General features: G+C 41.0%; 1 protein-coding gene across 8 annotated transcripts; it reads right to left on the bottom strand.

Moving 5' to 3' along the window:
* Positions 1-32135: 32135 nt before the first annotated feature.
* ELMO1 (engulfment and cell motility 1) lies at positions 32136-446053 on the bottom strand. Of its 8 annotated transcripts, none has more exons than XM_037890049.2 (22): positions 445857-446053; positions 371270-371420; positions 354313-354353; positions 352700-352772; positions 332276-332326; positions 320335-320504; positions 307165-307200; positions 295598-295697; positions 289416-289567; positions 288673-288751; positions 282882-282932; positions 281000-281122; positions 279289-279417; positions 247403-247507; positions 228305-228413; positions 164039-164175; positions 69943-70106; positions 62630-62742; positions 49174-49281; positions 44141-44223; positions 38940-39017; positions 32136-33445 (listed from the first exon to the last, which is right to left on the bottom strand). In XM_037890049.2, the coding sequence occupies exons 2-22, from the start codon at positions 371345-371347 to the stop codon at positions 33245-33247; spliced, it is 2181 nt and encodes a 726-aa protein (XP_037745977.1). In that variant the 5' UTR covers positions 371348-371420; positions 445857-446053; the 3' UTR covers positions 32136-33244. The 8 variants fall into 8 exon arrangements, with proteins under 8 accessions (XP_037745977.1, XP_043396532.1, XP_043396528.1 ...); XM_043540597.1 differs by lacking the exon at positions 445857-446053 and adding an exon at positions 445593-445611; XM_043540593.1 differs by lacking the exon at positions 445857-446053 and adding an exon at positions 445154-445456.
* Positions 446054-476211: the final 30158 nt, after the last annotated feature.

Here is a 476211-nt window from a genome sequence, read left to right as displayed (position 1 = left end):
ACTACAGAGGCCTTAGGAGTGGGAGGAAGGATGGTCCTCTGGGTAAAACACTGGATTAGGTCTCAGGGTTCATTTCCCAGGTCTGCCACTGGAGTTGCTTGTTCTCTCTGTGCTTCAGTTCCCCATCTATAAAATGGGGCTAATCATATTCCATTTCTCCTACTTTTTGTCTGTTTATTTTTCCTTTGGCTTATAAATTCTTAGGGCTTAGCCAGCCTCTGGCAGGGTGGTACAAGAGGGCTCCAATCTCAGGTGGCACCAGTGCTTAAAGTGGTCTAAAAAAAGTGGGTGGGGATCACATCACCTTCACATCTGCCTGACCCCCACCCAGCAATTAATTCTGCCCCTAATCACCAAATCAGTCCTGTCCCCACAATCCTCACATTAGTTCTACTCCCATATCTATTCTGCCCCCCCCCCGCCCCCCCGCTTCCCCTCTCCTTGTCCTGTAGCTCCTGGAGTTCTTCACCCCCTCTCCCAGGCTGTAGCAGGCTGCAGTGGGGTCCTCCCTCTTCCTTCCCCAGCCAAGTGTTGCTGCGGTGGAGAGGGAAGGGAATGGAGCCACTCTGAGCTGCTGGGCTCTTTCTGCTCCTTCACCCCTCTTCCCTCCTGTGAGAAAGGTGTTGGATTGCTGAGAGGTGGGGGAGAGATCGCTGATGGATTCCTGCAGCAGGCCTGAATGGCTGCTCTACCCCAGGAGACAGGCAAGTGGGGAAAGCAACCAGTGAGAGGGCCGTATGAAAACTATACACTCCTTAGCAACCCAGGTTGCCGCCTAGAAATTGTATTTCCTGGGCCTGCAACCCATTTTGACCGGGCGTACTTTAAGCTCTAGTTGGGGTCTCTAAGTGCTACCTTAGTATAAACAAACAGTCACAAATAGTGTTGTCTTTCTTCCCATAAGGAACCTAGTTAATATAAAAGCTAGACAAATATTTATCAAAGAGGGTTCAAGAACTGAACGTTTGTCTTCATTTTAAGGAACAAAAAGACGTTCAAATTCCGATGCTATGGCTGCAAAAAGGTTTATTCAAAAATGTAAAATGGATGCACCGCATGGTATATGTAATTTCATCCTTTAAACCGGAACTCAGCTCTACTCAGTACATTGCCCTTAATGAACATTAAAAACAAAATAAATGTAATAATTAGTACTTGAATTTCTCAAGCCTGTCTCCACATATTCTTCTTCTTGAAGCTGGCAATCTTCATCGTGAATGGCCTCTATTTTCAACAGCAGACAAGCAAATATGTTAGTGTAAATTACCTTTTCAATATGCCAGTGCCTGTAATCTGCAGGGATTGTTTTCTATCTCAATAAAAACTCACTATAAAAAGACATTATGCTACAGTGTCTGCATCTCCCTTAGTCCCCTATTAAACCTTTTTAACACACATATTAGTTGGTTCCCAATAATACTTTGAAGTCCTTTAAAACCATGGATACTGGCTCATAAGAAGCTGCTTCAAAAGCCAGAGCTCTCATACTCATGCTGGAAAATCTTCCTAGCACCTAGATCTTTTGAACTGGTTCCATTTTATATCTGCAGCAAAATACAAATCTAAATAACATCACTGCCACTTAGAAAATAATTACATACATTGGCCAGATACTCAGCTGCTGCTGGGGATGTAAGCCAGGAAAGAATATAGTTCTCATCTTTTATCAGTTATTTGCAGTGTTGTTGTAGCTTTTTACAGTTATGTTATTTGTTACACATATGTGGTGTTAGAAATACTGGTGCAGTGATGCAGAGGTCTGTGTAACAAAGATCTGAGTGTTTTTTCTCTACATTTTATATATTTTCAAAGCTATTAAACCAATTTAAAAAAAAAAAAACCTCTTAAAATGCAGTCTGACTAGGCAAATACGGGATTTACATGGTCAATTTTAGAGGCCAGGCAAAAATTAACTCAGCTACTCACTCTTTCCTTTTGCCAAAGGTATTTTGAAGGTAAAAATGTTAATAGCAGATACTTAAGGCACTTTGACATTATCAATTTACTGGTCTTTATGATCTATATATTCACTTTAGTACAGCAATGAGGGAACAGGTAAAATTGCAAACGTCTTGATAAGTAGCTCACGAAAGCTTATGCTCAGATAAATTGGTTAGTCTCTAAGGTGCCACAAGTACTCCTTTTCTTTTTGCGAATACAGACTAACACGGCTGCTACTCTGAAACCCTTGATAAGAATGTGAATGAGATTAATGAGGAAAAAAGCCTTGAAATTTCTTCCAAACTAAGGGCCTCAGACCCATTCCTGACTAAAGACCTCTCTACGCTGCCTCAACACAAATAAATAATAAATAAAACAACTACAATAGGCAAAATTCTGCCTCCTACAGGATGCTAGGGAGAAGGCCTACTGCCTAGAGACACTTCTGTTATCTAATCTTCATCTCCTGTTTTTCCCAGCACCCTGTTGCCAAATACTGCTTGATACTTGCATGGGTGCATTGGAGGATAGAGGAAAGTGCTCGCTGCACCTTCATCCCCCTCCCACACACCTGCATTGAGTCAACTGTGTGTGGGTAAGAGATATACACATCAGAAGGAGGCTGGGGAAATTAAGCCTATGTGTGGCATTAGTCTTGCCCTAAGCAGGAGGTGAATTTTGATGTCTTAACAACTAGTTGGGACTTTACTTCTCTATTCTCCAGATGTGAAGGATGCCTGACTCCACACACATTTTCTATGTTGCAGCATCTCCTCTCTGCCCCTGCACACGTTGAGCAGTAACATACTCTGCCTCATTAATTTCACTGGGACTTCGCATGTAAGGATGGTAAAATGAGTGCCTGAGAACTGGCAATTCCCATCTGAATGTTAATTCAGAATCAGCAACAATAGTGATACAGGGTCATTTCGCAACAGCTGCAAGGCCTGGACTTAAGTGGCAAGCACTGCCAGCCAGATAAATCCCAACGGATATCTATCTGTATCCATAGGCCCTAAATAACTTTGAAAAACTGGCTGTTAGTCTTTCTCTGTCCCAGTTGCCCACCTGTGAAATGGAGTTGATAGTACTCTCTACCTCACAGGGATGTTGTGAGGTAAATACAGTAAAAGATTGTGAGGGGCTCAGATACTACCGTAACGGGGGCCATTTAGGATATGCCTACACTGCAGTGTAATCCCTAACTAAATACCTGACCCTGTGCAGTTCTGAGCGTAATAGATGCTAGAGTTACACTGAGCTTCTTCAACTCCTATTTCAATCACTAGGAGGTGAGGAGCCCATGCACCATCTTGAAAGAGACACTAAGGACCTCCTAGGACTAGGGATTTCAGGGATTCTCAAACTTCATTGCACCGTGACACCCTTCTGACAACAAAAATTACTACATGACCCCAGGCAGGGGCAAGGCAGGGCAGGGGTGGAGCCTGAGCCCTGCTTCCATAGGCTGAAGCCCTTCGTCTTCAGCCCCAGACCCCAGCAAATCTAACACTGGCTCTGGTGACCCCCATTAAAATGGGGTTTCAGACCACTTTGGGGCCCTGATCCACAGTTTGAGAAACGCTGTGTTAGACATATGGCACAAAACCAGTTTAAAGTCCCTTGGATAATCTAACCTGCCGTTGACACAGAGAAAGCCGTGGATACTGATACTGAACATGTCCTGTCACTGCAATACCAGCTCTTCTACTTTCTAGGCTGCAACTGCACTGGAAAATTTAGGACTTGTGATCCACCACCACTGCAGCTCCACCAGTGATAACAACAATGGCAACTGCAGCGTAGACAGGACTCAACCCTTTTTATCACCATGTTGTGTCACCCTGCTGTTGTAAGAGTGCTCTAATATTTGTATATATGCCAAAATCGACAAGGTGGCAGTTGCTGGCACTCAAGAACATGCAGCACAGTTCCTGGGTATTAGAGGACTCAAAGCTTGTCGCCGTACACTACAAATGGTTTCCTTTGCAAAGCTCTTTACATCAGCTCCCAACACCTACCATAAGGAAAGTCAGATGACCGGGGGCAAAAGCACTGTGCCCTATCTACACTACAGACTCCACTGCAGCTGACACCGATGAGGATGCAGTAGTGCTGAATATTGGATCCTAATTTTCCTAGGGTGGATAAGGCTTTAAATACGCTATTCAACATTCCCAAAGGAATAACAATTGAAAAAATATATATTCAGTCTACTCTAATCTGTTGTATTCGTCACCCATTATCATTATAACTTTCTTGTTTTGATAATATTTTGATTATATTTAATTTAAAAATATGTAAGTCTCTCTCACACTCAAATATATTGACAATTTTATAGTTACTTTGGAAGGCCTCTCTTATTGGACATGTTATTTGCTCTTTTTAAGTGAGCGGATATGTACCTCATGTTTTAGAAATCTGCCTACGAGATATAAATCCAGCAGAGAGAAACCTTTAGACCAGTGATCACCTTGCTCCCTTTTCATGTTTTTATTTTCATAGTGGCCTTTGACAGCTAAATTCTCACTGGTTCATTGAGTTGGATATTTTTCATTACCACTCTTACAATTTCTGGGACTGTCATAATCATCTCTGTGGTTGGCGCATTATCGCTGGCATGGATGAACATTTCCAAGGCCCCATGTGGATTTTCTACAGTGCCACATCCAAGTGAGTCATTTCCCCACTCTGGTTTCCTTATCAGTTGCTGCTTGTGGTTCAAGTTATACATCGCTCTCCGACTCTCTTTCAATCTCCGTGTCATTCAAAACTCCAGGGAAAGCATTCAAACCAATATTGTTCTACATTCATCTCTGAGAATGTGTTCTGACCTATTACTATGCTGTAGAAGAGGTGATTATCCTTTATTCTGTAACCTTTAATGAAATTATCTGTCTCAGCCTGCAAGAGCTGTTGACATCTGTGCTTTTTGAAATGTAAATTGCTGACATTACTCAGTTCAGTTTCAGGTGTAACAAAATATGTGAATCAAGACATTTAAGACTTTTAGAATGGAAGTGATGATATAAAATGTCTCCAAATTAACAGCATATGTACCGCATTTTTAGCCGATTGTTCTAAGTTTGTAGATACAACCATTATCGTTATTTCAGTAACAAAACACATTTATAGCACCATAGGGTTGCATGTACAGCTTTAAATACATAAGTCCTGATCCTGCATTTGGTTCTGTGCTGTCACAGAGTTTTGGCTGTGTGGCCATAAATAAGACATAATTCCTGCTTTACTAGTCTAAACACATGATGAGTTAATGAGAACAAGGGTGTGGAGGTTATTGATGAGGAGATGATGATGGGAGGAGGGATTAACAAGAACATTTATGTCATATTGTAAGTAAAACTTGAAACACTGGACCAGATTCTCCACAGCCTTGCACTTGATATAGTCAATTAATCCTATGCAAAGTGGGTGTAAAACACTACCAACTCAGAATGGTAGCATTTTACTTTCACGTCATACTGGTGTAAGTGATTCATATGTTCCAAGCCAATAGAGAATGAGATCCATGAAATCCATCCTTGCAGAATTACCACTGTACAGTCAGTTTAATCAGAAATGTAGCAACTATTTCAATTTTTACTGGTTCTGGTCAAAAACATTTACAGGTAGCATCGTGTGAAAAGTATTCGTAGTTGTGAGTGTAACACCTCAAGGGCTGATTACATTTTTTCCATCTGGGCTTCGCTCCATTGGTGAAAATAATATTAACAGTACTCCCTAGTCTTTGTCAGAACATAAGATATCTGTAGATAAAAGACCCATTAAAAATGGTAACAATTACTCCACAGTTTGGTTTGTGGCACAAACATGTCAAAATGGGCATTCTTAGTGTAAACTAAGGATTACAACATTGTTTAAATGTATTGTTTGAGCTTTGTGACTGTGTTTTTTTGTGCTTATAAATGGGACATATGTTGTGCCTATATAAACTGTATTGGTGGTAGTATAAAAATATCAAAATTTGTTTTTTAAAGAGACATTTCCAAGTGACACATGTATAAATACGCAGAGCCATTACAAGATGATTTTTAAACTATTAATTAAACAAGCAATTAGTCATTCAGCCATTTACAGAGTTTCCATACTGTACAGGAAGCCTAGCCATATTAATGTGCTCAAGACTCTTAGGATTTATGACAGTCCCCTGTCGTAGGCAGGCAGAATCGAACCTGGGATCTCTGGAGCTTAGTGCATGAGCCTCAACTGCATGAGCTAAAAGCCAACTGCCTGTTAGCTAAGGCTGTAGAGCCAACTCATTTTATCTCTGTCTTCAAGTGGTCTCAGTGCCACTAGGTGGGACAGAACACCACACCCAGAAGGTGTGTGGGTTACACATACTCATCCAGTTTAAACAGTCTGAATTTTAGGAGACTCAGTACCAGTTATGCACATAGCAAAAAGGTGAATCTATCTTTTAGTTAAACACTAAATGCCACATATTCTTGTTGTGCTAATGTTGTACAGGTTGATAACCTTACACAGATAATCCCAGTGCAAATGATAGTTCAGCACACAAACCTTGGTCTTCCAGGTATTTTTGCAGAAATCTGATTCATGAATAATCTGCATTTATCGGTCTATTACATGATTCCAAGGCCAGAAGGGACAGCTGTGATCATCTTGTCTGACCTCCTGCATAACACAGGCCATAGAACTTCATTGATATAATTCCTTTTGAAATCGAGGCTGAGCATATGTCTTTAAAAAATCCATATTTGATTTTAAAACTGTATAGATGCCTAAGTCTCCTTTCACTTACAGCAGTTTTATGCTGATTTAACAGCTTTGAAATCAGTGGAGTTACTCCTAGTTTAATCCTGCCTGTGTATATAAAAGCAGAATATATGGGGACACAGTCCCAATTACTATAGATCTGAGCACCTCACAATAATTAAGGAATTTATCCTCACAGCACCCATATGCACAAGGGAATTACTTTATTCATATGTAGCTCTTTCCTCACTCCCTTTTGTTATTATGCTGGTTGCAAAACTTTTGGGCGTGCCTGTTTGTTCCAGAATCATGATAGATTTTTCTCTACGTAGGGTTTATTACTGTTAGAAAGAAAGAAAAATTCTTGCATTCCTGAAGAAAATATAACACCACTTGCTCAGGCACTTTACTGATTTACCTGATAGGATAAGTGACTAGAATTCACTAGACTAGAGTTTGGTAGAGTTAATTCCCCTTTTAAGAGGCCTAATCATGGAGATTACCAGTCTGATTCTTCTCTCACAAACCACGAGTAGTACCAATGAAATCAAACCAGTGAAATCAAGGTAGCCGTAAGATGGTGTAAATTAGAAGAATCAGGCACTGTATTGTACTTTCGCACTCCACCAATCCCTTGAATGCAGAATGCTTCCTTCCACCTGGTCTCTGGTATTATTGCCCAGGTTGGAATCATTAAGTCAGCCATCAAGATACTGTACTTTGTGCTCTGTGGGATAGCTGACTGGTTGGCTGACTCCCCCTCTCATTACTGGCCTTCTGCAGTCCTCTTTCAGCTGATTTAACTAGCTGATTCAATGAAATATAAATAGTATTTCAGATAAATCAACACCTCCTTATAATTCTTTTCTAACGCTTTTTCTAATCTCACTTCTGGATACATAAAAAGAACCATAACACTCTCTGATGAGTTATTGAATCCTTTCAGAAACTTGATATATGCTCAGTTCAAGGTTTATTAAAGTACGAGGCGTATAGGCATATGCATTAGCAAAGTCTAGCCAAGTAAATTATTCCTGTCTGTTTCAGCGTTACAAATCAATTGATCTACCACACTAATGTGTTCCAAGATTTTTGAGAGCAGGCACTCCTTTTTTGCACAGAGGTGTCCAAATATATGCTGATTATAAAAAGGATTTTTTTTAAAATCAAGCTTAAGCAGCTGAACATCAAGATATCAGAAAGACTTATTATTCAGTTTTCTTATCCTAATTCTGTATTCTTTGTCTATATACTAGTGGTTGGTACCATATAAATATCACAGACCAACAAATAGAGAGAGCAGATAATTTTATCTGTAGTTATACTGAGGTGGGGAGAAATATTTTCACCCAGATCTTTTCTTAGCAAAGAAGTTAACTGTGTACTATCCCCAGATTCTCTCACTTCATTTTATTTATTTGCTTAACGCCACTCATCATGCAGGCTCTGAGTCCATATTTCATATTTAAAGCAATAGGCACAATTTAATAACAAATGTCAAATTAAATAGACTCCAACTTGATCATGAAATTCTTTGCCTTCATCACAGCCAGCTCCCACAAAGACAAAAATCTGAGTAAACAGATTGGCTTTACACTGTGTCTGGAAAGTCAACAACTTGGGGCTCAGTCCTGCAAACCATATCCACCTGAGTAATTCCGTTGACTAGGAAACTCAGTGAGACTTCTTATTACTTTAGAAAGGACATTTCAATGAGTGAAGTTTGCAGGATTGAGCATTGGGGGGTCTGTCAGGCCAAAAGGGAAAGCAAATAGATGTATAGATTCATAGATCATAAGGGACCATTGTGATAATCTAATCTGATCTCCTGTGTAACACAGGCCATACAACTTCCCTGTATTAATTCCTATTTGATCTAGAGCATATCTTTTAGATAAACATCCAATCTTGACATTAAACTTTCCAGTGATGGAGAATGCACCACATAGACACCCACCACAGTTTTGGGTCACTTTTCACTAAATCCTCATGAAACAAATTTAAAAACAATGAAAGAAAGAAAATGGGTACATTCTCCTTGAGAGAACACAGTGTATGTCTCTTCTATAGCAAACTGCATTTGAACTGAACACAAAATGGCAGTGGCCTTCAACAAGGATCAGATTCCTAGAAATTTAAAGGAACACTATTCAGGAAACAAAATCATAACAATTACCCAGAGGTATACACCACAGCTTATTGCATACTTTATATATATATATATATATATATATATATATATATAAATTTTTCAAATACAACAAATATACCAAAATACCAGATATTGCATGCATTTCTAAAGTACCTGTTATTTTGTCATCTGGTGTATCTGATGAATGATACTTCAGATTCCCACTAGGGGGGCTGATTCTGAACAGAGCAAGTGTAGAGCATTGCCTGAAATACAAGATAGAAGGTGACGTGCAGAATAAGGAGTGTACAGAACTCAATCCTGCTTTGAGAATTCTTCGGTGAGATCATCTGTGTTCCTGATTAGTGACAGACATAAGGCCCAAAAGGAGAACACATAGTTAAATGTTTCATTATCATAAGCATCTACTCCTAGACAGTATGAGGATAGGTGCACGATGCAGAATAAATAAAATAGGTTGCCTAGATGTCCATATCTTCTCAGACACATCCATTTTCTGCCCAAGCCTCTTCCCTTTTTACCCTCTACACTTCTGAGCTGTAGCTTGTGGGACTGGACACTGCTCGCTGTGAAGTACCAAGGCAACAACTTTGCCTTACATGCACCCATGAGTATCTTGCCCCGGTACCCATCAAATACAGTTTTGTAGAATCAAGACCAAAGGCAGCTATACTATGTCCTCGCCTCCCTCAGTCAGAACAACCTGCTCACAGGGAGTGGCTATCTAGGAGCATGTGGCCCATAGGATTCCATAACTCACGCTGCACAAAGAGATGGGGATTGTTTGCTCAGATGGTGGTTGAATTGGGTTTAACCATATCTCCAGTAGAAGAAAATTCCAGTTAAGGGGCCTCTGTTGAGAAAGTCTTTCTTCTTCCACGCAAGTTCTATAGATGCTACTTTCTTAAATAACTTTTACATTAAAATTTTAAAAAGTTGACAAAGTCATGACAAAGGTAGAAAAATTAGTCAAAGGTAAGTAAAACAGAACAAAGAAGATTTAAACATTAACATTCATTTTCAAAAGGGACTGAGTGATTTTGGGTGGTTCCATTTTTGGTTGTCCAACTTGAGATACTTTAAAGAGCTTGGTTTTTAGAAAGTGCTGTGCGCTATCCCTTTAAAGCATTTCAAGTGGGGTACCCAAAATTTGAAGCACTCAAAATCGCTGGTCACTTTTGAATATTTCAGCCCCCACATTCCTCCATATATGTACTGAGAATTCTAAAGATTACACAAGGAAGTTAAGAAACAATTGAAAGTAAAATAAAGGAAGTTTACACAAGACAGTAGGATAAGTAGTGGGAAATATTTCCAAAACATATTACCAGTGTCACTTCCTTCTTTACATGAGTACAAAACACTTGCAGGCTCTAAATCTATTGACACATCATAATAGTCTAGAAAATAATGTCATGCTGTACAGTGATGTAAAATTAATTATTCATGTGTCTACATCTTTCATTTCTTTAATCCTAGATACAGCAGTTTCTTTTGATGGCCAGAGGAAGTGAACATAGTCAATGAAGGTGAAAGAAAGCTGTAACTTCTGTCCAAAATTCAGTGTCTATTTTTATCAAACTTTTGTTTGTTTGTTTTTTTCCCAGAGACACAGCACAATCCCACATAAGAATGGCCATACCACATCAGACCGGTTGTCCATCTAGCCCAGTACCCTGCCTTCAGACAGTCACCAATGCCAGATGCTTCAGAGGGAATGAATAGAATAGGCAATCATCGAGTGATCCATCCCCTGTTGGCCAATCCCAGCTTCTGGCAGTCAGAGGCTAGGGACACCCAGAGCATGGGATTGCATTCCTGATCATCTTGGCTAACAGCCACTGAAGACTATCCTCCATTAATTTATCTAACTCTTTTTTTTAATCCTGTTCTAGTTTTGGCCTTCACAACATCCCCTGGCAACAAGTTCCACAGGTTGACTGTGTGTTGTTGAAGAAGTACTTCCTCTTGTTCGTGTTGACTCTGCTGCCTAGAGATTTCATTGGATGACTCCTGGTTCTTGTGTTATGTGAAGGAGAAAACAACACTTCCTTATTCATTTTTCTCCACAGCATTCAAGATTTTATAGACCTCTTCATATCCCCCCTTAGTCATCTCTTTTCCAAGCTGAAAAGTGCCAGTCTTTTTAATCCCTCCCCATATGGAAGCTGTTCCATACCCTTAATCATTTTTGTTGTCCTTCTCTATACCTTTTCCAATTCTAATATATCTTTTTTGAGATAGGGCAACCAGAACTGCACACAGTATTCAACGTGTGGGCATACCAGGGCTTTATATAGTAGCATTATGATATTTACGGTCTTATTATTTGTCTCTTTCCTAATGGTTCCTAACATTCTGTTAGCTTTTTTAGACTGTGCATTGAGTGGATGTTTTCAGAGAACTATCCACAAAGACTTCATAATCTCTTTCTTGAGTGGTAACGGCTAATTTAGATCCCATCATTTTGTTTGTATAGTTGAGATTATGTTTTTTAATGTGCATTACTTTGCATTTATCAACATTGTATTTCATCTGCCATTTTGTTGCCCAGTCATCCAGTTTTACAGATCCCTTTGTCATACTTCACAGTCTGCTTTAGACTTAACTATTTCAATTAATTTTGTATCGTCTGCAAATTTTGTCACCTCACTGTTTATCCCTTTTTCCAGATCATTTATGAATATGTTGAACAGCACTGGTCCTAGTACAGATCCCTGGGGGACCCCACTATTTACCTCTCTTCATTGTCAAAATTGACCATTTATTCCTACCCTTTGTTTCCTGTCTTTTAACCAGTTACTGATCCATGAGAGGACCTTCCTTCTTATTCCATGACAGCTTACTTTGCTTAAGAGCCTTTGGTAAGGGACCTTGTCAAAGGCTTTCTAAAACTCCAGGTATACTATATCCACTGGATCACCCTTGTCCACATGTTTGTTGACCCCCCTCAAAGAATTGTAATAGCTTGGTGAGACACGATTTCTCTTTACACCAGACATGTTGACTCTTCCCCAGCAAACAGTGTCCATCTGTCCTATCCTTATTAAATACAACACTTGCTCAAGGAATTCCAAGTAACTCAGCTCCCTTGGAACCAGGTTCATCTCATTATGCTTCCCTGCACCATGCTAAGAGGATTCACCCTAATTACTTCAGTATTGCAGACTTCTTCCCTTGGGATTTCCACTGAGGGAGAATCGCTTTAATTTGCACCAAGGAGGAAAGAGAGAAGATACTGTGTCTACCCACATGCTCTGGTCTCTGGCCAGCATTGTTCAGTTTTGGGGGCTACGCTGGTCCACTGCAGCCAGCCTGCTCCCCCCATCCTAGTGAAAATTCAATGAGGATTAATCAGTAAGGGCCAAGTTAGGGCCTACACTGCACAGTGGTGCAGTGGGCTAAGGAAGAAAAAGACTAACCCCAATATGTTCCTCCCAGAACTTTTGGGTTTGGACTGCTAGGGGTAAAAAGGTGCTATGCACCTGCTACTCCACCCTGAGCAGGCAGGAGAGTCGATGGTGCCATGGTTCCATCTGCAATGTGCCATCCAGCTCAGCTGAGCCAATGTGTGTAAAGGTTAGTGATCTACTACGGGTAAAGGATGGTGGCAGCTTAGTGCCCTCTGGAGCAAAGGGGGAACAAGGACAGTATGATTCTTTCCCTGAACTGCTATGGAACAGGCCATGTACATGCCAGTCCTTATGTTGCACAAACTGGGAAACCACAACCTCGTCCTTAATGCTTATGAAAGCATGTTCAGGCGTTTGGGTAGAAGGTATTTGAGATATGCTAAGTGTGATGATTATTCTCTGCTCTTGCCCAAAGAGTGCCATTTTTGGGTTAGTATATTTAGAGCACTCTCCTCCACACTAAGCTCTAGCATTCAGCTATCACCTTGCTTGTGCATACAAGAAGAAATTCACCCTTCTCAACATAGATCTTGAGCAAACAAGCTTGGTACAAGGAACTGAGAGTGATTTGGGAGGAGGATGGAATTCATCCTGCCAATTGGTGGGTACATTAACTAAGACATCCATTTGAAGTGCTTCCCTCTTGACCAGCCTCACTGATGGTTATAGCCCATCTCTGCAGCATGGAATAGGAGTTCCCGTGCCCTTAACGTCCATAAATACCTTTTGGACATTAGGGGCAGGGAATTGCCATCATGCTACCTCTTTGAAAACTTCTGTGGTGCTTCGTGTCAGATATGGAGGCTGTAAGCTTATTGCTCCCAAGTCAATGAATTATTTACCTTCTCTTTGTGAGATATTAAAACACTTTCCAAATACAGAATGTAAGGACTTACTTAGGATTCAGACAAATGAGATAGTGGGTAAAATTTTACACTGTCACCAAATTGCTACCATACCAGGACCCTAGACCTTTTGTCACCAAAATGGTTCATGGCAGTTGCCACAGCTTGTAAACTAAATAAGTTCTACACTCTTTCCATTCTGGTCATTATTCGGAACTTGGCTCATATTAGTTCAGTGTGGTCATTCAGACCAGTCACACTTTCTCTGTATGGCACTGCCTGAGAGTCTTGAACCTCTTCTGTGGAGCGGACTGACTTTTCACGTTGCCGTTTTCAGACACCACACCAAGCTCCACCACCTCTGTCATAAGCTGTTTCTGAGATACCAACCCCCCTCAACAAAACCCACTTCTTGTGGTTGACCTCATGATTAACTTCTTGAGCACGTAAGACACTGAGGCTTCTCATCACTTTAAAGCTGCTTATTCTATTTATGGCACCTGGGACGTGCTGCAGAACCATACTGGCACAACGCGAACCCTACCCTTTGGGGGTTTTAGCGAAGGGCACTAGACAGGCGGAATTACTGTCTGCTGTGGCTGAAACAAGCTGAAGACACCACACACACTCGTGTAGAGAAGACTCACGTGCAGAGTGACTTTTTTGTCACATTAATGGACAAAAATTTGGAGTAGGAGAGTTGATTCCCCCCCCCCCCACTAGTAAACAATAAGTATTTAGTACTGAAGTTTATCTATTAGATATTTTTAGGCCATCTGGCGTCATAGTTACCTAAGCAGCATGAAGTGAAGCTAACAGAAAGAATTCTAGTGTATTTATATAAAGGGGAAATATTTTTTAAATTACTTATTAGAAGGAATAGAGCCAAACCCCTACTGCACTGGGAATTGCAGTTGCTCATGGTTGGACCCATGCAATTTCTTCTGGTGCTAATAATCAAATGTTAATTTCTATTGATTTTGCTTGCTATGTGATATCTAGATACACATGCTTCTTTTCCCACCCTGATTTCTTTCATTTTGTATCTTTATCCACTCCTCCCCCCCCCAAATTTTCTTTTGATAGTGTTGTTGCTCAGAGGTCCGGGCAGAGCTGGCAGTTTCTATGTGAGCTTGAGGCAGCTGACTTCCCAGTCTCACACTGTTCAGGACTTCCCCAGATCAAATGCAGCCCCAAATTAATTGTGAGCCTTTGAGGCATAGAATACAAGATGTGAAGATAGCAGCTGGTCCAGAAGGGAGTACTAGACCATCATAGTTCTTGTATGATACCTGGGAAAGTAGGGGCAGAACCCAGTTTGGATAGGGAAGACCCTAAGAATTCAGGTTAGTTTGAGGTTCAGGTTAGTTATTTTCTCTGAACCAGTTCATCCATCACTAGTTCGGATACAGATGAGCAAGCATATATACTGTTACCTTTCATTATATTTCTCATAGGATTTGAAATTGACTGTCTGTAGCCATTAAAGATTGCATCCTATGGCAGATTTTTCAGGATTATGGTCCTGGCCAAAATTCCAGTTCATACCTTCATTATTTATCTTCCCTACTGTTTAACCTACATGAGTTATTCTTCACTTTCACTTTTACAAACACCCAATCTTGCTGGAGCAGGATGGCTGCTGGGTTCCACGCCAGAGCTGGTTGTAGTTCAGTGGTGTGATCCTCTATCCCTACAATCTGTGAAACATGCTGTGAGCCTTCTGAATGAAAGGCATATGGTCCATGGGGTAGTTTAATAAACTGGGGGTAGACTAAACTTGCAAATGGAGCTATTTGTACTTTCACTGGTTAGCTGTAACTGAAGTACACACAGTTCAGTGTATTCACAATATCCACACTGATGTGGTTTCAGAAGCTTAGATCTGCAGCCACAGCCCTGGCCACACTAATGGTATCCTGAACTGGTTCCGTTGCAATGCACTCTGCAAAGGTCCACTGATCAGGGCAGGGATTGGGCAGAAACAACAGGACTCTCAGGACTGGAGCAGCTTGGCTGGCAAACCTCCTACGAGGTTCTCCTCTCTGCCCCATCCCCAGACATACACCCACATTTTGCACTGAACCTCTTTACCTTCTGTAGAATATTCTTTGTGTCAGGCCGAGGGGAGTATAGATATTATCGTTTTGTCGTCCTCCCGCCCGACAATTTCCGACTGGAATGTTTACATTTTCTCTGCCTTCATAGGCAAAGTAAGCAGCACTCCCTCCATGGACATTCTGGCTCCAGTGGAGCAAACATTTCTCCCAGCATCTGAAATGGAGCCACAAATGTGTCTCTTAGCTGAATAACTGAGAAAGCAAATTTCCATACTGGGTGCAAAGTCGCAAGGCAAATTCCATGCTCACAAACCTTGGAGGGACTACAGATGAGTGGATTCCTGTGTTCGGATCATTCTTTCCAGCCTTCCAGAGGCATGGGCTCCTCTGCTAAAAGTAGGTCATATAGGAGTCCCTTTCAGCTTACCTGCTAGATCTACCTTAGAGTGAGCTCAGCTTGTTTTCTAACGGCCTAATTGGGCAGTGAATTAGAGCATGACTTTGTTGTCCCTGGCAGGGTAAACGCTTCTGAGAAGACCCATCCAAGTGTAAACAAGAGCAGGCAGGGGACTTGTACAGAAATGGCACCCCAGGTCCTGGGATAATCCCTGCAGGGAGAAGAGAGGTCAAGCGGCAGAATGGACCACAGCAGCTTCAATACTGGCAGGACGCATTGAATTTCTGAAATCTTTATTATAACCTCTCATTTTAAAATATTACCTTATTGTTTGGGTTTGTTTGGTTTGTTATATATGACTATGAAGTAGACAAGAAAAGCAAAGTTAATACCAATTGGCTGGGCTATACACAGGATCCCCTATTTTCACAATCCTGTGGTTAGGGAACTAGTGACAGAAGCCTGGCTGCAGGATTTAAACTTTAATTATAAATAATGATGATATTTGTTATCCCTGTTGGTTACAGATGTAAACTTCCTGATGCGTCCTGATGAAGCATCATCTTTTTGAATCTGCAATATAGCCTGAAATGGTGGCTCAGTAGAGCCATAAGAAGTCCCCAATCAATTGGGCGTTTACTCTGAAACCTAATAATAACTTAATATCAACACTGTTAGCTATTTCAGTGCTGATGCTTTCAACAGAATCAGATAATGTTATCCACTGCTGATCAAGGCAGTGGTAAACTTTGAGATTTATGACAACTAGTTGCCATCAAGAGTTGCTGAGACAGGGTAACTAGGAATTCAAGCACTCACTAAAATATTAAATCACTTCTATCTCTGCCCTCAGTGGAGAGAAGATGCTAGTGCTAGAGATCCCAGTGCTAAAAACAAGTTCATTTGTTCCTAAGGGAGAAAAGCCTCTGCTGCTCCATACCTCGTTTTCTCCCAACATCTTCTAGAAGGCAATTATATATTATAAGTACATTGAACATTTGGGACAACATCAAATTAAACACATTCCAAAACTTCTACAGAATTTAATAGCAAACAACAAGGAAATATAACAACTAAGAACCGGAGTCACAGTGTGATCTGGTGGATAGGCACAGCACTCAGGAGACCTGGGTTTGAGTCCCGGTTCTGCGATCGACCAGCTGGTCAGACCTTGCACGAGTCATTTCACCTCTCTGTTTTCCTTCCCACTCTTTCTCTGGCTTTACAATTTGGATTGTGAACTCTTTGGGTCAGGGACTGTTTGGAACTCTTTGTACAATGCCTAGCACACTGGGGTCCAGATCTCAATTGCCACCTCCAGGCACTATTGTAATATAAATAATGATAACAGGAACGCAGTACTTGTGGGGCCTAATTACACTAATGATTAACAAAAAACCATACATTTACTGTCATGATCAAAAACAGCTTAGACTTCCCAACTACTGTCTGGGAGATATTGGAGTGTGAGGTGAAATAACTCCTATACACTGGCTCAACACCTCCCAGGAACTGGTTAGCATCACACAGGCTCATGCTCCAATGTGCATAAATCAGTTATAGATGCTTTAACTAGGAGAATTATTTAATAAGTGTGTCCCCTCCCCCAGAGGTATACAGCAAGAACACTAAGTTATAATTTGCACCAACTTTATAATGCCGTTAATTGCGTCTTTGTCTCAGATGCAACAGATTGGTCACAACACATCCTGATTGCTTATAATGTGGGGAGTTATAACATCAGAACAGGCCTTCACACTCTCAGTATGCAGGTGATGTGCGAGGCAAGGTATCAAATTTCCTAATGTACTCATTCGCCATTCAGGATCACGTCAGAAATCAATCGTTGCCCATCACTTGGGTCTTGCAGAACCGTTGGATAATTCTATCATACACAGCTTTTAGGTATGAATATATAATATCATACCTTTTAGGTATGAATATATATATATATATCCTACAGCTTTTAGGTATGAATATATAATATCTATATTACAATAGTAGAATCAAAATCTGTGGTATTTTACTACTACTCTCCCTTTAATGTAGGCAACTTATCCATTGAAAAAATTGGCTAACTTCTAGTTCTCATCCCAGAAACCATCAGAAATAAATTACAGCAAAGCTTAAAACCTCACCAGATCATTTCTAACTAGGTGGGATATGACTTACCACAAGCAAAAATGTGTTATCTTTATTTTTATTAGTCACAGAGCACCCTGGATTATAAAGCAGGGCAAAAGACAGGGTCGCTTGCCTGGAGGAGTTTTCAGTCTTGTGTTCCAGAGTTTGGTAAATTTGAAAGAGGTCTGAAAGAAATGGTGCATCAGTGACATTTAGTGGCGCCTAGAAAATATCCATTGAATGGGTTAAGGTGTCACCAACAGGGAGAGGGTTAATATTCTATTAATCTAATGATGATTTCACAAGAATTCTGTTCTCCCTGTATTTTATTTATTTAGATTTAAATAAAAAGGTGATTATGTAAGCCTCTAAGCACCCTAAAATGTAATTAGTAATACAGTAAATCCCAGCACCATTCAAAAAGTACTTTCCAACAGGAACTCAGCCAGTCAGCTAACTACAGAAACTCCTTTACACTCCTTGATCATTGTGCGAAGCATACCCCCATCACTCTCCTATGGAACACTCCACTGTTCTTCCACCTCCATTAGGTTAGACAAGGAAGGGTGATTCTACACAGCAGGCATTGAATGTCTCTGATCAGTTCATAGAAATCAGATTAAAAATATGGCGAAAGTGGGCTGTGCCAGGAGCCTTTCGTTCATTCTGGCAAGCTCTTCCTTTAATGTCTCTCAGCAATGCAACCCACGGCGAGAGGCACTGGATCACGCAGCAAGCAGACAGATTGCTGAAGGCTTTTGCATTGCAAAGCCCTGGAGCACTGACGTGTGCAGGAGAATTAGTGCATTGGGCAGATGGTGCAAAGTCACTCAAACAAGCTTCCCCTTCAGGGCAAATATGGTGGCTCTTCAACCAACCCACTGCTCTAAATAATGTCAGGGTCTTTGTTCATGAGAGATCAATTTTAAAAGGTCCAACATTGCTGTTTGTGTTAGTACCTGTTTCCTCAGAGAGTCCTTTCCGCAGTAAGACAGTGTCAAGGTTTCACACACACACACAAAAATGGGAGAGAAAATTATATCCCCCCCTTCTTTAGAAGGTTATTGATCACTGTACAAGCCTCCGTAAAACTAAACTGAATAAAGTAATAAAAAAATACAACACAGGCAACAATTCTCTGCCGACAAGACCTGGATTAAAATGCCAGATGTTTGGCTGTCAGCCTTAAGTACAATCTTGATCAGACAACCATCTTGAACAACTTCAGAGTGTTCCAGTGTCATTCTTCTTATTCATTTTTTAAACTCCAGCAACTTTAGGCACTCAGCTAGATACAAAATGAAGAGACTTTATGCTCCACAGAGCTTAAAGTCTAAGGGTATGTCTACCCTCCAGCTGGAGGTGTAATTTCCATCTTGGATAGATATACATACTCCAGGTCTGATTGAACTAACATGCTAAAAATAGCAATGAAGCCGTGGCTGCATGGACAGTTGGACAGGTATAGTAGGAAGCCCAGGGCAAGGAATAACTTGGGGACTTGATCCAAAGCCCATTGAAGTCAATGGACAGACTGCCAATGACTTCAGTGACCTTTGGATCCGGCCCTTGAAGGGGTTTGCTTTGTTTTCACAAGGGGCTCCCCAATTCCTTAGGCCCCCTTGGAAATCCCAGCTGTAATGTTTGGATTCGTTCAGTTCTCGTGGACACATGGAAGAATCATTTTAATGAGGGACTTAAATACAGGAAGGGGGTGGCTTGGTGAATCACAGTTGAGAGAGCATTCCTTGCAAAAGAGGTGGGCTGTGGAAAAAGGCATGGAGCCAAGGAATGGAGGAAACAAATGAGCCAGGGAGGTGAGCATGGTTGGCAGAGCACAGGGAGATGAGATCAGAGATGAGGGCTGGCATAGAGTTGCGTAGGGCCATAAGGTGAGGGCAAATGGCATGATTCTCCACTCTCTTGCACCTTGTGCAGTCATTTACATCTGTGTAAAGTGGGTGTAAAACAGTTCCATTTTGATCTGGTAGCATTTCACATCCATTTTACACAAGATATAAGGCAGTGGAGAATCAAATTGAAGAAGTGTAAATTTGAGGCAGAGATTATATTATTACAGAAGTGACAAAGTGACTCTATAGCCAAAGTTCCATTAAGATTTGCATTTAAATCAGGGATCAAACTTCTTTACTCTGTATGAAGATTATTATTTAGCTTTCTCAATTTATTGCACTTATTTCTCAGCACAGAATCAATTTTATGAATGGATATTTACTAGTAACTTGCCTCGTTTAATTGATAAGCATTTAAAAATTACCCCTTTTTTGAATGAATCCAAAGCTTTCTTCTGATCCTTCTAGGAAAGATATCCCTGAAATCTGAGAATTAAAAAATTGACTCAAGGATGATTCCAAAATCAAAGATAGTGGCTGTTTTCCTTGATGTGCAGTTTTTTTGATATATGAACAATATAACCATTGCTACTGACATTGCAACGTTTCTTACTTAGTATATTTTCATCATATTAATTTCTCCAAGAACATTTTGCAGGGACAACAGTAGCATGTAATTCACCCTGCACCAGTTATTTTTGATGGAGTCGTGCAGCATACTTTTGTAGGGTAAGTCACGTATAACTAGGCTGTTAGAGAACGCATTCTGAGGGCTGAGGTTTTGATCTGAGTGCACTTCACTGATGTAGTCACCAGAGCTGTGCAGAGGACAGAAATCCCATTTTACAAAGGATTTTGAAAGTTGGCTTCAAAATTTTTCTACAAACAAAAATTTCAAAAATAATTCACTTCAAACTAATCAAAATGTTTCATTTTGGTTTTGACTTTTTAAAAGTTTTATATTATAATACGAAAGTTAAAAAATTGAAACAAAAAGTTGTTTCAAACTGAAAAAACAAAAACAGTTAGTTCTGAAAAATGTTAATATGGGACCCTGGACTTCAGAAAAGCAGACTTTGACTCCCTCAGGGAACTGATAGGCAAGATCCCCTGGGAGAATAACATGATGGGGAAAGGAGTCCAGGAGAGCTGGCTGTATTTTAAAGAATCCTTATTGAGGTTACAGGGACAAACCATCCCGATGTGTAGAAAGAATAGTAAATATGGCAGGTGACCAACTTGGCTTAAGAGTGAAATCCTTGCTGATCTTAAACACAAAAAAGAAGCTTACAAGAAGTGGAAGATTGGACAAATGACCAGGGATGAGTATAAAAATATTGCTCAGGCATGCAGGAGTGAAATCAGGAAGGCCAAATCACACCTGGAGTTGCAGCTAGCAAGAGATGTTAAGAGTAACAAGAAGGGTTTCTTCAGGTATGTTAGCAACAAGAAGAAAGTCAAGGATAGTGTGGGCCCCTTACTGAATGAGGGAGGCAACCTAGTGACAGAGGATGTGGAAAAAGCTAATGTACTCAATGCTTTTTTTGCCTCTGTCTTCACGAACAAGGTCAGCTCCCAGACTACTGCACTGGGCAGCACAGCATGGGGAGGTGGTGACCAGCCCTCTGTGGAGAAAGAAGTGGTTCGGGACTATTTAGAAAAGCTGGACATGCAAAAGTCCATGGGGCTGGATGCGTTGCATCCGAGAGTGCAAAAGGAGTTGGCGGATGTGATTGCAGAGCCATTGGGCATTATCTTTGAAAACTCATGGCGATCGGGGGAAGTCCCGGACGACTGGAAAAAGGCTAATGTAGTGCCCATCTTTAAAAAAGGGAAGAAGGAGGATCCTGGGAACTACAGGCCAGTCAGCCTCACCTCAGTCCCTGGAAAAACCATGGAGCAGGTCCTCAAGGAATCAATTCTGAAGCACTTAGAGGAGAGGAAAGTGATCAGGAACAGTCAGCATGGATTCACCAAGGGCAAGTCATGCCTGACTAATCTAATTGCCTTCTATGACGAGACAACTGGTTCTGTGGATGAAGGGAAAGCGGTGGTCGTGTTGTTCCTTGACTTTAGCAAAGCTTTTGACACTGTCTCCCACAGTATTCTTGCCAGCAAGTTAAAGAAGTACGGGCTGGATGAATGGACTATAAGGTGGATAGAAAGCTGACTAGATTGTCGGGCTCAACGGGTAGTGATCAATTGCAGCGGGTATCAAGTGGAGTGCCCCAAGGGTCGGTCCTGGGGCCAGTTTTGTTAAATATCTTCATTAATGATCTGGAGGATGGTGTGGATTGCACCCTCAGCAAGTTTGCGGATGACACTAAACTGGGAGGAGTGGTAGATACGCTGGAGGGGAGGGATAGGATACAGAGGGACCTAGACAAATTGAAGAATTGGGCCAAATGAAATCTGCTGAGGTTCAACAAGGACAAGTGCAGAGTCCTGCACTTAGGATGGAAGAATCCCTGCACCGCTACAGACTAGGGACCGAATGGCTCGGCAGCAGTTCTGCAGAAAAGGACCTAGGGATTACAGTGAACGAGAAGCTGGATATGAGTCAACAGTGTGCCCTTGTTGCCAAGAAGGCCAATGGCATTTTGGGATGTATAAGTAGGGGCATTGCCAGCAGATCGAGGGACGTGATCGTTCCCCTCTATTCGACACTGGTGAGGCCTCATCTGGAGTACTGTGTCCAGTTTTGGGCCCCACACTTCAAGAAGGATGTGGAAAAATTGGAAAGAGTCCAGTGGAGGGCAACAAAAATGATAAGGGGACTGGAACACATGACTTATGAGGAGAGGCTGAGGGAACTGGGGATGTTTAGTCTATGGAAGAGAAGAATGAGGGGGGATTTGATAGCTGCTTTCAACTACCTGAAAGGGGGTTCCAAAGAGGATGGCTCTAGACTGTTCCCAGTGGTAGCAGATGACAGAACAAGGAGTAATGGTCTCAAGTTGCAGTGGGGGAGGTTTAGGTTGGATATTAGGAAAAACTTTTTCACTAGGAGGGTGGTGAAACACTGGAATGCGTTACCTAGGGAGGTGGTGGAATCTCCTTCCTTAGAAGTTTTTAAGGTCAGGCTTGACAAAGCCCTGGCTGGGATGATTTTATTGGGGATCGGTCCTGCTTTGAGCAGGGGGTTGGACTAGATGACCTCCTGAGGTCCCTTCCAACCCTGATATTCTATGATTCTATGATTTCAACATTGTCGGAACTTTCTGAAACAAAATTGCAGTAAAATTGATACGATTTAACAACGCATTTCAATGTCGACAAGACTGCATTTTCCAAGTTTCTGAAATTTTTCTGACCAGCTCTAGTGTAAACTCCCAGTATGGATGTGCTTTACCCATGTACAGCAGGGCTTGCAGAAATGTGGCTTAGCCTGGTTTCAAACTGGGGTAAGTTACATTGATGCAGCACAAGGGATTGACAAGAGGGGATGGAAAGGAAGGACAATTATAGCAGGTACACGAGCCCAGAGGCCCCCTAAATATCTGTAACTGGGGTGCAAATGGGGAGAATTGGGAGGGGTTGGCCCTATTACCAGGCCCCAAATTTATTTCATTGGTACTACCCAGCACAGCTGCAATGGGGGTGAGACTGGGGGATTGGACAAGTGCAGTTATAATGCTATAGCTACAGTGGCTCACAAAGCTCGAATACACACATGCCCTTAGTTACATGTGCCTTGTTACATAATTCAGCTCTTCACTGGCTGAGCGATGAGCAAGAACCTTCACTCTCACTTTTCTCCCGGATCGTAGACAGCCTGCAAAAATGGAGGAGGCTCTCCTGTCCTTTTCTGAAAGACTGTGGAGAAGTGCTTTCTAAGGTGTACAGGACAGGCCTTCCTCTCTCAGCCTTATGGCAGACCTTGCCCACTGTTCTTGATCATTGTCTTCCCCGTCCTCCCTTTGCTTCCACCCCACTGCAGCCCTCTCTTATTTTCCACTAATACATTATCCAGCGTAGTCATATCAATCTGTGCATGTACAGTTTTTGAAAAGATAACAATTACATGTATAAAATGTTATTCATATTAAAATATATACAGAGAACTTAGGTGCTGACACCAGGTTGGACAGTGGATGGGGTGCAGAAGGTGCCTTCCTGGGCTAGGGATTGATTGACGGTCTCAGGATCAGAGCTGTATGGGTAACAGGACTGGGGAAATTAAGGAGCCAGTGAAACAGTCAGAGCTGCTCTGTTTAAATGTTACGCTCTCAGCAGAGAGCGCTTTAACTGACACTCATGTTTTATTAATCATTGCTTAAAGCTTTACAAATTGCCAGGCTGCTGCTGCTGCTTCTCATGAAAAGGGGACAAATCTGGAGCTTGAGGGAAGAAGCTGGAGAACTGGTGAAAACTTTCACTGCTGGGAATGCAACCTTTTAAATGGAGATATAAATACGTGACTAGCTTTGCAGCCTCTGTCTCCAACCCAGAGTGCTTAGCCCCCAAATTTAATAATTTACATACATGTATTTAAAAAAACCTAGGAAATTCCTACACATAATCTTTGTTAATTCAGAGTTAACGTTGTTCCAGTGCATTTTCTCATGGAACTATAAACACTGAAAAGAAAATAATACTTTAAGGCATCTCTCGCACTTAACATAATGCAAGTCCCCAAGTCCATTGTCATGATGATACCCAATCTCACCAGCACACTAATACATGTACTTTCAGTTCAACGCCACCCTTGGTGCACACATTAAAAACATGAGAAATCACTCTACAATGCATAGCTTGTAACTAGATCATCTGTAATGTTCAAACTCAGCATCAAGAGCACATTTGGAGAGGAGAGTGGGAGGAGGAGACTGACTACATGACATTTAGAGACAAACTGATATGACACCGACATCTCTTGGAAAAGCGCCATTTCTTATTTGAAAAACAGTTTAGATTGAGTGCCACACGGATGGCAAGATTTAAAATTAGACTTACAAGTCTTCATCAAGGGAGAATCTAATTGCAGTGTTCAATCAGTCCACAAAATCCTACAATGACAATTTAAGCAGACAAAGTAATTCAAAACAAAGCTTGAGACGTCAGAGAAGATAAAGTTCTTCTTTGGCTGAATCACTTGGTGATGATGTACTCCACAAAGCTTATTTTCTCCTGTTCCATTATTTAGTGTTCTCATTGTAATACTCTCAAATCCCAATTTCCATGACATCTTCATGTTTATTTTTTTAACAGCAGAAATGCGTCCAGAAGAGTAACGACTTCAGTGATGTGCCATGTCTCACCTGAAATGTACTGCAAGCAGGCGGTAGATTGGACTTGAGAGGGACAGACACATAAAGCTCCTCACATTTAAAACATCTGGTCTGCCCTTTATTTAGCATGTTTTAAAAGTGCATAACAATTGACTTCCAAAAAATACAAGACATGAAGAGAAACAACGTCTACAGTAAAAGCTGAAATGCTCTCCAGCACCTATAAAAACAAACTGTCCTCAGTAGAAAACTTTATACTCTGAGTGTACTTGTTTGAGAGTTATTTCCCTCATATTAGCTCAGGCTGTGATCCCAAAAACTAAGCCGCATTAGACCCATTCTGTTCTTGGATAGGAGACCTTTGTGGAGTCTTCACCTTCTTGGGAAAAATATAATATAAATAGCTACAAGTCTGAAAGAGTCAACAACTCATTTAACCTTGACCTCAGCAGGCCCCTGAGAGACTTGACCTGCCTGAACCATCACTTTGAAGCCACCTCATTGAAAACGTGCAGAATTCTGCTGACACCCATTCTGTACAGAGTCCTACACCAACCAAGCAGTGCTTTTGGCAGTGTTTCATTGCTCTGCCTCAATTCAAATATCAAAGGTAATGGTCATTTCAAACTTAACATTATATTTATGCCCAGGTTAAGGTCCCTGCCAGAGCAGAGTAAAGGGGCCATAGCATAAATGAAAATCAAGCCCTATTATGTTTAATCTCTTAAAGTAACAAAAAAGCATACAAGTCCCATTACAATTTATGTAGTAAAATGATGCAGGTATTCACTTTTAATGTCCCAAATTCAACAAGAAAAGCCTAGCAATAGATAAAGCTGCACTTGTAATAAGCCCTGATTCAGCAACGCACTTAAGCCCGTGCTTAAGTCCCACTGAAGTCAAGTCCCTTTTGCTGAATAGGGATAGATGCAAGCATATGCTTAAGTGCTTTGCTAATCTGGTCAATAAATGACACCTGATGTGAGCCCTTTATTTAAATTTGCTTGTAATCCAAAAGAGACACCGAGTGACTATTGTCTTGATGTAGAAAACGTGGGAAAAGAGGGTACCTGGCTAACATTAATGGTTGGAAACTCCCTTCTAAAAGTATCTCCCAATACATTTCAATATGCTAATGGCCATGCATAGGGGTGCACTAGTATACTAAACAAGGGAAATTGTTCTCCCTTCAGCTTATATTCAAATATGGTGTTATAGGAAGAACAGTTCTTTTCTTTTGTTAAATGTTAAGCATTCCTCCCCTGCTTCTGGCCAGCTGAGTTATTCCTAGGTTGGTTAAATGATTGATCTTTAGAAACCTCCCATAACAGGAGGACAAAAATCAGAGGAAAATCCTTTTCAGTCTGCTGAGTTTTATTAGAGGAACAACTTTCACGTCACACATTAGTTTCCATCCTTTTTTCATCAACTAGTAATGAGCAGCCGAAACAAAAGAGAAAGGCTGGGAGATGATAGTATAAAAAATCCTCTTCCACTACCCAGACCCTTGGGTATGAACATAGATTAGCAGTTCTCAACCTCATAGAACTAGAGAGAGAGTCATTTTGCCCTTGAATGGAGTCAGAGAGAGCTACGAACTGATTGCAGAGTGGAATCCTGACATCATATTATTTAATGTCTGCATCATTGCCACCCATCATCATCCCATGTTGATGCAATATCATGTCACTAACAGCAAACTGCAGCATCAGGATGTCACTGGGATGCATTTTGTGGGAAGGGGGAGTGGTATTTCTCCTCTCTCCCTCTCTGTTTGGAGTACTGTGTAGGGGTCTCAGTGGCCCTAGTCTGTTTGGCCAGCTCTGTTTTGTTGCAGGTGGCATGATGACCACTCTTGTGGATCAGCACTCTACTTGCTTTGCCTAAGAAAAAGCAGTGAGAAGAGATCGGAGGTCAACCAGTGGATTCCACAAAAGCTCCATGCAGGGCCCCGACTGCAGCATGAGGCTGTGGACACACAGATGAATCATCTGTAAATAGTACATTTTGCACTTGGACTATTTATGTGACAAAAATTACACTATTCAAATAAAATGCAGTCATGGACAAAAAAGCAACAAAGAGGACCCTTCCAAAGAGGGAAAGAGTCAAAACCTATGCAGTTGTACAGGAAATCTAAAGACAGACTCATCACCTGTCGCCTGGTAAGAGGATGCTTTCCCCACAAATCCTAATGTTTAATAAAACAGGCCACCAGATTAAAGAGGGAATTACTGCTAAAAAGAACAATCAAAGGCTCTAGAGGACTCTCTCTGTGACACACGCTGCTTTCTTTTGCTCCAGGTTATTTAGTATTTTTGTTTCTCTACTTATCCTTATACTCAGTTTGGAGGCCTCAGACATTCCAAGATACATGTTTTTATTAATTCAGGTTTTTCTGAATAAGATGATTTGCTTTCCAAAAGAAAAATCACTCTAAAAACAGAAACTAAAATTGGACTTACTTTTACCACCTTCTCTCTCACTTTTATGGCTTTTTCAAGCATTATCCATGACCAACTTTGAAATTATACAAGCGATTTTAATGGTATTTTGTCTGCTGAAGATTCTTGAGTGCTACATATGAAAGCTTTCCCTGAACATACAATAGCATATGCAAAGACTTTCTTTTCATTCCCATATTTTTAAATGAACGTGAAGCAGTAGGTAATTTATTCATCTTTAAATGTTTATTTTTTAAAATATTAGCGAATTACATAATGGGGAAAGATATTGGCTTGATAGCTCTGGAGACTGAAAGGACATGTTTTCTCATTGACACTAAGGCCTTTTTATACTCCTCTGGTAGCGCCTTTAAAGTGGGAGTAAATCATATTAAATGTAATTTACGCCCATCTTAAGGCCCCCTTTTTTTCCTGTTGTTGATCTCTGTGCTTTTACTTTCCTTCTTTCATCCATCAGAGCAATGATTTCATTTGTTCTACACAAGCTTCTATTAGCTATTAACTTCTTACAAAAGCACAAAGATTGACAACAGAAAAAGAAGACTAAATAAAATAAAGAATAAAGGCAGATTAGAAAAGTCTGAATGGCCGAATGAGAAATGCAAAGAAATTGAACAATTGGATAAATAGAACAAAGTGAGATGTATCAAAAGACAATACTCTTCAATTACAGACGAAAGGTGATCAATATGACCTTTAAGGACAAAAATTGACAACTGACAATGCATAGTCCCTAAAGACAAGAACAAGAGATGATGAAAATAGATCCAGGAACTATATGGTCATAATAGACCTAAAAAACCTCAACTAGATATTAATCAAGTAAGCTCACCAATAATGGATGAAGAAATCATGGCAGCAATAGAGAGACTACTGAATGGAAAAGCACTGAGTTGTGATGGAATATCAGCTGAATTGTTAAAAGGCATAAGCAATGAAAACTTGAAAGCTTTGTTAAAGAGGACAGGAGAATTTCCAGAAGACTTTATAATCCATAGCAGTGTTCATTTTTGGGATTTAGATACACAGTTTCATTGTAAAGACTACAAAACAATCAGCCTACTATCACATGCCTCTTAAGACATGGTGAGTTGTTTAAGATACAATACAAGGAAAGACTGATAAGGAATTAAGCAAACAACCTTAGTGCTTCAAATATGGAAATAAACACCAATATGAACCTGAAGCTCATACCAGAAAGATCAGCTGAAATGGTGGAAAAAGTACACTTGTGTTTTATTGACTTCCAAAAAGCATTTGACAGAATCTACCACTATAAATTGCTCAACATAATGAGGCCTGTAGGGATTGCTGGATATGAACTCCAAGTAATAAAACAATTATACTGGAATCAGAAGGCAATTATAACGGAGATGAAAATGAAAATCTATAGTGATCAAAAGAGGACTGAGACAAGATTGTATAGTGTCATCAACTTTATTCAACATTTATAGCGAGTGATTAAATTAATTGAAGAAACAGAAGAAGATATTAAGATGAATGGAAAGACGAGTTAATAACTTTGATGAAGTGGGGATTTTCTCTTGTTATGTTGTGTGTGAGCCTATGTGAGTCTTACTGCTTTGCATAAATGCTGTGTGGGCCTCCGTTTCCGTGTGTATTGCACCAATGTCTAGGTGGTGGGAATAAGCATGTGTGACCTTTGCGGGGGTTGTTCCAGCTGCCTGCATGGATGCTATGGCTGCCCCTTCGTAACCTGAGACCCAGGAGGGGGATGTGACCATGTGATTCTTGGCCCAGGAAGCAAGACAAAGGCCGGAGGAGGAGCAATGGGAAGGGCAGGGGCCAGGCAGTTGGAAGTGAGTCAGTCTCGGCTGGCTTGGGGCTCAGAGGGAGGACCAGACCACTGGCTCTGGTTTCCCCTCCCCCGAAGATGGACTTGGCTGAAAGTCACTGATTTCTGTGCTAACAAGTTCTGTCCTATGCTGTGTTCTTGTCGACTAATAAACCTTCTGTTTTACTGACTGGCTGAGAATCACATCTGACTGTGGAGTTAGGGGGCAGGGCCCTCAGGCCTCCCCAGGAGCCCCGCCTGGGCGGACTCGCTGCGGGAAGCGCATGGTGTGGAAGGGGATGCTGAATGCTCTGAGGTCAGACCAGGAAGGTTGAAGCTGTGTAAGCTTCTTGCCTTGGAGACAGTACTCTCAGAGAGAGGAGGCATGCTCCCCCAGAGTCCTGACTGGTTTTGTAGGGGGTAGTTCCAGAGCATCACCTGGTGACTCCGTGACAATAACATTCACTACGTATTTGACAGTGCTGTTGGCTGAGATAGAAGAAGGTCTGATGAAGTTAGTGGAGATGATATATGAATATAACAAAGACTCTATGCATCCGAAGAAGTGGATTTTCACCCATGAAAGCTTATGCCCAAATAAATCTATTAGTCTTTAAGGTGCCATCAGACTCCTCGTTGTTTTTATAACAAATACTGTGGTCTAAAGTTGAATGAGGGAAAGAAAAAAAATTTGGTGGAATGCAAGGATCCTGGGAATATATGCAAGATTCCAGAAAATGATACATCCGTACAGCTAGTGAGAAATTATTGCTAGTTATGAAGCATCATTACAGAAGATGGAATATTGGATACTGAGGTCAGCACCAGACTAGCCAGAGTGAAAGAGGCATTCTGAAAGAATAAACATCTGATGAGAAGGAATATAAACCTGAATACTAAATTCTGACTTTTACAAAACTTACATTTGGTTTGTGTTAAATTACAACTGTGAAACATGGACATTCAAACAATTGATAATACAGAAACTACAATCCTTTGAATTCTGGTGTTATGCAAGAATTCTGAAAATATCCTGGACAGACTGTTTGCAGTGTTGTTGTAGCTGTGTTCATCACAGGATACAGGAGAGACAAAGTGCGTGAGGTAATATTGTTGATTGGACCAACTTCTGTTGGTGAAAGTGGCAAGCTTTTGAGCGCCACAGAATTCTTCTTCAGGTCATGGATAGACTGTGCAACCAACAAAAAGGTACTGGAACTTAGCAAATGCTAGTCAGAAATCTTATCCAAATGAAGATTTTATTTGCAGGGCACATTTTAAAAGGTTCAGTAGGCAATGTATGTTTATGAGCTCTGTAAGGGAAAGTTGATGGCAGAACATGAGGAAGAAAACAAAGATCTTGGATAGACAATGTGGTATTCTGGGTGAATCAAATGGACTATTTATCCACAAAGAGATTAACAGAGGATCATTCAGAATGGGCAACCATGGTTGGAAATCTCCAGTAATAGAGATGCCACATAAGAAGGCGGCCTTTTTACACTGTCTAAGTGGTACAAAGGGGCCTCAGGGTAAATGAGAATCTGGCTCAGGTGTCTCCTGCCTCCCCAATATGCCTCAAGTTTATTCCGGAGGGATCATCTTAATGTGGGAGGGGGATATTCTGTCTCCTTGACCATTTGATCCTTAGGATATTTTATGGTGCGGCCTGAGATCACCAAACAGCAGTCAGACCTTTAATCACCACTGACATGGGTGGTTTTTTTATCCTGTTACCTAGAAATGATATTTTTTTAATTGTTAGATTTTGTAAAATGCAGACCATTCAAATTGTTGCGGAGCATACATACGTACATATATAAAAAACAATGCCATGCTCCATTAGCCAACTGAAAAACATCCATTCGGCTATGTCGTCCGATCAAAAAAAGAGAAAGAGGTAACTGTCAGTCCAGGACAAAGGTGTACCCCTACTTCCATGCCCAATCTCCAAGTACCATTCCAAAATCCAGATCATATTACCAATCCTCCAAAGCAATCACGTGCCTTGAGTTTCCACCATTTGTGAACACTGATTATCTATGACGCAGCCTTGGCAACACTTCCTTACATTAAACATCTCCAGCTTTTACTCCATGAGTTTGAAATTTCCCTTCATCTTCTCTCAGATTGTGGCCCACAGTAACGTTTTGCTCTCCTGTTTATCTGTAGATTCTCTTTTCTTTTCTAACATCATTCACCATCTAAACCAATCTTATCTCTATCCTGTTAGATCAAAGTACAGTAGGCACATTGCAATTACAACCATATGAAGGTATCTTATTTAGGACCATCATACCTGAATTCATGAAGTTTCCTCTTCCTCCTTCCACCTCTAGGATGTGATCCACCCCCACCCATTCTGTGAAGGTGTCAATGTGTTTGGCCTACTCAAAAATTGCAGATGTTGTTGGAGCTACCAGAGGCGCAGACCATCTGCATGGAGGTTCTGTTTCTCAATTTACCCATCTAGCTTCATGGCACCACAGGGTCTGATAAAATCCCTGTGCGTGGGTTCACATATTAGAGGAGGAATCCATGCAAGTTAACATTGACTAAGACGTGAATTTTGGAGGTGGTGGAATCTTTACATTAGAGATTGATTCACCAGGACCCAGGCCCAGCACCTCCAGATCCCTGGCGCCTGACCCAGTGGAATACCTACAGGTAGGCAGCCAAAGGATTTGGAGAAGGGAGGAGGGGAAAAACGTGAAACAAAGCCAGCACTTCCTCATACTGTGCATCTGCAGCCTTGGTTTCTGGTTCGCTCCACTCAGGGAAGAGGAGGGAAGCATGTGGGGCTCAGATATTTCAGCAAATGAGAACCTAAAAATAATGGCCTACAATTGACTGTAATCGTACCGGTTTGCTTTGCATTTAGATTTGTCAATGTCTGCCTTTCAGAAAGGCTCACCTATCCACTGCAATGCAGATTTTTAGACTTGCCAATTGCAAAATTTGTCATCAAATAAATAAATAGTAATTATAATTAGACGCTTATGTTGCTACCATAGAGCATAAAGTTACGCTTTCCCTTTCCCCTTTGTAGCAGAGGCCTCAGACGTGCTAGAAATGACAGAGAGTAAAAGAGAACTTCAAAATAAAAAAAAACAAAGTTCCAGTATCATCACAACTCAGATTTTATTCAACAGCAAAGTTGAAGGAAATATTGGATATTTTACCCTCCCCGGACAAATGTTTTCAATGGATATTAAAAATAAAAACATCATCTCTAAATAAACTCACAATGTAATTCTTTTCATTAAATATATTTGTTTGGCCAAAGAACAAAACCAAAGTTAGAACCCGTTGTACAAAAACAAAAAAGAAATCCCTTGCAAACTTGTAACACTGTAGCAATGACGATGCTGATTTAGATGTCTCACCATTTTCATTAATCTGTGGAAACTATTATTTTACTTTGAACCAAAAAAGAAAAAACCTTGGAGAGCATCAAGCCAATTTTAGAGGCAACTGAGGCTTAGAATAGCTACAGGGAGAGAACACAACTAGTGCCTTCATTCACAATTTGTGCTAGTAATTTGGGAGAAATATAGGGCTATTTAAGAGACGGCAAAAAAAGAAGTTAGAAGCATTGCAGTGTTATAGTGCACAGTACAGCAAAAACCTGCAAACTACTCACTCTAGGAAACTATAACTCTGGCAGAGCACAGATGATGGAGACACTGTTGCCAATGTAAAGGATAATGACAGTGATGATGGTGCAGAAGTTTAAGTTAATACTTTTCATCTTTTTTTGGAATCAGTTGTGAGCTGACTGTTGGGATGGGTTGGGAAAATCTCGCTCTCTCCACCTTCCACTTACAGTAGCTGCTTCTCCTCTCTACCTCCCCACTTCCAGATAAAGCACCTGCAGCACCAGGTTTGGTTTCGTAGGCATGCAGTTTGGAAGCATCGTATTTTATTTAGAATGCCTATTCCAGCATTAAAAATGTAAAAGTTCCTCTGATGGACGCTGCTTAGTGGTCTTCGCGTTAGCCACATCCAATGGACTGCAATTAGAAGTTAATTAAAGCAATGTAGTTTTTGACTAGCAATGGGGGAGCTGGGAACAGGGGAAAGGAAAAGATGCAGGGAATGGAAAGAAAAGTGAGTGCTTTAACCATAGTCCATAATCCAAGGTGTGCGCATGTGGACTTCTCTCTCTCTCTTTGTTTAATCTTTCCAGTTATAATATTTCCAGTTTAAATGGGAGTTTCAATGGGCAGTTTCAGTTACAGTCATAAACAAAATCATAGTTGCTGGGCTCCTTTGGAATTGGTGGGGGAGCATCAGGAATCTGTATATTCTCTAAGTCGAGGAGACGCAGCTTTATCTCCATGCTGAGCAGTGTGTCCAAGTCATTTCGTGTCAGGTCACTCATCATATCCTTCCCAAGGAGGGCATTCAATCCATCGGTCCAGATACAGTACTGCCATGGAAGACAAGAACCTCCATTAAGTCCAGACCTGCTTTCCCATGCAAACAAATCAGCCAACCGCATCTTCTCCAGTGCATTTATGCTCAGTGACTGAAGAACACCTCTAAAATTAAACTAGACAGATGTGCTTAAGCACTTCTTTGGCTTAATTTTAAACATATTGATTAGCTAGTGATTTCAAACAACTGGTCAGAATATGGCAACAAAAATTCTGGGAAACAAATCGAAAGAAATGAAAAATATTCCATTTAAAAAAAATTGGGGGGAATTGCTCCTGCGTGGGTGGCTTTTTGTTTGGAAAATTTCAAACACAGTGAAAATTTTCTTTGTGAAAATTTCAATTTGAAAAAAGGCCTTTATTTAAAAAATTCAAAAAAATGTTGACTAAAAAAATGCAACCAGCTCTAATATTTGATAAACTAGAAAAATGTATACAGTAAACCAAGTAGTTTCTAAAAGACACTTCTCCTTCAATATCAAGAGTGCCACTTTGTAGCGTGATATTCTGTCTTCCCTTCGCACACTAATCAAACAAACAACCCATGTATTTTTAATCATAAACCATTACGAGCCTGATCCAAGTTTCATGTAGTCTAAGGGAAGCTTTTCATTGACTTCAACGGGAGTCAGATTGGACCCATGCTGATCTAGTATTTACCTACATGGAAAAATATATTTGCCATAAATGCTAATTATATTGTGGAAATTAAAATATGTATTATATGGAAAGAATCCTGCACTATCAGGGAGGTGGATTAGAAAACCTACTAGGACTTTTCAGATATCTAATTTTTGTGTTATCACAATCATATATTTGATTTTAAAATACATTTGATCTGATCATATATATTTCACATCATATATCCAGTATAGAAATACGTAATATTACTATGTACTATAAACTACATGCTGTATGTAGGTGAGGTTGCGTACAAATACATATTAAGTATGTGTATACACAAACGCACATACACAAGAACAAGGATACACAAACACACACACACACACACACACATATATAACCTATACATAAGCACCTCTTTATGTTAATAAATATGTATGGATCTATTTTCCAAAGCAGGAAACTAAATTACTTGCAGTAGTATGAAGTTAATCAATGTTCTGTCCTTCATAAAAACTAAATGTCAAGTTATCCTGGCATAATTCTAAACAGCTTTGTTTGGCCTGTAAAGAACCTCTTCTCTTGCTATCTCTCTCTCTCTCCCTCTCTCTTTTTTTTTAATAGGAAATGCAATCTCACTCCAAAGCTGACAGCTTGAGATAAACATAAGTTGAATAACTGTTTTAAATAAGCAACAAACCCAGGGGAGGTTGGTGAACAAGAGTCAACTTCTAATCAGTCACTTCCATTTATTACTACAAACCATTTACGCAACTATGAACAAAAGTACTTGAATGGTATCATCTAAAAATAAAAAGATTTCAATCATGAACTCATGTGTCCTAGTTACAAGGGAAAAATTAAATCAACCATAACTGAATTTTTATCTTACAAATGTTTCTGCTGGATTTCATGCCAAAGGATGGACTTTAAAATTAGCCAACTGTGTGCTGAAAGTTATAGCCAAACTTACAGATAGCTACAGCTGATTGTGTGCTGCACAAGAAAAGAAAAAGAATACTGATAAGAATCAGAGAAAAAAAATCTCAGCGTATGTCTACACTAGGAAAGAGCATGTGTTTTTAAAATATGAGAGTTAACATACTTCAAAATCCTTGAGTAAAATCCTGCTCCACTGAAGTCAGTGGCAAAATTCTCATTGCGTCAACAGAGCCAGGATTTCACCTTTAATGTAGACAAGGCAAGTTGTAGTGTTAATGTGTTAGCTGCTTAGTTGGGAATTTATGGTTAGAGCTCTGCGCGGATACAAAAATGTGGATCCGCATCCGCCAGGATAACCCGCGATCCGCTAGCCGTCTTTTACCTGTATCCGCATCAGCAAGCCACCTCACAAGGGCTAGCGATGGAGTGCGGGGGAAAGGAGCGAGTGGGGGTGCAGGGTCTTGCAGGGAAGAGGCAGCGGAAGGGTGAGGACTTGGGGTAATGGGTAGTACGGGATGGGACTCAAGGAGAATGGGCGATGCAGAGGGTGGGGGCTGGGGGCCTGGGCCACCGCATTGTGTGCTGCTCCTGGGTGCTCGCGAGCTACGGCACATGGCAGTGCGTACTGCATCACAGTGGGGCGGAGGGGTGGGGCGCTGGGGCCCCGCCTGTTCCAATCCCCATGGTCGGGGGTGGGACCTGCTGCCCAGAAGCCGGCCGGCTGGGATTGGGAGCGTGGCCAGTGCTGCTGGGCCGGGCCATGGTGGGAATGTTGGACCTGCCCGAGCTGCTGGACAGGAAGTGGCGCGGCAAGCACGTGCTGGTCAGCCCAGAGTCCGACTTGCTGCCCAGCCGCAGCTACTGGCCACCAGTCCTGAGCACGCTGCGCCCCCCTGGGCTGTCTGAACCAGATGCCGCCAGCCAGGCGCCGCTGGGGAATAGAGCCCTGTGTGGTTGTATCTGCATCCGATCCACTATCTGCAAAAATGGACTGCAGGTATCTGCGCATTTGCAGGGCTCTATTTATGGTTCATGCTGACCAGCTAATAAAGTTTCAAACTCTAACTTGCCCTGTCTACAATAGGATTTTAAATCGTGCTAAGCTATCATGTTTTAAATATACAGTTTTTCCCTAGAGTAGACAGGCCTCCAAGAAAGAAAAAAAAGCCGACCTGAAAATAAGATTAATGCCGAACACACAACTCCATGGTATTTTGCAAATACATAGTTTCCTTAAACATGTCTATAAGAAAGATTTATTGAAAATGGTTTTGCCAGGATTCTCTTTATCAGGAGAAGTAAAGGAATAATTGCAAAAGAAACGGAGGGGCTTTTACGTGTGGAAGCATGCTGGAAAGCTCTCCCTGTAACATCTGATGTAACCAAAGCTCCCTCAGTGCAAGCATCTCAGTGTGCTGGTGAGGGCAGAACCATAGTCCTCCTTTGGTTCAAATAGTACTGATTTGGAGCCCCTTCCAGCTCCTGGCAACGTTCTTCTGGCCACCTATTATGTGGGCGCAGTGGATGGAGAAAGGGACTCCTTGTCTCATCTCCACTTTGGCAGGTGAACCTAATCAGACATATATAATTTAGGAACTGCTAGAAATCCTACTGAGTTGGTAGAAAAATTCCAGCATTGATTCAGTGGTATTTCTTTCAACATACAAAACAGACTAAGAGCCACTGAAGAATCAACTCAATTTAATACAGACTAATTTTAATGAAGTGGCAGTGAAACCTAATTATAACCAGTCTCACAACCTTCTCTGTCAAAAAGCAGGGAGGGAATAATCCACCTTTTTTTGGGGGGGGGTATTCAGTGAAAACGGGCTCTCAGCATTCAAATGAAAAACAAATATGACAGTGTGATCGCAAAGTGTTCAGACCTCTGGATAGCAATGAGCGTTGACAGCTGGCTAAGCTCGATTGCCAAATTTAAAAGATCATGAGTCAGGCCCCCCAAAACCGTGATGGTAGCTCACACATCATGAGTTAAAAAATTGGGTTCTTTTTATTTGCTTTCTGTTTTTTAAGGCTTTAAACACACTAAATATTGAGAGACAAATCTCAAAAGTTGGGAACACTGATAAGTTAAGTTAACACTGCAAAATTAAGACCAATTATGACATATCCGCACCACCACCAGAAACTCGAGCTGGGTTTTTGGTGGGGGAACCTGTGAAGCTAAACGCTGCAGGAAGTACTGCCCACCAGGGCCTGAGTGGCAGCCCCTTGCAGCCAGCTGATTGGCCCATGCCTGTATATAAACTAGGAAGCCCTTACAGGGAGCTGTCTGAGCAATGACACTGACTGCCTGCTTCCTCCGCCTCCAGACCTTGCCTTGCTGTGAACCCCTGACACCGGTTCATGTCTGGCTCGGCTACTTGCCTTCTGTCTGCAATTCGGAGCCTCACTCTTGCTTCCTAGCATCCCGACCTGGCTCAACCCCCCACTCCGCTACTCGTCTCCTCACCACAACTTGGTAACTGATCCATGCACACTGGCTGCCCACTTCCCTGCCCTGACACTGGCCCTTGCTTTTCTGGTCACAAACGCAGACTTTTTCAGGCATGCCAATTTTGTTTTATAGAAGCTGGACAAAGTTGAAGGTAAAAACAGATGAGGATATTTGGGAAAAGATTACAAGGCCTGTGTTGGTTCATTAGAAGATGGCAGTAGTCATAGGCTGCATTTTCCGGTGGAGGTGACTGAAATATTTACTAATTTCCATGATAATTCGCCCCTAAGAGCCAACATGGACTATAATTAAATTGTTGCAGAATTTATGGCAGAAAGAACGCAATGTGTGTCCAGAGGTTCAAGAGGACTATGTCTTGTCTAAAACAGTAACTCTTAACAGTAGCTGAAGCTTTGGGAGCTCTAGAAACCTTATTGTCAACTTCTCTTAACTGAACATTTGCCATCAGATCACTTCCTGGAACGAAAAAGCTTCTAAGTGACATTGAAAAATTAATCCTCAGGAAAAGCCAAATGAGCACAACTCATTACTTCTATCAGAATTAACATCTGTTTGAAGGATTTTAGCCAGAATTGCAAATGTGAAAGCTGCATACCTAATGCACTTTAGTTGTCATTTCTTGTGCTAAGCATCCTTCTAAGTTTATATCTGGAAATCCCAAATTCTTTGAGACAATCATTTGTGATGCTTCCACCGTCAATTTGGAAATTGACCATTATCTTCCAAGGTGTATGCTTCTTTGGGGGTGGGCTGTTTTGTTTTGCTTTTTTATTTGCACCAACACCCACCAGCTCACAGAGCTATGTCCCATCCCACACTGTGGATAGAGCAGAATGTATAGTGTTGTGTGCCGGGGCATGCTTAACAACATTAAACTGAGAACGGGGGGCTGTGCCATTCAGTACCATAAAAGGCCAATGTGTTTATATCCATAAACTCCACTGATGGTATGGGAGTGCGGTCAAGACTAGCTGATGATGCCTGTTGGTGTTTAACAGTCTTGATAGTACAGGCCAGGGACGTTATCCTGAGGTTAATTTGATTAATCTGTAATCTTGTATGAATTGATTATTGATCACACAGGAGAAGACTGAAGTTTTATTTGTATTCACTTGGGAGAATTACCTACTTTCCAGTGATTAAGGTAGATTGAATTAAGAAGAGGAGCTCTTACCACACCAGGAAGGGAGGAGGGGGAGTTATGAGCGAGCACAGCTCTCCCAGAACAGAAGAGGGAGAGGTCTCTCTCTGTTTTATTATTATTTGTATTACTGTATCACCTAGGAGCTCCACTCCTGGACCAGGACTCTATTGTGCTAGGCACTGTACAGACACAGAACAAAAAGACTGTCTCTGAAAATGTATGATCTTTAGAGATGCAGGACAGCTGTGTTCCCCACCCCACCACACCCTGGTTTCCCCTTACTTTAACCTCTACTTACCTCATGCTTATCAGGAGCGATGAAATTCAGTTGGCCATTTGAGTCATACAATATAGAGAAAGCAAGCTCAAGCACCTCCTGGAAGAACACAGTCACAAAGAAACCCATATTAGAAGTCCATAAGAAAGAGTCATACATTCACACCTTGCTCTCTTCCGTCCCAACAACTCTGAAGAAAACTGAAATACTTTACCATACGCACCAGAATAAAATGATACTCACCTGAAATTCTGCTTCACTTCCAACCAATACTGCCATGGTGCCAACATATCACAAGAGACACTGACAACAACAGAACCAACACTGGGGCCAATGGGATTTAGGCAAGGCTAAAAATCTGAAATGAGTAGCAGTGACAGTGTGGGGTTCCAACTTAGGTTAGAGTTTGGGTTCTGGTTTGAGCCATGCCATGGCTAGGGTCTGACATCAGAGACACCAAAACCTCGCATAGCCATAGCCCCATAAGACAGATATCTCACAAGGACAGTTCATTTTGTGGTATTTGTGCCATCATTGATGCTGGAAATCTTACAAAATTATACATTCTCAGGAGATTTCTGCCATTTTGGTCGCCACCGGAACCAGAATGGGCAAATGTGTCCCATGTGGGTTTGGATCCAACCACACAGAGGGAAATCTCCAAGGAGCACAGAAGGCTGCCATAGCTGACTCTTCACCCTCCTCTCAGTCCATGTAAGCTCTAGAGCTATATTATAAACTCTGACACAACACTGGGTACATAATTGGTGTCTAAGAAATACTGTAATAATAAGGATAAATTAATAAGTTTCTCAATGTGGTTCACATTCTTATTTTCCATTTCAAATGGTCTTAGAGAGCATAAAGTGCTACAAATAAAAAATGTTAGCTCCTCCCATGCAGTAGCTGCATCTATCTGAGATATTACTGTTTTTGTGGTTCAGTTATAAATATCTCAAATAAGATTTTTTTTGAGGGAGGGAGGAGGAGGTTGGAAAGAGATGATCAGTTTTCTCCCCTATGTATCTGAACTTGGAATTTTCAAAGGAGCCTAAGGGAGACAGGGAAGCATGCAACCCCTATTGAAAGTCAATGGGAATCAAGTTCCTTTGAAAATGCCAGCCTATGTAAATAAATAGTTAGCATTTATCACAGTGACCACACTGCTAAGGCACTGTGGTATTTCCATATGCTGAGACTAGCAAGTAGATGTGGTATATCAGTTATTGTAGCATGTCTCAATATCAACTCTGACTAGTTTTTACCGCATGCTAACGGTCATTAGCGAAGTGACTAGTGTAGCCTCTACTTGGTGGATTCAGAAATATTCCCTTCCATATCATGGGGCTGGCTCTTTTTACCCCCTTGCTTCCTGGTCAGTGGTCTCATAACACTAATTGTCTTTACTGGCTCTCTTGAAGAAGGAGAGAAGAGAGGCATACAACTGTTGTTCCTACACTTCTAGAAGCTACAGGAGCGCTGCTTCCTACATTCATGATATTGAGGACAAAAATGAAACAACTGTAAATCTATGGTGGCTATAGCAGATATACCAGACTAGATTTGATCACAGGTACACAGAGCCAGAGTAGCTCCATTGACTTCAGTGGGGTTACTCCATATTTACAATGGTGTAACAAGACCAGAATCTGGATTACACACTTTAAATTACACCCTATACATACTTTCTGGCTGATCTGAAACTTCAGATCACTTTGCTACTGGTTAATTGTTATGTCGCCACTGCCTAAGGCTGAGGAGCACAAGCGGTCACATGCAGCTGAAACCACCATGTGAGCATCCTTCCACCTCATCCTGAGTGGTCTCATGGTTCCTACAGCCCACATCACAGGTTGGGAACCACAGGCCTATTAAGTCATCTTAAGTCAATGCCAGGGCAGGATGGTTCCCACAGTATACTACCTAGAATGTGTGCTGGTGTTCTTGTTCTGTGATAACCAAGATGAAATTAAAGAGAACACACGTTTCTGAACAATGTAAGTTAGATTAATTTCTGCTCACTAAAAATTCACCACAGATGGAGAAAGTAAATAAGTGTTATTTACTCCTTTGCATAACACAAGAACCAGAGGTCACCCAATGAAATTGATAGGCAGCAGGTTTACAACAATCAAAAGTAAGTATTTCATCACACAACGCACAATTAACCTGTGAAACTCATTGCCAGGGGATGCTGTGGAGGCCAAAACTGCAATGGGGTTCAAAAAGAATTAGATAAGTTCATGTAGAATAGGTCCATCAATGGTTATTAGCCTGGATGGGCAGGGACGGTGTCTGTAGCCTCTGTTTGCCAGAAGCTGGGTATGGCCAACAGGGGATGGATCATTTGATGATTACCTGTCCTGTTCATTCCCTCTAGGGCACCTGACATTGGCCACTGTCGGAAGACAGGATACTGGGCTAGATGAACCTTTGGTCTGACCCAGTATGGCCGTTCTTAAGTTCTTAAACTTGCCAAGTCAGCAAATGGAAGGGATGGCTGGGGAATACCCATGGCTAGATGAACATGTGTCTCATACTTCCTTGTTAAATGCCTTCTAAATCAAATACAATTCATTGGCATAAAATATATTAATATTATATGAGAAGCACAAATGAGCCTAATAGTGAGCCTTAAAAATTGAACCCAATTTAAAATGTGAGCAAGACTAAACAACCATGGATTCAAGTCTGCTTCTATCAAGCCATTCCAGTGTCACATGGCATCAAAATTCCAGTTCAGCTTTGTTCCTGTTTATTTCTATATGATCCCACTGGAAGAATACGGGCTGATGTTGGCCAATGGAGAAATGATGAAGCCACTGTTAAGAACATTCTGCCAATTCTATTCCTGTGTGCAACATTCTCATTCTCTCATTTAATTTTCTTTTCTGCCAGTGAATACACATTAAGGTGCTTGTTATATATATGTCATAACTTGATGAAGGTGTTCTTTTAAATCCTCTCCAATTGTGAAACTTCAACCTACGCTCCACATTTTGTAAATACAAAGAAAACAGGGTTTGTGAGATTTTGATACATGATTCTCAGCTGTCAAACTAAATTAAATTAAAATTTATTTAAGCAGTGCTGCAATATTCTGCACAGACTATTAAAATGTTGCAAACATTGTTCATACAGTCTGTATTACACAAGAACTCATCTTCCAAATTGTGTTATTCCTAAAGCAGAAAATGAGGCCACGGAAAAATCAACATAATAAATGGAGTAATGACAAAGATTATTACAGTCTGTACCAAAAACTGAATTCAACAGCTATGGATGTAATTATGTTACCTATCAATTCCCAATCTCCACATCTTTGGTTAGCAGCTTTATGCCAGTCCATTGCAATTTTACCCTAGGAAATGGAGCATTACTAACGGCTGAGGGCATACAAATCTGTAGCCCTGCTATTTAGCATTAAACTCTACTTAAACACTGCCGCTTTATAAAGATGACAAATTTTCATCACCCACTGTATGGTTTCTGTCTTTGTTTTTGTGGACAAATGAATGCCAAGATAAGGAAGCACTAAAAATACTTCATATATATCATATAGTTGCCACAGCCAAATGCTGTTGATGTCTCAGATGCAGCAATAAGTAGGAGCTGTGTGAAATCTATTGTGGGTATGTGTGTGTTTGTGTACTGATTCAGAAAATTAACCAGGAAAATGTTTCCTTGCTTTTTTTGTTGTTGTGTGGTTTTGATTTTCATTTGATAAGGCTTTTCATTTTCAATCAGGAATATTCTATAGTGAAAGAAGATGAGGGTACACTCTATATTTCAAAATGACTATTTTGCTCTATAAGCCAAATAGAGCTGATATTAGTTACCTGTGTGGGAAATATATGCAAACAGAGCTTCTGAGATGGTCTGTCCCTCCAGCCATCCTGCACTCATCAGTGTAGTATCTTAGAATCAGTTACAGAGGGAAAAGCTAGTTTCAGCTGTCTCTACCTGTCCTCATCTCCTTCTCATTGTACGAAAAGACCAGAGGTAGGGATGGATGGAGAAAGGTACATTGCAATGGTTACATGGGGAAGCTTTCACTGCACCCATCCTCACTGTGCCTGGCTCCAGATCTGTCATTAGTCCTACGCTTTCATGAACATTAAACACACATATTTTGTTTTCAAAATTAAACACTACTGAGGTAGGAAATCCTATTTTTAATATTTTATGCTTCAGAATCTTTCTAAGCATCACAACTAGAGGTGGATCAAAAGCAGAACTTCAAAATATTCCTAATGTCAGGCATTGATAGATTCAGATTCAAATCCCTTGGCTAGAACCCTGTGGTTTCAAGTCAGATCCAAAGCATGAGGGTCTGATTCCCCCACTGACATTCATCTGCAGCACATGTTGATGGAAGTCTCATGAATATACCTGTTGGTAAGGGATTTCCACCTTTAAAGATGGCAGAATTTTCCCAAGATCATTGGATTTCCCAAGCTCTCATAATTGGGAACTAACTTCTCAGCAAAAAAGGAAAAAAAAAAGCTCAAGATTTTAGCACTATGAAACCTGAACACTAGTGCTAGTTTCTGCTTCTTGACCCCAAACTCTGAAAAATATCCTAAACCTAAGCTGGATCTGAACACTGCCTCCTCTTCTCAATCCCACTGTAACACTTCACGCATCATTGCCTCCTTAAAATTCAAATATCACATCGCATCCTTTCATCAGCATCCATTTTACACCTGGGTTTTCTAGCACACCTCAATCTGAAATTACTATAAACTGGACGTAAATTGTATCTTTGCTGTGTGACAGGGATGCAGTGACAGATTCATCAGAGAATACGGTAAGCACAATTTATTTGGTTAATGAGGATAATTTTTCAGCAGGTAACATTGCTAGGCCACTCATCAATAGGTATTGCTACTCTGTTAGACTCCATGGAACCCACCAGGAGCCAGCACCACCTGATCACTTGTCCGTATGTGTTGTGTTTATCCACAATTATCATAGTGCACAGATGCCATGAAAGTTAAACATAGCGTTGAGCCCACTCAAGTATGCTTGTCTAATAATTTGACTCACATGGTCCTAGATCAAAACAGAAAAAGACAGAAAAATAGAGTGTGAGTGCGTGTGTGTGTGTTCACGTACAAATGGATTTGCACCAAGCCAGAATGCAGTTATTTCAGGAAAGGTCAAATTCACAGTCTTTGTACTCTGCAGAGTGAACATTTATAATAATTTGAAAGTCATACCTTATTTTGTTTAAGAGCACCTTTCTCCTTCATGTGAGGGCAGTCCTTCCCTGTCACAACTGCCTTTATATCTGCCACAGGTACTGCATTAAAAAAAAAGAAAATGAGTGTAACTAAAATGTGTAAAAGCTGTGCTGTCAAACAAGAGGCAAACTGATGTGTCAAAAATTCCAGCTACGATGCCATTACCAGAGTCTGCTGTGAAAAAGGAAACTAAGCAAAACAACTGAAACAGGCATCACTGAGCCTTAACATAAGGGATTCAAGTTTCACACGTCCAGATGGAAATGTGAATTAGGATTCTGCTTTCTCCCTCTTGTTGAGACTTTTGATGGAAAATGGATTTTCTGTAGATGTGTGTAGGCTTTATGTACACTCACACCTCTACACCAGAGGTTCTCAAACTGTGCTCCGTGGATCACCAGTGATCCGCGAGCTCTATACAGGTGGTCCGTGGATAGTTCCCTCTAAGATGCACGCCTAGGTGGCCACACACAAAAGAATGAAGGGCCACCCACCTAATTAGTGGAGCCGCGCAGGTGTGGCTCCACTAATTAGGTGCCCAGACCCTGGAGAAGACACACATGTAAGGTGGGGTGGTGGCCTTGGGGGGAATAGGGGGTAAGTGGGAGGAGTCAGTGGAGTCAGAAGAGGGGGTGGGAGGAATTGGGGACGTGCAGGGCTGCGGTGGCCAGAGAAAAAGGCAACTTTCCCCAGTTCCAGGGCTGCGGCTGCCAGGGAGAGACAGCGCTCCTTCCCAGCCTCAGCTCTGTGGCTGGGGTGAGAACCTCCTCCTTCCCAGCTCCAGCTCGGGGGCTGCCGCGGCGGGGGAGAGAGGGCACATCCATTGCACTAGAAAGGTAAGACTACTGATCTTAAAATATGAGTTGTGTGCTTTCATTTGTAGAATAAAAAAATGTTAATGGTTATTAAGTTTTTTTTATATAGCGCTTTTGTCCAAAGCATTTTACAATACTTAGCTAACGGTACAAACATTTGGAAAGCTCATTAAGTGGTCTGCCAAGACCCTCAGCAATTTTCAAGTGGTCCACACACAATAAAAAGTTTGAGAACCACTGCTCTAGACAACACATAGCAGGTATCTGTCTTATTAATTTAGATATAATTTTTTCATGTTGTTTTACACTTTATCCATGACTGGCTGCTCAATCACACTCTCGTGATTTTGATGGGGAAACTATATAAAGCTTAGAATGACCAACCATCACTGTTTTTTTTTTTAAAATCATTTTTAAAGTAAGTTCATTTAAAAAAAGTTTTGAAAAGTTTCACTTGTCACAGTCTCTGCAGGAGTAAACTTGGTGAGGTCACTAGAACACAGAGATAAATGCAACTGTGCTTCAAGTGGAAGTCAATTTTCCGGCAGTAATTACATTATGGAAAATCTATATACTCTAAATATAATATAGTCAGTGAATGACAGAAAGCTTCTACAATCTATAAATAACCCATTATCTTGTGACTTTGGAAAAGGATCATATGGAGCAGGATAATAACACGAAAGTCTGTCATTGCTTGAGTCTTTAGAGTCTCTAATGGAAATGCTACAGTAGAGAATGCATTTTTCCCCCGATGGACTCAGCAGCCACACGTATTTTATGTATTATATGTGTGTCTTCTCTAGTCAAGACAACAAATGGTTGTATCATTCACAGTGTTATGGTTGAAAAGACAACACAAAATATTAAAATACAGTGCAATTTTTAATGGATGTTTTTTACATACAGTAAACCACAAGAAGCATAAATTATTCCTGGGCTTATCTAGTCAACCTCTCCTCCTCCTGTCTACTTTAGGGTTTTATAGTGCCACCCATCACTGGAGTACCTAAGCAACTTCCTCATAGCAAAGATAGCAATACCCGTAGCAAAGTCCCTAGTGGACTCCATGGAGTCATTGGCACTTTTCTCTTTTTAGCGTCAACACTCTGCTTAGGGTAGGTTTTTTGAGGGGCTGGGAGGAATTTGGGAATAAAAGGGGGTGTGTGAGTTGTGAGTATCACTTATGGTGAAAAGACTTTCTCGAAACTGAAGGCTTTGTAACATTTCCTAAAGATGGTCAGACTGAATTCACCTGATCTCATCTGGAAGGTTGTTCCATAGCCGGATCCCCTGTACCAAGAATTATGGTTCCCAGATCTCATATGCTTTGCCCTGGGTTTTGTGATCTGTATTGTCCCAGAAGCATACAACTGTAATGGTGATTCATAGGTCAAAATTTGGTCTTTGATGTCGTTGGGGCTTGATCCATTAATCGCTTTGAAAATTAGCCAAGGCCTAAAACTGGCACTGAAAGCTGACAGGGAGCCAGTGGAAGATCTTGGTCATGGGTCTGACATAGTCTAAGCCATAGAAGAGGTGGGCAGCTGCATTCTGTACCAGGTAGAGCCTGTGCATAATCTTCACATTTACCTTCAGATACAATGAGTCACAGTAATCCAGCCTGGATATGACCAATGCATGGATTATTGTGGCCAGGTCCTCATCTGGGAGGAAGGGACCAAGTTTCCTAGCAAGCTGGATATGAAAGAAGGCATTTTTGAGAACTGATGGTACCAGTTCATCTAAACAGGACTCCCCTCTCTACAAATCACCTCGGTCTCATTTTCCTTTCCCTCATCCCCTTTCTGGTTCTCCCCCTTCTGCACTGGGGAATGAGAAGAGAGAAGGACCACTGTGTGTCCCGCTTTGCTCACTGGATGGCCAGGAGGAGCAAGAAGGCTTGTCCAAAGCTGGCAGTGGAGAGCACAGTAATCTTTATGTCTAGGAGAGGGTAGGTCAGTACATTCAGATGGTAGCAAATCTCTGTAGTCCCACATTATAGGGTGACTCGAAAACTAGGGAGACTGCACTTAGACACAGGTTTTGTAGGTTCCCAAAGCCAGTTCTATATGGCATGTCTAGAACAGTAGCACCTTATTATTGGGCTCTATTTACATGAGTTGGATGGTTCTCATGTTCCATTTAAATTAATTTCTAATGTAATGGCTGCTGTGATAAACTATGTGTCCCCCTGAGCCTGAAAAGTCTGTGGCACTCAAGGAATGGTGGCCCTCCCTCAAATTCTGTCACTATCTAATTCACTTGGTCATCTGACATACACATTTTATGGAGGTTGGGGCCCAGTCACTAAAGCCACAGTTCAAGAGTGGGGTTCACTGCCTCATCTTTCACTCCAAAGCTACTGTAATATTTTTGCCCTATTTCTCTAACTGCAGATCAAACAAATAGCTTTTCCCAGCACCAATGCTTTTGTGCAGCGATCAGAAACCCTGTCCTAGATTCTGACAAAGGACTCCAGTAAAAGCACGAAACACCCTTGAGGCAATTCTGTACAGCAATGAAAATAAGTGAATGTGACTGTAAAATGCCACTATGATGTGACTCCAGTTAGGTGTGTCATCTTCCCAGGCCAACACAAAGCAGCACCCAGACATTTTTATGAGATGGGGGCAGAACAAAGATTTTGATTTCATTATCCCAAAGGTTTGTGTTAATTGATTAATAAAAATAAATCAGTGTAAGAAGTTTAGGTTATTAAGTTACTTCTCTCTCAGTTTCCAGGCTGGAGAAATTTCCAAAATCTGCAGAATTATTCTTTTACTTCACTAAGGAAGCAGAATAAACTTGTATGAACTTTACTCACAGGTGACTGATACGATAATGCCAAGAATGACATTTATTACTAATGAGGACAAAATACAAGGAAATGATTTCTTACCCATTCTTTAAGTTTTAGTCTCATTTTATTGGGGTGATGTGTCACGACTATTATCTTGGTCATCATCAAAGACCAAATCTAGGACCTCCTGAGCTACAGTTTGAGCCTCTATGTCTTAAGCTAAGGGGGACACTTTCAAAAGGGGATGAGTTTCAATAGGTCTTGGGCTCCTAAATCCCTTAGGTGCTCTTGAAAATCTCTCTTTACGTTCCCTAGATGGGATCTGTGAAAGAGTGACATGCTCTGTTGATTGGGCACAGAGGAGGACACATAACCCACATTGAAAAGAGAGAAGTTACACCATTTCTCAGAATAGTGTATCATTTAAGTGCATGCAACCATTATAATCAAGCTAGTTGTCTCAACTTTTGAAAAAGACCTTCATCTGCTCTCCATCATGGATTTATCTCCCAGATACTAGACCATTTACAGGAGCAGGAACAACTGTCTTCACTTACAAAAGGTGTTTACTATTCCAAATTGATTTTATTTGACATCCGCAGTCTGATGAGGCAGTGAAAATGAATTGTGTTACTATGTAGGAAACATAACATTTCGAAACTAAAAGTTCAAAAGAGGACTCATCTGAAACCAGAGTATGCATTCCTCATGCATACTTTCCAAAACTTGAGAGTGATACATGAACACGTCAAAAAATGTCCATGCTTACTATCTAAATATTTCTGTGGCCTGCCCCCATCATGGTCCTGGAATATTGCTTAATCATTAATGTGTATGTTCTTACAATCCCCATGAGGTAGAGGAGAATTATCATCCCTGTTTTACAGATGAGGAAGTGAAGCAATAAGAGATTAAACAATTTTCTCAGGGACACAGAAGAAGGCTGTAGCAGAGTCTGGAATTGAACCCAGATCTCACAAGTTCCCGGGCCACAAGAGCACATCTATGCCACCCATGGATTCGCAAAGACAAGATCTGGCCACTTATTTTGGGTTTCAAAATGAAGCTAAACAAGAGAACTGAGGTGAACAATCCAAATGGTGGCATAAATTGACTGGAACCGGTCACATCCTTCTGGGTAGAGTTGCAATTGGATAGCCTTGAAAAAAATACACACTTTGCAAGCTCTACCATCACTGCAGGCGGACAAACTTTATAGACTGCCCAGAGGTCTGTACTTGAGAAGAACGCTTGTGACAAGATCTACCTTAACCAGAGGGGCATGGCATACTGGGCCCATTAATAGAGATATTTATATTGCATTGTCTTAAAGGCAAATAAGTAACTTAAAAATTAACTAATAGAAGAGCCAGCACATTTACATGACTTACATTTATCCTGCAAAGAATCATGAGGAACTTCTCCCTGTGGACTTTCTTCCAAGTCTCCGTAGTGCAAGACCTTGTGATTGGGCGATAATCGACAATACCAAAATTTGTCTGACAAAATAATACATTAAAAAAGGTTAACATCTGTTTTCATCTTCATCCACCAATAGCTTAGGAGAAAAGTTATTCATTTCATATGGTAAACTGCAGGGAAGTAGTATTGTGTAATGGTTAAAGAATGTGTGATGTGTTTTGAGGAGGGCAAGGACTTTGCCTGTTCACAATAATTCACATAATTAAGAAGAGTCTTTGAACTGGTCCTCTTGCAGCATTTCTTTTTCATTCAGCCACCATTTACGAAAACCAGTATTAAACAAGAACCCTTCTGGGAAGAGACTTAGGCTAACATTTTCAAGAGAAACTAGTGACTTTGGGTGCCTAACCTGAGATGCCTTTAAGGGGACTGTTTGGAAGAAGTGCAGAGTGCTCAGTAATTGAGAACCATACCCATTTAAGATATCTCAAATGGAGCACCCAAAAATGACTATTTACATTTGAAAACTGTGGCCCTTGCCTTCTGATATGCGTTATAAAACACCATGTACACTTACTGTGTTACAGAACATAATAATAATTTCCCTATGGTTTCAATAACTACATCACCAAGAGCCTTATTCTATAGATCAGGGATCGGTAACCTTTTGCAGCGGCCCACCAGGGTAAGACCCTGGCGGGCTGGGCCGGTTTGTTTACCTACCACGTCCGCAGGTTCGGCCGATCGCAGCTCCCAATAGCCGTGGTTCGCTGCTCCAGGCCAGTGGGGGCTGTGGGAAGCGGTGCGGGCCGAGGGATGTGCTGGTCGCCGCTTCCCGCAGCCCCCGTTGGCCTGGAGTGGTGAACCACGGCCAGTGGGAGCTGTGATCGGCTGAACCTGCAGACACGGCAGGTAAACAAACCGGCCCAGCCCGCCAGGGGCTTACCAATCCCTGCTCTAGATAACAAATAAGTCATTACTTTGTATGTCCACAAATGCATATTGTTCTCTCGGAGCCCAAGTATATTTACACTTCTTCCCATCTTCAGCTTCTTCAGTTATTATTCCTCTTAATATGTGCCAAGAACTGCTACCACTAATATTTCCTGGCAGAGCCAGACTAAAATACTAGCTAACATACAAGGTCACTGCCTGCCAATTCCCTTTTTGAAAGAATAACTTCAGACTCCCAGCCAGGTACCAAGTGTACCACAGCACCTCTAATAAACATTCCACAGTATGCTGTCAAAAATGCAATTTTGTTACACCTGAACTACGACTCGCCTAAAACTTTGAGCAAGTTGGACAAAATGGTGGTTAAAATGCTAGTGCCTGCCTAGTGGCTTGTCTACATCACCACTCCCATCATTTCTATCACCAGTGGAGTGGCACCATGGTGAGAAATTTTAGGGGAAAGGTTAGCATAGACACAGCCCCAGAGTACAAGACTAGCTTCATGAGCCCGACATTTTTAGGAATCCTGTAAGCCCCACTGTCCCTGCTTTAAAATAAATTAAACAATCACCTAATGGAGAGACATGATTGAACATCATAGATTTTTAAACTGTGCATGTGATCCCCTCTCTTAGCTATTTTTCACTGCGTATTAGCTTTTTTCACTCAGCAAATGTGCAAAAATATTTGGAAAATAATAAATGCAAATATTTTTCTATTTATGTAGCACCCTCTCCTGAAAGAACTCAGAGCACCTTATGAACTATGGTGAGAGACTCTAATTTCAGTTACGCAAAATTAATCTGGAGCAACCCCAGAGTTAATTGATTTACCTTTGTGTGCCTGGGTTTAGAGTCTTGTGCTATGTACATAAAGTGCCACTGAAACACAGCTATCCCTGGGATGGAGGGCTGCAGGTAACCAGCACATAGTGTGTTGCACAGCACTGGGGAGAAGGGAAGTTGCAGTCGAGAAACCAGAAGTCTCTGTGCTTACAAAAATTTTATAGGGGCTTCATAAGAGAGCAGACAGGGCCCTCAGTTTATATGGTCTTATATGAAGGACCCATAATAAACTGCTTGGCATTCAATTTATGAGTCTTGGAAGAATGTATGGTTGAATTAATTCTCCCTGGATTTGAACCTCTGGTTCTAGGTAGTTTTACCAGAAATGTTTCAAACCTAATGCTTAAAAAAAACATATCCTGCCCCCATCCAGCACTGGAACAACTTGTCCTTTTCGTTCATAAAAGAGGCATTCCTATTAAATACAGTATCAGGATATAATCTCTAGCTCTAAGAGCAACCTCATCTATTCATGAGACAGTTTTACAATTTTGGACAGTACACGAGAACATAGCTAGCAATTTCTTATGATTAAAAATATCCTTTCTTCCTATTGAAAGTCAGCATGACCTTACTATAGTCTCAATACCTTTGGGCAATGAGTAAGTGGATGGTGTCAATAAGGACAATTAATATGAAACATGGAGAGAATCATCAAAGACTATGCACTGGAGTTATTGAAGGAGCTAAAATGGACCAGATCATTAACATACTAATGATCAGAGTGTTTTAATAAACTTTTTCCAGCTCCAAATCTCTAAAAAACAAAAAGAAAATACAAATGCGAGTACTTACTCCTTTACATTATTTTTAGGAAGCAATGGTTTTAAACTAAGAAAGCCTAGCTAGGAAGGCCTGTAAAATGATTCCTAATGTCAAAAGGATAATTAAAGAACTAATAATCATAGACGGCCGCTCATCGTGTGTCCAGTGCAACTCTCCAGGAGTCCCATTCATAACTGCCGCCAGGGTAAAACTTTGCTGGCAGGGGAAATGGTTTAAATGAGACCTTCAAAAGGAACTAATGATATTCCGTCAGCTATATGGTTCCAATGACCATACTACCCAGGCTGAGAGAAGGGCAACCAGTATATTAACAATTGAAAACAGATCTCATTTTCCTTTTGTGTCTTGCCACACCCATCACAGCCACAGCTAGCTAGTTTTCAGCTTGATGCACCATCTTTAGGGATCTCCGCTTTACAAGGCATCATGTTGGTTTATAGGAGGTGTGTGAAGTAGTGCAGGTGCATGTTGCTATTTTACTACATGGTAGGTTTGGTAAATGTTTTGATTCAGTTGCTTTTTAAACTAAAGAATAAAATAAAACAGGACCCATGCAAAATGGTGCTAAGTAATAAGAAAAAGAGAGGACACCATGTTTATGGTGAGGACACAAGAAACGTTAAGCTGATAAAAATGCATTTTTTGTCTTCCAGCTCCAAATACCTATAAACAAATGAAAAGAAAATACAAGTGCAAGTTCTTACACCTTTTAATCATTTTTAGGAAGAAGCAGTTTTAAATCGAGAAAGCACAGCTAGGAAGGCCTGTAGAGCCTTTAAAAATGATTACCTTGGTATCGAGGTACTGAGCCGGGACTTAAAAGACTGGAAAGGAATTTCAAAATGGAACTTTAACTCTGCACTCTGTAGAGTTGTGGGTCTGTGCATATATCTGGAGAAATTTTTTCTTCCTTGGTGAAATGGTCAGATCAAAATTGGGCAGCTTGCATTTTGCCCTCAACACTTAGTCTTAGGCTGAGCCTGATTTCCTTTGGTAGAGATGCTCCATAGTCGAGGGCCCTTTGCTGAGAGCTGGGCACAAAACCCTTAATTTTTCATCTAATGTTATACATACACTGATAAAACTCTTCTTTAGAATGGGTGGTGTTGTGATAATTGGGTGTACAAATTTACCTTAATTGTTAGCCTAACTGGTAAAAAGTGGGTAATGGTTCAAGAATTATCACCATGACTTGTTACATAAAACTACTTAAGAAAAGATGTGAGAAGAAGACAGAAAGATTAAGCTAATTTAAACAAAAATAGTTTACTGATGCCACTGAAGGACTGTGTTAAAATTGTGACTGGTAAACCAGAGGAATAGAGGATCAGAAATCAGTGGACTAAAATTGGTTCTTTGGATATTAGGCCTAATTGGTGGGCGAAATAAACAGAGGATGGATTATTCCACTCATCACCTTTTCGGGGCCCTTAAAAAAAAAAAAAGAGAGACCTTTGGGGAGAAAAATAAAACTTTGTGCCATCACTGTGGGAAGGGTTGTTGCTGTGACACCAGACCTTGATATGCCAGTGGGGATGCTTGATGATCATTGCTGCATCAGTGAGGTAACCAGCCTGATACAGGTGAAATCTTGCTGTGTCTTCCCCTCCTTGCATGTTCCTTTTCATCCCCAACCCTCTCCCTCCTATTCTCTCTTTCTCTCAGCTTTTCATTTGATCCTGAGATTAACTGTATTGCACAGCACCAGCATGGTGAAATGAGATGGCCCATCCAGAAATGCTCAGCCTGAGAAGGACCACTGAAGGATAGGAACCTGACCAGACCAATCGGATGACATCCCTGAACAGGGAAGTGAGCCAGAGTCAAGAACATCCGCTATCATAGCCAACCTGCCAGTCCAAAGCATCCATCCATGTCTGACCAGTCACCCTCTATCCTAAGAACTTCAACAAAAGCCGTATTTCCCTGATCTTTACTGTTCTATCTCTTCTCTTCCTTCTGCATCTGTCCATGTTGTTAAAAGCAGGAAAGACTCAATATTTAACAGAAATAACACTTTCCTCCCTTCCAAGGAGAACTCTTCGACTGAAAAGAGACTTTAACCAGTATTTACCGTCTCTGCAAAGGAACTTTGACAGGTTTTTGATTAAGTTTGTTTTTCATAATCAGTCAATTTCAATGCTTTTTGCCTTGTTTTGATTTTTTTCTGTTCTTTTCCCTTTTCATGTGTTCCAATCAATACATTTCTAACCTTTGGCAAGAACTGCCTAATGTGATTCCCATTGTATTAAGCAGGCTGAGGTCTGTATATCAAACCCAAACCTTATTTTAAACTGTTTAATATTGGACAGTTTCAGAGTCATGTTCACACCTTTAACTCTTTAGGCCCATAAATTCATCTAAATTAATACAACAGTAGTTTCTGGGAGGATAACTTGTTGCTATAAGAAACAATATTGAGTGACAAAGAAGGGCCATGATTTATTGGTACTCACAACTACCATGCTATTAAAACCACCTAGCCACTTAAGTCTGGTTTGCTCATTCTCGTTGAATTACTGATGTTATTAGGGATACCAGCTTGATTACTAAGATTACAACTAGATAGATAATAATACAGTTCTCACAGTGCCTCTCTGAGGACTTCAGAGAGCTTTAAAAACACTAATGATCTGATCTTGGCAATCAAGTACAGTAAGTATTATTTTTCCCATGTTTACAGATGGGGAACCTGGAGGACAGAGGGCTTAAAATGGCTTTGCCCAAAGTAATTTAGAAAATGTGAGGCTGAACTTGGAATAGAACACAGGTTACCTGATTCCCAGTCCTCTGCCCTAACCCTAATTATTGTTCCTCCCTAGACCTGTACGCCGGAAAAGGTTAAATTTACTCATTTTCCATTGGCTCATTTTATCATCCCTTTACTTCACTATGCCAACTATCCTCTAGGCTTAACTCACTCCTGTGTGTGTCAGTGGGTAGAATTTTCAGTCCCATCCCAAAATTCATCCCTTGGGGAAGGACAGGCAGCTATCCATCAGGCATCTTGCCTGACTGGGCCAGGTTTAGTTTCACTGGGTTTATACTCAATCAGTATGTTACCGGGTGCTCTACCAGTATTTATAGCTGATGGAATCTTCTGTCTTGCTGGCCCCACTCACTTTGTGGTTTGTACTGAGTGCTTCAGATTCCCAACTACTGCTGTGACCCTCTTCAGGGCATATTTTCTGCAGGGGACTCAAAGCTTGCCACTAGAGGAAACTGGACCAGTTAACTGTACTTTTTCTATAAAATCTGAAAAAACCAGAACATTTAAACATCCCTCTTCCAAGTATATGACAGCTGGTGTAATTAAGTAGAGTGGCTAGAGAGTCTTCTTTTAGAAACCAAGTTTAAATGCTCTGATTTTTAACCTTCTAAAGAATTTTTTGCTTAAAATATTTGATCTTCAAACTAGAGCTGCAGGAGCCTGTTAATTAAATGCCATCTTGAATGCAGTGTTTTTGTAGCCATGCTGGTCCCATGATATTGGAGAGACAAGGTGGGTGAGGTATTAGCTTTTATTGGACCAACCTGTGTTGATGAGAGAGACAAGCTTTCAAACACAGAGCTCTTCTTCAGGTCTGGGAAATGTACTCAGAGTGTCACAGCTAAATGCAAGGTGGACCAGACTGTTTAGCATAAGTAGTTAACACATTTCAAGGGACCATTAAAGGTAAAGTGGCCAGTTAACACTTCTCCATTCATGAGTAGAGGGAGGTAAAAAAAAAAGTTAAGGGGTCTGTGTTCATAGAATCATAGAATATCAGGGCTGGAAGGGACCTCAGGAGGTCATCTAGTCCAACCCCCTGCTCAAAGCAGGACCAATCCCCAGTTTTTGCCCCAGATCCCTAAATGGCCCCCTCAAGGATTGAACTCACAACCCTGGGTTTAGCAGGCCACTGCTCAAACCACTGAGCTATCCCTCCCCCTCAAGTGGGTATATATTGGATTTATGGTTTATTAAAACAATGTCTCTACTCAGTCCATGATTTTTAGTATCTCGCAAAGTTACAAATTTAAGCTTCCGGGCTTTCTCTGTTGAAGTTATTGCCAAACACATCCATTTCATTCTCACCCATAATAATTTTACATTCAACAACAAACACTTTGTTCAAACCATGGGGGCAGCCATGGGTACTAGGATGGCTCACCAATGTGCTAACCTCTTCGCAGGCCACCCTGACAAAGCATTTCTGGACAAATGCCCAAGAAACCAACGATATACCTGAGATACATTGATATTTTCAGCCTCTGGCTAGATAACCTAAATTCCCTCATGGATTTTCCACTACAACTTCAACAACCACCACCCACCCATTATTCTTTCTCTAGAACACTCCCACACTAACATCAACTTCCCGGACACCACAATCAGCTTCAACAATAAAGACTAGTAAATTTGTTAGTCTCTAAGGTGCGACAAGTACTCCTTTTCTTTTTACGGATACAGACTAACACGGCTGCTACTCTGAAACCAGCTTCAACAATGGAACTCTACAGACAAGTATATACAAGAAACTCCTGGATCACCACACCTACCTTCACAGATCCAGTAATTGCCCCAAACACATGAAGAAATCTGTTATCTACAGCTAGGCACTCAGATACCACAGAAATACTCTGCGGAGAAAGTTTGGGATATACACCTGAACACACGTAAAACTGCCTTTACCAAACAAGAACATTTCACCAGAGAAGTAGATCGCGTCATGGAATGGGTCACTCAAATACCCTGAGAGAATCTGCTTCAATACAGAAATAACCCCCTTCCAACTGCACACCTCTTGTAACACCTACCATCCCACACTGGCACCCATATGGAGTATCATCAAAAAGTACAACCCATACTTAATGGGGGCCACATCCTGAAAGAAATCTTTCCTCAACCCCCACTTCTGGCCTTCAAACAACCCCGCAACCTCTCCATGCTCATCATCAGAAGTAAGCTCCCACAGACCAAGACACACCAACTTAAAGTGGCACCAGAACAACAGATACAACCTGCAGACACATCTCCACTTCGATGATGATCAACACCCCACACAACACACCTTTCAAGATCCATGGGTCCTACACATGCCTGTCACAATGTGGTGTACCTCATCCAGTGCACTAAATGCCCCAAGAAAAGTGTGTGTTTGAAATGTGACCATCATTATGCTCTTGAATGAATGCACACAGAAAAATAAGAGACAAAAACATCATATCACAAAGCACTCACTCAATATCTGACCTTAGTCCTCATCCTCAAAGAAACCTGCACCACACCTTTAAAGACAAACCTGGGAACTTAAATTCATCACTTTGCTAGATACTAAAAATCATGTACTGAATAGAGACACTGGATTTATGGCTTATTACAAGTCTATAACCCACTTAACCCTTACCCCCCACCTTGCCATCTTCTTTTTCTTCTCCCCCTCCTCTGACTTGAGGGGTGTTAATGGGCCACATCACCTTGAATGGCCGTTAACTACTTATGCTAAACAATCTGTTCCACCCTTGTATTTAGCTGTAACACTCTGAGTATATTTCCCAGACCTGAGGAATTCTATATAAACTTGAAAGCTTGTTTTTCTCACCAACAGAAGTTGGTCCAATAAAAGATATTACCTCATCCACCTTGTCTCGCTAAATGGCATCTTACCACTTTGTTAAATTTAGGATACCAGCTCTCAAATTGTGGTCCGGGGACCATTGGTGAGCACTTGCTGATGGTCTACCTAGTGTTGGCTCTTCACATGGTGCTGTTTCCAATTGCATTAAAGGCAGCTAAGATACATTAAACGGTTTCCTAATATTACCGTTCCATGTAAACTGTACGCTGTGGGTGCCACAACAGTATTATCTGATTAGGACCAGGAAAGGAAGTGGTCCACATGGTCACAAACAGGAGAAGAGATGGCCCATGTTCCAAGTTTTATACTGAAATACAATCCACACTGTAAACAATTAAAGAATCCTTGGGCAAAAAATTCGCACCAAGTACAGCCTGTGGTCTTGTAGTACTATTAGAATACAGGTAACTAAATGACCTTGCACATTTCAATATTGCTATGGGTAGATTCATCTTTTTTCTTTTCAATGTTTTGAATTTATATTCAAGTACTTTTTCTCCCTCTGTAAATGGTCTTTATTTATGATTTTAATTAACCTGAATATTTAGACAGAGATCATTGTGGCCTACATAAGACTTCTATGTGAGCCTTAATTAATTGATCTGCAGAGCTACTTGAGGTATTAGGCTAAACAATTACCCCTCAACAAACTCTCAGATTTCTATTTTTGCATTTTTATTTTTATAAAACAAGAGTAGGTGGAGGAGGCTGCCTGTAGAAAAGAAAATGCTGCAGAAACTAAAAGGAGAAAGGATGTGTTTTGAATAAACTATTTTCAATTAAAGCTGATTCATCTTTACTCCTGGTTAGTGGAGGCATTCAGCACAAACTGCAAAGGACTTTTTTCCCCTTTAAATTCCTATCGCAGGTCCCCTTCAAAAACATGCTGCCCCTGCGTTGTTAATTTCAAGGGTTATATAACCAGGCTTCCTCCTCCATGCAAAAATTACTACCCAAGAGTCTTTAGCTGCAGTACATAGTTTCCCACTTTATGAAGATTAAAGAGAAATTGTATGTTATTAAAGCCAAAAGGGCATTTCTTCCAAAATAATGCACCCGGCAACATGAACCATGGGTGTGCTGGGTGACAATGTCAATATATCTATTTTGCCCAATAAAACTCACTTACAGGAAGGCTTTTCTACTACTTAGCTCTACCAGAAATAACTTGGAGAGTTTCTGAGTGCTCTGTGGGCTTTTGCTTGGCTCTCTTCCCCTTTCTTTCCAGGCTAAACTATGGCAGCAGACAGATCACTCCACGTTCTGAACTGGCTAACTGCCAGACGACAGTCACCATTTTAACAAAATGGTGATTCATGAGGCATTATGCTCCGACATTACACAATGGTCTAAGAGCGCACAGTCTGTTTTTCCATTTCATTCTTCTTTATTCAGAAAGGTATCAGAGTAGCAGCCATGTTAGTCTGTATTCGCAAAAAGAAAAGGAGTACTTGTGGCACCTTAGAGACTAACCAATTTATTTGAGCATAAGCTTTCGTGAGCTACAGCTCACTTGGCTGTAGCTCACGAAAGCTTATGCTCAAATAAACTTGTTAGTTTCTAAGGTGCCACAAGTACTCCTTTTCTTTATACCAGGAAAAAGTTCTCATATTCTGTGGAAGCTTTTGGGGGTAATATATAGAGAAGTGCTCACTCTCTCTCTCTATTTTAATCAACAAGCTCTTCAGAAGTCCTGCTAGGGCAACAATCAAAGACTTCTTGATATAGTGAGAGAGCTCATGCTGTTACGATAACCCCATTTTCAAGTACAAAAGGCAGTGATATGACTGCAGATATTCCATATTCCATTTCAAGACCACCCCACTGAGGCAGTCATTGGCTTGGAGGATTTCCAGCTAAATCCAAATTTGAAAAAGATTTACCCCTCTGAGAGTGACAGAGTTTGCAAGCTTTCTACTCATTATTTCTTAAGTCAATTCTTTCAACCCACTGTGACTACCCATGTGTATCCTACCACCTGTTCAGACAACAGTCTTAATAGAAGTTTGCTCTGGAGTCTTTATCACAGAATAATGCCAGTTAATTATTTTTTAAATGGGCAATTAAATGGTTTTAGTTTCTGATGGGTAGCTGTGTTAAGATACCTCTTTGCACATTCTGCAGACTTGGAACATTTGCCCCAGGGGTTATATTAAAAAAAAAACATAAAAAGGATGGATCAAGATGCAGACATAATAAATCAGAGCAACTACATGACCTTACTGTTGTAACCATTGTCCTTTCTCCTTACTGCCCCCCATTGTTGCTGGGTTTTTGTTCTTTTTCCAGTTACTTATCTTGTTAAGACTAAACTTTCAGATTTGAGGAGATTGGCTCAAGATTGGCTCTTGTGTGCACACAAGAGAGGTGAGAAGAAGACTCATGGAGGCTTCCCCACTTCGCACCCATTATTATTAGCTATTTATATTGCAGTAGCACCTAAAAGCCCCATTCAAAGAACCAAGGCCTCATTGTACTAGGCACCACAGACACACGTAACAAAAAAGACACTCCCTGTCTCAAATTGCTTACAGTCTAAGTAAGCCCATCACGGTCCTTACTTTTTACTGGGCACAAGGTCTCTGTGAGTTTAGCATCAACAGCATCACTAGCTTCCATGATACCACCGTGTGGGAGGAGGAGCATATGCAAGCGCCTTTGCAAAAAGTGGTGCAGCAGCTGTCCCTGAATCAGTAATAATGTATGCTACAGCTCCTGATGGGGCGCGGTGGAGGGCACCCCCTTCGAAGTGCAGAAGTATCCTAAGGGCACAGTTATAGACCATAGGTAAGTCAGCTCTTTGGGGGAGTGTGGTGGGTTTCATTCACCCCTAGAGCACCCCATTGCCGTCTGGTCACAGTACTGCCAATCTCTTCGGCTACCAGTGTCCCCCTGAAGGCTGTCAGATGGCCTCTGTGGGCCTTATGTCGCTGGGCCCTTTAGGGGTACGACAAACTCAAAAATTAGAAACAGGTCTTTGCCCATCAGGGCCAATAATAAACAAACTAGTTTCTTACTCTTTCTGGGTTTAATTCCCTGCCAGGGATTGAATCAGCAGAGTTCCTTCTTATTCTCAGCCACTGACTATGGCCAATAATAGTCCCTGACCCAGCCTGGTTCCTCTGGCTGCAGCCTGTGGAGCATCCTGCCTTGCTCCTCTGGCTCCAGCTAGGAACTGACTTGTTGACAGCAGGCAGCTACCTTTTATTTAGGCCTGCTGAGCTTTGATTGGCTGTTGCTGGTCCCTAGCCCTTCTGACTGCCAGAGGCCAAATCTTGCTGGTTTCCAAAGGGTTGCTCTGTTCTTCACAGAGAACTGTTTTCTGAGGTGGGGTGCAGCAGAATAGTGGGGCCTCCAGTAGGGGGCCACAAAGGCCTGGTACACCCAGTCACCAGGAGGGATCATGTCTTTTATTTGCCAGCAAAGCAGCATGCACACTTATGGTGCTGCATAAATATGATACTAAAGCAATTAATTTGATTGTCCAGTATAGTTCTTTGCAAGGCATGGTGCAAGGAACTTTTTGACCAGGGGCCAGATTTTAAACTTGTGTAAAATAGTATAATTCTGTTGAAGTGAATGGAGCTACACCAATATACACCAGCTAAGAATCTGGCTCATGTTTTTTTGAACTGACACTAGTTTAAAACAATCCATTACTTAAAGAACCAAAAATATTCCATCTTTCCTTTAGAGATTTTCCCAAAAACGTTTTACCCAACCTCTTTCCTCTCTCCCTCCCCAGAACTTTGGTGGTTCAAATAAAACGGATCCCAGATCCAAACAATCCCAGGATTGTGGTTTGGTTTAGTTAAAACCAAAGCCAGGTGATGATGGCCAAACAAAGCAAGTCTCTTTGACCACTCAGCAACTGTGCAGAAGATGCTGCTGTTGCTGGTGAAAATGTACGTTACATGTCTCTGTGGATCTGTGTAAACATTTATAATGGCACACTGATGTTTTTTTTCCTTTCTGAAAATCCTGTGCAATTAGTTCATTACATATTATTAAACATTAAGATTATAACGATTTAAAGCTGAATGATTTGGCCATCTTTTCTTCATCTTCATCCTGGAAAATTTTCCAATTTGCAATTTTCCAAAAACATCCATCAGCTTTGGTTAAGGATGGTGCACTGCTTATCTTCTAGGATGAGAATATTGCAGGGACTATATTTTATGCACAGAAAGCTGCCCTTTCACATCAATCTCTAGTTCTCAAATATTTATCTCTCTAGAATCTACTCTCTCTAGAATCTACTCCTAGCTTTTAGAGTTTTCTAATTCATGTTGCATTTACAGTAAAAATAAAAGTATAGAAATGTGAATCTCATCAAAATGCGGGTGGGAGTGTCTGGGTGTATTGAGGCAAACTTTGGAACCAACTTTGGGTAGCATGTTGAATCCACAGTTTCTCATCTGAACTTCTGCTCCTGGGGAAGAAGGGAGCTACCATTAGGGGAAAACAATCATGTAGAGTGTGGTTTGGTAAAGTGAGCTGTACAATTCAAATCTGAGCAATGGTGCACGTAGCTGAGAAGATAATTTTTCTATGCCTATAATTTATTCATCCCAAGGGGCACAGGTTATGGATTTGAGTACTTTTTAAAATCTGCTAGCTTTTGAAATATTTAAGCATCACATTATGTTTAATGTAAATGATCATAAAAGAAGAAAATTAAGGACAGGAAGTGACTAGAGAGGGGTGGTGAGTTGTGCTCACCACAACTAAAAGTGATGGGCCTTTGATGAGGTATATAAATAATTAGTAGCACAATTTAAAAGCAGTCTTTTAAAAAAGAACGTTCAGGTTCTGAATACCACAGTGGCTGTGTGTTATTAATTTACAACCTTATTTTCCAGAGGGAGGTAGAGCTTTTGACCTTGTCATCAGCAGGGTACCAGAAGATCAAGAGAGCGTGCAAGGTATTTAGCTCTTGGTACAAAACCATTGCTTCAGATTTTTGTCAAATGCTAGGCCTAAAACGACTGGACCTATTCCACAGGTCAGAGTTCATATGAGGAAAATTCAAAAATTCCCACTGAAGCATAGGACACTCAAGAACGAAATTAACTAAAAGATTCCTTGGATAATTCCTTGTAAGAAAAGTCTTAATAGTTGGATCTAAAAACAAATACTGCCAATAAGTTATGCTCCTAAGCTAAACTAGAATAGAGAAATAACAGTGAAATGCCAGACTATCCAGGTCTGAGCAGTACCTTGTCGCCGTCGACTATTGAGTTTCCTAAAGCAGGTGCCTTCGACAAGTCGGTTAAGACGTTGCTGCTTGATGAGCTCGAAGATTTCAGGCTGAATCTTCTCTTTTAGCTCCCTGGAACAAACAATGCAAAACCAGGCACTTTTTAGATTTATTCACATACCATTTTTTCTCACTGAGTTAGACAGCCTCATGAGAGACTGAGCTTGATTTTGGGGATAGTAGTCTTACTCCAGCACCCAGTCTGCTTCAAGGAGGGAAGTTTGTCTAATGGCTGGCGTGCAGGAATGGGAGGTCCTATTCACATCACGGTCAGTAAGTCAGTATGTGGCCTAAGGCAAGCAATTTAACCTACTTGTGCCTCAGTGAACCATCTATAAAATAATACTTAGTATCATACATCATAAAGGCATGTGATACACCTCACAGGATTATTGTGATGCTTACTTGATAAATTGGCATAATCAGACGCAATGTTCTACGAAAGTGCACCTGTTATCATTATTATTTAGTACAAGAGAGAAAAGATAATGCAAGCTATACAGTCTGAAACACCAAGAGAAAATAGTGAGCAGTCCCAATTCCAGCTCAGACAAAATATAACTGATTATACTTGATTGTTTTTATTTCCATATCACTCTATGAATTTACTACCATATGGAGTTTGTTGAAAAGTTCCATAGATTTTGATACTAATGTGTATCTAGCGTTAAATGTTGATTTCAGACACTGTCTAAGGATGCACAAGTGACTGAATTCATTGGTTATCTCCTTACTTAGATTCATTAAGAATATATAAAGGAGAGGTTTAAACATCAACTTGACAGCAAATCTAGTAAGACTAAGATGTAACTGAATGTGTAGAGGGTTCATAAAACATGAAGGGTGTCAAGACCATAATTTTGGGTTGCTGAGTGAATAAAGTAATACCAGACATCATTCTGTATAGCAGTAATCACAGTCAAGACTCAGGAAAGGAGTGCAGTTTTAGAGGTGAACCAAAATTCCTCCCCTCTGGAAAACATCAGACTTTCCATCTATGTTGATTGCCATGTTTACTTATCACTTCATCTCACACGCTCTCTGCATGCAGAAACCCCACTGAAAGCATAGCAAGTTCTGTGCATAAAGATTGTGTCCTTAATCAGATAGGCCATAATCCTCCCAGGTACTAGTTAAATGCTTATGTATATCGGAACAGGAGTTCTTGATGCACAATCTGCTGTATATTTACAAGCTGTGAAAAATTGATCCATTCAAATATCAAGTGACTAGAACTATAGAAACAAACTACCTTTAGAAAGTGTTTTATTAGTACTCATAATTATTTTCAAATACCATAGTTTTCCCACTGAGAGCCATGGTATGAATATTCTGCATGGTATTTATATACTGTCAAAAGATTTTAGTGCTTGAATAGGTTTCTTGGTTTTCCATGCTCTTTAGGAAAGAGATGGAGAAAAGACCCCCAAATACAACAGCAATGAGACACAATCTGGATTGGTTTAGCAGTTCTTTAATACAGTGTACATCTCACTGAAATGGCCTCAAGTGTTCAAGCATAAGTATGAAGAACAATTTGATATTTACACAGTTCAATCCAGAAATTGGATAATTATCACTAAAGTACACAGAATAACAACACTATAGAAATTAGACATGAAAAACCTAAAAAGGTCATCTAGTACAGTGGTTCTCAAACTAGGGCCGCCGCTTGTTCAGGGAAAGCCTCTGGTGGGCCGGGCCGGTTTGTTTACCTGCTGCGTCCTCAGGTTCGGCGGATCACGGCTCCCACTGGTCACGGTTCGCCGCTCCAGGCCAATGGGGGCTGCAGGAAGCGGCATGGGCCGAGGGATGTGCTGGCCGCCCTTGCTGCAGCCCCCATTGGCCTGAAGCGGCGAACCACGGCCAGTGGGAGCCGCGATTAGCCGAACCTGTGGACGGAGCAGGTAAACAAACCGGCCTGGCCCACCAGGGGCTTTCTCTGAACAAGCGGAAGCCCTAGTTTGAGAACCACTGATCTAGTACATCCTAATGCAACTGGTCAGGCTCTGTGTTTCTTCCTCAGCCCAAGGACTTGACACAAATTGGGGGTCCTCTAAATAATAATACCTGAGAAAAATTAAATAACTCTTATTTATCCACTGCCAAACAGGTTTACCAGGTGGCTCACTGAATATAGAGAGCACATTGTCTCTGCTCTGAAGAGCTCACAGCCTACACAGACAGCGTGCAGGCAAGGCACAGGGGAAATGTGGACTTACAAATTAACAAGGTGACAGAAGTGATGCGAGGTAAATCCCACTCCCGTCTCCTCCCCTCCGAGATTGCAGTTTCCCTTTCGTTAACCCCCATGTTTCCTCCTCTCCCCCTGGAAAACATTGTTGCCCAACATAAACCAGAGACAGAGATCAGGAGTACTTGTGGCACCTTAGAGACTAACCAATTTATTTGAGCATAACCTTTCGTGAATTTGAACGCTAACCAATCCAAAAATAAATAAAACCCCTCAAAAGTGGCTCAGTATCCAAAGGCTTTCTTGCCATAAGAGAGAGGGAGGAGGGGGCCTTCTCTCTCTCTTCTGATATGGCCTGCACCGCAGTATCTGAGTGCCTGACAGATATAAATACCCTGTAATGCTGAGAAGTATTATTATCCTAGTTTTTACGGAGTGGGAAATTTGGCATGTGGAGATTACTGGGAAGATTTTCAAATGCACAAAGAAGAGACAGGTAACCAATTCTCACTGATTTTCAATGAGCCTTTGAAAATCTCCCTCTAGTGACTTAAGCCTAGGTCCTGTGCCTTTAGCATGAGACCATCTCCCCTTCTGCCTGGTCAGCCTTCACCCTAGTGTCGTCAGCAGCTGCTGCCAGTGTAAAATTGCTCTCTACCATACTTTTTCCAGTGCTTTGTCCAACCCTGATTTAATTTTCTTAAGCAACTTGGCACCAAGTACTTCCTTTGCAAGACTATTCCAAAACCTAATTCATCTCACTGTCAGGAAGGCTTTCACTCTTACTGCTTTCAGATTATATAAAACGGGGTTGAGTACACTGAGCAATCCTGCTAATTACTACCCACGCACCTAAATAAAGGACCTTATCCTCTGAAGCATTTAAGTTTCCTCAACCACTGAAGTCAGTGGGAGTTGAGGAAGTTCAACCATTGTAGGGTTGGGCCCCAAACCAGAAGAGCCACTCCACTTACTGGCAGAAATATCTCACTCTGCCTAATTTAAAAATCAAATCTGGAGAGCAGTAAGATAGAGAAACACAATTTTTAAATATATTTTTGGAACATTTTTATCTCATGATTTCAGAATAGCATAAGATCCAGTTTGTGCCTGGGGAAAGGGCAAGATAGCAAGGAAAATATGAGGAAGGGATAAAACAGCTGATTGCATTTTAGTTTCTACTAAATAATTTAATTTAATGATTTAATAATCACAAGGGTTAGTAAGTTGGAAGGGATCAAACACTTGAGACAGCCAAATAAGAAGGTGTCACTAACTTTATGATTCTCCCCATTGGTCTCAGCACACCATCAGCTACTTGCTTTTAAAACACACATCTAAGCAACTCATGGCTCACAAGATCTTTAGAAATTATTTTAATTTTTTAAAAAAACAACAGAGTGTTTTTAGTACCAATTCATCTGCCTCTAGCCCTGTACCTTTCCTACTCACAGCTCAGATTCCTTCCAATCAGCAACAGTCACTTTTTTTAGAATTGGGTATTTTATAGTGTTATAATCATTTAAATTACAATAGAAAAGTAATCCCAAAGCACCTTTCATCTGTTATATTGTATTCTCTCCTATCATTAATGCTTCCTGAACAGTTATTATTGACACTTTCCAGCCTAGCAGAAAATTATTAAAGATAAAAGAAAGGTATAAAAACCCAAATCCCTCCAAATGTTCCCCTCTGTGTTGCTGACTTACAAACAATCCTTCCCTAAAAACTGCTTCATTAACAAACTCCCCCTAAGCCACTCCAGCCTCCTCTTAAACATCATAATTTTGCCTTTTATTCACCCAGCTCTACTGTTATTTAGTGTGCCAAAGAAATGACCTAGTGCTTTGCATAGCAACATGGTCAGTAGAACTGCGTACACCCTTCCATCTTCTTTTCTTCTTCTGCTAGCCTTAATCCCATCTATATGGGGTCGGCACTTTTAGTCCTCCTTCTCCATTCCAGTCTGTCTTGAAGCAGTTCCTCAGAAACTCCGCAGCTAATCAAATACTTTTTTATGACAGTCATCCATCTAATTCTGGATCTTCCTAACCCTTCTCATACCCTCTGCTTCTAAATTTAACACCCTGTTTCCTATATATTCTTCCGATCTTCTTTTCACATGCCCAAAACCATCTAAGCCTGAATTTCTCTCAGCTTTTCTATAATTAATTCCACCATCACACTTCCCTTAATTCGGTCATTTCAAACATAATCCAGCCTGGTAACTCCAAGCATCCATTTTAACTTTTCCACTGTGTTCAAGATCTGCTCCTGCCTCCTCCTCAGTGCCTAGCATTCAGAGTCATACCAAAATGGATTTTGTAGATCTTATTTTTCAATTTGATAGGCACTCTCCTATCACAGATCATGTTGCTCACTTCTTTCCATTTAGTCCATGCCTTTCCTGTTCTGCTAAAAAGTTCCTTGTTGAGTTCATCATTATCCTTCACTGTTGAACCTAGGTTCTTGACTGTCCGTACCTTCTGGTAATGGTTGGGCTCCCAGACTTAGAATTCCATTGTTTTACTGCAAGGTATCAATGAATCTACTGACCACATAACCTGTTTTATTTCTGCTGATTTTCATTCTATTTCTTTCAAAAACACACCTCTATTTTTCTAACTCTTCTTACACTTCCTCTTTGCTCCCCCCCACCCCCAAGCACTACATCATCTGCAAAAAACATGCACTGGGGGGGCCACTCTCTGGATGTCTTTTGTAAGTGCATCGAGCACCAACATGAACAAAAAGGGGCTCAGGGCAGAGCCTTGATGTGCTCTGATTCTTACTAGTAACTATTCTATTTCTCCATTTGGCCTTCTAACTGTGGGTGCACCCCACCGTAGCCATTCAAAACTGATCAAATTCAAACATACCCTGTTTTCCTATGGATTTGCTGTTTTGCCAGAACTAGAAGTAGATTAAACTTGAGCTCTGATGTCCCAACCACACTGTGACCTTAGGGAAACAAATTCCTCCTTGCAAAACTGAGCTAATGCAATTAATAAATAAAATCATAATAATTAATAATTAATAAATAATGCAACCATTCCCACTTCAGACTCAAACAAAAGTTTATTTGGAGCACTGTAGTCCAAAAGTTTGAAGAGCTGTAACTTCTGTATTTTATATGTGGGAACACCAGCAAAAAGGCTCAGTCATGCTGGGTCAGTGAATAGTTACCATCCATTAGCCACATCCTAATACAGCTCTAAATAAGGCTACTGACTTTATATTCAGTGGGAACAATTTCTTTCTAAGTACCTGCAATTCTTTAGGTCTCTGTGGAGACCAAAACTACCTTCTCTGGCTCGTTCTCTCTTTTACACACAATGGATTCATGATTTTGTACTTGCGTCATTAGTGGCATCTACACAGTTTGTGAGAATTCAGTACATGGAGCCAAATCACAGGGGAAACTAAAAGAGCACTTTCCCTTCACAATCAAGAATAAGTGATCAGAGATGCAATCAAAATGGAAATTCATAGAATTTAAATCACCATGAATACAGCCATGATTGTTTAAATAGCTTAGTTATTCATTTCTTAAGCTTAACATTTGTCTTGGATCTGAAATGAGTTTCTTTAACATTTCCACTGCTTTTATTTGGATCATGGAATGCATTCATTACATTTTGTGGATGCAGACTTTACACTGTGACAATGATTAGCAACCCTGATATTTGGAATCAGAAAGCTTGTGCTGCACTAGCAAATTTCACCATGGTAGGCAAGGCTCAAAGTGAATATATATAGTATAAATAGTTGACCTGTATCGCTGATAAATAGTTGACTCACTGGGAAAGTGAGGAAAACAAGAAGCTTTGGGGACAGGTGTAGCACCACTAAACTGCTTTGAATCTCTGTGGGTTACAAAAGATTGGCAAAGAACTGCTTTGAAGTGTAGGGATGCAAATCCAGTTTTGAACAGATACAAGACTACAGGTGATATCAATTCTAACTGGGTGCTAGGTCCTATCATTCTAATAATGTGAAGACATAAAAGAATCACTGTCCCTTTGATTCCAGTTAGTATTATTAAAGTTTGTAACTCTGCTTAGTTTATGCTTTCACCATTGTCCTGTCAGAGAAAGGCCCGTGGAGTTTGCACATACATGTAGTTTTGCAGATAAACCAAACCCAGAGTCTCATACATGAATCCTCTTGAACTCCGGAGTGATGGAACTGAAATACCTAAATACAAATCCGTCTTTACAGTTTCGTCCCATTCAACTTCAAATGTGGCCAACGTTTCATGAAATTTTGGTTTAAGATGATGGAACTCTCACAGATTCTCAGCTGATTATCTCAAAAGGTTTCTGCTAGTCTGGATCAAAAGACATGAGATTTGAAGCACCACTGAAGATGAACCTGCCCCAAGTCACTAGTTTGGTTTCAAGCCCTACCCCAGTGCAGATCACATGTCATGTCCATGGCTCATCTCTAGGATTTTCACATATAATGGAGATGAAGACATTTTGAGAAGCAGACACAAGCTATAATAGAGATACCACAATTGATACGTAGCATTAGACCATATGAAATGGGTATTACACTGCATATATGTTAACAAGAAATCCCTAGAAATAAGTAACTGTACCTGACTAACATCAAAGATAACACAAGCAAAAGAAAAGATGACACTATCACTCAAACACTCTTTTAGGGAGCAAATTTATACTGGTGCTAATGCTCTGGGCTATTTACCTGGCTCAGAGAAGTGATATTTTGAATCTTTATGGGGCATTGGACAGAAGACAAAAATTCATGTTAAAAAAAAATGTGCACGCATAACAACACAAAGCATGGAAATGTCAAAGCATTATTTTCTGCAAATAAGTCACGCTAGGCCCTATAGGGATTAGCCAAATCTGTTTGAACTGAACTCAAAGAAACAGCTGAGATTTGCAGCAGAAGAAAACATATGCACTTCAGTCAGATGCTACTCCATTGCTTTTGAGCAGTGCTCCCTGGGCAATTTTTCCCCTAGGTTTCCCCTGAACAGTTCACAAATTTCATTCACATTTCTTAGTCCTTCCATGCAATAAGTGACTTAGAGAGGGGAAAGTACTTACAGAATTGGACGAGACTGGAAATCTTCCTGGTTCATCCTCTCGGATTGACGGATTTTCAAAATTTCTGTGTAACTTAGATTCTGAAGTTTACTTTTGAATTGGTCCAGAGAGCTAGGCTTGGTAGTGAGTGCTCTCATTATTTGCTCTTTCACCACCTGCATTACCTGTGGATGAAAGCAAGAAAGTATTATTTTTTTAACTCTTTGGTTTTGATTTCAAATAATATTCCAGTATATGCTGCAATTAGGTGGTGTGGAAAACAGGAGAATTTTAATAATTATCAATTAGTGATCACAAAGCAAATTTTGCACCACAGAGTGCAAAGGAGTTAACCTCTAACTGGATGCCACATTTAACAACAAGGGCTCATCTACAGTACAATAAATAATCCTCTTGGGGGACTCACTTACAATACAGTTATCTTCTAATACTGTTAAAATGCGATTCCTGTTTTCTAGTGTGAATGGGACTGTCATCGTCTTACAGTACCATGCTATAGCCCTGCTTTGTCCAAGGTTTGGGGACACAGGAGTAACAGAGGGTTGTGTCTCTTCTACACTATGAGATAGAACTACATGTTAATCATGTAAGGGGAACCAACCAAACGGAATGCCCCAACATAGTTGTTATTGTAGATAATTGTATAGTCTTTAAGAGTCCAGAGACTGAAGTCGCTCCCTCGTTTCTGCCAACGAAGCCCAGGCTGTGAGCCCCCTTCAGAAAGTCTACGTTGAGACAGAATGCAGCAGTGCAAACTGTTGGGGGTCTGGAGGTGGGTGGATAGCTCACAAAGCTGGGGAGCACCCATGAGAAGGGCTTTATAGCACTCCCAGTGGAGTTTAAAGCTGCCCTCCCCAGCAGAGGGCAGTAGCAAAGTCCGATAACTGCAGTAGTTTGCTCCACTCTGTACTTCATGTGGGGAGGGGAGCATCTGATATATATATGCAGATATAACTACTGTGTGATTATGATGTGCTTTTCTTTTTCATTCCAGTTTCCTCCCCCTTTGCCTTTCTTGAGACTATTTGGTTCAACCACTTGAGTTTCAACCTCGGCCTAGAGCGTCACTGATCTTCACACTGTTTCAGGCAACCATTACTTATTCACAAGGTGTAGAGTACATAGTGAAGGAAATGAAGATAGTAACAAAAGAATATAACATCAGGAGAGGGTGATCAATTTTCTAAGGTTGTCATAGGATTGCTTTTGAAGCAGTGCCATAAAAAAAATGCAGACGAAAGAATTAGAATGAAAGATGTCTGCACAACAGAGAGATATGTGCATATTAACTATTTTACCAGGAGAAAACTGTTGAGACACAGTTAACTTAGGGGATTTGTTTGGCACCAGTACCCATAAATATATATCATAGATTGATCTCTCTCTCTCGCTCTCTTTGCTTCTTTCCTCACTGCTGGTACAAATCACATACTTTGAAATGCTTATCTGATTCTGTCTTTAGGTGGAGTGGGGGAAAAAAAAAACCAGTTTATCAGACTTAAAAAGATTTTTCTCCCTCACAGCCAAGCCAGGCTGACAAGAAGGAGGAAATAGTAACATTCAGCCCAGATCAAAGCAGATCTGTGATAGGAATTAACAGCTGGGAAAAGAGGATAGAAAATATTCTTGCATCTTTTTTTTCTTTTCTTTTATTCCTTCGTCTTCACTAATATTTCTAAAAATGGAAGCTTGATCCCTTAGAAGACTACGCATTCTGAAAACTTTTCTTTTCCCAAATGTGTGTACTAACTCTTTTAGTTTCACTGCATCAACCTTGAAACTGTCATCATCTGAGCTGTGTTTCTGACATTAATTTCCTGAGATGCAACATCCCTTTTAGCTATGAGCTATACACTCATTCTAGTCTTGCTACCAGGTGCAGTAAGCAAATCGAAGCAATTAAAAAGAGATAAAAAAAGCTCTCTATTGCATGAACTACACACTCCTGAGCTTTTTGCAACAATCCATTTCCAAAAGATGATGCAGTTTTTTCCCCTCATAGTTCTGTCTCTTCAATCAGGCACAAGTTTACATTTCCGCATCTCCTTTCAAAGGGTCATTTTCTGCTGCCCTTACTCAGACGAGCCCTTTACTTTGAGTATGTACTTGCAGAGTAAGATACCACTCTTCATAAGTTTGGTAGACTGGCCCAAACAAAGTAGAGGGTCCTATCAATCAATCCACACATTTTAATATCCCTATCATTGGGCTATATCTATAAGATTTTTTAAGGATAACTCATCAGTAAAAAATATCTAGGATTCTTTATTCTATGTTTCAGCTGCTGTTCCTTTCACCCTTCACTTACTGTTTGCTTTCAGGTGGATGCTGTCTGCAGTCCACCAGATTAACTAGTTAAAAGTGGTCTTTCTACTTAGCTTATTGGCATGGGGTCAGTGATTGACTCGGTTGCCTATTTCAAAGAGGATTTCTCCATACTTTTAAATTGATCATTTAAGAGGAACAACTTTTCTTATTGGCTACTTTCACAATATAGCAAACAGATTACACAAGTCCAAGTACTAAATATGCCATCCCTGGCTACTGATTTTATATTACCCCAGAAATTAAATGTAAATGAGCACACTATCACGATGTTTGAACACGAAGGGACTGATCCAAAGTTGATGGGAATCCTCGAGATGACTTCAATGGGCTTTGGATCAGGCCCTAAAGGAGTTTCTGGAGTCTAATGAAAGAAACGTCCACAAAAGAATAGTCAGAAATGGATGCTCCTAACATAAGGAACAGGTATGCTGCTTATTCATAAACCCATATTAGAGAGACCAGGTTCCATCTGGTTTCTGGTTCCATCTTTCTTTTTCTGTTTTCTTGGCAGCAATTATAGCACCAGTGAAGGAAAACATGCCACCCCAGTTCAGTTTTTCTAATGAGCATGAACTTGGCCCTGGGTATCCTCTCTGTCTAGATTGTTACAGGTTCTAGTTGAGCATCTTTAACATTAAGACCTCAGATAGAACATGGTTTTAAAATACTGTAGTTAGCCCAGCTCTTATAGGCCCAATGCTGGACTGTTCACTGCAGTAAGTTTTACATCCAACCAACAGCCATGATTTCTGCACCTCGGACTATGCAGTAGCTAACTTTAAAGTACATTTTCGAATTGATACTTAAAGTTAGGCACCTAAATAAGTGGCCTGATTCTCAAAGATGCAGAGCACTCCCAGCTTACATTGAAGTGGAGTGCTCAGCACCTCAGAAAATCAAACCATTAATTTAGATGCTAATGTTGCAAACACATGCTTAACTTTAAGACGAGTGATCCCGTTGAACACTCCTGCTCCGGTATTTGCAGTAGCTGTTGTAATGCAAATAATGTGTGTGTTTTCCAGTGCTATAGTCTTGAAAGCTAATCAGAGGAGAATTGTTAAAGAACAACCCAGTCCTCTCTGTGACACCTTTCCCCCCAACAGCACAAGATGGCAGAGTCAACAGGCATGCCTTAAAACCTATTTATGTCTGCATCTGTAACTTTCACGCCATCCATCTGAAGAAGTGAGGTTTTTACCCATGAAAGCTTATGCTCAAATAAATCTGTTAGTCTTTAAGGTGCCACTGGACTCCTTGTTGTTTTTGTGGATACAGACTAACACAGCTACCCCCTGATACTTAAAACCTAGTGCACACCAGAGCTAAGCCATTGGGGTGATCATCTTCTTTTTAGTGTTAGTAGTGGAATGGTATTTAACAAGTCAACCTAAGTGCCATAGCTGCTAGTTGAGTCATCTCTCTAGCATTGGGAACCACTGCCAAGAACTTCTTATCTGCTCAAAATCTCTCAAGCTGAGTTGCTAGCTCTTGATTACTGCTGCTTGGGAGATTAACTGCTCTAAGCTTAGGATCAACATTTAAAAATTTGACCTTATAGGTGTAATTAAAGAACTCTTTTCCTCAGTATTTCTTAGGATATATCTACACTACTAGACCTATAGAGACACAACTGCAGCTACACTGCTGTAGCACTGTGGTACAGACACTTACTACAATGATGGAAGGGGTTTTTCCATTGCTGTAGTAAATCCACCCCCTTAAGGGGAGTAGTTAGGCTGATGGAAGAATTCTTCCATTGACCTAGCAACGTCTACACTGGGGCTTAAATTAGTTTACCTACGTCCCTTGTGTGTGAATTTTTCACACCTCTGGGCAACATAGCCAGGCCGACCTAAGTTTTAAGCATACACCAGGCCTCCATGTTGTTAAACATAAACATTATACATGGTCATTGCAAATGCATTTATATATATATATATATATATATATATATATATATATAGTTTTTTTTTTCCCATAAGACATATGCAGGATTAGATTTTGATGGGGAACATTTTCTCCATTTTGTATCCTTTTTAAAAAAATTTTTTCTAGACTGATGCCCTGTTATGTGGTGAGGCAGAACTATGATTTGGGCAGTTTGCTAAAGGTGGGCAACTTAACTGAGAATATTCAAAGAGTTGGAGTGGTAAAAAATTAAATATATTTTTTATGTTGTGGAGCACAGTGACTTAAGCCCAATTTACTTGTCTGGAATGAGATGGCGGTACCTTTCATGTCTATCGAATCTTACCTATCTACTGGATTTCTAAGTTGGCCATTACTATGTTATCTAACTTCATATACAACTTTTTAGATAGCTCTCAACATATCCTTGTTTGACCTCATCTCTGTCAAGTCACATTTTGATAATTCTATCTTCCCACCACTCCTATCTTTTTCTCTTTTGTTCTCTCTTTCACTTTCTTTTTATTCTCTTATCTCTTGACATCAGGATTTATTTCTATGCAAATAGCAGCTTGAATTTGATGCACAGAAATGACAAATGACAAAAATACGGCAAAGGATTTCTAGGAATGAAGTAATGTGGCTGGAAAGATAGGGAAGGAAGATGACTTCAGTAGTGGCTCATTGAATAGATTGGAGGGGGCAAGATAAGAAGAAAGAAGGTTGGAAAGACGGGTACAGATATGAAGAAGAAGGATGGCCAGGGCAGGGACAGGGGTGTAGAAGGGTAGAATGTTGTTGTTACGGCAAAGCTGTTATAGCTGCTCAGGGCTTTGGTCCTTGGAGCTCCGGTGTTATCAGCACTTGCAGAGAGTGCAACCTGCTAATTCAGCAGACCTTGATGTTACTTATAAGGAAAGACCAGTGGCATGGTTTGGTGATAAAGGCACTTGGCCAGGTTTATTGCCCTCAAGGAACAGTCCTAATGACTTGTACAACTTGCACAAGTACATTAACAACATGGCACGGAGCCAGCAGCAGGAGTCTTTGCTGTCCCCTCAGCCACACAAAGGGTTAAGGCAAGGTCTCCTGACATTTATAGATTAAGAGAAACAACTGGAATAAACAATTTACATACACCTTACGTGTTTTATGACATCTGTTTATTACTTCCCCTTGTACCTTTTTCCTGGCATTTCAGACAAAACATCCCTATTCATTATTTTGTCAAACCCTCTTATCTTGTGCTAGATTGGAGTATATTTGTATTGGCATTCTGGAATGTATTTACGCAACTATTTAGTGGCTAGTACTTTCTAGGAGTACTTATGTTTTAGCAACGCTAGCAGCAACTTTGCCAAGTTTATGTATTGGACAGTGAACTTGTAAGAATCTGCTTTAATACATGCCTGACTTTCATTCACAGCCTCTGGTTCAGGCCTAAGGTTTTGCACCAGGCCGAGTGCTCCAGGCTCTCTCTTTACTACGAGGGGTTTTTAGCAGTATGGATTAGCAAGAAAAGGATGGTTTATATTAAAAGAGAAAGAAGCAAAAGCACCAATGAAAGATCAGATAGGGTGGGAGAAGGGTCAAAGATATGAGAGACAGTATTACAATGGAGTTTCAATAGTGACAGAGCAGGAAAGCAGAGGAGAAGGATCTGGAGAAGAGATCCTGGAAGAAGATCAAATGAAAGGAAACAGAAGGGACAAAAGGAGGAGTAAAGGAAGGGGTAAAGCATGAGGGTCTGGAGACAGCCAATAGAAGGGAAATATCAACAGAGACTGGGATGAAGGAGGAGAGAGTGGAACTAATGTTGGAGGAGGGAGAAATGAAAAGAGGTGTTTAAGAATGTGTGAAATGCAGGATGAATGAGACTAGGAAAAGTACTTGAGAAGAAAGTCATAAGCAAGAATCTTGCAAGAACTAATCACAATCTGAATAATCCGAACAGCACTTCCTGAGTCCATCTCTGATTTAAATAGGAACTATTGAGGGATGAGAAGCATCTTTCTTTACATTTAATATGTACAGAAGGAGATGAATATTTGCACCAAAAATGAGACTTAAATCAGTCTCCTTTCTGTTCATCATGCCCCTGGAGCAAATGAGGCAAGAGATGACTCCTGAATGAGAAAGCTTTTCTGCCTAAGTAAAATGATGTGCAAAGTTAATAAGACGGTCTCTAAACTCACTTGTTAGTTAATTGAAATCATAGTTCAACCAAGATTACATTATTTCTCTCAGTATCTGACAAAGCCCCTTGGCAAAATAAAACATGCACAAATCATTTGTGGGTGGCATTTAATCCAGGGCTTTTACTAACAAAATGTGCTTAGCTCCTCAAACAAGTTTTCAAGGAGGGAGAGGAGACAGAAAAGAGAGAGAGCGTGAGAGAAGGGGGGGAGAAGGGAGAGAGAATGTCTACACATTTTAACATGATAATTAACATGCTAATTGACAACTGTAAATTCTAATGGAGACAGGAAACAAATATTTAGGTTAAACATGACTAGAAACAAATATTTATGTCCTAGAACAAATATTTGTGTGGTGCCTCCATCACAATTTACAACTGTCTTAGTAACATGTTAATTAATATATGTTCAAACAGGACTAAAAGTTCAGCTATAGATTTGTGTACCCACAGATTGCTAGTATTAGGGAGGGATAAACAAACTTTTAAATCCACAATATCCTGTATTAACTTAATACCAAAAACAGATACCAAACCAAGTTCAATTAAAATTACAGGACATGGTACTGCTCTAAATTACACTAGTTTATATCCCAAGCAACTACTGAATAGAACTGTTTAGAAAACAGAACTTCCATCCCATGGGAAAATCTGATATTTTGACTTTTGTTTTTGTCCTGAAATGGGATGCAAAGTTGAAATACTGAACATTCTCATGGAACGAAAAGATCCAATAAAAATTTGATTCAGGAATGTCAAAATGAAAAATTTCAAAAGTTTCAACTGAAATGAAAAGTTTCCTTCCATATGGTCAGCATTTTAGACATTTCCAGATGTCTAAATTATGATTAGAAACAAAACATTTCATTTCAAATTTTCTCATTAGAAAAATCAGAAAACATAATGAAAATGGACATTTTCCACACTATTACAAAACTCCATATTTCATCAGGAAACATTTCTGGTAAAATAATTTTGACCAGCTCTGCTAATGAAATGTAGATACTCTGGGTTTAACATTGGCATAACTGAGAGCAGTACCAAAATAGGAATTTCAAACTAAATGCTCACATTTCAGCTTTAATTTACATGAACAAGGGAAAATGACAATGATATGGCTCAAGGATGAGCTGGCAGCCCTCTTTTTAAATTTCCTGACCTCTGTTAATATGCATCGTGGCTTTAACATTTTTAAAAAAAATTTCTTATTTTAAAAAGAGGAAACCTTTACAGTACATAATAAAGGTTTCAGAGTAACAGCCGTGTTAGTCTGTATTCGCAAAAAGAAAAGGAGTACTTGTGGCACCTTAGAGACTAACCAATTTATTTGAGCATGAGCTTTCATGAGCTACAGCTCACTTCATCCGATGAAGTGAGCTGTAGCTCACGAAAGCTCATGCTCAAATAAATTGGTTAGTCTCTAAGGTGCCACAAGTACTCCTTTTCTTTTAGTACATAATAAAGTGTCCCTTGCATACTTTACTAGAGAGAAGAAACACAGCAGGTGAAATCATGAGCTGATGTAATTTGGAATAGCTCTGTTGAATTCAACGATGTGATGGCAATTTCCATTAGCTGAGGATCTGCCCAGGGTTTGCAAACTACGGAGTCAGGCATTTGCAAAGATGTACTATTTATCTGGATAAATTTATATTTTATTATGCATCATTTTTTTTAATGAGTAAGCGATAATAATTCTTAAGTAAACACCTATTTCAATATTCATATCACTGAAAAAAGCAATGAGCTAAAAAACTTGTCTACAGACAGGGGTGAAAGTGAGCCAGTAAGGGCGGCACCAGCCCATACCCAGCCCACATTAAAGCGCTGCTGCGTCCCTGCCCCTTTTGCCTCCCCTGTGGGCGGCCCTGTTGGTAGGGTCCGTACTGGCAGGGCCGCCAACAGGGGAGACAAAAGGGGCAGGGGCATTAAGAGCTGCCACAGCAGCGCTTTAAGGATGGTCCTTTGCCGCGGCAGCACTTTAATGTTGCTGGGCCCCCCCGTTGGCGGGGCCACCGACGGGGGGGAGGGGAGGGAACAACAATATTAAAGCGCTGCCACAGCAAAGGACACTGCAGCGCTTTAAGGTCCCTGCCCCTTTTGTCCTCCCCCCCCCCCCACGAACAGGTGGTGGGGGCAAAGGGAGCAGTTGCCCTGGGGTCGGCGATTTAAAAGGGCCCAGGGCTCCGGACACCGCTGCCACTACGGTAGTAGTGGCATCCAGGGCCCTGGGCCCTTTAAATCAACACGGCAGCCTGGACCAGGTGGCCTGGAAGGGCTGGCTGGGGGATGCCGACGACCCCCCCCAACCCGGCCCCTTCTGCCTGAGACCCCACCCCTCTGGGGGGCCGGCGCTGCCCCGGCCCCATACCAGTAAGTGTCCTCAGTTACTTTCCCCTCTGTTCCTTAGCACTCTTCCACTTAACAGTTGAGTGTTTTAAGTGATAGGTGCATCAATGATACCAAAGGTCCATTCAGTGCTGGAAGAATAAAAAAATTGTCATAAGAATTAATTAAATCATTTGTAAAATACATGAAGCAGTGAATAGAGCAAACCCATTCTGACTAGTCAGATCTTAACTCTGTGTAGAAAAAGTTATGATTATGTATTGTATAAATCCTTCCGAGTTCACAAATTACTGACCTGGCAGATCGTAGTAAGTGTCTTCAAGGCTGGTAGAGCCCAAACTCTGATTTCAGTTGTTGCACATGTGCAAATAAGCCTATATGCTAAAAATCTCTAGGAAATTATTTTAATTAAGAAAAAATTCTAACAAATAATGATAACAATTCTCTCTGGGGTAGGGACCATCTTTTTTTTAACTTGTATCTGTACAGTGTCTAGCACAATGAGGTTCCTGTCCCACAACTGGAGCGTTCAAGCACTATTGTGTAACACAAATAATAAATGACAACAATGCACATTAATTAATTTGCCCCTTTGTATTAAAGAACTTAAACAGTGTGATAAATCTCTGTCCTTGCCTCCATGGGTCCTGCGTTTCCTGGCGGATTTTGCTAGCCTCAGAGGTTCACTGTGACCCTCCATGTAACCCTTTTCTCTCTAGAGACAAGGGTCACAGTCTACTGAGCCATTTTCATCATAAGCCAGCGAGGGAGGTGAGGAGAAGTTATCCTTCCTTGCAGAGTCTCTGTTGTCTCGCAGTCTCCGTGATTAATCAGGGGGCAAAGGTGGGGGGGAGTCCGGGCCCACCCTCTACTCCAGGCTCCAGCCCAGGGACCCTAATAGTATCAGCTCTGGTAGCTGACCTTTTAGAAACATAACATGTACAATTCCCTGGGCTACTTCCCCAGCAGCAGCCCTCACTTCCTCAAGCTCCACTTCACCCTTACCTCAGGGCCTCCTTCCTTGTGCCTAATATGGTGTGTACTACTCAGCCTCTCCAACAGTGCAACTTCCTCCCACAGCTCCTGACATGTACACCCACCTGACTGACTGGGAGGCTTTTAACTAGTTTCAGCCAGCCCCTGATTGGCTTCAGGTGTCCCAATCAACCTAGCCTTCTCCCTCTCTTCTGGAAAGTTCTTAATTGGCCCCAGGTGTCTTAATTGACCTGGAGCAGCTGCCATTTCACTTATCCTGGTACCAGGGATTTGTTTAGCCTGGAGCTAATATATCTATCTCCAACTGCTTTTCCAGAGCCATCTGGCCTTGCCCCGTCACAACAGGAATACAGAAAGCAAAGCCCGTGAGGCTATTCTTACAAGGAGAAATATGGTAACAAAGTTGCCATATTCTGCTACAAAAACTGCATGAGCTTTCATTGTTTAAGCTGTGAGACCTGTGAATTTTTGATTGTTGGGAAGAGGTGGGGGACTTTTCTCAGATCAAAGAGAAGTCCCTTGAAGCCCACAGATGGCATAGGAGAATTAAGTACCCCCAGTAGTAAGTACCACTGATTTATCATACAGTTAATGCTGGTGTAATTGCCTGGCATCAATACTCAAGGGAATGCAAGTGCTCTAGTTTGACTGCCAAAATAATCTGTCATAACAGTTAGGGATGGAACAGATCTGTTAGATCACTAAGTCTACTGCCTTCAAGGACGGATACATTTACCCCAGAAGAGAGCATATCACATAATAAATCTGACGTTACAAGCAATCTTGACCAAAAGGCCAAGAAGCAGCAATAATTTTTCATCTGGTCCCTGCCACCCCCTGGCATGCCCCCTCACTGGCTTACACTCCAGTTGAAAGGAAGTATCTGAAACTAGTACTTCCCCTCAGCCCCCACTTCTACAATCCAAGGCCAGATCCTGAGGTCTTTTTTTTTTTTTTTTTTAAACTCTCACTCACACAAAACTCCCGCTGAAGTCAATGGGAATTTTACCAAAGAAGAACTGAGGAAAAACTTCAGGATTTGGACTCAAATGAATTCATTTTCCATAAATGATTTAACCCCCGCTCTCATCCCCAGCATTCCATTCTGGATTGACAACTTCTTCAAATGCAGTTACATCCTGGAACCAGTTATCATAATGAGTTCTAAACAGCTGGACAGAGGAGTTTATAATCTCAGTGATGAAAGACCTTTAGCTATGGTAACAGGAATGGCATCACTGTAACAAAATCACTGTACTTATTCTATGTTGTAAATCTTGACACCTATTAAGTCTGCAGTCTCTTTCATTCCAATAACTTGTGGCTACTTGCTGTGTGTCTTGGGACAGGAAAAATCTTTTCAGAATTCATTACAAGCCATTTGTTTTCCTTTAAAAGGATAATGTCAACCTCTGTAGGCTCTAAAATGTAGCAAATTAAAAATAATCAATCAGTCTCATTCGGAAGTTCCCCTAATGTCTCAGATGTAATTAAGCAAAGTTATATACACCGGACTGCTGCTAGAACGTGGGATTTGGGATCCATGCACAATACCGCGTTAACGCGGGGACTGCATTATAGAGGGGACTGCGTTAAAATGAATTCCAATTAAAGTAATTAAATTTGGGATCCATGGCCGAGACTGCATTATATGCGAATTCGCGTGTTCTAGCGAGGGTACGGTGTATCAGGATTTTCTTTTATTAACTGTCTTGGGTTCACAACGATTCAAACAGCACATGTTGTGCTACAGTGAACATGTCCCATGTGCACATACATAGTTCAGTATTTCTGTATGGGGCGGTGTGCAAGTGGGGCCAAATGAACTGAAATGCTATTCCTCTTCCTGCAGATTCTTAACTGTACTGTGAAACCCAAGTGCAATTGAGAACATGGGATGTAGTGAAGCCAATGGGCTCCACAGAGCAGTTCTACTGTCTGAGTGTTAAGGAGAAGGGGCAGGGGAATTTATATGGGATGGGATTGGGGCAAACAATGCTGCTTGGAGTGCACTGGAGCTGGAGCCTGCAGAAAGTGTGTGTGTTCTGTACATTTGACCACACAATATATCAGAATGCGGGATGACAGACATTTTTACGAATACCAGGTTTTTTAATACCTCACCCTGCATCAAAACTACGGCTGTCAAGCGATTAAAAAAAATGAATCATGATTAATTGCACTGTTAAATAATAACAGAATACCATTTATTTAAATATTTTGGATGTTTTCTACATTTTCAAATATATTGATTTCAAGTACAACACAAAATACAAAGTGTAAAGTGCTCACTTTATATTTTTTATTACAAATATTTGCACTGTAAAAAACAAAACAAATAGTATATTTCAATTCACCTAATAAAAGTACTATAGTTCAATCTCTTTATCATGCAAGTTGAACTTACAAATGTAGAATTATGTACAAAAAATAACTGCATTCAAAAATAAAACAATGTAAAACTTTAGAACCTACAAGTCCACTCAGTCCTACTTCAGCCAATCGCTCAGACAAACAAGTTTGGTTACAATTTGCAGGAGATAATGCTGCCCATGTCTTGTTTACAATGTCACCTGCAAGTGAGAACAGGCGTTCGCATGGCACTGTTGTAGCCGGCATCACAAGATATTTACGTGCCAGATGTGCTAAAGATTCATATGTCCCCTCATGCTTCAACTTCCATACTTGAAGAAGACATGCGTCCATGCTGATGATGGGTTCTGCTCGATAACAATCCAAAGCAGTGCGGACTGACACATGTTCATTTTCATCATCTGAGTCAGATGCCACCAGCAGAAGGTTGATCCTCTTTTTTGGTGATTCAGGTTCTGTAGTTTCCGCATCGGAGTGTTGCTCTTCTAAGACTTCCGAAAGCATGCTCTGCACCTCGTCCCTCTCAGATTTTGGAAGGCACTTCAGATTCTTAAATCTTGGGTCGAGTGCTGTAGCTATCCTTAGAAATCTCAGATCGGTACCTTCTTTGCGTTTTGCCAAATCTGCTGTGAAAGTGTTCTTAAAACGAACAACATGTGCTGGGTCATCATCCGAGACTGCTATAACAGGAAATATATGGCAAATGTGGGTAAAACACAGAGCAGGGGACCTACAATTCTCCCCCACGGAGTTCAGTCACAAATTTAATTATCGCATGATTTTTTTAACAAGCATCATCAGCATGGACGCATGTCCTCTGGAATGGTGGCTGAAGCATGAAGGGGCATGTGAACGTTTAGCATATCTGGCACGTAAATACCTTGCAATGCCAGCTACAAAAGTGCCATGCGAACGCCTGTTCTCACTTCCAGGTGATATTGTAAATAAGAAGCAGGCAGCAGTATCTCCCGTAAATGTAAACAAACTTGTTTGTCTTAGCGATTGGCTGAACAAGAAGTAGGACTGAGTGGTCTTGTAGGCTCTAAAGTTTTACATTGTTTTGGTTTTGAGTGCAGTTATGTAACAAAAAAAATATCTACATTTGTAAGTTACACTTTTACGGTAAAGAGACTGCACTTCAGTACTTGTATGAGATGAATTGAAAAATACTATTTCTTTTGTTTATCCTTTTTACGGTGCAAATATTTGTAATCAAAAATAATAATATAAAGTGAGCACGGTGCACTTTGTATTCTGTTTTGTAATAGAAATCAATAAATATGAAAATGTAGAAAAACATCCAAAATATTTAATAAATTTCAATTATTATTCTGTTGTTTAACAGAGCGATTAATCGCAATTAATTTTTTTAATCGCAGCTAATTTTTGTGAGTTAACTGCAGTTAATCAACAGCCCTAATCAAAACACAACCATCAGACCAAAAACTGAGGAGATCGTGGCAGACAACAAATTCCATCTGTTTTTGTATCTCTGCTCTTCATTGAAAAACGCAGAATTTTTTAACCATTTGTAGTTCTGATTCCGTCCAGAAAAGTGGAGTGGCACAGATTTGCATTTGAGTGTCCCTCCCCCCGCCCAATGCACACGTGTGTGAATGTGGACACGGATGGACACACACCAGTTCATATTTACTATGGTAGTCATTTTATGGTAAGTAAGTAACACACTGTACTTTTTATCACCTTCTGTTTCTTCCATTGCATATTGGGCTCTCTCTGCTTTCTCTTTTTGGAATTATGAAGTGTTCCCATGAGCATACTGGGTAATACCAAATATCACAACACAAACCATGCATGGAGACACATCACTTTATATTTCAAGGAAGAGACAGGCAGGGGAACCTTTATAAGTATGGTGTTATAGTACCGGGAAAAAATATAAAAGAGCATTGCAATACACTGTGTGGCAGCTGTGAACTGGGAAAAAAGCCAAAGAACACAGCAGAGAAGGGGAGGCAGAGCCGCATTGGTTGTTTCATAGAAGAGTGAGATACGAAGCCGGAAGAGAAGGGAAGCTGGGAAACACAGCTGTCTGAAGAGCACTGGGAACCAGATCTCACAGCTTCACCTGCTCTGCTTTAAGGAAGAGTTGCCAGCAGCTGTTATGGGGAAGAGCAAAACCTCACGTCATTTCACCTGCCATCAGCATCCATGTCAAGGAGCCCAGTCTGTTGAAGACTGATTCTAGTTTGCCTATCAACTGTCTGCTCCCCAGGGAATCAAGTATTTTGGGAGAAAAGGGCTCAGTATGCATGTGCACTCTGACTGATGTGATGGGTTTCAGTACTTTATGAGAGACAATAAAAAATAGGATTAATTATTTTAGAGACAGAGAGAACCCAAAACAAATTAATCCACAGCTTTTGGTTTATCAGTTCTGCAAGGAGGCTTAACAAAATTTCCTTCTCCTGTGGCACATCATTAATCATTGCCAAACTAAACATGATCTCAGCACGGTTGGTGGTGCAGCTCACTGCCATAACCTAATAAACAAACAAGAATGATGGCTGTCGGAGACACAGCATGTAGAGAAGGGTAGATGGTGAATTCGGGATTACATTTTTACTTTGATGGAAGGTGAAAGGCTGCTGCTGTTTAAGGCAATACAGCTGACATCAATTTCTAGATCCTACATGAAAAATAAAAGACTTGAGTGTTTTCTGCACTTGTTAGACACAGGGATTTTTATTTAACCAGGGTGAAATTCATCTTGGTGTCCCACATGTAAATCCCGTAATAGGGCACTGCTGGTGGAAGCCATGGGCACAGCAGACCCACAAGGGGGTCTCTCAGCATCCTCTGTACTCCTCAGAGTAAGTATGATCTCAAGGTTAATGTACTAGACTGGGAATCAGGAGAGCTGAGTTCAATTCCTGCCTCTGCCACAGACTCCCTCTTCGATGCTGGGCAAGGCTCTTAAACTTAAGTCACCAACTCAGATGCCTTAGGTCCCTATCTGTATACTGGGAACAATCATCCTTCCTTTCTCCCACTCTTGTCTGTCATGCCTATTTAGGCTGTCACCTTTTCAAGGCCGGGACTGTATTTCATTACGTGTATGTACAATGACTAGCACAATGGGGCCTTGATCTTGATTGCAGCCTCTAAGATGTACAATAATACAAATAATATACTATAATAAATAGTCACTGAGGAGATCTCTATGCCAGCTGTGCATACGACAGTGAAGATCATGGGACTAGGGTGAGGGGCCATGGGATTCATGACAATATAATATAATGGTCCTAACTCTCCACCCAAATTGTTGAGAGAGAAGCTGTGTTGCTTCCTGGTCCTAGGACTGAGGGGGTATTTCTTCATTACAGCTACTATGTATTCATCAGCATAAAGCCCAATTATCTGGGCTCCATAGAGTGAGCTGACTTTTTCCCTTAGTGAATTTGGTATGGTTGACTGGGGTAAATGTGGCTCAATTGTGGACATAATTTTAACAAAAAGGCAACACATTGTGAGCTTCTGAGTCAGAGGTCTGGTAATAACAAAATGGCTACTACTCATAGTTCTTCCCTGCCTTACTTTGTGACCTTGGGAAAGTCACTTGCAGCAACTCTCTGCTACACTTTACCCATCTGTAGAATGGTATAATAATATTTACCATATCTAACTCACAGTAGTACTGTAAGACTCACTCAGTGTTCAAAAAGCACTTTGAGATCATCTGATGCAAAGGACTATGTAGATTTGAAATATGTAGATTTGCTTTTGTTTCAATTTCAGAAGCTGTCAGATTGGGCTCCAGGAAAAGAAAAGCCCTTCAGGAAATCAACAAACTGAGCTAATGAAAATCCACGGGCAACACAGTATCCTTCTTAAAGGTATAGAAATCCTGTTATGAAATTACAAAGGTCACAAAGATAGTTCGCAATTTGAAACTTTCCACATAAAAGCGACAACAGAAGGGACTTCGCTATTGCTGTTGATTGCATGTGGAAGGAACTCAGACATTAAAGAAATAGGAGGCAATGTAAAACCCAAAGGTAGACGCCTGATCATTAAAATCTGTGTATTGACTGTTTAAATCAAATAGAGAAGTATAACTATACATATCTAGAAAAAGATACAGGCCCAGATTTTCACAAGTGACCGCTATTTGGGGTTCTTTCATTTTTGGGTTTCCAACTGGACACCTCTCAAACGAGTTTGGTTTTCTGAAAGTGCAAAGTTCCCACCCTCTTAAAATCTGGCCCCTTCTATGTGTCTCAAGTTAACTACTCCAAAACATAGGTACTCAAAATAACTAGTCACTTTTTAAAATGTAGGAAACAGTATAACTATATCCCTCCCAATAATATCATCTTCAAACACTGGTAGAGTGGGCAGCACGAGTTTGGAATTTAGATAGAGCTCCATTATTATTTCTTCAAAGTACAATATTTTAACACATACGGTGGGATGTGCAAAATGTTATGATTAATTAGGAAAACTTTCCTGGCTCAGAAACATACATATTGCTTTCTTCTGAAAGGCGATTACTAAAAGGAAAGCAAGCCAGTGAATACTTAGACTTTAATAACACATTGTCCTATCAACTCCTATGAGTTAAACAGCCCAGCTGCCATATGGAAACTAGCCCTTCAAAGCATTAAATCTTAGTCACAGATAGCTATGCTGAAAAAGAGGAATGATGAAAAGAAAACTATTGCACTAATAAGGCCAACTCTTCATTATGGGCAGAATAGTTTCCAATGGTTGCAAACAAAAAGGGCAGATTTAAGATACTGCTCAAACAAAGATAAGAAAAGCTCCATCGCAACAGACTTCACTTACAGAGCAATGTGAGCATGACCTTCATGGACAGAATGAGGAACGGCACTGCTTGACTTGCCTGCAAGCAGCTTTGCTCTGGTGCTGTTTAAGTTACACACAGTCCACATTTTTTCTATATTACATGTATTAACATGAAGCATACATACAGCAAGGGCAGAATTCTCAAGTTTTCATTGACACCCACATCAAGGCCTCCTTGACAGTGCGGGCCCGATTGGTATAAGGGCCAAGCAGCCTTAGTGTAACTCAACGTCACTTTTCAGGGCCAAATAATTAGAGAAAACCATGGGGCAAATTCATCCCTGGCATAATTCCACTAAGTCAACTGAGTCACACTGGGAATAACTCGATCTAATCTTCAGAATCTAAGGAAGACTTCTTCCCAACGTCCACCACTCAAAAAAAAAAAAAAGAAAAAAGAAAAAAAAACCTGAGGAGACAAAAAGAGGAAGAACCCAACTCAGCAATGCCCATGGCTAACTGTAAGCATGTGGGCAGTCCCACTGAAGTCAATGTTACAGTTAGGCATATGCGTAGGTACTGTGCTGAATCAGGATCCTAGTCACTCCACAGTTCAAGAATCTCCATATCCTGATCAAGATGAACGACAATGATCAGTCAACTGGGCTACACATCTGGTTGCACTGTAATAAGGACCCACAAACAATTTGTGCAGAAGGGATTCAAGCTGACTACTGGTATTCTCTCTGCTGTACATTCCTAGATCGTCCATCATTCTCACTGGCAGGTTAAGGAAGTGAAATGTTTCAGGAAAACAAAAACAAGAGAACTTCTTCAGAAGCAAATCTACTAGTTTTGGACAATAAGCTGCTTCTACCTTAGAAATAGTTTGTGTTCATTAAACACACACACACACAGAGTACAATGTGTTATTAAAAAGGAACCCTCTCTGTATGAGCCATTTCCATTTACAATCTCCTTTTCAAAGACAAGGAAAACTGAACATTTGGAAAATATTTTAAAATCTAGAATTCATAGGGTGGGATGCTAACAGAGAAGCCATGGATTCAATGTCAGGGCCTGCTCTCTCTCTTCGTTACCAATAGTTCTGGTTCTCAAGCTATAAATAAACAGTCCCAACACAGTTGTGAATATAAGGCCTGAATCTTATTTCACTAGTACCAGTGCAATTCAGGAGGAAACTTCACATAAGCCAACAGTGTAAAACTGGTGTAAGTGAAAAGGGAATCAGGCTGACAGGGAAAAACTCCCATTGATTCAGTGTGAGTTGGGTCTGATACAAAGGCAGGATCAATATAGAACTTGAGCTCTAAAACAGGGAACCCAAAACTCCTTCCCTCTCACGTGTGGATCCTGTTTTCCAGCAGAACCCTCCTCTGTTCCCCAGAAAGTGGCACTGATGCCCAGCATTTCTGATCATACTTGGCCACATTTATCTTGACTCCATTTACTGATATTTAGGGGAAAAAGTCACAAAGGAACTCTGTCACTTCTCTGAAACGGAATCAACAGACCCTGATTAGCAGTGAATTAACTGCCCATGTCTCCGGCGGAGCTACTTTTGCATTAGCGTAGATTATCAGCTCTTTGGGCCGAGACCATATTTCTGTTGTATGCGCGCACAGTGCATAGTACACTGGGGCCCTGATTTCTGACTGGCATCACGAGGTGCTACTGCAGTACAATAATAAACAACAACAACTAGCATAAACCAGTGAACCAGGTGTGATTTTTTTTTTTAACTTAAACCAAAGTACTGGTTTAAAGTACTTAAAAAAACAACAAAAAAAGCCCACATCAATCTGGTAATGTCTATTTAAATGCTCCTTTGTAAAAGTGATATAGCTTTTAGAAAGCTCACTTTTTTAAAAAGAAAGATTTCACACTTAAAAAACCCCACATAGATAAAGAACTATTATCAGCCTCCTCCTCAACACACTTTAGCAGAAGATTTATTTATTCCTGGGGTTTTGGCAGATTTCAGCCCACCTATTATTTGTCATGTTCTTCCTTTTTGGTCAATTTGTCATTTTAATCTTTTTTTCCCTCCAGACCCACTTCTCCTCAAAATAAAATAAAATAAAACAAAACATGAACAAAGAATAACTAGTAAAAAAAATGTCAAGAATATTCAATCATTTTAACATTGTGAGTTATTTAGAGAGAAAAAGAGTAACAACAGCAGAATATCAAGCCATCGTATTCTCACAGTTGGAGCAGTTCTGGGAAGGCTGAGAATTTTTTTTTTAAAATCCCCATTTCAGATTTATTTCTCTTGACTTTTATATATTTGTCAACAAAGAGTCAGAGTTTAAGGCCAGAAGGATCGGCCAGAAGGATCTACCAGATCTTCCTGTCTGACCTCCTGTATATCACAGGCACCAGCACCACCCAGCACCCGCACACTAAACCAAACAACCAAAATTAGACCAAAGTATTATAGCTCACCGCAGACTAGACTACTCTGTGCATGGGCAGAGAATAGGGATTGAGACATGAAAATGATTGAGATATACGCAGTTAATCCTGGTAAGTTACCCACACACTTGCTATAGAGCAAGGGGAAAAAAAACCCAAGGTCACTGCCAATCTGACCTGGAGAAAATTCCTTCCTATCTCCATATATAGTGATTACTTAGACCCTGAGATGTGATCAAGAACCAGCCAGCCAATCACCTGAGACAGAAAATGCGTGGTGCCACCTCAGTGTCATTGTCATTCCTGATGCCTCAGAAGAGAGATAAAATGAGTTTGCTCTACAGCCTTAACTAACAGGCAGTTGGCTTTTAGCTCATGCGGTAGAGGCTCATGCACTAAGCTCCAGATGCCCCAGGTTTGATCCTGCCTGATGACGACCAGGGTCTGTCGGCGTTACAAATGCAGAGGGGTTTTTTGTTGGGTAACAGGCCTGAAGTGGTGCAACATCTTGCTCCATCACACATCTCTACCTGCGAGAGGAACTCCTCCTCCTCCAGACTGCTATGTGACCAGCTTCCCTTTGCTGTTGGTTGTCACCCCCCCCTTCACCCCAAGTTAAGAATATGCTAATGAGGAGGTGGGACACATCATCAGTTAAGGATAGGGAGAGGAAAACAAAATGGCATAGAGCCCAGAGCTGCTCCATCCATGGAAGTGGTGTCAGAAGCTGAAAGGAGGCAGTCAGGCAAAGAGACATGAGTTTGGCAGTGAGGCTGAGGGGAGTTACTCTGGTGTTCACTGAGGACTCATAGGCAGGTGGGAGGACCCTCCTGTGCTCAGGGGCGGGGAATGGAGGCAGCATTCTCTGTTTTGGGGTGTGTGTGTGATGGGGGGGATATAGAGGGGTCAATGCTGTAAATGGCTTCATTTCATCACCAGTGTACCTTGTGTCCGATTTAACAAGCCCTCTGGTGAGTGAGTGAAAGATATTACTTGAACAGACTAATGTCAGTCTACGAAAATTTTATCTAAAAAATTTACATCCCGGAGGAAATTATTATTAGGGCATGTTCAGAAAGCAGATCCCCTCCAACTTCAGTAGGCAGCTGAGTTAATGAAGTAACAGGGTTAGCTGCTATAACAGCTGTAACATTGCATGCACGTGGCAAATCAGTCCATAAATCACTTACATCAGAATGTGGCCAGCAAGCTGCAGCTATATCTGACACTCTTGATAGCTTCCTAAGCAGTGATGTGATGCCAGCGTTGCTCTCCAAGGAAGCTCCGACAAGCATCTCATTGTCTGAGATGCAATCTGGAAACCAGTTCCTTCTGATCCAAGTTATAATGTCAATCTAGCCCCTAGTACCTCTCATTTCCACCCTAGTTCCAATCCCTCTCACCCATCACCTCACACACATTTACATTCTAACAAACTGCAGCAGGCACATGACTTGAACCTCCCCAGAGCTTACTAGATTCTTCATATTCTAAACCCTCCTGGTAGCTCTCCCCACTTCCCCCTCCACCTTCCTATAAGGAACGGCTCCAGGGATAAAGAGAATGTGACCTGGGGTGGGAGAGTCCCCTTTTAGGGATGCCATCACAGCCTGCTCTCAGTTGGGACAGGGCAGACAGGTGCATCCACAGGCACTCCTTCCTCCCAAGTGGTGAAACCACAACTGCAGAGATGCCTTCAAAGTCTGTGGCTGCTTTACCCACTCGGGCACCAGCATGGCTTGGGAGGGAGTGAAGCTTTCAATGACCCTTGCTGTTCCTTTCTGCCAGTGTGCTCTGATGCTAAACCCCCTCCCCTTCTGCTCCCCTCTTATTTGATCCTCTTCTCCCTTCTCCTCCATGTGAAAAGTAGCAGGGAGAGCAAACTTAACTGAGAGATCAAGCGGAGCAAAGACAAAGACCTTTTTAACAAACTCACCCCCCAACCCCCTGTGAGGAAGAATTTTCCCTGAAGTAATTGTGCCATAACTGCCTGTCTTAGGATTTCTTGCACCTCCCACTGAGGCATCTGGTACTAGCAAAGATACTGGAAAAAACAGGCCACCTACGATTGCAATTCCTAGGGACTACCCTATTTCTGCTCACTCACGGCTGTAGCTGCTCTTGTCAAAAAAAGTACATTATGGAAATATTTAAGTGAACTGCAATCTTCTGCTGCCCCTGAGCTTTACAGTTATTTCTGTTCTTCTAAAGCTACAGGAATAGAACTGATCCATACTGTTTGCCCCTCCTTTACAAACTATTTGGTACAAGGCAACCTATCTGTCCAAATGAGCTTCAATTCAGAATTTGGGAAACTGCCAATTGCTAAGACATTACCTACCTTGAAGAGTTATGTGTGTAATAATGTTGCCATTTAACTCTTCCTCCTCCTGACCTGCATCCCCCCTTTTAATGCACATTAATATTTTGAATTATAGAACTATAAACATGAGGGTTACAGATGTGTGGTTTTTTTCCCCCTTAAACATGAGGATTGTGGGTGTCTTAACAGGACATTCAAATCCTGTATTTGGATACACCAATTGGCATTTATACACATCTTACATGGTGATTGCAGAGCTCAAATGTGTGATATTCAAAGTGGATGTTCTATTAAGGTTCCTGCATTTGAAAATTGGCCTTCTTGTGTTTATCATGCAAACAATATTTCATTCAAGGTTCTTGCAACAAAAATCTCTTCCTAGCAAAGAAGTTTGCAAGCTGCACTGCAGCTTCTCTCTTTCATTTCCTTTGTGCTGCAGGAGTGAAATCAGTCTAGGTTCCACTGGACAGCAAACAGAACACTAGATAGGACAGACGGCTACCTGCTGAAAAAGCCCGCTGAGAAACCTGCATGCTGGAGGATGTCGCTCTAAGACAATCTAAATATAGTGACTGGAAGCCTCAAAGAGTGCATATGTCAGGTTTCCATCTTGCCAAAGACACTTTGGTGATTAGATTAGTTTAGTGATTATAATTCAATGGAAGTGTGGGCATATACACATGGGAGAAAAATCTATTGTGTGTGAGTAGATAGCTAGCTCCCTGAAGCTTTCTATATACCTATGTATATCTAAACACAGCACCACAGAGAAGAAATCCATGTGATAAATGTATCACATTCACAATTTACCACTCACCTTTGACAGTATCACCTGCTCTTTGCCCTGTAATCCACTTCCCTTTGGGCTTATTCTAAAATCCCAAATCCACAAACAGCTACCAACAGCCTCTATTTTCTTCTATAAAGTCAAGCTGACAGAGAAATGTTTCTGCTTTCTCGTCTCAAATACAGCAGACTCCTTCTTCACTCCCATACATAATAACTTAAAAAAAAAACATTTACAAAACATGCCCAAGTCCCAAGATGGGTAAAATTCAGCCCTGGGCTAGTCTCAGGTTGTCTAGATAAAAAGTATCACAGCTTTAAAGCTCCTTATCTCACAGTTCTGAAAGGCTGGAAACAGAAAGGTCAATGCCATTGGAAAAGGGAGATCCCCACCAGCTCCAGAACCCACACTGTACTCACTTCAAACTAGGCAGCATCATGAGATGCTGACATTTAAAATGGGAACATTTTTCATGTACAGAATGTTAGGTCATTCTTGGAGTTGTGTTACATTTATTTGTTTTAATTTCTCTTTCCCTCTGAGCCCTGGTCAATTGGACTCAAAGTAACTAAGGAATCCTAGCTTTTCAGTCCCAATAAACTCTAGTTCATTCCTGAAATAGTTTTTCTCTAACATACATGCTCTGTTATAGTCACTCACTTGGGAATAACCTGCGTAAGTCACTTGTGGCTTTGCCACTGGTAGTGGGACTCTTCCAAACTCACGCTGACAACACTTTTATTTCACACCATCTAGTATTCCCTATATAAAACACATAGGTAGAGGGAAAAAGAAAGAAAGAAAGAAAGAATAAGCTTATCTGTTCATTCATGGCTTTACCATTCCCGGGGGCACATCCTTAGTGTCATATAATGAAGACTAAAGTCAGTGGATAAAACCATTTTTATACTTTCGGGAGCACAGCAAGCATATTTCATAACTCTCTCAGTGTGCTTGAACATTTCTGAAAATTTAGTGCAGCAGAGAAGTTTTTGGCCTCATCTACAGTCAGGAATAGGCCCAATTAAGCCACTGGTGCCCAGTAATCGGTGTAATCTATGCTTAGGAGTCAATTGGTGCTTCTGGCTGCTAAGTGTACACAAGGGGAAGCTGAAGTTTGCACCAACTGAGCTAACTGGGGTTTAACATTGATTACAAGTAGCAGTAAATCTCCGTTAGTTCAGCTGGTGCAAACCCCTGATGTGGCCTCGTCTACATTAAGGGGTATGTCTACACAGCAAAAAAAACAAAAACAAAACCAAAAACCAAATCCACACGGGTTGACTGACTTGGGCTCTCAAGACTCCCTGCCATGGGTTTTTTTTTTTGCTGTGTAGATGTACCATGGGGGTCATTGCTAACGCAGCTGCAGCACTGGCTGAAGTGGGGTTATTACTGAATGCAGGCAAGGCGGTAGAATCTATAGGTAGTGTATTGCTTGCATATATCTGGCACTTTTCTTTCTATCACATCAGCTCCCATGTAGGAGATGCAATAATATCAGTGTAAGGATGACAGCAGTCAAAAATCCATCTCCTTTCATCAAAGTTAACTGCTTAACCCATTTCCTGGTAGATGATGGTATAGAACCTTGCACACAGTTCAGTTCTGTAGAAAATAGCTCTCCCGATCACAAGTGAGCTATGCTAACCCCTTTTCACAGTGTTTTATAGGGGTAAGTAGCTTCCGTTTCATTAATGAAACTCTAAAACCAACTACTGAAGCCCCACGGTGATTTCGCCATCCATCCCAATTATAGCATCAGTAGGGAAATCTCTCATTCTTAGCTGTCAGAAAATGGGCAGGTTCAACTCCAGACATGGAAGGAAAGCTGGGAAATGTATTCATTACCACACAACTTGGGGGAAAAGGGCACTGTTAAGAATATGCAGCCAGGCCATTCTGCCTGTTACTACAGAAAAATTACCTACTCATAACTTTGTCCGAACAAATGGATGCAAGGGCTGCCAGGCAGCAGCAACATTTGTTTAATCATAGTCTCTGGAAAATTAAACACTCTTGGTGCCTGTGATAGATCTCCCCCTCCTCTCTGTCCCTTGCTCTCTTCCCCAACCACTGTGCCAGAGCAGCTTTCCTCCTCTGCAGCACAGTGAAGAATGGAATACAAATGAATGTTTTAGACTCGATAAATCAATCTTGTTTTATTCACTCTCGCTTCCTCTGCTACTTTCTCTTAGAGATTTCATCCCCCTACTGTCCCCATCGTACGCGCGCACACACACATACAAATATTGCTTTGGCTTGGCCAGAATGTTGTTTCCTTCCTCCATTAGTACAAAACAAAACAAATGAACCTCATCAATACGAAGCTTCCCACAGTTACCTTATGCACTCTGGGTACTACTACATCATCAGCCTTCATACTGGCACCTCTCATGAATTCAGTTCCCACTTGGGTACAGTGGATGGTTATTAATTGTACAACATATTCCTTCCCACCCCCAAATAAGCAAAACAAAAACAACCTTCAACAGAGACTAATCAGGAAACACCTAATTAGCGAGCTCTCCCTACTCGTAGGATGCATTCCAATGACAGAGACCTACGAAATATGACGACTGGCTAACAGGAGAAAGTCCAGGGGAAAGGAGAAACCAACACACATTAGCAAAGTAACATGTATTCTTTTAATAAGGCTTCAATAATGCTGCATGGTTGCTTGAGGAAAGGGAATAATTACGATAAACAGTTCATAAGGTCCTCACGTCAGAACCCTGGTTCAACTCCCAAACAAAGTTCACAAAACAAAGCCTTTGGTTAGGATGGTGTCCTACAGCTGGAGAAAAAACCACCACCACCCACCACAGCTCACATGGTTTCTACTCCTCTCTCTCTGAGGCTTGGTCTACACTACCAACTTATGTCAGGATAACTACATTGCTCAGAGGTGTGGAAAATCCATGCCCCTGAGTGACGCAGTTACACTGATCTAACTCCTAGGGCAGAGAGGGCTTCTCCTGTTGACACAGCTACTGCTTCTCAAGGAGGAGGAGTACCTATGCAGACAGGAGAAGCTCTCCAGTCAGCAGTAGGTATCATCTTCACTAAGCACTACAGTGGCGCAGCTGCACTGATGCAACTGAGCTGCTCCAGCACTGTATGTGCTGATAAGCCCTCACTCAGCTTCCTCCTCTTGTTTATATAGCTCATCTCTAGGGCAGAACTGGGCCACTTTGTTTACATAACATGCTGTCCCAGCTGAAGGCTCCGGCCTGTCCCTTAAAGGGGTGAAATACTTCTTTACACTGCCCCATTATTTTGGTAACTACTAGGAGCGTCATGAGAACAGGAAACATTTGGCATTAACCATGTTTCCACATATATCACAGGATGCTATACTATGGGTATGTCTACACTGCAGAAAAAAAGAGTCCGTTCTTCACTCAGGTTAGCTAACTTGCTTTAGCTAACTCAGATTAAAATAACAGTGAAGACAGACATGGCAACTCAGCTTTTAACTTGGCCTAGCAACTCAAATTCAGCTCCAGGCTCCCCTATGGGATTTAACTTGAGCTAGTAACTCGAATTGCCATGTCTTCACTGCTATTTTAACCTGAGTTAGCTAACCTGAGTTAAGAACATACTATTTACATTTAACCATTGGCACTTATGGATCTTAACAATGACAGATATGTATATTTTTTTATTTCAAATGTTTTGTGGATGCATATTTATTCTGCTGGTATCATCTGAGATACTTGCAATAGGAAAACATTTCTATTCAAGTAGAAGTGAATTTGTAACTTATTCAGAAAAGTGACTTTGCAAAAATGGCATTGAGGCCCTAGGATTCCATATTTATTGTTCCTAGGGACTGGAATTACGAAGATATTTAGGCACCTAAAGATGCATACAGTATTTACAAAAGCACTTAAGCAAGTTAGGTACCTCACTCCCATTGATTCTCTTAATTGCAGTCCTGCAAACTCCACCTGAAATATGAAAGTCAAACTGAGCTGTTTCTGAGTTATGCACAGCCAGTAAGTAATGTTCTGCAATCTGAATATTGTTGTCCACTCTGTTGATGATGTGTAAGCATGAATAGAGTCTGTCTCACGCTCCCATAATTATATGAGCTCTGTATTGCTAAGAGGAGTACTAGAAAATAACATTAATAAATAAGAGGCTATGACACGAAATACAGAGATGTAGGCCCATTCAGTAACGTGGTGCTACTTTTAAATACTCACTTTTCAGAGTAGAACTGGATTAGCTCTAGCATTTTCTACTGTGAATATTATAATAAGAAGGCTACGTTTTCTGCTGGGGTAAATTAGCACATTGAATACAGTGGAGCTACACTAATTTACCCCAGCAGAGAATTTTGTCCAGTTTGCGTTCTGTGGGTGAGTTAAATGTTGGAATGAGAATCTGATAGTTTGCATTGCTGTCAGAAGCCTCAGTTCCACTTTGTGCAATTACGGCAGGGAAATTCTATAAAATGGGCAGAAAATTATCCCACCTCTTTACACTCAATTTGAATGTTGCATGAAGCATAGCTTGTTGTAAGCAATGTTGTTTTCACTGAACCCTCTATATTTTGATGTTTGCTTCTCATTGAGATGAATGAGGTAGGGAAGGCTGACTTTATCCCTTTGCTGTTGTTACTGCTATTGGACAGTCTTCTGTGAGGCTGCGTTAAAAGAATAATGGTATGAGACTTAGAATCATAGATTAGGGTTGGAAGAGACCTCAGGAGGTCATCTAGTCCAACCCCCTGATCAAAGCAGGACCAACACCAACTAACTCATCCCAGCCAGGGCTTTGTCAAGCTGACCCTTAAGAACCTATAAGGATGGAGCTTCCACCACCTCCCTAGGTAACCCATCCCAGTGCTTCACCACCCCCCTAGTGAAATACTGTTTCCCAATATCCAACCTAGACCTCCCACACTGCAACTTGAGACCATTGCTCCTTGTTCTGTCATCTGCCGCCACTGAGAACAGCTGAGCTCCATCCTCTTTGGAACCCCGCTTCAGGTAGTTGAAGGCTGCTATTAAATCCCCCCTCATTCTTCTCTTCTGCAGACTAAACAAGCCCAGTTCCCTCAGCCTCTCCTCATGAGTCCCAGCTCCCTGATCATTTTTGTTGACCTCCGCTGGACTCTCTCCAGTTTGTCCGCAGCCTTTCTGTAGTGGGGGGCCCAAAACTGGACGCAATACTCCAGATGTGGCCTCACCAGTGCCGAATAGAGAATAATCACTTCCATCTATCTGTTGGCAATGCTCCTACTAATGCTGCCCAATATGCCATTAGCCTTCCTGGCAACAAGGGCACACTGCTGACTCATATCCAGCTTCTCATCCACTGTAATCTCCAGGTCCTTTTCTGCAGAACTGCTGCTTAGCCAGTCGGTCCACAGCCTGTAGCAGTGCATGGGATTCTTCCGTCCTAAGTATAGGACTCTGCACTTGTCCTTGTTGAACCTCATCAGATTTCTTTTGGCCCAATCCTCCAATTTGTCTAGGTCACTCTGGACCCTATCCCTACCTTCCAGCCTATCTACCTCTCCCCTCACCTTAGTGTCATCTGCGAACTTGCTGAGGGTGCAATCCATGCCATCATCCAGATCATTAATACAGATGTTGAACAGAACTGGCCCCAGGACCGACCACTGGGGCACTCCGCTTGATACTGGCTGCCAACTAGACATTGAGCCGTTGATCACTACCTGTTGAGCCCGACAATCTAGCCAGCTTTCTATCCACCTTATAGTCCATTCACCCAATCCATACTTTTTTAACATGCTGGCAAGAATACTGTGGGAGACCGTATCAAAAGCTTTGCTAAACTCAAGATATATTACATCCACTGCTTTCCCCTCATCCACAGAGCCAGTTATCTCATCATAGAAGGCAATCAGGTTGGTCAGGCATGATTTGCCCTTGGTGAATCCATGTTGACTGTTCCTGATCACCTTCCTCTTTGGTATAGGAAAGACATTCTTTGTATAATCTCAAGTCCATAGTCTGCCTAACTGCTTGAGGAAATAGAAGGGAGTACTGTGTCCACAGTTATTAGTTCTATCAACCAAATTAGCATGACTTCGCAATCTTCAGTTTTCTCAGTAATTTGGCACATGATTCCTAGGTTTTACGGCCACAGAAGACTATTAGATCAGTTAGTCTGACCTTCTGTACAATTCTGCCTAGTTACCCCAGTACTGAGCCCAGTAACTTGTGTGTGACTAAAGCATTTCCTCCAGAAAGGCATCCAGTCTTGATCTGAAGACATCAAGAATTGAAGAATCCACCACTTCCCTAGAAACTTGCAGTAACAGCAAGCTTACCTGTGGGGCCTTCAACAGTGATGATAACAATACATTGATGTTAAAGTGCATCCACTACAAATTCTTTTGGACATAGGTCTGCATTAGAAACTTATGGAGTATGTTACATTATGCAGCAAAACACCCTAAAATGGGATATAATAAGAAAAGCAAACCTATAAAGCTGTAGGCCAATCATTTTGCAAGGTCAGACAAAATGAACAGATTATAAATGAGACAGATAAAAGACAATTATAATGCATGTATTGTCTATGCATATCATGAACTATATTCTCTAGTTGGACGACCAGAATTCAGATAAAAGCAGCGTATTATATTGCACCATATTTACAATCCATTCATAATACTCTGCTGAGCAAACAGCAGGAAGAAGATGCCCTGAAACCATGAGAGAACATCAGTGTCAGTTTTAGGTTGTTGTCTCGTCTGTGAAGATTTTCCTAGCAGAAATGTACACCTTTTGCCAAACCCAAACTGCAAATGCTAACTGTGGTCAAACATTGCAGTACCCCTGTTGGGCTACAACTGTTTGAAGAGCTCAGAGAAATTAGACTATGATATGCTAGGATGCTAGGTAACTGAAAGGATATCAGTGACCAGGCTTCTTGATCCTGACAGCTATTATGGCTGAAGAAATCTACGATGATGCTCACAGGCCCTCTGGGAAGCACGCAGCTGATTATCCACAAGGTCCCACACATTTCATGATCGGAGCCTAATTCTATGGCTATGTAATTGCAAAAAGCCTGAGTTATATTATTATTATTATTTTCTGTACCACATATGCAGTAGTACTATTAGGCTAGAATAACCATAACAGGGATTGCTAAGAAGAGAAAGAAGACACCTAATGCCACACTACTGTAGACTATTGAAATTCATTGAGATTTTTAGCCTGACTGAATTGTATACACCTAGACGTGATGATAACTTTCCATAGTATAATTTTCAATACATATGACTATGTAGAAGAAAGTTCATACCTGGTACATGTACACACATACCACATGGAAGGCCAAATTCAGGTGTTCTTCAAATTTTAACCACCAATGGGCATGTATGAATGCTGTAAAAGTGGGAACCTATTTAGATGCAGATGCTGCTCTATGTAGAGACTTCCATCCCAAACAAATTAGTCTTACCAGGACTCTGAGCAATCTGCATAAAATGTAGGGCATCCAACATGGAGTGTTCATGCTAAAACATGTGCTTATGTCTGCCTCTGGCCTGCCCTGAACTTCCCCCTTCCACAGTCTTGCTTACAGATGACTTTTAGAATGTTAACTCACTGTGGGTTTGGAGGAATCCAGATTGCTCCTCTAGAGTTGTGACTCACTCAGCTGCAACTTTTCCCATCACATCTGCACACACACACACAAGAGATGGCGTGAAATTGGCCAAAGATATATGGACAGTGTAACTGATATCACATTCTTTGTAACTCATGGGGGGAAAAGTAGGTCTTTAGTCTGGCAGTGTAATGGTATGTCTGAGCTATGCTGTACATCTGGAAGAAGCATGAATGAACTGATCTCCCTCTCTCACAAACAACATAAAGAAGAAAAAATGAAAATATACTCAAGAATTCCTGCCATGACTTATGCTTTATCATAGGCTCTCCCAAAGCCCAGAAATAAACTCATTTCAGTTTCCAGAGCCATTTCTGAACGAATCCAAATCCACAAAAAAATTAATCTACAATCATTCATTACCTATATGTGCAGTAGCCCTTCGTGGCCCAATCAGGATCAGAACCTCATTGTTTAGGCACTGCACAAATACATAGGAAGACATGGTCTCTACCCTGAAGAGTTTCCCATGACTGCATGGTGCTGCGCTTGTGCCTTCACAGAATCAAAGAAATGTAGGGCTGGATGGGAGCTAATCATAAGTGTTGCTCGAGAAGTAGGGATTGTATGATAACCATGAACAAGTATTTGAAGTCTGTAGATACTAAGGCCAAATTTTGTGCTCAGATATATCCAGCTAACCATGATTTGAGTGGGAGTTTAAGTGGAGCTCCTCACATACTTAAATGTTTTGCTGTACCAGGGCCTAACAGCACACATCCTAGTGCAGAATTAGACTTAAGTTACAGGATGGTTCAAGGGGGCAATAACTACGAGTAATGGAATGAAAGTGAAGAAAGGAATGTTTACGGCTGAATACCAAGAAAAGAATTTTAGACTGCGCAATCATGTCCTAAGGCACATGGAAAAGGTCACATGGCCTGGGTCATTTAAAGATGGACTTGGCAAATTGCTGTCAATTGCACTATAAAGAACAATCCTAGTCTCACAGAGGGTTGGACAACAAGATCTTTCTGATTTACAATTCATGTAATTCTACCCCATAGGAGATGTAAAAAATATGAAACTTAGTAAAAAATGTAATGCATTATATTCCTCTTTGGATGCACACCCAGGGAACCAATTTTGTAGCACAGCCAATAGCAACATCTATTGTTTAATTGGGACAGATTTAGCATAAATTCCACTTAATGGGCACGCAGTCAGCTAATGCAATTAATTGTATAAAAATGGCACAAAAATCTACAGTCTGGATTTTTATAACAGAATCTCCCAAATACAGAGTACAGGAAAAATAAAGGTAAAATAAAGATAATACGATTTCTTGAATTTTGGTTTTTATTCAGCAAAGGGCTACAGTTTTGTCATCACCTGAGGTCTTTTTAAACCTTATTTTTAAGGGCCGCTCCACTTTACTGGGGCAGTTGCTTAACCAGGATGATAAACTGTCCACTGGTGCAGTCCAATTTAGAAGACATTACTTCATCCTGCAAGAAGCATTCCTGACCTATTTTCTGAGCCTTGCCATATTATAATCTCTGTACGGAGTGGGAGGGGTGGAGCGGCTGCCTCACTGTGACATCTTGAGAGATACATTTAGATTCCAATACAGTAGCTTCCAGTAACACTAGCTGAACTATGTAAAATGATCGCATTAATCATACCTTCTACAGTCTCTTGCTCCTCAGCAGGAAGAATTCTTCCAACAAAAGGAAAAAACCACCCTCAATTCATTTAGCCTGGAGACATGGACAACTGCTGCTATTTTGTGTAGTTGCAAAAATGACAGCAGGCTCTGGCTGCAACTTGTTAAGTGCAGCTGGATCTAGAGCCTACATAAGAATGTTGTTATTATAAGCCTTTCTAAGACACCCGCCCTGGTAACAGCTAGGTGCCATTGCATAAATAACATGGAAGTACTTCATAACAAACTTTCCTCCCCTCATAGGGACAGCCATATAAGCAGACCACGTGCCATGAATTCCATGTAGTACACTATCCTGTCTCCAATGTCCAATACTTACAGGAAGGACACAAAATAAAGAGCACAGGTGTTGCACCAGCTTGGAGCGTCCTCGAGTCTTTAAGGAGTGGGGCCAAGGGGCCGAATCCTACAGGGCGCGGCGTGCACCCCATTAGAGGGTGGATACAGTTATACTCATATAAAAGTGCTTATACTGGTATGACTTATTCCCATAAATTAAATCCTATTCCATAAGAGAAGGGTAAGAAGCTATACTACTGTGGCAGAAAATCATACATTAACTGAAATAGTTAAATCAGGAGTTTTGACCAAGTAAGGAACACAGGATTTGTTCCTTTCTTTTCAAGCATAATAATCAGTTGCTGCATTTATCTCTACAGAGTATATAAAAACAAACCAAAATTTTCAAACCTGGGTATTGAAAATCCTATGCTCCCAAATCCACTTAGGCACCTAAACAAAAGTGGCTTAATTTTCCAAGGTACTGAACAGCCAATAGCTAACTGACTACAAGTCAGGTCCCTTGGCTTCAAATAAAGCACTTTTATTTAAGTGCCTACATTTGTATGTAGAAGCCTAAACTTCAGACTCCCAGGTTTCAAAATTTGATCCCTGCTGCATAGCTTTAAGTATACATAAGTATATATAAAATCCTGGAAATACCAAATCGTCTTAGCTGTCAGTTCTTCCCTCATCTATCTTTTGATATCCTATTCTCTCTCTCTTTCTTTACCTGTTAACGGTTTTCCTTCTGTCTGGTTTCCATTATTATTTAAGTATCTCATTTTCATACATACTTTCCAAAGCAAATTACTTTCAATTTTTAATGACATAGTTAATTATACATTATTGTAAATATGTATTTCTGATACTTGGTGCTTGTGTGGTTAACAAAATAAATTATGATAGACATTTCATTGTTAACATGTCTCAACACATATTAAAATGTAATTAAATACCATGGCTACAAAATCAGTTTTTCATCCACATTAAAAACATCCTACATGATTGCCTTTAAAATTACAAGTGAGCCATAAAAACAATTTTATAATGAATATGTAAGAAAGAAAGAGGAGGAGAGGCAGCGTATTTCTTACATATTCATTGTAAGTAGAAATGACCCACCCTGATAGAAATGTAGAATGACCCACCAATAAGTAGAAATGACCCGCCCTGATAGCCTGAAGGGTTGCCAACCCACCAGAATTGTCCTGGAGTCTCCAGGAATTTAAGATTAATCTTTAATTTAATATTATGATGTGATGAAACCTCCAGGAATATGTCCAACCAAAAGTGGCCACCCTAGCCTCAACACACTTACTCACTCCCAACTTATCAAATGCACTTCCTTACAGATCACTATAATTAAAACCATTCAGAAGAGAATGAGCTGTGAGACATACTAAAAAGGTAAACACTCTCAATTTTTTGTTTCCATTATACAAGCTAACACATGGGACTGCCGTTGTCCTGAATGTGAGTAATTTAAATGAGTGAATTAGAAATGGGAAGAGTACTTGGGATGAGTATGTGAAAGAAAACAATTAAATCCACCTGCTGGTATTTCTTGTTCTGTTTTTTCCCTTTATAGAATTTCAACAGCAAAGCACTGCGTTTTATTTCCTTTCAAAAACTTGTCAAGTTAAATTTATGCTGTCACCACCATCCAGCTCTCCCCCAGTCTCCATAAATAACCAACTCTTGGCTGCCTTGTCATTCTTGCATGTTAGGCTCAAACTAGAACGTTAAAAAAACCACTGACTTCATGGCTGACAATTACACACTTATTTTTCAAATGGCAGAAATGTGAAGAAAAGTCACCAGCCGTACTGTCCACCCAATTTGAGCTCTGTAGCCATAGAATTCTACTAACTTGGGATCTAACAACATGTATGTCCCAGATTGGAACCTTCCACCCTCTTTTCTAAGAGGAACAGGTAGATGGGAACACGTCACCCTGCTCTGGCTCCCCATTCAGTACTGGATCCATCCAAAGTCCTGGTCCACAACTTCAAAGCCTTCAACAAGTGAGGCCCAACTACATTAAAGGACAATCTCTTCTTCTGCACCATTTAAAGAATACTATGATTAGAAGATGTAACGCAGCTGATGATAGGCAGAAGAACACTTGCAGGAGTCAAAGCTATTTTTGATAAAGGGCAACCAGTCATGGAACTCTCTCCCACAGAAAATTGGGATTTATCCCATTTATGTGTGTTGCCTCCTTTAGAGCACACTGCAAGACACATCTGATTGAACTAGCAAACCTTTCCACAATAAAGGCAGCACTATTCTGAGCAGTGAGCTCTCTTCCTAAGTATCTGCCCTGAAGAAAAAACCACTTACAGAAATCAACCCCAGTGAGTGTGGAGAGAATATATTTTTTTCAGGATGACATTAAAGTTCTGGCATTTGGCATCTAGATATCAATGTGACACTCTGTACCTCAAAGTAGCACCCTGAAACCCCCACATTCATCACTGCGATATGATATGTTTTCTACAATGCACGCCTTGTGAGGTATCATTTGAGAAGTCTTGATCGGTTGAACATTAATATCCTGTTGAATTGTATGTACTATCATTGTATGTGTAGTTAGGAAGTATTGGAATATGTATTATGGAAATACGTTGTGAGGCAGGGAGATGCCCACAGCCAACCTTTTAGTGGCAGCAAAGGACCAGCCAGACATGTCCTGATGTCCCATTAAAAGGGAATCCACTCTCCCAATGGCCGTCCCAGAGACTTCACAGAGAAAGCATGTTGGCAGTAGAGACTGCCTGACCAATGGGAGCTGCCTGACTTCCATGTCATAGCAAGGATCTTTCTAGCAACTAGGAGAAAGTATAAAAGAGGGGAAATGACATCATCACTTGGCCTCTCTCCCCCGCACCCACATCTCAGCACCTGGAGGAAAGTCTGGAAGAAAAAGACTGAACTGGGTAAGAGTGGTCCCTGGCTGTAAAGAGAGTCCCGCCTGTGTACTGAGGAACTGTAACCTGCTTGTATAATCTGTCAGGGTGAAAAAAGCTGTTTGATTCAACTCTTGCTTAGACTAAAAGTTTAGGATTTAGAAAGCATGTTTACTTTTTATTTTCTTGAGGTAACCATCTCTGACCTTTATGCCTACCACTTATATTCACTTAAAAATCTATCTTTCTGTAGTTAATAAATCTGTTTTATAGTTTACCTAAAACAGTGTGTTTCCGTTGAAGTGCTTGGGAAATCTCAGCTCAGGTTAACAAGGGCTGTTGCACATCTACTGTCCTTTTGTTGGAGTGTGAACTAGGTAATGTGTTTACACTGGCCAGGCTTCTGACCAGTGCAAGATGGTACAGTTCTGTGGTGCAAGACTGGGGAGCTGGGGGGAATTGGCTGGAGCCTCTCTATTGATGGTTTATGAATGACTGGGAAATCATTCATGTAACTCAGCTGGGTGTGTCCCTGCCTGTGGATGGCTATGTAAACGCAGTGGCTGTCAGAGGCTTGTAGCTTGACATCAGCATTACAGTGTCAGAGGCAGCCCAGGTTGGTACATTTGAAGGGCTCAGCAGTCCCACAGCCTAGGGGACCCCATCACAATCAGGATAAATGGTGCACTAGAAATACATGGAGAGAGGGAGGGTAAAAAGAGACAATTGACAAGTTGGTTACCTGTCTGCATCACAGGATATAGGGCAAATCTTTAGCATTTATATAGTACTTTTTATCACCAATGAGCTTAGTAAATTTACATTTAGAGCTGGTCGAAAAAATTTGAATTTCAAAATTTGTCATTGAGAAAAGCAGCAACATTGTCATGAAAAGTTTAGGGAAAATTTCTTATTTTTTGACCAGCTCTAGTTATGTTACAGTTCCAACGAGCCACCTCTGTGTAAAATATGGGCTGGACCCTTTGGGGCTGTGTCTGCTTCCCAAGTGAGGACAGAGAGGATAGTTCCTGGTCATTACAAGGAGAAGTGATGGCACAGTCACTCTTTTTAACCTTAAATGCTATTAAAAATTCAGATGAAAAGCCAGATTCTTTTTTTGCCAGTTCATTCATTTATTGAGAAAATTACCTTTTTTTGCTAGAGATTTTCCGGAGCTGTGAACATTTTCTCTGCTATAGATACATACACCACTGTGCAGCAGGTTACGACCTGTATGTGTTTTTGGAAATATTAAACTTCAGACCTTGTCATCGACAAGCAGTTTGAAAATAGCTTGCTGGGGGCCAAAAACAGGGACATCATCATTTAGTCCTCCCAAATATTGGCTCCATCAAATTTACATTCATTTAAAAAAGTTTTATATCATTATTTGAAATTTAAATAAATAACGGCAACTAAAGTGCAAATGTCACACTGGCTCAAATAATAAATACATTCAATTAAATGAAAAAGATTTTTCTGCATCTGTTGTTGAAGGTGTCCAGACATACCCCTTAACAACCATAAGTAAGCAACTTGCAGAAATTAGTAAAAGAAAAACCAATCTCATAAATCTGTTTCCATAGAGAATTTTAAAGGGGAAAAATGTGTAGCTTTGAACAATATTAGAAAGGCTAACCATGGCATAAAGACCTAAGGGATTCCATTCTCCTATTGAGCTATAAAAACCATTAGCTTTAATGGAATTACATAAGTAAACTTCTCCACACTCATCAATATAACACACTCATCAGAGGACAAAGTACACGACTAAGAAATGCATGTCCTCAGATTTGCTTGCACTTCTTGGATGTGAATAACTTTTCTAGAACATTAATGTACAAAAGGCTCAAACATAAAGGCATTGGGTTTGCATTCACTTTGTCCAATTTCTGGGCAAAGTTAACTACTGAAGTTGATTTTTCAATTCAGCAATATGGTTCAGATACATGGAAAACACCTTTGGTCATTTCAAAAGGGGAAATAGTCTCCAGGATAGATCTTCTCATGGGTTATAATCATGCCAGGTGCATACATAATGTAGACATTCAAAGCATACAAAGGCTTGTAAACAGCAGAGTCTAGAAGCTATTTATTATTATGTAAATACTTTTCAAATAACTTGATGAACAGATAATCAACTTGCCTAAATCTCAGCCCTTTTCATCTGGGTCTTACAAATTCAAGGTGATTTAATGAAGATACTTAAGTCAAAATTTCTCTTACATACAAGAAGTTTCAGAAACCTCAGAAAAATGGCCATCCTGTCTCCATGACATTTATAATCCAGTTTTAGGGCAAGGGAGTAGGCTACATATCAGACATGTAGGTCAAAGGCTCATCACAAAACATCTTAGCTAAGGAACCACAATGATGTTCCATTTGCACAGTTTAATCTTAACATGACTTCCCCCTTTAAAAAAAAAAATGAAATAAAGGGCAAAAATCAACCCTGGATTTGAACCAGAGCAACTTGATTTATTATGCAGTGCTTGGAAGGCAGTGTGCTTTTAGAAATGGTTCAAAAGGTTGGGGGTGGATCTGTGAATAAAACATTGGGTGGCAGGGAGGGGGGAGGAGCAAAATGATTTTTACTCACTTTGGGGTAAAGAAAAGGTATGTATTTTATTTTTTAATTATACATAGGAATGTAAGCTTTGTGAAACAATCTTGTGAGACAATGCTAAGAAAGCCAGTAAGCAAAGCTTTGTCCATTATCACGCAATCACCACCAAACTCATAGGCTCATAGACTTTAAGGCCAGAAGGGACCATATCATGATCATCTAGGCTGACCTCCTGCACAGAACCTAAACCACCTACTCCTGTAATAGACCCATAATTTCTGGATGAGTTACTGAAGTCCTCAAATCATGATTTAAAGACTCCAAGTTACAGAGAATCCACAGTTGACACTAATTTAAAGTTGCAAGTGACCCATGCTCCATGCTGCAGAGGAAGATGAAAAACCCGCAGGATCTCTGCCAATCTGACCCGGGGCAAAATTCCTTCTCGATCCCAAATATGGTGATTAGTTAAACCCTGAGCATGTGGGCAAGAGGCATCAGCCAGACACCTGGGAAAGAATTCTCTGTAGTAATTCAGAGCCCTCCCCATCTAGTGTCCCATCACCAACCACTGGAAATATTTGCTGCTAGCAGTTGCAAATCAGGTACATACCATTATAGGCAGTTTCATCATACCATCCTATCGCAACATCGATATTCACCCAGAATTCATTTAGGCTATGGGTTTTCCTCAGAAGTTGGCTTACTGCCATAGGAATGGGGAAGTTCTATGGCTTGTGTTATATATGAGGTCAAACTAGAAGATCACAATGGTCCCTTTTGGCCTTGGAATCTATAAAAAGTACAGTCCCCCAAGAGACAAATTTCAGAGTAGCGGCCGTGTTACTCTGTATCCGCAAAAAGAAAAGGAGTACTTGTGGCACCTTAGAGACTAACCAATTTATCTGAGCATAAGCTTTCGTGAGCTACAGCTCACTTCATCGTATGCATCCAATGAAGTGAGCTGTAGCTCACGAAAGCTTATGCTCAAATAAATTGGTTAGTCTCTAAGGTGCCACAAGTACTCCTTTTCTTTTTTCCAAGAGACAAAGTTTCTTCATCCCTTATTTACAGTGATTTTACTTATCAGAGTTACTCTGAATTCAGACTGATGTGAAAACAGAATGAAAAAAAAAATAGAAAGGAATTCATTTAATATTTGAACAGTGCAATAATTGCATGTTAATTCTCATTACCTTTTATAAATTTAGAAGAATGTCAAACTCACCATTTTTACAAAATACAAATTTGAGCCATTGTTTGGTAATGAAAGTAGCTTATTATCCTAATGGAAACAGGGCATTGCTGGTTCCAAATATGCATGTACTACAAACTGTCCTGTGTACTCTTCACATTATTTCCTTGGGAAGTTGAGTGTATAATGTTTGTCCTAACATTAGAAATGTTTGTTCTAAACTAGCTGTGTGTTACAGTAAGTTAAAGTCTTCCTAGGTTAATCACTATTCAGCCCGTGTACTTATTAAATATGTTGCCATGGGCACTGTAACTGCAGAATTGGGAGATGAGCTCTCACTTCTCTGGAGCTGGAAAATGATTTTTTTATGTTTCAGAAACAAGGTGGGTGAAGTAATATCTTTTATTTGGCATATACTTGTCCAATGCAAATGAGGTTAGAAGGATAAAGAAACATAGTGTCTTCTATCTCTTCTAGAATTTCATTGCAGAAACACAGTCATATGTGTACAGTTTACTTTATTGCTATATGTGAATTAATTGCAGAGTTTGGGATAAAATACAACATGGTTTTACAAAAGGTTTGAGGAGATAACTGATTTTTTTAGACAAAGGAAATGCAGCAGAACTAATCTACCGGGATTTCAGTAAGGCATTTAATACCGTTCCGCATGGGAAATTATTAGTTAAATTGGAGAAGATGGGGATTAATATCAGAACTGAAAGGTAGATAAAGACCTGGTTAAAGGGAAGATTACAGTGGGTCATGCCGAAAGATGAACTGTGAAGCTGGAGGGAGGTTACTAGTGGAGTTTCTCAGGGATTGGTCTTGGGACCTATTTTATTTAACATTTTTATTAATGACTGGAATACGTTACCTAGGGAGGCGGTGGAATCCCCTTCCTTTGAAGTTTTTAAGGTCAGGCTTGACAAAGCCATGGCTGGGATGATTTAGTTGGGGATTGGCCCTGCTCTGGGCAGGGGGTTGGACTAGATGACCTCCAGAGGTCCCTTCCAAGTCTGATATTCTATGATTCCATGACCTTGGCACAAAAAGTGGGAGTGTGCTAATAAAATTTGCAGATGACAGAAAGCTGGGAGGAATTGCCAATATGGAGGAGGACCAGAATATCATACAAGAAGATCTGGATGACCTTGAAAACTGGAGTAATAGAAATGGGATGAAAATTAAAAGTGCACTTAGGGACTAGCAACAAGAATCTCTGCTATAAGATGGGGATTTATAAGTTGGATGGAAGTGATGGAAGTCACGGGAGGAGAAAGACTTGGGAGTATTGGTTGATCACAGGATGACTATGAGCTGCCAGCGTGATGTGCCCATGAAAAAGGGTAATGCAGTCCTAGGATGCATCAGGTGAAGTATTTCCAGTATAGACTGGGAAGTGTTAGTACCATTATACAAGGCACTGGTGAGACCTCATCTTGAATACTGTGTGCAATTCTGATCCCCTATGTTTAAGAAAGATGGATTCAAACTAGAACAGGTGCAGAGAAGGGCTACTAGGATGATCAGAGGAGTGGAAAACATACTTTATGAGTAGAGACACAAAGAGTTTGGCCTGTTTAACCTGACCAAAAGAAGGCTGAGGGGAGATATTATTTCTCTCTATAAATACATCAGAGGGATAAATACCAGGCAGGGAGAAGAGTTATTTAAGTTAACCAATGTGGACACAAGAACAAAGTGGTATAAACTGACCATCAATAAGTTTAGGCTGGAAATTAGACAACAGTTTCTAACCATCAGATGACTGAAATTCTGGAACAGCCCTCCAAGGGGAACAGTGAGGACAAAAAAACCTGACCGGCTTCAAGAATGAGATTGATAAGTTTATGGAGGGGATCATGAAAAGCATCCAGTCCTTGGGAAAGCTGGGGCCCCAGCCCCATCAATGGTCTTAAAGATCAGGACAAGGACCATAAACTGGATTTAGCGATAGACAGGAAGTTACAGTTCAGTGAGTCGAGCAACAGGGTTATGTGTTCTCATCATCCTGTGTTAGTTGAAGATGGCTGCTGCATCCTGTACCATCTGGAGATTATTTGTGTCATTCACTTTTATCCCCAGCCACAATATTTTGCAGTAGTCAGGTTTGGAAGTAACACACATACAGATCACAGTGGTCAGGACTACACCAAACACTTTGGATGGCAGAAGTCACTTCTACCTACTGATAACACTTGGGTGTCCAGATCCTCAAATAATCCAGGAGGACTGCTTTGATGACGGTAGAATAGATGGTCTCAACTCAGAACAATGCCAGGGTTTGGCTAGTTCTTCACAACAATTACCTCTTCCCACAATCACTGCCTCTGATTTATCTGGATTAAGTTTCAACAAACTATTCTTCATCTGTGTGCTTAAATTCACTCAGGCACTGAGAAAGCTGGGTAATGGTTTTTTGGCATGAAGATGAAGGAGGAAAGGTGACTAATCTGTATCCTGTTGACACTGAAGTCTACGATGATTCATGATCTCACATTGGGGTTTAACATACATGTTGAAATGGATAGGAGACAGTTCTCTTAAGATTCCACAGGCAAGTATTCACGAGACAGAAGAACAATTTCCCATCTTAACCTCTGATTTTTTCCTGCACAGTGTTGCCAAGGCACCTCAGTACTAGCCTGTATCAGGTCTACTGTTGCAATCCCAAATTTCTCCTGAGAGTGCTAATCATGTTGTGTCCAACTGCAATGGTTTTGTATTGCGGATGAATATCTAGTAAGGATCACAAACTCATTTTCTCTTATTTCCTAAACAGAAGATGATGTCCAACCCTACATTTTATCCATGCATACATTCATTAAGGCAGATCCTTAACAGATCCAACAATGGAGCTATTACTATTTACAGAAGCCTGAAGATTTAACCCATTGTTGTGAGGTGTTTGAGCTTGCTTTCTTTGAAAACGTGTCCCTCCCACCTCCAATTTAGATTCAAAAACAAAAACAGAGTAACCAATACAGTAAAAATACCAAGCAGGGGTAGAAATCTCGCTCAATCTTATGTCACTATGTAAAATCATCTTCCACCTTGTTTTAAAATTAAATACTGTGAATGCTACTTGAAACTAGATTGGGAGGAAAATATTAGTTCGCTGGAACTTCAGTCAACAAGCCCCTAATTAGAAAGAAACCATTATTAATGGCATCACATTGTGTTATATTTTCACAAGATGCATTTTTCTTTTGTCTCTGAGGAGACACAGGCTGGTATTTTATCCCTCTGAAGAAGCTTGTTACAGAAGAAGTGAGATTTAGAGAGGGAGAAAGAAGAGAGTTTGACTTCCGGGATGGCTCGTGATTATCTAGGTTACATTAAAATAACATATTTATACAGTGTGAGAGAAATATTTGAAGAAACCAATTGAGATGTTTTCAGGAACAATATGATACATCTCGACTAAAAATAAATATTTATTTTTATCTTTGGTTCATCATACTTGAGTCATTTCAAAGTTTATGGCCATCACAGCATCTAACTAGCCACAGAAGCTGTCAGATGTGCTGTCTGAGCTGAGGAAACTTTCGAAGACATGTTGTTTTAACAAGCATGAGCAAACCAACAGGAAGTGTGCTAGAAAGAAGGGATTGCCTGGGTATAAAGACACATTAATGTTATTTTATTGTTGGGCAGTCTGACATACCATGATGAGAAAGAGCAGCTTTAGATGAAATAAAATAACTTTTTCTTAAAAGATAAATGTAAGAATTCCTGTTACCTATTTACTGTACAGAAAACTGAAAATCAGTAGAACATAGGAAAAGTCTGCCAGGAAATGAATAGCAATGGTCCTTTAGTCCAGTAGCTTGTTATCATAGATTGCATAGAAATTTCTTCTTGATATCTCTTAATGAAATTGTGTCTTGGCACAGGAGGATTAACTAGTATAACCGCAGATGCTATCCTTACTCATAGAAATGTCAACTACTTTTAAACATCTTACCAATCTCTTTGCATACTAAGCTATTTCCATAGTCCAGTCTTTTCAGTCTCTCCTCATATAGAAAGCTCTCTCCAATTCCCCAGATGACTAATTCTTTCTGATTTTACCATTTCTATTTTTACTAGGACTATTTGAGATAGAGGTATGAAAAGCAAACTCAGAATTTAAAGTAAGGATGTACCATTGATTTATCTTTTTCTATGTTAAAACTATTTTTCTCTGTGTGTGAAAGACCCATTAAAACAACAGGAGAAACTAATATAAGTCTCCATCCAGCAAAGCATTTAAACATGTGCTTAATTTAAAATACAGTAAGTAGTCTGACTGAAGACAACAGAACTACTCACATGTTTAAACTTTAGCTAGTGCTTATGTGTTTTACTGTACTGAAGCTTAACTGACTGCAGGAGAAATTGTGAAACTGAGTATACACAAATTGCTGAAATGCACAAAGTAAACAAACTTGAAAAATGATTTTAAACAAATCTTTCAATGAGAGTAATATTGGGTGTCAGTTACTAAAACACGTTCAGGGAGATGAGATTTTTAACTTTATGGTCCCTTTAAAAAAATGTTTCCAATTGTTATGTTTGCAAAGAAAAGCTTACATTGATAGTCTGGTGGTAGAATGTCTGACCTTGAAGTCAAAGCTGAACAAGAAATTCAGACTGTCCTGCAAAATCCTAATGATCTTTTATCAGACCAACTTCTGATAAAGCTTTCAAGCCACACAGAGCTCGTGTCTCTCACCTAGAGAAACTGTTCCAATAGAAGATATTATCTCACCCACCTTGTCTCTCTAATATCCTGGGATTGACATGGCTACAACTACACTGCATTAAACCTAATGCTGACAGTTTAAACGTTAGGCCTATTTTACTGCTGTTCTTTTCTAGGTCATATCCAGCTACTGTGGGATTGTGGACAGAGTTTGCACGTGTGGGCAAGGACTATGGTGGAAAACTAAGTTTCCCTACCCCCAAAATCCAGCCTCTCCCTATTATTTTACAAAAGCCTTTGGATTTCCTCATGCTTTTTTTCTTGCCCCCTTCATGTCTCAGTGGCCTGGACTTTTGTGTACCACAGGAATAGGCTCCTTCAAATTACCCAATATAGATTAGGTAGAGTAAATAGGCTCTTCCAGGCTCCTAGCCTAAAGAAAACAGAGTTGCACATGCTCATTTATTATTAGTCTTTTTGACTTTTTTTTCCCCTTCCAATTTCATCTTTCATGTTCTTAATCTCCATCACTACTTGCCAAAGAAAAATGGTGAACAGGCACATAGCTCTCAGCAGGAGCTGCAGCAACGTTCAGAACAAGAAGAACAGCAAAGCTGACAGCTGTGCTTTTCTACACTGAGCACACTGGGTAAATCAATACCCCCAGCAGCCCTGCTGCCATCTGTGGAGTTTCTGGAGCAGACGGGTTATTTATAGAAACTTGTTTGCGCAAAGCCAATATTTACCTGTCGGAACTGTCAAATTTTGCAATCCATCTTTGCCATTTACCTTGCTGCTTTATATGTCAATAGTGGACTTTTTTCTAAAGAAAATACTGTTGCATTTTTAAAATATGTCCCCTCCCCATAAGGGCTGGTTATATTAATTGTACAGTACGAGTGCATCTGGCTTCCATGGGGCCTTTGGGATCCTCCAACATTGCTGTGAAGTTAAAGAGCTGTCAAAGTTGAAGAGTCTAATTCAGTCTTCTTGTTTCTGCAGCAGCAGTTCCATGGCATTCCCCTGCCAAGGCCAGGCTGAGATTTTATGTGAAAACCAGGAGAGGCTGCTCTGCTGAAAATCTGGCTGGTACTGTTACTGCCATGGATACAGCCATTATCTTCTGTATAAGCAGAGGGGAAACTTTCTTGGGAAACTATTTCACATTTGCCCTTAAGCAAAATCTACAGCTGTTAAGTTGCAGGAGTGAAATGAATTGGTGATCTCAGTCCAGTTCCTAGCAGATAGGGTCTACATCACAAAACCACGCAACTGTCCCCTGAGCAAGCAGCTCCAGCAACAAGACCTAGGACTAGGTGGACATGGAGAAGGAACTAATATCTCATCCCTGTAAGTAGCCCATTAAGGTCAGGATTGAGGCAAACTGATGGGGCAGCGAAGCTTGCTTGGATGTTGCCTGTACTGTCTGCTCTGTGGATATCCAAAGGACTTCATTTCCCAGAGCCTTTTGTGCTCTCTGAATTCCCTTAATTTTTTTTTCCTTTTTTTTTGTAAATCAGAGACGAAGATTATAAATGGCAAACAATATGCAACAGTTTACTTTTGATTACGTTATGTTTCCACTTATATACAGCATAAATGCTGTCGTCAGTGCTGTAGTAGCTAAGGTTTTAAAACCAGTTCCAGTTCTCTACAAAAGAAAAAGGACACTAAACTATCTAAACTACTACATGCCACAAGGGGCTACAACAGTGGTTCCCTAAACCCACCAGCAATATTGTTAATCTATCCAACGATACTCTTAGCCCAGCAGAAGAATCTGTCCTATCTCGGGGCCTCTCCTTCTGCCCCTCCACCCCTACGAACATGATACAGTTCTGTGGTGACTTAGAATCCTATTTTCGACGTCTCCGACTCAAGGTATATTTCCAACACACCTCTGAACAACATACTAACCCACAGAGACCTTCCTACCAAGACTACAAAAAGAAGGATTCTGGGTGGACTCCTCCTGAAGGTCGAAAAAACAGACTGGACTTCTACATAGAGTGCTTCCGCCGACGTGCACGGGCTGAAATTGTGGAAAAGCAGCATCACTTGCCCCATAACCTCAGCCGTACAGAACACAATGCCATCCACAGCCTCAGAAACAACTTTGACATCATAATCAAAAAGGCTGACAAAGGAGGTGCTGTCGTCATCATGAATAGGTCGGAATATGAACAAGAGGCTGCTAGGCAACTCTCCAACACCACTTTCTACAAGCCATTACCTTCTGATCCCACTGAGGGTTTACCAAAAGAAACTACACCATTTGCTCAAGAAACTCCCTGAAAAAGCACAAGAACAAATCCGCACAGACACAGCCCTGGAACCCCGACCTGGGGTATTCTATCTGCTACCCAAGATCCATAAACCTGGAAATCCTGGACGCCCCATCATCTCAGGCGTTGGCACCCTGATAGCAGGATTGTCTGGCTATGTAGACTCCCTCCTCAGGCCCTACGCTACCAGCACTCCCAGCTATCTTTGAGACACTACTGACTTCCTGAGGAAACTACAATCCACCGGTGATCTTCCAGAAAACATCATCCTGGCCACTGTGAATGTAGAAGCCCTCTACACCAACATTCCACACAAAGATGGACTACAAGCCGTCAGGAACAGTACCCCTGATAATGTCATGGCAAAACTGGTGGCTGAACTTTGTGACTTTATCCTCACCCATAACTATTTCACACTTGGGGACAATGTATACCTTCAAATCAGCAGCACTGCTATGGGTACCCGCATGGCTCCACAGTATGCCAACATTTTTATGGCTGACTTAGAACAATGCTTCCTTAGCTCTCGTCCCCTAATGCCCCTATTCTACTTGCGCTACATTGATGACATCTTCATCATCTGGACCCATGGAAAAGAAGCCCTTGAGGAATTCCACCATGATTTCAACAATTTCCATCCCACCATCAACCTCAGCCTGGACCAGTCCAAACAAGAGAACCACTATGGTGCTAATAAGCTATGGTCACACAAACACCACCCTATACCGGAAACCTACTGACCGCTATTCCTACCTACATGCCTCCAGCTTTCATCCAGACCACACCACACGATCCATTGTCTACAGCCAAGCTCTACGATACAACTGCATTTGCTTCAACCCCTCAAACAGAGACAAACACCTACAAGATTTCTATCAGCATTCTTACAACTACAATAGCCACCCGCTGAAGTGAAGAAACAGATTGATAGAGCCAGAAGAGTACCCAAAAGTCACCTACTACAGGACAGGCCCAACAAAGAAAATAACAGAACACCACTAGCCATCACCTTCAGCCCCCAACTAAAACCTCTCCAACGCATCATCAAGGACCTGCAACCTATCCTGAAGGACGACCCATCACTCTCACAGATCTTGGGAGACAGGCCAGTCCTTGCTTACAGACAGCCCCCCCCAACCTGAAGCAAATACTCACCAGCAACCACACACCACACAACAGAACCACTAACCCAGGAACCTATCCTTGCAACAAAGCCCGTTGCCAACTGTGTCCACGTATCTATTCAGGGGACACCATAATAGGGCCTAATCACATCAACCACACTATCAGAGGCTCGTTCACCTGCATATCTACCAATGTGATATATGCCAACATGTGCCAGCAATGCCCCTCTGCCATGTACATTGGTCAAACCGGACAGTCTCTACGTAAAAGAATAAATGGATACAAATCAGACGTCAAAAATCAGACGTCAAGAATTATAACATTCAAAAACCAGTTGGAGAACACTTCAATCTCTTTAGTCACTCGATTACAGACCTAAAAGTTGCAATTCTTCAACAAAAAAACTTCAAAAACAGACTCCAATGAGAAATTGCTGAATTAATTTGCAAACTGGATACAATTAACTTAGGCTTGAATAGAGACTGGGAGTGGATGGGTCATTACACAAAGTAAACTATTTCCCTATGTTTATTCCCCCCCTCTACCCCCCACTATTCCTCAGACGTTCTTGTCAAGTACTGGAAATGGCCCACCTTGATTATCACTACAAAAGGTTCCTTCCCCCCGCTCTCCTGCTGGTAATAGCTCACCTTAAGTGATCACTCTTGTTACAGTGTGTATGGTAACACCCATTGTTTCATGTTCTCTGCGTCTATAAATCTTCCCACTGTATTTTCCACTGAATGCATCCGATGAAGTGAGCTGTAGCTCATGAAAGCTTATGCTCAGATAAATTTGTTAGTCTCTAAGGTGCCAAAAGTCCCCCTTTTCTTTTTGAGAAAGGATTTCACTTTCAAATTCAAAGGAGCTATCAAATGCCTGAAGGTAAGCATTCTGCAGGATCACCTGTTCACAGTCTTTACATATTACAGTGAGCTCACAGACTGTGGCTGGGATTAAGACGGGGAGGGTTTAAGATCAATGAAGCATTAAGGAGCAAAAGCAGCATTTTTCCATGAACAGTTTAAAGAATAAAAGATGAAGTGACTGTCAAGTCAGTGACCTCTGGAGCAAATACTAATGTAAGTAGGACATTATAAATATTGCAGTGTAAGATTTATGTAAATGAAAGGAGGTAACCAGTAAACAGGGACAACAGAAAACCACAATAAGGTCTTTCAGGAGAGTTCTTTGTTTTTGTTTTAATATTAATCATAATAAATTATTTTACTTAGACCAATGCTTAGTGGGGAGGGAAAGAAGGCGAGGTGCAACAAGGATACTTCTCTCCCACACTACATAATTTTCTCCTCAGAAGGGACCCACTCCTGTGGAATGGTTTTGGATTGCTATTGAATATTGTTTAAAAAGCACGTCAAAGCCACAACAGAGTATTTTCTGCTCTTACAAAAGGTCTCTATAAATTGCCCCAGGATAGATGTTAGAGAGCTCACAAGAAAGCCACTTTTCAAATGAATGGAACTGTGTACATGACTTTTATCTGTGTGTGAAGTGGGGATGTGGCATGTCAGTACATGCCTCTCGTAACAAAGCAGAGATGTCGAATTATGAACAATGGTGTTTCTACCACAAAAATTATAGAGCACACGAACCCCCTTTTCCTCCCTGCCATCTCTCTAGTCTCCTGTTCTAGGCATCTGTGGATGAATCAATTCTTACTATCTGCAGATCTGCTGCAGAGCACGTTATGTGGACCAACGAGTGTTTATGAAAGAAGATGCCCTCAATTCACACATCACCCACATAGCTTCCCAGTTTCTACCTTCCTAGGTTTCTTAACTCACTCACTCTCTTTAGAGAGTACAATCAAACTTTCTTTTAATAACAGAACAATTTCTTTCTAATCAGAAGGATCTCTGTAAGCAGAACTGGGACTTTCACACCACTTAACAGAATTTTGCTGCATTTGAATTCACTATTAGTGGATTCCACTCTCATGCCAGGTGGATAGAATTGGTCCCTTTCCGTGCTAGGAGGGCACAGCCGATGTTTGCTCCTGCTGCCTCAGAAAACAAAACCAAGCACCATTCCGAGCAGACTTTGCTGGTGAAGCAGGATCACAGACATTAAGACAGCTAATGATGTTAGAGATGGTGGCAGGAAGTACAATCCCCAAAGCGAAGAGATAAAGTCAGAGGTGAAAGTAAGCCGGTATGCCCCAGTACGGATACTGGTAAGAGCCGGTGCGCTGTACCAGGACCGGCTTTCCCAGATGGCAATTTAAAGCCCTGGGGTAGTGGTGGCGGGGCTCCGGCAGGGATTTAAAGGGCCCCGGAACTCCAGCTGCCGTTGCCACTACCGCCCCGGGCCTTTAAATCCCACCGGAGCCCTGCTGCCGAAGCCCTGGGGTAGCGGCGGCAGGGCTCCAGAGGGGATTTAAAGGGCCAGGGCAGTGTGGCTGCCAGAGCCCCAAGCCCTTTAAATCTCCGCCTGAGCCCTGCTGCCGAAGGCCTGGGGTAGTAGCGGCGGGGCTCTGGCGGGGATTTAAAGGGCCCTGGAGCTCCAGCTCCCGCTACCGCCCCGGGGCCCTTTAAATCCCCGCCTGAGCTCTGCTCCCCGAGCCCTGGGGTAGAGGCGGCATGGCTCTGGCGGGGATTTAAAGGGCCCCGGAGCTCCAGCTGCTGCTACCGCCCTGGGCCTTTAAATCCCCACTGGAGCCCTGCTGCCGAAGCCCTGAGGTAGCGGCGGCGGGGCTCCGGAGGGGATTTAAAGGGCTGGGGCAGTAGCGGCTGCCAGAGCCCCAAGCCCTTTAAATCCCCGCCTGAGACCTGCTGCCCTAGCCCTGGGGTAACTGTGGTGGGGCTCTGGCGGGGATTTAAAGGGCCCCAGAGCTCCAGCCCCCGCTACCGCCCTGGGCCTTTAAATCGCCACCAGAGCCCTGCTGCCGAAGCCCTGGGGTTTAAGGCCATGCCTCTTCCGGTTAAGGCCACACCTCTTCCGGCTGAGGCCAGGCCCCCCTGCTCAGGACTCCAGCGTATGGGTCAGTCTTCTAACTTACTTTCACCCCTGGATAAAGTCATAGTGATGGTAATGAGGAGCTACAGTACGCACTGACGGTGAGTAAAAGACAGTCCTGGACTAGAGCCCGAGTTATCTGGCGTGAATCTAGACCTTAAGGATTTGAACATCTTTGTTACTGGACTCCTCTCAAAATTGTTCAGTAGCAAATGACCCACTTTACTGGGACAACAGATGCTAACGTGGGCCTGGCACATTTTAACCTTTCCTAGCATTTTCAGTTTGCATACTGTGAATTATTTTTTTCTGCTAACATAGGGGCTTAGAACAATCTGAATGCTGCTGAGTAATATTTGGGCCAGAGTGGTAACAATTTGAAACCACGTCCTACAGTCCTGGGGTGACTGAGACACCACAGAGGTATGGCTTATGCTCTAATATCTGGACTAATTCAAAACCAGAGGCCAAGTTCCAAAGTTCATACTCAAGGACCATATAAAGCCATACATTTGAAAACCAAATTCCCATCAAAATCCTGCTTAAAAACAGATGGCACAATATGGCCAACGTTCATTGTTTCAATAAGGGTCGAGTTAAAATCTGAGCAAGGACCTTATTCCAGATGTGGCCCGAGCGGCTCTCTCTCAAGATGCCAAAAGCAATTGGGAGGAAGGATGATCCTGTGGTTAATTCACTGCATTGAGGCTTAGAGGGTGTGGGTCCAAAATTCTGGCTCTGCCACATTCTTCTTGGATTAACTTGTGGCAAGTCACTGAACCCTTCTTTGCCTCAGGTCCCCATTTTTACAGATGGGAATAATACTTCCTTTCTTCCACCCTTTATCGATTGGACTTATTTAGCTGGTGAGCTCTTTGCGGCAGGAATTATGTGTTTGCACAGTGCCTGGCAAAATGAGTCTCTGATCTCAGCTGCAGCCTCTACTATTACTTGCTTGGTTACTATAATATGAGTAATAATGAGAAGTCCACTTAAAACACTTCCCAGATCATTTTTTTTCTTTTCTAGAATGAAGCTGGTTTAGACCTGCAGATTGGCAAGAGAGGGTTCAACACCCCAAATATGCTACTCATCTGTTTACCTCTAAATCAGAAACAGAATGTTGAATGATTGCAGACTTGGCCAAGTGTTCCAATACAAAAGAACAGACAATTATTTAAACAAATCAAGATTCTCCTGAATCCATGGAAAACATATTAGACATTAATAAAGCCTTTGACAGCACATTTCATAGTCTACCGCTTTTTAAAGACATGGATACTATAGGTTGGCTGAATAATCAAACGGTTACACCAACAAACAGATGAAGGAGGTGCAGGAAAAGGAAAGAGAAAGAAGAGGAAAGGGTAAGATGAGGAGGAAGAAATCCAAGGGAGATATAATAAGGGTGTGCATTGTTTTATGGAAAGTTTGATGAAGGAGGTTATTTTAGTAGAGGTTTTCAGAGAACTAGGGTTACTGTGGGCCAGATTCTGACATCCTTACTCATGTTGAATAAATAGTACCTTATTCCACAAACAGCCACCGAGAAGTCAATGGCATTACTTGTGGACAAAGGTGCTACTACTAAGTGTAAGTAAATGTATCAGAACCTAGGCCCTTTTGTTCTGAATGCTTTGAAATCTAAAATGCAGAAAATTGCATGTGGCATTTCAACATTTTCTACAAGGGAGACTTCTAAATCACATGGTTTAATGCCCCCTCAGCTCCACCCCTACATCAGACAACATTCTTCTCCCTGGCGAAGTCTAAACGTTGGCAAAAAACGTAACTTCAAAGGGAGTAAACAATGAGCAATGAAAAACCCCCAAAGAAGCCAAAACAATCCAGCCGACCATATGGGTAGGAAACTGAGATTCTCATCCCCGGGCAAGATCCACCAGAGCAATGTGCTGTCCACTGGCAGAGGCAAAGGGGGTAATAAGGGGCTCAGTGCTCATTTGCAGCCATTTCTGACATACCTGTGCACCAGTGTGGAAAAGCTAAAAAGTGCAGAGCACCTGAAACTCCACTATTCTGAGAGAAGCAGACTGTGGGTCCACACTATGGAAGCATTTTTATTAGACACATATGTCGAAAGACAAAAGGAATCGTGGAAGCTCAGCACGTCTCGGGATCAGGCTCTGAGGGCTAAATTTTTATCTGGGGTAACTTCATTCTCTTCAGTGGAGTTGGAGTTGCACCAGGGATGAATTTGGCCCTGAGAAACAACCGCAAAAGGGTCAAGGGAGCATATGAGAACAGTAGAATGGCTCATAACTAAGAATAACCAAAGACCTATGTAAGCTTAGATTAGCTTGAATGTCTCCCTTCAGTAGCTGTCTTTAATAGAATCAGTGGGTGCCTGCAGTAACAGCCTCTCTCTGCTTTTCCTTCTCCTATACAGCAGCAGTCTGGTTCATCAAAGCAGGAGCTAATCTTCTATTTTACAATCTTAAATGAGTTTAATGTTATATAAGTCAATGTTTTAAGACCTTAAAATATAGCCCAAAAGATCTGGTTAAGCAACTAAGTACTTGGAGATTTGTTCACCCTTTTTCTCTTTTTAAACAAATTCTATAAATGTATCTTTTAGCTGGAGAATAATTACATTTTTATGAAGCTGCTTTATGTTTTCTAGCTAATTGTTTCAGTTGTAGGTTGGCAAGCAATGTGCATGTTCCAGAAAGATAAAGCTGTCAGGTTCTAAATGTAACGGTGTACTTCAGGCTTACCAATGAACAGCATCCATTACTACATCAGCTACTACCATTAGGTAGGAAAAAAAGGCTGGAAGTGCAGAAACCTCAAAGGTCTACAATTTTTCATGCTGACAGATCTCTTCTTCCCTGTTATATTTCCATCCTCTTCTTTCTTAAGCACCGTTACTTCACCAAAAAGCAAAAACAAAAAACAAAACTAAAAGAACTACAACCTGAGATGCAGTGCCTACTGGAAGTCAGTGGAAAACCTTCAAGAGCAAATCCTTATGATTACTTCCAAACTGCAGTGCTACACATTCGCTTTACCACCAGCCTAGGTACTAGTCATTTCAAAAGCCCAACACTCTACTAGGTGCCAGGTTAAACTACTCTCTATTTAAAGACCATGAAGAACAGTGTTGGCTCTTGATGAGACATACACCACTGACCACAGGGGGTTTGGATTATTGTGCTTGTAAATCGGTGGTTAAGTGTTCTGAATTACTACAAGATTACAAGCAGAGCAGATATAATTTCATTCAAGGGCTGAAGTGCTGTTGTCAGACAGTCAAACACACTTTGCTCACCATGTCTATCTACCCTGAAAAATGTACATCAAGTAGCAGAAATGTGTTCTGTTCCTTCTTCTTTTCTTTTTAAATGTACAACATAAACTTTGTATAAGAAAAAATCTTCAGAACTCTGTACTATTTTTAGCAGGGAAATAAAATGAGTTGAATGGCTGGTAAAAGGTCCTGTGTGGAAACTGTATTTTTTATCATTTTATTTATATTTTTGGCTGTATTTTATGCTCATTTTAACTGAGTTTCTTTTCAAAAGATGCTTTTAAAAAAAGATACCGCAGATTAGAAAAATGACCGCCTTGTTTAAGTTTGCAAAGGCAAGGTTTGATAAAAAATAACCTGTAAAAATAGAGATCTATACATTTTGGAGAAGTTTGCATTTCCAATGATAACCATGCATTTGTAGGGCAAAATAAAATGTACAGTATTAACAGATTATTTATAGCATTTAGATTGCATTTAATAAATGCCCTTTTTTCCTTATCTAGACTTACAAATCCAGATACCTTGATTGCCCTCTTCCCCCTTGTGAAGCATGATAGATCATTTTCACAGACTTCTACAATGGAGTTGGACATTTTAAAACTACAGTAAAAGCAGCTTCTGTCCCACGTGCTGCTCTTCCTTTCAAAGGTACCTTACCTACTTTGCTTAAAGGCTTGGTTCCGCAACCCTTTTTCATATTGGCTAGCACAGGGATAGGCAACCTATGGCACGCGTGCCAAAGGCGGCACACGAGCTGATTTTCAGTGGCACCCACACTGCCCGGGTCCTGGCCACCGGTCTGGGGGGCTCTGCATTTTAATGCAATTTTAAATGAAGCTTCTTAAACATTTTTAAAACCTTATTTACTTTACATACAACAATAGTTTAGTTATATATTATAGACTTATAGAAAGAGACCTTCTAAAAATGTTAAAATGTATTACTGGCACGCGAAATCTTAAATTAGAGTAAATAAATGAAGACTCGGCACACCGCTTCTGAAAGGTTGCCGACCCCTGGGCTAGCACTTCCCCCTGGGGGGAATCCCCTTGAGATCAATAAGACTGTTCGTGTGAGTAAATACTACTTAGCACAAGTAGAGATCATAGAATCTGGCACTAAGTAAGCAGTTCCTAGATAAAAATGAAAGCTGATTTATCCAATATTAACTTTATTTTGACACATCTGTGTCTCTTTTGTGGTATTCTTTAATCCATTAAACACTGCACAGTGAAACCACTGACTAAAAATGTCCACACAAGGGCTATTAACGTTGTTAATGTGATGGCTGTCATCTCGGCCTACACACCAGAGTTCAGTTAGAACCGGTGATCTCCAGAGCTAAAAGCATGAACTGCTATTGCTGGAGCTCAAAAGCCAGTGCTCCATAACTGGGCTCGTAACAGCCTCATGATCTGCTATACAAGTGGGAACAGATGGGGCACCTGGAACACACACTTATCAGGGGGTTACACGACCACTGGTTCAGTCAGAGTGGTGTTAAAAATGGCGGAAAGATTTTTTTAAAAAAATGTCCCTAGGCCTTTGAGGCTTTGCTTTAGTGATCATTATTTGTACCAGTTGATTCAAAGAACAAAAACCTCACGCTACTCTACTAGTATAGGCTGGAGGTCAGAGGAGTTCAGGTGCAGGCTTTCAGCAAGAGCTCTGCTCATTCATTATATACCAGAATTATTGCTTTTTTTAACCACCGACTCACGGTGAGCGCCTCAGAGTTTTCCTTTTGCTTTAACAGAAAGTGCAGTTTGACATTCGGCACCCAGCTGTCTGTTTTCCTCCACAGGACAAAATGCATTCGCTAAAGATTGTGGGTGAAATTCAGTCTCCACTGATGTCAATGGGAGCTTTGCTATTGACTTCAATGGGGCCAGCATTTCTTTCTGGGATTTTTGTTTTGTTTAGGCAACTCCAGAATCCATAATCTGACTCTGATGTGTGTAAGCACCGAAGTCTGCTGCAAAGATTGTGCTGCAAAGCACAAATGTTGTGATCTGGGCCTAGCTCCCAGAAAACCTACAGCACTCACCCTTCACTGATCCGCTGCAGCACCAGCCACACAGAAATGTTCCACTTGGATCTTTACTATCAGGAGACACAGTATACACCCTGATCCCCTACACACTCTCCCCTTACCAGAGTACCTGTGCCTTGGACACAAGTAATTTGCGCTGAAGTTATACAGGCACTTGTGGTGGCTAGAATACAAGTGCATGATCAAAAAGGGTCAGAATTCAGCTCCAGGTGTCTGCATATGCAAGAGAAGGTCATGATGAAATGTACACAATTCTACAATCACAAGAATTATACAGCTCAACCCTACAACAAAGAACAATCACCTCTGGGATCTTTAGTTCAATAATCCTTTTAAATCACAGCTCAGACTAACTTCTGGGACACGTAGCAGCAAATCCTTAGTGTTTAAATTTAAAAGTATATAATTAACTGTGGTGCTTTCTTATATTTTTCAGGATGCAAATCATCATACATTTCTCCTACTGAGAAAAATGAGTCTTATCTACTAGCCAATACTCTATATTGCCAAACAGTATTTAAAAAAGTGAATATTTCCTCCTGGGGTCAGGCCTCACAGCACATGCTCTGTAATCCTAAAAGCTGCCATACAACCAGCAATTTGTTTGTCTTACAAAATCAGTGACAAAGTGCTGGTGCTCAGGTTTGTACCACTACACTGCCTGATATTTGCTCCAGTGAAGAAATTTCTATTTAAAAGTCTTTGGCTTATTGCATAAATATATTAAAAAATCATAGTCATTAAATTCACAGGGCCTGATCCTTATTCAGGCAAAACTGTTACTAGCATCAATGAGAATTTTGTCTGAGCAATACTACAGATCAGGCCCACGCCTCTCAAATAATGGTAATCTTGCAAGCAAATTTGGGGTGATTTATAGGTTTGTGCAACATGTGAGAATCAATTATTTCATCAACCTTAAGTTCCACCCATGACCAGGCTATTCAATTAGAAACCAGCACAAGTCCACTGGTTGCAGCTGTAGAGGGGACCTACATTAAGAACACACTTATTTCACACCATGTTGTTGCCCTTTGGGTTTTTAGGTTAAATCAAACCTGGAACTCAAAAGGAAGACTCAGAGAGTGACAGCCAATAAGAATCAAAACAGAAGAAAACATTTGCACAACTACTATGAATGGAATCCAGAGAGTTTTGCAAAGTTCTACTAAATAGCTATCTAAAAATGGTTTATTATGGCATTTAAAGACAGAAAAATCCTGGGCCAAACTTCTACATATGACAGAGCCTCTCACTGTACCAAAAATCACTGTACCTGTGCATGCAAATTGGAACTTCTGGCTCAAACTGTGTTTGTGCATGTTACCTTATCTGTGTGAAAGAACAGCCATTTGCGTAGAAGGGTGGGAGTTTATGGGCATAACATACACCGTGTAGGGCTGCCAAGTTTGTTTGGTCATATTCCTGGAAGTTTCATCACATGACATAATCTTTAATTTAAAATTAATCTTTAATTCCTGGAGACTCCAGGACTGTTGGCTACCTTAGTTGGGTGCATCACTGGCAGTTTGACCAGACAATGAAGTAGCAAAAACTAAGGGGAAAATCTTGGTCTCTTCTCTGTGGATGTGGAGAACCTTCTTTGTAGCCAATCCACTTCACTGATAATAGGGGAAAGGAGCCTCTCAGGTAAAGGGGTAGAGCCAGAGGTGAGGTCAGTAAATCTCTTTCTTCCCTGCCAGAGGGCAAAGTGAGTGCCACAGAGGCTACTCTACTCATTAAATTGGAGGACTGGCCAAGGAGTAGCTTTGCTCGTGCCCTGTGGCCAGTGGGAGAAGATTCTTTCACCCACTGTGTTCCCCAACATCCAGCTGAGTTAACTCAAGCTAGATGCTGGGGAGAGAATTTTGCCCTAGGTGACTAAAATTCCCCTCTGAAAATATTTGGGACAGTATCTATAGCGCACATTGCTTCCTCCTTCATACTATCTCACTGCCTGCTAAAGGATACTGAAACCAAAACCAAAGAGCTAGATTGTGGTGTGGGTGTAAGGGGGGCATATTACACATTTATAGAAGAACACAAGAATGGCCATACTGGGTCAGACAAAGGTCCTTCTAGCCCAGTATTCTGTCTTCCAACAGTGGCCGATGCCAAGTGCTTCAGAGGGAATGAACAGAACAGATAATCATCAAGTGATCCATCCTCTGTCGCCCATTCCCAGGTTCTGGCAAACAGAAGCTAGGGACACCATCCTTGCCCATCCTGGCAAATAGTCATTGATGGACCTATTCTTTATCAATGTATCTAGTTCTTTTTTGAACCCTGTTATAATCTTGGCCTTGACAACATCCTCTGGCAAAGAGTTCCATAGATTGACTGTGCAGTGTGTGAAGAAACCCTTCCTTTTGTGCATTTTAAACCTACTGCCTATTAATTTCATTTGGTGACCCCCTAGTTCTTCTGTTATGAAGAGGAGTAAATAACACTTCCTTATTTACTTTCTACACACCACTCATGATTTTATAGACCTCTATCATATCCCCCCGCCCCTTAGTTATCCCTTTTCCAGGATGAAAAGTCCCAGTCTTATTAATTTCTCCTCATTACAGAAGCCGTTCCATAACCCTAATTATTTTTGTTTCCCTTTTCTGTACCTTTTCAAATTCCATGATATCTTTTTTATGATGGGGCAACCACTTCTGCACACAGTATTCAAGATGTGGACGTACCATGGATTTATATAGAGGCAATATGATATTTTCCATCTTATTATCTATCCCTTTCTTAATGATTCCCAACATTCTGTTAGCTTTTTTGACTGCCACTGCACATTGAGTGGATGTTTTCAGAGAACAATCCACGACTCCAAGATCTCTTTCTTAAATGGTAACAGCTAATTTAGACCCCATCATTTTATATGTATAGTTGGGATTATGTTTTCTAATGTGCATTACTTTGCATTTATCCGCATTGAATTTAATCTGCCATTTTGTTGCACCAGTCACCCAGTTTATACTCCCTTGAGTATAAACTTAACTTCCTACACATTGGGATAAGCAAGCTCTGCAGTGTTGCTTTGTCCCCCTCTCACACAGGTGGGCAAGAAAGGTTGGGAGCGGATGGAGCCTCGACTCCATCCTCAAATGCGTGCAGTGGTTTAGTTACATCGGTGCTTTAGGAAGCATGCGCTGTGACTGGTATAGACCCATCACAGGTCACTACCTCCCCAGAGCAGCAGGGAAACTGTGGGAGGTGGGGGTGGGGGGAAGACTGTGACTCTCTTTACTGTAGGTTAGATCACAAATCAATGATCCAGCACAAAGATAGCATCAGAGTGTTATCACAGTAAAATTTCGAAGAATATCTAAAACCTTTCATTGTTTTTTTTTTTTTTCAATTCTGCAAAATTACCTTGGTGAGGCTAAGAAAGAAACACTGTCACATCAGCTGTATCTTACCCTGAAGCTACTCCATTAATTCTTAGCATCCGTGGATGTATTCTTTTTATAAGTGTGAATCCATTCAAATCTTTTCACCATCTCCCCCACTTTTAGCCATTCATTACCGTGGGCGCCAGTATAAAATGGCAATGCTACAGACATGGTTTCTAATTTTCTTTTTATCAGTCATAATGGTGTCTGGGTAGAAACCTTTTCTGAAGTGCAAATTGGAAGTGGATCCATAGGTCAGGCTGCAAGGTTATTTATATTCAAAAACCTCCCTTGAAAAACCTTTTGTGCGGCATCAAACATGCTTTAGGAGGTGGATCTTGAAACATATACCTGTAAAAGCTTTTCTCAGCATGATGTTTCACATTATGAGGCAACTAAAGTACAAAAAGAAATGAAGATGACTAGACTGTGGTTCCTAGCTATATAATGAGCACTTTCTTCACTACAACAATAGCACTCACAAATGCAGTCCACCAATTCAGATTCAAAGTACATTGTTTGACACATTAATTTGACACTGAACTAATATTAATCTTCTTTTTATCACAGTACAAGATTGAATTAGCACAATACAGTAGAGCCTTGACTTTCCAAATCCAAGCTAACCAAAGTTCTTGATTATCTGAAAGTCACACATGTTGTATCCACCGTAGGGTTGACTTTGGCATGTTTTTATAGGCATTACACTTTATGCACTGAATTCATAAAATGGATGAGCCTGCCAGAGTTCATACTGTAAAGTCTGCAGGAAAAGGGCTTTCTCTTGCAGAGTTTACAAGCTCTGAAGCCTCTCCCACTGAGCTTATAAACTCTGCAGGTTACTGGCACCCAGGACTACTGCTTATCCACCACTTTGCTTTTCTAAATGAACGTCATGGCCCTCATTATTTGGGGGGGATAACTGAATCTTTATTATAAGTGAATGTGTATACTGCACTCGGAAGTGTTGTAAAAAGGGAAATAATGCTATCAGTTTATCTCAGGTACTTATATGACCCCCATTACTAGAAAAGGTTCTTCAGCCTAGGTCTCCTGTATTTTAGGCTACTGTCCTCACTGATAAATCACTCTTCCTCTCATACAAGGGGACGATTGCTGCTGCTTTGCCAGCTATGGCAGTATTTGCCAACTGTAGGCATAGCCCCTCAGGGAAAGGAGGGAGGGCACTAGATGGTGGAAGGTAGGGCAGAAAAGAGGATCGATATTGGTGAGGAAAGCTGTAGGTCCCCAGAATCACCCCCCTTCCCTACAGACACTGCAAACATGCTGCCACATCAGCAAGGAAAGCAGATGGAAGCTCCCAGACAGTTACCCAATGTCCTGATATCACTTCCAGGAGAGGGGGAACTAATATAAAGATGGCTACTCTGCTTGATGCTGTTACTACTGTTGTCCCCTCCCCACCAAAGAGCAGCATTTCCAGTTGGTGGGGGGTACCTCTTACACTAAGATTGTTCTATACACTGACATCTTCTCTTTGCTGCCATCCATCGTAGCCTCTGGGAACCTCAGGACGGGATAGGAAAGCTCTAACATTTAAGGCTCCGCTGTATGCTAGTGATGCCTGCTGCCGTCCATCACAGTCCCCTCAAGAATGCCAGTGCTGGTTGTGAGGACGGAAAGAGGAGAATGTTATATGTTGGAAGATGCATTTTGTGGATGGCTGTGGCTTTATTTTATTATTTCGTATATTATTAATTTCTTGATTCTTATTATTATTTAGAAGGGGCTGTGGTTTGATTTTTGGTGTTTCTGGATCATTGTAGGAGGTGAGGGGAAAAGAGCATTTTTCTTTTTGTACCAAGAATCTGACTCCATACATTCTCTCTCTCTCTCTCTCTCTCATGTGAATGGGGTTTGGGATGGGCCTTTGGGTGATTTTTTTTAAATGTTGGTGTTTGATGTGTCAGCAGCTGGGATTAACTGGCCAAATCTCTTTGTGAATTAGTGGGATGCCAAAGGGAGTGGGGCTGACCCAGTGGAGATATTCTTTGCCTTCCCATCGTAAGTACATTTTTTAAAGGATCAGATGCATGGTATGCTTATTGAGGAAGGTGGCCCAGGGAAGTCACTGCACACTTCTAAGATGACCATAGATCAGTTAGGCCACCACACAGCACTGAAGGCATTTTTATGTTGATCGAAAAGAAGGTACCAAGTTGACTGTCCACTAGATATGGGCATAATCAAACAGACCTGGTAATGGTTATTGGGGTCATTCTGGATGAGTCTTACAAGGAGGTGATAGATGAATTGTTTTTGCAGCCTCCCTACCTCCCCAAACCCTCAAAGAACCCACTTCTGTTCTCATGGTGGTATAAATGAGAAGTAGTTCAACTGAAATTGATGAATTTACACCACTGTAAAACCTGTGTCAGAATGGGAATCAGGCCCTAGCTGTAAGAGAGAAAGTGGGTGACCCGACTAGAACTCGAACATGTATGTTTATACTACACAGTTCCAAATCATTCTGATTTGTATTGTCAGGCTTGCTTTTAAACCGTCAGGATTTAAGATCTTTGTAATTGAGAACAGTCAAAAGTGATCTTTTCAGAAAAAAAAATTAAGTGGATACAATAAAATTAAAACACTGGGATGGTTAAGCGTGCTTCTAAAGTTCTATGCTAAGCTGCACTCTAATTGCAAATGACATATGTGAGGTAAGGAACACGTGACTAGACCATTCCTGAACAACTGCCAAAAATCTTTTTGCATGTCACCTAGAGCTTTAAGACAATGCAGGAACAATGGCAGCTCTGTAAAATCTGCCAGAGTTGACAGTTCCTATTGTTCAGAAAACTTTTGTGAAGCATAGACGTTTTCTAGATTAATGCTGCAAAATGCTGAACAAAATGGGCGTCAAGCTAATCAATGGGCTTTGGTGATTCAATCTTTTGTTTTCTTGCTGTTCCATTTTCATTCTGTGCTGACTATTTCTCTGTGAGTGCGTGTGTACACTTGCACCTGTGTGCAAACACTATACAAGGTGTACTTGCGTGTTTGGAAAGAAAGGAGAAGAGGAATCTCTCTGTTATTGGGCCAGTATTTGAATTTGGACACGTCTTCTAAGGTCCTCTCTCTCTCTCTTTTTTTTTTTTAAACTGTAAATTAACTTTTCCTTAAAAACTTAATTTTTACCACAACAGTAAACAAAAAATAGAACCTGCTTTGATTTGAGGTTATCATCCATGGCAGTTTTATTCAAAGTAATCTGTGATTTTATCTTTCCCACTACTACCTGGCAAATGGAATTTGGCTTTACAAACAAGGCGTGTCAACTTATTTGATTAATAGGGTGAAAATAAACATGAGGTAGGCAAAAGGATGACACTGGTGGTTTTAGCATCAATGCAGTGAACAGTTCACCTGGGTTGGCAATGGCTACAGTGTTTCCACGGAAGTGAAATGAGGGTTATGTTCCAGGGAAAAATGAAATACTCCAATTAAATATCTTTAACTGTGTAAAAATATACAGAAACTGTGTAAAACCTGCAGCCATCTGCTCTACTGTTTCTCTGTTAAAGGAAGCATCCCTTCTAGCCTTCTGCTGTATTTGCCCAGTAAAGATTAATGTTATGTAAATGAGGCTCTCCAAGTGTACTACGAACCACAGAGAAATAGTTAACACAGTAAATGCACATATCTGAAGGCAAGTCGTGTCAAGTCAACAGCTAGGAGCAATTTACTGTACAATGTCTACTCCATTTGGTTTTGTATGTATTTTACTGTGTTCTTCTTGATGCAGGAAAGGGGAAACAATTAGAGGTCTTTGCAATAAGGTCTTACAGCTTATCTCCCAAGAAAAATGTAAGCAAAAAATGTGGGCCAGACTCACAGCTGGTGGAAACTGGTGTAGCTCCACTGAAAACATTTTTTAAAAGACACAGGAGCCCACTGAACAGTGTTTTCCAAGTCTACCCAGGAAATTAAAGCTACCCCAAGATGGCATCCTTCAGCACTATATGTCCTGATTGCTGCCAACATGCCACAATCCTCAGTGAAGTCCACCTGCTCTTCTGTTGCTGGAATCCTTATTGTCTGTGACTCTGACATTGGTTGCTTAGAGTCTAATATGCAGAATGCCTCTACTGACTGTAAACAAGTGTTCTGTATACCATAAGGCCAAAAAGCTACTTCAAAATGTGTCTTTAATTGCAGCACTGATTTTTCTAACTCAGCCACCACAGTGAGTTGAAGTCATAAGATAGACTGTTATGATCCACTACCCAAAGCTTAGCAATTAAAGGCTCTCTCTCCCCACCCCTTCCTTTTATCTGCTAATGTATCGGGATAGACAAGTAAACAAATCCCTTCAAACAAGGTTATAGGAGATATAGGAATTCTGTCAGTCAAATAGTATTTGGTTAATGATAGTGACTGTACTTGACACATTTATATTCTGTTTGAACTACATTTGTGAAGCATTAGCAAGAATTCAGATAACGTCTTAGCACTATAATAACCTTACAATATATCTCTCTAACCCAAATATTATCAGTCTTAAGACACAGCAGAAAGTAGAAAGCTTTGTTTTATGGAATTTAAGTGTGTATTTCAGTGCCTGTGAAAGGTGGTCAGAAGGACAGCTCTGGAAATTACAGCACAGAGAGGTAAACTCCAGGCACTACACCCAGCTGTCCTTCCAATCAGACAGGCCAAACCTGTGAAAAAAACGCAGAAATTGGGCTTGTTTTTGGTTTAATTGGCTTGAGAGTTGCTTGTTGGCTAGTTTTTGGCTTGTAGCTTGTTTGGCTTGTAGCTTGTTGCTTCTTTTTTTTGACCGACTCCCAGCAAGCAGGGGCAAGGGGCGAGGGGGAGCAAGCAGGGGTAAGGGGCAAGAAGAAGAGAGAGTCAGGGGTGCACAGCTGGCCCACCACATCCCAGACTGCATGCCGGGGGGATCTAGTCATGTAGAGTGTTGGGGTTCTTAGGGATTGGCTTGTTTTGGCCTTGTTTTTAAATGGGACTAGCTTGATTTTTGGCTTATTGTTAAAGTCGGGGTGCTTATTTACCGCGTGAAAGTTGGCAACTGTGCTTCCAATGTGTCTCAGCCCTGACACAGAGGGACCACCTCTAAGATTGCGAGTGAGCACCTCTCTCTGCTTAGGCTGTCATCTGTGGTGATGTTTTTAGTGATGAATAAGCTGCCTGGTAGCATAGCAGATACACTATTATCTCCTTTCAAGGATTTAGTTTTCATCACTTCATGCCATTTAGCACTGAGGGGAAATTTCCCCATAATAGACAATGGTTGCAAACATATCATCTCTCTTCTTTGCAAAGATCAGGAAAGTGACTTTGTAGTGAAACTGTCACAGAATATCTGGGGACACTATTTTAATAAAAGATGCCACAAGGATCACTGGTAAATGTAGAAAGCAGTGACCAATACTGTAGTGATCACAAACAGCAAGAATTCAAACTTAACCTATGGTCTTCTGGAATTAGCAATGAATTGTGTTAAATGTTCACAAATAATTAGAAGAGCCAACTCCACCTTTCATTAAGAGACATTTTGACTGTAGTAATATAAATGGAATCCTACATTCTATATTTAAAAAAAAATCATTTTTAATCAGAGAGTTCTTGAAAATCACACACACAAATTCCTTTTCCAGCCACAACATCCTAACCAGGCTCTATTTCAGGAGCGGACAAACTGTGGCTCTTTTACCATAAAAATGCGGCTCGTTGAGCCCCCCATTCCCTCCCCCCCCATTCTCCACCTACCAGACTGTGGGGGGCAGGGGAAGCTCAGGACCTCTGCCTTGCAGTGGGATGGTGCAGTAGGGGCTTCTGCCCAGTGGGAAGGTGTGTCTCAGGGCTTCTGCCCAGCGAGGAGGGGGTCTTGGGGCTTCAGCCCTGCGTGGCGCACCTGCCAGGGCTCGGGCTTCAGCAGGAGCAGGGCTGACGCTTCAACCCCCGGCTCCCAGCAGGTGTGCCCTGGCTCTCAAACTTCTGAAGATTGTCGTATGTGTCTCAGAGGGCCAGTAAGTTTGGTCACTCCTGCTCTATTCCTTGCACGGAAGGAATGAGTCTTGTATAGTACCTCTGCCTGCCACAATATGTGAGGAAATATCTAGAGAGAAAAACTGTTCAGTTTAGCAGTGTCTGAAAAGGAGACTCTTGGGATGAAATTTTCAGGCAGCAGTGTAGCACGTTAGATCTTAGTTCTTAGCATTGGGAAAGGAAATTGTGTGCTTAACTCCTCACGTGCACACACCATACTGAAAATGGACCCCTAGAAGCAACCTCATTCTGCATTTACATTAGGGTTGGTTATGATAACTCCCAAAGAGCATGGCCAGATGTAGCCACAAAGGAAAACTCTCCTATGTGACCCAGATAAATGAACTGCGCACTGTGAGAGTCATCCAAGAGCTTTGAGCAGCAAAGCTCTCAGTCCAACGAGAAGTACCTGATCAAATAGAAACAAGAATGGGTCAAATTCATGGCTGGTGTAACTCCACTGACTTCAACGGACTGATGAATTTGCCCCACTGACCCTAACTGTGCAGCATCTACTTAACAGGAGCTAAACTGACGAGTCACAAGAGACAGGAGAATCAAGTTCCAATGTATGCCCCCTCCTGAGGAAAGGAGGGAACTCTCTGTGCTTGCCCTGCACTCACCTGCTTAGTGAAGAAACAAAGGGCTCCTTCCTGTCTCAGAGCTTAAAAACAGAAGAGAGCTTGCTGCTGAAATTAATTTTTAAAAATAACTGAAATAAAGGGCAGTGAAGGCATGATTCACTATGTTGAGAACAGTGATGGATGATCAACAACTAATGATTGTTTTCGGCTGGATGTCTGAACTAGTGCCTTACAAATTATTATAATAATGTGCCTGCCGACAATACAACGTTGGTGACCACACAGGTGCAGCTCCTACTTTTGCGCCTGCAGTTTTCTGTAGTTTGGTATAAGAGATTCACTTTCTTTATTAAAAGAGAGAAACAGTCTGAATTACCTAGCAAAATATAAAACCCTTCCACATACTAATCCTAATTAGGCTAACCGATAACCCAAGGCAGTACAAACAGCTAATAGATAACTACTGTACGTCTGATGTCTAGAGACATTAATAAAACCGTATCTATCTAGATGTGAAACGAACACACAAAAAGCCCCTCTTTGTGCTATTTACAGTTGTTGCTAATCTGCCTTCCTCTTTCTTGGCGGATAAACTATTTATTGATCTGTTCTCAGACTGAAATAGCAGGATAAGTATACACAGAGATTTACTTACAGAGATCCTGTAGTTCCATCGTTCCCGATGACAAATTTGCCTCCTATACTATAGCAAGGAAATGACTTAATGCTTTCTATGGAAGGAAAAACGTGCTTCAATAGCAGATGGTCTCCGATGAAGCTCTTTAATGAGATCCGTTTTCAGTTTAGCTATGTGACAGGAGACCCCCTCCTTTGCACACCTTTGCCTGGTGTATACCTCAAGTCCAAAAGAATAAGCATGTAGCTTTGCTTATGTTTAGAGTGCTGGAAACGAATTGTGCTCCAATTGGCAAGAACATAGGAAACAGCAGCCAATCACAGCGAACCTCCATTTCAGGGAAACTCCTGCCCATTTATTTAGCATCTTCAGACACTATATTTTCTAGGAAGAGCGCCTCACTTCTAGTATCATAGAGAGAAAAATAATAGCTCCCTGTCTCTGTATCTCCCACTCCGTCAGCCCTCCTGCTATTTTTTAGGGCCTGGCAATTGTCTAGGGAGAGTTCAGACTCATATCCAGCTTCCACCTTGCTGGGAGAAGAGGAGGGGAGAGCGCCTGAGCTTAACAATTACTGATTCCATCACCATGGAAACAGACTGGATGCAGCGAGCTAGATTTGTGTAGAACATCTGCTGCCAGACTCATAATCAACTGCAATCTCATCTTTTTTCCACTCTCACTATTTATTTGATTGAGAGTTTGCTTTCTCCTTACATGTATGCTGGGAAAACACATACACATAGTTGCTTTCTCTTTACATACACACAATGTTAACGCATACATGCACATATAGACACAGACATATATTTGCTTCGCGTCTACCAACATACCATGAGAACATGCACATACATATACGGATGTGCACACATACATATATGTATGTGATGTGTACTGGCATGCCATCATGTACATATACACTGAGAGATAGACACATCTCTAGCCAGACAGGATTGCTTAAATATGTATACATAGATTGCTGATCTTAATGGTATTTTGGGTTTGATTATTCATTCTATCAATCACAGGACAAAAATAGATGTACAGGCTATGAAAATGTTAGATTTAGCTTCCCAGCTCTTCTGTGGGCCCCAGGAAATACATTACTGTGAAACTCACATGCAAACCCAAACCAAGAGGATCTACAACCTGATCCTGGGCAATTTATTTCTACTGCACAACTTTCTGAAATAACATTATTTTATTAGTGGTTTATAGGCACCTGTATGCCTCTTTTAATGATCGGCTCCCCAAATGGTCTTTAACATCCCCTACCTTAGCCCCCAAGTCTTGACTCCAGGTTCAGACTCACCTACCAACTACAACTAAATAGGGTTCATGTTCAACTGTCAACAGGAAAAACCTTCATCTGCCACGTGGATTGCAATTCAGAAATGTGGGTGACTCCTATCCAGCCCTGACAGCAGAAGGAGTAAGCATTGCCTGATTTGGGGAAGTAAAGTGGGGGATGCAATGGGGAAAAAAAAGAGGAATAATGGTCCAGTGGTCACTAGCCTGAGACTCAGGAGGCTTGGATTCAACGTTCTAACCACTAACTTCTGCGTGACCTTAGGCAAGACACTTAGCCTTTACATGCTGAGTTACTGAGTCTGTAAAATGGGAATAGCAGCCCTGCTATACCTTACAGGGGTGTTGCAAGGATTAAATATTGTAAAGTGCCTAGACACTATGGTAATGGGGACCATATAAATACCTCAGCTACACAGAAAGGGATACACCTCTCTGCCAAAATATCTACGTGAATGTGTTTGAACTTACTAAATAGAGAACAAGAAGGAAGTGGCCTGTTATTTGGAAAAAAAAATACTCAAGTATTCTACAGAACCACTCTATTAAGTATTATAAATGGCCATGTTTAAGAATCATCCGTGCTCACGTCACTAGGCTGCAAAGCTGGCACATAAGCATTCATTTTAGAGAAAACAAATGCTTTTTTAATCATGCACAACAAACTGGATTTCCTATGGATTAGGAGCAACTTTTCACATTTCATTACCTTTTCCCAGCTTTTGTTTTACTAGATATTTAAAATAATGCTGTCAGCCACTTTCTTGAGAGTGAATATCTTTATAAATCATTATCCAGCACTCCTGTCATTTATGGTCGCTCTTTTAGTTTTGAAACATTAAATTGCAGAAGGCAGCCAATTTGCATTTTGGGGGAGGGAAGGGCTAATTTATAGCCAGATTTGCTAACCAACAGGGTGTGCTGAAAAAGCCATCTTTATTTCTCCAGGCATTTGGAAAGAGGTTAGTTTGAGGGCAAGGGAAATAATGTGAAAGGTTTATCTTATTTATATGCAAGCAAATGTACACAAGCATTGCAATTGTTTATTTTGTTATTTGTTGTTGTGCTTTATGGACTATGTGGATTTAAAGCTTTGTTACCACTAAGAGCTTAGGATAGCTACACAGAATAGAAACAAACAAACAAATAAATAAACATAAAATAAAATGCAATTGGACACAGAAGGATCATCTGTCACAGTCCCAGTGAGCCTCTGCATAGTATTTTGCTTTTAAGGCAATATTAAATTGGAGAATTTTCTAATCAGATGAATAGTTCTTTTTACCAGTACTGTGGTATGATATACAGAGTACAAGACCATTCATTCATGCTCAGTTTGCTTAACAAACCACCATCACAGGCAAATATAATGATCAATATTGTTTTGAAGTATAGGGTGAACCCTCCTTTAGCCTCAGTTTCCATACTCCTTGGTCGTCTCCCCAATCCAACTGATTTCAGGGTAATGAGAAGAAAGAGCATCACTGATTAAGGCGCTAGACTGGAACTCAGGAGATCCATGTTCAAGCCCTTCTGCGAGCTTGTGTAAGTCACTTTGACTGTCTGGCATCTCAGCTTCCTTCTCTGTAAAATGAGGATAATAGCACTTCCCTTCCTTACAAGCATGTTTTGAGGATAAATACATAAGATTATGATGTGCTCAGATACTATAGTAAAGGGAAGCCATATAAGCACTGGTGACAGATGAACTATGAGGGCTCCAGGGATGCAAGACCAGACCCCTGGACCTATGCAGAACAGGCCCATACAAAAATTAAGGTGAATTCATCAAGTCAAGCAGACACAGCAAACGGAAGCTGGGGAAGATGTTTTGTAGGTAGGAAGGAGTGCAATTCGAGAACAGCTACTCTTGGCATTCTCCCCACAAGATTGTGGATTTCCAAGTGAAAATTCACATGGAAGTCACTGCATGTTGACTCAGCAGTAATTATCATTAGTATTGTCTTACCACGTTACAAGAGCAGGTCAGTACAATCAAGGGCATTACATCTCCAATTGGTGCTAGATGATGTTTGGAGCCTATATGGCCTCACAAAGAAGATAGACACTACTGAGATGGTGTCTGCACAGACTTCCAACAGAGTCACAGCAGCTGTTGGTTCTCTGTGGTGACAAAAGCTCCTTCTTTTCAATGGGATGATTAGTTGATAACTCTGCAAATACTGGGTGAATGTTTTGCCCACCCAATAGTCTATTTGCAAGGGTGAAGTATTCATTCTAGAGGCAAACCCATATCTTTCTTTTGAGTCTCTACTCCCTCACGCAAGCATTAATAACTAGGGCCACAGAAAATATTTAAAAACATATCAAAAACCTTCAAGTCTGATGATTTTTCATTCAGTTTGATTTAATGACTTTTTCTCCAAATTCATAAAAAAAATGAATTTTTCTCTCTTGAATTTTTTTACTAAAATTTTTTCCACACTTTTGATACTGTTTTTTACATAGAAATATGTGAGCTATCCCACAAAAAGCCAATATCGGAAATTTTACACACACAACATAGATTAGATATAGGGTGACCAGATGTCCCGTTTTTAAAGGGACAGTCCCGTTTTTTGGGACTCTTTCTTATATAGGCGCCTATTACCCCCCCATCCCCTGTCCTGTTTTTTCACAGTTGCTATCTGGTCACCCTAATTAGATGGATAGATAGATCTGATGGATGGATAGATAGATAGATAGGATAGTATTTTAAGTTATATATCACATACATTGCCTCCAGACAGATGTACAGTGTGATCTGTAGTAGCACTGAGAAAAAAATAAGATGCACATTGTGTGTGTGTGTGTGTGTACACCCCTTGGTAAATAAAATTAGCCAGGTCTACAACCATAGCGCCCAGTGAAGTCAGAGGGAAATGCAGAGGCACAGAGCATTTAATACTCAAGCCTATTGTAAGGAGATATGATTTGCTGTTTGGAGCACACAGCACTTTCCCTATTGAGATAGAATCTCCCTTATGCGGTATCCTCTTGCTCAAATGTACGTCTCCTGGAGATTAATGTATTTATAATTTGAGGAGTATGTAAGACTGCTCCTGCATCACTGGGCCTACACACCCCTTCCTCCAGTTTGCTCAGTTGTTGCATCTTATATATCTCTATCTTGCTTAAAGTGCAGCCTGTGGGTCAAATGTAGCCTACAGAATTGTACAATGCAGCCCTGATCCCCATACTGAGATGTGAGCCAAAGAGACTAATTTTTCAGCATGTGGTACTTCATCTTTATCAGAGCTGCTTTCCTTTGAGATGCAGGGGCTTCTAGCCTCCATGTGGTGCACCTCCATATTAAACAAGAATTCCGCTAGTTTTATACAAATAAAGCTTGACCTTTGGCTCCTGAGACGTTGGGCAATATCTGGAGAAATACACACCTGGTCTGTCTAGTAATGCTAGGATTGCAATGCTCTTTCATCTTCTCTGACAACTGAGGTCCTTCAACTCAGCAGAACATAGCACAGAAATCAATTATGCAGTGGCTGGGGAAACTGGCAAGATCATCTGTTAAGTCTTTTCCACCTCTAATGTCTATGGTTTATATGAAAGCTGGGATGTCGGCAGCAGGTGGGCTGGAGAGTCATGACTTTGGGGTTCCAGTTCCAATTCCAATGCTAACTCATTGAGACACTGAGGGCAAGTCACTTCACCTCAACACCTCTGTAAAATGGACTACTACTACTTTACTCACTAAAAAAGGGCTTGTGTGGATTTATTAATGTCTGCAAAGTTCAGATATCTATTAATAAAAATAAAAAATGAAAAATCATAAACTACAGATATTAATATGCATAACAACAATTAAAATAATAGCGGAAGTTTTCAATTATGCTTGGCCAATGCAATAAGCAGCAAATATACCCTTCAACTTTTATAATTTGTTGACGTCACATTCCTCTATAAACATGTGGTTTCACTACTTAGGATCTCTTTTGCAAGATGATTCCTATGTAACAGGAGTAGGAAATGAACAGACTTGAAGAAATAAATACACCAGCTATCAAGCTGAACCAAAATATGTACATGGGAAAACAAAAATGAGAACATCGGGTTTAAAGAACAGAGCAACCAAAATCCACAAAATGGTGAATATTCCTCTTCACAGCGGTTAGATTTTCAGGTCAGTGAATTTTGATATAAAGTATTGGGCACAGTCTGGTGATAATGACACTTGACCTTAGGACTTGAAATATCAAATGTTTATCTTAAAAAGCAACTCTAGAATGTGATTTAGGTTTGTAAAGGCCATACACAAGGGCAGTTTTTTATCCATCACCAAAAAACAAAACAAAACCCACAAACCAGCCCTGCAGCTCTCTGCAACCTTTAAATCTAGTCATCTCAAATATATACCATATATAATGGTGATTCCAGAACTATAGATCAATTATACATCAAGCCATTGCATAACAAATAGCTGAAGAATTCAGACCATCAGCTCCAGCATTTCTACAGGTAATATTCTAAGCATAAAATTACAATGCCAATTTGTAACACCAATTTGGGGTGTTACAAAATCTGAAACTTCGCCTCTCTGGGTGTTACAAGCCAAACTTCTACACTTGGGTTTTTGGATTCAACCAACTATATAATTTTGTCCAATGCCAAAATACTTAACCACCTTGTTGAGAAGGACTTCCATATATGTTAATCAAGTTAAATTTTTCCTTCTTTTACTCTCTCTGCTTTGAACACATTTGGCCAGCACAGAAGTAATCTTATACTGCTGTACCCTGATGCCAACAATGGTCTACGAGGCATCTGGCTTTAGCTGCTCCCCTAACACTCACTTCACTAATGACAAAGACTGAATTTACCTCTGATGCAGAGAGTCCAACTCCAAGAGCACCCTTTAAGGTTCTCTATTAGCATGAGGAGTAGTGAGCAGCATACAAGGGTGCTATTGATGCATTGATGGTGTTGCAACCAAGGGGAATAAAATAGATCTTTGCTGCCTGCTACTCACCCTCTCCCTCACACATGTATAAAACTGAATACTTGGCAGGAAGTGTGTATAAGGGTAAATGCTAGCAGAAATATCAACTGCTCAGTATTTTGTTATGCTCATCTTCTATTGGAACATGTTGATGTGACCTCTACTTGGTCACATAAAATAATAAAAGGATGATTTATTTGGGTCATTTGCTTTTTATATTTTTAAGAGTAGATACGAAAACAAAAGGAGAAAATAATTTAATAAAATGCTCCCAGAAGTGTCTGTGCTAAAATAATGACTCTGGAGCTGCCATGCTTCATTGTGTAAATAATCATGTATGTGTTTTTAATATGTTAATTACATAAATAGGTACTTTGGAACGATCTAAAGAGGAGATTATTCACCCCAGAGACTGCAGCAGTTTGTGTGTCAGTGCATCTGCCATGCAGGCACATTAAATCTGTTCACCCAAAAGTCTCACTTTTTTTGTTGAAAGGGGAAAAAAGTTACTAGTGTGAGAATTTTTATTACCCTGAAAACGCAGTCGTAAGTATTAATCTGATACAACATTAAGAACAGTGGGCCAGAGAACATCACTGAACACCTTATAACTTCTACAGGCCTTGTATGTATTTATATGAGCAGCTTTGGAAAAAATAGCCTTTTGATTTACTTTTTGTTAAAATTTGAACATTTTCTATCCTCTGCATTTAAAAGCAACAATCACATGTACAGCAGACGTTGGAGAAATTATATTAGTATGATTATGAACATTTCATTAATAAATTTATATCCTTCCATAGTGCCTTTCATCAGAGGATTTACCACCAATGAAGCCTCATCAGACCCTTACAAGGTAGGTAAATATCAGAACATACATGTAGAAGAGGGGTAAACTGAGGCATAGAAAGGTGATGGGGCTTTTCCAAGACTAAACATACTGGCAGAGCTGAGAATAGAACCCAGAAGTCCTGATGACTAGTATCTTGTTCAACCATTAAATAACACTGGCTGTCTAGAACAGCTCAAACTACCCTACAAATCTATCTGCCTTCCCCCAACCTTGGGAACAAAATGTATGCAAACATAGGCTGAATAGAAAATAATGCAATTCACTGTTTATTACTTGCTTGCTTCCTTAAATTGACAATATTGAGGGAAAAGTTTTGCACTGACAATATGAATAAAAAATGGTCAGACAGGGCAATACCTAATTACCTAATAAGCAAATATGCTCTATTTTTCAGACTACCCCCAGCATAGCAACATTCATGTATATGTATGTGTAAATGTGCATGCTTGCACACAAACACATATGCACACGTGTTGTGTACACACATGAATGCAACACATTGCACATACATATACATGAGTGTTGCTCTCTGCACTCACACAGTAGCTTCTTTTTTACATTGCTTGTTGTATCCGTGTTTTAAATGGAAGTTCCAACCAAGCTAGATGGACTGGGGGAACATCAGGAGGAAAAGCTTCAGACTCTCCACTTTGGAAACCAAGAGAAATGGAGGGGCACTGTCCTGATTAACAAATCAACAACAAAGACACCTGTGAAGGGAAAAACTTAACAACCTAATTTGATTTCACAGAATTTAAATATATATTATAAAAATAATGAACGACAATCTCTGAAGACCCAGAGGAGATTCTGAAGCTCTGACAGTGGCAACCTACATAATACCCGCCTTCCCGACATACCCTTAGCAAAAAAAATGAAAAATGCCCTATTCCCTTTGTTTTAGGGAAAGAGTAAGCAACTTCCCACCTTCCATTTTGCCTTGCAAATACAACTGTTGACTGAGCAGACTAACTATACTCCATTTTTATTCAGGACTAAAGTTTTTATGGGTATAGTATTCCACCTGCTTCAAAACATTTCGAGTGACTACCGAAACTGTTCCCTCTCTTAAGACTAATAGGAAGGACCAGCTGTTGGAAAGCACTCACTGAACCTCCTCTCCAACAAACATGTCTCACCATTCAGCCCACGCACCAAGCCCAACTGTGCGTGTGTGTTCTGGCTCATTTTGTCAAGGCTATCCCATCTGCTCTGAACTTCCTTCCAGTTAATGAGTCTTCCTCTAACTGATCTTCCGAATGCATTTTACTTCTCTCTTAATCATCCACATACTAAACATGCCATCAACACTGCAGCATCACCGTGCCTGCCATCACAGAGGCAAACCCCACCCTGCAATTCACTCCTCTTAAATCAAGCTTTCCCTCAAAGCATAAAGAATGTGGCTCTTTAGAAGATGCACACTGTATTCGCAGCCCCAGGCATTGCCTGTCAGCTGTGTCATGTGACTATTTGCCGATATGAGCTTCCTCAGCGAGAATTTTTATTTTAATTCAGATGATAATGGTTCTGTTGGCAAAGCAGCAAGGAGCCCATTACAACCACCCTGCCTTCAGTTGCTGTTCCTGACTGAAAACGCAGGCATCAAAAATTAAAAGAGCACTTGCAGGGATCTAATTTAATATCATCTGTTTTCTAGGAAGATTGTGCTCACCGCTCTGTGGGTGTTTTGTTGTTACAACTTTTTTCATCCTTTCCTATGTACATAGTAGCGTATGCATGCCAGAACAGCTCTTTGAGAGGCACTGTAAAATCAAGTTTTGTTAACCAATAAATTTCACCTAAGCACTATATCAAAGATCTCTCAACTCAGAAGGAAAAATACCAAAACTGTTGGGCCTCCTAAGGTTGATTTCAATTGACTTTTTTAAAAGAACAGTACTCTCTAGATTTTCCATAACAGTGCTAGATATTCAAGACCCAATAAAGAGACCAAACACCCCAATTTTACCTGGAAAGTCTTGGTTCTCCAAATGATGTCACAGTGTCCCAGGAATTTTCATTGGGACATCTTCATCGATCAGCTTATCTGGGAATTGTATAACTACAAAATGTACGTTCAAGACACATTTGCTGCACCACTATCAAATGTACTGTATACCCTTTTCACTCTCATCAGGTGGAAAGTGTTTACTGCACGATTGTTCAAAGCAAAAGCTTGTCAGAAATGAGCCAGGCAATGACACTGCAACATAGGTCTGATGACTCAATGACCTGAGCCTAGTCAGTCAAAACCCTCTTTCTGGTACTTCAGAGAGATAACAGAGGAGAGAGAAGGTGGACACCTGACAGTTACTCTGGCCCTCTGTGATCATCTGTACAGTCACCAGAACCATAGACCGGAGGAAAGTCAGAGCGAGAGAGAGAGAGAGAACACTCAGCTCTTTTTAAAAAACCTATTCTTTGCTCTAAGTAGAGTCTCTCCAACTCAGATGCAGCAAATCAACGAAAGCAACTAGAATGCAGAGAATCTGAATATTTTGTTACCCTAAAAAACAACATAATGGAACTGTGCTGGCGTATGATTGTGAAAATGCAGCTATCTGAATACCAAAGCATTTTACCAGAGTCGGCAGGCATGATGATCTTAGTGAAACAGACACAAAAAGGTCAAGGCCACACAGAATCAGTGGCAAAGTGGGAGCAGACCCAGGTTTTCTTCCTCCAGGTTCAGTTCCCTGTAGATTAGAACCCAAGCGTATTTACAGCACTTGGTCAGTATCTTTTTATCTGTTATATTTCCACTTTATGCTGTGTAGGGCTGCTTTAAATCCATCAGTGCCTTCATTTCTAAACATTTCAGAATTGGGAGAAAAATGATTTTGAAGAGATTTCAGTCTTCCTTAACTGCTCAGGGGGATATTTTCAAAGCCATATGCAGGGAGTATGCCACGTGACTCCCATTCATGTTAAAATTAGAGCCACCAAAATAAACCCCATATGCTGCTTTGAAAATGTACCTTGGTGTGTCCACAGAAAATTTCTGCAGCTTGATGGAACCTGCACATTTTCTTCTGCCTGTTTTTCTTTCTCCAGCCCATGAATATATTTTTAGCAGCTCTTAATTTTCTCCCCGGTAATACTTTGCACCGTTTTGAAAAATTACGTGCTGCTGCTCTGACTCCTGAGCAGCCCCGTTATTCTAATGGTCAGTTTAATAGGTACAGTATTTGCTTTTAAAATGTATAGCTTCCAAAACCACCCCTCTCTGAAATAGCAACAACTGGTTGATCCTGCCACCCTCACTGATCCGAGCTAGCCCCAAGGATCTGCTCCTGCAGCCCTTAGTCGCTTGAGTAGTCCCACCTACTCAGGCCAGGTGTGTTCACAGTCTGCAGGCATCAGGCTTCACAATGCATTAACAGAGTGAGGTTCAGCTAGATCGAGTCCCTGTCTCCCTTTGCATTTGCAATACCTTATTTGCACCCACAGTCGGGTCACCAAGAGATGGAAGTGCTCAGATTTCAAGGCCCCAATCCTGCAACCAAAACGTGTGCCCACGTCGACTCTCATTGAGAACAATGGGGCTGTTTATGGCATTTGCAGGATCCAGTTGCAGGATTGGGGTAGTTGTGAGTGTAACTGACCCCAGCATGTTTTGGTGGTAACAGCAAGAATTGCATACACTGCACTTACACACGTGTGTAAATACTCATAAATATTAGATTTGTCATGTACAACTGTAATCTTCACCGTCATTTAAAAATAGAGAAAAACATTTTAACTTAATTTTTCATTTGACAGCTCAAGTTCTCTAATCTTTCCTGCTTGTGGCTGCTATGCATGAAGGATAATGTAGTGAAAGATTATATGACTGCCATCTCTTAGCTTTCTCCTCATCCTCCTCTTTGCTCTCCAAATCCCAACATATTATCACTTTGCCAGTTTATAACAAAAATCCGTCTGACTCTGCATCTATCAACTTCATTATTTACCTATCATTTAAAAGCAAAGGGGAAAAACCAGTATGTATGCCAGACTTTCTGTCTTCTGAACCTCAGATGGAGATGATTCTTGAAGACGAGAAAGAACTATAAGAAGGAAGAGCAGATGCCCCAAATTATCTCTCCTTGTCTTGATCCACAGCATCGACAACACCTGAAGAACAAGGAAGCAGAACTGAACTGGGGGAAGGATCCTGACTCAAAGAAATTCAGCCAGTAAGACTGGTGAAACGTGGTGAGACACACTTTACTTTGCATTCACTTTAGCTTGTTAAGTAGGAATTTGTTGTGTTTTTACTTTTATTTTCCTATAATCAATTTTGACTTTTATGCCTCATTACTTGTAGTCACTTAAAATCTCTCTTTTGTAGGTAATAAACTTGTTTTATTGTTTTATCTAAACCAATGCGTTTGGATTGAAGTGTTTGGGAAATTCCATTTGGGATAACAGGATTTGAGCATATCATTTTCTATTAATAAAATGACAGACTTTATATGAGCCTTGTATTGTCCAGGAGAGAGCTGGGAAGTACAAGATGTACATTTCTGGGGGGAAGTCTGAGACTGGGAATTTGCTGGTGTTGCTCTGCAATGTAATTCATGGAGTACTATAGCACTCATACAATATAATTGGGAGGAACTTACTTGCTGCAGGCTGTGTGAGCAGACCAGGCGTGGTAGCTCTCACAGCAAAGTAGCGTAAGAGGCACCCTCTGTTGGAGAACTGGGGGCACACAGCTATCCATTGGCCCAGATTAGACCCTGGGTAATGTCACACCAACTTTTACCATACATGTGCTATATAAGTCTCCTATTTTAAGTGTAAGTGAAAACTGATCTCAGATATCACCATACAGTAACTTGGATATGCTGATATTCTAATGGTGACTACTGTATCAGGTAGAACCTTCTCTAGAGCCTGACCAGGAATTTTTGGACAGACCTTTTCTTGTTGTTGGAAAATGCTGATTTGTGAAAACAAACTTTTTGTGAACATCTATCAGTTTTGTCAAAACCTTCATTAGGAAGGTTTCTCAGGTCCTTGATAGAATTTCTCATCAAAGCCAGACAAAGACCCCAGAAGAAGAGGCCAGTAGTAAGGGCACACACTGGATCAGGCAGAGCAAGCCCTTGAACCCGGGTCTTCCATGTGAGTGCCCTAACCACTGAGCTATTCTGGAGTGGGGGTCTTGCTCTCTTCCCTCCCCCCATCACATGAGGAATGAAAAATTCTGAAACCTTGACACTTTTCACAACCTATAATTCTTGTTATCTGGCCAGCTCTACTCTTCTTATCTTCTTTAACGTTTGACAAATTACATGGTATTGGGTCATTCTATTTTTTTCTGCCTCATACTTGGTTTTAAATAAACAGTGATTATTTATGTATATTTCATATTGGACAATGAAACATGTGGCTTGTAAATGTGTCGATCTCCAAAAGAGGAAGCCACTTCTAAGCATAGCCAGCATGCAAATTGTATAATTAACTCAGCAAAAATTAAATTAAACTACTGCCAGTCCCCCAATTTGAATTTGATTATTGTATGTCCTCAGGATGGTGGCGTAGCAGAAAACTAATGAGAAAGTCCTGGCTATCGTAAAATCAACAACAGATATGGAAGTGTTACTATAGTACTAAAAATCAAGAAGCGTAGAGAAGGAAATTAGAATCACCAAATTCTTTCACATGGTAATAACTAAAGCAAATTGAGCAGCTACAAAACATTCTGTTCTTTATAGATTAAAGGCAACAAGGCAAAGAAAAGCATACGAGTGCAACAAAGTTTTGTACAGAGATTTTCATTTTTAAAAACACAGTAAACTACTCCCAACAGGTTTTCTCTAGCTGGTACCCATTCACACTGTGCGCATGTTGCGTGCGTCTGAGGTTTATCCACTCGCTCAGTAGCAAAATTCTTGTCCTCAAACAAACATAGTTGGCTAGTACAGTGCATGTGGAATTGGGTGGGAAAAAAAACGTGATTTCTTCATTATTAAAAGGTATTGTTTTTATTCGTACATGTAAAGGACACTTTACTTGGTCAAGTGCCCCGGTTCATAGTTAGGAAGAGGAAATTGTAATGTTTGCTTGATCTTGTGCATGTCTTTTAACTTAAATAATGCCCTTCAGTTTCCTTTCAGTAATGAAAATACATAGCTGCCAGCAGTCCCAGTTGTTCAGAACCCAGGGACTGTGGCTGTTGCTACAGCCTGAGGGATAGTTTTGCCTCCTATCACAAGAGGCCATTGAGCAGAGTAGTAAATAGACAGAATGAGAGTACCTATTGGGTGGTGGTGGAAAGAATCAGTTTGGCAGGGATAGCTGGAATATGGGACTTGGCCCTCCTCAGCAGAGAAATTGAGGAAAAAGCCACAGGTTGTGAGAAAAGTCCTACCATTCTTCCCTCCTCCTGCCCCCACCACCTGAATGAGCAGTAGCTGCAAAAGGACCTCTCTTAGCCCCTCAAGATGACAGCCACAGACAGGGATAAGTCTGTTGGGGGCAAGGGGTCATGGGGAGAGAAAGGATAAAGGGAGTCTCCAATGGAACAGAAAAGCATCTGAATTTCTGAGTGTTTGTTCTGAATCCCATTTTGGAAGTTCCTCAATCACTATTTATGTGTATTTTTTATAAAATTACAAAATGGAGTTCAATAGGGAGGAGGAGTTACGAGTCTGAGCATTCAGATGAAAAGTAACCTAAAATCCACCAGAATGGGTGCACAGCTCTTTGGCAGCTTCCATACGCTGGCTTAGCTGGAGAAGAATTCTTGGAAAAGAATTTTAAAATGTTGGCAACTATGAAATTGCCCTCTTTATTGCATACTTCTGTGTTTGCAAAAATTATGATGTTCCAGAATCCCATTTGGTGTTTTTCAGACACTCTTCTAACTTATGAAGTAGGCTGTCCTAAAGTAAGTTTTAGATGGTAACTAATATGCTCACACCATACAGGGGTAAACTGGCTTTCCAATTTCCCTAGGACATTTGGTCAAGCACAACAGGACAAACACTTATTCTTATAAAACGTGCCAGGGGATTTTGAATATCCATACAGAGCAGGCATAGTCCTGGTTTATAAGGCCCTACCACAAGGACCCATGTTAACAGCAGGGCAAAGGAAGGAGTGCTGAGTTAGTCCTGTTGCGACCTGAAGATTAAAGCACTCTAGGGACAGCTACAAGTGGAGTTGAGGGTGTGATTCCCAGCTCGCGTCAGACATACTTGCACTAGCTCTCATGGAGCTCTTGCGGAACTGGTGCACTAAAAATAGCAGGGTAACCATGGTAACACTGACAGGCAGTGGTGAGCGGTAGCACTGGTTAGCCACCCAGAGTACAAACTCAACCGGACCCCGCAGGTATGTACTCAGGGTGGCTAGCCCATGCTACTGTGGCTAGACTACTATTGTTAGAGCACTAGCTCAATGAGAGGTAGTGTGAGTATGTCTATGCGTGCTGGCAATCACAGCCCTAAGACCCAGTGTAGATGTAGCTTAAGATACACCTTCAGAGTGAATCATGTCACAATGCAGTTCAAACCATGTATGGAAGCTATTTCCCTAGACACTTGTGACCCAGGGACCTCGATGCCAACTGGCAACAGGCATAAGGGATATATAAGGGTTACAGGAATCCCCTGGGTCTGGTACCTACATTTTAGTTCACCCAAAGGGATCAAGTGAGATCTCTAATAAGTCTGTGTCACATTGGTCATCAATCTCACTGCAAAACACATGTACAGAGGTCATGGTAGTAGGAGTTATGTCTGTACTCTGAAAATTATGTTCTTCAGGTCTGTGTCTAGGGCCTGGTCACCAACAAATGTGAAAAACAGGTTTTCTTTCAGGCAAGAAATGTTTATCTGTCTGTGCACATGTAAATTAAGCATTATATCGTTCACAATGGGCCTCCACTCATAAATCTGAAGCAAATGCTAACCAAGGATTGTGAAATCTTCAAAGAGAGGGATTTAACAGGACAAGGTGAACAGCAGGAGTCATCCTGTTTAGGGTTATACAATGAACTTTGGAAACTATAATGGATACATATGAACTACTAGGCAGTCCTTAAAGCTGTGAGGACAAGGTGTTAGTGGGCTTGATCTTATGAGAAGGGGGATCTCAACCAAATTGATTGAAAATGATAGGGAAAGAACTTGGGGTAAGCTTTCTTGTAAGAGGTAGAGGAATACCTCGTTAATTAAGTTTAGTTTCTAGCAAGTGAGTTATGATTTTGTTTTATCTGTAACCATTTGTTTCCAATATTCATAGTCACTATCACTTGAATCTCTGTTCTTTGACGATAAACATATATTTATAGTGAAAACAAAAATAAGTGCTATGTATACAGCAGTGCTCTAAAATTGCAATGTACTGTTCCTTGGGAATAGCAGGCCTGGTAATTCTGTGTTTAGGTGGATAAGGGGCTGAACACTATAGGGAACACTCAGAGGATGCAGGGGTTGGTGTGCCCCTATTGCTAACCTATACAGAGAGAGAGAGAGGCCTTTCGAGGCCAGGAAGACAGTGCTTGTGTTGCCAGAGGCTGGTGGTTTCAGGGAGCTGATCCATAGCAAGCACAAGACAAGTACAAGATTTCCTCATGCTACGGGCAGATGGTGGTGAAGTGCCTCACAATACTGTGTACCCTGGGAAGTGTCACAATACTTCAGTTCCTTCCAGTAGTAGCCTACCAGCCTAAAATCCTTGATGCAAGTAGAGACCATGAGCATTTCAGTTTTCATAGTCATGTTGTTACTGTCCCTAAATGACGCAGAAAGTTCTTTAATCAGAGATTCTGGTTTCTATTCCAGTGATATTAACAATGGGATTGATATTCATTTCTGTACTGCCTCCAGTCTCCAAGGCAATTTGCCCATGTGACTTCAAATTATTTGTCCAATGCTGCAGTCACGACTTGCACAATGTTACATTTATCAGGTATTTCCCACTGACAGGTCTATTTCAGCTTCGTGCCAGGACATGGTTGCAACTCTGAAGACCTCAAGGAATTTTGACTGAAAAGAAATCCCATTGATAATCTCTCTCTTTATTGTTGGCATTTTTAAGAAGGCTTTTAAGTTTTGTGGGAAAGGAGAGATAGAAGGGGACACATGATACCCCACAGCCCTCAATATATGGTTTTTCTCTTCAGTGATAAAGCTTCAGAGCTGAACTCTTTTACAATTGCACATCAGCTTTGCCACCCCTAACAATGCCTAGCCCTAAAATGTTCATTAGCTCACGTTTTCAACAGTACAAAAATTAAGCTTCCTGCAGTAAGTACACACTGATTGCCCCCCAATCAGAAGAAGTTGTTTTGGGGGGGAGGGAGGGAATTGGGGCGGAGCGGAGGATGATTCTGGCAAAACATTCAAGCTGGTTTTAACTTACTGTGATTACCATTTTAAGAAAGTCACCATTCACTAGCTGTTACCACTGACATATCTGAGCAACAGCATACCCAGGCTTCCCCTTGTTCTCTCATCAGTGGTGAGCAGGGAACTTCCCCTAGTGAATAGGGGGCTTACCCATCAGCTTCTGCTGAATTTAAGGTTTAATTAAAAAAAAAAAAGTCTAGTATTCTAGTTGTGAAAAAAGCTTTCTGAATGTGAACTCATGCAGTACTGGCTTTCTGAGACCGCAGGTAATTAGACTGAATCAGTGAGGAGATGTGAACAACTCCCATTTTGCTCACTGGGTTAACTCATCTCTCACTCACCATGTCTCTATCCTCCAGCAGGCTACACTCATTTGTCTTTATCACTTTGAAGGCTCACCAACTCTGCTTACCCTGGTGCAGTGAGTAGTCTAGATCATCTGACTGGTGACCTGATGCACATTTTGTCAAACACAGGGCTGTTATCTCCTGTTCTAATAACAGTGGGAAACGGCAGTATCTCTAATTGGTAAAGGTTGGCTTTTTAATGGCAACTGCTGTATTTGATCAAGACAACATACGACATGTAAATTTCAGACGACAAACAAGGACACTTGTGTAAGGACAAAAAGAAAATCTTGCTTTGTTTAAAAGAAAAAGCCATCTGAATGATTTTCACTCCCTCTCTTCAACCACAGTGCTATTTAGATTACAATTACTTAAAGTGAGCCAATAATAATTTGAGTTCCTCTGCTACTCTAAGACAGGCTATAAAAATCTCATTGTCAGCTACATCATTCATCATGATAACCTCATTTCAACTGAAACAAAATCTCAGACGTCATTGCCCCCCTCCCCTTTTTTTTATTCGCCTATAATAAGGTCTACAGTCTAGGGAGCTTTCAGGCTGAACCATGCATTGTGATTTACAAAATGAAAATCTGGAATTATACGCTCACTGACATTTACATCAGTAGCAATTCATGCAGCAAAAAGCCATATGCCATGCACCTCTGATTTAACCAAATTATGGAAACATACATTAGAAAGAAGAAATACAAATTCAAAGATGAGGGGGGTTCTCAGGGTTTGATTTTTATCAGCACTTTAAACAGAGAATCACAGGGGCAATATCACAACATATTTTGTTTGGGTGACAGGTTATATCATTTCACTGACTGACTGGGACAGCCTGCATGAAAGTAACAGAACTTCTTCCAGTGCCAAACATTTGTACAGAGAGTACAAAAAAGCACAGTTAGTAGTTCACAGTACAATCACCCTATTGAAAGCTAAGGGTGGTTTATTGGCCCTATTTGCACCCACAGTGATGAAAATGAAGAGTGCTTTGAAAACACGAAGAGCCAACAGGTTTTTAAATGGCCACCTACAGGGTGTTAAAGCAGACCTGTATGAGATCTACAGTAATAAATGGTCTTAATTAGGGAATGAAAGAGCGGAATCCATTCAGTCAGGGGAGTCCAGGCTTTTAGAAAAGGAGACCCATCAGAAGTTTGCAAATATTCAACAGAACTCTTATGTTTAGTCTGAGCTGTGTTGCATGATAGAGAGAAAGGGGAAGCTAAGGATAGACCACTGTAATTCTTATTAGAAAATGAATAATAAACCACCACTGTAAAATAAAATAAGAAACTAAGCAGCAGGATGAAATAAATCTAAGACACTGCATATCAAGAGCAAAGATTTTATTTTATTTACCTAGATGCTTTGATTGTAATGAATGTTTTGTCGACCCACACCCTTTTGTTCCCTCCCTAGAGGGCATTCATCCACCTCAGAGGGCAGAGGTGATACATCGGGAGCCGGGGGGGTGTGGGGAGAGGAGAGGGGATGCCGGGTCAAGTTCCACCACAGCCGCTGCCGGGGTGGGAAGAAGGGGCGTGGCCAGAGCTGGCGCAGAAGGGGCAGGACCAGAGCCTCTTCTGGCCACGCTGGGACACTGCCCACTGCAGCGCAGCAGCTGCCTGGGAGAGTGCCTGGCTGCCCCCTGCACAGGCTCGACTTCTGGGGCCAGCGGCCGAGCAACCTGGAGCCCTCCCTCCTCCCTGGCATGCTTGCAATGAGCCCCTGTCCCTGGAAGCTGAGCCTGGGCAGGAAGCGGACAGCCACTGCCGCCCCTCCTCACCAGACTCTCTCCAAGGTAGCTGGCTATGCTGCATGGAGCAAAGAACGGGAGTGGGTCCGTCCCACTCCCTGCCCAGGCCTGGCTGCCAGGGAGGGCAGCCAAACGTGCTGAGGGAGAGCCGGCACAGCCAGAGGACAGAGCACCCCCCCCCTCCCCCTGCACAGGTAACGTAGGGTGGGGAGGGGGCAGGAACAGCCTGGGGGCCCCAGGCTGGGTGGGAGGAGGAGACATGTGGGGACGTCACATGTCCTCCCCTTTAGCTGGTGCCTCCCCCCACAGCATGGGGAGGCACCAGTCGTCTATGCCTGAGGGCCTGTCTACACTTCAGCGCTACACTGGTGCAGCTGTGCTCCTGTAGTGTTTAGTGAAGACGCTATCTACTCCGACAGGAGAGCATAGGTAATCCACTTCCACACCCTGAGCGACGAAGGTATACCAACGTAAGTTTGTAGTGTAGACCAGAGCTCAGTCTTCTCCTCATGCAAAATCACCTTTTCAGTGGAATACAATTTTTGATTTTTAAAAAACAACAACAATATGTAATAACCCAAGTACTACCTTGTTCTCTCTCTGCACTTCCTATTTGCCATATAATTGAAAGGTGAACTGGAAAGCAAAATAAAAGTGAAAAACTGGCCTCATTGAAGTCAATAGCAAAACTGCCATTGATTTCAATGGGGCAGGATTTCACCCTTAAAATGTTTTCCCCGTAACAATTCCTTCCTGATAAAGACCTACGTGATTATTTCAGTGTATCCTCTCCCACCCTGCTACAATCACATTAGAAATATAAAGCCCTCTCTTACCACTGGAGGACCTTGGCAAGGCCTTTGGATTACATAGAATAAGGGGCCACACAAATCTGTAGCCTGAGCTTTATTCTTAGCTCCTTACCCTGATAAAATGATTCACGTGGCTGTACTTTACAACTGCACGGAGCTCCCATGAATTCAATGGAACTCCATGCAGAGGTCACATAACGTTCTGCCTCCATGGATAATTTTACAGGATTACTGAATTGATCAGCATCCCACTTACTGCACAGCTCCAGTTATAGCCTGATGTGACACCACTATTTTAGGAAGGTCTTCCAAAGATTACAGAGCCACCTGGCAAAGACAAGGAAGTGACAACATGATATTTTCAGTGTAAAAGCTAGACTTTAAAAAAAAAAAAAAAAAAAAGTTATGAGCTTGCCTTTGCATATTATAGAGGGCAGAAACGAGCCAGCAGTTTTTTTTCTTATTGCTTCAAAGGAGGGCTGTCAAGCGATTAAAAAAATTAATCGCGATTAATCGCACTGTTAAACAATAATACAATACCATTTATTTAAATATTTTGGATGTTTTCTACATTTTCAAATATATTAACTTCAATTACAATACAGAGTACAAAGTGTACAATGCTCACTTTATATTTACTTTTTTATTACAAGTATTTGCACTGTAAGAAAACCAAAAGAAATAGTATTTTCAATTAACCTAATACGTACTGTAGTGCGATCTCTTTATCATGAAAGTTGAACTTACAAATATAGAATTATGTGCAAAAAAAACTGCATTCAAAAATAACATATTGTAAAATTTTAGAGCCTGCAAGTCCACTCAGTCCTACTTCTTGTTCAGCCAGCCGCTCAGACAAATAGTTTGTTTGCATTAGCAGGAGATAATCCTGCCCACTTCTTGTTTACAATATCACCTGAAAGTGATAACAGGTGTTCTCATGTCACTGTTGTAGCCGGCGTCGCAAGATATTTACGTGCCAGATGCCCTAAAGGTTCATATGTCCCTTCATGCTTCAACCAACATTCCAGGGGACATACTGATGACGGGTTCTGCTCACTAACAATCCAAAGCAGTACGGACCAATGCATGTTCATTTTCATTATCTGAGTCAGATGCCACCAGCAGAAGGTTGATTTTCTTTTTTGGTTGTTCGGGTTCTGTAATTTTCGCATCAGAGTGTTGCTCTTTTAAGACTTCTGAAAGCATGCTCCACACCTCATCCTTCTCAGATTTTGGAAGGCACTTCAGAGTCTTAAACCTTGTGTCAAGTGCTGTAGCTATCTTTAGAAATCTCCCATTTGTACTTTCTTTGCGTTTTGTCAAATCTGCAGAAAAAGTGTTCTTAAAATGAACAACATGTGCTGGGTCATCATCTGGAGACTGCTAGAATGTGAAATATATGGCAGAAGGCAGGTAAAACAGAGCAGGGGACATACATTTCTCCTCCAAGGAGTTCAGTCACAAATTTAATTAATGCATTATTTTTTTAAAGAGCGTCATCAGCATGGAAGCATGTCCTTGGAATGGTGGCCGAAGCATGAAGGGGCATATGAATGTTTAGCATTATCTAGCATGTAAATACCTTGCAATGCCAGCTACAAAAGTGACATGCAAATGCCTGTTCTCGGTTTCTGGTGACTTCGTAAATAAGAGGGCAGCATTATCTCCTGTAAATGCAAACAAACTTGTTTGTCTTAGCGATTGGTTGAAGAAGAAGTAGGACTCAGTGGACTTGTAGGCTGTGAAGTTTTACATTGTTTTGATTTTGAGTGCAGTTATGTAACAAAAATAAAATCTACATTTGGAAGTTGCACTTTCACAACAAAGATTTCACTACATTACTTGTATGACGTGAATTGAAATATACTATTTCTTTTGTTTATCATTTTTACAGTGCAAATATTTGTAATAAAAAATAATATACACTTTGATTTCAATTACACAGAATACAATATATATGAAAATGTAGAAAAACATCCAAAATATTTAATAAATTTCAATTCATACTCTATTTTTTAACAGTGATTAAAACTGCAATTAATTGCGATTAATTTTTTTAATCACAATTAATTTTTTTGAGTTAATCATGTGAGTTAACTGCGATTAATCAACAGCCCTACTTCAAAGTTCAATTTAAATGCTTACCATCTCATAAAACCCAACTAAATTAACTGTTTTTTTAAAAACAGGAATGCATTCTTTACAATATTAGTTCAGGCTGGGGTTTTCAAAAGGGCCTAAAGGAGTTAGGTTGAAGAGGATGAAAAACGTTATCTACGGGACAAGTGCCTTTGATCTGAACAACCCCAAATTTTCAGGTAAGAATGTTGAAATTTTAATCTGATTTTTGCATTCTGACCCATCTGTAGATACAAGACTGCATCTTCTCTACTTAACCTCCTGGTGCCTCTTGCAGTAATTGTCTTGGTTTGGCAATATAGTGGGATACTGATGTAGATCAGAAAGATATAGATAAACACAGATGAAGTTATATACCAAAGCCATTTTAAAATTAATAGCTGATGAAGAATACATTTGCTAAATGGATAAATTTCCAGTGCACTAAAAGGGCAGATTTAATAGAATATTGACCAGATGCAAGAAGAAATTTCTTAAATGAATAGATTTACCACATAACATACCAAAGTGCACAGTTTAAAACAGCAAAGCCCTTTTAAACCAATGGGTGCTAATGGAATAGACCTGATAACCTCACTGCACCCAACAGGTTTCTACTATTCTTGAATAGTAGTTTTCAATTAAAAAACTCATGCTTTCTATATATGCCATACAGTAGACTTGTAAAATGAGTTATAATTGCCAAGTGTTTCGCTAACTTCATGCACTGCACAATTAATAACAATATATTCATAGCAATTATCTGTTTCCAGTAAAAATGAATAGAGTGCTAATAGCCTCAGGTGGGTTAATTTAATTTGCACTAATCTGCTGGAGACTGAGATATACAACATTTATTCTACAGGAGAATTATTCATTTGCAGTATCTCCGACCAATATAAACAAAGAATTACCAAATGAAATTCTAATAAGGCTAACAGAAGGGTATAATCATTCAGCTATCCCAACATTTTCCCTAGTTAGATGCAAACACTTCATTTCTAAAGTCAACCCAGAAGAAATTACATTCACTGCTTCACAAATGTTGAAGTGCCCATAAGAAAACAATTAACACTTTTGTGAACATCTGTGAAGAGCTACTTAGCACACCGCTACTAAAAAGAAAAGCATGGTCTGCACACTGGATTTTACTTTTCACTTTTATTTTTCCATTACCTATTTTTTCCCTTTCAGGTGGCACTGCAGGTCCTTTAATGTTCCCTTTCTCTTTTACCTGTCTCCCCAACCCTCATCACGGTACCTCTTTCTGGCTGTCCATTAAGCGACTGGTTTCCCTCAGCAAAGGATATAAGCAGTTACTGTGATTCAGGACCTTTGAGGGTCCTGGTAAATAGATTGCAACCAGTTGGGGCTGCTCCATAAATCTAGCGGCAGTGTGATGCAGTGGATTGGGCAACGGGTAGGTCTATACCTCATTCTGCTATTGGCTTCCTGTGTGATCTTGGGCAACTCAGACCTAAAGAAGAGCTCCAATAAAAGATATTACCTCACCCATCTTGTCTCTCTTGAGCAAGTCACTGATATCCTTTTGCCTGTGTTCCCTATATATAAAATGGGGATAATACTTAGCTAACTCTGAACAAAACATGCTAAGTATTATTTCTACCAGTAGAGGGAATCACTTGAGAGTGATACAGGACACTTTCTCCTCTTTTTTCAGTGTTTTGTGCTGCCCCGTGGGAACAGAGTGAATGTGAATTTGAACTTAATGTTAAGTGGCATTTAGAAGGCGTGGTCAGTTCTTGTTGTTATACTCATGAAACTGGAATTCACCAAAAAGTCCAAAATAAAGCCCAGATTTCAGACAAAGTCTGTGAGCTCCACACAGTTTGTCATCATTCCAACCACACACTGTACCACCTTCTTGCCAGAGGATGCCTCAAGGCAGGTGACTGAGTGCTTGGTGCAGTGGCTCCAGGCTGACGACTTCACTCTCCCTGGACAGCCCCCATAGTCCCTACTTTCAAACGGTATTTGAAAATACTCTTTTCCCAAGTGTTCTCTATTCATCACAAGTAATGCTGGACCAAAAAAAATTTGCCTCCCTCAGTACATTGCTTACATAATTATTCAGTTTTAAATCCTGCTCTTGAACAATTAGTCATATTCTAAACCTGCCCTGGAGTAATTAATTATACATTCTAACTATGCCCACAACATGAAGTCACTAGAGAATCTGAGAAAGAACAGCATAGTCCTTTCAAATCCTCACCAAGCAGAGAAACAATATTTTTCATTTTTTATATTGTGCTCATTGTCTTTTCTGTTATCTTGTCATAGAACAAGGAAAAATGTTCAGAGTGTTGGAGTGTATCACCAATAAATGTCTTTTGTGGTCATCAAATGCCTCAGCGCTTGCTTTGGTATTTAATTACAGGATTCACAAAAGATATGTATTGCTTTTATCTGCTGCCAGTGTGAATGTTACCTATTAAATTTACTATTGACCAACACAGAGCACTGTTTGTTATATGTATGCAATATGTCTCATATAATTTATGTATGTTCTTAATATAATCTCACAAATGATCAATTTATGCCCCATTCCTGCACTGGGATCTAGTACCATGGACTGCCGTTGCCAGTGAGACATTCCAATAAAGTCACCGGGACTCCTCATGGATACACAGGTCTAGGGCCTTATTGTGGTTCGCCTACAAGCAATAGCTAGGAAGATGTATCTGTCTTGTACAGTAATTTGAAATTACAGTTTTAATTGAACTTTGCAAAGTTTATAGCATATAGCTTTAATTGGCAATGAAAATATATCTTCAGTATCTGAGAAGGATGACCTCAAATGACTACATGGTAAAATGTATGAATTATATTTCTGCAATGAGGGAAAACCTTGACAATAAGACATCTTAACTCTCTAGTTTTTTTTAAAAAAGCTATAGGTTTAGTAATTTATTAGATTCCCTCCTGCAGCAGTTGCTTCAATCAAAGCAGGAGCTGTAAGAACTTTAAAAGCTTTGGATTTTGGTGGTCCATGGCTTTATCTTGGGAAGGACATTTTGTCAGCCTTCTTGAAATGATATAGTCTACACCTTCATTACCACTAGAAAATCTTAAATGTGAATACACTACAATAGATTTACTCCTTAGAGCTGTACTATGAATTTTCTTGACTACCTGGGTGCTGTGGTTTCTGCAAGACAGAGACTTTTGTATATTTATTGAGTGAGAACCATTTGAGGTCAACAGTAAGTCCAGGAAGACTCAGGATTTACAATTCCAATTGAACAAGAAGCTGCCAAGAAGCCTTAAGTAGAGCAGTCTGATGGATGAATGTTCATGCAAGACAACCAGACAGGTCCCTTTGAAATGCTGAACAGTCTGAGTCTGAGTCACTGCAAATGGTTACAGTAGTTTAATACTTTGAGAAAGTGTTTATATTTAAGAATAAAAATAGTTGATTTATAGCCTCACCAGATTTTCAGGGTGAAAACCAGGATTCTTGTCCTGAGGGAGAAAAGTTCACATTCTATGGTTTTACTGGGGATGACAGAGATTTGAACAGGAGATTCTGACATGCTAGTCACAGTTGAGTCAGGAGCCACCGACTTACATTTAGGCTCGCCGCTCTCAGAAGTCCCTAGAATCTCATACTCAACATGGATGTGACTCTGTGTGTGGAGGAGGACTGGCCTCAAGGGGCTGCTCACAGGGAGACTTCATGGAGGCTGCAATGGTGACATTATCATATGACAGACATGGGGGTGATCCATGAGGTGCATATGCACTCACCTATTCTGCTGTCAAATTCACCCGCTCACATGGCCAACTGCTCCTTCAGATGACCAGTGAATGCAGGGGGTTTACAAAAACCAGGATGGTGTGACCCTGTTTACTACTCACTGCTGGGGTGCCTCCATGTGGCTTATCTGGGGATTAGCTCTCAACTGGTTTGACACCCCCTTCTTTGGTTGCTTGCCCCGTAGAGAGAGAGAGAGAGAGAGAGAGAGAGAGAGAGAGTGTGTCTCTCTCGCTCTCTCTCTGGACTCCAGTTACTAGTTTTTGCAGTGAAGACACAGTCTCTGATGAGATGGGCAACAAAGGGCCAATCAACACAAGCTGTTGTGATGTGGTAGGTTTATGTGATCACCAAACATCTTTTACATAGGACACCAAACAGCCATCTCTCATTTAGTCCCTATTAAGCTAAATGTAAACCTGCACCCTGTTGATGAAAGGTTCTGTATTCCATTACCAATCCCTTGGACTAATTCATTGCCCCCTAGTTCACCCACATTAATCTCAGACCCGTCAGTAAAACTGAGACACAACCTTTCCCTGTACCAATATACAACATGTATGATTACGTACAGCTAGGAAAGATTATTATATTTACAAAGGCACAAACCATGCCGTACTTTTACAAACAACAGCTGATGACATAGCATGCTAAAGGCTCTTTGATCACCTGTGCACTCCAAAACCAGACATATTTCAAATAAAGTGGAGTTTTTTCCATTTGCATGTCTAACTACATCTTAATTTTTCTACAATACCCACCAGATATGAATAATGTAAGCCCTAAAGTATGTCATAAAGGCACAATATAAGTTTAGCTGCCTGACTGAATTATTCTATACAGACTTCTACCTTTATATTAAGACTCTGAAAAAAGGTTACAGTTATATCGGCAACATCCCTCTTCTTTAAGATATGAGGAACATGAGAGTTTCTTTCTAATGCATGCAAGTGTAATAGCCAGGGCTGACAAGAAGTTTAATGAGGGAGCGTTTAAAAGAAAAAGCATGAGATCTTACATATGTCTTTGAAAACACACAACAGAATTCTTCAAACAGTATGCTGCTGTTAAAAAAGCTTTAAAATTAATGAACAGTGGTGGAATCTCCCCAGCATTGCGTGCAGTGGCTGGATTTCACCACTGAAATAAAGTCTTTATCTATGGTTTACTGAGACCTTAAGAATAGACTAAGGAACCAACGGGAAAATAGTGGGGAGTTCCCAACTATTCAACTTTTAGCAATACTAACCTTTCTATGGTGTGAGAGGTGGAGAATAAGTCTCCAAATGTGCACACAAGCTAGGTTGTAAAACCTCTTAATACCTACAGAATGTTCAATTTACTTTGATTAATCAAAATTTAAATTAATAGAGCTATCCCTTCTTCATTATGATTAAAGATCACAGAGTAGCTCTCAAGCAGAAATGTTAGGTTCCAAGAGCCTTACTCCAGTATACTGAGTTTCCAACTGAGCTTCGGGGAAAAAGAATTCCACATCTCAAGTGATTAACAAACAGTATGAAAGCGGTACTTTCCGACATTACCAGGACGATAAAAGTTATTCTAACTAAAAACTGATCTTAAGACTTATGAAGATAGAAAGTGAGGAGAAGCAATTTGTCATGTATGACAACAAACTGCGTCCTTTGTACTGTCTCCAAAGAGGCACTCATCTGTAAAAGAAAGGGCTAAAAGATCCTATCCTTTTAAAATTTTAAATAGTACATTAGAACAGAAAGGCAACAGCTCTTGGTCTTCCAAAGAACCCTAGAGCAATGTATAATACTGAAAAATAAATCTATTAAGTTTCATCCTCCACTGAATCTTTATGGGGACTGTCTGTCGTCAGAAATGGGACTGCCCTATTACACTAATCCACTAGGATAACTAGTTGCATATTCTCAGTTCGGTGTGAAGGCAATTATATACCAAATCCTTATTGGGCTGGGATGATAATATAGCTTCAGTGATCAACATCCATTCATGCACTTGTTAAATACAGTCACTTATTTTGATGACCTCTTTAAAAGTGTTGGCATCTTTATACATGTGAGTTAAATTTTCAAACTATCCAGCGAATTGTCTTGCCAATGTATTTTTGGGTAGTAAATAACTTTACCTCTTGGCCAGTAAACTACACACAAGACTAGTGTGCTTTTTTATGGGCATCCCTTCCTCCTTTTGCCAGAGCATATGTCCTCTGTATCTAAAAGATGGCCAGTCAACACTGTGTCATGAAGATCCACCACTACTTCATCTAGGGAACACTGTTTTTCCTCACTTGAGCAGCCAACCCTCTTTCAGCTACATTTCAGTTTGGCATTAGGCATGAAGCATCCAAGTCTAATGCCAATAGGACTCTGTGTATTGAACACTGGAGCTGTTAGAAGCTCCAGTATTCATTCTCCATCAACTTCTCTATTCCCAGCCTTGGGCAAGGGTATCAAGAGCACGTCCAACGGGCCAGCAAGTCTGGTTGGAATATAGAATTCCAGACATCAGTGTTCAAATCTCTTCTAATAAGTCTTAACACTGCAAGCTTTGTTACTTCAAACTCCAGTGGCTGACATGCATAACACTTAAAGTTCCAGCAGGATCATGTCCACTCTTGAATATTTTACCACTTCAGCACTCAGGTCATCCAAATGAAATTAAAGGATGCACAAAATTATCACTGTTGTACTCTCCCTGCATTATTTACAACCTTGAAGGCTGCAGCCCTTCAGAATGGTATTAACAATATAAAAAGGTAAAGTTTCCCCTCAAGCCAGGTTTATTGCATTTATCTTCAGAGTCTGCAGTGTAACACAACTTTAAAAGGTCAGAAAGCCTCCACAGACCCTCCCATCCACTGCTCTTTGGTTTCTCAATGTTGACATGCAAGGAATTTACATAGGAGAAACCCAGGAGAGAAGTAAGTGGGAGAGGAATGTATAAATCCCTTGGGCCTCAGTTAAGAGCACACATCCATGTCTTAGAACTACTGTCAACTAATTTCCCCTCTCTTGCCTTGTTGAAGTCTTCAGAGGTTGCCCTCATTTCCTTCCACGTCTTATTCAACAGCTGGATGCAGATGCAGAAAAACTCCTCAAATGATCTGTCATGCGTGAAGAACATGGGGTGGAAATCATTGCAGGTCTCACTGGCTAAAGATGTAAGAGAAGGGGAAAATAAAATATTAACAGGCAGGACCCAAACTGGAAAAAAACACCCGCATCTGGAAAATACGGTAATTCCTAGGAACTGTATTTCTAACCAGGATAGAGGTGTAAACACACCACTTTGGAAAGCCAGCCCTGGTCTGCAATGTAAAAGTGAATGAGACACATATAGAACCTCTTTGCAGGAAAGGGCAACTAGATGCTTGCCTGGATGGTCTCTCAGAGGTGACGGCAAGTTGTTTGTGCAGAGCTTTACCGTCCAGGCTAGGATGAAGAAAGGCATAGACAAAACTCCAAGCCTAGTCATCAAAAGAAGAACCTACCCCTCTGTTAGCAGTATGTACACCAAAGCTATGCTGACTGAGAAGTGGACACTGAACCCAAGCAGTAAGAGGATACAAAACCATCGTCTGATCAAAGAACAAGCTCTGCTAGCAGTAGCTGATGAGTTCCCGTTTTCTGTGGCGGGATGCCACAGAGGTATCAGAGAAAGTGATTTTCTATGTGAAAGTGTAGAGATGTTTAAATATATACACCTAAAATAAATGTTAACAAACAGCTAAACAGAGTCCTGTTCCACATATCGACAAAGTTTTTTCTAAAGGCGAGACTGAATACAAACACTCTCTGTACAATTCTCTTCAACCCTAAAGTCAAGCATACGTTTAAAAACAAAAGAAAAAAAGAGAGAAGAGAAGGCCTGTGAGACACAAAAAGGAAGAAGATATTCTGCCCAAAGAGGTTGTCCTCTCCAGTAGGACTTACTGAGTTATGGCCAGATTTTCAGAATCTGAGGGCAATGGCAGCTGCTGGGAGTTGAGCACTTTTGAAAAACTGGCCACTGGTGACCAATTGCCCCAAAGGACATTTTACCACCTATGCTGCTGCAATTGATGCAGTTTCCGTCACCATGCTGCTTGCCAGCATCACAAAGACTATCGGGTAGTCTGAGCCCATCCTTGATACATCCATCCTTCATCTCAATTAACCTTAGCTCTCCTCCACATCAGCTAATTAACCTTAGCTTTCCTCCACATCAACAGCCTCCTAATCTTCCTCATTAGCAACTCACAGACTTTTAGAGCAGCAACCTCACCTACCGTCAGGAACAAAGGAGTAGTCACAAGCAGCCTATGTGACATATTACTAGAACAGTAACATCACGTACCCTTTGGGCAAACTGCTTCCCAACCTGCGCTCTCACACATGCCTCACTATCCTTAGTAACCTCTTCCTCCAGATTAAATTTGCCAGATTAGACATGAAAACTCTTTGGGGGTATCCAGACAGAACTATCTGACTGAGAGATCCTCAATGATGAGGAACACATGCCCCTTCTCCTGAGCCTGCTACAGCCCCATGGGAGTGATGCCTCTTTTTGAAACCTGTCTTTCTGTTTGGTATGTATAATTACCTTTGCCATGGCAGTTGCTGCTGCTATAGGAGCACATTGTGCATGGAATTACTTAGTGCCTCAAAGAAAAAGGGTCTCTGATCTTTCCTGAGGTGCAACATTCCAATTATGGAGGCAAAACTCTGAAGCTTAATAGCACACATGAAGTTTAATTGTAATGTCAGATCAAAATATAATCAATTTCTTGGCTATAGAGCTAGGGACGGAGTTAATTTAGGAGTTCAGGTCTCATTCCAATCAAATGAAATCCATTCATTTCCAAGGCTGTGTAGTCAAGGGCAAATTGGTCAAGGCAGCAGCTCAGTTTATGAGTAAGGCCTCCATCCCTTAAAAAAATAAAATGCCAGCGGCCTGGTTTTCAGAGCACCTTCAGCTTCCCTTCATTTCAATTGGAGTCACGAGTGCCCAGCATTTCCAATTATCAGGCCTTCAGCCTGTAATAACGGCAGTGGCACAAAAGAACAGGTTTCTCAGAGCGTGCTTGTCCTTAAATCATAAAATATTATAACGATGAGGAGAAATAAAATGTCAGGCAGAAGAATGCAGTCAGTGCCGTGGCTGTGTAAATCAGATCATGAAACAAGGCAGTAACCATGAGGTATGCTGGCCTCTCTAATCCTTCTCAGAGCCCAGGCTAATCACAGTTCCTTCTTGTTTAAAAATAAATACATCAATAAATCAAAATTAATGTGAAATTTATGGATCCTCAGAAACTTGATCATCAATTCCCAGGCATGCTCTTCATATTAAGTACCAAGCTGTATTCTTATTTTGATTGTTTAAAAAAAAATAAAAATAAAAATTGGGGAGGCCAATGCTTTTCTAACTAGTCAACAGACTGCAACTTTCCTGCATCTGTTCAACTCAGAGAAAGAGTAAAAATAATTCCTCTCAATCCAAATGGGGCAACTCAACTCGATCAGAAGACCAGAGCCAATATGTCTTAAACCATGCTAATCCCAACTAACCAGGCTCAAAATTCAGAACTGCATCATAAAGAGGTACCTCAAAATTTCCATAGACATCCAGATGGTAGAAAAAATTCCACGCTGAACTTCAGTAACACTTTTGTTTGTCTGGAAAACGACTCTTCCATGAAACTGAATAATTTTACATTCTTGAATCAAATATTATTATTAATATTATTGTAGTGTCTAAAAGCTCCAACCAAAATCACAGCCCATTTTACTAAATGCTGTATAAGTGCATAGTAAAAGAGAATCCATACTCCAAAGAGCTTTAAACCTAAATGGACAAGACAGACAACGGATGAGAGAAAGGCAACATTATTATCCCCACTGCACAGATCGAGAACTGAGGCACAGAGAGATTATGTGAGCTGGTCAAAGTCACAGAACAGGGTGTTTGCAGCAGAAGCAGAAACTCTACCCATATCTTGAATCCCCGGCTGAATGTTTTCACCACAAGGCCATCTTTTTCTCTGAGGAGTGGTCAAATTTAGAGAGTGGTCAATATTACTATGTAATATTTTGCACAGCTCTAAGTGGCAAGTTAAAACTGAGGTTCACTGTCAGACCAATTTGGGGAACATTGTATGGAGCCTACTTGTAATATTCCTGACGTTAGGCACAGCACTGTGAAACACATTTCCATTAGCAGGAACTAGCCAAATTTATTATTAAATAAAAACACACAAACATAAGGCTACAGCTCAGGGACTTAAATCATCATGGTTACTTATCCTTGTTGAATGTTAATATTATGCCTTATAATAATGTTTCTCTGAGACCTCCTTTGAAAGACAAATCAGAAGAAAAATCTGGTCTGTATAAATCAGGCTGAGAATTTGCTAAATTCTCCTTTCCTAGCAAAATTCTTATACCTACTTCTCTGAACTGGAGCTTTGTGTGCCACCTAATGGGATTCAAGTAATCCTTCAAACTTTTAGTTCCTCTCTGAGCATGACTTCAGGAAAGGAAGTGAAGCTAATTTACTGATCAGAAATGGCACCTGACACAAGATAGCTAATTTCTGGAAGGCAATATTTTAATGCATGCTTTTTTCAGAGATTTACCCAAGTACATGTTGGCTATTCTAAGAGACTTTTAGGCTTCCCAGATTACTCATATTTTAAATAGATTTGTTATGTTACCTTTTGTTTCCCCTCTCTGGGAAGAAAATAACAGGAAAAATGAAAAAAAAAAAAAACTTGTCCCTCGCCTCCCTTCCCCTCCCTATTTCTGGAACCCCTTTTCTCATCAGAGAAAGAAACAAAATCAGGGCAGGGTTCTTCCTCATGGCACTAAGAATAGGTTGATCTCTGCATGTTCACATCAGCCTGCTCTTGGAACGACAGTGTGTACAGTATGTTCTGATTAGTGACTGACATGGAGACCAATACAGATTTAAATTTCAAAGTGGGTATAGATTACAAGAAGTTCTCCATCCAAGACAGTTCCTGCAAAGGATGAGTGAGCCAGTCCAACTGGCTGGAGTGTCAGCTTTTCACAATTCACAAGCGTGAATCTAAGGCTGCTAGTTGAGCAGAAGGTGATCTGCTATTGCACTGATATATGTAAGTTATATGGTTACCAATTCAACATACAGGTTTTGGGGAAAAAAAAATCTGACCGAACCTCTTCCCCTCTCTTCAAAAAATTCCCAGTACTCCTCCCCCTTGAAAAAACAAACCACCAGAAGTTTTTAATTATTATTGTTTTTAGCAATACTGGAAAAGTAATAGAAAGAAAAACAAAGAAAGAAGCAGGCACTGACAGAGCAGCAGAGCCTAATGCTAGGGCACTGGATTCACACTCAGAAGACTTAGGTTCTATTCCTGGTGCTGCTGCTGGCCTGTTTATGGACTGTGGGCAAGTCACTCACCCTCCACACCCCCATGCCTCAGCTTCCCCATTGTAAAATGGGGATAATGATAGTTACCTCCTCTGTAAAGTACTTTTGAGATCTACAAATGAAAAATTCTACATAAAAACTAGATATTAATATTACTACTACTACTACTACTACTACATGAAAAATGAGCTTTAAAAATGAGAAACATATAGGCCATTACTTTCAAAATCAGCTCATGATTTTGGGTGCCCAATTTGGGACATCTTTAAGGGGCCTGTTTTCCAGAAGGCAGTTGTTAGCACTTTCAAAAGGGGCCAGATTATCTGAAAGATCTTAGCAACCACACTTTGAGACATCTCAAGTAGGAAAGCCCAAAACTGCTACTTACTTATGAAAATCTTGACCATATTGTACGTACTATAGTCTAAATAAGTAAGAGAGTCCATCTTCTAGTGGAGCTATAAAAATCAACAAGACCAAAGACAATGAATAACCACGAAGCATACAGTATTCCTTTAGTGTAGTAAGTAGTAGAGTAGAGTGAAAGTTGCCGGGTGGGGGGGAAGGTCCATGAATATTTGTTAAAAATTAAAAACTATTTCACTTCAGTTGTGCTCCTACACCTTCTGTGCTTGATTTCTGTGAAAATTTCAGTGGTAGATTTACCTCACCACAAACATTTGCCATAAACTAATCTTAAATTTACACATTCAGCACACAGCATGGGAATAGATATCTCAAAACCCCTTACAAAGTCCTTGTACAGAGACAATTAAGCAAGCTAGAGAAGGAGTTGACTTCACTCGTAACAGCTAGGACCACATTCACACCCCAGTGCTATTGTAAGTGTAGGGTGGGTGAAAATTAAATATAAATTCTGCATAAAAGCAATAAATTGTGCATGTCTAATTTTACTAGGAATTTGTGACAGTCTGTACCCCATGTTCACCTCTTTTACAGGACTATGATACATTTTGTACAAAGTATGCCTTGTGAGGTATCATTGGAAAATTCGTAATTTTCTAATTATTATTGTCCTGGTAAAATATGTGTGGCAATATTACATGTAAAGTTATAAGATTCCTCTGTATGGTATTACTAAGACATCTTCCAAGTCTGGGGGAGCCCCAGTTCCCCAGAAACAAAAGGCTAGCCGACGCCTCAGCCAGGTGTCAACAAAATTGAATGGACAATCACCTGGTTTACAGGCCATTCTTTGGCAGGAAAGAGTATGTGGGGAAAATCAAAATCTTGACAAAGAAACAGCTGAGGGATCCCAGCCATACAGGTTTTCCATCTCCTGAGCCTCAGCTGGAGAGGATTCTTGAAGAAGAGAAGGAATAAGGAAGGGGAGCAGATCCCCCAAATTATCTCTCCCTTTCTCGCTACTCAGGGCATCGACAACACTTAAAGAACAAAGGAAGCAGCATTGGACTGGAGGAGGGATCCTAACTGAAAGAGATTCAGCCAGTAAGCCTGCTGAAACATGTGGTGAGAGACACTTAACTTGGCATTAGTTGTGTTTTACTTTTATTTTCTTGTAACCAATTCTGACTTTTGTGCCTCATCACTTAATCTACATTTTGTAGTTAACAAACTTGTTTTATGGTTTTTATCTAGACAGTTTGTTTGGATTGAAGTGTTTGGGAAGCTCCATTTGGGACAACAGGATTTGTGCATATCATTTTCTATTAATACAATGACAGACTTTATATGAGCTTGTAAAGGAGAGAGCTGGGCAGTACAAAATGCACATTTCTGGGGGAAAGTCTGGGACTGGGAATTTGTTGGTGTTGTTCGACAATGTAATTCACGAGTGGTTGGTTATAGCATTCATACAATATAACTGGGAGGCTGTGTGAGAGCAGACCAGGAGTGGTAGCTCTCATAGCAAAGTGGCGTAAAAGGCACACCAGGCTGAAGAACTGAGGGAACACAGCTGTTCAACAGTCCAGATTGTACCCTCAGTAATGTCACAGTACTTTAGACAAAATATGTGAGAGCCAAAAAGGAAAAGGTTGAAAAACGTCATACTCCAATTTAATTGCAACCTCTCCCTGCACAGCTAGCCCCCTGAAAGATTCAAAGCCAGAGAACTTCTTCAAGCTCTTCTCTTGATGTTAAGGATTATAAAGTCACTGTATAAGGAATGGAAAATAAAACAACATGATTAATCACATGTAAAAACTCAACTTGGATGGCAATATGCACAATCAGTCCACAAAATAAAATCTGAAGATTTTATTGAGTAAATCTGGGTAATGAATAAATTTGATAAAACTGCTATATGATTGCAGATATTCCAAGAGCAGAGGGAGAGAGGCTAAATTAATCAAATAAATGATTCACTCAACCACATAAATAGGATCACTTGACATTAATGTTATCTCACTTAAACTGGGAGAGAGAGATATCTTTTATAACAAATCATTCTCTGCTCATTCCAAAGAACTCATCAGGTTTATCAGAAAAATACATTGAACTTTCCTCCAAGATATTGAAATGATTGAAGAGCTAGATAATTTGTTTAAGGAAAGTCTCAACAAATCAATTAATACTTAACTCTTATAATGTGTTTTTCATCCATAGATATCAAAATGTTTATAGAGGAGATAAGTATCATTATCCCCATGTTACAGATTTGTACAGTGGTTAGAAAATGACTAGGACCTAGAGAATCTAGTCCAACTGTACCTACCACGATACTGCCTCATCTTGGGCATGACATTTAAGCTCTTTCAGGGCTTGTCTTCATGGTGAGGTAATGTGCTTTAGAGGGGTGTAACTTCTAAAGGGTACTAATGTGCTGCACATTAATTGGTCTGTGTAAACTACTTTAATGTAGTGTTGTTTAAAATGGCACTATGTTAACATGCACTAGGGAACCTTTACTGTGCATTAGCATGGTCTACACGGATCAATTAATGTGCAACACGTTAGTGTGCTTTAGAAATCATACTCCATATAGCACATTACCCCAAATGTAGCCAACTCCTTACTGTCTTCTCCTAGTTTCCCAATTAATAAAATGGAGATAATATTTTTACTGCACAAGGGTGTTGTGAGGCTTAATTGATGTTTGTCAAGTGCTGCAAGATCCACGGGTGAGAGTTGTAGTGTGGGCAACATATACAACATATTTCAGAGTAACAGCCGTGTTAGTCTGTATTCGCAAAAAGAAAAGGAGTACTTGTGGCACCTTAGAGACTAACCAATTTATTTGAGCATAGAAGATCTTCTATACTTTCCACAGTATGCATCCGATGAAGTAAGCTGTAGCTCATGAAAGCTTATGCTCAAATAAATTGGTTAGTCTCTAAGGTGCCACAAGTACTCCTTTTCTATATACAACATACACTCCTCATGGTTTTCTAAATAATATTTTCCAATAATAAAAGACAACATGAAGAGCAACTAAGTCTCATTAGTTCTCTCAAGAGAAGGGGGAGTATTGTAGCTTTTGCTTCTCCTTGAAGATGAGATATATCAAAAATAACTACTGCCATGACCATTTTTACTCACAATATTGAAAATTCTCTCAATAGACACAGAAAGTAAGAAGAAGTGTGCCTAATACTGCAGAAATATTGCCATTTGTCACAATAACTACAATGCTGCTCCCCACAGTCTACAAGCAGTAATTCTGAAGTAAATCTTTTGGTACATTTCTACCAGAGGATAGGAAAACAATGTAATTTAAGGCAAGGAAAGGTCATTGTGACAGGGCTACAAGAGCAATGCAATCATAAAGTCATAACATTGCTGCCAATTGGGTAATTGTCTTTCCATTGGAACAATACTGCTTAGAAGACTCAAGGACTATTAGAACAGAAGCTACTGAACCTTTTCTTAGAAACGTACAGCATAATATAACAACACTTCAGCCGCAAAACACGGAGCAGAAAATATTATAGACAAATCAGCTCCTTTTGTTAAGTCCAAGTCAAGAAATAATTTGCTGAGGTTTTTTCCTGTGTGGTACAAAGCAAAAAGGATAAGATTGCTCAAGGAACTAGCTTCCAGTGCTGCAAACCTGGGGACAAGTTCACAGCTGATGTAAGAAGATACCACTCCATTGGTGAAAGCGGAGATGCACTGTTTTAAATCAGCAATGAATCTGGCCCATTGTCACACTTTGCTTCTAAGAATTTGAAACAATCAGGGTTCAGACACCTCCAAGGGAGAACAGAACACCACCCCAAACAAGCAGTTAAACCAACTTATTGCTATTATGTCATTGTACTATAAAAATATATTGAGTATGGTCCTTTATGAAAGCTTGTAGTATTCTGAATTTGACGGTCATTATGAGAGATGTATATAGCCCGTGGTTATGAATTTATATATTCCAGCATGTAGAAAACTGCTCTCAGCAGGGCAGTGAGCAGTCAAGCAGGTGGCAGGGGTAAAGGGCACCTCCCAAGCCAGGTGTTTACACAAAACCAGGTTCAAGTAACTATCCATTGTCCAGCCCAGGAAAAGACAATGACGGACCATTACAGACAACTGAAATGGAAAAGAACATCTGGGCTGTCAAGTCAAGAGAGAATTTCCCCATTCTGAATAACCATGAGTCACCATGGACTAAGGGTAAACAACAGAGGCTGGCCCAAAAGCAGGCTTGTAACTGATGATTTTTTTATTCACAACTCAGGGCCCAGTGTTGGGGCAAAAGGCTGTCCATGAATGCTGGATCCCTCCCATAGCTATGAGGTATGATGGGAAACTATTTTAAGGCAGTAGGTAACTAACCATAATTATTTTCTGTGTAACTTGTATACATTTGCTTTCCCTGACAGTTTCATCTATGAATCTGTGGTTTTTCTATTAAATAAGTTTTTTGTTTATTTTCACCCCAAGAAGGTCTTTGTATGCAAGCCATGTAAAACATTGTAAGCTGGTATCTGGGGGGCTGGTTTCATGCCTTCAGAGATTAATGATCCAGAGGAGAACGGCCTGGGTGTCTGATAATTAACAACTTGGGGAGGACATGTCTAGGGAGACTCAGGACTGAAAGGCAGTTGGTGTCACCCTGCAAAGAGTAACTGGGCTGGCGAGAGACAGGGTGAGTCCTTGAACTTGTGGACAGGCTAAGTGGTGTCAGGGATCTGAACAAAAGCTCCACCGCACAATGGCCCACAGGGTAACAGGGCAGGCAGTGACAGAACCCTTTATTAGTCTCGGTGGACCCCCCAAAAACACCAAAAAAGTATGAAAGTCAATTGATTCTAGTCTCCATTTCTCATCAAAAAAGCACTGCACTCCTGGCTATCACTGTAAGTCCCTGCCCAAAAGAGGCTTAGAACCAGAATAGCTAGGAGATTAGTATACAGATCTGCGTGCAGAAGCTTGTGCCAGCTTGCACTATGGTTGGCTTAAGACAGTTCTAGTGGTCATTCATTTCTATTAGCACCAAAGTTACCTACACACCTATTTTGGAAATGGTTAAACAGAAGACGCTCCATGGGATAAACTGAGCCTTCTTTCCAACAGTATACATAATATTTGCACCACAATCTGTACCAAAATTACCCAGAAAAACCTGGGGTACAATGGATGTCCAACTACTAGTTTGCGTTGGCTAAAAAATGTTTAACTGTACTAGAATGGGTCTAAAATAACTAGCATGCCGCAAAATGGTAAACTCTAATTCCTCCCCAAACATTTCCTACAGACATTTATTTGAACCAATGGTATTTCTGATTAGAGGAGTTACAGAGAAAATGAAGGGACAGTATATGTCCCCTCCAGCATGTAGCCCTTCTGCGGGTGTAAACATCACCTTCATTTTGTCTGGGTTAGGATTCAATTTCATCCAGGCAATGGAAAACAAAGATGCTGTGCACCCTCATTTTGTCATACGCGAGACACTGAGCTGTGTGTTGTCTGTATCATGACATCATATCCCAAATCACCTCACTAGCTCTCCCAAGCAGTTTAACATGCACCTTGAGGATGGGTGGTGGCAAACTAGAACCCTGCCCCCAAAGGATTTAAGGCAGGTGAGTGATTGTTCAAAATCTCCCTCTCTGATAGCTCAGAAAGAAACCATCACAAGAGTAAGCCCATCTACCCCACCAAAATGAAGGTGACAGGACCAGCAAAGGTCAAAATCCAGTCAACATAACCTTGTGATCAACAGTATCAAGACTGCTGATAGACTTAAAACAATTAGCACTGACATCTGTCATATCTGTGTTACTAGGAGATCAAAGGATGAAATCCCTGCAGACTCCCTGCTTTCCCAGATCCAAAACAGAATTGAAAGAAATCAAGGGAACCAGATGAGTCCATAAGATTAAGCTTGCTTGGTAAGAAGAACTCACTTTACAGAGATCAGTAAATGTTTAGAACTAGCTGAATCAATCATATTTGCAATGGAATTCAAAACTGAAAGTTCTAGTTCAAAATTGCAGGCAGCAAAGAGAAATCCTAACAGCAAAGAAATTAAGATCACTGAGAATACTAAAACCTCACATTTGATCAGAAAAATCAAACTGATGACACACAGAACCAATGTCATGTTGATAAGGGCTTCCCCTTACCTTCAGAAGAAACATTTATAGTTTTGTTCATGATGAAATAAGAGGTGCTGGAAACGAATAATGTTGTATGTGCCTCTGTATTGTGTCACGGCACAGCATAGAGATCAACCAGGAAAGTACTCAGTACCCCTCTCAACCCCCACAGCACTCCTGAAATGAAAAACACTTATAAATAACAAATGCAGTTTTAAAATCCAATGTGGGAAACCAAGTTTTGTTTTCAGGGATGAGGGAGTACTTCATTCAGATTAGTCACACTCTTCTATGAAATGGAGAGACTTTTAAGAGTCTGGAAATAAGAATGACAACTAAGAAGTTGCTTTGTCCTGTCAAGTTGAAAGTCTGTCGTGAAGAACGTTAAAACCTACAAATAACTTCTGTCCTAACATAATTTACAGTACCCCTGAATAAAAACATGGAATGACCACAACCAATTAGTGGAAGAAACCACCTGAGGAGTTCGATTTGCTCTTTTTCCCTTTGCAAAAAGTTACTTGCTTGGAGCAAAGTGTTTGTGTGACACTTAGTCCCCTGTGCCAGTTCCTCAGCTGGTGTAAATTGGTGCAGCTTAACTGAAGTCAATAATTATGCAGATTTACACCTGCTGAGAATATGGCCCCATGTCTTTATACTGCAATTCTTGTTTGCAATTACCCTGGCTGTGAAGAGCTCTGTGTAAGCTCGAAAGCTTGTCTCGCCAACCAGCAGAAGTTGGTCCAATAGAAGATATTACCTCACTCACCTTGTGTCCCTAATATCCTAGGACTAGCATGGCTACAATGCTGAATACAATGAGGAAAAAATTATTGTCAGACATACTCTCTGCCATGGGCCGCAGGTATAATAGGCTGGGGAGGCTGTTTCCAGATGCCTGGGCTATGGTAGCCCCGTCTGCACTCCGCCTCTTACCATCCCTGCTCCGCCCCTTTCCCAAGTCCCCACCATCCACCTCTGCGTGGTGAGTTCCTCCTCTCCTCTACTCCACCCCCCTCCTTCGCGAGACCCCCACTGCCCATGTCCCTCCTCTCCTCATCCCCTGCCCCGAGACCCCTCCCCCCACCTGCCACTCAGTGTATCCCTCCTCACACCCCAACTCCTGCAGGGGATGGGGGTGGAGGAGAGGAGGGACACAGTGAGTGGCAGGAGGGGAGGCTGAGCAGGGGCGGGGCCTGGGGCAGAGTGGAAGTGGAGTGTGGGCGGGGCTGTGTGTGGAAGAGACGGGACAGGGAGCTAGCCTCCTCCAGGGGAAACTTTGCCTGCCAACCATGCTCTCTGCAGAAATGCGGATATTGGGAGGTGGGGGCAGGGTCTGACTATTAATGTACAAGGTAACTTGACAAGTTTTGTACACTTAAGCAGAAGGAGATTAAAAGTTAGGATGGCCAACATTTCAGGAAAGAGATTGCCTGGATGAGTTCTGGGGATGACTTTGTCACTAGACTACTTTGCAACGGATTTTAGAGGGAGACTGAAGGACTGATCACAACAATGCCCAAATTAGGGTTAAAGTATAAATACGGATTAAGGTGGGGATGGGTTGTATTTATTTTGATAGCACCTGTGTGCCTGCAAATCAGGAACATTCCTTGCTTTCGAGACATGTCCCACTGTCAGTTTTACTAATTATAGTTTTCTTTCTACAGTTTGTGTGAACCTCATTTTTGTGTCTTTTGTTCTTTCCATAACATACATAATATGAAGGAATTGCCATGGGGTCCACCTAGCTATGTTTAACAAGCACATATAACATGCAAGGCCTAGCTAATACAGAAACATTGCTACTCTTGGCAGGATTCTAGTGGCTAATAGAGGGCTTAAAAATTATTTAAGGGGATACTATTCAGTTGCCACAAATTGCACCCATGGACTGGCCACCTGAAATTGCTGCTTGCCAGAATAGGGGGCAGAATTGACAAAGGGCTGACTGAGCATGCATACACCAAGGAAAATCACCTTATCAGGTTTATCACATGTTGATACCCTACCCCCTTGCTAGCAAGCTCTCCTCTTTCCACATCCTTTAAGGGAAAAAGCCCTCTACCAGATGTAGAGACAAATCCACTGAATGACTGTGAAAGTGAGGGAAGCAAGTGGGTGTTACGAGCTTTCATAAAGAGTTGCACAAAGGAAGCCATTTTCAGTAAACCATCACCACCTTTGCTAGTCCTACGAAATCCATCAACACTGCTATCTACTAGTGCATTTTCTATTTACTATTTACATATAAACAGACACAGAGCACTCTTGTAAGACTGGGGGTGGGTGGACTGCATGAACAAGAACAGTAAGCAGTGGGTAACCTTTTTCTTTCTCACCTTCCTTGTAAATCTTCTTGATGGACACCAAAGCTGTCCCCTACGTGCCCCCAACACCACCTCATCCCAGGATAAGAGTGCTGATTTTTCACTTTGAAAATCTGATCACTCTAGATAGCACCAGCCTGCTGCTTCTCCTTTTGAAGGCACTCTTATTTAAAAGCTTATCTAGTTATGTGTAATTACCGATTTTCTTTCTGATTACATTATGTAGATTCCACCACAGGTCACAGACCATGACTCTCCAAAGTTCTTCTGTAAGATGCTTCACCATGAAGATATTCTGATTACCATTTCAAATCATGTTTTGACCCCAGAGACAGGGACAGTAATGAATTCTGCCATAAATAGGCTGGCTAAGACGCCATCTGTGGGTGAACCCTAAAGGAACCTGTAGATACCAGCACCAACAAGAATTGTTCTCGCAAATGCTGCACAGAATTAGATGGGAATTCTGCAGAGATGTTTAAGTGTAGTTAACCAATACCTTCCACCCTCTATCTAAAGTCCCAGCTAAAATGAACACACTAAAAAAAAGACAGTGTAAAAACAGAAAAGGTCATTGCATAAAATAACCAGTGAAAACAACAAACTGATAACAAAAAAGTCATTTTACAAGTGAGCAACTGCAGGAGAATCACAAGCAGGAAAAACAAATGAGCAGATGGAGAAGGTATGAAACAAGCCATCAAGCCAGGAAGGAGAAGAACACAAGGTGCATCCTTTCCCTAAAATTATTCAGTCACCTCTCTAAAACAGTTACAGTGAATTAGATACAAAGTCTCCTACTACATGGAACCCACAGCCATAAATCCTCCATATTGCTACAGTACTGGTGTTGGCATGTCCTTCGATTAAGCCATGTGATAGGCCAGCAGGGGTAAGGCCCCCAGTCTGGGGATGATAACAACGTGTCTGCTTAGAGTCGGCCAGAGAAGCTCCACAAGTGTATGGGAACAGCTGGGGAGGACACATGGCCAGAACATCTTGGAGATGATTCAGTATAAACCTAAAGTAGCTCCCACCAGAAAGGCTCCTAGGGTAGTTTAAAGCTGCCCAAGCACAGATGCCCTCATTGGATTGAATCACCCTCCAGATAGTGTCAAAATATCAACAGGATAGTAGAATGTGAAGTAGAGAAAAGAAAATTAATATTACTAGAATGCTAACATAACTATAATGTCTAGTTTGGGGAAATCTCCAACCAGTCTCATCCTAAAGCATATGTGGATTCCCAATGTCTAATGTCAAATATGGTTCTGAGCTGTGCTTAAACAACAGTGCTTGCTCAACAAGCAGAAAATCTGCTTCCACTCACTACACCATATCTCTTTGAAAATGTGTGTAGTGCCATTGCCAGATAATAGACACTAAGAGTAAATTTAGCAGCATCTTCATTTTTCTTTTCCTCCTTCTCACCCTTCACCACAAGAAGTGTTACCTTGAAAATGCCTTTTTTCTAAATGGGTTTCCCCCCCTGTATACTCTTGTTAAGGAAAACCTCTTGTGACTGATTAGATGTTGGAATGACATGGGCAGATAATTTGTAAGATTCCCCATTCGGCTGTCAAGGCACTAAAAAGTCTACCCTGGAGTATGTTCCAGGGCCACTGTGAGGCTAACTTATGAGATGATGACCATTGTGAACTAGTGATTAGGCTGGAAGGTCAAACCTTACATTTGCTTGTGAACCCTGTCAGAATTAGAACCCAAGTCTCCCGGACATGAAAAGCCCTAATCCAGAGTCCACAACTGCCTCTCAGTTATAATTTGCTCAGTATACTTTAGAAAATTATAAAAGCCTAAACTGAATTTTGCCACAAATGGTCTTAATTTGTAGATCGCATTTTTAGTTACAAGCCAGACTGGCAGAACAAAATACACACTGCTAAAGCAGATACGTGAACATATATCTGATTTAAAATGTCTACTCACAAAGCAGGAGAATGGTGATGGGGTAGAGATCAAACCTCCTGCATAATATTTAAACTAAATTCTCGACATACAGTTAGCATGTTTGGACTATCATCATCCTTGAGATTATCATCATCATCATATTAACCACTTATGTAGCACTTTACATCTTCAAAAGGCTTTGCAAACAACATTAAAAGAGCATTTACTCTTCGGATGTCAAACCTAATCTCCTGAAAGGGTTGTAGAAAATCAAGCTAATTAGGCAACAGGTTTAACTGCCACAGAATCTTTTTAACTGCAGATTTCCACAAGGCATATTTAATTCACAAACCCCTTTGCCAGTGTCTAACTTCATTCATTAGAGCAAACTCAGCCTCTTGATACCTTGCTGCCTGTGGATGGTGTGGAATCGGTAAAGCTACTGTAGTCAAAGTTGATACTATAGAAACGTTTAATTAGGCTGCAATATTCCTCTACTTCATTGTATTCTCCTTCTTTATAGGTTACAACATTAAAGCAACATTTCAATCATTTTACTGCAACAATATAAACAAAAATTATATTTTAATCTGAGAAATATATATCTATTGCTTCAGAAGCATTTTAGAGAGAGCGCAAGCATTTCTAAATGAGTCCTGTTTCATATACTGGTGAATATTAGCGTATGTAATTCATTACAATTGCAGAAGCATTTTGGTTGTATGGAAGCTGAGTGAATCATCTAGTTCCATTGTTCACAGTCTCTGGAGCACAGGTCTCTCTCCTAGTGGTGAGAAGAATTAAACATCTTGGAGAACAATCCAGTGAATGTTTGGGAAGTTGGAGAGGAAAGTGAAAAGAGACTTCCAGAGAATGAAAGAACTGGAGAACCACAGATCTGGTTCATGTCTTTGCAACGCAGCAGGATCAATTTCATTATTCTAAAGTCATTCCTAACATACAGGTGACTAGTCTATCCTACAATAACTACAGTTATGGCAATTCTACAATATCCCATCAGCTTGTTCCATTGCTTTACTAGTCTCAAAGTTTTCTTCTGACATCTGACTTATACTTTCTCTGTTGCACCTTAAGCCCATTATTTGTTTTGTCTTTGTTGACTAGAACTAATTGTTCCCAGTCATTGTTATATCATTCTTTTATGGGTCTGTAGACAGTTATGTCTGTACAGGACCAGTACTATTCAACATATTCATAAATGATCTGGAAAAAGGGGTAAACAGTGAGGTGGCAAAATTTGCAGATGATACAAAACTACTCAAGATAGTTAAGTCCAAAACAGACTGCGAAGAGCTACAAAGGGATCTCACAAAACTGGGTGACTGGGCAACAAAATGGCAGATGAAATTCAGTGTTGATAAATGCAAAGTAATGCACATTGGAAAACATAATCCCAACTAAAAGAACAGGAGTACCTGTGGCACTTTAGAGACTAACAAATTTATTAGAGCATAATCTTTCGTGGGCTACAGCCCACTTCATCAAATAAAGTGGGCTGTAGCCCACGAAAACTTAGCCCACGAAAGCTTATGCTCTAATAAATTTGTTAGTCTCTAAGGTGCCACAAGTACTCCTGTTCTTTTTGCGGATACAGACTAACACGGCTGCTACTCTGAAACCTGTCATAATCCCAACTATACATATAAAGTGATGGGGTCTAAATTAGCTGTTACCATTCAAGAAAGAGATCTTGAAGTAAATGTGGATAGTTCTCTGAAAACATGCACTCAATGTGCAGAAGCAGTAAAAAAAAAAAAACCGAACAGAATGTTGGGAATCATTCAGAAAGGGATAGATAATAAGACAGAAAATATAGTGCCACTATATAAATCCATGGTATGCCCACACCTTGAATACTGCATTACTGCATGCAGACATGGTCCCCCATCTCAAAAAAGATATATTAGAATTGGAAAAGGTTCAGAAAAGGGCAACAAAAATGATCAGGGGTATAGAATAGCTTCTGTATGAGGAAAGATTAATAAAATTGGGACTTTCCAGCTTAGAAAAGAGATGACTAAGGGGGGATATGATAGAGGTCTATAAAATCATGACTGGTGTGGAGAAAGTAAATTATTAACTCCTTCTCATAACACAAGAACTAGGGGTCACCAAATGAAATTAATAGGCAGCAGGTTTAAAACAAACAAAAGGAAGTATTTCTTCACACAACGCACAGTCAACCCATGCAACTCTTTGCCAGAGAATATTGTGAAGACTAAGACTAGAATAGGGTTCAAAAAAGAACTAGATACATTGATGAAGGCTAGGTCCATCAATGGGTATTAGCCAGGATGGGCAGGGATGGTGTTCCTAGCTTCTGTTTGCCAGAAGTTGGGAATGGGGGAGAGGAGATGGATCACTTCATGATTGCCTGTTCTGTTCATTCCCTGTGGGGCACCTGACATTGGCCAATGTTGGAAGACAGGACACTGGGCTAGATGGACCTTTGGTCTGACCTAGTATGGCCGTTCTTATGTTATGTTCTTTGCTCCACCTGGTTATGCCAAGTTTTCTTAATTTTTCCTTGTGGGTCTTATTTTCCAAACTTTTTATCACTCACTCCAGCAAAACAACTGCATTTATGAGAATCACAAAATAATGGCAAACAGAGGAGAAAAAATAAGGTGTCCTCAAAACCTAAATGAAATACAAGTCAGGAGCCTTCAGCTGAAAATTCTTTTTATCAGATTTTAGCTTTATTTGAAATGAGAGTTAAGCTGCTTAGAAATTCTCTCCCCTTGCTGAGCAGACATTTGGCAATCTCAAACATGGAAAATCAAACTCATCTCAGACCAGAGTTTTCATTGCCCCTGGATTTCAATTCAAATTAGTTCTCAAAATTTAGCACAGGATATCTTGTCTATGTAAAAAGTGTTATCTCAGACATGCCTTGAAAGAAATGTTGTAAGGAAGTTATTGTATATTAGCCCTGGGTTATTCGTAGTTGTTTTTTTTTTAAATCTAAAGTACTAGTTTACCACATTTAATCACATCCTGGAAAAAGGAGAAAATCACTATTCCGTCTGCAAGGAGTTCTTCAAATCTCTCTTGACTGAAACTAATCAGCTGTATGAGTAACCTGTATATGCAATTTGCAACTACCAAAACCTTTAAAAAAAAAAAAAAAAGAAAAAAAGAAAAAAAAAAGATTTAGAAGAAAGAAAAACCTGCCTCCGAGGCTGCTGTGACAACTTAAAACGACAATATTTCAAAACAAAATAAAATAGAAGGTGTTAAATGCCTCATTGAGAAGAGCTGCAATATCCTTCATCACTAGATGGAGAAGTTAGAAAAGATGGTTTCAAAATGGCCAATGTGTCATGTCTGGGAGAAGAAAGCCCTGGTTAGATCAACCCCATAACAAAAAAAAATAAGGTTCAATTCCCCTCCAGACAGGGATGCTGGAACAATCTGTATGGCAGGAGTGCTGGGAGCCATTGAACCAAACTGTAACCCCTGTATATGATGGAAACAGGGGAGGCTCTACCAATTTTGCTGCCCCAAGCAGCCACCGCCAAATTGCCACCGCCGCAACAGTGCCAGAGCTGCCGCCGAATTGCCACCGCGCCTGGAAGAGCTGTGGAGCTGCCGACGAATTGCTGCCGCGGGACACGGACTGCCGCCCCATTCTGACTGCCGCCCCAAGCACCTGCTTGGAAGGCTGGTGCCTGGAGCCGGCCCTGGATGGAAATCACTTCAAGCCAGAGGGAGCAGCAGCACTTCCAGCACCCCTAGTTCCAGCAATGACACCTCTAGAGTTGAAAAAAACATAGCGGAGACTCCTCTACTAGCAGACTAAAGCCATGATTTTGCCAGAGAAGTCAAGTTCCTATTAACACAGCATTAAGGCATCTTCAGTGGATTTAATCAAAAAGTTAACCCAATATACTACTATTTTTTTTCTCATGCCTGGAAGATATGAGAGAAGGTTTTTTTAAACTAAACCTGGCTCTAGCCCAGGTTCCTAAGGGTACCGCTACACTGCGCACTCCTTACAGCGACATGTAGAGTACACACACGGCACACACCCCTTCCATGGGTACAAATAGCAGTGGAGGTGGTGAGGCACTGCTTAGGCGAGTGAAGCATATAGTTGAACCCTCAGGGTATATAGTCTACATGGCTCTCTACACACCCAAGCATTGCTTCCCCCGACTACACTGCTATTTTTAGTAGTGGAGTATCCCACCGCCTCCCCCTGCCAGAGCCTTTCACTGACACGTGTAGCTACACATAGCCTTGGCGGCCCACAAGTTCAAACTAACAAAAGCTTCTGACAGAAAGCTTTTATCTGTAGCCCAAGTGAGAGTACAGCTCAAACTCACTCCTGTCCTTTGTCCCAACACATATTCAAAATAAGTAGTGCTGTTATTTGAGCTGATGCCGGATTTCCATGATCTCTCAGAAATATTAGCCCAGCTATCCAATCTGGAACATAAAACGGTCTAGCTGAACATGTGTCTTTGTAACACATTGGCCTAGTGCATAAGTTCCTAACACCAGCTAATGGCTGGCCTCAGTGACTATGCGGCACCCCATCTCATGGTGTCCATAGTATAAGTGGCCACAATTCATTTACATTTGGAGAAAGACTTTAGGTCAAAATGTTTGAATTTCCATATGGATTCATATGTCCCCAAATATGCATCACACAGCAGTCTGTTATTGATTTCAATAGGAGCTGCAAGTGCTCAGCTACTTTGAGAATCAGGTCACTTTTATTTAGGCGCTTGAATGGGGATTTAAGTGGTTTATTTTAGGCACCCGCATATGAAAATGTTACACCTTATTTTCACCCTTATGTAACTTCTCCCACATCTGCACACAGGTCTCACATTGGAGCAATTATCCTCCCACAGGAGCATGAATGCGTCTCCCTTTCACAGAGCCCAGCTAGCATGGCTCCTGCTTTGCCATCAAGAGTCACTGTGGAGTTAAATGGTGCTCAAACTACTCCCTTTGCATCACCACACCTCCATAACCTTCTCAACTCCTGATGCCTTGAGCAGCAGGAGACAGAGTGTGGGTTTCAGAACCGAGTTGCCACCTAGCGCCTCATCTTGTTTACCTCAGTGCCACTGAGATGACCTCCTTTCTGCTGCTTCTTATCTATCAGAGAAATTTACAACACATATATCATCAAAAGGGAGAGGGACAGGCTAGCAATTGCAAGAGGCCTTTCTTCAGCAGTAGAACAATGGTGTATTCTCTAATTAAGGAAGAAAGATTTCAAGCTCCATAATAAGATAAACATGCAGGACAATATTAAGCTTTCGCTAGCTAGCCGTTGGTGATTGCTGTTGTGGACATGCTCCACTCATTTATTTCAGACTAATTTTATTGGTAATGCTGGTGTGCAGGCGGATGTAGGTAATGTTATCTTTCAGATAAGAGGAGCTCCTCATTCAGTGCACCCCAGCAACCCTTGTTAATTATAACCTGATATTTCTGCTACTTAAAACAACAACAAGCACTGCTCAGGATGCTGCATCACTGGTCAGAAAATCAAGTAGGGGCAGGGGGTTATTAAACATATGTATATAGTGAACACAATCAGAGGCACTGACTTTCTAATGTGTCAGGGGGTGCTCGACCCCCTGGTTGTGCCCCAGCTCCGCCCCCACTCCACCCCTTCCCACCCCTATCTCTTCTGCCCCCTCCCCCAAGCGTCCCTCTCCCGCCCCCCGCCCCCAGTGCCTCCTGCATGTTCTGCATGCAGAACAGCTGATTCGCAGCAGGCAGGAGATGCTGGGAGGGAAAGGGAGGTGATGATTGGCGGGGCTGCCGGTGGGCGGGAGGCACTGAGGGGAACGGGGAGGAGCTGATGAGGGGGGCTGCTGGTGGGTGCTCCAGCCCCAGAACACTCATGGAGTCGGTGTCTATGATCATAATATACTCTTCCCAGCAAACGAGAACTATGCTCATGCAAGGTGCATAATATTAATTAATTAAATGAATGTAAATATTTATCAGTATTACAACAAACCCCCTATCACTCTCCAATGCAACTAATGTAGGGACTGACAGAACGGAGCATTTCTTGTTCATCACATGAGAATGGGGGCCTGTAGTTGAGGCACAGAACTGGGGCTCAGGACAGCTGGATTCTATGCCTGGCTCACTCTCAGATTTTCTGGATGATCTTGTGCTCGTCACAGGCTCTGAGCACATCCATTTCCCCAACAGTACAGTAGGGGTTTTCCCTCCCTATTTCGCTGGAGTCTTGCAAGGCATAGCTCACGATTTGTAGAGCGCTTTGAGGTGCTTGGCTAGAAATATGCACTACTTCCATGGAGATTATTTGTAATGACAAATTCATTTACCGGCGTGTTAAAACAACTGTGCCTTGATTTTCAGAGGTGCTGAGCACCCTCAGCTCCCATCAACTTCAAGTAGTGTTGGAGAGCTCAGCAAATCTGAAAAGCAGGCTCCAAATGAGCAGTTGGCCCCCGCAAGAAAATGAGAAAAATCAACGACATCCTTAAGCCTTGCCCCTCACTGGTAAAAATAGTTGACTAAAAAAGATCACTTCTATATGTAAATGGACTGCTCACTAAGACCATTCTCAAAGAACTGTAGTACATGGTGGCCAGTCTTTTAATGTTGGTCACTTAGACATACCTGAGTCTATTAAATACTTAATTCTCAAGGTGTTATATTTATGGTAATAAACCTCAAGACTAGACTAAAAGGAGGGAAAGGGAACACTTGCCATAGTAATGGAAGCCTCCATAGCTAGATATGCATATGCCAGCTTCAAAATATTGTGCCATTCCATGACATGCAGTACAATTGTCCTTTTTTGTGCCCTTAAACAGTGCTGCTGCTGAGGGCCATTGCAAGTTTTAAACTGTCCTGTCTCCGTTCATGACTTTTACAAGAGCTGTGTTACACAAATAAACCTAATCTCTGTGTTTTGCCTGTCAAGCAACACTAACTATAGTGGCTTCAGGAATAAGGATAAGGATAAGGAAGAACAAAAACAGCTTCATTTACAGGGTTAATAGTCTGAGTTGGGTCTGGAATTAACTAATGTGGAAAGCAGCAGTATAAAACCACAAATAGCCAGCTCATTTTGAGACAACACAAAAGAAAGTCTGCTTGACATAAACATTTCCAGAACAAATAGCTATAAGGAGGACACACTAATTCTTAACTTGCTCCTGAATTGAGAGCAACAGCCCAATGTACCCATACATTTATATGATGAAATCTCTCCATTTTATATTATATACCATACACAATGCACACACTACAGGAGTATATGGGCTATGATAGGCATATTACTATAACAAAGACTGTCATTGAAGAAAACCTATGTTCTTTTCAAATATCCTATTAACCACTTGATTGTATATGTTCTGATCCCAGTTTTGCATGAGTCACTGCAGAAACATTCTATTAGTGTGCATACCGCTGAGGGTTCTGTGTGTGATGACGACGACTCAGGTATCTTTGACTCAGACTTCCCTATTATAACAAAAAAAAAAAAAAGTGTTTTCTTTCTCTCGCTCACCCCCTTTTACTGATAACTTTCTAGAGCAACATCCACAGGCTGGCATCGTTGCTCAGGGTATGGCAATGTCGAATGGAAAATTTGTTGACCAGTGATTTCCTTTTTGGGCACGCCCTCTCCCCATTCTGAGACATCTGGACCAAGCCTCTCCCAGAAAATACTTGAAAATACTTGCCAGAACCAGCCCTACGGATACCGTTAAGGGAAAAAATTCTGACAACGGTGCATGTGGGTGGGCACACACCTAGAATGGAATCAACATGAGCAAGCACTCAAAGAAGAATGTTTCTTACTGTGAATGTAAGATACCTTTGTACTCTATGGGTGTATATATTGTAGCTATTGCTCACATTATTTCCTTCAGTAAGGTGCACCCATGTAGTTACACAAGCTGTTATCCCATGCTCTTCTCTATGGATGTGTATAATTAATTGGCTATAACTGTCTTTAGTAATAAAAACCTAATATATAAACATCACCAAAACCTAACAATCAATCTGTGGAAAATGTTTCTGTCTAGGTGCTTTACCAGAATTATACAGTCACAATTAAATGTCCTAGAAATTATTACCGGCATGCACTGGGCGATAGTTTCAAAATTTGGGTAAATGGAGGCTATTTATTTTTTTATTTAAATTTGCCCCTTTGTAATTACACACTGTTTAGCCTGGAAAAGAGATGAGCAAAAGACGACGACGTTATCTAAAGGAGAATGCTAGAATTTATAACATCATTGGCTTTATATACAACATGTGATCATGAATAAGGAGAAGCATTCCATTTTTAGGATTCTGTGATAAGGGACGATTGCAGAGTTAGCTCACCTCCCATTCTTCCCTCCCAGTACTCCTGCCTTCCTCCTCCTTTCTCCTGTCCCTCAACATGAGTGGCATACCTTGCTCTTCTAGCATTTAAGAAGCCCAAACTCTTCACCCACGGTCCTATGCCCAAATCAGAGAACACAGCCACTCTAGGTCACTGCATGAGTCCTTGACCCTGTCCTGCTCATCCTTTTGCACACTGTCTCGCCAATGTTGATTCCTGACCAGCCAGAGAGAACTGCAAGACCAGCAATAAGGCTCATAAAAGGAAGATAAATTCCCAGCTGGGAGGAGTTAGGGCCAGTGGACACATGTTTAAGTTAGATCCTGACCTGGTATTACTTCCGGCCAGAAACCCAGCATTCTCTTGGCACAGATCCCCCATCCAACCCTTGGGAACTGGCCAGTGTTTAAAATAAGTAACATGTTAGGATAGGAAAAAGAAGGATCCAGGTTAGAGATAAAAAATAGAGAGAGTGTGCTTCATATTAATGTGGCATGGAGAACTTTTGGTGAAATCCTGGCCCCACTTAACACAATGGCAAAACTCCATAGAGTTCAGTTTCACCAAGATTTCATCTTCTGTGTTTAATGATGGTAGCTAAGGCTAAATTCTACTTTACACATGCTTTATGAAGCATCTGGAATACATTAATAGTAAGCTCAAAACCAGCCAATTATATGTAAAAGGTGAGAAGTGCCTCATTTTTTCCCAGGTAATTTTCAATCCTTCATTTACATCTAGATGCTGTATGTAATTTTTAATGCATCCATCCTCTTTCGAAAATAAAGCAATCTGTTGGTTATTTACTGGATACAAGCCATTTCTATGATTCAGACCCCTGTGCTTGAGAAACCGAAAAATTATTACACTGCTCTTCTAGCAGACACAATAAACCACTAGTCAAGGCAAAAGATAGAAGAGGATCTGATACAGATTTAGCAGAAGGAAACAGCATATGGCATTAGTGGGCACCTGTGGATACAGACCTGAAAAATCAAGACATTTTAATGAAGAAACTAGGTAAGACAAAGGGAAGGTAAGAGATTTTCACTGACCCCACTTGTCACTGCTACCATGATACAGTGAATCCTGCAAAGCATTTCTAGAGGACGCTTTTCCTAATTAATTCAAAGAGCTAATACTAAGAGGCAGGGAGATGATTCACATAAAAACTCTGAATTAGAAAAGACAAGTAGTCCTTTGGCAACTGTGTGTGAAGGGTTGCATTAATATGCTGCTTTATGTACTGGAATTTTCCTATCTGCATATTTCCTTTTGATTCAGTGTGCTGTTAAGCCTAGAGGAGATGCTGAATTCTTGCAAACATGACATGGTCTGATATTTTAAAAGCTACTGTATTTAGTGCAGTACTTCTATAAGTCCTTTTTAAGTTTAACTCTCATGAAAGTGAGGAGCTAATCATATCAACAGGAGCCAAACTACACAGGCCCAGACTGTGACACCTTTTATTCACATTGGAGTAATACCTTATTCCTTATACAGTCTCACTGAAATCAATGTAAATAAAGACATTGCAGTCTGGCTCACAGAGGGCAGATGAAAACTTTTAGATAGAACATCTTTCAAATACACCATAAACCAAAACACTATAGGGCAGGAGAGATTTTTCAGCTAAGATCTGAAACAAATTTAAAGAATAATTTCTAAGCATGCTCCACAGGGATCCTCTTAGAAGAACTGGTCAAAAAATATTAGTTGTTTTTGTTGACTATTTTTTAAACATTTCTGGTTTTTCAAAGTTTCCCTGTGAAATGTTTGAGGTTTATTGGCAAAAAACTGAAAAGAAAATATTTTTGTTTTTTCCATTTTTACCAGCGAACGGAGTGGGGAGGGGGAGAAAAGGAGAGGATGGATCCCCCCTCAAAAAACCCAAATTTTCTTTGGGAAACCTAAATATTTCAAATGAACAAAAATGTTCTATAAACATTTTTGTCTTAAAAATAATGACATTTCCATCAGAAAATAATTAATGGTAAAATTTTGACCAGCTCTACTTCAGAGTCCTTTATGACACTATTATACTAATTTCTATATAGCCCATTGTTATGAAACCACTAAGTATTTTTCCCGCACACCCAACAAGCACAGAGCTGTTAATTTCACAACTACCTTACAATCGGAGACTGAGCATGTGAGGATTCTTTTTTAAACAAGGATCCCATGAACTTATGATCTCTCTGCAATATTCGAAACATGCTAAGTTTTCATTTTTTTAAAAATGATCTTTTAATATTGCAAAGTTACAGACATCACAATGTAAACAACTGTGCTAAGAAAACTACCTCCAGCCAAACGGCAACAGCAGGAGGGGAGAGGGGAGAAGAGGGAGGGCCGCGGAGGGGAGTGATTTAAAAGTAATTTGTTTGTGGTAGTATTTCCCCCCACAATATAATCCTTACACTAAGTATTACAGCTCCAGCTACCAGGAATCAAGACGACAAATAACTGACAATTAAGACCAGTATAAAGGCATCTATTTATCTGTCCACTTCCAGTAAAGTCATGAAAATTCCAGAATAAGCAGATACTAGTAATGTAGAAATACTTATAGAAGGAAGGGAATGTAATCTAGGAAAACAGTGTGGTTTAGTTATAAGATATGACATTGGATGGGGAATCAGGAAAACTGGATTCTATTCCCAGCTCTTCCACTGACCTGATGTATCTCAGGCAAGTCTCTGTTTCCCTTCACACCCTTTGTTGTTGTTCTTTATTTAGACTGTAAGCTTGTTGGGGCAGGGACTGTCTCTTGTGTTTGTACAATGCATTGCAAAATAAGTGGGACCTGATCTTAGTTAGAACCTCTAGGTACTACTATAATATAAATAATATTTTTCATCAACTTTCATAAGGTACCTGCTATTTTGAGGGCAGTACCATGTGTCTGTGTGAGAGAGAGATTTCTTTTTTGTCAGGATGCCCTTTATAACTCATGCTCCTGGGCATAATTTGTCCTATCAGGCGAGTGTCTAGTCTTGGGATTGGGTGAGCCTCTTCTGTCAAAGATCTTTATCATCTGTCTTCCAGATCCAGCTGTGAGTCTACGTTAGAATTTTTCTGTGCTTCATTTTTGTATTCTTTTCCCGTTTATCTCAAGGGAGTGCCAGTGTCATCCAGAGAAACTTCTGCATCCCTCACGTTTATGTCACAGTGACCATTCCCCGTATCCAAGGAGGGACAACTTCAACCTCTGGGGTCAGTCAATACCATTTCCAAAATGAAAGCTGCTACAGATCAACACAGGGATTTTTCCTCCCCAGGTGCCAAGCTTACTGAAATAGTAAGTGCTCTCAGCACAGGCACAGAGACTCAAACCAAACCTTGAATCATTATGTTTCCCCTCCAAAATAGAAGGGGGCATTTGAAACACTTCAATTTTTTAAAGTTGCTTTCCTTTCAAAGTGTTTGAAATTTTTCATTTTTAAAGATTTTTTTGCAAATTTGGGGGATTCCCCCCCCCCCCACAAACTATCCCAAACATAATCAAAATTGTGTGTTTATTGAAAACTTAGGACTTCAGTAAATGAAAACCCCTGATACTTTTTCCAGTGTTTTCGATAAAATCTAAAAAGCACAAATTTGTGAGAAACAAATTTCAGCAATGTTAAAATATTTCGCACACAAAGTTGTTTGAAAAAAAAAAATCCCATTTTCCATCAGAAAAACTGATTGTTCTTTATGATAAGGAGTGTTCAGTGGCTTCCATGTTATTTTTAAAATCACTTATGTAACACTGATTGCTTGAAAACAATATACATACTTGCTGATTTAGTCAATAGAAAGTCTTGTTTACAGGTGGTTTTTAAAGGAAAAGTCTTAAATGGGGGAAGGAGGTAGACTGCAAAAGCATTTTAAACCACCACTCTTGCAATTATTATAAACTGTAACTCCACAGATTTCACTTATGTTTTGACAGGCCTGTGCCAGAGAATCTCTCTCAGAAGTGGAAGTTTGTGTGAAGGGAGGAAATGCCTGAAAGGTACCAGAAGCACTTAGCAAAGCAGGAGAGGAAGGAAGAGGTCTCTGACTGCTGTACAACTGACCTTGGCTCTACCTGTGGTGTCCTGAGAGAAAGAGAAAAATACAAAAGCTAATGGAGGTAATTTGTCAATATGCAGCCATCAGCTTGAGCTGTAGGAAGACCATATTCATCATGAGTACACATAGCCAATAGGGCTCTGAAAGGTATGCCTTCTGCATTAAAATGTGTTTACTTGGTTGATTTTAGTATCTACCAGTTCCCTAAAGTGCACGGGGGCCAGGTTCATCCCCTGGGCCAACCTTCACAGGATGTGGCTTTCATCCCGGGAAGGGCAGATGTCAGTACAACTGTCATCCTCCCTCGGGTATTCTGCCTGAGGGGGCAGCTTTAAAATCCAAACAGGGCACCACTGGAAGGTGCCTGGAAAAGATGATTTTTTCAAGCTGACCAACCTTCAACCCCTGCTGAGTCGGCTCTTCCTACTTTTGGATCTGCAGGAGCTGTTACCAAGCCTCTTGACAGATCAGGATTACAGGTGGCTTGCATCACTCTGTCCCTAACTTGATAAGCTTTCTGCGGGTGTAAGTGAATTTGGATCTCCACATTTTTCAGATCCAATGGAATACAAAACGTTCTCTTTTCTTACTGATTACTACCAAATGCAAGGGTGAAACCGACCATCTTATATTCAACTAGACAGAAACTACAACCAAAATGGAATTATTTCATAACCATGGACATTTTCTGAAGGTTAAATCTTCAGCTGTGTAGTCCTTTGCACCAGATTATTTTAAAAACTGTAATAATAATAATTGTACCTTTGTAGATATGATGCTCTAATTGGCGATAGCTCAAAATAGGTCTAAACCAATTGGGACAAGGCAAATCAATAATGCTACAGTGAGTAACTGTCATTCTGTTGCACCAACATCCATCAGATAAAACACTTAATTGTACATCAGTCAATTGATAAAAGGGAAATAGAGTCATTGTTAGTACAGAACCACTGGATCAATACCTCCTGTTTCAAACACAAACATCTCTGCCTGGCTCTGACATTAATTACCCATAAATGTCTCAGCATTGATGTATTAGCAAGAGACCATTATCCTGTGACAGGATTTTTGTATCATTGGCATTCGCTTTTAACCCTTATACTGCTGACCATACCTCTCCCCAAAGTTAGGTCTGATCTACACTCCAAAGTTAGGTGGATGTAAGTAGCCTTGTGCTTTGACCTACTTGTGCATGTGTTTACACTTCAGTTTGTCTCATACCGATGTAATGCCCTGCTACAGCGATGCACCACCTCCCTGAGTGGCGCTGAGCCATGGTCGACGTACAGAGGTCAATTCAGCGTGAGCGTAGACACTGCATTACTTATGTCAACCCTAAGAGCCCTCCAACAGCTGTTCCACAGTGCCTCAAACACATGAATCCAGAGTTGATCCTAGGCATGTGCCCAACATGTCATTAAAAAATGCCCTGCATGTTTTATCTGCAGCTGCTGCTGTTGCGCCCTTAAGGGGTTCCCCCTCCTAACCCATAGACTGCCTAAGCCAGGTAAGGCAGGAGAAAGAAGGAGGAGAAGAAGGAGAGCTCGGATGACATGTTCAGTGAGATCTTGAAAGCAAGTGGTGCACTAGACCACAAGCAAAGGGTCTGGAGGGCAAAAATTGCAGAGAACCTGGAGGAGGAAAGAGCAGACAGGAAAAAGACCCAGGAGTCCCAGCAGCAAAAGGAAAGGGAGTTTCACCAGGACATAATTGGGCTTCTCTGGCAGCAAACAGATGCTGCAGACTTTTGTGGACCTACAGGTTCAACAATCATGGGCTCACCTCCCTTTGCAATCTATGGAAAACTCCAATACAGCACCTCCCTATGCCCCCCTAAACATTCAACATGGCATCAGGTGCCACACCTTTATCCCTACCACTCCACACTGGGGAGGGGAGGAATATTAATGACAACGACATCTTCATATATACTGACTTTTGAGAGCCACAGTTGCTGTAAGTGTAGGTAAAATGGACATGTATGTTCTTTCCTCTTGTATTCCATTAATTTATTCAGTTTTTAATGTATTTGCTTTTAACTTGCAGAGATTTTCTTTTGCACTAATTTTGCTACTGAATAAAATTCTATTATGTGGAAAAAAATTAATCTTTATTAGTTCACAATATATGCTGCAGAATGCTTAGCAGTTCTGAACGCACCCACTTACTTGTTATTGTACAGCGCTAATTTGGTTCTTTTCCCGGCTCTGCAAGTACCAGAGGATCATGTGTCCTGTGTTCGCAACACTTATGATCGTAGTTCAGAGCTGTGCAGGTTCCATCTTTCTGTCTGAGGAGGGCTGTGTGGGATTTTTTAAAAAGGCAAAACAATTATGGGATATAGATGAAATTAGGGGATGGAGACAGTTGCACGCTGGGATACCTATCCACTATACACTGCATTGTGCAACAACACAAGCGCTCCTGGTGCTTAAGTGCTGTGCCGACGCAAGGAGCTAAGTATGCATCGTGCAAACAATATGCTAACTACCATAGTTTTATGCAGATGTAATTTGTGTTGACCAGTGTTTGTAGTGCAGATATGGCCTTCACTGCTTTCCTCATGGAGCTGTATTGCCCTTCAGTTTTACTGCTGAGAACTGTTTTTTATCAGAAATGGAGAATCATGAAGCTGAGGACATTATTTACATTAAAGGATGGAATTCCTTGGGTATTTTAAGTTTTCAGCATGAATGATTATTTTGTCTTCCTCATTTTGGGTGTGTCCCATACTCTGTGTTCCTTGGAAGGCAGAGAGGTATGCTGGTGATCGTGCATCACCTCTGCTTTACTATACTGAGTATGTATTTGAAAAATACAGACTGAGCAGCCAGTGGGTTTTCCTTCTAGATATCTGGAATGTTTGGCAGTGGCCCTGCAATTAATTAGCAATGACCCAACAAGAATATAAAGACTGCTGAAACTATCATTATCCCAAAAGTAAATATTTTTGCAGATTAGACATTTAAACCGTTAATAAATGCTAAGAGACATTATTTGATTGACAAGACATTATATGAAAGTGTACTTTTTTGTTTGTTTGTTTGATTTAGTTATTGCAATGGATAAGTAGCAAAAATTGCCAACTCCCTTGGTTTTATTATGAACGTTGCAATATTTGATGTTTTAGTTAAATCCCCAGCTGATAGATTCATGCAATTATGTGAGGATTTCAGCATTTAAAAAAAAACCCAACAAACAACTCGTAGTTCTCATGAATGCAGAGAAAGGCTTGAAAAAACAGAACCCTAAAGCAGCAGGCAAATTAAAAAGAACCCCACACATTTATTTGTTTAAAAATCTCATGATTTCTAAGCCAATCTCATGATTTTTGCGTGCTTAAAACTGGCAATACTGCACCTATCCTGAGTGTTGGATGCTTTTGACATAATTAAAAGAACAGTGACAAAAAACCCAGCAGCCTCTCTAAAAACAAAGAAAATGCACCATAAATAACAATCAAACCCAAATATTCTCTGAACGCCCTCACAAACAACTGACCCTTATCTCATTGCCCCTCTCCCCAAAAAACTTCACCACATTCAGGTTCTGGGTTCAATCTTTGAGGAGTACTACATAGAATGAGTCTAATTCCGACATGACAAATGCATGGATCACAGCAGCAAGGTCTGAATCTAAGAGAAACTGTTTTCGGAGTAGCAGAGCAGTAGTTTCTTTAAGAGAAACTGTCTTACTCTCAGGGTCAGATGATGATGAATAAAAGCTGTTCTGGTCACTGCTGCTACGGATTGTCTAACAACAGGTGGGGAATCCAACACCACCCCCAGATTGCAAACAAATGGTAGGCACACATCCTCAATCAAGGGGGCAGGTATAATTCCTTGCCCCATCTTTCCGTTGCTTCCTCCACCCTGATGGCATAATCTCAAATTTACCCAGATTGTTTTTTGGAGACCAAGGCCTCCTCCCTGCCCCAAACACTTCAATCCAGAGTTGATCCTAGGCATGTGCCGAACATGTCATTAAAAAATGCCCTGCATTTTTTGGGTCTGCACTCTGTCTGCTCTTAACCCCTCCCAGCAGCCCACTGGTCTTCTGCAATTCCCAACTTGAAAAATTGACTAAGAAGGGCTCAGCTACCTCTGTGCTGAACCTTCGAACAACCCACACCCCTTTCCCCCTTCAATTCTTGAATGCACAGAAGCCTTCTGATCTCTCCGAAGTGACAAACTCCCTGGGGCAGCCTTCCCTAGCAGCTTCAAGGAACCTTTTGCATCCTATTGGCAAGTGGTTACATCCCTGATTTGCCCAGGTCCTCTAGATCAGTGGTTCTCAACCAGGGCTATACATACCCCTGGGAATTCCCCTGAGGTCTTCCAGGGGTTACATCAGCTCATCTAGATATTTGCCTAGTTTTACAACAGGCTACATAAAAAGCACTAGCGAAGTCAGTACAAACTAAATTTCATACAACTTGTTTATTCTGTTCTATATCATATGCATTGAAATGTAAGTACAATATTTATATTTCAATCGATTTATTTTATAATTATATGGTAAAAATGAGAAAGTAAGCAATTTTTCAGTAATGGTTTGATGACACACTTTTTTATTTTTTGACTGACTTTGTAAGCAAGTAGATTTTAAGTGAGGTGAAACTTGAGGTACACAGATAAATCAGACTCCTGAAAGGGGTACAGTAGTCTGGAAAGGTTGAGAATTACTGCTCTAGACGAGGGTGTGTTTTGGAAGTCTGCATTAGGACACATCTCTTAAGACACACAAGATTCTGCAAAACATATGTCAAGTTCTGAGCTGACCTGAGCCAAAGCCCATAGAAGTCACTGGAAGTTTTCCATTGACCTCAATGGGCTTTGGATCAGGTCCTTAATCTGTATGGATTGTATGTATTTCAGGGCAGGGACTGTTGCTTATTATGCTTTTGTAAAGCATCTAGCACAACAGATATCCTGGTTTAGCACAACGGAGATCCTGGTTTTGGCTAGACCTTGAGGTACCACTGGAAAAATAATAATCCATATAGTTCATTTTTGTTATTTCAAATGCCATCTAAAAAAATGTAGATCACAGAGTAAGTCAAAAACCATTAACATTACAATATAAAAGTTGGTTTAAGCCTTAAATCATGAATTATGAATTAAACCCATCTAAAGAATAGGTAAAAAAATTTCTGTATATTTTAAGACTGACCCAATTTAGTAACTCCAGGCCACTCTTTTAATAGGTCAACAAGACACTCCCTGCATGTCTCTTGTTCCTTCAAATATAATAAGATGCATCCAGCAAATGCAAGAGCAAGCAGTTTTTAATCCCAAAAGAGATAATTGGAGAACATGATGTGTAAACCCAAACAGGAAAAATATATTTAGCACTATTAAACATTGCTGACTTCTCCTGTTTAATTCACAGGTTTCTGACATAGTCAAACCGTAACACAGAGAGATAGCCCTTAAATCTTGGAGACTAGCAACAAGCAAACGTTTTTGCATGGTAGTGTCTGCTCAAGCTTGTAAAATACAAGTCAGCAACGGATGCCTGCAGTTTCTATGGCATTTTCTTTCATTTCATACTGCAAGGGACAATATAACTGTTATTGTATCCAAATCAGTGTTCCAAATATCACTGAATAGATATAAAAGCCGCTTGTCTATGTATGAAGAGGGGTTATCTTTAAAAAAAAGAAAGGAAAAAAAAAAGCCTTGGTTTATAATCATTCAGTTCTCCAAAATTTCAGATGAACCCTTTTCTGCACTCTGGGATATAGGATGAATCCATCTTTTCCCTGAAACTCAATGGGCCTCTAGACACATGTTTGCCCTTTGTACTCCTCCAACCCCTCCCCACCAGCCCAGAAGGGAAAAATATGAATTAATTAAAAGGCATCAAAGTCTCATTGAATTCTGAATAAATTATTAATGTGCAACCCAGACCTTCCATATTTACATTCCCCTCCCACTGCAAAATGTAAACAATTCAGTTGTTTATTTGCTTTTCATTTCAACTCATATGCAGCCAATTCAAACTGCAAGCTAATTTGAGAGAAGTTATAAAAGGGACTGAACTGACTCATTGTAACAAGCCTGAAAATACATGAATTGCTTTATAAATACTTTTAAAACATTTGGCATTGAGTGATGAATGAAACGTTTGCCAAAAATGTTCATGCACTTTTAATGTTAGAAGTACAGAGCAATGAATTACGATTTTAATGCAGCCAAGAGAGAGGTTCAATGCACTAATATGCTTCTCTAGTGTACTGTTCTGTCCAGGCCTATGCTCCATTTTCAAATCCTGTTCTGTTACACTATTTAGAGATGGCATCCAAATCTCTGCACCACTAGTCTGATGTAACTCTCGTGGGATTTGCATGAACTAGGGCTGAACAGAGCAAAGTGCACAAAAAAGTAATGTTTCATTATTCTGTTGCATGCAAACAATGGGTAGCAATAAGTCACCAACACACACATCCATTTCCAAGCACATAAGTACAGATCAGTTTCCCGGTAATGGTATCAGGTTTTGACAACCATAGGTCATTTATATATGAATAAATTAAATAGGACCAGATTCTGATAACCATATACTGAATAGTACCTTATTCTGGGTTCAGTCATGGCTTTGCCATGAGCTCTGTGTTAGAGGCAACATGTTGCTGCACTGTCCTGAAAGCAGGCCAAGCTGCACCCTCCTTAAAGTAGTCCCAAACTCTTTCGTGGTCTCCTAGCTGCTCTGGGGAATGAGTATGGTGTACTGGGTGGATGCCTGGAACAGTGTATTCTCCCTAAGATGGCCGCATAGCTGCACAGCTGATGCATAGTGGGGGATAGAGTCAAGGCTCCACCTACTCACTGTCCTCTTGCACTCGGAAGGGGCATATCAGCTCTGTGGAGCCTGCATCCCCTCCTGTGCTGCTACTCATGATGTGGGTAACCGGCAGATGGATGTAAGAGGGTGTTGAGCCCCATTATGCCTCTGTGCCACTGTATAGTCTAGATTAGAACATAATTTGGCGCTCTGTGAAAGCCCTGCCTGATTTCAAGGGACTGTTGTGGGTAAGGTGCTACTCAGTGGAATAAGGAAGATAAGGTGTGGCCCATAGTGTTGTGGCTTTTTGAGTTTCGTTTGTTAACAAACAAGAATTGTGCTGATGGCAGGTGGCAGTCTGAAAGGTCCACCCCAGAGACCTTCTACATGTTTCCCAAGATACACAAGCAAGGGAACCCAGACAGACCCATCTGTAACAGCGTCAGCCAGAAAATGATAGAAGACAACAACAACATAACAGCCAGGGAAAAACACTTGTCATAAAATGATAACTTCATATCTGACCTCTCAGTCCTCATCCTCAAAGGAAGACTGCACAACACCTTCAAAAGATGAGCCTGAGAGCTTAAATTCATAATTTTGCTGGACATTAAAAATCATGACCGGAATAAAGACACTGGATTTATTGTTTATTACAACAAACTGTAACCGACGAACCCCCTTTTTTGTCCTATGACTGCAGAGGAGTTAATGGACCACTTCACCTTGAATGATCTCTTGCAACATATCTTAACTACTTATACTGAACAATCTGTTCCACCTTGTATTTCACTGTGACACTCTGAGCACCTATCTCAGACCTGTGCAAAATGCATGTTAACAAAACAGCTGATTTTTAAAATGTACTGTCTTTCATAGGGCACATTGTAGCACATAATAAACAATCATGCCATGATATTCAGTTTACAGTAATATATTAAAAGTATTCCATCAATGGATCCTACACAGAGCACATCCTGTGTTTGCTGTTCAACAAGTTCTATCCAATAAAAAGTCGTTATCACTGAAGTAGTGATATATTGCTCTTAACACGACTTCTAATACATAGCCATGAGAGCAAAACTCAAGAGGTTCGTGATTTCATCAGAACTCAAGAGTTACATTAGTCACCGCTTTCCTTTATGTTTTATACAGTGTATTTGAAGTTCCATTAGGGTTTTAACAAGTTTTTTCCCCCCTCTCTTAATTATGGATACAGGAACAATTTTGCATATCTGAGATTGTTAGAGATGTCTAATGGCACAAGAAAGAAAGAAAAAAAGATCAGACCCAGTGGACCAAATGCTGATCTCTGAACCACTGACTGTAATGGGAAGTGTGCAATCATGTATCTCCCAGTAACCCTGAAAATTTAGGCAGTATAGTTTTACTTAAAAACACTGAAGAAGCAGCTTGTTAGTGGAACTTATGGAACCACTTTTCTGGTTAGAGACTGAAAAACATGTTTTCAAACCTTGCAGCTTTCCAGAATAGAAACTCATATATAGTTAAAAACATAGACCCTGACCCTACCAACAGATATGTACTTAACTCTTCTCGTGTGAGTAGATCCACTGAAATCAATGGGACAACTCATATGATTAAATGGAGGAGGCTTTGCAGGATCATGGTCACAGTGATATCAAGTTTTAGTAATAAATGTAGGAGTATTGACTGAGGAAGGTTTTTAAAGTTAGTATAGAACAGTAAACAAAAAGGATATGGTTATTTCAGGAAACATTCATGAGAATAACTTGGAGTTTAAAAAGGCAATCTATATGAGACAGGGTTAACTTTCCACTCATTATGACTGTTATTAAATGGTCTTCTTCTGAATACCTTGAAAAATTCCTTTTCTCTGACTGGTGCACCAATAATAGTTATTAAATGCTGTATTTGTTTTGTCTCTGCCATGGCTGCAGACTCAATTGCATTATTTAGAGCAGTATCATTTGAGTGAGAAATCCATTATTCACTTTTTTTTCCTCAAGGGACATTTCAGAAGTCAGAGAAGGTATTCAAAACCTGTTTATAAAACATAGGTGGGTGAATCATTTTCATAACTCCATAATTTTCCTCTCATCTCCATGTCTTTCCTCACCAGTGAACTTCATAACCCTAGGGGAGGAAGAATCCACAAATATGATTTCCCTTTACTGCATTTAGCAATCCATACCCACGCAAAACATATTCACATCCACAGTGTATATACATTAGTCCTCTGGTGGAGTTCAACTAGTGCTAGGGGCCCTTGTACTGTTTTCCTCACAGTGGTGGGCATTTCCAAAAGTGTTACAGTGCCAGGTGTTATGGTACACTTCTCCACAGTCCGTTTTAAAGAGGTTGCAAGGAAGAGAAACATGCAATGTTGTAATTCCCATTGCTCTAGGACAAAATTACTCCTGGACATATTACCTCAGTCAATGGAGACAAAAGGAAAACATCCAAGCAACATGTTTATTGATTTGAGCAGTCAATACCCAGCTTTTTTGGCTCTCCAGTCAAAAATAATTCAAGCAGGAAAACATCTGTTTCTTTGGGCTAGTCTACACCACAGACCACAGGGGTGCAAACTGAAGAGCACGTCAGAGTGTTGCGATCTAACTGCCCCATGTGGATGCTGCTGGTGTGAACTAAAAGGTACCTAAACAGGTTTCAGAGTAGCAGCTGTGTTAGTCTGTATCCATAAAAAGAAAAGGAGTACTTGTGGCACCTTAGAGACTAACAAATTTATTAGAGCATAAGCTTTCGTGAGCTACAGCTCACTTCATCGGATGCATGAAGTGAGCTGTAGCTCAAGAAAGCTTATGCTCTAATAAATTTGCTAGTCTCTGCGGTGCCACAAGTACTCCTTTTCTTTTTAAAAGGTACGTAGTTCGGGTTAACATAGTAGTCTTACAAAATAGGTACCTTTTAGTTTGCACCAGCAGCATTCACACAGGGCACTCCACACACAACACTTTGGTGTGCTCTACAGTTCATCTCCCTGTACTCTGCATTGTGGCACAGTGTAGACAGAACCTTACACAAGCTAGGGAACCAAACCAGCTCTCCTTGGTTTCATGGATTTACTTGGATGAGAGAATTTATTTTTCCTGGGTTCCAGCTTCTCTAATTAATAGATCTCCATTTTTGAATATTTAGTAGGCCGACGTTTTTAGAAACAGATTCACTGTCAGTTTATGAGCTTGCCTGTAAAATCATCATTTAATCATTACATAAGTTGTTCATTCACCTCAATTTTCCATTTCCTTTAATGTTCTTAAAGTCGGTGTTGGTGGGACCTCCAAAATCCAAAAGCATAATCTCAGGCGAGATCCCTAATATACAGTTCTTTATGAACCTTGTGCAAAGCTCCTTCATTCTCATTGTATTTGCTTAGAGCCCTTTGGGGAACCAAGGAATTCTGTTTTCTGAGTGTTGCTTCTAGCTCAAGTTATTGAATATTTTTTTCTGTCAGTATTACTTTTCAAATCTATATTACCTTCCTCTACAGTCAATGGGCTAAGTTATGCCTCTCAGGAATAGCCCAGCACTGTGGGCAGGGTTAGTTGGGTTACATGACATTAAAAAGACATGTTTTAGTACAAACTTTCAAAACAAAATGCATCTTCAGGTGAACCACTTGGAAGATTTCAGACCAAAAGTTAAAAGTTTTAGAAAGGTCTAAGTGGCAGAGGGGTCAGAAAAGAAACACACAACCTTAACTATAATAGTCATTACATCTGTAAGCACATAAGATAACAAAGGCCATACTGGGTTAGACCAATAGTCCATCTTGCCCAGTATCCTGTCTTCTGACTGTGGCTGGTGCCAGATGCTTCAGAGGGAATGAACAGAACAGGGCAATTATTGAGTGATCCATCCCATTGTACAGTCCCAGCTTCTGGCAGAGCTCTGGAGAGCTTTAGGGGCACCCAGAGCATGGGGTTGCTTCCCTGCCCCTCCTGGCTAATAGCCATTGATGGACCTATCCTCCATGAACTTATCTAATGAACCCAGTTATACTTTTGACCTTCAAAACATCCTCCGGCAACAAGTGCCACAGGTTGACTGTGCGTTGTATGAAGAAGTACTTTCTTTTGTTTTAAACCTGCTGCCTATTCATATCATCAGGTGACCCCTGGTGCTTGTTTTATGTGAAGGGGTAAACAACACGTCCTCATTCGCTTTCTCCACACCAGTCACCATTTTATAGACCTCTGTCATATCCCCCTTTCCCAGCTGAACCCTCCCATCCTTTTAAATCTGTCATCATATGGAAGTTTTTTCATACCTCTAATCATGTGATATGATTGCTATGGTAGTGGTGAGTGAGTGAGTAAAAATCTTTTTGCTATGAGCACCATTTCAACGAAAACTGGAGCAGAAACAGGCCCCCAACAGCTGAGGTTCAATTTAGAGATTCTTTCACAGCACTTGCCTCGAAAACACCTGGCCTCTGCCATCAACTGCCAGTTCCAAAAATGCTATAAATTCACCAATCAAAAGCCACACACTGCAACATTTTAAAAAGTTTCATTAGTTGGCTAGAATTCACCAGATCAAGCTGGCAAATTACATTGTCCAATAAATCAGCTAGAACACGAAAGCATCTGACATTAAGAAAACAGCCTTTTCGCGTGAAATGATTCTTCTCTTTCACCATCCCAGTGGCTATGCTTACATTATTTACTGGTCCTGCTGTGCCTCTCCCACACCTGCTGATCTTGGCATCCTATTCCAACTAGCACAGGTTAATCAGATTTCTACTCCCACCATCAAAAACCTGTATAATATCTACTCAATTCCACTTTCATTCTACACAAAAGCTATGTCAGCTTGCAGAAATCAATATCCCAAGCCAACAGATCAACTAAGATTTCCAAACAGAACCACTTTGCAAGTGGGAGGTTGGGGAAGAGAGAAAAAATAAAACTGAACAGATAAGCAGCCTCCTTGTGTTGTTCTATGCATCGTCAATAGGTATTACATCATATGATTAGCATCCTTGTCCCTCCCCAGTCCCTCCTCCCAAAATATATTCGCAGCACTGCTGTTTGTATGTATTTTATACCAGGGCTGCTTGTTGAAGTGACAAGATTACTCTCTCACTAGCCAAGATTAAATGAGATATTGACAGGCCCATGCATCTTCCCTGAAAGTGATGTCTCAGCAGTAAGATTCCAATTTAGTACAATGATGGTTTTTCACCTCCAAAAGAACTGGCTCCGTCATCTTTAATAGCTGCAGTGTTAAATTCTTCCTATATGAAAAAATTGCACTTAAAGCAAATGTATTACAAGGAGAGTGAGAAGTTTAAAAAAAATTGCTAAACATATTGACCTAAATTTTCAAAAGTGACTAGTGATTTGGTGGGGGAGGAGGGATTCAAATTGTGGGTACTCATCTTGAGACACCTCAAAGGGGCCTGATTTTCAGAGGGTGAGTGTTTGACACTTTCTGAAAATCAGACCCCTTTTTAAGGTATGTCAAAGTACCCAGAATTGAGGCACTCAGAATGATATCATCGCGGCAGGTTACCACTACAAGCATTATACACGTGTGGGAAACCCACTTGCCCCACAGTGAGAGCCATTATTGTCTGCAGATTCTAAATTTTTATTTAGAAAAAAGTTTCTAGCATTATGGTTGCATGGGTCACCTTCCCATTGTGAATTGAATCTAGGATCTTGTGGATAGCAGTGAAAGTGACAAGATTCTGGTCTGTTTCCTTTTCCACCAGCATCAGCAGAGGCAGGGAGTATTCAGGGGGAGAGAAGAACTCAAAAACCAAAGCTGGGAGGAGTAAAATAGAAAAGACCTCTCACTACAACCACCCTCACATCAGCCAGAGGGCTTTGGTGTGGGAGGAAGAGGAGAATGTTGGGGCAATCTCTTCCCCCATCTCCCCTTCAGGGTGTGTGGGTAAGAGTTTCAGGGTGTGTGGGTAAGATGCTTACTAGCCAGTGGCTCTGAAAAAAATGAAGCCCCTAAGCAAAGACCAGCACCATCCCTTCCCCAGCATCAGGGAGTTGAAGCTTAGCATCTCACGAGACATTGTTCCTGGATGGTGGGGACTCTTAGCTTAGTTTAGTCCTTTGGCTATTAGGTTCTTGGTAGTTTTTTCAAGCCCTATAAAGGAAGGGAAGTGAGGAAGACGATGTAGGCAAGATATTTGCTATTTTTTTCTGAAAGCTCCAACTCCTGGAGCTATGTGATTATGTGTGACTCAGCTTAATAAAAAGGCAGTTTCTAGCCCTCATGGTTACAGAGAAGAACTAAAAAATGTTAGTCCTAAAGGCACAAGCACCTAAAGGCAGATAAAAAGAAATCAAAACTGATAATTTTTAAATCTCATCATTTTATACCAATCTCTTGGGTTTTTTGATCTGACTCATGATTTTTGAATACTTGGGGTTGACAGCGTTGGGACAGTTAGAAAAGAGAAAGTACTGAGAGAGATTTTGAGAAAGGATTGGGGAGGAATGGGAGAGAGAGAAAAAAGAGAGAGGAGGTAGAGAACATAATGCAAGGAGAGAAGAGAAAAAGGTGAGGAGGAAAAAAACGGAAGGATAAAGAAGAAACGGACACGGAAAACCATGCAGTAAAAGATAAAACATGATGTGTTACAGGAGAGAAAAGTGCAGTGAGGCCAAGAAAGGAAATAAGATTAAACACAAGCAAGAGATATGACATTTCTATTTAATACATTTTTAGAAGTCAAGTCATAAAGTGTAACAATTAACTAGAGCACAAACAACCGTTTTATAGACGAGAAGAGCTTTGTGTAAGCTCAAAAGCTCGTCTCTCTCACCAACAGAAGTTGGCCCAATAAAAGATATTACCCACCTTGTCTCACATGAAACTTTGGCATTTTTGAGTACTGAACTATGTAACCTTAACATTCTCTTAATGAAGAGCTTCCCCCAATCCTCTTAAGCAATATATATTATAAACTCAATTTTATATACACAGAGCGCTCCTAGGGTATCCTAAGATGTATCTTTTAGGTGTCATTTTGCAAGGCATTTAAAAGTAAGTATGCTAACCATGTATTCAAAGGAAAAGAAAGGACTGAGACACACATCGGGGAGAAGGGGGGCGCCCACAGAGGCGGCAAGATCGGATGATGATCAGCAACCAACAACTAAAGTAGAAGGACAGGACTGGCTTTACATGTTCCTAAAAGGCTTTAATTTACTTTTTTCAGTTGTGTGTGTAAATTCCGGTGCAACACTAACAGAGATGAAGATGGGAGCCCTCTATGTTTATCCACTGGGAACAGTATTTACTGCATAGGACAAAGCAGTGCAAGATTCCCAATCCTGCCCTACCAGTATGGCTTGTGGGGTGAAAGGGCAGTTTCAGTCTTTGGCTTCTCTGCTGAGACTATAAAAGAAAGAACTGATTATAGAAATCTGTTTATGTGATATGAACCTTTCTTCACTGGGAGCTGGATTCAGAGCAAACTATTATGCTCTAATGTAGGGGTTCTCAACCTTTTTCTCTCTCTCTTTTTCCTCATATAAAATCCAGGGCCGGCGGTAGGGGGTAGCAAGCAGGGCAATTGCCCGAGGCCCCATGCCATAGGTGGCCCCACAAAGCTAAGTTGCTCAGGCTTCAGCTTTAGCCCCACGTGGAAGGGCTCAGAGCCCCGGTCTTCGGCCCTACAGGGTGGGGCTTCGGCTTTGTGCTCTGGGCCCCAGCAAACCTAACATTGGCCCTGCTCACAGCCCCCAACTCCTGGTTGAGAGCCGCTGCACATCTGACAGAGATGGGTGATCTAACTTCTGTTTTTCTAGCAGGAGGTCCCAAAAGATGGGATATGATTTATACACACGGACTAACCCAATAATACCAATGAAGATTAACTGCCCATGTCCTCAATCTGACTTTATGAGGACAAGGTTCTGTATCTGACCAGGCAAAGACGCTGTAATTAAAAGATACCATATCTGTGAGAATGGTAGGTAGGTTATTCATCAACATTAATTTATTGTCACTGAATAGATTCTCCCCTATCTGAAGGCGCAACACTTTTTGTTCATGCACCAGCAAAACATTAAATACACGTTCTTTAGACCACATAATCCAGAGTGCAAACAGTAATCAATCTGCTCAAAGTGAATGGAGCTCATGAGACCTCAGATGGGACCGTAATGAAATTCAATAGAACATTAGGAGCACAGGTGGTAAAGGGAAAAATGCTGCAGACTTACTACTGGGAATTCTCATACCACAGCCAGAGTCTGTGCTGTGAAATGCCAGTCATAAAACAAACAAAGGCTCTATTACTATTTTTATTTAACTTATTCTGCGAACAGACAGATATGAATGAGCGGGAGAGAGAAAAACATTTACTTCCCCAAATTGTTTTTGGAGAACCTTCTTCTGCAATAAAATGGACGACACCAACCCAGGTTCTTTAACACTGCCTGCTTCTATGGACGTCCTAAAAGACTCGAAGTATTTCATTGTAGACGTCAGTGAGAATCCCCTAATATTGAAGATCATATCCAGAAGGGTATCACTTTAAATAAAAGTTTACTTTCCTGTTTGGAGCAGAGAACATAGCAAAGAATACACTCTTCATTCCCTCTCAGGCTCAAAGTGCTACCATGTAAGCAAGACGCATTTGAGGGAGAGCCGCTTACTTTAGAAAAGTTATGCAAAGGCGGTGACATCACCTTAACTGTTATTTTCTCTTCCCTGCTGATTACTCTATTTTTGGACTCCTTTTTTCTTACTTAAATCGTAATGGGAGTCAAGACTGGACAGAGTTGGAAATCTATATTTAAAAAAAAAAATTTTTTTTGCCATGCATGCCCTTCGGAGCAAGTACTCTGGAGTAGTTAGGAAATATTATCTTGAAAGTAGTGTGAGCAAATGCATCCATTCTATTGAGTTGATTTACAGAATCATGGTCTTTGAAATAAGCACTTGGTAAGAGGTATATAAAATAAATCTGAGGTCCCACAGATTTTATACGAGTGTAACTATGTTGATTAGGATTTTAATTTTTACTGAAATTGTTATAGCAGTACAATTTTACTGTGGATGCAGTTCTACCAGCATAAAGGTGCCTTATACCAATATAGCTTATTCCTGTTCTTTTGTGGAAATAAGCTACACAGGTATAAACACTTTTATACTAGTATAACATTATCCACATTAGGGCAGTCGTGCCTCTTTAACTATATCAGAATGTGGCTTCCCCAGGGCTATACTGGTATAAATATAAATAGTACAATTTGTTTGTAGACAAGCCCATAGAGTTTTAGATTCTTTAATCTTTTTCTCCCTTAATAAAACTCAAACCCCCCTTCGCCCCAGAAAAAAAAATTTATTCAGCAACTTTATTGTCTTTGTATTCATGAGCAGTTCATGTTTGCCATGTTTTGCCTTTTTATTCAAATTTACTTGACAAGTTTGTTTTCCTATTGTTCGAGCACAAACAGTTTGCAGCAAGCATGCACAACGTGATGGCGAGTTGCGATAAGTCAGGAAAGTCATATGACATTGTTTTTCTTGCCTGACTGGATGAGTATGTAGATTTTACTATCAGAAAGAGGATCTTGACAAAGCCTCTGGGACTTTACAGCTCCCAGACAGAGATAAGTCAGATGAGGATAAATTGTAATAATTTATTAACTGAGCAACAAAGCTATTGCCTGAGGCCCAGACAAATGAGATTAGTGTAAGGTTTACTTTTTATTTTCTCCCACAAAAGCAAGGGTGGTTGTGTGTGTGGGTATACGTACACACTTCAGCCCTGGTTGCTAAACGTAAAGTCAGACCCTTGTCTAGCCTGGTTAATTGCTTCTATGCCAAGACACTGATGAGGTATTTAGGGAACACTATCCCACTGCTATGTCAAGCAGTGTCCCATCCACTATAAAAATAGATCACTTGCGATGTGCCTGCCCAAGCACCTAAATTTTGTTGTTTCACTAGTACTGGTACAAGTAACATTCAATCACTCAAAAGTTCACATAATGGGAAAATAGGAGGGACATGAGCACATCTAAAGGCAATTTATTTTTTTAAACTAGAGAGAATAATTAAGGGGAAAACATTTTTTGCAGTACTTGCTCAGATTTAGTCAACAGTAACGGTTGCAGTTTTACCAAAGCATCTAAAAAACCCATCATTTAGAACTGACAAGTAGAAGCCGTTCAAATTTTGTTTTAATCTTCAAAGTGACTGGTAGCTGAAAATACTCCTAATCTCTTCAAACTGTCACCACCCACCTCTGGAATCTGGGGGTGGGAAGGAGGTGGAAAGAGAACACTGATGATGGAGCTGCTTAGTTATTTATTCATTGTTAGCAATAAAAATAAAACTTCCAGTATGTTTGAGATGATCTGCAAGTTCCTGTCTATTTGAGGACCAGTTGATTTCTGTTAGCTGTTGAACAATGCAAAGCAATGCTGTAACTATAGTACTCTTGGAAGACCAAGGAATATACATTCTATGAGTCTTGTGCTTCTAAATCTCTTTAGGTGTGTTTGAAAATCTCTCCCCACCTTTCTGTCAGTAAGACAGTACACTGCTGGGTTCTATACTTTTATTGCAAGTTCATAATATTTGGTGTTTTTCTTAAAGCCACCGCTCCTGGAACCAAGTGAATACATGAGCCTCTCACTTTCCACTTAAAAAAATAAGTAAATTTCTGGCACTCAGAATTGCAGGGGACGTCTGGAAAATGTGACTCAGGTGTATTCTAAAGATTCAAAAACCAGACGACAAAAACCCCCCATTTAAAAAAATAATCTCATGATTTGTGGATGTTTGACTCATAATTTTTGAATGCTTGCGGTGTGGCAGTATTGTCTACCTCTAATCTGGTCTCCAACATATTGGTTTCCAATCTAAAAGTCAGTCAGAGAAGACTGAAAGTTCTGCTCTTTAGAAAAGTACAATATGTACATTTTAAAAACCTCTCCTAGCCGCAATTACAGTACAAATTACTGTCAGACTGAAGTAATATGAAACCTTCAATTAAAAATATGCTAAGGTAAAACATTAAAAAAGTCCATTCTTAATTGAATTAACTCATTCCCTCCCACCCCTATAAAATTAAAACATTCCATTGGCAATGTTGGAAGCGCCAAAATAAAACCAAGCCCTTAATATTTAACTCTGTGAAATTTTAAACACAGTCAAGGTTCAGCTCCCTAGTTGTCACAGTAGCTTGCTATAATTACCCCTAAAGGCCATTTGATTTGATAATATATTCACCACTACATAACATTTACATAATGTTTTTCAATTACCTCTTACTATGCAAATATTAGGCTAAAGATGGGAAATGCAACTCCAGTGCTCCTAAAAACTATCAGATACTATTTAAACATAGAAAAAATTACTTTAACACAACATTATGACGGCACAGTTAAAAGAGAGAGTCTGGAAATGCAAAATGTTGAAAGCATCTACAGCAGCCACACTACAAGTCATGTATTTTTGGATGGGTATTTAAAAATTAAATATTCTATTTTCAAAAAGAAGACAAACATATATTTAAAAATGCTAAAGAAAATAGGTGGCCAAACTCTTCAAGAGTTAAAATTCCTGACTGTAACAGGGAAATCTTGCTGCAGATACTCATCTCTGAATAGCACTTCTCTGAAGTATTCCTCCCAGACCATCCTCCGAGATTTTTGAATAATGCTAATAAGAGCCCAGCAAATGAAATATCAACATGTGCCCATGAGGTATCAATTCACCTGGCCTCTCCAGACCATGTGCTTCCATCACTGGCTCATATATAAAAATTAAATGGCGTTTCCGGCCCTGCAAGTAGATGGGCCCTCACTGCAATAATTCACGCACAACCAGTCACTGCCTACCCTCTTTGCTACTTATGAATGAAGCTGAATTCTATCAGCATTTTCAGCTGGCAACTGCGGTAGATGTATTCACAGAATCAGCTTATACCGTGTATCTTAGTGAATAATGGTGATTGAGGGAGATGAAACCAAAAGACATAGGGGTAAATTGTGTTTCAAATTTAATCTCTCTCTTTAAGTGTATATTAATTATTCCTCACAAACAAGAACAGTCACTTTGCTCGGCCAGCTGAGTGCACACAGACATGCTTTCTTTCACACTAGCGATAGTCATCTCTTTGAGCACCCAAGCATGACCGGCTTCTCTATTTTAGAAACAAAAAATAAGTAGCCAACTCGCTTTTTAAGCCATTACTAGGATTGGTTGAAAAATGTTCATCAAAATTTTGATTTGATGGAAAATTGGGTTTTTGAACGTACAAAAATTCTGGCAGAAAGTGTCTACTTTTCTCAGAAATTTTCATCTTTTTATTGGAAAACCCAAAACCTGAAAATCAAAACATTTTAAACAAAACCAGTTTTCAGCTGAAAATGTTTGGTTTTCAGGTGAAAAACCATCAACATTTGCAGTGGAAAGATACGCATTTTACAACCAGCTCTCGTCTTTAGTACTGCCCCAAATCACGGGGCTTTTTCATTTAAAAAAAACTTTGCTATCTAGCCTGTGAAAAATCCCTTCATTACCCCGACTCTCCTAATAGCAACTCTCCCATGCTATGATCCAACCTCTTGGCTAGATTTTTTTTTTTTTTAAGGCAGAATTTCCTCTCTAGGGAAGGCTAGTAGCATACCTCCTATTTCCTTAAAGTTCTAATTCAGCCTGAACTGAAAAGTTATGCCTACTCTAGAAATCCTGCCATGTTGGATTTATGCTATCAAACACGACTCCTTCTTCCCCACCCTAAACTACAGCTGAACAAAGGGTAGCCACTAGTGTGGATGAGGACAAAGTATTCCACAGCTGATATAGAAAGCTTGCTGAAGGCTCAACAGATGAAAGTTGGAGCATATTTTTTGCATTAAAAGATGAACATATGCGCCTTATATGGTTACAAGTCAATTAATCTTTTTTATAAATGAGACAATTGAGTAAGTACCAGGTGATTAATCAAGCAACAAGCGGGTTCAGCTTGTCAGCTGAAGTTGGTTAAGAGAGAGAGGAGGAGAAGGGCAAAGGATCTCAAAAATGCAAGATCTCTCCCGTCTCCTGCTCTGTGCCTTGGTGGCAGGTAAGGGCTTGAGGGAAAGCCTCAAGCTGTGGGGAACAAACACTTGAAAACACACTTCTAACAACTTTCCAAATAACAGTTTTATTTTCTTCTCATATCCCACAGCTCACACGGGAGCCGGAATTCCATCTCACAGCCCGTCTTCAGATAGAAAGTGTGTGTGTATGTGTGTTTGCATGTACACATCAATTGATCTACTCAACTTCTTACTGTGAGAGGCTGCTGCAGTAGGTAGAGGATAATTATGTCCCTCAAATAACTTATCGGCATAGCGAGTCATACATCTAATATTTATCTAGGGTGCAGGTGTGTTTTGTTCTCAGGCCCAACAGCTTGCAAGAAAGAATTATGGCTTCTCTGAGTTTGACAGCCTGTCCCCAGTGTGTGTGTGCACCAATTAATGCATTTGGAGCAGCTTAATCTTAGTCTGTGAAAAACAAAGACTGATGGGGAATGCGAAGAAAAGAAAAACAGGTTTATAATAAACTGGAAAACTATACAAGTTTTAGAGTAACAGCCGTGTTAATCTGTATTTGCAAAAAGAAAAGGAGTATTTGTGGCACCTTAGAGACTAACCAATTTATTTGAGCATAAGCTTTCGTGAGCCACAGCTCACTTCATCGGATGCATCCGATGAAGTGAGCTGTAGCTCACGAAAGCTTATGCTCAAACAAATTGGTTTGTCTCTAAGGTGCCACAAATACTCTTTTTCTTTATACAAGTTTTGTAATCTGACTCCCATCCTCAAAAACATGGAGTGAAATCCTGAATCCACTGAAGTCAATGGCAAAACTCCCATTAACTTCAACGAGAACATGATTTCACCTAAAATCTCAGGTTTGACACATAATGTCATATTTATATTTTCTAATTGCACATGTGACTACTTAAAGAAAACAGACTTTGTTATGTAGCAGTAAAATTAATTTCTTCTTTTTTCAGTAGCAATACTGGAGTTACATGTTAAAAAGATCACATTAAAAGTATTTGTTGAATCTGAGTGCATAGTATCATGGGAGATGTTTATGATCCTACTTCAGTGCAAGGGGATAAAAGTGTCCAACAGTAGGATAGATTTCTTGCCACATATACAGTGAGTGTCCTTAAAAATGCACATTTTAAGCATTTAAACAGTTACTGCAACATTTGTGATCATTCCCACCTATGCACAGAGAACACCGTATATCAGTGGTGGGCAACCTGCTTCCCGCAGCTCCCATTGGCCGGGGACGGCGAACTGCGGCCACTGGGAGCTGCGGGGGGCCATGCCTGTTGATGGTCAACGTCAGAAAAATGTCTTGCGGCCTGCACTCAGATTGCCCTGATGGGCCGCAGGTTGCTTACCACTGCCATATATACTGCAAACAATAAAAGCTATAAAGGGCCACTTTTTATGGATGTCCAATGTGCTCTCTCCTTTGATACTGTTTACTATGAACCAAAGTAAATTAAAAAGCCACATGGCCCTGCTTTTATTTTACTGATCCAGCAACATTGAAACTTAAGATGAACATGAACATCTTTAAGATCTGTAAAAGCCTGAGGGTCTGTAGCTTTCTCTTGTCATGGATAAAGCTGATCTATTGATCCTTGAGAAGGGCAAGTGAAGTTTAATTGTTAGAAGCTAATTTTTCTTAAGCTTTTCATTAGCAAGAATGTCTGAACCGAAACTAAAGTGATAGATGATACTTCAAAATGTACTGCAACATCTATGTCCCATAGTTTAAGTATCTATCCTAATTGTTGTACCAGTCTCAGAGTATAGCTCCAGATTTTCAGATTCCTCATCTATATTAGTTTTACTTGCAAAAACAAAAAGATTTATTGGCAAAGAATTATAACAATATTTGTACAGTTAAGTTGGATACTTCAGAACTAAATGATGCCACAAAAGAAAAGATAATTCAAGGAAAACAAATTAAGATTTTGTTAAAAACCTTCAGAGGCTTATACTTTGGTCACATTGACACTTGTGTTGCATTAGCTTTCTGGGAACTATAAGTGATCACTTTTTCCCAGTAAAAGTGGTCACATAAAGCAAATTTCAGAAGATGCATGCATTATTATTATTTAATTATTTAACAGTAACACCTGGACACTAACGGATATCTAGGTCCCATTCTTCTAGGCACTTTACAAAGGCAGAATAAAAGACAGCCTCTGCCAATCACCCACCCCAAAAGCCTAAATAGACAAGACAGGCAGTGAGTGGAAGAAAGAACAGATTATGATCTCCCTTGTACAGATGGGGGACACAGAGATTAAGAGTTAAATCCAATGCCCATTGAAATCAATGAGTCTTTCCACCAGTGTCAATGGGTGTTAGATCAGGCTGCAAGTGACTTGCACAAGGTCACACAGGGAGTCTGTGGCAGGAATTGAATATATTAGTATTGGCTCAAAGTGTGTGTGTGTATACATACATACACACACACATACATACATACACACAAGCACGCACACAAAAATATTGATGCAAAAGCATTCTCAGTCATCTGCTCAAGTAACAAACAATACCATGTGACTCCTTTGATCAATCACAAATAGGCACAATAGTGTGAATTTTAAATATTCATAACAGACCCAAGGGACCACCTACATGCTTCACAAGATACACAAACACGGGAACCCATCATATCTGGCCCATGGCATTCTTACTGAAGGAACAGCAGGACTCATAGAAACCATCCTCAGACTACTCATCACACAAAGGGCCAGTTTCTTCCAGGACGCCATCAACATCCTTCAAAAACTGTGCAACATTAAAAACCTCCCTCAGCAGACTCTCCTTACCATGAATGTCACCTCCTGGTACACCAACATCCCTCACAATGATGTCATTGCTGCCTGCCTCAAATATCTTCAAGACAATGGACAACACTCAGATATCCACCCAAAGACATTGGCAAATTCATCCATTTCATCCTCACTCATAACAATTTTACATTAAACAAACACACACTTTGTCCAAACCATGGGAACAGCCATAGGTACTAGAATGGCTCCCCACTATGCCAATCTCTTCATGGGCCACCTTGAAGAATTTTTGGACAAATGCACCAATGATATATCTGAGATACATGGATGATATTTTCCATTCTCTGGACAGATGACCTAATCTCCCTCATAGATTTCCACCACAACTTCACCAACCACCATCCATCCATCATACTCTCTCTAGAACACTCCCACACCAACGTTAACTTCCTCGACACCCTGGCCAGCTTAAACAAAAGAACCCTACAGACAACTATATACAAGGAACTCCTGGATCACCATGCTAACCTTCACACTTCTAGTACACACCCCAAACACCCCAAGAAATCTTATCTATAGCCAGGCACTCGGATACCGTAGAAGATGCTCCAAGGAGAAAGTCCGGGATACACTCTTAAAACCACCTTCACGAAATAAGGACATTCCACCAGAGAAGTAGATCACACCATGGAATAGGCCACCCAAATACCCCAAGAGAACCTGGTTCAATATAGGGGAAAAATCCACTAGTTGTCACCCACCACTCCACATTGGAACCCATATGAGATATCATTAAACAATTATGACCCATTCTCGATGGGGACCACATCGTGAAATGAATCGTTTCTGAACCACCTCTTCTTGCCTTCAAATAACCTCCCAGCCTCATCATCAGACCCAAGGTCCCCACAGTCCAGGAGACACCAACTCAAAGAGGCACCAGACTTTGCCATAACGACAGATGTCAAACCTGCAGATACATCTCCACTGCTACAATGTCAATAATATACCCCATAATATACCTTTCAAGATTCATGGGTCCTTCACATGCTTGTCACAAAAGGTGGTATACCTCATCCAGTGCACTAACTACCCCAACAAGAATTATGTGGGTGAAATGAGACAATTACCATCCTCTTGAGTGAACTTGCACAGAAAAATGATAAAAGACAAAAACAGCATGTCATCCATGATCACTCCATGCCTGATCTCTCATTCCCCATCCTTCAAAAAACAAGCCTGAGAACTTAAATGCGTAACTATGCTAGATAGCAAAAATCATGGATTTAACAAAGACACTGGATTTATGGTTCATTACAACAATCTGTAACCCACTAAACCTCCTCTGTCCTATGACTGTAGAGATGTTAACTGCCCACTTCACCTTAAATGATCTCTTGCAACATGTATTAATTTCTTATCTGTTCCACCTTGTATCTCGCTGTGACACTCTGAGTCCCTTTTCCAGAGTTCTGTGTAAGCTCAAAAGGTTGTCTCTTTCACCAATAGAAGTTGGTTCAGTAAAAGATATTACTTCACCCATCCTGTGTCTTTAAAAAAAATATCCAATTGTTGAATAAATTCATACCATCATATTGAAGACTCTTATTAATGCAATCTGGTCAGCCAAACCACCCCTGAGAGGGAATCCCTCTATTAATGCACAGAATAGTTACTGCATAGGCATTAGAAGTGCAAGCTTTCCTGTAGCATCCTGCAAATGTGTCTGAAACTTCCCTTGTGAAGACTGCCTCTAATGGTAAGTGGTAAATATATATTTAATGTCCAGTGAGTCCTTGAGACTAATAATAAGGATGCCAGTTAGTCCCAGTTGTGCTGCTGGTTTTTTTGGTAGAGAAATCAACCTACAGGGGACAGGATATTATTTTCAGGACTTGTGAATTCTGCAGAATTTGCTGTGGAATCCATCCCTCAGCCTCAGAACTGTGCCCCAAAATCCACGTATTGTTAATTATTCAACTGCTGATCATTTTAGCAGAAACATCCGTTGATGCATTTAGCCCAAAATCCCAAACTGTCTCCCATACCTCCACAGCTGCCAAAAGCCCCAACTGTCTTTTATCCAGCTGTAAAAAGAAAATTCTTACTCATTGTCAATATAAAAGTCTCTGGCATATCAAACACAGCATTACAATAAATTTAATGGAATCATTAAAACAACACAGGGCTACTGTACTGAGTGTGTTGTTCAATATGACATTTAATTCATTAACAAGCTATATTTATTTTAAATTAAGCTGGTGCAGCCCTTCCAATCTGCCATGAAAAAGTGTTAAATCCAAGAATCTTACTGTAAATTTTAGGCTCAACTTGCTGCAGAATACATGGGGCCCTGACTATTTTTATTAATGCTGTATTCAGAAATTAATCATGTAAGTGAGGAAAGAAGGTCCAGAATGAATTTCAAGACAATTTTGCTTTGAAGTCCAATTTGCATAGCATTAATCTTTCAGGCAGCAGTGAGCAATGGGCAAAACTTAAAATGTTCAAAGATTGGTTCCGTTAAACACCAAAACGTTTGGCTGCGTGTCTCAGCTATCTGAATCACTTTAATCTGCAGAACCGCAGTAGTCACTTCACAAGCCTAGATGCTACTTTAAGATTTTTGTTGCTTCCTTGTTCTCGGCAGGCCAGAAATATCATGAGAAGATCTTTTCTTGCTGTATTTGCATTATCTCTTTTTTCTATCCGCACAGGAACCAAGAAGTGCAGAGGTGCACAAGCGATAAAATAAAAAAAGTTAATTGACCTGATGCTCAGAACAGGTTCAGTCTGCAAGATGGGTGACATTTGGGGATCTTATTCCAGTCAAACCTGTATCCATGGCAACAATCAGACTTCTTTCAGCTGAATCTTTCCATTTGCTGGACTATCTGTGTTGACATTTATTTCATTAAGAAAAGGAGTACTTGTGGCACCTTAGAGACTAACCAATTTATTTTAGCATAAGCTTTCGTGAGCTACAGCTCACTTCATCGGATGCAACCGATGAAGTGAGCTGTAGCTCACGAAAGCTTATGCTCAAATAAATTGGTTAGCCTCTAAGGTGCCACAAATACTCCTTTTCTTTTTGCGAATACAGACTAACACGGCTGCTACTCTGAAACCATTTATTTCATTATTTCTCCTGATCTATTGTTTTTAATAAAAGATAAGAGGGGTCTAAACTACTGCTCCAGGCACTTGTGATAATATTTAAAAATACAATTGTTACTATTTACCATGCCATCAGTTTTGCCAATGGATTGGTAGAAAATAAACACTGACAAACTCTTCCATCCCAATATTCCTCACGTCTCTTTCTCCAAAATCGAAGCAGAATAGATTCATAGATGTTTAAGGCCAGAAGGGGCCATCATTTAGTCTTATCTCTTGTACCATACAGGCCTTTAAATTTCAGGCTGTTATCCCAGCATTGACCCCAATAAATTGTGCTTGACTAACCATATCTCCCAGAAATGCATCTAATCTTGATTTGAAGATAACCAGAGATGGCAAATCCACCACTTCTTTTGGTAATTTGTTTCAGTGGTTAGTCACCTGCATGGTTAAAAATGTGTGCCTTTCTTCTAATTTGAATTTGTCTGGCTTTAACTTCTAGCAATTGGTTCTGCTGTGCCTTTCACCGCAAGATTAAAGACCCCTTTAGCACCTGGTATTTGCTCCCCAGGAAGGTACTTGTACCCTGTAAACAAGTCACCTCTTGATCTTCATCTTTAATAAGACTGAATTCCTTAAGGTCCTCACTGTAAGCCAAATTTTTCCAACCCTCAAATCATTTATGTGGCTCTTCTCTGCACCCTCTCCAATTTTTCCACATCCTTTTAAAAAATGTGGACACCAGAACTATGTGAAGTATTCCAGTATACGCCTCACCAATGGCATTATAGAGAGGTAAAATCACCTCCCTATTCGTCCTCGCCCTATTTATACAGCCATACATTGCAATACTGCATCGCAGGAGGGCTTTGCAGTGTACCCTAAAGGTTAGAACAAGGAGAGGAGAAAGTTCTAAAGTCAAGGGCCTCTCACAGATAAAGCCTCATGGCAGCTTGAACAGCTCTACTGAACGCACGGGACGAGAGGGCTGTTTGCTTAAAGAAAAAGAAAAAAAAATTTTTTGCCAAGATTCAGCTCAGATTTTACTGAATCAACTCTCAGCTTACCTTAAAAGGTATAAACATATTTATTGTCCCTATAATCAACAGCTAGTAATAAATGTCCAAAAGTCCCTTAAGAATCACGATGACCTAAAATGCTTTGTCCCTTCTCCTGACCATTGTAATGGCAGGAAACATTTTGTTTGAATAACTGAATTACTGTTGAATTGTTATTACTGGAAGGTGTTGGATATCATGGTAATGGGGGCAATAGGATAGACCAATAGATGGATGGATCAGCAGAAACTGCAGAGTGCCAGTTAAAGTGAGGGGACATAGATCCCCACCCTCCCCGCATCACCTGATCATCCTTTTCCCCTCTCAGGTGCCCACCCCAGAAGTCTGACCCTACCCACATTCACCAGCCCATGAGCTTCTACACCTACCCCCTCCAAATTTCAGTGAGTGGAACTTGGCACACAGGGTTGCAACCCACTCAGGTTTGATCTGGCCCAAAAGTGATCAAGCCATGGCACAAGTACCTCCCTGGGCTCCACGGCCTATGGGATGGATGAACAGAATGAATGCAACATAAAGCAAGAAGTAGGATGCTGAAGGGTTTAACTAATTTACCAGGTTAGAGTGACATAACTAACAAATCCAAGATGACATGGGCACCTGCTCTATTTTCCCTCACCTTCCCTTATCTATATAAGAAAATCGCCATCCGACTGTCATACTTTTTATTGGCTCACATACAAGTTTCATAGACTTGTGAAAATGTAACTGAGGGAGGGAACATGAGAACAACTCCATTTTTTTCATGTTTCTCTGCAATATTTCTGGGGCTTTATGTTGTTCATGTCTGGAAGAAAAAAGTTACAAACAAGAAAAAAGTTTAAAATTTAGCTATAAAATCATTAAAATTACAGCATTTGCGGTATCTGGTGAGACCAAATGGCCCATCAAGTCTCATATGCTGATTCCTGCAGTGGCCAATACTTTCTATATCAGAGAAAGACTTAAAAGAAAAATATAAAACCGTAATACATGTTGTTGATTGTGCATAAAGAAAAAATTGCTTCCTGACCCCTGAAGCAATGAGCTTACTCCCTGAAGCATGAGATTTGATTACATTCATCTCAGTAGGCATAACCATGTAGACTACTCTACACCTCCTAACCCCCCTACACATTTTATTTGATAAAATTACACTGCATCTGTAAGAATTTCTAAAATCTTTCAGTTCTGCAGCATGGAAATCTGTTAGATTGGATAACAACTACAGAGAGAAAGCCAAAAGTCTGTGTATTAACAGTATCAATTCCCCATCAAAGGGGTATTAAAATTGTGATAGTCTGTACCCCAATGTTCATCCCTTTTATAAGACTATGATATGATAAATTTTGTATACAGTATGCCTTGTGAGGGATCATTTGAAAATTCAATTTGCTGATAATTATTTCCCAGGTAAAATGTGTATGGCAACACTGCAAGTAAAGCTGTGGGATTCCTCTGTATGGTATTACTAGACATATTCTGAGTCTGGGGGGTGCAGCCACACACCAGTTCCCCAGGAACAAAAGGCTAGCCAATGCCTCAGCCAGGTGTTAGCAAAATCAAATAGAGCATCACCTGGTTAAGTGGCCATTCTTTGGCAGGAAAGAGGATGTGGGTGAAAAATCTACATCTTGACAAAAACAGTCAGGAGTTCCCGTCCACACAGAATTTCTGTCTCCTAAACTTCAATTTGAGATGGTTCTCAATGAAGAGAAAGAGCTGTAAAGAGGAGACACCCTCAGGATTCCTCCTCTCTCTCTACCCACTGCATCCACAACACCTGAAGAAGAAAGACAACAGCTGTGGACTGGGGAAGGGATCCTGACTGAAAGATTCAGCCAGTAAGACTGCTAAAAAAACATGTAGTGAGAGAGACCTTTGCTTTGAATTCACCCCAGCTTGTTAAATTGGGCGTTAGTCACAATTTACTTTTATTTTCTTGTAACCAATTCCGACTTTTATGCCTCATTACTTGTAATCACTTAAAATCTAGCTTTTGTTGTTAACAAACATGTTTTATGGTTTTTATCTAGACAGTTTGTCTGGACTGAAGTGTTTGGGAAGCTCCATTTGGGATAACAGGATTTGTGCATATCATTTTGTATTAATAAAATGGCAGACTTTATGAGAGCTTGTATCATCCAGGAGAGAGCTGGGCAGTACAAGATGCACATTTCTGGGGGAAAGTCTGGGACTGGGAATTTGCTGGTGTTGCTCCTGCAGTGTAATTCATAGGTGGCTGGCTGTAGCACTGTTGCAGTATAACTGGGAGTATGTTGGGAGCTGTATGTGAGCTGACAGCAAAGCAGTGTAAAAAGCACTCCAGGTTGGAGAACTCAGAGCACAGAACTGTTTATCAGTCCAGAATGTACACTGAGTAATGTCACAATAATATATTGACACTTTAAAAAGTGTCAAGAAAAAACAACCCTGTAAAATAATCAAGATTAACACTAATGCATGACTAAATGCAATTCACTGCAATTAAAACAAAAACACACAAAAATCATACAAATGAAAAAGTTGTATATTTAACACTAACTCTAGGATCATATACAGCATGAGTGATATAAACCCAGGTGGTTTGTAGTAAAATTTCAGTACAGGTCTGTTCAACAGACCCTAACTGCCACCCATCAAAACAATCAAATGGAAACATTCAGTTCAACATCTATCTCTTATTGCAACATACTCAAAAACTACTCTAAGCCTGGCATGACTTACTACAGAATTACTCAGACATAGAATGTAGGCTTATAAATGGCATTAGAATGTAAATCTGGGACCAATAATGAGAAAAGTCGCACAAAAGCTGCCTTCATAATATAGACCACTGCAATCTTTAGTTTTCATTTGTACAAAGAGTCATCTACAAGTCTGGTGTCTTCTTGTCAGTTTCAACACGGCAGTTTCAGTTGAAACTTGGTATTAAACACAGTGCAATGTGGAAAACCAGCAACAACCATTGAAAACTGTGAAACAATTTTGTACAAGAAATAAATACTAGTAATAATTAATGATGCAAGAGAAGGGGCCGTGGTCTGAGCACAGGATAGCAAACAAAGAATTGCTCAGTTTTCATCCCATCTCTGACATCAATTTCCTCCATGGCAATAAGCAAGACATTTAACCTGACTGCCCCAATAAAGTTGGGGATACTACCAACTACCTGCTAAAACTGGGTTTGGTGATGAAAAAGTTATCGAACATTAGTAAAGCAGATCAAAGCAGAGACATGTTGTACAAAATGCTTAACATAATATTCTTGTTACAGAATTTTGCAAACCCCTTATCTCTAACAAATTTCACTACATCCAGATCTGTTTTTCTATATGAAGTGCCCAACAGTGTCCCTCATGAAGCTTCATTACTGAAAGTTAAGCTTTCTTCAGGACTCCCACTTATCTCAACCTTAGTTTTAAACATTTTTGTAGGATCCCCCAAAGCCTTCATAAAACAGGGTTTTAACTATATGCAGTTTATATCTCAGAGGTTGGGTCCTTCAGTAGAAGAAGCAAGTAACTAAAATCACAGGATCTCTACCACAAGAATCCATGCAAGATTAGTGAGATGCCAATGACACTTGTGCTTGCATTATCACGGTAATTTGTAAGCATGCTTCCCCCAGGTCAAATTGGCAGAGTCCCTGGGGCAGTGGGGGGGAAGGGGGAGTTTCGTTTTCCTCTGCAGCATGGGGCCTGGGTCACTAGAATAAGTGGTGGACTCTCTGTAATTTAAAGTCTTTAAATCATGATTTCAGGACTTCAGTAACTCATCCAGAAGTTAGGGGGTCTATTACAGGAATGGGCAGGTGAAGTTCTGTGGCCTGCAATGTGCAGAATGTGACTACATTGTCATGATGGTCCCTTCTGGCCTTAAAGTCTATGATGTGCCCTGCAACACTTCTGGGCCTTCCATGTTATACTGTGTATTGTGGTAGTACCCAAAAGGCTTACTCAGGATTGGAACCCATTGCGCAAGGTGCTGAATAAACACAAAGCAGGACAGGGCTTGCAGGGTTACTGGCCTATGATATGGCATGGGGAATCAGAATGCAGCAAAAGACATTTCAGGTTCAATTCACATTTGGTCACACATTACTTGTATCTAAGATGGAAGGAAAGGGGGTGAGAGAGGGTGCTGCAAGACCCCACGGCCTGTGGGAAGGAAGTGGGAATTGCAGTGTTCTGTCTGTCCTTCCTGCCTTCTCAGTGAAGTCTATTGGGATGATGCATACACCACAACAATGTCGGCATGCATCACCCCAATAGACTTCACTGAGACTTCAATGTACTACTATGGATGTGTCACTAGTGACTCATGGAATGTGAGCAGGATTATCACAGCAGATTTAGGGGTGCTACTGTATGATGGCACCCCACAATGCCAGAACCTTGGGGAGGGGGGAAGAACCAATCTTGGTTAGATAAGATCTTCAATTGATTTGCCCATCTCATCTCTCTCTTTCCAGGGTAACTTGGTAGAACACACATCGTACCATGAGACAGAGCTATCCCAAGGTGCGAAACTCCCATACTGAGGAAATCAAAGTTACTGCAGGCCTTATCAAGTGCAACTCCAACTGCAAAACCTCTCTCTTAACCTAAACTTTCCCACAACAGCTGTAATATAAGACTAACAACTAACATGAAATATCCTCCCCTATCACAGCCTCAATCCCCATTCAGAACCCATTGAGGCCAATGGGTGAGAGGGACAGAGATACCAATCTCGTTCTCTTACTGTTTCAGCTGCCCTGTTTTGGAGGACCTGATTTAGCAAGGCACTTAGCATACGCAGAACTTAAAGCATGTTCTTATGCTTCATTGATTTGGGATTTGGATTTAAGCATATGCTTAAAAGCTTTGCTGAATTGGAATCTAATTCTCCAAATTGTCAGTCACTTTGAGAATGAGACCAAATGAAAATTCAGATCCATGAATTTGGAGAACTGCAAAAGCCAGACACAATGTATGCACTTAGCCTTCTCCTCAAAACTTTGCTTGGAAGAGTGGGGTGCTTTAAAAAAGTCCATGGGATATGCAGGGTTTATCTTTTTATTATCTTATGGTATTTAATACAGCGGAGCAAACAGAAAATAATCAGAGTCAAAAGCTGCTAGACTGTCCATTATTTATGAAGAACGATTTATCAACTTTGCACTTTAAAGAAAGTTTCTACCATTTAATATTTCAGGAGCAGAAAGTAATTCTTTCTGGCTTTTAAATTATACACTTTAGAAACTGTAAAAAAAATCCTGCGTTCCAGTACAATAATGGGTAGCTATGAATTTCTAAAGAAGAAACAGTTGCAGCCTGAATGGACATTCTGAAACACAAAACGTTAACTGTGAGATAACCCTTGCCCTAGACGGTAACTGCTGATTTTAAGACTACAGATCAGCAACACAGCCTTTATTTTCAATTGAAAAGGAAATTTTCTTTACATGGTCACCTAAATGTCAGTTCTAGTTTATACGTCTCAACACAATAAACTAAAAGTGGTACTTGGCTGCTAACCACAGAGGATCTGACATATACAACTGCATATGTTGTTTTAGAGGAGGGTTTTGTTTTGTTTTGTTTTTAATTTCAGTAAATGCTATAAGACACTATATTTCATTATGGCTTCGTAAATGACCGTATAATTGTAATTCCATGGAAACAACTATATTAAAAACACTAAGACTGCACAGTTAGATACTCACGAGTCATGAACTGTCACAGCATGTTCATCCTTACCCGGGTGCATGCATTACGAGGCAGTATTTAACTACACAATGGGCCAGATCCACAGTTGGTGTGAATGAGTGTAGCTTCATTGAAGCAATACACACCAACTGAAGAACCGGCCCAGTGCTTTTTAATACTGAACCTTTGCTACATACTGTACACACTTACAGAAGAACCCTGTGCAAAATACACTCTGCATGTGCAGAATATAGTTTTCAACAAGTTGTAACTTGATCAAAGCAAAACCAAATTTCACTACCCCGTCAGCAAGAGCTATTTCTAGGTAAACACACACTTAAGCTTTACCGCTCCTCAAAAAAGGGGATAGGATTTCCTGTTTAATTCTTATTACTGGGAGGTACTAGATATGCTCATGTGACCAACAGGATAGACAGATAGATAAGCAGGCACTGCAGAGCGCCATTTAAAGTGAGGGGCCATAGATTTCCCCCTCCCCCATCACCTGGCCATCCTTTTCCCCCTCCCCTTTCCCCTTGCCCAATAGCCTGACCCCAACCCCCAACCCTAGGTAAACATTAACTTTCTGTCTCTAATGGTTCAGCTCCTCCACAAAGGTGATAGGATTTTTTTTAAGATGCCAAAAATATATTTTCCCCTCCTTTATCTCCATGCTCAAATAGGACTGACAATAAACTTAAAAAAAACAAAACAAAAAAAACCACAAGAGCTTAATTCAACCTCACCCCCCAAAGACCAGACATTGAAAAACGTTGACTCCAAAAGGTGAAAGCCTCTGGAAGTTACAAGTTCCTGAAATGAACAGTACCATACAAGATGATGGCCATTCTCATTAAAAACCAACTCCCTGCTGCCCACCCTGTCTCTCTTAACCTTTGCTTCTCTGCACCAAACATTCTATCCCTGATACCTCTTATTGCCCACTTTTCCCAGGTTTGGATCTCTGTAGCGGGATGGTTACCCGCTCCTGCCCAATGGCGCTTAAAAGCCAGCCCTGGGAGAGAGCCAGGGCTGAGGGCAAGAAAAGCTAGGCTGATTGGGGAAATGCCCGCAGCTGGGCCATGCCCCAATCAGGCCGCAGCTGGGCCTATAAAGGGGCTGCTAGGCTGAAGCTTAGCCAGTCTCTGTCTGCGTTCAGAGAGGGAAGGGGCCTGGCTGCAGGGACCTGACGGAGTACCTAGAGTGGAGCAGGGCTGACGGGGAAAAGCCAGGGGAGCTCCGGCCTGGAAACCCCCAGGCTGCGAGGCCTAGATTAGGGCCTATTAGGTACTGAGGTTGCAAGGGGGCAGCCCGCGGATAGACAGAAACAGCAGGTCCAAACCCCTTCACCTGTGATGAGTGGCTGATACACTGCAGTCTGCCCAGGGAGCGGGGCTAAGTGAGGACTGGCAGTAGCCAAGACTGAGGTGAAGTGGTGATGGTGGGTGGGGGGTTCCCCTGGGTGGGGAGACTGGGGCAGCACCCCCAGACAAAAGGGCAGCGGGTCTGGGAGGGACACGGGGGCCAGTGACAGGCAGATCACCAGACGGCTGATGGCGCTCCGGAGGCTGACTAGCTAATTTCCAAGGACAACCAGCAGGAGGTGCCGTGGGGTGAGTCCGGCTCTATTACAATCTCTTAATGCTCTCTTTCCCTGCCTTCCCTGAATCCTTCCTCCAAAACTCTCTACCAAATATGTATTAGGGTTTTTTAAAAACCCCACAGAATTAACACACAATTCTTTATTCATTTTTATTAAATACTTTTAAGTGAATGGAAACAAACCAACCAACCTCACAATCTTTCTGTTGTAATGCACCTCTTCAAACAGGGTGCTAAAAAGATTGACATGGAATGGTGGCATCACCATTTGAAGGAGCTATACTAGTACTAGAATCATAGAATATCAAGGTTGGAAGGGACCTCAGGAGGTCATCTAGTCCAACCCCCTGCTCAAAGCAGGACCAATCCCCAATTTTTGCCCCAGATCCCTAAATGGCCCCCTCAAGGATTGAACTCACAACCCTGGGTTTAGCAGGCCAATGCTCAAACCACTGAGCTATCCCTCCCCCCCTACTAATGATTACCGATGTTATTGTGCACTGGCAAACCATGGAGTGGGGAGAAACCAGGCTATAAATGGAAAATCAGCAAAACGTATTATTTCCCCCCCAAAAAATTTACCAGCAATTTACCAACTGTTGCACATATGAAACTCTTCAGTCTTATATCTTAGCCAGTGGCAGTACGATTATTCAGGGGGAGACACCCATGACAGCATATCCAACTACAATTCTCATGTCTCTTCACTCCTATTTCAGTAGTTCTGTAACAGTCTGTAGTCTGAACTATTCATTTACTGATCCGTTTATACTGTTCAGTGGGATTTTTTTATGCTGGAATTAAAAACTGATATTATGTTATTATCTTGGATGCATCACAGTCTGAGCAGCTATTTTGAAGGCTTTAAGTGATGGGCCAGCACAAGGCTATTCTCTGCACAGGGAAGAATTTCGCCTTTGGTGTACTGTTCTCTTGGCATGCTGCACTTAAAAGCATTAGATGAAGTATCAGCCAAGTCATACTTTTTAAATTGAACTTCTGATTTATGTTGCCGAGCCTGTGGGAATAACCGCCAAAGTAACACTTTCAGCCATTAGCTCTCGCTTTTCTGACTTCCTCAGTTTTGTTGCACATGGCTGTAGTGGGCTTGGGGGCAAGAGGAAAGGAAAGACTTCATTAGCATAGAGAATGTAGAAAAAATGCGTGCGGTAGAAATTAAATGGCAAAGTTGTGCTGCCAACCTGGGCTGTATGGAAATGAAACTTGTGGCAATGTCTGTTGGCAAAGACAGGAACGATAATAATACTGATCTGTAACCAAAATGATACATAATACACTGAGTCATACATTGCTACACTATGCTAATTAAGAAATGAAAATGATAAACCTATACACAGAGAAAAACTATATAGGTATAGTACTCGCAACTAATTGTAAACTTCTTGAAATTATATCCTTAATTTTGTATTGTAATTTTGTTGTTCTACAGTTCACTATTATAGTAAATGATATATGTAATAGCTGACATTTATGCAGAGCTTTAAATACTGTAATGTATTTAGAAACTATGGGTTTACTTGCAGGGCTGGATTTACACCTTACGAGCCCTGAGGCACAGCATCTTCAGCATGCACGTGCACATCCCCCCCCTTACCCACCCCCCCACAGCTGACCTTCGTGTTTTCCATAAAAAAATGAAACTTTTAACCCACTTTTAATTTTTAGTTGCCCCTAGAATGCCGGCACCCCTAGGCACATGCCTACTGTGCCTAATTGGAAATCTGGCCCTGCTTACTTGTGCAAATGTACATGTGTAGTCTCATTAAATCAATGGGACTGCTCACATGAGAGAGCATTCAGCAACCTAAGTAAGGGCTGCAGTACTGAATCTTTTATGTGGGGAACCTGAACATCATCCCCAAAATGTACTTATCTCTGGATAAAAGCTGACAACAGTCCAGCAGGACATAGCAATCCTGCACAATTTACAACAGCATGTCAAGAATATAATATTTTACTCAACTGAAAAGAAAATGTAAATAGGAAGAATGTAATTACCCAAGTTAGAATTGCCCTAGAACACTGGAGTTACCATCATAATCATGCAAAAGTCAGAGGATCTTTCAGTGACCACAAGTAGCCGGGACCTTCTTATTATCTCTCAACCAAAAGACAGTACCCTCCAGTGGAAGTACTGGAACAGTGTTCTGGAAGTATCTTGCTGGGGCACCAGTTCAGTCTGGACTTTGAGGGAAGTATGCCACCTACTGAATCATAACACCAACAGATAGCTAGTATAATAACCCTAATGTACTAACAACAGCCTTGTTAAGTGTCTGAAAGGATTTACAATCAGGATGCGCATTTCCCGTTTTACACCCACACTTGGTAATGCACACTTTGCCAGAAAACACGGGAATTAATACAGCAAGTTGCAACTGGTACAATACCCATGTACAAGCATATACAAAACAGGATCACGCTGTTTTGTACAAAAATAGCAAACGCTTCTATTGAATCGAACTTATGTAGCATTCAATCCACTCAGACTACTGGGGACCCATGCATCACCACCAGAATAATAGTTTTGTGACAACAATGAAAAGAATCACTCAGATCTTCATCTTAAACTGAAACGTTTGATTAAATAAACATGTTAGACTTACGTAGTTCTCCGACTTTCAGGATTTCACACAGCATTTTTGTCAGCTCGATGCTACTGCGGCCAAAGGGACATTCATGTTTGTCTTCTCGGCTGCTGTTTTCCAAGACAATCTAAAGTGGAAATCAAAATGGAAGTTGATTCATTTGAACAACATGTGTGTTGAAGAAATGTCCTCTATGCTCAGCATATACAGTGAACATCTGATTGCCTTAGTAATTTAAATCACAAAGTAACCTTGTTCTCATAAACTCAGGATTTTCATCCTAGATATTAGAAAAATAAATATCCAGATTATTTTTGAGGAATCTGTGGAAAGAAAGGAAGATATGTTCCGATCCATTTTACTGCTGCTGAGCTAAACACAGTCAATGGTCCCCCATGTTCAAATATGCCCATTTCTGAAGCACTGTCATTCCAATAGAACGTTGCTGCTCTGGTTCCAACTCTGCATGCAGAAATCGGAATGGAAACCAGTGGCAAAAGAGCTAATCATTTTTACATTTAATTTTGTGTGTGCCATGAAAGAAAATTAGATTTTTTTAAAAAATAAATAGAACTATTAAAAAGAATAATAAGTACAAGAATAATCTTAAGAATAACAACTTTGGTTCTGGGTCCATAAAGGCCTATACTAATAAAGCCTATTTAAGCCCTATGAAAATAATCATAGGGTATGAAGTTGTGCTTATTGTATCTCTAATGCAGGTTTGTGCATGGAAAAAGATTTTAGTAAATTATTCAGGAACAGTTCACTATAAAGGCTACCAATGTAGCACAGCCAGGCTCTGCAAGTCTTTTGGCCATCTGCTACATGACAGTGCACACGCAGTGGAACACAGATTTAAAAAGAAAAAAAAAATTCTGCACTTTATGAAGTGATGTAACTCTTATTTTGGACAGAGCCATCCCAACCATTACAGATGGTCTAAAAATATCATTATATAGAGGAGAGAATATTATTTATGAGAATACTACAGATTTTGCATAAACTGGGAGCGACTCATTTCTCATTTTGAACGCAAGAAAAGCAGGACAAATAGGGCCTGAAAACAAAAATTAATTCAAAATAGGTTTCTACTAAAAACTGGGCTTGTGATAATAAACTCTCATACCAGCTTTTAAAAAAGAAACAACGCAAGTGTCCTAAACAGCTACTGCCTGGCCAGAGGAAAAATATACTCCAAAGCAGATGTTTCCTAAGTACCATAGTACCTCAGATGCTCTCTCAATTTACTTGAGAAAGAAGGTGTTCAGACACTACTCTCTACTTGGTGTGATTTCTTTCTCTCAGCTTGCTTCCCAACCGTACCCTTGCCTGGAAAAACTTTTTTTAACATGGCATAGAACAGGGGTGGCCAACCTGAGCCTGAGAAGGAGCCAAAATTTACCAATGTACATTGCCAAAGAGCTACAGTAATACGTCAGCAACCCCCCAGCAATCTCTCCCCCCGCCACTCCCAGCACCTCCCACCCACCAGCAGCCCCGCTGATCAGCACCTCCCCCTTCCTCCCCGCACCTCCCGATCAGCTGTTTCGTGGTGTGCAGGAGGCTTGGAGGGGGAGGAATGAGGGCATAGCAGGCTTGGGGAGGGGGTGGGAAGGGGTGGAGTGGGGGCAGGGCCTGTGGCAGAGCCAGGGGTTGAGCAGTGAGCATCCCCCCGGCAAATTGGAAAGTTGGCGCCTGTAGCTCCAGCCCCGGAGTTGGTGCCTATACCAGGAGCCACATATTAACTTCTGAAGAGCCGCATGTGGCTTCGGACCACAGGTTGGCCACCCCAACATAGGAGAATTCAAAACGGCTTAATCCCATCACTGTGAGGCAAACCAAATCCATATTTTTAAAAAGCCTTAAAGACAGAAGCTTAGGACAAAATAACAAGCCTAACACAATCTTATTTTTCAGACATGAAACAACTGGGGATTTTGAGGTGGAGGACCAAGATTGGGGGCTGTACTGAGCCCTGTTAAAACAGCTAATTAAGAAATAAATCTTAGATACACTATTAATTCGTACATTTAAAAAAAAATCATTGTGAAGCAGTTAAGGTTGCCAGACACATAACAGTCACAAAAGCAAGAAATGAAAAGTTAAACCACCTCACAGAACACAACATCTATCTATAGACACATACCTTACCACTATCACAAAAAACATACACCATAGACCACAACCTTAATTCATCCCTCACATGTCACCATCAGATGTAATGTACAGGGTATAATGCCAAGCTTTCAAAAACGCTTTCTCCACACTACCTCCTTGAACACCATACAGCGGTGAGAAGGAACAGGAGATGCAGTTGGACTGCCCTGCCCTTTATCACCTCGGATGAAACCATGAGGTGAAGCAAGCGTGCATGCACAGATCAACAGACACTACTACGTTCAAATTCTCTGGCTCTGGATGCATGGCGTATGTGTGTAAACCCACAGTGGAATACAGTAGGGACCATCACCCAAAGAAGAACAAAAGGCTACCTATATACACAGGAGGAAAAAAGTTATGCTCCATTTTAAGGACATTTCAGACTGCAACCTTAATTGCAAAGAGCCTCTGCAATAAGATGTGCCTAATCAGCAAATCAATCAATGTATATTAACCAGGAAAAGACATTCCACAAAGAATTAAATACAAAAGCAATCCCTTCACCTCAGAAACCTTCCCACAGGAAGAGAGGGGAAAATGGGTTCTGAACTGTCCTCCAAAGATCAACAGACTCAGGCTTTGTCAGATAAGTGGAGGGCAACACATTCAACTCTCAAGGGGTGAAATCTTGGCCCCATTAAAGTTAATGGTAAAAGTCCCATTGTCCTGAATGGAACCAGGATTTCACCTTGCTATCTTAGGCATTTCTGCAGCACCCATCACCTTGCCCTTATTGGAGTCGTATAGAATGTAACAAAAATGTTTTATATGATGAGTTAAAAACAAAATAAAAACACCCAAATGCTGTAGAATTTAATAGAGAATAACAACCCCTGCCATAGAAATCTATATGATCGCTGTGACAAAGTTCCTCCACTGCCTTGGTGGGTCCTGAGCTTATTGGCGGATTTGCTCGCCTCAGAGATTCACGGCAGCCCTCAGTTTGGCCACTTTTGCTAGTGGCTCAAGCCTGCCGGTCACTCAGGTAACATCATCACTGGCCAGGTCAACTCCTCCTGTATCCAATAGGAAGACAGGGGGAACCCGGGCCTGCCCTCTACTCCGGGTTCCAGCCCAGGGCCCTGTGGATAACAGCTGTCTACAGTGTTTCATGTAACACCTGTGTGACAGCTACAACTCCCTGGGCTACTTCCCCATGGCCTCCTCCCAACACCTTCTCTATCCTCACCACAGGACCTTCCTCCTGATGCCAGACAGCATTTGTACTCCTCAGTCCTCCAGCAGCATACCCTCTCACTCTCAGCTCTTTGCACACCCCTCACTGACTGAAGTGAGGTCCTTTTTCAACCAGATGTCCTGATTAGCCTGCCTGTCTTAATTGATTCTAGCAGTTTCTTAATTGACTCCAGATGTCCTAATTAGCCTGTCTGCCTTAATTGGTTCCAGCAAGTCCCTGATTGTTTTGGAACTGCCCCTGTTACCTTACCCAGGGAAAAGGGATCTGTTTAATCTGGGGCTAATATATCTGCCTTCTATCACTCTCCTGTAGCCATCTGGCCCGACCCTGTCACATCGCTTAAAACCAATCAACCCACACCCTACAGAAAAGATTTCATTCTATAGGTTCTTACAATAATTCCTGTAGAATCCTAATTGTTTTATCCTCATTAAATCCTATAGGATTCTTCCACAAAGGTGGTATTTAATAGATGGGTTAAAGAATCACCAGTATGTCCTGCCACCTGCCTTCAGATATTTAGTCTCTTAGCGGATGTGCCCCAACTGATCTCGAACAGCATCAGTGGTACGGGAGGAGAAAGGCAGTCAGTCTCTTGGCCTCTGAGTAGTTCAATGCTCTGCTAGAGGAGTTCTTTTTTCTGCTAGAAGTTTAGGATTAAACCATGCCTAATTATTCAGTGCAATACCTGGATAACAGCTGTACCAAATCAAAGAAACACCTCTGCAATTTTTGTTTTACATTCCTGCAGCCACCCTTCAGGAACAAGTGAACATCTCTCCACTATGCATTCTGGATTAGTCATTCTGTTTTAGAGTCCTTCTCATAGGAAAAAACGTGATCTGCTCCCAGACCCAAGTGCTGGAGATAGGATAGAATGATACAAGCAAAATGCAATGCTTCATCTCACGTTATTGAAATCACTTGTTTTATTTTTCTCTCTCATAATAAAAAATAAAATCTGCATACTGGGGCGAGGGGCTGTTTTGACACAGATTTAGAGACAGCTAAGGAAAGTGGTAATAAAATCAATGCGGAGAGAAAATGAAAGTGGAGGAAAAAAGGCACCAGTCTTAGCAATATCACTGCTCCTGGCAAATGCATTTTGTTGAATTTCACATTAACCCAACGTGTTAACATTTCATGAGTGCATAAATATTTAATGGTAAAACTGTATCTTCATATAATGTTAAAGCAGAATTACTGCAATCAATAAGAATGGCTGAGAAATAGTTGAGGCACTGTGTACTACTAAACACCAAATTAAATGGCAATTTGAGTAATCAATATGTAAAGCAGCTTCAGAATGCTCCTTTCTCCTTCCATTCAAGCATCCATCTTTTCACATTTTCTGTGTAGAACAAAGAAGACATGACACATAGTAAAGAATTTTCAAGCAAGGAAGATGGAAAAGGCATAGCTGCCGTTAAATATGTGGATGTAAATTCTACAGTTACAGATACTGATCTTTAATAAGCCACAATTACTGTAAAAAACAGCTCTTATAAACAGCCCAGAAGAAATAATTCCTAATCTTGGCAATAGATTTAAACATTAATTCGTTTATCTGTAATACACTTTTCATAACTTAGGAATACCATATCCTGATGCAAAATAAAACATTAATAAAATACTGCTGACAAAGGCAGTATCTTTGTTTTATCTTTGTTTCCCTGAGCTCTCTGGTTGTGAAGGGGACAGAAATAGTCAGCGGGCAAACAGGTTTCTTTAGCAAGTTGCTCAAACACTAGCAGGGAAAGAAACATATCTATGAAGTAATATACGGATCTAGACCAAAAATACTCATGCACCTTTGTATTAGATTTTATAACTTAGCTTGATGCATGATTCTATCCGTTTATTTATTCCTCTAAGAAAAATTAACAGTCAAGGTATCACCAAACCCACATAATCCTTATTCAAATGGAAATCCACAGTTAAGATGCAACTCCTCTTGGCCCCATCTCAGCCTTGAACTACCTGGCCGCTCTCTCCTTTCCTGGTACGGTACTACCTCCCTCAGTGTTTTCTGATGTTTATTATTTGCACGTGGTAGCATCTAGAGGCCCCAGTCAGGGATTTGGTCCTCCACGATTCTAAGTGCTGTATACACACTTAAAGAAACGACAATCCTTACTCCAAATTGTGGGAGTGCTGCATGCTGCTCATCCAGTTCTCTCCTTCATTTCCTTCTATTGCCAGCCCTCTCAATGATCCAACAAAGAAACTGACAGGTGTGCAACTGTGATTCCTTCCCCCATATATACATTATGTGTATACCATACAGTGTTATCAGAATAGGACAATTTGGGGAAATTGTACCATTCTGATAACACTGTATGGTATACACATAATGGCTTAATCTTTTCTTGGATATGACCATTTGAGTAAAGTTCTGAAAATTTTTCACTGGACCTCAGTAGTTTTCTGAAAAGTCTTTTAACTGCTCCAACTGACAGAATTTGTTTACAGCCTCATAATTACCACAAAGCTATTGTGTACAACATTATCTGGTTTAACTAAACACAAGTTATGAAATTTAGAGCACAGGCTGGAACTCCAAACCTAACCCACCACTGTTTTAAGTATTTAAACCATAACTGGGAAATAAGCTCAGTTCTAGTTCAGAGACCATTACCCCTACACTGAGGCACTGTGAGGAAAGTTAAGACAACTGCTATGTGCCGTGCTCACAGTTTAAAAAGGATCCAGGATGGAGAAAAAGGTAAAAAGATATAAAGGGAAAGAGACCAAGGAAAAGGAAGAAAAACTACAGGGGAGAGCAAGCAGAAGAAACAATACGAGAGAAGAGGCTAGGGAGAGCTCAGAGGAAAGAAAAGAGAACGAAGAAACAACAAATAAAGGGGGAAAGAATAGCTAGAATACAATAAATAAAATAATAAATAAATAAAGGGGGAAAGTATAGCTAGAATACAGAATACGTGTACAATACAGAAGAGAGTAAAGCTAAAAAGGAAGACAAAATAAATCTTAAGAGGAACAAGTTGAAGATGTTACTGGAAAATAAGAATGGGTTAAAGAAATGTGAAAGGGCAAGAGGAGACAATTTTTAAGAAAGTAAATGTTATTTACCCCCCCCCCTTTTTTTTTTTTTTTTTTACCATTCCCACCAGTAATATTCTATAGCTAATTAAGGGGCAGGAATTGGAGAATATTGTTGCTGCAAATGTTGTCTTACTGTTTTATAATGTATTTTTCCAAGTTATTTAATTTGTTCCACAGCAAATACTGCTTTCGCCCCCTAAATTTCAATCTTTACTGTGGAGTGGAGGGGAAAGTTTCCAAATACTTACTAAACCAAATCAAGGTGGGTCAGAGAGAGAAACAAAGGCCTTTGTTTACATTTGGAAATGGTACCATTTCAGTCATTGATTGTCAGCAATCGATATAGCTGACCTGGTGCTGACCATGGTTTGACCTTGTCTACACTTACAGCTAAACCTTAGACAGTAAAGGGTCAACTAACCTGATTGTTTAAATGATGCTTCTTTCTACAGCATCAAAGCTGGAAATGACAGACATTTATCGAGCAGTTGTCCTGGAGGGAGACAGGCACCTTCTCCAGTAAACAAGAATGCTAGACATCCAACAGCCACGAACCCAACTAGGCATCGAGAAAGATATAGAGGAGGAAATTTCTTTCTTGGTACATGTGACTTTTTTTATACCGACTACTCTATATACTTTACAGTATGTTGATTATAATCAATAGGAGCCATCACCCAAAACTCTTACAATAAACTGGTAACTGCAGGAAAAAAGTCCAAAACTACAGGGGATAGCATAGCAAAATCTCAAGTCTCATGCCAGAATCACAGAGATACAATGTAAAGTTTCCAGCAACAAACAGGAAACAAAAGTTTTACTTAACTGTTGCTGGAAACTTTACATCATTTCATGGTGATCCTTCATTGACTATCATGCCATTGGAGCATGATACGGTTCCTCAATATTGGGCAGAGACATATTTTTCATATCTGATCATAACATAACGTTGAGCTAGAACAAGGCAAGCAGCTTATATGTTTTCAATTGACTTTTTATTAATAACTGAGAACAAAGTTATAAAGATGGGTATTGCCTTCATGATTTCCACCATCAAAATATAGAAGGAAGAAACTGGCAGCCAAATATTTTCCTTCAATGTTAAGAAATAAATTTAGCCAGTCCCCTAGTTCACACATTAAGGATGACATTGGCTCAAAGAATATTGCTTCAAAGCAAATTGTTGGTGGTATTTCTTAGATTCCTGCACTGAGCTATAGGTTTGCTAATACCACAGAGATTCATTATGACTGGGAATGAGATACAGAGTGAAGGACTAAAAGATTCACTACAGCTACAGTAATACAATAAATCCCAACATAGATGCTTTGACAGGCATCATGGCACTATTAACTATGAATATTTCTCTACACTTGTTGTACAATAATATAGCCAGGCCCTACTTTTCTTGCATTTTGTGACAGGCAAACATCAAAAGGAGATGTTGGCTAACATAATAACCCTCACCAGATCCCATAGAAGCAATCTGGAAGTATTTGAATGCTAAAAGAAACATGACGTTCTATCTTTTCTTCTCCTTTGCATTTTCTTACCATTGGTTATGTACAATGAACTTCTCTATCATTCCTGCCATGTCCAGATGCCTTAATTGCCTTGTCTGGAAGTAGCTTTTCCTGCTTGTGCTGGATAAGAGGCCCTATTATGGGAAGATAGGATTTCTGTCTTTCCCTTTCTCCACTCTGCCTTTGCTCCCAAAGCTTTTATTGTCATTTTCCTTTACATACATCCCACTGTTCTTCTAACCATCTTCCTCTTGTGTTGTCTCGGTAACCTCTCCTCCTACCTCTGTTATCTATTTGTTTTCCTTCCACCTTCCCATGTTGCTCCTTTTGCCTCCCCGTTCCTCAGCCCCCCATCTTTCTTCTCCAGCCTTCTACTGTGTATTCATGTGGAACAACTACAGCTTTGCAGGACAAAACAAAAAAATTACTACTCCCAGGCAAAGGGATTTGGATCACTGCCTATCATCCAGGGAAGGAGGAGCTTGGAGTGGTAGGCCAGAGGAGTTTGGACATCTTATTCAAATGGCAGGATCAGAGAAAGGCTGATCAGCCCTAAGGGAAATAATCTCTCTGATATAAGGAACTCAGCTGAAAAACCTTGCCTTTACTGAAAGGAAGCTAAGGTTTAACTACTGGATCAAGTTAAGGGCCATGGGTGATAAGTCTGTGATGGATCACCACATAGGGAAGTTGGGTGCAGAATATCCAACTGAGGGATGTCCTGTAGTCTGCTGCTCACAGGAAGAGCTGTCAAACAGAAGGCATGGACCACCAATATGATTAACCAGCCATGAAACAATGTGAAGCGGTCCTGTGGAAAAAATAAAATACGTGATCATGTAACTGAAGACTGTACCATAATGCATGTGCACGAGGGGTCAAAATTAAAATTGAACATATCTGAATACCTTAAATCTGGTATTTCCTTCCTTTTGAGTGTTTGACCTTGCAACCTTAGTAACTTAGTGGGGGTTTTCTCCATACTTGTGTTTTTGTTTGGAATGTTTAGTTTGGCGCCTGAAAATTAGGAAGTTCTTCATATTGTTTTGTACTGAGCAATGAATACGCAGTATAATAAAATCAAATACTGCAATATTAGATGCTAATCTGGGATGTACCTGCAATTGTCCCTCATGGACAGTGCTGCACAGTGAATAATTCCAGACTGAAAGAACCTTTCTGCTTGTCGGACTGTAGTGCCAACAGCATGGCATGCAGTCCAATTTCAGAGCCTTTGATGCTGCCTTGACATTATTCCTGCCAAATGTACATGAACAGTAAATTCCTTTTGTAGTGAAGCACAATGGATAACGCGACTGACTACGGATCAGGAGATTGCAGGTTCGACTCCTGCCTGGCTTGTAGCACGTGCCCCTGCTGCCCATCTGGTGTGGTGGCCCTGCTTTTGCGCTTCCCTTTGACCTCTTCCAACCAAACCAAATCACTCTAAGGAAAGTTTCACAATAAACAGGAGGTCCATCCACCACTTCACCTTGGGAAATAGGATCAGAGCCTCTCTTCACTTCCTGCAGGCGCTGAGGGTACTACTGGTGGTTGGAGGAGGGCCTTTGCAACGCCATGCAGTGTCTCCTCTTCCCCCTGGAGCCACTGAAGCAATAGCTGGAGCCAGAGATTCCTCCTTCCCCCAGTATTGAAGATAGGGTTGCCAGGTGTCTGTTTTTTGACCAGAATTCCCAGTTGAAAAGGGATCTGGCGGCTCTGGTCAGCACCATTGACTGGGCAGTTAAAAGTCCAGTTGGTGGCACAGGCAGGCTCCCTACCTGGTTCCGCGCGGCTCCTTGGAAGCTGCTGGCATGTTCGGCTCCTAGGTGTACGGGAAGCCACAGGGGCTCCGCACGCCGCCCTCACACTGAGCACTGGCTCTGCAGTTCCCATTGGCCAGGAACCGGAATGGGAGCTGTGAGGATGACACCTGCAGACTTGGCACCATGCAGAGCCCCCTGGCTGCCCCTCCACCTAGAAGCCGGACGTGCCGGCAGCTTCCCAGGGGCTGCCTGAGGTAAGTGCCACCCAGAGCCTGCACTAGCTCCTGCACCCCAACTCCCTCCCCCAGCCCAGAGCCCCCTCCCAGCACCCAAACTCCCTCCCAAAGTCTGCACCCCGCAACCCTTCCCGCACCCCAACCCCTTGCCTCAGCCCTGAGCTCAAGCCTGCAACCTCCTCCCGAAACCTAACCCCCTGCCTCACCCCTGAGCCCCATCCTGCATGCCTTCATCCCTGGCCCCACTCTAGAGCCCATACCCCCAGCTGAAAGCCTCACCCCTCCACACCCAAACCCCCTGCATCCTGAACCCCTCTGCCCCAGAGCCTGCACCACAGCCAGAGCCTTCACCCCCTCCTGCACCTCAATCCCTTGCCCCAGACCTGAGCCCCATCCTGCACTCCAAATCCCTTGGTCCCAGGCTGGAACTCCCTCCTGCACCCCAAACTCCTCATCCTCAACCCCACCACAAAACCTGCAACCCCCAGCCCAGAGCCCATATCCCCCACACACCCCAACCCCTTGCCCCAGCCCCCTCCCACACTCCAAGCCTCTGCACCCCAACACTGTGATATGGACATTAGAAATGTCTAAATCAGTGCTTCTCAAACTGTGGGTAAGGACCCCAAAGTGGGTCATGACACCATTTTAATGGGGTTGCCAGGGCCAGCATTAGACTCACTGGGCCCCAGGCTGAAGCCAAAGCCTGAGCCCTGCTGCCCAGGCCGAAGCCCAAGGGCTTCAGTCAAGGGCAGCAGGGCTCAGGCTCTGCCGTGCCCCCACCCCCATCTGCCTGGGGCAACACGGCTCCAACTCTGGCTCCACACACCCTCTCCCTCCACCCAGGGTCATGTCATAATTTTTGTTGTCAGAAGGGGGTCATGGTGCAATGAAGTTTGAGAACTGCTGGCCTAAATCAGTGTTTCACACCTGTGGGGTGGGCTGCTACATAGCACCAGACTAGTTCAGAGGATAAGATGGTACACAGGGAAGAGGAGAGGGTCGGAGTGAGTGATAAAAGCTACACGACCCCATATCCTACACATACACACCACAAACCTCTGCAGAAACAGTAGTAGGTGGCTCCAAAAAAGCCACCTATCTTCTTTCCATGCTCCCATTATGGCACCCAAAGGACCTGATCCAAAGACTCCCATCAACTTCAGCGAGCTGTGGACCAGGACTTAATTTAGCTGGCAGCTCCCATGTATTGGGCCACAAGTTTAATCAGCAGCCCAAGCTGTTCTCAGCTCCCACAGAACTCAACTCAATCTTGCAGACACAAATGGCTGTTCCCAACCCTCAGAAATATGCAGCCTTCTGGTAAGTGAGGGAACAAGGAGGGGTAACAGAGCTACTGAGGGGGAGGAGTGTAAGATGTGAAAAGAGTAAGATACGTGAAAGAACAGAAAAAAGAGTTAGAAATAAAAAGGAACAGAAAATAAAATAAAGACAAGGGGTGGGGGAGAGGGAGAACAGGCAAAAGAAAATGGAGAAATAAAATAATGAGAGAAGGCAACAATAAAATAAAAATGGTTGGGAACCAATGACCTGGATAATAGGCTGTATATATTAGAAAAACAAATGTAACAAAGCTCACTTTTCTTATCGGCTTCAACAAAATGGAAATAAATTATATCCTTTTCCAATCATTTTTGGGGGGAAATAGGATTACAGGAATCAGATTAAATTTTACTTCAAAAATGCTCAAACTATATGGTGCACAACTTGTTCTGATCAGGATAGAATGAGTAGGCACAAGGAGACTTTTGTGAATTGGTGGAAGGATGTGTAGGAAGCCTCCTATACAACAAATGTATGGGTTATAAAATACACAGTCTGACTGTGACTCAACCCATTGAAGTTATGAATGATCTTCACAGAATGCCAGCAATGTTCATCTGCATCTTGTGGCTCAGAAATGACACCTCCTCCTCCTCCAAAATTTTTGAAGGCTCAAAGATGAAAAAAGAAAGGTAGTAGCTGAAGAAACTGCCTGCCAGTAAAGTGTATACCTGTATACATATGTAAGTGTATAGCAGTATATTACGCCTTTGGATTACCGGACATAATCCTATTGACTAACAGTCACAGGGACTAAAAATGGTTTGCGCTATTGCTTTCCCACCTGGTCAGTAGTTTTTAAACTACTGGCTAGTAATTCTCAGAGACATGGTCAGATGGGCCCTGTGAACTAACATACAGAACAGCAGTTCTCAACCGGGGTTCGAGGCCCTCTGGGGGGCTGCGAGCAGGTTTCAGGGGATCCACCAAGCAGGGCTGGCATTAGACTCACTGGGGCTCAGGGCAGAAAGCCAAAGCCACATCGCCCCAAGCCCCATCACCTGGGCCTCAAGCTCAAGTCAGAGCACCTTAGCTTCATGGCGCCCTGTGTGGTGTGGGGCCTAGAGTTGCCAGGCATCCAGTTTTTGACCGGAACGCCTGGTCACCAATGTGCCTAGAGGTTGGAGGGACCTGGCGGATGCTTCCTCGGAGCCGTGGTAAATGCCGCTAGGACCCTGCACCCCATCCCCACCCCAAACCCGTGGCCCAGCCCAAAGCCCACTCCTACACTGCAACCCCCTCATCCCTGGCTCCACCTCCAGCCAGAGCCCTCACCCCCCACCACCACACCCCTTCCCCAGCCCAGAACCCTCTCCTGCATCTCAAACCCCTCATCCCCAGCCCCACCCCAGAGTCCATACCCCCTTCCACACCTCAACCCTCTGCCCCAGGCCGGTGAAAGTGAGTGAGGGTGTGGAAGAGTGAGCAACAGAGGGAGGGGGAATGGAGCGGGAGCGGAGCTTGGAAAAGGGGTGGGGCATGGGCAGAGCCTCAAAGAAGGGGAAGAGCAGGGGCAGGGCAGGGCAGGGCAGGGATGTTCCGTTTTGTGTGATTAGAAAGTTAGCAACCCTAGTGGGGCCCCAGGCAATTGCCCTGCTTGCTACCCCCTAATACTGGACCTGGCTTTTATATGCAGAAAAACAGTTTTGTGGCACAGGTGGGCCATGGAATTTTTATAGCACGTTATGGGGGGCTCAGGAAAAGAGAGGCTGAGAACCCCTCATATAGAAAACTTACTGAGGTTAATTCTAATGCAGAGGGATAGCTGAAAAAAAATACCTGGAGAATTTGGAGTATTTGAACTATTCCACACATGAGGCATGTTCCCTTGCTCTTCTGTTGTTTTTTACTCTTGGCAGAGCAGTAAAGAGGTCACAACTAAAGTAAGTAATAATAATCACCAAATAGTCTCAGGGGAGGAAAGTGCACCCAGCAGCATTTTGATTATACACATGTGGTCAAACTCTCCGCTGCTGTGAATTGGCTCAAGTCCAGTGACTTCAATGGCGGCTTGGGCATTTAAAACAGCTGACAATCTCATCCTTCATCTATAAATGGATCCACGTGACAAATTTGAAAAAGTTGCCAATACGATATTTACAATATTTATTTTACTTTCAGACATAAACCATCATGAGAGTCTGAGAACACGACATATATTATTGAAAACAAGACAGAACAACATCACAGACTATCTAAAAGATAGTAAATGAAATCCACTGTGATCTCAGTCTACTGCGAGTCTCTCCAGCCAGAGCTGCTAGTCAAATCAATACCACCTTGTGGTCAATGGCATCAAAGGATGGCAAGAGACCTAAATGAATCAATGTGGACAGCTTTCCTTTGTCCATCCCAAATTGGAGATCATCAGCTAATTTGACCAGTGCAGTATTTATATGACACATAGGCTAAAAATCTGATTGATAAGAGTCTGGGAAATTCAGTGATGCCAGAGTTACCTGGTATTTTGCCTTTACTCAAGAACACATTCATGATTTCAAACAATAATGGACTCAATACCTCCTCATTTGATTTTACTAAAACAGGAGAAACATGGTTCCAACTCACAAATAGCACCACTAAGGTCCCACCACTAGCAAAACTAGTTGAAACTCAAGGTCAATGGAGATATATTTGTCTGACCCCAGGAAAACAGCAAGACCCATCAGAATCTGACTGAACACAGCCAAGAAAAAATACAAAGAATTCATTGAGTTGTACATCGCCCAGAACAGAAGCACTAGATGAGAATCACAGAGATGAGAACCCTTCTTTGCCTGCATAACAGCCACAACATGTTGCATTTGACTTGGCTTGGGAGAACAATGACCGGCAGCAACACTCTATGCTCCCTCCCACGTTTGCATCTGTTGCAGGTCATCAGTATACCAAGGTGATCTGTGAAGATCTATGGGAATGAGTCATTTAGAACCCAACGTATCAGTGATGAACAACAACAACCTTCATATTCTACTAGCTCACAAATACAGGAGACTAGAATCTCCTATAAACATCTAGAACCATTCTGGTTCTATTAATCTCCAGGGATAGACTAGTGAAATGGACACTCCATTCGTTACATCAATATAAGTATCCAAGCATGCACATACACAAAAACAAAGTAAGTCAGATACAAAGCTATATAGTTCACTCCTAATTGTATCTTGTTTAAAAAAAAAAAAATCATGGATTTCAAATAAAAAAGCCTTGCGCTATAGATCCTGTTGGGCCAAATTATTATGAATTTCTGTGACTGATGTGAATGAATGTGGTAAACATGAGTTTGGTATGACTTGGTACATCTGAACTTGCTAGAGGATTCTGGGAGCCAAATTGTCTTAGCATTAGATGAGTGATGTGAAAAATTACTGGAATTGCTGAAACTGCATTTGAAAGGTTAATAACGGCTCAAGCTGCGTGTATGTTTCAACATCGAACTTTGGAATATCAGCCAAGGGGGACCAGCTCACAAAGTAAAGAAGACATAAAATCATGCAATCAGTGGGCTTGGTGCGAGCTGACATGGGTCAAAATGACCCTTTCTGGATGACATCATGCTAAGAGCCTAAGTGAATGATTGATGAGAGGGTAAGTGTTGATTGAGCTTTGGTTTGGGTCTGTTCTGCAGCCCCTCCTTCCAAAATATTAATTAGAATATACCAGTAATAAATGCCCACACAGCATATTTTTGGAACATGAGACTCCTTTGAGAACAAAAGGGTATATATGCTAAGCACAGTAAATTAGCTAAGTTAGTGTTCCCCAATTAACATCTGAAGAGGTTTGAGACTGTGGGACAGAAGTCATCGGGGTAACCAAGACCCCACCTCAAGGGACATTTGTGGGACTTTAGAACCAGAGGTCGTCAGGGTAACCAATACCTGCTTTGAGGGACCCTTGACAGATCAAGTACCTGAAAGGGGACAGAAGAGAAGAGAAAAAGTCTCCATCTAGAATTGGTAGATATACCTGCTTTGTTTGCCAGTCAGGATACTGTGTAAGGCCAACAGAGTTACTGAGGGTTTATGCTTGTAGGCGCTGAGGCTTACAGGGGGGAAGATGTTTGCTATGTAATCTTAACTGCTTGTGTGATTCTTTGTCAAATAAATTACTGTGCATTAAGCATACTGTACCCGAGTCTCTCACTGGTACTGGTAATATCTGCCCAGCTGTGGGCCATTAAAGATCTGTTTCAACAGATCCTAGACAAAGCAATGAGGAAGTACAAGAGATTATAACCACAAAAATAAAGGCTTTTCCAGGGGCCACTTTTTACAGTGAGGAAAGTTTCAGCTCCATAGTACTGCAAGTTAGTTACAGGAAAATGTCATTCTAATGGAAAATCCCTGTACTGCATAGTATATGTTTAAATGGTAACTTAATTTTATTGTAAAAAATTATTAGAAATTACTGCTGAGGTGTTTTGGGTTGGGTGGGGAGGAACTTGTCTGCTCCATAAGAACAGAAAAAAAAGATTATCTGTCACAAAGCTTTATTCCAATCACTTGCTTCACTGTTAACTTTAATTACACACTATGAACTGTCCTGTAATTATGCAACTTGGGAAACTGCCAATTTTTCCTTTTGAATGTTAAAAGTTCTTTAATTTCTTTCAAAGATTCAGTATTACTTCCATCAGTGAATACCATATATTACATGACTGCACCTTTTAAAAGCAGAGCCTCTAAGAACTGCAATGGATTTTGTAAGTGGAACATGAAAAACTGCTGTGTACTTTACTGAAGTCACTGATATCACCAAAGCCATTAGTTAACCAAAAGAAAAAAAAAAAAGGAGAAATGCTAATTCCGTAACAAACTTTTTTTTTTTTTTTAAAACATACAGAAGGTAGCAAGGAAACCATATAATTAGAGACAACTGTGCTTTCTTTATACTAAACAACATTTTTCTCAAGAGGCCCCCCAATCACATTAAATGGTAAACAGGCAGTGAAATTCAATGACAATTAACGTAAATGTCCAAATGAAAAACCCACAACTAGCTGAAAAACTGACTGGGGTAGAGGAGGAACAGAGTTGTATAAACAAAAGAACACATTCTATTATAGAGAGAAGTGTCTTGCTGAATTGTAGCCAGCAGAAAAAGAGAAGAAGGAGGAAAGGAATCAAAAGGCAGGAGGGGAAGGTTGTTCAGCTTTATTTGTTTTTAATTATTTCTATTTCAGAATTTCCACAACACTGTTTTCTTTCTTCTTTTAAGATACAGAGTTAACCACCCCCTCAATCTCCTTCTAACAGCCTTGTCACCAGGTCTTTTGCCACGTAATCCCCTAAACTTTGAAGGCCATTTTTTATTAAGCTCACTAGGCCTCCACCCTTTTATCTCCTTCAAGTATCTACACCAAAACCTTCTGCAATACCTACAAATCTTAATTGTTCCCTCTTAGGCCATGTCTACACTACAAAATTAAGTCGATCTAATTTACATCAGCATACCGCTGACACAGTGATTACATCACTTGTGCGCGTCTACACTTTGCTCCTTGTGTCAGCGGTGCACATCCTCACCAGGAGCGCTTCTATTGATTGTACTGTCAGTGTGGGGCATGGGTGGGATAGTTCCTAAAAAGCCAGAAACAGTCGACATAAGCAATGCAGTGTCTACATGGACACTTTGTCAACCAGACTACACTGACTTTGACTCTACACCGCTCGTGGAGGTGGAGTTATTAAGTAGACGTAGCAGGGCAGTTACGTTCGCGGGAGTGAAATTGAAGTGTAGACACTTACATAGTTAGGTCAACATAAGCTGCCTTAAGGGTATGAAGAAAGACAGAAGGACAGTTATGGGAAAAAGAAATCCAGACTCACCCTCAAGATGTGTGCATCAGTAGCTTCAGCAGTCATATGTTCTTATCAGAGCAGCCCTGCCTCCCTTACCCATGGTGTCTTTGTCCATAGCTCTCATGCAATTTGTCACAACGAAGGGTATGTCTGCACTGCAGCTAGACACCCACAGCTGGCTCCTGCCACCTGATGGGGCTCAGGCTGCAGGGGTGTTTAATTGTGGTGTAGCTGTTCCGGCTCGGTTTGCAGCCCAAGCTCTGGGACCCTCCCACCTCGCAGGGTCCTAGAGCCTGGGCTCCAGCACAAGCCCAGACATCTACACTGCAATTAAACGGCCCTGCAGCCCAAGTCTGCCGCAGGTTTTAAATTGCATTGTAGAAATACCCTAAGAGTAGCGTATTTAAACAGAGGTTAATTATGCGTGAAATGCTAAATCCCATTCTTAATATAGTACTTGCAAAATAAAGATGAATATAAGAAAAATAAATGAAATGTTGTGACTATATTTATTAAGTAGAAAATTTCTCCCCAGTTTTAAAGTCTATTTAGGTTGCTTAAAAATTATGGCATACTCTCTTAATTGGGATCATAGGCTGTCCATTGGAGTGCCCCAGTAAAGAGTATTCTACTCTAGGGCTCAGATTTTCAAAGGGGTATATGAATTTCAATGGGAGTCGGTTGCCTAATTCTCTTTTAAAAAATAAAATAGATTTCAACATATAGTCTTAGTTCTGTTTCTTTCAAAACTGACTTTCTAATATGTAATAATGTTTCAGGGTTTTTTTTGTACTGAGTTTAATATTCATTGCACTCCATGTTACTGCTGCATTCTTTAATGGCCACATTAGATCTAGGCTGAGAGAGAGAGGTCTTTAAAGGGCAGCTCTTATTGTCTCCTATTATAGTGACATTCTGCTTATGGGTCATCATTGGACTAGATGTCAGCATGCCCTTTGCAAACCTCTTAAGGCTTTGGTATTATTCTGTTTTATGCAAAGCTGTAGGTTAATGAATACACTTTAAAATTCACTTTTAAATGGAGCTTTCCACGTAACATATTTCATATTCCTCTTAGAATTTTTTTTAAACTAACAATGATATATATGCCTATTGTTTTTCTTCTTGTATTTAGTCTTCTTTAAGTAGGTCTCTTCTTCTCTGCAATTATGCCATTTAGCTGTGCCAACTATCTCAGGAATACTTAATGACTTTCTGGACTTCCGCTGTATTGATTTTCTCATCCTCCACTCACTTATAGTAGGTAGGCTTATAGAGGGGAAAATATTCAGTTTCAGGAATATAAAGAGCAGAATGTCCACATGCTGAGATTGTCTGTTCAACGCCTCTATACATAAGGAAACAACATATAACTCATTGCTATCAAACTGTCTTTAGAATAACTAATTAAGAGTAGGAGTGGGCAGGAACTGGGGGGGCGGGAGCGGAGCGTGCAGAGTGAATCATGCTTCGGCTCTCCCTGTGTCCAGATGAAATACATCATTTCCAATAGCTTCCTAGCAGGAGAGCCTTAATCCCTAGGACACTGTTGATAAGGTCAGTTGACAAGGCATATTAGACAGACACTAGAGGAATCTTTACCTGGGGAGCTAAGGTCAGTTTTTGGCAGGGTTAATTGACTGGAGCAGGACAGAGAATTCTGCTTCTTGAGGAAAAAAAAGAAAGAAAATCTGCATATTTTTTTACAGAATCTTTCAGATTTTACTTCATACATAACACAAGGCATAAACTTATTTTCCCCCTTTCTTTGCAGGTCACTCTACAAAACAAAGGCCATTAATACTAGTTGAATCAGACATACAATAGTTGGCGCATTCACGTAAAGCTTTCACAGAAAGCGGTGGTGTTCTGTGCCCTGTGGCTTTCTGTTCAGTTGTTAATTACTCTTTGTGATGTCAGGATCCCATCTGTTTTCCTGGAATTATGATTTAAAAATATGAAATAATCTGTGAGAGCTGTGAAACTAAAATGTGTGAAGTGGGAAAGAACCCTTACCCGGATATATGCATCCTGGTGGTGTTTGGCAAAGTACAGCATGTTGTCAAGGGCTAGCATTCCTGGAGGAGTTTGTGTAAAATCCATTGCTGGGTTTACATGATTCTGTGAAAAAGATAAAGAGTTTACACTATAAATATCTACACAAAAGCCATCAACCTCATTATTATTATTCATTCGCATTACCATACTGCCTAGAAGCCCCAATCATGGACCAGCACCCCATTGTACTGAGCACTGCATAAATACAGACCAAGGAGATGGTCCATGGCCTAAAGAGCTCACAGTCTAAAGACAGTTATTATCAGTGGCATGTTAATCACGTAGTTCTATAATTATACAAGGTTGACTTTTCAAACGCAGAAATGACTTAGGAGCACAAATCCCACAGAAAGTCAATGGGACTTGTGCTCCTAAGTCATTCAGGTGGTTCTGAAAATCCTACCCATAGCATTATTTCTTACATTTAATAAACATATGTGGATAAATACATATGTGTATAAACTGACATATGTATGTCCAACAGTACAGGACCTATGGCAGGGGTTCTCAACCTTTTCCCTTCTGAGGCCCATCCAACATGCTATAAAAACTCCACAGCCCCCCTGCATCACAATAACGGGTTTTCTGCATATAAAGGCCCAGGGCCAGCGTTAGGGATAGCAAGCAGGCCAATTGCCTGGGGGGCCTTATGCCACAGGAGACCCCGCAGAGCTACACTGCTCAGGCTTTAGCTTCAGTCTCAGGAGGTGGGGCTCAGGCTCCAACCCCAAGCGGCAGGCTTTCTGCCCTGGGCCCCAGCGAGTCTAATGCTAGCCCTGCTTGGCAGCCCCCCCGAAACCTGCTCGTGGCCCCCCAAGGGGCCTCGGACCCCTGGTTGAGAACCACTGACCTATGGGACCATATCAAAGATGTAATGAAGATGAGTGAAAGTTACTTAGTTCAGTAGGTAATGCTTAAAATAGACTGAGTTGGTTCTCATGACCTGCACATAAAGGGTCATGAGGAGAGCTGTGCAAATTTTAGCAGCTTCACTTTGCAGGCGTTCTTGTAAGCATTCTCTCAGGTTTCTGAATTTCTGCACATCTGAATTTCAAATCCGTGCTTAGAGGTTGAATGAATCCAAAAACTCGCAGCAAAACACAGTCGAAACCAGGTCAAACTTGGCAACTTCCAGACCAAGCTGCAAAAACCTTTAATTTCACATGCTTTGGAAGTAAAACCACAGATCTGTGCAGGTTTGCTAGGGAATCTTTTGATTAAGGAGATATGAAATGTATGTTTTAAATAAGTTCCATGGAATTCAAGGCTTATGTAAATGTGAACTTTTGCAGAGTTCTAGACAACAGTACTTCACAGCTCTTAAAAGTAACTTTTAGAAGCTTCTCACAACGGAGAAGACCCAAGGGTATAAAACCATCTGAAATTCTTATTTTTCATTACAGAGTCTCATCAGGACCTCTTTTTCAGTGTCTTTGGGCTTGTCTGCGCTTAAAACAATGCATCTGTGCTGCTGTAGCACTTAAGTGAAGATGCTACCTTCACTGGTGCGGTTCTCCTGTTGGCGTAGGTTCTCCAAATCCCTGAGGCCTGGTCTACATTGGGGTGGGGGATCAATCTAAGATATGCAACTTCAGCTACGAGAATAGCGTAGCTGAAGTCGACGTATCTTAGATCGACTTAGAATCACTTACTTCACGTCCTCGCATCTACCCGAGACGCGATAAATTGATCCCCGATAGATCGATCACTACCCTCCGATCCGATCAGTGGCCTGAGTCTACACCAGGGGTTAAGTTGGTTTAACTGCATCACTCAGGGTTGTAGGTTTTTCACATCCTGCGTAACAGTTATGCCAACCTAATTTCCTGGTGCAGACCAGGCCTTCATTTCCAACATTCTAACATACAGAAATGTCCCCAGACACTCAGAAACAGCATTTCCATTTTACACGACCCAAGTGAAAGAGGCTTTAAAAGTGCATTTGTGATCACAAAAGTGACTAACAATGACACAGAATTCCATCAATCAACGCCCTGTGTTTATTCAGTCTCATCCACTCACTTCACTGTCTTTACTTCTGATGGCCAGAACATCCAATAAAGCTATAAGAGATTGAGATGGGATTCTACTCCTTTTCTCACATCAACAGAATTGTTAACTCATTTTCATCCGGAAAACCCCTTACTTGTAGATGTATGTGACAAGTTGGCTGTGATCTGTCAATAATTCATATTTGATATGTGAGTAAAAACGCTATCAAGAGGAAACTACACAAAAATAGTTATCCTGTTGCTTTAAGAGACAGACTGAACTTGAGTCAGGCTCACACCTCTAGCCAGGGACAACTGACACACAAACCTAGATTCAAACATTTCGTTATTTTATGTTGAATAAGGGGCAGTTGATCAAGGGGGCATTTGAAATGCTAGATTTTAAAGAGGTTTCTGGGAAATTCCTCTGGAACTAGATGTGAAGGAGGAAAGGTTATATATAGGGGTTATATATATACACAAGGGGGTTATATATATACAAGATATAGGGGACAATAGCCTTTGTATGGAGAACTCAGGCTACTACAAGAGGTGTCTGAAATTTTTCAAAATTCTAATTTTTTCAACAAATTTTTCTTTGAATTTTAGAATTTGATTAAGTTCTCAGGACAATTAAGTCCTGCTTTTCACCAGCTCTAACTATTACACTTTCCCCCAAGTGATACATCTGAACAAATATTATATTGTTGAAATGCTGGTATAAATAATCTCAACTAGCATTCCTGCTATGGTAGCGAATTCTGTCTCACCCTTAACATCAAAAATAGTCACATACTATGAAGGACCGTGGAAGCTGAGGACAGGGGAGAGAAAACCAGGTGACATGACTTAGGGTGGTTGAAAGGGCCAGATGGGGGAAAGACAGGGATGTGTAACACTCATTGCCCAGATAGTGATATTGGCTAAATCTAAAGGGAACATATCTAGATGAGCTCTGCAGAATTCCAGAATAGCGGTATGTCTAGATTACAATAAAACACCCGCAGCTGGCTCATATCAGCTGACTTGGGCTTAGACTGTGTGGCTTTAAAAGTGCAGTATAGATGTCCAGCCTGAGCCCAGATATCTACACTGCAGATTTATAGTCCCACAGCCTGAGCTCAAGTCAGCGGACACAGGCCAGCCGTGGGTGTTTTATTGCAGTGCAGACATATCCGAGATGTGTTCTGTGGACTGATTCCTATGTTTAAATCTGATCTGTCTCTGTTTTTTTTAATACATTTTGTTTTGATTCAGACCTCTTGAATCTAGGGCTCATTTACACACTCTTTTTTTAACCAATTAGTTAAAGTAGCACAACTCCCCTCCAATGGGCACAGTAATACCAGTATAAAGGACCTTATAGCACAATAGCTTATTTTGGTACATTTATGGAATTAAACTATATTGACATAAGCTCCTTTATGCAGGTATAACTGAAGAGGGATTGTGCCACTTTAACTATATCAGTGTGTAAATCAACAGAGTTAAAACTGGTACAAGAACTGCATATAGACCTGCCCTGCTGTTTGGCAATTTCACACAGACTGCAATGGGAAGGCAAAACAGCCTTCCACCTGTGAGAAGAGGTAATGAAAACAGAGCATCTGGAGCCTACCCTGCCTGGGACGTGCATTAGGGAGTCCTCTCCTGGAAGGTATGTCCCTTGCAAGGCTGGGTTGGGCAGACACACAGGAAACACCTATGTACCCTGCACAATAACTAAGTTTAAGGGACAAAAATATAACAGTGTACATCTCAGCGGCACTTTCTCTACACTTACAACACTCTACAAGTGGAGCAGAATGATGTGCATGCCATAGGGAACACAATTTGACCTTCAGATCCCTGGCTGAGTTTGCAAAACTGATAGTTGGGGGAAGGGGACATCTTTGCACTGATAAACTAAGCACATTTAATAGGAGAGGGAACTGCACAATGCCATTCTGACAATCACTTTTTGGTTTTAGGTTAAGTGCTACACACAATTCTCTTCTCTTTGTCTTCAGCTCTAGGGTAGACAAAATGTATGTGGATAAAATACCCTTTCTTGGTAAGCATACAGTATCAACACTAGATCCAGTCCAATTTCTTTAGCTCTTAGCATTTCTTTTGTTGGTATCTACAATGTTAAAACCAACTAATAAGATAGTCAAATAAACATAAATTAAATACAAATAGATTATATAGATCAAATTTCTAGTCTGGTTCTGTGATCTTAAGTGACACGGAGACCACAGCAAAGAAATTATAAGCAAGAGAAATCTCACTACGGCTCATTTCTCCAGACAGTGTCTCTTGGCACTGCTTGTTCAGCCAGAAAGCCAGACCTCCATTACTCATCATTTCTCTTTTGTTTGAATCAAGCCCATCTGCCTACCTAAACTGTGGATCCTAATTTTTAAGTTCTCTCCTGCTATGACAGTAGGATCCTCAGCTGCTGTAAATCACAGATCAGTGGAGCAATACCAACTGACAACAGCTGATGGAATGTACGGCGTGTATGAAACAATACATTTTATTTTCAATTCTTCAGCAAATCAGGAAACAAAATAACTGACATTTTATTAAAACATAATGATCTCCTTCCCTGAACAAGTATTTATGTTTGAAAATATAAACCCCTCAGAAAGATGGTTTAAGATAAAGATACCAAACTAAACTATCTAAAATATTGTTGTGAATAATTTAAAAAGTATGCAAGCCCTCAATCTAGGACATAATTTATTAAAAACATGAGACACGATGCCCAAGTGAAAATGAACTGCATCTGTTTAAAAAAGTCTGGTGAATTTCACTCATTGTAGAGAATCAAGAATGGGAAATGCATAGGGAACTGATTTGCTTTGTAGCCTAAAGAAGTTTAGTTCATTTGTAACTTTTTCGTAACAGACTGAAGAACAGTTACATATCTTTCAGTATCTCACCAGTGTGTGCCAACTACAGTTACTGTACTATATATGCTAAAAAATCAGAATCACTGAGAATTTGCTACACAGCGACAGATTCGGGCACAATGCTATCTGGATATGCTATCTTTTGGAGGGGATGTAAATCCAAAATAGAAATGTGGGGCTGGAAAAGACCTTGGGGGGGTCATCTAGTCTAGCTGCCAGCGCTGAGGCAGGACCAAGTATTCCTAGACCATCCCTGACAGGTGTGTGTCTAACTGGTTCTTAAAAAACTTTTGTGACAGGGATTCTATAAACTTTCTCGGCAATCTATTCCAGAACTTAACTGCCCTTATTAGAAAGTTTTTCCTAATATCTAAACTAAATCTCCCTTTCTGCATATTAAGACGATTACTTCTATTCCTACCTTCAGTGGACATGGAGAACAACTGATCCCCATCCTCTTGATAACAGCCTTTAACATATTTGAAGACTTATCAGGTAACCCCTCCATCTTCTTAAGATTAAAGATGCCCAGGTTTTTTAACCTTTCCTCATAGGTCTAGTTTTTCTAAACATTTTATAATTTTTGTTTCATTCCTCTGGATTGTCTCACAATTTGTCCACATCTTTCCTCAAGTGTGGCACCCAGAATTGGAGACAATTCTCCAGCTGAGGCCTCACCAGTGCTAAGTAAGCAGGACAATTACCTCCCCTATCTTACATGCAACACTCTTGTTAATATACCATAGAATGATATTAGCCTTTTTTTGCAACTGCATCGCTTTGACTAATATTCAATTTGTGAGCCACTATAACCCCTCAATCCTTTTCAACAGTACTACCACCTAGCCAATTATTCTCCATTTTGTACTTGTGCATTTGATTTTTCCTGTCTAACTTAAGTACTTTGCAGTTATCTTTACTGAATTTCATCTTGTTGATTTCAGACCTATTCTCCAGCTTCTCAAGGCTGTTTTGAATCAGCCATGGTGTGGACACATGGCTCTTTTTCCTGTATAGAAGTCATGGGCAAAGGTCAACAGTTAGCATTTTGGTGGCCTCTCACACCGTAAGATAGCAATGGCATTCCTTTCACTAAAACCGCTCAAGAATATACCATAGCAAGCAATCCTGCACTGGGTGGGGGCAATGTAGCCTAGATGAACTAATGGGAAATTTCCACATTAATTCCTATTATTCTAAAAAGACAGAGAAGATGATGGGAGAGATGAAGCCTGCTCGTGTACATGAAATGCCTAATTTCTACTTTTTCCTGTGGTGGTCACCAAACTCTTTGGATTCAAGGAGGAGGGGCCTGGGGTACTGGCCTTGGATTCAGGAGATGTGGGGTCTGTTTCCTCCTCTATCTCAGGCTCCCTGAATGACCTCAGGCAAGTCGCTTGGGGGAAGATCTTCTTCTGGCTTCTTGTGGCCATTAAAAACCCCACAGCATGTTTCACAAGATTAGAGTTATTCTGGATAAACTCCAATTTGAGTAATTACATTCAACCAACCAATTTCCAATAGACAGTACACCATTATTACACTGTACCATAGACTAGAATTACAGTTGGATAAAACATTATTTGTTTTCCATCCTAAACTGTTGTATTGTGCTACTTGTTGCTTTTGAAAAGCAGCCACCTTCCACCCAAGGGGTGGATATATTTCAGTGTCAGGAGTATCCTCATACATGGCATAATAGTGTCTATGGTACAGTGTAATAATGGTGTACTGTCTATTGGAAATTGTTGACTTTTGAATAGCAACCACTATTTCCTTATTTTACTCCTAACCACGTTATCTTACATTTCTTCACACTGTAGTGTATAAGCAATGTTAAATTTGAATCCGGGGCGGGCGGTGGTGGAGCTTTGCAAATTGGCTGTGAGAGGTGCTGGACCCCATCACCACTATTCTCCACATGAAGACCATACTTGAGTTTTCCGCAGCTCAAAGAAGAGAAGTTATTTGGTGGGAACACACGGACAGATGGAGGACCTTGAGTCTCTCCCTTAAAGACCAGCAATAGGGTTGTGCCCAGGAAAGAAGCTGGAACCTCTTGGGAAAGTCATTATATAGTCAGTCTCACAAAGTTTGTATAGCTTTTATATAAGAGTCCAATTGGTGAGTGCTTACCTGAATGAAACCACTAAACTTTTGAAGTTGAATGTTATTAGTTATGACTGGAAGTGGCTGAAAGTTTTCCACGGAGAAAAGAACAGTATTTTCTCAAAAATATTGGTGAAAAATACCCATTTTCTGGCTAGCACTTGATGTTATTTTTGTGAGACAGAACTGATCATCTCCCCCAACCCTGAACAGCTTCCACTATATGTTCCCTTTTTCTGTTGTATCCAAACCAATTCTCAAGGCATAGAAAGAAAAACAGGATAATCAATTAGCTCCGAATTGCTGGTGCACCTAAATTAAAATCTTCCTTAGGTCAAATGTGAAAATTAGATTGGCATATACATGGCCGGTAGTTGATCTTTGCTCAGGAAGAATTCTGAACAGAGATGGCATGAATGTTGCAAATTAGGTATATGGTACATTGACATAATTGAGTAGGGAACATTTCACAGTGACTGACTCATTCTAAAAACATCAGTGAATACCAAACCCCATACCTGAGCCTTTTCCTAATTACTTCCCACCTCTTCAGAACAAAGCATTTCCACATCTTCACTTTAACAGAGTAATTATTTTAACCAACAAATGTGTGTACACAGAAAGTACTAAACAGAAAATACATTTGTGAGAAGGTATTAGATTAAATTTCTTAAGGAGGAGCAACCGAGACTTTTAATTTAACTGTACCGAATCTTAAAAGGTTAGGCAAAAGTTTCACAATACAATTTAATGAGATGGGACAGTGGTATCAGGGTTTTTAACCGCCGACATTCTAGAAAAAAGAAACTGAGAAATAATAAAGAGAATGTTCTCCTTGATATCTCTCAAAATGTGTATTTTGATATTACCAAGCTTTCTCTGATTTTTGCATTCTCCCACAGTGACATTGTACACAAAGGGAACATTTACCTGGAGGACTGTTGAATAAAAATACAGCATATCTTGAGTCAGATGTCTCTAAACTCAAAATTCAAGAGGATCGTTTACCAATTAAAATTGTATATATTTATAATAGTTAAAATACCTTTAGCATGAGTCATTATGTGATACACACACAATCTAATGAACTCCCCTATGTTTCTATTAGCTAAAATTTTAACATAGACTTGCAAAATTGTTTGCCCACTTGCACCGGGTTTTCAGGGGGGATGAAGGGCTGGCAGTGGTTTGCTAGCATGTAAAACATTGTTAGTTTTTTCAGTATCATCATGCAGGCAAAGGGTGTACCTGGGCTGGTAAATTTTTATGATGGATTTGTAAGGCTTATTAATAACATGCGTATGCTATTGTCTAAAAATAAAACTTACTTGAATAGATCTAATGCATGTAACTGTCTTTCTTGACAGATTTTGGACTCATCAACTCAACAGACCTGTCAATCTGCAAAGAAATGATGACCTCCCCTCAGCATCTCCCTCTCAAAACAAAACAACCCCCCCTCCACACCCAAAACAAAACAAAAGTATTGTTTGAAATCTGACCCCGATAGACCTCCAAAATCATTGGGTCAGATTCTCAGCTGATACAAATCAGCATAGCTCCACTGACATCAGTGGCGAATCTGTCCTTTTATGTTATTTTTTAAGAAAAGAGACAAGTTTATGATCAACATTTCAAAAATGTGAAGGTTAAGCTTATGTGACCTACATAGAGGCATCAGATTAAGCATACCAGTGCAATGCAACGTGCAGTATTGCATGGGTTTCTGAGTTTAGCTAATTACATTTTCTCAGCATGTTTTAAAACTCCCATGTGGCTCCAGTTCAGCTGTACATACAAGTTATACAATAGTTTTACTGTTCCACTGAGTTAGCTCTCTGGATGTGACACTCTGTACCTAAAAGTAGCACCCTGGAACCACCATATTCAACCCTGTCAAATGATTATGACATAGTATGATTACAAAATATGCCTTGTGAGATATCATTTTTAAGTATTGATTTGCTGAACAAAAATATCCTGTTGGATTGTATGTATTATCATTGTATGTGAAGTTATGAGGTATTGAGATACAGATACGTTACTGAAATATGTTGTCAGATGGGAACACCCACAACCAGCCTTTCAGTTACAATAAAGGAGTTGTTAAAGGCTCATCAACGCTCAATGTACTTTCCCAGAGACCTCTTGGAGAAGGGACTTATGCAATGGAAACTGCTTGACCAATGGGGACGAACTGACACCCCCATGTCACAGCCAGGATCTTTCTAAGAGCTGAAAAAAGGTATAAAAAGAGAGACAGTGACATCATCACTTGGCCTCTTCCACATCCCCTCCCCTCCCGCCACCCCACCTCAACACCTGGAGGAATGTCTGGAAGAAAAGGACTTTGAACTGAGGGAATTTGGTCCCAGGCTGGAAAAGGGTCCAGTCTGTGTACTGAAGAACTGTAAGCTGCCTGTACCATCTGCTGGGGTAAGAAAAGCTGTTAGATTCAGCTCTTGCTTAGTCTAAAAGTTTAGGATTATGAATGCATGTTTGCTTTTTAATTTTCTTAAGATAACAAATTTCTGACCAGTATGCAGACCTCTTATTATCACCTTAAATCTATCTTTCTGTAGTTAATAAACTTATTTTAATATTTTATCCTTACCAGTGAGTTTGTCTAAAGTGCTTGGGAAGTCTGCTCAGGTTACAAAGGCTGGTGCATATCCACTTTCCTTTGATGAAGTGGCAAACTAGGTAATAAACTTACACTGGCCAGGCTTCTGACCAGTGCAAGACGGTACAGTTCTTGGATGCAAGACTGGGAGCTAGGTGGTATTGGCTGGAGCCTCCCTACCGATGGTTCATGAGTGGCTGGGAGATGATTTATGCAACTCAGTTGAGTTTACCCCTACCTATGGATGGCTGTCTGCATGCAGTGCCTGTCAGAGGCTTGTAGCTTGACATCAGCATCACAGTGTGATAGGCAGCACAGGCTGGTGGATAAGGAGGGCTCAGCAGACCCACAACCCAGATTGCACCCCAGGGACCTCATTACACTGGGTCTTGATTTCTAAGCCTACTGGCTATAACAGAACTTTTTAAAAGAAAAGGAACAGAAAATGGACTTTGTGCCATTGCACTGCCATGTCGTCTCATGATATATGATATAACTCCTAATCACCCCTTTGGCTTTCTTTTAGAAAGCAGCTGACTGACTTTTAAAATCTGACAGGCACTAAGCACTCCATCTGAACAGGTGGCTTTTTGATATTTAAAACAGAACAGGTTTCAAAACAAGTGAGATTAACATTTAAGACGTGGATACAGCTCATGTAGTTTCAGGGGTTCATCTCCATTACAATTACTTGTCCTCTCTTTGGCTTCAAGAAGCATCACTAAACATCTCAGACTCCACCAACCTCAGCAGAGTAGCTAAGACCTGGCCTACACACAGTTTTTGTGTATGTGTAACTACTTTGGTTAGGCATGTGGTGACACTAATACAACTCCCTCATGTGGATGCATTTATTCCAGTATAAAGGCACTTTATACCAGAATAGTTTATTCCCCTTCCTATATGGGAATAGCTATACTGAATATTCAAAAGCCCCTTTTGACCAATATAGCTGTGTCCACACTAGGAGGTTGTACTGCTTCAACTATACTGATATAAAGTAGTACAACTTTTGTGTGCAGACAAGGCTTAACATATCAATCCCTCTACTGTTTGAACTGAATAATTAGCAGAGGAGGATGGGGAAGGGGGCATAAATTAGTTGGATCCAGGGGATTATCTTCCATGTGTGTTTTAAACTAAATTCTATTTGCTTTAATCTGGCACATCCCTGAGAAAAATTTGTTCCTCAGAGATATGTTTACAAGCCAATGACAAAGAGAGTTGTGCCTGTTTACAGGAGGGATTGGGCGTGTGGGGGATGAACTCCGACAGAGGGAAATGGATTCCCTATTCTTCCCATCAGTACAAAAACACTCAGGGTTTCCTCTAAGCTTTGATTGTGATCCCACAAACTTGAAGCCAGTAGGGTATAAGGAAAACAACAATAATATACAGGGTGTCACACAGCTATCCAGAAAGATTGCAACTGAGCGGAATTCTATGCAACTTGAGCCCGGCCTGCCTTAGAGACTGCCTCTCTCCCGGTGCATGTCTGAGGTAAGTTGTTCAAGTATACAGCTTATACAAGTATAACACAAGCCCTCTACAAAAGAGATATGTCTGCATATGTGGTTCAGTAAAGTTGTAGTTATGCATTGTGATGCATTACAATGTAGTTCCTAACACCACCCACCTAGTTTAAATGGCTGTTTGGCAGGAGTCCTCAGCTCTGGAATTTACTTTGTCCCCTAGCACTATTTGTGTATAATGCAAGGCCTATCTGTTTTTGCAAGCTTTTCCAAGAGAAGAGAATGGGGTCAAGTAGAGGTTTGGAATGGATGGGCTGGGCAAGAGTTTTTCGTGGACATCAAAAGCAATTTGTAAAATGTTGTGTTTCATTATTCTGAATTTTGAATGTGCCGAAAGAGATTATTGATTAGTGCACTTTAAAAATATAAACAAAACAATCCAAATGATAAATCATTCCTCATGCTCCCATCCAAGAAAATTTATGCTACAGAACTTCAACTCATAAGCATAACTCAAATGACCACCAAAATCACATCAGCTACTATGCATAATCTGAGCTGAACCAAGGATGGAAAACTAAAACATATACAAATATTTTGAATAATAAAATGTATTTGGCCTCTCTATCTTAAAGGAACATTGACAGATTCTTTGCTCTGGTCCCAATCTGGTATTCTGTTTCACTTACTACAGCTGATGCTATCAAAAACGTGCAATAGTAAATAGTTGCACTCACTGCAGGTGAGAGTATCCACCATCCGCAGTAGCAGAGGAAACAGAAAGGAAAGAAATGAGGCAAAATTATTTTGTTTTAAACTATATTTGCAATATTTAAGTGATCATAATGAACAAGAACTAAACCTGGGCACAACCAAAAAAAGGAAGGTTACTTAACTTATGGTAACGAGCTCTTGGAGATGCATGGTCCCTAATGGTATTTACTGTGAAATGAGCACACATTCCATGCTCCTGACACCAGAAACTCTTCAATAGCAGCATACATCGGTCTGTGCCGGCTCCCTTCACTTCCTGGTGCTTCGAATCAAGTGTCTAAAAAGTGGGCTGGAGGGGAGGGTCTCTCCATTTCCTGCTCTTCCACAAATCAAGAGAGGATCTGAGCAAGAGGGAAGGGGGTGGATGGTGAATACCCATAGGGACCACACATCTCCAAGAACTAGGGTTACGATAAAGTAAGTAACCCTCCTTTCTTCTTCGAGTGCTGGTCCCTATAGGGACTCATTGTGGTGGATTCCCAAGTAATGCTCATTGAGGAGAAGGGTGCAAGAAAGTGCTCTGAACTACATATTGTAGGATGACTGAACCAAAGGATGCATCCTTGGCAGAAGCTTGAATGAGGGACAATGCCTAGTTAATGTCTGAATGGAACCCCATCCCATAGCTGGAATTCCTTGCAGGGAAGCTACCTAAGCAACCTGAGCTCTAGCTGACAGACTGTGGAGAAGGTGGTCCCATAAATTCATAACAGCATATACAGGTGGAAAGCCAAGTAAACAGTCTTTGGGAAGAGATTGCTTCCCCTTTCATTGTTTCAGTGATGGTGACGAATAATTTTGGAGACGTCCAAAAAGGCTTTGTCTTGTACAGATAAAAGGCTAGACTCCTGCATACTCTAGGGCAGGGGTGGGCAAACTACGGCCCACAGGCTGGATCCGGCCAGCGGGATTGCCCCATGATGCCACAGGCCCCGCGCTGCTCTCAGAATTGGCCAACACCACGTCCCTGCGGCCTGACCGGGGGCGGGGAGGGTGGGCGCAGAGGGCTCCGTGCATTGCCCTTGCCTCCAGGCACCGCCCCCTGCAGCTCCCATTGGCCAGGAACAGAGAACCACGGCCAATGGGAGCTTTGGGGGAGGTACCTGGAGGCGTGGCAAGGGCAGCACACAGAGCCCTCTGCCCCCACCCCCCACCCCCAGGGGCCACACAGGGTTGTGGTGCTGGCTGCTTCCCGGAGCAGCGTGGGGCTACCCCAGAGCCTGCCCTGGCCCCAATGCGCGCCGCTTGCCACCCCGGAGCCACTTTAGGTAAGCGGTGCCAGGCCGGAGCCCAAACCCCCTGCCCTGAGCCCCCTGTTGCACCCCACACTCCTCCTGCACCCCAACCCCCTGCCTTGAGCTCACCCCTCCTGCACTCCAACCCCCTTCCCTGAGCCCCCTCATACACCCCACACCCCTCCTCTGCCCCAATCCTTTGCCCTGAGCCTGTTCCTGCACACTACAACCCGCAGTCCCTCCTGCACCCCAACCCCCTGCCCTGGCCCTGCATACAATTTCCCCACCCATATGTGGCCCTCGGCCCAAAAAGTTTGCCCACCCCTGCTCTAGGGAGTGGAGCCTCCCGTCCTCTCTATTATTGTGAGGCTTTGGTTAGGAGATGGGCAGATGATTGGTCTGATTCAGGTGAAATCCAGAAGGGACCTCAGTGTTCATCTTTGTAATTAAAATGCAATGATTAGAATACCTTTTATAACAACACTGGTGTTTTCCTTTAAAGAGGAGGAAGAAAATCATTAAATGAATGTATGAGAAACTACTGCAACAAAATGAACATAAAATAATAATAATTAGAATTTGCCTGTGGGTATGATTCTATCACGAACTCACAAGGGAAATATACAGGATATTGCTGCACTTCATCATTCAGACGATTCTGGATACAATTTTGAATGGATTAACCCTCTCTCTCTCCCCCTCCTTTTTTATTGTGGTTACACCATGGAGCCCAAGTGATGGACTAAGGCCCTACTGTACTAGGCACTGTAGAAACAGAACATAAAAAAAAAGACAGTAGCCATTAATGTAGAGAGTTATTCTTTTCATAGAACTGAATGGATTGTGATGAGAGCGGGTAGAAAGGTGGGGGTGCTTGATGCAGATGTTCTAAGCTACTAGAGAACAATGAGATTTGAAAAACACATCCAAAAACCAGTTAATTAAAAAATTGGCAGAAATCTTATTCCCAGCTCTCTTCAGAGACCTCTTCAAAATAAATGATAGATTTTTCTTTGGCTTTTCTTTCTCAGCAAGCTGACACTGCAGCTGTGTGCAAAAGGAATGGGTCACATTGTATTTTGTTCAAATGAAAGTTCAGAGATGTGTCAGCATCGTGCGTGCAAATACTCCATTTCAAAATGAATTGGCCATGTGAATTTACCAGGTGCCTAGGAGACACACATAGTAGCTGTCAAAACTCAGCACCAGGCGAGAAGTTAAAATATTATCCATGGCTAGACTTATAGACCCAAGATCCCAAGGCTAACAAAGTGTACTGGCACCACAGAACTGCGATTTACACAGTGCCATTTGTTTTATTATCTGTGACCAGGTCAAGCTTCCACTAACCAAGACAGACAGACCGAAAACTACATTCTACAACAAAGTAACTGTAAACAACTCTGATATCCTATCTGTGGTCTTAAGCCACTATATGAAGTTAATAGTTCTACAATCAAATCCTTGTCTCCTACCTAAGTACAAGCAGCCAAGCTTAGCACAGTAAGGGGTTGCATGGGAGTTGGAGGAAAGAATACAGTCCCTACTCACAAAGTCTTGGAGCAGCCACTACTATAGTCCTGAGGTGGCAATAGCCTATGCCCATCCCGCAGTGCACATACATAGTCAGGGGGTAAAGGCTGGTGGATCCATTTATTACTGGATTCAATTAGCCTTACCTCCAGTTCTCTCCTGGCCCACTATACAAGAATGCAGAAAGCCCCCCACGCAGAGCTTGGCTCTGCAATAAACCTTTTACATGGAGTCACAGACTAGCTGGCCCTTTAAGGCAAGATAGGCTCAGCCTAACCCATGGCCTAGCAGATACCCATCAGTCCTGCCCCTTGATTTAGACTTGTAGAGGCAATAATTGATCCCAGCTCATTGTAATGGAGTTAGAGTGAGTGACCTCACCTTCAGGGGACAACTTAAACAGAGTGGAGCTCAGCTGAGGGGAGATGACCTGGGAGAAAGGAGTTAGGGAGCTGCCCCTCATTCTGGGAGGGGTCTGGGGTAGACACACTGAGAAAGGCCACAGGGACAGAACTGACCCTTGTGGTAGGCAATGGAAAGGAGACAAGACCCAGGGAGAGACTGCAGAGGAGGCAGGACTCTCCTTGGAGAGAAACCCACAGGAGGCGGAGTTAGGGTGTACAACAGGTGGAAGAGACCCACAGGGAGCAGAGCAAGCTCTTCTGGAGGGTGGCTTGAGACAGGGTTTGTAATTGGAAGGAGAAGACTTCAGTAGCTTCAGGGAGGCAGAAGAATTATTCAGATGTGTTTCGATTTTCATCTGGACCTTCTGCTTAACCCAAAAAGAGACTGAACTTTCCGTGACTTGGCTGACGGGCTGAGCCCCAGGAGACCCAGTGAGAGGCAGACGGCCTGCAGGAAGTACTGGAGCCATGGACACCAGCAACATTACACACGGATGCAAGAGGGCACTCCACAGGTGAGCGTGCCCTCTGTATGTGGACTTCCCACTTTGGGAAATGGGAACCACACCATTTCTCTTATACATGCAGCCCTCTCCAGACACGAAGAAGGCAAGATTTGTTCTTAAATTTAGGATGCTAACAGATAGTGGGTGAAACACCTTTCAGAGAAGTAGATTTCATCATCTGACCTGGAAGATATTTAACTAAGCACATTTTAAAACTACAGCATTCAGAAACTGGCCCTGATTTCATTCTTCTCTTTGGGAAAGGCTGTTTCAGCACTTAATGCACCTCTCACTCTTCCCATTCTATTAACTATTGTACAAGCCATAAAGTGTGGAAAGTTTGTGGAACAGATTCGGGTGGGGGGCACTATCTCCTCCTGATTGGAACTCTTCAAAAGTAAACATTGTCCAAACTATACATGATTGAGTTCTTCACATTCCTCTAATTTTCAGGTGTGTGCATTAAACCACAAGTGCACGCACGCGCACACACACACACACACACACACAGGGAATTACATAGGCCTAGAGAAGATTTGGATCGTTGCAATATTTCAATATAAGTTAAATTTACATTCATTACAGGAATCAAATATTTAGTAACTATTAAGCTGCATTAGAGTTTAGTGTGGAAACGGTTATGAAAAGTAAGTCTTGCAAGACAAACAAGGCTGACACTCCAATGAAAACAAAAGAGATGAAATAAGGTGCAACTGGCTTTTTGGGACCAGTTTCATCCTCTTAGCTGTTCCTTCTGCCATTTCTAGAGGAGGCAGTATATCATATCTGGAAAGATTTCCCAAGATACAGGCCTAATTCTAGACGGTAGCATGTTATTAGGTGTTTACGGAGGTCCTCTGCTGCAGCACAACAACTAACATGTCTATTATTGATGCATCGGAAAACTAAGTAGCCTTCGGTCTCTCATCTGTACTACACTAAACTATGCTATGACCAAAGTAATAAAACCCTGTCTTCCCCAGGGAGATTGTAACTGCAATGTAGATAAGAACTGTGTGGTAAACAAACAAAAAAGAGATGCATTTGAAATGGCATAAAAAGGTACGTGGCTCATATGTAGCAAAAGAAATATCCTAATAGCTCTAATTTTATATGTATTTATTTATTTTTGTTACCAAATATTTGTTTACATCAAAGGGGATTTTAAAGTTTTTAATGTTTTTCTCATAATCCATGATGGGAAAAGAAATGAAAGATTCAACAAAAATAATGGTATTTTTAACCCCGATCAAGAGATGGTTTTTCCCTTCCATTAAAAAACACACAATACTTTTGACTTAATTTTACATACTTTTTTCCCCTAATATTCATAAACAGCCCTAAAATGATCAAATAAAGGATTTAAAAGAATTCAAAGAGCTAAAAAATTGGCTTAATCAGATCCAGTTCATTCTCATAATGACACAACCACAAATACTTCATTCTGATTATTTTAAACTTCATCTTTCAAATAACAATAAGAAGGTCACAGAAGATTGGCAGCACATCCAAGTTTCATACCGTCAATTCTCTTTTGTGTTTCTTCTCAACCGAAGGGACATTAAACTGACGCTAAAATGAAATAGTCCATCCCTCTATAGAAGGCTCATCTAGCAAGGATTCATCAACATTTGATGAAAGACTGGTTGATTCATATTAACAATTTACATTACAAATTGTTAGTTGTTCATTTCCATCTGACAAACAAATCTGGTAAATTGCACACAGCTGTGTTTCAGAGTAGCAGCCATGTTAGTCTGTATTTGCAAAAAGAAAAGGAGGACTTGTGGCACCTTAGAGACTAACCAATTTATTTGAGCATAAGCTTTCGTGAGCTACAGCTCACTTCATCGGATGCAGCTGTATGGTAAACAAGAACAATGGTTTTAACATATGAATTTGCTGACCATGATTACTGGTCACAGTGATAATATTATCAGAGCCATAATGCTCTTGTTAAATAATTATTGGCTCAAAAACACCACCACAAAGCTCTATTGTTGGAGAGTCATTCAGAAGACAGGCATCATCTACCAGAAGACTGTGTCAGACTTCCTGTTTGTGAATTTTTTTCTAAGAGACTTTCTTCCAACTTCCAAACAGCACCAGTTCCCATGTGTTCCTTTGCCGCTGGTTAGGTCTGTGTTCACAGGAAGGCACATTGTTTGTATGGATTTACTAGTCCACTAATGATTTTATCACAAGTCTCACAATATTTGGTGTTTTATATGTCTACATTATGTTGTTAAATCAGACAGACAAAAAGCATTGGCCTGCTAAACCCAGGGTTGTGAGTTCAATCCTTGAGGGGGCCATTTAGGGATCTGGGGCAAAAATTGGGGATTGGCCCTGCTTTGAGCAGGGGGTTGGACTAGATGACCTCCCGAGATCCCTTCCAACCCTGATATTCTATGATTCTATGAAATCAAAACAATTAAAAAATAAAACAGAAACCCAACATCAATGCAAAGCTAAATCCAAAACCCACAACACAATTCTTTTAAAAGGCATCACAACAAGCAGATTCTGGAGACCATTTACTAATAGCCATGATTGCAGCTCCCACTGATCCAAAAGCTCCCCCTTATTTAAATATGATCACTATAAAAACATGGTGAACATTTAGGATCCTAAATTTCAGGATCTAACAAATCACATATACTAAATTGCATCTGCCATCTTGGATTCACTGTTGAGAAACCTTTAAAAAAAAACAAAAACGTGTACAGGTTTTGCTTTCATGGGAAAACACACATTTAAGTATCCTCTGTGCTCGGCTGATTCTTCAACTTCAAAGGCCCCAATTCTGTACAAGGATCCCCCTGACTAACCAAAATAATATTACAGTTCCCTTAATGCTACGCAGCAGCTAGAGAAAAGTCAATTTGCTGTAGAAGGAACTTGCACCTACATGAGAGAGATGCAAAAGTGTTTCACATTCAGTGTTTCACAAGAAAAAAATTCATTGATAGGACTAAAATAAATTGTACCAGGCTACTTTACTGTCTAACAAGCCGTACTTAGCAAACAGGAGAATTTTGCTATCTTTCACCTTTATTTTTAAAAACATATAATTTTGATGAGACAGCTGGCAACATGATCCCTGTTAATGTTCAACTGAGAAGTGGCAATTTACAGCAAACAACAGTGGTTCTTATTCCTACTATGCTTGAAATGATTCTGTATAACAAATGATAAGTGAATTGTTCAACGATGTCCATGCAGAACACGAATCTATTATGGAGTTACTGCCCTCTAGTGCTAGCTACCAAAAAATAAGTTTAATACTTGCTTTTAAAATGGGATTCTGCAAATTTGCTAGTAATGTGTGCAATACAAATACAGCGATATCCATTATTTATATTAGAAGCTATACTGAAGCTGAAATTCTAAGGCACGAATTGAAAACAATCCCAAAATATTCTCTACACTATTACTTCCTGTAATGGAATAATATCAGCAGTAAAATCAGTAGCATTCAACTTCCCATAACACCGTGATGAAGGGAATGTGACACACAATGGGATGGCATTGCACACCATATGTCCCATCTGGAAAAAAATAGCTCAGTGATGCTAAAATACTCATCTTTGTTTTGTAGATTATAAAATGGACACACATTTTTAATTAGGAAACAAAAAGCCCTTTAAGATCTAGTTGCAATATGGATCTAGAATGTGCGATTACAGAATCCAGTACTGAGGTTATCAAATCAGGTATAGATCATGCACCTTCATGCATCTGGTCAGGGCACAGTTCAGTTGTCCTGAAATGAATCTTAATGAGTGACATCATCCTTGGTATCAGCTTATCTATATTTTCTTTTCTTCCCCACCTCCCCCCCATTCCAACTTTCGTTTTCTCACTTGTTTTTGATTTTGTCACCATTGATTCTGGTTGCCCAATTGGAGATGCAATAAAAAGCCCAAATAGTCTGAAGGCAGGTGGCTTAACAATTTCAGAAAATTAGACCCCTTTAAAGTGACTCAGATTGGACACCCAAAAAACGTGGCACCCAAAAACACTGACTACTTTTGAAAACCTTGGCCATTGAGTAAACTACCTCCAAAAATATGTTACTACAGTAAATGGGGTAAAACAATGGACAGCACCCTACTCAATACCTTCTCTACACCCAAGAGAGAGAGCACCAGTTTGTATTGAATAAACATGTGCCCTTTGCCAACCTTATTCAGCAGTCAGATAGTCTGATGTAATCATAGTGTAACACATGCATGATTTGGCTGCAACTTGCGAGGGCTTTACAAATGCACCCCAAGTCCCTTCTTCCTGCTGCAGAAGTTTATTTCTGTTGCCACTGGGTCTGAGTACAGAGTAGAGAGTGACTCAGAGACAGGGATAGGAGAAGGGAAGCAGTCACCAGCTTGACCAAAGGCAGCATCACCACCAATTCTCCTTAATATTCTCCAAATAAGCTGGGCTCTGGGGGAAGTTACCTGCTGGAGGGGTCTTTTAGAATGTGTGGGAAAGGAATGCTAAGTGGGAAACACTTAATTTGTGAAAACAAAAAGCTCTTTACCCTCCCACAACACCAAATGAACAGCACAAAATTAGCATGTTTCATCACTTCATGCAGAGATGTGAACTAGCTGCTGAAAGCAAAAGAAAACCAGGAGAAAATGTATAAAATTATGGGTGGAACTGGGAGCGCTGCCAAAAGTAAAGGTCACCCGGCACCTTCCATTGTAAGACACTGTTCAGGGGTCTTCCATAGCCTAAATTTTGAGGACTGTTTCAGCTAAAACTGTTCAGCCATTTCAGAGAGGAAGATTACAGAAAAATGTTATTTTGCTCATATTTAAAGAATTTTTACAACTGTTTTATTAAGAAGCTCCATTGCCCACATACTTGGGAGTAGGGACTTGGCAAGGGGTCATCAGAGGTCAGGGATGTGCCTTTGGGTGTTCCCATGAAAACTTAATCAAATTTGGCCAAGTTGTAAGTGTTTGGATAATTTTTCAGTTTATACTTACTCTGTAGAGCGGTGGTGGGGAACCATGGCCTGCATGCGGCCCATCAGGGTAATCTGATTGCGGGCCGCGAGACATTTTGCTGACATTCACCGTCCGCAGGCATGGCTCCCCGCAGCTCCCAGTGGTTCTCTGTTCCCGGCCAATGGGAGCTGCAGGAAGCAGTGGGCTGCAGGGACTGTAGAGACTTGTTAGAGTTTGGCAGCTAAATTCTCCAAAGCTTCTCTCTGCACTGAGCATACTCCAGCTTCTCCCAGCTCCTAGTGCGGACCAGAATGTGTATGCACCATCCCCACAGACAGATAGGAACAGAGGGGGACTAAGAACAGAGGGATAGGAAGGTTGGATAGCAGTCGATGGACAGGAGCCAGGGTGAGGGGGGAAAGAACACAGAGGGACAGGTAAAAAAATACTGTGATCATGTAATTAAAATATACATCATAATGCATATGCACAAGGGAGGTGAATTAAGGTTGCACTGGCAGGCAGCCTTAATCCTGGCATTTCCTAATGTTTGAATACTTGACTTTGGAAACAAAATGTTTTTAATGCAGGGTTTGTTTATTAAAATGTAACATATGTTAATGGTAGAGGCTGTGCCTTTTGAAAGGCTGTAAGACATTATCTCATAGTATTCGATGTCTCATAGTATTAGATGTCAGAACTACTTAGGGCTCTACACTTCAGTCTTTACTCATGTTGAGTAGCACTTGCTCACATGAGTCTTGTCACTTAAATCAATCAGTGGGATTACTCATATGTTACTTGGTGTGCCTACGAATTGCAGAATTGAGCCCCTAGTTTTTATTCATCATCTAAACAGTGCACAAGAAAGCAAAACACAATACTGTGCACCCAAAACTCTGTGTATTCATTTATAAAGGATATCATATACTGAAAACAATGGTCACCTTAAAAATACTGTCAGTTTCCTTAAATAAAGCAACTTTAATCTCAGTCTTTGCTGAATTTCCTAAATTTACTACAAGGAATACCTAGAAATAGTGCAAAATCTTGAGGTACAGTTAATTAGTTATCTAACAAAATGGATACAAGTTTAAGACATACCACTGTACATATGCAAATTTTAAACTTGCCATATAGCGTTTAGAGGAGCAACCTCTAGTGGTCAGAAAAGTAGAAACCAAACTATGAGCACTTTTTTAGTCCTATCTTAGTCCCATTGCGCTGAATAAGATAAGAGCAATACTGGCTGTTAAAGGGAACTTCAGTGACAGTAGAGAAGAAGGTGGTCTGTTTTTTCTGGCCAGACATCATATTATTTGCAAAATAAATCCTATGTAAAATAAGGAACACTTATATCTGCAAGCCACTTGCTATAAAGAGGCATTAGATGAAAGTCCTTTAAAACAAAGTCACTTTGGGCAGTCTCTGTGACTTCCTCTATATTGTACAATGCCCAGCACATTATTAGTGATTAATAAATAATTTTAAAGATATGCTGATCTTAGAGAAGACAAAGCCCACTTTTCTTGCAACTTTGTGCTGTAAACATGGTATGTGTTTGTCTTCTGTTTCAAAAGACGTTAAGTTTTGCTGAGTAATCTGCCTCAGGCAACCAAACCGTTCAACTTTTTTCTTTATGTAACCCCCTTAGGGTTTAGAGACCATGACCCCTTTAAATCTTTTTCCTGTGTGGGAAGCACTCATTGCTCCAGAAGGAGGAACTGCTGTTAGGGGGAAGGGAGCAGAGAGAGAGGGGAGAGGCCCGGGTGCATGTGTCTATAGCGTCAGACAGAAGGGCTGGAACAAGCAGGCCCTCAGAAAGTGAAGCAGCCGAGAACCTGCCTGAAGCCTAGGAGGGACAGAGCAGCTGATTGGGGACACCCCAGGACTGGAGTCAGGAGGAGCACTGTGCCAGGGAGGAATCGCCTGAGAAGGACAAACCGGAGCTGGACCTAGTACTGCTGCCCAGAGCTGCATAGGGCCATGAGCACTGGGGCTTGTGACTTTGCACTGGGATAAGGAAAGAGGCTGTTAGCTAGTTATGTGGGGAGGTTGCTGCTATGGGTGGCTTTGCAGAGAGTGACAGAAGAAGGCCCCAGAGGGGTTTGTTGGCGAAAGTTCACTGGCGCCGAAGACGACCAGGAGCACCCAAGACTCAGCACTGGACTGGAACTTTGCCCAGGACTCCTGGACTGTGTATGCAGACATATTGCTCAGTGTCTGCCCTTTCAGACTGTGCTACCACTGGGCCTGTGAGGTCTTGTGTTGAATGCAACCCTGCTTTACTGCTCCCCCTATATTTCCCCCCTGTTGTTTTTCTCCTTTCATCTCTCTGTAAATAAATATTTCCCTTTCCTATATTCATTGTACTCTTCCGGTGTGTGTGTGTTTATTCTGTGGGATTTGGAACAGGTGCCCCAGGGGTGGAAGGGATTTTCCCTGATGCATTCATGAGTGTGCCTTCTCTTGGCCAGAGCTGTCTGCAGAGCAGACTCCATCTTGGCCACAAGGGGGTTAAAGTTACATTTATATAAGGTGGGCAAATCAGTACAGTTTATGTTGATTTCCTTACTTCAGTCTTTTTATTGTTTTATTAGCAGTCCAGTGTGTTGATATATATAGATAAAGCACCCATTTTCCATGGAAGCTCCCCGATAGTATGCTGTTTGATGGGATAGGCAGAAGGGATCCGTGCATTTGGGATACTGAAACTACCTCAGCCTGTCTGGTAAACAGCTTGTATTTCTGCCTAACCGCACATATTTTGTAACTGTGCCCAGAAAGCAAAAAGCCATTTATAATACAGGTAATGACAAAATTAGGGAAACTGAATGAGGGGTTGACACATGTTCACCTTGTGACATAGCATCCTGGACTAGAATTCACCCATTACATATCTAGATAGGTCAGGGAAGGGCGGGGTGGGGTGGGGTGTCTTCTAAAACTAATTCAGTTAAAACATATTGAGCTAAATGGTTGTATTGTAAATACTCAGCTTTTGAGCCAATTAAAGTATGATACAACGGTTAGCACAGAGAACTGGGAGTCATGAGGCCTGGGATTGAGTCCCAGATCTGTCACTTGATCTCTCTGCACTTCATTTACCCCACCAATAAGATGGGGTTAATTTAATCTATTTCACCAGCGTCTTGTGAAGTGCTCTGACATTCCCAGATGGCACGATGGAAGTGGAAGGTATTAATGATATGTTAAAGGGCAACACAACGATTTTTTTAAATAAAAAGAGTAGCAGTAAGTACACACCAGACCCATCATGTAGTAACAAGTGGCTGACTGTGTGCAGAGGCATGGGAGGGAGAGGAGGAACTGTCCCCCAACCCAGTCCAAAAACAACAACAACAAAAAAGCACAGCGCCACCTAGGAAAGAATGAGACAGGATAAACACAACAAAAGGTAATTAAAGAAAGCTTTCAATCCTTCAGTGTGTTAAACCCTACCAGTAAGTGTTTCTTTCCCCCTATTTCTTTTCATCCGGAATAAGAAAGCAGGTAGGGAAATGCTGTGTGTTAAAGCTATCCAAGTAAGAAAAATGAAGGGAGCAGCCGAGGTCAGGCAGTAGGAGATCGGCATGACAAATGGGGAGCAGCCATGTTCTGTGACAGTGATAAATGCTGTTTCTCCAAGCAGAAAAGCCTATGCAAAAAAGAGCAGGCCTGTAACCGTACACCCAGGCAGCACTGAGACTGACCGGGCATTACTCTTTGCAACTCATGTTTGTCCGAAACATTAAAAAAGAACAAGTAGTATTTTTTGGTCACCCATTTCTGCTATGAGCAGCTGTTTTTTCCTGGTCTGTTTCCAATGAAGTCCAGAGCTGAGCCTTTGGCTGCTGCTTATGCAACCCAGGACCAGCAAGTTGTGGATGTGGTAAAAGAAAATCCTTCCAGCTGCTTTGTGATGAACTTTTTAAATTCCTGGCTGCAAGAGATTTGAAAGGCTGAACTGATGACACTGCGTCCCTGTCTAGCTCTAGCCACGCAACATGAAGGCTCTATAATTAAAGTCACAATGGGATATTTGACCTCGCTCACTAGTAGGAAAAGTGGGAAAGTAAATCAGAACTGCTGTGGTTATTAGCTCCAGAATAGGCTTGGTTAGATGCTGACTTTTTCTTTCTACTTCTCAGTTTGCTTTTGATAATAGTAATACTGTAGCCAGGGCAATTCTGGGGATTAACACACTTCTCTCCAGAGTGGCTGAAACCGCTTGGTCTTTGGCATTAGGCCTCACAAAGCACCCAACTCATGATTTAATCTTCCAGAAATGCACTGTTTTCCCTGCTTGATTGCATAACATGCGCAAACAGCTCCTTACACAGACCAGTGTAAACAGAAACCTCACTGATTGCCAGTGATAACATAAAACAAAGTTTTTTGGCAGTTTATCCTATGCCACTGACAAACTCCCAGTCAGCAGGCTCCAGACTAGACCCTAATCTCAGTTACCCCAGTGTAAATCCAGAGTAAAATGCATTGATTTACCAAGGTCAAAATCAGACAACCTACATCTGTAATGTATGTGCCTAGAAAATGTCTACTTGGAAGAGCTTCTAACCACCAAGCACAATGATGCTACACGTCAGAGCCAGTTCTGGCACACCAATGTTTTGTGCTGGTGAGAGCCTGTGATTCTGGATGTTTATTGGGTTTCTTGGTGGGGGCAGCTGGAAGGGGAAATACAGCAGCAATAAGTCTTTCATGGAACATAAGAGCAAAATTCACTCATAAGGTTTTGGGGGGTGGGGGCGAGGGTTGCGGGGAATACTGCTAGTTAAGATATATTAAAACTCTTTGTGGAAAACTCATTCCCTGTCAAACTGTAGTTAACAGAAAAAATATATAGAAAGTGTGACGATGGCAAGTTTTACAGATTACTGACTGTTCAGCATTTTCATGTAAGTCCTTGGAAATGCTAGTCTCTTCCGCTCTCAGAGTTAGCTCAAATGGCTTGTTTTCACCTACACTCATAATTAAACTAGGTCAGTTACCAAGTGCTCCTGACAACAGCTGTCAGTGAGGACTTTATTTCCTATTGTAGAGAAGGCCTTAGCTTAGTCCCTGAAAAGACTGGGTTGAAGAAAGAATTGGAATGAGCTACTTAAAGCACAAGTGATAGGTAAAGAGGAAGATAAATTATTCAAAGGCAGAAATCGATTATAAAGCAGCCCTGAAAGATAAAGCAAAAGGAGGACTCTTGAATCCCAACAGGGAAGGTGGAAAGGCCTTTTAATTCCATAAAGTGATGTGGCTTCAAATTGCACCCCACAGAAAAGACTGGATCCCAACTTGAACCACTCCTGAGAAAGCCTGACAGAGTTGTCACCCAATTTGGAAACAGCCTCCCAGAGAATAGAAGGGAGAGTAAGGGACGAAGGCTCCTGTTCAGCAAAACACGCAAGCACGTGCTTATGTATTTTAGGGAATTGGGGCCTACGGGCATAAACAGGTCTTAAAGAAAAAACATGGGCTTTTTAACCAGGACTCCCTCAAATTCTGCAGGTCTCACGTCTCCCAAGACCCAAAATAAGATCCAAAAAGTATGGCCTTCTATGTTTTATAGATTATATCTTTATTTTTCCCTATGCATCTATTTACAAAGCCCAGTTCTCAAGTTTGAATATTTCAAATCACATTGGAACGAAGCAGAGTACAGAAAAGTTCAGCTCAGACACACAATTCTGTGTCAAAAATGTAGTTGAAGTATTTTTAAATTGAAAAACACCAACAAGACCATGTAATATCTACCTGGTTTAGATACTCTTTGCCCAGGTTTAGAACAAATGAACCTCTCACAAATATGTAAGAGTTTGGCTAGGTTTTTTCCCTGCAATAGTAGAAGTATTCAAATAACGGCTATAATTAAGACTGGAAATAAACAAACAAACAAATCAGCAGTGGAGAGTGTATATTAATCATCAAACAGTGTGTTCCTTATTCTCCTGCCACTGAATTCTTATGGACTTCACTGAGAGTAAGACTGAGTCTAATGTGATGTCATCCACCCATTTCTCTCCCATTGCCTAACCCAAGAAAGGGATTTAAATAAGGCATCTTTTCTATTATAATATGAGATTTGTAAGTATTCCCAGGGGATAAATAATGTAGCACTCCCCAGCATGGCAGGATGTTATTGACAGAAGAAATGTCACAGAACCATAAACAAGGCAGCCAGAAAAGACCGCTGAAACCATCTACTCTCACATCCATAAATTTGATTTTACACCAGCTCCAGATTTCACTCCCCAAACCACAAATCCCCGAACTCCTGTTCTCAGCTTCCCCAGTACTATAGCCCATAAAAGACTGTGATACCTCAAATGCCAACCCTCACGTTTCGCAAGAAAATGAACGGTCATCTTCCACTACCCAGCAATAACTACTACTAAACTCCCACCAAGTTCTCTCTCCTTGCCCCTGCTGTTTTCTTACTCCCGTTGGCCAGAAAGGCACAGCATTTTGTTTAATAAACAGCATCACCCTTACTGGATATTTGGAGTAGCTAATGGCAGCTATCTGATTGACATTATTAACTTGAGACAGCTGTAGGATCAGGAATTCAGCTTAATGTTAAATACTCCCACAAAGCATGGCATCTGCCCCCAAAGTCTTGCGCAAAAGTTTTCCTCTCTTGAGCCCTTCCCCAACTTACTGCTTAATTGACTGCAGTTAATCTGCTCCATACAAATTGTCCAGTTTTCTGCACTGTACTTTAACTAAATGTTTTCCTTGAGTTTTTTTTCTTTCTTCACATTAAATGAATTAGCAAAGGCTAACAACTATGATGTAGGGATCCTGAATTGTTCAACTAGAGCGACATTACATTTTTAATCAGAAGATATCAAAGAAGAATTTTATTGTACAACAAATAATGTGCAACACTGAATTTGTGACCATATTTATTTCCATTAATTTTAGGTTGCAGCAAATAAATAGTATTATCTTAGGAGCTGTTTAAACTGATAAAGCATACATAAAAAGAAAAGGAGTACTTGTGGCACCTTAGAGACTAACCAATTTATTTGAGCATAAGCTTTCATGAGCTACAGCTCACTTCATAAGATGCATAACTGTAGCTCACGAAAGCTCATGCTCAAATAAATTGGTTAGTCTCTAAGGTGCCACAAGTACTCCTTTTCTTTTTGCGAATACAGACTAACACGGCTGTTACTCTGAAACAAAGCATACATAGCTATTTCTCAGTCCGAAATGGCAGCCTACAGGTAACAACACTGTAGAAGTAAGAGAAATGAATATAGATAACTCTAGTTGAAGAATTCAAGTTCAATAAAACAGTTGTTTAATCCTCATTCATTTATGTTATATAAAGAAACAGAAAACATTTAGCAAAGTGATGGTGTTTTACAGGTGGGGCTAGTACCGCTGCCCATTATTAACGTTGTCTAACATTTCCTATTATAAGATCTTGTTTTCAGTGCTTTTAACTTGGCCAAACTTTAATCATTTGCACTGAAACTTTCCATTCTGGGGGTCTGCCTCAGGTTGGATGTTTCTGGAAAATTTCAGCCAAAGCAGTTAACTATTTCTGAGAGCAAGGCTGGGGGGAAATAAGTTGCTTCTCCCCATGTTAAAAAATTCTGGCAACCTTTTCTTTACTAGTTCTAGCACTCCCATGCTTTGGAGCAGGGACTGGTGGGGTGGGCACGCTGGGCCTGGGATCCAAGGGAGAAGAAGGGTACACAGAGAATGGAATTAGGAACACTAGGTATGTCTACACTGCAATAAAACACTTGCGGCTAGCCCATATCAGCTGACTCAGGCTCACGGGGCTCAGGCTGTGGGGCTATAAAGCTGCAGTGTAGTTGTTCAGGCTCAGGCTGGAGCCTGGGCTCTGGGCCCCTGCTAGGTTGGAGGGTGCCAGAGTCTGGGCTCCAGCCTGAGTAGCTACACCTCAATTTTATAGCCCTGCATCCTGAGCCCAGAGAGCCTGAGTCAGCTGACACAGGCCAGAGGGTGGGTGTTTTATTACAGTGTAGACATACCCAGTGAGATCAGATGAAGGAGAATAAGGGGGAAATTGGTTTGACAAGGAGTTTGGGACTAGGAGCCAGTGAGGAAATTAGTAATTGCGTCTTCAGAGCAGGATTTGAATAGTGTGCAGTAAATAACAGATTGGGCCACACATTGAACAATGAAGATAAAATATGACTCATTAAGTCAGGACCATCCACATCGGTTTTTTGTGCATAATATTTTATATATTGGTATATGTGTGCACACATTATATATAATCAATGGCATATATAAAGACGATGGGAGCTGCTGCATGATGATCACTTCTGAAAATCTGACCCTAAAACACAAGCTGGTAGTATCCTTAAGAATCGTGGCCAATTTAAATGCCTTGGAAACTAGCCAGATCCACCTCTTTAAGCAAACAAATGTATTACAGTCTCTCGTGGATGGACCTGAGATTGGGCATGCTTTAAAAAGACAGAGAGAGAGTATGAATGAGTTTGAAAGAAACCAGCTTTTTTAGCAGTATTTATTGCCCAGTCTGGATTACAGGGATTAAATGGACTCAGATGCATGAGGGTGGAAATGCGGGTGTTGGATGTCAATATATAATAACTTCTTCAAGCTTGAGGAATCATGTCAATGGCTTGTGAAATTAGGACCTATTTTATCATTACCCATATATGTGACTTGGGCTTTTATAAATATCTGACGACATTTAACAGTATTGTTTCCATCTTTTTATTTTGTATTATTATTTTGTAACTATGGAAAAATAATTATTGCTATCAAATATTTTGCTGCCAGAAGTAAATCTTGTTTGCAATTTTACTGCCAAAAACATATAAGGAAGGACAGAAATAGAATTCAGACCATTGCTGAGTACTTAATGCAGTAGGCTAACAGAACAAATCTCTAGGATGTACTGCATCTTATATCTTCTGATTGGATCACGTTCTTTTGTTTTACTGTTCACTGTTCTGTTAAACTTAATCAAGCTTATATTATTTTATTATTATACCTACCTTTACTAATAACAAGCCTCCCTTCAGACCAACATGAACATCTGGAATGTGGGTTTCTAACTATACGGTTTTGCAAATGTTATGGTAAACCTCTGAAGCCATGTCTATGCTGTACCTTCTATTTGCACTGCCTTCACAATAATGTGATAAAGCTTTTTGACATGGCAGAGACACGAAACGACAGAATGTCTGTACTCTAAATACAGAAAGAGAACAAGCTGTACAGGAGACAGTCAGTGATGAGACAAGCTTTTGCTCTCCCCATCTAAAAGACAGTTTGGTCAGTTTTTGAAACAGAAGAAGCCAGACCTTCCTTGGTATACAGATGAATGCTCCCAGGACCTACACCAGGGGGCAGGGGCAAAGAACCCTGAGGTAGAATCTCTGCCAACAATCTGCTCCCTTTCTGCAAGACAGGCAGTGTACAGGGAGCAGAAACCTCCCACAACTCCCCTGTAGGCACAGAGCTGATGGATTTTCCTACTGCATCTCCCTCCCCTAGTGCTTCAGAAAACAGAGAGGGTGGCTTGGCGGTGGGGTGGGATAAAGTGGAGAGTGAAAGAAGCCCGACCACTGTGCACTCCAGCAATCCCTAGCTGGCCTATACTCCCATGAGGATCATACACAACTACAATTTCCCCATGCAGCAACTTCAGCTGTGGCCTTTGATAACGGTACGTAGCAGCAAAGGGCAGCATAGAAATTGCTCAGCTTGCGGCACCACGCAGTCTGGGGGCCCTGAATTTCCTCTGAATCAGGCTTTTTGAGTGCTATGATTTGCACCAAAACCAGTACAGATGTTTCCACTGATGCCTAGAATATTTCCTGAAATTTTGGAATTGATCAGATATGGTGTTCAAAAGCTAGACAGACAAACGTCATCAAGTTGAGTATTAGACCTGACTTCGCTCAGCCAATTACCAACCTGGAGTGTTCAGAATTAATGGCAGGTTTCAGAGTAACAGCCGTGTTAGTCTGTATTCGCAAAAAGAAAAGAAGTACTTGTGACACCTTAGAGACTAACCAATTTATTTGAGCATAAGCTTTCGTGAGCTACAGCTCACTTCATCGGATGCATACTGTGGAAAGTGTAGAAGATCTTTTTATACACACAAAGCATGAAAAAACACCTCCCCCCACCCCACTCTCCTGCTGGTAATAGCTTATCTATTGTGGTAATAGCACAAGTACAGAATTAATGAGTTAGGCCCCCAAAATCATGGGATTTTCTTTAAAATCCTGAGATTAAAAAAACCCCAACACTTGAAGTTCTTTTTATTTGCATTCTGGCTTTTGAATATTTAGGGTTCATGTTTTCCCACAACCATGAGGCCTTGACACAATTTTAAAAAATAAATAAATAAAGCTGAGAATATGGTGAATTCACTTGACTTCAGATTCTATGACTAAGAAAAATGCTAAATATCACAAAACTTAACCTTTCTCACACTGTAGATGCATATTCAATTTGTGGTCCACTATCACCCCAATCCCTTCCAGCAGTTTTACTGCCTCGCCAGCTATACCCAGTTTTTTATTTGTGCGTTTGATTTTTCCTTCCTAAAGTGTAGTATTTTGCTTTGTCTTTATACAAAGAGAGGAGTAATAACCCAACTACCTGCAGTGACTAGCAAATTAAAATACTAACTACATTACATGGCAGTCCTCTGTTTCTGGAATGAGGAAAGGCCTTATACATACATATACATTTATACAGCAGTTTAATCAAACTGTAATCTGGACCTAATCCTGGTCTCATTGAGGTCAACAGCAAAACTGCTGTTGATTTGAATGGGTCAGATACTCTATACCCTTTTGCTGCATAAAAGAAAATGTCCAAAACGCTTTAAGAACCAAAACACAGGAGCCTATATTTAAATAAAACATTCTGCCCCATTTACTGTGTTCATCATTTGACATAACTAGCAACTGAATATATGGATACTAAAGCATGCCATAGACCCCTTTGATAGTGTCTATTTATTTAAAATACCATTAAGAGTAAGGTCATCATAATATAGATTTTGGAATTAACAGTCAACAGTACGTTTTGTCTTGCTATAATTTTTACATTCACTAATTCACACTGGATTCACATCTGCTGAAGCAATAATATAGCTCATACGTTAAGAGAATTTGCAGGGAACAAACAGTAATTAAAGCGTGTTGTGTTGACTAGCTTTCCATTTAAACTAAAGGGAAGGAAGTAGCAGGAATGTCAGGCTATGCTGGAGGTCCCTGATTTCAGACTGTACCATAACAGAGATATGATCAGGATTCAACAGGTTAGAATAACACCTGGGTTTCAGCAAAAATACTCACAATAAATCCAAGTTTTTTATAGTCTCGGGTATACATAGATTTGCGTTTCTCAATACTGCCACTGTTGTTGGGTTCAGACTCCGCATCAAAAGCTATTCTTCGGAGTTCAAATATAATATCCCTCTGAGCCTGAGGGTGTTCAAAAAGAGAAAGGTCAGTTTTAAAAAAAGCAGAGAAATGTCTCCTGTTTCGAGTCACAGCAAGGAACTACAAAAGAATGTCTCAAAAAGCTGCATGCTCTCCAACCCCCAGTCTTTCTTTATCAGAATATAATTTTAAGCTATTAGACAGACGTACATATGGAGTGACTTTGTGTCTCCCTATTTCCCCAAGTCCTCACAGTTGAGGGATTTCATTCCTCAGAAGACTCACATGAAGTACTAGTGTCCTGACAGACACTTAATGACTCAATCTGGCAAGGTGTTGAGCACTCCAGCCCGCACCTCACTTTAACCATGTGTGTATGACACCACTGAAGTCAATGGGATAACTCACTTGCTTCAAGTTTAAGTTTGTACTCAGTATTTTGCTGGATCCAGGTCAGAGCGTACTCAGCACCTTGAAGGACTGAGCCCTAAGCATCCCTCTCAGTAACAGCAGATATTTGTTACTAAGTGGATGACGGTGTTGCAGTAAAAAGAAAAGGAGGACTTGTGGCACCTTAGAGACTAACAAATTGCAGTAGTTTCAAATCGTATCAACGCTGCACATCTGCAGCTCATCACGAATATCTTGTGCCAGTAATAACTGTTTTGCATTTACAGCTACAGTGCTACTTTGGTTGATGATGTGATGTGTACCAGGTAATTGTGTGTATCCTTTTCCCTTCTGAGTGAAGAGTTGCAGAAACTATCCTGCTGCTATATTTTGGAAGAAAAGAGAGTGCACGATTGCTCTGATGTAACCATGTATAATGCTGTCTCTTATCTGTGGAACACCCTACCTATCCCAATTTCCCAAACCACCATGCTATCTTCATTCAAGTCCCTCTTAAGAATCCACTTCTTTTATATAGCCTGCATGAAGCTCCTTTAAAATTAAAGAAACAAGACCTGAAAATCTTTCCCATGGCATCCTGACTTCAAGTCTCTTTTTTTAAACTGAAAGCGGTTTGGGGCAGGGACCATCTATTTTTGTTTACTGCACAGCACCAAACACATTGTTGGAGCTAAGTAATATTAAAAACAATTATTGTTGAGCCACAACAACCCAAAATAAAAAATGAACTAGAGTTACAGGGTTATTTAACCATATTCCGTCTACATCAGATACTTTTAATTTGAACTTTTGCTCTAGTTCTACATGAATAAAGCCAACCAGGATGACTACACATTTCAAGGTGGTTCTGATAAACTTTATAAGAAAAAAAATAGACTGACACTGATCTGGACGCTGTACAGATTTAGCTCAGGATGATGCCAAATTCAACTGATGAACCTCAAGCTCAAGAGATAGTCGAGGTCTGAAATGTGGTAAAATTGACAGTTTGTTGTCTCATTTTTGCATAACAGAAACCAGTTTGTTTTTCAAACAAAAAATCTGGCCTTAATTTCAGACTCCCTGGAAAATCGGTTTTTATAAAAACACATGGGATATCCGTGACTGCTAGGAAGTGCCACTTTCATTAATCTGCCTTTCCTGGCTCTAAAGGCTAAGCTTGGCACTACATCTGTCCCCTTACTGTTTGGACTGGGTTGTGAGAGATGCTTACCTGGTCCTGTGGATCCATTTTGGTCATCATTCTGTCCTCCAGAAGGTTAAAGGTGAGCACTTGCAGAACATAAAGCTGGTGCGCCATTTCATTATTGATGGCCCTCTGTGCCCTGATAACATGCTGTGAAAGGAAGATATTCAAGTGAATGTCACCTACTCTTTTCCTACCACTGATTCCCCTGAGGTGGGCTCAGGTGTTTCCATTCCTGTACGTGTTTGACGAGCAGTGGTGTATGCATACTGTTGAAGGGGGAAAGGCAAGCCCGATACTAGTAAGGTGGCTAGGTACACAGGTGTTCCATGGGCTGTGATATTAAATCCTATCCCTTAGTAAGGTTCCTGAAAGCAGTGCACAGAGTCCTCTCCTCCTACCCTCTAGCTAGAGCATGTGCATACAGAGAACAGAAATTAGCAGCCAGGTCATCCTTTTGAAAAGCACCCTCTTCAGAAGGGCACATGCAAAGAGTGCATTTAAACAAAGAGTGAAGAGAACAACATTTCTAAGCATAAGAGTATTCATGCTGCTGATACAGCTGTCATAGTAAGCCAATTGCTGCAAGGGAATCAATTACAAATGAACCACACTCCTACCTCTACCAGATGATCACATTCTATATGAGGAAAATGGTTTAAAATTAATGAAAATTAGAATGAAATGCCCATAAGCAATAGCGAAGTCACCAAAGTTACAATGCAGGTGCCAAAATGATGGATAATTTTAAAGTCACTGAGGTACACAAAAATGCCAGGGGAAGCTAACTAGATTGATACAATCTTCACCCCAAGGGTTTCTGTAAAGGGTGTAACCAGAGGTCACTAGCCCAGTAGTGTGTAAGGAGAGAAATGGGCATGACCACCAAGACAGTGCTACTCAGTGGCAGCTCTAAATAGGATGTTTGCTGTCCTCTGCTATATGGCATTGGAACATTTATGCCAGAGAATGAGCACCTGGGAGTGCTACTCATGTAAATTTCATAGCAGAGGTCAAAATCTAGCCTACTACTACAGCCACTTAGGAAGGAAAATATAGCCTTCGAAACTGAAACAGTCTGCTTTTTTCACACTGATCATCTAAAGAAAAAGAGGGGGGAGAGGAGGACGGGGTCTCCAGACTGCCTCTTCTGCCAAATCTGCCTAATGCCCATATCTATGTCATGTCAGATGACATAGATGACTAGTACAATTTAGAAGACCCCTGATCTGGCTCTAACTATGGTCAGTGACAAAATTCCCCTGGTCTTCAATGGGAGAAGGAGAAAGCTATTTATTATGTTTATTAAGTACACTTTGAAACGTGTCTTGTGCATCTTCTGGGCAATTATTTATTACCAGCAAATAATCTAACTCTGGCAAACTGTGTCCCATTTAAGATCTCAAGATATGTGCAAACACAAGAGTTTTCATATTGTAAAATCATCTGCACACACGATGGACAAACAAGCACAGGGGCTGATTTTGAGTCATGCAGCACTGTGTACATTGTTTGCTTGACAGACAGTTCAAACCCTAAAGTCTGGGATGCATTACTAATCAAGGCCAATGCAGATTTTTCAAATCCCGCCTAGTCGGCAAGCGAATGCTCACTTTCTCCAAAGGAAAGGCGCCCCAAATACTGCATGTATTCATTATTATATCTTGGTAGAGAAATGACAATTTATGCATTGGGAAAATAACCTCCTTTCCCTTTCGGACGGTCAATTCTGAGCTCATTCAGCAGCAGAACTACCTTATCTAGCAAGCCAAAAAACATATTGAAATACAAAACAACTAAAAGAGCATAAACATGAATAATATACAACATACACCCACCAAAATGGCAAAATGTTTTGTTTCCCTGTGCTAGTAAATAAAATCCTTGGGAACTTTATACTAATACTTACTGTTAAGATGATCGCCCGAAGCTGTTTTTGTGACAAAATGTTTGCCATTTCCTGTTTTGGTAAAACACAAAGATTTAGCTAAAAGCACGTATTTCAGTGCAGCAGTGAGAAGAATTCTACAGTCATTCCTGGGGGTGTTTTAGTACTGAATATCAGCAGTATTTCTCATCAAGAAATGAAATGAGAGGCCTCACAGTGACTGCCTCAGCTGATCTTTTATTTTTGTTTAAATTCAGACCACACTAACAATGACAAAGAGGGACAAAGAAAATGAAGGGACTGGAGGCCATACAGTTTATACGAGGGAGCAGAATATTTGGGCTATCCAAAAATAGCCATGAAAGGATGGTTTCAGAGTAACAGCCATGTTAGTCTGTATTCGCAAAAAGAAAAGGAGTACTAGTGGCACCTTAGCGACTAATCAATTTATTTGAGCATGAGCTTTCGTGAGCTACAGCTCACTTCATCGGATGCATACTGTGGAAATTGCAGAAGACATTATTATATACACAGACACCATGAAACAATACCTCCTCCCACCCCACTCTCCTGCTGGTAATAGCTTATCTAAAGTGATCATCAAGATGGGCCATTTCCAGCACAAATCCAGGTTTTCTCACCCTCCGCCCCCCCCCCAGACAAACTCACTCTCTTGCTGGTAATAGCCCATCCAAAGTGACCACTCTCTTCACAATGTGTATGATAATCAAGGTGGGCCATTTCCTGCAGGAATCCAGGTTCTCTCATCCCCTCACCCCCCTCCAAAAACCACACACACAAACTCACTCTCCTGCTGGTAATAGCCTATCCAAAGTGACCACTCTCCTTACAACGTGCATGAAAATCAAGGTGGGCCATTTCCAGCACAAATACAGGTTTTCTCAACCCCCCACCCCCATACACACACAAACTCACTCTCCTGCTAGTAATAGCCTATCCAAAGTGACCACTCTCCTTACAATGTGCCCCCCGGCCCCCGGCCTTCTGGTTAAACTTGGATTTATGCTGGAAGTGGCCCACCTTGATTGTCATGCACATTGTGGGGAGAGTGGTCAGTTTGGATGAGCTATTGCCAGCAGGAGAGTGAGTTTGTGTGTGTGTGGGGGGGGGGGGGGGTTAAAAAACCTGGATTTGTGCTGGAAATGGCCCACCTTGATTTTCATGCACGTTGTAAGGAGAGTGGTCACTTTGGATAGGCTATTACCAGCAGGAGAGTGAGTTTGTGTGTGTGTGTTTTGGGGATGGGGGGGTGAGAAAACCTGGATTTGTGCTGGAAATGGCCCACCTTGATTTTCATGCACGTTGTAAGGAGATTGGTCACTTTGGATAGACTATTACCAGCAGGAGAGTGAGTTTGTGTGTGTATGGGGGTGGGGGGTTGAGAAAACCTGTATTTGTGCTGGAAATGGCCCACCTTGATTTTCATGCACGTTGTAAGGAGAGTGGTCACTTTGGATAGGCTATTACCAGCAGGAGAGTGAGTTTGTGTGTGTGGTTTTTGGAGGGGGGTGAGGGGATGAGAGAACCTGGATTCCTGCAGGAAATGGCCCACCTTGATTATCATACACATTGTGAAGAGAGTGGTCACTTTGGATGGGCTATTACCAGCAAGAGAGTGAGTTTGTCTGGGGGGGGGCGGAGGGTGAGAAAACCTGGATTTGTGCTGGAAATGGCCCATCTTGATGATCACTTTAGATAAGCTATTACCAGCAGGAGAGTGGGGTGGGAGGAGGTATTGTTTCATGGTGTCTGTGTATATAATAATGTCTTCTGCAATTTCCACAGTATGCATCCGATGAAGTGAGCTGTAGCTCACGAAAGCTCATGCTCAAATAAATTGGTTAGTCTCTAAGGTGCCACAAGTACTCCTTTTCTTTTCATGAAAGGATGGAACAGTGATTGAGACCCAATATATAGAATATGAGGAAAGCATTTAACATACAAGTATTCTAGCAGAGAAAGACAGGAGGAAGTCGCATATGTTTCTACCTGCCAACTGGGACTTTGAAAATAAGTTGTAGTGAATCAAGATGTGAATATGTGTATTAGACTTTAAAACAGTTGAAAACTAACACTTTACCTTAAAGTCAACAATTAGCCTGAGTTACTGTATCATCACTGCAAATAAAACTTCTCCCCACTAAAAACTGTTCAGAGTTGGTGGGGATCTTAGATGGGGTCCTCCATTAAAATCTATACTCTCATCCTTCTACTTTATGTTTTAATTTAACTTCTATTTTTCTCTTTAATCATTCAGTAACCACCAAACACATGCCTTTGATTCAACATCCATCTTAAGCACCCAATCTCAGCTATCTAGCTTCGTATCATACTGTCAGACCTTGTATGTGTTGCAATGGTCTCAGTATTTATAAAGTTGCCATTGCAGAAGTATCTAGACAACAGAACTGTAAAACTTTTATTTTCCCTTTATTCTTGTTTGCTGTAGATTATATACATTTGCATCCGTTTGATCTTTGTACACACACACACACACACACACTAAAATTTCGTTCAAAAATATACTATTAAATTACCTGGGTAAAATCTTGTGCATAGCTACCTATGCACTGGTATTAGCATTTGGACATTTTGGGCCACTGCTGTAAATTGTGTCTTTTGCTATCATTAGCTCATCCGACACTGTCTTACACAATATAGCACAACGTCACATCAGTTCTAATGTTTTATAGTTCAAAGAAACTATCTTAATCATAATCCATTGTGATTCTGTGCCGTTATAACGGAGTCAAAATACTGCTCATATTCAGAAAAACTAACAAAAAGGTTTTGCAAATGGGTTTGCAAGAATAAATATTAATAAAAACTAACCAAGTTGTATATTTATATTAAAAATCTATGCAAGAACACAGAAAACAGGAAAACTATGACTGAAATAAAACATGAGCAGAAATGGATAACTGCAGAAAGGATACATAAGCAAGGCAGAAGCAGCATAAACAAAGGCTGGCTCTGGCAATATTAGAAGAGAATCTACTTGCTCTAACACAGAAAGAAAGTGTTGACTTACAGTCAAAGGACAATCAAGGATGTTAACAGTGTTCGCTACATCAAGCTAATGGTATTGGGTCAGAGTGCAGAGATGAGAAGGGAAAAAAAAGTGATTGAAGACCAGAGAATCTTTGTTAGAGCTTTATTTTTATTTTCAAGCCTCAGGGGATAGAGCAGCTGTAGATTGTTAATAGAGTAAGGGTAGGAATTATAACAATGCTATTATCCCCTTGGAAAATTCAGAACAGTACAGCAGGGGGAGTGCTACAGACACAATATGCTTCACATTGTGGGGAATGAACAGGAAAGAAAAGCAGTTTGCTTAAAAATAAATATCTATTATAATTAAGAAGACTAAACAATTACTCTTTCCATGAGGAATACATGGAAGAATCCTTTCTCCATCCAAAGGAAAAATCATGGAATGGTTTAAAAAAGTGGGATAGCAGCATGTCCACTTTGCCTTTGGAATCTTTTAGTTTCCTGATGTGACACAACTGAGGTATTACTCTTATTGGGACCTCCTTTAGTGTCATTGCCTGTCCCTCCTACAATGGGTTATGATTGTTACTGAAGACAATCACTCTCTGAACCCAGCGGAGCTGCACAGATCTACACCAATAAAGTAGCCTACATTTTAGAAATAAATTCTTGAGGTCTTTCATTAATACAAGCTCAGACAAAGCTCTCCATTTAGTAATCTTCAGCATCACTTCTTAATAAAATGCAACTAACAAACAATAAAACTATATCTTTCAAAAGAGTTTTTTTTAATGTGTCATTTTGTGCCTCAAGCACTTTTGGTTTTCTTCTGCTATTGCGACAAAGTTGTTTGTTTTTTTTAAATAACCATGGTTCAGCATTATCCTTGATAGGAGTAAGGTAGCAAGGAGTTTTCCTTTCAAAAACTTTGTTTCTTTACATTACAGAGCCAGACAAAAGAGAAAAAAAGGATAGTCACAAGTCACTACTAGAAAGTTAGCTATATTTTTTATTACAGTGTAGTCAACTAAACAGAGTTGGATCCTCATACTACAGTTTATGGGAGTTTGCCAAAGCCTCGGGCATTGTGCAGGATTTTTATATAAAACTGTATGGTCCCTTTGAGGAGTTTGCAGTGCAAATTCAAGCAATCATAAGTTTTCCACACTTTCCAGTTCACAGCACTACACTTGTTGTGTTATTGATATAAAGCAATATAGCATCACACGTGAACACAGGTGTAAATTTCAAGCCACAATCTTCACAATTGTTAGTGAAATTCCTTGTAGTATTATGCCCAGTGTGGTCTGGTTCTGACAATATGATTTTTCAGTTCACTACTTCACATACAGCAACTATCAGCAATGGCAACTGGACCTGAAAATCCAAGTCCAAGCAGCAAAACAATTAAATGAACTATGATTGCATCACCTCGTTATTTTGCCTCAGAGACGGAGAATGCAATCAAGGTTAGCCTTTAAACCTATGTTAAAGTTCATAGAAACTTTCCCTTTCTTGGATATATGGACTAATATTTAACCATAACACATAAAGAGTCAAGGTTCTGACCACTTAAACCCTTTAAAGATCCCAGGAAATTTTCTCCAAGTGGGGGTGTTAACCCCAGACTCCTGGCCAAATGCCTAGTCAGGTATTATATTCTACCTACCAGAATCTCCCTCTGCAGTTTCATTAGGTCGCAGTGGTGTTCTTCTCTCTCCATTATGTAATATTAAAGAGAGCAAGGATCCACTACAAAGGGTCGCAGCAATTATGGTGGGTGAAATGATTCGTAGGTATCCCTTACCACCCTCAAAGGAGCGTTGTAATTAGCATCTGCAAAGCACTTTGAGATACTCAGTGCCCTTCAGCTATGGGAGAGCTGATTTCAGAAGCACACAGCAACTTTTCTTTTGACTTAACAGAAACATTAAATTAAGTTAAAAAATGAAGGAAACAAAAAACTTTCCATGAAAGTTACATTGAAAAATCCACTTCTTATAAAAAAAAAAAAATATTTTTTGACTCTTTGTGGTATTTTGGCACTTAAATAATCAGCCTGAGTTTCAACAGTGTTGAACAAGCAGCACCTTCCCATCAGATACCAGTGATGTGTCTCCACTAGAGTTCCCGCCATTGCTACCACTGTGGGGAAATTCTAAGCAAAGTATCTCGCAGGCTAATATCTTAATAAACACAGTGCAACTGCTCCCACATACCAGACTTTATACTCCAGCCTCGTTTAACATGGAGCAGCCATCTTAAAATATTTCCTTTGGAGGCTTGTGAATTTTAGCACTGAGTTAGCTAAGTGGAACATTATTACAGTTAGGCAACTCACACATAGACATTTTGTTTTCGAGCTATGACATAAAAAAGGAATCTTCCTTTTAAACAACAATCTGAAAAAAACAGTTTACAAAAAATAAAAAAAAGAGTATGATGTTACAGAGTGCATTGGCAAAAATTTCAGTGCACTAAATAACCATAGCAGTAAATGCAGACAGCAAAGAGTGCAGTTTCCTAACACAATCAATACAGTTTATCTGAAGCTATATTAGATCAGAAAAACTCAACAGTCCTGATTCACCTCTCACTTACACCAGTGCAAGGCAGAAGTGACTCCACTAAACTGTATGGAGGGTACACCAGCGTACAATAAGCAGGACCCATATCAGCTCTAGTCAATGGTAACAAAAGGGTGAAGGGAGACCATAGCAGAGATGTAGATAAGCTGCCAAAGGTAATCAGACTCTCCTATAGGTCTGCAGACAAACAACAAAAACCAACAACTCACCTGCCTCTTGTCATCAGGTGCTTTAAGGAAAAGTGCATTTATTACTGCAATGGTGTACGTTTGGATTTCTTGATCAGTCCTGTGTGGAACATGATTGTAATAATTATGGCAGATGGTATATGGAGACAAGCTTTAGAAATTATTTTTTCTTATTGTGTTATCTGAGAACAGAAAATTAAGCTGAAGACACAAAATATTCTGTAAATATGCCTGCTAATCAAGGATTAAAGTATTTTTATTTAATACACATTTTAATTGCATAGAAAGCTCCTGAAATACGATGCAAGAAAAACTGCAGTTTATCTAACACCCAGTATTACTGTAGACAGCGTTTACCTAGCCATCTGACCATTATTTATCCAAAACACATTCAGTTTAAGACATCTTTCCTTCCCAACCTCACCCTCAGCAAGGGATGCTGTTCTACCCTACTAGCTTCCCAGACAATGGTACACAAATGGATCCATCTGCACCCTAACATTACTCACCATCTCACCATTAATGGTGTCTCAGCTCCATTTCCCCCCTTCCATTCAGCCCGAAAGAAGCTACTACACAACCAGTTTAGCCAGAACTGGTGATAGACAATGGACAGTACCACAACGTTCATTACAAATTGTTCAGCCATTGTCAACTGAGGCTGCATTTAATCTCTCTCAGAGACTATATGTAATAGCTGTTCTCTTTACAACTCTGATTTTAAACACAGTGCTTGTTCAAAAGTCATTATCTAGGGTACTCACCCCTGAAGATGTGGGATTAACTGGCCAATTGTGATCTCCTGGGCTACCTTCTGGTACAGCTCATGGCTATTGAGCACCATAGACTCCAGGATTGCTAATGACCGTTGCAAGATAGAGATGTCGGCAGCAAATTTGTTCACATAGCTTGCTATCTACAAATTTAAACATTTGAATAATTCATATCTTGCTTACATGCACAGGGAAAGGGAAGGGGGAAAAGGCAGGATTCAAAAGCAGAAGGGCAATTTATGTAGATGCTAGTTGTTAGATGTGCATAAATGAATACTAGGAAAGTATTAACCAGTTGTGTTTATTAAAATCAAAATACATTGAAGCAAATAATGAGACAGATTCTCAGCTGGTGGGAACTGGTATAGATTTGTTTAAATCAATGGAGTTATACCAATTTACCCCAGCTAAGTATCTGGCCAACGTTCAAACATCACACATTGTATGAAATCACCACTGAAAAATTGTAAGCTTTTTTTTTTTTTTTGCCAGAGGATGTTTTGGAAAGAGCGGGGGAGGAATATTTTATCCTCCGTAATGTAATAATCCAGCTTGGGCATTTTTCTCAAACTGTCACTGTTAAAAACAACCTGGTAATATCTTTTATTGGACCACTTTCTGTTGGTGAGAGAGACAAGCTTTCGAGCTTACACAGAGCTCTCCTTCGGCTCAGTGGTAAAACGACAGTTGGGCAGAAGTGACTAAAGCAGCAGCAACCTTCCCAGTGAAAGCTGCCTTCCTCTAGCATAATCTACATGTGTTTTCCCTCTACCACCACATGACTTCCAGTGCGAAAGAAAATCAACCTCACTCAAAACCTATCTCCATCTTACGATTTTTAATTGAGCCGGCACAGCTGGCTCTAAATGTGGTTTGCTTCTACACGCATGATGGTAAAAACTCCTAGTAACTACGCCCAGCTAATAAGCGTTTCATCCCTACTGCAGGGGTAGGTCAACACACAGTTGCCTTCTTGTAACCAGCTCAGCACATTGTTTTTGCAGAGCAGCTATCACCCCCCCCCCCATACCTATGTAACCAGTTTGGCTGTGCAGCAGAAGGTGTTAGACTGCATCGTCCTGCATGCTGCTGATGCCACTCTGTGTAAATGTCCTCTAGGAACTCTGCCTTCTGCTGAGGACCTATGGGAGAACAGCCCAGATTTTCCCAGAATGCATGGACATAAGCATGATTAAGCAGAATGATACGTGAAGATGCACAAAAGTTGTTTCGATGGCCAAAAAGCTGCTCCATGGGGACAAACTGAACCTTACAACTAGTAACTGGTTTCAGTGACTGTGTCTCTAACCAGTTACAAAATCATGGTTAAAAGCTATAGTGCTGACACAGCTTTAAGTTCTGCGCCTGTGAAATTCTGAGTGGAAGCAGAAGGGGGAAAAGCAGCTATTTTTGTAGATGTTTATTGTGTGTATTGTAGGCATCGAAACAAAGAGAAGAAACAAAATCTATTATGATACTGCTGCTCCTTCCGCTACAGTCTCCCACCTCCACCCTCTACCCCATTCCGCGCTCTGCATGAGTTTTTGCTCCTACAGATGATACAGTGGGCGTTCCTCAATTGGTAGTCAGTGGGGTGACCACTGATCCAAACGTCTGTTGTGAAGTTAAATATCCACACAGTTCTCTTATTGAAAGGCAGGAAGCAGAATGCCCATATTTTTACCTGCTCTGCCTTAAAGCAAAAGGAAAAAGGGTGTGCATGATGGATTTTAAGTCAGGCAGCCAGGACACAAAGATCAACATTGCAGGGAAGTGAACACAGAGGTAAGTTGTGGAAAGTATAATCGAGCAACAGAAGAGCTAGCCTTTGTCTATACTGAGATTTCAGCCATCAGTGCAGCTGCATCCGTGCAAACCCCTAGTGTAGATATGATTTACACTGGTATATTACGATTTTCACAGGTCCAGCTTACCATGCACGGTTTCAAACTGGATAAAATGTGCCAATGGAAATCATGCTTCACTGGTGTAAATCACATCTATATTAGGGCTTTTCACTGGTGCAGCTACACTGGTGGCTGAAATCCCATTGTAGACAATGCCTTAACCAAATCTACTCATCTGCTCCCCAGCCAGAACCTTTTTCCATTGTTGCAAATGTGCAGCCAGAGTATAACAAAATGGCTTGCACACAGAGACTGCATCTACATTACACATTACTGGCAGTGAAAAGTACACTGTGATGTGCAGCTGCAGGTGTCAGCAAAAGGCTCTAGCAATAGAGAAAGGCTTCAGTAGCTCCCAACTCCCAGAGCCTTTCACTGCAGTGAGGAAAAGCTCTGTCAGGGGAGAGACAGCTGGGAAAGGTTGCTGGAGTTTTTCCCTGGGGCAGAGGAAGGGTTCTAGTAGCAGGACACTAAAAATAGCAGTGTACATGGGAAGGCACTGCTTGGGGGAACAGAGAACTGTGTGGGTATGTACTCGAGTACATACGCACACCCTTCATGCGTATCTTTACTTAACTTGCTTAAGCCATGCTTCACCATCTACACTGCTATTTATACCCATGCTTGCTGCACTAAGCGCGTAGGTGTACTACATGCCGCCCAAAGAAGGGTGCAGTGTAAGATGCACCCTTACAGACCAGTAATATACTGCCGTCATCAAAAATTTTGCTGAAATGAAACATTTTGTACAAAGCAGTGAATGTTCATGGAAACTCCAGACACACGTACGCGCGCGCGCACACACACAAAATTCAACTGGTTTTACATTTTCCATAAAAGGTTTCGCAGCTCTGCCTAGCTCATGGGTGAATTAAGGGAAACTGAGGCATGGAGATTGAAGTCCCAGTTAATCAAAGCATTTAAAAACATGCATAACTTTAAGCATTTGAGTAGCCCCACCGGGGTGTTGAAGTGCCTTGCTGAATCAGGTCCTAAATGTCTTGCTTAAGGGGACACAGAAAATCTGTGCTTTCGTCCCATCACCAAATAGAGGGGGGAAAAACTAATTGCAACTTTGCAACAGAACTGTGACCGAAGGCAAAAAGCATCAGGTCCTTTAAACAGCAATCTGTTCATTAGTTACTGCCTGGAACATTTTGATGTCAGTATAGGTGGTGAAGGAGCTGATATGGTGTGGTTCACATGCCAGTCCTCCTGCAGAATAAGTTTTTCAAGTGATTACCTTATTTTCAAATAAAGGACTATTATTATTGCATTTGACTAGCGAACAACAAACTGTATGTCGTAAAAAAGACGGCTATTTTCCTGGTGCCATCCCCTTCCCATGCAGCAAATTTTAGAAAAGGAGAGTAAACAATTCAACAGAATTAAGGGCATCCACATTACAAAGAGTTATGAAACAGGCATGATACTTGTAGCTTAAAAGTTGCTTAAAATGTCTTGAGTAGGCTGAGATTTTTTCTAAGATGCCAAGAGGATTTTGACACACAAATACCATTGGTCATCATGAGAACTGCAGATCCAAATCCTTTAGGTGGCTTTGAAAACCTCAGCCTAAAAGAACTACAGTGTCAGTAGTGTGAGAGAAGATAGCAGGCAGGAGGGAAATGACTGTTGCTGACACCCAGTACTGGAAGAAAGCCATATGCAAAGTATAAAAGATGGGTGAAAAATTATATTACATAGGCTATTTTTTATCTTGGTATAAAAATTTACACATCAGAAATATAAGAGAAAGACATTTTCCCCTCCCACTGAAATTCATTTCTTTGAAAACATTTTTCAGAAGATTTGAATTCTTGTTTTAATACCAGTTTGAATTACATCTATTTCAATGCAACCGTATGCATTCGGATGTTGGAACTTGCGCTGCATTTAGCATCATGCCACTTGCTGTTCATTAGACACGACTAAGACAATGCAGAGGTTCCTCTAAGTTCTCTTGAGGCTTCTGCCTTTGCAGTTAGATGTTTTTTCACTTTAATTTTCCCCTTCCAGCTTTGCCTCCATCTAGCAGAGAAAAGCTCTTCACAGGGGCAGGGCTGACATGCCCCCTAGCTTAGCAGTAGCTCTTCAGCCCCCATATCCGCACTGTCAGTGGTCACACAAGCCCACCAGCAACTTCAAAGGGTCTGGCTGGGGGTAGTGGAGCAACGGATGCCCATGACAGAGAAGGAAGGCCCTAGCCCTGATCCCTGGCATGCACTGAAGGTCATGGGGCTCCACGTGAGTGCAGAGGTCCACATACACATAATACATTGCACGGTTGGGGCATAACTATGCACCTTTCCTGCATCTCTGCCTTTCTCCTTCTTTTCTATTTTCTCCCTTCTGCCATTCTTCCTTATTCTTTCTATTGATTCCTTCTCTGTTCACTCTTTTCTTCCTTCTCCTTCCCAGGATGGCTGAGTTAGGTGCCTCACTAGGAAGGAACTCATTTTTAATAGGTTGCCCAAGGGCATTTACCGATTAGGAATGTTGGACCCAGAACACACGGCAGACATACCAATATCAGGCAGTGCACTTGCTAGCTTTTCCTGTAATTACTTTGCATCCTGCAGGGCAAAGGAAGAGGTTGGATAAGATATTAATTTTATTTGGTTGACAAGGAAGCACTTGTGGGCTTTGTACTCATTTGTTAGTGGGCTCTTCTGAACACACAGCCATGCTGTACTTGATCATGTCTTATAGAACTCTGTTACAAAACAGTTGCATTCTATTCTCCATAGTAGAAAAATGTAAAATAAAACTACCAAACCTGTAAGATATTTTTAAAAACAGAAAAAGGTATGTAGTAAGACATATTCAATAACTGTTTTCATCAGTTTGGAAATCTGTCTGTAAATATCTACATCCCAGACATTTAAATAGTGTCACTTCTGAGCAGGGGTGGAGTGTCCTATCAGGTGATGAGTGACAGAAATTCTGTTTTGGGTTAACCATGTAAGCCAACTGACTTTAATGAAGTTACGTGAGTGCAAAAGAGCAGATGTTGGAGCCCATATTTTTAAAAATCAAATGTCTTGACTGCTCACAAATAACAGCTTTGATTATGAAAACTGATTTTTTAAAATCTAGTTCTCTTTTCACTGTTCTGCTTATTTCCTATTTTTGATTCTTTCAGCTTGGACAGTGGAACTAAATTGGTCAGTTTCACTTCAGCAATAGTCATTTTCTAACCAAATTTAGATTGCAGACACTGCAGGAAAATGTCTTTAAGAAAGAAAGAAAAGTTTCCATGAGATATTTTAGTATTATTGCTACAGTTATTATTTTGTGAAAATATTACTATTCATTTTTAGACTTCTTATAAGATTATTTTGCATCAAGTTTGTCCCAGTAGTGTCTTTTTCATGAGACAATGTCATCTTAATAAGAACAGCTCTACTCTCTGGTTTTTTTAAGGTGTTACTATTTTAAGTAACACATACAATTACTATAAATGAAAAAGATTAGAGGGGAAAAACACTCTTTTTTCAGTTTGTTTAATTTGTGCATTTAGCAGGACTTTTGTATAATCAGTGTCACTGTTTCTATTATATCAGCAGGTTTTCCGGTTTGTGTGAGGAGAGAAAAACCATTTAAAACAAGAAAATTTGATTATAAAACAAGAGAAATTAGCAGTGTGACACAAGAGCAGGTGTAGGTCCCAAAACTACTTTTAACTCACTTTAGAGAGATAAGGTGAATGAGGTAATATCTTTTATTGTATAAATGCTGTTGGAGAAAAAGCCAAGCTTTCCAGTTACAAAGCGTTCTTCAGAGTCCCTTCATTTCAGTGTACAATACAACCAAACAAAAAAGGAAACATTCTGTCATTGCTCTTGGTTCAAGCCAAAGTAAGGCCCTGGCTTAAGTTTAAATTTTAGCTTTAGCTTACACTAAGTTGATATAAGGTACAATTAAGCCAGAGTGAGTGTCCACATAAGGGACCAATTTAACTAAAGTAGTTTCTAAACCAATAGAATTTTGTCATGTATGTAATGCTTAAGAAAGGCACCACAGACTTGATCCTGTTCCAATGAAGTCAACAACAGTGAGATTTCAGTAGAAGTAGATTCAGGCTTCACAACAACAAAAAATTTAGTCTGAAACAGCCCCCATCCCCGCCCCACACACACTTTCAGATACATATTTTGCTGAGTTAATTACTACCTACCTGAATAAGAACATTTCTCTCCAAATGCTTAAAACCTAGACCCACAAACTGACATTAAGAACATATACTGCAGGGTAGAAATTTACCTTTTTAATGAATGCCACAGAGAATGTATCCCATGATACAATCCCATGATCCATCAGTTCAACAAATGCAGTCAGTGTAAAGGACAACATATCTCCAAAGCTGGAAGAGACAGGAGTCATAACAACAGTTACCAATAATACAGCAGGGCAATGATAAAGGGAACAGTGGCAGGAAGCTCTTAGAAAGGCAAGACAACAAAGCCAGAGACCTGTTAAGAGGCAGAAGCAGAGCAAAAGAGGCCGTGCAACAAAGATACTCCAAAACACGTTAGCATTGGCATCAAAGACTATCTCCTGGAAGAGACCAACTCGCATTTGTGAGAAAACTTCATGCAAAGCCCAAGAAAATCACCCAGTGCAGATTAAACCTCTCTTTTAGTTCACATTTTTAGAGCTGAGGAAGGAAATCAAGCTGAGTCCTCCTTTAGCAAATGAAGTGGACACTCCCATTTGAATGTCATCTTGCTTTTATACCAATGTGTCAGGTGTGTTCACAGAAAGTTAGTGAATTGTGAATTCCTTCTCTTTACAGGAGATAAATAGAGGAAGTATTTAGAGAGAGACTACCTGTGTTGTGCAGCAACTTTTCCAATAATTAATGTTTAAAATCTATTTACAGAAGGAAGTCACTATTTAAGTTGCTTATAGGCAAAATTCTACCACCCTTACTCCTGCTGAGTAGCACCTCAAGAGTTGTCCACTGAAAAGTTGCACCAATTTAACTGAAGATGCAATTTAAAACAGATTTAATGAAACCAGAGCAAAAGGCTGTATGGACACTGGTAAACTGCATTAATATCAATCTAATTTATATCAATTCAGTGTAAGTCAATTAGGAACAGGGTTAAACTTAACCCAAATACCAGACTCAGACTAAAATAAGAGTATCTACACAGAATTTTGTCCCATTTAACTTTCAATTTAAATAATTTAAATTAAGCCAGTTAACTTGTGTGCAGTCAAGGCCTTGGTGCATCAGCAGCCCTATTGGTTTAAGAGGGGCCATTCAGAGAGTAAGGGACTACTCAGCATGAGTGGTAGTGACAGAACTAGGTCCTACATGAGGTGACATGATCCTTCAAGGTACTGAGCACTCTGCCACTGATCCAGCAACATACTGAAGCATGTGATTAACTTAAAGCACAAGAGCACTCCCATTGACTTCAGTGTGACTTCTCAAGCCCTAAAAGTTAAGCACATACCTAAGTACTGTGCTGGATCAGGCCAACATGGTCAGCACCATTCAGAAATGAGCCCAATGTCCTGCTGGCAGTTAAGGAAACTTTGATTCATAATCCTTACTGGTATATTTGTTTTGTTTTACAAATCCTGCACCAACAAAGACAAATTGGTTAACATCTGCTCAAAAGGGAGGACTAACCCGATACAGAGGAATGAGACAAAGTCTATAGAAAGGATCACTGTTGCAACTATCACTCATTGTTTACTGGAAAAATTGGGGACTTCCTTGTTAATCTAGCATTAAGTGGTATTTTAACTTATCCAAAAATATAAAACTTCTATCTTTATTACAGCCTTTGGTTGAAATATTTGAAGGATACTAGTTTTTAGGTCCATCTTGCATCTCTTAGATGCGCTTGCTTTGGACAACTTTTTGTCCTGTTAAATATTAAGTGCTTTTTCAGAGCTGGGGGACTTCACCTACACAATTAGAGGAAGAGCATAGCTCTATTGGTCTAAACATAAGTGGCTCCATCCTATTGCAGTGACTTTGTAAAATTAAAGAAATATCTTACAACTTCTTAGTTTTGTGAACAAGCAATATTGTAAAATACTATTTAAAGGTGGAAACCAATGCAGAGTTCAGGTAATCATCTGTGAAGGGAAGGATTTTGGAATCCCTTACATTCCCAAGGCCTGGTCTACACTCAAAATTTAGGTTGACATAGCTGAGTCGGTCAGCAGTGCCCAATGTAATTATGCTGACTTAACACCCAGTGTAGACACATTCTTCCACCAACCTAGCTACTGCTGCTCGGGGTAGGTGGTGTTCTTACACTGATGGAAAACCCCTTCCATCAGTATAGGCTGTGTTTAGACTAGAAGGTTATGCTGGCATCGCTACAGCAATCTACTATAAGTGATTAGTAAATCTAGGCTACATTAAATGTAAAGGCCTTTGTCATAAGAAAATATAAAAGAAGACTGTATCCTTCTGTTGCTTCTTTTTGTTGTATAAATAAATTCTGGTAGATTTTTGACACAGAAAAACATATAGGCAATTTTCTGATTCCTTTTTATTGCAGGAATCCACATCTTACCTACCCTGGGAGACTCTATAGCAGTTGGAGAGCTAGTGAAATTTAAACATCACAAAAAAGTGGAAGATGAACAATTGAGAAGGGATTTTTAGGTCACTCTGTTTAAAGTCTTTGGGGTTTTGTTTGGTTTGTTTGCTTGCTTTTGGTAACACTTACTCAATGCCAATGACTAAATGGTACTTGGGAGAAAGATACCATTGTTAAAGATTCAGTACACCTGCCTCTCCAATTAAGGTGTGAGCTCTTGTAACACACATCTGCAAGAGCTCCAAGAAGTCCTCCACTAAATCACAGATCAGATTTGACATTTCTGAGTTAAAAAAAGCAAGCAAAATTCATATTAAGCATAATAGCTTCATTTAGCTTAAAACTAAACCGATTTAATGACACCCTAATTCTGAATGAGTGTCTGCACAGGGGTTTAATATGATTTAACTAATCCACTTTAAATTCACACCTTTAGTTAATTTGGGTTAGCTTTCCTGAGTCCAAGCTCAGGTGGCTACCCCAAGCCACCGCCTGTACTACAACATCTACATTGCTATTTTTAGCATGCTAGCTCAAGCTGAGCTAGTGCAAGTCTGTCTACCTGAGCTGGGAAGCACGCCTCCCAGCTGTAGTACTCACATACCCTAAGAGGGAAACCCTCTAGCTTGAGTAGCCAAGTTGTGTGTACAGGAGAGACCTGCCGGGGTTAAAGGAAAGAATTCAGCCTTACAGTTGCAATATCCCCAGTGGTAGGTGGAATCCACCAGCCCCTACCTCCAAAAAACCTGTCTGCTGGATTGCAAGGACCCACAGAAGAGAGAGAAACCACTGCTGTGTGGCACAAATGGAGGGAGCATCATTCCAACATAGGCTCTAAGAATCCTGCATGATCACAAAACCATACTAGTTCTGCCGAATCCAGTGCCAGCTGCACCTGCGTGAGCGGTGGAAGGAACAAGATTTGGCCTCCAAAATGAAAAATAAACTGTGCTTCATGTAATGAGTCTGCATTCCTCTGATACTTTGTAAGTTAAAGCTAACACTTGTTAACTACAAAATTCTCATCTTGACCCACCAGGTGTCACTATAGCACTTCAAATAATTAGCGGAGAGAGCAAAATGAGCTATGATGTTGGGACTAAGCAAGTTTAAAATAAAATCCATGTCCACATAAACATACATCAGTAGGAGCATAATATTATTGAAATATCGAACAGCCACTGGTAAGCTTAACAGAGGAAAATCAGAAATAGCACAGCCAAGCAATTAAAGCCATCCCAAGAATAATTAATTGGCAAGTTAAGATTTGAGCAGTGTATTAAGGCCTGGATCAAGATTCACTTTATTTTTTTTTTAGTTTACAAAAAATGGTTAACCTTTGTAGGTGGAATTAACAAACTCCCAAGCAAAATATAAACTTAGTTTTGTTACTTTATACTAATACTTTCACATAGACATACACACTCATACCATTAAGAGAGGCAGATAGTATAATGGTTGCAAGAAACTTCATGGAAATCCAGGTTTGTCCATATCAGTAATCCAAGAAAATAAATAGCATTTGCCATCTAATTCAAAATCTCATCCCACCAGTGTTTTATTCATATTGAATCAGTAGGAAGAAGGATCTTTTTTTATACACATTTGTACCAAGATCTTTCATTTTACATCTCATGAGGCACAACCAACCCGTAAACACCAGACCCTTTCAGCCTTTGCAAAATGATTTAACAATCTGATGTTAATTCCTGATGAAGATGCTGTTAGCGTATGCCACCACAATAAGGATGACACACACTTTGTTTAACGATCAAAGACAAAGGTAAATGTAATCTCCTATCCTGCTAACACTGAGATTTTAATGAAGACTGAGATCAACAAAATTAAACCACTCTGCTGATGCAATACTGGCTGGTATCCATTCTGAACTTTGATCTTCGCCACCTAAGTCCCAGCATGTGATGCATCTATAGGTCCCTTACTGAAAAAGTCAGTCACCCATCTCTTCAAAACAATATTATTTGAGACTTTTTTTTGTGTGCATATCAGACCAAAATCTGTGAATCATTTCACTTTCCTGAAAATTTACTGCATTCTCATGCTTATGAAACTGATGAAACAATAGGAGGTATTTGGTTTTCCCTGCAAGAAAATGAAAGGAATGTTTCCCTCGTTTTTCTCCACACGCTCGTGTTACTATTATGTCTACATTAGAGAAACAACTCTGGGCAAAAACATTAGTTACAATGTATCACTCTTCACACATGTATACACGATGTGCCTGAGATTGTTAAAGCTGCCTAAGGAATTTGGATTTCCAATTAAAATAAATTAAAATTAATGGGAATTGGAAATCTAACCCCCTTCACCCCAACCCCCACCCCCAGGCAGCTCTATATTCACATACATACACACTGGAACAACATATTCCCACCAGGCATGATAATGCTGTGATGGAAAGCTACTGAGATCTTTTGATGACTCTTTAAACTAAGGACTTGCCTACACTTCATACACTACAGCATCACAGCTGCAGCCACCTACGTCAACAGGAGGGATTCTGCCAATGGTGTAAGTAATCCACCTCCCCGGGAGGTGGTAGCTAAATTGACAGAAGAATTGTTCGGTCACCATAGCGCTGTCTACATTGGGGGTTAGGTTGGCTTAACTACATCACTCGGGTGTGACTTTTTTCACAGCCCCGAGAGATGTAGATGAGTCAACCTAACTGTTTAGCATAGACCAGGCCTTGTGACTCAAAGTGTTTTTGCTGTCATGTGGACACAAAGATAGGATTATAATTCCCGGGTGGGGATGTATCAAGAGTCATATGATATGTGGTAAGAGTAAAAGATACATGGACAGGATTGGACAATAACTGTTAATTGTCACTAGTGGCTAGGATACCAGCTCACCAAATTTACTGGCTGGGGGAAATTCACTTCAATTCTAGAAGGGGTGGATAGAAGCACAAAGGCACCTGGGAAGGAGGGAAGCTGCAGGGACAATAATTGCTGTAACTCAAGAGGAGGCCAGGGGAGGGAAGCAAATCCATGACTCAAAAGCCAAGGGAAGAAAGGTGCTGATTTCAAGCCCTGTATAATGTGCTTACAGGGGAGTACTGAGCAGCTCAGGAAGTGTCAGTCTTATCTGCACAAATCATGAGCCTGATTCTGTGCTGCCCTGCACCTTGTGTAAATCATTCTCAAAGTGAACATAAACTGCTACCAAATGAGACTGATAGCGCTTCGCACTGCCACATTGCGCAGGTGAGAACTACTAAACAAGGTGTGAGGCAGTTGCCACGCGTTTTCTAGGTAATGTAACAGGCGTTGCCAAACTGTGGCTCATGAGCTGCATGCAGATCTTTTACAGTTAAAATGCAGCTCCTGGAGCCACCCATACACACGCCATTCTCTGCCTACAAGACTGAGGCTCGGAGCTTCTGACCTGCAGTGGAGTGGTGGGACTAGGGGCTTAATGGCTTCTGCCCCATGGATGGGCATTGGGGCAGAAGCCCTGCACTCTGGCAGGCCCCTTCCGCGGGGCAGGTTGTGCATGTCACGGGAATCAAACTTCTGAAGATTATTGTATACGGCTTGGAGGTTCAGTAAGTTTGGCCACTCATGTAATATAACAGTATATCTAATTGTGTAATAGCAATGCTGCAGTTATCACAAATCATATTTTTGTGCCCACCAAGTACCAGTGTAATAGTACTTTGGGTCCAACTTCTCAAGCTTTCAGTACAAAGGATTAGCCATTACTCTACCAACGTTAACCCACCTGCATCTTCGAAAAAAGTATTACTTGTTAACTCAGCTAGGCTTGCGTCTTACCTCTCCATTATAGCCTGAGGGCTTGTCTATACTTGGAAGTTAATGTAGATTAAGGAAGAGTGAATGTAAAGCACAATAGCTATTCCTGAATAACTCAATGTGTAGACACACTCATTCTGGAATAAGACATTGTCTAGACTACCAATGCGTTGCTGCGATAGCTATACCAGTGGAGCCTCCTAATGTAGAGCTTGGCTACACTTGCAAGTCAGAGTGCATTAAATCAGCCCTGGGCACCCTAACTCCTGAGGTGTCCACACTGGCAAGGCACGTAGAGCGCCTAGACTCTGCAGCTGGAGCACTTCTGGTAATCCACCTCCACGAGAAGCATAGAGCTTGCTGCGCCCTGGCTGAAATGTGTCAGTGTGGACAAGGTGTTGCATTACTGTGCTGTGATTGGCCTCCAGAAACGTCCCATAATCCCTTGAAGTCAAGTGCCCACTCTGGTCATTGTTTTGAACTCAGCTGCAGGCATGCGGATATTCCCTTTCAAAGCTCCGTTTCTGACAGACGGCAGGCTTATCTGCTCCGGGACACAAAGCAAACCATTACTGTGGAATGCTCCTGCTGCAAAGGCAGGCGTGTGGGGGGTGTGTGTATGGGTGTGTATGTGTGCGCGCGTATACGCAAGGGGCAGGGGCTGATGTCAGGGTTTCCCCCTTCCCCCTGCCGTTGTCAGAACTTACAAGACAGCATGCTGACACACTCTCTGCCCCCCAAAACACATGGTTTCTCCCCCCACCTACACACAACACACTCCCTGTCACACTCCACCCCCCTCCCCCATATTCGAAAAGCACACTGCAGCCACTTGCACACTGGGATAGCTACCACAATGCACTGCTCTCTGTGGCATTGCAAGAGCTACTAATGTGGCCATGCCACTGCGCTTGCAGCTGACAGTGTGAACACATGGCAGCACTTTCCCTTCTGCTGCCTCCGAGGGCTGGTTTAACTCCTGGCGCTCTACATCTGCAAGTGTAGCCATAGCCGCAGACACAGCTTACACCAAGCAAAGGAGTTGTACTAACAGCATAGCTAAACCACTTGTACAAGTGATATTCAGTTATGTTGACAGAAGCCCTCCTCTGTCGGCACAGCTGGATCTCTGCTGGAGGTTTTGTCAGCGTAGCTATCGCTTAGGTGACAACCCTGACCAACATAGCAACACACGACAACAAAACTTTTTCATGTAGATCTAGCCTAAAGGTATGTCTACACTACCTTCTGGATCGGCAGGCAGCAACTGATCCAGCTGGGGGGTTGATTTATCGCGTCTAGTCTAGACGCGATAAATCAATCCCCGAGTGCTCTCCCATTGACTCCTGTACTCCACCACTGCGAGAGGCGCAGGCAGCAGTCGACTCACCGCAGTGAAGGCACCACAGTAAGTCGATCTAAGTACGGCAACTTCAGCTACGTTATCCACTGAAGTTGCGTAACATAGATCGATTCCCCCCCCAGTGTAGACCAGGGCTAAGAGTTCCTTGTTCTGGGTTAGCATAATCTGCTTTGTGGATGCGATTCAGGAGCTATTCAGGAACAGGAATAACTTCATGGGTAGACAAGCCCTCACCCCATTGCTCTAGGGCCAGCAATTTGAGTGCAATCCAATATTTTACTCAAAAGTGTTGGTAAACAGGTTTTGAAAATAAAATAAAGGCAGTCAATAGGACAAAGGGGACATAGATTCTCCTTCAGAGCATAAAATGGTTATACAAACCTCACAGGGCAACGAGATCAAGTTTAATAGTGTCACCTTTCCTACAATGGCGTGTACAAGTGACTGTCGGCAACAAAATGAGGTAGCAGCACTTTCTGAAATAGCAACTCAACTTGTTCAGCAAAAATGACTCACCCTTTTTTAATATTAGTTTTTGCTTCTCTGAAGTAACTACTCACAGAAACAGGAAGGGGAGGCTGCGTGTGACACAAGGAGACTCATTCTTTTCGAAACTTTGGGCTCTAGGATTTTTAACTCATGATCCATTGGATCTTTCCATATCAGTCTGCTACCTAAATGAAAACTGCAGCAAGGAATACTTTAGACAACTACACAAATATTTACTCATTAAGATTATATATATATAGTACATTAAAAATGAAATAGGAAAACAAGTCCCAGAAATATCTATCCCTCTTATAGTGAATGGTTCTGGTGCTTAAGAGCTGACATACAGAGACAAATCCTGTTCTTCATTGGAATTAGAAAAATGTTCCCTAGGATAACTGTGTCAATGTATTTTACACCGATGCAAACTCATGTAGATACACTGTGCTGATATAAGGTGGGGCTTACGCTGGTGTGACTTAAATATGTAAATTATCTGAGTAAGCCACACTGGCGTAGGCCCCTCTTTGCACTGGTGCAGCATATCTACATTAGAGATTTGCACTGATGTCAAACTCAATGCAGTTACACCTGTATGAATTTCTCCAGTGTAGCCAAGACTTTCCTCCACACATTAATGGGACTACTAGATGAGTAAAGCTCATCTACATTACAGATATAACGAGTCAGCAGACCAGGTTGCAATATAGTTAAAAGTCCAGGGCAGTGCTTTAGCCCTGCTAGAGGGACATGTTTAGAAGCTGGGACAATCACATAAGCTAATGCAGAGAAGCCCAGTGGTGAACAAAATTTAGACCTTTGCCAATACTTCATCAAAATAGACGACCTGCTGGGAAATAGAATGAGGCACAGGGAGTGGAACTACTCCTTTATGAATGCAGCAGCAGCATTTACTCTCATACAAGTGAGAGCCACAAAACATCCCCCTGCATGAGACACATCATGCCTCAGTATGGTTGTGGCTCATGGAATTTTAAGGCCTTCTCACATTTCATCTGCTTCATTCTAGAATCTATTTTTCATGTTAAGAATCAAGGCATTTTGTACTAGAATGAGACATAAGATCTTTACATTGTTACATGGTTTATTTTCTTTAAAATGTTTTAATTAGCAATGATTTACCCATGGATGTATTAGAAGTTTCTTTACAGAAGCTTTGACACCATGATTTACCATCATTCCAATGGTAAGCTGCATTTCCTGTGTGATAAACTACACCAAACTGCCAAGGTGGCACATCCATGACTAAGTGATTGATTAGACTTTTGTTTGGTTGTTTAACTATATTCAACATTTTAATTTTGTAGCCCAATATAATGATTACAATACATTTTATGGCCACGATTCAGCAAAGCATGTAAGCACGTGCTTAACTTTAAACTAGAGCTGTCAAGCGATTTAAAAAAATGATTGCTACTAATCGCGCGATTTAAAAAAATTAATCAGGATTAATCAAGCTGTTAAACCATTTATTTAAATATTTTTCAATGTTTTCTACATTTTCAAATATATTGATTTCAACTACAATACAGAATACAAAGTCTAAAGTGCTCACTTAATATTTATTTTTGATGACAAATATTTGCAATGTAAAAAACAAAAGAAATAGTATTTTTCAATTCACCTAATACAAGTACTGTAGTGCAATCTCTTTATCATAAAAGTTGAAAATACAAATGTTGAATTATGCACAAAAAATAACTGCATTCAAAAATAAAATAATGTAAAACTTTAGAGCCTACAAGTCCATTCAGTCCTACTTCTTGTTCAGCCAATCACTCAGGACAAACAAGTTTGGTTACAATTTGCAGGAGATAATGCTGCCTGCTTTTGTTTACAATGTCACCTGAAAGTGAGAAAAGGCGTTTGCATGGCATTGTTGTAGCTGGCGTCGCAAGATGTTTACATGCCAGATGCACTAAAGAATCATATGTCCCTTCATGCTTCCACCACCATTCCAGAGGACATGTGTCCATGAGGATGACGGGTTCTACTTGATAACAATTCAAAGCAGCACAGACCAATGCATGTTCATTTTCAACATCTGAGTCAGATGCCACCAGCAGAAGGTTGATTTTCTTTTTTCGTGGTTTGGGTTCTGTAGTTTCCTTATCGGAGTGTTGCTCTTTTAAGACTTCTGAAAGCATGCTCCACACCTCGTCTCTCTCAGATTTTGGAAGGCACTTCAGATTCTTAAACCTTGGGTGGAGTGCTGTAGCTATTTTTTAGAAATCTCACATTGGTACCTTCTTTGTGTTTTGTCAAATCTGCAGTGAAACTGTTCTTAAAACAAACGTGCTGGGTCATCATCCGAGACTGCTATAACATGAAATATATGGCAGAATGTGGGTAAAACAGAGCAGGGGACATACAATTCTCCCCCAAGGAGTTGAGTCACAAATTTAATTAACACATTATTTTTTCAATGAGCATCATCAGCATGGAAGCATGTCCTCTGGAATGGTGGCTGAAGTAGGAAGGGGCATACGAATGTTTAGCATATCCGGCACGTAAATACCTTGCAACACTGGCTACAAAAGTGCCATATGAATGCCTGTTCTCACTTTCTGGTGACATTGTAAATAAGAAGCAGGCAGCATTATCTCCCGTAAATTTAAACAAACTTGTTTCTCTTAGCAATTGGCTGAACAAGAAGTAGGACTGAGTGGACTTGTAGGCGCTAAAGTTTTACATTGTTTTGTTTTTGAGTGCAGTTATGTAACAAAAAAAAATCTACATTTGTAAGTTACACTTTCATGATAAAGAGATTGCACTACAGTACTTGTATGAGGTGAACTGAAAAATACTATTTCTTCTGTTTTTTACAGTGCAAATATTTGTAATGAAATAATAATATAAAGTGAGCACTGTACACTTTGTATTCTGTGTTGTAATAAAAATCAATATATTTGAAAATGCAGAAAAAACATCCAAAATATTTGATAGTTTTCAATTGGCATTCTATTGTTTAACAGTGCGATTAATCACGATTAATTTTTTTAATCATGATTAATTTTTTTTGAGTTAATTGCGTGAGTTAACTGCGATTAATTGACAGCCCTACTTTAAACACAAATAGTCCCATTTGAAGTATTGGGACAACACATGTGATTGAGATAAGCATTTAACCAGGGCCTATATTATGTTGCAGTTTTCCTTTAAGCTGTTATCAAAATCCCACTGGTTTTATCATGACTTGAGACGACCAGAAATTCAAATTGGTATGATTATCAATCTTAATTTCCACCAACATGAAAAAGCAAAAGCACTCACTGACTATTAATAATCACACAAGCCACAGACTTAAAAAGAACAAAAAGGAAGTTGCTTGCTCAAATTAAACCAGTCTTGCTGTAGGAAACTGTGAGAGCCCCCTCACCACAGATTTAGTAGTTATAGAAAAGAAGCATCCATTGCACAAGCAAAGCAAAAACACACCATAAGAATCTTTGAGAGGTAACATCAAAGAGCAGAAAATAGAGGTTGAAGAGCTGTTGAATCAGTAAATGCAGATGTATTTAAATATAAAATTAGCAGGAAGGCCTGGAATCAATCATGCAAAAAGAAGAGGAAGTGTGCAAGATGATGATCCGATCAGGTTCTTACCAGGGCTTCATTATCTTCTGCAATTTCTGATAGCGTCTGTAAAATTTAAAAACTTCCACGTGAGGAGATACATTTTAATACAAAAAAAGTACAAGTTTAATAACATTCAGGGATTGACACATAGTATAAAGGGCAATAAATTACTGGCACTTATTCAGAAAGGAAATAGTTCAATATTTGGTGACAGAAAGGGCTTTAGTTAATTCAGAATATCTTTTAACTATCTGGCCTGAATACTTGTTGAAAGAAAGAAAGACAGAAAGACAGAAAGAAAGACAGAAAAGTTTCCAATGAAAAAATAAGTTTTTCATAGATTCATAGATATTAAGGTCAGAAGGGACCATTATGATCATCTAGTCTGACCCCCTGCACAATACAAGCCACAGAATCCCACCCACCCACTCCTGCAATAAATGTCTCACCTATGTCTGAGCTACTGAAGTCCTCAAACCATGGTTTAAAGGCTTCAAGGAGCAGAGAATCCTCCAGCAAGTGATCCGTGCCCCATGCTACAGAGGAAAGTGAAAAACCTCCAGGGCCTCTTCCAATCTGCCCTGGAGGAAAATTCCTTCCTGACCCCAAATATGGCAATCAGCTGAACCCTGAGCATATGGGCAAGATTCACCAGCCAGATACCCAGGAAAGAATTCTCTGTAGTAACTCAGATCCCACCCCATCTAACATCCCATCACAGGCCATTGGGCCTATTTACCATGAATATTTAAAGATCAATTAATTGCCAAAATCATATTATCCCATCATACCATCTCCTCCATAAACTTATCGAGTTTAATCTTAAAGCCAGATAGGTCTTTTACCCCCACTGCTTCCCTTGGATAAGTTGAGCATAGATCCTTTTGATCCTATTTATCTTTTCATTAGGAGTGCCTGGGCAGCCTAAATTACTCTTTCTTTGATTCAAAAAGAGTTCATGATAATAAAAGTGTACACTTAAACATCCTCTAAGGTTGCTATAACATGAAGTTAGTTCTCAGAAAACTCATTTCTTTCACTCCCTGTCTACATTAAAAAAAAAAAAACTCAATCAGAGGAGAAGACATGGCTAAAAATTTTGGTGTAGATGGGTTGACATCCTGAACAGCCCAGGACAAAATCCTGGCCCTGCTGAAGTAATTAGCAAAACTACCAGTGACTTCAATGGGGCAAGGATTTCATCCCAGGCTTTTAAACATGGCTACAAGGACATGGTGAGGTCATGTCTATACAACAGCTTTAAGTCACATGAGAATCAGTTTCCCTGAGTTATAGCTGTAGTATGCAGGCAGAGACTAAAAGTGGGTCTGTGCTTCAAATGTAGGTTCAAATTTCACACACCTAAATTTATGGGTATCCAGATCCTGGGTGCTGGACTAACGCATTTGAGGAAAGGGGGCCACAGCTGCGAAACATGTACATATGGGTTCAGATTCCAAAAGTCTGGAATCAGGGGGTTTCTAACCTTCATGATAACACCATCCCTGTAACAACTTCCAAAACACTTGGTGCCTATTTGTGGAGGGTGCTTTATGTAACACAGCCAAGAGGGTTTTGTTTAGACATTTCCTATTTTTTCGGAGACATGCAATGCTGTGCAGCGTTAGTGAACCAGAAATTATGGCATCATATTACTATATTTAGGAAACTGAAAGCTGAATATTAAGTGGAGGGAAAAGGGAAAAGATAATAAGGAACATTTCAAAGTCACGGTCCACTAATCATGATTTGCAAATCATCATCCCAGTAATAACCAGCTCCAGAAGTGCTGATTATGCCACTAAGCAAGCTAAGGTAAAGAAGCTATGAATGGTGAGATTGGCATTCCAAAAAAAAAAAATAAATAATTTTAAAAAAATCCTCACTGAATCCAAAGAGCAAATTCGCCTTCTTCACCCCAGCTATATTCCCAAATCCTGTATGCCAATTGTTATAGAAAACTCTTGATTTTTGCAGTTCTCACTACCCTGTCTTTTTAATCCTTTCTATCCTTTCTTTGGGGGCAACTTTGAGTTGATATAAGAATGTTCTCCAGCATTTATATAGGGATATTCCATATCACAAGGTCTGAATTATTCCAAAGTACTTGGTCACCCAGTTCTGTTGTCCTTACAGTGCATTCACAACTTATTCTAGTCATCCTTTAGGATAAGGAAGGCAATTTTCTATGATGAAATGGAGTAGTTATTCACATGGTGCCAAACTTACACTCTGTAGATTATTGATTAAAAAGAAAAATACAGTGAAGTCAAATTTATGTTTCAAGGGGTGTTAGTTGGGTCAGGATTGGGACCACGGTAATCTGCTACTTTGCCACTTCTTCTGATGAATGCTAACATCCTAACTGCTTCAACTAAACACTATCCAGTTCCGTGTCTGCCACAATATTTGGAACTTCAGTAAGGGGAGCTTTGATGATATACGCAGCAATAATGCAGGAGTACCTCTCCTTCTTCTACATCCTAATTTGGAAGTGAATGCTTCCTCTACATAAACAGTATGCTATATGTTCTATACATAGTGCATCAGTGTGTTGATTGTCATATTCAATTTTTATATTACCGTATATACTCATTCATTAGCGTGTTTGTTTATAAGCCGACCCCCCAAGATGGATAGATAAAAATAGTAAAAACTGTATGACCCTTTCATAAGCCGACCCTATATTTCAGGGATTGGCAAACTTTGGCTCTCGGCCCGTCAGAGTAAGCCGCTGGGGGGTCGGGACGTTTTGTTTACCTGGAGCGTTCACAGGCACAGAGCCCCTCAGCTCCCTGTGGCCGCAGTTTGCCATTCCCAGCCAATAGGCACTGCGGGAAGTGGCGCTGCACTTTCCACAGCTCCCATTGGCTGGGAATGGCGAACCGCGGCCACACGGAATTGAGGAGCTCCATGCCTGCAGATGCTCCACGTAAACAAAATGACAATGTATTAGATATTCAATTCAATGATTTCATAGAGTTTAAAATCATCAGATTTTGGTGTAGACCCATTTACAAGCTGACCCCTACTCTTTGATGCGTCACTTTTTTACCAAAAATATTAGGCTTATGAACGAGTATATACGGTCTATCTCACAAGTCCAACATATAAAACATGATATTTACATAACATTCATGTACAACTTTTCTTCTATGTGGTTTCCCCATTTCAGTCACTCAGGTAAGGGGCCTTGGGGGAAGAGTGAAAATTGAGTGCCTTCTTGAGATAGCACACGCTCTGCCCAAAGCAGGGCACTGCGGAGAAATACTTTGAGACACTCTTATTAAAGAGTTACATCCTAGAGCAGTGTTTCCCACAAAGTTGGTCCTGCTCCACTGGTTGGCCACGGGAAGGGTCTAGGTAGGTCACGTGTCCCAGCAGCACTCCCCTCCACCTGCACTCTTACTTCCCCTGGGCAGTCACATAGGGAGTGGGATCCAGGCAGCAGCAGCGCAAAGGAAGTGCCTCCAGATCCCACTCTCATTTCCCTTGGGCAGCAGCAACCTGGAGGAAGCAGCTGAAGCCAGCAAACGGAGGTCAACAGGGATTATGGCCTGGCTGCAGGGAGAGAGTGGCTGGCTGGGGCTGCAGGAGGGGGCAGGGCTGGGAAAGCAAGAACCAGGGGGCTGGGGAGGTGGAAGCGAGGGGTGGGGAAGGGAGAGAGGGAATCAGGGGCAACAATCAGTCCCCAAAAAAGATAAAATGCAGTTGGTGTGTCACCTTAGTAAAAGATTTAGGAATTGCTGTTCTAGAGGAAGCATGGTCTTGTGGCTAAGGCACTGCATTTAGACTCCGATACCAACTTTACAGACTTCCTCTGTGACTTGGGGCAAGGGACATAAACGTCCCTGAGTATCACTTCTCCATTTATAAGATCTCTCTAGGTACTCATATGACTCATCAGTAACTGAGCACCTTCCAACTGTTTAAAAACAACAAGTGTCTCTCTTGATTTTCTTCCTTCTGGTCCTTCTTGAAATATAGGGGTTTTGTTTGTGTGTTTGGGGGGATGGATGTTAAGACAAATGTGTTTTGCATTTAATTCTGAAAGTGGTGAGGGGTCATTCTCATCTGTTGAGCGAGTGAGTGCCATCATTGAGAAGCTGTTCCTATTAAAGTTCTCTCCCCAACACGATTCCACCTACTGCTTGCCAATTTCATCATTCTAATGGAAAGCATCTTTGGTGGCAACTCATGGTTGTGGAGAGTGGGTTGGCCTAACGTGGAGGAGTCAGAAAGAAGATTCTGGATTATTGTATCAAAGGTGTCATCCATGTGGATGTTGGAAGTCTACCATAATAATTAGTTTTGTGAATTTCATCACCATGTCAGACAGCATCTCTATCAATTTCTCTGGGAAGGCTTTCATTTTTCAGTGTTTGTAGAGAATTCTGAATTTGGACTTCCTAACAATCTGTGGGTACACTGAGGAAGAATGCTTCCATTGACCTAGCTACCATTGCCGGGGCAAGCGGCATTCCTGTGGTGTTGGAAAACCCTTCTGTTGGTGTAGGAAGCATCTACACTATGGCACTACTATGACATACCTACGGCATCATAGCGTAGGATTCCTGTTTGAGAGAAATCTTCCTGCTTTTCAGCCAGGAAGGGAAGAGAATGTCTACTGCACTCAGAAGTTTGTCCTCCCTAGATATGGCCCTGTGGTGTACAGAGGATCCTGGAGAATTGAGGTGAGCCAACACTGTCAGTCAGCCAGGTTTCTGTAATGCAGACCAGGTCAAATGAGTCATCACTGATAAGGTCACATATGGCAAAGATCTTATTGATCAGGATGAGGATGAGGTCCTGATATTTGCCTTTTCTGGGAATGTGCTGTTTGCTGCTTGCACTGGAATGGATGGGAATAATACTGTCTTCATACCTCACCGGAGAGTTGTGAGGGTAAATTAATTAATTTGTGAAGGACTCATAGTATACTGATGAGCAGATAAATCTATCTATCATACCAGTTTCCATAAAGGAAAAAAAACTCAAAGTGAATGCTAACATAATGTAAAAGAGCGAACAATGAAAGGTTACTGGTTTAGACATTCTGCTACCACAATATGTTCAGTGTTTGGCCTCGAAGGAACTTTGTGATAAATTTCTGGCTGAATCCCAAAAAAACAGCAGTTCCATTTGGAATTCCCCAACCCACACAAATTTAATTCTTGCTGAAAGTGCATTGTAATATATGCCAAGAGCAGCTTCCAGCTGAGACAAACTTAGCACAGCTCCTACTGGGTCAACTGCCTTTTGGCTCATGTGGTAAGATTGCTGCCTATGAATCAAAAGAGAGTCCTAGTCTGGGTGCTTTTCTACACTTGAAACACTGCAGCTCTGCCGCTGTAGAACTTCAGTGTAGACACTACCTACACCAACGGGAAAGGTTCTCCTGTTGGCTCTGTCTACACAGGGGTTAGGTGAGTTCAACTATGTCGCTCAGGGGTGTGAATTCACACCCCTGAACAGCACAGCTGGGTTGACCTAACTCTTTAGTGTAGATCAGGCCTCAGCCAAGGTAATCTACAAGACACACGCATACTTCATCTACGCTAAGGTGTTTTTGTGAAAATTTCACACCATGGGTAATGCCATTGCAGCTCTATTGGTGTTAGCAATATCAAGAGGGCTAAAACAGACACGTCGCCCATGGCTGACAGGGCTTGTACACACTACCACTTAACGTCAGTACAATTTATGTTGCTCAGGGATGTGAATAAGCCACACCTCTGTGCGACGTAAGTTACACCAACCTAAGCACCAGTGTGGACAGTGCCATGTCGGCAGGAGAGCTTCTCCTGCCAACATTGCTACCACTTCTCGCAGAGGTGGTTTTATTGTGCCAACGGGGGACCTCTCCCGTCGGCATAGAGCATCTTCACCAGACATGCTACAGCCGCACAGCTGCTTCTAGTATACACTAGCCCTCAGTGTTTTTAAACACCATGTGTCTAAACATACTCACCTCAGAGTAGGTTTAAACAACACTGTGTTAATCACACCAGGCAGGGGACACAAGCCTAGGAGCTTCATCTACAGTACGGCTCCAACTTTGTGGAAAGACAATGTTAGGGAAAGTGGAAATTTTTCACAAATGTTCCCTCATGTAGGCAATACAGCAAGTTCAGCTACTGGACAGATGAAGGATCTGCTAAACCAAATTTAGTCTCTAGCTGGATTTTCAGGCATAACATTAGGATATCTGCATTTTGGACATCACACACCATTTAAAATCAAGGGGATAATTAACTGCATTTCAGAAATGTTTCTCGCTCGGCTAACTCTTACCATTTTTTTAAACATATGGTAGGATGTTTTTAGTGGCCACAACATCCCAGCTCCCGGAAAAAGCTTCAACCACATACAAAACAAATGATACTCAAGAAACCTATGCAACATGAAATACTGTTGCCTAGCAGCCCCAGAACCAATGAAAAATATTTAAGTAAGTAGGGGGGTTTGTTTGTACCAATTCCTGTTTAATATCGTACTCACAATTTGATTACACTCTGATCAGGGGTCAAATTAAGTAATAATGTGATGTTTGCAAAAAAAAAATAAAAATTTACTACTATAGCAGCAGCACTTCCACTCATAAAAGCCAAACGTCTTCATGCATCACAGAAAGAAAGACAGACGCCAACCAGCCATGCCTCTGGAAAACTGCAAATCCTGTGATTTCAAACTGGTCTCATCATTTTCCTCAAATTGTAAGTTTTCATGCTAAGAAACAGCCTATTTTTCTATTTTCATTGTGAGGAGTGTTCAGAAATTTAAAGCCACTGCACTGTTTCCCTTTTCACCCCGTTTTACAGAAATCTATCTCTTGCAAAAAAAAAAAAAAAAAAAAAAAGCAAAAGTACAAAGCGTCTACCTTCCCCCTCCAGTTCACCTCAGCGAGGTGTGAATATCAACACTTAGCTAGGGCTATTTAAATGCTAATGTTTTTAAGTATGGGCAAGGTAAGAAAAACAACACTGAAGTCTATCTTGGGATCCACATGGCTACAACTACACTGCACACAATTACATTGAAGTCAAGGCATTGAATCGAAAAACACGATTTTCAGTGCTCTTCCTTCTGCCCCATTTTTAAGGACGTGCTCTTTGCTGACTCATTCTTTAAAGTGGGCTTTTCCTGTTGCATACAATGCCTAGGTTGGAAAGACACCAGGAAATAAAAAGGAAAAATTCCAAGCATGAAGCCACCTGGGAAGAAAAAAAAACAATCCAGACAAACACACTTTCCTGCTTTGTAGCAATTGTAAATGGAAAATGGGCACCTGGCTCTTTTTAATTTTCTTTTCTTCCACTACTACATCCCTATCATCGGGGGCGGGGGGTAAGGGAGATGCTGTGGTTTCTTTTGTGAGCATAATGGACCAGCAGTGTAGAAAGCACTTTTTTTCCCCAGTGTTGTCAAACAACATAATCAAATCATGATTCCGTCTGGCAGTTTAGATGGGATTGAACCATGTGTTACCAAATCATGCTCTCACTTGGACTTTGGAGGGCTTTAAGGATTAAAACAATATTTGGTCCCATTTATATTGCAAGACATGTTTTAACCGTGTTTGGAGATTCCTATGTTGTAAGTGTGTCACCTGACAGATTCTATAAAGAATGTAAGACTTTTACTTGCTGCTTTGGCTCAGGTGTCTTTTGTGGCACATTGTGGATGATCATTCACCAACGAGGATAAGAACATGAAAAAATCCATACTGATAATTTTTATAGTTTTCCACTGGCCTTGTACAGAATACCATGTGAAAAGTGAGCTAAGAGATATAATTTAGCACAGTCTTCCCCTAAATTAGGTCTTGAACAATATGATCTGTTTAATTTGTGCTTAATGCATGCATGTTTGTGACATAGCTGCCAATGCTGTAGCTGCATGAAGAGTATGTCTGACTTGCTCATTGGAAGATTTCTCTCTCTTAAAAAACAAACAAACAAAAAAAAACAAAAAAACCAACAACAACAACATGAATAACAATTTAGAAATCAATTCAGATTAATCTGCTCTGGCTGCATTTGTGATTTCCAACAGCAAAAAGGCATAATTGCTCTAATACAGAAATTGAAGCAACTTTCCTCCTCTTCCTTCCCACAAACCAATTACGTCCCTATTCATGCAGGCCAGGTCTACATGACAAAGTATTGCTGGCATAGCTATGTCAGTCAGGGGTGTGATCTTTGACCAGCATAGCTGTGCTGGCAAGAGCCCCTAGTGCAGATGCAATGATATCATGATAAGAGTTTTTGCTGATAGAGCTTATTTCACTTGCAGGAGGGCGAGGGGGGGTTGCTGGCTGGAATAAGCTATAGTGGCAAAAGCACAAGCAAGCCACATCCACACTAGGAGCTCTTTGCCAGTATAATATGCCAGTATAGCTACATTAGCAAAGCGCTGCTAGAGTAGACCTGGTCCTAGATGCAACAATAAATTAAACTTAGTTGCTGTCACCCTTATTCTATCACACAGCTATGTTGTGAGCATGTCCCCTGGCATAGTCATTTTTATTATGTACAATTCAGAAACACTCCCTGTTCTCAATAGCAATGGAAAATGCTTTAGAACTATGCTGTTAACACAGTTGTTTCTAGCACAAAGGCAGGACTGCCAACAGCGAGCATTCAAAAATCATACATCTGGCCCCCAAAATCATGAGATTTATTTTAAAATCTCAGTATTTAAAAGCCATATTAAAAGCAGTGTTCTTTTTATTTGCCTTCTGACTTTTCAGCCTTTAGGCTTCATGTTTTCAAAGTTTTTCTCTGCATCTATAAGAGCTAAAAACTTTTTTAAAAAATAAAAGTTGATTCCAGGAGCTGGAGCTTTAAGAAAAAAAAACACTAAATATCATGGGACTTATTATAGAGCAGGAGAACTGGCAACACCAATGTTATTTGCTAAAATACTGATTCTGGGCTAGGTTATGAGCTATAGTAGCCCGGGGGAAGGGGGGTTTGTGGTGAGGAGACCACACCCCAGGAGGCACAGCAAGGAGACTGTGCCTGGCTAAGGCACAATCTCTTTCAGACAATACTGCTTCTGTTTCCCGAGTATAGGGGTGCACATTTTGCACCAGCCATTAGGGCAGCTCAGAGCCGGGCAGGGGCAGGAAATTGTTGCATGTCTTGCTTCCTCCCTTCCCTCTTTTCAGTGTCCTTTTCCCTGAGTGCGAACAGTAACAAGTAGTCTCTTGACCCTATATGTCAATTCCTGTGCATCAGGATCAGGAAAACTACCTGCACATACCTGTGTGGCCAAGCACAACCTGGGTTTCTTGTGCAAGATAATATAGTAATAAACCTATTAAGAAATGCTATGTACTAGATGGAAACAGCTCATTTTAAAAAACCCCAGTAACTTTCTCTAGCATATGAAGAGTCTGAAGTCACTTCTTGTGCATGCATGTGTGCAGTCCTTTTTGTGTATAAAGACCCGAAGTCCCAGAGATGACTCGGCACCAGGATGCCTAGTGTTGGTAATCAGCATTTACTTGTTTTGGGGGCTCTGAAGTACCCACTTTTATAGTCCATCTGCATCTCAAAGCAAATACAAGAACGCTTTCCAATTTCTTGATTTTGGTTAGTAAAAATAAACATACAGCATACTCAGAAAGCCTGAAAGAGAAGCAAGCTGAGCATTCTTACTGGAGCATAAGCACTGTGCCAGCTGCATCAATCAACCTGAGTGAGATGGACGCAAGCAGTTTCTAGACTTGCTACCACTCCACAGCTACTAAGAAAAATATTGGTATTGACCAGATACACTTGCAGCTTCATTAGGGCCCTGTCCACACTATGATCAGACCGCTGCTAGCTACAATATTTTAATCTCAGGGCACACAGCTCCTACGGCCCTTTTATTCCAAATGGTGCAGTGGTCAGGTAGGGGATCTTGGCAGAAATACGTTAACTATACAGTATGAAATTAAAAAAAAAACCAAAAACAAAAAACTCTCCTGAATGTTTACTATCCAGTCTCCATTCACTAGAGAGTATGTAGCAAAATGGTCATTTTAATTTTCTTGAACCAATGCACTGTATACATGCAGTGTAAATAACAAGTTGGGATGTAAGTGGGAGACACTGATAACTCCTGTCAATGATTTTTATTTTAATTACACCAGATTAGTAGCAAGACATATACAGCTACCTGGAAAATCCAGGGATATCCTAGTCCAGCGTTTTCAAAACTGTGTTCCGTGGAACACTGGTGTTCCGCATGATGTGAATAGGTGTTCTGTGAAAGAATCGTAATTAAAAAAAAACGGTCTTGCCCTTGATTTTTCTACTACTTTATACGCGCTTTCCAGTTAGAAATTGTTAGTTCAAGTTATTTTAAAATTTGTATTTTTGCTTTGTTTTATAAAATAAAATATATTTGAGTATAAACAACACATTTTTTATTGAAAACCAAACAACTACAAAATAATATTATAAGTGTTCCGTAAATATATACCTGGTGTTCCGTGGCCAGAAAAGTTTGGGAAACGCTGTCCTAGTCAGTAAAATGGGGAATCATAACTATCACTGAAGGAATGGAATGAGGGACAAACAAGCCAGCTGTAAATATGGTGCTGGATTCCTCACTGGCAAATGTGGCATAAACTTCAGAGCTTCACTGTGCCTGTCCGCTGAAGGTTAACAAGGGCTTTTTCTTCACCACAGATGGGCTTGTCTATACTGGCAATTTACAGCGCTGCAACTTTCTCGCTTAGGGGTGTGAAAAAACACCCCCCTGAGCGCAGCAAGTTTCAGCGCTGTAAAGTGCTAGTGTAGACAGTGCACCAGCGGTAGGAGCCGCTACATCCCTTGTGGAGGTGGGGTTTTTTAGAGCACTGGGAGAGCTCTCTCCCAGCGCTCTGCCGTGACCACACAAGCCACGTTAAAGTGCAGCAGCGCTTTAATGTTGCCAGTGTAGACTAGCCCAAAGTTAGCTAGAGGTATAACTTGAGCGTTGCCTCTAACTTGAGTCTCATCCACACACAAAACACTAACTCTAATATGGTGGTGCTTTAAACTAGAGCGGGCTGATCCACCAGGGGATGTAGTCTAAAGCTCAAGTTAGCATAACTCCTCAGCTGCTAGCACAACCATGCTATAGTGTGGACGCAAACGAGCTTTACTTGAGCAACCCCAGCCCTCCAATGCCTTCCCATACTTCCCCCAAACAAGGTCTCCCACAATTCACTGGGAAAGTATTCCGAGAAGTCTTAGTGCCACACGCAAGTGAGTGCTGCACTAGCATGGACATGGCACCTCAAGTGTGATTTTGAAGTGAGGCTGCTCTCACTCAAGCTAGGCTAACTCAAGAACATGTAACTCAAGTTAACTCTGCAGTGAAGACCGATCATCAGACTCACAATGAAGATCAAGACAGTCAAGATTAAAGCAGAACAGCAGAGCGTAAGAGAGCCGAGGAGAAAGAGTGCATGTGTGTGTTAGGTTCAGAATTTGCCCTTTCCATTTTCACCAAAACTCTAAATTAAGTTTTCTATCCTTCTGGCTATTAGGCATGAGCTTACCGAGGATTTACTGAATAAAAGGACACAGTATAAAACTTGAACAAGATGCACTGTGCAGCGCAGATGTCCTTGCTCCACAATTACTCTCACCTAACCAAACTTTAAAAACAAAATCAGACTGCAATCACTCCAGTCACCACTGCAAATTGCAGAGGCTCTGATAAGCTAAACAAGGAGGAAGAATATAGCGAGCAGTTATAAGTCATCAACATGTGAATCCATTGGAAAGTCTTTGGTCCTGATTCTCTGCTCTGGCACACTAGTTTTAGGGTTTGCCTACACTGGATATTTTTGCACCAGAGTACCTGCACTGAAATAGCTACCCTGTTGCAAACCTCTAGTGTAGACATGATGCACCAGCAAAAGAGCATCTTGTACTAGCGCAGCTTATCCCTGTTTGAAAGCCCTGTCAGTGGAAGCCACTTTTTATATCGGTGTAGTAGATCTACACAAATGCCCAGCCTACATACAGAGACAAGGAGGATGAGGTAATATCTTTAATTGGGCCAACTTCTGCTGGTGAGAGAGACAAGCTTTCAAGATTACACAGACACAAATCAATTTAAACCTGGCTTATATTGATTTACCTTAATTTGGTCTTTAACCAACAAATGCTGAAGCAATATTAGCCAATTTAACAAAAAATTATTGAAAAGTTATTTTAATTAAGCCAGTACAACTTGTGTGTCTAGATCAGCCTTGCGTTTGTTCTACTGCATGTACATCAGTGCCTAAATCTCTAATATAGACAAGTCCTTATGCCAGTGTCAAAGTGTTGTGAGGGAGTGCAGAATCAAACCCTTCGTATCACTAGCTGGATTGCAAGCAGTAATCTAAAATATCCACATAGGTGCCCTTCATGGTATCTGATAGAGTGACAGCAAATCACTATCTGTAAACAGCACCTTTCATCCAAGGATCTCAAAAGCCGTTGCAAACAGAAACTATTAAAGTACTACTTAACAGTGTGATGCACCAACTGGTGGGGAGGGGGGTCTATTTTGCACAAACTTCCAATAACTGCCTCAATCCTATGCCCACTGAAGTGAACAACAGAACTCTCAGTTACTTTAATGGAACAGGGTAAGGCCACTTCACACTAGTAAAAATGGCTGACATTTTCAAAAAGAGTGAAAGGGAGTCAGGTACCTAAATCCGATTGACTTGTAAAAATCTTTGAAAATCCCATCAAAAATGAAACTAAAATTAAAAACATAACATTAAAGAAAACAAAAAGAAGTGGATTTTTTTACATTGTATCAAAAAGTATAAATTTAAAAAACCAGTTATTAGTTGTCACTATTTAACAGGAACCTTGGGATTAAAAGTTTAACAAATGAAGCTTGTTATTTCGGGGCAATGAAGACCATGTTGATTCCTGGGCTTTGTGGCACAGAAGTGACTTGTGACTTCCTAAGATTTCCTTTTCCCTCTGGGAAAACAACAGTTTTTTTACAAGGTTTCATGTGATTGCACAGATATTGTTTTAGTAGCAGAGGACTGTTCAGATACTGCTTTTCATTTTCTTATGTTCATTTAGTTTTAGAAAGTGAGAAGTGTTTACTAATATTTCAAGCTAAAATAGTGTGTACGAGAGAGAGAGAGAGACACAAAAGTGGTGAAAACAAATGTTACAGTTCAAGTAAAATACTTACTCTGTGCCACTTTCAACCATCTGCGTTAGGAGAGAGATACCATCTAGATTTATAAATTCCTGGGCAAACGTAACATCCCGTGAGTAACTGGCTAAGTCTTTCAGTGCTTCTAACTTGGCGTCCATACTAGAAGATTGGATCCTCTCATGAAGCTGCTGTGCATTTTGAGCCTCACCAGAGACAAAAGAGGAAAAAAAAAAACACATTAAAAAAACCTCCTCAAACCCTTAGTTATAAATGAAATGTGCAAATGATGTACTAGGGCCCCAAATTTCTCTGAACGGAACGGATTATTATTTGTATCACGGTAGCACCCAAGAGCCCAGTCCTGGACCGGTATCCCATTATACTGGGCACTGTAAAAAAAAAACAAACAAACAAACAAAAAACACAAACACAGAATAAAAAAAAGACAGTCCATGGCCCAAAAAGCTTATGTACCCTTAATATGAAGTGTGACCCAAACAATAAAACTACCCCCAAAAGCCAAGTACATAAATGTAGTTTCTTTATAAGTAGGACAATGACAGTTTTTTTCAAATCTACATTTATTCCATTCAACGCACTATTCCATCACCCTTAAACAAAAATATATTATCTTACTCCAGATCCTATGCAGAGCGCACATGGTATTGATTTCTGTTTCCTCCGCTCCTTTCCCTACCCTTTTTTCTTTTTCTCAGTTTTATATCCATAGTATTTGTATTTCCAAAGAACATGGGAATGATTTCCTCCTAAACTATATGATGTTATCACACATACATCATCTTATTCACTCAACTGAATCACATATTAAAAATATCCTACCCATCAATGTTTAGCTCTCTGATGAGAAATAATGTGAAATCTGACAGGAACAGAAAAAGTAAAGAGCTAAAAGGATTTTTTTAAATTAAATTGTCCAGAAGCCATGTAAATCTGTTTTGCATAGTTAAGCAAACACTTTAAAATACATTAATTTCACATTTTCAGTCAATGCTCCCAGAATAACAATTACTAGGATACAATGTCCAAAATCTTCAGCTAACAGCTAACCAATCTTTCTGTTATTGATAGAGCCTTTCCTGCTGTACTCAGATGCTTGTAAAATTCAGTTCCTACAACACACTTATGTGCATTGAATTAAGTGTGAATCTGAAGCAGCAGACCATTAGGAAACTGAATTAATGGTAAGGCCTGGCACAGTCACTCTCTGATATTATATTTGCACTAGGGAAAGGTGAATTTGTTCTGGATGACAATTTCTTTGCTATATAATAATTATTCTACACCTGCAAGGACAATGGCTTTTCAGTAGGTGCTGTGAATATCCAGAATTGAATGTATAAGTGAATATTTTTGAACAGGAGAGATCGGAAATAATGAAAACCAATATGTACTTTATATATAACCCTCTATTCATCGATTTCAGAATGCTTGATAAACATTAATAAATTAAGCCTCCCAACATCCCCTTCCCCTTCCCCCCCCCACCCTCCCAGGAGGTAAGAAAGGATCATTTTCCTCCATTTTACAGATGAGTAAATTAAGGCACACAGAGGTTAAGTGATTTGCTAAAAGCCATGCATGAAGCCTATGACAGAGACAAGTACAGACCCCAGCTCTCCCAACTTCCACATTAGTCACAACACTGTTTTTCACACAAACACACACACACACACACACACTCGTAAGGCCTCTACGAAAGAAAATAAGTTTTGCCAATAGGAGCACAATTTTCTTTCTAAAGGGAGGACACATTATCCTACAGCATCTATTGAAAAGCCATTATTACTTCAAACAAAAGTTCAACAGTCATTTCCTACCTCCCCAAACAATCTTTCATTTAGATTTTTCTTCTCTCCCCAGGCCAGGTCTACACCTAAAACTTACGTCAACTTAGGGCAGGTCTACACTATGGGTTTAACTCGACCTAAGTTATGCAACTCCAGCTACGTGAATAATGTAGCTGGAGTCAACATAGCTTAGATTGACTTATTATGATAGCTACACCACGCTGTGTGGAGCTATGCCACAGTAACTCCCATAATGTAGATAAGCCCTCAGTTTCCATGACTGTTACATCTGGGAAGGATGGCTAGCTGCTGGCATGGAGATTTTGCAAAATATTATTTCTCAGAACAAATTTAACTTCTATGAGTTATTACCCACTCTAGACTGGACATTTTGGAGGGTCTTCAAAAGTACTACATCAGCTCAGCTGAACTCACTTTGAAAATGGTTTCAAAGACATCATTAAATATGTTACTGAAACAAACCACACTCAAAATCTATTTAGAAGACCTTCACTACTGCTGTGCGAAGAAAAAGTCACAAACTAGACTGTTGGGTCCCATCTACATAGATATAACCAACAAATTTGACAATGATCATTAAAGACAGTTACAAAACAGGATGGTTGGTTGCGTGAATGGGGCTCGATGTTGTCGTAACTATGCTTTAGTAAGAGTGGAGATCTAGGCTAATAGTCCATCTACACTGCAAAACTACTGTGTTGGGGGATCACATGGTAACTTGATAATGTCCTGACCATGTTTTTTTATGGCAGTTTGATCTTGCCTGTGTGGATAGGACCTAAAACAGTTACAGAAATTTGCTGCAGCCTTGTAAAGGCCAAGTTTTGCCACTGACTACAGTGGGGTAAAGATTTCACGCATGGCTATAACAGTTCTATAACATGGTTGCAATATAGTTTGGTCCATTCTACGCAGGCTAGCCAAACCATGATGTAACCTAGCTTTGATATAATAGTAGTTAAACTCACTTTTGGCTGTGTAGATGGGAACTTAGTCATATCCTCAACTACATTTGCCTACACCAATGTTAATGCTACACTAACAGTAGTGCAACAGCAAAAGATTTCCTGAACAATGAATGTGGACAAGGCTTAACAGGCCAAAGGTCAAAGTTTCTAGACAGTGGCGCCTATGGTATGTAAAGCAACCTCCTGCAAGTCTGTGCATCCAGAAACCTGCATTCTTTCCGCCATCAGAAGAGAGAAGAACTGGTACTGGCAGATCAGATCTTGTTTAGAGAGTAAAGAAATATTTTTCTTAACAAAAATATTGGTAATTGTCTCATGTGGCACCTGGCCAAATATGTAATGTTGGCTATTGACATTACGTGCCACATGGATGAAAATACTGTTGCACTGAACAACACGAAGCCCTCAAAAATCTCCAATTCTTGTTGCCATAGTGCTCATATGTGCTCTTACAGCATGTACAGTCTTGCTGAACAATGTATTAAAATGACACCCAGATGATGCATGCTGAGTGGTTACCAGGGTGCTCTTTTAATGATTTATAATTCATCAGTGGATGGACAGTAGAGAGCATCGCTCATTAAAGAACAGTAGAGCTGGCTGCCACATGTCTGTTCTTATTAAAATATGATCCAGGTAGGAATAAAAAATAAACCCCTTCTGAGAAATATGATGAGGGGAATTAGCCAGAACACTGCTGTTCCGATAAAGTAAGGGTTATATTAAAAGCTCTCCAGCTTAGAAGAGGAAGAGGCAGAGGAGGAGAACAGGAAGCTTGTGAAATGCACTCTGTCAAAGCTGGAGTATTTCAAAAGGCCTCCAAGAAACCTAAAATATCTGTCTAGTCTTGTTGAAAGGACAGCCAGGATAGGCTGCACTGTCTGAACGGCAGTCCTTAAAAGTAGAGACAGCTTGACAGGACTGTCAGCTTTACAATAAAAAAGAAATGATCTAAGTCCAAGGTAGGATTTTGCATAGAAAACTCCTCAACCCTTTGAAGGTTAGGAACTCCTACGAAGGGTTCCACTGACTGCTATAGATAAACCCATCACTGTACACTGCCTAAGTACTCCTTCTGGCATAGGAGAATACTTCAGCCCTTGTATCTTTAAACTTTGCAAACAATTAACACACAAACTTAGGGAAGAGGAAGAGCGTCAGCCTGGGAAGGAGGCTGCAGAAATTCTGAATCCAGACATTCTCAAACATTGATGCACTCTGGGTGAAATCCTGACCCTACTGGATTCAACAGCAAAACTCTCAATGATTAAGTTCTTCAGGGCAGGGACTCTCTTTGTTCTGTACAGTGCCTAGCACAATGGGATCCTGGTCCATGACTGGGATTCCTAAGCACTAAAGTAATACAAATAATAATGGCAAAACACCAATTGACTTCAATAGGGACAGGATTTTACTCTTTGTCCTTTACGACATAATTTAAGAAACATATCATGAAATACAAGATAGTGTACACATTTCAGCTTGCTATGCAGAAAAATTAATCACATCATTCCCACTGGTGTAAACAAAATCAGAATGTCTAATCCCCCTAGAATAACAATGTGTACAGACCATTAAGGGTTAATCTAGAGTATTTAAACCAATCAAAGCAAGGAAATTCTGTGTTTAGGCTGCAACTTCATCCACAACACAGCCCCATCATACTCCAGAAAACAGTGGATGATTGGACATGCTATATAATCTGCATTATATGCAAACTAAATCCAACAAACCACTTAAGACCAATTGGCATTTTACTCCAACTAAGCAACGAAATTCAATTGAAGGCTGCATGGGCAACTGGTTACAATTTTTATAATACTTAGCAATTAAAACTTAAGCCCTGCACAAACAATCCACAAAAGAGCTCTGTGAAGTATGTTAGGATCAGTGATAGTCATTTAAAGATAACAAACCCGTGACAAGAGAAGATACTGGTCCAGGGCTACAAAGTGAGTCAGTGGTAAAAGTATTATAGATGTAGCGCATAGGCATGGAAAAAAATATTTTAAAAGAAGTTTGTGTGCATTCAGTAGCTACCTATTAAAAATTTAGAAAAGCACACAATCCAAGGGTTTGGTTTTGGGTTTTTTGGTTGTACTTACTATTTATAACATCACCTTGGAAACTTGAAAAATTAAACTTTTACTCTTACCCTAAAAATAGCTTCTCCCTTCATCGCATGCAGAAAGACACAAAGTAGCTCATTATTTACTATTACAGGGCTATACAGGACTGCTGATTAGGTTTTTTTTTTTAATATTTAATTCATAATTAAAAGATACCAATGATTACAAACTTGCGCCCTAATGAGTAGCCCCAGTAAAGTTAAGTTTAGTGGTTGCAAGATCAGGGCCTCAAGGTCTGATCCCCAGCCCTTTAATCATTGAAAACATTGGGCCTATATGCATAAGCAAGGACAAGAGATGGTCAAAAACCGATTACCCATCTCCTTTTTGTGTGTATGATAATCATGGTCCAGACACCCCGAGGGGAAAACAGGGGGTCTGAACCCCAAAGAATGTGCATCTGGGTCAACTGGTTGTATACCATGTTATTGTGTATAAACATATATCAAGTAAGGTCTTTTATGAAAACTTGTGATGTTCTGACCTTGATGGTCACCAGGAGATGGGTATACGGTTTATGCTTATAAACATATGCATGTACATATGTGTAGAAAACTGTAATTGTAATCATGGTGCAACTACAGCTCCACCTCACACCAGCCTGGGGAAGCAATCAGGCAGGGAGGGGCACCTGCCAGGCTAACTGTTTACATGAAAATAACTCCAAGCACCTAGCATTGTACAACTAAGGGAAAGGCAATGATGGACAATTAACGTTAATGGAAAGACATAGAAACTGAAAAGAAAAACCCAGTCTTAGAAAACTAAGGAAAGAGACAGTTTCCCCCTCTCTGTGTAACCATAGTCCCAGAGAAAGAAAAAAAAAATTGCAAATCCTGTTAAAAGAGAAGGGGTTTATTATGTGAGAAGGTTACCCAGAAACAGAGGGCCAGCATCTAAGTGGGGTACTGTCCATGAAACACTGGATACCACTACGACAGAGGGCACACTGGAAAACTATTAAGAGGCAATGGATAACTTGTATTAGAGAAGGGAATTTAGCTTATATAGAAGTGTGAAGACTGAGATTGCGTCTTTATGGTTACAGTCTGTGTAAGTGTTTGCTTTTTCTTTAAAAAGAAAATGAGTACTTGTGGCACCTTAGAGACTAACCAATTTATTTGAGCATAAGCTTTCGTGAGCTACAGCTCACTTCATCGGATGCATAAAGTGGAAAGTTCAGTTGCATCCGATGAAGTGAGCTGTAGCTCACGAAAGCTTATGCTCAAATAAATTGGTTAGTCTCTAAGGTGCCACAAGTACTCCTTTTCTTTTTGCGAATACAGACTAACACGGCTGCTACTCTGAAACCTGCTTTTTCTTACTATTTCATCTTTGAATCTGTGATCTTTCTATTACATAAACTTTTTGTTTATTTTTACTGCAAACAGGTCTCTGTTGTGCAGTGTTGGTGGAGTGTGAAGCCCCAAGTGGACTGATAACTGGGGGCAAGTTTTACTCCTTTAGGGTGATGAACCAGAAGGGAAAAGTCAGAGTGACTGGTAGTTAAGAATTTAAGGGAAAGATCTGGGAAGACTCAGGACCAGAAGGGCTATTGAGGTCATCTTGAAAGGAGTAACTAAGTGGGTGGAAGCCATGGGGAGACCTTTATGTCTGTAGGCTGGCTACCCATGTGAGAGCTCTGAGCCATAGTTGCATAGCATTAAGGCACCCAAAGTTACAGGGCAGGTGATCATCTGGGTGATCCCCAAAAACATGACAACATGATTTTCAAGGACATTCATGAAAAAATGGTGTTTGCATTTGCTGAAATGTTCACAGAAAAGGATAACTGAGCTGTAGCTCACGAAAGCTTATGCTCAAATAAATTTGTTAGTCTCTAAGGTGCCACAAGTACTCCTTTTCTTTTTTTGATAATTATTGTAAGTACTTGTGGGCACATGTATTTGCACAATGATACTTGTGAAAACGTGTATTTGCATAAGTATTCATGCTGCAAATCTTAATGCAGGCATCCTGAAAGCTATTTGCAGGTTCAGGAGTCATCCAGTCAGAGAGCCACAAAAAAAAAACCTCATGTGACAAACGTGGCTAATACTAGCATATTATTAAAAGCTAATACACGAATCAATAGTTATGGTACAGTTCACAAACAACCCATACGTCTGTATAAGCCATAAGTTGAATCATTTTGAACAAGATAATACACAGACATCCAATGCTGTTTGTGAATAATTAACTAACTGATACAGGGACAAGTCACTTAATTTGTCTGCTGCTAATATTTTACCTATCTCTAGTAAAGAACGGTCACTAGAATAAGGGTTTACAGGATCTGGTGTATAAAATATAAGCATGAATGTTCACAAACAGTAGCAGATGCCATTCTGGTTACTGCATTGGAGGACAGACAACTGTCCTTTACAAATATTTTCACACTGTTCAATAACAACAACTCCCTTATCCATCTACACACCCATCACTAGAACAGAAAAGTCCCAGAATGGGCAATCCCAGACAAACTGATGTTTCACTCTCATAAATCCATATAAAAAGATAAATGCTGGATAAGATACATAAGATAATTCCACAGAAACATAACTGGGCACAGGGGGAAAATGTGTCATGGAAAATGGCAAAAATATTATGTAGTACATACCGAGATATTGAGGAAGATAATATGAGAGTAAAGAGAAATAGGAAAGATAGAAAGATGAGAGCCAAGATAATCCTGACAGAAATTCAATCTATACTCAAGTAACCTAGGAGACAGAGTGTGCGAGTGTTTTAAAGAGGCGGCAAGGGGAAGCATTGTTTAGGGAAAAAACAGTCCTCAGAGAATCACATGAAACATGAACTTTGCAAACAGATCTGAAGAAACAAAGAGACAGGTCAAATTCCCAACAGGTCTGACAATCCACATTCAAAGTTCCAACTCAGTGAAATTTCAAATAGGCAAGTCATAAATTTCTAAAGGAGACGGTTTATAATGGATTTAGCAATGTGCCAGTAATTACTGAATTGCAAAAGTGATGCTATAATGATTTAGCGAAAAGAAGCCAAAGTCTAAAAAAGAACAAGTAATCTAAATTGGTGATAATTAAAAGAAAAAACACTGTACTTATACTTAGGGTTTCAGATTTAATGGGGGGGGGGGCGGGTGGAAGAACCCTCACTGTCTCACTTTCAAGTCTTTCTGGCTGTAGGGGATAAAAACCAGAAACTCACACCTGGAAGTGAAAGCATTGTGTAAGGGTGGGCATTTGCCCATGGAAATGGAGATTACTTACCTGTAACTGGAGGTTCTTCAAGATGTGTGGTCCGTATCAGTATTCCACACGTGGATACGCATGAGCACCACGTGCCTGAGTCCAGAATTTTTTTCAAGCAATGTCCATTGGCATGTACAACATGTCGTAGCTCTCCTCATGCTCCCAACTGAGGGCATAAAGGCCGGTGCTGGCCAACATCTCTCCAGTTTCCCATTCTTACTGCAGCATACCCAATCCACAGCAGAGGGGACAGAGGGAGGGTAGTGGAATATAGATAGGGACCACACATCTCAAAGAACTTCCACTTACAGTTAAGTAACCTCCATTTCTTCTTTGAGTGATGGTTGTGATGTGTATTCCGGATGTGAGAAATTAACAAGGAGTAGTCAAACTGGGGGTAGGTGCAGGGAAACAGAAGTGATAGCTGAATGTAGCACTGTTGTCCCCGCAGCCGTATCCACAGTTGAGATTGTACCATGGTATAATGTTTTATGAAAGTATGCAAAGAGCGCCAAGTAGCTGCCCTACATATTCTAGTCTGAGTATGTCTCTCAGAGATGCAGCTGAAGTAGCTTGCCCCCTCAGTGGAATGAGCCTTTATCCCTTTGGGGATGGTTGGGAAGATGCCAACTAGTTGGTAACAAAAGGTGATCCAATCCAAGATCCATTTAGAAAATCTCTGTGTGGACATATATTGACCTCTTGATCATTCTGCTATGGAAACAAATAGTTTAGGTGTCTTCTAATCTTCTTTGTTCTTTGCAGATAAAAGGCCAAAGCCCTCTGGAAGTCCAGAGAATGCAGTCTTCTCTCTTCTTCCAAGGCATGTGGTTTAGGAAAAAAATACAAGTAATTGGATGACTTGACTCTCATGAAATACAAAAACTACCCTGGGTATGGCTCTGGTGTGGAGGTGTAGCAATACCTTTTCTTTATAGAAGGTGGGCCAACCATAAGTACTCCCAGTTCACTGACTCTTGTTGCCGATGTTATAGCTATCAGAAAGGCCACCTCCATGCACAGACAGGTCATAGAGCATGTAGTCAGCGACTCAAAGGGAGTCTTAGTGAAAGATGACAGAACAAAACTGAGATCCCACTGAGATACAAACTTCACCACTGGTGGAAAGGTTCTGAGAATCCCCTTCAAAAATATAGTTGTGACAGGGTGTGTCAAAATCATACAGTTATCCACTGGAGGATGGAAAGTGCTAATTGCTGCTAAATGAACCTGCAGGGAACTGAACGCAAGATCCAAAGACTTACGGGTAAGTAGATACTCTAAGATATCAGGGATTCCAATGGAGTTCAGAGACAAATTGTGTTGATGAGCCCAAGTGGAGAAATGCTTCCATTTAGCTGAGTAACAGCTTCTTGGCCAGTTCACTTGCCCCAAGGTCAAACATGTTTGATGAGTGTTCTCTAAAATAGGGGCTTCTTAAATGTTTTCATGGAATGACCACATCCTAATTCAGTCTTGTGGACTTGCATCTCACCCTTCCCATCCTCTATTAAATGACTGACTTCCCTTTCCATTTACAACAGCACACCATCCTGGTGACAGCTAATTATTCTGTTACGTTAAAGCAAGTTTCTGAAAGCATTAGTGTATTTTTAGCTGTATGTAGCATAAGGGTTTTGTCCATTCTGCAGAATTACACAATTTATATTTGCTTTTCAGTGTCTCCTCCACATGTTCTGTTGTTCTCGGCTGGAAACAAGGAGGAAGGACAGACATGTGGCCATCCAGCTTCCCAGGGCAAACAACGGGGGCTCAGTGTAGGTCCCAAGCCCACAGATTGAAAACTCCTGCTCTATCTACCTTAGGTACTTATATAGTGCCCATTATTGTAGTACTTAGAGAACAAAGATTTTCTTCTAGCATACGTACATGGAAAGCACCATTAATCTGTAAATTTTAAAGAGTATAAAAATGCCATTCACTAGCAAGACCCAACCCCTTGAAAAGGTCCCCCAAACCACAGCCACAGTTTTAAAAAAATGTAAACATTTGAGAATAAAACACTGGAATTAGGTAAAAAATAAATAAATCAATGCTGGAAATTAGAAGGTACCGTGGCTCCAACATGGAGTAGATGGCACGGGTACTTTTTGAGGAATTATGCAGAGGGTTTGTGTGGTACTCTTTGCTGACACATCAACACAGATTTTGCTTGGTTTTATAGGATTACAGTTTTAGGCAACAGGGATGTTTCAGTGGGATAGATATGGATTGGTGCTTGATTCCCTGAAAACCACAGAGATTGGGAGGTGTTGAGGAAGTCCCCACCTCACCTCTTCCTGAGGCATCCCAGGAAAGGGGGTTAGATTCACAGGAAGCCTGAGCCATCCTATGAGTCCAGGTAGCTTCCTAGGTATTAGGTTGTCCTGGGTTGCAGGCCATGATACAGCTTGGAAGTAAGCCAGGTTCTGAGAGGGCCTTGCTCTTAAACTGCTGTTAAACTTTGGGAATGTGGTACTCTGGAGTTGAGCATGAAAAAAAGAAGGCATGTGACAGAGAGTACCACCTATTGCCTTCTCTCTTTTTACTGCCGCTGGACAGGTCACCTTATGAGAGGTTATGCTCTCATGGAATGAATAAAGTTCCATTCGCTTGCCCAAAAATTCCAGATGTCTATCTGTGTCCTTACTGTGCCCTTACTGTGCCCTTCCATTCCCCATTTCTACTCCAACATATCTTCAACTTTGCTATTTGCATGCCCAGTGTCTGGTGACTGCAAACATCAAGTTGGGTGGGGTGGGTGTGAACAGAGAGGTCTGCATGACTTGGTGAATTATCAGTAAGATACAGAGCTTTTCATTTCTTTACTACAGGTTAGAATCCAGACTAGATTTCCCATAGCTGAAAGTTGCTAAGCGGTTCAATGGTCTATGTGAAATGAATTAATGGTCTCAGTCCAGATCCCGCCAGAATAGAGTTGAGATTGTTTAAAGGAGTTGCTTTGCCTGGGGACTGAAATTTTCAGAACACTGCATTGAATCTGCCGTGGCTAGCATGACCAGTGAAACTCAGGTAAGCTGTTTTAGCAAGATAGTGCATTGGTGAGGCAAGATGGAGAGAGCTGTATTGCTGATACCCATGCTGTGGATAAACAGAGGCTTTCAATATGTGGCAGTATAGCTGAGAGCCCAGAAATGGGTCATGATAGGAATCTGGTGAGTCCCACCCACCAGCAAAAGGGAGTGGCATAAAATGCAAAATCTCACCGTCACTAGGAACCAGAGGAGGAGATAAGGAAGAGCAGTTCACTCAGTCATCCTCTCTCTCCCCCTTCTGTCATCCCAACCCTACCACATGCCTTTAACCCAAACATAGTAGACCTCTCCCCATCCTGTCCTCCACCCTCCCTCCCAACTCTGAACTCTGGAGCAGACACAGTTTCTCTGATGGAGGCGTTGGTGCCATCTTCACAGACTGGAAGCTGTGCCACCTTGGAGATGAGTGCTGTGCAAATGGGGTGGGAAGAGAGGTTAGACAGAAGTACCCAGCAGCACCAACCCTAAACCACAAGCCCCACACCCAACAATACCGGCCCTCTTCCAGATGAGTGAAAACCCTCCAAATCCCACAATCCATTGCAGTTGGACTGTGGGATACAGTAGATCATTGGGGCAATATTTTACACCATTTTGAGCATCACAGACCCCAAAAACATAGAGAACCACAAATTCTCAGTCCCTTCCATGAGCTTCTGAATTCAGTACAAGAAAAAAATTCATAGTAATCACCTCAACCAAACCATCATTATGGGAGACTGAAAAAGTTTAAGGAGAGCGAACAGAATGGTAACTTACTGGAGATGTTGTTAATCGAAGGATCGCTCCATTTTTAATTTCATTGCGATTCTGAAAGAGAAAATCCAAAAGGTTTTATTCCCTCTAATTACAATCAGCTCATACAAAAGGTGCAACACGCACAGGATAGAATACAACATTAAACCAGCAACAGTGCTTTGTCTGTGTAAGTGTGTGAATGCCTCCCCACTGCATATGTACGCTAAGATACACAATTTCCCCCTTGTTATGCAAGCTACCCATTGTTAAAGCAAGAAATAGAAATATATATATTCTTCATATGAATTTTTAAACAGATTTAAACCATTTTAAGAATGACTTCATGTACTGCAGAATTTAGCTACCATTGACAATTTCTAAATATTTCTTTGAAATATACCATAAGAGACATAAATAACTGCCAGTAATGTCTGGCTCTAATCTTGTGCTGCATAGCTGAGGAGTTTGTAAGATTGCTGAAACCTATCATTAAACATCTGCAGCATTTAAATGTTATCCCACAGGCTCTTCATTTTCTAGAACAAGAACATGCTGACAAACCACTGAAACCAGCCACTGAGCTCTGCCACCACTGTTTTGCACCCACCCTCCAACAAAGATGCTGAAGGGTTAATAAGTCAAACTACATCACTGATGTCTGCAAACTCATTTATACCACAAGTCATTTCTCACATAGTTGGCAGAAAGAGAAGGGATAAGATATTTTCTTTTGGCTAAGCTCATATAAAATGTTAAATTAAACTAAGGTGCCTGCAGGAAGCTAAGAATCTCGTAACAGTTTTTGAAAGAGTATGGGATAAGCCAATCTTCTGTCCAATAAGCCTCTTTAAAAAAAAGAGATTCTAAGAGAGATTCTATAGCCCAAGACAACCTGTGAAGTACTACCAAACATATAATAGCACATTTGCCTATGTTGCACCTGACCAAAAGCTAAATTGATGTCAAACTCCCACTGAGCTTCAGTGGCCTTTTGATGAGTCCCAAAGTCTCAGTACTATCAGTATTTACCCTGGTATTTTGTAACAAGCTTGGGGATGCCTCTACTGCAAACCCAAATTCTGTTTACACATTTATGTTTTTCTAAAAGATATGCTCTAGTTCAAACCGGAAATTTTTTTTGGTAAATTCTATGGCCTAAATGATCACAACGGTCACTTCTGACTTCAGAATCTGTTAATCTCTTACTTTGAGACACTGTTTTAACTTTTTAAAATGTTATATTAGTTTAAAAAAAAATCCAGCAACGTGTGATTAACCAATCTGAGGTAAGAGGTAAAACAGTGATCCTGAGTTCCTATAACTGCAAAATGCAACAGTTTGATTGAAAATAATTATATTATCATTTTATCTATTTCTTTTATGAGAATACAGAGCACCAAAATGTAGAAGAGAGCAAAAACATTTCAAATGACTGCAGTGTAGAGTGTTCCATAGGTTGATGTTTGGGGAGGGGGCACTTTTTTTTTTTTTTTTTTAAAAAGCGATTTTCCCCAACTCTCCCTACCCCTATGCAGCTCAACAACAAAATAATATAAATAAGATGTATCTTGCTTGAAACTAAGGTGATTAAACGGGTCACTAAATAAGGTCCATAACATGGTCTCTCTCCTGGTATTCAGAGCAATTCATGAGACTGGCTCTAGCTACTTCAGAGAGATCACGTCTCCATCCACAACATAAATGCAAAACTAATTTCTTCAGTTTTGCTTTCCCCACAATAATATTTTCTTTCTCTCTGTCATCACCCCACCCCACCCCCGCCCACAAGTAAATAAAGATCTCTATTTCTTCGGCAGTCTTGGAATGGGGGCAGGGGAAGGGGGAGAGACTATTCATGTTATTTGTAGTTCCAGGCTAGGTACTTGAAAGCTACTCAGATATTATGGCATTGGGGGCTACATGGGGGGGAGGGATAGCTCAGTGGTTTGAGCATTGGCCTGCTAAACCCAGGGTTGTGAGTTCAATCCTTGAAGGGGCCATTTAGGGATCTGGGGCAAAAATTGGGGATTGGTCCTGCTTTGACCAGGGGGTTGGACTAGATGACCTCCTGAGGTCCCTTCCAACCCTGATATTCTATGATTCTAAATAGATAGAGTAGGTAAATATTTGCCTAAATAAATGCCAGCCCACATTATATAGAGTTGTACAGAAAAAATGAACCACAGTGCATAAGTAGTGCTGGGAGAGATTTTGTTTTGACCTTCCTGCCGTGTTCATTTCTCTGGCTGGGTCTATACCAAGATTTTCAGACCCCAAATTCTCAATGGGCGGTGGAAGTTGTAACATAGACAAGGCTCAGACTTTTTTTTTTTTTTTTTATCACCAAGCCATCACACCTCGCTCAGAGTAGAGTACAGTAACACTTTCCTACACTACAGCTTCCATCAGTGCTATCACTGTGAGCTGCTCTCATTGAGAATTAGCAGTCTATAAAATCCTACTGTAGACAAAGGTTTAAGGAAAAAAATATATTCCCTTTTATCTGAATGCATCCAAAGCATCAGTTTTCTAACACAGTAGGCTAGCGACACTTAAAAAGGGGTTAGTTTCTCCCCAATCAAAAATCCAATTTTGTTTATCCATTCTAAATAATGACTTAAGAGCCTGCAAGGAAACAATCTGTAAGCACACAATTAGACCAAGAGGATTTTTTACATTAACTGCATGGTGCAGTATTCAGTATGCCAGTTAAATTTCAACAACAACGTTTATACACATCTAATCTGCTTAGTGGTAGAGAGACTGTATCTGGAGTTCTTACTCAGGATACCTGAATGTCATTTAAACACAACATCTTGGATTCTAGCATTCATGTTTAGAACACAAGGGTCAGTGTTATTTAGGGTAGGATATGCCATTATTATCTAGGATGTAAAAAGTTCATTTGTTTTCCAAGGTATTTGGAGAAACCTCCTACCAATCTCTGTTTCACACAGACACAGCAGATTCATAAACAACATAATCAAGATGACAGGTTTCAGAGTGGTAGCTGTGTTAGTCTGTATCAGCAAAAACAACGAGAAGTCCTTGTAGCACCTTAGAGACTAACAAATTTATTTGGGCATAAGCTTTCGTGGGCTAAAACCCACTTCATCAGATGCATGGAGTGGAAAATACAGGAGCAGGTATAAATACATGAAAAGATGTGAATTGGCTTACCAAGTGTGAGGTTAGTCTAACGAGACAATTCAATTGACAGCAGGATACCAAAGGAGGAAAAATAACTTTTGAAGTGGTAATGAGAGTGGCCCATTTCAGACACTTGACAAGGTGAGAGTAACAGTAGGGGGAAATTAGTATTGGGGAAATTAGGTTTAGGTTTTATAATGACCCAGCCATTCCCAGTCTTTATTCAGGCCTAATCTGATGGTATCCAGTTTGCAAATTAATTCCAGTTCTGCAGTTTCACGTTGGAGTCTGTTTTTGAAATTTTTTTGTTGAATGCCACTAGCTGTCACCTACAGGCCCCAAATAAAACCTCTCCAGCGCAACATCAAGGATCCACAACCGATCCTTAAGGACGATCCCTCACTCTCACAGACCTTGGGGGACAGGCCAGTCTTCGCTTACAGACAGCCACCCAACCTGAAGCAAATACTCAACAGCAACTACACACCATACAACAAAAACACCAACCCAGGAACCAAACCCTGGTGCCAACTCTGTTCACATATCTATTCAAGGGACACCATCATAGGACCTAACCACATCAGTCACACCATCATGGGCTCATTCACCTGCACATCTACCAATGTGATATATACCATCATGTGCCAGCAATGCTCCTCTGCCATGTACATTGGCCAAACCGGACAGTCTCTAGGCAAAAGAATAAACGGACACAAATCTGACATCAGGAATCATAACATTCAAAAACCAGTAGGAGAACACTTCAGTCTCCCTGATCAGTCAATAACAGACCTAACAGTGGCAATTCTAGAAGTGGTTTATCTTTCTTCTTCCTACTCTGCCCAAATCACAGGCATCATGGGCACATCAGACTTCTAATGAAGTAATAGCATTTAAAAAGTGGGCCCAGGGTCATTAAAAGAGTCCCCTAACATGGATAGGGATGAAGATATATTCATTTCAATTCCAAGATGCCATCAAAACAGCCAAGTCAGCCAAGTAAGCAGAAGTTTGCGGGAAGAGCACTTAAGAAAACCTACCAAGCAAGTCAAAAGTTAAATGCGTCATGTAGTGGGTCCTCTCACTTTTATAATGATTATATCCACTGAAATGCATCGTGACTTGGCTTGCTGCAATTGGTTGGAAGGGAATGTGCTGGCGGTGGTGGTTCATTTTTAAAAAACAAAACCAAAAAACATATTTTGGGAAGGTCTGGGAGCTTTGGTTCTTGGGCTCAATATTTCATTAATTTTTAGATTTGTACAAATTAGACATGGGTCTGTCTAAGAGGGCTCTTTCTTAAACAATAGTTAAGCAATCCAAAAATACTTTAATCACACATTTACATCCAAAATAATTATTGCTTCTTCATTTTTGCAGTTTTTTAAAAATTTATTAAACTTCTTCTCTCCTTAAATGCCACAAAAGAGTTTTCATTTTTAGGATTTGTGAGATATATTTTAGTTCCATCTCTGGAACATTTTCTTTGTCCAAGCTGAGAGCATTGCAAGTAGTAAACAAATGTATACATTCAAAAATGTTCGATTAAATTTTTTTAAATTCATTTTTAATAACCTATGATATGTTTGGCAGGAGTCACCAAGTGGTGAAGCTATACATATTTCAAAGGTTCTTTTTCTTGGCATCTGACCACTGTTCAGTCTTTGAAACAACGCTTGCATGGTTCTGTTAATTTTGTAATTAAGTTTCTTTTTGGGTGTGGGGGAGGGAGAGCTGTTGCAAGCAATAGGAGAATTTGCTCTCTGTATTAATCTAACCAGAGAGAAATTTTTGTTGCCCCCTGGAAACCAGGCATTAACAGTTTGGCTGAGATTCCAGTGTTGCTAATTCATGATTTTGTCATGAGTCTCACAATAATTATTGTTTTCGTTAAAACCACAGCTCCTGGAATCAAGTGGATATGTGATGATTTCACCCTTCATTCTTAAAGAAAAAGTAAGTCTTCAGCACTCGTGGCTGTGGAGAAAGCTTCAAAATGTGGCCCCAGGGCACCCTAAAGGTTCACAACACAGAAGGCAAATAAAAAGAACACCAAATCTATTGTTTTTACATAATTTCATGATTTTTGGTGAGCCTGACTCGGGATTTTTGAACGTTTGGGGTTGGCAATACTGGATTCCTAAAAGAGGGGATTGTCTGTGTCCTGTTTAACCACCTCTGTTCAAAGGCTGGTGTATATACACAGAGTAAGAAAATATCAAAACTTTCCATCACTGATTTATCCTCCAATAGGAAGTCCCTGACATTTGATATTGCTCGCTCAGCAGAGGGGTGACAATATTAATAGTAATAGAAGTACATTTTTAAACATGTATTTTTAAAGATACCAAAAGCAGTTATTTCTGACAGATCTCTAATAAGAGGGCGGGTGTGCTATGTACAGCAAAATTGTTATATTTAGAATTTCTTTAGTAGATATAGAAGTAATAGTCTATTCTATTATTGGGAAAGAATTTTTATCATTTAAAAACATTGTCTCCTCTACAGTCTTGTTAATTCAGAGATTTGATTCAGGTAAGCTCCATAGAGTTCAGGTCATATACAGTGTCCACTTATTCTCCCAAGATAGGTCATTGTGGTACTACACACACATACGATACAATGTTCCATTTGTGAGAACGCTCAACAGGATTTGCCAATAACTTAGTTCCACATCAGCCTAGACAAGACTCTCCTAAAACGCTACAGGACTAGGGTGTCTAGGGGGAAAATCATTCTAGCAGACTGAATTTACAGACAATTAAATTTAGAGTATTACATTTAATGCTTTGGCCAATGTTACTGAAATCCCTACGGATCACTTGAACTGAGCCAGTCTCTAAATGACTCTGGCCAGACTACACCTGCATTCAGTATTGGCCCAGAAAGTAACAGAAAAATGTACACAAATTCAGAGAGGCAAAAAACGATCAAGCAGCTGCAGAGAATGACTTATGAGGAAGAATTAAAAAAATTAAAGAAGTTGACTCTGTACCTCAAGTAGAACCCTGGAACCCCCGTATTCACCATTGTGATATGATTATGATATGTTCGGTACAAAGTATGCCTTCTGAGGTATCATTTGAGAAGTCATGATCTGTTGAACATTACTATCTTGTCGAATTGTGTGTGCTACCATTGTATCTGAAGTTATGAAGTTTTGCTATGTGCGTGCCACAACTAGCCTTCAGACATGCCAAACCCACGAAAAAAAAACGCAGAAATTGGGCTTGTTTTGGCTTAATTGGCTTGTGAGTTGCTTGTTGGCTAGTTTTTGGCTTGTTTGGCTTGTAGCTTCACTTTTTGATTGGCTCCCAGCAAGCAGGGGTAAGGTGGGGTGTCAAGGTTCCTTCCCCACTCTGAACTCTAGGGTACAGATGTGGGGACCTGCATGAAAACCCCCTAAGCTTATTTTTACCAGCTTAGGTTAAAGCTTCCCCAAGGTACAAACTATTTTACCTTTTGTCCTTGGACTTTATTGCTGCCACCACCAAGCATCTAACAAATATATAACAGGGAAAGAGCCCGCTTGGAAACGTCTTTTCCCCCAAAATCCTCCCCAAACCCTACACTCCCTTTCCTGGAGAAGGCTTGATAAAAATCCTCACCAATTTGCATAGATGAACACAGACCCAAACCCTTGGATCTTAAGAACAATGAAAAAGCAATCAGGTTCTTAAAAGAAGAATTTTAATTGAAGAAAAAAAGTAAAAGAATCACCTCTGTAAAATCAGGATGGCAAATACCTTTCAGGGTAATCAGATTCAAAACATAGAGAATCCCTCTAGGCAAAACCTTAAGTTACAAAAAGACACAAAAACAGGAATATACATTCCATTCAGCACAGCTTATTTTATCAGCCATTTAAACACAACAGAATCTAACGCATATCTAGCTAGATTACTTACTAAGTTCTAAGACTCCATTCCTTTTCTGTTCCTGGCAAAAGCATCACACAGACAGAGAGAGCCTTTGTTTCTCCCCCACTCCAGCTTTGAAAGTATCTTGTCTCCTCATTGATCATTTTGGTCAGGTGCCAGCGAGGTTATCCTAGCTTCTTAACCCTTTACAGGTGAAAGGGTTTTTCCTCCGGCCAGGAGGGATTTTAAAGGTGTTTACTCTTCCCTTTATATTTATGACAGGGGGGAAAAAGAGTCAGAGGTTCACAGAGGGCCCACTACAGTCCCAGACTGCATGCCAGGGGGATCTAGTCGCACTGAGTGTTGGATTCTTAGGGATTGGCTTGTTTTGAAATGGGATTAGCTTGATTTTTGTCTTATTGTGAAAGTTGGGGTGCTTATTTACCACGTGAAAGTTGGCAACTGTGCTAGGCTTTCAGCGGTAACAAATGAGCAACTAACACTGGACAGAGAGGAGTTGATGGCCCATCAAGAAGAATCCACTCTCCCAGACTCTTCAGAGAAGCACTTACACCAGGGGTGGCCAACCTGAGCCTGAGAAGGAGCCAGAATTTACCAATGTACATTGCCAAAGAGCCACAGTAATACATCAGCAGCCCCGCCCCCCATCACCTTGCGCCCCACCCCGCCCCCGCTCCCAGCACCTCCCACTCACTGGCAGCCTTCCCCACACCTCCCAATCAGCTGTTTCGTGGCATGTTAGTTAAACCAGCCTTCAGAGACCGCAGCAGGGAAGACACTGCTGTGTGTTTACACTGTCAGCTGCAAGTGCAGTGGTGTGGCCACAGCAGCAGCTCTTGCAATGCCACAGAGAGCAGTGCTTTGTGGTAGCTATCCCAGTGTACAAGTGGCTGCAGCGTGCTTTTCAAATGGGGGCGGGGGGAGTGTGACAGGGAGTGTGTTGTGTGTATGAGGGGGAGACAGTGTGTTTTGGGGGGCAGAGAGTGTGTCAGCATGCTGTCTTGTAAGTTCAGACAGCAGCAGAACCCCCCCCCACCGCCTCTCTCTCTCTCACACACACACACGCACTCACAATAACAGTATTCCATAGCAATGGTTTGCTTTGTCCCTGAGCAGATAAGTATGCTCTCTGTCAGAAACGGAGCTTTGAAAGGGAATATCTGCATACCTGCAGCCAAGTTCAAAACAATGACAAGAGTGGCCACTTGACTTCAGGGGATTATGGGACGTTTCCAGAGGCCAATCACAGCACAGTAATGCAACACGTCGTCCACACTGACACCTGGGCATTTCAGCCAGGGCACAGCAAGCTTTATGCTTCTCATGGAGGTGGATTACCAGAAGCGCTCCAGCTGCAGAGTCCAGGCACTCTAAGTGCCTTGCCAGTGTGGACAACTCAGGAGTTAGGGCACCCAGGGCTGATTTAACATGCTCTGACTTGCAAGTGTAGCCAAGCCCTAAGAAGGGATCTCTCAGACTGCAGAATAGTCTGGCAAAGGAAGTAGTGGAAACCCCACTGCTTGAGTCATAGACCGGATAAAGCACTAGACAGTTTACGCCAGGGAGTATATTACAGGGAATAATGCTGAAATGGCAGGGGAAAGAACTAGATAACCTACCAAGTTACTTCCATCTCTAAGTTCCATGCTGTCTCCCACTTTCATATTATCTACAGATGCTAAGGAAGTGCCAGGCTAAGCACTAAATCAGAAACCCCTGCTATTCAGCATGTTTGCTTACAACCCAGAAGAAAGAGATTAATACTGAAATGAAAGACTAAAAACTACAAAAGGTTCGTTTCTTGTTCTACCTTTTACATAACCTCCCACACACAGCGCTTACAATGGTATGGCGGAATTTCACCAGAATATACAATTACAGGTCCTATTCAGAGAAAAATAGGTCAGGAGCAAAGGCACCTTTCAGACAGACCGAATACTAGTTACTTAACTATACTCTGGTTCACAAACAACAAGAAGATTCCATCTGTAAATAGAGCAAGGGGCTGGGTGGGGGAGGATGAAAAGCCAGGTGAGGACTGCACCATTTGCAAAACAATACAGAAGTAAAATGTTCTCAAAATAAATGGTGAGAAGCAATGCCTGCTCCATTTTCAAATGAAAATGAACTGTAGGAGGCATGAAAAGAAAAAAAAAAAAGTGGGACGTCTTCACAAGTGTCAGACATAAAAGTTTAAAAGCAATGAAAATATGACTGAATAAGAATTGACTGTACTCAACATGAATGAATGAAAGTTCCCTGCATTTAAAGACAATATGAAAGTTACATCAGCTTCATCAATAAGTGCTGAGTTGTAGTCACTGGCCAAAAGGGCATGCAGCACATTAATGACTGCAGATTAACCACTTTTCCCTCCACTTTTATGATTGTCTACACACACAAGTTTGCACCAATTGAGTTACACTGGTGCAAACTTGTGTGTAGACAATCATAAAAAAAGTCATTTGAAGAATGACTTGTTTACTAGCAGGTATAAACTAAACCAAATCAATTTAAGCTAAACCAGAATAAAATCATCAAACTCAGAATGTATTTTCACAGCCTTATTGCACAAGTTTAACTAAAGGTATATCTTCAGTGCATTGTTAGCCCAGGGAATAGGTAACCAGGTCTGAACACCCAAGATAACCTAGTCCAGATGTGAGCAGCCACAATGCAAAGCCCTACTCAACTCACTGTGTTCACATTGATGCTGTACTCAGCTGTGTATGTTGCTAGGACTTTGGGAGCATATCCCGTGGTTTTTTGTGCTGCATTAAGCTGGACCACTCTAAGGGTATGTTGGCCCTGCAACTGGGAGCATGCCACCAGGCCCGGGCAGACAAATGCGCTAGCTCTGCTCAACCTACCATGCTAAAAATAAAGAACAAAACTACCATGCTGGGTCAGACCAATGGTCCATCTAGTCCAGTGGCCAGGTACCAGAGCTTCAGGGAAGCATACAGAACAGGGCAGCTGGAGTGATCCATCCTCATCTTCCCTTCCTGGCTTCTGGCAGTCAGAGGTTTAGGGTCACCTGAGCACAGGGTTATTATGTTCTTGACCATCTTGGCTAGTAGCCATTGATGGACCTATCCTCCAGAAACTTATCCAGGTTTGTTTTTTTTTAAACCCAGTTATAATTTTGGCCTTCAGAAAATTCCATGGCAATAAGTTCCACAGGTTAACTGTGAGTTGTGCAAAAACAGAAGTCCTACCTCTTGTTTGTATTTAACCTGTTTAAATTTCATCAGGTGACCCATGGCGGGGTGAGGGATAGCTCAGTGGTTTGAGCATTGGCCTGCTAAACCCAGGGTTGGGAGTTCAATCCTTGAGGGGGCAATTTAGGGATCTGGGGCAAAGATTGGGGATTGGTCCTGCTTTGACCAGGGGGTTGGACTAGATGATCTCCTGAGGTCCCTTCCAACCCTGATATTCTATGATTATTGTGGGAAAGGGTAAACAACACATCTCTGTTCACTTTCTCCACACCAGTCATGATTTTATTAACCTCTATCATATCCCCCCCTTAGTCATCTCCTTTCTATATTGAACAGCCCTCATCTTTTTAATTTCTCCTCATACTGATACTGGCTCTTCCATACCCTGGATCATCTTTGTCGCCCTTTTCTGAACCTTTTCCAGTTCCACTAATATCCTTTTGGAGATGGGATGACCAGAACCGGACACTGTATTCAAAATGGGGTGTACCGTGAATTTATACAATGGTATTACAAAATTTTGTGTTTTAGAATAGATTAGGAAAGGGATAGAAACTATCATTCTGTTTGCCTTTTTGACCACTAATGCGCATTGAGCTGAAGTTTTCAGAGAACTATCCACGCTGACCCCCAACATCTTTCTTGTGTGGTAACAGCTAATTTAGAATCCATCATTACATATCAGTAAGTGGGATTTTTTTTTTCCAACGTGCTTTACTTTGCCCTTATCAATGTTGAATTTTATCTCCCATTTTGTTGCGCAGTCACCCTGTTTTGTGACATTCCCCTGTAAATCTTCGCAGTCAGCTTTGGACTGAATTATCTTGATTAATTTTTTATCATCTGCAAACTTTGCCACTTCACTGTTCACTCCCTTTTGCAGATCATTAATTAATAACACATTGAACAGCACAAGTCCCAGTACAGTAGCCTGGTGAATACTGTGGTACGGCAGGTGGAATGGGCTAGCTACCTGAGTATAAGCCTGCCTGACCTCTTAGGTCCATACACAGTGAGCTAGCCCTTGCCACTGCCCATGTTGCAATGTCCACACTATTATTTTTAGCATGCTAGTTCGAGCAGGGCTAGCACATGTGTCTACCCAGGCTAGGAGGTATGCTCACAGCTGCAGTGTAGATGTACTCTAGGATTCATTCCCAGCGAATTGTGGGAAAACTTGTTTGTCCTGAGCACAGAGGGGGAACTGTGGGAAGGCACTGGAGGACTATAAGAATATGAGTGATTCAGCCTGCATCCTTTCTGCAAAGCGGGCAGGTTACCAGCCCAAACAAAAGAGGACCCCAGCCCTAACCCACACCCCCAGCCATCCAACAAGCCTGGGTTAAAGCACCACCAAACTCAGCTGAGAGGTCTGTGTGTGGATCAGAGGAGGGTTAGGAGCAATATCTGGCTAAGAGCCCAGGCTAACTGCAGAGAAGACATACCCTAAATCAATTTCAAAGCTCCTCTTTAAATGAAACTGGTTCAACATTGTGTGTGTAGACAAGCCTTGGTCTCCTAAGGTGCTCCACTTGGTTCTGATGCTTTATTGTGGAACATCACAACTGCTAAACACCAAGTGAACATGGGTCTGGCCCACAAGGATGCAAGCAGAATCAGGCCCTATACCTCAATACCATCATATGCAGGAATTATATAATACAAATGACCTATCGTTATTGACTTGATTGTCACAGCTCTTGCTCTGACATGTAGAGTAGTAAAGCAGAATATAGCATCCCTCTATAGTATATCCACCCCCCACCTTACTCTCCTGCTCAAGATTGTAACTCTGGCCACAGGGGAAGGAAAGGAAGACAAAGCGGCTACTTGACTGACACTCCCTATTTCAAGTAAGTGCGTGGTGAGGGGGCAGAAAGTGAAAAGAGCTTTCACCCTCCCTGGCCCTTCACCACTTGCCAGCCAGAGTATCTGATCGGGCACACTGCAAGGAGTAAGCTACACCAGGATAAAGGAGCAGGAGAAATTTGTGACTGATCCTCAATGATCTTCAACAACAGATCCACTGTTTTAACCCTCTCTATTCCTTACGCAGGGCAGATGGTAAAGTTCCAACCTAGCCTTGTATCACTATGTAAATTGCACTTCTAAGAACCAGGATGGATAAACATCTATGTGGTTTTTTTTTAATTTAAATCACATGCTTTTAAATTTCAATTAAATTTAACTTTAACTGATTTTCTTTCAAAATAAACCTATTTAAAATTAAATTTGAAATTGAGAGCTATGTTAAGACCTAAACTACATATAATCTATTAAAATCAAGTGACTTAAATACCAAAAATAATGTTAATCAGTACACATTTGCTGCCAAGTTTTAAAGAAAGTCAAACATTTGAAGTCAATGGCTAAGCACCTGGAAGATCAGTTGTTGAAGTGCTAAACAAGCTTTTGACAACAATAGCCTCCTCTGCAGGTGCAGAAAGAATATTTTTTATTTCAGTTTATGCAACTAGTTCAGTTCAATGACTAGTGCATTCAAAGTTAAAAACGAACTGGGAGTTGGAAAAGCAGGAAAGCTTGTTTTCCTCCTCCAACATATGAATAAAAACTAGTTGAGAAAGATCTATAGGTTCTAAAATCTTGAAGGTCATGGGGACCAGAAATAGGGTTGCCAACTTTTTGATTTTAGAAAATCAAACACCCTTGCCCTGCACCTGCCTTAAGCCCCACCCCTGCCCCACTCCTTATCCAAGCCCCCCACCCCATTAACTCCATTCCCCTCTCCCTCCATCGCTCACTCTCCCCCACCCTTGCTGACTTTCATTGGGGTGTGGCAGGGGGTTGGGGCGTGGGAGGGGGTGAGAGCTCCGGTAGGGGGTGTGGGCTCTGAGCTGGGGATGAGGAGTTTGGGGTGCAGGAGGGGGCTCCGAGATGGAGCCAAGGGGTTCAGAGTGTAGGAGGGAGCTCTGGGCTGGGGCAGAGTATTGGAGGGGGGGAGGGCTCCAACTGGCAGTGTGGGCTCCAGGGTGGGGCCAGCAATGAGGGGTTCAGGGTGTTGGAGGGGGCTCCAGGCTGGGACAGGTGATTGGGGTGCAGGGGAGGTGAGCTGGGGGTATGGGGCCAGGGAGGAGGGGTTTGGAGTGGAGGAGGGGGCTCAGGGCTGGGGCGGGGGGTTGGAGCATCAGGGCCAGCTCTACCGTTTTTGCCGCCCCAAGCAGTGAAAAAAACCTGTCGCCGCCGAATTGCCGCTGCGGACGGCAGGAGAGAGAAAGAGAGAAGCTGCCGCCGAATTGCCGCCACCACGGAAACTCTGCCACCCCTTTCTAACTGCTGCCCCAAGCACCTGCTTGGAACGCTGGTGCCTGGAGCCGGCCCTGCGGAGCATGGAGGGGATGCAGGCTCTGGGAGGGAGTTTGGGTGCGGGAGAGGTCTCTGGGCTGGGGAAGGGGTTTGGGGTGTGGGCTCTGAGTGGCGCTTATGTCAGGCGGCTCCTGGAAATGGCCAGTATGTCCCTCCGGCCCCTAGGCGGAGGCACGGCCAGGCAACTCCCTGCACTGCCCTCGCCTGCAGGTGCTGCCTCCACAGCTCTCATTGGCTGTGGTTCCCAGCCAATGGGAGCTGTAGAGCCAGCACTCGAGGTGTGTGGGGGGGGAGCACACAGAGCCTTCGTGGCCGCCCCTGTGCCTCGGGGCCACAGGGACATGCTGTCCGCTTCCGGTAGCCTGCCTTAGCCCCGCCGCACCACTGACTGGACTTTTTTAACAGCACAGTCAGCGGTGCTGACCGGAGACTCCAGGGTCCCTTTTCGATCGGGCTTTCTGGTCAAAAACTGGATGCCTGGCAACCCTCACCAGAAACCAGGAGTTCAATTCACTAATTACAGAGAATACTTCCTTTGTTTAATAAACTAGTTTAAAATTAAAAACAAAAGCATGTGATAAACTTTTTCTCTTATGTATCCAGCACATTTAAGGTAATTGTATTTAACTGATAAAAAATTAAAATTCTGGTTTTATACATTTTTAACTGATTGATTTTGAATTACCGTCCAAATGAGAGATTGACAAAAATTATAAGTAAAAATTAATCATGTAGTATACAACAAATGCATCATTCATCATTTTCTGACAATCAAAAATGTAAAAATTAGTAATCTGAATAAAAGCTATATGATTGCTTAAATAAATGTGTATGGCTATAGTGTGTCCTGGTTAGCAAAAAGAAGCACCATATTTAGCGTAAAGGCTACATTTAATTGCAAATCATCCGTTTTAATGGCTACCAAACAATGACAATCAACCTTTCTTTAGGAACATAATTAAAAAATTAGAAATACAAAACTTGATTAATATCTATGATTTAAATCAAAGTTTCCTGCATGCTCACTTAAATCATGATTAAAACTGATCATTTTAATTACTATGATTTCAATCAATCCACCCTAATAAGAATTACAGCCACCACCACCACCACCCCTCCCCCCTTGCTCTCCCACAGTTTATAGGGGCCTTTTTGTTGTTGTTTGTACAACGCCTAGTACTATAGGATCATGATGCATGAGTAGGGCTCTTAGTCAGTACTATAATACAAATGAATAATAAGTCTGAACTATTTTAAGTACCTCCCAGTTACTATCCTGGGATAAAAGAATTGCAAATAACTGAATAAAACCAATGAAGAGGTCCCTTAAAATACTGGTTAGGTTTGTGGTTAAATTCTGGCACTATGTATAGGTAACTTACTTTCTTCTTACTGTCTTTGATAACTTCCTACATTTTAATAAAAACTGCTATAACATGTTGGTTTGTTTTTTATATAAACATTTTCATTTTATTTAATTTTTTCCCAAAAAATAACAGAAAAGAAAGCAACAAACAAACAAAAAGGAATGGGCAGGAAGGGAAAGAAAAGGAAGCTATTATACTTTTTTGTAGCACAGATATTATAGGCCACACCAAACCCTGGGACCCAAACACTTCTGGATATAGGGCAGTCTGGATCCAAAGCCTCTCTTTCTTCATTTGACCCATCTCTAGTAGAAACCGTGGCTGACCTGCTAAAACTTTGCCCTTACACTGATTGAGAAGGTTATTGTTAATCTTTTACACTGATTTCTCCAGCGACTATTTCATTTTGTTATGAAGTTAGAAAAGCCATGCGAACAGAGAGCTGGTTGGCATGTGTGTGGTTTTAAGGTGACATGAGGAAATAAAGAACAGTTTCAAAGCTAGGAGTTCCCCGTGGGACAACCAAGACACAGATGTGCTGTTCACCACATGAAAATGAAAATACAATTGAGAGCCATGAGTTAACAGTTCCATGTTCATAACTTTTTCACATCAAAATTTCCTAGCAACCAAAATTATTTTCATTTGGTTTCATTCATTTCTTAAAAATAAAACTTTAGACATCGTAAGGTTTGTAACTGGCATCTAACTGAAAGGCCATAAATTGACAAGTGACCAGCTCATCAAAGATATGACCTGCACATAGACTTTTGAATATCTATACAGGGACAGTTAATGGGCGGGAGGGGGGAGGGATAGCTCAGTGGTTTGAGCACTGGCCTGCTAAACCCAGGGTTGTGAGTTCAATCCTTGAGGGGGCCATTTAGGCATCTGGGGCAACTATGGGGGATAAGTCCTGCTTTGAGCAGGGGGTTGGACTAGATGACCTCCTGAGGCCCCTTCCAACCCTGATATTCTATGATTCTATGATTCTAATCTTTGCCAACAGTGCAAAACATTAAACTTGTGCTTTAGGGACGGCCCCTCATAAGAGGTCTGTGGGTCACCCAGCATGGCAGAGTTAAACTGCTCACTGCTGTTATCCATCTATTCATTAGTGTACTAGCTTCACTGAAGAACACAAGGTTATCATGAGCTCTGGCGTTTCCCCTGCGTTCACTTTGGAAGCAGCATCTTATTAAGCAAAAGATGGGGAGACCATGTAGAAGTGGCCTGTATAATCATCTCTTTATAGCATGCATCCAGCCGGCAGTGGTAATCAGTGAACAACATTAATAAAAGTCACAGACGTGTGAGTAATACCGGTGGCATTTAATGCTCTTCTCACTTATTTACATGACTCAGAGTCAGACACACATTTTTTCAGCATGGAATAAACAAACTCATCAAAATCTTCCTTGTAGCACAACCCAAAACGTTCTAAATGACAGTCTCTTCCCACCCAAACCATGAATTAAAAGCAATGAAAAGCTAGCAAACTTTCTTCTGAACCAAACAGAAAAATCCCAGAGCAAATCTTCTCCAAAACAGAAACATGAAATCCACCAAGGATAGAGGTTAGAGCTGAGTGGCCTGTGGAAATGTACCCCGATTCTTTTCTTCAAACAGCCTGTGTATTTCTCAAACTTTGCTTCTTAGAAACCTTCTCTGCACATACAGTACTTATGTGTAAACAGTCAAACTCAGTCATGCCTCATTCTCTGCAAAAACATGTGTCACAATTAAATGTGATGGGCAAAGCATTCCCATTATATAATTCAGGAGGGGAGGAAAAATATCAGCCATTTCCTAAATTAGTTCATTCAATAGTTTCCCCCCTGGAATCCTTTGAAGTGTCTATCCATTTGAATTTTAAAAAGAAAAAGAAACAAGAGGAAGGAGGGAGGTCCTGAAATGAACTAAGGCATGCACAGAAGGTTATCTGGTATGACTTAAACAGTTAAATGAAAAACCGTATATATGGTCTGTATATATATATATTTTTTTTAAATTATGAGCAGTCCCTTGAGAATTGCTAAATTTAGTCTTTCTAAACACTTTACTGTGTCATCAAAGTTCCCTTCCATTTTTTCAGTTTTTTGCAGGGAGGGAAAAGGGGGGTATTAAACAAGAAAAATAAGCTTAAGTCCCAACTGGAAATACACGAAACAGCTCTATGACAACAGTAAAAAAGTGTCTTCCCAACTTAACAGAAGTCCATGCAACCTGGGATAAAACCAAATCGCTTTGTACACTGCACAATGCCTTGTACACTTAATCTCACAAACACTGCTCACTAGCATGGATAGCCTCATAAGTAAATGCACATGCTACTAAACTCTGCCCCCACAATTACTGACTATGAGGAAAATCCTTTGTGCTTATGTTAACACCTTCAGTTTGGCCATCATCATTGCCAGGACACAGACACAGAGAATGGTGTTTCAAATTAAAACAAACACTAACACCAAAAAAGTCAGGCAGCATGTACACAGTGGAAAATCAAATTTCAAAAATATCCACATAAATCTCTTGCAGTATGTCTATATCCCAGTCAGACATCTTTTTGTTTATAAACATGGCATAAAACTAGAACTGGTCAGAAAATAGGTTCTATCTACTCACCCAGAAAATTTTGACTTTTCAGAAAAAAACCCAAAACCTCAATATTTCAGCCAAAACCAAAAATATTTTGATTTGGAAATGCCACTGTGCTGCCTCATGCAAGTGGTCATTCAGGTGCCTCGTGCTCCCATTCTCCTCTATCGGCCAGGTTCCCTGGTTAGACTACTTCTTCCATGATGCACCGTAGTCTTCCTAGGGAATAGGAAGTGCATCATGGGAGATGTAGTCCAGCCAGTAAGCCCAGTCCATAGAAGAGAGAGGGGACACAAGCCACCATGTCACATATCTGAATCAAAATATTCCAGAAACTTTTCTGGTTCTCAAGTATTCCATTTTTCAATGAAAAATTGAAATTTTCTGTGGAAAGCAGATGCTTTCATTTGGTCAAAAACATAATTTTTTACAAAAACAATTTTGACAGAAAATTTTAACTGCCATACATAAAACCCAGCCAAATCATTTTCACTAAATAAAAATTCATTTTTTATAATGATCAATTTAACACTTTGACATTGATTAAGATGGTATCAAGAGACATTTATCACTTGGGAATTTAGTTATATTATTTTCCTGTGTGCAGCCCAGTTAGGGCCCATTCCAAAGCCCAGTGAAATTAAATGGAGTCTTCCCACTGTTTTCATTGAATTTTGGATCAGGCCCTTACTGCACAGGTCAAGAGTACTGCCTTTGTAGCAACATACCAACTGCATTCTTTTGGCCAAATTCATCTCTGTTGTCATTTCAGTGAGCTCAGCAGAATTACACTAGACAGGAATGCAAACCTTTGAATTGTTTAAATGAGTATATCCCGCTTAATTAGTAAGTTTCCCATTTTTATTATAGTTACAATTAATTACGATCGAAGCTCGTGCAATTACATGTTTTTGTGAACTGCCCATTGCCATGGCATCTGGGCCCCAAAACTACTTAAACCAACATCACACATACAAAGCTGGAGTAGAAGTTCAGCATGTAACAGGGAGGTGGCAAGTATTACACAGTCCTTGCAGCTAATTTCTACTAGATCAATCAGCCACTTAGAAAAAAGGGAAGTGGTGTACTGAAGCTTTCTTTAGCCTTCAACAAATACTGTACATCTTACATGTTTTAATTTCCTCTATGCTGCTTCCCAGTGAACGTGTACATGCACAAACATCAGCAGCAGAGGGACTGAATGTCTGAAGACTAAATGAGCTTCATAAACATTAAGACTGTGGGCACCATCAGAACTTTTATTTTACATTTTAAAACCATTTACCACTATAATTCTGAAAACAAGGAAACAAATTTTAATGAAAAAAAGTCATCAGTAAGTGCTAGTTTCTCCCTAACTTATGTTGATAGTTAGCTTACGCAGTCGGTTAACATTTATATTTTGCACCCTTGCTCTCCCTTTGAAACTTGGAATCTTCTATGTAGTCATGCAGTATACTTTCAGGTTCAAGATATGACAGCACCTCTAGCCCCAGCCAATTCACCCTGCCCGTCTCTTCTCTTTCTCTCTCCCCGCGTCCCGCCAAAAAACCTCCCACAGTGAAAAGTGTTTAAATAATTGAAAGGTTTGCACGCAAACCAATATAAGACAACAAAATTTAGACATAAGACTAACTGTATCCTCAATTGAACTGGCTCCACAAAACACAAATATGTAAGATCAGTGTGTGAGGCTGTGTACCACATGTATTATAATACCTAGTTTATGATAATTTCCACCTGAACTGTGAATTCCTTGCCAAAAAAAAAAAAAAAAAGGTGAGTCATATTGTGCAGCAAATTTTTTTTGTCTCCACTGATTTTATATTGTCATGGGTTGGGCTACACCTCATTGAAACTGCTCTCGAAAACAAAGTCCTTCATTTAGGACAGTTATAAGAAGCCATTAAGCTCCTTTATGGAATCAGATAGCAGAAACAAAAGGGACCTCCAACCAAAACACTGGCATATGTCATCACCCAAAACAAAGGCACTGGTGAGGCTGCTCAGGAATTTCAACTATGTGGGCAGCGGGGCTTCAATGAGTATTGTTTTTAGCAGAAGGGTGTGCTCTGTGCTGAGAAAAGCAGGAAAAAGACCAAAGGAGAAGGCAGACAGCAAGGAAGCACCAGACATGGAAGCACTTGAAAAAAACTAAAATCCTGAAAGAGCGTAGCAACTGTGGGCAGTCAAAAAGAAACTGTCTTCTGTTTGAATTCTCCTGTGTCCTAGCAGATAGGATTTTGTACATAAACAAGGAGGATTATATCAAAGATAGAACTGGCTATCATCAATTTCACCTCTTAATGGAACCACCACGCAGGACCCTGAATTTTAGCTAATCACTCAAGTCAAAAAGAGGTAACAATGTGTAATCATCTACATATTGTGCTCAAGTCTAACCAGGGTTAGATGGCACAATGGTAAAAATGCCACTGATGCTACCATTGATTCAACTGCACCACTGATGGTAAATAACAGAGCTGTACTTTGCCTCTAAATTTGATGCGCTATAATCTTTATTTTTCACTGATTTTAGTGGCAGTGAAGTAGCTCTAAATTTGAACAGAATTTGCTGCATTTAATCATTCTCAGAAATATTATTTAATTAAGAAGAAATCAGTTCAGTACATTGACCATCCTTGCCTAATGGGAAGCTTCACTAAAAAAGCACTCAGATATTTCAATTACACTCTTGTATGTAGAATTATGTTATGACAGTGTTTCCAGCAAGAGTTTAGATGATGCAAGCCTGATCCATTACAACCTGGTTGATCCACGTACTCTAAAATTAAAAGTTAAAATTAAAATTTTCCTTTAAATTAGCTTGAAAACCAGCTTGTTAGTGCAATAACATTTGAAATAGAATATGCAAAAAAAAATCATGTCAAGTGGTTTACCTACCTTTTCTGTGATATAGAAATTGGAACTATCAGCATGTTGCAGCGCATAACATTCATGGTTCACAAGAGACCACCTTAAAAATATGAAAATATATGAATAAGAAAGTGAAAAAGAAAAAAAGAAGCCTCATTATTGGTGTTTAACATTATCAACAATCAAGTGTCCATCTGTCTCACGTACTGTCCTATCTATAGATTTCAACACGTCCACCCAACAATGAGAAAAAAAAATCAACAATCAAAAAACCAAGGAGAAGAGTACAAAAAACCCCACAACTCATTTAATGGAATATTGTTCCCTTTCTCCTCTCCTCCTCCCACCCCTGACAATTTGAAATGGAGAGCCCTCAGCTTGACCATGAGTGATAGAAACAATGCAATAATATATTCCCTTCAAATGCCAAGGTTTAAAACACAAAAATCAATAATTTGATCACCTTCCATTACATTAACATTCAATATAAAGCATTTTATTAAAACAAAATGTCTTCAGTACAGATAAATCCTAAATGGTAGTTACATCATATTCAAAACAAACAAACATTCCAGAACAGCCCCATCCTGTCAACACTACTAAGTGTAGTTTTCACTATAACGAGTAGGATGCACTGAACTCATTACAACAGATGTGTGCCTATAACATCAGACCATTATGCTGGAAAACTCTCTGGGCAGGGAGCTTGTCTTGGTGACTCCTACAGCACTAGGCCCACAGATGGTCCTTAACAAATTTAAAAAAACAGTAATACAAAAATCTACATGCCTTTTACTATATTTTAGCTGTAGTTTAATGAACTGTGAACTAGTTTCTGTCCTTCTGTATCACTAGTTAAAAATTCATTAAAAGAGCATTTTTTTGCAAACATTAAACATGCTGTTTAAATATTACAATATGACAGAGTTTCTTCTGATTGTTAAGCAATTATTATACCAGGTTATGTTTCACATTTCACTTCCATGCTGCTTGTTCCATGGATTTGGTGTCCATCAGGCTTAGAAATACAATTCACAGTTTATGTTTCTTGACTTGTGAACTGAGATATGTGCTCGGTAAAGTGGTTGCACTCTACAATTAAAATTCATCTCTAAAACCCACACATAAGGGATGTGTAGGGTTTGTGATAGCTTTCTGCACAGAAATGAGTTTTACCCCTTAATAAAAACAGAGGGCCAAGTTAAAGCACTTTTTAATCTTCCCAGTACACAGTTTTCAAATTGAATTCAGCCAGCCAGTAGATTTTGCAAATTCTAAATCTGAAGATAAAACTTTTTTGAAAATCAACTTCAGAATTTAGGAAGGTCATCACTAGGGATATTTTATTTATCTTGCAGAAAATCTGCGTGTCTGTTATTTATTTTATGCAGTGTTGTAGCTGTGTCGATCCCAGGATATTAGAGACACAAAGTGGGTGATGTTTTATTGGACCAACTTCTATTGGTGAGAGACAAGCTTCTGAGTTTACACAGAGCTCTTCTTCAGGTCTGGAAACCAAGGTTCCCAAAGCTTGGTCTCTCACCAGCAGAAGTTGGTTCACTAAAAGACATTACCTCACTCACCATTTCTCTCTGTTATTTATTTTAAGAATCAAAAGGAAGTATAGTATCAGAACTTACCCATCGCAAACTTCTTTTATTATTGCAGACAATGGTTTTTTCTGATTAAAAAAGAAGAAAAATTCACTGTTAGAACATCACATCACAGCAATTAAATAAACATTTTAATTATTTCACTGGTTCAGTTCAATAATGCAAATTAGTAGTACTCAGTTTTGCTTACTTTTTAATATTTAGCTTGATAACATTAAGAATTTTTTGGGTGTTCTGGGCAGCAAATTCACAAAAACATTATTGCTACACACATTAGCATGATGATCTTTTTGTCATGACTGTTTAGCATTAGCTGTCAAGATTCATTTTTGCCACCTTTACTCCTACGTCACCAACCAGGCTTGTGGGGGTCTGGGGAAAATGAAGAGGTCTTCTATGGACACTGCATCTCATGGCCCAGCAACAGCAGAAAGTTCAGATTTCAGCATGAGCATTTTTCAGGAATGACACATGAAGCAAGCAGTAAACAGTTTGATATTTTTAAGCTGCGTTTGTTGCTTCCAGAGATCAGCCATGTGTGATGACAAAACTACATTTTGATTAGGAAATTCAGAGAACAGAACATAATGTATTCTGCAATGCTCCCTCCTAAATACACATTGCTTTCCTCCAATAAACATCCACTGAAAAGCAGTAAGATTCCAGTTGTGTGAACTCTGCTTTGTCGTAAATATGCAACACAACCATTTTGTGTGTTGCCACATAGTTGATTACAGTGGGTATTTCAAATCCCAAAATAGAAGGAACACTGTCTGGTATGGAGATGTTGCAACCCCCTGAATGCTGTTATAAACATAGCACATGTGTGTCCCTAGAGGAAACAGCATTATCTGAAAGAAAGTAAGTCTTTGTCACTTGGAGAAAGGGGACACAACTCACTTCTAGAACACTACCATTCCTCAGCTCCTCAGTACTGGTTGGTGCACAGAGTACAGCATCAGCTGCTGCTTCTGATAAAAAGACTGGGTAAAATTTTCAAAAGCACCCAAGAGACTTAGCAGTGTAAGTCCCACTTACTTTCAGTGACTTAAGGTATGTCTGCATACCAATTATTTTCCGACACAACTTACACCAGCATAAAGCCACTGCAGTTAATATATTGCTTGTGCGCAAGCATACTTCACTCCCTGCGCCAGCACTGCACACACTCACCAGGAGCGCTTGCGTTGATGGACAGTGCAGTGCAACTCACTGGGAAGAAATGAGTTGTGAAGGGGTGACTGAGACTGCAGGGCCCAGTTACCAACATGCCACTTTCTCCATCCCATAATGCCATCTTTATCCCAGAATTTTCATACTTAATTTGAAAATCCCTCAAACCCACATGGAACTTGTCACTTTCCATCATCTTTAATAGAATCATGGAGCCTGCACTATTGTTCTGAATATTGCGAGCACAGGACGCACAGGTCTCCAGTACTTGCAGAGCCGTGACCATTTCCTGAAGGGCAGATTGCTGGAGGACAATTCAAGGTGGTTGGAGACGTTCACAGAGCAGCTGCAAATAGTGGACTGCTGCTTCTAGGCCCGAGAAACGAGCACTGACTGGTGGAATTGCATCATAATGCCGGTTTGGGATGACAAGCATGGTTGCAGAACATTTGGATGTGCAAGGCAACATTCCTGAATCTGAGTGAGAATGAGAGCTGCACTGATAGCAGAGAAGCGAGTGGTGATTGCACCGTGGAAACTTCCAAAATGATTTCCCACTGACTTCCGGCTTTGGAATTGGAAAATCCATGATGGAGGCCATTGTCGTGCAAGTATACAGGACCATTAACCATCTCCTGCTACAAAGGATTGTGACTCTCAGCAACATGCAGGACATAGTGGATGGATCTGCAGCTATAGGACTCCTGAACTGCAGTGGAGGAATAGATGTCATGCATATCCCTATTTTGGCACCAGGCCACCTAGCCACAGAGTACATCAACAGAAAGGGCTATTTTTCTATGGTTATGCAAACGTTGGTGGATAACTGGGTATGCTTCACTATCAACAACATTGGCTGGTCAGGGAAGGTGCATGATCCCCTCACATTTAAGAATACAGGACTGTTCAGAAAGCTGCAAGCAGGGACTTTCTGTCCAAACCAGTGGGTTACCATTGGCAATGTTAAAATGCCAATAGTGATCACAGGGGACCCAGCTTACCCCTTACTCCCCTAGTTCACGAAGCTGTGCACCAGCCACCTCGATAGCACCAACGAAAGATTCATCTACTGGCTCAGAAGGTGCAGAATGACAGTTGAATGTGCTGTTGGTAGACTGAAGGGATGTTGGCATTGTTTACTCACAAGATTGGATCTCAGTTAGGAAAATATTCCAGTGGTTATAGCTGCCTTTTGCGTCCTGCATAGTATCTGTGAAGCGAAAGGGGAACCTTTGCCGCTGGGGTGGAGGGCAGAGGTGGAGCAGCTCTCTGCTGAGTTTTAGCAGCCACACATAAGGGCTATCAGAAAAGCTCAACATGGAGCAGTATAGCTCAGAGAGGCTTTGAAAGAGCACTTTAACAGCGAGCCACAATAACGTGCAGTATTGTGCTCTACCTGCAGCGTGGGGGGCTCTTAGAAATTGTGTGGTGCTTGGTGTACATCTATGAATAGAACACTGAGAACGCATCTATTAATTCTGTGGTGCTTGCTGTCCATTTAGGATTATTATACTGTGTTTGTCATGGAGCCACTGAATTGTGTCACATTGTACAGAAACAAGTCAGCGATGCTTTCACTACTGCCAGTCATTCAGCAGCATATGTTGTGAACTAATAAAGATGAATTATTTTCCAAGCAACAGTTTTATTGAGTAACAAAAATATTTAAAAAAATTCTGTACAAGCGTAACACCAACAGACCCTGATCGTCGGTGGGCTGGATCAAACCTGGGACCTCTGGAGCTTAGTGCATGAGCCTCTACCGCATGAACTAAAAGCCAACTGCCTATTAGCTAAGGTTGTAGAGCAGACTTATTTTATTTGTCTGTCTAAGTGGTCTCAGTGCCACTAGATGGGACAGAACACCACACCCAGAAGGTGTGTGGGTTACACAAGTTAAAAGCAAATACATTAAAATCTTAATAAATTTATAGAACAGAGCTTAAAGAAGGGGAAGGAACATTCATGTCCATTTTTAACTACACATACATCATATGTGGCTCCCCACAGTCAATGTATGTGAAGATGTGGTTGTCTTTAATGTTCGCCAGCGTGCAGTGGTAGAGGTAGGAATGTAGCCGCGGATGCTATGTACAAAGTTGCAGGTTGGGGTGGGGGGTGTGAGGAGGTGCTATACTGTAGTTCTCCATGAACTGCAAAGGGAGGCAAGCCTGTGACTGTTGAGCCTCTAGGTTCACAAGAGTCTGCAGCATCCGTATTTGCTGCTGGAGAAGCCCCCATTATGTCTTGGTGCATCTCCCTCTCCTCTTCCCGCTGGGACTCCTGGGCCTTTCTCCATACATTCTTCAATATTCACTCTCCAGGCCCTCTGTTCATGGTCTGATGCAGCACTGGCTGGCAGGATCTCGTTGAGCATGTCATCTCAAGCCCTCTTTTTTCTCCCCCTTATCCAGCTCAGGCGTTCTACAGGTGTGGAGGGGGAACCTCTCAAGGCCACAATGGCAACAGCTACAGATAAAGCACACAGAGCTAACACTGTCAGTATAATCCCAATGGAAAGGGAAAGTTAAGATTCAGAACTCCTTTCCCTTGCTCCCCTAAAGTTTTCAACAAAACATGCTTATTGACACTTCTGCTTCGGACTGCTTCTGCAGAGCACCACTCACAGCACCAGCCATGGTGAGTATGGCCTGCCAGGGCTGGGGGGAAATGAGGAAGGAGTTGGTCAATTGCATGAGTATAGGGCAATGGCACTGAATACCGGCACCATCTTCCACAAGCAATGGTGATTTTAGTTGGTATCTCACTCCTGAGGATAAGGAAGGTGCAGAAAGCACAACTGCTGCTGGTGTCCCAAAGCAACCGGGACCCACGTGCCGTTAGCCTATTTATTGCAATGTTGCTAGCTGAAGTTATCGCTGACTGGCATGGGAAAGTGTCCTGCCGCGGTGGAAGAAATAAGGCTGCTGTCCCGAGAATCCTTCGGGAGATGATTGCAGAGCACCTCCATAAAAGTTGCATCAATATGTCTCAGGAAGACTCAAGGGACGTCCCTGTGTATGTAAACAATCTGCTCCACACGGCCCTCCTACCTAACTCTTCAGGGAATGAAAAGCAAGTAACTCTACCTCTCTTTGTTGTACCGCTACCTCTTCTAGTACAAGTAAATGAATGAAAAGTCGCTAGATGTGTCCTGTTAAGTTTGGCATGCAATCAAACATCACTGCAAAGGGAAATACATTTACACACTTACCCAAGGTTCCTTCCCCTGCATCAGGCTCATCCATGCCTGAATGCTGGGACTGACTGGACTGTGGTGGAATCTCAAACAGGTCCTGGCTTGCGGCATAGCTGGACACCCTGGTCACACGTCCTCTATCCTACTCCTCTTCTTTCTCCTCACTATTTATACCAGGGGCCTGTGACTTGGGCTCCTCAGAGGTCTCCAGAGTGATAGATGCAGCAGCATGGTGATAGGTTCTCCGCCAAGTATGGCATGCAGCTCTTTGTACAAGAGGCAGGTCTGTGGCTCGACACTGGATCAACTGTTCACCTTCCTGGCCTTCGTTTTCATGTGGCATGCTGCTGGTTCTTCTCCTGCATCCCCTGTTGTACCCCTTCTCCTGCATCCCCTGTGCAATCTGCTCGCAGATGTCCACATTTCTATGGCTGGTCCATTGCTGTGCTTGTACAGCCTCTTCTCCTCACAGGCCCAGGAGATCCAATATCTCCTGTCTATTCCAGGCTGGAGCACGTCTGAAGTTGACATGGTCAGCTGGGCAGTTGCACACAACAATGGAGACCAGCTAGGTGTGCTCACCAAGCTAGATAATCAGGAAAAGTCATTTCAAAAATTTGTATGGTTTTAAATGGTGGGGCAGGAAGAGAAGCTTCCAGGCTCCATGACCCCTGGGCAGTGGAGTTCACAGGTGCGACCAGAGAGGTCACTGTTGGGCACTGGGGGACAGTTTCTCTAGGACTGTTAGGGTTGACATTGGTACCGCAGTGTCCACATCCACGCTATGTTGACCTCAATACACTGACCATGGCTCAACACCACCCGAGGAGCTGGTGTTAGTACCTCAGCGTAATGCAGAATTGATATCAGTGGGAGACAAATTTAAAGTGTAGACACATGCACAACCAAGTTGACACAAGGTGGTTTACGTCGAACTAACTTTGTAGTTGCAAAAAGAAAAGGAGTACTTGTGGCACCTTAGAGACTAACAAATTAAGTTGAGCATAAGCTTTCGTGAGCTACAGCTCACTTCATCGGATGCATCCATATGTGTTCTGTTAAGTTTGGCATGCAATCAAACATCACTGCAAAGGGAAATAAATTTACACACTTCATGCATCCGATGAAGTGAGCTGTAGCTCACAAAAGCTTATGCTCAAATAAATTGGTTAGTCTCTAAGGTGCCACAAGTACTCCTTTTCTTTTTGCGAATACAGACTAACATGGCTGCTACTCTGAAACCTAATTTTGTAGTGCAGACCAGGCCTTAGGCTCCTATGTTATACCAATAAAATAAAAACCAGCAGGATCTTATTAAAGAGGAAAAGGCAAAATACCACATTTATTGTGAATACAGAAAGAATCATACTAAGCGGTTAGTTATAGCTATAACATTCCGTTCAATCTCATATTTATTCATACATTCATTCATACACACACACACACACACACACCCCCACCCCCTCAGGTTCTGCAAGGTTGTTATCATAGTTACCAGCCTTAGAGTTGCCCATGCCAAGCCACTGGCCGAGTGGCCTGGACATGAGGAGGGAGCAGGGCCTCGTCAGATGCACATCTGATGCTCCTGGAAGTTGGTTTGCAGAATCAGACCCCAACGTTCTCACTTTCCGGAGTCCATTTTTATACGAATTTCTTCCTATGTCAGTCTATGGGAATTGCTTCATCATGCTGTTGCTGAATCAATCAGCAGATATCACATTCCTGATGGCTCCGTGCTGCCAGATGTTATCTTGTTCTTTGGTTCTCCCATTCTTGAGGCTGTTGGGTGGATTCCAGTCTGCCCTCCGGGGGTCCTCTGGTTATTTCCACTTGACGCCTTCTTCAGCCGATGGACGCTGGATTCTTAGGCTGGCACCTCCCTGATCATTCAGTTATTATACACACCAAGCATCCATCCACATACGTCCTCTATCTCTATTTTAATCACAATTGTTAATACAACAAAAGGGCGGGGAGTCTCTGGGTGCTGTTTCTGTTGTTACAGAGTACTGCTTTGAGTCTCTCTCTGTGTGAATTGCTTTGAGAACAGACTCTGTCTTAGAATGTACTAACGCAATTAGCAGCTTGCAAGTTTCACACATAGAGGAAGAGAAACAGTATCAAAAACCAAGAGACCTCTTAATTAGTAATACCCTGGAATTTAAACTATGGGGAATCAAACTCATTTGTGATTTTAATACAGAACTTCTTTTATATGATCCAACACCTATACGTCTAAAAGCTTGTCTACACCCAAAAGTTGTACCAGTATAGTTGAAGCAGTACAGCCCATAGTGTGGTTATATATTGGTATAACGTCAACCTTAACATTTAGGTCGACATAGCTCGGTCAATCAGGGGTGTGAAAAATCCACACCCTTGAGCACCGCAGCTATGCTGATGGAGCTAGGTCAATGGAAAAATGCTTCCATCTGCCTCGCTCCTGTCAGAGAGGTGGTGTTCCCACACCAACAGAAAAACCCTTTTTGTTGGCATATGCTGTGTCTACAACACAGGGTTATGCCTTCGTAGCTATGCTGGAATAGTCTCTGTAGTCATGCCCATAGTTTTGCCTGTCTGAGAAGGGAAATAAGCTTCACTAGCCTAAGGTTCCTTTATATCAGTACAGCTGCGTTCACACTAGGAGTTGCAGTCAGATAGCTATTTCAGTTTTGTTTTTTTTAAAGACCTATAAATGAAATAGTTATACCAGTACACATAACATCTGTGGACCAGGCCAAAATCACTTTTGAAAATGGGGCTTTTGCCTTTGAAAAAGTTTTACCGTACCAGGTTTCACCTGTCCTTCCCACCATCTCAAACAGTCAACTAAGGGCACAGGACTTTACATATGCGATACATACGCTCATTAATTTATCTAGTTCTTTTTCGAACCCTGTTATAGTCTTGACCTTCACAACATCCTCTGGCAAAGAGTTCCACAGGTTGACTGTGCATTGTCTGAAGAAATACTTCCTTTTGTTTGTTTTAAACCTGCTGCCTATTAATTTCATTTGGTGATCCCGAATTCTTGTATTATGAGAAGGAGTAAATAGCACTTCCTTATTTACTTTCTCCACACCAGTCATGATTTTATAGACCTCAATCATATCCCTCCTTAGTCTTCTCTTTTCCAAGCTGAAAAGTCCCAGTTTTATTAATCTATAATTTCTATAATATAATCTAGAATATCTATTAATTTTTCTATATTGTGCCATGGTCACTTGGTTGTATGAAATAGCTGGATACTTGAAACTCAAAACTTAAGAAAATAAAGGGGCAACAAGAACTTTAACTAACGGTTAAAAAGGAAGGCACGAAAATCTAAAATTAAAAAAAGAAAGTGACACAAACCGCCTTTCAGGCTTCTGCCATGCGGGGGAAGGAGCATTACTATAGCACTGAAATCACTCAGTGGAACTTAGTTAACCGTAATGAATCAATAAATGGGACCCTTCAGGGACACATATTTAATCTTATGCTTTAGCCACTATCTAGCATATACAGTAATTTGATACTAGTAAAAGGGGCTTTACAAATTAACATCTTTACAATAAAAACTATTGAGACCCTAATTATCCTTACATCCTTCCCCTGAGGTGCCTTCCGTTTGAATAACTCTGTGGAGAAAATTCCTTTCCCCGTTTCATACTATACACAGTGACCAGTGCAAATGTTCACAGCTGTAAGCAATAGGTTGTTTAAAAACATGTGATGGCTGCCACAACTCCCTCTGTGAAATCGCTTCACTAGAGTTACATAATTCATGGCTGCAGAGAAGACTTTGGCAGACAACACATCAAAAGTGTCATGCAAATACTACAACGCACACTGCACAGAAGACATTCCTCTACCAACAAAAGAGTTATTTTCTTTGAAATGACAGATGGGTTAGCGATTAACTTCACTGTTCTCTCCCAAGAATCCCTTAATGTCAAGATTCCTCTGGCGCCTTGCTATTAAGTACTGTATGAAGAATCTCTATGCTTAGACCAACATTTACAGGACAGTATTATTTAATGTATGTAGAGTACTTTGGGATAGACAACAAGTAGAAGCTATCTTTTATTTATTTATTTATTTTTAACCATGAAAGAGGAGATAAAAGGCTCTTCTCCTCTCTCCAGAATCAATCTATTCCCCAGGCTTTTCTAGTGTAACAGTTTGCTAGTCTAGCTGCAAATATTTGCTTGGTGTCAAGAAGGGGATCATTGGGTTTTTTCCCCCAATTATTTTTAAATCCCAACCCAACTCCAGTATCAGTTTTACTGCATTCAAATATAACTTTTATTGGACTTACAGTTCTGAAAACTAAACACATTGCGGGAATGGGGGCGGGTTTAACCACTGCTTACAAGGACATTGCCCAAAATCTGACTTTTCTGTAGCAGGAGCAACATTTTGTATCATTGTTTGGTTCATTCTAGCTTTTGGCCTCTCTGACCTTGTCTTCACTGGTGTCTTTAGACATGTTTTAGCTCACACATCTAACAAACCTAATATAAACAAGGCAAGTTGTAGTTTTAACATGTTTTAACTTGTCAAGGTCAACTTTCATTCCCCCTCCCCAAGGGTCTATAACAACCAGCTCACATATGAAAACTGCAACTGTTTTGTATATGCTATAATTTTAACACCTTGGTTGACATGTTAGGAAAAAGATGTCTTTTAAACATCCACACAGCCTACATTGCTGGTTCAAATCCAATACATGGCAGTGATTGGAAGTTAGTCTCTAATGGCTGTTTGGTGATCTATGTATTATTAGATCAGGATCCAGTCACTAAAGAAACACCAAACAAAACCACCACCATAACTGCCATTTTTTGCACACTCTCAGCATGGAATCTAAGGCTTTGTCTTCAATGCACAGTTGCCCCAGGTGATTGTTACCTGTGTCTGAGCACCCAAGTTTGCTAAACCAAGGTATGGGCATTCCTACAGAAAAACCCACACTGTGCCCTCACTGTTTCTGCACTTGCTCATGCATGGGGCGGGTGGAGGGGGAGGGGGAGATATCCCATGGTCCTTTGTAATTGAGAAGTTCTAAGATTCTCTCTCAGTCAATTTGGTCAATTGCAGGAGAACCTGTCTGTCCTTCAGGAGGAAGTGTGAGAAGGCATGTAAGGACTATCAGCTCTTGAATGATTTAGCCTGCACCTCATTACAAAGAGGGCAGGTTCCAGCCACAGTTAAAACAAACTCCAGGCTCTAACCCACACTCCCTGCAGGGCTTAAAGCAAATCCAAAACCTGGCTCAGAGGTTTTTCTGTTTGGACAGTAGGGGGGTTAAAGGTTCAAACCCAGATAAGAGCCTGGGTTAATTGTGCAGTGAAGACATACCCTTTGATTGGACAGATAAAGCATCCACAAATGGGTTTCCCCTCAGACCAACGTTGAAGTACATTTCTCTTCTACAGTTCAGCGTGAGCTCGTTTGTATCACTTTTGCCCTTGTTGTCTTTGTTCTTGGGATAGATTAGGGACTTTGGTTTCCCTGGCTGACACCATTCAGCACAGAAAGCAAAGGAAAGCCTAAACACCACTCTCCTGTTAAGTAACACTGAAGCCTATCCCAGGGAAACAGCAGATGCCACACATCTGGTTAAGAGAAGACATCACGAAAACATAGTTTACTGTTGATCTGTACATCTGTCAGAAAATAAAATCTCAAGATGGTGAATACAGCATTCTGTTAATTATGAACACTGCTACTGCTAACAAATCTTTTGGTGCTTAAGATATTTTTGATTACTGTAATGCAGGAAAGGTTTATTCTCCCTCATTCCCATTAATACAAGCTTCACACATCTGTCACATAACTGGGACTATAGATATAGAGCTATAGTACTTTAGTGACTGGGACTCAGGGGACCTGGGTCTTCAATCCTCTGCTTTGCTACAAACTTCCTACGAGACACTGAGCAAGTCTGTACTTCAGCGCCCCATACATAAAATGGAGACAAGAAGTACATCGCTACCTCACAGGGGTCTCACATTAGGGGAGGCACTCAGATACTACGGTAATGGAGGCAATATGCGTACCACAGATAGATATTTGAAGGAACAGAGTACATTTCCTCTTGCCCAGGGGTTCTCAAACTGTGGGTCGGGAACCCTGAGGGGTTCACGAGGTTATTTCATGGCGGGTCATGAGCTGTCAGACTCCACCCCAAACTCCCACTTTGCCTCCAACATTTATAATGGTGCTAAATATAGAATCATAGACTATCAGGGTTGGAAGGGACCTCAGGAGGTCATCTAGTCCAACCCCCTGCTCAAAGCAGGGGCCAATCCCCAACTAAATATTTAAAAGTGTTTTTAATTTATGGGGGGGGGGGGGGTGTCACACTCAGAGACTTGCTATGTGAAAGGGATCACCAGTACAAAAGTTTGAGAACCACTGCTCTTGCTTTTCATTCTGAGCTGTAATTCAGCCAGCTTCCGATACCCCACTGAAAAATGCACACTCTACTTCTTCATTTCTGCTGTATTAGAAATGAGCATCACCCCCAGATCATCTGCATCATGGTGATGAAGAAACCAAATCTCATCCCTCTCTCCAGAAGCCAAACATATTATCAAAACAAAACATTCAAACACAGAAGGATGAACTCCTTGTTCCAAATCTTGATCTCCTATCAGGCCAGAAAATGCCCTCACTGGCTCCTCCAGCACCCTGCTGCCATGAACTCCCAAGTACATAAGGGATGACAGGGAAAAGAATATATAAAATTTATAAAATCCAAGTAAGGCATAGCTGAGTGAGTTATAGCACTAATCTCCCTATTACATAAGTATGCACTACAGAATTATACTGTAGTGACAAATGCTGCTTTAATAATTTCAAAGTGGTGAGGAAAAATTCAGTTCTTCACATCTCCACTCTACAGGGCAACATGCCTCTGAAAATTGTATGAAACAAAGATGCCATATGCGACTGAGGACTGTGCGGCTGAAATTATGGTAAATTACAATGGGAAAAGGTCTATGTGTGACAGTGTAAGGGATTACATACACTAATTTTAAAAAACAATTGTTATTCTCTTTAGTAATATGATTCCAAAAGTCCATGAGAGGGGGAGGGTGGTTGTAATTGAATTATAAAGTGCAGGCGAATGTTCCAGCTGACCGGAATGTGAATGAGACACCTTGTAGTTAATTCAGCCACACATATATCCCCAGGAATCTCATCACTCTGCAAAAAACGCTTCTCTTAAATATAGTAGATGCTTAACTTTTAAAGGCGGCTCCTGCTGCTTCTAAAAGAGAACCGTTCCAGTGTATCTGTGTCCAGCAGCTTTTAGTTATGTCCATCCCTTATCTTAAAGTGCAGTGTCATCACCTGATATGTTGCAAATGCAAGGGTCATGCTGCAAGTTTTCAGTGGGAATTGTGGTGCCAACAAACTCACGGCCATCATTTTGCCTTCATTCCTCTGAAAAATTAATCACTGCCGCTGTAAGATTGCTTGTGTAGCAGCATTATGCCGACGGGAGAAAGCTCTCCCGTCAACATAATAAAACCAGCTCAACGAGCGGCAGTAGTTACATCGGCATGAGATGGCACTGTGCACACAAGTGCTTACGCTGGCAAAACTTATGTCGCACGCACGCACGTGTGTGTGTGTGTTTTTTCACACCCCGAGCGACAAAAATTTTGCCAACATAAGTGTTAGGGTATACATGGCCTTAGAAAGCACCACTGGGTATCGTCTATGCTGCTGATTGTGAAGGAAGGGCATTAGGATGGAAGCAATGCTCTAACAGGGACAGAAAGGGACACTTTTACGAGTGAGGGCCCCCTCCCAGGCCCACTATTGTAATAGCACAACAAGGTTTGCATACATATGGTTCTTTCTAGGATATAAGGCTGAAGGACAAGAGCCTTCAGCACTGCACCAAGTACACTGTTAAGTACTATTTAATAGCAGAAGTATCCTATTATTGCACATCCTGCTAAGTTAATGATTACAGTGTTTGATTATAGCTCATTAATTTTAAATGCCATGCTGTCTTACTGCAGCCCACCTCTATTACTGTTGCCCCCTACTCCATTAACTTCTGCCTTCCCCCACCCCACCCCCATTTAACATAGTAAACAAAGGGGATTATTTTTATTTGTCAGTGAAGAGGTTCCAGCCATGCACCACTGGAAGTTAGTTCACAGCCAATCAGAATGTGGTTGGAAAATCTGCAGCCAGACCCTAATAAAATTTAATACGTGTCTGTAACGTTACTCTTATCCAGAATGGCTCTCTGCCACCACAACTCTTCTCGCTCTGACCACTACAGCCCCACTAGAAGAAAGGAAATAATATTTTTCATCACTTATTGTAATTGAACATTGATTGATTCCTGATGTTAACTATACTGTACATTAATGCACTGAATTATATCTGGACCACCCTTTCCAAAAAGTTTTGTTGTACCATGGCTGTGTTCCAGAAAAAAAGAAAAGAAAAAAGAAAAAGGCTTTCCATTATTCTTACTTACGAAAATAATTGTTGCATTAAGTGAAAGATATAGAATTTCCTTATGAGTGCCACTAACAATCCCTTCTCATATTTAAACTACAAGATTTTACAAGTGTTTATTTTCCGTATATATGCTGTTTATTACATTTCATTAAGGTTGGACAATGAAACTACACTGGCCAGTTTCCATTTTATCATCAGTTTCATTTTCTGTTGTGTAAAATAAAAAAAACTTCACTGAATTGAAAAAAATAATCACTAAAATCATTAAAACACTTATACTCTGTGTTTAATATCTAAGGGCCAGACTTGGGATGGTGTAAATTGAAATAGTGCCAAAGGCTTCAGTGAGTTGGTTTTAATGGAGCTGTGCCAATTTATACCAACTAAGGATTTGACCCTAAATTGGTGGCCTAAAATTACTTAAGAGTCCCCTTAGAAAAATATCTCAGTTGTCACTTTGATTGTGAAGAAGTACAATACAGCACATCCTGCTAAGTTAATGATTACAGTGTTTGATTATAGCTCATTAATTTTAAATGCCATGCTGTCTTACTGCAGCCCACCTCTACTACTGTTGCCCCCTACTCCATTAACTTCTGCCTTCCCCCACCCCACCCCCATTTAACATAGTAAACAAAGGGGATTATTCTTATTTGTCAGTGAAGAGGTTCCAGCCATGCACCACTGGAAGTTAGTTCACAGCCAATCAGAATGTGGTTGGAAAGACGTCTCAGAAAGAAAGAAAGTCTATTGAAGTTATATTCTACCACATCTATCAGTAATGCTAGCCAAAAAATAAAGAAGTAGCACACTCCCAAAACTCAGGAAACCACTGTGAAAAATTTAGTTCATTGACTAGGAAGTCAAGGTTTAGAGAAGGCATTAATATAAAGCAATACATATGGTTCCTGTAATGTGCTTCATTACATTTTGTCAGTAAGAAAACCGCACTTGACAGTGTTCCTGTCACTTTTGCCAATTTTTGAAATACGTGAAACTAAATATTTTTACTCAGGTTTCCTACTCATGTGATTACAGATGTAAAATATTTTATATCTGGATTAACTTCAAGTAGAAGAAAAGGATTCTCCAAATTTATACCAGTGTAACCAAGAGCTGAATTTGTCTCACTATTTAAAACAAAATAATCTATTTATCAATCTGCTTACTAATAATGCAAACACACACTGGTAGCTTATCAATGACAGTTTTGGAAAGTTTTGTAATGCCAGTGGTTTACTAAGTTAGGAAGGAAGATTTCACTTATCTTCTACAGTGAAGTATTTAAAAAAAAACAAAAAAACAAAAAAAAAAACCTTCACACATGACAATGAGAGAGAGGAAACATTATCTGCTAAGCAAAAGTATTTAAACAATTTTCTGTCTTTTCTTCCATATTTTGGGCCATATTCTGATGTGTTCAGTGGCGTTGCAGATCCGCTTTGATGAATCTAGCCAGTGATACACATTCCCTCTTATTTGAGTGTAATACAAATTATATTATCAAAATGCTATTTCACACATTGTACCCATCACCTGTGCACATTCCCGGTGCTGCCCACAATTGCTTAGTTTAAGACTCACTCATACCAAAAATGTGAGAAATCAGATATTTCCTGTTCCTATGTTTTAGAGAAGAGTGAAGCAAGTTAAAACCCAGTAAAACCCAACAGGGCTTGAAAACTTGAGAGTCCAAATTCGCAAACCCTAACTGGCCAGAAACTCCCACTGACTTCAGTGGGAGTTTTGTATGTAGAGGACTTGCAGGATCAGCCCTACATTTGATTGTGCATTGTGGGATGCTTTCATGGAAGGGCCATCTAACTCTTCCAAGGAAAGTGTAAATTTGACAGACACCAAAAGTGGTCAAGTGCACAAATCTGAAAAAAACTACAGAGAATTTTTTCTCTAATCTTTGTCAGTCGTTGATTGATTGATTGATTGATTGGATATCAATCACACTCAAAATTTGCTAAGTGTTTTCTAAACACAGAAGGCAGCACAGTCCCTGCAACAAATAGTTTAAGATCAAGTCAGCTGCATTCCTGGCAACAAGACGATCTTGTACTTTTAAAATATTACCTTGTCTTGCAAGAAAGAAGTGTGTTTGGTGGGATTTTTCTTCTTGTTTTGTTTATAGAACCCTCAGGGTTATTCACTGGAACTCACCCTGTTAGGCAGGTGGAGTTTTTAGAGCTTTCGGAGGCAGTGTGGTCAAGTGGATCAGAAAATGGATGGTAATTCAGGAGAACTAATTTCTATTCCTGTCTTGGTCACTGTGTTACCTTAGGCAAGTCATTTCACTTCTCTGTGCTTCTTTCCTTTCCCACCCTTTGTCTGTCTTGTCTATTTACTTTGCAAGCACTTTGGGGCAGGAAGCATTCTACACAGCACTGAGCGCACTGCAGCCCTAATCTCACTTTGGGCCTCTAAACATTACTAGAATACAATAATCATTATAGAAAAGGCACCATGGCTGGAGGTAAAGATTTTAGGATGCAATTTTCCGTTGATGGTGTCACTTTAAACTTTATTTGGAATCAGGACTTTTTTTGTTTGACTGATTATTTCAAGGGTGGTAAGTTTGTCAAATTTTGACCTGACAGTTCCTGTTGGCATACCTGCACCATCCTGACACACCCCTACCTTTCACTCTCTCTCACACTCACACACACACACACACACACACACACACACCTACCTATGTTTCTCTGGAAACCACATTACAAACGATATGCACAATGCCTAATGAAAGAAAGAAGGAGGTCTCTTCATTTCAGAGGGCATGGCAAGGGCTTTTGGTTTACTCTTCTTCTAGCTCTTCTTTTTAAAAAAAATTCATGTTTTCCAGGAAATAAAGATTAAAAAGCTTATGGTCTGATTTACAGACATGACAAAGTGCTGAGCATCAGCAACTCCCACTGACTTAATGAGAACTGTGGGTGCACAGAACCTCTAAAAATCCGGCTGCTATTGGTTTGACCAATTCCCTGGTACCTTTTTTGTTGCAAATGCCAACAGACACTTGCCCACTAGCCCTATACTACCATGGGACTAAAAATAGTGTGAAACAGATCACAGGGAGGGCAGAAGTTAGGACCCCTGTTCAGCAGAATATTTTCAGCATGTACTTACATTTCCTTCATTTCAGAACAACAAAGAAGATACTGAAGTGTTTGGACGCATCAGGAGTAGACAGCAAATGTGAAAAATCGGGATTGTCCCTATAAAATCAGGACATCTGGTCACCCTAATCAGGACCTACGTGCATTGAGGAAAACTTTCAAGGGTTTTCTTTTGTATGAAATAATTATTATTTCAGTAAATAGTATCTGATTTTCACCTTGTGATATTCTATACAGATAACAACCTGTATGATTCATCTATTATGGCCTACATCTAATATATTATGAAAAAAGCCACTTTTAATATTACTAATATATATGCCAATATATGACCTCAGGTAAGTCCAATCCATAAACAATGCCACTTGCGTAACATTTACATAAAAGTTACTTAAGTTTTGTTCCACACAGATTTCCACAAAAGGTTTTCCCACCGTTAAGTTTAATAAGTCTCTCTCTAAATAAGTCACCCCCAAATGTATGAAGTATTTTCCTGCCAGTATGATATGTATTTGAGATATTTACTCAGAAAGCCCCCTGGTTGAACAAGACACTGCCTATGTGGCATCTGCGTAGAACCACAAAATTCTTCTGTTTGCACAGTATATTACCATTCAGGTATCCAGACCTCAAAGCTCACTGCAGCTATTTATGATGGAAATATTTTGCATTTTCCTCATGTTTTCCATCTGTAGATCTCAAAGCATTTTGCATCAGGATTTAAGCATCATTATTATAATTTTACAGATAGAAAAACTGAGGCACAGAGAAGTGAAATGGGTCCCACAATGAGAAAGAATGCCTCTTTCAAACACCTGGTAAAAAACCAACAGCCATACGTATTAAAACACCAAACCGAGCAATACAGTGAGAAGGTTACACACATTCTATACGCACTATTTACTTGAATCCATGCTGTTAAACATACAGATGCATCTAAGTAAACATATATGTGTACACACTTTTTAAACATATAGATATATATTAGTACATAGAAATAGGCACTTACTTGATCAATTTCCATCAACTTGGGGAAGGCACCTGGCCATTCTATAGCCACCTTCACTATATCAGCAGGAGGCGGCATTGTAGATGCCGCTGTTCTTCAAAGCCAGTAAAACTGGACACTAAATATTGCAGAGAGTCTCTTTCATTCACACCTGCAGGGAGGGAAAGAAAAATACAGCACAGTTCAGCCAGAATTCTAACGCTGCTTTCATTTCCTATGTATTGCCTGACTCGGCAGGTGAATGAAAAATATGTCTGTGTGAGAGAGAGTGTGAATATACATATACCAAAAGCATAAACATAGAACAATGCCACCGCACACTGTACAGCTAGCCAGCCTATTAGAAAGATGGCTGAAGCACTGGAATGTACTGTGAATAATAGTCATGCATTGGACAGTTTTAAATAGAGAAACTATTTTTAAATGTTATTAAATACGGTTAGTGAAAAGCTACAAACTACAAAAGGCTGAACATTACATTTCACTTCTGGAGACTCAAGGAGCCTGATTAAATTCTGTTAGAGCTTGCACTCAGCTCTCCAGAAAGAGAGATTGCCCAGGAAGTTATGGCCAGGAAACACTGTTTCTCTTAACTATAGCAATGATCTTCTACGTGTTCACAAATAGATCACTGCACTATAGCAACCAGGATGTCAGGAGGAAGGCAGAATGCACAGCGTTTTACACACACACACAAATATGTGCACAGAAACTCCTTTCTACAATACAGACTCAGAGCTTGAATTTGCTAGCATGTATGAATATATATATAGCATACATTGATAGCACATGTAATCACACAGTTATATATGGTGTTGCCGCTGTGCAAAAGAATTAATATCAATAGGGCTTCACAGCTAAAGGCATGAGACGTGAGTTTTGAGGGGAGGAGAACTCAGCTATCAGTTGATATAGACTCTAAGCTTTATTTATGTTTTAATTTTTTCCTTAGATGTATGTAGTAGCAAAGATCATCTTCAAGAAAGTGAACTGATACAGAATTCGCAAAATGAAAAGGAGTACTTGTGGCACCTTAGAGACTAACCAATTTATTTGAGTTTGCTGAAGACAAGCTTCAATGCCTCTACCACAACTTAGTGGTCGCAGATCAGGGACCAGCAGTAACCAAGTAATCTTTCTTCCATAACTTGCATCCTTCACCCCGTCCCATTGTATGTGACATTCACACCTGTCTGTCAAGTATATCATTCAGATTGTAATCTCCAAGTCTTTTATATGTACTCAGTGAAGAGCCTTACACTCTTGTTGCTGCTCTAAGATACATTATAAACAATACACTTGCCAAAAAGGACCCAAAAATGGAGTGCGGTCCTCTGGAAGGACAGCACTGTCCCACCCTCCTTTACAACAGAAAGGAGAGATGCATACATGTATAGACACCCACACCCACACACCGTGCAGTAGCCATGAGGGTTGAGAAGAAAATATATTTCTTCTTCCAGCAGCAAGAAGACGATGGAAGTTGGGAGAATTTTAGACACCTCATAGTAACAAGCAAGTACAAAAATGGAGTCCCTGAACACCCCAGTAAGAACTCCTGCACCCCATACCGATCCGCTGTGAATGGGTGGACAAGCTTCTCACCAGAGCACTGCTCCACACCTCTTTGGGGGTGCTGTACACCTGCCCCGCCCCCACTCTTTTTCACTTGTCTTTCTTGAGAAGGTTTAGTCCTCCGGCTAGTGTCTGGTAAGTTTTTCAAACCCTGGACATTCCATTATTACATACCCTAAAAGGTACTAATGGAACATTTCATGAGGGTTAACATTTCGTTGTTGCCAATGACAACAACATCAATATCAACAGTTTTCAGAGTAACAGCCGTGTTAGTCTGTATTCGTAAAAAGAAAAGGAGTACTTGTGGCACCTTAGAGACTAACCAGTTTATTTGAGCATGAGCTTTCGTGAGCTACAGCTCACTTCATCGGATGCATAGCATATCGTGGAAACTACAGAAGACATTATATACACACAGAGACCATGAAACAAAACTTCCTCCCACCTCACTCCCCCGCTGGCAACAGCTTATCTAAAGTGATCCTCAAGTAGAGCCATTTCCAGCACAAATCCAGGTTTTCTCACCCTTCCCCCCCCCCCCCACACATACAAATTCACTCTCCTGCTGGCAACAGCTCATCCCCCTTTGAAACCCCTCTTTATAATGCGCATGATAATCAAGGTGGGTCACCTCCAGCACTAAGAAAACCTGGATTAGTGCTGGAGGTGACCCACCTTGATTATCATGCGCATTATAAAGAGGGGTTTCAAAGGGGGATGGGCTGTTGCCAGCAGGAGAGTGAATTTGTATGTGTGGGGGGGGGGGGGGGAAGGGTGAGAAAACCTGGATTTGTGCTGGAAATGGCTCTACTTGAGGATCACTTTAGATAAGCTGTTGCCAGCGGGGGAGTGAGGTGGGAGGAAGTTTTGTTTCATGGTCTCTGTGTGTATATAATGTCTTCTGCAGTTTCCACGATATGCTATGCATCCGATGAAGTGAGCTGTAGCTCACGAAAGCTCATGCTCAAATAAACTGGTTAGTCTCTAAGGTGCCACAAGTACTCCTTTTCTTTTTACTAATATCAACAGTGTAACTATCACTGCATTGGCAGGGACAAGCACCATGGCAAAAACAGAACCTAAAGCAAGGCAAAAAAGACAATGGGTGGGGTGGGGGGGGGAAATCATGAGGCTTCTTGGGGAAAAAAATGGAGAAGTTTGGTGGTATTTCTATCTAGGAACATACCGAAACCCGCTGGGGAGTTTAGAGGGACCAGGATTAAGCACAAGCAATCCTGCCATGCAACAGTGGTGACAAGAGACAGAAAGATCCACTTTCTTCTAACACCACACAAGGAATTAGAAGAGTACAGACAACAGTTATATACTGAACCCTTTTCTTCTGCTCCCTACTTCACTGTCAAGCTTCTGCCTAAGACTTTCCCCAGCCTCCCTCTTCTCCCTGACTTCCTGTTACAGATTTAAAGAAACAAACATACAAGGAGAAGGCAGCGTTGGCATACAAAGCACACTCCCCACACCATACTTACACATGCACACATTTTGTAACAGGATGAGATGTCGGAGCAACTCATGGTACAATCTCCTCCTCTCTGCCTATAGGATTTAAAGGGAAGGCAACGCACAGTCTGATAATCCCCTTGGGGGTCAGCTAATTGTAAGGCCAGCCATGAAAGTTGGGGGGGTTTTGATTCATGGTTACTTATAAGCAAAACATCATCATCCAGCTGTAAATCTACAGATAACATCCACTTATGTACAAATAGGGAAATTAACCCCTGATTTTACTTTACTGAATCCTGGTCCATCTTAAACAATCCTGCCGAGGTGTGAAAGTAAAACTCATAGTTCACCTTAGCAACAGTTTTCCCTGAAGCAGTTCTTTCTTAAACCAAATTTAGCTTAGGAAAAAAACAAGGCCCTGTGTCCTATTTATGGTATAAAGGAAAAGTGATTTTTAGAAAACACCTTATCTTGACTGATTTCTAATAAAAGTTGGTATAAAACAATCCCCTGCATAACCCAAATGTTGGACTCAAATCAGTTCATAAAGACAAAGGGGAATATCTTCAGCTGGTGTAAACTAATGTTTGAAAAACAAAAGACAAATTAGCTCATTAAAGTGCAAATTCTAAAAGTTACAGCTATACTGTACACTGTATATTCCTTGAAGAAAAAGTATGGTGCATTTCAAGCAATGTATGTTGTCCTTTGGATAATCTGCTATGTTATGGCAATGAACTCTGAAGCTGGAAATCGGAATATCCCTCATGTAATGTAGTGCTGAAAAATGCATTAGATCAGACACATAAGCCCAGTTACCTACCTGGCTCTGAGAAATTAACTCAATATGTGAGCCAGTACAGCATAAACTCCATGACTGTGCCAGTTGACTTATGAATTGTCCTTATTTATTTATTTTTTTTAAACCACACATAAGCAGATTGCACATGAAACACAGGATTTTGGATTTGTAAGAGACAAGTGCCATGGGAGAATGTAAAATAAATAATATTTTGCACTTCTATTGTGCCTTCTATGCAAAAAATCCCAATACACTTTAAATATTTATAATTATCACACTGTCTGCCTGAAGTAGGAAGTATTATCTTTATGTTGCAAATGGGGAAAAAGAGACTCCAAGAGGTTATGTGACTTAATACCTACACAAAGTCCACACACACACACACACAAAAAACAAACAAACCCCCCCCCACACACACACACATTTCCTGTCTTTCACATAAGAAAACCAGCGTAAAATATTAGTGCAGGCTCATTTCATCAGCAAGAAAATTAAAGGAGTTAAGGATTCAAAACCAACTTGCATTTGAGAGTTTAATAAAGCGTCTGACGCTTTCTCAGGATATCCAGAACTGTGAGGCACCATGTTCCCCCCTCCTCTGCACTCCAGTGTGTGTGAGTGTGAGAGAGAGAGAGAGAGAGATTGATTGATTTGCTGGTGCTAAACTGGGTGTCAGCTCCCTTACACCCCCAATCTGTTAGACACTCAATCTCCTCTGAGCTCTGGTAGCCCTTACTTCGCCTTGCAGGTTAACAGTTGGTGTACCCCAGAATCCGAGCTCCTCTGATGCGTCACCATGGAGCGTCCAGCCCCAGTCACTGGACACTCCCAATAACTCGACCTTATGGCGAAAATCAAGTGTGTGTAGTAACTCCCAGGTTTGCTGTTCTCAAGGGAACAGCATACACACAGTTTCACTGGCACAACTTAGGATCAGGTCCTTTATCACACCACAGAGATATAGTTATAGTGAAAGAATCAAATTTATTTTCAAAGATTTAAGATACCGAGAAAGGATAATGGAAACAGAAATGATCATGTATAAAAAACAAGTATAGCATGCTTCTTGGAGTCTATACTTAACAGGCTAAAATCCATGTCTAAAACAGTTTCTCACCCAGGACAGGCTGGGATTCCATTTTCATGAATATAATCGCACTGTGCTGTTCCTGTCCCCCAGTTATAGTCCAAATATACATCTACAATGCACTCCCAAACCAGACTCTTTTCCCCCTGCTTGTTCTCCTCTTCCTGTTAAATCTGCATTTAGCTACACTGGTGCTTGTGAATGAGACAATGTTCAATTTACATTTCAACAGATGAATGAATAAATATCTCTGGTCTGGGAGGAAACCCGTTTCTCAGCTCTGCTGGGGAGTAACACCTTGTGTGACAAAGTTCCTCCTCTACCTTGGTGGGTCCTGCGCTTATTGGTGGATTTTGCTCGCCTCAGAGATTCACAGTAGCCCTCAGTTTGGCCACTTTCGTGGCTCAAATCTGCCATTCACTCAGATAACCTCATCACTGGCCAGCATGGGGAAAAAAGAGTAAGAACAATCCCCGCAGTTTCTGCTGATCCACCATGTGGGTCGGGGACCAGCTCAGAGACCTTCACCTCTGGTGGAAGCTCCTGTGTTGGGTCAGGAGCTGGGAGGTTTGGGGGGAACCCGGGCCCGCCCTCTACCTCCAGCCCAAGGCCCTGTGGACTGCAGCTGTCTAGAGTGCCCTCTGGAACAGCTGTGCAACAGCTACAATTCCCTGGGCTACTTCCCCTTGGCCTCCTCTCAACACCTTCTTTGTCCTCACCACAGGACCTTCCTCCTGATGTCTGTTAACACTTGTACTCAGTCCTCCAGCAGCACATCCTCTCGCTCCCAGCTCCTTACATGCACACCTCACTAACTGGAATAGGAGTCTTTAAACCAGGTGTCCTGATTAGCCTTAATTAATTCTAGTAGCTTCCCAATTGACTACAGGTGTCCTAATTAGCCTGCCTGCCTTAATTAGTTTGAGAAAGTTCCTGAGTGTTCTGGAATAGTCCCTGTTCTCTTACCCAGGGAAAAGGGACTTGCTTAACCTGGAACTAATGTATCTACCTTCGACCACTCTCTTGTAGCCATCTGGCCTGACCCTGTCACACTAGATACAAATAAGAACACATTTTAAGCACACAGACTTAAAACTTTTAAAATATCATCAGTACATACATCCGTGACTAGCGTGATCCCAGCCTCCCACTGAAGATTCCACATGACACACTTTACAGATACTATGACAACAATGTGTCAGGTGTAGCAAGTTTGTCAGGCCTGACAGAAGTTGCTGACACAGAGTAGGGAACCCTTCCTCAGCTGGGACCAACTGGCTTCCTCTGTGTCACAAAGACTACATCTGCACTAGAAGCACGACAGCGGCAGTTGCTCCAGGGTAGCGCTTCTGGTGAAGATGCTCTAAGCTGACAGGAGACAGCTCTCCCTTCAGCATAATTACTCCACCTCCCATGAGAGGCTGTACCTATGTCAGCGGGAGAAGCTTTCGCACCAACATAGCGCTGTCTACACCAGCGCTTAAGTTAGTATCATTTACTTCTCTCTGGAGTGTGGATTATTCATTCCCCTGAGCGACATAAACTAAACCGAAGTAAATTCTAGTCTAGACAAGGTCAAACTGCCTTCTATATTTTTGATGTATAAAATATTCAAGAATCACATTGAGCTGGGCCAGGTGACCACTTTGGAATCAATCCCGGAAAAAGTTTTTCCTCGGCCTTGCTCAGAGAATGCCCTGATGCAACCAGCTGAAGAAATGTGAATAAGAAAACATGACTCTTCACATCTCTCTCCAATAACGGGTAAGATAGCACAGAGTGGACTCACACCAAAAACTGTATACAGATCTGCCATTTATAAAAAGGAAGCATGACCTGCTCTTGGGATCTTACATAACCACATCTTGTCAAATCTAATCATTTTCGTCAGCTGAGCTCAAGAGGCCCAGGCAAACAAAAACTAAGTGGCAAGTTTCGCTGAAAGGTCCCCCCAGAGACCAAGTCTGATTAACAATTTTAGAAAGATAATCCAACACTAGATGAATACCCCCAAGAGAGTTATTTCTGGATTTAAACTGCAAGTCTGAACAGCCAACTGTGAGGAGCTGTAATATTCTCTGCTGCCTCTGACAGAAGGCAAAATAATGCACTGAAGCCAGAGCACTGGATGTAAACTTTATATACATAGAGAGGCTTTCCTGCTGCTCCCTTTGCTTTGGTTATACTCTCAGTGCTATTCACCTCTGAACCTGACGACACACACAGTCCCAAGAGACCCAAGTCCATAACACTCACAGATGCTTTGACAGAGTGCAAGACAAAACCAGTTGAGGATCAGGGTTGTAGCAGCTGAGGGGGCAGGACATTTACCTCTGTGGGAATGCCCGTTCAGGAGCCTTTTAACCCTTCTCTGCCTTCACCCTGACCACTGGCATTCTAACATACCATCTCATAAGGTCGGATCCAGCTTCCACTGACTTCAGTGAAAAGATTCCCATCGTCTTCAAAGGGAGTTGGATCAGACCTGTGATTTCCAGAATAGGCCATTTCTTTGACATCACACTGACAGATTCATATCAATAATCCACAGCCTAGAAGCATACTATTAATCATAACAAGAGGAACCTGCAGTCCTGTGTGTGTTTAAAAACACCACTTCTTCCATAATCTGTGTTTCAGGAGGGACTTGCATGAAAGGAAGGTGACTTAAGTACAATGGCAGGGGGGAGACTTTCTGTAGTCAATGAGACTGTTTTGGAGGGATTGAGGATGAGGAGTTCGATATCACTGGGCTGCTTTCCAGATAGTTGTATTCCTTCTTCCCACACCCATACCCACAGCACTCTGACTTTCCAACACTACTACATAGATCCATTCCGTGGAGGATATATGGATGTGATGGGGTGTTCACACCACACTAGCCTGGAAAGGGTTAATGAGGCACAGAAGGGGCAAAATAACCTGATAGGCCACACCTAAGGGAGGATTAGGCTTTATAAGCAATCCCTGATCGAGGACAGAGCCCCGCTGAGCAAGAGGGGCTGGTATGTGGTCAAGCAATGAGGGCAGAGGAGGAAACCAGCAGTCACCCTCTGGGCTTGGAAAAGTAAAGAGAGGAAACCCAGGGAGAAAGAAGTCCTGGGATCCTGGCCCTGAGGAAAGGATTTACCCAGAAAAGTGGAGAAGAAAGCCTATAGGAGGCAAAGTAAAAAGTATACCCAGGGAAACACCAGCAAGGTTAGAGATTGTCAGACCTTGGCTGCTGATCGTAGGGTCCCTGGGTTGCAATCTGGAGTAGCGGACAAGCCTGAATTCCAGTACCACCTACTGGGAAGTGGCACAAAATTGTTGGAAAGGTCAACCAACTAGCAGATCTGGAGGGATGCTGATACCCTGGAAGGATGGACTATATACTGACCTAGCCAGAAGGCTGTGTCACAAAGAAAGAGTACCCAGAGCCCTGGAGAGTAAGAGAGGCTATGGAGTGAGTGAGCAACAGGAGGCGGCGCTATACCAGACAAGAGCTGATCCCCAGCCATGAGAGAGCCATTACAATCATCAATATGTTTTACAGGCATGCCTTTAAAAGACATTCAGTCCTAAACTAGAGAGAAAGGAAGGTTTCAAAGTGTGAATTAAAGATGACCTGTGATTTAAAGATGACGAGATAACAGATGGGCATATACTTTTGGGGGTGGGGGACGCTGTTTTTGTTTAGATGTTATGTATAAAGAAGGCCTGACAGATTGGGGACTGGAAAGAAAAAAATGTTAACACCCCACCCCCACTTTTTTTTTTTTTTAAACATTGAAATTCATGTCCTTTCTACCCAGTGTTTCCAGCACTACTATGTATAAACTACCAAATCTCAAATAGGGGTAAAAAGGCTATATTACCTCTGTATCCGGCACCAGTGCAACCATTACTGGAGTAATGTGTCTAGTTCTAGTGTTCACAATTCAACAAGGATGTCAGTAAACTGGATAAGGGTCAGAGAGATGCCACGAGAATGATTAAAGAATTAGAAAATATGTTTCACAGTGATCAACTCAAAAAGCTTGATCTGTTTATTTTAAAGAGAAGGTTAAGGGGTGACTTGATCATGGTGTAGGCCTGATTCTCACTTACACTAAGAGCTTCTTTACACTATTCAGGGAGACAAAAGAAGCTTTAGTATAACAAAGAATCAAGCCAACTGCACAGAGTAAGTAGGTTGGGGCATACATTGGATACTATATCAGAGAGGTAGGGTGGAGCAAGTCCATAGGGAGCTTTGCAAATCAGGAAGGCAATTTTGAATGGGATTCAAACATGAGTCAGAAGTCAGTGGAAACAATAAAAGGGTGGGAGTATTTATATACAGTCCCACTTTCTGACACAAATGCGTCTAGCTGTAGCACATGGGACTCCCTGAAGTTTCGAGCAACTAGGGATTTAGGAAGAGTATATAAAAAGGAGAAGCTATTACAGTCGAGATGCTAACTGTTTAAACTGAATTAGTTCACTCTGGCAGAGGCTGTTAAGGATGAATTTTGGCTGCATTCCAGAAATGATAAGACACTTGAGATGGAAAAAAAAAAGATAAAGGTCAGTTACGATTCCAAAATTTCTTGCCAGAAGCAAAGTTAAGGAGTGATGTCAGAGATGTAGTACAAAGAGGGTTCTTTCCCCTGGTGGAGTCTCTGAAGCATTCAATAGAAGTCATAATGGAGGCAGGAGCTGCCCATCAGAACAGAGAGATAGATGGGAAACAGAGATCACAGAGTGTGGGGGTCGAAGAAGGTATCAGAGTTAGGAGACAGCATGACAGGGACATAATGTCTAAGGTTGGAAAAAAGCAGTCACCTGCCTGTAGGGAAAAGGTTATATGGAGGAGAGAGAGAAGTACAGAACCAGAAGCACTCTGTAATGAATGATAGGAGGGGCAGATCCACATTGCTCACCAGAAATAAAAGAAAAGAGAAATTGGTTAAAGTTAGAATCCTTACTAGAAGACACCACCCTCTTGCTTCAGGCACTCAAGGAGGAGAGAGATTGATCATACATATTAAAAGTCACTCTGGAATCAAGGGCCAAGAGGAAAAAAAAGGTTTCTGTGACCTACCGTATGATAATGTCAACAGCTATCTCGCAGTATTGCAAAATAGCTGACTCCTGACATCAGGAAGGTTATGTTTGTGGAGGTGTACTTGCCTGTCCTGTAGGTTAATATCCTTTTCCCTCTTATGGCTATTGAAATCAGTTCACCAAAACAGCAGCCAACACTCACAAAACCATAGGATCATAGAAATGTAGGGCTCGAAGGGATCTCAAGAGGTCATCTAGCCCAGTCCCCTATGCTGAGGCAGGACCAAGTATACCTAGATGTGTGTTCCTGACTCCTCTGAGATGAGCTTGGTCATTTTGGGTATGTCTTCAGGGCAGTTGAGAGTGCAACTCCCAGGCCGGCTAGACAGACTTATGTTAGCAGGGCTTGAGCTACAGTGTTAAAAATAGCTGTGTGGACATTGTGGCTTGGAGCCTGAGCTCTCAAGCCTCGAGCTCCAGCCCAAGCCGCAATGTCCACACAGCTATTTTTAGCATGCTAGCTCAAACCCTGCTAGCTTAAAACTGCCTAGCCAGACTAGGAGGCACACCCCCAGCTGCAGTGGAACGTACGCCTTTGCAGCTAGTAGAGCAAACAACATAATTTCTGATCCTAATCGCTAAGGCTAAGATTTTGTCATAGTTATTTTCAGTAATAGTCACAGACAGGTCACGGGCAATAAACAAAAATTCACGGAAGCCGTGAGAAGCTATTTTGCTGTGACTTTTGCTGCTGCAGCTCCATGGTTTCCCCACCACCATGGCTGGGAGCTGTGGGGTTCCCCCTCTACCCAAAGCAGCTAGAAGCTGCAGGGTGACCATATTTCCCAAAGAGAAAACGGGACACCCCAGCCGCTCGCCCAAGGTGTCCCCTTCTCTTCCCCCCCACCCATGTGCAAGGCTGTCACCCATTGCTGGAACCCTGAGGAAGGCCCCCTCAGGAGCCTGTCACCTGTCACTGGAACCTTGCAGGGGGCCCCCTATCGCTGCTGTCACCTGTTGCTGGAACTCTGCCAGGGGCCAGCTGGCTGCCAGCTCCTGAGTCCCGCAGCCCCTGGGGCTGAAGCAGAGAACATCACGGAGGTCTCTACAAGTCATGGATTCCATGACCTCTGTGACATATACGTAGCCTTCCTAATCACTTAGTAAAAAGCTTAGCTGCTATACTAATGCAGGACAATGTCAATAACCATGCAATAATGCTGCTGTGTTCAGATAGGACAACCTACTCCTAGCACTTGGTGACTTTGGAGGTCCTGAGTGAAAGAGCTTCAACAAAACAAAAAGAGGAACTATCAGTGGGAAGCATAGCAACCACAGCACAGAAAACAACCTGACACAGTCAATACTAAGTAAAAAGTTAACATGGGTTAAGGCTACATCTTTTTGTAGCAGCAGATCCAAGCATTTTAGCGTGGGACTCTCCCTTGACCACATCCCAAATGAGAGAACCTCCTTATCCTGAGGCAATGACTCTAAACAAAGTCAGGTCCCAAAGTCTTAAATTGTAGAATACTATTCCTTTCCAAACCCACAAACCTCTAGGGGTGAGAAGCTGTACAGCAAAGCGAACAGCCCTCCCCAAACAGTAATGTGGCTGCTGGAGGCAGCTCAAGAACAACATAGCCTATACCCTTCCCGAGTGACATCAAGGAGTATCCACTCAAGAACGCTGCCGCCTTTAACAACAGCTCAGACTGTGAGACTTCAGAGGTTAGAATCAAACCCTTCTCTTCTATGATAAAATTCTGTATGATCACACAAGCCAAGATTGTAGGTCAATAGTTCACTGCGTGGTCTCCTCATTTTTCTTTTAAACTAACCTCAATATTACAAATCTTGATTGGCTATAGGGGAAAACTGATAGAGTCACTTCACCACTTTGTGCCTCACACACAATAGAGATAATGATCCTAACCTCCTTTGTGAAGCATTTTAAGATCTATGGATGAAAAGCGTGATATGATAGCTAGGTATTATTATGATAACTTCTGTTTCCTCAATGACTATTTTTTAATGAAAGAACAGAAGTTGTTAGCAAACAATTTCTGTTTGGCAGGCTATCTAGTATCTGCCTTTTTAAGAGTTATAATTACAAACGTCCCCCATGCCCCAACAACCACTATACCTAATAGAGAGCAACTGATGAGGGCATAGCTATGCTTCCCTGTCTCCAAAACTGGCTGAGGTTTCTGCTGTAGTGTCTCAGGAAATATGATTAGTTTTGCCAAGAGTGCACAAAACACTCAAAGTTTCCAAACTGGCTGATCAAGGAACCCCTCCTCCAGCACTCAAAAGTACAGTCAGAACATTGAGGACTAGACTGTGCCAGCACATTATTCTGCAGAGTTACTTGTGGCAATTTCCAGCTCAGAAGCCAGAACATTAATCATTGATTGCTAGTACAATTCAATGTGGATCAAAAGAATAAATTAACACAAACCAGCTCTCCTTATGATACCTTTGCATATAATAAAAAACAAACAAACAATGTGTCAGTGATTTAGTCTATTATTCTCTTGATTTCAAGTAGAGTTAGGACCAAATATTTTACCTGTTTAGAACTTAAAACACACTGTACAGGACACGAAGCTCTCTACAAGAGCGGATAAGAGTCACAGTGCCCTTGATTTACAATGGTAAGTATGTGTTTTGAAATTATTATAAAATAGTAAAAATCTAGCCCCATGATCATTGAATGTTAACAATATTTTAACATACATGACTGCCTAGAATTTCACCCTTTGCACTACGCGGTCTACCAAACCGAAACCCTTCTGCTCCAACAGCACAGGACTCGGCCATTTTTCTACAGGAGAATCTCCATAAGTTGTAGTAGGGTTTATGATACATTGCGCTTTGGGGATTCCATTCAGATGAGGGAAATGGTGCACATGCACCCACGCCCTCTCATCAGCTTATTATAATATATTTAATTAATTCAGTGCTTTACTTATAATTAGATCCAGCAGTAAAGACAAGAGTATTTGGACAAAATCTTTGGATATTTTTAATGCTCTGATGATTGCTGGGGTTAGTATTTTGAGAAAGGTAACATAATTTTGTGAAGTCACTTGGGAGTGAAACCACTGTTTATAATTCTTGGTTTCTGAGTTTAGCTTTCCCCATTTAAGTCTTGCTATTGCATGTAAAGAAAATCACTGTTTGCTCAACACCACTCTCAGAAGGTCCACACAGTGAGCAATTGAATTTCAAAATGAAATTTTCAGCTGAAGTGGGAATTTCTGAGTTTCATAGGTGATAGTAGCAGCTTGTTGAAAAATGGTGTAATTGTGTGAAAATGGATGAAAAGTGCAATATGATGAATGTGAACCAGTTTCCCTCTGATTTCAGTACTGGTTTAACATCAGAAGATCTCTACTGGTCAAACAATAAATATATTGTTTAGCTATTAAAGAACTTATTTGGAGCAGGATAGAAAACTCTTTGCAACCTCCAGTAGTGACAGGTTTCAGAGTAGCAGCCGTGTTAGTCTGTATTCGCAAAAAGAAAAGGAGTACTTAGTGGGCTCCCTTTAAGATAAATGAAATCACCTTGCAGCAAAATGGTAGCACACAAGCTTCAGTCTCCTTTAATTTTTTTTTTTTTTTAAATACCCAAAACACTTAAATACTATTCAGTTTGCAAATGGGATGCACAAGAGTTTTCACAAAGCTGCAGTGGACATCTCTACTAGAACAATACTCCAGTTTCTTTTTCAGCATCACATTGACCTTAAAGGCAAATCACATGCCATGCTCATAGAACCATGGAAATGAGATATCAACAGTATTTTTGGGTGCCAAATACCCACAACTCCCATTCAAGTCACTAGACTTAGCACCTCTGAAAATTAGGGCCTTAGTGCATCTTCCTGCTAGTGTAAAATTATTCCTCACCGTATATTCTCCAGTGCTTTGTCTTGTCTAGTTTTAAATGATTGCTTGGAAGACTACTCCAGTCCAATAGTGCTCACTTAAGACATTTTTCATGATAGTCACCCTACAGGCCAGATTTTCCATTGCTCTTTCCTGCACTGGGCATAGGAAACGGGTGGTGGTAAAGTAAGGGGGATAAAAAGGTAGTTTGAAGCCACCTTTGCATCTCCCAAATTCTGGACTGGGCAGTGGACCTCTAGGCTGCTCTAAGTCAGTCCACAGCTGGTAAAGAGCAACCAGAGTGCAACATACAGCAGGCAGACCTCCTTCCATGCTGGTCCTGCCCATTACTGGGTAGGGGAGGAGGCACTGTGAGGAAGCCCACCAGAGGGTTATTACATGAACTCTATGCCAGCCACAAAATCCACCCTATGACCGGCGATTTCTGCCCAGGCAGCTCCCACTGCGTTTGTGGGCCCTGTGCAACACCAGAACTGGGGCAATGTAGGACAGAATCTGGTCCTACATTTTAAAAACAAATTTTTAAAGTGTGCAATACTGTATTTGTAAAACATATGAACATCTTGAAGCACATAAATAGCGCACTGCCTGTACAATTTCACTTACTCTGAACAAATACAATCATGCAAATGCATTTAATGCCAAGTGTAGGATAAACTGAGGAACAGTGACAAGTTACATGTTGGTAAGTGATAGATCAATCACTTTCCTCATTGTAACAAAGTCATCGGTGTATTCCTTCTATCGGACCTTATGTGGTTTCTTATTTTCACGTGTCTCATATAGTTATTCATCACCTTACCAGCAGATTGCTAAGAACAGACAACAACATTTGCTCACAAAGTGATAAGGCGAAAACCAACTGAAAACAGACCTTATGCCCATAAGCCTCCAAGCTTCCTTTCCTCCACAACACTGATACCGAGAAGAAATACGAAGCATCCTCAGTAATTATACATGGCTGGACTCTATCTAAATGGATAGGACGTTGGGCAAGTGCTTAGAACTTTAGCCTGGGATCTGGGGAGTCTTGCATTCTATTTCCTAACCTGCCACAGGCTTCTTGCATGACCCGGGACAAGTCACATAGCCTCTCTGTGCCTCAATCCCCATCTGTAAAATGGGAATAGCAGCACCGGCCAACCTCACAGGCGTGTTGTGAGGGTAAACACATTAAAAATTGTGTGGTGCTCAGATACAACAACAATCATGGGGGCCAAATAAGAACCTAAATTAGATTATCCATGAGATGGCAGCCCACATGTTCAGTGGTGCACCTTGCTGGGAACACAAGACATTAGCACTATGGGATGCCACACTGGCTGCCTACTGGTTTCTGGATAGAGCTTAATGTATTAATTTTGCTCTATAAAGCCCTAAGGGTATGTCTACACAGCACAAGCCCGAGTCAGTTGACCCAGGCTCTGAATCTCACATTGTGGGGGGAGAGGGGGTCTTCCTGTGTAGATGTACCCTAAATGGCCTGCCCAGCTGAGAAAGTGCCTGTCTCCCTACATCTCACTATCATGAGTGAGATCAACAAATGCTCAAGTTTGATACATATCATTAAAAGAAAGCCAGGGTAGCAACTAGAGTTTTCTTCATGAGGAGCACTCTAGCTAATCAAAATAGTCTGCATTTTTTGACCTGAAGACTATGCCACACTAGTCATGTATTAGGGAGGCTTCTGAGGCGTGACCAGGAAGCAGGATTTTGGGTGGAGTGAGGAGCAGCTATAACAGTATTTTGTTGCTGAACTTATGGATATTTTAATATTTCCAATTGTATTATTACCACGTTGAGTGATGTTCCTCTGGGTTGGAAGTTTAATTGGCATCAGGACACCTGGGGAATATGTCTATGTGATTTTTTAAACTTGAAATCATAACAAATAAAGGGACTAATCTCCCAAGCAAAGTGGAGGAAGCCCCATCAGTGGAGTTGTTTAAGACTAGACTGAAAGAGCACTGAGAATGCACTGCAGGGAACAAGTCTAGACTCTCTGATTTCAATGGTTCTTGAAATAAGCTGTTTCTCCCCCACCTCCAGAGTATCTGAAGCACAGGAAGATGAATCTGAGCCAATTAAAATGCAAATATTCTGTCATGGCCCAGGCAAGCAACTGTCACTTGCCTATTAGCCATGTTCTTTGATCTACTTTAATTTAGGCTTTAATCATTTGGTATGGCTGGCCTTACAATTTAGGTCTTGGCTCTTCAACTCGGCGGTCATTATTGGCAACTATCTCATCTTCAGCACAGCATATTTAACAGCAGACCATTATTTTGTGACGGTACCTCCTTTCCCACACCAAGTGATCTCTTAATTCTAGACTGAAATTAGTGAATGCTACTGCCTATTCCCAACCTCTTGCTTTCAGTTTTTTTAAACACACTGTAGTGGAAACACAGACATTGGAACAGACAGGAAAGGTTGTCTGCTGCTTTGAAAATAGAAATATGACAGTAAAGACCAAGATGGAACAGCAAAAAAAAAATGACAGCAACATTTTCTTATATAAGGTTATGGAGAAAACTGATCCATGCTTCTTGCAAGAGGACGCATCTGTTCATAACAAACTGAAGTGAACTGTACTCAACAAAATCACAATCATTCCTGCTAGATTACTCCTTTCGTTAAAAGACGCCGATAATTTCCTTGGTTCAATAGCTAACCTATTTTAAATTGTTTAAAAAGAAACACACACCTCTAGCCAAGCCAGCCACTGTTCATATCACAGGCTTAGTCAATGGTTTTAAATCTTTGTACTATCTATTAAAATGAAAACCCACCATGCCGGAGATTGGAGGTTACTTCCAGCTCTCAGCAGAAAACCATAAACCCTTGATGAGCACGTTGTCTCTTTGAATGACTGTGTGATGATGCATGCAGCATGGCTATTAACTTAAATGGCGCGGGTTGGGGAGGGAGAGAAAATCACAAGGCTCTGCTATCAGGTTGGGTAACTCTACATCTTCATTTTAAGCTTGCAAAAATGAAATATAAAAGCCAGTAATGATACTAATAAAAGCTGCTTTCAATTTTTTTAAATTAAATCTTATATAAAGCTTGATTTGACCCAGATTGATTGATTTATTTATTTTAAGTATTTAACCTGCAATGTGTACATTTAAAGAAAAATGGTGCGGTGGGGGGAAGTTCGTCACTTGTGCTTAAGATGCTATTTTTTTCTGCTAGTATACCTTTAAAATGACTATGGCTTTGAGAAGGGATTAGTCCTTAATGTGCTTTCATTGCTTTTTGTATTTAACATAAAGGTTTTATATGACCAAATCCTTAGAAAGATCAGCAACTGTAGAGAGTTTCATTGAATTTTATTACTTTTCTTCCATCCCTCCTGCTTTCAAACAATGGGCAGGGAGTTGAGGAGGGAACAGTCGGATTTTTTTTTTACTGGAGTTCCTTTTAGCTAACAATCCAGAAAAAATAAATCCTAATAAAATATTGACCCTAAATCCGAGTAATACAATTCTGTCCTCTGATTTTTATTCACCTCTCCTCCACCATTTTTCTCTCCTACTGTTTTGTGCTCCTTGTCAACACCCAGTCTCCCAGCAATCTTTCTCCATCTCCATAATTTTTCCATTGTCCCACTTTACAAAATAACTCTCCCTCTTCCTTTTCTCCTAAAACCCCTATCCTTGCCCACCCAAGTCAGAGCCTGGCCCCGTGTGAGAAGCAGGATGTGATTGAAGAAATCAGCAGTTCACTATGTGATTCTCATATCCTAACAAACTAGTGAAACTGGCATCAGCAACTGAAAATTCATAAGCAGTTGGGATATTGCAGAAGTTGAACATGTTATCTCTTAAATGGATTCCAAAAAGGTGAAGAGTTCAAAAGGGAAGCTGATTTCTTAATCCAGCAGCTTCTTTCAGCAATTGTGATAAAAGGAAGGCAAAAGGTCTTAATTGTTTTATTTTTAATTTTTGTTTGCAACTTCCTTTCCTTGCAGGATCACACCAGGGTGTTTCCTGGTGTTCTCCTCTGAGCAGGCAATTTTATGTTATTGCTGCTTCCGACAAAGAACAATCAAGCAGCATTCACGATTCCCTCCCTTCCCCTCCCTCTGCCCCCCCCCCCCCCCCCCACACACACACACAGTGGGACTGTCCCACAGGCAAACTTCTATGCCCTTACTCTGGGTTCTTAGAAAAAACACTACATTTACCTCCCCAGACTGCATACAGAGAACGGCCCCCTCCTGCCAAACCCCTTTCCTATACCCAGACCTGCTGCAGGTGAGCAGAATAATATGCAGTCTGCCAGAGCAAAACTTCACTTTTTTAAATGGGTACAAATTGAGATTTACATTACACACACCACAGTATTATCGTGCACGAGCTTTTCAATGAAAATATAACCCCAAATGGAAATGCTTAAGTACCAGCAATAAAGGGACTGATTCATACACCCCAGAGAAAAAGTGGTGAACAATGCATGCTCAGTAAGATTTAGGCTTTATCCCTTATTAAAATAAAACCACATGCCTGATCTCTAACCCTCTTTGCTTTATTAATGTTTTCGTTTTTCAAGATTACAAAAGTAATGTGGAACAGAAGGCTTTAGAGGACAATTTATCATCCAAGTCCTATGTTCCAGATATTAAAATATCCATCACCCTCTCTGTCCACAAAATATAACTATATTTTTGGAGGATCAACAGGAATTATATTTTGAAGGTTGAAAGCAAAATTATGCTGCGGTAGAAAATAAAATACAACCTCCAAAACGTGAAGCACAATCACTGCTACTATACAGATTGATTGACACCTGACATGTCAATCTACCAAAATTCCAATTGTCTGAAAGATGTAACAAACAAACAGGAACATTTTCTCTTAAAAGGTCAGAGATTAGCAATTCTTAAGGGTCTATACACACAGGACTAAAGCCGAAGAACAACCATGAACTTTAAAGTGTGATCTCTTACGTTATAAATTGTTTCCCTAAGCCAGAGCCTTTTACACAATTCAGTTTGGATTAAGGTCACAACTAGAATGGAGTCTTATCTTCTCAGTTGAATTCCATCCCTGCAAACATTTGTTCTACATAACAAAATTTGTCACAATTTCCATTCTCTGCTCAGGAAACTCCTAGCACTTGAACAATAGGAGGAAGGGTGGTGGCGAGGGGACGGGGGGGGGGGGGGGGGGGGGGAATATTTCAGGACCAAATTGAAATGCATTAACAAGAGCTCGGAAAGGATGTGTTAGGGGAGTTGTTTGCACACCTTCTCCCTTCACTGTGCATAGGCTTGGAAGTACTGGATTTTTAATCCGTAAACACCACCAGACACCCGCAAACCAACAAAAAAATACTTCCCTCAACAATCAAAATTTACAGATAGGCGCAGTTAACATGTGATGTTGACAACTTGTGTTAATGGTTATAAAGCTCTAACTTTTTGAATTTCAACATTTACTGTCCTTAAAAAAAAACCAAACAAGCAAACAACTGTCGGCCCCTCCATAATTTCCCACAACTGTGAAAATTTAAATCAATAAAAATGGAAAAGAAGCTTAAAAATAAACCTTGATATTATCTATCAAAAATGTTTTTTAAAAATTTGAATTCTGCCAATCCTAGCTATGCATTAGAGTCCTGGATCTAGCCCATGCTCTCTATTGCTTATAGCCCTTTCACGATTTTTAAAATTCACATACAGCAACTGCCAATGGACCTTGCTTGGCTGGGACTGTTCCAGATTTTATGAAACCTGTGTGACAACTGCTGTCTCAGACAAGGTCACAGGACCATGGCAATTGGCAGGCAGCTATACCCAAGGCCTGGACTAGTTCACCGTACATATGCTTGCTTAGTGCACTGCCTACTTGTCCACATGGCAATGATCAATCTGTCAGTCAACATGAGCAAGGGAGGACTGAGGGCTGCAACAAGGGAGAGTTAGTTGTTTAAATGAAGAGAAAGGGGAGTACTCAAAGGAGTTTGGACCAGAGGTGAGGGAGGGTTTCGGACCCCCCACACCCACCCGCCATCTCCTCCAGACCTCCTCCAGACCTCCCCCAATACCCAGAGCAGGCTGTTCCTCTGAACACTTGTGCCAGTAAAACTCAATCATTTGAACAGATAGGGAAACAAAAAAGGGTGGGAGCATTACCAAAGTAAATTCATTTACAAATCTGACTGAACACAGGTAGAAAAATGTTTTGTAATATTTGCCTAGTTCTGCTGGGGTGCTTAAGGTGGGCAATAGCACAGCTCTTGAGGGTAAAAAGGAGAGGGATTGAGATTTTCTTTTTAATTTACATTCACTCTGACACACCTTCCTCGTGTCTGATTTACATTTAGAAAGCTCTCTGCAAGGAACAGATTTAGAGAGTTAAAGTAAAATCTTATGTGCTTAAAATAGTAAAGTAACATATTAGGACACCAGCAATCTTCGTGCACCAATTAAATGACTTCTGGAGTCCACAGACCTTTCCAATATCCTAATTTGCCATAGGAAAAGTAGCCCATCACCAAATTGCCCCTGTGGACTAAACTTCATCAAGAACTTTCAGATAAATTTCATTTGAAGTTTTTCTGATGAGTTATTCGTCAGATAACTTGGCAAAATAAAGATGGGGGGAAGGCTAAGAGAATTTTCAAAAATATAATTAACACCCCCCCCCCCCCGAGTCACATATCTCAAAGTAGCTTTTCTGAAACAGCTTAAATTTGGGCAAAAATATCATTTTTAGTAACCAAATGTGCATCTTTTGAAGTGCCAAGGAGCTTGTTTTGTGCCAGTGAATCAGTATTTGTGGGGCGGGGGGGAGGGGGTGAGAGGATGGAAGCAACAAAGTCAGGCTTATAATGGAAAATTTCAACCTTGTCCAACTTTCTTTGCATCAAATACAAAAATGACATAAAAAGTTACTGTTAACTCTGGAGGGGCAGCTGCATTATAAAAGGACAACACTACCTGTCCAACGAATTAAGATTGCCGCACTGTTGTAGCTCTCTTGGTCCCAAGATATTAGAGCAGGGGTGGCCAACCTGAGCCTGAGAAGGACCCAGAATTTACCAGTGTACATTGCCAAAGAGCCACAGTAATATGTCAGCAGCTCCCACACGCCGCTCCCAGCACCTGCCGCCCAGGGCAGACCTGCCGATCAGCGCCTCCCCCTCCCTCCCCCACACCTCCCAATCAGCTGTTTCGTGGTGTGCAGGAGGCTCAGGTGTGGGGGAGAGGGGGAGGAGCGAGGGCACTTCTTTCTCTGTGGAGAAAGTAGTGGTTTGGGACGATTTAGAAAAGCTGGACGAGCACAAGTCCATGGGACCAGATGCACTGCATCCAAGGGTGCTAAAGAAGTTGGCAGATGTGATTGCAGAACCATTGACCATTATCTTTGAAAACTCCTGGCGATCATGGAAGGTCCCGGAACACTGGAAAAAGGCTAATGTAGTGCCCAACTTTAAAAAAAAGAGAAGGAAGAGGATCCTGGGAACTACAGGCCAGTCAGCCTCACCTCAGTCCCTGGAAAAATCATCGAACAGGTCCTCAAGGAATCAATTCTGAAGCACTTAGAGGAGAGGAAAGTGATCAGGAACAGTCAGCATGGATTCACCAAGGGCAAGTCATGCCTGACAAACCTATTCTTGCCAGCAAGTTAAAGAAGTATGGGCTGGATGAATGGACTATAAGGTAGAAAGAAAGCTGGCTAGATTGTCGGGCTCAACGGGTAGTGATCAATGGCTCCATGTCTAGCTGGCAGCCGGTATCAAGCGGAGTGCCCCAGGGGTCTGTCCTGGAGCTTGTTTTGTTCAATATCTTCATTAATGCTCTGGAGGATGGCGAGGATTGCACTCTCAGCAAGTTTGCAGGTGACACTAAACTGGGAGGAGAGGTAGATATGCTGGAGGGTAGGGATAGGATACAGAGGGACCTAGACTAAAGAGAGGATTGGGCCAAAAGAAATCTGATGAGGTTCAACAAGAACAAGTGCAGAGTCCTCCAGTTAGGACGGAAGAATCCCATGCACCGCTACAGACTGGGGACCGAATGTCTAGGCAGCAATTCTGCAGAAAAGGACCTAGGGGTTACAGTGGACGAGAAGCTGGATATGAGTCAACAGTGTGTCCTTGTTGCCAAGAAGGTTAACAGCATTTTGGGCTGTATAAGTAGGAGTATTGCCAGCAGATTGAGGGACATGATCATTCCCCTCTATTCAACATTGGTGAGGCCTCATCTGGAGTACTGTGTCCAGTTTTGGGCCCCACACTACAAGGAGGATGTGGAAAAACTGGAAAGCGTCCAGTGGAGGGCAACAAAAATGATTAGAGGGCTGGAGCACATGACTTATGAGGAGAGGCTGAGGGAACTGGGATTGTTTAGTCTGCGGAAGAGAAGAATGAGGGGGGATTTGATAGCTGCTTTCAACTACCTGAAAGGGGGTTCCAAAGAGGATGGATCTAGACTGTTCTCAGTGGTACCAAATGACAGAACAAGGAGTAATGGTCTCAAGTTGCAGTGGGGGAAGTTTAGGCTGGATGTTAGGAAAATCTTTTTCACTAGGAGGGTGGTGGAATGGGTTACCTAGGGAGGTGGTGGAATCTCCTTTGAGGTTTTCAAGGTCAGGCTTGACAAAGCCCTGGCTGGGATGATTTAGTTGGGGATTGGTCCTGCTTTGAGCCGGGGGTTGGACTAGATGACCTCCTGAGGTCCCTTCCAACCCTGATATTCTATGATTCTATGGCAGGCTCAAGGTAGGGTGCAGGAAGGGGTGGAGTGGGGGTAGGGCCTGTGGCAGAGCCAGGGGGTTGAGCAGTGAGCACCCCTGGCACAGTGGAAAGTTGGCGCCTATAGCTCCAGCCCCAGAGTCGGTGCCTATACGAGGAGCCACATATTAACTTCTGAAGAGCCGCATGTGGAGGGTGGGATGGAAACTGTTGTAGTGTCGAGGAAAAGAAACCCTTGAGGAATTCCACCATGATTTCAACAATTTCCATCCTACCATCAACCTCAGCCTGGACCAGTCCACACAAGAGTCCACACTTCCTGGACACTACAGTACTAATAAGCGATGGTCACATAAACACCACCCTATACCAGAAACCTACTGACCACTAGACTTACTTACATGCCTCCAGCTTTCATCCAGAACACACCACATGATCCTTTGTCTACAGCCAAGCTCTACGATAACGCGCATTTGCTCCAACCCCTCAGACAGAGACAAACACCTACAAGATCTCTATCAAGCGTTCTTACAACTACAGTACCCACCTGCTGAAGTGAAGAAACAGATTGACAGAGCCAGAAGAGTACCCAGAAGTCACCTACTACAGGACAGGCCCAACGAAGAAAATAACAGAACGCCACTAGCCATCACCTTCAGCCCCCAACTAAAACCTCTCCAGTGCATCATCAAGGATCTACAACCTATCCTGAAGGATGACCCATCACTCTCACAGATCTTGGGAGACAGGCCAGTCCTTGCTTACAGACAGCCCCCCAACCTGAAGCAAATACTCACCGGCAAACCACACACCACACAACAAAAACACTAACCCAGGAACCTATCCTTGCAACAAAGCCCGTTGCCAACTGTGTCCACATATCTATTCAGGGGACACCGTCATAGGGCCTAATCACATCAGCCACACTATCAGAGGCTCGTTCACCTGCACATCTACAAATGTGATATATGCCACCATTTGCCAGCAATGCCCCTCTGCCATGTACATTGGCCAAACCGAACAGTCTCTACGTAAAAGAATAAATGGACACAAATCAGACGTCAAGAATTATAACATTCAAAAACCAGTCAGAGAACACTTCAATCTCCCTGGTCACTCAATTACAGACCTAAAAATCGCAATACTACAAAAAAAAACTTCAAAAACAGACTCCAACGAGAAACTGCAGAATTGGAATTAATTTGCAAACTGGACACCATTAAATTAGGCTTGAATAAAGCCTGGGAGTGGATGTGCCATTACACAAAGTTAAACTATTTCCCCATGCTTATTTTTCCCCCTACTGTTACTCACACCTTCGTGTCAACTGTTGGAAATGGGCCATTCTGATTATCACTACAAAAGGTTTTTTTCTCCTGCTGATAATAGCTCACCTTAATTGATCACTCTTGTCATAGTGCGTATGGCAACACCCATTTTTTCATGTTCTCTGTCTATCTACCCACCATATTTTCCACTGCATGCATCCAATGAAGTGGGTTTTAGCCCACGAAAGCCTATGCTCAAATAAATTTGTTCATCTCTAAGGTGCCACATGTACTCCCCTTACACTTTCAACAGTTGCTCTAAAAATAGCATTTTTGGTTTCCAAAGATAATGGGCCTGATCCTCCACTGTTGTCAATTGGCATGGCTCCATTAACTTAAACAGGGTCACACCTACCCATTTACACCAGCTCAGGATCTGGCCCATAATCTCTCAACAGTGGCTTTACAACTTGTTCAGTTTTAAAGCAAAAAGATTATTTTGCTAACAGTTCACGAGGAGGTAGAAAATCAAGCTTATATTCTTTCCAGATATGTATTATTATCACCATCATCTTGACCCAAATGAGGTATATCTGCCTCCCACTGAGTAGGAAAGATAGGAAGTATGGCAAGAAACCACCCTGGCTTAACCAAGAGATCTTAAATGATCTAAAAATTAAAAAAGAGAGTCCTACAAAAAGTGGAAACTCGATCAAATTACAAAGGATAAAAATAAACAAATAACAAAAGTATGTAGGGACAAAATTAAAAAGGCCAAAGCACAAAACGAGATCAAACTGTCTAGAGACATAAAGGGTAACAAGAAAACATTCTAGAAATACATTAGAAGCAAGAGGAAGACCAAGGACAGGGTAAGCTCATTACTCAATAGGGGAAGGAGGGAACAATAACAGAAAACCTGGAAATAGCAGAGGTACTTAATGACTTCTTTCTTTCGGTTTTCACCAAGAAGGTTGGTGGCGATTGGATGTCAAACATAGTGAATGCCCATGAAAATGAGGTAGGATCAGAGGCTAAAATAGGGAAAGAACAAGTTAAAAATTACTTAGACAAGTTAGATGTCTTCAAGTCACCAGGGCCTGATGAAATGCATCCTAGAATACTCAAGGAGCTGACTGAGGAGATATCTGAGCCATTAGTGATTATCTTTGAAAAGTCATGGAAGACGGGAGAGATTCCAGAAGACTGGAAAAGGGCAAATATAGTGCCAATCTATAAAAAGGGAAATAAGGACAACCCAGGGAATTACAGACCTGTCAGCTTAACTTCTATACCCGGAAAGATAATGGAGCAAATAATGAAGCAATCAATTTGCAAACATCTAGAAGATAATAAGGGATAAGTAACAGTCAGCATAGATTTGTCAAGAACAAATCATGTCAAACAACCCGACAGCTTTCTTTGACAGGGTAAAAAGCCTTATGGATAGGAGGAAAGCGGTAGATGTGGTATATCTTGACTTTAGTAAAGCTTCTGATACTGTCTCGCATGACCTTCTCATAAACAAACTAGGGAAATGCAAACTAGGTGGAGCTACTATAAGGTGGATGCATAACTAGCTGGAAAACCATTCCCAGAGAGTAGTTATCAATGGTTCACAGTCATGCTGGAAGGGCATAATAAGCTGGGTCCCACAGAGATTAGTTCTGGGTCCAATTCTGTTCAACATTTTCATTAATGATTTAGATAATGGCATAGAGAGAACACTTATAAAGTTTGTGGATGATACCAAGTTGGGAGGGGTTGCGAGTGCTTTGGAGGATAGGATTATAATTCAAAATGATTTGGACAAACTGAAGAAATGGTCTGAAGTAAATTGGATCAAATTCAATAAGGACAAATGCAAAGTACTCCACTTCGTAAGGAACAATCAGTTGCACACACACAAAATGAAAAATGACTGCCTAGGAAGGAGTACTGCAGAAAGGGATCTGGGGTCATAGTGGACCACAAGCTAAATATGAGTCAACAATGTAACGCTGTTGCAAAAAAAGCAAACATCATTCTAGGATGCATTAGCAGGATTGTTGTAAGCAAGACACTAGAAGTAATTCTTCGGCTCTACTCCACACTGATCAGGCCTCAACAGGATTACTGTGTCCAGTTCTGGGTGCCACGTTTCAGGAAGGATGTGGACAGATTGGAGAAAGTCCAGAGAAGAGCAACAAAAATGATGAAAGGTCTATAAAACATGACCTGTGAGGGAAGATTGAAAGACATGATTGGGGACATGATAAGAGTTTTCAAGTACATAAAAGGTTGTTACAAGGAGGAGGTAGAAAAAATGTTCTGCTTAACTGCTGATGCTAGGACAAGAAGCAACGGGCTTAAATTGCAGCAAGGGAGGTTTAGATTGGACATTAGGAAAAACTTCTTAACTGTCAGGGTGGTTAAGCACAGGAATAAATTGCCTAAAGAGGTTTTGAAGAGCAGGTTAGACAAACACCAGGCATGGTCTAGATCAGTGCTTCTCAAGCTATCTGATGTGGGGGACCAGCAATTTTTTTTTCCCAATGTGCACGCAAACCAGCAGCCAATAGCTCATGGACCGGCACCGGTCCGCAGACCACCACTTTGAGTAGCACTGCTCTAGATAATACTTAGTCCTGCCATGAGTGCAGGGGACTGGACTAGATGACCTCTCGAGGTCCCTTCCAGTCCTCTGATTCTAGAATATCACAGGTGTAACTGAGGCCATGTCTACACTAGTAGTACTTTACTGGTAAAGGAATGCCGGTATAGTATACCAGAAAAGCACTCTTAGTTCAGATGCTCCTATGCCAGCAAAACTATACCAGCGCTTTGTAAAGAGCTTCAGTGTAGACATGATTTAAGGTGCAACCGAAGTGTACAACTGAAGGTAAAAATTCAGCATCTGTATCTTAGCCATGTACTCTGTTACTGATATGGGAGCAAGAACAGAATCCATCTCACTCTCCCGTAACAGTAGCCACGCTGGTTCCACGGCACACATGGAAAAAGCGACTTAAGTTGTGTCACTAAAGTAAGCATATGAGACTTGACATACACACAGGCTGCAGGCCTGACAACCACCATGAACAATGCTCCCAAGTTCCAATGAGGTTGAAAAGGAAACTTCAAGGGTATAAACTTAAATGCATGGCAATATTTAATCATATAAAAATATATCCAACCATTAAAAAAGTAACAGTATTCAAAAGTATTTTCCCCCAATAAACATTTACAGCAGACTACGTTTTTAGGAACTTTGGGTTTTATATTTTAGATCTGTTTTTGTACATCAGGCTTTCCACATCTTAATCCTGGAAGAGCAATTATAGTGCACTACCAAGCAATACTTTTAGAGCAGTAAATTAAAGAGGCCTAACTCATGGCCACAGCTGTGCCCTGTTATCTGTACTGTGTCACTTTAATTCAGAACACAAACGCCATAATTCTTTAAATTGTTACATGCCTGTAAACCACAACAGCAATTAATTTGCCTCTGCCAGGCTGTACCGTTTTAAAAATCCCCACAACACTGCAAAGTAAAACAAAACCAGCTGCACCCAACCTTTTATTTTACTTTAAAAAAAACAAAAACAAAAACAAAAACACAAAGAGAAGGACATTTTAAAATCTTCACAGAAAACTCAAAAAAAGCAGCAAAGCTGATCACAGGAGGATTACAAAAATCAAGTTTGAAAATGGATTCTAAGCCCATGAAGCTCTGTTTAGAGAAGTAATCCCATCAATTCAGTGGGACTACCTGTGTGCAAAGGTTTTGCAGGATAAGGCCTTAAATTAGTGCAAAGCAAACAAAAACTAATTTATTGATTTTAACACACATTTAAACTCCTTTGTGCCAGAAAAATAGCTTTGTGTTTCTTCCCTTCCCTGCATTCCGATTTTTCAAGCCATTAGTCAATAGTTTGGAACATACCTACTGAACTTACCTACAAACCCTTTAAAAAAAAAAAAAAAGTTGGAATAAGGAATAAATTCCTGAAACTGGCAATTGTCAGACAGGTAAACAATATTTTTGCCCCCTTTATTTTTTTCATTTTTATTTTTATTTGAGTCCAGAATAGAGCTCAGCAAATAACTGATATGTCAATTTGGGAGCAACTCAGGAAAAAAAAAAACTTTCAGTTTGGGCTGAACCTAAACTGAAAATTTGAGGTTTATTTAGTGAACTGAAAAATGTCACTTAATTCACAATACCCCACTACTGACTGGGCGAGAGGGAGTGAGATAGACTCTATGGCCTGATGACAGGTTTCAGAGTAGCAGCCGTGTTAATCTGTATTGGCAAAAAAAAAAAAAAGAGGAGGACTTGTGGCACCTTAGAGACTAACAAATTTATTTGAGCATAAGCTTTCGTGAGCTACAGCTCACTTCATCGGTTTATAGCCTGATGGTTAGGGCACTCACCTGGGGTGGGGGTGAGGGATGTTCCAGTCCCTGCTCCAATGAATAAGTAAGTGTTTATAACAAAGTAGAACTGCTTCAGACAGGAGACGCACAGAGATCCACCCCAGAACAGCCTATAGCCTTGTTGATAGGGCACTTATCTAGTACAGGAGAGACCTAGATTAAAGTCCCTGCTTTAGAGGGGAGATTCAAATGTGGATCTCTCACATTCCAAGTGAGTGCCTTAACCACTGGAATATTGGGTCTAACGGGGGTACCCCCGCCACCTGCTCACATGGTTCCTAAATCTCCTTGTCAATCTATCCTGAAAATTGAAATGTTTCATTTTTATAGCGTTGAAATCGTTTGTTTCAACATTGCCGAATATTTTTCTATTTTTGTTTCAACCAAAACAATTCGCTGAAATAGACGCAAATTCACCAATGGTTTTGGTCAACCTGAATCTGCATTTTTTGGTGAAAAAAAATGTTTAACCTAAAAACTTTAACCCAGCACTAGTCAAGAGTCCATTTGGGTTTTCATGAAAGTAAGGGACTGTAGTATTTGCAGTGAACAAAGACAGCAATGATGTAGTCAGGAGTTATGCAAGATTCCATTACCTACAATTTATTTCTTAGCTGCAGCACCTGTTGTTTCCTACATAAGAGTTGCATTCCAAAGATAGGTATAGATAGAGACATCCTAACTGTTTATAATAAATGGATATTAAGATGGCTTTGATCTCACAAACATATGAATATGATTGTATATATGAACATTTTTTATACATTTGAATAATCTAAAACTCAATAGGTATATTCCCCACATGTAGTTACTCACACATATGTTTGTGAAATCAGGACCTATATCACAGATCCATACCACATTGGTTTTAGGACTTTGGATTTTAATGATAGTATGAGCCAAAAGTGTAATGAAATTTTTAAAATGTATGTATGTTAAAATTATGTTACAGGTTTGCCCCGCGCTACAACCAAAGCATGGTAAATGAGATTTACGGCTGCCATTCAAGTAATCAACGAGTCCAGTTGTTTTTAAATATTGCAGCATCACATGGGCTCAATCAAACACCTACTGAAGGCAATGGAAAGACTTCAGTAGGCATTGAATCAAGCCTCACCATGGTAAGATATTCAGAGACGGATTTTATATTGAATTTATTTGTTTCCTTTGTTTAAAGGTTTAAAGATTTTATCATTTTCAAACTAGTTGCCTTTGGGCTGAAGTTTGAGGATCTCAGTGAAAAAGTGAAACTTTTTGGACATTTTAGTAAAATTCAGGTTGGCCACTGTTGAGATATCTAAGGCCATGTCTACACTACCACTTATGTCACTCAGGGGTATGAAAAAAAAGTTCGCCAGCATAAATGGTAGTATGCACAGCTCTCCCATCAGCATAGAGCGGCTACATGAGAGATCTTACAGTGGCGCAGCTGCATCAGTATGGCTGTCCTGCTCGCTGTCAGCTCTCTAGTGTAGACATCGCCTAAGTGTAAGTAACTAAGTTTTTGGATATCTTTCAGGCAACTTGTGCTTAATATACTCAAAACAGCTTTATTTTAACACTACAGACTTATCAAGCACTTAAGGATCCTGCAAATCCTTACTCATAGGTGTATAATTGAACTAAGCTCATTGGGGGAGGACTGTCTTTATTTTTTTCTGTGTTTCTACCTCACCTAGCACAAGGGGTCCTGGTCCATGACTGGAGCGCCTAGGCACTACAATAATATAAATAATAATAGTAGTCCTTATTTATAAAAGTAGTTTGATTGAGGCCAATAGGTCTACATGTGAGAGTATGGGTTGCAGGACCAGGCCCTTAATTCTCAAAGAGAACTAAGTTGTGTATGTTATAAATCGAAATCCATGAATAAAAATAAAAACCGTTTCTGGGGTGAATATCAATCCTTAATGTGCAAGTCAGAAAATTCAAAGCTATGATTCCCACAGCAACCATAATGGTCCCATGTGGGTATGTAGTATTTTACATTCTTTCCTAGAGACCCAATGAATGAATTCTAAAGGGCTTATAAAGAATGCAAAACACTACATACACACATGGGGCCATTATGGTTGCTGTGTGAATCACAGCTTTGAATATTCTGACTTTTCCACATTAAGGGTAGAAGTTCACGCCAGAGAGTATTTTATTTTTATTCATGCATTTAGATTTATATAAATAAGATTTTTAAATACATTGGCTATTTTATGTTCTAGACACCTTAACCATAATGTTACATTAGCAAAAAAAAATTACGTTATATTAACCACATGGGAAAACATACTGACTATTGTACTACTTGTTTTCATTTATCCAAATATAGTTACTTCTCAAGTCATATTTAAACAGATTTAAACTACTACAGATGATTTTTTTAATTTGCATCACAAGGCAAAATCCAGAAATAATTCATTAGAGAGAGAGAGAGAGAGAATTTAAAGATTATTAAAGTTTTAAAGATAATCACATTGAAGAAATATTGTTCCATAAATCTGTTCTTTTACATTGATAAAGGCCCCGATTCAGTTGGATACTTAACCAAGTGTATAATTTTACGACCAGGAACAGCCCCACTGAGGTCAATCAAGAGTTTTCATGGATTGGGGCCGCTTGCCTCCCATTGAAGACAATGGGATGTAAGCACATGCTTAAGTCCTTTTCTGAATAGAGGACCTGAATGTTTTGAAGTTAAAACATTTCCCCTCCTTTTGAAGTATTTTCTTTTCTTGTTAAGAATAAAAGACTCTTACACTCACAAGGAAAAGACAGCTCCTTTTACAACTTCACCCACCAAGCAAACCATTGTGCCGCAGAAATAGCACCTCTAGCTGTAACACAAACAAAAACTTCACATCACTTCATAGTGAACACCATTTTGGACTTTTTAAATAAATAGTTTTATTGTGTTTTTTTTTCTTTTGCATCAGAAACTATCTCCAGCTTTATTTGTACTTTTATTCTTTACATTTTGCCAGCCCTTCAGCTTTATTCTCTTTCCTTGGGAGTATTTAGAGATTGCATTAGTTCAACTTAAGTTTCACATGTAGCATATTTGTAAAACCACTTAGATTTTCCCTTAACAATAAGCCTAACATGCTGGCATATAGTTTTCTGAAAAACTTTACTCTTCTAAAGAAAAAGTTCTGTTTAGATGGATGATAAAACAACAACATATGCATGGGTAAGAGGGGGAAGCAAGAAGCAGAATAAGTGAGGAGGGTCCTTGCAATCTGGAGCCTAAAACACGGAGGGGCTTGAATGCAACATCTTGCTTTTGAGCAGCTGCTCTCATGGGAAAATGCTGATTGTGGCCAACCAGCTGACTGCTATTGGCAGGGGACCCAGGGAGGAGATGACACAGTACTGATTACCCTCTCATCTCCAAGGCATGTCACAATGTGACCTAGGTAAAGAAAGGAGGCAGCAAGACTGACTCACATAGCACACATCAGTGGCTGATGAGGGCTTGGGGCAAAACCCTAGATTTGGTGGATATAGACCAGTCAGAATCTTGCTTCAACCTCAATTGACAAACTAAGCCAAATCACAGTTGGAAAGATAAAGAGTGAGCACTTCAGTTATTCAGCAATCTGCAAAACAGTTTGGGTTTATCCTTGCAAATTTTCCAGAGTCCCATTTCAGATTAAGACTTTGTGCCTCTGTAATGGTTGGTATTCAGGAGAGTGCTTTCTACACCATCACTATCCTGCTAGTTATATTGAGACATATTATAAAAAAAATTAGAAAGTCAGATAGCTAGTAACAACCCTTTAGCATTTTAAACTATGAGTCAGAACTGCCTTCTGAATTGGCAGGCAGTCTTTTTCCATTAAAGAGGACTGCCCAATGCTCTCATTATTTAACAAAAAATACAGAGCAATTATTTTGTGTTTTGCTAAATATTTGGTATGGTGCCTTTCTCAAAAAAAAAAAAAAACAACACATAAAACAACAACTCTAATATCACAAAATTGTTGAGGCACGCTTAAATAGGTCACCAAGCTAACCTTCATTGTTAAATTCTTTCTGTATGAAGTGAATGCTATGCAATTAGCTTACTGAGGTAGCTGTTCCAGAATCTTGTTTTATTCATAAACCTGATGCCTCCTCCTTCCCAAATGTGATAGCTGAGAAATTAAATTGCTTTGTGTTTTTACCAGTAACCAGTGTTCAGTTCTGTTTCAACTATTTCATGTCCTGTTGTCCCACAGTCACTTTTGAAAAGCTAGTTTCAGTCTCAGAGGGCCCTTTTTATCTGTTATATTAGGCTAATTGGTAATCCTTCTTTCCATGGAAAAAAATTCTAAAAGGAGGTCACTTTCCTGAAAGTTATTATGACTCAAAATGCTTTGTCTTAACTATAAGAAGTGAATATGCTCTTTAAAATAAACCACTAGATCATGATTCAGGCCAATAATGTGGATATGAAATTAGTCATTTTTGAGAGATCAATCCTGCAAACACTGAGTCCTTACTCACATGAACGGTTCCACTGATTTCACTGGGACTATCAGACAGGGCTACTCAGATGAGTAGCAGTTTGAAGGATTGGGCTCCAGGATAATGTCACGAGGCAGGTATATCCCATCATCACTTCAGGGAGTGTGTGTGTGGGAGGGGGGAAGTTATAGCCCTGCAGTCGAGTTCAGATAACTGCCCTTTTCCCAAGGGCAGTATGACTTAATGGTCAGAGTTAATAGGACTTCTCTTAGTTCCAGGGCATTATGGCCCAACGGCTAGAATCAATAGGACCACCCCTGAATGCAGAACAGTATGGCCCGGTGGCCAGAGTCAGTGGGACTGCCCTTGGCTTCAGGGCAGCCCTTATATGCAGGGTGATGTGGCCCTTTCAGTGGCACATGTATCTGCCACTGGATCAATGGGCATCCATCCAAAACATGCTGACTTGGTTCCCGGCTTCACAACTGGATTTATGTCTGGTTCCCCTAAGCTACTTCCTACCCTACCTTCCTCCTCTGTAGTCCGCAGGCCCTTTGGGTCTTCAGGGTCGTCAGCAGGCAAAGCTCCTGATGACAACTTCTCCTCATGGGCTTCCACAGCCAGCCGGATATTTGCCTGGGTCTCGGTGTGGCTGGCTTCCATGGTCTGGGGCTCCGATAGCTCCTGGCCAAGAGCCTGCAACAAACGTCGTCTCTACTGCGATCAGAGCAGACTAAGCTTGGCTGCTCCCTTTTATACTGAGATTCCAGTTGGGAATGCCCAGCAGGGGTGAGAGGGCATGGCTTCCTCAGCCCCCAGTATGGGGTTAACCCCTTCCTGTCCAGCGCGGGGCAGGTATACCCTGTCTCAGATAATTTCAACATTTTTCCTGCTTGATTCTGCAGTGACAAAATGTACTCTTCCCAGCCACAGATGCTCAAAACTTTCCCTTCTCTGTGGTAAGATTCACAGATATAAGACTTTTACTGAGAGGCACATAACTTTCTACTGAAAAAAAACCCCAATATTGGCAGTACCTTGCACAGTATTGCCATCCACAAACATTCAAAAAATCTTGAGTCAGGATTTTTAAGCCAAACTGTGTTCTTTTTATTTGTCTCGTGGTTTCTGAGCCTCTAAGGAACCCTCAGGTCACATTTTCAAGAATTTATCTGCAAACATGAGGCCTAGAAGCTTCCTTTTTGAAAAATAAAAGCTGAGATTCTGATCAAGTCACTTGCTCCAGGAGCTGGGCCTTTAAGAAAAATACCAAATATGGTGATGTTTGCAATAAAGTCATAAGAGTTGGCAACCCTGCTTCCATTCAGAAACCTCAAAGTCCTTTTTAAAAATGTGCAACAACCTCCTGAGCTATGTAGGTAAATACTGTATTATTCCCTTTTACAGACAGGTAAGCCAATTCAGAGAGCAGTTCCATGACTTGACCAAGGATATGTGTTCACTGCAGAGTGAATTCAGTCTCTTATCAGGATGTTGCCCTAAACCACCTCTTGTCTTCATACAAAAACCTCTAACCTGAGTTTGGTGCTGCTTTAAACCCAGGCTAGATGGCTTGGTTGGGGGTATAGGCTAAATCGTGTTTCTCAACCTTTTTGATACCAAGGACCGGCTTGCTGCCTTCCTAAACTGTCTCAGGGAAATCTCAGGGACCGGCACCAGTCCACGGACCAGTCATTGAGAAACACATGGGTGCCGCTTTAACTCGCGTGGGTAACCCACCTACTCTTTGCAGAAAGGCTGAAAGCTAAATCACTTGAATGCTGACAGTTCTCTACTAACCTTCCCCAATACCTTTGTGTGCCTAGAGACAAACAAGCTCTTCCACAATTCACTGGAAAAAAGAATCACAATGCAGCTTTACTCACTGCAGCACAAAAAAAATCAGGGAAATGGCTCCAGAAGTCCTAATGACACATATGAGTGATTGCAGTACCAGTGAGGATACATTTTCCACTGAATGCATCCGATGAAGTGAGCTGCAGCTCATGAAAGCTTATGCTCAAATAAATTTGTTAGTCTCTAAGGTGCCACAAGTCCTCCTTTTCTTTTAGTGAGGATACAGTAACTTGGGTATGGGTTAGAAGTGTGCCTGCTCACACTCAGGCTAGGCTAAACTGGCTGCTTACTTAGACCTGAGTGCGAATCACTCAAATTAACTATGCACTGAGGACATATCCTAAAAATCACACAGCAAGTTGTTGGCAGAGCCTGGAATACAAACCATGGATGAACTCCTTGCCACACTGAAGTTAATGAGACTTTTGATTTTGGCTTCCATGGGATGAGAATTTCATATCCCCTGAGCCCCAGACTTTTGCTAGGGCCATAAGACCCTGCTACTTACAAATAGTGCACAAAGAGTGTGGGAGAGAAAAGGGTAAAACACACATACACCAATTAAAGTGTTTGCATTCCTGATTTTCTGTTTAAGATATAACAGATTCTGAAAATGACTAAGAATTTTATTCATAAAATCAGCCCCCACTAAAACATCTCAGAGAGCATTCAGTATGGAAGGTTCTTCTAAACAGATTAACTATGGGTTGTGGTGAAATCATACATTGTATCCAATAATCCTAGTATTTACATTTTGCTAGATTCTCACCTCATTGTTCACATTACAGCATGACCAAAGGAATATTGGCCAGCTTGTTATCCTTAAATTATATATTAAAAAAATAGGGAAAAGGAAAGATAATTTAAACAACTTCAGGGCAAAATTCTCCTCTCAAAGATGCCTGACAGATCTCAACTTCAATTGGAGATCTGCTCAGAGCATATTTTAACATGGTTTTCTGAAATGGTGCTACGTACACTTGGCTGTATTTGTAGTTAAGCTATGTTCAGCATCGATTCACCTACACCTCCTGCAGATGTTCATTATCAGCAATAGGTAATTTTCCTAGCATAGACCAACTCAGAGAGAGAGAGCAGAAAACCAAAGTTAAGCAAGCTCCTAGTGATTCAAAATTTAAGAGCTGGTATCTCAAAAATGTAGCCCTTGGACATACATAAAATAGAAAATGTTTGTCACAGAAAAGATGCTGCGAGCAAGTATTTTCATTTTTAACATATAACATGGCAATATGATAGGTTAAATGCATATATTTCTGCAAAGTACACATATACAGTGTATGTCTGTTTGTATCTACACACATTTATAGACACACACACTCTCCCTCTACCTTCATGGAAATAAATATTTTGTTAAGCAAGATCATGATCTCATTCACCCTGTACACACTGGCAGATTTGTCTGTGAACACCAATGCCACTCTTCCAATTATATGGTTTAAAAAAAGTAAACAAAAAACACTTCAGTCTCTATAGCTGCTAATCCCAGATTTTTTTTGACTCAAAATTAAAAATTTAATAAAAAAAAAGTTCTTTTTAAAGTTTATTTTCTATGCATTAACAATAATTACGTGCACTGGGTATTTAAGAAAACAGTTGTTTTAAGGGCTTAGCATATCACCACAGAATTTACTATCTTTTATGTATTCAGTCCCAATCTTGAGGGATTTTACTTATCTTTTTCATTCCCCTGTAAACCCAAAAGGAAAAGGAAACCACATGTATACCCTAATTTCTTTTTTAATGTATGAAAACAATTCTCTAACTTAAAATGTTTTACTTAGCATTAAAATAATATATTTGTTCAGTTTAAGACATGAAACAAAATAGCACATTGTCCAAAACTGATAATTAGAAACTGTTTGAAGTCACATGTAACTCACATAAAATCAAACTGGTCAGAAAGGCAAGGCATTTAAAATGCATGCTTGACATACTTTGTGCAACTTGGTATGTTTCAGCTGGATGTGGGTGAGAGGTACGGGATTGGTTTATTATGGATTTATTTATAAAGGCATAATTCCACCATTCACATCCTTATATGGCAAATCTGCCCACTACTGTACTATCACCTACAAGGAAATGATGTACCAGAAATCACCATTCTCCATATTCAAAAGGAACACTTACAGACATTGTCTGTCTACTCATCTAGCAATGTTAATGGCTCTGAATGCCTCACACTCTGGAAATAAAGGCATAATTTCTTTTGGAACGCTTTCAAATCATTCATACATAACATTTACTATTCCCAAGTAGCACAACTGTTTTACTGAATTTATATCAGGCACTACACTCAGTTTATATCAAATGGTCAGAGTCCCTGCAACTCTTACCATATTAAAAGGTTAGGTTCGCTGTTCCTTCTAAACTGTGCACATGTGCGCCCACACACAGAACCTAAACCCCGCACACACATGGCGAAACACCTTGCGCACAAAAATTTGCACAGAAGCACAACAATTTGCACAGAAGAAATTTTTTGCGCACACAGCCTGTCAAAAATTGGAGGGAACATTGGTTGGGTTAGTCAACACAAGCTCCCTAAGGCCTTGTCTTCACAGTTAAATCTGTTCTTATTGCAGGGTGGTTTTACCATGAAATCAACCATGGGAAAGTGGTATAATGACGTCCTTGCCTAGCTACCTTGTGGTAAAATCTACAGGTCCCTTGTCTTCACTAGAAGAACTATCACACATTAGTTATCTCACCATAAAAAATACCTTTATAGTAGTTAAGACAAAGTCTAAGAAGATTTTCGACCTCTAATTTTGGTTACAAATAAATAATAAATAATAATAATCTATACCCAGCTGTTACATAGTGCTTTTCATAAGTAGATCTCAAAAGCACCTTACAAAGAAAATATCCATCATTTCCCAAGGCATAGAGCAGTGAAGCAACTTGCCCAAGGTCACCCAGCAGGCCAGCAGTGGAGCCAGGAATAGAACACAGGTCTCGTAAGTACCAGTCCTTTCAACCACAGAGCATCTTCACTTTGTGCTAGTAACAAAAATTGTGATTTTTACATTCAATTTCACAATTTGATTTCTTTGAGCCTCAGTTTCCCCATTTTCATTTCTGAAAACCAGTGGAAGGATTCTGTGTAAGGCTTTACTCTTATTTATCTGCCATTGCCTACACTGATAGTTCCCTGTGTAAAAGCCAGTTTTAGTTTGTCTTTTTGTCTGTTTTCAAATTAAATTAGCCAACCACAGAATCATAGTGGAGAAGCTGAATTCTCCAAATCTTCCTGTGGCATCCCCCCAACTCAAGCAGATGCTCAGGTGCTGTCTTTCTTGGGGTTTGGAGAGGTAGTAACAAGACAACATACATAGGGTAGAACCATGCTAATTCAGCTCTTTCTTAACTTCAAACCCCATAACATGCACACTGGGTGTACATAGGCCTACTGTAGAAGAGCCTACTCTTAGGGTATGCCTCCCAGCCCAGCGTGACACACTTGGCTAACAGGGCTTGTGCTAGCCCTCTAAAAATAGCTGTATAGACAGCACTTTGAAGTTGCAATGTGAGCCCTGCTAGCCCAAGTCTGTTGGCCCAGCCTGGAAGGCTCGCTGCTGTAGGCTGTGTAGCCATGCCTCTAAAGGCCCTGTGTCATAAATATAAAGGGAAGGGTAACCACCTTCCTGTATACAGTACTATAAAATCCCTCCTGGCCAGAGGCACAAAATCCTTTTACCTGTAAAGGGTTAAGAAGCTCAGGTAACCTGGCTGGCAACTGACCAAAAGGACCAATAAGGGGACAAGATACTTTCAAATCTGGGGCGGTGGGGAGGGGGGGAAGAAAGGTTTTGGTCTGTCTTGCCGGACACAGATCCAGGAAGCAAGCAATCGAACTCCATTAGAATTAGTAAGTACTAGCAAGGGAATGTGTTAGCTTATTTTTGTTTTGGCTTGTGATTTTCTCTGTGCTGAGAGGAAGGTGTATTCCTGGTTTTCTTTTTGTAACTTTAAAAAGTTTGGCCCAGAGGGAAATCCTCTGTGGTTTTGAATCTGATTGCCCTGTAAGATTATCTTCCATTCTAATTTTACAGAGGTGCTTCTTTCACCTTTTTTCTTTCTAATAAAGTTCTATTTCTTTTAGAATCTGATTGGGATTTTTTTTAGTGTGCTAAAAAAAACCCAAGGTTGGTCTGTGCTCAGCTTGTTTATTCTCAAGCCTCCCCAGGAAAGGGGGTGTAAGGCGTGGGGGGATATTTTGGGGAAGTAGGAACGCCAAGTGGTCCTTTCCCTGAAATTGTCTAAATCACTTGGTGGTGGCAGCGTTACCTAATCCAAGGCACAAGGGAGAATTTGTGCCTTGGGGAGCTTTTAACCTAAGCTGGTAGAAATAAGCTTAGGGGGTCTTTCATGCGGGTCCCCACATCTGTACTCTAGAGTTCAGAGTGGGGAGGGAACCCTGACACCCTGTATTTACTGCAGGAAAAAAAAGGTGTGTTCTTAACTTGAGTTAAATAACCTGAGTTAAAATCTTAGTGAAATCAGAGAAACAAGGTTGAGGAGGTAATATCTTTTACTGGACAACAGAAGTTTCGCCAATATTCTGGGACCAACATGGCTTCAATAACACTGCATACAATAGCGAAATCAAGACATTTGAGTTAGAAATCAAAGTAAACCCTAGACTTCCCCTAGTGCCTTGTCTCCACTAGGATTTTAACGCCAGTTAAGAACATACCTTTTTTTCCCATTATAGCGAAGCCAAGAAAATCAGCAATGTCCTTCCTCTTCCCAGCAAAGATTTAATCACAGAGAGATCTAAGTGAGGTCTCTTATTATTAAAATTTTATTAATGTAATATATTGTAAAAGAATGTTGACTAAGTTTTTAGAATCATCACCATAATTAAAACAAAAATCTGCTTGTCAAATAACCAAACAAAATTCATTTTGTAATGCACCATCACTGCTCTTTTGTTAACTTGCGCATTCACAATACATCTCCCAAACATTAGTATACTGACTCTAAACACCAAATGGTAATCACAGATACCTCATATATTCTTCATTCTTAGATATTTACCATTGCAAATATTGAAAGATACATGCAGCTCTACACTGGCTTTTTAGTTGCAGCCACATCAAAGTATACTCTGCTGCCTCTGAATCAAAGTTGAAACATCCATCATTAACTATATGCGAGTAAAACTTTCTTGCACACTTGTATTGCCCCCCATTTACCACACAGTACTAAGTGCCTCACAATATTTATCATCACAATATCCCTGTGCGCGAGGGGCACCTCCGCGGTACCTGGCATTGGCCACTGTCAGAAGACAGGATACTGGGCTAGATGGACCTTTGGCCTGACCCACTATGGCCATTCTTATGTTAAGTACTAGGAAGTATTTGCTATTAAATCACTAATAAAAGTAGGTCATCATAAAACACCAGAAGGCTTCCCAAGCGTATGAAAAGCTGGGAACGTAGGAAACGATATGCATGATCAGTATTTGAATGGAAAATCTATATAAAATTTCCTCAGCTTCAGAGAAAGCATACAGATATGAAATCAGATCTTCCACTGTCTACAGCTAGGATCAATCACACAGAGGCCATACTGACTTCCCAACAGTCCCACCTTGATCGTTCTGGGCATAATTCTGGTTCAGAGAGAAGCTGGAAAGGTAGAATTTCCAAAATATATGCAAGTATATTTTGTAAAGAGCAGACACCCGCTGACTACTGAACATAAGGGGAAGCAGACCTGAGGCTGAAAATGAAGTTGTAAATCAGATAAATATATGTAAATTATCAGAAGATATGCTTGGCATTCATAGGTGTCAATTTAAAAGGACAGAGCCTGACCTCAGTTACTCCACACTTACACTGGAACAACTTTCCTGAAGTTAGTTGAGTAGCTCAATGTACACTGGTGTAACAGATCAGAATCTGATGCATACATTCGAAATGTGTATGCAGCGTTTATATCACTCCACCGCAAACTATAAGGTATGAGCACTAGACACTCCCAGAATTGCTCCATATGCAAAAATATCAAAATAGTGCTAGGCACTTCCTCCCTTCACCGCCCAAATCAGGTATGGGACTGACCGTGGAACCTTAAAATACTGCATGTAACATTAAAAGCTTCAATACAGCCAACATCAAAACCGTATCTGCTGCCATCATATTATGAAATGAGCCTAGAACACATGCAAGCCTATAAACCAAACCAGCACAATAGGGGCATTGGAGTTTGTTGGGGAAGCAAAATTTCACAAGTTGTCCCAATGTGCAGATGACCAGCACAAGGCCTATGCACCTCTCAAGCCTTTCTACTGGCTCTTTGCACAGAGATGGATTTCCCCCACTTAGGGCTCAAACATACAGGTGCTTAATTTTAAGTCTGTGACTAGCCTCATTGAATTCTGTGGGGCTACTTGTGTGCATAAAGTACATGTGCAAATGTCCACAAGACAGAGGCAGGATTGTAACGTATGCCTAGGCTTTGTACAGTTGGAAAATGGAGGTGAGGGTGTAGATATCAATTTTATTCTGCTATTCACTGAAATTTAGTTTTGATGCAGAGATTCTCCCACCAGCTCTAATATTTGCTAAGTATTTTACTATAATATTTTTAATCAAACTTTCCACGTTCTCTCTTTTCCTCCTTCCACATCTATCCTTTCCCAGCTTCCATAGAATCATAGAATATCAGGGTTGGAAGGGACCTCAGGAGGTCATCTAGTCCAACCGCCTACTCAAAGCAGGACCAACACCAACTAAATCATCCCAGCCAGGGCTTTGTCAAGCCAGGCCTTAAAAACCTCTAAGGATGGAGATTCTACCACCTCCCTAGGTAATCCATTCCAGTGCTTCACCACCCTCCTAGTGAAATAGTTTTTCTCCTAATATCCAACCTAGACCTCCCCCACTGCAACTTGAGACCATTGCTTCTTGTTCTGTCATCTGCCACCACTGAGAACAGCCTAGCTCCATCCTCTTTGGAACCCCGCTTCAGGTAGTTGAAATCCCCCCTCATTCTTCTCTTCTGAAGACTAAATAAGCCCAGTTCTCTCAGCCTCTCCTCATAAGGCATGTGCCCCAGCCCCCAACCATTTTTGTTGCCCTCTGCTGGACTCTTTCCAATTTTTCCACATCCTTTCGGGGGGGAGGGAGAGCCTCAAAACTGGACGCAGTACTCCAGATGTGGCCTCACCAGTGACAAATAGAGGGGAATAATCACTTCCCTCAATCTGCTGACAATGCTCCTATTAATGCAGCCCAATACACCGTTCGCCTTCTTGGCAACAAGGGCACACTGTTGACTCGTATCCAGCTTATTGTTCATTGTAATCCCCAGGTCCTTTTCTGCAGAACTGCCGCTAAGCCAGTCGGTCCCCAGCCTGTAGCAGTGCACGCGATTCTTCCGTCCTAAGTGCAGGACACTGCACTTGTCCTTGTTGAACCTCATTAGGTTTCTTTTGGCCCAATCCTCCAATTTGCTAAGTCACTCTGGACCCTATCCCTTCCCTCCAGCATATCTACCTCTCCCCACAGCTTAGTGTCATCTGCAAACTTGCCGAGGCTGCAATCCAGCCCATCATCCAGATCATTAATGAAGATGTTGAACAAAACCAGCCCCAGGACAGACCCCTGGGGCACTCCGCTTGATACCGGCTGCCAACTGGACATCGAGCCGTTGATCACTACCCATTGAGCCTGACGATCTAGCCAGCTTTCTATCAGTCTTATAGTTCCTTCATCCAATCCATATTTTTTTAACTTGCTGGCAAGAATACTGTGGGAGACCACATCAAAAGCGTTGCTAAAGTTAAGATATATCATGCCCACCGCTTTCTCCATATCCACAGAGCCAGTTTCTTCCCTTTTCTATTTCCTTTGCTACCTCACCATCATTCCTTCCACCTCGAGTATCTCATTCCCTCTTCCTTTCCATCTCAAGCCAATTTCCATGCTTACTCCGTCCACCGACTAACAGAATACAGGTCACAATGGAGCTGCGTCTCTTATTTTCTGCTCACAGATCATCATCCATCCCTGTCAGTCTCCATGATCAGGAAAAATCAGTTCTGTCATTCCTCTTTACCATTCACATGGGCTGAATAGTTCCTGTCCCTGTGAGGCAGAGAGGTAGGGAAGCAGAGTAAGGAACTTCATTCACCACAAAGGCCAGAGTGAAATGACAGATTTCTCCGCTCCCCTCCATGCAAGAGAGAGGTAGAAATGAACAAGGGAGCGTCTTTCACCAGGCCCCTAATCCCAGTCACCTGCTGCCTGATAATACTACTCTTTTGGAGTAGAATCAGCATCAGCACATCTTACTGTGGTAGGCTGCCAATCCAGTGCTTATTTATGTTCCCCCGCGCTCCCCGCCCCACACACACACACACACAATAGGCTCCAAACTAGCATTCTCAGACCTCTGTACCTGAGATTAAACAGCTCCAGTAAGAGGAGTTGGGGATAACCAGTCAGTCAAAGCAGAAGCCCTAGCACTATCAGTGTGTGTAGACAGAGCAGCAAGGAAGAATGCAGAAAGAGTGCCCCCAAATTCCCCTTGCAGCAACAGGCCTGTAGTGAATTTATCCACATAGGACAGATGGTGGCCTTTAATAGCTGAAAGGCATATCACCACCCCTACAATGATGGATCAATAATGTTATATATTACAGCTCAGTAAAATGACCAGCCTAAGCAAACTGCTATGTCAAAATATCACAGGATTGTGGGAAAACTCGTGAATGTCCTTGGTTTATAATCCAGCGACTAGTATTTAGGCACCAGACTTGTAGCAAGACAAAACTGTGTAAACTTTACTTTCCTATGTGGGTGATAGATGTAGATGATGATGATACAGTATAAGAAATACTAGTGTACATGAATGGTATAAAATCAACCAATTTTTGTCTCTTATATTACTATGTTATTTAAGTGCCAACACAATGTGCATGGCACTCTACAAGACACAAAGAAAGATATCCCCAGCTCTGAGTAACTGGCGCTCGTGGGCATCCTGGAACAAGTGACTCTTAAGAACTTTAACAGGGGGGCATTAAGATAGCATGGTAGATCAGTACTGGTTGAACATTCCAGGCTTAGGAGCAGCACACAAAAAAAAAAAGACACAAAGCCAGGAGCCAGAGAAGACAAATTGGACTTCTAGGTTGGTATTACTGGCAGAGCAGGAAGGTATGTAAATAAGCAATGTGATCAGAGAGGCAGACTGGACCACACCTCTAAAAAGCTTCTAAGGTAAGGGCAGGGAGCTGAAACTTAAAACTAAGAATAAGAAGATGGAGGCTGACATCAGGGGAGAAAAATAATCTTAAAAGCCATATTGTATATGTCAGGGTTCCTTCCCCACTCTGAACTCTCGGGTACAGATGTGAGGACCCACATGAAAGACCCCCTCATCTTAGTTCTACCACCTTAGGTTAAAACTTCCCCAAGGCACAAAGTCTTTGCCCTTGGATTAGGTAAACACTGCCACCACCAAGTGATTTAACAAACAAACAATCAGGGAAAGGACCACTTGGAGTTCCTATTTCCCCAAAATATCCCCCCCGCCTTACACCCCCTTTCCTGGGGAGGCTTGAGAACAAACAAGATGAGCACAGACCAGCCTTGGATTTTTAAGACCCAAAAAACCCAATCAGATTCTTAAAAAACAGAACTTTATTAGAAGAACAAAAAAAGATAAGAGAACAACTCTGTAAGATCAGAAAGGAAGATAATCGTACAGGCAGTCAGATTCAAAACATAGAGAATCCCTCTAGGCAGAACCTTAAGTTACAAAAAGACACAAAAACAGGAATACACATTTCCTCCAGCACATCAAATTTCACAAGCCAAAACAAAGAAAACCTAACGCATTTTCTTGCTAGATTACTTTACAGGAGTTGGAGGGCTTGCATCCTTGATCTGTTCCTGGCAAAGGTATCACACAGACAGAAAAAAGCCTTTCCCCCCCATCCAGATTTGAAAGTATCTCATCCCCTCATTGGTCATTTTGGGTCAGGTGCCAGCCAGGTTACCTGAGCTTCTTAACTCTTTACAGGTGAAAGGACTTGGCCTCAGGCCAGGAGGGATTTTATAGCACTGTATACAGAAAGGTGGTTACCCTTCCCTTTATATTTATGACAGTGTAGAAGTTCAAGGGCAGGCAATGTAGGTATGCACGAGGCCAAAGTAATGATGGAAAGTAACAAATGGGCAAACTTTTAGTTAAGATTGAGAAAAGGAGTTGAAATTTTATGTAGTTTAAAAAAAGGCAAGATTGGTTTCTAAAATTATTCAGCTGCCCTCCCCAGCAAGAGTTTAACATGTTGCCGTTCTTTATGCAGTTCATACATATCTCAGCCATGTGCCACATTGGCAATATTAAAACAATGCTGTTACAGATGGACTTAAAAAAAAAAAAGTGACCATTGTTTTCCAGCATCCTCACCATATCTTAGACCTTGAATTAAATGTTTAAATAAATAACAAAAACGTCTGTTTGGTCTGTTAAGACACTAGTTTTTCCTCTTAGTTGGTGGTACTCCAAATAAGAAAAGATATTAAAACATACTACTGGCAACAAAACAGTTTTCCACAACACAGTTTATCATGCCAGCTTTTTGTGAGTATTCTCAGAAGCAGTGCATTTTCTTCTTGCTACATATGACAGAGGAGTTTATCAATCAAGAATGTTAGACCTATGTAAGAACATGATCTATACTCAATATTGTTACTGCAGAGAAGTAATGGAGAGGTGCCAGACAATTAAAGAGGTCATCATTCTCATGAGACGTTAAATTAAAAGTCCTTTCTGTCTATGTAAAAGTAAAGGCTCATGGCAATTTAGAAAACAGAAGTTAACCCCAGTATCACGGCCAGCACTTCTCTTTGCAATATAAGAGGTTCAAGTGTCCAAGGTTGTGAGTGTGCTATTATTGAGACCATAATAGCTACTAAGCAGTCATCTCACTATCCTCATTAAATTGCCAAGCCCTTTTGTGGCTCTTTAATATGAAAGTGTTATTCAAATCTGTTCTAGCCATGAAATAATCCTATTTACCAGTAAGCATAAAACTCCAGTATGGTATATGAAAGCAATATGACAGAATTTCCCCAGCAATATTTTAGAGAAGGAAAAAGTATGGTCATCAGATGGTTTTAATCCAAGCCACCCAAGTGGGACAATTTAAAAAATTTTCAAGTTGAATATTGATTTCTTTTTTTTTTTTTTTTTTTAAAGAGAGAGAAATGCCTGGAAATGAAAATAAAAATGAAGTGATCAATTTGCAATGCTATCGCCACAAATTGTGGAAGTTAATTTTCCTGGCACGTCTGGAGTCTGCAGCACAGAAAGTTGACAACACACACTACAGAAGCACAGTTTGTTCCACAGACAGAGGGATCTGACAGCTGGTCCTGTTCAAAACAGTAATGCACCAGAGGTTTCTTAAATCAGGCAACAGAAGCAACCCTAGTCAATATACAGTAAAAGCCCACTCTCTGTGCAAGAGGGTTTTCAGTTTGTGACTTCGCACTCCCTCAACATTAGTAACTATTGCTAGTTCCACAAGCAAGAGCACACAAATTCCCATGATTTACAAAACCAGTGGAGAGAGGTCAAATCCAGATTAAGTCAACTGGAGGAGTAATACCCTACACAAAGATTAGTTAATAAATGTATTGTTCTTTCTCCCTTCTCTCCCATCAAGCATTGGATACAATATACTCACTGGGCTGGCTCTGGAGAGCGATAGGGATGCTAAGAGAAAAATAAAAAGAAGATGGCATTGTCTGGTGAACCGGAAAATGGACTAGGACTCAGGAGACCTGGGTTCTCATCCTCACTCAGCCACTGGCCTGATGTGACACCGTGGCCAAGTCACTTCACCACTCTGCTTCCCCTCCAGCCCCTTTGTATGTCTTGTGTACTTAGAGAGAGTGTGTAAACTCTTTGGGGCACTGTCTTTCACTAGGTGTTTGTGCAGCCCCTAGCACAACAGGGCCTCAATCTTGCTTGGAGCCTCTAGGTTCAACCATAATATAAACAAAAACGTTCATCTAAATAGTGAGAAATGTTAACAAGGTTTAATTAGTTAATAATCTTTAAATACACTAACCTGGAAGAGTAGAAGATCACAATCTCTACTTTATGAGTGTTTTGTATCAACATCTACATAGAAAATGTTCAATATACTAATAGTTTAGAAATGTTTTTTAAAAGCATAGTAGTTAAATAGGGATTGTCACCCTACCCATACAACAGGCTAAAATATATATATATATATATATATATATATATATATATATATATATATATATATATATATACACACACACACACACACTCACCAAGATCATGTTTTTCACAGTTTCCCTTGCCAATTTTACTAATTATCCAATATTTAGGTTTAAACATATGTTGTCTCCCTTGCAGTGAATCCTTTCCTCCTACGTGGTGCTGCAGTGAAGTCACTGTGCTGACTTTAGGCCCTATCCTGCACGCTCTGAAGTCAGTGGGTGTTTTGCCATTGAATTCAAGGGTACTGGGATCAGACACTGACAACTCAGTGACTGCTGTAGTAGTGAGAAATATTTGTATTTAAATGAGAGCTGTCAAAAAAAACAGAAAGGGAGATTAAAGTTTTCAACAAAGTAAACTGCATTTGGTATGAATGTTCTTTTGCCACGTCTGCCTTCTTTAAACATGCTCTAATAATTCAGTATTCTGAAAGAATCAGAGTGACACATATTAAAGCATTGGAACAGCTTCCACTAACCCAAGATCCAGGTCTCACAAGACCTTAGGGACACTAAGGACACAAAGGACACAGCCACCATAGCAGACAGAGTAAACTGCGATATCGCGGATTCCCAATGAGTTTTGTTCTCCCTGTCACCCCAACAAAGCAATTACAGATAAAACGCCTCTCTCTCCATGTCTATCTGAGCTTCTAATCTCAGGATTCTGCTAAATTTCACTTCTCTGTGTATGAGCAGTGCATGATAGAACGGCATACTGGGGACAGCAAAGTTAAAATCAAAAGGAGAGACAAAGGGATATTAAAAAGAAAATTCAGGAGAATAAAAAACAATCATTCAAATCTTTCCATGCAGAGGTGCTGCATACTGCTGGCAGTGGAAAGTCTACTTCAGTCAGGCCATGCCACGCTGACTACCTTCTAGCAAGAGCTCCAGGACAGACCACAAATATTGCTGTGTTTCATTAGCTGGGAGTAGCAAAGGATAGGGTTTAAATGGGAAAGACAGCAGCCTAAAATAACTGCATTAAATGAATGCTAACCCACAAACCCAGAAAAGGGGTATAATATTCAGACAGCCACAGAAGTAATAACTCAGAATTATTGTCTATAAAAGATAAATAATCCTGCTATACAAGACGGCGGTTTAATATAAGTGTACAGGATCACTTGAAAGAGGAAGAGAGATCACCTCAAATACTTTTCCCTTGGGGAGAAACAAATTCATGGGCTATTTACAGATATCAGTAGGTAGGAACCACATCACTTAACAGTCAGTATACCTACAGGACTAACATTACAAATTAATTTGAAAAAAAAATCATATATATACAAACTCTCTCTCTCTAACTGATTTAAATACTGGATTACAATCCTTGAAATCAAATTAAACAAGTGTGTGTGAATTTAACACTGAGGACAATGAAGACCAAAACTTCAAGAAGTTTTAGCAGTAACAGGTGTGTACAGCCTATAATTCCATGTCTGGAATGGAACAAACCCCACTGGGCAATCTACTGTAGCTTTGGTTTGTTACTTTTGTTTTATTAGTGATGCCTCAAGTGACCATGCAGAATTTAGTTAGTGGATTTGCTATCTAAACAAGTCACTGCTAAACTTTTGTGACAGTCCCACAAACACTTACAGCAACCATACCTCGGTTGCCGTGAAGCAGCATCAATAAAAGGTATTCATGGAGACAGCCAGAATGAAAACACATATGCCAGACTGAAGAGAGAATTAATGTGAAAGCTTGGAAAGAGGAGGGAACCCCACAAAAGGAGAAGTCTGAACTACAGTACATGTTCTTTTCCTAAATGCTGAAGCAGCACAGACAGGTACTACAGTTATTCATAGGTGAGGAAAATTCTAAAAACAAACCACCACCACCACCACCCAACTGAGGCTGGGGAAAGTGAAAAGTCTATCCTACCCCTCCCACCCACTCATTTCCCCTCTCTCCCAGTGAAAGTAGCAGAGACCTCTCCTCTCACTCTCCAGAAGGCTCCAGAAAGAGAAACTCCCCATTGTACTGGGCAGAAAGCTTTAGTTTAGATTGTAAATATTTCAGAGAAGAGATTGTTGTCTTCCTGTGTGTGCAAAGAGTACCTAGCACATTGTGGGCAGTACTAGAATAAAAAATAAAATAATAATGATGTGGGAGAAAGCTCAAAAAATCTCCTTTTCTTATCCAGCAGCTGAAGGGAATAACACTCCAAATTTATCAGACGCCTGCTAGCCAGGGGCTGATATGAAAGATGGAACCTCAAAGTACAGCCCAGGGGCAGCACCTCAGAATATATCCCATCAAACTATCCCCCATTCTCAAAAGCCCGGGATAGCGAAGACAGAGAGAGAGCTGGATGTCTCATTAGCATGTTGCCGTAAGAGGTAGGTGGTTCCCCCAATAAAGTCAGCTTTCATATCTCCCTCTGGCTAGTAGCATCTGGTAAATGTTTCAAGCCCTCAGCACATGGATGTCTATGGTGTCAGTTCTTACAGACAGGAATAAATCATTGCCATCTGAGATCTTTAATATCTGATTTTCTTTAACAATAGCTCTCAGGGAAGTCTCACTTAAATCATGGCCCAATTTATTTATTTTTTTTCGGGAGGAGGGAGGGTAAGAGGAGCTTTAAAAAGAGAGAGAGAGAGAGAGCGTGCGCGCCAGTTAGCTTTGTTTTATTTATTTTTTTAAACACCAGTGAAAAACACTAATTAAAACTGCTTTATTAAATGAATATGACAGATTCCAGCTTTACTTCTAAAATCTCTTTGGTGAAGCTTCCCCCCAATAAAGGGTTATTTGAATCTTTCTAATGTTTCTACAAGCCTCATTTTAGAACCCTCACCGGACGCACAGCAAGGTCCTTCCATGACTTTGTTAAATCTCCCACATTAAAAGCGTCAGTGATCTTATTCCAGATTACCCTAGGACTTTCTTCTTTTATCATGTACCTACATTATATTCAGTTATGCCAGACTGAACACAAGTGGGTACAGATTAAGTATTTAAATTCACCATTTCAGTATGAGTACCAAAGGAATACCTACAGATCAGTAAAATATGTTTAACAGTTTTGGTTCCAGCGCTTTTAACAAGCAAAGGCCAAAAACATTTTCTATAAAGCTGAGCAGGAGAAAATTATGGGCCCAATTTCTCATTTACACCATGGCCCCTTTATACCATTCTGGCAGTGCAGAGGTATGTGGAAGGATATGGCACCCGTTTTTAGCACAAACTCCTCCCCAGCTGCCAGACCTCCCACTTCATTTTTCTTTGGAGAATACTGGAAATCTCCCTCTCTCATACACTTGCAGGAGCGTGAGCGTGTGTGTGTCAGTCAAAAAACATGGGGAAGATTCAAATTCGAAGTGTTTATCGCTCTCCTTTCCTCTCCCCAATTTAGCATGTTGCTAACTGATGCTCTTTTTAAAGTTCTGGCAGACTAGCACTTTAAACATCAAGGAACAGGAAAATATATACCTGTGGTTCTCTTTTTTACTTGGTATCAACTATATTTCACAGTTTTGTTGCCAAAATGTTTCTATTCAGTGAGAGTAAAACAGCATTTTTGGTCAATATTTATATACCAGATTCTTCAGATAAATATCTAAATAACTAAATCTAAATAACTTTACAGCTGTGGCTGTTCTCATGGTAGTGTGTTTTCATCATAGTTAATTTCACTCTGTCTTTGTAATCTTTCTTTTCATGATTACAGATGTGTTATATTAAAAGAGAACAATAAATCAAACTGACCAGCTGGCAGACATTGTAGTGGTGAATGTGCAACACTTGGCTCTTGGAATAGCACTGGCGTAGTTCTATGTAAGAGGATTCCAGGAGTTTGTGTGTTTTATATTACACTGTTTCAGTTCCTACCATCTGATCTAATGAGCAACACTGAAATGGACTCAGGCCAGAAGGAACTTTCCTGTTAACTAGCAAACACTGAAAAAGAAGACAGAGAACCAGCACTGAAAGTTTCCTCTAGACCAGTGCTTCTCAAGCTATCTGATGTGGGGGACTGGCAATTAATTTTTCCAGTGTGTGCGCAGTCCGCCAGCGGATGGCTTGCGGACCGGCACTGGTCCGCGGACCACCACTTTGAGTAGCATTGCTCTAGATGACACAGTTCTTATGACTATTTTCTTATACTTCTCTAACTTCCCTTGCTTTCTATCTCACTGCTCTGACTCCCTTTTTCTCCATATACATTCACACTGTAAAGAGGTGGCTTCCTCCTGAGTGGCCCCTCAGGGCAGCCCCGCAAGTGACCCCTCACCTCAGTTTCCCTCTGGGCTAACCCAAAGGACTCCACTTCAGGCTCTTACTTAAAAACTGGCCCCCAGGAGGGGTATTGTATTAGAACAACATACTCCAAACAGTCCATTACAGATGTAATGAGTACCTACAACTCAACTCCCACAGTTGTTGAAGATGCTCAGTTTCAAGCTCAAATTGAACGGTCACCCCTTGCATTACAACTATAAAAAGAAAAACAAGAACAGACCCACTGATTTTAGCCAAATTACAATTGAGACATGTTCAGTCTCCCACATACCAAAAAGAGTATTTACGATCAGTAACTGTAAAATGGCACCTTCACACTCAGCAGATCTAATCCCTGTATATATTCAAGGCATATAGTTTTCTCCACTATTTATTCTTGCTGCAAAGAGCAAACAGTTTGTACTGCAATGAACATAGGTTTGGGGGGGGGGGAGTTTGGGGGGGCAGGGGAGAGGTGTTGGCTTGCACAACATCAACAGAATTACTAACAAAAACTCTATTCCTGCCAAGACTCAAGTGTATGCTTAACTTGAATCCAATGGGCAAAATCCTCACCCCTCACAGCCACAATGGACAAAAGGTCCAGAGTGACGTAAAAGGGGCTCTAAAAGCTCAGAAGCTGACTGTGGAAGATTCCCCCAATCCAGGCACCATAAAGGACAGGCATAATGCTGTCTTTTGAGGACCCTCTCAGTCCAAACCCTGGATTAGGAGGCAGCAAGGGAATATCAGGGATGGAGTTACAGTGACAGTAACCCTTCATTGTGGAGATTCTGGGAAGTGCTGTAGCTGGCAGGTCAGCCTACCTTAAAACTTACCCATGCTCCTGGCATTAAGTTACGCCAGAGGCCTCTCCACCTTCCAAAACAGCCTAAGATTGAGAGGGTGCAAAGGTGTCTCAAAGCACCCTTAGCGCCCCCAGCTACAAGTTCTGTGCTGCACCCAATGGGACAACCCATATATGTAAAGAATCTTTACCTTGAGGAGTATAACTGTTTACGTCATCTATCATACAGCTCAATTAGGTCAGTTATTAGATAGGCTATTTGAGCCAGAAGGGCTCTATCTTGACTTTCAGGTACTGGACTGAGATTGCACAACTGGCTGTTAGGGAAAACATCTTTTTACTTGTCCACGGAACAAATACAATGTGAAAGTCCTTAAGTAAAAACATAAAACCCCATGATTTCATTCTTCCAGGCTCGCTCTGCAGAGTGGACCTATACTAAACGTACTAATTCTACTCTCTCCCCTTTCACTCTTCTTTCTGTTTTCCCTCCTCCCTCAACCCCCTTCACCTCTGTTGTGGTTTTTAAAAAGCATTTATAGTTTTCCAAATCCTCCATTATCCTGCCAATTTGTCCTTGGCTGTATACCCCACATCCACCATAAACCAATCAGCCCTTTCAAAAGCAGCATTTCAATGATCCCCTTTGTTGTCTGAGGAGGCAGGAAGGCCAGGAGGACAGTTTTATGAAGGGGATAGACAAAAAACTTGGCATCAGCCCTTTTGAAATGAAGACAAATCCCCCTACAAAAAGGCAGGTAACAGACTGAGTGGCAATCAGCCAGCAATGAGCGCCTGCTCCTCCTACATACCTATAAGTGCACTGCAGAGAAGAAGGGGGGAATTATGATGTTTTGGAACCTACAGATCTCAAATAATCCTCCAGCAACTCTACCCTATTCCTGCAGAAACAAATGCTTGGGGGCAAATGCTTGTGATCTCTTGTGGTAATTCATCCCAACGTAATCTTGCTCTCCTTTTGACAGCAGTACAACAAATGCCATTGTCAGCTGCAAAAAGATAATGAGTATTTTTGTGAAGTAAAAATGACTGCATAATAGAATAAGTCTTTCTGCAAACATTTCAGCAACCAAGCTCATTGCGTACAATGATAATTATAAGGAAACTGCCTTTCCGAAAATGAACACACAGTTATGCTAAAAGCAAAGAATCAAAGACACTCAACGCCCCTTAATGAACAAAATTATTCCATTTTAGTGGCATGTTAACGATGTTCAAGCAGATAGCTTGTTTCCTTATGGTATCTGTATTGCTCTGCACATAGTAAAAGTTCTGTCCCATGTAGGTCTCCTCAACTTTCATTGATTGCTTGTATTCTTCCATAAGACTACGGTACCTCTTTTCTCTGCAGTTATTAAAGAACCCAGGACACTTTTCACAAGATTTGGGGTTTACTCTCATGTCTTGCATCATAATTTTCCCAGTCAACACTCTTAAGCACAATACAATCACCTAGCCTTACTTCTCTGCCTAAACAGGAGGCTGTATTCCGCTTAGTGACCACCACAGGTGTGACACCAATTAAAAAAAACATTTACTGCGCAATGTATCTGAGAATCCGGTTATTTCCTACTGATGTAACTCCATTGGACTAAATAGAGAATTTGGTCCTAAGAGTAAGAAAAGACTATGATGTCCCAGATCCCACTGTATTGTAACTCAGGATTAACATTTGTTTTGTTTAATAGTGATCACACTGTGATGCTGGCAGACCACGTGCCAGCTCCTGTCAAAGCCCCTAGGCCTTCCTGAACACTGAAAAATGCATAGCTGGAAGCCAGTCTGGCTCACCAGTTAGCATTGTTAAAAAAAGATGTTAAGTTGATAAGAATGCATTTAGTGTTTAGACTTGATGAAATGTTTGTAGGTTGCTGCATGTATTGATCTCACTTATAACATCTGTAGCGCATGGTATAAAGTTATATTGGGTTTGCGTTGTAAACCACTGTAATTATGTAACCCACCAAATAGGAAAGAAGCATTAATTACCATAAAGTGCTCATTCTGCACACAGACAGCCCACTGAAACCAAATGAGCCATTGTGAAACATCAAAGGACAGAGACTTTGTTGACTTCCCACACACTGGAAGAGGAGACGGGCGCAGATACTTGTTCCATTAGTTTGAAACTCTGGCGGAAGGGAATAAAAATGTCTGATGAGAAGAAACTGTATCGCTGCGCTACTTAGAATTTGAAGGAGGCAGTATTTCTAAGCATATGCAAGGGATCCCCAAGCTGCTTGGTTTGGGGTAGCCCTAAAGGACATATAGGGCATACAAATATAGCAACTACTATCACTTTTTGAAAACTAAGACTAACTCATTTGTGTGTTTGTATGCTTACTTGCTTTAACCTTGTAAAGAATGCATTCTTTTTCTTTGTTAGTAAATCTTTCGTTAGTATAATAGAATTGGCTACAAATGTTGTCTTTATTGAGAGATCTAACACACAGCTGACCTGGGGTAAGTGACTGGGACTAACCTTAATATTGTTAAAAGAAAAGGAGTACTTGTGGCATCTTAGAGACTATCCAATTTATTTGAGCATAAGCTTTCGTGAGCTACAGCTCACTTCATTTTGCGAATACACACTTACACGGCTGCTACTCTGAAACCTGAATATTGTTGTGATTTTTCATGTAAGGGACCATCTGTCACAAAGGCCGACTTGCCTAGACCACAGTATCCATGGGGACTATCTGTGACTCCATGTTAAGGCTGCTGTAGTGTTTGAGTAGTTAGCATTTGATATTTGGTTGATGAAATCTAAGAATAGAACACACAACCAGTTTGGTGTTGGTGTCCTGTTTCTTACCAATCTGACCTGAAGTTGGCGGTCATGGTCATGAGCCACTCTTGACAGTATAACACATAGTATTTAGTGTGTGAAATATTTTGGAATCCTTTGGGGCAAAAAGCACCATATAAAAATATTATAGACTTCCATTGTAGAAATCAATATAAACACACATCCAATATATGTCATGAAACAAAATGAACTATAAACACAACAGGAAAAAGATCAGAGATGAACACTGTCTCATTTTTAAAAAATGAGGCCACCTTTTTAAGCTCAGGGTACAGCTGTTTGCCCTCAAATATTAAGTTTTATAGACTACCAAAAGCATGGAGAACCTGAAGCACTAATGTTCATGGATTATATCATGTTGCTGTTTCATATTCAACTAAATACAACCTTTGGTTGTAAAATGAAATGCTATAGTCTAAGATACAGCAGAGTTAGATACAAAGTTATTAGTTTGTATAATGGATTGTCAACTTATTGTTTTAGAACTTTTCCTGTCAGTGTGACAGACCTGTTTTGATGCCTGCCCTTGGAAGTTAATGGAATCTGAGTGTTTCCAACGGGTGCTGGGGCTAAATAAAATTCCTCTGATAGGCCATTCCATCAACAGGTCAGTGAAAACTTTATAATGACCTTTCGCTTTCAGCTATTGATGAAAGGTCTCTGAGCTGTCCTCCTCTTACCTGCTTTCACCACTGTACATCACTGTAGCTTGTACGATCTGTAATAACTGAAGGAGAAGGGAAGATTGCTAGACGCTGGTGTCAGATATCACGTGCTGAACATAATAGATTGTGTCAAAATAATTTTTGAAATCTTACACTGTAGTTCTGCTGGAGGCCTCCACCATGGTTTTCCCCAACTCACAATCAAGGGATTTGTTTATTCTGAGTACTGAACCACCAGGTTGATCTAAGCCATCTTCATTCAGGAGTAGATGAGAGTCCATTCCATTGTGAGGAAATTTCATATTATTTTGTACATAAAGTCAAGCAGCTTCAGACTCAGCCATCTGCTTTTGTGGTTATAGGTCAGAATCTGCTTGAGATTAGGCCAGTTTTGCTCATGAAGTGCTGTAGGTATTAGGGGAACTTCAAGCTACAACATGTACTTTGGACCCACGTCCCTTCTCCCTTCCGGCAGAGAAGATCTGGATCCACTGTTGGTGCATTAGGGAGGGCAGATTGCCTTAGGGAGCTCCTCTTAAGAAAGCTGCTGTACAATTGCTTGCAAAAATATCACTCAATGTTTGCAATCTGGCCAACTAACTGCTAATATTTAATCTTCCATTTCTGGTTTAAGATTATTTAGGAGAATGTGGTAAGTCTAAGTTTCTGGCTGCCTTAGGTCATTTTGAAGATCTTCTCCAGACAACAGATCAAGATCAAGTGTCCATGCTGCTATGGTTAAGTCTATCAGCTGCTTTCACTCCCATGGTTCATGAGGTGTTGACTCACTGGTGATCCTGAACCCGACAGACAGACCTTCAAAGGGGCTTTGTTCTTATCTTTCTGATAGGTCCCAGGCTACACGCTGGGACCTACCAGAGAACTCTTTAGTTCCAAGATCTCTCTCATGTGGGGTTGAGGAGCATTCTCTAAATGTTGTCTCCACTCTTGTCCAGCGTGTATTTGGAGTTGCTGAGATGCTCAGTTAGGAGACATGGGCTACAGCGTTTTCAATGTGCTAATGATACAGCTCTATTTCTCTCTCATCAGATTTGGTCAGTGCCGTTTAATGCCTTTACCCAGTGCTGGATAGATATTCATACATAAATCAGGATTAGTGGTTCCCTCCAAATAAGACTAGTGGAAGCAATCAGAACCGTAGCAAATAGGGGGAAGCAACTGGAAGATGCAGCAAGGATTATATGTACCCCTTTAATTGAGGATTTGTGCCTACCATTCGTTACTAGAATTCCTAATCTGGGAAACTGCTGGATTCCTCTCCCTTTTCCCCAGCCCACTAATGTTGAAGCATTACACAGTAGCACTGGGGAGGATGACTCTTTTCCCCGCTCCATCTCTATCCATCCCAGAGACTGCAACGGTCTTTCAGATGTTGACCTTTCTACTAATAATCCATGTCTTTGTCACAAAGATTACACTACTGCAGTGCAGGTTACACTTTAAATTAACCAGAACTTAAACCTGGAGCACATGAAGCCAGTACTCTGCGGTCTGCACTGGCTATTATCCAGTTTTCAAGGAAAGTTAAAGGTGCTGGTTTTGATCTATGAAGCACTAGATAGCTTGAGACCTGCCTGTCTCATAAACAGACTCTCTCTTTATGCTATCCTGCCATGGCTGGAGCCCCTTTGATATAAAAGAGAGGCAGCTACTGAAAAAGCATTCTCCCTAAGAGGCCCTCGACTTTGGATTTCACCCTCTTTCACAGACCATAGCTGGCAATAGCCCAAGTATGGCGACCTTCAGGGCATCGCTGTAAAGCCCATCTCTTAAGCTAAGCTTTTGAGGATGGAGGTACATGATAAGGTCAATGTCAATGAGTTGTCAATGAAGGATGATGGGTACTGTTCAGGCTTGACATTCATCTCTGGTACGTTAGTTAGTTCCTTATTTTCTGGGTTTGAGGTGAGGCAGAGCTGCTGGTTTTATCCTTTATGCCACTGTATTTTTAATTACTAAGGTGCCTAGAGGCCAGAACAAACAAAAACTTTTCCTATATATTAATGGTGCACTGAAATAAACTAACAAGCTAGCAAACCATGCTATCTCTAAAGTGACGGAGATATACTACAAACTGAAACAAATTGAAAAATCACAATGGGTCTCAGGAAATATTTGTTTCATTAACATTTTCCCCTTAATTTGAGAGCATGAAAACTGAGGATGCACAATACAGATAAATCTTTTATCATGAAGCTCTATTTTTTCCCTTCTTGAAATTTCTTTACCTCACCATAAAAATATATTTTAATTGAAAATTTTACCTTGTCAGAATTTGTAATTCAAATGATGCAGAAAGAGAAATATGGGATGCTGCTGTTTTGATCCCTATGGCATATGGTCCAGGAAATCAACTTAACATTTTGTAGGATTCTACCATAAAATGACCCAGGATCATTTTATTGAAATATTTATTTTTAAATAATAGAACTTGAAGTTCCAACTATAGCACACTTGGATTTAAAATTATCCAGAGCTGTGTTTTTTCCCCTCTCCCTCTGAATATAGGGGGTTTTTTTTAATACTTCCCCCCTTTCCATACATGTGTTTTCTGGCTCATTCTAGACTGCAGGATGGATGGAGTCATTGAAACCTCTACCTTCCAGGATGCCTTACCACCATATAACCAACTGAGCTATTCTTGATGCTACAAAATAGTTCCCCAACAAGCTAAACTCCTAACGAAGCTGAAGAAAAAGTTGGTTTTAGCAGGCTGGACACTAATAACATAAGAAGTCACAAATCAGAAATGTTTATGAGAGGAACCATGCACAATACATCTGAAGACACAAAAAGAAAAAAAGACTGACGTTGATCAGCAGGCTGGAAACAGAATGTCTGTACCAGCTAAGATAAGAGGCAACACCCAGGAAACCATTTACAATGGACATGATAACAATGGAGAAAATAAGTCTGGAACTTAAGATGAGGTAAAGAGTAAGTTGCGCACGGACAGTGTATACTATACAGGGATTGGTTCCTACAAAGTGGCCAATCCAATCCTAAAACATGTGATGCAATGTATATTAAATGTAATGTAATGTGTAAATGTATATTAAAAAAAGATGATTGCTTTGTAACTCTGGATATGTTGTACATCCTATACCTTTGGGTCTGATCAACTCAGCGTAGTTTTGCTGTATGTCAGATAAAAGAACATGACTGATGAGACTGGAGTCAAACTGAGTTCTTGGAGAACAGAGTGGAAGAATTTTCAGGGGAACACCAACATAGCATGCTGTGACTCAGATTCCATTTATCTGGAGCAGGTAACATATAGTTTATTATAGGTGTAGCTTCACTGTCTAGGATTACAACCCAGCCATTTAGCAAAGGCATTGGAAGGGTTTAAATATGAGGAAGTTAGTACCACACTGGAGAAGGGGGTTATATCAAAGGGCGGACCATATAGAGTCCCCAGAGAAGTATTAGGGGGAGACTGAGGAAAAAAGGAGCTCCAGAGAGTCGTATTAGATGAAAAAAAAATTGCTTGGCAGAGCACAGCAAAGGTTCATTAAATGCAATCAATGGCAGAATACAGCAAAGGTCTATTGAATGCCACTAAAATTTTCTCTGGCCACTCATGGAAGACAGGATACTAAGCTAACTGAACCATTGGTTTGATCCACTATGGCCATTCTTATGTTCCAAAAAAAATAGGGCCCATTGGCAGGCATTAAAAAAATAGCATCCAGGGTGAGTTTTGGGAGGCTTTTTTTTAAATCTGAAGGGAGGAAAAAGCCCCAACCAAGGCAGCACTTTCACAAGGATGATTTCTGCTGGCTAAAATTTTACAAAGAAAATTTCCACCTTAAGGAATGAATACAAAGAGCAAATCAAGGCTGTAGAAGAGAAAAACTAAATGGAAAAGATTCCTGAATGGACAACACAATGTCTGTTACCTATTTGCATAAATCCAAAGTAAAAAGTAGCCTTCCTTCAAGGACTGTATTTAGCGAGTACTTCGCAGGCAAAGTGCACGAAGTGCAAAATACATAAAAGATAAGCTTAGAGCTGCTGAGAAAAAAGTTGGCTGAGAAACGTGTTACTCTGGGAAATAAGATAGAAAAGTTATAGCCCCAGAGTTTAATGGGGTCTTAGGAAGGCTCTTATTAAACAATAAAAAACTGAAGGGCGTGATTTAAGAAAAAAGTATGTGCAGATAGAAGTAGCTTTTGCCCAAATTAACACTGAAGAGCTCAGAGGGGACTGAATAAATAGTCAAGGATAGTGACAATAATAAACTGTTTTAAAAAGACATTGAAATGTTAAAAAAATGCTTAGTTTAATACCCACTTACAAGTAGTATAACTCAGTGGAGTCATACCTGGTAACATCATTAGTAATTAACAAATTATGCAAAGGGGAGGTTAGGTGGTTACAACTACCACCACCATGTCAGGCATAATCAATTTCTTGGTCAAGGTTTAAATTTCTTGGTCAAGGTATAGTCAAGGTCCAGACTTCAGAGAAAAAAATAAAAATAATTATTACAACAACTAAAATAAAAAACATTTCAGGGTCAATTCAAAAGTGTCCGGGAGTCCAGATTTGGCCCGCAGTCTGCCTATTGACTACCCCTGCACTATGTCATTCATCCCCACATACATAACCTAGAAGCCCTTCAAGTCATTCTGAAGGAGATGGGCCTTCCTAACAAATGCGTCTATATATAATGAATTGTGCTGGCTGCTTCAGATAAAACTGATTTAAATTGTTTAACTAAAAGCAATTTACCTAAAATCAGATAGCTGAGACACAGAAGGAAAAGACAGAACTGAAAACAGCAATAAAACTAGCCGTTGCTAAAATGCAGCAATGATCAAAGCCCAGGCCAAAAAAGTTCTCAGCTGTAAAAAAAAATTGTTCAAAGCTTAGATATAAACATAAAAATTGCAGTTTAAGTTGTAAGCAACTTAAATGAGTCATCTCTTCATAACTTGCAACTTACACACACACACAAAAAAAAAACCTTTGAAAGTGTAAAACCATCTTTAAAAAAAACCAAAAAAGTTCAAAACTTCAGCTAGCAAAAGGTAAGCCACGCAAGTTTAAAATATTTATTTAGTCTCTCATAATAAACTGCTTATAACAGAGAAAGGGACAACAAAATTTCAAAAAATGCTTATTTAAAAAAATGTAAAATATATATTTAAAATAAATTAGCTTTTAAAAAATTCCACACAAAATCCATCCAAATCGTTTATTCAAGCTTGCAAAACTGACAGACACTCTTTATTTGGCAGCCTTAATTTTGTTACTTAACCCTTCAAGTGTCTCGATGCTTTCACGAAGTTTAACCTTTTTTTTAAATTAAACGATAAATATTAAACATAAAATAAGTAAAAACAAAGACAAAACCAAATAATAAAAAACCTAAATCCCTTTGTCAATAATAAAGCAACTAAAACAATAAAAATTATATATATCTTTTTTAAAATAAATAAAAATTAAAACTAACGTATACTACTACTTAATTTAAATCCTTTAAAAGCTCAAAAAAGGCCATAAGAGCTGTGTGCTTTAAAAGCAAAAACCAACCTAGCATATGCACACATACAAAATCAGTAAATATAAAAAAAATAAAGCCCAACTACTAAACTCCTATTCAAAAGTGCCATCCAAATTTTATTTTCTTTTAATCATAGGACTGGAAGGGACCTTGAGAGGTCATCTAGTTCAGTCCCTCACACTCATTGCAGGACTAAGTATTATCAGACCATTCCTAACAGGTGTTTGTCTAATCTGCTCTTAAAAATCTCCAATGATGGGGATTCCACAACCTCCCTAGGGAATTTATTCCAGTGCTTAACCACCCTGACAGTTAGGAATGTTTTTCTGAATGTCCAATTTAAACCTCCCTTGCTGCAATTTAAGCCCATTGCTTCTTGTCCTGTCCTCAGAGGTTAAGAAAAACAATTTTTCTCCCTCCTCCTTGTAACAACCTTTTAGGTACTTGAAAACTCAATCTTCTCTTTTTCAGACTAAACAAACCCAGTGTTTTCAATCTTCCCTCATAGGTCATGTTTTCCAGACCTTTTATCATTTTTGTTGCTCTTCTCTGGACTCTCTCCAATTTGTCCACATCCTTTCTGAAATGTGGCACCCAGAACTGGACACAATGCTCCAGTTGAGGCCTAATCAGCGCAGAGTAGAGCGGAAGAATTACCAGTACTTCTCGTGTCTTGCTTACAACACTCCTGCTAATAGAGCCCGGAATGATGTTCGCTTTTTTTGCAACAGTGTTACACTGTTGACTCATATTTAGCTTGTGGTCCACTATGACCCCCAGATCCCTTTTCTGAGGTATTCCTTCCTCAGCAGTCATTTCCCATTTTGTATGTGTGCAACTGATTGTTCCTTCCTAAGTGGAGTACTTTACATTTGTCCTTATTGAATTTCATCCTTTTTACTCCAGACCATTTCTCCAGTTTGTCCAGATCATTTTGAATTATAATCCTATCCTCCAAAGCACTTGCAACTCCTCCAAGCTTCATATCATCCTCAAACTTTATAAGTGTACTCTCTATGCTATTATCTAAATCATTGATGAAGATATTGAACAGAACCAGACCCAGAACTGATTAATCATCATTAATAAAGCTACTTTAAATAGTGCAATAACCACTCAAAAACATAATAAAACATCCAACCATTAAAATTGTATACAAGTGTTCTATTTAACTATAATGTAAAATAAATATTACCAAAAAATAAAAATAAAAGTTGTATCATAAAATTGTATAAATAAAAATTAAAATAAACTTTAAAAAAAGCACAGAAAGACTGGAATATAATGAAAATAAAAATATCGCAAATATAAAAAACAAAAACAAGAGCCGTAGAATATAGGCCTGGCTTGACATGAATAATTGGATGTGGCTGAGACCTCATTTCTTGGAGACAGGATTAGGGAGGAGGTAAATGGGTGCACAGTCTGGAAACAGACTGTCTGTAACTAGCTAAGATAAGTAACACCCAAAGAACCATTTACAATGGACGATATAACAATGGATAAGATAAGCCTGAAATGTAAGATGAAGAAAAGAACAAGTCGTGCACTGACAGTGCATGCTGTACGTAGATTGCTTCAAAATGAACGAGTCAGTCCCAAACGTGTGATGCAATGTATAGTAAATGCAATGTAATGTGTAAATGTATATGAAGGAAGAGGTTTGCTGTGTAACTTTGGATGTATGGCACATCCTGTACCATCCCCTACACTTGAGTCTGATCAACTCAGTGCAGCTTTGCTGCATGCCAAATAAAGGAGCCTGAGTTATGAGACTGGAGTCAAACTGAGTTCTTGGGGAATCTAGTGGAAGAGGTGTCAGGGGAACACCAACAACACTATAATAGAGGCTCAAACTAAATGCATACCGCAAATTAAAAAACAAAAACAAAAAAAGCCACCCTGCCTAAACAGAGTAAAAGAGTTGGTCATCCTTTAAATATTGAAAGTCAAACCTACAGAGGAAAATAGAAAGGAGCACAAACTCTGGCAAGTCCAGTGTAAAAATATAATTAGTCAGGTCAAAACAGAATTTGAAGAGTAATTAACAGAAGACACAAAAACTAACAGCAAAAATGTTTAAAACTACATCAGAAGCAGGAAGCCTGACAAACAATCAGTGGGCCCACTGGATGATTGAGATGCTAAAGGAGCACTCAAGGAAGACAAGCCGTTATGGAGAAGCTAAATTAATAATTCTCATTATCTTCACTGCAAAGGATGTGAGAGAGATTCCCACACCTGAATCTTCCTTTTTAGGTAACAAATCTGAGGACCTGTCCCAAACTGAGGTGTCAGTAAAGGAGGTTTTGGGATAAATTAAAAAGTAATAAGTCACCAAGACCAGATGGTATTCACCCAAGAGTTCTGAAGGGACTCAAAAATGAAATTACTAACTTGGGTATGTAACCTATCACTTAAATCAGGCTCTGTACCAAATGACTGAAGGATAGCTAATGTAATGCCAATTTAAAAAAAAAAAAGTCTCCAGGGGCGATCCTTGCAATTAATGGCTGGTAAGCCTAACTTCAGTATCAGGTAAACTGGTTGAAACTCTAGTAAAAAAAAAAAACCAGAATTATCAGACACATAGATGAACATGATGTGTTGGGGAAGAATCAACATGGCTTTTTTAAAGGGAAATCATGCTTCACAAATCTATTAGAACTCTCAGGCATGTGGACAAGGGTGATCCAGTGGATATATAGCGTACTTGGATTTTTAGAAAACCTTTGATGAAGTCCCTCACCGCAGGTCTTAAGCAAACCAAGCAGTCATGGGATAAGACAGAAGGTCCTCTCATGGATTAATAACTGGTTAAAAGACAGGAAACAAAGGGTAGGAATAAATGGTCAATTTTCACACTAGAGAGAGGCAAATGGCAGGGTCCCCCAAGGATCTGTACTGGAACAAGTATTGTTCAACTTGTTCATAAATGATCTGTAAAAGAGGTGAACAGTGAGATGGCAAACTTTGCAGATGATACAAAATTACTCAAAATAATTAAATCCAAAGTTGACTGCAAAGAGTTACAAAGGGATCTGACAAAACTAGGTGACTGAGTAACAAAATACCAGATGAAATTTAATGTTGATAAGTGCAAAAATAAGGCATATTGGAAAACATAATCCCCACTATACATAAAAAATGATGGGGTCTAAATTAGCTGTTACGACTTAAATATCATGGAGTCATTGTGGCCAGTTCTCTGAAAATATCTGTTCAATGTGCAGCAGCAGTCAAAAAAGCAAACAGAATATTAGGAACCATTAGGAAAGGGATAGATAATAAGACAGATAATATAATGCTACAATATAAATCCATGGTATACCAACATGTGGAATACTGCATGCAGTTCTGGTCACCCCATCTCAAAAAAGATATATTAGAATTGGAAAAAGTACAGAGAGGCACAACAGAAATGACTACAGGTATGGAAAAACTTCCATACAAGGAGAGATTAAAAAGACTGGAACTTTTCATCTTAGAAAAGAGACAACTAAGGGGGGATATTATAGTTGTTTATAAAATCATAAATGGTGTGGAGAAAGCAAATATCGAAGTGTTATTGAGTCCTTCACAGCATACAAGAACCAGGGGTCACCCAATTAATAGGCAGCAGGTTTAAAACAAACGAAAGGAAGTACTTCTTCACACAAAGTACAATCAACCTGTGCGACTTGTTGCCCAGGGAAATTGTAAAGGCAAAAAGTATAATTGGGTTCAAAACATAATTAGATAAGTTCATGGAGGACAGGTCTATCAATGGCTATTAGCCAAAATGGTCAGACACACAACCCCATGTTCTGGGTATCCCTAAACCTCCGACTATCAGAAGCTGGGAGTGGACAACAGGGAAGGATCACTCAATAATTGTCCTGCTCTGTTCATTCTCTCTGAAGCATCTGGTACCTGCCACTTTCAGAAGACAGGATTAGGGTGACCAGAGAACAAGTGTGAAAAATCGGGACAGGGAGTGGGGAGTAATAGAAGCCAAGAAAAAGACCCAAAAATCGGGACTGTCCCTATAAAATCGGGACATCTGGTCACCCTAGACAGGATACTGGGCTAAACTGACCACTGATCTGATCCAGTACAGCCATTCTTATGTTCTTATACTGTTTGTACTATTCTGCACCACAACTATGTGAAAATGATACATTTTGTTCTTTCAAAGTTTCACATGTTAATTTTCATTATTTTGTGACTCAAATTTTAGTTTCTAGTGAAATTCCCACAAAAATGATGATTTTCACATAAAAAACAAGTAAAATCCTAAATTTCCTGTACTTCTTAAAAGAAATTTGACCTCTTTGCTCTAAACTAGAACAATCTTTCAGTGAAAAGGGGCCCAATTTCACTCAGAAATCTTTTTACTTGGCTCTTTACACACAAAAGAGAAGAACCACAGGATTTTGCAGGTTTTGCCACAAGCATAGGTCATTTTTGCGAATTTGAAGGAAAGTGGGGAAAGATTTTGAGGGTTTTCTAATTTTTCCACAAACTTCTGCTATGCTGTAACTACTGCTGTTAGTAATGGCCACTCTGCCCTTTGCTGACTAATAAGAAGCAGTCTGTTTCAATCTTCATACTTTCCAGGGTGGGGAGATTTACAGCAACAAGAGAGAGGTGTACATTCAAGAGGGGATTACCAAAGAAGATTCACATAAATGGCACAGATCAAACCTAGACCCCACATCTAGATCCTGAATTTTGTGAGCCTAGGAAGTAAGGAGGGACCTGTGTCTGGCTATTCCTAGGGGGGAAGGTTGATATGAGGAATGCACTTGTGTCACAGGGGGTAGAGTTAGACAATAGTTGTGTGACCTGGCACTTGACGAAGGGAAAAGCAAAAACAGAAAACTGAGGGGGGAGGTGGGAGAGTCCAGCATTTTGAATGCCTACTAGCCGAATGACATATTGAATTTCATTTCCAGAATGAAGAGACTAATACTTATATTTCGGGGTAAAGAGAGGTTTTAAAGAAACCTTGGTTTGGCTCAGTGCTTGGACATTTTGGATAAACTGCTTTTGTAGTTATGAGCCAATACTTATCAGGTTTCAATTTCCAGCTGAAGCTACGACTGTTGCTATGAAAACTAATGTGTGACTATATTCCAAAAAATAAAGTGATGGAAAAGATGCCATTGGAATGTAACAAATATATGCAACAGTGCTAGGAGTAAAAATGGCAATATATTAGCCTGTATCATAACCATGTCTCTTTCTTTCTGTAAGTGAAGACACATACAGGGCAACCCACCACCTTAATACAGCACTGCCTAACCATAAGACAGATGATTTTAGTATTTATGAATTCCTTATTTCTATGGCATTTAAGAGTAATATATTTATGTATACTTCAGCACATGGAATATTATTTTAAAGAATTATCCTCAATATGGGCATTATAACAACACTCGTAGGACTAACTTGGGTTATTTTTATGATCCTAACAGGAATCCAGAACCCTACAAACCCTGCACATTTTTGCTCTGTGAATTGTAAATGAAGAATAATTGGAGAGGGAATAACATTTTTCACGTTAGATACAAAATAAATACCAAAATATCTAGGCTGGAATCTTCATCATCAAAGCAGTGTCCAACAATAGGTAAAGGGACACTGCCAACTTGAAATCTAATCAGTTTCTTAAAACAAATTCAGTCATCGTTTCTGGTAAACACATCTCTTCTCTCCCCCACCCCTTTATACATACGTACACACACAATATCTCCCTACCAATTTTCGTGGAGGTTTTTACAGTTACGTTTGCTTATTTCAAAATGTTTGTGTGAAAGCTCAAGGCAACATCAGGGAAACTGACTTATGGCCCCAAACCAGCAAACATTTTACATATGCATTTAACTTTCAGCATGTGAATAAGATGAATGGAACTACTCACATGGTTAACATTAAGCATGTCTGTAAGTGATGGCAGAATCAGGGTCTAACTGATTATACCTGGGAAGAGTGAAACAGACCAAGCACTGCCAAATGTACAATTAAAAAAAAACACCTCAACACTTTCAGTTATGGTAATCTTGGGCATTACTTGCAAAACTAACTAAAAAAATTAAGGCTGGCATGAGATTTTCATGTGGACAGTGTTGCTTTATTGGCCTGTTGGCATCTTTTGCATTGTTTTCCTTTTATCTAACTTTAAAATGTTAGATTTATTTCATAAAAAGGACATTTTGTAAATTTCACAGATTTAAAAATAGCTCTAGAGAGAATTTTTTTTTTGTCAATATTTGCAACTTCAACAATATATGCAAAAGACTCTAGGAAATGAGATCATCTGCCCAAAACAGGCACCCATTGATATGTGGGGTTTTAAAAAAAAAAGGGGGGGGGGGCTAGAAACCATCATGCTTGAGGAATCTAAAGTTTCCTCTTAGAAACACTGACCGCGTCTCCCTTTTAATTAAAACAAGCATGAGAAGAAAAAATATGGTTTAACATGTTTGTATTAAAGTGACAGCTAAAAATGGGATGATGCATCATTTCACAGACTGTTCTGTACTCCTAATGTCTGTGTAATAATAATTTGAGCTGTAGATCCTGAAAGTACATAGGCAACTTATTTGTGAGGAGTCTGCAGCGAATGCAAGAACCATATGAGAATCATCTCTGGCAAATACTTAATAAAATTACCTAATTGGGGAACTACTCAAAATGAAAATATCTTCTAGAAAAATGCAAGTGGATTAATTCCAATAAAATTTAAATGATGGCAAAAATGCTATTTTGAAAGATATATTAAGGATATCCAAGATGGAGCAGATTGTCAATCTGGTAGAAACAGCTGCATATGAACAGGTAAACTATATAAAATAAATTAGAAGAATCTGACAGGATTTGGAAACCATTTTTGAACCACCCTTGCTGAAAATCCATGGGCCAGGCTCATAGATTGTTTTATTGTGTGTGTGTGGAGGGGGAAACACAAACAAAATACTGGATAAATGAACATCTTCATTGTAGAAGGTAATCCAAAAGTCTGTATCCAGTCATGCAGGCATGGCGGGGGAGAAAATGATATAGGGAGATACGGGCTTGCTTTTGCTTTCATTTTTTCACATCTCCTCCTTCAAAACACTCCTTTTCCTGTGATACCTACAATAAACTTGACAGCAGCTAGGCCACTGGTGTGCTGATACCACTGCCTATCATACTGACCTGTACTGTCTCATTGCTTTGTTGTATTCCCCCATCGTCTCTGGTCTTATACTTACTTTATGTCCACACTTAAAAAGCTACAGCAACACAGAGGCAGCGTTGTAATTGCACCACTGTAGCGTTTCAGTGTAGACACTTAGACAGCAACGGGAGGAGTTCTCCCATCAAGGCAGTTAATCCACCTTCCAAAGAGGCAATAGTTAGGTTGACGGAAGATCCATTGATCTTGCACTGTCTACATGGGAATTTAGGTCATCTTAACTATGTCATTCAGGGGTATGGATTTTTCACACCCCTGAGCAATGTAGCTGGGTCGATCTAATTTTCTAGTGTAGATCACCCCTGAGATTTGGAACAGGGGCTCGCTCTCTCTTTGGTTTGTGTTTGTACAGCACTTAGCACAACGGGGTCCTCCTGATCCATGACTGGGGCTCCTAAGCACTACGGTAACATAAATAAATAATAAAGGGGCGGGTAGGGAAATGAGGAGGAAAAAGCAATGTTTACCAAATTTTAGTAAATTGAATACCCCCTTAATTACAATTCAGATTTAATATGTGATTTTTAGAAAAAAAATGTTTTCCAGGAATTTATAGTCAGCCTATTTTAATGCACACAAGCATGAAACTTGATACAATGTCTGTATCCTAATGCCTTTTTCTTATTCGCACTGCAAGGTTGGAAAAGAGTGGTAAGAAATGATTGTGCGTTTGGAGTGCGAGATAAGGTAGTGATTTCACACACACTTTTTGTGTCACACCAAATACAAAAATAATTTGGCAAGATCAGAAGCTTTTTAACCACTGTGTACCAGACGCTGTACAAAAGGTACACACACACTTTTCCCCTGGATTAGAAAGGAGTCCCCAGTGTCCTTGTTAGAGCAATATGGATCTCCCCATATGCTCTTTCCTGCTTTACCTTCTCCCATCTCAATCCACACTAAGGGAGAGGAGGTGGGCTTCAAAGCCCACACTCCAGCTCGAGCTGCAACTTCAAGATACTGTCTACATAGCTATTTTAGAGCACTAGTGGGAACCCCACAAGTCTGAGTCTGTTGACCCAGGCTGGGAGGCTTACTGCCATGGGCTGTGTAGATGTATCCTTAGGCTGCATCTATACTGACAAGGAGTGTACACTAGTATGTGTAACACACACCAAGTATTCTCCACTGCCAACTAGACAACTCCAAAGGAAACTCACACCACCAGTTTATCTTGTCCACTAGAACTGGACTGAAACTAATTCACTGTACATAGGCCAAATGACCATTCTAAGGTAATGGCTAAGAGCAGAGGTTCCCAAACTTCTTCACAGTATGGGCTATATCTTAGCAGAAAGGGACACCTCCACTCTCATTCACAATTAATTGCACAGATCTCTTTTCTTTCCACTAGCCATCAATAACATCCCTATTGCCACTACAGCAGTTGTTTACGTGGAAAATTGATACCAGAAAATATTTAATAAATTTTTAGCTGACTTTTAATGCTGTTTGGCAGACAGAAGCAAGGAGAAGGAGCAAACGGAATGTAACCACCCACTTCTCCTTGGCCCATCAGCAAGTGTTCCACAAACTAATGGTGATACACAGACCACGGTTTCAGAAATCAATGCCTTAGTACTAGACCTGAATGAGCGAGAGAGGTAAAACACATTACCAATTCCTTGTAGCATTCGGTTTCCGATTCTGTTCTAACAGCAACTGGATAACAACAAGGAAATTTAATATTAGGGCTGCCAACCTATCCATAAATCACCCGTTTGTGTCTTGCAAAACTTGTGATAAAAAGATCACGTACAGCAAAGACCCATGCAATAGCTTGACACAGGCATGGAGACTTGAACTACTCTCTCCCCCCTACAAGTGGTCCCTTCAGAACAGTGCTGATGTACATTGGCAAGGCAATGTGGAGAAGCTTGCATTGCCACTGCCTTTTCTGTGGATGAATGGCAGACTTCAGTCTCCAGGATTCTTAAAATCCGTTTTACAGGAGTATTTTTTAAAATAATTTGATAAGGACATATAGCACACATGACCCTAAGCCAGACAAAAAGATTCATTGACTATAATTCAGAGATTTATAAGGCCCAAAGAGACAATTGTGATTATCAGGTCCAACCTCCTGTATAATACAAGCCATAGAACTTCCCTGAATTAATTTCTGTCTGAACTAGAGCATATCTTTTAAAAACATCCAATCTTGATTTTAAAACGGCCAGTGATGGTGAATCTACCATCACCATAGTTCCAATGTTTAATTACCCTCACTGGTTAAAAAAATGTGCCCTATTTCTAGTCTGACTTTGTCTAACTTCAGGATCTTACTGCACCTTGGTCTCCTAGAGTGAAATGCCCTCTATTATCAAATTTGATTGTCAAATATCTGTTCCCCATATAGGTACTTATAGACCGTGATCAAGCCACCCCTTAACCTTCTCTTTGTCAAACTAAACAGATTGAGTCTATAAACCATATTTTCCAATCCTTTAATCATATTTGTGGCTCTTCTCTAAACCCTATCCTATTTATCAACAGCAAAATGCATCACTTACTTCTGGAGACCTGAATTCAAGTGATAAAAGGGTCACAACTTGGGAAGGAAATTGTATTTGATGGCCTCATGATTATCTCAAATAGATCCTTATCAAAGTCACAGAACCACAAAAGACTTTAGTGCTATGATTGACAATCTACTCAACAGAGGTGAGACCCAATTCTGGAGCAACAGGAGGTACATACTGCATGTCAGTGTGGAGGTGGACTGGAAGAGCTATGTGGGAAAGCTTGCACTAGTCAGTTATACCCAAGGATATCAAGTCTCTCACTTTCACATGCACTAAATACATCTACTAAATTTAACGAAAGAAACAATATTTAAATGTCCAGGCATCGTCTGTGTCAGCATGGAAAACATGAGATCACACCCAAACACCTCTCAAAAGACTGAACTTCATGGCAAAGAAAATATGTGAACTCAAACCTTATAATCAAAGAGATTTCTATTAGGAGAGTAAACAAAGAGCGGAAGGAAGGGTGGAGCATCAGCACTGTAGATCTGCAATTTGCCACAGAAGGGCATTGCTATAAGGAAGTGTCAGACATGCAGCAGTATTTCAGTAACAGTTAAACCTCCGGTAATACTTACTTTTTCGGTTATACACCAGTAGAGAGCATGTGACAAGTTAACAATAAGGAAAAAAAAAATCAAATCACCTCTGTCAGTACAATGAACACAATGCAATCCACTTAAATCCTGAGAGATGGAACGGAGTAGATCATTGTTGAAGTATTGTTTTGCATTAATCTACTGCATTTCTAAAAATATTCTACATATATAATCTATAAAATATATGGTTAAACCGTAGGTACTTTCATTGATAAAAATACAATTGTTCTAGCATTAATCAGTGAAATAGTCCACCTAGTCAGCCATCAAAATCCATTCAGCTTTAATTCTATCATATTTTTCCTAGCATAATTCAACAACTTCTGGAAAATTCAAGATCAAAAGGGTAGAAATCCTCAATTTCTTTTCTGCTGCTCACAAAGGAAACTCAGACAGCCACACTCTTACCTAAACTGCAACCTACAGAGAAGACACAAATTGTATGATGCTGCACTGTGATTCTCAATAGGATTACAAAAAATTATTAACCCATTTAAATGCACAGCCTCACTGCCTGGAGAAACTGATAATTAGGTATATCTCTAGTTTACTAGATCAGATGAAATGATCAAAGGGTTACACTAACTGCAGTATCTGCCAACAGTACCTGTTTAATACAGTTAATGCGGCAACATGATGCTAACCTTTATTACCCAACTAACCCAAGTGAATTTTAAAAGTTGCTGCAAGATGATTTAATCACTCCCTAAAATGTGTGTTGTCACACATGCTTCCTTAATGCTATACCACAGGGAGGTTTACCAGTAAATTACCACTAGTTCTCTTTCTCCTCCCTACCTAATTACTATTACACAGTCAGATTACAGCTGTTAGGTATACCACAAGAATTAAACAGATTTTCCACCATGGAACTGGGTGGCTTGGAAAACACAACACTTCTGATCTTCTGAACTCAAGACAGAGTGAAATGAGTCTTATGAAAAAAGCAGGTATTTTTCTGCATTGAGAAATATTCAACATGGGTTGAGCGATCTAGTAGGTATGTAACTGCAAAGAAGCCAATTTGCATGAACACTGAATGATCTCTAACATCTAGAAAGAGCATGGTTTGGTACCCATTGATGAGATAGATAATCCAATTGCCTACCCCACATCCCAGTTGTGAATAATAAAGGATTTAGTTCTAGTTCTTTCTCAACTTTTCCCTTGATAAGGATCTTAATAAGGGACACTCCGACAACCTAGGCTCAAAATCTAAAGAAAAATGAGATATTTATGAACATATTTCGAGTATATGTATTTACATCAAAATGCTATATCATGAAGCTCAGATTATACACAATATTGTCTGCACTAAAGTTAACACATTATACACTTCTGGCACTATTATCATCTTTGGCTCTCTCTTCAGGGTGTTTGTCCCACATTTCACCCTTGGCAGGTTAAAAGACAGGCTTATAAAAGTAATAATAAAATATGGTTCTTCTGAAATGTACTCTTGCATAATGACAGGTTTCAGAGTAACAGCCGTGTTAGTCTGTATTCACAAAAAGAAAAGGAGTACTTGTGGAACCTTAGAGACTAACCAATTTATTTGAGCATAAGCTTTCGTGAGCTACAAATAAATTGGTTAGTCTCTACGGTGCCACAAGAACTCCTTTTCTTTTTGTGAAATGTACTCAGTTATTTTTCAGGAACTTTGTTATAAAAATAAACTGTGTACGGACTTGAAGCCAAAAAACTGAACACTCCACTTCTTGGATTTCATACCCACTTGGTTTAAGGGGTTGTATGCCATGGCTATGCATAATTCCCAGCCACATTCCAGTACAATAATTTTATATGAAATGCATCCTCAGTCAGACCATATTTATTGCTATGCGGACAGATCTTAGAAAAGGCAACCCCTACTGAGAGCTCTTGAATACTGAGTAAAAGTTCTTGGCAAAGGGAAGAGGCATGAACTCAGAAGAAGGTGACTAATTAACAACAATGAACTAAGGGCTGGACTACATGCAGAGTTGCACTGCTTAAACTTAAGGTTTCTTTTTAAACTTATTTGGCACCAGCAACTCTTGGTTCGGTTTAAACCAAGTTTATTTTATTTTATCTTGTACAGATTAGGAACGGATATAAACTAAACCAAAATAAGCCATTCTTAAACAGAAGAAGAAGAAAAAAAGAACATCCATTCTTGTATCAGCTTTACTAAACCAGTACAAGTTTGTGTGCAGGGACCCCTTAATCTTCAAGCTTCAAATATATGATGGGGTGGGGGGGGAAAGCAGAGCAAGAAAAGAATCTTAGTTCAACCATCCTCTTCCACCAACATATTAAAGAGCACATCAAACCTCCAGAATGATCCCCTCTATGCATTAGAGCTACATGCACAAGTGACTGCTCTGCAGACAGCCTTGTGTTTGCCTGAGTGCATTTGCAGAGTACACGCAATTGCTAACACAGATGTTCCCAACCCGCTTTATGAGGTCAACTGTCTGTAAGACCAAGTTGCCACGGCCCAGCACTTTGCAACAACAGGACCAGCAGAGAGGGATCTGCGGGTGGCTGGAGACACATCAATCAACAACCCTCCCCCCGCAAAAAAAAATGACAAAAACAGCACACACGCACCAAAACCTCCTGTTTCTGGAGAGTGACTGGGTCGGAGGAGGACAGGGCAGGGATGAGAGGCGGGGGGCAGAAGGGGGGGCGCGCGGGGGCAGGTAGTGTCACGGGAGCGGGGGGGGGGGCACGAGTGGAAGGGCAGTTTGGGAAAAGGGGGCCGGGCTAGCGGCTGAGGGAAAGGAGCCAAGCCCCGGGGCCGTGGAGGCAAAGGAGCGCGCCGCAAAGGGCAGGGAGGCTGCGCCCCCGCCCCGCCTGCCCCCCAGGCGGCCCCGGCGGCGACACGGGGCAGGCGGGCGCGCTGACAAGCACGAGGGAGGGCGGCTGCGTTTCCTCTTCCTCAGCGCGATGTCAGCCGCTTCCCCCTTCCCCAGCACAGCCGGGGCCACGCTCCCCCTCACCCCCCGAGGCGGGCACGTCTCCCACCAGCCCTCCCCCGCAGCCTCACCCCTCAGCCAGGTGCGGGCTCTCCTCCTGCAGCCGCCTGCCTCCCCCCACACAGCCAGCATCCTACCCCCCTCCTCCTCCTCCCACGGCGCCCCCCCCGGCCCCTCCAGCGTCCACAGCAACGTGCTCCCCTCTCCCCCCATTGCACTGCCAGGGGCACCCCCTACCGCAGCGCCTCCCCCCCCCCCCGCACCCCTCTCCCCGAGAGCCTTCTCAGCCCACCGTGCATCCCCCCGCAGACCTGCCCAAACGGAAACGAAAGTACCTTAAAAACCCAGGCACCACCTTCACCCCCAGCAGCCAAGTGCAGAGTGGAGCCGGGGTGAAGTTTGCTGCCCTGCGGCAGCGAGCGCCTGGCAGCTCCGCCGTTTCCTTTCCCCGGCCCGCGCCTCTCCCACCATTGAAGTTGGGCTTTTTACCGCTGCTGTTTTGGTGTTTCTGACTCTATCCCATCATCAGACTGAAACACACATTCTGCTGCTGCAGCTCTCACTTCCTCTTCCTTCCTCCTGCTGGCCACACACCCAATTTGCATCTGCAAGAAGCCCCAAGATAATCTGCAAAGTATCGCTGAAGGAATGGTGAGTATTTACCAGCACCTGCGAAATAAGGGACAAGCAATTGTTTTACTTTATTCATTTAATCCTTTGGGTTTTACAGTCTACATTTTCCCACGGTATGATTATATGTCTCTTCCTACTATCTCCATTTTGTGTATTTAAAAAAAAATCACTAAAAACATACAGAATAAAAGAGAAACTCAGTACTTTTCCTCTAACATAATTTTTAAGAAGCTTTTCATTGTCTCTGTCTGTGATGAATGATTTTGCAACAGATCCATGCTCTGCAGGCAGCAGTGCAGAAGTAAGGGTAGCAATACTGCAACCCTCCCTACAATACCCTTTAAAAGAAAAGGAGTACTTGTGGCACCTTAGAGACTAACAAATTTATTTGAGCATAAGCTTTAGTGAGCTACAGCTCACTTCATCAGAGGTATGCATCCAGTGAAGTGAGCTGTAGCTCACGAAAGTTTATGCTCAAATAAATTTGTTAGTCTCTAAGGTGCCACAAGTACTCCTTTCCTTTTTGCAGATACAGACTAACACAGCTGCTACTCTGAAACCTACAATAACCTTGCGACCCCCCCCCCCCCCCCCACGATTCCTTTTTGGGTCAGGACCCCTACAATTACAATACTGTAACACTTCAGATTTAAATAGATGAAATTTACAAAATTTCAAAATCCTATGACAGTGAGATTGACCAAAATGGACTGTGAATTTGGTAGGGCCCTAATTGTCACTCAGAACCAGAGCCATTTCTAGGGTATGGCAAATCGGGACAACTGCCCCGGGGCCCTGCGCTTTGGGGAGCCCAGCACTTCATGAGAAGGCAGACAGGGAGGTGAGGGGAGGCAAGGAGGAGCCCCCCTACGAACCTCCCCCTCCCCCCAGTGCCTCCTACCTGTCGATGAGCACCACCACCTATTGCCAATCAGCTGTTTCACAGTGTCTGGAGGCCCTGGGGGGAGGGGGAAGTAGCAAGGGCACAGCATGCTCAGGGGTAGGGTGGAACTGGGAGGGGGAAGAGGTGGGGCACGGCCTTGGGGGAAGGGGTGGAGTGGGGCCGGGGCCTGGGCTGCAGATAGAAACTCAATGCCTATGTCCCAGGCCCCGCACCCCCCTAGGGATGGCCCTGCTCAGAACTTCATAGTAACAGTGAGCATAAAAGTTGATCCATGACCACCTAGAAACCTATCATGTCTCTATGTGGAACACAATTTCCACTCAAAAAAGGATAAGCAGGATTCAGATCATCCTGCTGCTTAGCATTTTAGGTCCTCTACATCAGGTAGAGAAGATGGCAGCCTGTCCTTTGGAGTAGGAAGTTTTACGCTCAGTTACTATGAAGTTCTTGATGATAATTAGGGCCCTACCAAATGCACAGTTCATTTTGGTCAATTTCACAGTCATAGGATTTTTAAATTTGTAAATTTCATGATTTCAGCTGAAGTGTCACAGTGTTGTAATTGTAGGGGTCCTGACTCTAAAAGGAATTGTGAGGGGGGTCGCAAGGTTATTGTAGGGAGGGTTGCTGTACTGCTACCCTTACTTCTGCACTGCTGTCTGCAAAGCTGGGCCCTTGGTCAGCCACCGCCACTTTCCGGCCACCTAGCTCTGAAGACAGCAGCACAGAAGTAAGGGTGGCATGGTGTGGTATTGCCACGCTTACTTCTGCACTGTTGCTGGTGGGGCACTGCCTTCAGAGCTGAGTGCCTGGCCAAAAGCCACCACTCTCCAGCTGCCCGGCTCTCAAGGCAGCAGAGAAGTAAGGGTGGCAATACCATGACCACCTAAAATAACCTTGCAACATCCCCCCCGCAACACCCTTTTGGGTCAGAATACCCAATTTGAGAAATGCTGGTCTCACTGTGAAATCAGTACAGTATATGGTAAAAGCACACAAAAGACCTGATTTCACGTGGGGAGACCAGATTTCACGGTCCGTTATGAATTTTTCATGGCCATGAATTTGGTAGGGCCCTAGTGATAATGGTGTGCTCGAGCGGATTAAATAATTCAGTGTGAATTAGTTCATGGTACTGAGTAAAAATTACTAACCACCTTAAAATGCTAAATTGCAGGTCTAGGGCCATAAACTGTATTGTGAATGACAGTGATATCACTGGCCAGATCATGCCTCCAAGATCAGCACACGGAAGTTCCCCTCCACATGTGAAGCCCACCCTTTCTATGTGGAAGGGAATGACTCATCTGCTTCCACAGCATTGTCCATCCTTTCCCCAAGTCAAGACCCCATAGAAAGAAAGTGTTTTGCAAGGTTGGGATCTGTGGGGTTTGAGATGATCATGTTGAGCAAGCTGAGAGCAGGGAATGGAGAGCACAGCATTAGGAGGGGCAGGAAAGCCTGTGGCTATATTGTCTTTCCCCCTGCCTGCATTGTGGGAATACCCCACAGCCAAAGAGAGTCCCAGTAAAGCCATAAAAACAACAAGGAGTCCGGTGGCACCTTAAAGATTTATTTGGGCATAAGCTTTCATTGGTAAAAAACGCACTTCTTCAGATGCATGAAAGCTAAAAACCCAAATAAATCTGTTAGTCTTTAAGGTGCCACTGGACTCCTTGTTGTTTTTGTGGCTACAGGCTAACATGGCTACTCCCTGATACTTGACACCAGTAAAGCCATGATACTTCAGTATCCTCACAGACTTCTTTCCTCTTGGCCTCTCCCATGGTTTGTTACTGTGGATGGGGGGTGTGGGGTGTTCTGGCCTGATGTTTGTAACCTGAGGGTGATGATAGCTGTTTAGTACAAATTTTAGATTAACTTTAGTTTTAAGGTTTTATTATTTTTTTTTATTAAATTAGGATAATGTTTTAAAACTATAAAGATACAAACCAGATGTGAAAAATGCAAATATAAAGCCCCAGACATATATGTTCGATTCATATTTAAGTCATGTAATGACATAACCAGAAAGAAAAGAGATGGTGGAAGGGATGTAGAGAAGAGAAAAGGGACTTATAAAACCACCCCAAGAGCCTTTTACTGCTGCTCTCAAGTTTATCCAAGAAGAGAGAACAGTCAACGCTAGCTGAACAGGAATTCACTGTTGCAGTTGAAAGATATTTTGTTATACCGGCATTTGTGGGAGGGAGGGTGTTTAATTTTTTTTTTTTTTTTTTTTTTGTAGGAAGGAGGGCTTTCTAGTTTTAAGTAAATATATAGGGTGGTGTAAATTTACAAAATATTTTGTAAACAAACATGTTTGTTTACCTATTTTACAAGTATCAATTCAGGCCCAGATCCTGCAAATATATATATATATATATATATATATATATACACACTTAATTTCACTACTCGCTTTTAGACTATTAAAAAAATTATTTTTTAATAAAATGCTATGTACTCATCACCATTTATACTGTTATTTGTATAATACAGTTTTCCTAAAGGTCAGCAAGTATACCTCAACTCTGACTTGGAAGGAATGCTTTTGAGGGGCAGGAGTGCTTCCCTTCCAATGCTTATTTAATCGCTGGTCTCTTTGCTGTGTCCGCCACCAAAAGTTCATATCAGCACTAGTGGTAATAGTGGCTTTTGTGCTCTAAAGTGACTCCCGTTGACTTCAGTGGGCTTTGAATCAGCTCCTAAGAATGGGACTTTATATGTTTGCTAAATATTTCTGAAGAACCAGAAGAGGGAGAAAGGGAGCACAGGATTTTGAGTACTGTGCATTTTATTTTATGTGGGTATTTCTGCTACAATCCTAAAAATAAAGGCAAAGATTTTCAAGTGACTTATGATATTTGGTGCCCAGCTTCAGACACCATAGAGGGACAGAGGGCAGGTTCTAAGCAGTTTCTGAAAACCATCTCAAGATGGTCTCCCGAATACTGAGGAATCCAAAAATCTATATTTACTTTTGAAAATCAGTGCCCTAGCTCAGGGGTGGGCAAACTTTTTGGCCTGAGGGCCACATCTGGGTATGGAAATTGTATGGCGGGCCATGAATGATCACGAAATTGGGGGTTGGGGTGTGGAAGGTGGTAAGGGTTCTGGGGATGAGGGGTTGGGGGTGCAGGAGGGTGCTCTGGGCTGGGACTGAGGGGCTCAGAGGGCAGGAGGGGGATCAGGGGTGCAGACTCCAGGCGGTGATTACCTCAAGCAGCTCCCAGAAGCAACAGCATGTCCCCCTTCTGGCTCCTGTGCAGCCAGGCAGCTCTGCATGCTGCCCTGTCCGCAGGCGCCTCCCCTGCAGCTCCCATTGGCCGTGGTTCCCAGCCAATGGGAGCTGCGGGGGTGGCGGTTGGGGTGGGGGAAGCGTGCAGAGCCCCATGCTTAGGAGCCAGAGAGGGGACATGCTGCTGCTTTCCGGAGCCGCGTGGAGCAGGGCAAGCCCTGGACCCCGCTCCTCAGCAGAAGCTCAAGGGCCAGATTAAAACGTCTGAAGGGCCGGATGTGGCCCCCAGACAGTAGTTTTCCCACTCCTGCCCTAGTCCTTGAATGTCTGTATCAATTTTAAAGATCTCATGACAGTTTGTATAAAGGTAGGGGTGGTCACATACAGTTTTACTTGTAATCACTGTGATCCAACATCCAGCTTGCTGCCTTTCAGTTCCAGAGATGGATGAATTTCAGTGGTTCTGTATGTTTTTAGATATTGTCCTGTAAATTCTTACTCCCATGAATAGTCCTTATTCACATGAGAAATTTCATTGTCTGCATAAAGTAAGGATTTGCGGATCACAACCACAATTTTTAATGCACGTTGGGGTGCAAGCTGCTATGTAAAATGGTATCATATTATTACTCTTTTTTTTAAAAATCACAAATAAATGATTATCTTTTAGTGCTTTGACCATGCTTGTTGGTTTGTCTAAGAAAAATATTTTTGCACACAGCCTAACAGATTTTAAGATAGACAAAATTTTAGGGCCTAAATTTCTTGACCGTGATGGGCAATAATTCCAAAAAAGCTGCTTATGGAACTTGAACCTCTATTCCTACGTCGTTGTTTGCTTACAAATCTCCATACATGCTGAAACGTCCCTAAATGAATGTTGTTGGTTCAGTTATACAAATGCATGTTAAATTAAGGACTTTTTAAATCAATCAATATACTCTGAAGCCTATTCTGAGTAAATCAATTTCAAAATTATATGTACTTCCATTTTAACTCTGCCACAGTGTTGACAGAGATATGCTTATGCATAATAAGTATTAGGGAACAAGTTATGGGATGTGCAGAGCAGCCACTTTTTAAACACATAATAGATTTTTTTAAACTAAACAAAGAAAAGCCCAGTCTCCATTTACCTCAGTTATTTTTATAGTGTTGTTCCCATACTATCTAGGCATAGAATACAGTAAAATTCCAAAAGCAAAAGATAATTGCTTAAAAACAACATCATTGCTAGGTGACAACTGTATTCATACCCATCACATTATTTACCAAATCCAAGCACATAAAAGCAAGGAAACAAATAGTTAAATCATAACTTTTACAGTGCCCGCATCATAAACATACATTACTCCTATCAAGTAGAAAGACAACTCTATGAACTGCTTTTACTCTTACGTATTCATTAAGTGACAATGCAGCTATCGGGAAGTTAAGTAGGTCCCACCCAGTCTTCTCTTGTACCTGCTTCCATGTCTTCCAGGCAAGTGAAAGATTCAAGGAGCTCAGTCTATTTTGCTTACCAAAGAGGAGGTCAAAAAGTGACTTGATCACATCTATAAATACTTACATGGAAAACTGAAATTTAATAGCAGCGGGCTCTTCAATCTAGCAGACAAAGGTTTAACAGGATCCAATGGCTGGAGGTTGAAGCAGACTACAAATAAGGAGAGGTTAAGTGAGGTCAGTTAACCACTGTAACAACTTACTAAAGATTCTGGTGGATTCTCCAGCACTGGAACCCCCCGCCCCCTGCCTCCGCCCCCACCAAAACTGGATGTTTTTCTAAAACACAGGCTCTAACTCAGCAAAAGCTATTGGATTTGAAGAAGTAATTCAGGAAAGTCCCGTGGCCTGTGATATGCAGGAAGTCAGAGTAGATGATGGTTTTGGTCTTAAAAATCTATGAATCACACCAATTTAGACCCCTTAGACTCTCTAATGCCAATTTAAAGACACATTACTGACCCAGCCTTCACTATCTTCACCTTTTGATTTGGCCAGACAACATGGGTCTGCAGAGGTATAACTGAGTTTAGCATTTATCCCAGTAGCAGCATCTATACCACAGATGGAAAATGAGGGATAGTTCATAGATAATGTGTTGGGGTTGGTTTGTTTTCCTTTCCATTCCAAGGGCTCAATCCAGTGCCCACTGAAGTCAAAGAGAGTCATCTATTGACTTCACTGTCATTGATTTAGAGCCCAAGTGAGTAGCTGGGCTGGAGGGAGGCAGGTGATTACTGATTATTTTAGATTACAGATGGTTATCAGGCTGGCAACTTTCCATTGCACCTATCGATGAGAGCAACAATGATTATTCGTATACGATTATATCTAACACGGCAGTTGTCCAACAGATACAAAACAATGTAGGGATTTTATCGTCTCTAATATCTGTTAACAGTTCTTCACTGCATATACAGAACAGCTGGCAAGTAGCTTAGCTTATCTTCTTCATGCTATGTTGCCGTCAGTCATTACTGTTTATCACCTAATATTTTGAAATATGTACTATGGAGGACAAAAGAAATGTAATCCTTCAACAGCCATGAATGTGGGGGCTTGGAAAAGAGCAGCAAGAGAAGAGGACTGAGGAGAGACAAAAACTCTTCAAATCACCCTCTCAAAGTGAATGAAGTTATTTGCTTGATTTGCTTTGTTAGGTCTCCATCAAGCCACAGCATTTCATCCATTTGGCATGTAGTAAAACTTCAAGATAAAGCTCACCTCTTGTTCTTAACCACATTTGAGCATCGGTGCATTTTTACTTCATTTTTTCTTTTGTCATATCTGCTGGAAGGATAATTGGAAGCTTATAGTGTGTTGTTTTGAGGCAATGCCGTCTAGTAAATAGGATATAGGTTCTGTGAGTCAGGAGACCTGAGTTCTAATCCTGCCTTTGTCACTAACTTGTTGTGCTATCTTGTGCCAGTCACTTCACTTTCCTGTGCCGCTGGTCCTTCCGCCTTTTGTTAGTTATGGCCATTTAGATTGAAAGCTGTCTGAAACAAGGATTGTCTATCAGTATGTGTTTGTACAGGGTCCCTAGCTGCTACTGTAACACAAACTAATAATAATCCTACCTTGTGAAGAAACAGATTTTATTTGACAGATATTTCTACTCGTTAGCCCAGTTTGTAATTAGTTTTTACTTTCTGGTTAGTTATTTTGATAAGACTGATGTGCATTTCCTACTTCTTTCCCAGATCGAAAACCTTCTTAAAAGCGCTCCAATTTTTCAGTCACTCGTGTTGCATGTAGTTTAGTATTTGACAAATGCTTGACATTTTTATCAAATCTGTATACCGTATGATGGATGTAGCTGAGATTTGAAGCACTATGTAATCAAATATTACTGGGGATCGTCACAATATTTAACACTGCTTCTGTCTTTAGTAGTAGTATTTCTTATTTATATTGTAGTAGAGCTTAGAGTCCCCAGCTCAGTATGGGCCTGCTTGTGGTAGGCCCTGGACAAATATATGGTAAATTACAAACATTGCCTCAAAGGGCTTCCAGTCTAACAGATTTGTGAAACAAACAAAGAGGCATGGAGAAAGAGGATGGAGTAACAGCAATAATAGGGAGGTTTTTGGATAACTATATGCAGCTAATCAGTAACAGTAATCACCTACCAAGGCCCAGTTTTGCCACCCTCACTTAAAGTGAGTAGTACTTTTCTCCACTAGTAGTCCCATAGAAGTCTTACAGCTCTTTTGACAGATTCATGATTTCCTTGCTGCTGAAGCATACATTTCTTTCTGCCACCCATTTTGCTCTTTTCATAATTTTAGTTGATAAGCAGTAATTGCTGGTGGCAACATACCATGAGGAGGATAAGCTACCTGCCAGAAGTTGTTATCTTGCTGCTCTAATAATTAGTTGATTGAAGTTAATGGTTAGTGGAATTAATTCACATGAGTAAGTGCTACTCAACATGAGTAACAGCGGCAGAATCATTATGTATTGTTTTGCAAATGCATTTCTGCATTTTTACTTATCCATTCTCCCTTTTGCAGTTATTATTCTATTATTATGAAATGCCCCTTTGCCTGTAAAATATTTTGCCCTGCTGCCACATTATATTTTATACATTTCTTAAAGGAGATAACATTCATGACTGAAAACTACTGTCCATGCCAGAGAAATTTTCAAGGCTACAGAGTTAGTTATCATGTAAGGAGTATCCAGAATGTCTTAACCCTGACACACACACTAAGCTACAACACTGACACAGAACAAAAAAACTGGTTAGGCAGCAAAGAGTCTAATGCTTTATTTAAATGCTACACTTCAAGATAAATGACCCTGCAGTGTTGCTATTAGAAGGACTTTAAACAATAAATGCTATGTGTTGACATCTTTTGCTGAACTGTTTGTCACTAGAGGGTAAAGTTCAAGGTTGAGACATGTATAATTTAGATTACATCTTCCTATGTTTTGACATGAATGAGGTGACTCACTGTTTCCTTATTATCCTGTTTGGCACCTGATGTGTTCCTCTTACCCCACTACCATCCCTTCAGCTACCTTTTGCCCATGCCCTCCATTTCTTTCCATCTGCCATGTCTAAAATTAATCTGAAAGTTGCCTCCCAAACCTCAAAGTACCTTTGTGCTTCTAAATGATTGTCCTCAAAAAGCTATCCCTTCATATTTTTTTTTATTGATAACATGCTGTCGCCATCTGAATCCCAATTTTCCCACATACTCTGTTAAATACATCACACCTTCTGTTTGCAGTTGTCATAAATTCCAGGCCTGCCCTCTCTGAAGAGGGTCATAGTTTAGTTGTGCACAAGGCTTGGCAAAGAGAACGCCAATGGTCTGGACAGGTTCTGACATAGGAGCCCAGATACACAACGATATTTAGGTGCCTAAGTTCCCATTTTAGGTTCCACTGTGATCCACAAAACTCCTGTTCAGCTGCTGTCTAACCCTGTGGGTGCCTAAACTCAGTCAGTACCTACGTTTCGACTGCAAAAGTTCCCTAGGCATCTAAGTTTCTACCTCTGGGCATGCACATTGCTGCCTCGCTTTAGAAATCCACACACCCATCTCCAGCCGAAGCCCCACCACAATCCACGAACTGGGGGAAGAGGGGTGTTTGTCCGCCTATTTTCCCTGCAGGGCCAGATTTGGTTGGCATGCTCAGAGCATGCCTAATGGATCAAACCCCATTCAAAAATCCAGGAGGACGAATAGGCCACTGAACTTCCCCAAAATAATTCTTTGGGCAGATCTTTTAGAAAACATCCAATCTTGGTTTTAGAATGGTCAGTGATAGAAAATCGACCACAACCCTTGGTAAATTGTTCCAATGGTTAATTACACTCATTGTTAAAAATGTACACCTTATTTCCAGTCTGAATTTGTCTAGCTTCAACTTCCAGCCACTGGATTGTGCTATACCTTTCTCTTCTAGATTGACGAACCCACTGTTAAATATTTGTCCCCCATATAGGTAAATCAAGTCACCCCTTAACCTTCTCTTTGTTAAGCTAAATAGATTGACATTCTTGAGTCTATCGCTATATGGCATGATTCCGAATCCTTTAATCATTCTATGGCTCTTCTCTGAACCCTCTCTGATTTATCAACGTCCTGCTTGAATTGTTAGCACCAGAACTAGACACAGTATTCCAACAGTGGTCACACCAGTGCCAAATACGGAGATGAAATAACTTCTCTGCTCCTCCTTGAAATCCCCATTTATGCCTCCCAAGATCACATTAGCCTTTTTAGCCATAGCCTCACATTGGGAGCTCATGTTCAGCTGATTATCCACCACGACCCCCAAATCTTTTTCCGAGTCACGGCTTCCCAGAATGGAGTCCCTCATCCTGTAAGTATGGCCTATATTTTGTATTCCTAGATGTATACTTAAGTCTCATGCTATGAATTCTGTTTTCTGATTGGTTCGCTTAAACAGAAGCAGTGCCTGAAGAAATGCTTGGGATATTGGATCTGTCAGGAAAAAGGGTAGGAAGCACTGTAAGCAGAGGGATAGCAAGAGATACCAGCTGGAAGCTGCTGTTTCCCACATTCTTCTCTGCCTGGAGCTGATGCTTGCTGGCTTCCCCTTTTCTCCCTGATGATGGTGAGGCTAATGGCCACCTTCCTGATCAGTAGCTCCTTGATGCTGTGCCAGCAACATATTTGTTACTGTGCCACTGTAAAGAAGGTTATGTAGAGCAGTTGATCCCCTCACCTTAATATCTGGCCATACTGCAGACCCTATGCTTCATACTTTGGGCTGGGGAAAAATATTTTTCCCCCCATCAAGGGACATTGCTACTACTTGAGCATCCTTCCTCTCCCTGTCACTTCACAGCTGCTCCTACTGGGAGGTCGGTCAGTTGTTTCTTTGAAAATCACTGACGTTCACAAAGAAAACGCAATTCACTTGTGGTTTTTAAATGGACTTCAGCCCTCTTACAAGCTTCTCTACCCAGGCTCTCTTATTCTTCACAAGGTAGCTTTTACCATTCATGTCATCTTCCACCCACTATCTCGTTAGCTCGGACTTCATGTTGTACATACATATTGGCCCTGAATCACCACTGCTCTACTCCTTTTTTTTTTTTTTTTTGCTAGTGTAACTTCAATAGATTAAAGCTGCGTAAAACTACACTAACCCAGGGATGAATCAGGCCCATTGTGTACAGCTCTTAGGTTTCCCTGCCTAGTTTCCAAATGGCCTACTGATCCTTTTCTTCATTCATGTTCATTAGCTTTTAGTTTCATACCTATTTTCTCTGCTATAAAGTAGCTTTGTGCTTCTGACTACAAGCAAAATGAGGAGAGAACTGTGCAATAAGAGTATCACATCCTTCTAAATAATAGAAACCGGAACCTCCTGGGGGAGTCCCAAAAATGGATGTAACATAGGAAATACACACTGGGCCTCATTTTCTCTTTCATTAGGCTAACTACATTCACTTCAGTGGAGTCAATCCTAATTAACACCAGCATACATGAGTGCGAAATCAGTCCCCTTGTAATTATGCTAGATTCTCCAGGGAGTGCCTCTAAATATAGTTTTTCCCCTCAAACTTTTCCTGCCCAGGTTTATCTGGACTGTTTACCTTGGTGCTTTATCAGCCATCACCCTTGCTCTCATCTGATAAGCATATTTGTATGGACCCTCAAGCTTTTTGGTGGGACAAAAAGGTAATTATTGTTTCCTAAAGGCAGCACAGTCTGTGGCGCACAGTCTCCTCTTGGAATCTTTGGTCCCTTATCTCATAGTCAGCTGCTTTGACAAGAACCAGGTGATTTAATTTCCCATCATTGTTGCTTCTATCCTCCTAAACCCCCAATTCCTGTGAGTTGTTTTCATCCCATTACATCAGCTTCAGATTCTGATACTTACACTCACTAGTAAACAGCGAGAAGGAAGCATCACAACATGAAATCCAACTGAGTCCTTTCTACAACTGCTCATAAAAAAAATGCATCTTTGTGCTCATCCTACGCATGGGTAGGAGCATCACGCTCTGTTGCCATTTGGATTTTTCAGGAGGTATTCTTTCATAAATGGGATTTCAGCCAATCCCTCTAGCAGCTGCTTGGTTATCTGATTATCTGGACAATGCTTGAATGGATGAGCATATACTACAGTTACCTCATTCAGCACTGCTTCTCTGGACTCTTATGAAAAATGTAAATCTCTACTGGTCAGCTGGGACAGCCTGGATTCTCTGTGGGGCTGGTGTATCCATTTGGAGTTCTCTTGGTAATGCCTTTCTGAAAGCAGCTGAGCACCACCTTATACAGACTGACAGTACTGAAATCCTACAGACACCCATCAGGCAACCTGAAAAGTACTTCACTGCTTTACATATTGGGTCTAATTCTGCTTTCTCATACACCAGTGCCTCAAGTGGAGTTACTCCTAGTTTTGCTGGTATGAGAGGAGAACGAGAACCACTGGGTTGTAATTAGAGACCTGGACTTGACATGACTCACAGCTATCTTGTGTATAGACTTAGCATAACCCGCAGCCATCTTGTAGGCTCAAACACCATAAGCTGGACACAAAAAACTAGAGTGTCAGTAGAATTTGTCCTTGGTGAAGGCAGACAGATAGAAAAGTACCAGCTGCAGCCCAACTAACAGGAGATTGCGAATTTATTCACAAAGTCATGAGAATGGGGAGAGAATAGAAAAGCTCATCTTAAGTTTCTTTCTGATAATAAAAAGCATCTGCTCTTGCTGTTGCTAGAAATATTGTTGTAGCCAATTAGGGGTTATTTTAAATAGTTATTGTATTTTAAAGAGGCAAAGAGTCACAGACTACCGCTGATTAAGCAATGCTATCCTGACAATATATCCCACTAACAAAGCATAAAGATAAGTAGATCTTGAGATGTTTTTACTAACTTTGAAAAACACAAAAGCTAATGAGAAGGCACGGTAGTCTTAGGTATGTGAACCCCTCTATAGTGATATGATGTCCAAGAATGGTTACTGTTTTTGCATAGCTACAATTTAAGTAAAATAATTGGTTATGGCATATATAAGAGAAATCCTCTTAACTACATAATGAGGGTCAAAAGACAAGCTTGTTGGAACTTAACTTTCAGATACAGCTCAAAACCAAAGCTGCTAGAATTTTTAAACCTCTGCATAGCCCTATTCTGCAGAAGCCAGAGCCCTGGCCAAGATCTGCTCTTGACTGGCCAGTGGGAGACGTCTGTGTCTTTATTAGAAGTGGTGAGAATTAGACGCTTGGCATGTGTTTTCTACTGATTAATTGTTTATTGCTAATAAATACAACTACATGTTTAAAGATATTCATTATGTGAAGGCTCTTCCACTGGGCAAAGGCCCCACTAACCCATAGAGGGTCATTGGCACCCCGGGCCCAGTGGGGGTAGGGAGTGGGAGCCCTAAATTGTGCAGGTAACAGGATCAGATCCTAGCCCATACTAAGTCTCCATTGTGCTGTTCCAGGAATGCAAAGAAGATTTAAAACTGCCCTAAGTGTGATGAATCCTTGGCTGGCATACAGCCAGCTCTGTGCCACCCCATCTTGGCTTCCTACATGTAGGCAGCGTGCTGTGGTCATGGCTGGAGCACACTGCCCTCCAGCACTCCCCAGCCAGCATAACAATCCCAAGAGGATGATGTAGAACTAGCCCCAGGATTGATGATCTTCAAATGGCTTCTTAGTAGCTGAGCAAGGGAACTACAATCAACGCTTACTGGCTACAGTGAAGGATTCAGCCTATTACACTCCACCACCAATCCATTATTCTCATGTTTCAACAATTTGCTAGAATTGCTGTTGGAATGGAAACTCCTCAGTGCCACAGCTTGACATCTTGCCCATGATGCTTCTCTATAAGAATCCTCTGGTCCAATAAAAAAAAAGGAAGCTTGCCCTGGAACATCTTTGAAATCACACACACTCAAAATTCTTAACAGGAAATAAAAAATCAGTTTGGTTCCAGGAAGCATTAGTAGCTCTTGGGCATCCACTCCACCTGTGATTCAGAATTAGAGTCCAGACACATGTAGGGGAGAAAGCGGAAATAAATCCACAGAAATCAAATGGCAGAGGCTTTATATTTCAACCCCATTTTTCCCCAGGATCTCTTTTGTGCTTAATCTCACCAGAGAGATTTGTGTCTTTGTTCCCCAGCACCAACAGAAATTAAGAAGTTCAACAATGAATTAAATGCATTCAAAACGGTCCTTTTGGTCACTACAGTACATTTCAAATTAGGCTTGGAAAATAGTAGCTTGAAAAACATTTTTATGGTGTAGGCTTTTCTGCTATAATGTTTAAAACAAAAAAATAACTAGGAGCCTGTGCTGCATATTAAGACACTAGCATTTCAAGGAAGGTAGGAGGAAAATGTTTATAATGGTTCCTATTAAGTGGTTTGATGCAATGCATACTGCAGATTGCTTGTGAACCTGAATGCCAGCTGTGTTGTAATTAACATAGAGTGCCTGGCACAGAGAATGTGGTTGCTTGTTCTTGGAAATTGTTGCTTTTGTCCCCCAGAGATGGAATAGGCTAACAGTTACTGGAGGACTTTTGTTCTTTTGTAAAGTCCCATTATTAGGCTGCTTTGTTACAGGTTTTCTAACCATTTCAAAGTGACCTTAATAAAGAAAGAGAGCCTTCAGTCTCTCTCAACATCTTTATATTTGGGAGAAAGAGAGAGATTTATTTGCACCCCTCTAAACTATTTACAAATTGAAACTCTTGGGATTTTTTAAACCAACTGTGAGATTGGAAAAAGGAATAGCTATTACTTAATAAAAATGTGATGGTGAAGTGGTTTCTCATTAATTTCTGAGGATGAAGATCGTCCACCGTTCTATACAAAGAGTACATTTAAAAACTGATCAGGAAAGGATTACAGTAGTATTTGCAGTAATGGCCTGCATCTCAAAAATAGGAGGCCAGATTCTCAGGTGATATAAATCAGCACAAGTCCATTTAAGTCTATATCGATTTACACCAGCATCTGGCCCTTGATAACTCTTGGAGCCATCCTTAAAAATACTTGATAGTCTATATCAATCATACATGCATACAAGGAAAGGGAAACAAAACAAATGTATTTCCACATGATCAGAGAATCTGTTTCGTTATTCCAAATCAAGACTACTGACTGAACAACCTCCTGTTCCTTTCTCAGGGTGAAAGAATTTCCGAGATCTCCTGTAACCTAATGCACAATATGCAGCCAAAAAAAAAATCTCATTTTTGCCACAGTTTTTTAAATGGCGCACAGTGCTTTTTCCAGAAGCTGCTATCTTAATGATACCCGCACTGCTGCATCTGTTCTACACCTGCCAATTTTCTCTCTCAAATTCATTCTCAGGAGCATTTTTGTATATTTTTACAGAGTGATAGCCATTCAGAACAAATTCATTTTGAGGCTTTACATTTAAATCGGTATCCTCCTGCAAGGTGGAAAGAAAAATGTAGAGCACTGAAAATTCCTTAAGGAAATAGAGTGTTAGCAAACAGGGTCTTAGACGTCTGGAAAGAGGAGGGAAGAAGAGAACATGAAAAGAGGAGAACTAGGAGCTGGAACAGATGATGTTATATAGTATAAGAAGGCCACTGAGGACAAAAGGAGTGAGTGGGCTGAATTTATGCTGCCAGGGAAGTCACAATTGGTTAGCTCAATGTGATTTACAGCAAACTGTGAAAGGATTCACACTCTTTCCTGCAGACTTTTTAAAGATACCTCTCGTAGAATTAAAATAAATCTTAAAAACAGAAAACACAGTAAAGGTGAGCCTTTCCCTAACCTGTTGCTTCATTCTGTATAAAATTCAAATGATATCTTAATTGAATCCAGCTCCTAATCATGAGGATTGTTACAGATGGGTGCAGTTGAAAACAATGAGTAATTAATTTGCCGAAGCTCAAGGATGGAGGGTGAAGGGGAAAACATTATTCATTCAATTAGGATGACTGGATTCACAGTCCCTGGAAACATAACTGCATATTAAATAGTGGAAAGGATTCCCCTAAGCTCCCTTTAGATAAATACACATCACACATGAGAGAGTCTCCAGTCAGATCTTATGCAAGCCATGGAATGCTAAGATTTGCTTGGAAAGAGAAGCTTTTCTTTTTTTTTCCCCACCTCAAATAGCCTGGATTTCTACTTCTACAGCCTTCACAGATGAAGCGCTCTTCAAAGTCATAATTGTATGAAGTTTCAGAAAACACACACGTACGCTTGAAGCCAATTTCTTTCTCCCCAAGGAACATGCTATGAAGCCTGTAAAACGCCCAAGCTGAAATCGTGGCTCTGTTGAAGGCAGTGGGAGTTTTGCTATTACTTCACTGGGACCAGAATGTCCCCCTACTGCCTATTTTGCTAGTTGATATTCTAACAAGAGCGGGGCCCAGAAGATTGGTAATGGGATTTGGAGGCCTACATTTTCAAAAATCTGTGAGCTATTTTAGGTGCCTGACATGAGATACTTTAAAGGTACATAGCCTGTTATAAAATCCCTGTTTTTGTGCTATGTGGATTGAGCCTAAATGACAACGGAATCAGGCTCTTAAAGTGTAATAAACAGGAACAGAACTAAACACAATGGGCTGAATTCTACTCTTAGTTACACTAACGTATATCCGGAGTCACTCCACTGAGTAAAATGGAGTTTTTCTGGATTTGAGCTGTTTTAAGGGATGGCAGAGTTCATCTCAGTATTCTTATATTGTTGATCCAAGCTCTACCATTACTGAGTTGAGGGCGCTGGGATTTTTTTAAAAACCGCTTGGACGAGGGCACAGGATATGACAGAGCACTAGGTTGCATAACTTGATGTCAGTGCTTCTTTTATATTTTGTTCCAGCACAACACATCGTTCCTGGTCAACTCTTGTTTTCCTGATGTCTTTCACTGAACAACTAGCATAATAATAATCCTGTTAGAACAATAGGTTTATGGCCATCAAGCAGGAGGTTTGTCCTGAATGGAAGTTATGAGGAATTTACTCTATGTGGGCATCAAGCCAAAGGCCTTAATTTACTCAGAGAAAAAAACCAAACAGACCCAAGGACAGGCCAAACTCCTAGCTCAAGTGCACACATTTAACCTCAGGGATGTTCACTGAGGGATTATTTCAGATATGAGGAAGGTAGAATCCTCTCTATAAGCTGCTCTTCTGTCATTACTGAAGTCTCACAGCTTGAAATACTCTCATTGTCACTGGATGCCCACACAGGGGTGAATGGTGATGGGTACAGAGCAGTAGTTTTCAGCCTGTGGTCTGTGGACCCTTGGGAGTCTATAGGGTATGTTTAAGATTTCCAAAGGGGTGCGTACCTCCGTTTGAAATTTTTTTAGGGGCCTGCAAATGAAGAGGTTGAAAACCACTGGTCCAGAGAACATGGATCCCCAGCTCCTGTCTTGTCTCTACATCCCTATCTGGCCACTAGTAAGCAGGAAGCCTACTCAGAACAGCTCCCACAGTAGGTAGTCAGGAGAGGAACATCACTTGTGTAGGCTCCTCGGATCCTGCCCCTGCATAGCAAAACAGTTGCATTGATGCCCCTCTCTGGCTGCAGAGCATCCAGCAGGATTTGTCCTGGAGTGAAATGCTATTTTATTGTGGAAGTGAAAGTCAAATTATTTCTCATGTATCACAGTCAGGAGATTGTAATTCTGGTTCTAGCAAACCTCTGTTTTCCAGCAAAGTTGTTCTGGGACTGGAAAAAGGACTTCGTTAAAGGGAGTGTTGCAAATGTGTCTCTTGTTCTCAGACTAAGCGTAATGTGAAACTGGTGTATGTGTAGACAATGCCCAATCCTGCAAGGTTGTATTTCCTTCCTATTCTCATTTTAGCTTGATGAGGAAAACACATTCAGATGCACATAGTGTACCAACACCATAAAGTAAAGGTTTTTCCCATTACTTACCTGAAATTATTCTGGAAAGTGGACCAGAAAGAAAATCACTTCTAAAAAATCCATTTCTAGATCTCACTTGAGTAATCAATGTCATATTCTCCATTGGTTCCCTGTTTGACCCTGAGGAGATCAGAATGATTTCTGCTCTAGAAAATATAATAAAATAGCAGGTTTCATTTCAAGCACAGGTGGTAGGAGCGCACCATTGTACACAGTTTGGGGTGTAAGATACTGGTGTACATATATGCTTAGAAGGTTATATACTTAATACTGCAGTATTTTCTGCAGTATTTCTAGTATTACTTTAGTATCTGAGAACCAGGCACTGCTTGCTGAGAGCTGAACAGTAACACAGCTTGTGCTCCTAAGATTTACTGGTGGGAACAAAAAGACCTTAGAAATAAAATGACTCCACTCCCTGTTTTCTTATTAAATGCAGCCCAAGTTACTACTGCAGATGCTTATCCAAATCCATATACTGTATACCACTAATGATTACCATAGTGGTTTGGGAGGATCTGGGACACTCTGGCGCTGGAGAAACTTAACTATACGGAAAGCACAAAAACAAGACTGATCATGTTTAATATTGGTCATGTTTTGCACAGAAAGATTCAGAAGCAAGACAGCAGTCAAATTTAACCTTCTTCTTGTCTTGTTAGACAACTCAGTGCTAAGTACATGTCATCTTGCGCTCATATTACCAAAATAGCATACTGTAGCTAAGGGGTGGGTAAAATACAGCCCGCGGGCCAGATCCAGCCCATCTAACATTTCTGTCCGGTCCACCATGACTCCGGCAGTGCAGCGGGGCTCTCAGGCAGGCTGCCTACATGCTGTGGCCCCAAGCCGCTCCCGGAAGAGGGCGGCTGCTGCTGGTATGTCTCTGTGCGCCCCTGGTGCGGGGGGGGGCGGGGAGAAGTGGCTCTGCCTACTGCCCCCGTCCCGAACACCGTCCTCACAGCTCCCACTGGTCGGAAACTGTCCAGTGGGAGCTGCGGGGGCGGTGCTTGCAGGCGCAAGCAGCACATGGAGACCTGGTGCCCTCCTCTGCCCAAGCGGCATGCAGAGACATGCCAGCAGCAGCCAGCTGCTTCCGGGAGCGGTGTGGTAAGCACCTCCTGGCCAGAGCCTGCACCTCATTCCCCCTCCTACACTCCAACCCGCTGCCCCAGGTCAGAACCCCTTCCTGCACCCAAACTTTCTCCCAGACCCTGAACCCCCTTCTGCACCCCAATCCCCTGCCCCAGCCCAGAGCCTCCTCCTGCACCAAACTCCCTCCCAGAGCCCACACCCCTCACCTGCACCCCAACACTCTGCACCAGCTTGGAGCTCCCTCTTGCACCCAAACTCCTTCCGAGACCCCAGACCCCCTCCATTAATATAGTAGAAATGTGCGGCCCGTGACAATTTACCAAAATTTGTGGAGTCTCCCCTCCCCGTGAAAATTATTGCCCACCCCTGCAGTAGCTAGACCTCAGAAAAGATGTTTTGTTTTAAACATTATGCAAAGAGACATAGAATTGCCATACTACATTAGATCATTGCTCCATCTGATATCCTCTCCCTTGGCACCAGCCAACACCTGCTGCTTCAGAGGAGGGTGAAAACCTGCATAATGCGCTGCAACAGCATGACACCTATCTCTCACGAGCACCCCCTTCTGGCCAGCTGTGTCTGCAGTCTTTAAACCAGTCCCAGCCCTGGTATGGGGCTGCACCCTGCAGGGCTTCTTCCCTGGGGACAATGGTTTCACCCTCTTAGTCTGTTCTGGCCACCCTAGCTCTCCAGCTGGGCCTCCTGACAGTCCCCTTTTGGGGGTTTACCGCTGTCCAATTGTAGCCCCCACAATGGCCTATCGGGTGGGACCCAGACCTGGTCACTACTCAGGGTCCCAGCCCAGGGACCCTAAGAATAACAGCCACATGCCACCATGTCCCTTGAGCAAAACTGCCTTCAGTTCCCTGGGCCATTTCCCCAGGACCCCAGCCTTCACCGACGTCTTACCCTTAGCTCAGGCCCCTTCTAATTTCAGGCCCAGCCAGGAGCTCTTCCTTGCTCTCCCAGACCCTACTAGCACTGAGCTGTCTGTCATGCTGCAGTTCCCTTTCACCAGCCAAGAACACCATCTGCACTCCTCTAGCTCCAGCACAGAACTGCCTGATTCTGGCGCTGTAGCTCTTTTTTATAGAGCACTCCTGGGCCCTGATTGGCTGCTCCCTGCAGGCTCGCTGATTGACTGCCTCCCCTTCAGCCACTCGAGCTTGCATGGAGCACCTCTCCACTGCTCCCTTCCCGTGACAAGGGTGGCAGGACCCTGAGGCCTAAGAAGGAGGCCTCTGGGCCTCATCCATTTTGTCACATGTCCCTATCACATTGAGCAGTGCTTTATTCCAAGGGGAAATCTCCTTCCTGACCCCTTTAGCGATCACCTTACTCCCTGAAGCATGAGTTTTGCCTACCTTTATCCTAACAATCATAGCTACAACATTACTATTGATTATAAAGCACCAGATCCTTCAGCCCTTAGGCGCATGAGTAGTCCCATTGACTTCAGTGGGACTGCTTGTGTGAATAAGGTTTGCAAGGTTGTTCTTTCCCCAAACAAAGGTTCTAAAGGTTGTTCTTTCCCTGATCGCTTTAATTAATTGTATTGTTGGGACAATTAACTATTTTGTATTAATTAGCCATAACACTGAATACATTGGTTATGTTACTGGGACCTTAGATCCCTCTGTGTTCATGCTTTACACACTACTGCAATAATATTTGTACAAAGTATGCCCTGTGAGGTATCATATGAAAGCTAATGGTTATTGATACCATTGTAAAATTCATGTGATAATATTATATGTGAAGTTATGAATTCCCTCTGTATGTTGTTACTAGAACAGGTTTAAGACCAGAAGCCTAGCCTCAGTAAAATGATAAACAGGTCTGTTCTAGACAAAGGAATGTGGGTTTACTTCAATTTATATATTAGCTGTTATCAAAGCTATTGAGCTAAACAAGTGTGGGTTATCTTGTTCTTGAACTCAGAAGACAAAGAATTAACATGTCTCCTACACCCCAGAGAGACACAGAAAACTTCCTGAATGGTAAGACAAAAACATCCCTTTGGGGATATCAGGAACACAGAGAGACTCCATCTTTATTCTTCACCTCAAGGAGACAACGAAACCAAACGATTTGATCTCCATGATAGGTCTTGGCCAGGCAGGCCAGTAAAAAGCTGAAAGGGAGTTTGGGGCTGAGAGAAACCATCTTCAGCAAAGACTGTATCTTGTTAGATTACATTTTAGACTTTAGATGTATATTTTCACTTTTATTTGTTTGTAAGCATCTCTGCCTTTATCTCTTTTACTTGATATCATTTAATCCGTGCTCTTCTGTTAATATACTTGTTTTACTTTTACTGTAAACCAGTTCAGTGCTGTGTTTGAATGGAAAGATGTATTTACACATTTAATTTAATAAGATGTGATATACTGACTCTTTAACAGAGCAGTGAACTTAATAGTGTCTGTGAATGCACAGTGGTAAGGGCTATGCACAGAAACATCTCAGAGGAGTTCAGGGGCTGGAGTTCACTGATTGTTCCCTGCTAGGTGAGCTTTGGGCTGGGAGAGCCATGTGGAGTTTGCTGGCGAGGAAGACAGACTGGTGTGGCAGGGATCTGACACAGTCTAATTGCAAGGAAAACTCACTGTTTCTGAGGCAGAGAGGTAACACAGTGGCTCACAGCTCTGGGTGTCCCCAGCAGCATCTTACAGTTACTCATCATTCTTTTTGTAGCATGAGGAGGCCTCCATTAAAAAACAGTGGGTGTATGTGTGTATATATATATATATGTAACACAACATCGATAGATAGATTTGCATAAAAAAACAAAAAGGATGCCAGTATAACCCTCTCGGTGCCCCTACAGTACCAAAACAATTCTGCACGCCAACAACAATATACACACACATGCACATGTACACTCACCCATATGTATATATTTATGGCCGTATCCTGCTCTGCTAACTTATGTGATCAGGCTTACTGACATCAGTTGGATTTCTCCCAGCAGTTAGAAAGAAACAAATCCCAATCACATTGTCAAGATGTCTGAAGTATTGTTGGATCATATTAAAGAAGTTCTGTATTAAAATCACAAATGAGTTTGATTCCCCATAGTTTAAATTCCAGGGTATTACTAATTAAGAGGTCTCTTGGTTTTTGGTACTGTTTCTCTCCCTCTGTGTGTGAAACTTGCAAGCTGCTAATTGTGTTAGTACATTCTAAGACAGAGTCTGTTCTCAAAGCAATTCACAGAGAGAGAGAGACTCAAAGCAATACTCTAACAACAGAAACAGCACCCAGAAACTCCCCGCCCTTTTGTTGTATTAACAATTGTGATTAAAATAGAGATAGAGGATGTATGTGGATGGATGCTTGGTGTGGATAATAACTAAATGATCAGGGAGGTGCCAGCCTAAGAATCCAGTGTCCATCGGCTGAAGAAGGCGTGAAGTGGAAATAACCAGAGGACCCCCGGAGGGCAGACTGGAATCCACCCAACAGCCTCAAGAATGGGAGGACCAAAGATCAAGATAACATCTTGGAGCTGTCAGGAATGTGCTATCTGCTGATTGATTCAGCAATAGCATGATGAAGCAATTCCCATAGACTGGCATAAGAAGAAATTCCTATAAAAATAGACTCTAAAAAGTGAGAACTTTGGGGTCTGATTCTGCAAACCAACTTCCAGGAGCATCAGATGAGCATCTGACAAGGCCCTGCTCCCTCCTCATGTCCAGGCCACCTGGCCAGTGGCTTGGCATGAGCAACTCTAAGGCTGGTAACTATGATAACAACTTTGGAGAACGTGTGTGTGTGTGTGTGTGTGTGTGTGTGAATAAATATGAGATTGAATGGAATGTTATAGCTGTAACTAACTGCTTACTGTGATTCTTTCTGTATTCACAATAAATGTGGTATTTTGCCTTTTTCCCTTTAATAAGATCCTGCTGGTTTTTATTTTATTGGTACAACAGTATCTCAGGTCAGACTGTCAGAAAACAGGGAAGACACCTCAGACCGGTGGCATATTCTATAATTAGATTTAACCAAGCCAGTAACAATTGCACGCACCTGGATTACTATATTAGTTTTACCATGGAGTCACAAACAGTCCTCCTTAGGCTCTCCACGCATCTTGCCACCGAGACAAACTGGACTAAGTTGAAAGATTATTAAAACCAAAAATCACCTCACACTAGTTTACTCCCAGCCCCAAAGGGCCATTCACTTACCCCAGGTCAATGGATACTCTGGATCTCACACCAAAGACAACACTGTAGCCAATTTCTCTAGTAAACTAACTAGATATTTATTAGCTAAGAAAAAGAAATGAGAGTTATTAAGAGGTTAAAACAGGTAAAATACATTACAGGTGAATCAGAGTTTGTAAGTCCAAATGATTAGCAGAGGTGTAGTAATCTGCTAGTTTTCCATAAGTCTCTCAGGGTCACCCACAATGGCTTTGCGTCCAATTGCTCAGGATTCTCTCTGTCAGAATCCATCAGTCCAGAGATACCAGATCGCTCCCAGAAGAGTACCAAGAAGTTACCTACTATAGGACAGGCCCAACAAAGAAAATAACAGAACGCCACTAGCCATCACCTTCAGCCCCCAACTAAAACCTCTCCAGCGCATCATCAAGGATCTACAACCTATCCTGAAGGACGACCCATCACTCTCACAGATCTTGGGAGACAGGCCAGTCCTTGCTTACAGACAGCCCCCCAACTGAAGCAAATACCAGCAACCACACAACAAAAACACTAACCCAGGAACCTATCCTTGCAACAAAGCCCGTTGCCAACTGTGTCCACATATCTATTCAGGGGACACCATCATAGGGCCTAAACACATCAGCCACACTACCAGAGGCTCGTTCAGCTGCACATCTACCAATGTGATATATGCCATCATGTGCCAGCAATGCCCCTCTGCCATGTACATTGGCCAAACCGGACAGTCTCTACGTAAAAGAATAAATGGACACAAATCAGAGGTCAAGAATTATAACATTCAAAAACCAGTCGGAGAACACTTCAATCTCTCTGGTCACTCGATTACAGACCTAAAAGTGGCAATTCTTCAACAAAAAAACTTCAAAAACAGACTCCAACGAGAGACTGCTGAATTGGAATTAATTTGCAAGCTGGATACAATTAACTTAGGCTTGAATAAAGACTGGGAGTGGATGTGTCATTACACAAAGTAAAACTATTTCCCCATGTTTATTCCCCTCCTCTCCCCCCCTCCCCGTTCCTCAGACGTTCTTGTCAACTGCCGGAAATGGGCCATCCTGGTTATCACTACAAAAGGTTTTTTTTCTCTCCTGCTGGTAATAGCTCACCTTACCTGATCACTCTCGTTACAGTGTGTATGGTAACACCCATTGATTCATGTTCTCTGTGTATATAAAATCTCCCCACTGTATTTTCCACTGCATTCATCCGATGAAGTGAACTGTAGCTCATGAAAGCTTATGCTCAAATAAATTTGTTAGTCTCTAAGGTGCCACAAGTCCACCTTTTCTTTTTGCAGATACAGACTAACACGGCTGCTACTCTGATTCCTATAGCTGTTTTCCCCGGAAGGAAATCTGACAAGTGTTCCCGTCACAGCATAAGCCCTCCCTTTGTTGACTAGATGCAGACAAACTGTGTGGATTTTCCACTGCTGAACACAATGACCAATGCTTTGAAGTTAACATGGTCCCTCATTTACAGTTCCAAGGCTCCCATTGCATTTGATGGGGAATTATACATATTGCATTTAGTTACAGCCATCCAGACAATCGTTCATTAGTTTTCATGGATAACATGATAGCCAGAAACAATCCTTCATTAATTTTCATGCAGTTTACACATCAAACACCTCATTTTAGCACTAATCCATACTTTTTATCTAAGGCTAACTAAGTACAAAGATAGCAGTCACAGGAAACAGGCAGAACAATACCATTACATACATTACTTTGAACTATTCTAACATACAAGTGAATTGGTATACTTAGTACTTCTTTGAGAGTCAGACCCAAGTGGACAGTTTTTTGCTAGGAACGTTGTCTGCAAAGATTGATATAAATTAGTTATAATTATTTTCTTTCTAATTGATCAGACACCATCGTGTCTATTAAAGTTAGAGTTCTGTATAAAACGGGTTTTTTTTGGAAGTTAAGAAACATCCTGCCTAACTTGAAAGTAATTGTACCATGAGAGAGCGGGCCAATTAAAGTTAGCTTTGATGTCTATATAAATTAGAAAAGTTTCTTTACCTATGTAACCCTTCTGCCAAGCCAAGTTGATAGCAGCAAGGGCCGGGTTCAGTACACAGGGGTTCCCTCTCATCAAAGCAAATGCAAAACTGGCTCGAGCCCCCACCCAGTGACCTGGGAAAATGTTACACACCCCCTGGGCGCCTCAAAGAGGCAATACTTCCCCTCTCGCAAGCACAGAGTCTCGGTGTAGCAGAGAATCTTTAATAACATGAGGTAAACGACATCAGCATTAAAGTGGGGAAACACCACAACTAGTGTTCATTAACCAAACCATGAGCAAAGACCCACCCCAGCAAATTGGGCCACATCCTTTCCCTTGGGTTCTTGAGTCCCAGAACCCAAACGTCTCTTGAGTCCAGCAATCCACAAATCATCCAAAGTTCAAAAAGTCCAGCCCCAGAGTTCAGAAGTTCATCTGCAGAGTGTTGCTCCCCAGTCTGGCTAAAATGTGCCTGTGTGGGGGGGGAAAGAGGCAAGGGGCACCTTACGTGTCCTGAAGCTGACTGCCCCACAGGGCTCTGCTCTGCTGTCTCACGAACAGCTCCGCTCCACCACGACCGGCTCCGCTCTGCACAGCTCGCCATCTCACGAACACTTCACTCCACCGTCTCACGAACAGCTCTGCACAGCTCGCCGTCTCACGAACACTCCTCTGTCTCACGAACGGCTCCGCTCTGCACAGCTCGCCTTGCCATCTCACGAACACTCCGCCAGCCTATCCACAAACAGCACCACTGCACTCTAGTTCTTCCGGGTCCCCACTACTTGACACAGTGCTCAGTGATTCCAGCTCTCAGTGATTTCAGCTCATAGTAGTGGGAGCTTTAGTGCTGGTGCACCATAAGGCCAAAGTGAATTCAGCATAGTACCTGTAGCAAGACTCTTAATAGACCCAAAATTAGCTCTGACATTCCACAGTGGAGAGAGACAGAGGTGCAACTGGTGTTTCAGGCCCTCACAAAGAGGCCCACACCACCAGGTACAAATACCTGTCTCAAGCCTCTCTCCATTCACAGAGTTTTGGAACCCATGTCCCTTGCCTAGCGAGTGCTACTTAGTTGATGGTGAGTCCCTCCATCATAACAAAAGGCCAAGTACAGTTCCCAGCACAGTTCCCATAATCAGGGTAATAACAATTTATTCTTCCTGCCCCAATAACAGAGACACTGGGGATCCCACAACAGCCAAAGTGACCATTTGGGCAGTTATGGCCTCATTCTAGGCGGGGTGGGTGTGCCTATGCAAATGAGATCAGCCCCTGTAGTTCTTTTCCACAACTTGCCACACCTCATCACCAGATGTCAGGGTGCAGCTCATCCTGATTCTGCTTACACCTAATAGCTGGCCAACCGTGTGTGTTCCATGGCTCACCATATCTTTAAAACTCTGTGGTTCCTGATTTGGGTTAAGATCTGAATTATTTGCAATGGGTATTATTGGTGAGGGAAAAGATCTTATCTCCAGTATTAACTCAAACCCATGCAGTAGCCTTTGCTAAAGGAGGCATATCAGTATCTGGAGGGTGTGATTTTTTTTTCTATTAATCCATTGTATTCTAGCAATGTTTACACTGCCACAATTTTCTTGTTCAATAAAGACCCAGTGTTTGGCTGGGTTAGAGCTCCCCGAGACCCCTACTGCTTGGAGCAGGCTGGCTTGATAGTACCACAGAATATTTGTACCAGCTAGTGCACCCTGTTCAATGGGTCTGTACAAAGTATCTGCACTCGATCTTTTCTCATTCCATCTAAATTCTAACCACATTCTCTGTATTCCTGCTAGTGTGTTATCTGGGATGATCACGGAAAGATTTTGAAACAAGAAAGTTATCCTTGGCGAAATGTTGATTTTGACTGTGGCTATTCTTCCCAACCAAGAAATTGCATACTGCCCCCAGCACTCCAGATCTATTTCATTTGCCCAAGTCGTGGTTTGACATTTAAATTGTAGAGCTTTTCTAGACTGTTTGAGATTTGAACTCAGTCTTATAGAGTTTGTTGCCCATTTGTATTCAGGCACATTTTTCACTGATTTTCTATTATATGTGCCGTTTATTCATTACAACATGTCATTCAGGCTGCTACAGTTAAGGTTCTGTCAGTGTTGCTTTTCAGGCATTTGTAATTTCATTATTTTAAAACTCTGCCTCTAGGCTGAAATTTGGTTTATAAAATTTTAAAAAGGGGAAGAAAGCTAAAAGGAAAAGAAATATAAAAAAGAGTCATTTTGGATCCCACCTCTGCAACAGTAATCACGAGGGCAGCACATCAGCAATGTCCCATTGAAAGCCATATTGGCAGAGGGCTCCAACTCACTGCAGGACCGAGCTCTGTCTACTTAGAACATATGACCATTAGTTATAGAATAGAAAGCACCATTGCTTTGGTTTTTCAAAGTATTCATGATGGTTTTCTTCCACTTCCACAGAAAGAAGAAAAATAGTCCCGTGTGCAATTCTGTTCTGATAGAAGTTACACACACTGGAATGGGCACAGGGAGTTCAAGAATCAAAAGACAGACCAAAGAAAGAAAAAAAAACACAATATAGCTTTGTTTAAAAAAAAATTATTGTTTTTGGCCAATCTCATGATTGTTGGGGTCTGTCTCATGATTGTTGATTTTGTTACAGGGTTATCCTAAATTGTTAGTCGAGCTATAGAGGGATCTTTTACAATAAACTATAGAACAGGATCAGGGGCAGAGTGTACACAGGCATTTACGGACGGCATTTCCTTCTATTTATCAGAGAACTTGCTGTTCCTATTCCAAAGCAGATGAAACATGAATAAATATTCAATACTAGAACCATCTTCGATGCATAACCAAAATGTTAATCTGTATCCAGAGCATATTAATAAATAAAATGTCAAAACAAAATCTGTGCAGACTGTTATGTTCTTTAAAACTGCAGATTTTTCCAAGAGAGACACGGAGGGAGAGAGAATACAGATGGGAATAATGCACATTGCAGCTTGATGAGAAAACAAATAGCAGTTCACACAGAGGTACAACACAAGCGCAATTAAGCCATTTGAAGAGTGGCTGTAAGCAAAAAATAATAGTTTATGAAGCTTTTTTATTCATCTAGAGAGAAAAAACCCAAGAACCGATGTTTAAGACACCAGATTTCCCGGACACTTAGGGTTCTTTTTATAAAATCCCTTTTATTGCCCTGAGTAATCTAGACATAATAGGCCAAATGGTGCTTGATGTACTCCTGAAAATGGTCCCAATACGTGAACAGAGTCAGCAAGATTTGGCCAAGTATATCTTACACTGAAGCCAATGCATTAATATTTCAAAACTTGTTACTGTACATGAGTGGTAACTACTTTTTAACAACATTTTATGAGATTCACCTTCTCATTCAATATTTGTTGGTTCCTCAGAGAAATCATTGCAAATGCATTAGTTACTGCATCCCATTGATTTCTGTGAGAATGCTACAGAATCCTATTCATTACAGTGGGGAATAATAAAATAATAATACTGTAATTAGTCATTTGCGTTTCTGTCACAACTTTCACCCAAAGATCTCAATGTGCTTTACAGGCATTTAGAGCCAGATTCTGCTACACTTATGTACAACGAGTAGCACATTATTTGTTGACTAGCCTCACTGAAATCCATGGGACTTCTCACTGAGTAAGATATTACTCAATGTGAATGATAGCATATCTACACTTAAACCACTACAGCACTGCCACTGTAACGCTTCAGTGTAGACTCCACCTACATCAGCGTAGGTAATCCACCTCCTTGAAAGGCGGTAGCTAGAATTCTTCTGTCACCCTAGGGTTGTCTACCCCAGGAGTTAGGTTGGCATAGCTACAACTCTCAGGGGTGTGGATTTTTCACACCCCTAAGAGATGTAGCTATTCTGATGTAAGTTTCCAGTGTAGACCAGCCCTAAAAGTAGCAGAATCTGGCCCTTCACTAATAAGCCTCCCGACCCCCCTGTGAGGTAGGTTGTATTATCCCCATTTCACAGATGGTAAAACTGAATCATAAGCCAGGTCTACACTAATATGTTAAATTAATCCATATATGTTGCTCAGAGATGTGAAAAATTCACACACACCCCCGCCCCCCCGAGTGATGTAGTTAAACTGACCTGTCCCTGGTTTAGACAGCACTGGGTTGATGGAACAATTCTGTTGATCAAGCTTTTGTCTCTCAGGGAAGTGGATTAACTTCAGCAATGAGAGAATCTTTCCTGTCGCTGTAAATGAGTGGCTACACCAGGGGTCGGCAACCTTTCAGAAGTGGAGTACCGAGTCTTCATTTATTCACTCTAATGTAAGGTTTCGCGTGCCAGTAATACATTTTAATGTTTTTAGAAGGTCTCTCTCTATGTCTATATTATGTAACTAAACTACTGTTGTATGTAAAGTAAACAAGGTTTTTAAAATGTTTAAGAAGCTTCATTTAAAATTAAATTAAAATGCAGATCTTATCAGTTCAGTGCAGTGGTTCTTAACCTGGGGTGCACGCACCCCCTGAGGGTGTGAGATGCCCTTTCTGGGGGTGCGAGACATGCGAGATTGTTTAGAAGGTAAATCATCGAAAACACAAATTAAGAACAGGCACATAAGTACAACTACTTTGTTTCATTAACATTGTACATTTTTTAACCATTACTGTAATATACAAACAAAGTTTTTAAGTTTTCAAGTTTTTAAGCTAATTGTAGTGTAATTTTTGATAAGGAGTGAGAGAAGATATTTTGAGAACTCCAGACCATCAGCAGGCTGAGTGGGGCCAGGTGTAGTGTATTAAATTGCTCCCCATAGGAATATGCTACTTATGGTATACTACTTAGGGCTGCCAGTCCTGATGCTCTGAGCGGCATGGTAAGGGGATGGGGAACAGGGGTGGTTGGATAGGTGTCGGAGTCCCAGGGAGCCTGTCAGGGGTTGGGGGTTGTGGATAGGGGTTGGGGCAGTTGGGGACAGGGAGCAGGGGGGCTTGGATGGGATGGTGGGATCCGGGGGGGGGCAGATAGGGGTGGGGGGTCCTGGTAGGGGGCGGTCAGAAGACAAGGAGCAGGTGGGGGGGTTGGATGGGTGAAGGGTTCTGAGGGGGGCAGTCAGGGGGCAGGGGGTCCTGGGAGGGGGTGATCAGGGGACAAGGAGCGGACTGGCTGTTTGGGGAGCACAGCCTTCCCTACCC

Source organism: Chelonia mydas, chromosome 2 (genome assembly GCF_015237465.2).
Source record: "Chelonia mydas isolate rCheMyd1 chromosome 2, rCheMyd1.pri.v2, whole genome shotgun sequence".
Lineage (NCBI taxonomy): Eukaryota > Metazoa > Chordata > Testudines > Cheloniidae > Chelonia > Chelonia mydas.
This window is presented reverse-complemented; position numbering and strand designations above follow the sequence as displayed.

What these genes read in the sequence shown, in the direction of transcription:
- ELMO1 (XM_037890049.2), bottom strand. Translation starts at nt 371,347, where the DNA reads ATGCCGCCTCCTGCTGATATAGTGAAGGTGGCTATAGAATGGCCAGGT. An exon ending in ATAAAAGAAGTTTGCGATGG is followed by an intron (nt 352,773 to 354,312) that starts GTAAGTTCTGAT and finishes CATATTTTTAAG; the next exon opens with GTGGTCTCTTGTGAACCATG. An exon ending in TCGCTCCTGATAAGCATGAG is followed by an intron (nt 33,446 to 38,939) that starts GTAAGTAGAGGT and finishes CTTCCATGGCAG; the next exon opens with TACTGTATCTGGACCGATGG.